This window comes from Myotis daubentonii, chromosome 12 (genome assembly GCF_963259705.1).
Source record: "Myotis daubentonii chromosome 12, mMyoDau2.1, whole genome shotgun sequence".
Taxonomy (NCBI): domain Eukaryota; kingdom Metazoa; phylum Chordata; class Mammalia; order Chiroptera; family Vespertilionidae; genus Myotis; species Myotis daubentonii.
Window position 1 is genome coordinate 64,176,931 of NC_081851.1, and position 557,707 is coordinate 64,734,637.

General features: G+C 43.8%; 3 protein-coding genes, 1 non-coding gene and 3 pseudogenes across 22 annotated transcripts; 1 reads left to right on the plus strand and 6 right to left on the minus strand.

Moving 5' to 3' along the window:
• Positions 1-4,943: 4,943 nt before the first annotated feature.
• Positions 4,944-111,421, minus strand: RASGRP3 (RAS guanyl releasing protein 3). 6 transcript variants are annotated; one of them, XM_059660150.1, is made up of 18 exons: positions 111,111-111,421; positions 46,156-46,282; positions 42,696-42,891; positions 41,607-41,701; positions 39,750-39,820; positions 39,097-39,228; positions 37,731-37,878; positions 36,117-36,290; positions 35,628-35,744; positions 33,346-33,621; positions 27,587-27,664; positions 24,066-24,182; positions 21,821-21,936; positions 19,416-19,563; positions 14,637-14,673; positions 11,593-11,718; positions 10,896-11,260; positions 4,944-6,727 (listed from the first exon to the last, which is right to left on the minus strand). In XM_059660150.1, exons 3-18 carry the CDS (start codon positions 42,763-42,765, stop codon positions 6,719-6,721), a joined length of 2,079 nt encoding a protein of 692 aa, XP_059516133.1. In that variant the 5' UTR covers positions 42,766-42,891; positions 46,156-46,282; positions 111,111-111,421; the 3' UTR covers positions 4,944-6,718. The 6 variants fall into 6 exon arrangements, with proteins under 6 accessions (XP_059516133.1, XP_059516138.1, XP_059516135.1 ...); XM_059660155.1 differs by having other exon boundaries at positions 24,066-24,179; positions 111,111-111,420; XM_059660152.1 differs by lacking the exon at positions 111,111-111,421 and adding an exon at positions 96,695-96,783.
• Positions 76,493-76,596, minus strand: LOC132213990 (U6 spliceosomal RNA). The gene has a single exon (XR_009448102.1). It is a non-coding gene; the product is annotated as a U6 spliceosomal RNA (small nuclear RNA).
• Positions 111,422-126,337: 14,916 nt separating the features above from the next.
• LOC132213715 (large ribosomal subunit protein eL20-like) lies at positions 126,338-127,392 on the minus strand (annotated as a pseudogene).
• A 3,274-nt stretch (positions 127,393-130,666) lies between these two features.
• Positions 130,667-473,333, minus strand: LTBP1 (latent transforming growth factor beta binding protein 1). Of its 14 annotated transcripts, none has more exons than XM_059660158.1 (34): positions 472,524-473,327; positions 471,458-471,528; positions 428,761-429,058; positions 359,138-359,307; positions 333,999-334,166; positions 296,910-297,134; positions 295,416-295,690; positions 274,006-274,108; positions 270,149-270,220; positions 254,134-254,256; positions 249,329-249,496; positions 246,240-246,467; positions 244,063-244,085; positions 240,295-240,394; positions 239,487-239,582; positions 229,609-229,734; positions 228,356-228,481; positions 227,270-227,392; positions 222,462-222,581; positions 212,342-212,464; positions 209,208-209,330; positions 207,428-207,550; positions 203,239-203,361; positions 196,955-197,080; positions 178,589-178,714; positions 175,029-175,172; positions 159,842-160,018; positions 158,992-159,078; positions 156,503-156,631; positions 155,712-155,852; positions 154,210-154,380; positions 137,204-137,326; positions 133,111-133,260; positions 130,667-131,713 (listed from the first exon to the last, which is right to left on the minus strand). In XM_059660158.1, the coding sequence occupies exons 1-34, from the start codon at positions 473,015-473,017 to the stop codon at positions 131,532-131,534; spliced, it is 5,157 nt and encodes a 1,718-aa protein (XP_059516141.1). In that variant the 5' UTR covers positions 473,018-473,327; the 3' UTR covers positions 130,667-131,531. The 14 variants fall into 14 exon arrangements, with proteins under 14 accessions (XP_059516141.1, XP_059516142.1, XP_059516139.1 ...); XM_059660159.1 differs by having other exon boundaries at positions 239,487-239,585; positions 359,189-359,307; positions 472,524-473,326; XM_059660156.1 differs by having other exon boundaries at positions 239,487-239,585; positions 472,524-473,326.
• LOC132213484 (replication factor C subunit 3-like) lies at positions 237,030-239,089 on the minus strand (annotated as a pseudogene).
• A 36,863-nt stretch (positions 473,334-510,196) lies between the features above and the next one.
• LOC132213836 (non-histone chromosomal protein HMG-14-like) lies at positions 510,197-510,481 on the minus strand. Its single transcript, XM_059660748.1, has one exon. The coding sequence runs from the start codon at positions 510,479-510,481 to the stop codon at positions 510,197-510,199; it is 285 nt and encodes a 94-aa protein (XP_059516731.1).
• A 2,555-nt stretch (positions 510,482-513,036) lies between these two features.
• LOC132213716 (serine/threonine-protein phosphatase 4 regulatory subunit 3B-like) lies at positions 513,037-515,973 on the plus strand (annotated as a pseudogene).
• The last annotated feature ends 41,734 nt before the right edge of the window (positions 515,974-557,707 follow it).

Below are 557,707 nucleotides of genomic sequence, written 5' to 3' on the forward strand. Positions count from 1 at the left end.
AGATCAAATGTTAAATGACTTCTTTCAGATTCAGGGGTCTTTATGCAATAAGATGGCTAAAACTTATCAGATCCTGTCATGAGATACTCCAATCACAGTGGCTGCTCATTTCATTTCACAGCAAATAATAAACTTTCTTACATTTATGATAAAATAGTTTGAATACAGTAAAACCTCAATATGATGGGCTAATTCAGAGGAGGGGGGTGTCCGTTAAAGCTGAAAGTCTGTCATATAATGAAGTAGCTTTTCCCAATGCGTATGTTAAGAAATTGACAAATTAGTTGACCTCTTTTTACTCCACGTTTGTGTAATGAAAATTAAGCATGTATGAAAAGCGCAATTTCACAGAAGTTTCCTACGTACATTACTATAATTTTAAATTTATACGGAAACGTCTAGTAAATGCGTGCACTCACCAGTCCCCGCAGTCACCGCGAGGGAACAGAGGCCCAGGACAGGCGTGGCTTGGCGCACGCACGTGGGAACACCACCCGCACCTGTGAAAGCTGCCGCAGAAGGTCACGCCACGGGCAACAGAACCAGTTACCGCTGGGGATGCGGTGTGATCACGTGCTAGTCATTAGCTGAACATTGTTTACAAGCGGTGACTCGGCTTTCAATAGGTAGGCTATAGGTGTAGATATGGAATATTTATTTACGTTGGCAAAATTATTACAGTGTTTTTTTCAACATATGTCCTGTTCCCTAAAGTTTGTTAAAAACACACACACACAGTGAATTAATAACAAAAAAAATAACCTGTTAATTATAAGCAAATCTTTGTTAAAAGCATTTTAAAATGAACAGGGTGTTAATTTGCACATATGAATACAGACCAGTGCTGGGGTCCAGCCCCAGTGGTCCAGGGGTTCCCTAAAGGTGTGGATGGAGTGGGCGAAGAATGTTTTACACAGACACAGCCTTCAGAACTCTCTAGCTCTCTTTAGTTTCCATGGATCTTCCTGTGCCTGGCTGAGGCCACAGAGAAAGATCCAGAGGCAAACTGAGCCTTTATTTTACAGTCAGACGTAAACAAGGTAGTGGATACCAAAGTTACACTGTTCTTGTGAGTTTCACTTGTTTTTGTTCTTGTTGCACTTCCCTCAGCCCATTAGCTTCCCAGGTAAGATCTAGGGAGCATCATAAGGTCAAGCCTAATTATGCTAAGAGGACTGTGGCCTCTAAGGTGGGACTTGTTTGTGACTTTGCCAGCAGGTCAGTCCGAGGCTTAACCCTATATGGGCTCCCCACAGACCAGAAATTTTGTCTGTTAAATCGAGGTCTGCAAAATCGAGGGTTTACTGTATAAATTTAAAAGTGGGTAGTGCCCTAACCGGTTTGGCTCAGTGGATAGAGCATTGGCCTGTGGACTCAAGGGTCCCAGGTTCGATTTTGGTCAAGGGCATGTACCTTGGTTACGGGCACATCCCCAGTAGGGAGTGTGCAGGAGGCAGCTGATCAATGTTTCTCTCTCATTGATGTTTCTAACTCTCTGTCCCTCTCCCTTCCTCTCTGTAAAAAATCAATTATATATATATATATATATATATATATATATATATATATATATATATATATATATATATATTTAAAGTGTGTAGTGAACAGAAAGGCTTACAGATCACTACCTGGTAAATGTCTCATGTGTGTCTGAGGGACACACATTATGTATCCACTGTCCTAGACCAGAGAGATCTCTGCATATTGTACACCAGCCAACCCCCTCTTACCTCTGCTACCTTATGAGTGTACAGAACATCACCTTTGAAATCATCTTAGCTATAGGGAAAAATAAGAGCAATGCAGAAATTCCTGGAAAGAGGATTGTATTAGGAGTTTTAAAAAATGGGTTCTTGTCTCCGTTCTGCCAACAAATAGTTCTGTGATTTTTTTTCCGTTTCATAGGTAATTATTACATATATATATATTGATTTCAGGGAGGAAGGAAGAGGGAAAGAGAGATAGAAACATCAATGATGAGAGAGAATCATTGATTGGCTGCCTCTTGCACACCCCCTACTGGGGATCGGGCCCACAGCACCAGGCATGTGCCCTTGACTGTACTCGAACACGGAACCCTTCAATCTGCAGGCCGACGCTCTATCCACTGAGCCAAAGCGGCTAGGCCATAGGTAATTATTTCAGTGTGACTGCATTTCTCTGCAGTCATTCCCTTCCTTGGGAATTTGCTACAAAAAAGCATTTGTCACCCCTGTTCACCTTTCCTCAATTTGTTCCTCTGTGACACAGACTCTAAGAGGGTCCATACCATTTAGCCCAACTTTTTTTTAAACTACAAACCTTCAGAAAAGTTTAAAAAATAGTACAATGCATATACATGGGCCTAGATTCAACAATTGTTACCATCTTGCCACATTTGCTGTATCTCTTTATGCAAAAACTTTTTTTCGACCTAACAATTTGAAAGTAAATTTCAGATATTGATTTTTTATCCCTAACTACATCAACAGGCATCTTCTAAATATAAAGACATTCTCCTGAAAACCCTAAAATCACTATCAACTCAAGTGAATGAGCATTCACTCAATACATCGTTTAATATAAGGTCCATATTCCCCGGTTGCTCCCTGAAAACATCTGCTTTATTTGTTTTTGGATCCAGGGTCCAATCAAGGTTTACAACATTGTATTTGGTGGGTTGTGTTTCATTTGCTTCATGTGTTTTATCTGATCCAAAACTGTTCTCCCCCTCCTTTTTCTGTTTTTTATGACAATTTATTTTTGAAGGACTTAGGCCAGCTGCTGTGGTCATGCTTCTCTTATGCTATTGTATATAAACGGCAAGTCACTGAATGTGAATGCCAACGTGCTCGCCATTAACATTTTAAAAAGAAAATTAAAATTTTGGTTTGAGGTCCAAGTACTCTCTAGACTTCAGCAGGCAAGTTTTGGATGCAGCTGGAGAAAGGTATTTCCTGAGGAGCGTTAACTTCCAAGTAGCTTCCTATCATCACCACTTCGAATGAATGGTTGGAAAGTAAATGATGTACTTTGTATTTTATTAAATATATTTTTATTGATTTCAGAGAGGAAGGGAGAGGGAGAGAGAAACATCAATGATGAGAGAATCATTGATTGGCTGCCTGTACGCCCACACTGGGGATCAAGCCCACAACCCCAGCATGTGCCCTGACCAGGAATCAAACTGTGACCTCCTGGTTCATAGGTCTATGGTCAACCACTGAACCATGCCCACCGGGCATACTTTTTATTTTAAAAGTTAGTTTTTGTTTCTTGTCTCCCTGTAGTTCTCTTGAGAGCTAGCCTCTTAACCAGGTTTATATTTTGCCCTATTTTTCTCTAAACTCATTTACATTTTACCCGTTTGGTTTCTTTATCTTGCCTACTTATTTTCAAACAGACCAAGAATAACTGATCTTAGAAAACGGACAAAAACTAACTCTACACACTCACAGTGCCAGGAATAAGAAAAACTTTGAATCTTTTTTATTTATACTTCTTTGCTTGGATAAGCCTTATTTGACATAAAAGTTAGTTGTTTTTTTAATATATATTTTATTGATTTCAGAGAGGGAGAGGAAGAGAGAGGTAGAAGCATCAATGATGAGAGAGTCATTGATTGGCTGCCTCCTGCCCCCCACCGTGCCTGTCAAGTGCCCTGACCATGGAATCAGATCGTGACTTCCTGGTTTATAGGGTCAAGCCCAACCATTAAGCCATGTCGGTCCGGTGACACAAAATTTAGTTAAATGATGTATTTAGAGCCTCCAAAGTACACAGCCCTGTACCACATAGAGTCTGAGATCTTGAAGACAATTTTAGAGAACCCTGCTTAATTGAAAAAATAGTATTTGCTAATTTAAAAGGTCTTTACAGTGTATTTTTACAAATATTATTTGACTTGATCTTTATAACAACTCTATAAGGTAGTTGAGGAAGGTGGTGAAAACTCTCTTTTTCAAATAATGAAAGTGAGGCTCAAATAGGATCTCATGGCTCTAAGGGAGAAAGATGGGATTTAAAGCTGGTTGTGGATTGCATACCAAAGGTATATTGTAATCTCATTTGACTGAAATTACCTCCTCAGTCGTTTAGAGCAGCAGCCGCCAACTTTTCAGACCTCACAGACCACTAGTGGTCCATGGACCACCGGTTGGCGACCGCTGGTTTAGAGTCTTGTATATTTTGGCAAAATCAATGTGTTTATCTTAGGAATATTACACTCCTACCATTAATAACAGTTCTCTGCTGTAGGAGTCCTGCATTATTAAATACCAAACCCCTCTGACTTTTGGAGAGACTCTATTCCCATAGAAATCTGGGGACATTATTGCTCTGAAAAGCAGCCACTCAACCTAATTGGTTCAAATACCATTAGGGCCATCCTCTGGTTTAGGCAGATATAAAAATGCCTCAACCCAATTAGTATGTCCTTCAATGAAGACTCAGTTGCATCATCTAGCATATCCTCTCCTGATACCTAATAATATTCGCTGTTAAGAGTTCTGTTTTTTCTTCCCACCTAAAAGGTGACCATGATCACCAAAACCACTAAAGGAAGGTCTGAAGGGATATCCTTCTGCTCCACCATGGGTTTGCCTATTTTGTTTATTTTGCTGATTATGAGACATTGATAGATTGGAAACATCACAATTGCCATTGGTTGTGAGTAAATGATATAATCATAATTATTAAGTTGCTCATTATGGACTCAAATTTCTACAAATAGTATAGTGTATGTACATATTTATATACATACACACCTGGTTTATACATAAGTACACACATATGTTTGTTTTATTTTATTTTGTTTGTGTTTGTTTTTTACTCAAAAGTAGCCCATACTGAGTGGCAAGAATATAATTGTTCTGAAAAGAAAAAGAAGAGTCTAACATTTAGTAACAAGTTTCTTCCTGAATTTTCTTAAATTAAAAAAAACAACAATAACACAAGAAAGGTTGCTTGTACTTAAACTGCAATTTTCTGTTTTTAATTTTGTTAGCATGTATTTCATTGCATTTATGAATAAGAATAGATAGCATATATACATAAAACCAGCACTTGGGGGTAGCTGTTTACCTCCTGAGGTGTTTCCATATGGTGAATTCTCTCATTACTTGGCTTAGTCACGGCTCCTTCAACTAATAACTTCGTTTAATTTTCAATATCTCTGCAAATCCATCTCCGAATTGCACAATTATGCCAGTTCTAGCAAATTTGAAACTGTATTTTAAGCAACCACCTTGCCTTAATGCCCATAGGCTCTCAGCTCCTGAGGGTAGAGACCAAGCATTGCTTGTCTCTGTGCATCTAGCATAGGAAATGCCGAGAGCAGGTGCTCAACAAACGTTTGCTGAGCAAAACTGTCCTCAATGACCTAATGGGAAAAGAGAAGAAAGGCAATTTTTTACTGAAGTAACTGCCCCAAATAGAAATGAATTCAACCTTACATGGACTATATATACACTTAAACTCCCACATGTAGACCAGTGAACCTCTGTGGGTACAGTTTCTAACTGATCACTTGGTAGCAGGTCATTGCCCTCATCCCCAGGCTCAATCCCATCTCTACTTTTGAACATCTTAAACCAAGTGCTTTCTCCTCTCATCATGTAACAAACAGGCCCACGGAGAGTTATCTTGGGTCAAAGATATATAAAATGTTGACAATAAAATTTTAAACGAAATGTTGTTCATCAAAGCTGGATGGTGATTTGCTTCCTATGACGCTCTTTAATTATGGATGGTAATTTCTTAGGTCTCTTTTACAACCCAAAATTCTCTCTTTTAACAAATGAAATACTTAGAACTACTTTGAGTTTTTAAAAATTGATGGTTGTTTTATATTTCACTAAGTGGTTTGTGTTTCTTCTAAATGTTATCCCCAAAGATGTGAACTGATTTTTTTTGTGGTTCACATTTCTTAATAGCAGTTTTAATAGAAGTCTTAATAAAGATGACTAACCCTAGTCAGGTAGGACAAGAAGAATTAATTTTTAAATTACAATATTCGTAATTTATGGCAATTGTAAATATTAGGAGAGTTGTTTTTTTTTGTTAGGAGAGTTTTCATGGCTGTGTCGGAGCTTCCTAGTGATGAAGAATTGGTAAGACTTATGTGATATATAAATGTGTGACTTATTACACATCCTAATAGCAACCATGTGATAAAAAAAACAAAAAACAAAATGTAAACAGCTTCTCCTTGCATCAGATGGTCATTTAGAAGAATCACTGCCTTCCAGGATCTGAATAGCATCCTGTCCCTCAAGAAAATGTTAAGTCCTGGTCCCATCCAAAAAGCACACAAAAAACCCTCAAGATCAACTCCTCATTAAAACCCCCTCCCTCCCCCAGAAGTATATAAAAATACTGAAATAATATTCTCACAAAAAAGCAAAGTCTGAGTTAGAGAGTAAGTATCAAGTACATGCACAAAAGCTTTCATTTCACCCGTATATGAATGGCTCTAGAGAAAGATACATGGGAAAACCACCAACTACATAACACAGTCTTTGCGGCACCTAACCAGGGGCAGGGGGAGGAAATAAATAGTTCATAGGGCAAATCCTCTGTCCCACAGTCCAGTCAGGGAGATCCCACGGGGTCACTAGGCAGTAAACGTCCACATATCTTTTCAGGTAAGTTCCTGAGAGCTGGACTGTTCTTCCGCGTTTCTCATCTTGCTCCTTCCAAATGCCACGTGATTGCCTCCGGTGTCTTCAGCCCGAAGTCAGCCATCCTGCAATACAAATCAGAACCTGCTGCATGGCTGTGTCTCATTGAACAAAATAAGAGTGTTCCTAGAATGCTGTTTATTTGAAGGACCATCTCAAGTGATCAGAATCTGTACTCTCAAGATTTAGAGAGAATTTGCCGAAACCGGTTTGGCTCAGTGGATAGAGCGTCGGCCTGCGGACTGAAAGGTCCCAGGTTCGATTCCGGTCAAGGGCATGTACCTGGGTTGCGGGCACATCCCCAGTAGGAGATGTGCAGGAGGCAGCTGATCGATGTTTCTCTCTCATTGACGTTTCTAACTCTCCATCTCTCTCCCTTCCTCTCTGTAAAAAATCAATAAAATATATTTTAAAAAAAAGATTTAGAGAGAATTAAAAGATCATGTATCCACCCAGCACATGAAATCTTAAAGGCGTCCATACAGAGGCTCCCACCCAATAAGGATGCTTGCCAAGAAGGACACTTCTGCCTAAAGGGTACTCGGTCCCTGAAATATCCCTTGTGGAGGTTTCCCTGTTATTTTATTTATTTATTTATTTATAGTCCTCACCCAAGGATATTTTTTTCCATTGATTTTTTTTTTGATTTTTTTTTTTTTTTTTGAGAGAGAGCATGGAAGGGAAGGAGGAAGGCGAGAGAGAAACATTGATATGAGAGAGACACATTAATTGGTTGTCGCATATACACGTCCCGACTGGGGCCTGGAATCGAGCCTGAAACCAAGGTATGTGGCCTTGACCAGAATCAAACCTGTGACCCTTCAGTCTGAGGGCTGACACTCTAATCTAACCACTGAGAAAAATTGGCCAGGGAAAGGTTTCCCTTTTGGAAATTCATAATATACAGTACATTAGTATAAGGATACTGAGAAAATTTATAAAGGAAAAAGATCTATATCTATACCGATATTTACAGGTTTATAAACATATTTAACTTTGTTTAGTCCACCATTTCCTAGCCCTTCTATGTTTAATTATTTTAAGTTAGCAGAAGATAATAAAAACAAAGAAGCATTATAAAGCAAATATGCATATTGTTACTGCCAAGTGAGTAATCTTGACCTGTTCTTGGCATCCAAGGGCTCAATGCTTATTGGTGGAATGGTATCCACCACCACAGAAAATGTTCACACCCTTATATTTCAAAATGAATGTAAATCCTGGAACTCCGCGGAAGGAAAAACACAGATCATAAACCCAGCTACTTTCTTTGTCTGTTCAACATTTTTACTTATCGGACTCATAAATATCATCTGAACCGAAATAATAAATGTGTAGACCATTCCTTCTAAAGCCATTCATTGGTCTTGCTCGACAGAAAAACTCTTAAATTTGAAAGCTCCTACATATTTAACTCTTGGTGTAATTTTGTTACATTTTTTCCTGCTTGCCTTTTCCCTAAACAAGGGTAAATGTCTTCTTATTTGTTGCTGGTTTGGGTGAGGGTAAGACTGTACACCAATACATTTTACATAAGAACATACTGTCTTCTTCAATTAGCACACATAAAATTAAGTACTAGTGGTCAGTGAACCATCTCTATGATTTAGGAGATAAAAAAATTGAAAGGGTAAGGGAACACATGAACATAAAGGTCCAATATCTAAAGAATGAAATAAAGATCTTTATTTCTATTTCCTTATAGAGACTGAAGATCAGGAAATCTTTCCCATGGAAGTGGCTGTTCTACACCTAACCCAGAGCCAGGTTTAAGTAACTGGAATGGTGCTAGCCAATAGAAGTGACTGCATGGCTAGTTAAACACACACAGGTACTCGTCTGAATTCAAAGATGGTCCATGAGAGCTCTGGCTGGGCATCCTATTACTCTACCATAGAAGCTCTTTTTCTGAGAGTTCAGTAACAGCCACATTGCTCATGGCAATGGCCTCTGCAGGCTGAATTGGTACTTGGAGTGACTAGTACAATTTCAGGCACCATCTGAAATCTAACACTGATTCCTCGCTGCTTTTTGGATTGCAGACCTTCTTAAGAAACTCTGCCCCGAAGTGAGCATAGGTGCATATATATAATTTTACATAAATATAATGCACTTTCCTGAATTCCCCAAAGCCTTTTTTAGACCCCAAGATCATGCCCTACGATATCTCCCTCTATCATGAAATCATGATTTTTTTCCTATTCACCTTTATATTCCAAGCTAACTATGTTAGACCATTAAAAGAAATACTGGATAGGACTGAAATATTTGCCAAGGTGATTAGTAGGGGGACATTAACAATAAAGTTGGGCTCTGGCTGGTGTGGCTCAGTTGCTTTAGCATCGTCCCATACACTGAGAGGTTGCTGGTTCCATACCAGGTCACAGCAAATGCCCAGGTTTTGGGCTCTCTCCCCAGCAGGGGACGTGTAGGAGGCAGCCAATCAATGTCTCTCTCTCTCTCTCTCTCTCTCTCTCTCTCTCTCTCTCTCTCTCCCTTTCCCTTCCTCTCTCTCAAATCAATAAAAATGTATTAAAAATAAAAATAAATGAAGTTGGTATTGCAAATATACAAAGACAGGGAGTAAATTAGTTGGTTACCTAGGGCAGGGTTAGGTGGGGAGATGGGAAATGACCTCTAATGGGCACAGGGTGTTTTTTTGTGTTTTTTTTTTAATGATGTAAATGTTCTAAAATTAGAATGTAGTGATGGTTGTGCAACATTGTGAATATACGTAAAACCATTGAATTATACACTTTAAATAGGTAGATTTGATAGTATGTAAATTATATGTCAGTGAAGCTGTTTTTTAAAGTTGATGTTATAAGAGCCCCGGCCAGTGTTGCTCAGTTGTTTGGGCATCATTCCATGCACTGAAAGGTTGCTGGTTCGATTCCTGGTCAGGGCACATGCCTGGGTTTCGAGCTTGATCCCTGGTGGGGAGTGTGCAGAAGGCAGCTGATCAATCTCACATCAATGTTTCTCTCTTGCTCTCTCTCTCTCAAAACCAATAAAAAATATTAAAACAAAGTTGGTGTTATAAGAAAGGAACAAAATGGCTCAGCAGGAACTTACAATAAACTTCATATGACTGAAGCTATGTGTGGCCTCCTTATTGTCTTCAGTGACGAAGGAACTAGAAGAATTTTAATTAAAGGTCATTGGAGTTTTTCTTATCCTGGGAAACTACGGAGACTATGTGTCTAGGTCTCCTGAAGGGTGTAGAATGTGGAGGGCCACCCATAAGAATAAAGAGCACTGGCTTGACCCAATAGGATCTCTGCCTAACCCAATATTCGGTTTATGAGACGATTCAATAGGGAGACGATGGCTGCCCTCCATGGCACTGCTTTGAAGGTTAGGAATATGACACCAATTTCCCCAAATCCCTTTTCTTAATACACTATGAATTGTTGACTAATACATTTATCTAAGTCCATGTTGAATCAATTTATAGTTTCAGCTTGTTCTAACAAGTTCCAGATGCTTCCCAATTTGCTTTGGATGACCTGAGTGTAATTTTTGTGTGGAGGCAGAGTCTGGCTTAGAGAACCGTGAGGTCCCCATGTCTCATTCTCACCACTCCCTTCTTCATGAGGCTGTCAATGCCTCCTTTTATTTATTTCATTTATTTTTAAAAATATTTTTATTGATTTCAGAGAGGAAGGCAGAGGGAGAGAGAGATCAATGATGAGAGAGGATCATTGATCAGCTGCCTCCTGCACGTCCCCCACTGGGGATCAAGCCTGGGGAATCAAACCTGGGACCCTTCAGTCCGCAGGCCGACGCTCTATCCACTGAGCCAAACCAGCCAGGTCAAAGCCTCCTTTTAAAATAGGGGTAAGAGTTTCCAACTCTCCTTTATCACTTCCACTACCTCCTGATTCTAACTTGGGAAACTAAGCTGATTAGTGTAGCACACCGGTATAATGAATGCACGCAACATTCATGGGTCCCTGGGACATCATCGCAGTACACAGGCATGGCCACCTTCACTAAGGCTTAGGACACATCCAGTTCAATTTTATACGTGACGAAACAGGACCAAAGAGAAAAAACTATGTTGCCCAAGGTCACATAACCAGCCAGTGGGAAAACCAAAATGTGACATGTCTTGATTCCCGACCATTCCGCTTTCAAAACTACCAAACCGCCTCCTGAACTCACTGGAACACTCATCTCAGCCCTGCCAGCTTCTCCTCTGATTTCTTTGTGGTTTGACCCAGCACTGACCTCACCATCCTGTCTGGCTTCGCCCATGTCTGCTTCATCCTGGTCAGGCTCAAACTCGGTGCCCCGGTCAACGACATCCACGCCAGCCTGTACCCTGGGCTTCTCATTTTCCCACTTGGCAAAGCCTTTGTCCTTTGCTGCTTTGTCATGGAACTTGGATTTCATTTTGGGGAAGGTGTGGGACCCTGAATCTCCCCAGCCAGCCTCTGACCACACAGGCTCAGTCTGGGTGGCCTGGCTGGTGGTGGCCCGCTGCAGCCTCACGGAGATCTTGCGAGAAGAGCCTGTAACCAGAGTGATGGCTCTGCTGTCCAGGTCCTGGTGTCCAGCAGCGACGTCAGGGAACTCGAACACCTCATCCTGCACTGCAAGGGGAAAACTATTGTGATTATTGGGCATCTGATTGCTTCGTAGCAAACCATCCAAGTTGGTACAAACAACAGGAGTCTGACAGGTCAGGTCCCAGAGCAAGAGGCCAGAGGCAGAATGAAATTGGCTTCGGGTGAAGTGCATGCTAGACCTGAAAGCAGAGAGAAGTGAGGGAACTCAAGGCCGTAGCCACTGCTGCTCACCCTGAAGAATGCCTTGGTGTTTATAATGACTCTGACCAGGTTTAGATCCAGAACCCAACTGAGGTCCAGGTGTGGGAAGGGGAGCAGAGAGAAACGGGGGTAGTAAAGAAAGTAGAGGACATTACCTGGGGGCAATGAGGGGCTTCCAGGCAGCGACCCATGACCACTGCCCAAGGAGGGGGCCCGGGCGAATCTCCTGCAGGCCAGAACCAGGAGGTCTTTGCACTGCTTGTGACAATTGGCTCCGCAGTCTGAAAAATCCCAAAGCATCGCAGACGGTTAGTGAGAACCAAGTGCCTCTGGTGCTGACTGGGCTTCCAGGGTTGCACTTGAGCTGTTCACCCTCCCTCCACCATCCTGGATTCTGTGTTGACTCTCAGAGCCCGATTCAGGCTCACAGGGTATGTCTAGGGGCTGGAAAAAGGCCAGTGGGACTCTTGCCAGTCTGGAATTCCTGTAGTTCTCTTATATTTGTTCAGCTTCTTTTTCTACACAGTTCATTGAGGTGCTGGGAGCCAACAAGCAGGGGCTAGGTTGGGTGAGGAGTTGCCTTTGCCCCAAACTAAATGCAAGTACTGTGAGCCTGGGGTTCTTTCCCAGGCCATAGATTCCCCACAGAGAGGCAGAATGGGGGCCAGAAGTAGAGTCTGTGAAATTTCTCATTAGAATGCTTTACTTTTTAAAAAAGCAGAATATTAATTGCTACTTGGTGTAGAAATTTTTCATCTGATTCCAGTCCTACATTTCCCTTAGATTCACTGAGCAGATAGGATAATTTTTAAGAGTATATTTCTCTCTTACCATCAGAGGACCTAATGATTTCCAATACCTATTTTCCCCAAATGGTCTTATTTCAAATGGTCTTGTAATGAATGACATCACAGAAAGATCAAGTTGTAAACACATGTTCAGTCTATTTTAGTTTTTTCACTCTCTGTGCCTTTAAGAGAAAATGCCATACGTACAAAGATGACCCAAGAGTTTAACTGATATTCATCTTCATAAAATTGTGTGTGTGTGTGTGTGTGTGTGTGTGTGTGTATCTGTCTGTCTTTTAGGGTACAAGGGACAGAACCAGGATAAAACTAATGGGCGTAAGATACTGGAGTATCTTTGCTGCTTGAAAGTAAAAATCCAAGTTAGACTAAGACACTGATACAAAGAACTAAAGGGAAGAATTTTGAGCACTAAAATGTGGCTCCCACTGAGATTCAGGGAAGTGTTCTGTTCACGCAAAATGAGGGCCAAACACCGAAAGATGACTAGAGAAAAAAGCATCACAAGGGACCAAGAGTAATCTGAAGGCATCCTGTGATCAAGATGTCTCTTTCTGTTGTTTCGTGGGAGGCAGTTAGACAGACGTGAGCAGAGCCAGGACAATGGGCCAGGTACAGAAGCCACCAGGGTGGAAGGCCCTGGGTGCCTAGCAAAGGGCAATTCCAGGATGGGACCTCGTGCCCAGCGTGACCTTTCCTCCCCTAGCACATTGGATCCCCTGGCCTTTCCTCCCTAGAGGTCACATCCTGGCCTCAGTTGTATTTCAGCTCCATCCAGAAAAGCAGCAAAACCAGACCAGTGACCCCAAGGCTGACCTCAGGACCAGCTGCATTGAAAAATGGCCCCTTTGCCCTGGTGCCAACCTATCAATCAAAGGAGAACCCGACCCTGAAAGGACACACCTGGGAAGCTGCTGAATATTCTGAGATCTTCCCCTGGGACCTCCCCTAAAATCTCCACCCTTAAACCCTTAAGATGGAGGACCCAGCCCCCTCTCCCTTCTGGCGGCCCTGCGGAGCCTGGCCCTTCCTCCTCTCCCCCCTCCCCCTCCCCCCAGGCAAGTCACCTTTACCTTCCTCACTTCTAAGCTCCCAGGGCCCTTCTTTTGTCTCTATAACTTGTTTCCTAAGCCCATTTCTTCTATGAATTACTTCTCCTACTTCTGTGATTTTCCACATAAATGTTCTCTTACAGTTGGAGCCTTGGCTCTGAGTTCCCTCCTGGCCAGAACTCAAGTACCGAGGTTGCTGAACCCAGGTCTGGTCCGACCCCACCAGTCTAGCACCTGATGCCGTTCCCACCATCACCAACAGTTTTATTATATTTTTCAAGAGCATGATCAGGTTCTTAAAAGAACCAGTACCAAGAGTCTGCATAAAATATTCAGCCATTTCTTAAATCAAATATCAATCATGTATAATAATCATGTTACAAACAGCAAACACAGTCCTAAATGCCTAGTAATTTGCATGTGTTTACAATCATCACATATGTATTTATTCAGTTCATATATTTTAACTAAATGGGGGAGCTATGTGAATTAACTCATTGAAAGGGACAAAAGTACATTTTAAGGTTTCTCTTCTCATCAATATCTGTGACTTTCTAGGGAAAGGAATAGCTGTGTGAGAGTGGAAAGCAATGCAGATGTATTGATTATGTGTGTGTTTTTCCCCTTGAGGGATAAAGTTCTTATACAATGCAGTTCAGCAAGGCCTGTCCCACTTCAGAATTCCCACCTTATTTGATGTGTGCTGATAATTATGAGCATGCTATTTTATTTTTTAAAAATTCTTTATTAGTTAAGGTATTACAAATGTGTCCTCATGCCCCCCCCCCCCATTAAACCCCTATCCTCCCCCCCCCACACTCATGCTCTCATCCCCCTGTTGTCCATGTCCATTGGTTTAGCTTATATGCATGCATACAAGTCCTTTGGTTGATCTCTTCCCCTTGCCCCCACCCTCCCCTACTTTCCCTCTGGGGATTGATAGTCTGATCGCTGTTTCTCTGTCTTTGGATCTGTCCCTGTTCATCAGTCTATGTTGTTCTCTATATTCCACAAATGAGTGAGATCATGAGGTATTTATCTTTCTCTGACTGGCTTATTCACTTAGCACGATTATGAGCATGATATTTTAGAAGCGGGGACTAGATGTATGCAGGCTGATAGAAGTGTGTGCTTCCTCTTTAACAAGCTATGAAAACCCAGTCTGGGCTCCCCCAAACTCCGGGGAGTCCTTTCCCAAACACGTTAACTCCTCAGTTGCCAGTGGCCCCAAAGACCCAAGTTCTCCTTCATGCCAAGAGCTTTTGTGGTTTCATCAGACACATTTGATTCTTGTCCCAGATGCCACCTGTAAAAAATGTTAACACAGTAACACGTATTTACCTTTGCATTTGTATCCTTGCTTGATAATGCCCCAGAGCTGTAACAAAAGACAAAGGGATGTCAGGGAATCTGAAGAAAAATCTGGAAAGAAAACAAGGCCCCGAAGAAGGAAGTCCTGGGAAGCGTGATGACTAGTGGAGCACAAACAGGATGTAGCTGCCCCTGACACCCTTCCTGTCAGATAGAAGAACCCTCCCCCAGCCCGCTCCAGCTGGGTGATAACAGGAATTCTGTTTCCCTTTTCTGTCTGGGAGCCAAATGGGAGCTGGGATGGGAAACTGACGGTGGTGCACTTATTGGACTTTAGCACCTGCGCTCTCAGCAAAATTCACGGGGGAGACTTTTTCTGTCCTTGGCTTTCGTCTTATTCATGCTGCTCTAGGTGCCCGTTGCAGGGAATTAAGCGACCTAAGCAGTGCACATCCCACTAAAGCATTTATATTTTGCCAGGTTATTTTCTGAGTAACATTAGTACTTCAGCAGAAGAGGAAAGGATCTACTATTTATTCGTGTATTCATTCTCCGCATTTGCTCAGTGTTTGGCCTGAGCCAGAGCTGAGGGTGAGGGTGAGGGATGAAGGATGCAGAAAAGGCTCAGATTCTGCCAACCAAGTAGGAAGTGAGATGCAGGAAGCGACGGAGCATTTGCCCAGGCAGTTCCGGGGCATCTTCCTGGTGGTGTCATACTGGAAACCGTGACGAAGGGGCTTTCCCATGTTCTTTCTGTGCCGGTCACAGCACTTGCATGTGGGTACCAGGGACACCAGGAACATAGATGAATGAAAGGGGCTGAGCTTAAGCTGAGGAAGCTCACCCCGAACCTTTTACTGGTTAGGTTAGGTGACTGATATCTACTTAATAAAATAATTTTGAAAGAAGCCAGGCTGGTGGCCTACTGGGGCTGATGGAGATGTCACTCACAATGCACTACAGGGGAACAATGCCCTGAGTGTGGGCATTATGGCCCTCTGACGGGAATAAGTAGCCGCCAATGTGAAGTGATGCAAGGGCATTCTAAAGGCTGCTCCCTTACCCTCCTTCTGACAAGAAAATCCCTCCAGTGGAGAGTGATTCCTTTGAGCCTTAAAAGTTATTTGGTTCTTCAGATTACATTATTAAGTTGCAAATGACTCCTGGGACAGGGCAACTTGTTACCTTGGGGACAAGAAGGATTATTAAGACAACTGATGGGGCCCAGCTGGTGTGGCTCAGTGGTTGAGCATGACCTATGAACCAGGAGGTCACAGCTCAATGTTTGATTCCCAGTCAGGGCACATGCCAGAGTTGCGGGCTCAATCTCCAGTGGGGGGGAGGGGTGTACAAGAGGCAGCCCATCAGTGATTCTCTCATCATTGATGTTTCTACTGCCTCTCTCTCCCTCTCCCTTCCTCTCTGAAATCATTTTTTATATATATATGACAATTGCCTGGCGGCAAGGCCTCAGGTACCTAGGGTGACTGGGCAAGGGCGGGAGGAGACAATACAGCAAAAGCAAGTGGGTGGTCAGAGCAGAGACATCATGTCAGAGCCATAAGGACCATCAAGGTAATCTCTTTTGTTCCTTTTTTATAATAGGTAAGTGTGATGATCCAGGAAATTAAATAAGTTGCAAGGTCCCAGGTCTGGGAAACTTTGTAGTGATAAGAAATTGTTACCTCATTGAGTCCTTGGTAATAGCACTAACAATAATAATAAGGATAGCTAAGGTATATTGGAGTCTTGCTATGGGAGAAGCACAGTTTTAAGCTCTTTATGTGTATTAACTCATTTGATGCTCACAGTCTCCCTGTGGGATAGGAAATAATAATTTCCTCATTTTTACAGATGAGACTGAGCTACAGAGCGGTGAATTCAGCTGGCCAGGCCTCATAGCTAGTAAGCAGGGAAAGAACAATGTGTCGCTTGGAAGAAAGACAGGAAGCCGCTGCTCCTGGGTGCCCTGTGTGGGGACCAAAAGCCACTGATTTAGGACAAGAAAGGGTAAGCGTTAGGAAGCATCCTACCATCCGGGTATGACACGTTGTTAGCATAGCTGCAGGAACTGCTGAAGGAGATACAGGCAAGCCCGAGTCCTCTCAGGAGGGGAAGTCAGGGTATTGCTTGTTGCCTCCTTGCTTAGCAACTAGGAGACAACACTGGGCAGGAAGAGGCTCTGGGTAGTGAGCCAGCCAAGGACAAGGAGAGGGTGGCCTGATGTAGATGAGTGAGTAGGAGCACTTCCCACAGTCCTTTGATTGGAGACCTCAGGCTGCTGTAACATTTGGGGGATTGGTTGTGATGTAAGGAGCACTGGACCGGGAGTCAGGAGACCTGGAGATGAGTCACAGACCTGCTGCTAAGGTTCCATGTGACCTTAGGGAAGTCACTTAACTCTCCAGACCCTGAAATAAGGGAATTAGCAAATGTCTTTCAGTTCTGGAATTCTAATTTTAAAATAAGTGTATTTTAAGTACTGTCTGTTTATCTTTCTTACCCTTAAAATGGAATTTATTTCGAAAGCCAGTGGTCCAGTCACTGATAAATGGTTCCTTACATTCCCCTACAAAGCCTTTCAATGATATATCTAGAGAGTTTTATTTATTTTAAATATGATTATATTGATTTTAGAGAGAGAGGAAGGGAGAGGGAGAAGCATTGATATGAAAGAGAAACATCAACTGGCTGCCTCCTGTACATTCCCTACTGGGAATCGAGCCCAAAACTCTGGCATGTACCCTGACTGGGAAACAAACCAGAGACCTTTTGGAACACAGGCCAACGCTCAACCAACTAAGTCACACCAGCCAGGGTGAGAGTTATGGTTACAAATCCCTTTGAACCCAATGGGCTTTTAAAAATGTTTGTGAGTAAAGATCAAATCAAATTGTATCAATGATTAAATATCTTTTGAAAAATAAAATAGGGACATTACAATTTTAATGATTTAATTTCCATTAAACACCAAAAGTATCAAGGAACACTAAAATATATAAAATATATATTTACTCTGAGCTATGTGACACACAACATGACAGGTAAGTATTAACCCCCTTTGCAGATAGAAAAACAAAGAGATGGTCAATAACTTGGTCAAGAACAAAGGGTTAATATAAGGGACAGAGGTGAGATTCAAAGCCAGGATTCCTGACTCCAAGTCCAGAGCTTTCTACCTCACCCCAGCCGCATCAAGAACCTAGCGCCAGCAAATCTGCTCTGATGAGTTGGGGAGAGGAGTGTGGATGCACCCCAGAAACACTGCCTTGTTGTTTCCACAGAACTGGTGACAGTCCTTTTCATGGAGAGACATCCGGAAGGACTGGAGAGCAGAGATAAGCTCCTGAGATTTGATAAGGGCCTTCCAACTCTCACAACACACCAAAAGACAGACATCTCAACCTGACTTCCGGCTGGTCTGTGCCATGGCCTAACAGGTTCGCTGAGCCCCACTCTGCAATTGAGAGCTACACATGGCCTCATCCCACTTCAGTACTTTTCAGGTATACATATGTGCACACATTCCCACCAGAAAAGAGAAACACAAAAAAGGAGACAGATTTCTTTTATGATAAAGTGGTCTGGGAATGCAATTCCAGTGGTGAAGCTCATAGAAGCTCTCTTTCCCTGGGGGTGGGGGGTGGGGCAGAGAGCTTGTTAGGCTGGCCTTGCCCTTGACAACATCAACTGCTGTGACCAGTTGGGGCCATCTGTGAGGTAACCACTGCCTCTTATTTATCCATTGTCAGAGTGGTATGTGCTTAAACACAGAATCCTGCCTTTGGGGCCTCTCAAAGCTAGTTCTTCAAGAATGGGATGGGGAAAATGTAATTTAGTAGTAGCATATACTATCAGCTGTGAATTCAATACAGGTCAACAGTGGGACTTGACGGCTGAATGAAGCTAACATAACCGAGCCAGGAGCAATCATCATATTCACTTGGCTGCTGGGCCACTCTTACGTAGAGGGACCCCATTTTCCATCTTATTATAACTTGGGCATCAACTAGAAGATGTCCAGGGCACAAAAGTCTTTGTTTAATACCAGGATCAAAGCTGACCTTAGTTTCCCAAAGACTTATCAAACGTGGGAAAATGAAGTGTGTAAACTTCATTTGTTGCAGTGGAGTGGGTAGAGCACAGGATTTAGGTGCTGGACATTTAGACATTTGAGTCCCGGCTCCGGTCACTACTGGCTGTGCAATCCTGGGAAACTCGGGTTACCCTCTCTGGACCTCCAACATTCACAGGCAAATAGGGAGAGTCAAATGCCCATGTCACAGCTAGTAATGAGGATTAATTACACTAATGTCTACGGAAGTATTTCAAGTGCTGGGTAAATGTTATATCCATCCTCTCTCCAAAAAGGTCTTTTTCCTTTTTGAGTTATAAATTACTGAGCCATGCCGTGATGGATTTCTAGTGACTGACACCATATGAAACAAGAACTGGGAGGAACTGGCTAAGATGAATACCCTCCTTAATTGCACCACTTATGAGTGTTAGTGATGAATGCCAGGGCTCATTGGGTGGGACGTTTCCCTGGCAGGGATTAAGCAGGAGAAATTGCTCACTCGAGTTGACAGGCTCACCAGTCTTCCCTATCTTGGCTAGCCCTGCATTCCTAGAAAGAACATAACTGAACCTGCAGATCTTGCTTTTGTTTTTTTATGTAAGTTTTATTTTTAGGGAGCCACCATGTTTAACTTCTGATCCAAGGCAGTCAACGGGTTCTGTTTAGTGAGCCTTCTCAGAATGCAGCACAAATAACTGCAGACAAGAGGAACCAATGGGAGACAGACTTACAAATCCTGCACAGTGTTCGCAGAAGGTTGGCTTGAGATAGGTCATCTCCTGAAAATTATGGATAAATCCTGGTCCCATTTTACAGTGTAGTTGGGACTTAGCTCTCAGGAAGTAAGCCATCATTTCATCTTTACTTATTAGGCCATCCCTGTGAAAAGAATCAAAGAAGGGAGGGATCTTTGAATACCATATTGCAAAGTGGTTGTCATACTTTAGTCATTTACTCCTCCAAATCTATGTGGCTGAAAGCAGGTGAGGAAGGTTCACTTCTCTGTTACGTCTGAAAGGAGGAGAGGGCCTCTCATAGGTTTGAAGTGCCAAAGGCTTTCTTAGTAAGCAGATGTGTGTGTGTGTGTGTGTGTGTGTGTGTGTGTGTCCTATGTACCATAGCACAGAAAGTCTCCTTTATTACTAAATAGGAGCTTCCAGGAGGACATCTCCTTTCTACCCCTTGCCTTGCAACAGAGTTTGCAAGAATCAGACTGCAAGAGGAAGGCAGAGAACTGATCATTGGACCCACCATTCTCATGTTTACTCAGTGTGATGCCATGCAAGCCACTGCCATTGGTAACCTTCTCTTGGAGACATCCTCTCTCAGAGGAAGTCCTTCTCCCATCCCCCCTCTCCAGCCTCCCCAGGTTCTGCTCCCTCTCTCCACCCACTCCTCCTCTGTTTACCGATATGCTCAGGACTTCCTTCCTAAAAATGTCTTTCCTCAGTCCTGATGCCATCTCCTATACTTGTCTTTTCTCTCTTTCTTCTCAAATTCCAAAATTTTTCAAAAAGAGTATTCATCAGACATTTTTTCCATTCCTTTCATTACTCTTTACACCATATGATCAGGTTTCTAACCTCACCATTCTATTGAAACTGTCACAATGACAGCCTCAAGTAGCCTTTTCTCATTCATTGAGCTTGTTCACCTGTGGGCGGCATGTGACAGTGTCTCCTCCAGGGATGCCTGTGTTTCCTTCCCTTTTCATGATCCTCCTTCCATGGCTCTTCTGCAGGAACCACTTCTTCATTTTAGCTTCTACATGAGGGGAAGGGAGCCCCCGAAATCACATTTCTCGGGCCCCGTCTCAGATCTTATGCCTGGGACTCCAACTTACTCCACTGGGCTGAAGACATCACACTCTACATCTCCAGCCCTGACTGTTCCCCTGGATCTTGGTGCTACATCTTCAGCAACCTGCTAGAATCTCTTCCTGGATGGTCCACTTTCCTCTCAAAATAAACATCTTTGTCTCACCAAAGAAATCATATAAGCTATGAATACTTCAAATCTTCATTTTTTGGGGAAAAAATGTTATATATCTGCTGGGAAGTCTCAGTTTCATCTAAATATCAGCAGAGAACAAGAAATAAAGACTGGGAAATGATTTTAAGTTTATGTCCTATGTATGTGCTACTCATAGAAACAAACAAAGGGAAGAAGTGGGCAGCTTGTGGGTAACTTAACTTTCATAAAGGAAGTTTTTGTTTTTAATAATTTAATTCATTTAAAAGTATTATTTGTTCTAGATATACAATACAGATGAATTAAGTCTTTAAGACATTTATGATAAAGTACCAAGGCTTTCCTTGGTATGTTGAACTACATACAGTTTTAATTTTTAAAAATTTCTTACACCAACAAAAATATTAGAGGAATTTAATATGATATAATGTGGACATATCACCAATATAAAACCAAGCATTTCATTATGGATGGTTTTTAAACTATGAATTAATCTCAGATAATTAAAAATTAATCAAATTATTAATGCCAGGCTTTCTAGGAAATTATTTTTTAATCATTTTTTTTCAATGAGCTGGGTTTTAGCCTCTACACTCATTTAATTTTTCAAGAATTATTTGAAGATAAAGAAAATTTTTGTTGTTGTTTATCAAGACAACCTTTGAGCTTGCAAAGGAAAAACAAAAAAGGATAGGTGTAGTCTGGCTATCTGCAGCCATAACCTGCTCTCATGAAAACCACAAACAATCAAAAAGTAAAAAATAAAAATCTTACTTTCTTGGTGAGTTTATAGATTGCCTACAGGTTCGCTGATGCTGAGGACTGTACCAGGCCAGCCCTAACACTATTTCTCCTCTACTTTTTCTGATGGAGGTTTCGGGGTCGATGAACTAGCTAAACAGTAGAAATAATGTGGGAAATGGAGAGCTGGGCTAACTTGCAAGTGGGCGCTTGTACTCAGCACTGACGATGTGAACTGTCCTGCGATTCCATCCAACCAGTCATGTTCATGGCCACCAAGAGAAAATTCAGGGAAATGTTAGATTCAGCAACGCACTAGGATGGAAGCTGTCAAGATGTAGACGAACCACTTCCTTGTTCTCTTTTGATAAAAATTTTCTGCTTCAGGAAAGTTGCATTAAAATATAACAAAATCAACACTTACTGATCTTTGTCCAGCACACAGAAGGAATCCAAGAAGGGAAAATTGGCAGCTATACTTTCAAAGTCCTCTTGGGAGATGTACCCATCATGGTCATGGTCATAGTTTCTAAACACAGACTACAAAGAAAAGACAAATATTTATTGAATGACCACTTATAAGTCAGGCTCTGAACTTCTTATTGGGAAAGCAATGATAACTAGCATACTATTCTTTCCATCAAGAAGCTTAGAATCTCATGGGAGATTAAAAAAAATCAAGAGCCTTTATGATGTAACTAGATCAGTGCAATGCTAATGATAAAAACAGTGCTATGGGGTGGGAGAGGTGGCCTTAAAAAGGTTTCCCAGAGAAAACAGGTGTAAACTGATACCTCAGGGTTGAATTCACAAATGCCAATACCACGACAATAGAAAATAAAGCTATAAAATGTGAAACTTTTCAAAATTTAAAGTATGCTTTGAATGCAGCTCCAATCAAAGTCCCAGTGGGAATCATTTTAAGTGAACAAACTAATTCTGAAGTTCAAACAGAAGTGAAGGCATTGAGAACAGCCTAAAATTGTTTAAGATGAGAAGTAATGAGGCTGCGGCTATCTTGGTTCTGGGGTCCCCGCAAAGATGTTCAGTGAAGCCACTGAAACCTCCCTGCTACAGAGCAGGAGTTGCTACAGCTCAGGCTGAGACAGGGTCTGGAACAGAGGCTGGCAGTGATGAATCAGTACCAGAGCTGGAGGAACAAGATCCCACACAGGCCACCACACAACAAGCCCAGATGGCAGCAGCAGCTAAAATCCATGAGAACCAGCCAGCAAAGCAAAACAGAGGCAACGTGAAAAGAAGGCATGGAAGGCTATGTCCAAAGGGGATCTTCAACAGGTTACAGGGGATCCTAGGGTCACTGTCTGGAAATCTAAGAATATCCTCTTTGTCATCACATAACCATCTATATATATAAAAGCCCACCGACTGGACTGGCAGAATGACGAGAATGAACGGAATGACCAGTGGCTATGACGCATACTATGGCAGCCAACCAGCCTGATCCAGGCCCCAATCAGTTCCCCTTCCCCTGGGGGCTGGCCCCACCCCCAATCGGCCTCCAATACCTTGATCAGGGGCGGGGCTGGCTGGCCAACCACCCACAACCTCTCCCCCCAGCTGACTCGGCCCAAAGGGCCCCCATCGTGCACGGCTGACCCCACCTGTGCACGAATTCCTGCACTGGGCCTCTAGTATGTCTATAAGAGCCCAGCTTCAGATACCTACACAGTTTGGGGGAAACTGAGATCCAGGATTTATCTCAGCAAGCACAGCTAGAAGCTGCTGAGAAATTCAGAGTTCCAGGTGAAGCTGTCTCAAACATTCAATAAAACAGACTCTAACTGTACAAGAGGAGAGCGAAAAGAAAGAGGTTGATGAAACAGGTGTGGAACTTGAGGACACAGAATTGGTCATGTCACAAGCAAATGTTTCCATTTTCCCTACACTGGCACCGCTATTTATTTATTTATTAAGATTTTTATTGATTTCAGAAAGGAAGGGAGAGGGAGATAGAAACATCAATGATGAGAGAGAATTATTGATTGGATGCCTCCTTCACACCCCCTATTGGGGATTGAGCCTGCAACCCAGGCATGTGCCCTTGACCAGAATCAAATCTGGGACTCTTCAGTCCACAGGCTGACACTCTATCCACTGAGCCAAACCGGTTAGGGCTGCTACTCCTCTTTCTGTATGGAAAGCTCTGACGGAGCCTTGCCCTTCATTAAGTGATGTTTCTTACCTAAATGGCATTGTGCTGCTGTGTCCCAGACCCCCAGATGCCTACAGCAAGAACAGCTATCCAACTTACAGGATCTTTTCCTACTCTCAGGTAGCCAGTGTACGGGACATGTTATTGTGACCCATGTGGGTTTTGAATGAGTAGATTGTTCCAAACAGCTTCTCAAGTTGCAGGGACGATGACAGAAGTGTCAAGTGCTGGAGAAAGAAAGGAACTGAAAGTAGCTGTGGGTATCTGGGCACAGGAGACTAGACTAACAAGAAGGAGAAAGGGGGCCTTTCTTGGAGACTGCCCTAAGAGGCTGATGTCAGGTTGAGCTAAGTGTCTGCTAAATTGTTCCTACCTGCTGGGGCGGGGGTACTGTTTTCATGGACTCCAGCTGATTCCTGGGCAATCAAAGAATATTCTGAAAAGAGAAAGGGGCCTTCTAGTGCTCACTCTTAACACTCCTTCATCGACTTACCTCAACTAATTTCCTTATGTGCTTGTTGATGACTGTGGGGTCTGGCTTTGGCACCACTCCTGATGCCCACTCCAGGGGCACCACGGGCTTGGTAGGCGTTGTAGGGGAGGTAGGCTGCTGACAGAAAACACACACATTGTTCAACTTTATCTGGGGCCTTGAACAATTAGGACGAGGGACACTGAGAAAGACATATACATTTTGTATATTAATAATCCCAGTAAAAACTTACATGTATGCAACACTTAAATATTTTGAAAACAAACATCTTTGATCAATGGAATCTAATCTGTAACGAAATACATGTTGGAATAGTGCATTCTGTTTAGCAGGAACCTAGATTCTATTATTTTAAATGGGAAAAGATAATTGCTCTCCCAGCCCATCCAAAAATCCTATCCAAGTTCTCCAAATATTACAAAAACATCCTTAAACTTCCATATAACAATCCATACAGATTTCTATATAATACAAAATATACGAAACACCAGAAACCTAATTCTTTAATACTTGGTGCTAGTGACAAATTAGTAGGTGTGTGCAGTAAATGGCTGCCAGTGGTTGGCCAAGTTTATGTCCTTATACTGGCATCTCTCTTAATACACTTAGACTGTTTGTCTAATTATTAGGTCCGTATAGCCCTCTTTTGTGAGCTTTCTACACAGGTTTTTCCATATTCTTGCAAGACATTTTCACTTAATAATGTGGTGAAGATGTTGACGATAACGCATAACATGTTTACACAACACAAGTGAAAAACACAATCCTATCGGGAGACCAGCTGTTCCGTTTACATCCTCTCCCTGGGACCCCACATAATGTAAATATTTTGGCTGCTGCACACATGCAAACTTGTACTAACAGGTGTGTTGTTGTTTTTTTGAGACTAAATTGGGGATAAACATTTTTGCAAGAGGAATTGAGGAGTAAATGTACTGATTTAAGCCCCTAAGAATGTTGTGAGGTGGGTGTTGGTGGCATCCTGTGGGCTACCCACGGGACCAAAAATGACCTGCCCCCTGGATACGGTCACTCCCACTGACAGTCACTCACACACATCTGCACACGTTATGGCTCTTCCTAGCAAGCTTTTCATTTCGTTGATCTGATCAAGGATGAGCCCACAGTTCCCAAACTGTATAGCAAGGTACCCTGCCCACAGTACTGCAGAGAACTCAGAGGGGTACCAAAAGATATTTCAAACTTCCAAGGGAAATACAGTGATACCCATTATCTGTCAGACCCCACACAAACTACCAGCTTGAAGTAGTTAGTGCGCCGGCCACCCACTGGACAGTGCCACACTGCTTTCAGTGATATCCGGTCCTGAAGCAAAACGTCAACGTGGAACAAGAAATAAGGGTGGCAGTTTCCAATCGGATTCCAACACTTAAGAACTTGTACAGAGCCAAAGAGGCACATACATCCATTAGTAAGTAATTGAGGTTATTTATGAATAAAATAAAAAAAAATGTTTTTATTTCAATATATGTGTATTATTTTTCAATTGGGCACTATGCTGTTAGAACATAAATATTTATTAAGTTGTTTGGACTAATTCTCTAAGTGGAACTGTTAAGTATTTTGTTGATCTCGAGGTCGTGTGAAAAATCAGAGACACAAAGTAAAACACAAAGATCCAGTGAGGCACGAAGGGTCCCACTAAGAACAACAGGAAAAGGTTCTTAGTGGAGCTGGCTGTTCAGTAGGCGAGGTTGGCCAGCACCGGCGGTGAGCACATCAAAGCCAGAGGCTCTCAGGAACACAGTCCTGTCTGCACCTCGCTCTCCCGTGATCAGCACATGTCAAACACTCAGCACACAGTAGGGTGGCATTCCATTAAGAGGAGAGACAGAAAGGGACTGGGAAATGTGGTTTATAGACTCACAGGCTTTTAGCACGGGGAAGGGGCTTTGAAAGTTTCTTCTTTTACAAGAAGACCTTTCAATGTTTGAGGGACATGACTCCCCAAATCGGCAACAACTTGAAATCCTGAAAGGAAACTAAAGTAGATCTAAAGAGCACAAAGCAGGCAAGCGTGCTGGAATGGTTGACCCGCCCCTGTTCCCACAAGGGCTGGTGGGAACATGACGGGCAGCGTCCGCAGTAGAAAAAGCACAGACGGGCAGACAGAGGGGCATGAAGCCAAATCCCAGTTCTCCTTTTTACTAGAGACCTACGCTCACCAGACTCAGTTTTCTTAACAGGGTTAATGAGATAACATGTATATGATGCCTGCCAGGCATCCAGCAACCAACAGATAGCAGTGAAGGTACCTGGTTATAGGTAAAGGAAGGAGTCGGAGGTGGAAATGCCGTGTACACAGGTCAGTACAGCCGACTACACCACGGCCAGCTTCACCCCATGAAAGCTATGGAATGAGGAAGGGGCAGACCAACTCCTCCTCCCTCCACATTAACTTTGCCTTTCTCTCTAGCTGTCTCTTAGTCATGATAACTTTGGAGAGTCTGGGTCCTCACTCCTCCCTTTGTCTCTGCTGTGTCTTCCCACATGACTCCATTCTGCAGGGTCCCTAGGAGATGGGCCTCGGGGGACAGCAGGGTGAAGAGCGGATGGAACCATCGCCCTCACTATTTTAAGAACAGATGCTACCAGGCCAGCTGACTCGGACTCATGTGCGTGCCCTCCCAGAGCCGGAGAGCAGCGCTCACAGTCATTCTGCCTCTTCCGGCCTCACGGTGCGGAATCGCTGCAGGTATTATAGATGGACAGACTTAGGGCTGGAGTTGCTGGCAATGTGCCACAGAGTTCAACTGGTGAGAAGAGGAGCATGGGACCTTTATTAACAAACTGACCTCAGGATATGGGTATAAGCAGCAAACAGAGACACTTTTTCCTTTAACATGCAAACCATCCTCATTGTGAATTTCAAATTCACCTAGGTCTTTTTTTTTTTTTTTTAATCAGTGTAAAACACACCTAAGATATAGTCCACTTGTTAAAACTGATGGGAAGTGCTCATTCAGTAATGCATTTTCCTCAATCTCATTATGTACTGTTTCTTAACTAAGAGTCATCCATCAATTAAGTAAGACACCATCCAATGTAATATTAAAATTCTGAGCTGAGTCAATCATTATTAGACTTAGCAAAATTCATGGATGATGATCAGGGTATTGAAAATGTATTAAATGTAATTTTATGTTGAATGGGATTTCTTTTAAAGCCTGGAAGGATCTTAATGATCTTTAACGTTAAGATGAGTTACGATTCACTTTTTTTGGTCCTAGATGTAGGTGAGTTCTTAGAGGAGACACAACCCATAGAAGATCAATAGTAACACAGAGTAATTGCAAATGATGTTCTTCTTTATTAGCCTATGTAAGGAAATAGTTCTCAAACTGTCAGGGCTAAGCTGTGTGACTGCTTAAAAGGGAATAACAGAGATTTTTAAATTCTTCAATCTTTAGATCACAGAGCACCATCACAACAGCCAGTTACTGTAAATGACAAACCGCGGTGCTGGGCACTGATTCTCAGAGAGAGAAAGCAATACCTACCGATTTAGAATTTCTAGGTTCCAGCACCAGTGACAGTTTATAAATATCATCTTCTGTGTGATAGAGGTCCAGTGAAAGCTACAAGAAATTAGAATGGATAAATAAATATGTTGGCTCATATTTATTTATTTACTTGAATCGCCGATATACTTTTCAAACGGAATGGTTAAGCCAATGTCTAATAATCTGAGTGAAAGCAGAACAGCAGGAAGATGGCATGCAGAGGTGGAAAATGAAATTAAAAAGAGGAAAAATAAACTTTGTAGGGTCATCAGCATCAATATTGCTTTATCTAGACTTTGTCACCTAAAGGTTTTTCCTAAACATTATAAAATTGACTTTCCTATAAAATTGCCCCGGCATTATTCCAGATCATGGACACCCTGCTCACAGAGAATGTACACCATACCCACCTTCCCCGGAACCACAGTCACTCTCATCCCCAGGGGCTCTGCCACTTTACAGGAGGGCGCCATCCCCACAGCACAAACTAATGCCACAAGGAACCAGCCACTATGCAGAAGAGTGAAGTGGGATGTCTGAAAGGGATTCTATTTCAAGAGGATATAAAATTAGGTATTGATTACACATGATAATGGATGACACACAAGCTTCATTCCCGTCTATAATTTTATCTGGTACCATAATTCAATTTAATATTGCGTAGTGTGTGCCAACAACCATTAATAACCAAATAAACTCCATGATTCTACTTGGTGAGCCTGAAAGGAATATTTTGACAGCAATACTGGCATAATAGCATCTTATTTGGAAAACAGGTCTTTGCCAGGGCAATTTGGGTGTCTTTCTTGTTCGGTAGACAACAAGGAAAATTTGTGTTAATGAGTAGAATCTGACACTGGATCTCTGGGGTAAGGAAGCCATGGGGAATGGTGTGGTCTCTGACGAATGGGAGGCAGCCACTACTGAGCTAGGACAAGCTGTTGTCAGCCTGGCAATTGCCATGTCTTCTGATTTGTCAAAAGGAGCCAGAAATCTGGAGTTTTATATGGGATACCAGGGGGAATGCTTTGTAAAGATATGATTGTCTAACCCAGCCGTGGGCAAACTATGGCCCCTGGGCCGGATCCGGCCCTTTTGAAATGAATAAAACTATTGAAAAAAAAAGACCGTACCCTTCTATGTAATGATGTTTACTTTGAATTTATATTAGTTCACACAAACACTCCATCCATGCTTTTGTTCCGGCCCTCCGGTCCAGTTTAAGAACCCATTGTGGCCCTCGAGTCAAAAAGTTTGCCCACCCCTGGGCTAACCACTGTGCTGTACACCTGAAACTAATACAAAATAATAGCAAATGTAAACAGTAATTGAAAAAAAAATAAACTAAGTTAATCATTAAAGAAAAAAAAAAAAGAGTTGCCCTAGCTGGTTTGGCTCAATGGATAGAGCGTCAGCCTGTGGACTGAAGCATCCTGGGTTCGATTCTGGTCAAAGGCACATACCAGAGTTGCTGGCTCAATCCCCAATAGGGGGTGTGCAGAAGGCAGCCAATCAATGATTCTCTCTCATCATTAATGTTTCTCTCTCTCCCTCTCCCTTCCTCTATGAATTCAATATAAAATATATTTTTTAAAAAGAGTTAATGGGGACTTTGATGGGCATGTTCCTGTCCTCCTGACTCTGCCTCTAAAGACTGGTGCTGGAGAGGAGTTGACAGCAGTTCCAGACATCCAACCAGAAATTCAAATAAGCCACACACCGAGTAGGGGAGATGCTCTCTCGAAAGACACAGAACATGTTTGGTTATTGTCATATGTCCAATGGACAGATATCTGCACTTCTGATGGAAGTGTTCTGTTCTTCTCCCAGTGTTTGCTCCCCATTTATTAGGGGTGGTGTGAACCTAGGCAAGTCACTAATCTTCTTGAATCTCAGTCCCCTGGTCTAGAAAATGGAATCATAGATCATAGCTCCCTCCCAGGGCTGTGGCGAAGGTTAAATGAGCTAATATGTGACCGACAGGGCTTGCTGAGAGAGCCTCACAGGTGGGAACGGCAGGGTTTGGTTTCCAGTCGGTGCAGCAGCCAAACGCCACTGTGCTCATCGGTGGACGGACGCTGCCCTCTGGGATACCCCTGCCGACTCCCTGCTTTCCCAGCCATGGTCCTGTTTGTCTTTTTGGATCTCCTAGGGCTGTACATGGCCCTGAAAAGACCTGTTCAACTCCCTATCCCATGTTTATAATACAGGCAGCTTGTCAATGGGATTTCAAGAATATGTGCTTGTGTCGAACATCTTTTAAGTTTGGTTGTTTCTGAAAAACGTTCTGAGTCACCATTTCAGGTGGCTGCATTTCCACCCAAGCCAATCGGCAAAGGTGGCTGTGGATTCAGTCTGGACGTGAGGACCTGCATGGCTGGGACTGGAGAACTGTAACATCAGACACACTGGATCATCACACTATCTCCACTCACCATTTTTGCAATTCTTCTTCTTTTTTTCTTATGAGACTGTAAAACTATAGGGGCTTTCCAGTGATTTGCATAGACTCTGGTAAACGTATCTGACAGATCTAAAAATATTATGAAAAGCATCCGACTATTTTATGTGCCACGAAACAAGAAGCGTCAGCTTTTAAAGCTCCTTGCATGCGAATGGGATGACAATAAAAAATGTCTTCTCCGGCTCTTCCCTGAGGAGAACAGTCGAAACCCCAACAGTCCGGTGATGTGGTCCTCCTTCCTTCATGTGTCCAGGGCCATTCGGGGCTAAGGTGACAGTGATAAGAGGTCCCTGCCCTCACAGACTTTGTTCTGTAATCAACTTTTTATATGTCCATGAAGAAAGAGAGAGATTTCTTAATTTTTACAGATGCAAAATAAAATAAATGCCAACACATTACAGAGTAAATGCCTACCAGGGGTGGGGGTGGGGTGGAGGAGGGAGGGTGGGAGAGGGGAGAGAGAGAGAGAGAGAGAGAGAGAGAGAGAGAGAGAGAGAGAGAGAGAGAGAGTTGGGATTTAGAAGCTTGCCATTTGCAAGCCTTTTGTCCTTCATAAATCTGAGTTTCTTCATTTGTAAAAGAGGAAGGGCAGGGGTGATGTTACATCACAGGGGGCTTGTGAGAATGTACTAAGAACACGTGTGTGAAGTGCCGTGAAAACTGCAATCACTTATTGGAGAAAGTCCACGCATCGCCACGCAGCCTATTGCCCAGGGCAGGCAGTTAGTGACTGTGGACTTCACTTTCTATCTTCCAGGGCTCTCAGTCACACTGGCTTCCTCACTGGGAGCCATGTTTAGAAGCAGTCACTTCAGGCAGAAATGGAACCTAGACTCTTGGGGCAAAATGAATCGCCCTCTACAGGGTGCACTTTCAGGCACCTCCCATGCACTTGGGCAGCTGCAGTCAGTCCTATGGTTCTAAATCTAGTCCCACCAGGTAGCTGCTCCATGAAATGCTCACTGGGCTCTAGTGGACACACGTGGGAGTCTCCTCGATCCTCATTCTGAGGTTAATCCGCCTGTGGCAGAAAGAATGAATGTGTATCCCAGTTCATGGAACTTGGTTGTGAAGAGAGAGAAAGGATCTTGGCTTTAAATAGAACCTGGCTTGATGATGTGTGTTCACGTGAGGGACGGTGCCATCTACCCTACCGAGTCTCTGGGCTGGAATCACTCAATCACGTTGACACTCGGTTCCTTATTCTCAAGGCTCCACCATTCCCCACATCTAGAATTCTAGAAGTTTAGAGCTGGGAGAGACCTCACAAATGAACACAAAATCCTTCTGGGGAAAATCCAAAGTCAAGGCTTGTTAGCAAGGAGGCAGGGCTCAAAGGTAGATCTTCCTTCTAGGATCTTGCCGCGACACTCTACTATATCACACTGCCATTACTAAGTGTTATACGGTATATGTTGGCATCCAAATTTTCCTTCCATAATAGAAAGAGAAAGAGGGCGGTGGGGCGGGGGGGGGGGGCATCTTTTTGTTTTTTCTTTTCTTCCTAGCAAAAGGAGTTATTTCTTAGCTTTTAATTCTGCAGGTCAGATTTTTGATTTGCATCCACAAAGTTTCTTTCACAAACCCTTCTATATTTCTCTAAAGGTCTGTTGTGATGTAGTGATGTTGCTTGCTGCATTATAACTCAAAAGTAATTTCCCGGCTCCATCATTATCTTTTGCCTGGATGAGAAACTGTCTTAAGTGCAGGCCTCTGCTCTGTGACATCCTCCACCTCATGAAGACAACTCAGACAGGGACATGTGGAACGTAGGCCGGTCTGCAGACATCACCTGTGTCTGTGGGTTTGTAGTCTGTTGGAAGGTGCCAGTCTGGGCACTTATTCATGGAAACAGATTTGCAAGGCAAATGATTAATACTAGTAAACGCAGGTGCCTAGATTGTGGTGAGGTTTCCCCCTTCCTCCAATAGAGAATGTCTGTGTGTTTACTATTTGTCACACAAACTCAACCCCAAGAGATGTGTGTTGGCTACTTCTGCTTTATACTAAGGGTGCGGCTGGCATCACTTTGTACACTTTGGGTTTCTCCTCTTTGGTAAATGAATTGTGTGCTCTAGGAACAGTTGCGGAGACGGTCTGGGTACCACACTCTATTCCAGTGGCACAGTCCTAGGGGGTTTAGGCTCTCAGAGCTTCAGACCGGGTATTGTTTTTGTTTTCCATGGCCAATTAAAGGAAAAGAGTCAATTCAACATCGCAGCCAAGTTTCAGATGCTACAGTGTTAAAAACCTATACAGGGAAGTTGCTTAATAAGGGTGAGAGAATTTGGTTCTGCTTTGTCCCCCTGACCAAGAGGCAGCCAATGGGATAAGTTCTCTTCTATACACCTGTTGTGTCTAAAGGTGCTAGGATCCAGACACCAGCTAAAGATATGTGTCACAAATGCCCTAAAATATGAATGGTAGGTGAACTTCCGTCTGACCTCCATTATTACTAAGTACAGCATTTCATTCACCTATTGAGCTCCTAAATATGCCAGGTTTTGTGCAAGGTGCTGGGGACATGTGATGTATAAGTCGGGTAAACAGGGGGGCGGGGGGAAAGTCTAATGCCAAGGGATACCACCTATAGGTAAGAAGGCATAGAGTGCAAGGGCAACGCATGGGACAGGTGCATTAGTGCTTTGGAGGGGAACAGAGAATGCACCAGAAAGATAAGACACTTTTGGATTGGGGCTAATCACAGGGTTGGGTAGGGAAGGGGTTTTTCAAGAAAGTGCAAGGCCAGGAAGCAGAGGCAGCAGTTCATGGTGGAAAGTACAAGTCCACTATCCCTCATGCAGAACCGCATGATAACAAACAAGGCTGGCCTGAGAGTCAGAACATGAGTCCTGAAGGGCCTCCGGTGTCAGGCTGGTAACTGCATCTTGGGTTTGGGGGAGACTGGTGGTGAGGGCAGATCACAAAGGAGGTCCTTGCATTGCTCCAGGCCTCGCCAACAGCCGTGAGAATAAGAAAAGCAGTGAGTGAAGGGCATAGAGAGGGAGGTGATTTATTACAGGATTGTGATGAAGGAGAGGGAGGGGCTGGAGGGCCCCTCTAAGAATGCTAGAAACTAGAGCTGCAGGCGCAGAAACTGGGTCTTAAGTCATGTGGTTATGGGTATGGGATCCCCTCCCCTCATCTTTTGAGACTTCTCCCTATCTACTGACCAGGAGTTCAACCCTAACTTCTGCATCCCCAGTGAACTGCAGGCACAGATCTTTCCGCATCCCCTGGGCCGTAATGGGCAGAAGAGTGATTAGGACACACCCCAGTCCCTTGGACTCACCGTGAGCAGGTTGATCAAATCCATGTTGGGCTCTAAGTGGTGGGAGGCATTCTGCAGAGAGACCAGTTCACTCAGGGTGACGGAGAGCTGGTGCATTTTCACAATGTTCACTTTGTTCTCCTCCGTCCAGTCTGGGAAAATGACATGGACTGCTATCAAGTCTTTCAAGTGCACGCCAAGGATGGGGATTTTGAAGCCCTCACAGTCGGCAAAGGCCTTGCGGTAATTGCAGTAATTGCCGTTGGAGGAGACCAGCTCTGTCATTTCATTCCAGTTCTGGGAACAGATGGAAAAGAAGATTTTCAGACAGCCTTCCCATCTGCCCATCCCCAGGCCCTCAGTGTGTGGCTAGGAAATTCCTCGGCTCCTGAGGGGAGTATCCATTGCACCAATGTTGATGCAAGGAAATATTAAACAGGAACAAGAAAGAAAAATGTACTAGGAGTTGGACAGCCTGTTCCAGTCTGCTACAACATGCAAACAGCCCACACCTCCGCCTACCTATTAGGGAAGCTGGGATGTTAAATATCATGTCTATATACGTATTTTACAATTGATGAAAATATTATGGTCCACAAATATATGCATTATTGTATTATCTTTAAGCATTTAGTATATTAAAATTTCCTAGTTATTCCAAAAAAAGTTGCATTTGGGATATATTACTTGAAGATTAATTTAGGACAGTATGGGGTAGGAAATGTCACACTGAGGCGTGAGACAGCTGTGGTTTTGAACTCTGCCACTCACTCTGCCACTCACAGGGTGACCTTGACCAAGTCACTTCACCTTTTAGGGCCTCAGTTCCCTTTTCTATAAGAAAGAGGAGTTCAAATAAATAACTTTTAAGACACACTAGTAGTACCTCGCCTCTTTGAGCCTCTGTTGGATTCATATTCTTCACCAGGGGAAACTCTGCAATCATGTCAACATTAAAAACTTTTAATAAAAAAAATGTGTTTTGCTCTTTATTTGAAATTCAGTACAAAGCTGAAGGAAAATGAAACACATAATGAGCCCTATCATACTTGGAGTGAGTGCAGTGCTTGAGGTCAGACACCAGTGCTCTGTGGTCTATGTCCTCCTGTTTCTATGGACAAGCTATTGTTGGTTGCCTAACAGCAACCAGACCTTCCTAATAGACCCTGATTTTGATCAGTCTACTCTTTCCCAAAGCAGCCCATGTGACTCAGAGGGAGCTGTTTCCAGCCCCCCGGTCCAAGGATTGGTTCTGATCTACCGTTATCATCACCCCACCCCTCTGGTTTGTGATTGGTTCAGAAACACAGAGTTAAGCCAATCAGTACATTGTATTCCTCTGGCAACTGTTATTGGTCCAGAAGTAGACATATGACTTAAGATGGTCCAATCTGTCTAAAAAGAAGATCTTTAATTCCACAGGGGCAGAGCGAGCGAAAGAAATGTTCTCTGTCTCCACCTTTCATGAACAAGACTTTAATTTTCTGCATTGATGAAACAATAAAACAAAACAAAGTAAAAAATGATATTCAGAGGAAGGCAGTACAGCAGCCAGAGCTCTGATCAGACCATGCCTGAAGTCAGCCCTGCCTCTGGTCTCCCAGGTATGTGAGAAGATGATCTATTTCCTTATTGTTTAAGCATTTAAAGAGTTTTAAAAACTTACAGCTGCAAGTGTCCTTACTGATACAACAAAGTATACTCTTACAAAAAAATAACTTTATAAGAAGGAAATGTTTCTTTTTGTTCAATAAGGAAAAATATTATTATAGGTGCCTGGAAATAAATATGACAGATTATTTGGGAAATAATCATTTTTTAAAAATATACTTTTCCTCCTGAAAAATCAGCAATAAATCTGAGGAGTTTCTAGACAAGGCCTATGTCTCTCGCTTCCATTGCGTCTTCTGCTGAGTTGAACACAGTGCCATGAGTAGAGTGGGTGTTCAATGACTTCCTTTGAGGAGGGGAGGATAGGCATGATTTCTGTCTTATTTGCCTTGTAGTCTCTGATTGTATCACAGTGCCTATAACATGGGAAGCACCAAATACATACTTGTTGAATATTTACAACTACAGTATGTAATGGTATTCAAGGTACTCTTATTCGGACACTTGCTGCTACCTCCAACCAGTTTTCCAGGTGGCATGTCTAGTCCCTTCCTATTTTACCCCCCATGTGTAACCCACCATTGTCTAGGAAGAAAACACTCCCCTCACAGTGACATTTGTTAAGAGTATCCTACCCCTAAATAGTTTAAGAATGAATTTTTTACTTGGGATTAGCATCCAAGCCACTGTACCTTGGTAACTTCTGAAGAAAGATGAGAATGGGTCTCTTTGAGGCGTGAAATGGAACTATGACTAAGGCCTCCCACCACTGCCATCAGGGTGTTAAAGTTTTTGAGCTGAAGGAGCTTCTGCAATAAAAAATGTCAACATCAATACTTTCTAACAATTTTTGAATTGTTCTGAGCTTTCTGAATTACAGGTGAAATGCATACACAATTTAGTAACAAGGACCTAGGACAAATAATTTAAAGTAAAGTGCAAATAAATTCCATTAGGAAAATATATCCATCATTGCACAGAAAAATAGTGCTTTCAGGTATTGGCAATTAAAAGCAATCTTCTTGCATGAGAGAAGTATGATTTGTTCATTAAACATCTACGAGTAGTCTAATTGCCCTTTATATCATGAACCCCAAGTTTCCCCAATGACTTTTCTCAATAGAGTGCATGGACATCTAGAATGCTTTAAGAACTCCAGTCTCATGACCAGATGTACGTACCTTGGCAACATTGATAAACTTTGTGATGACTTCTGCCCTTTGCTGGGGGGTTGGTTTGCTCAGAACCATCAACTGGACCCATTTTGAGATTCCATTAAATAAAGCAATAGATCTCTCCAAGGTCGGGTTATTCTCCAGGCAGCCATGGATGACATAGCTTTGATAATCAGTAAACTAGTAAAAGAGACTCTGAATTATAATGAAGTCTTTGCACAATCAGAACTTAGAATGTTGCATGAAAGAGGTGAGATATTGTTTTATTATAGACAACAATTTCTTCCATTTCACATTTTAATGGCATCTTATAAGTTTAAACACACATGTAGCTTTAACATGTTATTTGGTTGTATTTTACTCCCCAACACAGACATACACTCATTACTAGTACACATGACAGTGTTGGTGGGGTGAGGAAGGGGTAAGACTTCAAGTCACATTCCAGTAAAACCTAAAATTGCTGGGTCATAATATTCACCTGAGGCATTTGCTAAAATAGAAGTTTCTGGGAATTCCCCAGACCTAAAGGGTCATTATCTTCAGAGGAAGAACCTCAGAATCTCCATTTTTCACCCACAACTGGTGATTCCAATGGTCAGGCAAGTTTGAGATACAATGGCATACATTAAAAAGGAAGAAATGCATATAAACATAATGATTTCAAATTTTATCAATGTTTTATTTTTCCAGGAAGAAAAATAGTAATTGAAGTAAGACAGCTCTTTAGTAAACAGACACATTTTCAGAAAATCAGCTTGGATGTCATCACCTACATATGAGCCTTCTGTCATATAAACAGTGTAGGGGGTTTCCTCTTATAGCCTGCCTGCCGGGAGTCAGTAAGACGGCCTCTCCAAGTAGGATTGCTTAGTGAAATGAATCGGTCTTTCAGAAATCCATATTTCTAACCTCATGTTCTTCTTTGCAAGGAATAATGTAATTAATTCCCTGGCATCTCGGGAAAGAAGGAGGAGAAGTGACCGCCCCAGAGCTTGGTGAGAGAGACAAAGGCTGCTTGTAACCAACCGTAGTGGAAATATTATCATAACAAGTGGGCAGTGAGTAGGTAGCTAGTAAGAGACCACAGTCAGAAGGGAGGAAAGGAAAGCTATCAAGACAGAGTAGGAAAGAAATGTTTAATTCAGGATCTCCATCCCTGGGAAACAAACACTTGGATGCTGAGATTCTCCTCAAAGCCTACAATTCCTATTTTCAACCTACACCCATAAGTAGGCATTTATACAAATCCCAACCTAAATAAATATTTCTCCCCCCAAACAAAGGGCCTAGCAAAACATGTTCACTTGGGAGAAGCCAACAGACCTAAATAAACCTTGAGTGGTTCTATCGGCACTGGGTATTCAGAAAGTCATGCTTTCATCCTATGAAAGGGGACATTGAAAATACAGCAGCAGAAATATAGCTCCTGAGCCATAAAATAAAGACAGGATAATATTTATTTTTGGTGGAAAGGGATTGTTCCTGTGAATTAAGGGCACTTTTCCAATAGAACACAGTGACAGAGGCTGCCAACACGTCAGAGTATGAAAACGCGGCTCTTAGGAAAGTTGGCATGGAGGTTGTTATCCTTGGAAGAATAAATGTCAAATTTCTTACCGCGATCCTTCGAAAAGATTTATGCTCCAGAAAAGTGAGGTGCTCAGCCAATTCAATGGGCTCCAGATGGTCAAACAGCAGACAGGCTTTTCCCTTCTTGGATACTTTTTTCCTCTGTGTGACTCTTCTCATCCAATCGTAGGAAGGTCTACAAAAGAGGAGTGAGTCTGGTCAGTGTGCCGAAAGCCCGTTTCCCTCAATGGAAGTTATTAACCTATTGACTCTGTAACTCTTGGCCTGCCTCCAGGGGCATGTGCAAAATACACACGTTGTCCTGGGTATTTGAAGAGAAAACCACTGACCCATCGCCAGTAGAACATAAACTTCGAGTTGTTTTCCCAGACAGGGTGGATTTGCACTGATCCATCCAGAATCTCTCACTTGGTCTTTCTGGTGGCCAGTAAGGTTTGGATCATAAGGGAGAGGTCAGGACTAGGTCTATACATTTGGGAGTTAATCAATATATAGATAGTGATTTAAGGCACATGGGAATCACTAGAAACTGGTTCTCACACTTCAGCAAGATAGGGATCATCGGAAAAGTTTGTTATAAAGACAGAGGCCTGTCTCCATTGCCAGAGATTCTGATTTACTGGGAATGAACCTGAATCGTCTGGATTTTTAACAACATCCCGAATGATTCCTGGATCACTCTCGAAGAAGTATTGTAGGAAAATAGGCTAGAGTAAGAATGCCTGGGACAGAAGAACACATATTTGCAAGATGGAAACCCATACTAAGGGTCATAAAATAGTTTTCTCTGTGCAAGTGAACTGGTTGATATAAAACACTATCCTAATTAGCACCCCGTTCTTAATAACTGAGCTAACTAGTTCATGGCACAACTCTGGTCAACATTTGTACAGCCTCAGGAGCACCAAGGTACAGGGCTTCTCAAACTTGAATGAGCATATGAATCACTTGGGGGTCTTATTCAAGTACAGTTTCCAATTCAGCAGGTTTAGGGTGAGGCCTGAGAATCAGCATTTCTACTGAGCTTCCACGTGATGCCAATGCTGGCTATCCATAGACCACACTATGAGTTGCAAGGGCACAGGGGGCATTCCCTACGTTTTAGAAAATACTGAGCATTTATATGTGCCAAATGCTTTTACCTACTATTTTATCTACTGACTGGATGCTCATGATAACCCTATGAGAAAGGTACTACCCCCATTTTACAAATAAAGAAATGGAAGCTGGGAGAGATGAACTAGGTGCAATGGTGCTCACTGCAGCAAGACTTTCTCAAAGAAGCACACCCTGATTCTGAAATGGTATGGATTGAGGTCTAGTGGGGTCGTCACTAGTCCCTCCCTTGAACAGAGGACTCATCATGTTTGAAAGAAGCTTGAACCACTCTTACATGCTGGATATGTCGATGAGGCTGACGTGTTTTTCATATCCTAGTTGACTAGCCACTTCCCGGAATTCTTCAGTCATGCGGATCAAACCAAGGTCCAAATTAAACTCTGCAGGAAATTTCAGAATCCAGTACCTGAAAGGCATCACATATTTTTGACAACCAGAAGATTTCAAGCTGGGCCTCTGTGTAAACAATAGTATCATTTTACAGATTACATTCAACAGAGAATCCAGGACCACACCCCAATTAGCAATCTCCTATCCCCCACCCATCACATTGAGTCTAACCCTTTCCCTTCAATCAAAGACCCAAATCCACTCCCATGCTGAGCCCCTCTTTCTGACTCTCTCCAGAAGGAAACCCTTCTAGGCTCATGGCAAGTAGGTGGGAATGTGCATGGTGAGGGAGTAGAATAAAAGCATTCACTCTCAGGGCTGCTTTCATCCCCTAATCACATTTACCACTGCGTGAGCTCTAGTTCCAAAGAAAGATACATTCTACCCCCAAGAACAGAGGGGGGCCAATTTCAGCAAAACCAATAAAGGGGAATCTGAATCAGTTTCATTGTCAAACCAGGTCTGCCTCTTGGGGGAAAGGAAAGTGTCCGCCAGAAGCAGTAACGACAAGACAATTAAATTTGTAAGTATATTTACCTCATGAAGTAGCAGATCTTTAATCGAAATTCATCACAGCTTTCTCCACTGGCATGTCGATACGTGCACTCGTTAAAGAAAAGCTCCTTGCAATTGGTTTCCTTTGCAGACACCTGCAGCTTTGATCAATGTAGATGAATTCCTGATAAGAGGGCCACACTGGGGACCTCTGGCTTATGTGGGTGCTCAAATGGGGAGAGAAGTGTGTTCTGATGATGTCAGCACTGAATAGTTTATTGCTCTGGGATGTCCTTTTGTGGCCGGGAAGAGAAATCACTTACAAAATTTTACCTTCCTGAGCACTTACCAAGTGATGACTGCCAACTATAATTACACCTATGCTACCAACTAGATATCATTTAAAATTGGTAGTACATAGAAGCACCATTTTGGCAAAAAAAAAAAAAAAAGTTTTGTAATTAGGATTAATGTCTTATATATGTATTTTAATGTCTTTAGTACTTGAAAATATCATTGGCAGGCATATTAATACACAGGGTGTGTTGCAATTTATTCTGGTCTATTTATTCACTGTCTTTAACAAATATTTACTGAGCTCCTGCTATAGGCCAGGCACTGTGGGTACGCAGCAGCCAGTGATCTAAAGGGAGGAAAATCTAAAGAAATGACAGCTCACAGGCAGTTTCAATTGTTATACAATCTGTATTTTCAGACATTAGGCTGTACTGTGTCTAAATATCCATTTTAATGTGTGTTTCATATTATCAGCGGGCATACTAATGATGAGAATGCTGTTGGGGGCACATTCTTTGGACAGTGTTAGGCCCCTGATGAGAGATGGGACCAGACTGAGACAATTTCATCCATCCTTCCCTGTGGGCTACCCTCAGCAGTGGGACCCGTGGAAACTTGGGGCACCTGGAACCAGGATCCCGTTCACTTCCAGGGACCTCTGCTCAGGGTGAATGTCCCCTTATCCTCTCTATCATCCCCTTCATCCTGGAGGCTGTGGGAGGATGGAGGGAAGAAGTGGAAAGTGGAGGAAGCTGGACGTATGCAGGTGGAAGCCCCACTTGGCCCAGATGACACTCCAGGGGCCCACCCCCTCTCGGGCTCCCCTGCCTTGTAGGGCTTCCCTCTTATCTGCAGGGCCCCTGGGCTTGAAGCAGGCAGAGACTATAGGAACCAATATTAGCAATTATATGATAACATTAGATATTGGGGAATGAAATGTCCTTATAAATGTGAGACTATTTTGCCATTTTCAGTCACTTGACTTTCAACCATCTTTTAAGACTGCATTATGTACAACTGATGAACTGCTAAAAACCGTTCTAGAATGGTATTGTTTTTCCCCTCTTAAGTCACAAGGAAAGCTGAAATTAACATCAGTCAACAAATTACAATAAACCTGCTAGAATGTTCTTTGTATCTTGACAGTAAGGAAAGATGTAAAATCTTAGGTGGTGTTTGTGCCTGAGCCACATCATATTACTTTGGCTGGCATTTCTAAATGTCTAAATCAAATTCTCTTGGTCCATCATTTTGCACTGCTAAAAGGAATGAACTAGATCCTGAATCAGTGTTAAATATTCTTTCATTGTACTCACAGCAGAAATGTTGAAGCAGGTTAGAGACATTCAGCCCAGAGCTCCTGTTTCATTTTATATCTCGTGCTTATGTTCAAGTAGAGCCAAAACATCCAGATGGATAGGCAACTATTTGCTCCACCACCCAGTGTTTTGTCTAGACGTCTAAATATATTCACAAAACAGCTGGATAACTGACTGAAGATTATTTATCATCTTAATTTACTGGCTTTGGTTATACACTCTATCTACATAAGTACATAACTTGATTTATGATTATACAGTAGTTGAAAAGATATATGCAGAGAAGTTTTTCTGCCAGTTCAGTGGAAGATAAATACCATCGGTGCATCAGTAGAACTATCCTTGGCAAATAACTATTATCCAGCTCTCCATTGTCATCTGTTAAAAAATAGAATGAGATGCGGGGTGAGGAGGTAACAGTACTACTCTTCTCTTTTCTTAATATCAGTAGAGAAACATTAGTGTCGAAAATTTCTCATAGACTCAATTATCATTTTCCTCCTACTTCTGCTGCTATTTTCTTGCAAGTTAAGTGGGTAGGTTTCACCCTTACTCTGGTTTAGGGCTGCCAGAATTTAGCAAATGAAAATCCAGGACCTTTAGTTAAATCTGAAATAAGGTAAATAATTTCCTAATATAAGTATATCCCATGCATTATTTAGGACATACTTATACTAAAACTGTGGTTTATCTGAAATTCAAATTTCACTGATCATCCTGTATTTTATCTGGCAACCCTATTCTGGTTTAGCTTTTTCCTATAAAATCAATTCAACAAACAACTCCAGTGTGACTCTATTGTGGTAAAGAGTAATCCAAAGTGCTGAGGTAGATCCATAAACATAAGCATACAGCTGTACAGTCTATCTATAACCCAGTAGGAGATGTGCGACACAGATGCAATAGAGAATGCAGCAGATTGTGCTACCCTCACTTGTCTAAGCCAAAGACCAGGAAGTGACCACAGCAGCATATGCCATGTGCCATATGAAAGTTACAAAGGACTGTGGGAGGGAGCAATCCTGACAGGGGAGATTAGGAATGGTATTATGAACATTGGAGATGATATCTGCAATGAACCCTGAAGCAGAATTTCAGTGAACGGGGTATGATAAAGGCATGCAGGTAGAAAGATGCAGAGAATGTTCCAGAATCATTATACAGACAGTATGGCTAGTGTATTAGCTGTGGGCAGTAAAGGGAAGGAAATGCAGAGAGCAGTGATACTGGGGAGACAGACTGGGGTCAATCAAAAGGCCTTACTAGTAAGCACCAAGATATGAAGATTGAATTCTGCTCTTCAGCAACACTTGGCTCTGACTAGGAGGAAGTGATAGTATCAAGAGATACGAAGGGGAGACAAGACTCATACCAAACATCTCAATGCAAGTGCTCAGCAGTTCGTCTAATGTTGCTGCTTTCCCAAGTCCACTGGACCCCATGGTTATTTAGCCGTTGTCAAAAAACTAGAGACATTTTCAGCATCACACAGATCATCTCCATAATCACGCAAGTTGGTGATGTTTGTGCCTCGTGGTGGTCTCTGTCCTTAGTGATACTTCAAGGCTCTAAAGAAACAAAAATGAAGTTATCAGACCAGAGGTCAGGCCCCATACAAGCATCACTTTCCTACCCAAAAAGCTAATTGCTTTCATCAACTGTATCTTTCTACAGGAAAAGTATCAACCGCAATGATGGCAAAATGTTTGCTAAGCTATCCCTTATCATGTATGATGTTCTGAGACCACAGAGACGTTCTCTATAAAATACCATCCCATTTTGCAGCTGAAATTTTTGGGGAAACATTTTATTCATGTTCTCAAGTGACAAAACATCCAAGGATATTATAAACACTACTTAGTTTAATATTTTGAGTATATAGAGGAAGATAAATTTTAAATTACAAATATATTTCTGAGCATTATACTCAGTGATCGTATAAAAGTTGAGAAATCTTATTTGCTTAAGTTCTCCAATAGTAACACTATTATATATTCCTTTTCTTAAAATTAAAAAATTTCAATTATAGTTGACATACAATATAATATTAGTTTCAGGTGTACAACGTAGTGATTAGACATGTATATACCTTGTGAAGTGATCACTCAGGTAAGTCTGGTACCCATCTGACAACACACATAGTTATTAAAATAATATTGACTATATTCCCTTCGCTGTATTGACTGTACATCCCTGTGATTGTTTTTACAACTGGCAACTTTTACCCCTTAATCCCTTCCCCTTTTTCACCCATTCCCCTAATCTCCCTCACACATGGCTACCATCAAAAATGTCCTCTGTATCTATGAGTTTGGTTCTGTTTTGTTTGCTCATTTTATTTATTTTTTAGATTCTACATATAAGTGAAATCATAGGGTATTTGTCTTTCTCTGTTAACTTATTTCACTTAGCATAATCATCCCTAGGTCCGTCACGCTGCCACAAAAGGTCAAGTTTCATTAGGGCTGAGCAATGTTCCATCAACACTACTATTAGTAGTAGTGAAAATACAATCTATTAAACACCCACATTACATACATACCAGGCATTATACCAAATTTTTTACATATACTTACAACTTGAACTTCATAATATTACTGTCAGGTAGTTAATTATTATTCTCAGTTTACAGATGAGGTCATGGGATTCACAGAGTTTCAGCTACTTGTCCAAAACCACACAATTATTATGAAGGCCTAGAATCAGGACTCTATTATAAAATCAAGCTTTTGGGTTCCTTTTTTTTATCTTTTTACTATTCACCCCAGTATGGTTATCATAAACCCTCCTAATTTTGCCCCTAATATGATGTGAAAATATCACCCTTCCGCACCATCTCAGAAAGAGGCTATAAACTGATTCTCTGTGGCAGAGATGAGGAGAAAAATGTGGCCCTGACAGCTGTCTCACTTCACAGCACTGTCACGGGGAACATGGGATTGGAAACGACCTCTCAGAGCTGCTTCTGCTGAAAGGATCCCTGTTGGGGCATTCCATCGGTTGCTTTTTACAGAGCGACTTCTTGATGCCAGGTCTGCATAGGGCTTGGAAAAGTCCAGGTGGCATCATGATGTAACATAATTACCCACGTTGGACAGTTTTGTAAGTAAATGTGGCCCTTGGGGCGTCATCTTATGAACTGCTTGAAGTCAAGACCTAATTTACTCCTGAAATTTATTTACGCAACTGATAATCATTGAGTATCCGACATGTTCAAGGCCTGGGCAAGGCATTGAGGCTGAGAAGAGGACAAATCACTGTCCCTTCCCTGCTTTCAGTGGGCTCATGGTCAATTTCAGGAAGCAAACACGTGAGAAATAGGGGGGGGGATCACTGTCCATATGAACGGTTGTACTAAGTCAATGGGACCACCAAAAGGGGACATTGGAGAGAGTCTGTTCACCAGGCATGTAACTCTGGAGGAAACTTGTTTACTGTGTATTGTTTTTGTGTAAGAACCATATTCTTGTGCGCTGAAGGTACCACTCTTAGAGCATAAAAAGTAGGGTTATTTCACATGTGCAATGAAATATAACAGACACGCTGAATCAATATTCTCCCACTTCGGCTGCTCAAATGATTTGAGAAAGGGAAATATTAAAGTTGCCTGAGACCCACCCTCTTACATTTATTAACCAAGTTACCTTACAGGAGGCCTTTCCTGACCACCCAGTTAAAACAACACCTCTTTCTCCATGCCCAGCTCCCACCTGGCATGCTCGACCTTACTTCCTGGATTTATTTTTCTTCTTAACATGTATCTGCAAATGGCATATGATATATTTTACTTGTTTATTTGGGTTTTTAAAAAATTTTCTTGAACACTATAAACATATTCCAGGAACTTGGGGATTTTTGTGGTTTTTTTCCCCCTCCTAGTGTATTCCCCAACTCCTACGTTTTTGCCTCTGACATGGAAGCTAATCAAAAAAGCATGCGCTAAATTAAGGAATGAGTGAATGAATAGATAAAGAAATTAATAAAAGAAAAATTATAAAAAGTTTGATTTTGAATATGTATATATTTGCTTGAATGTGTAACTATAAATTTTAAGAGGTCATTTTTTAGTTTGTTTTACTAACTTAAATCAGGTTTTAGCAAACATCAGTAGGACTCACTAGGATCTGCCTAAATTTATAATATGCACTTGGTACCTCTTCCAGGACATTTGGGGGCAGCACTTCTCTGATTTCCCTAATCTCTGTCAACCCCATTAAAAGTAAAGATTGGATAACTGACAAGTTTGGTTACCTTTGTGTATATACAGGCGTTTTTTAAATCTTATGAACTCTTGTTGCTGAATATTAGATTTATTACTTAGAACCAAACAGCTTCGTTTCTCAGGTTAAATCCAAAATTATTCCACCAAGCTGTATGGAGAAGTTGTTGACCTTCCACAAGGGGTTAGAAATAACCTGGTCCCAAAATCCTGTCACCATGTTCGGAGTTATATTTGTGATCTGCAAAGAAGCCAGCCCAGGAGAGCCAGGTGGGCTGGGCTATCCCGTTACAATCTGTTTCTATACTCAGTAGATGTGTCTGTGTCCCTGTTTAGATTCTGTTGCCTGCACTTGTACCTGAGATCTCATGTCACATATGTGGATACTATTATCTACTACTGCTTTTTCAAAAGTAAAGCTCCTTTATTGTAAAAGCAATATACATGCATCATTTAAAATAGACAATAAGAAAAGGGAAAAAAGTTATCCATTATCTCACCATCCAAAGATAACTCTTGTTTAATATCATGACATGTTTCCGTTGGTTTTTCCAGGGATAATTGTTTTGTAGAGTTTCTTGCTTCATTTACAATAGTTTAAAGAAATACCTACCTATTGGCTTCACACAGATTTCCAGGTCTGAATGAATTTTAATGGCAGTTATCATCATTGGAAATTGCATTGGGAACGTAGTGTGTAGTGATGGCTTATTCAATAAATAGTAAGTACTTTGGAGAACCTGATAAAAGAATAGAAAAAAAATTCCTCAGACAGAGTTAAATAATAGAAACCCAAAAGAATTCACCTTGTGTTAAAGCATTTCCAAAAACCTTGAAATATAGGTGATTTTTGAGATTTCTTTTGTCTAAACTTCATACATAAATTTAATTAAAAAAGAGAAAACTTTCAAAATAGTTACTTTGTGACTTGATATTTCAAAAGTCAAGCATTTTTTTTTTAAAAAAAATCCAGTCTATTAAAAACCTTAAAATGTTGCAAAACCGAAATTTATACACATAGTATAAAATATTACTTTAGTCCAAGTGACTTCTATCAGTGGATTACTCATTGAGAATTCCCAAACACAGACTTTGGGATGTTAGTAAACCTCTAAAACACTTTGTTGTGCTGATCCTCAGACTCTGGCTCTAAATCACTCCTGGCTGTCTCAACGTGAATGTCAATGTTATTTTAGTCCAGGTTGTTTAGTCTCCCAGTGGTTTAGGGGTTGCTTTAATGTTGATAGTGCTCTCCGGCTGCAATGGAAATGTTTGCTCCCCAGCATAGACATGTTCTCACAGGTCTGGAAAGGACACAATAAGCCAGAATTTCCCCAAGGACTGCATCATCTATCCTATATAATAAAGAGGTAATATGCAAATTGACCATCACTCAAACACAAGATGGCCACCCCCATGTGGGCACAAGATGGCCACCACAAGATGGCCAGCAGGGGAGGGCAGTTGGGGGCGACCAGACCTGCAGGAGAGGACAGTTGGGAGGGACACAGGCCTGCAGGGGAGGGTAGTTGGGGGGGACCAGGCCTGCAGGGGAGGGCAGTTGGGGGGGACCCAGGCCAGCAGGAGAGGGCAGTTAGAGGCAATCGGGCTGGCAGGGAAGCAGTTAGGCATCAATCAGGCTGGCAGGGGAGTGGTTAGGGGGTGATCAGGCTGGCAGGCAGAAGCAGTTAGGGCAATCAGGCAGGCAGGCAGGTGAGCGGTTGGGAGCCAGCAGTCCTGGATTGTGAGAGGGATGTCCGACTGCCCATTTAGGCCTGATCTGAGAGGCCCCAGATTGTAGAGGGTGCAGGCTGGCTGGGCTGAGGGACACACATCCCCCACCCTGTGCATGAATTTCATGCACCGGGCCTCTAGTATATATATAAAAGCCTAAGTGACCATTAGGACCGAACAATCAGAAGGACCGGTCAACTGGTTGCTATGATGCGCACTGACCACCAGAGGGCAGGAACTCAATGCAGGAGCTGCCTCCTGGTGGTCAGTGTGCTCTCACAGCAGGAGCACTGCTCAGCCAGAAGCCAGGCTCATGGCTGTCGAGTGCAGCTGCGGCGGCTGGAGCTTCTCCCACCTCCACGGCAGCACTACTGAGTGGCAGTGGTGGCAGCGGTGGTGGTGGTGGTGGCAGCGGCATCAGTGGCAGGTGCAGCAGGGCCGGGATGAGTGGCAGCAGAGCTGCACTTGGCCTGGCTGAGGGTCCCCTTGGCCGCCTGCCGCTTCAGCACTGCTACATCCCTGAGGGGTCCTGGATTGCGAGAAGGCGCGCAGGCCAGGCTGAGGGACCCCACCCATGCACATATCTGTGCACCAGGCCTCTAGTTTCTAATAAAGAAGTTCTCACTTCAAAAGGGCAACAGAGCTCTGTTGGGTGTGATTTCCAAAAGCCATGATGTGTTTGTGCAGTAAAAAGACTTTCATTAACATGACTGGTGAAGACACTTTCTTCAAAAAATCCCTTGTGATGTTGCCTAGGACAACAAGGCGTGTGCTCCCGATTTTAGAATAGTGAAGAGGAGCCCATTCCCTGCAGCTATCTATTAACAGATATAAATTAGCACCCAGGTTCCTTTTAAATTTATTTTTTGTTAACCCTCACCCGAAGATATTTTCCCATTGATTTTTTAGAGAGCATGGCGGGGATTAGGTAGGGAGAGGATAGAGAGAGAAACATGGATGTGAGAGAGATGCATTGATTGGTTGCCTCCTGCATGTGCCCCATCTGGGGCTGGTGAAGGAACTTGCAACAGAGGTACATGCCTTTGACGGGAAATCGAACCCGAGACCATTTTGTGTGTGGGCCAACTGAGCACGCTGGCCAGGGTGAATTAGCACCTCCGGCTCTTTACTCAGAATGTTTAGAGGTCTAAAAAACTGGATTTCGACATAAAGTTAACTAAATAGTGAAAGTTTTAATTACCTCTGAGTATAATGCTATTAACGCTGCTCAGTGTATTAGATTGCTTAGGGAGTTAGTGGGGTAGCATAAAATGTGCCTGCCATGTGGCCTGCAAAACACTGTGTGCTCATCTGCACTACCTCTTCCTTTCTAGTATTTGGAGGCTTTTAAGTTGAGGATTTAGTTACAGTAGAGGATTTATGTGTCAAAGTGACAGGAAGAGAGATGGTAGGTTAGAGAAGGGAAAGGGAAATAGAATAAATATCGTGACACTAGAGCATCCAGTAGTGGGGCAGGTGGGCTCATCAGCAATGGAATTCCATTCCTGAAAGTTCTCCTGCCAAAGTAAGGTAATGATTGTCAGAGATGCTGTAGACTAAATTCCCAGACAGCGTCTAGGAAGCATGCCAAAATGACAGCAAAGGTTCCTCCTGGCTCTGTGCTTGCAGAATTTATCAGGTGACATATTATATCTAATAAGCATTCAACAAATGGTTTTGAAGTGATGTTGGCCGTATTAGAACTTCCAAAGATTATCTTGTCTAAAGCATTATTTCTATTCCAAGAAAACAAACAACTCCCCCAAACCCCTGAAAACTCTTTTCCTCCCAATGGCAGATATACATAAATATTTTTATACATAAATGGCCATATATATATATATGTTAACATTCCTATAACCTTCATATGGAGACAAGGTGTTTCTCTAAATGCCTAAATCCTTTGTGAAAGTGGGTAGTAAATATTACAAACCTTTAAGCCTTAAGGATTAATGACTAAGGTGTCATAGCATTTGTTATTCTGGCAACATTCAAGCTTAATCTCCCTTTCTAACCACAGACATGAGATTTAAAAAGTTTTGTGATTATATTTTCTGAGACTCCATAGGAGAATCAAGATTATTGAGTTCAGTAAGAGAAATAACAAAACTCTGAAAGATAAATCATTTGACAAATACTTACTGTGAATCTATTAGACACCAATTACTAAGTAAGGCACTATAGTGGCTGGCAGAAGAAGTTGGGGGTGAACAGGGAGAAAGCTAAATTGGTGAGCAAGACAGACACAATGCATGCCTTTATACTTTAGCAAAGAATTAAACAAGTAATTATAATAACGTATCTTATGAAGGGTTGGGCCACTAATTTAGTCTAGGAATCATAGTTCCCGCAAGGCAAGAATGGGTGGGGAGATGCCAATTAAGAAAAGTTGAAAGACATTTTGATTGGCTGAAGTATTGGCTGAAGTGGTGAGATATGAGACTAAATAGTCAATACAAGTAGCTCATGAACAGAATTGTAAGCTATATTAAGGAGTCTGGACTTTATCATTGTTTTAAAGGTGAGGAGAGTGCATGATCATATTCGGATTTTTTAAAGATTCCCTCTAGCTGCAGTATAAAGAAGAGATTAGTAAAGACCTACACTAATGATGGGAAACCAACTAGTAGTCAATTATAGCCTTTCAGGCAAGAGATGATGGTTATCTAAACCAGACTATGACAATGGAGACAGAGATGCATGGCTGGTTATTGAATATATTTTGAAGATAGACCCAACAAGATTTGTTGATTTGTTTGCTATGGTGGAATGATCAGAAAGGAGGAAATCAAGGATGCTTTCCAGATTTCTAGCTAGACATTTGGTTGGGTTATGAAGTCATTTCATAACCCAACCAAAATTGCTAAATTGAGGGAAGGGAGAAGGAGTGGGAAGTTCATGGGAGGCGAATGATGAGTTCACTCTTGAACACATTGAATTAGAGATGTCTAAGACATACAAGGGGAAATGTTGAGTTAGCATCTGCATACCTGTTACAGACTTTTGAGTTGGCACACCTGCGTATGTATAAGTGCAAAGAATCAGTGGAAAGGGAAATTTAAGGGACAGAAGAAAGATAATTTAATCTTTTAACAAGGCCCCTGACAGGACAAGGGTGATGAACCCATGCACAGGTGGTGGGATTTATCTGAGATAAAGCAGAGGGTCACCTCTTTTAATGTAACAACCAACAGGAAAGAGAAAAATGGGTAAAGATATAAGATTTGTCCTCCTGACAGCAGGAAGTCAAGGAAGTTTCCGCCTAAGCGGAAACTTTTTAAATTTACTCTAAAAAGGAGGAGATAAGGTCATGTGGTAGAAGGTCTGATGGAGACAGGTCTGAAGTTTACCAAGAGGAGAAAAAATACAAAAGATATTATGAAGAGCGGGAAAAAGAAGCCAGAAGTACTGGGATTATTCCCATCCAGAGTAGAAGGCTAATGACTCTTCCTCTGGAGTCTGTTTGAAGGGAAGTTTAGTGTTCCTTGTTCGTTGGGTGTCATCTTTTACGTGTGTCAAGTTTCTGAAATTATTTAAGGTAACTTTTCTTGGATAATTAATTCTTCTGTATGGGGCAGGCAATCCAGAGTTTTTGCTGTTGTAGTCTAGTTTCCATAAGCATGAACACATGGCTTCCATAAGGAAGAAGCTCAGAGCTGAATCACGGCTGGCATTCGTTAGGTGGTTTCCTCAGAAGGCCTGGGTCCCTGCTCCCACTTCACCTAGCTTTGCTTGGAATGGTGAAGAGAAAGACAGACACTACTGGAAGTGAAAAAATAAAGAAATCATTTACCTCCCACCCGTTGACTTGATCCAGAGCATTTCATTCTGGCAACTACAACCTCAGCCACCATTCCTTGATCTCCACCTTCCCAGCCAGGTTTTGTGTCTCTGCCCTACAACTCACCCTCTCTAAAGTCCTCATCTGTTGTCTTGAAAAAGGTCATAAATCACAAAATACATACTGTTTTTTCTTCTATGTACTCTCCACGTTTGGTATTCTTTGCTTGTTTCTGCATGGATCTTGTTTCAATTTTAATTTCCCCTCTCATTTCTTTCAATGTCATCTCTAGTCCTCTCGAGTTCTCTATTTTATGTCCTTTTTTAAAAATTTCTTCAAACTCACCCAAATATATTTTTCCATTGATTTTTAAAGAGAGTGGAAGAGAGAGGGAAAGACAGAGAAAAACATCAATGTGAGAGAAACCCATCAATTCGTTGCCTCCTGTATGCCCGACCAGGGCCCAGGCCGGGGTGGAGCCTGCAACCAAGGTACGTGCCCTTGGCTGAAATTGAACCCGGGACGCTTTGATCTGTAGGGTGATGCTCTATCCACTGAGCAAAACCGGCTAGGGCTATCTTATGTTCTTTAATAAGTTACTTTTCTCAGCATGTTCTGTCACAGTCTCATTATCATCACTGTCAAAATTGTTTCTATCACAAACCAAATGGAATAGTATGAACTTGGGAAGTGAGCCAATGGTTACAGTAAAATTAAAATGCTGTAAACAGCTTGAAATGATGACTCAGAGAATAAGCTATTATTCCTGGATAGTGGAGCAATAGCCCCCAAATTTAGTTAACAATTACAATATGTGGTAGCCCTGGATAATACTGTATTTCTTAACTCTAAAAGTAATTTTTTTTTCATTTTTGTCTTGGAAAGGTTTGCGAAATGAGGTTTTCCTGGGTTTTTAAATTTGTTTTCCCCCTGCAAAGAGCTTTTACTAAATCAATGAAGCATTAATAATCTATGTTATTCTAGATTTTAGAAAATGAAGAAATAATAGTCTCTACAAATACTACTTGCTGGTGGCATGTAATATGATAGACAGCATGTTAGAAAAATTACCTTTATTATGTTTAAATCTTATAACACCCAGAAAACTAGGTATTATTCTGTTCATTTCAGGGATGAGCAAATTGAGGCCTACAGAAGTTAAATTACTTGTTCATATCGTGTTACTCATTTGCAAAGTCAGGTCCACCTGATTTTAAAATTTAAGCTTTTTCCACCATCCACACACATTTTATCATTAGTAAGGCTTGCTTATTAGATCAATTTCTAGGCATCATCCAGAAGAAATTTTTACTAATGCCTGTGCTTGGCTTTTAAGCATTCAATCACAGGCCCTATTGTCCGCAAATGAATAACCAGCATTATTACAGCAATCTTGGCAATTCAGGGATTCACTGGTACCAAATACTGAACAGAAAATAACCAGCTCACAAGACCTCCTTGCATTTTTTTGTTAACAATTAAGTATCAAAGTTAGGCTTCATTTTCTTTATTTTTTCTTGGTTACTGGGATTTAACATTGGCAACCAAACTAACACATTTACAGCGATTCTGACAGTCTTGAAGAGCTCTAGTAATAACTACCATGGAATTCCAAAGTCCTACCAAGGAAGTATTTTCCTAGCATCTGGCTGGAGCTCAACAGGGAAGAGAACCGAAGTATACACATATTAGACATTTGCAATCAGGTGGTTTCCAGATGGACAAATTCAACCCCATGAAAGAGTATGACAGACTATGGCAACGTCAGTGTTCAAACTGTAAATAACACCCCAAAATAAAGCCCCACACTACTTCAGCTCAGAAGCAGATGATGATGATGATGATGATGATGATGATGATGATGATGATGATGATGGAGGAGGAGATCTTTATGAGTGCTCCTGTGCCAGTCACTGTGCTGAGCACTTTACCCAAAGAACCCTGGGAGTCCAGGCTCTGCCCCAGAAATCCAGCAATAAATAAAATGCAGTTAAACCATGGTACTTTAACTGTTACCAAAAAAATGCAAGGAGGCCTTATGAGGTGAATTCGGAATTGGTTATTGACATCCGTTCAGTACTTGGTACCAGCACAAACATGCTCATGCTTTATGTGCCCACCATGAACAAGAGATCATTTTCAGCAACTGTCATAAGTAAATAAAACTCTTAGGCATCCTCCCACTGGGGCCAGATGACAATCTCAGAGGATAGAATCTACACAAAGAGGCTCCAAGGGAATGAGGACTATACAGCGAAAGCCTCTAAGAAGCAAGAGAATGTCAACAGAAGGCACAGCCTGGAGTACAAAATCTCTTTCTAATCTACCATTGCTGCATGCTGGGGGTGGAAGCTGCCTATCTCCAAAAATACCAGGAAAGGATTTAAAATCCTGAGTTCTAAGTAGCTATGTAGGAATGCTGCAAGAAGCACTGAAAATGAAAGATCGCTTTCAAAAGTATCTCCAAGCTCTCAGAGAAAAGTAGTATTTGGTGAAAGGCCAGCAATTACTGAATATCAGTTAAATGTTAAGCACCGTGTATGGGCTGAGATGTAAAGGGCCCACATCGCCATACGGGCGACAGATTTCAACTGGTTATTAAAAAACAGCGAGTCTGTTAAGTCCAGTGTCAGAGGCACATGCCCGGGTGTCATGAGAGCACAGAAATGGGACAGAATTCAACCAAAGAGATTTAGGGAGGCTTCCGGAAAGAGAAGACACCTGGGAGTATTAAGTTTTATGGATCACAAACAAACGGAAATGCCAGCTAAACTCAGTGCTGTTAGCCAGAGCAGTGGCCGGAATTATTAGAGCATGACTCCAGAATTGAGCATGAAATAGATATCACCAAACTGCTACCAAAAAACTTATTCTCACAAGAAGAAAAGAATAAGAACACACAGAAGGTAATATTTAGAAGAAGTGCTGATGAAATGAGCACTTCACTATTGATAGTGATAAGCTTTAAAAGCTGAATTTCTTTCTTTTAAAAAAAATATATTTTTACTGATTTCAGAGAGGAAGGGAAAGGGAGAGAGAGAAAGAAACATCAATGAGACAGAATCATCAATTGGCGGCCTCCTGCATGCCCCCTTCTGGGGATCAAGTCCACAACCCAGGCATGTGCCCTAACCCGGGAATTGAACCGTGATCTCCTGAGTTAATAGTTCGACACTCAACCACTGAGCAATACTGACCGGGCAAAAGCTAAATATCTTAAAGTATTTTAAGCTAATTTTTGTACACAAAGCTACTTGAACATATAATATTAATTTCCCTTTTATGGCACCATCTAAGTGAAAACATTTTAAATGTCTTCAGGGCTCTTACGATGTGGTACAGTTTCAGTTATAAATTACTTCTGAAGCGGGAATTTGAAGTTAGACTTTTTATTGGAACCTATCAAAAGTAAAGTACAGGGCCCAGGCAGGTTTGGCTCAGTGGATAGAGTGTGGGCCTGCGGACTGAAGGGTCCCGGGTTCTATTCCAGTCAAGGGCAAGTACCTCGGTTGCAGGTTGTAGGCTCTTCACTGCCGGGCCAGGCCCAGGTCAGGTCACGTGCAGGAGGCATCCAATCGATGTGTTCCTCTCACATAGATATTTCTCTCTGTCTTTCCCTCTCTCTCCCACTCTCTAAAAAATCAGTGGAAAAATATCCTCCGGTGAGGATTTAAAAAAGTAAAGTATAGGAACAAAAAAAAATGTTTTAAAGATTATTTCTGTACTCTCCCGTATATTTACACAACTTCAAGCCCATGATTAGAAGGCTCCACTTAGTGACTTGGTTATTCTCTTTTATTTCAGATGTTTCCCCTACAGCAAATGCTTCTTTCTTTCTCAAAAAGGAAAAAAAATCTCAAAAGGTGGTGTCATTTCTCTTCCTTCCATCTAAGACATTAATTTCACCTTAATTCTAAACAGAATACATCGTACTTACCAACAAAAGAGAAAACATAAGGGAGTAGAAAATCTAGTAGTATCTTAGGTCCCATTTAACTTCTCTAGGGTTCACTTTCATCATTTCTAACATGAGAGAAATAATGTTACTCTGCCTTCCTCATTAGAACAAAAGAAAATCATTTGTAAAAGGATTTATGAGCATAAAGCACAAGGGATAAAAGGAAGTCCTTCAGTTATGAAATGTTGCAAACTATATTTGTAGAGTGGTTATTCAGAATTTAGAATACAGGGCGGGGCAAACGTAGGTCTACAGTTGTTTGTATGGAAAATAACACAATAATTAATAAATAATAATACAAGAACAAACTGTGTTTCACGTACTCGCAACTGCAAGCCAACTTTTGCCACCCCTGATTATATTTCCCAATTAGAACAACATAAATGGATTGACAGCAGATTTGCATAGAGAGGGCAAGGAGCACTGTGGGGCTCTCAGAAATGCTGAAAAGAACTTTGGGAATCCTCAGGAAGTTTAGATGTTGACAGTACTTATTCCCTCTATGACAAATTAGCCTTCAGAAATCCTGAAACTCCTAGAAACACGAATCCAATGGGCATTTTTTACTCATTAGTGGATCGAGAGAGACAACGGAGAAGAAAGGAAGATGGAGAAGAAGGTAGCTTTTCCTAAAGAGTGGAGGAGGAAAAGGACTGAGAATATGGCTTGTGTTGGTAGTTATAAAAGAAGGGAGGAATTCACTAATTGGAACTAGATTGTTAGCAATTTAAGTGAACATGAGGTGTCTTTTCTGGCCAAACCCAAAAACACCAGCTCTCTGCTGGCCATCTCTCCTATCTCCCCATCCTTCACAGCCAATGAAGTTTGCTGGCTCATTCCATTCCTCTTCAGATCACTAGAATCAAGGTCTGTCCAATTCTTCCTTCACTCCCCACCCCACCGCACCCCGCACTTCACCAAAACCACTCTGGCGGAAGTCACGCCAACGCTCAGCAGCCATGTGTCGCTCTTGACCACACTCTTGCTAAAATGTTATCCTTGGATGGTTTTCCTGGCAACATCTCTTTCCTGGCTTTCCTCCAATGCCCCTGGTTGCAGTTTCTTGGTCTCATGTTGCAGACTGTTTGCTGGGGGTTTGCAGGTTCCCGTGCCTGGCTTTTCCCTCTCACCTCAAACTCTCTACAGTACTCTCATCCACAACCACCAACCACTTCAACTACCACCTCTATGTGGGGGACTCCAAACCAAACTGAGGCCCGCCGCAGGGGGTACTGTTGAGGACAGAGTGGGGTCTGGAGATAGGCAGACTTGGGATTACGTCCTGGCTCTGCTACTACTAGTGTGTGACTTTGGGCAACTTTTGCTTAACTTCTGGGTAAGTTTTCATATCGCACCATCATGATGCTAATGGCAATGCAAAATGATACAACCACTTTGAAAAATGGCTTGGCAGTTCCTCAAAAACTTAAATGCAGTGTTACCATATGATCCTGCAAATTCACTCCTAGGTAGGTATCCAAGAAAACTGAAAACTTATGTTCACACAAAAGCACGTACACAAATGTTCACAGCAGAATTATTCACAATAGCCCCAAAGCGGAGACAACCCAAATGTCCATGAAGTGATGAATGCATAAACAAGATAAGGTATCTCTACATATAAAAGCCTAAGTGACCAGCTGACTGGCCGACTGACCAACCGGCCGACTGTCCAGTAGCTATGACGCACACTGACCACCAGGGGGCAGACACTCAATGCAGGAGCGGAAACCACAGGCATGGACACATGGAACAGACTGATGAATCTCAGAGGGAAGTGGGAAGAGGCCGAGAAGAGATTAACCAAAGATCTTATATGCATACCAGAAGCATGGCCTGCGGGGATCAGGCCAAAACCTGGCTCTCCAACATCCCCGAGGAGTCCCAGATTGTGAGAGGGCAAATCCGTGCACCGGGCGGAAACTATATAATGAAATATTGTTCAACCATAAAAAAGAATCAAATATTGACACAGACTACAACATGGATAAACTTTGAAGCCATTATGCTCAGTGAAAGAAGCCAGACACAAAAGGCTATCCTATATAATAAAGAGCTAATATGCTAATTAGACTGAACAGCAGAACGATAGTCCAGACAACCTTCTGGATGAAGCCAGGGCTGTGAAGGCCGAGGCAGCTGGGGCTGCGAGGGCCAAGCTCCTTGCACGAATTTCGTGCATTCGGCCTCTAGTATCATATATTGCATGATTCCATTTATATAAAATGTTCACAATAAAATCTATAGATACAGAAAGTAAATTAGTGGTTTCCAGGGGCTGAGAGAATTAGGGTATAGGAGTGGCTGCAGAGTTCAGGGTTTCTTTTGCGGGTGATAAAAATGTTCTGGAATTTGAAGGTGGTTGTATAACCTTGTGAATATACTAAAAATCCTGAACTGTACACTTTAAAAAGGTATGGTATATGAATTATATCTGCTTAAAACATGTTATCTGTTTAAAAATATGTCCATTTCACTTCTCTGAACTGCTATACTTCCTGTACTTGCTTGCTTGATTCCTCAACCTGCCCCCCCCCAATATTCTATGCCAGAAACTTGGGACTCACCCTAGATTTCCTAGCACCTTCTTTAACCATCTCTCCTTATACAAGTCTGATCATCTACCTCCCAAATGTTTCTCCTACGCCTCTACTCCACTTCCTCTCCACTGCCACTCCTGGGTTCAGAACAGCTGTCATTACCTTTCCCCGGGTCCTCTGCAATGCTTACGTATAAGGCTTCAGGTTAACGCTCCCCTCCTGTTAATCTCTACTGTCTATCAGTGCCAAACCAATCTTTCCAAATTATCAGATCGATCACATGATTCCCATTTTCAACTCTATTGTCTCTTATCTAACTCTAAGGTCCTCAGATGGCAAAGTCTTTCAGGAATGGCCTTCACTGTCTGTGCCATTCATACCCTAACGCTTCTTTATTCACCTTCGCTTCACTCCACCACATGTTACTGTTGTAAAATGAACTTTCTCACAGTGCCCATGTGATACAGAGTGAATGTTTGTGTCCCCCCAAAACTCCTATATTAAAATCCTAATCCCTACTGCTATGGTATTTGAAGAAGGAGCCTTTGGGAGATAATTAAGCAATGAAGATGGTTTGTGGTTGAAGACTCCCAGTCTATGGTATTTTTGATAGCAGCCTGAACCAAGGCATCATGCTTTGCACATACTGCTTCTTTGCAAAGTTTACCCCCTCCCCCAATATGTCTGCTTGGCAATCCCATACTTATATCCTCAGATACCCATTTGAATTCTCCTCCTCCCTCCCACCTCATCCAGGAAGGACATACTGACACTGGACATACTGACCCCCTTTAGTAATTGTATGGTTTGTATTACAAAGTGGTTCTGCCTCCCCAGTGGTTTCTTGAGAACCAGACCATGTCTTTTGTCTTTCTAGCCCCAAATATAGAAGTGTGTCTGATACCTTTATATGGGTACCTTTCCCTGCCACCTCATTCTTCCAACATGGCCTTCAAACTTCAAATTTGTTCCTTCTCCAATTTTCTTCTCTGATCTTATTCTTGAATTTTTTCATTTGATTAGTGAATAAATTTTTCTCTGTTTATATGACCATGCCCATAATGGAATTTCAAGACACGCTCCAAAATTTTTAGTATTACAGATTTATGGTAAAGAAAATAAAAATACAGTGAATACTTTCCCCAGTCATTTTATCTTCTATTGCAGCAGGTTCTCAACCTGTGGGACATGACCCCTTTGGCGGTCGAATGACCCTTTCACAGGGGTCGCCTAAGACCATCCTGCATATCAGATATTTACATTATGATTCATAACAGTAGCAACATTACAGTTAAGAAGTAGCAACGAAAATAATTTCATGGTTGGGTCACAACATGAGGAACTGTATTTAAAGGGCCAGGAGGTTGAGAACCACTGTGACTATTGAGTAAACACTTTTTTTCTTCTGTGCCAGACACTGCTTACAACCATGGCAGACACAGATTATGATCTCGGAAGCCGTAGGATCGACAGAGGGGACACGCATGAGCAGAATTAGGGTAAAGGGCATTATGAAAGAGTCATGAGAGAAGTAAAATCGACTTCTGGACCCAGCAGGTCCAGGGGTCCCCAAAGGTGTGGACGGAGTCGGCGAAGACTAAATGACACGGATGCTGAGTTCAGTTGATCATCATAGCCGGGTTCTCTTGTCAGGGTCTGGTCAGGATCTCTAGAGAGGTTCTGCTCTGGATCTCCAGCCAGGTTCAGTCTAGGCTCTCCAGTCAGGTTCAGTGTCCAGGTTCCAGTCAGGTTCTCCTGCCAATCTCTGTAGTCAGGTTCAGTCCAGGATCCCTTGCCATGTTCTCTCGCTAGGTTCTGTCTCTAGGTTCTGAGGCCAGTTTCTGTCCAGGATCTTTTGCCATGCTCTCTCCAGCGAAGCTCCCCCGTCTCTAGGCGCTGTCTTCTGAATTCTGTCTCATGAGTTCTGTGTTCTAAGTTCTGGGTGTTTCTGTCTTGCTACAACTGTATTTATACCAGTTGATTCAATCCTATCAATCTCTATTACAAAGGTTAGGGCGTTTCTTATCTCCATTCCAGGGAGAAAAGATTATGTAGTTTAAGCATGATTGTTCGTAGTTAAAGGGATTAATTACCCGCCTGGCACTTAGTTGAGGGGTTTTATTCCCTCCCTAACTTCAGGGGAAAATCCCTACCTGGGGATTCAACCTTTCTCGGAGAGGTGACTTTGGTTAAAACACAGCGCCAAGAAGGTGAGCAAACATATTAAGAACCGTATGCCATATATGCCAGGTCCCTTGAAACAGCAAGGATGGACCGGCTCCCGGCAGGGGGAGGGAGAGAGAGAAAGGAAAAAGAGGGGGAAGGCAGCACAGACTGAAAATTTGAGCTAGAAAATGAGAACTAGCTTAAATCCCATTTCTACTAACTATGTGTTAGTTCTATGATTTCTTAAATAAAAATTCTGTACTCAGCTTCATACTCTGTAGTATTTATTATTTTAGGAGGATAAAACGAGAGTTCTCTACACATACAACTCAATCTATTCAATTATATTTTTATTGATCAGTGTCCATCTATTTTTTTTTATCACAAGTACTTAAGGGGATACAAAGACACATACTAGTACATGCCCCCAAAGAGGAGGCAGGAGATTCCAGTAGATACATATAGAAATGTAAGTGGTATCTCATGTGTACCAATGAGTCATGAGTGGTATCTAAGTCTTGACAATGGCATGCATTCTTCTGCAGAATGGAAATAAATGCATGTCAGGTGACTAATATCCCTGAAAACAATTCTTGACAGTGGCTAGTACAGAAAAACATTTCCAAGAAAAGTTTTGCTGCTGGATCTACCAGTCACAATAAGGATGTTGAAAGGTTGACATAGTAAGTGAAACCAAGCTGGGCACTAAAATTAGAACAAGAGCCTCCTCGGCTGCTGTGGTAATTTGTGGGGATTTCACAAATCTGCATGCTCACACAGTTTTAAGCCCTTGCCAATCTTCCTCTCACCACGATAGCTCATCTTCAGTGACTCCTTTCCAACATACTTCTAATTTCTGGTCCAGGAAACAGAGCATGCATGTGTTTACTTAATTACCTTAGCACTCTTGGACTATGATTCACACAAAGACTGAATGTATTCGCCACACATTTAGGTAAAAAGATACTTCCTTCACTGCTAAATGCAACACTAATTATTTATTGTATTTTTAAAACAAAAATACAAATGGAAATGTTTAAACCTCTCACTAAGTGCTGCAAAGTAAAATAGTAGTCATTAGTACTTGGTTTGAGAGAGAAAGACAAAAAGACACCATAAAAACAGCAGTGACTGGGAAAAAGTACTGACCTATCTGAAGCAGTGTCTAGATTCTAGACTAAAAATCAAGGAATGCTCAAGACCCAAAATGGGTTGCTTTCATGCATCTAAAACAATGTGAAGGGATTCCAGGTTTTGTCGGAGTGTTTTTGTTTTCCAGGTATTATAGTTTATTTTCCAAAATTTAATTTTGCTTTTATTTTTAGAGAGGGAGAAGAAGGGAGAGGGAGAGAGAGAGAGAGGAAGACAAACATCCATCGGTTGTTCCACTTATCTATGCATTCATTGGTTGACACTTGTACATGCCCTGACCTGGGGATCGAACCCGCGATCTTGACGTATGGGGACGATGCTCTAACTGAGCTACCTGGTCAGGCCTCTAATTTTGCTGTTAAATATGGGAGTTTTTACTTTGATAATGTGTTGTTTACAAAGTGCCAAACATCTATTTTATAAAAACTAGAGAACCTTATGTCATCTAGATGTATCTAAAGCTCCTTCTTTGCTATAATATGGAGCAATCTGAATCATTCCAGTGAGTTTTTTTTTACATTTTAAATTCTTTGTAGTTTAAAGTATTACATGAATCTCCTTTTCCCCTCCACTAACCTCTCCCCCATCACCCCCACCCCCAAGCACAAGCCCTCACCCTCCTATTGTCTGTGTCCATTGAATTTGCTCATATACATGCATACAAGTCCTTTGGTTGATCTCTTACCCCCTCACCCCCAACTTCCCTCATAGGTTTCACAGTCTGTTCAATGCTTCTATGTCTCTGGTTCTATTATTGTTCAATTAGGCGATATTGTTCATTATATTCCACAAATGAGTGAGATCATGTGATATTTATCTTTCTCTAACTGGCTTATTTTGCTTAGCATAATGCTCTCCAGTTCCATCCATGACGTTGCAAATGGTAAGAGTTCCTTCCTTTTTAGAGCAGCATAGTATTCCATCGTGTAGATGTACCACCGTTTTCTAATCCACTCATCTGCTGATGGGCACTTAGGCTGTTTCCAGATCTTAGCTATGGTAAATTGTGCTGCTATGAACATAGGGATGCATATATCCTTTCTGATTGGTGTTTTTGATTTCTTGGGATACATTCCTAGAAGTGGGATTACTGGGTCAAATGGGAGTTCCATTTTTAATTTTTTGAGGAAGTGTCATACTGTTTTCCATAGTGGCTGCACCAGTCTGCATTCCCACCAGCAATGCACGGGTGTTCCTTTTTCTCCACATCCTCTCCAGCACTTGTCATTTGTGGATTTGTTGATGATAGCCAGTCTGACAGGTGTGAGATGGTACCTCATTATTGTTTTGATTTGCATCTCTCTGATGATTAGCAACTTTGCACATGTTTTCAAGGTCTCTTGGCCTTTTGTATGTCCTCTTTCGAAAAGTGTCTATTTAGGTCCTTTGCCCATTTTTTGATGGGATTGTTTATCTTCCTTTTGTTAAGTTGTATGAGTTCCCTGTAAATTTTGGAGATTAAACCCTTATCAGAGATAACATTGGCAAGTATGTTCTCCCATGTAGTGGGCTTTCTTGTTGTTTTGTTGATTGTTTCGTTTGCTGTGCAGAAGCTTTTTATTTTGATGTAGTCCCATTTGTTTATTTTCTCCTTAGTCTCTATTGCCCTAGGAGCTCTATTGGAAAAGATATTGCTATGACATATGTCTGCTATTTTGCTGCCTATGGAGTCTTCTAAGATTTTTATGGTTTCTTGTCTTACGTTTAAGTCCTATCTACCTTGAATTTATTTTTGTGTATGGTGTAATTTGGTGGTCTAATTTCTTTTTTTTTTTGCAAGTATCCATCCAATTTTCCCAACACCCTTTATTGAAGAGGTTGTCTTGACTACATTGTATGCTCTTGCCTCCTTTGTCAAATATTAATTGAGCATAATGGGTTGGGTCGATCTCTGGGTTCTCTGTTCTGTTCCATTGGTCTGTATGTCTGTTCTTGTTCCAGTGAGTTTTTTATTGAGGTTCATGTTCACAGCAGGATGACTGTACAGACAGCATATGCCTGACATCGGCAATAGCTTACATAGATATGGATGTGTGTCCTAATACAAAATCATGCTTTTCACAATAACCCAAGAACTCTGGCTCTGATGCTACAGCAATTAAGTATAAAAGGACAGTCAGTGTTGATTTAATCATTATAAGTATTGTTCTCAAGTGCCCTTTGCTTTTTACATTTTTCTCTCTATCTGAGAAAGCCTATTTAAAGACATACAAATAATAAACCACAAGTCTTCGTTTTTTTTCTCCAAACTGAAGATGGAGCAAGTTGACAAGTTCTTTCTTACTCAACATCCACAGGTTATAAAATGGTGACCTTTTGGACAAGGAACAAGCCTATGGGTGTAATTTTTGTTAGGCTTACACAGGAATGGCTCTCACAGATTTTCAAAAATTTTAAAGTAGTTGCAAAAACACTTTGAATAAAGTATTAAACCTAGTCTTTCACATTAAAAATTCAGTTTTCTAGATTCTTGCAGGAAAATCAGATCTGCTTGTTCTACGGCTGCATCCCAGTGAGGCAGCTGAAGCGTAGGAGCAACTACTTCCCTGTTCCCCAAAGTCCCCACTACCCGCTACTGTCCCCCAAACTGAGACCAAGTGTCATTGCCATTTATCATCCCACTATGTGCCTTTTCTTTTTTAGTAGATTTAAGAGGAAAGTGAAATATTACTTGTCCCAGATAGAGAACTCTTTTTGTCCCTAATCCACTTCACTCGTTATGGTGTCTTGTTGGCCCTGCAGACATCTGAGCCTGTAAGCCCTGACCTCAGACTTATCAGGCTGCTTGCTGACATCACAGATGCTAAGCAAAAGCTAAGGAGGACTCTTCAATGTGCCAATCTTCAGAATGTTACTGTTGGCGGACTGGATAAGGCAGAATCCCAAGACAGCTACTATGCCTTCTGGCATATATTCATTGAAACAGTAGGCTCGAATTGCAACACAAACTTCAACTCTTGCCCAAACAAGAAAGTAAGTTTGGGGATTTCTGTAGCATTTGTCAATCATTGGTTAGGCTAACACATTACTACTTATTTCCATTTATAATATAATTCAAATGTCTAGGTTACCTCCAAGTTTTCCAATTTCCCCTGATTTTTGTGTGTGTGTTTTTCTTTTTCTTTGTTAATCCTCACCCGAGGATATTTTTCCATTGATTTTTAGGGAGAGTGGAAGAGGGAGGGAAAGACAGAGAAAAACATCGATGTGAGAGAAACACATCAATTGGTTGCCTCCTCTATGCGCCCTGACCGGGGCCCAGGCTGGGGAGGAACCTGCAATCAAGGTATATGCCCTTCACTGGAATTGAACCCAGGACTCTTTGGTCCACAGGCCAATGCTCTATCCACTGAGCCAAACCAGCTAGGGCTGTGTTTTTCTTTTTCTTTTTTTAAAATATATTTTATTGATTTTTTACAGAGAGGACGGGAGAGGGATAGAGACTTAGAAACATTGATGAGAGAGAAACATCCATCAGCTGCCTCCTGCACACTCCCCACTGGGGATGTGCCCTCAACCAAGGTACATGCCCTTGACCGGAATTGAACCTGGGACCCTTGAGTCCACAGACCGATGCTCTATCCACTGAGCCAAATTGGTTAGGGCTGTTGTTCTTTTACAGAAAAATTCTTGTAAAATAGGTGTTCACTAATGATTCCCAAAGAGCACAGGACATGGTGCCAATACCCTCACAAGACTTTAATTTGTACATTCTGGAAAGATTAAGACAGAGTGTACACTGGGCAATCTATTAAAAAAATATGTACCTACTCATGCTTGGAGGCAAATACATTTTCAGTTTCTACACTACCGTATCTAGTTTCACTCTCTCCCACTTCCTCTCTCTGCTGCTTTGGATTTGTTGACTACAATTTAGTAACAACTTACTCTTCCACGTCACACTCGAGTAAATCACAGGTAGTCATCACTGTGGACTTTCCAGGATAGTTTCCAGCTCTTAGATAATGGACCACTTGGATAACTAGTGACTCTACAAGTTGAGCTGGTATTCTTCCTTTGTTGTTGTTTATTATGCCAAAAGGAGAAACCAGAAACCAGGGGAGGGTTTCTTACTGGGCAGGACATTTGCAAGGATTGGTCTCTAAACACCTGGCTTCATCAGCTCACTCATTCAAGTCTTCTGATAGTGTATTGTTTTTTGTCTCTTCAGAGAAACTCTGTAGTTCTACCAGATAAAGAGATTGTGGTACAGGGGAGAAGCCCCCTTTCCAAGGGGACATTTCACTTACCAGCTTACCTCATTTTATAAAGAGCACCATGGCCAAAAACATAACATAATTTGCCCAAGTTTAAACAGTGAGCTAATGGAAGAAAGGGAAGTGTCCCATCACCGTGGGCTTCCAGACTCACACTGAGGTCCCCGGGCCATAAAGAGTCCGTGTGTCAGAAGGCTGGTTTCAAACTAATGCATCTGCTTTAAAAAGTGTGAGTTTTCGGGACGGAACCAAGATGGTGGCATAGGTAAAAGCCTGTACTTGCTGCCTCCCACAACCACATCAAAATTACAACTAAAATACAGAACTACTATCATCCAGAACCGCGGGAAAGCTGGCTGAGTGGAAGCACTACAACTAGAGAGGTAATGAAGAAAGCACACTGAGACTGGTAGGAGGTGCGGAGGTGCGGAGGCACAGAACGGGCTGGTCTGGCACCCACATGTACCACTTTTTTAATGGGGAGGGAGACTGCCTCTGCGGAGGCCTCCTGGAGGAGCGAGGGGTCCCAGCCCCTCACCAGACCCCCAGTCCAGGGTTCCAGAGCTGGGGAAAGAAGTCCTTATGGGCAGTAAGAACTACGGGCTGTGAAAACCAGTGCGGATTGGGGCTGACTGACACACAGGCTGCTGGAGACCCAGCTGCTCCTCTTAAAAGGCTGGCACCGCAGACTGAATTTACAAGCTCCCATTTGTTCTGAGCTCCAGTTCCAGGTGAGGCTCAGGGGGACCGAGACACGTACAGAAACTGGACTGTCTGGCATTGGGGCTGGAACTCGGGAGCAGCTTTCTCCGGATGAAGGTGCTGGCAGAGATCATTGTTCCTGTGCTGGGACCTCCCTGGTGCAGGGCTGACTGGCAGCCATTTCTGTTTGCTCTGCCCTGGTGAATCCCTAAGACCCTGCCTCATCCAATTTACAACCCCACCTAAGCTGTGTGCAGTGGCTTTTGCATATGAATGGGCTGTCCTTTCTCAGGCAAAAACTCTGTTAAACAAGCTGCAGCAGCGTCAGGGAGCTGCAAACCTAGCAATAAAAGGCCATAAAAGAAAAAAACCCGGTACCAGCACCAGCCTGCCTTGCTTCACAGTTGGGCCTTACATGGACACTTCCAAACCCCATACAAAGAGGAGGAATCTACAGATCTCTTTGTAGCTCCTGCTGGGTGGTCCCAGGCAGTGGCTGACTTTGCACCTCCCTGGAGACCTAAGAACCAGTGTACCCAGTGGTCAAGGTGAGACATATCAGATTACAACTCTTCACATCCATAAGTGACACACTCAAGGGGCAGACTCAGTGAGCACCAAAGCTCCATTGAAGTAAGTCCTGCTCCATAAGGGTGTCTCCTGCACAGCAGCTCTCCCATTGTAGTCGCAGCTGGTCCCTACAGCTAATTGGCCTGCAGGTCAATTCCACACAGTGTCACCAACAGCAATCAAGGCTCAACTACAACAAGACTGTGCACACATCCCACAAAAGGGTGTACCACAAGTGTCCACCTCAGGTGATTGGGGAGGCTGAGCCACTGTGTCCTATAGGATACCTATGACACAGGCCACTCTATCAACTCAGGGAGACTTAGCAGCTACCCAATACATAGAAATAAACACAGGGAAGCAGCCCAAATGTGGAAACAAAGAAACATGTCACAAATGAAAGAAATGGAAGAAAGCAAACTACTGGATATAGAGTTCAAAACCACAGTTATAAGGTTACTCATGAGTCTTCTAGAAACCTCCAAGGAACTTAATGAGACCTTCAAGGATCTTAGTGAGAATGCAAAAAAAAAAAAAAATGGAAAAGAACCAGTCAGAAATTAAGCATACACTGACTGAAATAAAGAATAATATACAGGGATTCAACAGTAGACTAGAAGATCCTAAGAATCAAGTCAATGATTGAAACATAGGAACCAAAAAACACCCAACCAGAAGAGCAAAAAGAAAAATGAATCCAAAAATATGAAGATAGTGTAAGGAGCCTCTGGGACAACTTCAAGCGTATCAAATCTGAATTATGGGGATGCCAGAAGAAGAGAGAGAGCAAGATATTAAAAACCTATTTGAAGAAATAATGACAGAAAACTTCCCCTGCCTGGTGAAAGAAATAGACTTACAAGTCCAGGAAGCACAGAGATCCCCAAACAAGAGGAATCCAAAGAGGACCACACCAAGACACACCATAATTAAAATGCCAAGGGCAAAAGACAAAGAGAGAATCTTAAAAGCAGCAAGAGGAAAACAGTTACTTACCTACAAGGGAGTGCCCTACGAGTGTCAGCTGATTTCTCAACAGAAAGTATGCAGGCCAGAAGGGAGTGGCAAGAAATATTCAAAGTGATGAATAGCAAGAACCTACAACCAAGATTACTCTACCCAGCAAAGCTATCATTTAAAATTGAAGGTCAGATAAAGAGCTTCACAGAAAAGAAAAAGCTAAAGGAGTTCATCACCACCAAACCAGTATTATATGAAATGCTGAAGGGTATTCTTTAAGAGGAAAAAGAAGAAAAAGGTAAAGATAAAAAATTATGAACAACAAAGTGACAACAAATACATATCTATCAACAAGTGAATCTAAAAATCAAATGAATAAAAAATCAGATGAACAGAATAAACTGGTGAATGGAATAGAATCAGGGGCATGGAAATGGAACAGACTGATGATTCTCAGAGGGAAGGGGTGTGGGGGTGTGCGGGAAGAGGTTAGACAAAGATCTTATATGCATGTATGCATTACCTATGGACACAGACAATAGGGTGGCAAGGGCCTGGGGTGGGGTGGGAACCGGGTGGAGGGGAGCTATGGGGGGAAAAAGAGGGACATCTACACTAATAAAAGAGAAAGATGCAAATTGACTGTACCTTCACAACACCCACCAACCAATCAGGAGTGAGTATACAAATTAACCCAACAAAGATGGTGGATTAATTTGCATACACAGGCACTGAGCGGCTTGGGGCAGAGCATTCTGCACTGCCCCAGCCGCTCCAGGCCTCTGAGCAGCGTGGGAAGGTAGAAAGGCGGCTCTGGGTAGGAGCGAAGGTGGTGCCAGCAGCCAGGGGAAGGAAGGCCCATTCTTGCAAGAATCTTCATGCCTCAGGCCTCTCGTCTGTAATAATCTCAACAATAAAGATTCTTTTTAAAAAGTGTGAGTTTTCGGACAGGAAGCGGCTCTTCTGCCATTTAGATCTCCTGCGAGATTGCTGTCAGTCGTGGAATTTCTGCTCTCCAGTCTGATTTCAAGAAAATTTGCCTCTTTGACTTTGCAAAAATGATTCCAACCTAATCATCTCCCTTTGTTAAAATAGCTTTTGTTTTCGACGGTCTAAAACAGGGGTCCTCAAACTACAGCCCACGGGCCACATGCGGCCTGCCGAAAACATTTATCCGGCCCGCCGGGTGTTTTTGCTGCCACTGTGTGCATAGGAATTTGTTCATAGTTTTTTTTTTTTTAAACTATAGTCTGACCCTCCAACGGTCTGAGGGACAGTGAACTGGCCCCCTGTTTAAAAAGTTTGAGGACCCCTGGTCTAAAATGACATTGGAGGTTTTAGTAAGCAGCTAAAATTCCTGCTTGCTGGGCATCGGAAGCAGTGCTGGGTACCTTGAGATGGGCAAAGACGTATTGGTGAAGGTGAACTCAAGCAGGTGGAGCCTTGGAACTCACAATGGCTCTGAGCCCAAACAGTGGGCTCTGTGCCTCTGACGATTGGGCCCTGAACCCTGTCTGTTCATCTTCTCCTGTCACATGGAACCTTACATATTTTGTTAGTTACCTCCGGTCACTCAAACTTTGGCTGTTCTTTTTAAGTCTTCCAGAAAAGACCTCACATGCTCCCTTTCCCCAATCTAAACCCACTCCTTCAGCACCAATGGGCTCTGAGCCTCTGCCCTGGTCTCCCAGGTTTGGGACTGAACAGGTTAGGAATTAGAGCTCCCATTGTCTTGGTCTTCAATTCTACCTACATCAGAGAGCAACAGCTTTTTAAAAGAGGGATAAGGAGCGGGTTAGTAGGATTTTAAAAAGCAAATACTTCCCACATTCCCAGTGGTTTGCTTAGGGCTTCAGCGCTCCAATCAGGGAGAGATTTCTCTACTTTACAAAATGGGATTATTATCTTCAGGAGGATACCTCTTATTGAACGTTTGAGAGAAACTCAAGGAGCCCCCTGAGTGCAGAAGGTCTGAAAAGCACTACTCAAGTGCATAAAGACTGGTTGCCCCAGAAAATTTCAAAAGAAGACAAAGGGAAATCAGTATTTCCTGAGATTCTACCATCATTTTTTATACCTTAAAAAATATGGACTTGCCCAATGCAAAAGGAGAGGAAAAAAACCCCACCATCCCCTATTTCCCACCGTCAGCTTTTCTGAGTCAAAATTTGAGATACTAAAAACTTTACCCCCTCCCAAGAGCCCATGAGCACCCCCAACCTGAACATTCAATTTAAAAACATGAGTTTTCCTTTTGAGAGGTAAATATGACCTTGTCAAGACCTAAAGGTGCTACCCTTTACTCCTCCCCTTGAAGTTGCTTCCTTTGCCATTTCGTTCACCTATCACCCTTCAGTACCTTGGCCAGACACTGTCAGCCGGGACCACTTTCCTGTGTGGTGCACCAGCTTCCTATGGCACTTCCCATGAGGCAGGGCAGCAGAGAGGTGGGCTCCGGGGCTGCATAAACAATTATATAATTCTATCCACTTCACAAAAACACTGTCATATGGTGTTCTTCAAATAGGGCTTATGACATTGAAGATGACTGACATTTTGCTGGCTCACAAACCACAAGAGTTCAGACACCGGTGCAGTGCACTCCCCAGACGAAGGAACTTGATTGTACATGTAAGCTCTGCACCATCTTGAATGGGGCTTTGTATGTCTTAAATGTTTTTCTTCAGAGAAGATTAGAGAGCAATTGTCTAACTTCATCCTATTAAATAATTCTATAAAAGACAGTTAATAGTATTATTTCTATGTTACCAATGAACAACTTGGAATACAAAGAAATTTAGTATATTTTTCAATTGGTTAATCAACCAATAAGCATATATTAAATATGATCTTTTTTTCTTTGTGTTTTTCCATGGGGTGTTTAAATGTTAACTTTTAATCTAATTAAAGTCACGATTCTAACAAAAGGACCCAATTCTGATCTTGGCTGGGGGGGAAAAGTGTCTTTTTTAGGCTCAGTATCAAAATAGTCCTTTATTGACTCAACAAATATTGACTGAGCACACACTTCTACTGTCCAAACATTATGCCAGGGCCCGGGTATCCAGTGGTGAATGAAACAGACCTGGTCCCTGTCCAGGGGAGTATCCAGCTTAGTGAAGAAAACCAGCATTAAATACGTAGACAGACAAATCAACGTATAATTACAAATTATTACAAGAGCTATGAATGAAAACCCACACAGGATTCTAGGACAGAGAATGACAAGAGAGATTATTTTAGGTTAGTGATAGGAAAGGTCTCTTTGAAGAGGTGATATTTAAGCCAAGAGTTGAAACTTGATTAGTGAAAGATATAAGGGAATTACAAGCTTGAAAACTGGCTGGATCATAATGCTATTTACTGAGTTAGAGAATATTGGCAGGATGGTGGGTTGGTTATACAAAAGAAATCTAGAATTGTGCTTAAGATGTGTGAAGGTTGAGATTCCTGTGAAACTCCTGTGTACAGGTCTCAAGATGTGGTTATTTATTCAAATAGGGAGCTCCAAGAAAAGATCTGAGATATAATTTAAAATCAGGAGTTATCTCCATGTGAATAGCATTGAAAGTCATAGGAATGGTTCAGATAGCTTTGGGGAAAAAAGTATAAAGATAAAGGAGAAGGGGACCCACCTTAAGCCTTGGAAACTCCAACATCTAGAGGTCAGAGAGAGATGAAGCAGCAAAGCATTTTGAGTAGTAGTCAGAGATGCAGAAGGAAAACTTAAGGCCAACAGCACATACTCATGGGAGATGAAACCATGAACTGCATTGAATGTTACAAAGAGGTCAAATAAGAGAAAGATGGAAAGCTACCTGCTTTTAAACTTTTTGCTGCAAGGAGATCACAGGTAATCTTGACAAGAGCAGTTCAATGGAACGGTGGGCAGAAGCCAGGCTGGGGTGAGTTGAAGAGTACATAGAACAAAATGGAGGCAAAGAAACAAAGACATCGTGAGTAGAATATAAGTTTAATGAGTTTGTGTGGGATTGAAGTAAAGAGCAGTTGGTAGAGGATGTGGGGATCAAGGGATACTTTTATAAGACAAGAGTTGCTGGAACATACCTGGACACTAATGGGGATTATCTCATAGAGAGGAAGAAGTTAAAGACTCAGGAGGAGGAGGACATAATAAAAATGAAAGGATGGTACCAGATGTAACAAAAATAAGGAAAGAAGATGAGAATGGTTGCAAAGGCAGAGAGAGTCTATGTAATTACAGTAGGGGGAGGGGGAAGATGAAAGAGAATAACATAAATAAGAGATACATAATCACCAGGTTGGCAGAGTTTATCTAATCCATCTGCTTCTGATGCCTGCAGTTCTCCTTCTTCAGTTTTTGAAGAGAGAAATGAGCTCTCCAAGTCCCAGAGGGAGACGTCCCAGGATGAACCATTCCCTGACTAAGGATCTAATGATCCTTTTCCCAGCTCAGATAAACAATGTCGCCCTAATTCCTTTGAGTACTTTTCTGCTGGTTAAATATCTTCCTTCCTGCCTGCCAACATTTGATGCTCTTGGGCACCCAAGAGTGCTGTCAACTTGTGTTGTGAACCACTCAGATTAGCTTTTTGTGAACCTTATTCTGAAGGACTAGTCATTTTACATCTTATTTTTGCCCTGATGTCGATGTAGCAATATAGTGTATTAGGGTCACCACTACTTACTGTTCAACAGTGGTTTCAAGAAGAAATTTGTAATTGATTCATATGGGTCAGGGTTTTTCAACCTCAGTAATATTGATATTTCAGATGGATAATTCTTTGTTGTGGGGGGTCCATCCATGCTATGCATTGTAGGATGTTTAGCAGCATCCTTGACCTCTATCCACTAGATGCCAGTAGCACTCCACCCCCACCCCCAGTAGTACAGCCAAATATGTCTCCAGACATTGTCCTCTGGAGGGTAAAAGTGCCTTCAGTGGAGAACCACTGATACAGACTGACCTCATAACATCATACTGGAACTGAAAATGTCAGTCAAACACCTATTTTTTTTTATTTTTTTTTAGCATCAGAATGTCTACTTTTTGTGTAGGCAAATGCCTGAAAGATTGACTGAATTTTTCAGTTTTCAAATGAATACAAGGTATCTTCACCAACAACAAACATTTGAACAAATACATCTTCCCAGAAGTCTTCTCGGCTTGATTTTCAATGCTTGAGCCAATTGGCAGGCCTAACCATGGCAGAATATGACTTAATTTAAACATTTCAAAGCTTTCAAAGTCTAAACTTATTCCACACTCTGATATATTTTGACCTTGTTTTATTCCTTCGTCAATCACTTCCAGTTTCATTTTATTTTTGCTGTTTATCATAAACTGCTTGAATGGTTTTTGGAGGAAACCAGAGGATAAATATTTATGAATGCAGACCTCCAATTTTTTGCAATATGTGAATAAAGAGTTCTCTTTTGTGAAAACATTTTACCTCCTTTCCTATTGCCCAATTATTGGCTTCTCTTAATCTTGGGAGGATTCTGTATGGAATGCATTGCCTCTATTACACTTTTTACTCTTAAATCATCCACTACATTGCATTCTCACTCTGCAGAGTAGGTGTAGGCAAGGAGTGATGCTCAGTGCAAAACTATTGGAAGTGCTTTGTTCTCATACCCACTCTATCACTTACTGTCAGAAAGCTTACACTTTGGGGTGCCAATTTCTTCAGACTGAAAATTTTTTTAAAATCTTTATTGTTGAAGGTATTACTTAGGTCTCCTTTTCCCCCCATTAACCCACTCCAGTCTTCACACTGAAATTTAAATAACATTTACTGAGAGGCACATGGCTTTGATAGGTAAATACTGTCAAAGACTGTTTTGTCACAGGTGTGGCTGCTCCATGGCAAAAACTTTTGAGAATCAAGGGACTCTCAAACAGCTTCTCATTGTTATAAATAACCCAATAAGGATCAGCCATGAATTATGTTAATCCTTCTTGAATTGCCAAATCCCCTTCTTGGGGATTTGGTGAACAAATAATATTCATTAGCCTTTATGATTTTATAACTATTGATTATATGTAATCTGAAGAGGTCTCAGTTATCAGTCTGTTCAAGTGGCTACTGTTTCCTGTAGCATTTTAGATGCTATTTTCTCCAGCGTGTCCTCCTCGTTGCCTCCAGAGTTTTCTTCCCAGAATTCAAGTATATTCATGTCACCCTTTTACTTGACAAGCTTCAATCACAGTTAGGAATTATTGTTAATTATGTTAAATGTATTAATGATATTGTGGATTTCTTTCAGTATTTTTTAAAATTGATTTTTAGAGAGGGAGGAAGGGAGAGGGGGAGAGAGAGAGGGAGAGAAACATCGATGTGAGAACATAATACCAATAGGCTGCCTCCTGCACATCCCCTGACTGGAATCCAGCCAACAACCTTCTGGTACATGGGACACTAAGCCACATTGGCTAGGGCTGATATTGTAGATTTTAAAAAAGAAAACTTACGGTTTAGAAAACATGGTAAAATATTTATAGATGGAATGATGAAATGATGGGTTTGCTTCAAAACTGTTATGGTAAGGAAAGAACATGGGTGGGGACATAAAGGAAACAAGATTGGCCATTGAAAATTGTTAAAGTTGGGTATAGAATACATGGGGGTTCATTATATTGTCAACTTCTGTATATATTGGAAATAGTCTATAATAAAAGGTGTGTTTCCTTAAACTTTAAATGGTTCTAAAAGATCTAAATGCTTTAGAAGGGAAAACACTACCCTTAATCCTGGAACCACCTAGTCTTTTGAGACTTTTCCCTGGTTTCTCCTCTAACATATCCCTATGATTCACATCTACCAAGTTACATGTTATTCCTGGAATCGATTCTTTCAAAATATAGTGTTTTTTATTTCTTGAACAATGACTACCAATCCTTTTATACCTAGTTCAAATGCCACCAACCCTAACAAACTTTTCCTGACTCACCCTGCATAGATGACTTCCATAGAACTTTGTACAAACCTCTTTAATAGAATAAACGTATGTGTTGTACAATAACTGTAATAATTCTTAAAATATTGATCTGCTTAACTAGGTGGCAATATCCTGTAGGACAAAGTCTGTGCCATTATTCATGTTTGTGTAATGTGCAGAAAAAATATTTGTTTAAAAATACTTGACAAATGAATCAAATAAAAAATACTTTGGATTTTTTTTACCTTGTCACCTAAATATAAATTCTGGGTTGCACATAAAGGGATCCCCAAAACTGGGTTGCATTTACTGGGGTTTTAATAATTTTTGGTATAGTAGAATTTCCAAATCTGAGGATTAAAACTCAAAACAATTTCTTAAACATATTAGCCTCTCTTCCACAAACTTTTTGTGAGGTAGTATTCCAAATGGTTGCAGAATTTTAATGCATGACACATTTCTCACTCATCCTTGTAGCTGAAAAAGATAAAACCTCAATTCTTACATCACTGGCTTAAGTCAAACAAAGTTCCAGCAGCTTCCAAAGGGAGGATAAAAGCAATAGTTCTTCTAAAACACAGAGAATTAAAATAGCAGGAGATATGTTCCGCCGGCCCTGCTTCAAGGTCTGCTCGGCCCTTTTATTTATTGATAATTAAGGCCCCAAGAAACAACTTATGAAGTAAGGATGAGTGCTCCACTCGATGTCACTATTAAGTCACTTCTCATAAAAACTAAATATAACTTAAAGCAAACTGTCACTGCTGGCTGATCAGCCAGGTCCTATAGTCATGCTCTTTCTTATGTGTCATCATAGGAGATAGAATGATGAATTTCGAGTGTTGCCAGAGGCTTCGTTTTGCAAGAACACCCTGCCCAAGGTGCAGAGCATCACCATTGACAGAACACCTTGACAATGGGAACGGGTGAGCATTTTCTGGGTGGGGCTGACAGGAGACTGTAGGATGCAGTCATGACTCCACAGAGCCCTAGGATGCTTCTCTGTCCTACAGCATCCTCCTGATGGAAATTGCTATGTACATCGCTATGTATCTAGTAACTAGATAATGTCCATGGCTTGACAGGGACAGCAGAATCTGGACTCCACGCAATGGCTGCCCTTTGCAGAGTGAGCATCAGTTGTTAGCATAAACGGAGTGAGAGACAGTGTGGTTACAATAGAAAAGGCATGCACTCTGTTTCCAGGCAAACTAGGACCAGAACCCTGGCTTCCCTACTCATTGGCTTGTGACTCAACCTGCTCAGAAATTTAGGTATCACTTCTGCAGCAGTGTCAACAATGTCCACCTTTGGGAGCTGTGAAAATAAACATCAGTTTCTCTCCTCTCCCAGGAGCAGGCTCAGTTGAAATGCCTACCAAAGAAGGAACATAGAGATAGACTCGTCTTAGAATCAGAGTGACTGGGAACAAAAAGGGATGAGAAATCTTGAGCACCACCCTTTAGACTGAGCACTGCCCTTGCCATAAAAAACGAATGATCTCTAAAGCATCCTGTCAACTCATGTGATTTTGAATGGCAGGCATTCCACACACAGATGAAACACTTTCTACTTTTAAAAAGCAGAACTGAAGGAGAGCTGGATCCAAAGTCAGTCAAATTGAACTTATGATATGAGTTTTCCAGAACCAAATATGGAAATTAAACTCGGTTCTTCTATTTTAAAACTGTTTTAAATCTGTAGGTGGTTTCTGAGCTCCAGAAATCTTCATTAACCTGAGATTTGAGAACACTTATCCTTGACAGTCACAGGGCGCGCTGTTGGAGTGGCTGGAAAAGGACATGTGTTCTTTCCAGCTCCCTGACTCCAGGCGTAAGGAGTTTGGAAAACAGGTCGGTCGGTTTTACAGTGTGTATATTCCTCAAAAACAAAAAAAATCCCTACTGCTATCTCCTCAAAGTGAACTTATGTAAAAGACCCAAAACAAAACAAAAATACCCAACACCTCAGTTCAGCCATTTTGAATTATTGAACGAAAGGAAAATTATTATTTTATCAAAACTTAATAGAGGCGAGACTCAATGGCCATTCTTTATTTCTTTCCTTTCTTTCTTTTCAATATGACGTCTGATTCCATGGCAGCTTCATGGGCTCTTTGCCTTCCTTTTGGCCAGTTCATCAGTTGCTAAGTTTTAAGTTTTCTACCTCAGTTCAGATACCTTGGGGGGCGGGTTGGGGGGGGGGGAAGCAATTAAAATCACTTACACATTCTAATGCAGTTTCTAGTTTGCTATTTTTTCTTCATGAATTTGCGTGTCATCCTTGCATAGGGACCATGATAATCTCTGTATCGGTCCAATTTTAGTATATGTGCTGCCGAAGCAAGCACTTTTGTTGGCAATTTCTGAATTAAGCGGCAGCTAAGTAGTTACTAACATAAGTTTCTGGAATTTCACTATGTGGACTAAACTGTTTCCATGTTATTTCCCCCCTTACTAGTTCTCTCTCAAAGACAGTACCTAAAGTATATTCAAAGATGAGATGCTGAATACACTTACAATACTAAAGCAAATCAATGGCATAATGATCCATGCGAGGGTTGGAACATTTTGTGGGCTGGGGATAGGTCCACCTAAACAATACGAAGTTAAGTATAAGGATAGGGCAACAGTTGACAAATACGAAAGCCTTTCAAAAACAATCTGATCACTGAAAAACTTAAAAGATGTTGGGACATCTGGTACATCAGTCATTCATATACTTAGCTCAATTCTCCACTTATAACAGAGGCATCAAAGCCTATATGACTTCAAATTCTACAGACAATTATCTGGGAACCTTTAAGCCACCATTTCATTTTCTTTTCTCTTTTGAAAAATTTCTTTTCCCTTTTGTTCTCTTGAAAGGTGCAGATTATCACAACAGTCACTAAAGGAAAAGGCTCTATGAGTCGGTTCATGAATTAAATGTCTTTCAGGATTTTTTACATTCAAAGAAGACTACGTTTCACATTCATACTCCAAAGAAAAGCTACATTAGAAAGACAAACTGTAATAGCCGCTATTATCATAAAGCTGTTCACTTGCTTCCACTTCCCTCTCCCCACCCCGCCCCGCCCTGCCTCCAAGCCCTGGCCATGACACTGTGCACTGTAAAATCACCTGCATTACCCACTGTCATTTTTACGACCTTATCAACATACTGATAATGCTTTACACAATGAACCGGACTGCCACCACAGAACGTTGACTAGTAGTGAAGAGGCTCAAGTATGCTAGGAAGCTAAGACCTCTCAGTTGTGCGCAGATCACTTTGCAGAGGGAAATGGTCACAGTGGACACGGTTCCCATGGGCATAAGGGTACTGTGACCAGGCAGAACTTCCAAGAATGTTGATGGTTTTGTTGGGTAAGAGGAGTGCTAGACGTCAGATTTCTTTCTTCTTCTTCTTCTTCTTTTCTTTTCTTTTTTTTTTTTTTTTTGGTATTTAAGAAAACAATCAGATTTCTTCTAAAGCTGAATATTACATAATGCCATAGTTGGTATGACTCCAACTTAACCACATTGGGTCTGCAGGGGGAGAAAATGACCACTAAGTTCTTTAAAAAAATTGCCCTAAGCAAATACTATTGCGTCTGTAACTAAACTGACCCTGTTTCTGAAGCCAAGTATCCATAGGCTTGGAAATACCATCAATGACATGTGTGAAATGGCATATCATGAAATCAGCCATTCACATAGGTTTTGTCCAGCGTAAGGTAATACAAATTATAGCACTTTTGATCACAAGGGACAATTTCATAGGTATCATCCAGAGTCGGGAGATGGGGGACTTAGCAGAGCTGTGCCAGCTACTGGTTCCATGACCATGAACAAGTCACTCACTTTCTTTCATTCTCAGGTTTCTCACTGTAAACAACAGTGATGTTGGCCTTCCTTTTTCATAGGATTGTAGCAAATTGCAAAATAGTGCCTCACACCAGAAAATTCCCATATAAATGTAGGAGTTTGTCTGCCCAATACCATGGATGGGCTCAAGTAAGATCAAAGTACAGTGAACCTACACACCCAGATTCCAGAGATACCACTGTGATTGTCTAAAACAGCAAATAAAACCAGACTTCCACATCCATCTCTCTATATAAAAGCCTAATATGCAAAGTGTCCCCTTGGGAGTTCCACCAACCAGGAGTTCGATGGCTCACTATGACGTGCACTGACCACCAGGGGGCAGCACGGAACAGAGGGAGGCGGCAGCCGGCAGCCAGCAGCCGGCAGCCAGCAACCACCAGGGACCCTACCCATGCATGCATTTTGTGCGCTGGGCCTCTAGTAGAACAATAGAAATGTGAACTGCAAACACCTAAACACCTCCAAGAACTGGATAGGAGCAACTCCTATAAGAGGAAAGAGGGACCCCAGGGAGTTAACGCTTTGGGAGCAGGTTCTTTGGAACACACAACCTGGCCAAAACGAAGAAACAAAGCAAGCCCTACATCATGAAGCTTCTTTCCTTCTCCAAAAAGCTCCTCAGAAAATAATCACAACTTTGATTCAAACAAGCTCTGAAGTATGACTTGTGGACTCTTCTATGGTTTTGAGTCCATCTTATGTGTCTCCATATAACACCCATGGGACTGTGCCAACTGCTACAGAAGTAAGCAATACCCAGCAAGGATTGGAGGTAATTTCCAGTGGTTTTGGTTTAGCAGACTATATTGCTGATCAGACTCTTGGGTTCTTAGTTTTAGAAACACCAGGCAGGTGAGAAGCAGGTTAAAAATCCCCCTTTCTTGCTATTAATACCCTGATCTTCAAAATGTGTCATCTTGTCATAACAGCCTTGAGAAAACCTTAGCAACTTTCTCAAAGACATCCATGAATGGTCTGCTTACTTAATTTTCCTCCTGATTAACCAAAGGGCCCTCTGCTACTTATTTTTACTCAGGGCTCTTTTTTTAGCGCCAGCCCTAATCTGGACATTTCACCACATGGAGGACTATGGAGAGCCCGATGCCATTTTTTTGAAGGGTTCAAGAAGTAGGTTTCTTTAAGAATTCTGGCTGATGACCCAGAAAAGTCTCAGGTTCGTGACTCACAAGTGAGAGGGCCTCTTTAGAGATGCAACCGGCAGAGGGGTGAAGCTTGCAATTGGCAAAGGCAGGTGCAGGCAGCATCCCAGGTCGTAGAGAGATGCACGCCTGCCCTCCCTCCCCTGCCACAGCCAGTCCCCTGGCCTGCAACCTCCCTCACAGCTCGGAACAAAGCCCAGGAGCAAACAGGGGGCAGGGTAGCATTACTTCTGGTCATAAACAACAACAACCTATGTGGACAACCAACCTTCCAGGTTGAGTCACCAGAAACAGGTCCGATCATCGTTTTATCACCACGAAGCAGGCTATTTGGGGTGGGGCCTGGGTGGAGTGGCAGCCCTCCAAAGGAAGGAGTGACAGGAAAAAACGGAGGAAAGGGCCAGAAGGGGCCGTGAGAGCTGTGTGCTCAGGGCAGCAATACCGCTCTGTTGCTGTTCTTACCAATGGGAGGCTCTTTGCTGAACCGCTGTCAAAGAGAAAACACCGCCAGTCATTGACTACAGAGCTCCGGCCTGGACTGTCAGGAGGGGAAACCTCACCCTTCCTGCCACGGAGAGTTCAAAAGGGCCCTCGCACACATGTGTGCCTAATTGTATCGCACTGAACTGTCGCATTTGCATTTCGTCGTGGGCTTTTACATTTAAATATGTGCGGTTAGCATATTCATCCCACTTGTAGTTTTTAATGTGGACAGGTTCAAATACAGCCTCGTGGCTAAGGGGGTCTCTGAGCTCCAGTTTCTCCAACTCTAAAACTGGAATGATGCTAGAGAGCACACAGACCTATTGGGAGGGTTATGTGACAATGAACACGATTGCTCGGCATGTCATCTGGTATGGGAGTGCACAATAAATGGAAGTTTAATATTAGTGTTCATGTTATGATGGAGAAGCAGCAGAAGTTGTGAGCGCTCTTCCCTGGCTCTACTGCTAACTGGCACAGTGACCCAGATACATTTGCTACAATTTCCTTATCTTCATAAGAAGGCGGGGGAGGGTGGGTGGGTGGGAGGTAATCAACCAAAGACTTTGAATGTATATATGCATAACCCATGGACACAGACAATTAGGTAGTGAAAGCCTGGAGGGGGGGCGGAGAGAAGGGCAGGGATGGACTGGAGGGGGTTAATGGGGGGAAAAGGGGGACATATGTAATATTTTCAATAATAAAGATAAAAAAAAATAAATCAGTAAATAGATAATAAATAAATAAATAAATAAATAAATAAATAAAAGATAGCATTAAATTTTACCTTCTAAGATTCCTATCCAGACCTTAATATCTTGGACTCGATATACTATCTCCATGTAAAGTAATTATTTTTATTATTTTGTTACTAGAGGACTGGTGCACGAATTCGTGCACATGTGGGGTCCCTCGGGGTGACCTGTGGGGATTGGGACCCAGCTTGCACCCCCAGGCTCACAGCCCCAGCTTGTGCCCCCAGCCTTGCAGCCCTGCCTGGCACCCCACCGTGGCCTGGCGCTGGCCCCTCACCTGCTCCACCATTCTGCCTATGAGATGATCGATCAATCAGGGCCGGGCCCTCTTCCCAGTTTCCTCAGTGCCTGGGAGCCGAGCGGCGGCCCCAACCCCCCGCTGCCACCATCTGCGGGGCGATCTGCGGGGCAATCTGGCCCCCACTCACACCCACCTTGGCCTGGCACCACCTGCTCACCTTCTCCATCATCCCCCATGGTCCTGCTCTCGTCAGGGCCCATTGGGGCCGGCAGCGCCTCCACTGCCGCCCGCTGCCGGCACCCATGTAGCCGACACCCTCATGTTCTGAGCCACCCCCTGGTGGTCAGCACACATCATAGCGAGTGGTTGAACTCCCGAGGGGACAATTTGCATATTAGGCTTTTATTATATAGGGTTATTTTGAAAGTCAAGGGATCACTGATTTTTTTTAAAAAAAATCTGCAGGCTTTCAAACATTCAGCACTTGAATAACTCAAAGGATACCCTGCCATGTAGACCCCCTCCCCCATTTCATCTGCCAGTGGCTCTAATACTCCAGAGACACAATTTTACTGGACAGTTCTTCTCCGCTGTCAGCCTCTGGCAAAGTAAAACGATCCCAGGACCCAACGAGCAGCCACGCCTGCAGCCAGACAGGGAAGCCACGGGCCACATGGGCACAGGCTGACCCAGCGACCTCACACACATGGCACAAAGAGGAACAAAGAGGTTGGAAACATTTGTTCTCATCAAACACACCAGGCTGTGTGGAAGAATCCACACGTTAAGGAAAAGAGAGAGACTAGCCAGAGGAGCCCCTTTTTCAGACGGGGTACCTGAAACTGCTTCCTTCCCAGGTCTTCGGCCGGTGCGGGACACAAGACCAACTGCGTAGGGGTAAACAGTGCAGAAGCAGTGCGCTGTGGGTCATTTTCAATCCACTTTCTACATACAACATGGGGAGGGGGACAGAAATGGCAAGAAAATCATCCAAGCTGAGGATCCATGACAGGCCATCCGTCACCTGGGGAATCACATCGGGGTGCCCCTGGGCTTGCCACAAGTCAAATAACTGTTTGGTAACAACTCACTTGAAAACAACCACCCTCTGGCCCCCATCCTCAACATCCAGTCAATCCAGAAAAAGGAACTTGCTGGTTATCTCCCCACAACACTCTGATTCAGAGGCTGGTCACTTCCAGGAGTTTACATCATGGATTCCAGGTTCTGCCCTCTCCCTTTTCCCTTTTCCTTTCTTCTTAAGCATTCTTTTTAAAAATTGATTTCAGAGAGAGGAAGGGAGAAGGCGAGAGAGATAGAAGCATCAATGATGAGAATCATCGATCGGCTGCCTCCTGTACACCCCCTACTGGGGATCGAGCCCGCAACCCAGGCACGTGCCCTGCCTGGGAATTGAACCGTGACCTCCTGGTTCATGGATCGACACTCAACCACTGAGCCACACTGGCTGGGCTTAAGCATCCTTTTGGTGTCCACCAGGAAACGACAAAAGTCCCCAAACAGCAGCTCTGTTCCAGGAAGGGCCTGCGTGGTGGCTCTCCCCAAAGTGAGCTCCAGTGTTGCCCCGGGAACCAGAGAAAGAGCAGGTCCCCCCAGAGTTGAACATCAGCTTCAGGCAATAGGGTTATAATCTGGGGCATAAACAAGGAAGCAAGATTCTGAGCATCATAAAAACACAAATGCTCCTTTGTCTAAAATAAGGAAGATCAGAGGCAGCTAAAAATGTTAGCGTTAAAGTCGGGAAGGTGAATTGGCTTGTGGAAGAAAGCAATAGGCTGTGTCTTTCATTGAGGTAGAAAGCGCGCCTGAAATCTAAACCCGGCTTCTAATCGAAACCTACATGCCATGTTGTTAGTTTTCTGTGTTGCAGATTGCTATACATAGTTAATGAGACAGTCTTCAAAACTGACATCCAATTGATCGTCTTCAAGTCAGAGATACAATAAACAAATAAGCCCTTTCTCAAAACACTCTCTCAAGTTCCAAAGGTAACACTGATTAAAATCAAATCTCAACACACTTCAAAAGCTTCTCTCGTTCGTGACCTGACTCTTGGCTTTGAACCTAAACACCACAGACCATAGAAATCCTGGACACCAGAACATACACGTTCTGGAGCAAGGTGCCCCATTCATTCTTAAAATTAGAAAACAACGCAGCTGAAAATAACCGGTTCTTAAACAATGTTTAAAAGAAATGAAAATTCCTATTCATCACAGGTACAAATAAAATACCTCCTTTAATGCCAGAGGGACACAAAAATCAAAATGAAGAACTGTCAGTGGCTTCTCACACACACACACACACACACACACACACACACACACACACGCACACACACACATCCTCCAGATACTTACTGGGGCAGTGGCCGGTGTGCACCCTGCCTGTCCAGCTGCCAAGTGCCGGAGCGCGCGAGCAGCTGTTTCCTTCAGGCTGGGGCTGTGTCTTAATCAGTCACATGAGCCTCCTGATAAACACGGCCGCGGTGCCAGGGTCAGAAACTGAAGATCATTATTCTCCTTATTCGCAAACCTTCCTGAAGCCGCGCTGGCTCGGCCCTTTCGTTAGCAGGCAGAGCAGCCCACCCCACAGTGGGTTTTCTTTGAGCCACAACCCCGCACAGCTGATAAGTCGCGCTGGAGGGCAGGTCACGGCCAGTGGAAAGTTGATGTGTTTGTGTGTGTGTGAAGGGAAGGAGGTAGCGGGGAGGGGAGGGGAGGGGAGGGGAGGGGAGGGGAGGGGAGGGGAGGGGAAGTTGGCAGTCTCTATACTATCTCATCTCACTCAAGCTTTCACTGGAGCTCTGGACTTGCAAGAAGAAGGCAGCACAGCCTGGCACCGAAGGTGGGAGGTGCTCTCCCCTCCAGGGGCCCCCGGGAGAACCTCAGTCTGTCGCTCCATCTCAGCTTCCTTCTCTCAGCATCCCAAGCTCCCGTCTAGTGGAAGAGGCACAAGACGGAGTGGACTGTTCTGAGGAAGGCAGATGAGCAGGGTGAGATGGCTGAGGTTTAATTTCAACACAGCCAGGGCTGCTGCGCCTAGTGATGCGGGGGGAAGGGGGGTGGGGGGGGCAGTGTGTGAGGGGTGGATGCCAGTGCCTCTACAGAGCTAATGGAAGTGGCTTCAGGTCCCTTCAAGCAAACTTCCACATGTGATCTGTTGGGTTGTGTCGACATTTGGGGGTAGAGCAGAGCAGATGTGATGATCCCCCAGGAATGAGAGTGAAAAGAGAAATGATCATGAAATTTACCAAGCATGGGACAGGTGTGCTAGGAAGCTGGGCCCACCACCCATCCTGGGGGCTTTGTTGAATTCCCACCCCGCCCCTCTTCAGGGAAAGCCCGTGGACTCTGACTTGGGATGGTACCTGACCTTGGACTTCTAGGTACAGTAAGAGTGACACTTCCCAAAGTCAGCGCCCGAGCAGGGTAGAGTGCAGATATGACGGTCAGCGCACTTGGCAACGTGAACGTCTGAAAAGTCTGCAAGAGGTTAAAACGCCCCAGGGGATTTCTGAGCCATAATGAGCCTGTTAAACTGTCACCCCTGATTTTTAATAAATGAGATCTTAATAAAGGCGCCTGTGCGGGCATTTTCTCATAGAATTATTCACAGCGTGAATCAAACCAGAAGTTTCCCTCCATACAAAGGATAGAGTGTTTGTCCAAAATAACAGAAAAAGACCCAAAGACCTCCGGTCTAGCCATTCTTTCAGGGGACTAATTGGTTGTCAACATGTGGGAGCCCAATGTGCAAATGGAAAGTTTTTTTTGCAAGTTTCATAACAGATCCTTTTTTAAGGATTCAAAGTTCGTAGTAGAAATAAACAATGAATATCAAAATACAATGTGCTAAAATAAATATCACCGTCGCAAACATTTCTCCTTGAGTGCTGATGTGAGCAATCATTATTCAGAAACAGAAAACGAGGCCTACTGAAGATCTGAAATACTACTTTGATTTATACACACTTTGTATTTACGCAACAGAAACCTTTCCGACCTGATGGCACCCATCCATCACTTTATTTTCAGCGGTCTGTGCTAATTATTCTCACAATCCACGTCACACACCACATGGCCAGACACTTCTTGATACCCTCGGATAGCCCAGACAAAAAAATTGCCCGGGGAAATGTAAGCCTAGAGATTCTCTGGTTCTATTAGCAAGGAGGGAGGGCTGGACCCTGATCTTATCTACCAGGCAAACCGTCAACGTAGACCGAGACCCTGCACCCTTCCATGGGTTCGACAATGACACCTTCTTCCAGCCTTGCACGGTATCGGAGACCCCACTTCCCTGCCCAGTCTGCCTACAGGTACCAATCATTTGCTTTGACTCAAAAAGAGGGGTTCTCCCCCTTCAGAGGCCACCCCTCCGGGACTGTCTCTCCCTGTGGCTTTTCTCCCCCGTGGCTTGTCTCCCCGTGACTCCCACCTGCTCAGGACCCTTCCTCCACCAACGCCTTCTCCCCGTCCGCTCACCCTCCTCATGGTCTAAACATGCTCGTGTTGTTTTATGTCCTAAAAGCTATTTCTTCTCTCCTTTGCTCCTATAGTTACTGCCCTAACCCACTCATTCCCTTCACACCTGAGCTTCCGGAGAAACACTTCTTGTCTCCATTGTCTCTCATCCCAGGTAAGATTCAACCTGCTTACGATCTAGCATCTTCTTCACACTTCACTGGAAATGCTTTCTCAAGGTCAACAAAGACCAAGGTTAACGGACTCCTTTTTGGCTTTTATCTTCCTCGTCCTCTCGGCTGCATTTGACCCATCTGACCAAGCACTCTTTAAAATGTTCTCTGTGGCTTCTCAAAATTTACTCCTACCTCCTTCGCTTCCTACAAGGACTTTTTCTCTTCCTGACCTTTAAATGTGAAAATCCCCTCTCTTCTTTCTGTTCTCTGACATCTCTCATATGTCTTATGCCGTCTCATATGTTGAATGACTAGGGTGGTTTCCTAATGGGTCGCCTTACCTCCAAAAACCTAAACACACTTTTGTACTAAAAGTTGCCGGAACCGGTTTGGCTCAGTGGATAGAGCGTCGGCCTGCGGACTGAAAGGTCCCAGGTTCGATTCCGGTCAAGGGAATGTACCTGGGTTGCAGGCACATCCCCAGTAGGAGATGTGCAGGCGGCAGCTGATCGATGTTTCTCTCTCATCTATGTTTCTAACTCTCTATCTCTCTCCCTTCCTCTCTGTAAAAAATCAATAAAATATATATAAAAAATAAATAAATAAATAAATAAAAGTCTCTGGGGGCCATGGTGGTACCTTGGGCAGCTTTGTATTTCCAGAACCTATGACAGGCTCATGGAATGCCTCTTTTATACATTCCATGGCTGTTGCATTTCTTGCTCTGTATTATAATTAGGTCTTCATGTATCTATGTTCCATCTAGACTTTGACAATCTTAGAGAAAGTGTATGACTTAATTCATTTCTAATACAGTGCCTGCCATTTGGGAACAGATAGCTGGAACAATGCTGAATGAAAAAAGGAATAATGGAAGAGAAGGATCTTCTGTCTATTCCTTTAAGAAAAGATAAAAGTTTGCAAACACTGATTTCATATTAAGCCAATAAAAAAATCTCCCCACAAAAGAAATTATGGCCTCATTCTATGACCGCACTGTAACAAAACTATAAAATAATGACAAAAGTATAAGTTGAAAAAGAGCTAAGCTCTTGGAAAAATTTTATAAGTCTTCTTTTAAAAAATTCATTGATTGGAGAAGAAATAAAAAGGTAATTACAGGATGCCGCCCTAACCGGTTTGGCTCAGTGGATAGAGCGTCGGCCTGTGGACTCAAGGGTCCCAGGTTCGATTCCGGTCAAGGGCATGTACCTTGGTTGCGGGCACATCCCTAGTAGGGAGTGTGCAGGAGGTAGCTGATCAATGTTTCTCTCTCATCGATGTTTCTAACTCTCTATCCCTCTCCCTTCCTCTCTGTAAAAAATCAATAAAATATATTTTTTTAAAAAAAGGTAATTACAGGATGCTTATAAGTTTTTTTTCTTTTATTAAAATATATTTTATTGATTTCTTTCAGCGAGGAAGGGAGAGGGATAGAGAGTTAGAAACATCGATGAGAGAGAAACATCGATCAGCTGCCTCCTGCACACCCTCTACTGGGGATGTGCCTGCAACCAAGGTACATGCCCTTGACTGGAATCGAACCTGGGACCCTTTGAGTCCGCAGGCCAGTGGTCTATCCACTGAGCCAAATCGGTTAGGGCAGGATGCTTATAAGTTTTTAATAATGAGAACACCGCATATCAAATATTGTGGGCAGAGCGAAAGGAGTTAATTAGAGGTAAACTGCCCCCAAGAAGATGTTGAAAAACAACAGATCAATAATCATGGAAAAATGTAAAAGTTATTGAGAAATTGTTTCCAAGGAATGTTCTTAGTCCAAATTACTTGCACAACCAAGTTCTCTCTGATTTTCAAGCCACAGATAATTTCCAAACTATATAAAATGTTCAAGTGGACAAAAGTAAGAAAAGCTAACATAATACCTGTGACTTAAAACAAACAGATAAATCATAATAAAGGAAACCACAGACTAACCTCATGTATACACATGGTTTACCTTAGAGATGTAAAGAGAAATCAGTATTAAGGAATACATTAGCATAATGACATAAATAAGTCAATTGAAAAAAGATTTTGAATTAGCACAATGGGTAATCTTGAAATATCTTTTGTTAAAATTCAATATTATTGTTTTAATTAATAAAATGAAGTTAGAATTTTTCTTAGCATGCTGAAGTAATCTGTATCAAACCAAACACAACATCAGAAACAAGAAAAGGATGCTCACTGTCACTACCATTTAGCACTGTTCTGGGCATTTGAACCATTACAACCGGACAAGAAAAAGAAACTAAAGAAGAATTATGAGAAAGTAGGAGACAAAATCATCCAACTTGTACACGTTACAATCATTTACTTAATAGAATCAAATTTTTTATTGTTAATCCTCACCAAAGGGTATTTTTTCCATTAAATTTTTAGAGAAAGTGGGAAGGAGGAAGGGAGGGGGTGAAGGGAAGGAAGAAGGAGAGAGAGAGAGAGAGAGAGAGAGAGAGAGAGAGAGAGAGAGAGAGAGAGAGAGAGAGAAACATCGATGTGAGAGAGACACATCGATTGGTTGCCTCCCATTCCCAACTTACCCCCAACAGGGGACAGGAATTGAACCCACAACCCAGGAATGTGCCCTTGACTCTTTGGTTGTGGGGCCCCGTGCTCTAACAGCTGAGCAATACTTGCCAGGGCAATAGAATCAACTTTTTAAAAATGTTTGAAATAATTAGCAATGTCAGTGAGGTAAAGACACAAAATAAACTCATGAAATTCATATAATTTTCCATGTAACAGCCAAAAACTGTTTAAAAATATAATGGAAAAAAATCTCATTCAAAATAGCAACAATAACAAAATTTCTAGAAATAATAAAACATGAATATTTTAAAAATGTATAAAACTCTATGAGAAAATAGGATAGATTTCAATAAATTGAGAGTTATACAAGTTTCCAGGACTAAAAGACTCAACATTGTAAAGGTGTCAATTCTTTCCTATTTAATTTATAAATATAATTAAATTTTGTTGGAAATCCCCAGAGATGTTTTTAAACAGGACAAAAAAGAAACCCTGAAGTTTATTTGAAAGACTTTAAAAACTGAATTTAAATATTGAATTTGAAAAATTTTCTAAATAAAATTTTAGAAAACAACAAGGAAGAGGGTACTAGGTATTAAATAGGCTAAAATTATCAAAAACTAAAAGTTTGATACTGGTTCCAAAAGAGGCAGAGCCATGGAACAGAGCAGAAAGCCCAGAGCACAAGATCTATATTAAAATGTTTATTCCTTAAATAAAGTGTTTAAACCCAGTGGGGAAAATGGATTATTCAATAACTGGTCCAATAGTTAATTACTATGAAAAATAATGATGCAATTATACCTCAGACCATACACAAAGTACATGCCTAGTGGGCTAAGGAGTTAAAGGGGAAAATACAATCACAGGCAGACTTGAAGAAAAACAGGTGATTGCTTTTATAATCTAAAAATTTTTAATCATAATTAAATACTTGTATCATGAAAATTATGTTAATGATGATCACCAAAGCAGAAACCATGAAGAAAAACATTTTAAATATTTAAATTAATAAAATGTAAAATTCATGTATATAAAAAATAACCCAACCATAACCAAAATTGCCACAAATGATAAAATGAGATTTAAAAAGGAAACCTATATGGTAAAGGGTTAATACTTTTACCACACAAATAGCATTTATAATTAACAACTGAGCAATAGTTTTACCATACAAACAGCATTTATAATTCCCAATGTTGGCCGGAGGTCTGGAAAATGGCACCTTCATACTCTCCTAGCAGGACTGTAAATTGGTACAACATATAAGAAAGATAATATTGTAATACTAGAGGCCCGGTGTGTGAAATCACCCTCTTGCAATCAGGGATCCCTCAGGGGATGTCCAACTGCCGGTTTAGGGATCCCTGTGGGATTAGGCCTAACCCGGAAGTCAGACATCCCTCTCGCAATCTGGGATTGCTGGCTCCTAACCACTAGCCTGCCTGCCTGATCACCCCTAACCACTCTGCCTGCCTGATTGCCCCTAACTGCTCGCCTGCCTGATCACTCCTAACCCCTCTGCCTGCCTGCCTGATCGCCCCTAGCCACTCACCTGCCTGCCTGATTGCTAACCACTCTGCCTGCCCGAGTGCCCCTAACTGCTCGCCTGCCTGATCACTCCTAACCCCTCTGCCTGCCTGCCTGATCGCCCCTAGCCACTCACCTGCCTGCCTGATTGCTAACCACTCTGCCTGCCCGAGTGCCCCTAACTGCTCGCCTGACTGCCTCTAACCTCTCTGCCTGCCTGCCTGATCGCCCCTAACTGCTCGCCTGCCTGCCTGCCTAATCACCCCTAACCGCCTCTGCCTCAGCCCCCACTATCTTGGCTTTGTTCGGAATGACATCCGGAAGGTCGTTCGGCTGTCCAGTCTAATTAGCATATTATGCTTTTATAATTACAGATGTTGCAAAAGCTTTTTAAAATATATGTACCCTTTAGTTCTGAAGTTTCTGTTCTAGAAATACACCCCAAGAAAATACTATGGATTTTCACGTGTATAAGGATGTTTCTCACAGCATTGTTTATGCTAGGTAAAACTTAGAAACAATCCGTGTGAAAGTAGGCTTTTCTATTTGTGTGTTAACAGACAATTCAAACAGACAGAGCCTATGATGACCCTCAAAACTCACTACCAACATAAAAGGAGCATTAAATTGCTTGTTCCAATATTAATTTCTATGTGGGGTCAGGAGTGGGGAGGAAAGTACAAGTAAGGTTTTCCTTATTCTGGAAAGCTTGGCTTTAAGCCCATGAAAAACTGGGCATACAGACAAAAAGCATTTTGTGAGTCTCAAATCTAAGCCACCATGTTTGAGTTGAATAATTAGAACACATTCATAAGAAGTAGCACTTTGCAAACATTATAAAATAATGTTTGAACTATATTAACATGGAAAAATATTCAGCATAGATTAAATGAAAAACACAAGTTATAAAACAGTTAATCAGTGTGATCTCATTTGTCTAAGAAAATATGTTGACATTTGTAAAAGTCTAAAACATTATTTATCAAATTTTAATAGTGGTTATCTTTGGGAATTGGGGATCACATACAGATTTTCCCTTGTTTATGCAGATCAGCTTTTTTCCCATTTCTATGATAAATGTTTACCAGTTGTTACTTTTTAACTGAGATCTTTTATATGTAAGAAAAGAGGCACTAGACCTACAACCATACTTTAGTACTTTAATCATCTACACAAAGAGGAATAAGACATTGGTAAGAAATGTAGTAAAGAAAAAAGGACTCAGAGCAGAAAAGCCTGGCCATCCATTAACAAAGCCAGACACTTGCTCTAAACCAGTGGTTCTCAACCTGTGGGTCGCGACCCCTTTAGGGGTCGAATGACCCTTTCACAGGGGTCGCCTAAGACCATCGGAAAACACATATATAATTACATATTGTTTTTGTGATTAATCACTATGCTTTAATTATGTTCAATTTATAACAATGAAAATACATCCTGCATATCAGATATTTACATTATGATTCATAACAGTAGCAAAATTACAGTTATGAAGTAGCAACGAAAATAATTTTATGGCCCTGACTGGTTTGGCTCAGTGGATAGAGCGTCGGCCTGTGGACTGAAGGGTCCTGGGTTCGATTCCGGCCAAGGGCATGTATCTTGGTTGTGGGCACATCCCCAGTCGGGGGTATGCAAGAGGCAGCTGGTCAATGTTTCTCTCTCATTGATGTTTCTAACTCTCTATCCCTCTCCCTTCCTCTCTGTAAAAAATCAATAAAATATATTTTTTAAAAAAGAAAATAATTTTATGGTTGGGGGTCACCACAACATGAGGAACTGTATTAAAGGGTCACAGCATTAGGAAGGTTGAGAACCACTGCTCTAGACGGTCTTAGTTTTCTAATTTCCTGGTCCTGGAACCATATTTGATAGCAAGTCACCGGAAGTGGTGGAACCACCAGGTTCAAAGGATGCAGGAAGAGGGGGGAAGCATGGTCTTGCTTGAGCACTTGGATTCAGTTTCTCAGAGATGTCCTGATGGACCTTTGTGCCTATTTGAGGTATCCTTTCAGTAGAAATTCCCAAAGAATATCTATCCATCCATGCACACATGGTCACATGTCGGCTGAGGCCTCCTGAAGCTGCCCATCCATGCATCCACCTGGTTCCAAACTCCAACCATGCTGCTCCAACTTGGCAACACGCCACCTGCTGGTCAATTCCAGGTACTAACTGCCATATCACATTGTCACCCACACCTTCCTTTCCTAGGGGGACCTTTCACACAACATTACTCTCTTAAATAAATACCAGTCACAACCAGTTATCATAAGAGCTGTGCTAGCAACAAGCCTGTAACAAACAGGAAGAAAAAACTGTGAAATAACCAGAGAACAGAGTTTTTAATCCCTAAAGACCTTGAACAAAGCAAATCATTGTCAATATATGAAAAAGTAGTGTCTGTGTTTTATGTACTTTGCATTTGGGGATTTGCCAAAGTAGGTGACAAAAATCTCTGCTCTCAAAGTTTATAATCTCTCCAGGAGAAAAGCCATACATAAGGAATAATAATTACCTAGAATAACAATTAGTACCTAACAATATTATAATATACTATATTAATATGTTATTAATATTATATAACAAGCTAACATCTGTGCACAACGCTCATTTACTTCTCACAGCAATGCTCTAAAGACATACTATTACCCCCAGGTGACCTTCATGAGATGAACTAGCCTGCTCACAACCAGGAAGCAGCAGAGAAAGAGGAATATGAATATAAACCTAGGTCCGCCTGACCCCAAATCTTGCACATTCACGCCCCAGATGATTTAGTAGCCACAGAAATTTTCATAGACTGGCTCACTCTTTTTAAATTGAACCTGCTTACCCTCAAGCACAACAGCCAAGTCAATGGCTTGCACTCTGGGGTCTAACCATTGGTAGGACAATAGTCGTTTCCTGTCACTACCCATTGCAAATGGGTGGTATTTCAGCCAGTGACACCTGGTAAAGTGGTTGTGGCCCAGTCTGGTAGGCGGAGTGGCATTTATAACATTGTTCCTGTGGATAATGCCTTCTATGGGTTAAACACATGTTGAGTTCCAGATAACTGATGATACAAACAAGTGAACCTTTGCAACATAAGCCATTTGTAACCTGGAGATGGGCTGTAGAAACATAAAAAGGAGGATGAATAAGGAAGACAGCCTCTACCAAAGGCAGCCTCCACAGGTGCCTCCTCACCCCAGTACCCTGCTCCTTTCTTCAGGGTCCCTGGAGAAACTCCCAAGTTTCTGGACAAATCTGTCCAGATTAAAGATAGACTTCTGCTTTAAGTCTCCTTTTCCTGCTTTCTAGCTCTTCTCTTTTCTTTCTTCCTTTTTGTAAAATTTCATTTACTTTTTAAAAACACATTCCAGCTCTAGCCGGTTTGGCTCGGTGGATAGAGCGTCAGCCTGTGGACTGAAGGGTCCTGGGTTCGATTCTAGTCAAGAGCATTCTCGCTCGGTTGCAGGCTCTATCCCCAGTAGGGGCCATGCAGGAGGCAGCCAATCAGTGATGCTCCTCTCTCATCCATGTTTCTATCTCTCTATATACCTCTTCCTTCCTCTCTCTGTAAAAATAAATACAAGCGTGCCGAAACTGGTTTGGCTCAGTGGATAGAGCGTCGGCTTGCGGACTGAAAGGTCCCAGGTTCGATTCCCGTCAAGGGCATGTACCTGGGTTGCGGGCACACCCCCAGTAGGAGATGTGCAGGAGGCAGCTGATCGATGTTTCTCTCTCATCGATGTTTCTAATTCTCTATCTCTCTCCCTTCCTCTCTGTAAAAAATCAATAAAATATATTTTAAAAAAATAAATAAATAAATAAATACAAACGTTTAAAAAATAAAATAAAATAAAAACACACTACATATTAGTATAGTTGCATTTACTTAATCTAATTCATTTCTATTCACCTTGATGGCAGCATTTTTCCTGTTACAATCAGCTTCTTAGGTCAGGCTAGATTTTTAGCGAAAGCTTCATTCGGTAAAACATGAGAAGGAACTTTTTGTATTCATGGTACAAAGCACCTTTAACATAATTACTTACATAATAACTTTTTCCCCTAATAGTTTTATTTCAAAACCTTGATTTGACAGCAGTTTTTATGACTCTGTGAGGATCTCACCCCTACGAACCACAGGCTAGTGGTAAAGTTAATCTGAATCTAAATCTTCTAAAATGCCACCGCTGTAAAAAATGCCACTGCTGTTCCAGAAGTCTTAGTTCTTGAAAAGACTTGCTTGGAAAAAAAAAAGTCCCCACGGCTGCCCCGGTGCCTTTTTCTGAGAATCACTGAGGGTTCAGAAGATAACAGAAGAGCAGTTTTCAGGTTAAGAGTTCCTTTCTACTCAAGTTTCAGCAGCATCACCCTTTCAAAGCTGAAAATACAAAGCTGATTCAGGGATAAATGAGGCAAAGAAAATATTTAAATTTATTTTTTTCTCGAAAAGTGTGATCGCTAAATGCATGAGGCGGGACGAGTTGGGTCTTCATAAGAATCACAGGAAAAGTGCAGTTAGAAACTCTAAATCCTCTTTTTCTCATAGGCCTCGCCCTTCTCCCACCCCCCACTGCTGCTGCACGTTCCTTCAGCTCTGGCCCCCTAAGCTGTCCTGGGTTCACACACAGCCCCCTGGCCTTGGCTGGAAGGTGATGCTCCGTGTATACTTTTTGAATGAATGAATGAATGAATGAATGAATGAATGCATTTTTACATTGTAATTAGAAAATATTCATATTATTTTGAGACCAAATCCATCTGCTCAAAATTGTGCATAATTCTCTATGAGAACCTAACCATCCTGCTCTTCACTTTTCCATATTATCCCAACCCTGCAAGCTGATTACAAATCCTGTTTTCCACTCCATACTGCCAACTGCTTCCTCAAGTTTTAATCCACCCATTACCGTCTCTAGGTCAGGAATCTGCGAGGCCTGGGTTTCTGAGCTCACTGCATTTCCTTTCCTGAGGCATCACTGCCGTTATCACATACGTCATCAAACATCGCCATGATTTACTTACCCTGTATTTGCTCAACCTTTTGGCCAATCTTGGGATTACTTATACCCTTCGTGTATACAAAGTCTTTAGATAAGGTTTCCTTTTTATGACTTCCTGGGAACACAGAAGCAACTACAAGCAGAGTGGGACTTTGCCTGAGGAAGGAGGGTCTCATATTCTTGCAGCAGGACTTATCCTATTTCAGATCAGAGGGAGGGAGGTAAACAAACAACGACAACAACAACAAAAAAAAGCACTTTTGGAAGCACATTTTAAAAAATGGTAGGGAAATTTCCAATTTTTTTCATGTTTTAATTAAACAAGGAGTGTTTATTCTCAGGGCGCATCTGTGTGATGGCCATTCTTATGAGTAAAAGGCTGTAGATCCATTTAAGCTAAAACTCTCCAATGGAAGGCCCCCTGCAGGGGCAGGGTCAGAACTGAGAGATGGCTGCTGTTCCCTTCATATAAACACAGGAAGTCAGAAGCTCAACAACACTTCTTGGCAGGCGGAGGCAAAAACATGCAGGAAGAAATCAATACGGGGAGCACGGGCTCAAACAGCTGAAAAATGCCAACCCAAATGGTGATACATTATTTTTAAACATATATTTTCCCGGTCAGAATAACTTCATTATTTTGTTGAAGAATGGTTTTGTTTCCTATTCCAAAATAAGAAAAGCAGGGCACCCGGGTGTTTTCTTTTTACTTTATAAGATATTTAAATTTAAAAGCAATAATGCACATTATAGCAGGTCAAACAATACAGAGAGATACATAGAGAAAAAAATGTAAGCCCTCTTTCCCATGCATTCCCATCTTGCTGAGATAATACACACCTATGAGAAATGTATCTCATTATATTTTCCCATTTAAAAAAGAAATCCCATTTTAACAAGTAATCTATAATTAGATTTCCCCCCTTAACAATGTATCATGGTGACACATACTGGTTCCAAGGTCAGTAATACAGATTTAATTTATTCTTTGTAATAGTTGTAGTCATTACATTCAAGACGCTCCCAGTGTTTTGCCTCTATAAATAGCGTTGCACTAAACATCCTCACACATGTATCTTTAGTTTCTACTGCTTTCATTTCCATAGTATAGCTCTCCCAAGGTGGGATTATTAGAACTGCAAAGTGATTCGTTTTTACTACACATTCTCAGTTATTTTCCCAAAACTAAACTGAGGGCAATCTAAGGGGCCATGGCCTTAAAAAGACTGATAAATGTCCCCTGATAAAAGAGGATCAAGATTATGAGAGGCACTAAAAATTCATTTCAGAATCGTATCCCACTAGGTATGTTAACTAAGTTGTGTTAAATCTTGCTTGCTTTTTATATGAAATAATATTTTTCAAAATCAAGGCATCTTAAGCCAAACTGATGAAAATTTGTCAAAGTTAAAAGTGGAACTATTTCGCCCCAGCTAATCCTTATGATCTGCACACACCAAAAATTCCATACACTCTAAAGGCCATTCCAGTTGTAGATTCCATTCTTAATTCATTTTTTAAAAAATGCATGAGCCCATATGAACCGTTATGTTAAAAGAACAAAATGGTAATGTTGCACTAAAAATATTTTATTGCACTTTCAAGGCACGCAGTGGTGTTAGTGCAACAAGGGTCAGTCCCAGCCTCGCTTGTTTTATCTGTTTCTGGACTGTAGACTTCGTAACCAAAGAGCCCTCTCTCATCCACATGCCATCTCACTGAAGCAAGAATGGGGACCACAGCCCAAACCCAGGGATGAAGAGCACCCCGTGTCTACAGCCACACTCCTCCTGGCTTGGGGTGTTTATCTAAAATCACCTCTTCTAAATTATGTTTTCACCCTGTCGTTTGGTTTGAAACTTGAGAGTGAGAGGCTGGACTACATGTGTCTATACTTGTAACAACATATATATTCCACATTAGCTAATATGGCTGAACCAGCCAACACACTCCAAGACACAAATGACGGAGCACAGGGTTCCCTGCCTGAAGAAAAGAAAAATTAAGTTATGCCCACCACACATGCAAGGAACTTTGTTCACATGATCAAAGCCTTCTTTGTTTTATAAAGCCACCCATTGCAGGATTGCGAGAAATGTGTGCACCCCCGAATGCATTAAAAGTGGCAGTCAACCAACCAAAATTCAACTCAGATGATTCAAGAACACATTTGTTAAGTCAAATAAACAGTCCAATTTTGGACCCAACTTACTGGCCCAGGTGGTCTGTGTCTTTTCCTTCGGAACAAAAGAGTGGGCAAGCAATCCCTAGCTGCCTGGGATAGTGGCTGTGGGTTTCACAACCTCCCTGGGCTCTTAAAAGCAACTGCTAAAAATAGCAGAGCTCTCATGTTAACGTCCTCAGCCGAAGGGCCAGGGGAAAACATAAGTTGCCTGAAATACGTCCCCTGCATTCGAATTCCCTAGGACTACTCTTAGCTGAAAATCCCATCATCCTTCCGACAGTTCCAACATTGATCACCTTTTTCTTTTCTAACCATTTCCCAGACTAGAAGTGTGGTGAGTGGGATGGATGTTGGCACATGGGAGAACCGGGAAATCAGGATTCTCATTCCATAATCAGTCACTCACGAGTTAAGTCACTTAACCCTGTAAGTATAAAACCCCTGATCGCAAAAGGGAATGGTAATACCAACTCAAAGGGTGGTTGCATTTCAGGGTTTTATCCTATAAAAACATTCAGCAAGCGCAAAAAGATGTGTGCAGGACAAGTTCAATGTGTCACTCGTAGCAACAACAAAAAGGGAAACACCCTAAAAGTAAGGGGAGATTGATAAAAATAACTGCAACGCATTAATTCAATGCTACATGCATCGTACAGTCTGAAAAAGATGAAATGGGAAGATGACTTTGATGTAATAAGAAAGCAAGCTGCAAAAACACTGCATAAATAATTATTGTTTTAAGCAAAACAAACAATCAAAAAACAACAAAAACCCTACTATGCATTTATCTCCATTTTTATTACAATCATGCATTTTCAAATGCATAGAAAATATCTGCCAAATGTTCAGGGCAGTAATCAACAAGCTATAGACATATACCCACTCTGAAGAAAGAGGTGGTAAGGGTTACAAGCCTTTCCTTTTTTACCTACCCATTACGGTATTGAGTACATTCACCTACAACACACCTGTATTATGTTTATAGTTAAAAATTAAGGACAATAAAGAAAGCAATGAGAAATAATTAGCACACTGCCCAGCGGGCTTCGAAGAAGGATTATCATCCTTACTTCTGTCCAGAAGCTAGAGAACTTATTTTTTTTTAAATATATATTTTATTGATTTTTTACAGAGAGGAAGGGAGAGGGATAGAGAGGTAGAAACATCAATCAGCTGCCTCCTGCACACTCCCTACTGGGGATGTGCCCGCAACCAAGGTACATGCCCTTGACGGGAATCGAACCTGGGACCCTTGAGTCTGCAGGCTGACGCTCTATCCACTGAGCCAAACTGGTTAGGGCAGCTAGAGAACTTCTTAAGTAAAACAAGTTTGCAGAAAACTAGCCAATCTTTGTAACATGCGCCTGTGTGAACTGGATCAGTCTTTTTTTAAGTGATTATTATCTTGATTGTGGTGATGGCTTGATAGGTGCATACGTATGTCAAGACATCAAATTGTGTGTATATATATATTTTAAATATATTTTATTGATGTTAGAGAGAAAGGGAGAGGGAGAGAGAGATAGAAACATCAATGATGAGAGAGAATCATTGATGGGCTACCTCCTTCATGCCCTTACTGGTGATCAAGTCTGAAAACCGGGCGTGCGTCCTGACCAGGAATTGAACCGTGACTTCTTGGTTCATAGGTCAACGCTCAACCAACCACTGAGGCACGCTGGCTGGGCCAAATTGTATACTTTTAATATGTGCCATTTATTATGTGTCAATTGTATCTCGAGAAAATTGTTTTAAAAAAAGTGTAGCTACATATTTCAACAGTAATAGCATGAAAGATGGGAGAATGAGATCAAAATTAAAGGTTTCTAAGGTCTGTATAGTATTCAGATGTGAATACAAAGATATTAATAATAGATGTTAAATCAAATACATATTCGAAGTGTAGCTGCTAAAAGAAAAAAATAGATTACATAGCTTCCAAAACACTAGAGGGGAGAAAGTGGAATAAAGAAAACTTGAAAAACTGAAAAGAAGGCAGGAGAGAAAAGAAAAAGAATAACAATAGGAAATAAAATTGACATTATTAATACCTCAATAACAATAATCCGTGCCGAGTGACCTCACCATTAACATGCAAGGACTATCATTAAATTGTGAGAGTAAAAGGGGCCAAATACTAAGCCTGACAAGCTCAGGGGAGACCTGCCTGGTGGCCTCACAGACGCAGAGACCAACAGTAACCACGCTGGGTGATCTGCCATAAACGTCCCTAAGGACAAGAGACAATCCTGTCATGGTGGGAGTCGTCCTAGGCCCTTGACAAGGTCAATCTTTACCTTAAGTGAGCCTGTCTCTTGTCCTTTTGCATCTAAGATAACATACCTTTGAAATGTCAGAGTGATCTTTTTATCTAGAGCCCTCAGGGTAAACCTCCTGGCACCAGCATTCGGCCACAGAGCCCCTCCCTGTGATCTTGGTGCCCCATTCCTCTCCCCTTCTCACCCGCGTAAAAGAAGTTTGTGTCTCTCCATTTTGCCTTGTATCCAATCTCAGAGATTTCCCTGCCCTGCTTTTGCCCACCCCCTTAATCTGCCACCAATGGATTTCAGGTGACCCTCCTTACATCTCTTCCTTTCGTTCTAAGGTATAAAATAGGCTGCGAAACTGCCATTCTCCGGAGCATTTTCTCACTCCATTGAGATTTTGCTTCCTGACAGTTGTCATCAGTTTGGCTCAAATGTCCACAGGTTTGGACATTTCTTACTTTGACAAAATAACAAGTACATGGATCCATGTTCAGTCAGTTCAGCTCCACGGGTGTAGGGTGTGTGTGTGTGGGTGGGTGGGTGTGTGTACATGCACGCACGCGCTCATGCACAGATAAAAAGATCAGACACCTCTCCCCAAATCATCCTCTTTTAACTGCTTTTCTGAAGCCTTGAAATTAACTGAAAGTTCTTTGTACCAAAAATAACAAAGGAAACAGACTTGGTGGGAAGAGGGTGGGGAAGGAAGTGGAAGGGAGACAAAGGGAACTGGCGAACAGAAAGAACTCTTCCCCATCATAACCTCAGCGACGTGGTAAGCGGAACGCAGGTGGAGTTGTCCAACAGATGCCCGGCTGGCCAACAGAAGGCATGAAGCCCTTCCTCCCGACAGGGAGGCCCTCAGGGCAGGTGGGCTCAGGTTGTCCGACCGCCAGCTCCTGCCCCCAGGAGAGGTCTGAGGGTAGAGGCCTGCCTGCAGGTGGGGCTGGGCCTCTGAGAAATGGGAGCTAACCCCGCCCAGGCCACTCTGGGCAACTCACCCGTTCTTCAGCGCGATCTGCAGATCCGCACGGGTGGTTCTCATCCAGCTTATCTGGAAAACAGATGGGAACTTCTCCCCAGAAGTTCATGCTTTAGTCATTTTCCAAAAGGCCACGTGGCTCATCTGGCCGTATGCGTCCGGCAGCGCTCTCCCGGCCTCTGCTGACTGTGCACGGACGGGGGTCCGTGTGCAGGGAATTGTACGCAAGACCCTGGAAGCCGGAGCAGTCGCGCTGTGCACTGCCTGTAAACAGCATCTCCACGGCCCCTCCCAGCCCGTTATCTCGGAGCCAGCGATCCCGGCCTGATCACTGGGCTGCTAAAGTAGAAACTGCATCAGATGAACCATCAAAAGACAGGATTTCGCAGGCCAGCCCTGCCTCCATCTAGGCAAACAATAGTGAGCCCACCACATTGCCACTGTGAGTCCCCCTTAATAATCAACAATCAAGTGGGAATGGCAATATTTGTCTCATGGGTTTTTTCTGAAAAGCACATAAAATAATTAATATAGGGGAAAAGTACTTTAGAAACCCAGAATGTATTGTAGAAATGCAAAGTATGCTCGCTTCTTATATTTATCTGTGGATGGACGATTGGGAACGTGGATGCACTCCAAAGGGTCGTTGCTGTTTTTTATCCTCACCCAAAAATACACTTTTTTCCAATGATTTTTAGAGACAATGGAAGAGAAGGAGGGAAGGAGGGAGGGAGAGAGAGAAGCATCGATGTGAGAGAGACACATAGATTGGTTGCTTTCCACTCGCACCATAATCAGGGCCAGGAATTGAACCTGTGACCCTTTGCTACTGAGCTATACCAGTCAGGGCCAAAGAGATTTTTAAATTTTATTTATTTTTTTAAAAAGTATGTTTTATTGATTTTTTTACAGAGAGGAAGGGAGAGGGATAGAGAGTTAGAAATATCGATGAGAAACATTGATCAGCTGCCTCCTGCATACCCCCTACTGGGGATATGCCTGTGACCAAGGTACATGCCCCTGACAAGAATCGAACCCGGGACCCCTCAGTCCACAGGCGGACGCTCTATCCACTGAGCCAAACCAGCTAGGGCCGAAGAGATTTTTTTAAAAAGCACAAAATATGGCTCAAGGAATTAAGTTGGTGAGAGAAGAAACTCCTGTAAAATTAACTATAGAGGCAATAATAGCTGAATGGATGAAAGAAATCTCACCAAACATCATGTGATTAAATATATTAGAGCGGGCAGCTGGTATAATAGATAAGTAGATGGGGTTGTAATTTTTCATGGCAAAGAAGAAACATGGATGTTTGAAAGAAAATGCCCTAAAAGCTAAAGACAGCGAAAGAGGATACTGAAGAAGGAAGGGTGAACTGATTGGAGGGATGGGAGTGGTTTCAGGTACAGGTCCCAGCCAGAAGACATTACAGGAAGGTGATTCGGAAGAGAAAAATCAGAGGAATACATTATCCTCCTGGCCTAGACTCTTGTTCCTGGAGCTACAATCATATCTCAATTCACCTCTATGTCTCTGAATCCCCTTGCTGATTAGTGAAACTAACCACTGCCCTACTCAACCCGAATTTCTTAACCTTGCCCGAAGGCCAGTTAGTGCCTGACCTTGCCACCCCCTCCTCATTTACTAGTGATTAGAAAAAGCAATGGCAGCAAATGTAGGATCCAGTAGTGAAGGGCACTCACGAAGCTGTAAATATTGGCTTGGAAAGCACACTCTATGCAAAGGCCAGCTGCACACACCTTCCTCCCCCTCCCCCCACTCCCTCCAACCTCCCCAGACTGCAGGGGGAAATCTGAGCAGGGGTTTCCAACCCTTTTCATCCTTACGCACACAGAAACTAATTGCTAAATTCTGCGGCACACCAAAAAAATGTATTTTTTGCCAATCTGACAAAAATAAAAATAGGCATGATTTTGATTCATTCACACCAGACAGCTATTGCTGTGCTGTCTGTTATCATTTTTCTATTTGACAATCTAAAGGAAAAGAGGCTGCGGGTACTGCATGTTTTACACATCCTCGCGGCACCCGGGTTGAAAATCGCTGATGTAGAGCATGACCCAGAGCTGGGTGCCCCAGAGCCCTGCCCTTCTTTTTCCCTCAGGAGAGCCAAGCAGCTGTGCCCAACTTCCTGTCTCAGGAGCACACAGTCTCCTGCATTAGAACCTTCCTCTCCGCCTTCCCCTCTTTGCCCTCTGCCAAGTGTCCGAATGCTACTCAGGGAAATCTCACCCTACCTGGAACCAGAAAAGCTCCTCATTATGGCTACACACTGCGTAAGTATTGGAGGTGCATCATCCTGAAGGAGAAGGCAAATCCAAAGTTCAGAAGTAAAATGATGCAGAAATGAAAAGTTCTTCTCCCCCTAAGAATCACATAGATAAGGCAGTCTCCTCAGAAAAGAATTCCATCTGCTCCCTCATTCTCCTCTAGTCACTGTGCTTTCCTACCAACATGGACAAAATAAATCTAATTTATCTTGTATGCTTGTCCTGGCACCTGGTACAGCCCCTGGTGCCTCCCAGATCCTCCATCGGAGCTCGTTGCTTTGGACACAAGGAGATTGTGGGATGATTCAATATATACTTTTTCTGTTTTGGTTAATTGTCAAAATATTATTAATGTAACAATTATCAACATAATATTAATGCATGGTATATTAATAAGAAGCAATATGTTCATAATATTTCACTGTAAATGCATTGTAATAATTTAATACAGGTTTATGATGAATTATGATTTCATAAAGAATCATTTAACATAATACATTGTGAAGACGTTGTAATAATTTTATTGTAAGTATATGGTATTTTAGGTACACGTACCAGTCACTATTTATGACTTAGTTTCTATGGAAAAAAATGAAAAGTGAATGCAGAGGGCTAAGAACATTCTTAAAAACAAGTTTTTGGAGCATGACCGATCTGTAAATCATGCAATGCATGGTCATTATTTATATTTTCAATGTCTTTAACTTTCATTTTGATTTTATAATTTTCTGATTGCTTTCCATCTAACTTCATAACCAAACCCTGCTGGAGTAAGACATGAACCCAAAATATGATCTTTCAGTTGGCTCTGACTCATTGCCGGCACCTCAGGGGTCCTTGGTCCAGGTCTCTGCCTTGGGCGGGGCCATAAGAACCCTCCACGTCCTTTAGTTGTATCCACTCCCACCAGTTCTATTTTTGTCGCTCCATATTTAGCACACAGAGCTATCTTTATCCTCCAGCTGACTGCCATGAGAGTCCCCAGGGCAGAATAGTTACACAAGATTACTGAGGCATACTTCCTACCCTTCAAACAAGACAATGCAGAATGCAGAAAAGACATCAGCAAGCAGTCACATGGTTCGAAGTGTGTGTGTGTGTGTGTGTGTGAGAGAGAGAATTGCTGAAGATTTCTTTCTTTGTACTAGTTTTTATGTATTGGTAAGAGCACAATGTTGTCTGTATTGCTTCCTGGAAGTTAATTTTAGTCTGTGTAATGTAATCTATTTCTGTGCCTACATTCACTTGAAAATGGCATAAAATAAACTTTCTTACAGCCATAGAGTCCCGATCTCAAAATTGGGAGCCTTTTAAAACTTCTATTATTCTTATTCTCAATGGAGGAATCCATAGTTGTGCACCTAAATAAGCAGCTGGGTTGTTCTAAGTGGAAACTCAAAAACTGCCAATCCTTTGCTTGCTTTTCAATTATTCAGCTTAGGTTGATGTCCACGAGAGTGGCCGCTGAATGTATCCTAGTGGAGAGGACTGTGAGTCCTGAACGGACAGGAAAATCTCACAGCCTGATCCTCCAATGCCGGTTATGTAACAGGCAGCACTATAGCTCCTCTGTTTAGATTTGAACCATCCAACACAATATCCACGGAGCATCTGGAGCTATTGAGCGCATGAAATGAGGCTTGTGCCAACTGAGATATGTCGTAATCGTGAAACACATGCTGGATTTCAGGAGACTTGCTGCAGGAGAAATAATGCAAAATATCTCAATGCGCTCTTATACTGATTACATGTTAAAATGACAATGCTTCAGATATACTTGGCTAAATAAATTCTATTCTTAAAATTAATTTTACCTCTTCTTTTTATTTTTTTAATGTGACCACTGGAAAATATAAAATGACATATGGTGACTCACATATGTGGCTCTCATTCTATCTCTATTGGCCAGCCCTGGTCTGGAGGCTTCCACAATAAATAGCATGACCAGTGAGTGGTCCTTAGGATCGGAAGTCAGAGCTGCTGCAGAATTGTACTCCAAATCAGGCTCATGAGAGGAGAGTGTGACTTCGAATAAAGGTCGAAGTAGCCCCTGTCTGGCTAGTTCTCCCATCCAGAGGAGTGTAGTAGTCCCCGACAGGACAGTTCAATGTCTTGGACACAAGTCAGAGGGAAATGTTACTTAGTGCATGTTATACGGGCCTCTCTTAGCTCTTTCCTAGTTGATAACACAGCCCTCATCTCCATCTCAGCCCTCGTTAACTGTGCTCATGTCGCCGCATGGACACGAGTGAATCACGGATCCACTTCTTTTGAGTTTTTGTTGTTTGTTCCCTCCTCCGCTGCTGCTAAACGAAGACTAGGAATCATTTTGGAGGAAATAGAAACAGGAATTTTTCTAAAGTTTAATGAAAAAATCAAACTCTGAAGACTCTATGTATGGCCAAAAGGTGGCTTGTGATTATTAGAGGAGCATTATTACTGGGCACGAGCACAGGGAGTTCATATTAACCCTGAATATTAACGTATATCAAAAATTCAGTACCAAATCCCCAATGTGGGCTTACCAGGTTACTGAATTAAAAACATATTGGGGGGCAGGGGGGCATTGCTGCCAGCAAAGAATTGTGTAACTGCTGGTGGAAACAACCGTGATTGCAGGCGCAGGCTGAGAACAAAACAATGCCATCTCTGTAACGCCCCGGACTGCTGCAGGAGACGGGCCCCATGGCTTTTTCCAGCCTGATATTTGCTGACCATCTTTTCTACCCATAATTGTTTTCTGCCATTCATTTCCTCCAATTGTCAATTATTCCTAAAACAATTATGAAAAAGAAAAAAGAGTGTGTGCCTTTGTTTCCTGTCGCCGATGAATACAGTGAAGTCATAGGCCAGGCGAGCATCATCATTTTTTCCATGACCATGAATTATGCTGTCACAAACAGGATACAGCTCTCTACCAGGGCAGGGAGGCCGTGCAGGGGGCTGACTGAGCCGAAACCTGATTGTCAGCCATGACAGCAAGAGGTTAGAGCACTGGGACTTAGCTCTCCGCGTTTAAAAAGCAAACTGGTTTTTGTTCCTGACAACGAAAGTACGACAAGCTTATCCTGGAGACAAAGTAAAAAATAAAAATCATCATTACCCCACTGACCAGAGATTCCTATTGTTAACATTTCATTGTATGAATTTTTGCTCTTAACTCTTTTTCATCTGTACATATATAATTTTTAAGACAATGAGATCACACCATGTATATAATGTTTTGCCTTTTCTTTTTCACTTAACATTTATCATCAACAGTTTCCAATGCCATTAACTATTTTAATATAATTTAATGGCCACATAAAATTCCATACCACGAAATATTATTTAACAATTTCCCTATTTTGTATATTTGTCCAAAATTTGTTACAAATAGAGAAACAGTCTTTTGCATGCATTTTTGTTTCAACCGATATTTCCTTAGGACACATTCTTAAATGATATCCATTTATGACAAAAACATACATGATGTATTTTTCAGTATTTAGAATAAAAGGTCTAGGACATTTTCCTAACAATAAAGACACATGTGTGAATTAAAAGTTTAAAAACTGAACTTGATAGATGTACCTTCCTAACAAGATAAACAAGTGAAATACTTTTCCTAGAAAATGTTCCATGTGCACTTGAAAAGAATGTATACTGTATTCTGCTGCTTTGGGGTGAAATGCTCTAAAAGTATCAGTTAAATCCATCTGGTCTAGTATGTCATTTAAGGCTACTGTTTCCTTGTTGATTTTCTGTCTGGAAGATCTATCCATTGACGTCAATGAGGTGTTAGAATCCCCTACTGTGACCATAGCACTGTCAATCGCCCCCTTTATGTCCAGCAAGATTTGCTTTATATATGTAGGTGCTCCTAGGTTGGGTGCATAGATGCCTACAAGGGTGATAGCCTCTTGCTGGATTGCTCCCTTTATCATTATTTCAGTGTCCTTCTTTGTCTCTTACTATAGCCTTTGTTTTAAAGTATATTTTGTCAGAAATAAGTATTGCTTTTCTAGCTTAAAATTTTCATTTGTATGAAATATCTTTTTCCATCCCTTACAGTCTGTGTGTGTCTTTTATACTGCGGCAGGTCTCTTGTAGACAGCATATACCAGTATATGGGTCTTATTTTCTCACCCATTCAGCTACCCTGTATGTCTTTTGATTGGAGCATTTACATTTAAAGCGGTTATTGATAGGTATATATTTATTGCCATTTTGTTCTTTTTATCACCCAAGCAAGGTGCTCCAGGAATGTCCCTTCCATGGGTTATGTGAGCCTTCCTGTTATAGTTGAGTCTGGATTGCTGTTGGCCGCTCTGTGAATGGGGTCAACCTTTAGGCTGCCTGCCTACGGGGAATGGCCCCGGCCATCCTGTACCAGCTCCTGTGTGGATGCTGACCACACAAAGCAAATTTTGCCTGAGCGGCTTCTGGAGCTCCGTGGGTCCTGCACTGATGTGGGCTGGAGTCTGCCACGGGGTATGTAGATTCTGCGGCCTCTTGGGAGGGACTCCAGTGCAGGTCAAGGCCAGATGCTGCCTGTGGGTCTCAAGAAGTTGTCCGGGTGAGGCCAGCCTTTTCACACATCCCCCTTCCTACTAGTCTCCAGGTGGCTTTTTCTGTAAATCCTTGCTTACAAGACTTCTCTTCAGTTGGTTATTCAGGTGGATCGTTCTATATTTTAGCTGTAATTCAAGTTTGTTCCTGGGAGGAGGTGAGTGTACCTTCCACCTACTCCATGGCCATCTTGGATCTCAACAAGTAAAATACTTTTAATGACTACAACGTTCAAGATAAACCTCAAACTGACTTGTGCAAAATGTCCTTGGGTCAGCCACCTGTTAAGGGTGTATGCAATTCCACGAAGTCTTTTACCAGAATCTCCCAGGACAACTAGGCTCCAAACCATTTGAGAGCCCACAGATGATTCTGCAGTGATACTGTGATTTCTTGCTTTCCTAAGGGACTTGTGTCTATGGCTGGCCGTTCAGTCCCTGGGCTGGGCTGAGCATCGTTACCTCATACTGCCACTAGAGGGCAGCCAGGGACAGAGAGAGAGGAGTTTAACACTTCTTGGTCATGTTTTCTCTCCAGCATGATCTTCATTTCACCAGAGAATGAGGAGAAATTGAAAATGAGGCACTGAAGGGAAAAACAATCGAGGTAATAAATAAATAAGAGAATCTCTGTATTTAAAGTATTCCCTTTTCCTCCGAGGGATTCGCCAAAAGGTGCAGAATTCTGAGGGCTGCCACAGTTAGGCACTGAAGACCAGTCATCCTGTTAAGAACTGGGTTACAGCATGAGCAATTGGCGCGCTTAGATCTTTGCAGGAGAAAGTGAATCCAGAGCGGATCCTCCACGTTCCCTGTGGGAGTTAGCAGGAACAGGAGCTGTGACCTCATACACACCTGGGCTCCATTTTCTGTCTGTCTCTCCCTCGCTAGGTAATCATGGACGGACAAGTTACAGAACCTTTCTGAGCCTCTGTTTTCTCATCTATAAAATGTGGCTAGCAAGGAAACCTGCTCAGTGATAGTGAGCATCACATAATAGAATGGCTACCAAAGGCTTGGCACACAGTAAATGTTCAGTCAACGTCAGCCACTGTCATTATTTCTGGTCCTCAACTCCCTCCTAAGCTGCTTCCCGTTTCCATCTGTGCACTTATTATTTCTACCTAATTATCCCATCGTCGCCTCACACTTAACATGTGTGGAACCTCATCTTTCTTACTAACTCCCTGGCCTGCTGCTGTCTCTTTGATTGGCTATTCCTTCTAATGGACATAAAACATACCATCCTCTCTAGCACTTCCTCTCCTTCGAGAACCATATTCAATTAGTTTACAAAACAAGGCGATTTGCTCTCTAATGTGTCTCCATCTGGTTTCTTTCTCTCTGTTGTCACCAGTGCCCAGGCCTTGGAGGCCTGCTCTCTTTGCCCCCAGGTTCTGCCTCAAATGGGCAGATCTTATTGATGTCATTTCCCTTTTCACAGTGGCTCCCCAGTGTCTTTGAATTAGATTCTAAACTGCTTGGTCTGGCATTACAGTCCCATCACAGTCTGACCCCAACGCCTCCAGATGCTTCTCTCTTCCTCCACACGCTCATTGCCTCTGCCCCTGTTGAGCTGGGTTGACGCACCGTTCCCTGGAATGGTTGCCAGGCTCAGGAAATAAAAACAGACACCCAATTGAATGTGAACCAGATAAACAACAAATAATATTTTGTGTAAGTATGTCCCATGCAATGGACTTCATACACACCTGTGCAATAGGGACAGACTTTTACTAAAAAAAAAAAAAGTACTTGTTGTTTATCTGAAAAAAAAAATCACATCTAAATGGGAATTCTGTATTTCACCTGGCAACCCAAGTACAGTCCTCTCTCTGCCCATGCACACAGCTCCATTCTTGTCTTGGATGCGCTTATGTCTTGCTGTACCCATCACATCTCCTTCTGCCCTTCCAGGCCCAGCTCAACCTCAGACCTCCATGAAGCCTGCCTGGATGGAGCCTTTCTTATCTGGTACTCCTTCTCTACCTCATTCATTGGGTTCCATTTGTGTCCTCTGTAATTCTCTTTCTCCAAGTAAACGTTAAGTTCATCACAGGCAGAGATTATATTATAAGTAGGAGGATTTAATAAACATGGTTTGGTTGTATGGTGCTGCTTCTGACCTGTACTATAGAATGGGAAGGGCTGAGAGCACAGCAGAAAAACCTGCAGAGGCCACTAATCTGGATTTAAGGTGCTTCCAGGCACGAAAATCAATATGCGACTCCCTCTCCCCACACAGCATCGGGCCAGGCAGGTATGGCTGCCTGACCTAGGCATGTTTCTCCTTACACCCCACTCCAACACACCAGACAAATTGTGGATTCATTTGCTAACATCTCAATTTCTCACCACTTCACACTATCCCCTCACACTTATATATTTAAATGTGAGGGCCAGGGTGGCTATACTGTGTAATCAGTAACCTGTAAACACATAGTGATGATAGCAGTAATGCTGGGATCCAGGAAATACATTTCTATTTAATTGATAGAGAAGCTAAAAAACATTGGCAGTTTTCCCCCAAATGACCAAACTCTAATAACGTAAAATATTCTTAGGAGTTTCAAACTACATCAAGAAATCTGTGAAACTATTAAGTAATTCCCAAGAAGTCTATTTAAATAATGGGCATTTCATGAATATACTTATAAGTAGCTATGGACATCCAGAAACCAATAACCGACAATAACATTTCTAAAAGTGAAAAAAAATATAATCTTAGAATAAAACGTATAACATAATTGTATCTACTTACATCTTCAATAGTGTTTAAAACGTTTTTATTCTCATAATGTAAACACACAAATGTGTCCAGCGAGAAAGTTGCTTTGAAACGGTGAGTGGAAGGACTTTAGTGTTAGCAGGGTCACTGTAGGCAAGGACTCTATCTCTAGACCCACACGGAGCGACAATTAATTCGGTTACCTTGGATTTCACTTTGCGGAAATAATAAAATGAATTCAGAATTGACTTTGCAGCACCAGAGTATCCTGGAAATAAATGCTAAGACTTTGTTCTATTTGACTCTTCAGATTCATCGTATTTGTCTAGATTAATTTTATTTCCCTCTATTTTTCACAACCTAAGTTCAACTAAAAAATATTGCCCTTTCTATTCAAGAATATTATACTTTGCCACAGTTTCCATGGGATGAATTATAATTTTCTAATCAGAAAAAAAAAAATAACCCTTACGGTCTCCCAGGAGAGGGAACAGCCAATGAAATCCACAGACCAAGCCGTGGCCTCCTGCGCCAGTTGCCATCTGGCTGGCTCAGCTTTCCCGGCTTCCAGCTTTGCTATCTTCTTGCGACAGATTCTAAACATACCAACCTCACACTGGGAAAAGCCAAACACCAGCAACCTACTTCCTTCTGCTCTTCCTTTCCAATCCACCACCAGAACCTTATCCCGTCGTTCGACACTGAGGTAAGATTAATCCAGTCCTGCAGGGCACACACGCGGGTGCTCTCAGCAGTGGATGCGAATACGGTGCATCCTTTAAACAAACGCGCTTGTTTGATGTCAAGGAATGTTGAAAGAATTTGGAATGTCCCTTAGGAGCTTTTCAAGTTTTTGCGGGCGATGTCAACTGTTCTTGGATTTCATCCATTCCCTTGTGACCTTCCCACTTCCAAACCCAGTGGCGTTTTTCAGGTTCCTCAGAAAACATATGCCGAATGAATGTTTTGAAATAATAGCTTAAATGGCAGTAATTATCTATCATGATAATTCTATCACAAATTCTATCACTGGACCTGTTCAGTGCTGTGTTTTGTGCTTCTAGAAGATTCACCTTTGTCTGAAAATGATGTCCAGGAGACAGAAGCTTTGTACTTAAAAACAAACTTTGTCTTCGCTTAATTTTACACAAAATTTAAATTTTGGTTAAAATGACTTTTCTAACATTGACCATTTATGCCTGACGGCCCAGTAAATATATTCTACACCAGTACTGATCAAAGAAATGATGCATGGATTATTAATCAGTACTTCAAAAAAGATAGAAAAGCAGGCAAATATCCAGAAATTATTTTTCAAAAAGACCTTTAATGAAATTACTTATACTACTCAATATCACCCTAGTAATAATGAAATGAAGGAAACCTGAGTGCAGATAAAGTTATCTTAAGGAAACAACCACTTTAAAAAAACATGTATTATTATTAACAATGGCAGATTTCATAACTGAGGCTGATATCTACATTGTTTCAGAGATACAAGCAAAGCTCGGTGAAAAGTTGCATCAGGATCTGCCCTCAGGTCATATACACAGCCCGGAGCTACTATCCCAGTTCATGATATGCATGTAGACACAGCCACAGGCAGCCTTAAAAACGACACTTACCTTACCTCCCCGACGCGGGATCATTTCAAGTTCATCTCTATTGAATCGCCTCTTGCTCTCCACTTCACCAACCTTAGCAATTCTCTCCCACGTGTCTGAACTCCTAGAGATTCCTGTTCTCTCTTCTAAAATGCTGTCATTATCTCCGTTGCACAAATCCAGTTCAAAAACAGGGAGAGGGGGAAAAAAAATCCAATTTGCAAGCTGTTTACGCCTAACAACTAACAAGGACAGAAGCTGCTAAGCTTTGAGCTCAATGAATTAAAGGTTGTTTGGCTCAATGGCAGGCACACTTCCTCCTATTCTTTCTGAACTTCGTTTTCCTGCCTCCAGAGGAGCTTGTTTCTTTCCTGGGCTATAAATAGACTGGTCGCAAGAGTAGGGAGGAAAGAAGAAGGCAGGAAACGCATCTGATTTCAAAAAGCAGTGTTAGGTGCCTATGTGTGTGTGTGTGTTTCAAGTGAATACCCATAAACAAGCTAAGGGAAATTCAGCTTTGGCATGTGCGCCATTCTCAACATTTTCTTTAATTTCTTCGAGGCTTGGTATCCCTATACATTGTCATTTACCATAAGCGAAGCTTGGCTTTGGAGATATATCATTGTTCCATGTAAATTACCATGAACAAGCCTATATCTAAGCGTTCTTTCCCCAGAGCAATGTCATATAAGTTGAATTTCCTCGGGGAAAATTAGGGAGAGGGTGGACAACTGGCGATGCCCTATTTGTTTCTTTTCCTCCAAGAGGAGGTGAAGGACTTTGAGGCGAAGTCCAACAAGAGGAAGAAGTCATCAGGTGAACAAGAAAACCAGACCTTTTGCTTAAAAGAAATTATGAGCTTGAATTTATAAACCGGTCATTCATCTGCACTAAACTAAAAGATTGTCCACAGTCTTGCCACTCAACGTTGTTTAACTTCTCATAATCACAACACACATAGAAATAAAAACTAGATGTCATTTCTCACATTTCAGGCTGGCAGGTTAGCAGTTTGGATATTGTCTGATACCGTTGAAGTGGAGAGAAATAAGTATTTATATAGTAGGGGATGGAAGTGTAAACTGGCATTAGCTATTTGGAGGTCAATTCTTCTCTCAAAACATTAAGTGCACATACTCTAACAAGAGGCTTTAACATGGCTGATTCTGCAAAGGGGCAGGGGTGTAGATCTGGGATGGAGGCATAGTTTAGGTTGTGATACGCAGGCTTTGTGCTCTTTTAATTTTTCTACCGTGTGTGCTTTAAAACGTTAATTTTCAAGATAGAATTTTTAAAAAATGTTATTACTTCATATGGTTCTATTAGAGACCTATTTATTACATGGCTACGGGTCATCCTACACTTAGTGCTTATCAACAAGCTGCTCTGTACACTGGGGTAATATTTTGAGAAGCAATAGCGAGAGAATTTGTTGGATGGAGGGCTACTCTAAGTGATGTTCGCCCACCAGCAGCATTTTGATCAGAACCTCTGGTGAGGGCCCAGCAGTGTGGATTTAAACTCCAGGTGATTCTGTTGCTCACTAAGTTATAAGAAGCACTGTTCTATGGAATTGTTTTGTTTAGTCTGTATTTATATCCCACCTTCTAAAAAGGATTTGAGACCATTGATTTTTTTTTTTAAATGTAAAAATAAGGAAAAGTTTTGAGTGCTTTTTAGGCTGGTGACTCCTACTGAGGCAGCCAAGAGAGTTTTTACACATACGGTGAAGAAGACACACTCATTTCACAATGACTTTGGAGAAGTAACCCGCGGCAAGGCAAAGAGCAGTGGACAGAACAAACGGAAGAGATTTAAGGGCGAGACAGGAGCGCTCACTTTGGGGTAGTCATGATATAAGTGGATAAATTCGAAGCCAACTTTACCAATATATGAATATTTGAAAATTACAAGTTGCCTGAAATAAGGCTAACCCAAGGAAAACATGAAGAAATTAAATTAAACGTCTCTAGAGGAAAACACAATGTCCCACCCCCTATTCTTTCTCAGTAATTTGTTTTCTGACCAGCCATTTCTTGTCCATCTGTAGCCGTCGTGCAAAGCCCTGTGTATTAGAAACAATGAGCTCAGCCAGAGCTGGGGAGGGACAAGCAAGACTCTCTACATCCCAGGCACAGATGGGGAGGAAAACATTTCTGAGAGAGAGAGACAGAGAGACACAGGGAGAGGAGTGAGTGACCTCCTTGCACCAGCAGAAAGGAAGCGGGAAGTCCGTGACTATCGGGATATAACAGGTGCAGAGACTGGGTGGCTAAAAGGTACATGAGTTGAGACGGGCTGGCAATGGGGTAACATGTCTCTGAGAGAAAACCACGCTCTCGTGTGAGAAGAATGAACACGTCTAAGAAACTCCAAGAGCACTGACCAGGCTTTCATTGTTCTCTGGAAACATTCCTTCTCTTTTGTGGGGACATATTTCACTCCTCAAAAAGGACAACTTCACAAGCTCCCTCTATAGCCCATGGGTAGAAACGAAGCACTAAAACATCTATGAAAACAGAAAGGCTCTGCACTCTTAATCTAAAACTAATGACAGACTCTCTCAAAAGGCACTAAGGGAAAAGGTCAAAGGCTATGTGAGGAAAGGTGCTATGTGGATTTCTTTAACTACTTTGCTTCTGTAGCTGGAGGAAAATAGATTTTTAAAATTGCAGCTGCCTACAAAGAATTGAAATGTACATATACAATATAGAGGAGATCCAAGCAAAAGTTCTCAAAAAACACCAAAAAAAGCCTATATGTTAATGCTTAAATGAGCTGAATGCACCGTAGGTATCTGAACCTGTATGCCTTGTAGGTATCTATCTATATAAAACCCTAATATGCAAATAGACCAAACTGTGGAACAACCGAACAACTGGTCCCTATGATGTGCACTGACCACCAGGGGGCATGTGAGGAACATGGCCGGCGTCGTCTGTGGCAGGAAGGTGGAGCAGGTGAGTGGGGGCAGACCAAGGCGGGTTGTGGGTCGCTGTCATCAGGGCAAGCCTCTGGTGGTTACTGAAAATTCTTCGCTCCCACACGCACGGTCCCATCCAGCGCTCACACCTGCTGCAGGCGCCAGAGCTGCTGCTTGCACCCACTGCCAGCTCCCGGCGCAAGCCCTGATCACTTGGTGCCATCAGAGGGTTTGAGCAGCGGCTGCCAGCCCCGGTTGCCTCCCAGGGCTTCTCCACCTCCCTCTGCTCCTGAGGGGCGATTGGGGCCGGCAGCCACTGCTCGCACCTGCTGCAGGCGATGGCCCCGTTAGCACCTGCTGCTGGTGCCAGAGCCGCAGCTCGCACCCGCTGCCAGTGCCTGGTATCAGTCCCAATCGCTCGGTGCCATGAATGGGTGCAAGCAGTGGCTGCTGGCCCCAATTGCCCCTGAGGGCTTTTCCACCTCTCCCTGCTCCTGAGGGGTGTTTGGGGCAGCAGCCGCTGCTCGCACCCACTGACAGCACTGGCCCCACTTCCACCCTCTACTGGTGCCGGCCCCAATCGTTCCTGCTCTGCACCATCAGAGGGTGCGAGCGAGGCCAGCGCCATCAGCGCATGGGAGCGGTGGTGGCAGGAGCGGGCTGGCCGACAGGGAACCAGGGGAGGAGAAGGGGGAAGCAGAGCATGGTGGGAGGGGCAGGGTGGGGGTGCGGAGGATGGGCCGAGACCCGCTCCTGTGCCCACGGTAACCTCTCGGCCCACAGTTCCTTTCAAGGTGCACGAATTCGTGCACTGGGCCCCTAGTTTTTAATGCTATTTTATCTTTGTTCACAAAGTGTGGAAGGTCTAGGTGATAATCTAGACCTTGGTAAAGTTCAGTTGGAAAATCTAGCCAGACTGCCTTCGTTGTATTTGACTTTGGTCTCTATTGGCATTCTGTCACTTTGCCACGCACCTAAAATAAAACAGCACGAGTTTCCATGCAATGGGGAGAAAAAGAATCTTGCGACTCTCCCATAATAAATGCCCAGAGCTTTTTCAATTTTGTGAAGTCTTAAATCTTGCATCATAGTAATTAAAGGACATTTTAATTGGTGTTGTGGTAAAAGTTTTGTCTATTAATTTTGAAGCATGAGCACCCTCATTTTGCTGTTTCTGCCAGTTGTGTGTTCCTTTTGGAAAGCCTTTGGACTCCACCGTAAGGTGGGCTGTGAAGCTAATCACTGTTGGAGGCAGGAGGGAGTAAATCCATCACTGGGAGGAAAATCTCCAGAAAAGAAAACAGATCATTGCAGGGACGGTGCATGGCACACGTCTGAAGGCAGACGGAGGCTACCAGGGGCTCCAAGAGTACTGGTGTCAACATCACCTTATTTTTACACAACATTTAGACAGAAGGAGGGAAGGCAGCATGGGAAAGAGCGTGGCAGTGAAACTGATTTACCATCACAGAGTAAAATGTATTGCTTTGGCGGCCACTCTGGTCTAATAAAGGCCAAGTGGTGGTAGGTTGGTTGCTGATTTAATAGTCCATACGGTTTCCTTGCTTAAAGCAACAAAGAGATTAGTCTGAATTCACATAACCCCCTGAACCATATAATTATGCAATTCATGAAAACAGTTTAAACTGAGTTTACATCGATATTGTCAAGGTGAACACAATCACAAGCTTTAGAACTCTAACATAAATTACTGGGTGCAATTCACCTCAATTAAGTGCAACAAGGTAAAATGATTGAGTCTTCTGGTCATATTCCCTATGACCAGGAGACTCTTTCCTTCCCTTGCTGGCAAGCTGCCGTGTTGTGGGCCACCACTGGAGAGGGCTACGTAGGTGGCAATGAGCCGAGGGTAGCCGCCTTCTAACAGCCACCAAGAAACTAAGGCCCTCAATTCCACAGCAACGCAAGGAGCTGGATGCTGCCAACAACCACGTGAGCTGGCAAGCAGCTCCTTCCCCAGTCGAGCTTCAGATGAAACAAAAGCCCCAGCCGATACCTTGCATCTTCCCAACCCAGATGCTAGAAGCTTTCGAGATGATCCCAGCTTCAACCAACACCTGACAACAGTCTCCTCAAAGACCCTAACCCAGAATGCCCAGGCAAGCAGCTTCCTACTTCCTCATCCACTGAAACCATGAGAAACAACACATGCTTGTTGCTATTTTAAGCTGCTAATTTTCAAGGTGACTCATTAAGCAACATTCAGTAGCCAGCTCAGAGCCTGAGAATAATTGAAACTGTTTAAGAAAGTCCAAGAGATTCTTGTAGTCATCTTCAAATTTCTCTGAAGAAAGGAGTAGTGGCGACTACAAGATTCTGCAGCAACAGAAGCTAGTGTCATTTCTGCTCCTAAGATGGCGAGTCCATCCTCACCATGCTTAAATGAGCCAGGCGGACTCCTGCATGGAGAGCACTACAGACATTCTTCTGTAGTGAATTCTTCTGACACCACAATAAAGTGAGTCATACACTTCTGGGTGGTAGAGGGTCCTGTCTTCAATTTGTAAAAAATGCCACTTCTGTGAAGCACCATAAAGCGAAGCACAATAAAACGAGGCCTGCCTGTCTGTTACTGTTACGGGGAGTGATGGTATCCGGAAGGGTAAGTGATAATGACAATTTGCTCCCATTTGCCAGGGCAAGCGCAGAGCCTCTGAGAACTAAAGTCTGGAAGTGGCCTGCATCACTTCCGCTCACAGCCGATGGTCAGGTTAATTATGTGGCGTTCACTGTTACTGGGAGCCTAGAAAGTGTAGGAAAGCACTTGGATATCCAGTGAGCAGCAAATGTCAACACTCCAGAGACAATCCCAGATCTTTCTGACTATAAAATGGGTGTTCTGTCCATTAGACCCTAATTTCTTTTGGGTCTAGCTAGCCTTTATGTCTAGCCAGCTACTTTTAATTTCATTGTTTTAAAACACCAGTTGTTAAAGATTTCCCTTACAGAAGATGTAGAAAACAACCCACTGGTGACAGTAGGTTAGTGATTAAGAGCCCTGGCCTGCTAAGAACACAGACTCCCCGAGTTCGTATCCTGGCTCTTTGTACTTTCTGTGTGCTCTTGGGTGAGTTGCTCAACTTCTCTGTGTCTCAGTATTGTCCATATGTTAAAGGGAATAACAATGATATTAATAATAGGATCTACATAACAGAGTTGACAAGATTAAGTGAGTTCATTGCAATAAAGCATGAGGACAATGCTTACTACGGTAAATGCTCACTAAATCTTATAATAATTATTACCCAACCACGTAGCTTTTCACTGAGAACACTGTTTCTCAGCTGCAAAGTGTAACTTCAGCCAGAAATTTTGGAAGCATGTGCACTGGGTCACAAGGCAACCACTTGACAGGGGATGACATCGTAAACCTCAAACCAACTTGGAAAAACAACTCAAAGGTCATGCTCAGTTGAAAGTGGTCGAGCAGCATGGTCTTTACTGGCAAAAGCCTGCACGTGTGCACGTATTTGTGCTCAAAATCCAAAATGTAAATCCAAAATTTGATAAGCCGCACGTGAAATTCAACTTTGAGAGTCCTTATTCATGTAACTTGTACATAATATACTTAGACACGGTCTTGTGTATTCATGAATCAAGAAGTAAAACTTAGAAATATCTCAAGAAGCAGCTAAGGGGGCTGGCCAATATCGCAACATGTGGGAAACAGTGACCAATTTCATGACCCGCCGCATTCATGACTTTAGGTGATAACAACAAGGAGGGAAATACAATATGCTCCACAATGGAAAGAGCCTAATCGATTTTTAACCCAGTATTTATTTACTGATTTATGTTACCCTTACTATATCACTGCAGGGCAAAAGTTTGTAAGGAAACGCACCCAAGTGTCAGCGGTGGTAACATTAGAGGTGGATGGTCGCTGGTGTCATCCCTCTTACCCACCCTGCAGTGGGTGACGCGGTCCACCACCCACCCCACCTTCAGTGGCCGCCACCCACCCACCCTGCAGTGGGTGATCAGTGGCCGCCACCCACTGCCCTCTCTCTGCGGAGTGATCCCATCGGTAAATGAGAGAATTGCCAACCACTTTTGAGAGCTGGTGCCTCTGTCCTGGGCTGCAACCAGCACCCCCCCTCCCTCCCCCGCCGTCACCCCCTGCCGCCGGCTCTAGAGGAACCCACACTGGACATTACCTGTGGGACCATTTGTCCTTTTCCGAGGCGGCTAGGGGCTGGGGGCGGCTCATTCCCTCTTGGCGTCCCCGCTGCGCCTCGCATCCCCGCAGCCTGCCCGCCCACACGGCACCTTCCTGTTTGCCCGATGGAGCTGGGACCGTCAGGGATTCCAGCCCGTGGGCTCCCGCAGCCACATTTCATTTCAGAAGGAACCGCCTCTTTGTCAGGTCCCGTGCTGTCCGGCTGCCGCACCACAGGGGCCCCTCCCCCTCCGGGACGGAAGGACGATGATTGGCAGTGAAGCAGCCCCTGGGAGGTAAGAAACTGGGCACACCTGAGCGCGTGGTGGGCCAGATGGGCCTTCTCCATCGCCATCGCCATCTCCATCTCCAGCAGCTGCGCAGCTCGGGCCTCCTGGGCCCAGGACTTGAGGGAGGCTGGCGACTGGTGGGAAGGGCGCCCGCCTGTCTGGGTTGGGACCTGTGGCTGCCCCGGGCTCCCTAAACTGTGACAACCTGGGACCTGGGCAGGCTTCTCCAGGCACCGCCTTCCCAGCCAAGGACAGGCTGGACCTGGTCCGCAGTCACCTCCCTGATGGCATGTGTGTGCGGAGGATACTCATGCACAAGCACGCACACACACGCGTGCACATGCTCACATACATGCAAGCCCACCCCTGAGCAGACCTGCCCCGAGGTGGTCCTCCCCAGCTGCCTGGCAGTGTCCCCGCCACCGCACACACTGGTGGACATCAGGAACCCCCCCCCCTCCCCCCGATGTCCTGGAACTCCCCCAGGACTGAAAGGGCCTCACAGTCACGCTGCCTTTTCTACTCGGGACATCGTTTTTCGCCATGGAAAGTAGGCAGGAAGCACTGGCTTCCCTCAGCGCAGCCACCAAGCCCAGAAACCTGGTGTCATCCCAGAACCTTCCCTTCTTCCTTCTCCTGCTGGCTTCACAATCTGGGGCATAATAAGATGAAGGGGTGTGTGTGTGTGTGTGTGTGTGTGTGTGTGTGTGTGTGTGTAGGAAGGAGATCAGTAAAAGGTAACTCTGCAAAATACTTTTTAAATTTTTTATTCAAACGGGCAGGAGGGGGGTGGGTAAGAGATCAACCAAAGGACTTGTATGCATGCATATAAGCATAGCCAATGGACATAAGACCCTGGGGGGTAGGGGAGGCCAGGGGATTGTCAAGGGCGGGGGGGGGGGAGACATATGTAATACTCTTTGTAATACTTTAAGCAATAAAAAAAGGGGGGGGGGGAATAAAAAAGCCAAAAGAGAAAAAAAAATAAATAAATTTTTTATTCAAGTGTCTCTCCTAGAAGGGGGTCCGCAGGAACTGAGAAACCCGGGTGCGGGTGATTAGGAACATGGGGGAGGAACTCTAAACACCGGTTCTGACCTGAGGGAGGAATTCGAGAACAAAGATCCCAAGAGCTGTTGACTCATGTTGCTTGATTCCGAAACACACAAGTCCCCTGGCAGGAAACCCTGCGGGGACTACAGACTAAACCGTCCTGCCATTGTCAGTCCCACGAGGGGCTGAGCAATAACTGGGGCAAAGGGAAGTTGTTTTATTGTGTTGTCTTGTTTTTGTCTTAAAGAGAAAAGTGTCTTCACATTTATACTAACATCTTAAATAAAGATGTAGAGGGATGCAAACTTGAATGAGGCAGCAACCACACTGGATGATAGAATCGGACTCTCAGAAGACCTGGACAGGCTAAAGTGAAGGGACAAATGATGGGAGGTAACATTAATCGGAGCAAAGGCAAAATTGTGCACTGAGGCCCCAAACACCCCTTGCACAAGTTCAGACTGGGGAGACGTGGCTTAGTAGGAGCCCCTACTTTTTAACCTTGTTATCCATTTGGTATCCGTTGGAGCTTGCTCATTGCTCAGGGCTTTTAAGGTATCCCACGGAGGAAAAAGTGCAGAGGGGATGACAATGCTGCCTCTGTCATTCGATTGCTTCTAGCAAGACTTCAGACATTTCTATTAATGTGTACCCAGGAAGCAGATTTAGATAATATCTCATTTTAATTAGGTTAGCACTCATACTGAAAAATGGCTTTAAACGATGTCTGCACAAAAGTAGCAAGTGAAAGAAAGATAATAGCAAACTAAACCTAAGGAAAATGGCAGAGCAAACTTTTCTACTCTGACCACACTCTTCATCAGCCACATTAGGAGCTGATGGTATCATTAGACCCGCAAGCAAGAGTCCCTCCAAACCGAAAGTCATCAAGACCATTTGAAACATGGATTTATATCTGCTGCCATTAGTGATAAAATTCACATTGTTGGCTAGCATATTGTGTCTTGAGGTGTTAATTAGGAATAAACCAAGTCCCATAGTTAGCAAGGCATTTAAAAACTAAGCATCAGATCAGGAAGACAAACTCCAGCAGTTTCTCAGAGATATTTAGAGGTCTGTGGAATAAACCCAGTTCTTAACAACTCTCACAACACCTACTGATAATTACTTAGGACCTTCTTTTGAGGTTTCTCACTTTACCATTAAGGACAAAAGCCACAGGTCTCTGGTTCTTCCTGCAATAGTAAAAAAAAAAAAAAAAAAAAAAAAAAAAAAAAAAAAAAGGTTGGAATAATTGTAACACAAAGACTAACAAACTAAGAGGCATTCCTTTTTCAGCAAAGTTTTTTTGGGAAGTCACATAGAAAACATTGCTGAAGATGTGAAGAAACACATATTAGGAAAGATTACTCAGTATTGGTCACGAATTTGGGTGAAAGTGCAAATTTTGTAATAAGTCTCAGCTTACAATACTTGTTAGATTGTATTTTAATAGTTACATTTCTGAAGAACTGCTTTTTTATATTTTTTATTGATTTTTTACAGAGAGGAAGGGGAAGAGATAGAGAGTTAGAAACATCGATGAGAGAGAAACATCGATCAGCTGCCTCCTGCACATCTCCTACTGGGGATGTGCCCGCAACCAAGGTACATGCCCTTGGCCGGAATCGAACCTGAGATCTTTCAGTCCGCAGGCCGATGCTCTATCCACTGAGCCAAACCGGTTAGGGCCAAACTGCCTTTTTTTTTTTTTGTGAGTCATTAAAAAATCCTAAAATACTAAAGAGTATCCCAAAGATAAATGTTTTCATAAATAGGAAACAATATGTTTATGGGAAAACTGTTGAAGTATAACCACTGAATTCAAAAGAAAAAAAAGGTATTTTTGCAGAGAAATACAAGGAAGGATTGCAGAAAACCTTGACCGGATATTCATCTCTGTGGTGTTGATCCAATATTTCATAAATGCAGCAGAGAAACTGATGCTGGAAGTGCACACTGTACTACTTGATGCCACTGATGTGGTTAGTCTTTTTGTAAAAAAAAAACAAAATCTTTAAGTAGCAGAACTTTATAAGACTGTAATGAGATGGAGGGTCTGTTGAGATTGTATCATAACCCATTTTCTTCTTCTACCCAATATTGCTTCCTTCCCTTCCCTTCTATAGACATTGTTCTAAAGATCTCTCCCCAATTTAATACCTGTGTGCTGATCTCCATCTCAGAATTGGCTTCCTGGGAAACCCAACTTGCAACAATGGCTGGAGTGGTCCAAGAAAAAAGATGCTCATATGGGGTTCCGAAGCTGCCACCCACCCACCAGCTAGCAGTGAGGATGCTGATCATCAGAACAAGGAGATCTGCCACTACATGGGAGAAGAATGGGGTGACCTCTTGGTGATCCCCTGGGTTACCTCTTGACATTCCCTTGCTCATCTTAATGATACATGAACAAACACAACAGTCATGCTTAAGAAGGGCATGGAGACCAAGAGCTCAGAGACCTCAGGAATCAAGATCTGGGTCATGCCAATAGGTTAGCCATTTACCCAGTAGATTGTGAATATCAATTGTAGCCTAAGTGCTTACAGCTGGTGGTGTAATTTATTCTACTAACCTTGTTTTCCCTTTCCCCCAGGAAAAGAGGTACCACAGGATCTTGGAGGAACTCTTCCCAGAATTTACATGGAGAAGTGGATCTGAGTAATAGAAATGGTGGACCACAGTGGAAGCTGTGATGTGCCACTCTGACCCCTTTAAGACTGAAGGACTTATTCCTTCAGTTATTGAGGGAGCTATTGGAGGACATTCCTCAGAAATTACCGTTGGCTGGAAAGTTCTACCTTGCACAAAGTCATGCCTCCTTCACCAGGGCAGCTCAGATCTAATAGCTGTTCAGTGTATAATATAAAGAACCAGGGCTCTCATTTTATCTCAAGATAGCATTAAAAGGCCATGACAGCTTCAAGGTCCACAAAGGGTTGGCTTAGTCTTTGTTGAGACAACACCACAGCCCCATTTCTTCCTCTGTCCAATACTGCTGCTTCCTTATCTTCCCTTCCACAGTGTTGATCCTGATACAGCTCCCTGTAAAAATTCCTGCACACCAATCTCCATCCCAGAGACTCTTTCCTGAAAACCCATACTTTTACATGAACATTATTGGGACACCTGATAAAATTTGAACATGAGCTCTTGATTAGATACTAGGATTATATCAGTGTTACATTTCCTGATTTTTCACCACATATTGCGTTAATATAAGAGAGAATACTTGTTTTTAGGAAACACGCACTGAAGTAAATAGGAGTAAAGGCACACTTAATCTGATATAATTTAGAAAAAAAAATGTACAGGGACAGGTGGAGGATCAGAGAGAGAAAGAAGAAAATAGGGCAAAATGTAAACAATTGGTAAATATGGGTAAAAGGTATGGGAGAATTATTTATATTTTTCTTGAAACTTTTCTATAAGTTTGAATCAAAATAAAAAATTACAAAAATAAAACTACCAGACTTCATCCCATTTTCAGTGATTCTGATTCAACTACTAGGGTACCAGCATCAGTGTTTTTCTTTTCAACTCCCCAGACTTGACAACCTGGTAATACCTATTATGGGAAAGGTCAACATTAAACGAGTAGTTTCAATATAGTGTGATGAGTGTTATGAGAGAGGAAATACCACGTACTAAGCGAAAGCACACAAAGAGGGCCCACCCTAGTTACCTGGGTCAAAGAAGGTACCCTTGGGAAAGTGACAGTTCAGTTGACATCTGAAGGAGCATTTAGACCAAGGAGTATTGATGGGAGGAACTAGGGGAGTATTCCAAGCAAAAAGACATTGTGGGGAAGTCCCAAAGGAAGCAAGAGTGAGTTAAAGTCATGGAATTAAAAGAAGTTTACTGTCACTGGGTGACTGGTGACTTGGGTGCAGATAGCAAAGGGAAACACGGCATGAGATCAATCTGAGGAGGTAAGCAGGGGACATACTGAAATTTATCTGGAAGACAATGGAAGGCCATTGAATGCTTCTATACAGGGGAGTGACTTGATCAGGTTTATACTTTTGAAACATCACTCTGACTACTCAGTGGAGAGTGGATTGGAGGGAGGCAAGAGTAGGAGCAGGAAGACCATTTAGAAAAGGTTGCAGTAATAGGAAGATGACTTGGACCAGAGAAGTAGAAATGAGAAAGATGAGATGTGGAGGGAATATTTAGGATATAGAATCAATAATATTTGCTATTGATTGGCTGTGGGAGATGTTGGGGAGGAAGGAAGGGTCACCTTCAGATTCTGGGTTGGACGACTACTAGTAGATGAGGCAGGGAACACCTGAGCACCATGGAAGCAGAAAACTTATCTGAACTGGATACGCTTATATTCTCAAAGCTTAGCCCTAATCTGTAGGTGTTCAATACATATTTGTTGAATAAATGAGTAACCTTGAAGTTAAGATAATGAGTTCACTTTTGAATATGGAGAATTTTGAGTGCCTTTGAGTCTTCTTTTGAAAGTCCACACTGGAAAAGTATAACCTTTCATTCAATTAGGAAAGTAACCAATGAAAATATTAATACCTGTGTCCTAATTTTGAGACCATTATTCTCCCTAGTATTTAGAAGTCTAAAGTCCCCCTGAGACCTTGTGTAATCAATATATCTTCACTTTGGACCTAATTTGATTTTAAAATGACATAGTGACTGAGTATTGACCTTAACTAATGGGGAAACTGCCTGGCTTTTGTGGTCATCCAAATCTCTTTATCTTAGCAATTATATGACTATAATACATATAATTGTCTTTCCTTTTTTTAAATCATTTTTTGAACTTGAGTTTAACATGTCATATGCATGTCACATTAAAGTGTTCTGGTAAAAGTTAACTCTAAAAGCATGGCATTTTAAAGTGGACAAGAACTAGCTAATGAGCAGGGGGGAAAAAAAGGGCAATTCAAGGATTTTTACTGCCATCCAGTGGTGGTGCTCTTAGACAAACATGGTACAAAGCCCATAGTTAATCTCTGTTTTCCACAGCAAAGTCCCAAATGCCATTCATTCAAGCTTAAGGGTTAACCTGCAATGCTAACTTGCCATGAAAACTGTATTGTTTTCCCAATTTTAAGACAATAACTTTAATGGGCCCTTTTGTGGTCCTGAAGAAGGTCATAGGTTTCCATAACAACCAGTTTACTTTAAGAATGTACTCAATGGGGGTAGAATCTGGCTCAGTAAAGCCCTGGTCTTGATGACCCAAAAAAACTCCTGCCCTGGTCTCCCTAGCCCACCTCATATACACACCTATATGGAGAATGATCTTCACTGATTCACCTTGTGGTACCTACTAGACATTTCCAAGCTATGTTTTATTTGTGCTCTTATAAATGTGAGTTCCAAATTAACTATTTAGAACCCATGGACATAAAAAAAGGGAATTGGCCAAACCCCAATTCATTGATTTTAATTAAGCAAGAGCCTTTGTCAACCCACTGGAGAAGAGAGAGAGAGAGAGAGAGAGAGAGAGAGAGAGAGAGAGAGAGAGAGAGAGAGAGAGATGATTGAGATTGTTATCACAAGATTTAGAAAAAAAGAAAAAATTGGCCAAACATAGTATGTAAGTTTTATATAAAGTACTTTTTGGACTTGAACACCGTCCAGTTTACATGAAGCTCATAAAAGTGTTAATATTTCCTCCTTTAAAAACATGCATATAATGTTCTCTGTGCTCTAATAATGTGGCCTGTTAACCAAGGTTTGACCTTTCTGTGCTGTAAATTCAAGCCCACCCACCAGCTTGTCCAAAGTTATAATCTCGGGCAGTGATGTCATCCCTTGACACTAAAAATAAACACTACCCAGATCTCTGTGTCTGCAGTTTGTAGTCCACTGCGGAGGTGCTGATGGATGGGGTTCAGGAGACCACTGGGTTTTGCTCGTGCCCACTGGCTTGAGCTCCTGGCTTCCAGGGACTGGCCCCGACCAAAACAAACACTTCCCCAGAATGCTGTGCAAGCTCCACTTATATAATTCATAAGGGTGTGAAGACCAAAATATGCAGTTGGCATTCAATAAAAGATATATAGTATTTACTGGCAGATAAGACATGCCAGTTTTACAAGGAAATCTGGGAATCTGGGGGAGGAGGGAAATGTGAAGGAAAAAATTGAAATAGTTTTCATCTTGCTTGTTTTAAAGAGATTTTTAAAGTAGTTCTGTCGAGGCAGTATACTATACACAGGAGTCCAGATGAAAAAACATTGGTTATGGCTATGAGACAATATTCTACTAACTTTTAATGATATAAAATAATATAGTTAAAAGGGAGTATAATAGTATTAGTGACTTTTGGTACTAAGTTACAGAACAAAATTTAACTGGTAAATGAAATCCCATACACATGGAAGACTATATACTAGTAAATAGCTTTAAATATGATCTCCCATCAAATCCTGGAAACCAAAAGTAAATCATAACGTGAAATAAATTTTAATACAAATAAATTTTTATAAAAACTAATACAAATAACTAGCAAAACAGAATACATAAGAACAATTTTCTATACAGTAGCCAAAGGAGTCAGTAAAAACTTGGCACAAAATATACAGCAAGAAAATATGAAAGAATACCTACTTCACACTCCTACATAGAGTAAAAGTAAATATTTCACTGAATATTAGTGTACAGTAAAAAAACTGTATACTAATAAATGCATTCTTACATAAAGAACTTGACCTTAAGATTATAGCAATGTCTCCATGGGCTCAGAGATGTACAACACTCACCGCACTTGGCACTTGGATGTTTGGTGTTGCTGTGCGCTGCCACTAGGGGATCTCATTACCACTGTTGCCTTCTTGTTTTCTATTCCTCCTTCCCTTAGCCCCTCTCCACATTGTCAGGCCTTCCACCTTTAATATGGGTACAGTGGGGCTGGGGTGGGGAAGATGTATGCTGCCAGAGCAAATAATACAGCTCTGTGCTTCCTAGATGCTTGGGCACTGAATTTGTCTGTCCTATGCCTCTGAACTGAATGTTTCCTAGACCAACCCCTCGGAAATGCAATATACTCATGGTTTTAATTCTGCACCAAGGTATGCCCTTGGAGTTAGAGGCTGTTTAAGAGAAGCCAAGTTACAATAACCAGTAATTGGCCAACTTAGTTGCCGGCTTAAAGGGGAACATAATAAAAGGTTTTAATATCTTAATCAATGGACATTTTATATAATCTTAGATGACCCATTGGGTATTTCTCTCAAACAGAGGCCAGTTTGGGCATGTTTCAGACATAGAGGTTTATTCTTTTTTTCTTTTGATTTTCCAAAGGAATTTATTTGGGCAGACCAGGGGACAGGGAGGCCCTGCAGCTAAAAGAAGGTGCTGGGCCTCTTGGTGGTGAAGTGTGGCTGGTGCTAGCGGCTAGATGCGGTGGGGCAGGGGGAACTTGATCTTGGAGTCGTGAAACTGCTTGACCGCCAGTGGGTGGCACTTGCTGGCCACGATCTCCTCCACCTTCAGGATCTGGATTGAGTGGGCGTGGGCAGGGTGCCAGGCCCCCATGTCTCCATAGCACTGGGTGGTCAGGTCCTGGTACTCCCGGTACATGTTGCAGGTGCCACTGTGGGAGTCGTAGCGCAGCCAGATGTCAAAGTTCTTCAGCCCAAGGGGTCATTGCTCCAACACCTGGCCACAGTGGATGATTTCCCCTGAAGATTTCTTCATCTCCTTTAGTTTGAGACACAAAGTACCAGAAGCGGGACTTGGCAACAACATGGTTAGGTGCCAAGATGTGCATATGGTGGAGGGGCAGCTGAGACCCTTGGAGGTAGGCAGACAGCGCCCAAGGCCACTCCTAAAAGCTAGAGGTTTATTCTTGTAAACAACTAAACCAAAACACATTTCTCTTTGGCTGCAACGTAAGTAGATAAATTCAACATTTATATTCAGACTAAGCCTCCTTAGCAAATTAGGAATAGGAAGAAGCATTCTTCACCAGGGAAAAGGCACACATGAAAACTTAAGTGTGCATCATACCAAATAGGGCAACGATAAAAGGATTTTTCTTAAAGATCAAGATGCCTGCTATCACTGCGCTACAATTCATTATTACACTGGAGGTCTTAATAGTTCAGTAGACAAGAAATGTAAAGCTATGAAGACTGAAAGGAAGAAACAAAACTGTCATTATCACGAGATATAATAAAACCTCAGGGTAATCTAAGGATAAATTGTTCAATTAAGAAGACAGTTTAGCATGGCTCTGATCAATATATAAAAGTCACATTGGAAACAAACTATTCAAGGTAAACTTTTCATTGCAATGGACTCATGACAACAGAAATTGTGGACATTTTAAACATCTATCTGTTTGGCAAGGAGCAATGACTTAGTTGGATCATTGGTAATCCAAACAAATTTTGGCACTAAGATATCCAAGCTCTAGAACTATGATGATTCCATAATGGAGCAGGTCTCAGACCTCCCAGGCAAATGACCTTATGTTGAGATTACAAGGTAAATGCTGTAGAGATACGTGTGCAGTACCCATTTGTTCACTTGTTCTCGAGACATTCCCTATGGATTTAATATTTCCAGGAGACAAGACAGAGTAAGTTCCTACTTCCACCCTCTGTGCTTCTGTGCTTTCCTCTTTAGGCATCCTACTTTGGCTGTTGGGTGTATTTTGCCTTGGTGGCAAGGCTGATGTAATGGATATCCAACCCTACAAAATAGCAATGTTTGTTCAATGGGAAAACAATCTGTGTGCAGGTCTATGGGACTGCTCTCAGCAACAACACTATGAGGGATTGAGGGTAACAGGATCTGTGCCATGAAAAACTTTCTCTCTCTCTCTCTGCCCCCCTCCCCTTCCTCTTGCTAAAATCAATTTTAAAAAATCAGGCTGGGAAAGAGAAGACAATTTGAGAAAAGGGAAATCAAATAATTAGACAATTTTTGACGTAGTAGGGACCTTAGAGTTCACTTCACTGGTGACAAAACAGTGACTAGAGAGATAGAGACGTCTTTGAGGTCTTACAGGAAAGCGCGCCATGGAAGGGTCAGAAGCTGGGACCCAGGTGGTTGATCGGAGATGCCAAGTCCAGTGCTCTTTATGCAGCACCAGATGCACATTCTGTGACAAAAAGGAAGGGACAGGTGAAGTGGCTGTGTTGTTTTCTCTTCTTTTTTTTTCTAGTAAAATTTAAGACCCATACAATTCTAATTATTTCATCTGCTCCCTGGGGCTTCTACCCTACCCCCAACTCCCACCCCACTCCCCAGCCAGGACCGACAAGTTCCTCCTTATTTCCACAACACCCGGTTCTAGCTTCCCTTGGACTACTTACCTCATTGCAGTATGATCAGTTGGGCTCACAACCTGTCTTCTGAGTTAGATGTGGGTCAAACGCCAGAAGTTCTTCATCTCCAAGGTCCCAGCATCAAGCACAATGCCTGGTACAAGTAAGTTCACACTGGAACTCACATATAGAACCTCTCCATCATCGCAGGAAGTTCCATTGAACCCGCAGGGGTCTAGAGCAGTAATGAAGAGAAGGCTGAGAAGGCTCTGAGGATGAGGGAAGCAGTGATTTCTTCCAGGAGGTGGGTTCTGCCCCACCAGTGACAGCCATCCTACTCTCAAAGACAGGGGGAAGCTGGTTAGAGGCATCTCACATTCCCATGGTGACTACCAATGTTTTATCCTAAATTAGGGAGCTCTTTTCCCTGAGCAGTGTCTCCTGTGTTTTTAGACTGTGATTTACTTTTCCTTATTCCTTTTTTGCTCATAGTTGTGATTGGCTATCACTTTGCTATTGAGCTGTGACAGTCATCATTTTCTTCTTACCGAAGATTTGAGCAGTAAATCATAGGTGCTTTAGTCTATACTTAAGTCATTCTCATTTGAATGTTGAAGAGAGTATTTTTTAATTGATTTCAGAGAGGAAGGGAGAGAGATAGAAACATCATTGATGAGAGAGAATCACTGATTGGCTGCCTCCTACATGTCCCCTACTGGGGAGGATAAGCCCGCAACCTGGGCATATGCCCTTGGCCAGAATTGAACCTGGGACCCTTTAGTGTGCAGGCCAACGCTCTATCCACTGAACCAAACCGGCTAGGGCATAGAATCATAGTCATTTTATCGCTGCAATTTATTAGAATAATTCATAAATTCAGTTTTGGTTTGTCCTCACAAGCAGGGACATATAGAATTGGCATGCTTGGTAACTGTTTTTCTTGAACTGTTGACCCAAATAAAATGTTCATAAACCTCATTTCTTAAGTATAACAGATGAGTAATTTCTGCCAATATTGGGTCATTAAGATTTACCAGAATTCAAGTACATTTTAGAGTAAGTCAGTCCTCTGTGTGTGAGAAATACTACAGCTAAATTATAGTATTCTTTTGAACCTATAAACATTTATTAGAGAAATATGAATGATGGAATTGTGTAAACCTTTGATATGTTTAATTAGAATTTGGTTTTTTGGCTTTGTACCTAGTGCTCCTCTCAGCTAACATGGCAGATATCAACCTTGTAACTTCAAATTGCATAGGTTTACAGCAGCTCGCCAGTGATTTTGGAGAGATGTTTGATGATTATGACAAAAGAATAGAATGTTATTGGTTATTGGTACTTTAAAGTACAGAGACCTGTTCTGTGGAGGGATGGAGAAAGAGACCCGACTCTCACTCAAACAGCTGGGAAATACATGGGTTAGCATAATGGGTTATGCATAATTAGTATATAATGAATGACTGGCATGCGCTGTACTAGTTATCTGTCTCTTTATGCCACAGAACCCCAAACCCATGGAGGACAACTGGGCTTTAAAAGTAACTCAAAGAATCCTATGTGTCTTCTTATGATCTTTCCTCTGTGTGTGTCCTACTCTGTTCCTATAGGGCCCACCCCAATGACCACATTTAACCATATTCATCTCTTTAAAGACCCTCTCTCCAAATACAGTCACATACAAATACTGTATGGTTAGGACATCAACACATGCATTTTGAGGGGACACAATCCAGCCCTTTAAGTATCTAACACATTTAATAATTAGCCTGCCAACAACTCTACATTACTTGGGACCATTGCTAAAAATAAAGGTGGGGGGGAGGGATACAACTTGTACACATATACTCATTGACAATTACTCTCAGGTAGAATTTTTTTTCTAAAAAAAATGGTGATTTATTTTGCTTTAACATACATGGTAAATATGCTGGGATCATCAAGTTTTCAAAAAATTTCGCTGGGCATACTTCACACATTACAATTCTATGTGAGTTCATTGGTTCTTCCATTTCAATGTACAAGAGGGATCCACCTGACACCTACTAGCAGCTTGGCTAAGAATGGACATTAGAATCAGACAATACATCGTAAATAGAAAGTACTCTTCTCCAAACGTGTATAAAAGCGTGGAAACAAAATCACTGCCTGCTCCACAGGACAGACAAGCTGAATTTTAAAATGCTCCCAACTAGGAATCATGTGACCCTGTGTCACAATACTTACAAAACAGTTTCACAATATCTCACCAACAACTTGTGCACTTGAGATTTAAAAAAAAAAAAAATCTGAAGGAAAAGAAAAATAGTAGCCAAGGAACTGCACAACCAAAAAAATGAAAATTATATAAAATATTTCCACCGCTATGTAAATGCCAAATTTAATCAAGCAATAGTAAAAACAAAAAACAAAAAACCAAAAAACACCAAAAAACACACAAGACAACATAATAATACAACCTTCTGTTTAAAATAACAGCACTGCTCCGCCTCTTTTTTTCCACTGAATTTTACATATGAACAGACTATATATACGGGTTTTTCAGAGAAATGTCCATTTGGTCTGTTGCACCGGTCAGGCTCACACCAAATCCTTTCATTGTCTTCTGAGGATACATGACACCAAGTTGCTCCTGTTTCCGACACTCTGGGTAAGGTGCAATGTCTCAAGTATAATACATTTCTCTCTTTTCCTTTACACAGTGCAGAGTATACGGGCTTAGGTTATGTAGGTTTTCCTTTACTCCAGGTCACTGTCCTTGTCTAGATTCAAGGCGGCATTCAACGGGGTGCAGTAGTTGGGCTTGTCCGAAGGCACGTAGCCGGGCAGACACCAGCACTTGTAGGAGCCTTCCGTGTTGATGCACTTGGCGTTCTTGCAGAGAGACATCCGGCTGTTCAACTCGTCGCACTCGTTCACGTCTGCAATAAGCCAAAGCACACAGGTGAACCCGCTCGGAGCTGCTCTGCGGGGACACGGAACCCACAGCCTACCGAGGCACCGAGGCGACTGGCCTGCACACGGCCTGGCTCTTCTCCTTCCCTTCCCCCACCCTGAAACGTTCCCATTCATGACAGTTTCCATCCCCTGAACGGTAAGGCAGGCTTTCTAGATCTTACAAAGGTCGATTCTCGGGGGAATTCTAGAATTTCTTTCCCTGTTATTTCACACAACACGCATAATTTGTTAGCCTGACATTTTTACAGTCCAACCTCAAGGAAGCTGGAAATACTACCCCGCTTGTGAATTCTTTTCCGCAGGTAGAGAACAGACGGATGTGTCAAGAGGACACAGTTAAGAGCAAACCAGTGAGCCGACAGCCTTCTGAGCGGCCCCTCCTCAGGCTGACGTTACTTCTTGGGTTTCTTCCCACCGGAAAGAAAGGCTCTTACGCACTTGCAACTCCTGTACTAGCCCAGGTTCCCTACTTTCCAGACCCACCACAGATGGAGACTCACCAACAGGGAAGGGGACACTACAGGAGGGAGAAGAAGTGCAAAAAACAGAAGAAAACTTAAAGCCCGGGGCCGTTTAGAATAGAGGCCAAAGGGCCCTGGAACACAGTCTGGGCATCCATTCGAGGTCACACGGAGCAGGATAAGTGTGAGTTTACTGCTCTTTTAAAAAGAAGAGGGGAGGCAACGACAGCATGTTAGGAGGCACTTTTTCCAAATGATTACCACGGAAGTTGTACTTTTTCAGACATCTACATTCCCTTATGCTTGGGCCAAGCATTCAGGGGAAACAGTACTGGCTGCACAGTCAAAAGCTACATTTAAGAGTCAAAGTCAAGGAATGGCTCTATGTGAGGAATTCTATAGGAATTCTTACATGAGATATCAACTCTATTTTTTGAAATATGTTTTCATTGATTTCAGAGAGGAAGGGAGAGGGAGACAGAAACATCAATGAGAGAGAAACATCAATCGGCTGCCTCCTGCATGTCCCACACTGGGGATCTAGCTCGCATCCCTAGGCATGGGTCCTGACCGGGAATCGAACCCTGACCTCCTGGTTCATAGGTCGACGATGCGCAACCACTGAGCATGCTGTCCGGGCTCACCTCTATCTTTTAAAAATTGTGGTAGAATATACAGAACATAAATATGGCCTTTTTAACCATTTTTAAGTGGCCAGTCCAGTGGCATTAAATATATTCGTGTTGTTGTGCAACCATCACCACCTTCCATCTTTAAAACTTTCCTCATTTTCCTAACCTGAAACTCTGCAAATCTGTCTTAAATGTACTTGAGGGTATGCGATCTGACCACAGGGGATCTCAGGAAAAGAACTGTTTCCCACAAGACACCGTTCTTACCGACACAGGTCATCTTCGCCATGTCCAAGTGATACCCATCAAAGCAATCGCAGGTGTACCCTTCCTGCACCCTCACACAGCGGCCGTTCTCACAGCCATTGAGGATGCCGCACTCCTCAGCCTGAAGCTCCTCAAAGCTGTTTAAAAAACCTGGAAACGACAGGGCAGACGCCGAGTTAGATATGTTCACCCTCTTAAACCGTTTCTAAAAACTATGTGGTTATGCTTACGGTTCACCAGATAGACATATTTCAGACGCTTTAAAGCTAGCATTAAAATGTAAGTGAACACTGCATATAACTGCAACAGAAGAGGAAGCATAAAGTATTAAAAACTTTAGATATTTTGTATAGATCTTGTATAGCCCCATGTCTTGAATTCTGATGCTCCAACAAGTATGATTTTTGGTTTTGCCCTTAATTATTAAAAGTTTTTACCTAAAATTCCAAATTCCCTGAGTTCTCACTAGCAAATGTCAGGACATCTCTCAGCGTGGAACCAATAGTGAAGTTATCGGTGTTCAGGAGACATTTGCTTAGAACACCCAGGAGAGTTGGAGGGGTGCTTCTTGTGCTTAGAGTTCCCGGGAGAGGGAGGGCCAGGCCCCCCCAGCCCTGCCGGCTCTGTTTGTTTGCTCTGGCTTTGGAATGAGCCCGACAAAAGGGCTCTTGGGGATCAAAGGACAAAGGCAGTAAAAGGGACTCAAAACATCCTGATAAATGAGAAAAGAACATCGCGCCTGTGTCTAGTAAACCCAAAGTCTTTTTGTACTGAAACAAAGACGCTCTTGTTGAGGTCAGACAGCTTTAAACGGACTCAGGGCTGCAGTGTAATAATACAGAAACAACCTACCCAGGCAGCAACAGGGCTTAGCTTTCTTTCTAGTGAAGGAAGTTGTAAATATAAAAGACTCAAGCACACTGTGGATGCGGCCCCTCATCCCTTCCTCACCTTCTGGACCTCACCAAGTATTAGCTTTAAGAAAAATCAAAATGAGGAGCTGGGGGGCTGGGTTTTGTGACTAAGGGGAAGGGATTAAGCAGCAAAATGGGTAGTTACAGAGATGCAGATGACAGCATAGGGAATATAGGCAATAACATGGTGATAATTAGGTAGGGGGCCAGAGGGGAACTTGAAGCAGCAGGGGGGGACGCTCTATAAAGTGCATGATTTTAGAACCACTTTGCTGTACATCTGAAACTAATACGGAATAATATTGAATGTAAACTATAGTTGAAAAAAAATGTAAGAAAAAAATCAAAATGTGGCCCAAACTGTTAGGCCTTTGAAGTATGTAATTCTCCAGTGGAACTGCAGGGGGCAGCAACATATCATCGCTTACACAGGACTCTAAGTCGAACTTGGTGACGTAAAAAATGTAGTAATATATCCACCACAGGCTCTTTTTACAAAATTTTAGAGGCAAAAAAATATTACAGGCATCAGGAATATGTCAGCAGATGCCCCCTAGCCAGTGTGAGAAATACTGACTTAAGAAAATAAAGTCAACTTCCAGGTATTGCAGCAAAATCATTTTGACTTTAAAACTAGTCAAATCATTTTTTATTCTATACATTAAAACATGAAATTAAATTTGAAGCTCCTATACAGATATATCAAGTAGACTTCCCAAAATACTTCCATGGGACTCTAAGGCGGGGTCAGCACGGTGCCGTCCCTGCTGCCTATTTTATAAATAAAGTTTTACTGGAACACAGCCACTCCCACTCACTGATGTACATCTTGCTGCTTTCATGAGAACACAGCAGAGCTGAGTAGCTGCAATGGAGAGGTTGTGGCTGCAAAGCCTAAACATTTCACTATCTGGTCCTTATAAGAAAAAGTTGATTTCTGCTCTAGGAGATCACAGCTTTATAACTATTGCGCTAACTAAAGGCACCACCAGCCATCAGTAACATTTGCAAATAACTAGAAAACAGGAGATGGCGAATCGTAAAGGTGACAAGAATCCTTAGCCTCCCCTCTACGTTACCATCTACTCAATACCATCATTTCTCCAGCAGGGCCAGCGAGCCCTTGCTCCTGGTCTGAGACGGGGGAGCTATTTCTTGCAATTTGTTCAAAATTTAAAGGCCATTTTGTAGTCAAAGCTGGAGGTCCCGGAACTACATCTCAGCTACCTATGTTGCTAAATAGGAATTGGATGTGATACCAACTTGTTCCTCTTTTAAGGTTTGTACTGCATGAAAAAAGAGTTTTAAGGCAATGTGAGCATGAAAAAAGAAGGTACATAAGCCAGAACATTTCAACACTGAACTTCCTGAAATCTGAACTATGTTGCGATCGAGGCTACACACATAAGCTATGGGGCTGTGTCAGAGTTGTACATAGACTTGATCTGGTATTTTGGATTTATGGGGCAGGTAAGCTGGCTTTCTTTCAACCTTAATATTTCTTCTCCTTTTCTTTTCCTTTCTGTCTCTTTTTAAGGTAAATGTTTATCGACCTATAATGTAAACAGAGAGAAGTGTAGAAATCATAAGGGCACAGTCTTACACCTGCTAGTGCATTTACGCACATTTCATGAGGCCGTGTATGGCTGTGTGTTGTTGATTAAAAAAAAAAATCTCAGGTGTTAGAAGTCAGGACAGTGGTTGCTCTTGCAGGGAGTGGGCTAGGAAAGGGCACCAGGGCCTCTGGATACTGGTATGTTCTAGACCTGGATGGGGGTTACACAGATGTGTCAATGCTGTGTTCATGTAAATTCTTTATTGATTGATTGATTTTAATGAGAGGGAGGGAGGGAGAGAAGGAGGGAGGGAGGGGTAGAGAGAGAAAGAGAGAGAAAGACATCAATTTGTTGTTCCACTTATTTATGCATTCATTGGTTGATTCTTGTATGTGCCCTGACCAGGGATGGGACCCACACCCTTGGCGTATGGGGATGATGTTCTAATAAACTCAGTACCTGGCCAGGGCTGTTCATGTAAATTTTAAAGCACTCTAATTCTACTGGATGAACAATATTCTACATCCTTCAAAAAACAAAAAGAAGGGAGGAAAGAAAGGAGAAAGGAAGGGAGAGAGAGGGGAAAGAGAAGAGAGAAGGAAAAGGGAAGGAAGAAAAAAACTCTTCAACTCAGAATTGAAGTAGATCCAAGTGCAATCACAAAGCATGCATTGCCCCTCAGGGACTAGGTCATGGCTAGTTTGATGTGCAGGTGTCAGGGCCCAAAGAAAGGAAAAGCTTCCTTGTATTTTGTGAGTCAGCAGCCTCTCCAAGCCCCCCCCCCCCGCCCCCCACCCCCGACCACCCGGAATCCCCCTCCCGTCCTGAAAACCTGGTGCAGAGCGCTTCCCTGCAAGGAGGGCCCCTGGATGGGAAGGGGCCCAGGCAGCTGGGACCAGCCATTCCCTACTCCCGTTCTTGAAGTGACGCAACCTATTATCTACTAATATTTCATTTTGGCCCGTCCTGTTTCTCAGACTTCGGATAATTAGTCTACACGTGAAAGCTCTGGTTTCCCCACGGAAACATTAGGTTGTTGTGGCTTCCTCATCCAGGCCGCTGGGCTGCACATGGTAAACCAGTTACTTTCTCAATGAGAGTAGGGTTCTCACACCCCACCTCCCACAAGAAAACCCCACTCACAAATGCAGGAAGAGCCGGCACACATCATATCTTAACGCATCCCCTAACGAGTGGATCCTAAAAATTAATTTCTGACCAGGAGAGCAATGTTTTTGACCTCCCACTCGAAAATACTTCTAAGAGCAACTCGGTACAGTTCACCTTTGTCATTTCCTTGTGTGACAAAAGCTACAAATCTAACTGGGCGTTCAAGGAAACCCTCACAATAGACCACCACTTAATGGTACAGAATGATTATTATGGAAAGGTAATGAGGTCATTTGCTTTATAGATAGTGAACATGGCAGCATCCCCAACAGCTCTCACATTTGGGTGCAGAAGGGTTAGCCCAGGGGCCGTGACACCCCAGTCTCTGATTCGGAGGTCTAGCGCAGCCCGAGGATCTGCATTTCTAGCGAGCTCCCAGGACTACATTTTGAAAACCCTTGGCTAATCTTGAACCACAATTTAGTGTCAAAGTAACCGAAAATGTCTGCTTACGGTCCTGAATGAAGTAGGGATTGGCTTCCGGAGCATACTGTTCACTGAAGTCCACCAAGGCGTCCCGGCCGTACGGCTGCCGGCGTCCTGTGACGGGGATGTTACACAGCTGGGCATAGTCATCTAAGAAAGAAACAACAAGGGACGCCTTCAATGTCTGCTCGCACCTGATGCACCCACTGCCAGCTGAGAGCCCTGGGAATCTGCCAGGGCACCGGCCACCCCAGGCCCATCTCCCACACACTCTGCTGGGCCAGGAAGTGTCTCGATGTTCTTCATGAGAGCCCTGTCCATCCACATACACTGAGTGTCACCCACATACAATGAGTGTCATCCACATAAATGAGTGTCATCCACATACAATGAGTGTCCGTCCAAATACACTGAGTGTCATCCACATACAATGAATGTCCGTCCACATACAATGAGTGTCACCCACATACAATGAGTGTCATCCACATAAATGAGCGTCATCCACATACACTGAGTGTCCATCCACATACACTGAGTGTCACCCACATACAATGAGTGTCATCCACATAAATGAGCGTCATCCACATACACTGAGTGTCCATCCACATACACTGAGTGTCATCCACATACAATGAATGTCCGTCCACATACAATGAGTGTCATCCACATACACTGAGTGTCACCCACATACAATGAGTGTCATCCACATACAATGAATGTCCGTCCACATACAATGAGTGTCATCCACATAAATGAGTGTCCGTCCACATAGAGTGTCCATCCACATACACTGAGTGTCCATTCACATACAATGAGTATCCATCTACATACAATGAGTGTCCATCCATATATAATGAATGTCCATCCACGTACATTGAGTGTCCATCCACATACAATGAACTCTAAATAAAAAATAATTGCTGAGCAGTTCGTAGAACATATCCCGAGACTAAGGAACTGAGAAAAAGGGCCATCTGAGAGCAATGCAGGCCTGTCGGGAGAATGGCTTGATCTGAGCCCATCAGGTAAACACTTGATAGGTATAAAGTGGTCATTCTTACAGACAGGCATTTTTTTCACTCACGAGAGAGAGAAAATTTATCTCTGGTGATCCAGAAATTAGACTAGCAAGGAAGGATGCTATGAAGTACAATTTAAATTTAATAGCTATTATTATAATTCTACACTCAAGACATGATCCTTATGGATAGTATTAAATTAATGATGTCATCATCATCATCATCATCATCATCATCATCATCACCTTAGTATAGTAAAGGTAGCAGCAGTAATAATAGCTAACAGACGGATAATGCTTGCTCTGTGCCAGGTACGATTCTTAATACATATTAATTCACTAAACACTAATTCATTAATTCACTCACAACACCCTGTGAAGAGGTACCATCATCATCCCCATTTCACAGATGAGGAAACAGAAGCACAGAGTGGTTAAGTGACAGCTAATATGTGGCGGCGCCAGAGTGGAGCTCAGTAATGATGCTCCAGCTGCACACTTACTCTGCCTCTCCCACAACGACCTCAGCTCCACTGTAACTCTTGCCTCTACTCCTTCTGCACCCTGGATAGACTCCTCTGTGGTTACTGTTCCCACGGCCACAGTTCCAAGCTGGGTCAGCCCTATGGTCGTCTGACTTCTAAACTCTCCTTTACTTTTCCTCACAGGACCCACCCAGCGCACAAGATCTTGGATCCCCACTGGCTGGGGTGACTGAGCTTTAAGTGCATTTCATGTTCCTGCCTGCATTTAGGAGCAGAGTCGTGCAGGAGGTGTAGCGATGAAGGCTTCAGAGAGGATGGCTTCATGTTCTGAATGCATGTTTTACAGAAACCTGCTACCTGAGGATTCATCTAGCAGATGATGAAAATTCTGAGGCTCCCTAGACTCCGACAGCACTGCCGGCCGGGGCTGTGAGATGTAGGCCAGCAGGCTCCAGGGCTAGATGGGCACTCTCCGGGCAGTCCCACAATGCAACAGCCACTTGCCCCGACCACAGATGGGGAGAGTTGTCCTCTATTTTTTGCCTCTGTAACAAAAGTAAACAAATACACTAAGGCAATAGTGCAAATGCTCAAGGCTGTCTTTCATCCCTCAACTTAAAGGAGTCAAAGGTATGTGTGTGTGTGTGTGTGTGTATGTGTGTGTGGTGTGCAAGCATAAGTACACACACACACACATCTTCTATAATTGCACCAAGGAAGTGTAAAGCCAGAAAAGACCCCACACCGCTGGGGAGGGGAGGATTATGGTTGCCCCTTCCTAAAATTCTCCTCCTGCAGAGCATTCCAGGAACAACATACAGACTCCAGACAGCCCAATATTTTTGCATGAAAGCATTTCATGAGAAATATTAAGTTCATTAAGGAAAGAGCTGATCCTGGAAGAAGATCCTTGACTCAACAAAACCCAACTTCAAACAAAGAGAACACACATGGCCATCAGTTCTGCTTCGAGTTTGAGAAAGAAGAATGAAGGATCTCCCCGAGAGCAAGATTGCTGAGATGTTTACAAGTCTCAAGAGCTGAGGTCATTGTCTCTCAAGACTTTCTCTATACATTTGTTGGACATCTGAAAGGGAGACTTGTTCCATATTTTACATCCAAGCAACAGTTGTGATCAAGAATAGATGTTACAAGTAAATTAATCCATGTTCTTATTTTGTAAAACTAAATCCAGACACAGTTGAGCAAGCTCTTCTGACATGTGGCTCTCAGGGGAGCTCCACTGAGACTCGAGGTCCTGGGGCTGTGGGCTGACAGAGCCAGGGCCGTCCCAGAGCTGTCTGAGCTTCCTGCCATGGCCTTGGCCAAGACCATGCCTCCTCCACTAAGACATGAGCTGGTGGCCACCCTCCAGGCTGTCACCGTCCAGCAAAAGGAAGGGACCGAATGTGAGAGGAGTGACGAGGAGGAACAGACTTGTGTTCTGGTGAAGTGCTGATGGGCAGCTTCCTGGAAATGCTGGCACTTGACCTGAAACTAAATAGAATTTGCTTTACAGGAGAAGATATTTTGGATTGATTTTAAAATGAGATAACCCAAAAGCATCAAGAAAGGGAACTAACTGTAAGCTGGGTTTGGGGACCCACAAGTGACTCCTAGGAAGACTTCTAACTCAACAGGGGCTGGTGAAGGGGGGCAGAGGAGAGATGGGGATGGGACCTCTGGGACTTGAGGCATCTTCTTTGCCCCCCCCCCCTTCCCAGCCATGCATTTATCTTTCAAGATTCTAGAACTGACTGTCCTTTGCTGCTTTACTTTGTCTAACATATTAACATTCCAAACTTCAAGACAGTTTTGGTCAGTTATCAAAACATGATTTCTGCATTAAATGTTCTCTCTGTTGTATCTGGAGGCGTGCTTGTTTGAGGGGACTGAGCTTTCAGTGCATTTCCAGGACATGCATGCTGAGTAATTTTTTTTCTGGGAGCATGGATGAGTCCATAACAACCCACCCATGTCACCTCTCCAGGCACGCACTTCTGTTCTCATCTGGGCCAGGGTCAAGGGTGAAGTGAGGACAGGCTAATGGAAAGAATGTGGGCTTTAGAGGCACAAGCTTGAGCTCAAGTCCTGATTATACCATTTATCATTCAGCTCAGCAATTTTGGGCAAGCCTCAGTTTCCCCATCTGTCACATGTAGATAATAATTCCTGTTTGTCTATCTCTGTGTTATTGACATATAAACATGAAGGTAACATTATGGAATGGTTTATAAATTTTGGAGCACCAAGAAATTGGAGGGTGCCATTTTTTTTCTCATAGGTAAAATCACCAAGTCCCTACTTAAACAACAGGAAGTAAATGAGGATTTTCAAAGACAGCATCCGAATGATTGATGCAGACTTCAGTGTTAGTAAAACTTAATGGTAGTTGTCATTGGGCAAAGGATTGCATGGTAAATAAAGAGCAATGAAAGCACAGTTTCTGGATGTCTTTAGATATTGTTGTAAGGCTATTTGGAATTTCCTAATAGATGGAGGAAAATTTTAATTCAGTAAACAGAGAATAAAGCCTTCATCTCAGACATAAGGCTTAGTTGTCGACAGCCTAGCAAATATAATCACGTGGTCGAACAGTGATAAAGTATGAACAATGGCACGCATGAACACTAGATACACAGAACTCAGAGGACAGGGGGGAAACTGGTGTTCAACAATTCTTAGTGATGCCTGAATTGATCAGAAATGTGTGGAGTTGGGAATAGGTTTCTCAACGATCTTCCAGGGAAACAACGATCACAGGACTCTCTAATGAGTCTCAGGCATGGCACCAGCTTCAGGATCTGGGCGCATGCATATTTCTAGCATGTCTGAGCCTCTGAGCAAACCCCCAGCCACGACCAGAGCCCGTCCCAGCTTGGAGATGTTTGGTCTGGTTATCTCTAGGGCTGGTCAGGGCTGCAGGACAGCTTGGGGACACAGTGAGTTGTGGTTGGTTGAGGAGACCGAGCCCGGGATAGCGGACACCTGAACTATTTGCACAAACTCCCATGACAGCTCATGAGAACCTCATGGCTGTCACTTCATCCAGCTTAACGTATGTACACAAACACACATATCCCATCCCTAGAGTCTTTTTTTTTTCTCCAAAAATTCTTCTCTTTACTTACGCCATCAACAATGAAGCAACTAGTCACCCAGGGCCTGGTGCAAACGAATAGCTTTGCTTAGCAGGCAGGGCTTGTACTCTGTGGGAGGCAAACACTACTTATGATACACCACACAGTGTGTGCATCCGGGATCTAGCCAAATGAGAGTGTAAAACGAACAGGAAATGGAAATATTCACACCTCCAAGCCCCTGCCCCACTGCTGTCCCCATCCCACCCCCCAAGCACGAATGCTAAGCTTTTGATCAAAGCTATGAAAGACACACATGGCATGGTGTTGGACACGTCACTAAGTGGTCTAAACAAGACCCAGGCCATTGATCACACTCATTTCCCCGGCCTGGCAGTTTCTTAGAACAGATGTTCCTTTGATTTTAATTTTAAATTGAAAGAAAAAAGTTTAAAAATTACCCCCTGGAACCAGTGGGTCTGGGGCCCCTGCGGTTGGCGGCAACGGGAAGCACATTACTAGATTCTGGCAGGGAAGCTGCACTGCTGATGACAGACACATCTGCCGGGCTGGGCCGGACGGTCACATGTCACCATGCCACTCTGGCATGTGGGGAAACTGGGAGGTGAAGTCTGCGCTCTGCCTGAGGCTGATTGAATTCAGCTGCTTGTAGAAATAATGCAGAGGCTGCATTTCGCTCCCCACACAGCAGGGCTGAACCTCTAACGCTGGAATTGCATCATTTTCCAACACAGGAGACGCAAGGACCGATTCTCATGCTTTAGAGAAACGGGTCTTATTTGGATCAAATTTCTAGACCAAGCGTTTTTCTTACAGGTCCCCATATGTATTATTAATTGATGATGGTGTTTGGGAAATATATACACACACACACAACCAGGAAATGGAGGAAGGAGACAGGGAGAACAAAATGAGTATTTACCCCAATGCATGCTGCGCCAGCAGTATAACAGGCATATTTTTTTTTTGGACTGAAATGAGCAAAATCTATAAAATTAGAAAAATGTTGACCATTTACAGAACATTCCATCCAGGACATCTGTTTGGGTGTCTGTCCACTTAGGCTCCTTCTCAGAAGATACATTCTTACCCACAGTCACCGGTGAACAGACAAGAATCCAGTTGCCCTGATGCTAAACTTACTGAGTTGTGAGAGAAAATTGGGCACATTAAAAAGAGAAAGGACCCAGAGTAAAAGTCCTGGGATCTAGTCTTGTTTCTCCATGTTCTAGTTCCTTGGATTGGACACAGTTTTTGGTCTGTTGAACTGGATTATCGTCTTTTGACTTAGTGATGGACTGACTCACTCACTTGTGGAAACCGAGGCTGAGAATATTATGGGCAGCGTGCGATTTGGGAGAGAGAAGGGCTATTGTGACATGGGCAATAGCTTATCAGTAATAACTAAGTCAGCCAAGAAGAGCTGGGAAGGTTCCATCCGCCGTGGGGGTGACCATACAGCAAGCATGTCAAACTCACGGTGTGGCCTGCCAGCCACACGTTTGACATGCTTGGTCCACAGGAAGGAGGCCAACCAAATGTAGAGGAGGAGGGAAGGTCACTCAAAGAGTCACAAGTATATACCGTAGTCCTCCCTCATCTGGGGGCTGACTTTCCGTGGTTTCAGTTGCCTGTGGTCAACCATGGTCTGAAAATTTTAAAAGGAAAATTCTAGAAACAGTTCATAACTTTTAAAATGCACATGGTTCTGAGTAGTGTGATGAAATCTCATGCCATCCCGCCCCATCCTGCCTGGGATGTGAATCATCTCTTTGTCCAGTGTATCCATACTACATGTGTTACCCGCCCTTTAGTTCCTTAATAGTAGCAGTCTTGCCCTAACCAGTGGTTGGCAAACTGCGGCTCGGCAAACCACGGCTCGCGAGCCACATGCGGCTCTTTGGGCCCCTGAGTATGGCTCTTCCACAAAATACCAACTTCTGCACATGGGCCATGAAGTTTCAATTGCACTGTAGGTGCGTGCCTGCACGTGGTATTTTGTGGAAGAGCCACACTCAAGGGGCCAAAGAGCCGCATGTGGCATGTGAGCCGCGGTTTGCCGACCACGGCCCTAACCGGTTTGGCTCAGCGGATACAGCCTCAGCCTGTGGACTGAAAGGTCCCAGGTTTGATTCTGGTCAAGGGCATGTACCTTGGTTGCAGGCACATCCCTAGTAGAAGGTGTGCAGGAGGCAGCTGATCGATGTTTCTCTCTCATCGATGATTCTAACTCTCTATCCCTCTCCCTTCCTCTCTGTAAAAAATCAATAAAATATATTAAAAAAAATAGTAGCAGTCTTGGTTATCAGATTGACTGTCGGGGCATTGCAGTGCTTGTATTCAAGTCACCCTTATTTTACCTAATAATGGCCCCAAAGCACAAGAGCAGTGATACTGGCAATTTGGATGTGTTTAGAAGGAGCAATGAAGTGCTCCCTTTAAGTGAAAAGGTGAGTACCGCACAATAAAATATTTTAAGAGAGAGACCACAATAACTTTTATTACACTGTATATTGTTAATAATTGTTCTATTTTATTTGTTATTGTTGTTAATTTCTTACTGTGCCTAACTGACAAATTAAACCTTATTATAGGTATGTATGCAGAGGAAAAAACATAGAATATATAGGGTTCGGTACTATCTGTGGTTTTAGGCATCCGCTGGGGGTCTAGGAATGTATCTCCCATGAATAAGGGGGGACTACTGAACAACAAATAAGAAAGCATTAGGGGAACAAAAGTACCAGGCAGACGCTGGCTAAAGAACAGTCGAAAAAAGGAAGGTTAGCTAACCTGTACTGTGAAGCTTCCTTGTGAGAGGCGCTATGCACTTGTGCACACACCTTTTCATTTAAATCTCAGAACAACCCTGTGAAATAACTAATTTATCTCCTTTGTTTCCAATAAGAAAATTAGGTTTCTAGTGTAAAGTCCTAGTTTAGGTGAGGGATTTTAAAAATATATATTTTTACTGATTTCAGAGAGGAAGGGAGAGGAAGTAAGAGATAGAAACATCAATGATGAGAGAGAATCATTGATCAGCTGCCTCCTGCACACCCCCCACTGGGGATTGAGTCTGAAACCTGAGCAGGTGCCCAGACCGGGAATCAAACCTGTGACCTTCTGGTTCATAGGTTGATGCTCAACCATTGAGCCATGCTGACCGGGCGAGTGAGGGATTTGAACCTAAATTGGTCTTATGTGCAAAACCATGTTCTTTCTACTCCCCAGCTGCCCTTCTGAAACCCTAAGAAAATTATGATATACACTCCCCAGACCTTAAGCATCAGGTAAGTAGTTTTTCAGCAATAAGCATCTGTGACTACAATTCCAGGGAGAGGAGTAACCATGAATGCTGATGAGCTCAGCCCCACCAGGGGCAGCTCTATCATTAGGATTTATGTTTATTGACTATGCTCGATGTATTAGGTGAAAGAGATCAAATTGCTTAATGTTCAATCAAGTTGTACTTGTTGAGAAAAGGGAAGTAATGAAGTCTTGGCAAGGTTTACGTTCTGTGGGGCTCCTGTACATGCGGAGGTTCTAAGGAAACACATGGGTCTCACACCAACCAAGTCCCCTCACCCAGCCTTCTTCACCCAACGCTGCCCCCTCCAAGTTCAGTCACTCCCAGAGTTTCCCACCAGGTTGCTGTTTATTTAGCCAGACTCTAACCCAGTGGTTCTCAACCTTCTGGCCCTTTAAATACAGTTCCTCATGTTGTGACCCAACCGTAAAATTATTTTCGTTGCTACTTCATAACTGTCATGTTGCTACTGTTATGAATCGTCATGTAAATATCTGATATGCAGGATGGTCTCAGGCGACCCCTGTGAAAGGGTCGTTCGACCGCCAAAGGGGTCGCGATCCACAGGTTGAGAACCGCTGCCTAACCAAAGAGACAGATTGTTGGGTCAGAATGCCAAAACGTGAAGGCTCACTTTCCTTTCTAAAATCTGGGTTCAAAATTTGCACACTTGTCCTAGTATTAAGTTATGCCACACATGAAAACCTTATAATAATGATTGATAACTTATAAATTTTCTCATTAAAATTACATGAAAAGGTTTCTCCATTTCTAAATATCCCGGGCTTTGGAAATACTCATTAAGTCGTACATTCAGGCAACCTCAGAGGAAACCAGGAGTGAGGTAACCTCTAATAATTGATGAGACAAGACGGAACAATATTAAACAGCGTAGTAAATGACAAAAAATAAATAAGCATGTACTATATTTAAGAAATACATTTTGTCTCCTCCCTATCTATCTATCTATCTATCTATCTATCTATCTATCTATATATATTTGCATTAACCAGGTAAGCATTTTTTAAAAACAGGAGCTAAGTATGTGCTTAAGAATATAGGGGAGCTTGTACAACATAGGGGGTGTATTATATGCCACTGAACTGTTCACTTAAAAGTGCTTCATTTTATGTTATGAATTTAACCTAAAAAAAAAAAAAAAAGTCAAGAGAAACAAAACATGCATGGGAAAACCTTTATATATAGAAGCTAGAGTAGTTTATCTCTAAGGTCCTTTCTAGTTTACATATTCTATGATTCTAAACAGAAACATTTTGCTAATTGGCTGCAAAATCTTGGGAAGACAATTTGTCATGGAAACTTAAGGCTGTGATATGAGGTAACCACCACTAGATGATGCCATTGCCTTCAGGGGGTGCTTATCTGAATGCTTTCAGGTTGACTGACAATCATGGACTTTAATACACTGTAAGCATGGACAGTCTACCTTGTATGGACAGTCTATCTATCTTCATTTTTCTGCTGAGGAAACTGAGGGCCAGAGAAATTTAATGATATTCCAAAGGTCCAGTTAGGATAAATTCTCAAAATATAAAACTTCCTTTTACTAACAACAACAAATTATTATTTTTTCCAAACCTCAGAGGGAAGGTAGGGGAGGGTGGGGGTAAGTGAGAGAGATCAACCACAGGACTTGTATGCATGCATATAAGCATAACCAATGGACACAGACACCAGGGGGTGAGGACATGAGCGGGGGCGGGGGGCGATGGGGGGATAAGGACACATATATAATACCTTCATCAATTAAAAAAAAATGAGGGTAAAGATGTGTTGTAAGTATATTATTCTTTTTAAGTTTGGAAGAGAGAAAGCTATATTAATATTTGTTCAAAACTTTTCATTAATATTGAGAGGTATAGCTCTCAAGGTCCTGTAATAAAGATATACTGCTGAATCCATTACCATTATTTGAGGATTAATTCTAGATAATGAATATAATATTAAAGTAAACATAGTTGACATTCAGAAAGCCAAGAGACACATGAAAGCATGCTCAAAGTCACTAGTCATCCGAGAGATGCAAATCAAAACAACAATGAGGTACCATCTCACACCTGTCAGAATGGCTATCATCAACAAATCCACAAATGACAAGTGCTGGAGAGGATGTGGAGAAAAGGGAACACTTGTGCACTGCTGGTGGGAATGCAGACTGGTGCAGCCACTGTGGAAGACAGTATGGAGTTTCCTCAAAAATTTAAAAATGGATCTGCCATTTGACCCAGTAATACCACTTCTAGGAATATATCCCAAGAAAACAGAAACACCAATCAGAAAGGATATATGCACCCCTATGTTCATAGCAGCACAATTTACTATAGCTAAGATTTGGAAACAGCCTAAATGCCCATCAACAGATGAGTGGATTAGAAAACTGTGGTACATCTACACAATGGAATACTATGCTGCTATAAAAAAGAAGGAATTCTTACCATGTGCAGCAGCATGGATAGAACTGGAGAGCATTATGCTAAATGAAATAAGCCAGCAGTGAAAGAACAATACCACATGATTTCACTCATTTATGGATAATAAAGAACATCATAACCTAGTGAACAAAAAGATAGATACAGAGGCAGAGAAGCATCGAACACACCGTCAAATTACAGTGGGAAGGCTGGGGAGTGTTGGGGGGGGGTAAGAGATCAATCGAAGGACTTATATGCATGCATATAAGCATAACGAAAGGACACAAGACACTGGAAAGGTGGGGAAAGGGCATGTGCTGGGGGGTAGGGGAGGCCGGGGGAAGGTCAATGGGGACAAAAAGGAGACATATGTACTACTATTTGTAATACTTTAAACAAGAAAATAAAATAAAAAATTTAAAAATAAAATAAAATGGGAATAAAAAAATAAAGTTAACATAGATGATATGATTATTCATAAATATGCCTTCCATTTGATAGTAAGAAACAAGACAACACTGTGACGTAAAACTCAACGACTTTAAGATCCCTAGCTCTGTTTTACGATTTTTCTCATAGATTGCTCTTTCCCGTAATCTAAACTGACTTTCTTGTTACCTTCCCCTCTGGATCTACTCAGAATCAGGTACAGTCCCCTACCAGCACCTCCTTCTGGCAGTGACTTCTCTGCTATCTTCGTAGGTGCTTATGGATTAACGTGTGAATGGTATCTCCTAGGGTTGAGCAGCACAAGACCAACACAACTGTTCACAGCAGCCCTGCTTGCGCTGGGAAGGAAGCATGAAGGAGGCACTGGTGTGTCTAGCTTCCCAGTGAGCTCATCTTTTGTAATTTGCTTCTTTCTTAAGATACTAGTTACTGATGCTGAACAAAACAATGACACCCCCCACCCCCCCCCACCCCCCCCCCCCCCCCCGTCCCCAAGCTTCTGCTTCTTGCAGATTGTGTCAACACAAAGGTAGTTTTGTGAAAATCAGCGATTTTCAACCGGTGTGTGGCAAGAATTTTTAAAACTTGCAGTATCTGACTATTTAGTCAGAGGCACTGACCTCTTTTCCCTTAGATTGTCAATTAAGAAAATTACAGCAGCCAACACACCAATAGCCATCGGGTGTGAATGAATCAAAATTATACCTGTTTTTTTTTTGTCAGATTGCCAAAAAATATATTTTTTGGTGTGCTGCAAAATTGTAGTAATTAGGTTTTGTGTGCCATGAGATGAAAAAGATTGAAAATCGCTGTTCTAGATGCTTCTCTCCCAATTACAAGAGGCACAATCTGTCTGCTGCATGAAGGGGAAGTAGATAAACTTTCCCTCACCCCTCCGCAGGCTTGCCTGGTCTGGCCCTTGGACTACGTTTAAAAGGCAAGGGCAGCCAACAGCTTTGTTCTAGTCATTGTTGTCTTATAAGATTAATTAAGAGGTCAAAATAAATACAACCGTCTTTGAATTCAAAACCACAGACAGACTAGGGCTGTGAAACAATTATGTACAGTGATTTTCTCATAGTCCCACTAATCACAGAACATTCAACTATTCCTATCATTGAAGAGATAAAAAAAAAATCGTAACAACAAAATTTGAAATATGTGAAAGCAAATTCCCACTAACGAGCAATTCACCTACTGAAAGATCACACTGAAAAGGCATTTCTAGGAAACTAAGTGCCCTATTCATAAACTCTGATTTCAAGGGAGAAAGCGTAAACGGCTAAAAACTTTATTGTGGAGAATAATTAGGTCACTTGTTAATTAAAAATAATAGTGTTGCTTTTGGGATCAGATTATTCATTTTACTCAATTTCTCTATATTTGGCTCTCAATTAGAAAATTCTAATAGGACATCAATGTGATTATAATCATAATAACATTTATTCTCTCTTCAGAATATTGTATCCAACAGAGCGTGGCCACCAAATACTTTCTAAGCACGTCAATGCGGTATAGCTTTTAGGGAAATAAGCACTGAATGAAACTGACACCCCAAAGTCCAAGCTGTACACAGCCTACAATTTCAGAAGTGCTTGCTCACGGCACAAATGGAAATCCTTTCATCAGATGCCCCACATTTAACTGTTCTCTAATCATTGCTGAGACCACTGAGACAGTAGCTTCAACAAGTTCCCAAAGCAGAGAGCTCATGCTCAGGTTTGTAGTCAGCGAGGTCCGCTGGTCCTCCCAGCCGGGGGGGTGGGGGGGTGGGGGGGTGAGGGGAGGGCAGGGGGAGTGCGGGGGAGGTTCCCAATGCTCATTGGCTCAAGCCTACTCCAGAGGTTGGGGTGAGGAACTGTAACTTTTCCAGCAGCTTAGCAGGAAATGGAGTATGTTCCCCCCCATCAGGGTTTGTTTTCTTCCTTTTTGATGTTATTTGCTCGAAGGCAAACCACGTTTGAATCATTGACCATCACAGGATCCTACCCTACATGTGACTTCCCTGCCCATTGCTCTCTCCTCTAACACACCTGCCGAAGACAAGGTGGTTGGAAAAACCCGCCTGGGTGCTCCATTTCTAGTATTTTTCCTCCGATGCCCTGTCCTCCTCTTTCTACCTGGCTCTCTGTCATTCATTCCTGCTCACTCATCAGCTTTCACAAGTCGGCATCTCCGTCCCACTTGTGGTCAAGAGCTCCTGCCCTGCCGCGCAGCCCTGTCCAATGCCGAGTCCCTCCCCTCGTCCCTGCCCTTCTCTCTCTGGCCATTTTACAAATGAAGGAACAAAATGTAATGCTGACCTAAAACGACAAAGCTCTATGTGCAAAATTCATTAGGAATTTTAGTTTTCAATAACCCTTTTATAGTAAGAAAAGCATTTCACCCCTTTTGCAGGGGGGAGTAAGGGGAAGTTTTCTAAATAAATAAACATCTTTTCAATAAGAAAATACAGAAATTGCTTAGTTGCCATCCTGTGTGGTATCCAATTCGATCGAGTTCCACGGATACCAAGAACCCAGTCCCTAAGGAACTGGACCACTTACCACTGAGACAGGCTCTGTGTACAGAGCACACATTGTGTGTGCAGGCAGGGCACCCGCTCAACGCAGGCGGCCTTTTATATCTGTCCAGTTTGCTCTTTTTAATTCTCCACTATAGTTTATAGCTACACTTTCTTCAATCATATTATTCAGGATCTAGGATCCAAATGACAAATGCTTTCATGCTCAGGGAGTATTAACTGCCATATCCTCACAAAAGAGTTCCCAGCTCTGGCTGCGGAAAACCAAAGTGACTTGTCCAGTGCAATCGACAGAAGCAGAGCCAAGGCGGACGAGAGCCCTGGCCTGCCTCTTAGACCCGAGGCGGCCACCACGCACTGTGCCTCGCGTGCACGCTGTTCCAACGTTATTATTAACATTTTTTGGAAACGTATTTCTTGGAAAAGCCTTTAAACCGTGACTGCTGAAAGGCCTGTTGCAGCCCCTGCCCAGTTACAATATTTTTTCAAGTTTAGTCCATGAGTCAAATCCCTGTCTTCCTTCACACCTCCGAGGGGATTATGAAACCGCTGGTGCTGAGATCTTTGGGAACATGGAAGCGCCATGCGGCCATGCATGTACGTGGAAGGAAGCACGAGCTCAACTGCTCAGACTCCAAGTTCTGTCACTTTTATGGGAACTCATGAAAAAATTGGGGGGAGATTAGCTGTTAGGAAGTGTCCAAAATTTTTTTTGTCATAGCTAACAATACATAAATAAAGGCATCGCTTCCATATTTAAATGTGACAATAGGAATTGTATGGCATGTTATTTCACAGAATTAAATTGTAAATTTCATGTAAGTACAAACAGTACATTTGTTTCAAAATATGTTGCCTAGTACATATCAGTAAATAATGAAATGAAGGAAGAAATATGTAAATAATTTAAAACTGAAAACAGGTAAATGATCATTTAGATTGCATTTCAGTCATGGTTCTTACTCTTAACTGCACCTTGCATATAATGGTTTAATAAACATGTTATTCTTTGCCTTGTTTAAAAACTAGAATTAGACATAATTCTGTATTACAGTCTGTAGATTTGTCTAATTTAAAAAAATGGCTATATTTCCACTATATGGATACATCAAAAATTATCAACCAATTCCCTATATAATTTCAAATTTTTCTTATGCTGTAATGGTTATATTTTTATTCCTAGCAGCCAAGTCCAAGACCAATCTGTATTCCCAGAACTAGAGGGTTTTTTCAGTCAAATGTATCTATACTAGTAGGTCTTCAAACTGCTCTCTCGGCAAAAGAAAGGACCCACGCCTCTGTATCCTGATCAACACTGGTGTTTTACAAGTCTTCAAACATGTGCAATTTCTTCTGTGGCACTTCAGTTTCCTTGGAGATTTTTTTTTTTTTAAACCATTCTCACCTTTCTATGCCTGACTTCCATCAAGAATACTTAAGGTTAAAACACCTGTGATGCAGTACATTAAACTACCATAGGTGGCACTCTGCCAGCTTCCTAAGTGTCCCATAGAGAAAATTTAACTTCAAAGTTTTTCGATCAAGACTTTCTCAGGTGATTATGTTCCATTTACTTACACTAAATCTAATTATTTTAATAATTTACTTAAAATAAGTGTAATTATTTTAACAAGAACCACAGACACTGGGATCTCTGGGTACTTTAGATTCCAGTGTTTAAATGTGTCAAATTTTCTTTCATTTATAGGCCAGCCAATAGGGCTTTATTTCCATGAGATAATGGCACCCTACATATCTTGCAGAAAATTTTCATTTTATAATTTCAAGAGTATCGATAAAAACTTTAAAAACTCATTTTAGATAATTATTGACTTGACCTGGCTGGGTGGCTTGGTTGGAGCATTGCCCCATACACCAAAAGGTTGCAGGTTCAATTCCCAGTCAGAGCACATACCCAAGTGGCCAGTTCCATCCCTGGTTGGGGTGTGTATGAGGGGCAACTGATCAATGTTTCTCTTACATCGATGTTTCTCTCAATCTCTCTCTCCCTTCCTCTCTCTTTAAAAATCAATAAAAATATTTCTTTGGATGAGGATTAAAAAAAAGTAATTATTGACTTGCTTTAATCTATTAATCCATCAAATATATATTATCTATTAAGCCCACTAGTGTGCTAAACTCTGACGCAGAGTTGATGAGGCACCACCTCTAATTTTGCCTAGCTCTAGAGATGTAGTTTTTCTCTTCTCTAAGCATACAATGCACGAGAAAAAAATTAAATCTCAGCTTTAATTTTTCACTCAGCTACTTCTATATTCCAAGGGATACCATGTGTTTTGAGACTTCGGGTAAAAGGCTGGAGTAGCACCGAAGTGGAGAAGAGGCGTGGACGTTGGGCCAGGCCGCCTGGACGGGAATCTGCCACTGGCTGGTATGGACCATGTACCTCAGTTCCTCTTCTGGAGAAGGGAGGCATTGATGCCCCTGCCTCAGAGGACGGCTTGGAAAATTAAACATCTTAAAACCTGGAAAGCATCCTGAACAGCACCTGGCACTGTGCCTCATACATGCCAGCTGTCAACATTTTTTACTATGGAGGAGACCCAGAAAAACCAACCGACAGAAAAACCTGTAAACTCCAACAAAGACTTCAAAGCTCTGACATTCCTATGATTTTCTTCTAGCACATCACTGAAAATTCCCAGAAAGACCAAGCAATAACCAGGCCCTCACGTGTTTGATATGGATACAAGGGTTTGTTCTTCCTGACTTATTTTTCCCCCAAACAGCTTTTTCTCCCAGAGGCCGGGGGTGTGAGATCATGATAAAGGGCTCAAATGGGAGGGCCCTCCCACAGCAGTCCAGCCCCTCCCCCCAGACGTCACAGATGCCCTGCCATCAGTTCATGACCACTTCAACAAACTGTCCACTGCCTCACCTGCAATGCCACCCACCCTCAGTGGTCTGGAACCTCCTCCTAATGCCAGGTCTGGCCTCCAAGACGTTCGCTGAGGACTGAAATAAAATCCTAAGCAGCCCAGAAATGTACCAACTGATACATGCAATTCTCACGTCAAGCCACCCTGACACAATTCATCCCCCTGCACTCACTTCCCCTGCAGGTGGTCTCAATCTGCAAGAGGCCACCTACTTTCAGAGGACACTATTTCGGGAGCCACTCCACCGCCTCCAACTCCCAGCATTCTCAGATGTAGCTGCTGCCTTAGCAAGAATTAGAGCCCATGACCTATTGGACCAGAAGTGTGCAAGCCTGCTCCAGAGCCAAAGCGTCACTGTACGCTGCACCTGATGCTCAAAGCCGATGACAAGGGCTGCAATTCACCCCTCCACCCCTCCACCCCTCCACCCCTTCACCCTCCCAGCACCGTCTCCATCAGTAACGGATCGTTCCCCAAAGCAGTGCTGGGCTCCTAAGGAAAGTGGAAGGTCCGGTGCCTGCCAGGCTGGGATTCAGCCAGGGCTCACAGCAACACACAGACAAGGTGCCCCTTTCTCAACGATCAGGATATGCGGGAGCAGCATAGTTAAACGGCTCAGTGACAGAAATGATGAGCAAAGCAGTTTTAAAACACACGTTCTTTGCTCCCTCTTTCCGAAAAAGTAGTAATGGCACTCTCATTGCTTTTAATAAAATCAAGTCGGATGAAGTTCGATGTCTCGAACCTTGCGAGCCTGGGCTGAGCACAGCAGCAGCCGCCTCCCCCGGCAGAAAGGACACCGAGCTAAGGGCTCACCTGAGTCCTTCATGGGGCAGAGGGCGCACTGCATACCCCAGGCCTCGCCGTACAGGCAGCAGCACTCCGTGTACGTCGTCTGCTTGCCAACGAGGGGCCGGCTGCACACGTAGTCGTCGCTCAGATGCTCCCAGCACAGGTCTTGGTAGACATCGGTTTCTTCAGTTTGTTCTGAAAGGGAAGGCGTGGATCCGTGACAATCGCACCACGGCTCCAGGTTCATACACATGGAGGTGGAAGCCGGCGAGGCTCAAAGTTCCCATGCCCGTTGCTAAGAGTGACTTCCAAATAAAACTCGGAAGCCAGCCTGTTCTCTCCATGGATCAGACCTCTGTCGTCTCCACCTGCGTGTCATCCCATCAGCTGAATGCAACCTGCCCCTCCTGTTCCAATGATGTCCTTCCCAGTATAGCGTCCATCGTTACATGAAACCCCCCACTATCTTGCCTGTACTTCCTATCCCTGATGGTCTTCTCTTTCCTTCCATTTTTGCTTTGTCATATTTACTTCTCTGTCCAATTTATTATGTACTTCTCTCTACATAATATTTTTTAGATTCAAGCTTTCTCACCCATTTCATCTGCCAAAGCCTTGGACTAGTGACACTTCATCCCAGAATCCTCCACCCTAACCTTTAGACCAGTGGTTCTCAACCTTCCTAATGCCACGACCCTTTAATACAGTTCCTCATGTTGTGGTGACCCCCAACCATAAAATTATTTTCGTTGCTACTTCATAACTGTAATTTTGCTACTGTTTTGAATCGTAATATAAATATCTGATATGCAGGATATATTTTCATTGTTACAAATTGAACATAATTAAAGCATAGTGATGAATCACAAAAACAATATGTAATTATATATGTGTTTTCCGATGGTCTTAGGCGACCCCTGTGAAAGGATCTTTCGACCCCCAAAGGGGTCGCGACCCACAGGTTGAGAACCGCTGCTTTAGACCTTTCAATTGATTTTATCCAGAGCAATCTCCTGTCCTGATGAGGGACTGACCCATCACACCTGATGTGGTGATGGACTGATCAATCACACAGTTATCAGTGGCACATGAGCTCATCAGGGAGGAACAGGGATTCCTATCCATGGACACACGGGCTCTCCGCCTCCTTGTTGAACTCCACCCTCTGTTCTGCCCAGCTTCCCCTATGTCCTCCAGGGCAACCTGGGAAACGAACTTATCTCCCCCTGAACTTACATCTTCCTCAGCCCCCTTTGAAGGTTAAGTGTGATCAACCCTCAGGCATGAACAGCTCTGCATGTGCTCAGCCACTCCAATACTGTTGTCTGTTGTATGAGTATGTTCAGGGTATTAAGTCTCCTACGTACAGATGATATGCATTTTACGATTCCTCTCAGCATTTCATTTGAATTATTTCAAAAATACCCACAGAATCCATTTTTCTCTTTTCTAATAGCTTACATTTTAGTCAGAAAACCTTATGACATTTGTTCGGACACAGACTTGCATCCCTCATCCAAACGTACCGTGTGATTCAGATGGTCGTACACATCTCTTTTCTGAAGCATCCAGGACCATTGGATGTGTACAGAAGCAGTTATAAGAGCCTTCTGTGTTAATGCACTGGCCATCGATGCAACTGTTGGGGTCTTGACACTCATCCATATCTGAAAGGAAAAAAAATTGTTAAAGAAAAACCAGTGATCAGTTGTGTTTCATACACTTACCCAAACTGAGTCCAGATTCCAGGGGCTGCCACAATTTCATTCACTACGCATCACTATCCAAAGTAGTGTGACTATAAAACTGTGAAATTGTGTTGACTGGGGAAATAATGCTGCCCTGCTGATGATGACATTACACAAGGAAAGGAAACATTTAGGAGCAGAAAATGCTTAGACATTTAAGGTAAAATGCCTCTTTAGGATAGTGCACAGTTATTTCCTTTGGCTCTGTTTTCCGTTCTAGTGTACATGGTTTTCTGCTTAAGCATCGAAGTCAAGGTCTGCATTTTAAAATGGGATGAGTGATGAAGCAGGAGGGTCCCCAGACCAAAAGAACACTCCACTCAAACCAGTGACCTGAATTATAACTCCACACTGAATATTAACTCTTCGTTTGAAATCTAGTCCAACAGCAGCATATAGAAGCTTTTTCTTTTCTTAAACCTTGCTCACGAAAAAGATCCATTAAACATTTACACATCTTCGCAACACATGATTTGGGTGCAAAGAAATTGGTTTTGTACGCCCCAGCATGACTTATTTTTTTTCCATCTGTGTATGTTCACAGCACCCTCTATTCTCTTAAAACTCACCAAAGCACTGCAGTTTGACAGGGTCGTAGTATGTCCCTTGCTTACAGTAGCATTCATACCCAGGCTGAGTGTTCAAGCAGAAGCCATTTTTGCAGATTTCTTGTCCAAAAAGCAGGCATTCGTCCGCATCTATTGGGGGTTAGGCGGGGGGGGGGGGGGGGGGGCAGGGGTGAGAAATGGAGCAACAAACAGAGGAGTTGCCTCGGGTCTTTCAGTCAAGAAGAAGCATCTAATCCTGAGCTTCACGCTAGATATTTTTACATTTATATGCCACAGATTCTTAAAGACACAGCAACACAAAATTCTTGAAGTTGGGGCTAATTCACAGAGGTGGAAACATCATCAGGGTTGTCTGTGATATTTAAAGAACAAGGTCCGAAATATCAATAGGGAAGGTCTATCTGTGAAGATGGTGTCTGGGCTGCTCCCGTGTATCTGATGGAACAGTCTATGAAATTCTACAGTGGCACCAGCAATATTCTCTAAAGGGCATGCCTTTGAAGAAATGTGCCTTCCTATAAATACATATTTCGGCCCCTTAATTAGCTGAGACGATGAAAACTCCTGAAAAGAGTTTGATGGAATTTTAAAAGTCTTCTTTCTTGGGGATGATAAGCTAATAAAGGCACAAGCTGCTAAGGGTGTTGGCAGACCCATTCCCCCACAGAATTTAGAATGCTCGGGATACTCAGTGGTAAATTAGAGATAATAGAAACATCTATTTGATAGGACTGGAAGGATTAAGTGGTAGAGAATCCATGTGGAGAATTCAGTATACTAGTACTCGCAAAAAGTGTTACTTATTACTTCTATTATTATTATTATTATTATTATTATTATTATTACCATCAGTTCTTACACTTTAGAGCTAATATCCTCTAGTCCTCATTTTAAAAACTGGAGATTCCAGCCCTGGCTAGTGTTGCTCAGTGGTAGAGCACTGGTCCATACATCAAGGGGTCTCAGGTTCGATTCCCAGTCAAGGGCATGCACCTGGGTTGCAGGTTCTATCCCTGGCCTGGCCCGGTCAGGGCAAGTGTTGGAGGCAACCAGTGGATGTGCCTCTCTCACATCCATGTTTCTCTCTCTTTCTTTTTCTCTCCATCTCCATCCCTCCCTTTCTTCCACGCTCTCTAAAAAAGAACAACAATAAAAAACTGGAGATGAATTGGTCCAAGTTAAACAGCTGGAAAATGGCAAAACCAAGTCCAAAATATAAGGCTGTTTAGATCTGAACCTAATATTCTTCCAATCATTTCCAGTGCTGCTAAAGATAGGGAGAGGAGGAATTTATTTTTCTATAAAAGAGGGGATGACTTTGTGGTGAACTCAGGGCTTCATCTCACAATATAAAGTGAGATTTAACTACATCCGGGCAAAAAAACATATAATATTTGTGACCTTGAAAAACCATTAAACACATATCACCAACCGAGTCTTGTTATTTAATTGGACTAAATCATAGATGTATTTAAAAAACACATATGGAATTTCTTACCCAGCTACTGAATTATACCAAATTATTAAAACACGGTTTTTCCAAAAAGATGAATAAAAAAATGTTTTCCATCCATGTAGTTTTCAATATTAAATTTTACAGAAAAAAAGTCACTTTGTCTATAAAAGGACTTAATATCTCTATCATGGAAATGTCAAAAGTGAGTGGTTAATGAGGAAGTACTCATACATGTGGTTTAAATTTCACCCAAATAAAAAGGCTGCACATTTAATTTAGAATTATAGATTAACAGCACTGAATATATAAAACACATCTACTTTTGCTTTCTTCTTTTCCATTCCTTATTACGAATCTGTGGCCATAAGTAAAAGTTCCTAACAATAGTAGGATGAGTTCTAAAAAAGCAAGAATGCTAGCTTTACTGATGATCATTAAAGACCAATGTGATGACAAATTTATAGTCTTAACATGAGGTTTCTAATATGCTTCTGGAATAAAAGAATAAATTTATTAAGTACAGAATTCTGCATTAGACACACCTTGACATATATTATCTCATTTAGTCCTCATGATACTTTTTTTAAAAATATATTTTTTATTGATTTCAGAGAGGAAGCGAGAGGTAGAGAGATAGAAACATCAATGATGAGAGAGAATCATTGATCGGCTGCCTCCTGCACGCCCCCGCCCGGAGACCGAGCCTGACCCAGGCATGTGCTCTGACCAGGAATCAAACCATGACCTCCTGGTTCAGAGGTTGACACTCAACCACTGAGACACACCAGTTGGGCAACAACTTTTGAGATATCATTCCTGTCCCAGAGCTGGGAACTCAGAAGGTTAAGTGCCTGAAGTTCTAACTCCCAGGCCACGCACAGCCCTGCCCAGACTCCACAGGGGTTCCTTCCAGTGGCCGGATAATCAGTTTCCCTGGCTCAAAAGAACTCTACTTCTGTCTGACCCAGCCATGCTTTTATTTGAGTGTCTGATATGCACACACATTGTAAATTCAGTTCTGCTCGATTCTGACCTTTATAGTCCTTGTCACCAGCTTCATAAGAGGATTCTCCAGTGGGGACAAAACCTTTCCCTCTAGGACACATTTCAGTGAATTCGGCTGATTTCAGGAGAGACAAAGAAAAAAGTTGAAAGAGAAAAACATCAACATCTTCCATAAATTTGTATTTTATCTTATTATGATTTTTTTATTGTTGACAATATTACAGCTATCCCCCACTTTCCGACCTTTTAGCCCCCTCCCCCAACCCCCATCCTACCCCAGGACTCAGTAACTTTAAAACAAATTTTGGCATCTACTTCAGACAAGTAAATTCAGGACAATCTCAAAAATTATGCATTAGGTGCAAATAAAACCAATGACTTCAGAGGCTTACCTATAATTATTTTTATAAAACCTTCCTAGCTCGCCCATATTTTACCTACTCATGTTGTTACTTGGGGTTATGACTTACTTCTCCATTACTGTGGTCTCTAGTATTTTAAAGTTTTAACAGGAATCCATCAAGCGAAATCTTAGCTTAAACATGCAATCGCTAGGTATGGGTCATGCTATGTCGTCGTTATATATAAAAAAGATTGGTTTCCATTTTAAAAAATGGGGTAACATGGAATTCTTTTCCTGCCAAATACAATACTGAACCTCCCTGTAACCGTAAATTCGATGATGGAAAGAACTTTAGGAATGCAATACTGAGGTGATTTTTCCAGCTCTGAATGGAACGCGCTCTAAGGTAGCCTCACTTGAATTCCAGTCGGGCAGCTCCCAGTGAATGCCAGCGTCTCATTCAAGCCAGAATGAGAACACCCCGCCACCACATGACCAAACGCAAGGGCGACACCTCCTCTTAGCCAATGCTTACCAGTCCCCAAGACCGGGCAGGGGAAGATCTCACAGTTGTCTCCCCACCCGGCCCCAGAGGTGCAGCAGCACTCTTGCTTGGTGACGTTGGGGGCCAGCACATTGTCGCAGAGACTGGCGTCGTTGAGATTGTAGTAGCATTCTTTCTTCTCTTCCCTGCTTTGCTCTACTTCCACGTCTAAACAGAGAGCGCAAAGGAAAAGGAGGGTTGACTGGACACATCGGATCTATCGCTCTCACAACAGAGTCGAAGCCACGGTGACAACAAAGACCGGATGGGATAATAATAATAGTGTTTCATGGACAGAAAGCCGCTTCCCACTTTTAGGTCAGATTCTCCCACAGCAAGATACACATGCACTTGAATCCCAAATTTTGGTGGATTTCTAACCCCCACCCCTCCACCCCACCAAGAGTGCAAATCTGTCAAAACCATTTCCTTTTACATTAACCAATGACTCTATTCTTGCACATTTGGCTGTGAGTGAAGTTTCCATACTTGCTTTCTTGCCAAACACAGGCCCATTCCTTACTGAACTATGACACCTACTTAAATCAGTGAAAGTTTTCCCCAACACTTGACGGGAGATGTAGGGCCACACATAATATTTAACCATAGTTATTTGAATCAACCATGCCCCTGATCTTTTCTGAATAGAACAAAGCAGAAGATGGTAACTAGAAAAAAAACAAAACACTGCAGAAACCTAGAATCTATAAAATAACCTTTCATGACTGAAAATCTACTCAAATTGCTGCAAATACAAGGCTTTGAACGAAATAGTGAATGTAAGATAAGCCTCAAGGTAAATTTCAAGGCTTGGTCTACCAGCCGTGGGTAAACTACGGCCCGCGGGCCGGATCCGGCCCGTTCGGCTGTCCTATCCGGCCCGCGGAGCGGAAAGAGCGGAGGGTTCTCTTGCTCTCCCCTCCGCTCCTTCACCAGCAGCAGTGTTAACATGGCAACGTCGGGGAAACACGGACGCAGCTCCTTCTTCTGAGTCCAGTTTAAGAACCCATTGTGGCCGAAACCGGTTTGGCTCAGTGGATAGAGCGTCAGCCTGTGGACTGAAAGGTCCCAGGTTTGATTCCGGTCAAGGGCATGTACCTTGGTTGCGGGCACATCCCCAGTGGGAGATTTGCAGGAGGCAGCTGATCGTTGTTTCTCTCTCATCGATGTTTCTAACTCTCTATCTCTCTCCCTTCCTCTCTGTAAAAAATCAATAAAATATATTAAAAAAAAAAAAAAAGAACCCATTGTGGCCCTCCAGTCAAAAAGTTTGCCCACCCCTGGCTCTAGTCCCTCCCTGCTCCAGTGTGTCCTAGAGGAAAATGCATTCTAACAGACTCAGCTTAACCCTCTGTGATAAAGACAAAGTGATGTGATAGGACACACACGATGAGAACATAACCTGCCTGTTTTTAGATAATACCAGACATGATTTCATCCCATCGGATTTGAAGTCTATGAACAAGTTTGTGCTCTTAAGAAATGATCAATATTTTGTGACTGGACTTGGCAAGTAATCTAATCTCTTCCCTACCAAATGCCATGAAGTTCAAATTACTGTCTATGGTCCAATTAAAATTTGTTCCACTTTTATTTTATAATATATCAGATAAGAAATTCACTAACACCATCACAACTACTTAGGTAATTCTAATGATTTTTTTTTTTTCATGAGAATGCTGCTGTTTCCAGATTCTTGGACCCAAACTGTAGGGACAAAGGGAAAACATTTGCCAGGGAGGATAAGAGTTCTTTTTTTAATAAATATATATTTTTATTTATATCAGAGAGGAAGGGAGAGGGAGAGAGAGAGAGAAACATCAATGATGAGAGAGAATCACTAATTGGCTGCCTCCTGCGCGCCCCCTACTGGGGGTTGAGCCTGCAACCTGGGCATGTGCCCTGACCAGGAATTGAACCGTGACCTCCTGGTTCATAGGCAGATGCTCAACCACTGAGCCACACCAGCTGGGCAAGGAGGATAAGATTTTAATGTCAACATTTACCCTTTTTTTTGAAGTTATTAGATAATTATATTAGGGAAATGTAAGGAATTATTTTCACAATAGCATCATGTATATTTCTTTTGGCAGCATCAGGCTGACCCTGGAACTTGATTAATATACCAAATAGCAAAGGTGTTTTTAAAACATAAGTTAATAAAATTCTCAGAAAAGATGCTGCCCTTTTCTTTCCTCTTCTGGCATTAAAAACAAGCAAGGCAGCAAACAAGCCACGACCATACCCATTGCTCTCCCACACAGAGCATCCACGGGGATGGAAAAGATCCCTCGCACGCTTCAGTCTGGCTCATTCTCCGATTGTTCTGTCTTTGACAGATTTCAGCTTGGACTCTAAGTTAGTGTTAATAGCTGATGACAAATTCAAACGTAGACTAAGTGTCCAGGAAAAAAGCTGAAATGCTGATTCCTCAGAAGCAGCCTGTGAAGTGGTTTTGAATCATTTCCTCCTGTGTGAAGTTGGATCAAACCTGCCACATCCCTCATCTCATCTAGCTTTCCACGTGCGCAGAGGACAGCAATGAGCCTGGCCCACGCCAATGCACGGGCCACCGCCAATTGACTCTCCTCAGGAGGGGCCCGAGCTCTCACACACGGAGTCGCTGGGGAAAACTAAGGGTAGGTATTTTAAATGATTATTAAATCAATCCTGAACTCTGTGGAACATTTCATAAGCTTTCCCCCAACACCTGTGAATAAACTGACACCCTATTACTATTAACAACTCAGCTCAATTATTTTATACAGTTGGCCTAAAAATGCTGCTATTAATGAATGTATTTAGAAGTAGCAATCAAGTCAGCAACACAAGTAGTTTTGCCAGTCAAGTTTACAGTTTGTGCTAAAAGAGGGCTCAAGGACTGTTTTTTCCCACTTGTGTACAAAGTTGTAGGTATGTCATGGTGTTTATTACAAAACTAGAGGCCCGGTGCACGAATTCGTGCGTGGGTGGGGTCTCTTGGCATGGCCGGTGATCGGGGTCGTCTCGCCCAGTCCAGGGGGAGGGACCGCGGGAGGTTGGCTGGCCACAGAGGTTGGCTGTGGGAGCTCACTGACCACCAGGGGGCAGCTCATGTGTTGGGTGTCTGCCCCCTAGTGGTCAGTGCGCATCACAGCAACCGGTGGACTGGTCGTTCGGTCAACCAGTAGTAAAAGTCGCTTAGGCTTTTATATATATAGATGAAATACTATGCAGTTGACAGTGGAGACTGCTAGATTCAGAGATGATCAGAAACCACAGGCTTCTGAGTCAAAGCATGTCAAAAACTATATCTATAGTAAACACTGCTTTCTACAATGTTCGTTAGACCCACAGCATAGGAATGAAGAAATCAAATGATCTTTGCTCTTCTTCCTTTCTTGTTGGACAGAAATTCACAGGTTAGTGCATGGGGAAACAATCAATAATATCACTGTATTATTCTGGTTTTATACTGGTTGTTTCAAGTTTTGCTCTGATTTTTCTTTCCAACCAGTCTGGAAGCTCGATGTTTACACAGCTGAACTCGAGGGCTGGTCAGGCCCTCATCTGTGTTTGGAAAGCGGAGCAAATTCTTTTTCAAAAACTGGTCCACAAGGGTCGTTCTGTGAAAAACTACAATTCCCCTATCTTCCTAACCTTTACATAATGACCTTCCTAGAGCGTTTTTCCACTGCGGGGGAACACTGATCAGTAAATAAAGAGAGTTTAGAAATGTTTCTATTGGAAAATGATTTTAAAAGATCAATGGTTATAGGAAGTGCCAAGCATTAAAAAGATTTTTTTTTCTTAAATACATGATGAATAAAATCAGCCATATTACATATCTCATGCCACGGACTTCTACAAAATATATTACGTCTCCAGTCTTTTCAAACCTGATTTCTCAATTTGTATCTAGAAGTTGGCTTCACATCTGTGTATGAACAATCATTTGTGTATGTTGATCCTGGGGGTATGACTGGCGATAAGAAGCTGAGTTTTTGGAACTTTTCCATGCGTGCTTTTTGGGGAAGAAACTTTTACAGAGTAACTCCATGAGACAGATGGTGCAGGGTAGAGCACCCTCACCTTCCAAAAGAAAAACTGAGCGTGGGTCCAACGTCCCAATGCTTCGTGTTTCTTTAGACTTCTTCTGAGAAGCCCAGCTTCTTAGCTTCTCAACTGGCATGAGTTTGGTTTGGTTTGTCTTTTTTCGCTCTGAGACAAAGCGGGAGGGGGCAGCAGACAATTCGTGCAGGTGTGGAGTTCAGCTGCAATGCCACAGGGCATGGGCGGGTACCCTCGCTCCGAGTAGGAAGGAATGGGTTGCAGCTGTAGGTGCTGCTTATGGAGCTTCTGGAAGCTTCTGGAAGCTCCTCTGGGTTCATCAGACAGAAGAGGGAGTGGTCATTCACTTATAGGATTGTTTCCTTCTTCAGTCTTTCCCCCAGGATATCTAATCTTAGCTTTGCTGCTGGGGTGAGGAAATGGGGAGCTTTTTTTTGGTGAAAGTGGATTCGAGCATCTAAACGGGCCCATCTTTGCTTTCACGTTCCATTTGCAATGTGTTCTGAAGGCCTCCTGAGCTGGTCCTCCCAGAGTCACTGGGGCAGGCATGATCATGACAATGACCAAAGAGCAACCTCACAAATATGTGAGAGTACACAGTGTCCCCGGATGAGAGCACCTGCCTGCTATAGTCCTGAAAAAGACATCAGTTCACGCAACTCTGCGATGGGGTAATGGTGTTCCGTAAGCTCCTTTCAACAGACTTAGGAAGCTTTCTTCTCTTCTTTATTTTTTAAATCACCACAGGCACTGATGTTTTCTATCAACTCGTGTTTTTATGAGAAAAGGAATTCTAGAGTAATATTCCAAGGAGGAGTAAAAGAGAACTTGGCAATGCATGCCTTCCTTTATTCTCCCCCTAGTTTTCTTATTCAAGGACTTGGAAAATGAAATGTGTGTGTGTGTGTGTGTGTGTGCATGTGTGTGTGTGAGAGAGAGAGAGAGAGAGAGAGAGAGAGAGAGAGAGAGAGAGAGAGAGAGAAGTGGAATTCAGGAGAAGCCATGGGTGAGTTCCAGAAAACAAGCACAGCCAATAGGAACGGACTGGATAAGAAGGGATGCAAAGAAAAAGGAAGTCTGTAGAAAGGTGGTAATTTCAGCTGGTAAAAGATATGAAAAAAGTCAAAATAAAGGTTACAGAGCAAAGCACAAGAGAAAAAATACTTTGAGAAAAGATTTCTCCACACAGTTCCCATTTTTAAAGAGGTCAGTTGGGTAGGGAGTCAGCCCACGACAGCGCTGGGAGAATAAGACCTGGGAACCTAAGCCACACTGTGGAAGGATGGGCTGAGTAAGGCAATCATGGAAGGCTCCCCGGAGGAGTTGATGGTCGAGCCAAGTTCTTGAAAAATACATTTTTAAAAAATTGGCCAGCAAATAAAGTGTGATAGGGGTGAGGAGGAGTCAAAATACAACTGCACCCTGTGCAGGTGGACCAGGGTGAGGGGTGTCCGGTTTGCAGAAGGAGTAACACTGTGAGTGTGAGAACCTGGGGGATGGGGCAGGAATGCATTAACAGGTGAACAGGTGATGGCTGTGTTTCTGACTTAGGTGCTGGGGTAGAAGACAGTGCCAGTTTCTCCTGAGGCCTCAGGACCTCACATTCCAAAGGCCTCACCATAAATACTTGCTAGATGCAGTGGAGGATATTTCGTTGTTGTTTTTTTCTGGTGAAGGGGTCAGAAGAGAAAGGGAGAAGTAAGCCTAATATAGGAATGCACTGGGGAGAAGAGAAAGTCTGTGATTTATGGAGATGCTACTAAAAACTGGAAATGTGAGGGTAAGACAAGTGGGCAGGTGTGGGTGAAAGAGACTCCTGAGAGCCGAATAAAGCATTGTGGAGAAAGAAAATGGGGGAGACACATTGTCGTGGGTGGGAACAGGAAGCACCTGTGGAGATGGAGAAATGAGCAGACGTCACAGCAACACAAGTCCTGTGTTATGGACAGGTGCGCATCGCAAGGGCCGGTACAGAGGATCGTGAGCATTAACCCACGCTGGGAGAGACATGTGCAATGTTTGGAAACATCTAGAAATGTACAAACCAGCCCAGCTAGTGTTGCTCAGTGGTTGAGTGTCGACCTATAAACCAGGAGATCACAGTTGGATTCCCGGTCAGGGCACATGCCAGGGTTATAAGGCTCAATCCCCAGTGGGGGCCATGTAGGAGGCAGCCGATCAATGATTCTCTTTCATCATTGATGTTTCTCTCTCTCTCCCTCTCCCTTCCACTCTGAAATCAATAAAAATATATTTTAAAAAATAATAAAAATATATATTTAAAAAAAATAATAATACAAAAAAAAATGTATGTTTTTTACTGATTTCAGAGAGGAAGGGAGAGGGAGTGAGAGATAGAAATATTAATGATGAGAGAGAATCATTGTCCGACTGCCTACTGCCCACCCCACACTGGGGATTGAGCCTGCAACCCGGGCATATGCCCTTGACCAGAATTGAATTCCGGACCCTTCGGTCTGAAGGCCGACACTCTGTCCACTGAGCCAAACCGGCTAGGGCTTTTAAAAAAATTTACAAACCATTCCTCTTCAGGCCTTTTTTTATGGTAAATTCTAGGATACAAAATGCATTTCTAATGCAAAGGTGTGCGTGTCTCTTGCAGTATTAAGATAAAATGGTTTATTTATATAGTTTGAGTCTGTGATTTTGATCTATTGATAGATCAGTTCATTCAAATATCAACGTGTCTTTATTAAAAGCTCAGGTATCATTTTAGAAACTATATGTAAGAAGCAGAAAAATTTCATAAAAATAAAAGCATGGTTTGGTAATTAGCAAATTCTTCTCACTATACTCTTTGAATGTGAGAAGAAACCTGACCCAACTTAAAAAAAAAAAAAACAACAACCTACAAAACAACAAATGATCACATTTTCTTCAGTCTTCCCTACATTTATGGTATAGATCCACTACAAATACCCATTAAGACCTCTGGAGTTTTATGGCATTTTACAGTGTTTGCATTCCAAACAATGTGGTCTCGCTGTCTTTAATTTTTTTTCCTACCAAAGGTTTTTTTTTCCAATCAGAAATTATTTTGAAAAAACTCTCTTAATGTTAATTGATTTCACAGGTTAACCAAACGCATTAGAAAAATAATCCTACTCTGCCAAATATAACAGTTGCATGATATTATGTGGTTTCCTGCCTTAAAAAATATGTACACACACAGAACCTGTAGTGGGCCTCGATAGGAACAGAGAAACCAGAATGCTGTTTGGGTCCGGCTGTCAGAACCAGGAGGATTGACTGGCCCGCGTCCCCTGGGAGCAGGGAAATGCTCCTTTCTCTTTTGTGCCACGTGCAATGTAACCAAAGCACCTGGAGGAACTGTCCGCCCTACAAACAAGTGTGAATAGAAATTCCTCACTGAAATGTGGCCCCTTTATAACTTTGATAAAAGGAATAGTTACTTTTACTTTATGCAACTAGCAGGGGACGAGATGTTGGGGCACACAAGGGACACATTCTCCAATGTGGAGAGGCAATTTTATTCAGCAGCTGCAGAGTGTCGCCATAGGTCATGGGTTGCAGGGGATGCAAAGAGAAATAAGACAGAGGAAAAGTGGCCATGCTGCCTGCTAATAGATTTGGCCCTCGCGCTGTAAGCAGCAGGAAGCAGTTGAAAGTGTAAAGAAGGATTGAAAACCAGATGTATGTTTCGAAAATGTCAACAGTGGCAGTGGTGTGGGGATGGGAGGGGCAAGATGAGAAGTCAGCTGGCACCTGCTGTGGTCAGGGAAGAGAGGCTGAAGGACTGGGGGGACCGTGGTAACGGAGGAGCAGGGAGAGATCGGAAGGATACTATTGAGGTAGAAGTGGCAGGATGTTAGGATGGCTTGGATGGAAGGGGAGAAAAATCAAATCTGACTTCAGGATTTCCAGTATTTTTGTTGTTGCTTGTTTTTATGTTAATCCATTGATATTTTAAGAGAGAGTGGAAGAGTGAAAGGGAGGGGGGAGAGACAGAGAGAAACTTTGATGTGAAAGAGACACACTGATTGGTTGCTTCCCATACATGCCCCAACCGGGGCCAGGGATTGAGCCTACAACAGAGGTACATGCCTTTGACCAGAATTGAACCTGTGACCCTTCAGTCCGAGGACCTACACTCCAACCACTGAACCAAGCAGGCTGGGGCAGGATTTCCAGTTTTGATGGTTAGCAATTAATGAATGAACATAGAGAGAGTTACTGGAGAAGGAACAGTAATTAATTTTGTTTTGGATAATTTCAGGCAGAGACGCTTACAAGACACCCCAGAGAAAGGTCCGATGACTGGCAGCTGGAAATAGAGGTGGAGGCAGAAGGTGTTTGCTTGGCAGTCCACATCGGAGAAGAAAATCTCCCAGGAGAAGAACTAGAGTAAAAGAGAGGGCTGAACATGCAACTCCCTGGGGCACTATTGTTTAAGGAATGGGCAACAGAAAAGGAGTCTGAGAATAAGACAGAAAAAGAACAGTCCGAGGGGTGGGAGGATAAGGGAGGAGTAATGTCCTAAAATCAGTCAAGGGGGAAAGCAGGTGAAGGAAATGGGAATCCACTGTCATCATTTCTGAAGATGGAGCCTGCGATGAGATGGGTGGCTCACTGATGACCGCAAGAAAGGAGTATCAGGCAGGTGGAGCATGTGAGGGCTGATCTCAGCGTGTGGGGGATCGAGTGGAGGGGAGTTCTGCTGAGGTAGGTGGAGCATGGATGTCGCTTCAAAGCCTGGAGGTCGGCCTGGGTACAGGTTATCCCTGGATGGCGGCTCTGAGGGGATTTCCTTTTTTGATATATTTTTTGCATTTGCCAGTTTTCTAACAAGCATGTGCATTGTTTTAATAATCAGAACAAAGCAAAGAAATGAAGTGAAAAGGAAGCCAGTTTTTAGGAGAATCTGGTGGCATGGTGTCCTCTATCTTGAGAAACAGATGGAAGTGGAAAGAGGTTGGAGTTGGGGTCCTCTGCCGATTCTGCCCACACTGGCTAGGTGACCCCGAGAATGGCCTCCTGACCTGTAAACAAAGGAGCTGGGCTGGAGACCATGAAGGTGGGTCTAGATGTAGAAATCTGGGGTCTGGCTTGTGATGTGAGAGTAAGTTCTCAAATAGAGTAAGAAAACGGATATTTAAGGAAACCCTGTAGTGCATTTTGTGAAGAACAATCATTTCATAAGGCAAATATTCGTTCCAGTTTCTATTTTATAATTTCTGATCTTGTTTATTTGCATTTCTGTTTTTAAAATATGTTTTTATTGATTTCTAGAGAGAGGAAGGGAAAGGGGGAGAGAGAAACATCCATGGGTTGCCTCCTGTACATCTCCTACTAGGGATTGAGCCCACAATCCTGCATGTGCCCCAACCAGGAATCGAACCTGCGACCTCTCCTTGCATGGGATGATGCTCAACTAACTGAGCCACACCGACCAGGGCTATTTGCATTTCTTAACAGTGAGGAAGAATAATTACTTTATAATGCGAAGAATCACTCCAATTTATATGTTTTATAATTTCTGATCCTGTTTATTTGCTTTTCTTAAACACCTACATCGATTATAATACCTATCTCTTTTGCATTCTTTTTATTATACCTTCTGTTTTAAAAATAAAATCCAGTCCCTACCACAGCATCTGTGCACTAATCAAGGCAGAGAATAGCATTTTGTGGGTGAGGCCTGAAGGCTGCAGTTGCCCAGACTAAATGTTTACTGCTTCTTTGAGAGTGCCCGAGGACATAAAGTTTTTATGGAGCAATTATCGCAGGCACTAAGGAAATAAAAGCATCAGGCTATATTTCATATCCATACCCTCTTCCATGTGATGAGTGGTCTGGTATGGACATTTCTTAGTTGTTTCTGTTTCGGGTGCTTTTAGGCAATGCATGGCCATGGAAATTAGTGGCCAAAGGCCCAGGCAGTGAAAAACATTAGACCAGACCTAACAAAAAGGGTAGGTAAAAGCCAAGAAGTCGTTTAGGAATAAAAATCGTAGGACATTAAAGTTCAAAAGCACCTTGAAGGTCCGCCTGGGACAAAGTCCTGCTGGAAGTGGGTGCCTGTCTGCCAGTGGGTGTCCCACCTGTCCTAGGGCAACGATTTTCAACCTCTTCCATCTCATGGCACATCCAAGCCAATTGCTAAAATTCTGAGGCACATGGAAAAATAAATTCTATGTTTTGCTGATCTTACAAAAAACAAAGGTTGTCATTTTTTTTAGTTGACAATCTAAGGGAAAAGAGGCCAGTGCCCCTGACTAAGTCAGGTACTGTGTGTTTTAACAATTCTTGTGGCACACCAGTCAAAAAATTACTGCTCTAGGGCAACACCCAGGATTTCATGAGACAGGTATTTTGACAGCTATCTATTTACTGGAAAGTTCTTCTGCATCCTGACCTGAAATCTGCCTTCCTGACACCCACCCGTTAGGTCCAGTTCTGCCCACAGTGTGAAACCACTTGAGATTATTATGCGACTGCTCATCCTTGGAATGTTAAATGGCAACTTTATCTTCCCTTTCTTAAACACTTTTCACGAAGGATGAGGTCTGTTAGCCTATCATGGATATAATAAAGTTCATTTGAATCCTTATTTAAAAACTTAGACCTGGCATAAGATGGTTCATTTTATGTAACAGCAGACTCTCTGGCTGCAGTGGAATACAACTCTTAACTGGCCTCCATTTAACCCACTTGTTGGATTAGCCAATGTTCTCTGGTGCCCTGAGAAACATCCTGGCTAATGCTCACAGCGGGTAGAATGCTCACGGCCAGTCGGCAGCTCTTGTGGGGGGTCTACATAACTTCTGTTATTACATGTTGACCAGTATGTTGACCAAGTCTCAGCTACATTTATTCTCAAACATTGTGTGCCAGTGTGTTGATTACTGTAGTTCCATAATCAAGTAGTATATAAACCAATAAAATACAAGTGTGAGTAGAAGAGTTGTTTCTAGAACGCGTTAAAGTTTTAGAAAGACTACAGTTTGTTCAGTTAAAAGAATGCTACCAAATGGGTATGGATAAGACAACTGCAAAAAAAATTGAGAAAAACCGCAACAATCCAGAGGAATGTTCCACTCATTTACTTCCGCAAAGGCCTTTGCATTCGCACTCCCTTTAATGTTGGCAGTGGAGATAATGCATCATAGATATGGCTCATGCAAGACAAGCCAGGCAGAACTCTTAACAGTGAACTTCTACTCAAAGCCAGACCTTGGCCCTTCCTCAAAGATTGGTGAATGAATTTACATTTACATGCTTTAAGTTGAATTTTAAATATTTAAAATATGTCTTCTCCTTTTTATGATTTTCAGCTTTAATCAACTTTTTCAAACAACGGATCAATTATTGCCTCTGAAGTCAGGGAGAAGGTTCCCACTAGAGTTTCTAGCTGACCTGTCTCTCAGGACACTTAAAAAGTCCATATAATCAAGTTTTCCAAGATCTATACAAATTGAGGTCTGGTAGAAATCAGAGATACCAGGAACTATAGGAATTAGTAAGACTCACCAATTACTGTTTAGTTAGATTATATTGATATAAACCAATGAAACAACTGGGTATGTAGAGGATTTAGCAGAAGCCAGAGAACTATGGGGAAAATATACAAGAAACCCATAAATAAAAGCGTTAGATATAATATTAAGGTAAAAGTATGTATTCATTGGCAGACAAGCTTTATGAAGCTGCGTATTCAAAATAATGTTCCTTGAAAAAGCAGGGGAAGAACTGTCCAGAAAGGGAATTTATCAACGAGAGAGAAAGGAGACTCAGGGAGGGGGAAAGGCAAAGGGACTTGCTTATAGAAACACAAAAAACAGTAGGTGAGGAACAAGGCTTACAAAAATAATCATGTAAAGTTTTAAGAAGTAGTTGTCAGTGAACTAGTCCGGTTCACCAACAATGGTTCTGATGGACAATGACCCCATTGTTACAACTCTAAAAAAACAGGAGCAAGCTTTAGGATCCCAGACAGATAATCTAATTGAAGCTATGTGAACTGAATGAACCATTTCTTGACATTACTAAAACATTCTAGCAAGAAAAAATATTTGCAGTTAAAAGGTGGACCATTTCAGAAGAGCTCATCAAAGGATGAGAAACAGACATCCCTTAAGGGTTTGCATTATAGCTCACTACTTGATGACTTGACTTTATATAGTACTTTGCCATTGATGAAGGGCTACTACATATATACTTTTTTAAAAAAAATTACCGAAACCCTCTGAGGTAAATATAACCTTCCGATTTCACTGGTGAGAAAATCAGAACTCACAGATGTTGAATGACAAGCCCAAGCTCACACAGCTGGAAAGTTGTTAGCAGACCAGAGCCCCGGCCATTCCAATTTACAGTCTTACAAAGAGTTTGGAAAATAAACGGAAAAAGTAAACGTTCCATTAATTCCAACAATCATTTTATGTATTCTACCCCCTTCCGTCCCTCCACAGACTGTGATCACTGGAATATCTTATTTTTTTCCTTCGCATTGTATCACATGCATTTATCATGACTACCTGATCTTCATATAGTTCATTTAATGACCATATGAAAGGCGCACCGCCCGCCTCTCCGGGCGGTGCGGGGGGAGGAGTCTGACCGCCTGGCTCTGAAATCCCTCCGCGCCCGCCGTAGGGCCTGGCCTCCCCGGAGCGGTCGAGTCTCCGGACCGGCTGCGCGGTGGCCGGCGGCGGGCCGAGGGGTGGGGGCCTGGCGGCGACCGACCACAGGGGAGGTCATGGGGGCGGAAGGCCTCACCGCCTCGCTCTTTCCTCCCTTCCCCCGTGGTCGGCTCCCCGCTTGCCCGCGCTGAGGCCGAGGGTCCATGCGGCCCTCGGGGCCCAGTCGGGGGGGACCGGGGCCTGCGTGGGCCGACCGCCGGGCCCCATGTGGGGGGCCATCCTGCCTTGTGGCGAGTTCGAGCAGCAGCAGCAGGAGCCAGACAAGGACTGCGCCCTCCATCTTGCCTTGGGGTCTCCATCTTGGGACAGGACCATGTGCACCCTCCATCTTGCCTTGGGTCCTCCATTTTGGGATGGGGCCACGTGCTTCCTCACGGGAAGAAGCCGCTGCTAGCCACACCCAGGATTTCTCTGAATTAACCAATGGTAATCAAGGGAAGTGCACGCCATCACTATGACCACATCCTGTACCGACTCGCGCCTGGCCAATCAGCCGGGCCCACAGTGCCCTCTCCTGCCCTCACTCCATCCCCCTTTAAAACCCCCTGTCCCATCAGGCCTCGCTCTCTCTGCCACTGGACTTTCCGCTGTGTCGGTGGGTCTGGTGAACGGGGAGCGCAGGCCGGCTTGCATAATAAAGGACTCTTTGCTTTTGCATCGGACTGACTGGCTCCCTGGGGGTCTTGGGAACTTTGAAATCTGGGCACAACACATACAAATATTATGACATGCGAATTATTTCAGTCAAAATAATACAACGGGTGAGGTGTTACTCCATAAAACCAAAGATCAATAAGAAGAAGACAGTTACTTAATCCATCCCGTTATTGGTCAACCAGGTTTTTGATGCTTGCTTTGTGTTTGCTTTTTGCTATTAAGATGATGTGTTTCCTACAAGGGAGTACCCATACGACTGTCAGCTGATTTCTCAAAAGAAACTTTGCAGCCCAGAAGGGAGTGGCAAGAAATATTCAAAGTGATGAATATCAAGAACCTACAACCAAGATTACTTTATCCAGCAAAGCTATCATTCAGAATTGAAGGTCAGATAAAGAGCTTCACAGATAAGGAAAAGCTAAAGGAGTTCATCACCACCAAACCAGTATTATATGAAATGCTGAAAGGTATCCTTTAAGAAGAGGAAGAAGAAGAAAAAGGTAAAGATACAAATTATGAACAACAAATACGCATTTATCAACAAGTGAATCTAAGAATCAAGTGAATAAATAATCTGATGATCAGAATGAACTGTTGATTATAATAGAATCAGGGACATAGAAAGGGAATGGACTGACTATTCTTGGGGGGGAAAGGGGTGTGGGAGATGCGGGAAGAGACTGGACAAAAACCGTGCACCTATGGATGAGGACAGTGGGTGGGGAGTGAGGGCCGAGGGTGGGGTGGGAACTGGGAGGAACAAGAGGAACAAATGTAATAATCTGAACAATAAAGATTTAATTAAAAAAAAAAGATGATGTGTTTCAGTCCCTGAATGGAGAGCAGCCCCTCCCTCCAGAAACACTCTGTTCTCCTTCGAAATGCCCGTGTATTGCTGTCTGCTCATTTAAATCTGCACTCCCCACTTCCTGTAGTTAATCCCTGAGAAATCAAGTGTGTGTGGATGAAAACATGTACTTTTAGATTTTCCTCCTTATTACTTGCAAAGACAATTATTTTACCCAGAACACGTGCACCCTATGATGGAACAGTGAAAGCTTTCTCAGAAACGTGGATAAAAATCAACTGAGATTGAGCAAGAAAGCAAAATGGTCTGTGTGTCACTTTAGCCGGCTCTCAGAGGGCCACTCAGTCTTTTGCTTTTCTTAAAACACAGCCAAGCTATGGCGACGTGGCACAAACTACAAGGGCGATCTGGAAGCTGATGAATTTATCTGGAAAAGCATCATTTCCCCACTGCAATGCGCGCCATTGACGACGGCCCAGATGAAATTTTAAATGAGTGCAAACACAGCCGCTCTCTAGGCCAAATTCTGGGAAAACACCTCAAGAATTCCAAGTGGAAATCTTTGTAGATCCTGAGAGGCTCATATGTTGCTCCTCATTTAGAGAAATGTCAAGATACACGTCTCTGAGGACCAGGAGAGAAGGGTTATGCCACACAATGAGATGATGCTTGTGAGACCCCAAGCGATGGCTCTCTGAGTTTTAAGCAATTCCCAGTAAATGCTCTCATCACTTTGGATCCCGCACCCTAAGTCATGGCACCTCTGGGTTGGGAAGCACAGGAGGGACCACCTAGTCCTCACCCACCTCCTAAATCCACTAATAAGGCAGGCTGGGAAGAGCACAGAAGCTTCCAGGGACAGCGTGTGCCAGAACATTTGGTTACTTCTTACCTCACTGCAGAGTGTTTGGCCCAAACCAATGCACGTACCGATCCCGGAGAGCAGCCCTGCCCCCTCCACAGGGGCCCCGTGACTTACCCGCGGGGGCCCGGGAGCGGCACTGCCCGGTCATGGGGCTGTACTCCTGGGTTTCGTCCGCGCACACACACAGGAAGGAGCCTTCCACGTTTTCACAAAAGGCTTCGCCACACACGCCACTGAGCAGTTCACATTCGTTCACATCTGGAAAAGGGAGCACAGACCAAGTCAGACGGGGGCCTCACTCCTTTGCTTGACCAGCTGTGCCGAGGCTGGTGGCACTGGCTGAGAACCAGGACCCCCAGCGAGCAGTCGGGCCCTGCTGCCCCTCAAGGTAGGGCTGTGCATTTGGTTTGTATGAAAGAGCCATGAAAATGCAAAGCGAAGTTTCCAAATTCCAATTCTGGCTTTAAGGAACATCCCAGAACTGTGCTGCAAGCATCCTACGCACCTTTGGTGCTTTAGTTTTCGCCTCCCTAAGTTATTGACATAACGAGGTCTTATAACCCACACTCCTCCTCTCAGTTCTTAATTCAAGGAAAATCACCATCACTGGCACTCTGAAAACCATACACTCCTTTAAATTCATTTTTAAGAAATGGCTTTAAATCCACGTAAATGTCTGAAAATCATTTCCTAGCAGCCAAGACATCCATCATTTAACAACCAGCAGTCAGGTTGTGTAAAGACCCCGTAAGTATTCACTGGGTCCCACTCACATACAACAAACTGGTTCGATGACTCCTCACTGGTTTCGCCCTGCCTTTGAAAATCCTGTTGGTGTCCCACAGCCAAGGAATCTACTGGTGAGTGTGTTTGATTCAACATTATGCAAGTGCACAGCCCAAAAGAAAGCCTAATGCGATGTTCGACCTGGCCCAATGCTACCTCTCACCTTTACTCCTCCTAAGAAATGTTATGAATGCAGGCCCCATGCAGCAGAGCCCCTGGCTGACACCTGAAATGCTCATGTGCTTTATGCCTTCCCCCTGTGCAACAGCGGCTTTCAGGAGCACACTCTGAGGCCGCGAATACGAAGTTAAACATCTGAGCAATTCGCCAAACCCCTCAGAAAACACATCCTGTTTTCACCTGCTCCGCTCAGTTAATTGAACACAAAGTTTATGTATCTTGACTTATTTGAATAATTACTCAGTTTTCCATTTCATTGCGTATATAAACAGATAAAAACCAAAACGAGCTGGGTTTCGCTAGTTAAAAGATACTGCAACATAAAGTAAAGCAACGAGTTAGTATATTTAATCAACCTAGACAGTCATAATTTAGACCAGAAGAACTGACTTTAGAAATCTGCCAGTTCACATTGATCAGTTTTAGGTCAATGTCCAATGGAACTTTGGACTTTCCAACTGGTGTTATTTACAAGGCTCCCCCATCAGGCTGCATTCATTCAACCCCAAAATATTTTCTAGTTGAGTTCTAGGGGCCTAGGCACTGGGGGAAAAAATCATGAGTCAGGCGGCCCAACTCCTGACTTCATGAAGCTTATAGTCAAGTCAGGGAAGTTAATCAGATAAGCAGATAGGCCGTGATAAGTGCCAAGCACAAACAGTACAGAGCACTATGAAAGCACAAGACAGTGGGCCTTCGGTGCAGGGTGGGTAGGGAAATGGTTGGGAGGGAGCTCTACCTGAAGGATATAGAGGTGATGATAAGAGGGGGTGGAGGTGGGGGGAGGCAGTCAGGGTCCTAGTAGAAGAAACAGCATGGCCAACGGTTGGTATCAAGGCTGATTCATCCCTTACATCCTACAGAACACCAGTATAGTGAGTTGCACATGATAGGTGCTCAGTTAATATTTTGGAAGGCATGCACACACAGGCAAAAGGACACCTGCTGAGTTCCCTAAAATGACGAAAACGATTTCTTTACTAAGGGTGGCGTTTTGTGTGCCACAATGAAACATCGACACGGGCTCAGTGAATTCATCCGGCTGCCTAGAAATGAGGTTTGAGAGCTGTGTGAAGTCAGTGGCTTGAGATCCCAATAAGTGACAGTTAAACAATATTTACCGAGCACCTATGACAGGCCAAACCGGTGGAGAGAGAAAGTTCTCAGTCACATGGCGCTCACTGCCTTGGAGAAGGTGGCTGCCGGCAGCACACATGTGATTAAATTATTCCCCCCAAAAGGGTGTCCGTTCTGCAATAGAATTTGCTCAAGGTATTCTGGAAGCAGGAGGAGGGTCACAGCTCAGTTGGAGAGTGAGAGGTGGCACAGGGGTGGTGTGTGGGAGGAGATGGCATCTCTCCTCCAGCTCCGGCTCCGGCTCCGGCAATGAGTGGGGTGAGTTCAGGCTCTGGGAAGGGGAATTTTCGAGGACCTTCTCAACAGAGTGAGCAAACAACAGCCAAGGAACCGCACAGTCGCACGAGCAAGCGCAAGCAGTTTTACGTGGCTGGAGCATAAAAGGTGAGGAGAGACAAGGTGAGGCTGAGAAGGTAAGTGGGGGTCAGGTCACATGACCTATTTAGTCACAATATTTAGGGAGTATCAGATGACTTTCACCGCTGGCATTTCAGTGCAATGGAGACTAAAACAGCAACTGGCAGTAGCGATGATGACAGTGTTACCTCAAAAGCGGTGATTAGTCAAGTGAGTTTTTCATTAAATTTCCAAATGCCTAGGTTTTGTCTTCCCAGTGAGATCTGGATGGGACCTGAATGAATGCTTTCATTGCAAATTTGCCACAGAATGAACAGAGCTATTTTTCTTAATTAAGAAGAATCAAGAAAATGCCTGGCTATCTGGGAAGTTTTTAATTGAAGAACCTTTCTTCTCTTTCCCATTGAATTGCTCTATGTTATTAATGTGCTTCATAATGAATGTGATTTAAAGAAACCACAGCTGGTCAGAAAATGAAATGCAACATCCCCTCTTCTCATGTGCATATGCTGGGCCATGTCTTACCGTGGTCAGCAAACTGCGGCTCTTTGGCCCCTTGAGTGTGGCTCTTCCTAAGCCTTAGGAGTACCCTAATTAAGTGAATAACAATGTACCTACCTATATAGTTTAAGTTTAAAAAATTTGGCTCTCAAAAGAAATTTCAATCATTGCACTGTTTTGATATTTGGCTCTGTTGACTAATGAGTTTGCCGACCACTGTCCTAGGACATCTGATGACATTCAAGATTCATTTGCCTGTCCATCAGAGGAGTGAAGAAATGCAGTTGCCCAATCCAACGCATGGCTCCTGGGTGTCACTCCTGGAAACCGAAATTCCTGCCAACACCCCTCCTTACAGGCACTGCCTGAGGAGGTGCCCAGTGAAGACAGGCAAGCTCTGCCCCACACCAGACTCTGTTTCCGGTGCAGGAGGGGCCTGAGAGTTCTGCACACTCAGCTAAGAGCTTAAACAGATGTTCTCCCTACTACACGTCTAAATTCAAAGTTACACGTCTATACTTCTTAATGTCCCTAGCCATTTCAGAAGCCATAGGACCTTTTCATACATCCCCACATTGTGTGACAACATCCAATCGCGATGAAATTCTGTCTGGATTACCTTGCTGGTAGTCTCTCCTGTTGTTGATAGCTTTGGTTTCTTTTCCATGCGGAGATAGGAAGCGTGTTGGGGGGAAAAAAGTCTAAAAACTCACCCACACACCCTTGCCCATCCTGCGGGGCCTGAAAGCCCTGATAACAGAGGCAGCGGAAGGAGCCGGCCGTATTGTCACAAAACCCGTGCCTGTCACAGACAGTGTTGTTTACACACTCATCAATATCTGCAAAAAAGACACAAAACACAGACTGACAAACACCAGGTAGGAATGGATACACAGGCGCTTCCACACACCCCGGTTAGTATGACATGATCATGGTTACACAGAATGAACTTTAAAAACATTTTACACAGCAATAAAATGTTTTGATGGAAATGTCTTACTAGACAAAACACTGGGTTCTAGGAGAAAACATTTACTTTTTTCTCAGGAAATGTTTTCAAACGGAAACAACGGCTACAATGGTCACACTCAGTTATTTTCTCAATGTTTTTAATTCTTTATTTTGAAGGAGAACTGTCTCTCTCTACAAGGGACAAATGGGAAGGTACTGCCACCTGTGTTGATTGTGGTAAATTCTAAACCGTTCTATCTGCAGAGTTGGAGGCTGAAAGAAGTTGTTGCCTGCCTGGGCAATGGTTACTCAACTCCATGGATGACCTTGATCAAGTCTAGCTAGTATTCCCAAGAGAGGGAAGAGAAGAAGGTGGGGGAAGGAGAGGAGAGGGCGAAAGCAGAGGGGAAGGAGAGGAGAGAGAGGGATAGTGGGGAAGAAGAGGGAAGAAGAGCAGGCAAGAGGGAGTGGGAAGGGACAGAGAATCTGATGAGTTCAGCGGTGTAGCCACTGAACTCATTGTAGCCACTCAAGGTCTTCAATGTTAATGCTGCTCCACCTGACCAGCCAGTGGCCAAACCTGTAAATCCATTGTGTTCTGTATAAATTCTGTGACATAGATAGTGGTCCCTGGCCTCTCCTTGCCCCCCATTAATAAAAATCTACACTAATAAAAGGGTAATATGCTAATTAGGACGAACGTCTTCTGGATGTCCATCCAGACGTCCATCCGGACAAAGCCACAGTGGCTGCAAGGCCCGGGACTCACGGCAGCTGTGGGCTCAGGCAGCTGCAAGGCCCAGGACTCACGGCAGCCACCGCGACTGGCAATGGCAGCAGCAGCAGCAGGGTGATAGAGGCGGCGCCTTCCCCTGATCATCCTGGTCGCCTCCACAGAGGGAGGCCAGACTGCAGTTTAGGCCCGTTGCCCCTGGGCAATGGGCCTAAGCCATCAGTAGGACATCCCCTGAGGGTTCCTGGACTGTGAGAGGGGGCAGGCCAGGCTAAGGGACACCACTCCCCCTCCAGTGCATGAATTTTCATGCACCAGACCTCTAGTGTTCTCATAAAAGTGATGTCTCAATGACAACGTCACAAAAGGACTGTTAGATATAGTTCTTCTTTATCTTCTTCTTCAGTTTCCCTGCCATTCTTTCATTTCTGACCTCCTGTTTACTGTGCACTCCCTTCTGTCCTGTCTGCCTCTGGACCTCACAGTCCCAAAATACAGGTTTTGGGAGAAATAGTTAAGAAAATGCAATGACTGTATCCAAATCTGGTAGAAGGTAGTGTTTTTATGTTCAAGTAATGAAACAAGAAAACAAACGATAAAGGAAATGATGGGCTAAATTGCACTTGACAGAATTTGGTTTTCGAGAGTTAATGTTAATAAAATTGAGCTTTTCTTGTTTTAATCTTTTTAAGCTGATTCCAAGAAACTTTCTAAGGAAAAATTCAGCGATTTTCGGCAGCTGTCTCACTTCCCTTCCTGATGTTCCAACACTGACACCATCACATTCAGAGACTGTCTCACTTTTTGAATTGCAAAATATGAGTGACTGCATCAGAGTTTTCCTAATTTTCACAACTCAAAGAAGACTTTCAAGGCTGGGGCCTTTCTCCCAGCCCCACCCTTTTCCCTGGAGTCCAACCTACTCAGCATCTTCCACTATACACCCCCTCCCCCCATCCCCTTCCCTCACTGCCTTGGAAAAGCTTGACCATGATGTCACCCACTGTGCTTTTCCATTCTTTCTACCACTGTAAAATGTCTACAAAAAAACACAAAACCCCACAAAACTGTCTACAGTCGTTACCTTTATTTCCTAATATAGCTTACCAGTAAATAAAATAATAGCAATGATACTAATATTAATAACAATAATATGGATGTGTTTCTAGAATCACTGTGATGATTAAACAAAATAACACACATAAAATGTTACTTTTAGAACATTGCCTGGCATGTAGCATAGGAAGCATCCAGTATGTGTCAGCTGTTATTATTACTATTACTATTCCTCCTAATCATTAATGACTTACTTCCTGACTCTGTCTCTCAAAACCCCTCAGAAAAACCATCTACAGATCCATCATTAAATCCCATGATCATTTGCCAATCAGTCACCATCACCCTTGACCTCCACATCTGGTCAACACCCCCTCCTTTACAGAACTCTCTCTTTTCATAACCGGACAAACCATTGTTCTCATTCTACCTGTAACCACTATGGTTAGCCCTCACCTGGCACAGCCTGAATAAAGGTGGCGCCTGCCAGGGCTCAGGCCTCAGTCCTCCCCTCTCCACCCTTTCCGCACCTTCCCAACTGCAAAGACCAAGGTCCTCAGAATGAATCCCAATTCCTCCTCTCCAGCCAGGATCCTTCAAAGTCATCCATTTACCCATTTGATCTTCTGCTGTAACGTCAAACTTATCAAGTCTGAACCTACTAAACTACACTGTCTTCCTCCTAAACTGTACTTCCTGATCTTAGTGAGAAATCTTTCATCTCTTAGCCTTCCTTTTTTTTTTTTTTTTTTTTTTTGCCTCTATCAAACACAAAGAAGACACTCCATAGATTTGTTCTGATAGATTTTTCAATGTCAGCATGAGGCTGGGATTACAGCTATTTACTGATCACTACCATGCGAGGAGTAACCGCATGTGCCATCAAATCACTTGACACAGGCCACTGCTAAGTTTAGACTTTCTGGGATGGACATTTGTCAGGAGATTACACTACTCGTCGAACTATAGGACCTAAGGGCTGGAAAACTCAGAAATGCTTCCATTACCACTTTTATACTGATTTCCCAGCCTTCCTCCACGGCCAACCTCCATCCGTTAGAGACATTTATCTAATAACTGCTGGACATGTTCATCATAAATGAACTTATTTCTACTCCCGCCTCACATCTCCTTTTCGCCTGTATTCCCTTCAGCAGAGAATCCAACCAGTCACCCAAACCAGAAACCTTAGTCACCCGTCTCTTGCTCCTCCACCCCCATCCCTCCAGTCATACCCTTTTATCTAACTTTCCTGAGGCTCATACTCCTAATTGGTTTTTGTTTTTTTTTAATCTCCAGTCTTGCCTCCCTCCCTCTAAACGGTTCTCTACCGAACTGCAACCCTGTTGGTGACATCTTCTTGCTCAGAATGTCCAGTATCTCCTCTTGGCTGGAGGATACAAGCACGCTCCTTCGCAGAGCACAGAGCGCCCTGCATCATCTGGCTCCTGGCTGCCAGTCTGGCCCCGTTCTCAGCCAGCCTCCTTCCCAATAAATGCTCCATCCCCACCAGCATACTAGAGTTCTTTGTAGACCCTACGGTCTTTAATTTCTCCCTGACTTGGTGCATACTCCTTCCTCCACTAGAAACTCTCCCCGCTACCTGCTTTGCTCAAAGCTCCTCTGGCTTCTCAGGAGTCGATCCAGGGGCCACTTCTTCTGTGTCACCTTCCATAGCTCCTCCCATTGCAGACTTCAGGGCCCCTGCTCTCTGCTCCCAGAGCACGTTGTGCCATTGCTGTGCTTATCAGGGCTACTTTTCGGGGTGGGGGACCTCACCAGCACCTTATTTCTCTTCGAAAATGAGGTGGTGGATGGCAAAGAAGAAGCAGTGCTAGAAACCTGGTGGCTTTTCAGACAGATTTTTGAAATAAAATCTCTTGCTTTCCTTTTTATTAATTCCATGCCGTTACAGCAGACGGTGCTTTCTTGTTACTGATCGCCAGCTCAGGAACTGAGTGACCGACCTTAAGGTGAAGAAGTCCCGAGACAGTTATGAATTACTGGGCGTCTTGCAGTCTCAGACTTACTGTAACAGTGATTAACAAAGTTTAGATGAGCAATATTTTGGATTTGAGTGAATAGGAAAAAATAACTTGGAATGCCTGCTAGAGACTCACTCTTCAACAACTAATATTTTATAAAAATGATAGACTGTAACTCTCAGCAGTTTCATGTTTTCAACAAAGAGGTGAGGTAATCGCTTTAATAAGAAGACAACATTTGTTTCACTTCTCTGACTAATGATCTGTATTAAAAAAACACACGCTTTCATTAGATTTTTCTTTGATGTGAGCTCTCTCAGATATTTTTCCATTGTTAGTTCTGTCTATAGAGAGACTTAGAAGAACTGCTACAATTAATATTAATTCTATAAAAATAAAGCTAAATGTTAAGATTTATGATTATATAAAAATAAAAGCCCTATCAAGATGCAGGTTTCAGAAATGGACCAGTGAAAGCCATCTGTTTTGGCTGAAGTTGAATTTTGAATATGAAACTCAATTTTGAAAGATCCAACTCTCACAGGCTGTCTTTTCACTTAATGCAGAGTGAGTCCATGACATTACCAATTTTGCTGCGGCATCTGCAAGAACCCCACATGGTATTATCACCAGTCACACTGCCCACATGAGTGATGAAGACGTGATTATCCAGCTATCTCTCGGTTGGCAACCCAAATGAATTAGGCATACTGCTGTAAGAATTTCTGATTCCTCATGCAAGATTTTGCTACTAATACCTGACTGAACAAAGCAGATATAAATATGACTGCTTCAATGGAAATGAATTCAATAAAGAATTACACAGACCAAGGATAGTGGATCATTGATGTGAATTCTCCCATAACAACGTTACATAAATGCCAGAAAGATAAATAAAGCAGAGTCCTTCCTGGGTTATCTGGAACTAGCAGGAGCTCAGTTTAAAGTAGCCGTGTTGTCAGTGACCTACAGGCCCACACTTTGAGGCACTGACCTATTTGGTAGATCCATTTTTCTCATCCATATGCTTTTTATTTAGTATCTTTTCTCAGTGGATGAAAAGTTTTCCAAAACCTATTATATTATTTTTAAACATATATATATTTTTATTAATTTTAAAGAGAAGAAAGGAGAGGCATAGAGAGATAAAAACACCTCCTGCACATCCCCTGTTGGGGATAGAGCCCGCAACTTGGGCATGTGCTGTCACCAAGAACTGACACATAAGCTCCAGGTTCTTGGGTTGATGCTCAACCACTGAGCCACACTGGCCAGACCAAAACCTGCTGTTATCAGGGATTCTCCACAGAAAGCAGAACTCTAACCGTTTTCCCTCACTTCTCAAATAAAGACTTAGGGCTAGACACTTGGTATCACCCTCTTGCTTACGTAAGGTGAACTATGAAAAAGGGCAAAAGTATGCAAAGGAGGCATGATTTTCTAAAAGGGACATCAAAAAATTACAACTGTGTTCGAAGACCTCAACAATGAAATCCACAACAAAACCTCAATAATTCCATCAGATTCTCTGAATTATGTAGAGAAGTATGTGTATGGGGAGGAAGGAGTATTTGTGTGCCTTTTGTTTCTTTCATTTAAATGATTTGGTTTTCCTTCTCTCAGTTGCATTCCTCAGTTTGTTTGTTTGTTTGTTTGTTTGCTTTAAGAAAAAGGAGCTTCTCTTTTGTACTTAGCATGTCCATCTTTCTTGATTTTCTTTTTCTTATTCTGAGCAAGACATATATCTACCTGTTGGAGGAAGCAGCTCACCGCTGAGTCTCCTGTCTGCTTCCAGGGAACTCTAGAGAGGGGGTGATGGAACAGAGCCCCCTTGTTAGTAAGTGGATCATTCACAGAAAAATCGCCACAGTTCCTGCATGGCTCGGAAGAAAAAGCCTTCCTATCATCAAAACATTTTCAGATGAATGATACGGTTCATCTCAACGTGAGGGGACTTGGAAGATTACTGGGTTTGCAACCCTTCATTTTAAGAACCAGAACACTGAGGCCGAGAGAGGGGAAGTGACTTGCCTCAAGGTTATGCAACCAGTTCGTGGCAGAGCTGGCAACACAACAGAGCCCAGTGCAGGAACAATCTCCGGAATCTGACTTTGAAGCTCCGTCCATCACGTCTTGCCTCCCACGGTGGCGATGGTTACACAAGTTCAGTCCGAGAGGGTGAACGGAACTAACCAAACAGTGAGCCCAGCAAGTGCACTGGAGTTTGTTCATGACAAAGATGGGAGTCAGAGAGCACACTCCTTGATTGACTTGCAGTTTAAATCAAGTACCCCCATCTGGTCTTGAAACAAGGCCTCGTCATCAAGTATCATCATACTTGAAACTGAAATATCCGCGGTATTGCTGTGCTGAAGATGAGATTTTCCTAGGAGACCCATGGAAGAAAGGCCCATCGGGCAATAAGGGTGTAGAAGCTGCAGGGGGGCCCCGGACCAAGTTAGCACTGATCTTCTCTGGATCTCTTCACGATAAGGAAATGATCCATCACTTTAGCCCAGGGCCCTCTTGACCAACTGGAATTGGTTACACATTTAGTGCCAGAACCTTAGGAAAATAGAGCCAAAGAAAAGGGGCTTACATTGGAAGGGAGTAGGGTTCTTGCTTCAGGAAAAATGCCGCCCTCACGCTCCTTACTGAAAGGAACGGAAGCCGACGGGAGACAGTAAGTCCCAGCCAAGAAGCGGGACTGAACAATGTTAGACCAGCTGAATCGCTGCCCAGAGGAATGTTTAAATGGCATGGCTGCTGGCCCAAGAGAGATTAAGGCCTCTCTCCCAGCAGAGGAGGAGAAGCCAGGATTAAATGGAAGATGAGTGCGAGGCCTAAAGAAGAAAATAAAATTTAGCCAATAGGAAATTAAAAACTGGATTTGGAGAGGGTCCAGACAATACAATAGGATATGGAAAGAGCCTTTAAAAAACAGTGCGCTGAGGTCTGGCAACTTCGGGCAGGCTGAAGAATATGGGCCTTGTGTGTTATGGAAAACAACTCCATTCTGGGAAATGGGGGCGGGCCAGGAGGCAGAAAAAGTCGCTGTCCCTGTGCAGAGTTTGACTGCCATGCTGCTGCCTGACAGAGGAGGTGGGAAACCCTGGGGACCTCAATGGTCACAAGTATGTTTGAAAGCTAGCAACCTAAGATAAGCGACAGAAATGACAGAGGTAAGAAAGTTACTTCAGGTCCAACTTCCTAGTACATAAATTCTAGGAATCAAGGCTGCCCAGTGAGTAATCCCTTTTTTTTTTCTTTTTTTCTTTTCTTTTTTTTTTAATTCAGCCTTGAAATTCACTACTTTTCAAAGTTTACTTAAATTACCCTGGAACAACCACCAGGAGCAGCCTCCCGTTTGGTTTCTAGAAACAGCTAGAGGTTCTAGAGACACGAAACCAAAACATTGCTTTGATTTAATTAACAACATGTGGACAATGTATATTCGCCATTCATAAAATCCTAATGAAAACCACCCTAAAATCACAAGCAACATCCTAGTCATCGTATCCAAAACCATGAGACAGCCTTGATGACCTCTTGCACCCAATCATCACGCTCTTCGAATTTTATCTCTTGGTTCCATCTCCAATCTCTCCCCTCCCCACCATCCTAATTCAGGGCCTCACCATCTCTCACCAGAATTCCTACAATGGCCTTTCACCTGGGTCTAGTGCTTCCAGCCACTCAGTGCCACTCCAATGCCATTCTCCATAGTGAAAGAATGATTTGCTATTTGAAACACTCAACCAACTAATTCCCCCTTAGACTTCTGCAGGTTTTCTCCATGGATAATAGTATAAAACCCTTGCCACATGCCCTGTGGAGCTCATCCACACGTAGTATCTCAAGGTACTTGCTTTTCTAGGGGGACCCTCTGTCCCTGGGATCGAAGGGGCTATATGCTCCTGGGTTTCCTCTTAATCCTTAATCTCTTTGACTTGACTGCTAGATTTTGAAGTTTCACGGTGTCTAGTCCTAGGCCCTCTTTTCTTCTCATTATATGATGTCTCTTAGCGGCCTCACTCATTCTAATAACTCCCACTGCTGTCTACAGCTGACCACTCCCAGCTGTATCTCCAAACCTAAACTTCTCGTCCAAGCACTAAATCTAACTTGACGCAATTGCCTACCTGACGTACCCACATGAGTATTTCATAGACAACTGTACTGAAATATCTTCAAATCATACTCTTGATCTTTGAAAAAGTTTACTTTGCTTGAAAGGATAAAGCTTGTATAAGAGAAATGCTGCTAATTATTATTAATAGCATTCACATATTTTAAGTTAGTAAACCATAGCAATTCTCAACATTTGTAACTGCAATTGAAACCAAGCAACCAACAAAATCAAAATTTCCCAAGACAAAAAAAACCCACAAAACTTAAATTCTTTTTAATCTAGCCAAGGATTTTTTTTTTTTTTTTTTTTTTGCATACAAAGCTGTATTTGTTCAGTTTCAAAAACTCTGGACCCACAGCCCAAAAGTACAATCTTCTGGACATTAAAAGATTCTGTTGGATAAAAAATAAACACACTTTGGGCTGAATCCCTCCCTCAACACCAACGGTAAATTTCCAGTTATAGTTGTTTTCTGTCTGAAGACTGGCTTTTCTACTGTATACAGATAAGTACTTCACAGATTCTCACTCTTTATTATGTGAAAGTAGATCTTGGGCCAATGTGTTTCAGGTCCCACACTTAACTTTTGGTACATTTTATTTCCCTTTCATACACTGTTCTCTTTTTCTTCTTCCCATTGGTAAGAAGTCTATATATTAGACTAAAATATTATGGGACGCTGAGTAGCAATCCTGATCATGATTCCCTCTCGATCCATTGTAAGCCGTTCCAACACTCTGAGTGCAGAATAAAATCAAGCTATTTTCTGTTTTGTTTGTAAAGAAAAATAGCAATACTGGTGAAAATAAGAGACCATATGTAACTCAATACATTTTTCCTTAAAATTTAATTACATTTCTGTGTGACCCACTGCAAGCCAAGGGAATTATACTGAATACTCTGTTCCCAAACATGCTATTTTTGGTTTTGTAAAAGGTGGTGGGGAGATATTAAGAAATAAAATTTTTAATAATTTTCTTGAAATCATAACAGCACTGCCATGTATACAAAATGGATTGAAATCTAATGTTCTAGGCTGTGTATAGGGTTTAGGAATTGTGACTATTTAAACAGATAATGGAGAAGGGAAGATGTTGAATGTTTGGAGGGGAGGTCATATTTGTTGTTAAGCGTTGATGATGAGACACAAGGTCTGGATTGATGCAGCTCCCCAGGTCCTCGCTGGCTCTCTCCCTGGAGTCACCTGAACCCCCAACAGTGGGTTCCCGGTACCTTCCTCATCCACATGCCTTTCCTACGTTTAAAAGTAAACACGGCTGGTCAATGCTCCTTGATGTGAGGATAAAATTCTAAAATTGGGTTTTTAAGTTTTGTAATTTTTTTGAAACCCCCAAAATGTCCTAAGAATTTTTCAAGTATTTAAATCAAGTCTTCAGTTCTCATTTCCAATAAATAGGCCTTTGAAGACAAGGAAGGGGGCAAGGGTACAGACGAAGACCCTCTCTCATCCGAAACAAGGCCAAGGATGAAAGTCCTTAGGAACAAAATCATTTCAGATTAACTGCTTTCAAAAAATTCCAAGATGAGTATTTTGGCTTTTACATTTTCAACCGTCTTAACAAGCAAGCTCAGGCAGTGAAAGATCTAGAAAACGGGGCAAGTGCTGGGTCAGTTTTGCTCAGTGAGGGGGCTCAGAAAGCTCAGGTCCTGGCGCTGGGAAGGGCATCTGTGTCCTCCGACGGGTTAGCCCTGGGCTGGAGGGCTCTTCCCACTGGGAGAACAAGGACAGGGGGCGGAGCCTGGAGGCCCTGTGTGAGGAGGACACTGCCTGTGGCAGATGTTCGTTCAATTACAATGAAACCTTGATATTTTCGGGTAAAATCGGAATCTGAATATCTGTGACACCTAAAGGAAAAATTCCAAATTAAGTTGAAAAGTAGCATGTTTTTTAAAAATATATTTTATTGATTTTTTACAGGGAGGAAGGGAGAGGGATAGAGAGTTAGAAACATACATCAACCAGCTGCCTCCTGCACACTCCCTACTGGGGATGTGCCCGCAACCAAGGTACATGCCCTTGACCGGAATCGAACCTGGGACCTTTCAGTCCGCAGGCCGGCGCTCTATCCACTGAGCCAAACCGGTTAGGGCAAAAGTAGCATATTTTTAACGAGAAGCAAGATACTTTTTCTTTTCACAAAAGCCAAACCCGTGAACACAGGAAGCCATCTATGCTTCTTTTGAGAAAAAGAGAATCCAAGTGGATTTCTGAATTTAAAAAGCCATTTTCTTCCTATTTCTTCCCAGTAGGGATCGACAGAATACTACATGAAAACGGAAAACGTGTATGAAAGGATTTGAATTTGCTACAGAAAAGAAACATTGCTAAAAATCTAAAGAAATGAGAAGAAAACTTTAAAAAAGAATTCCTACTCTTGAAAGTTAAAAAAAAATCTTAATGGACTATCACAAAAAGAAGACTATTTGAATAAATTCTCCAGTATAAATAAATTCTATGCCATTCAGAAAAAGTTCTTTAGATACTCATGGAAAATATCCTGAACTTCACTGCATATTTCTCCGACCATAATTACTCCTGGCAAAAAACCCCCAGTATGTGTGAAATATACATGTGTGTGTTTACACTGTAGAAGTTTTTTAAATGCACTACTATTTGTCTGAGATTTATTTATAGTTACTTGGACCATCTTTGCATTAATGTAATAGTTTTATATTTTTACACCCGCGATTTGCTTAAAAATAAACACCTTTGTCTAACTTCAGAGCCAGGCAGCACACTTTCTCTTTTCGTATAGTCTTTCTTACACTGGGAGGTGCTGCCAATGAGGACTGGGAGAAAGCCCTAGGCACGGGCCAAACATATCAAACCCCAGATTCATCTTTTTGACACTCAGGCCCCAGAGGCAATATCAAATCAGCCAAAAAATCCCCATTTTTTTTCACTATTCTAATTTTTCTTTTTCCGTATTCAAATAAGAGTCCAAGAAAGATCGGCTTTGAAACCACAGGAAACAGTGTACCCCCAGAAATAACTCCAATGCTTAAATGCAAACAAGCATAAGCCTTAGCCATCAGTTTATTGGCAACAGATACATAAAACATTTTAAAACTTGAAATATTGAGGGGGTGAATGGGGACAGTAAGTCATATGAAACTTTTGGGGAAAACAAAGGGTAAGAATTAAAGCCAATTATGTATAAACAAGTCACTATATTGTATTCTGATTGACTTTAGATACAGTTTGAGTTTAAAAGTAGCTAATACACTGCAGGTGGGAATGCAGACTGGTACAACCTCTATGGAAAACAGCATGGAGTTTCCTCAAAAAATTAAATATGGAACTGCCATTTGACCCAGTGATCCCACTTCTAGGAATCCCACTTGTATCCCAAGAAACCCGAAACACCAATCAGAAAGAATGTATGAACCCCTATGTTTATAGCAGCACAATTTACAATAGCTAAGATCTGGAAACAGCCCAAGTGCCCATCAGTAGATGAGTGGATAAAAAAGCTGTGATACATTTACACAATAGAATACTATGAAGCTATAAAAAAGAAGGCTCTCTTACCCTTTGAGACAGCATGGAGGCACCTGGAGAGTATTATGCCAAGTGAAATAAGCCAGTCAGAGAAAGACAAATATCACATGATCTCACTTATATGTGGAATGAAAAGGAGACTAACAAACAAAATAGATCCAGAGACATGGAAGCATACAACAGACTGACAATTCTCAGAGGGAAGGGGGGGAGAGATTAACTAAAGAATTTATATGCATGTATGCATAACCCATGGACACAGCCAATAGTGTGGTAAAGGCCTGGGGAGGGGGCAGAAATAAGGAGTATTCAGATGATGAGGTAAAACATTTTAAAATATATTTTTATTGATTTCAGAGAGGAACAGAGATGGAGAGATAGAAACATCAGTGATGAGAGAGAATCATTGATCAGCTGCCTCGTGCATGTCCCCTACTGGGGACCGAGCCCACAATGCTGGCATGTGCCCTGACCAGAACTGAACTGTGACCTCTTATTTAATTGGTTGATGCTCAACCACTGAGCAACACTGGCTGAGCAAGAACTCCATTATTATTATTGCTATAGCTTTTAATAAAGTCATGAAATCAGATATATATATGAAGTATCTGCAGTCCACTCACACCGGGAATCCAAGAAAACCGCATAATATTCTATCAGTTAGATGCTTAGCAAGTAACTAATTTGGGAATCAACATATTAAGCATTATATATAAAACCACTACTTACAACCTTCCATGACCTATCAAGTATTCAGGTTGTTGATGACATCAAAAGACTCACCCTAACAGATGCGGAAAGCTGGTTCCCCCGGACCTGAGCTGGGTGGCAGAGGAAAGTGGGAGAGGTGGCTTGCCTAGTCACAGACTTCACTTTCTGGGAGTCTCATGTCTGTTTTTTGGCTGCAAGAAAGTGTTTACTTCTCCTCCTATGAACAGCTGATTTTTTCATAGCTCTGGGGTTCTAGGTCAGCAGTGATAAAAGGCTTAGGAAGAGCTCTTGAATTTCTTTGCTACTATTACGCACTTTTTTTTTATACAAATGTTGCTATACGGAAGATAATCATGCAATGCATGGGAAATATGTATTCCAGGTCCAAAAGCAGCTTATTCCAGCAAAATTTCCTCAGCTCTCTCCCTAATGACTTAAACATCCATTTTCACTCACTTCTGCAGAAGGGCGTGCACAGGAGGAATGAGTATGAAGAACAGTAGCCTTTCTAGTGGGAAGCCACTTCCCTTCCTTACCTGGAATGGTGCACGACCACTGTTCTTGTTACACATGGGAGAGAAAGAATCCGATTGTTAACCTAAATTCCCTTTCTTCAGAAAAGTCAGAAATACTCAGGCCGTATTCTCTTACTAGAGTTTTCAGTTTCCAACCCCCAAACCACTAAAAAACGTAAAAATCCTTGGGCCAAGCAGCCAGATGTAATACAGTATTGTGTCAGGTACTTCGACGTCCTACTTGGCTAAATCGTTTCCAAAACTGTTTTCTCTTTGGTGATAGATCTAGAGTTCCATCTCCGTGCCCCAGAGCTGCCAACGGCCCTGGAGCGCGGTCAGCAAAGGTTTTATACTGTCTCCATGGTTTGTAGAAAATGTACCTGAGAGTCTGAAAACAAAACCACGCTCGCTCCCGATTTGTTTTCGTTTCTTTGATTTTTGCAGAAGGTGCCTTTACTGCCTTTTCTGGCTCCCGATGAACACAAAAGTGGCCTGAGAGTTTGAACCCAACTTCTTTCAGTCTCTCCGTTATCACTGTTCTCAGGAAGCATCGCAGAGCCAGCCATCCTGGCCACCTGCGTTCGGTATGTTTTCCCTTTCAAGTGAATGAGTGAACAAGTGGTGTACAGCAGGCACCTAGAAAGGTTTGGGGATTTGAGGCTCCCTGGCTGTTTAACAACAGGACCTGGACCTTGGTGTACTTGGGGTTCCGATTCGGGCTGGACGTTTTCAGTCCCCTCCCAATCCTGTAGTGCTCTGTTTGGGAATCAATGTTTGAATGGCTTAGAAAGTGGGAGCAGAAGCTTCTGATCCCACGGTCTGTCTGGGGCATAAAAGTGAGAAACAACCAACCACATCAGGGCAGGAAAATATAGGAATAGAAAACAGAATTAAAATGAAAGGTGCTGTCTTTACTTTTCTGATGAAAAATAGATAATTCCAGAAATGCCTGACTTTTAAAAACGGACTATTTTTAAGAGCAGTTTTAGGTTCCCAGTAAAATTTCATAGAACGTTCCCACACTCCCCTAGGTCCCCCAACCCGCACCCTCCCCCACCCTTCCTCGCTATCAACACCGGGGAAGCAGAGTGGTACCTTTGTTACAAATGACGAACCAACAGTGACACATCACTGTCACCCAGAGTCCATAGCTGACATTAGGGTTTGCTCTTGCTGTTCTGCTCTGATTTTTTTATTCCCTGTTCGGAAAACAGAATTCCTGTTGGCAATAGGAAAAAGCCCAGGGCAGAGAACCGCAGGCCTTCTTGTCTGTTAAGGCTGCTGTCACTTGGCCAGCGGACAAGTGGTTTGAAAGAGAAAGGCTTCCTTCGGTCCTCAGACACAAAACGTCAACCTTTCTTTTATAAACCCACCGAGAACAGTGACTGGCACGAAGTATACACTTAAGAAATATTTGCCAAATGAATGAAGGACTGAGGAGGCTCTCTAAAAGGCAGGGCTTTAGGGGTGATGTTGGTCTTTGTTTGTGGGCCTAATTAGCCAAGACTACCAGGTTCTGAAAGCCACTCTTGCTCCCTCTGTGTTCTAAGGCTTCTCTGAGGTCCTTGCGGGACCAGTGTGGCCACGCTGTTGTGTGAACAGGCTGGAAGCATGCTGAGGTCTAGAGGTGTCTGGTGTACCCAACTCCAGCTCTCACTCAGCCTGGACACCACACTGAGAGAGCAGCGGGCAAAGAGGCCGGCGAGGGGAGTGATGCAAAGTCAGCCTCCAGCAGGCATCTCTCCAGGGCGTCAGGGGACAGACGAGGTGGCACTTAGGAATCCGACTGTCCGTTTCCTTAGTCGCCTCCCACTCACACACATTCTGCTGACGATGAAGAAACCAAACCCCGAGTCACCTTATAAATGGGATGACAAATACTTTGCATATGCATTAAAATTCCACAGTAGCCCTAACCGGTTTGGCTCAGTGGATAGAGCGTCGGCCTGCGGACTGAAGGGTCCCAGGTTCGATTCCGGTCAAGGGCATGTACCTTGGTTGCGGGCACATCCCCAGTGGGGAGTGTGCAGGAGGCAGCTGATCGATGTTTCTCACTCATCGATGTTTCTAACTCTCTACCCCTCTCCCTTTCTCTCTGTAAAAAATCAATAAAATATGTTTTTAAAAAAATTCCACAGTAAAAAAGTGAGAAACAGTAAGAGGGCAAAAGAATTATGACATTTTAAACAAAAGGGTTGATTCACAGGGATATAAAAGTGAAAGAAGGCCAAGTTTCCTTCGCTTTCTACACAAGATCACAGCTCTGGCCGGAGGACACAGAGGAGTGGAGCAAGTGAGCCACACTCACTAGTACGAGAAGAAGGGGAAGCACAGAGAGGAGGCAGCAATCAGAGCGTCTGGGTCCCGGTCCCATGGGCGGGACTTGAGAAAAAAAACCTTGGCATTAATTCCCATAGAGTAGAACTATGCTGGATTACTTAATAGAAAAACACAATTTTCTCCAGGTACTATTTATGTATTTATCCCCAATTCCCCGCCTGGAATGTAGGCTCCCTGTGGGCAAGAACTGGGTGGGTTTTGCCCTCAGAACAGTAACAATGAGGGGCAAGGACAGGCACTCTGTGTATATTCTCGGAGTGAATGAATACTTGAATGAAATAGCTGCTCATTCACCATACTTCCCACTCCACTCCGGCTGACCCGCAAATAACACTGCTGTTCTCTGTCATGTAGGAGGAGCAAGGTGCTGCTCCTTCCTCCACAGGCAGGTGCTCCCAGAGGCCACCAACAGCAGGGGAGGGAGGCAGCCAGCGGCGCTGTTTTTATTTCTATGGAACCTGCTACTTGACCCTTGAGATGGTTCATGCTGACAGAGGCAGCTTCTTCGCTGTGTTCCCTAACTGACCAGATGCAGACAACTCTCCAAGCCACGGACAACGAGGGAAGGGCCCTCCTTCCCTAGCGGGGGGGGATCCACTCAGCCCTGCCTAGGCCCGGGTGTGCCACCCCCAGCACCAATGCAGCTTCAGTGGCTTTACCAGAAGTTCAGAGGCTGGGGAGCGGCATGAGTAAGAGTGCCAAACGCGTTCTCAATGTGAATTCAAGCACAATACAGATCGTCACTTAACATCGTCAATATGTTCCACAACTCGCAGCGAAACAACACACAATGAAACCAATTTTACTATCGGCTGATTGATACCATAAACAAGAGTTAAGCCCCTCTGGCATCTCATCAAGGTTATAGCAAAACAACGTTGAACAGAATGACGTCATTCAAGGACCTAAGCTCCCCAGGTAATTCCCGATCACATGGCCTGGCTTCCACCTAGGCCACGGCCAGGGGCAGTCAGCACACACTGCTACTGCCACAAGTTTCAGTCCAACAGAAGGACACGTGGGCCGGTTTAATATATTGGATTAAGCCCAAACGAAACGAAAGCCTTGCTGAGCTTATTCTAGAAAGAGAATAACACTTCTAATAATTAGAAGAGTTCTAGTAACACTGCCCGATAGCAGCACAATATTGTGAATGACCTATTTTATTACTTGTAAAATTGTCCAGGTTCTGGAGTTAAAAGAATGAACCAAGTGTCAGAGAGAGTATACTAAGTGTCAGAGAGAGTAAGTGTACTGTTCTAAGGTACAATAATTTACAAAACACTAGACATTTTCTAAAAACTCATTTTGAAGTTCAAGTCTTTGCCAAGCAAATGCGTAACAAAAATTAGAACTGCAGCCCGGGTGGTGTGTGCTCAGTTGTTGAGGACTGACCTATGAACCAGGAGGTCAGGGCATATGCCTGGGTTGGGGATTGATCCCCAGGGCAGAATATGCAGAAGGCAGCCCATCAATGATGCTCTCTCATTAATGTTTCTATCTCTCTCTTTCTTCCTCTCTGAAACCAATACAAATATATTTGAAAAAATTAGAACTAAAGTGACTATAAAACTCATGAATTGCAAAAATCAGTATTAAAAAAAAAGACAGAGACTTAAAGAAAAATGACTAAGTCCAAGAGAAAAAATAAATGGGAATATATTTACGTTGGTATATTCTTCTGGAATGAAAGTGTTGACAAGTGAGCACTTGAGCGTCTTACATTTTTTTGAACATAGTTTTTTCATGGCACAACTATTGGCAGGTCTAACTTGCACTCTTTTCCAGTGAAGGGAGCCCTGTCCAGCCAGGATTTAGAGCTCACTGAGGAAGCCACCCTGCCTCTTTCTGGAAAGAAGCAGGGAAAGGTGCGTTCCGCAGTCCGGTCTCACCAGTGGTTCAGATGCCGCCGTCTCTCCAGAAGAACGGACGCGTTCCTGCGGCATGTTTCCGAAGTCTCAGAGCTCTCGGTATAAAATTAACCTAAACCTCGAACCACGAAAACATGGCGTCCTCGTAAATCTTTCATGGCCACCTTTTTATGATGTTTTCGCTCCACTTCCCAACTTTTGATCACTTCCAAAGCCCTCAAAATCTGCTTGCTCAAACCGCACCCTGCACTATCTCTTTTTTTCACTTGAGGCCAAATCTGGCATCAATGTTTTGTCTGCTCAGCAGGAGAGCAATTTCAACAATCTCCTGCTTTTCATAAGATCAGTATATTCCTCCCAACATAATAATTAGTTTCAGATGAACCTGGTCGCTGTTCCTAGGACCATTCCACTGTGGTGTGAGCAAGGAGAGCAGAGATTTCCCGCTGCACTACTTTTTCCAGCAAAGAATGTGGGTTCTCTCATAGCCCCAGGACAGAACTTTCCCATTTTACTTCCTTACAACATAGCTGGGTTTTCCTAACCGACATTCTCAAAGAGGTAGATTGAAATGATGATTATGGGAATCTGCTCATTTTTCTTTTGAAAAGGTTCCGATGAATTATTCCTCCATTTATCAAACTATAATGTCATCAAGGACATAAATCTTATGACTCTAACCAGGGCTGTATCCCTACAAACACACAGAGGTTGCAAACAGGAAGCCAACAGTGTTATCTTAACTGAATTAGCGTGCAGGGGATAATAAATACTGACAGGTAAAAAAAATATACTGGCCTAGAGCTAAGGCTATTTAGAGAAATAACTCTGGAAAGTCTCTGCTGGCAGTGGTGCAGAGAAATCAAGCAAGACATTATTTTTATAAACAGAATGATGGAGATGATCTATATGGAGCATAATCAAAACAGGCCCCGTGTCAAGTTACACCCCGGAGTTGCCAGTTTTCCTTTAGGTCTCCCACGTGCACCTAAATCATCGCCTCCCGTGCATTTTGACTCATTAATTCAGTACCAGCAGTGAAGTCATCCGTGAGTATTTTCCCCATCGTAACCTTAGGTTATCCTACTTGTAAATCCCAGCAGCACTGAGCGATGATTTCTGGGAGGAGTCGCCCTGATGCCTGGAGGTCTTCAGTTGGGACTATCTCTTAGTGTCTTGGAGTCTTTGCCTGTTTCATAGAAAGCAGCGTCCTCGCTGCTTTATCACGCAGTTAACAACAGGATTCCTCATGTTTATCTTACCTTCACACGTACGGCCATCCGCAGAGATTGTGAAGCCCTGTTCACAGACACAGTGGAAAGAGCCATCTGTGTTCAGACACTCTCCACGGGGGCCACAGAGTCCAGGCTGCTCACACTCATTAATGTCTGGAATTGAAAAGAAAGTTCCAAACACTTGAAAAAAATCTGTTTTTTTTTTTCCTATAATACCTTACAGTAGAGAAATCCATTACAAAATGGTTGGACACTTATTTTGTGGCACAATCACACCATTTGTACAAATACCAGACCACAAGACAAAGTGGAAATGTCATGAAACTATTTAAGTTGAGTCATATGAAATAGCCAATGTTCCACCATTTCCGACCTACCAAAAAAAAAGCGATTTCGTAGGTTCAACCCAAAGCTAGCTTCATTTTAGACTTGAGGAACAGTCTCATAGAATCAACAGCTCCTCTGTGAAATATTCTTAGTCGGTGAGTAAGCTGTGTGCCCCTCTACCCACTCCCACTGCCGTGCATACAGCTAACTCTGTTGTAGCCTTGTAACATCCATGCATACCAATCCCTAGGACAGTGATGGCGAACCTTTTGAGCTCGGCGTGTCAGCATTTTGAAAAACCCTAACTGAACTCTGGTGCCGTGTCACATACAGAAATTTTTTGATATTTGCAACCATAGTAAAACAAAGAGGTGTATTTTTGATATTTATTTTATATATTTAAATGCCATTTAACAAAGAAAAATCAACCAAGAAAATGAGTTCGCGTGCCATCACTGTCCTAGGATGTGAACTTCATAAGGGCAAGGCTGATTTATTGCATTTGGTTCAGAAACGGCGCTTCACCAATGTCTGCTGACAATATAAATAAAATAGGTTCCAATCTTTATTTCATTGAAAATGGACAAAAGAAAGAAAATACAAGAAAAAGAAGGAGGCTTAGATCAGGAAGTTCCTATTATTTGCACAGCTTTGTGATGATGAAACGGGTGAATGAGAGTCAATTGCTTAGTGCAGTGCCTAACACACAACTAAAGGTCAAAGAGTGGTAGCTGCTATTGTGAGGATGTGTAAGCAAATCATGCCATAGTTAAGCTTGTGTTGACCACCTTACATTCTGCCTGTCCCCAAAGAAAAGTGCTATTGCTCCCTGTAGCCAGAGCCATGACGCACTCCTGAACCGTGATAAAGCATGAAGAGTTAGACGTAAGTATGATGTTCTTTCAAGCCAGTTCTAATTGCACTGGTTAAGTTGACAACATAAGGAATCCCAGAGAGTGGTTCATGTTCATGTTGGTACTAACACAGAAAACTGCCTATTTGCACTGTGTTTTATTTTTTTTAATTTATCTTTATTGTGGAAAGTATTATAGATGTCCCCTTTGTTTTGTTTCCCTCTATTGACTCCCTCTACCCTGCACCCACTCCTCCCAGCCATTTACCACACTATTGTCTGTGTCCATGGATGATGCATATATGCATAAAATAAATTCCCTGGTTAAGGTTCATCTCTCCCCACACCCCCTCACCCCCTCACCTACTCATGTCCCTCACTACATTGATTGCTCCTTAATGAGACTACATATTTTAACAGAGTCCCCAGCTTCTAATACAGCACACTAGTAGTATATGATGAATGTCTATCCACTACAACATTTTGGTCATGTTCATGCTCTACCAACTGAACAGCAACTGGCTAGTTCACTTAATTAAGGGGCGGGGATCACAAAAACTTTCACAGGTCCTTGGCACCATCCAGGCAGTAGTCCTACTAAGGGCATTCTCCTGCCTTCCTAAAGTGCCCTAGACCATCCTTTGTCTCTTACTAACGAGGTCCTCGGTACTTCCTCGTAGGAGTCCATCTTTAATCCAATGAAAAATATTTACCGAATGCTGCCTATGAGAAGGTTAAATAGGATAGAGCGCTTGACATGATGAAGCTCACAGTATAACAGTGGAGGCAAGAACACGCATGAATAACTGCAAAGCATGAAACCTTCCTAGTGACCTCTAGAACATGCTTAGCCACCAGCCCTGCTGTTCCCTTTCTCAAGAAAGTCATCCCTCCCCCTGTATCCAGGATCTGTTAATCCTGAACAATTTGTCCTACCATCTGCCATATAATACAGACTAGTTGGCCTATCCATTGCGAAATAAAAGTAAAAAACCAAGCATAACCCTCCCATTCTCGTTATTGTCACTGATTTTAAGACATTTGAAGGGAGAGGAATGAATCATTTCCTACTTAACTATTTCTCAATTTTTCACACTGAAAAACTCTTCACCTCTGTTATAAAAGTCTCTGATAGCTTCTATGTTTGCTCTCTAACTACTGATAATATCTCAGACTGGCAATCTTTTTTGAACTCTGATCTTCTCTTTGCCTTCGGCTCCATTCTTTCTTTCCAACCTGCTGCCTAGAGTCATCTCTACCTGGGAAAAAAGGTAACAAAAAGTTCCACTGGTCTAGAGATCAAGCCCAAGGTCACGCCCTGGCGGTTGAGACCACCCCCTTATTTCATCCAGTGCCTCAATGTGACTTTTTAAAAGCTGCCTGCTTTGCAACTTCTCAGAGGGAATAATGTGCATAAAGTTCGTGCTTCAAGAGAAGTCAATGATTAACAAATAATTGTATAAAAAGTTTGATGACAGGAACTGAAAATGGATTCCCAGACTTTTTTTTCCAGGAAACCACTAAGAAAGAACAACACGACTATCTGGAACTCGAGAAACATATGCATTCAATTTGGGTTGTACTTATTGAGCCATTTCTAAGCTATGCTGCTAGTAACTCAGCTGAAAGCCAGGCTATATTTGTGTTTCTTTCACGGGTCTGAGATTCCACAGAAATTCGCCATTTGGCGTGTGTAAGTTAAAACGTGAAACTGAAGTGTGTTCTGAATCTCAAATGTATGCTGCCACATTCCATAAAGAGTCGATTAATATGGAATTTCCATGCTGCCTGTATACCATCATTAATTTTGCTGGGGAAGAGAATCTTAAATACACTTCCACTTGAAAGTGACTTATTGACACAGAACTTTCTTCGCATTATTAGGGAAGGTTTAAAGTTTATGCCTAATACACATTGTTATTACATTTTCAGCATTAAAACAAACTGAAATCTCCACCAATCTACAGAATGGTGACCTGACCACGGGATTAGATAGAAACAGGCTACTAACTTCAAGCAGAGTGGAAGACCACAAAGTTGCCTCCAAAAACATAGCAAAAAGAGATAATTCAAAACAAAGTGAGTGTGCACGCCTCTGATCATGAACAGCCTCTGATAGGAGACAGCGGGTGACAGAGCAGATTCGTAGATGATATTGCTTAAAAGATATTAAAACCAGCTTCAGGAATACTTTTCATTCATTTGGATTTCAGTTTTTTTAAGCAGACATGTTAATTCATTCTGGAAAACAGGAATCACCAAGGTGACAGAGAATGAAGTCAACTTAATAATGAACTTCAATTCATTTTATTAAAATCATGATGGCAAGTATCTGATATTAAATGAGGTATACAGCAGTATATTTAAGTCTTGGGATCAGTAAGGCAATTAATTGTAAAGGATCTTGAGGCAAAGGCCCATGTCTTCGGTATCTCAGTGACATACAGCTGGGTGTGTGATACGGATATAGGGTATAATATTATTCCAGTACCACATCTTAATGATTAGACCATCTTCCCTTTCAAGAATACTATAATTTGCCCTGGCCCAGGTGGCTCAGAGGTTAGAGTGTCAGCCTGTGCAATGCAGGGTGGCAGGTTCGAATCCCGTGCCTCAGTTACAAGTTTGATCCCAACCCTGGTTGGGACGTGTATGTGAGGCAGCCAATCAATGTGTCTCTCTCACATCTATGTTTCTTTCTCTCTCTCTTTCTCTTTCTCTCTCCCTCTCCTTTACTCTCTAAGGATCAATGGAAAAAATATCCTTGGTGAGGATTTAAAAAAAAGAATACTGTAATTTGGGATATGTGAGAAGAGATATAGTTTATGACCATCCAGATTAAAGAAGTCATACATGTTCAGTAGCAGTGCATAGAGAATAACTTCAACAATCCTTTATTTAAATGTTACTTGAAGATACAAAACACAGTTCCATAATGGCAGAAGAACAATAAGAAAGACACCACAGTATAACAGTGGAGGCAATAGTATTTCCAAAAATAAATATGCATAAAGATAAATATAAATGTGAGTTTTTAATGGGAAAAATAGGCATGGAAATGCTATTGATACAGTAAGCAGTTATACAAGACATGATCACAGTACAAAAGAGGCCAGTTATAGAAGGCCACCAGGGTGGACAGCCTCAGGTACCTAGAAATGAACATACTGGGAAAACAAAGCATTGTAGAGTGGGACCTTGCCCCCAGGATGACCCTTCCTCCGCTAGCATATCACTGGTCATGAGGTTCACACCATCCCTTGACCTTTCCCTCACCAGCATGTTGCAAGTCATGTGGTAGACCCCCTTAAAGGAGGAGCAAGGGGCCAAAAAATAGCCTCCTATGACTCCCATTCAAGCCCTTGCACAACCACTCCCCTAAGCATTAAGCCCTCAGGACAATGAGGACCAGCCTCAAATAATCTTAGGAACAAAGCCTCAGGTCTGGTGACCACAGACACAGAGTTTTGGTCAAAGTAGAGATAACATCTAGGGCTCAGTTGTGTTTCAGCTCCAGGCCCAGAAAAGCAGCAAGGTCAGGCAGGGTGATGCCATGGCTGCCATCAGGACCAGCTGTGATGACTAATGACCCTCTGCCCTGGCACTGACCAATCAGTGAAGACCACAACCCTGAGAGGACACCCAGCTGATGAATATTTTATTGAGATCCTCCCCTGAGACCTGTAAAAACCCTTAACATGAAGGACCCAGTGGGTGGTCTCTCTGGAGCACACCCTTCCCTCTCCCCTTCCTTCCCCCAGGAACGTTTTTCTCTGCCTTTCTTTCTCCTAAGCTCCCAGGGCTCTTCTTTTACCTCTGTTCTTGTTTCCTGAGTCCATGCCGCCCAACTGGCTCACTTCTTCTAACCCTGTGAATTTCTAAATACATTTTTGCTTGTATTTGAGTTCCTTGGCTCTTAATTCTTTTCTTAGCTGAACTCAAGGACCAAGGTCTAACATCTGGTGTCGTTTGCCATTAACACTAGGACTAACAAGTACAGAAGAACTTGTGGGGCAGCCAGGTACAGCTAACGATGTTGGGGCACAGGATCTAAACTATCTAATTTTTCATCCTAGCATCAATCATGCCCCAATGCATTACACAGGGGAAAACAACTAAATCTCGCACCTTCCTTTCTGCTATAAATACAATAATAATGGGTATGGCGGCAGAACAGATAGTAATGAGAGAAGATATTGGGTTCAAAGCTCTACCACTTATTGGCACACTAATTCACTTCTCTGAGCCTCAGTTATTTATGCACAAAATGAATGTAAGAAAACTTACCTCAAATTTTGTAAGAATTAAATGAGGAACCTACAATACTCAGCATATAGTAGATATTAAATTAAGCTGTTGTAGTAATTAGTGCTGTGTTCTTATTAATCCACTGTACTGTTGTTTAGATTACATATGATAGCACTTTGAAAAATAATATAAAATCCTGTCCTTTGTAATTTTGATCAAATTATATTTTAAAGACATAGTTTTATTGATTTCAGAGGAAAGGAGAAGGAAAGAGAGATAGAAGCATCAATGATGAGAGAGAATCATTGACTGGCTGCCTTCTGCATGCCCCCTACTGAGGATTGAGCTCGCAACTTGGGCATGAGCCCTGACAAGGAATTGAACCAGGGACCTCTTGGTTCGTGGATCTATGCTCAACCACTGAGCCATACCATCTGGGCTTGATCACATTATTAATGAGATTTTTTTTAGGAAGAGAAAAAGCTGGATACTGGATAAAAAAAAGAGCTAAGGAAAAAGATAAATATTAGCTATGTGACAAAGTGAAATATGCCCACGAAGGATATAGAAAAACTAGGAAGATAATTTAGAATCAAGTTCCAAGACTGACCCATGAAAAAAACAACAGATTGCAGGTGATCTCAGTTGCTGACAGCATGCAAAGCGAGGACACAGTTCTAAAACATAGGAGTTTCAGTTAATAACAAGGTGCCATGCAAAAGAGGACTTCCTGCTCGATGCCAACCCAAGAAAGGTATTTTAATAATACAAACTGGCAAAGCCCATTTACATATAAAGCAAGTGGTACAACCCCAATCACCATCAGGAAGCACGGAGAATGGAAGGACTGTGTAAATTATGAGAAAGAGGAGGAGAGAAGTACCTTGGCATCCTTTATTGTCATTTAGCTGGAAGCCATCGGGACAAGTACAATCGTAGGACCCTTTGGTGTTAATGCAGTCTCCTCCCTGGCAAACGCTATTGTCTTCCAAGCATTCGTTGATATCTATAAATCAATTTAAGAGTTTTAAAGATTAAATAAATTATATCTTAAGCAAGCAGGTATTTTCCCTTACATTTACGCACAAAAATCATGTACATGTATATTTTTTACATCAGTCATAACACATGATTTGAAATGAGTAACAAGCTTTTTAACTTCAGGAGTTTTTTAAAAATGAAACGTTTTTAAAGAATTTTAACTTTGAATAATATATAATCTGAAGTTTTAACATCAAATGAAATTAATTGGAAGAAGAAAAGTCAAAATTCTGTAACAAAGAGTAATTTACTTGGCTATTTTCTTGGTGATGACAGAGAATAAAAAACATTCTTTAAATACATACTGTTAAGAATATCTTGAGCATCTATTTATACATGATGCTGCATTATGCCTTATAGGAAAAATTTAAAAGTATTTGGCATGGTCCCTGCCCCTAATGAGAAATGATTGTTCAACAAAATTTGCAGTAATAAACATATGAAACATTAAATTGTCTTAGATGTCCAAAACAATTTAACATAAAGAATGTCAAAAAATATAATTATTTATCAAAAGAATAGTAACAACTTCAGGTGTCACATGAATTTAGAGAAGAGATGTAAAGGTCAAAAGTGGGCTCCCTGTAACAAAAGGAATGTCCGTGGAGTCTGGTCAGCAGGCTGGGCAGGAGGAGGGGGAAGCAGAGGGACTTTTGGCAGAAAGGGACTCAGTAAGATCAAAGCGGAAGTCACTGACTCAGCAGCTGTCACAAGCAGGTTGGAGGCTGCCTGGATTTGTGAATATATATATGTTTATAGCATATGTGCAACTAAACATGGTTTACATGCCCAATAATGGGTTTTTGACTGTAAGCGTATGAGACAATTAAGGACCCCCCTCATTGCATGATCACTGGCAGGACTTTCCAGAGGGCTGTTTAGCACCACACTCACTCCCCGTCTGAACTCATTATCCCTAACACACGCCATGAGTCCCTCTTCTCTTGTCTAGTATAGAGGATTTAAATGATTAGCAGTGAAGAAAGCCAAGGGACCAAACCGTATTTGTTTTCTCAGGATTTGGAATATTATGGCATTTCTTGCAAATAACTATGATCGCTGCTAAAATATATAAGAAGCTCCAGGAGGAAGTGAATATGGAGCCTGTTGGAGTCTAGTTCTCACTGTCTGGTTCAAAACATGGAGGCGCCAAATTGTTTTCTTCCTAGAAGCCAATCAACCAATTAACTGTCTTCTGTACCAGTCATGGGGGAAATAAAAGAGAAATAAGCACCTTACCCTAGTATAACGTCATTTTATCAAAGTAAAAACAAGTTATATTATGAGGTTCACCCAGATTTAAAGTGTTTCTGAATACTGATCCTAAAACATAAAACATGCCTGATGTGACTTTGTCACCAATTAAGTGGGTTAGTTATCACTTTTTCTTTAGTGTGTTTTTCCAACTTCACTGACGTATAATTACATACAGTAGATACATCTAATTTTAAGAGTCCATTTCAATGAGTTTTGACAAATCTAGACACATTCTTGTGACCACTCTCATAACCATTAAGGTGTAGGCATTTTACCTACACATCGTTTACTGTTATCTCCCTCACTAGATGTAAGCTCCATGAGGGCAGGAATTTTTGTCTTTTTGGTTCATTGCTCTATGTTCTGTGCTTACAATAAATATCTGTGGAACAAATGTATAAAATAAATGATTCTGACAAGGAAAGAAATCATTTCTTCCCACGGTTTTTTGATTTGGTTCATAAAGACCAAGCATTCGTTGGGTCAAACTAGAGATAACATCTCGGGCTCAGTTGTGTTTCAGCTCCAGGACCAGAAAAGCAGCAAGGCCAGGCTACACCATGGCCGCCATCAGGGCCAGCTGTGATGACTAATGACCCTCTGCCCTGTTGCTGACCCATCAGTGAAGACCACTACCCTGAGAGGACACCCAGCTGATGAATATTTTGTGATGTAGGGGCCACCGGAAGTCAGAGTAAATCAGGAACCTTTGTCTCGGGCTTTGTAAGGGATTAGCAGGGAGCAACCCCAGTGAGGGCTGGGGAAGGTGCTAAGATAGGCATGGAATCAGACCCTGTGCCTGGAAGGGGAACAAGTGGAGGCAGAGCCTTTCAAGGTTGAGACGCCTGGACCTCCGATAACCAGGACCACTGCGCTAACCCCGTCACGTTAGACGAAGTGGCTGCTGAGTGTAGTCAACAGCACACAGAAATGAAATCAGTGCTTGGGTTTCCAACTCTAAGGCCAGCAGGACTGCAGGACAACCCTGTAGGAAAACAATGTCTTTGCCAGAATTTATTAGAGAAAAACTACACATGTAATATAAAAACCGACAAGAAGGATGGCTCTTCTTCCCACAGCTGTGAGCAGCATGCAAACCGTCACAGCTCAGTTAATTACAGCTAAATACACTGGAGGGCTGGAAGCAGTGCCGGATGGGAATTATCAGGCTGGAGCAATAATAGAGTTTCAGAGGGAGCTCTGACTTAGCTGGATGGACTCCAGTCCTATTTATAACCTAGGACAGTAGGAAAATGAGCCCTGACTTGATGAAAAAAGAATCAATAATATATTCCAAAAGAAGCTTTCTCATGGAACAGAATAGTATCTTATAATCATATATATTAACCATGACGAGGATGTTGGCTAAACAGTTTTTATTTGGCTTTTCATGCACTGGATGTTTTGAGAATAAACATCCTGAACTTCCGAAAAGTGGTTACACCTTACAACAGCCCAAAGAAAGGAACATGCCCTTGGATGAGACCCATTACCCAAAACTTAACCAATGGCTTGGTCAACCTGTTGGCCAGGCCGGGATCAGGGAAGGAGGGTTTCAGGCCCCAGCGTGTGCCATGCCGCTAACTTACTTCACAAGAGGTTCCCATGGCTGCCTCTCCCACTCTGAAGCACCACTATGTTGGATCATTAACATTTACCCATGTGGATAGAGTTCCCCAAACACACTCTTTCACACAAAGTTTATTAGATTGACTTATCACTTGTTTGACCCTTTGCCTATTTTTCAATAGGTATGTTGATTACAACTTTTCACGGGTGTCGTCAGACCTTTGAAGAACATTAGAACATTACCACCTTAGGGTAAAATCCTAGAAGGTGATTCACCAATAGTGGACATGGTGAGGCCCTGGAAACTGCCCAAATCGCCCCCCAGAAGGGCTGCGACTGCTGTGCCAAGCTCTCTGGGCAGAAAAGCAGGAGGCTATGAAGTCCAGTGGATCCTTCCCAACCGACTGGGGCAGGAAGTTAAAAAGTATCTGGGGCCATTGAAATACGGGCCCTAAAAGCTTTCACTAGAGAGCACACCCACTTCTCTCACAGGTGGGGTTCAGACTCCCCCCCGACTTGCACGCTCTACGTGGGGCACCGACCTGCCACATTCACACTTCACAACGGACAGAGTCAAAATGCAGTAAGTCAGCAGGCTAGTCAGGAAAAAACTTGTTACTTGGACGGATATCAAAAGCAGACAGAAGTCACAAGAGCCAGATGGGTGGCAGGCGGATTCAGCAGCCCTGAGGCCTCAGAGAGGTTCTGGGCCACAGCAGGTACGGAGTGGGTAATGACTGCACAGTGCCTGTACATGTGGGGTATCTTTTAGGACTATCCTATGAAAAAAGCTCAAAATCGAATTAATGTTTGCCTCTTAAAAACGTTCCCGTTATCTGCAAAACTAACTTGGATTTACTTATGTGGATCATTTGCATGCCGGTCCTGCATAAATAAGGTGTCACCATTCAAAACTGCACACCCAGGACCACACTCCATCCACAGCTGAGAAAAGTTAAACTGGTCCTTTCCTCCTTTCACGGGCACAAGGCTTCTAACAAATAGCTCCCAGCGGTGCGAAGAAAACCTGGGTCCCACTCCTTCTCTGCATCCCCTGTGTGGCCTTGGGGAAAACACTTTGCAGGGACCTAATGTCCTCAACTGTGAAGCCAAAAGGTTGGGCTCGAGGACCCAGGCTGGGAAAACATACTGATTTCTGTCTGATTCCGGCATCTTCTGGTTCTGACATCAGGAGCAATTCTCACCTTCACAGTGGTCCCCCAGGGCGGACGCTCTGTAGCCCTGGTCACACACGCAGCGGAAGGAGCCCTCCGTGTTCCTGCACTGCCCGTTGGTGCAGAGATGGCGGTGCTGGCATTCGTCAATATCTGTGAGCAGGGGAGGGAAAAGAACCTGCAGAAGGGATGCTTTAAAAATACTTTTATCCCGGCTGGTGTGGCTCAGTGGTTGAGCATCGACCTATGAACCAGCAGATCACCATTCGATTCCCAGTCAGGGCACACGCCTGGGTTGCGGGCCTGATCCCCAGTAGGAGGCAGCCAATTGATTCTCTCTTATCATTGATGTTTCTATCTCTCCCTCTCCCTTCCTCTCTGCAATCAATTAAAAATTATATTACAAAATTCTTTCAATAATTCATGCAAAGGAAGTATATAAATTAGATGTCTTATAATTAACTTAGATTTGATTTTTCATTATGTGAATGAAACATTACTCTAGTAAAAAGCTATTAATCCCCCAATAGGGAGAAATCCAGATAAATTTACAATTTTAATCAGTGTGTTAAAAGCCTGTACATATGAATCCCACTGTTTACCGGTGTGTGGTAAATACGTTGCTAGGGTCTATAAGACTTCACTAAACTTCTTAGTTTTCTTTTATAGGTTCGACTATGACACTCTGTGATAGTCTAGAGAAGGGGTGGGCAAACTTTTTGACTCGAGGGCCACAATGGGTTCTTAAACTGGACCGGAGGGTCGGAACAAAAGCATGGATGGAGTGTTTGTGTGAACTAATATAAATTCAAAGTAAACATCATTACATAAAAGGGTACGGTCTTTTTTTTTTTTTTAGTTTTATTCATTTCAAACAAGCCGGATCTGGCCCGCGGGCCGTAGTTTGCCCACGGCTAGTCTAGAGCAACGGTACTTAACCTGTGGATCGTGACCCCTTTGGTGGTTGAACGACCCTTTCACAGGGGTCGCGTAAGACCATCCTGCATATCAGATATTTACACTACGATTCATAACAGTAGCAACATGACAGTTATGAAGTAGCAACAAAAATAATTTTCTGGTTGGGTCACAACATGAGGAACTGTATTTAAAGGGCCAGAAGGTTGAGAACCACTGGTCTAGAGCGTTGCACACTGCAGCCCACTGCCTATTACTGTAAATGAGGTATTATTGGAAAAGCGTACCACAGATTCATTTACTACCCGAAAGTGATTTTTTGTATTGAGCTCAATTAAATTTCTTTTAAGTCTAAGGTCAAGCCTAGTGAGGTCCAAACTCCTCACGATCACCTGTAGGAATAGGGCATAATTTACAAACTCTATCCCCGAGTAGAAAGGGGACACTATTGCAGTCTTGCTGAAAAGTCTTCTTTAGTGATTTTTTTTAAAAGGAAAAATGTTTTAAAGCTGAATACACATAAAAGTTAAGGTCATTAACAGTCCACAGCACATACCAGACTGATATAACGACCTTCTAATTGCAAGAATCCTAGTGTGCACAACTTTCAAATGAATTCAACCGAATTGATTTTCTGTAGTAAGGAATACAGAGTGCAGTATTTTTTTCTTACGAATATGAATGCCCAACCACTTGATCACTAATTACCTATTTTTCAAATTTACATATTTTCCATCCTGTTTCATTGACTTTCCTGACGTAAGTGTAAGTCGCTTGCTTCCTGGCACTAGAAAGCCATCATCGATGGAGTGCCTCACTTTCCCGAGTGCACCTGTTCCAGGCCAGGGGTCTCAGGCTGAAAGCACAGGAGCTCACGTTGCCACAGGCCTACCTTCACACTGGTCTTTCGCTGCTGACAGCTGGTAGCCCTGCCCACAGGTACACCTGAAGGAGCCCTCGGTGTTTTTGCACTGCCCGTTCATGCAGAGATTCCCTTGCTGACATTCATCAATATCTGGAAACACATACAATGGCAACTGTTTGAAATTAGGTCATAGCTAGACTAGTGACTTAGTTTAGTCTCAACTCAGACTAAACTAAGCCACTGCCCACAAGGTGTTCCATTTAAGTTTTCTATAAATAAAGAAAAGGGGGAATGTAATGTTCTCTACAGTACATTCTGGGGTTAATATTACAAAAATAATAATACTTCCTATGTGAGACCCTCTAAATTTTAGTCTGATCCAGCTCACTAAATGTTCCTCATACCAACCTCAGCAGCGGAACTGTGGAATGGAAAAAGTTAAAAATAAACAATAAAGTTATGAGCAAGTTAAAGCTACTTTTAATATAACATGAAGCCCTTTGCCATCTCTCCCATACTTTGGCTATAGCAGGAATACAAGATGAAATAGTTGAAAGTTGAAAACAGAAGACAGAATCTAAGCACAAAATAGTGACAATTGGTAGCATGTAGAAATTTCAGGAAAGAAGGTTGAATTAAGACACTACCAAGAATTTTAGAAACAAAACTATATTGAAGGCAGTAATGGAGATAAACAAACATTTCTCCTATATTTAGAAGAAGCTGAAAAAGTAAAAAATCAAATAGTTGTGTTAAAAGATACTGAACTTATTTATTTATTGGGAGGAGGAGGAGGAGGAGGAGGAGGAGGAGGAGGAGGAGAGAGAGAGAGAGAGAGAGAGAGAGAGAGAGAGAGAGAGAGAGAGAGAGAGAGAGAAGCATTGATGTGAGAGAGAAGAGTGACACATTGATTGATTGCCAGTGATCAACCTGCAACCCAGGAATGTGTACTTGACCCAGAATCAAACCTGACATCCTTTGGTGCGGGGGCCAACACTCTAACCACAGAACTTAATTTTAAAGAAACAAGGAAAGCCAAGTGAAATGATGGTATTGTATTGATGGCTGCTGGAATATTAAAAGAGAAAGTAGTGAGAATTTTTTAAATGCCTTGATTAAATGACTTGATTTCTTTTACGGAAACTAAGTCCTAGCAATCAATGTCTGACTATTGCTTTCTTCCCAAAATATCCTAGTTACAATGTCTCTAAAAGTTTTTACCCAAGAGAACAGTCCTTCCCCCTAAGTGTTATTGACAATTACCTGTTTTCTGAGCAAAGATGCATTTCTTAAACTCTAGGGAGGCAGTAACCTTTTGATTTTATCCTGATACAAGCAAGGTCTCGAGCTATTAGAAGTTTCCTTAAAAAAAGCTCACATAAACTATTAACCTAATTGTAGTTCAGGAATTTGTGGGGGCGGTTTTCCATTTAATTTTATGTAGAAATTAGTGTACTATAAACTTTTGTTTCACTTATTGTGTTATCGATCCCTTTTATTTATACATAAGTCCTGCCTGCCAATTGTTGACTACCAAAAGGGAAATCAAGTAAGTGAGCTGAATTTCATCTGAAGAATTATTTTATACCTTTCCAACACTCTAAGTCTATTAGTTTTAGGAGTGGCCGACAGCAAAGAACAGCCTACACCGTATTTTCTTTCAGCACATTCTATAAAATACTTGAGGTCTCTCAGTTCAAGAACTTGAGACCAACAACTGCTCCTGTAGCGTGTTGGATCTCATGTAATGTCTGACAACATTTTTAGTGCCTTGGACTCTTTTTGATTTTCTCAAAGAAGATGACAAATTAAATATTCTCATGTGACGATGTCTGCCACAAGAAGAGACCCTCCATTCCAGTACCGGCAGGGTAAGCCAGACGCCTTACACAAGTTCCTCATTTGTACTGGGAAGACTGTCGGAAGTAATTCATTATAAGTAATGACATGCACATTTGGAACAACCTGAGGCAACCCAGTTGAATCAGGTGGCCGCTGGGTCTTTAAAATCACCAAGGGGAACAGAGGCTGTTTAATTCTACAGATCAAAAGGCATTTTTCGTTTCGGAGAAGGGACCAAACTCCTACGATAAAAGAAAGCTTTCTAAAGAACAGGCATGCAGGAAAATGTCATCTCTCTTTTGTGCCAAGAGATGGAAATAAAATATTATTCTCTGTGAAAGATAATTAAGAGACTTTTTGCACATATGTCCTCTGACAAGTCCAGCTGAGAGTTCAAATAGAGACTACCTCTAGTTATGTATAAAATTAGGACATACAGTGCTAAACTGCACAGATGCAAAGAGATGCAAAAAATAAAGCAGAAATAAATGAACACGTTAGGCAATGTCTTCATAACCTGCTAAAGGCTGTCAGTCTATTTAGTGAGGTGAAGACAAAGTCAATATTTCGGACCATCCACAAGGTGAGATTAGCAGCTTTGCTACAAAGTTGAAAAGAGAGAGATTTATGACCTGGGAAGATTTTGACATCTATGAGCTGATGTGATTTGGAAAAGATGATGAAATAACTAAAGAAAAAGGATGTTATGTAGTTTATTATTATAAAATAGGAAAGGTTTTGATTGATGAATAAGGAAAACACTTAATGCCTATATAGGTTTCTAAAGGAGAAGATAGGAACTTTTTAAAAAATCCTCACCCGAGGATAAGTTTTTATTGATTTGAGAGAGAGAGAGAGAGAAAGGGGGAGAGAGAGCAGGAGAGGGAGACGGAGAGAGAGAGGCATTGATGTGGGAGAAAACCATCCATCGGTTGCCTCCTGTACAGGCCCCAACTGGGGATCAAACCCACGTCTTGGGTATGTTTTTTTTAGTAGCAATTTCAATGAGATCTAATTCACATACCATGCAACTCACCTATTTAAAGTATGCAATTCGATGTTTCTGTATATTCACAGAGTTGTGCAACTGTACATATTATTTATAGAAACAAAAAAATTTAAATAAACAGATCTATGGTTTACAGATGCTCTGTAAAAATACACTATCTTCCATTGTATACGTAGCTATGGTCTGCATACCCAAGTAGCTCAGTGAAAATAAACCACAGGTAATGTGGGCCCCTTTCTAAGGCTAGTTACTCTCACATATTCCTAATGGAAGTTCAAACAACACGGAGAGAGGTGATGACAGTCTTTACCTTTGCAGTGCTTGTGGTCTGGGGTCGGGGTGTAGCCCTTGTGACAGGAACACATGTAGGAGCCTTCAAGGTTGGAGCAGGTCCCATTAGTGCAGACCTTCGGGTCCAGGCACTCATCCACATCTTGAGGAATGGTGCCCATTGGGAAGGGAAATTATAAAACAAACAAACAAAAGCAGGTCAGAGAAGAAAGAAATAAAACATGAAGAAAGTTGAATTTAGTTAGAAAAACAATAGTGGATCTCCAAAAGATCTGTAAGATAAACTTTCACATTAACCCATAGAAGGAGAAAAAGCTGTGGTGTGAGCTGCTTATATGACGGTTCTGTGCCTTAATTTACTCCCTACAAAGTAACTGACAAAAGGAACCAAACATGCTGTATGAATGAATTCAATGGAAGACAGGGGAGCAGAAGAGAGAGTGGTTTGGGAGCAACATCCCCTACAAAAGAACATATTCCAAGGAAGCAAAGATGCGTCAAGCTCTGCTTGAAGAACTGAGTTCAGTAAGATGTGAGGATTCACGGGAGCAAAAGCTATGACTGGTGTCCCAGAGAAACCTCAAGAAAAAGTGTAATAGGTGAAAAAAACTAACAAAACCAGCATTATAAAAACAGTCTGGGGACAAATGTAAGGCTATTTGGGCAGTCAGAAGGTATGCTACAGGCCAAAGAGGCAGATAATAGCTAATCTTTATCAAGTACTTCCTGGATGCAGGCACTAAAGGCTTTACCTATATTATCTCATTTAATCCTAACAAAGTCCAGCAAACCACTTTCCAGAGAGGAAGGAACCATGACTTAGAGACATCCAATAGGGTTGCCCAAGCCACACAGTTAGAAAGTGGTGGCTCTGAGATTGAAATCCAGTCAGTGTTACCACCGAAGCACACCCTTCTAACGTGGCTGTAAGTTTCTGTCGTAGACAAAGTTAAGTCTAGTGATAGAAACAGAGAGAGATTTTTATGTTTGTTTTTATTATTTGCAAAAATACTCATCTAAGTGTTCATTGATTTCATTCAATGAAATAAAGCATCCATTACGCTCCTATGAGAACATTATTTTTTTTTATTGCTTAAATACAAAGGGTATTACATATGTGTCCATTTTTCCCCCCCACCCTAGACAGCCCCCTAGCCTCCCCTATCCCCCAGTGTCTTATGTCCATTGGTTATGCTTATATGCATGCATACAAGTCCTTTGGTTGATCAAGAACATTATTAATTAAAAAAGAAAAATTGGAGCTCTGAGCCCCATTTGAATGCCCCTGGGTAAGTCCACTGTATGTTGTAGTGGGAAGACATAATGTAGCATAAATAACCAAAGCCTGAGAGGAAAAAAAAAGCCCAAAGTGCTCACAGACACACACACACACACACACACACAGCATCGCAGTTCAGGCTTAATTGTAAAGCAGTCTGTAACCTAATCAGTGCATCTTAATGATAAGGCAGACAGACAATAAGGAGGAAAAGGCTCCTGATTTCACCCACTTCCTTTGACAATGCTCACTGCAAAGGAAAAACAGCTTTCTACCCTCTTCATGTTCTTAACGTTAACAGACGGAGAGTCACAGACACATCAACAACAGAGATCTCATTTCCAGTCAGCAATCCAGAATTCAGAGTGCATTCATTTGCCCCGCATTTCATTAAAGCTGTATTCTACTTTTCTTACAATAAAATTGAGAAATAAAGTCTTAGCAAAATACGGCAAAGAAAGGGGAGTCTGTGTGCGCAGGTGGGTTCCCCATGCATACGGAGAACAGCCAAGAAATTGGCACTGCGTAGGCGCCTCTACCCGCTCCCACACAACCCCTAACCATGGTGAACCGACTCTTCTCCATCCATCACAGCAAGAGCAGCACTTCCAGGCTGACACACGCTCCGTCCGCCTGTGTGGGGATCCACCTCTGTACACATGGAAGGCAAGTGACTTGAAAGAAGCCAAACACCGAAGCCAAAGTAAACAGTGGGACAGAATGAGCCTGGACACTAAGCATGGCCATTCCTGACAGCAGCGAGAAAATGTCAAGTTTAGCATCTGGTGTGCCTGAAAAAAAATGGTAACAACTTGAAAAATGTATGGCTCGCTCTCTCTAATTATTCATGCACCAGGGAATGTGACTTACAGGGCTGGAGAACGTAATAGCAAAATCAGCTCAAGACCATATTTCTCTAAAGTAAATGAATAGGCATTACCGATTACTATTCATGAGATACTTATAACAGTTCTATTTTGTCAGGCGACTACCATGATTAACTATGAAGCAGAATGCCTTGAAATACCTAGGGTATTCTGAAGTCTTTACCCTTCACTTATTACAGACATAATTGCATGGAGCCAGAATCCTTGCAAGTCAATCATTCACATGGAGACGGAGCAGTTTGGATTCAATGAGTATTTGGACTTAATGGAGCTCATGCCCTTGGGAAAGTAACTATATAGTAAAATATTATAAAAGTACCTTTACATGGGGTCAAAAGGTACAAACTTCCAGCTATAAAATAAGTAATTCAGCCTTAGCTGGTTTTGCTCAGTGGTTAGAGCATTGGCCTATGGACGGAAGGGTCCATGGTTCAATTCTGGTTAAGGGTACATGCCTGGGTTGTGGGCTTGATCCCCAATAGGGGACGTGCAGGAGGCATCTGATCAATGATTCTTTCTCATCATTGATGTTTCTCTCTCTCCTCCCTTTCTCTCTAAAATCCATAACATATATTTTAAAAATAAATAAAGTAAGTCCTGGGAATGTCATGCACAGTATGGTGACTACAGTTAAAACTACTGCATTGCATATTTGAAAACTGTCAATAGAGAAGATCTTAAAAGTAGCTTATCACAAGAAAAAAAAAGAAAAAGAATTTGTAACTATGTATAGTGACGCATGTTAACTAGACTTACTGTGGTGAGCATTTTGCAATGTAAACAAATATTGAATCACGATGTTGTACATATGAAACTAATACAGCATTATATGTCAATTATATCTCAATTAAAAAAGAATCTCTTGGTGGATGTAAAATAAACTCAGTGTTGTATCTTTAGCCCAGACCTGTTTCCTAAACTGCAGATCCCTACATCTAGCAGGTCAGTCTACGAGACATCCCCACCTGATGTCCCACAGACACCTCTGAGTCTTCGCGGCCAAAACTGACCTCCCCCACTGCCTCCTCTGAATGCTGTCTCCCATGTCAGTACATGGTGCCACTACCCTCTCAAGTGCCCAAGTCAGAAACATGGGCATCATCCTTTCTAGATTTCTTACACTTAGTACCCAGGCCTATCAATCCTACCTTCCAAATATCTCTCAAATATCCTCACTTTCTTTTCATTCCTATTCTACCATTCTCTCCCACATGTATTACTGCCATGGTCTTTTATTTCTCTATTTCCAGTCTTGCCATCTTCTGACATTACCCAACCTACAGCCAGAGTAACCTTTCTACAACACAGATCCAATCAATGGTTGTTCCTCCATTTAAAAATCCTCAGTGGTTCCCAGTGTTCTTCAGTTTGGTCAAGGACACAAACTTGTGGGGTCTCGAGTGGTATGGACAGAAGGGCTGGTCCCTGCAATCCTTCCTTCCAACACTTGGGTGGATCAATGCCGTGGGAAACAAGGTGGTCCCTGCCCCCCTCAGCACCCATCACTCACAACCTCCCCGCCGCAGAGGGAAACAGTAACGTCTATATTGGAGATCAAAACTCACCTTACTCTAAGACTACAGTCTTATAAGAGAGCCACATTACCCAAATTCTTACACTGCCTATACATTATGAGTTCAAAAGGGAATTTTATCATGAAAAACATCGTGTCCACAGAAAAAGTGGCTTCAATGAATGAATGAAAACCTCCCGCAGTAAGGAAGTTGTTGGCATTTATGAGATCAGCACTTTGTGGATATGATAGTTCAAAAGTTTATGAATCCTCCTCACTATTCTATTGCCCAATGGATCCTTCTCATCTATAATCCCCTGACAGACTGTAACAAATGGCGTGCTGAAACCAGAAATGCCACGTCCAGAGTAGCTCCTGGCCTACCCCTCTAATCGCTCTCCCTGAGGAAGCACTCAAGACAGTCTGGCATGGTTTGCCCTGACTGAACTCTGGCTGATTCTTATGATCATCGCTTTCATTTAAAAGTGCTTCACCTCATCACCTGAATCCTGTAGTCTACAGTTCTTTGTCAAGATCAATTTGAAGTTCATGGGTCATTAGCTCCTGACTCCACCTTCTTTCCTCTTTAGGGGGAAATGAGGACATTAATCTCTCTCCAGCTCTCTGGCAACTTTCCATCCTCAACCATTTCACAAAGATGACTCCCAGCTGGCCAGCAATCCCACCTACAATTCTCTCGCTGCCTTGGGATGTATTTCATCTGAGTCAGGAACTCTTTTGAAATTTCCCTTCCTAATATCCTGGGAACACACCAGACTACCTGGTGGGCCTGACTTCTAAGTCACAAAGCGTTTTCAGTGGCTGATTTTACACCAGTCAGCCCAAGGCTGTGCTGCACCCACCCTTCCACTTCACTTAGGTCCTTGGGGTGGGTCAGGACTGGTTCCAGCAACCATTGGCCTGCATGACTTCCTGTACTTTCAAGGAGGTGAACTTGTCCACACTGTGAACCCGGCATTTTTCAGCGTCCATTCAGCCTTATTTAATTCCTTAGTGACCCATGTGGACTTCATGAATGAGCATCATTTGATATGGGAGGAGAGAGGGTAGGAGGGTGGAAACATCTCATTCTATCACTACAGCTACATAAAAGTCTAGAATTACTCCTTGCCCCAAACATGCCATTACTTCAATGATCCCTTAACTATTCTTCACACACAGTCTTTTATACTAAAGATGATAAGAGACAATACTGGACAGAAACACATACTTGACAAATGAGAGACAGACGCTGGCTAGGCCAGTGTGACCCACCCACCTCAAGTGCACTTAAGGTACAGTAAGTCCTCAGGGTCTCTGGCCTGCTGTCAGTTCTGGCCAATTTATGCAGTAGCAGAGCTGTCTACAAAAATATATGGTCCTTGAAGACGCAGCACTGCTTTTCAGAACTGGAAGCCAGCCAAGGCTATGCACATCCCCGGTAAGGAGCCAAGGTCAGCCCAAGAAGATCAATTTCACGAATCCTACCAACTCACTGGCTTCTTACTTTACCTTTCCAACAGCACCCGTGTCTTTCAGCAAAACCCAACCGGGCTATCTATGGGGCAGGTCTGACATCTCTGACTCTGGCGTCCCCCAGCCGTTACTATTACATCGTGCAAGGGGCAACTCCAGCCCACACAAACGTCTCCTTCCTATGAATGTTCCTTTCCTTATTATGTAAATTACGTTGCTTTGTTCTTGAGTTTTCTTGAGTGCACATGAGAGAGACAGGAGATACTGTGTAGAACAAAACAAAAAAATTGTTTTGGAGAAAGAGGGTCTGGGATCTGGTCCTAGCCCTGCCACGTCTTACCTCTGACCTTGAGCAAGCCTATTAACCTATTTGGGAATCAGTTTCTCTAGCTGTACCACAGGGATGATTGCCAGGAGGATCAAATGAAACCACAAAGTCAAAGCCCTTTGTAAACTACATAAAGTGAGGGTTTTTTTGTTATTCTCACACAGGCATGTTTCCTTCACAAACGTATTTTTTTTGTTTTGAGTTGTAATTGACACATAACATTATATAAGTTTAAGGGATGCGTTGATACCTTATATGTTGTGAAACAGTAGCATTAGCTAACACCTCTTATCACAATTAAGATCTAGTCTCTCTGAAGTTTATAATCCAGTGCTGCTGTCTCCAATCACCATGCTGTGCACTGGGTCTCCAGAACGTACTTATCAAGAGTTTCAAGTCTGCACCTTTAAACATCTCCCCAACCCCCCACCCCCAGCCCCAGGTAACCACATTCTACTCTGTTTTATTTTGCTTTTTCACAGTTTCAGATCTTCTCTGGCATCTGGCAGACAAATAGTTAGGTGCTCAATAACTTGCTGACGGATTAGAGATTCCTTTAGCATATAATGGTTTAGGGATAAGTCGGATGTTGACATTTTATAATATCCACAAAAGGTAGATGGTCAGCTCAGCTGCCATCTTGTGTGTATTTCAGGACAAGGAAGATAAAAGGGCGGGTACCAGGAGGGAAAGAAGAATTCTAACATTGATGGAGTCCTTCTTTATGTCAAACACCTTACTCAGCACTTTATATCGCTCACTTAATTCTGACAATAAACCCTATGAAGAAAGTATTTCAAATCCTATTTTACAGATATTAAAACTAAGCTTCAGAGCGGTCACATGGTCCCCAATCTGCCTAAATTCAGGGACATGTGAGCTTTATGTCAGAGTTACTGGAAAGTACCTTTAAACAATGAAATGTGAGAGAATTTCCTTTGAGGAATAATCTAGTTGGGTTGGAATCAGGCTAGCTCTCCAGGAGTCAAAAGAAACCTATAAATTGAGTACCTGTCAGGCTGGCTCTCCTCAAGAAAAGTCCTGGTTGGAGCAGCCGGCTGGAAGTAGACAGAACTCAAGGTGTTGAAATAGTCATTAGAGGTGGGGATCGAATGGGCAACAACTCCAGGCTGAATGTGAGGTCCAAGGAATACAGTGTTGAATGATGAAAGTGACTCTCAAGAGAGGACCAAACTCCACAACTTGAAAGAAGATGCTACATTAACAGAGGTCCAAAAAGAGTTGCCAGAAAATATTGAGGGGTAGATATTTTGAGAGTGGACAATAAACTATTGAGAATGAAGGACTATGTGTCCTGGGCTAAACCCTAGGAAAGAGTGTGTTCCCTGTGACAACACCTGCTGACATTTTACCTATTTCTGCCCCAAACAATTTCTGTCCTAATTCACCAACCAAGGAGAAGCATCAATCAATAAGACCCAGTGTACATGGCATGAAGACAAACAGGCCATCAATGGTTTCAGCAAGTCCACTGTTTAGTTAGTGAAAGAATCAGAAAGTGTAACTGGCAGCAAATCCCTGCAGAATACAAGGGTCAAAAAAGCAATTTTTAATTCCCAATTAAACCATTTCAAATAAAAATGAGCCAAGTCAGAATGAAGATGGACAGAGTACACACAAAAAAAGCAAACACCAAGCATAATGCAAGTAAAAATACTATTCTACACAACACTGCACAAGTTTAATCATATAATTTTAAAAAAGTGAGTGAGTGAGAGGAGGGTAGTAGAAGAAGGAGACTCTGAGACATATGGCACAGAACAGCCCCATGATGTAGCAATTATTTCTATAGGTGATCACTAGCAAATGCCAGGTATAGGGTTTTTCTTCAAACAGTGAGATCTGGGAACTTTTTAAAGTCTTTACTGTTCTCATACATTAAGAGTTGGACAATAAAAGTCTCATCAATGTATTCTAAATTATCTGAACTAACAGGATATAAAACACCACTACTCTCAAATAACTGTTAGAGACAAAGCAAATGGTTAACAAGGAACACCTTGTAAATGACTGATCTCTGACCACCACAGAAACTATAACACTACCTCTTCTTTCTTACGCTGCTTTCCTTCCCTTCATGGCATTCATCATATCTGACACACCATATACTTCTCATTGTTGAATTACTTATTTGTAAGCACAGTAGCTCTACAGTAGAAGTGCAATGCGAGGAGGGAATTTACGTTGTTCACTCTCCATCCCCAAAGTCTACAAAAACACCTGGCTCATAGTAGGCACTCAATTGTTAAATAAATTAATGCATATAGATCAAGTCATGTTACCCATGAGCTCAACACAAAGGTAAGATTAGGTAAGGACTACACCTTCTGGAGTCCCACAAGTACAAAGGTGAGAACTGAACTCTACAAGTTACAGAGACAAAGAGGAGTGGCTGGGTGTTCGTGAGCACTGTCAGAGTTTAGCAGAAAAATTCAATCCATCCATTGGCTCAATATGAGCAGAAAGGTTTATTGCAATATCTTTCTGCTTTCTGTCACACTCAACTTTTCAACATTTGTAAGTTCTACTGCCATAAAAAAATTATGATGGAAAATCCATTTTGGTATCATCTGCAAAAGCCCTCATGAGGAATTCAGAATGAGCACAAGTCCAACTGAGCAATGGAAGGAACTGCAATTGTACCACAGAGAAGCTTGATCTATAGAGGACAAAGAGCCCAACATTTGACCCAGAGCAGAAGGAAAAAGTACGCTGCCTACTTTTAATAGGAGATGCATGTCCTTCGGAATGCAAAAATGAAAGCTATTGCTTAGAACAAGTGGCTAAGTGTGTGACTTTGGTTGCGTAGCACAGTGACTTCATGTTTCTGCATATGATTTTACTAATCTGGTTGGCAAAGTGAAATTACTTTTAAATGAGGTGCTGTGTTTCTGTCACTACAACTGGAGCAAAGTGGCCACAATTAGATTTATTGTATACATCTAGGTATGAGAAGCCATTTATTATTATTACTACCCAATCTAGACAAATGCATTTATATTGAAGAGCAATCACTTGCCAATTTGGTCAGTCACATTCCATTAGCAAATTCATGAATCAGGGCTGCGTTTATATCACCACTTAGCTACGTAAGGTACAGTTCAGGATCTGCTCTTGGGTTATAATATCCATCCGTATGTGGAAATGAGAGCACGAATGGAACCTTCATAGACAACTATAAAATGTATGCCAAATCAGAAAATTAAAACCAAATGCACTTTCTGACCAACACAGACGTCATAAACAAAATCTTATCAAATAAGCAATGAATGAAAAAAATCTTTTCTTCTCCCTGAAGATCAACATCTCACAATTCCATTCATAGACGCTCTTGGCATGGGCATGAGGCTCACGATTTGGGGCCACCTGCCCCAGGTACAGCTCATGCTGCCTGGTGCTGAGTCCAACGCTTTGAAATGGAGATTGTTTTTGCCAGGCCTACCTATACCGTACTTTCTGAAGTATCTAACTGTCTCCCCAGAATTGCAAGAATAGGCCAACATTTTTAACAGACCCAGAAGGTCTGGCATGTTCTACTCCTCATCCTGCAGCAAATCTTTCCTTGTTGTCTGTCCTTCAGCCACACTGTCCTTTCAGCTGCTGTAACATGACCGCCTCTTCCTACAAGCCCCCTACATATGCTGTTTCCTTTGTCCAAAACGTTCTCCCTCCCATTGCCTTCCCCAATTAATAATTAACTCAAGAATTTTCCTAGAGGCAACTCATTATAGCACAGGCTCTTGTCGCGTCACACAACCATCCCTTTCTAGCACTTTTATCAGCTGTGCAGTTGCACTGATTTATGAGATATCTGGGTGGTTACCCATTTTCCCCACTGGATAGTAAGTTCCCTGAAAAAGGCACTTGATGTACCCCGGCACTCAGTACAACTCTGAGCATATATAGTAAGTTGTCTAGCATTTGTGAAAGAAAGGATAGAACGAATGAATGAAAGAAAAGTTCAGAGTCTGACATGGAGTGCAAAAGAATTCAACTTTTAAGGAAAAGATTGTATGGTAGACAGAAACACCAAGGAAGGCCACGAAAGGAGACAGTTAGTGACAGTCCGTGTAATTAGAACTGAAGCAAGTATATCAGATCTCTCTCGGTGCCAATGCAGGTACCATTTATTAAATACTTAAACGAATAAATGTATTATATAAGGGACATGAGCAATCAATCAAGATTTCCCTTTCTGTATCTGCTATTTCTGCTGCAAGTTTGTGTTTGTATGTTTCCTAATTCTATGTGGTCTCTAACAGCTTCTTCTTATGCCTTTTCTCACTTTTTAAGTATTTTGCTTTCCACCATTCTCCCTGTGGCGATTATTTTATTTAGTTTTGGTTATTTAACACATCAGGTAACAATGTGTTTCCAGCAGGATTATTTGTTGCATGTAAAAATCCCACATTCCTCATGCCACTCACTTCCTTATTTTCTCCATGGTTGAAACTTACTTAGAACTTTTCTTTGAAGTTGTCTTAGAATAATATTTTGTTACATTAAATATGTATGTGTGTGTATTTATTTATATTTAATTTTGAAAGAGGGCTCATTTGGCATTACACCACTCTGTCAGAAAACAGGCCAGACAGAAGAAATAAAACTATATGATAAGAGCTCTGTGGTACCTACCGAGACACTGCCCATTCCAGCCTCGGAACCCTTCGGTGCAGGGAACACACTGGTAAGATCCAGGAGAATTCACGCACTGCTCATCTGGACAAGTACTTGGACTCAAACACTCATCAATATCTGAAAAATGAAAATGCTAGGTCACAGACATTTCATCAGGATACTACAGCAAACACTTTTGTGATAAAGGGGGGAAATGCCTGCCCTACCTGGTGGGGAAAACAACCGGCTAAGTGACACAGGTCTATAAACACTCAGCGCTCATGCACGGCCAGGTGCACCTTGACCGAAACATTTACACACATTCCCAGGATGTCGTGGGACCCAAGTCCCCAACTGGCAGGGCCTGAACTCCTTAGTCTAGGAGCTTGCAACGTCTCCAGGGCAACTTTCTGGACATCAAACCTTTCAAGCAAGTGTGCAGTTTGCCAGAAAAAAAAAGACAGAGAATAGGGGTGAGCAGGAGAAAGCCATACAGGGTGGGGCAAAAGTAGGCTTACAGTTGTCCATGTGGAAAATGATACCGTAGTGAATACAAGAATAAACTCTGTGTTTCAAATACTCCCCACTGTACACCTACTTTTGCCCCACCCTGTACATCCACCCAGCGACAAGTCGGCGCTACAGACACTTGACGCTCTGGGGAAATCCTCACTTTGGCCTAATGGGCCCCAAAACATCCTGGGTTTAAATAATTTAAAACCTTTCACATGCTAGGAATTCCTTGGAAGTAGAAAAAAAAAAACACTAGAAGAGAATGCACTCATCACATACTTTCAAGATTTCCCAGCAAACATGGTGATAAGATCATTGGTAGTATTTTCTGATAAAAATACACCTTTCTTTTCATGTTCACAGCTAAGTGATGTTACTAATCATTGTTCTCTTCCATATGAGGAGGACAAAACACCTTAAATACGGTTGGGACTATGGCAGAGATAATGACTCCAATAGCTTGAGGCATTTTTAAAATAGTTAAACAAAATGGGGGAAGGACGTAGGATATATTTACAGTAAGTGTTTTTCTGGAGTTGGATTTTTTTGAATTTCAGTGAGTGGATTTAATGTCTAAGTGTCTCGATATAAAATGTATAGAAGACCTCTAATCATACTTCAACTATAGACAGATATCTCAGGACATAATCTGAAAAGTGAAAGAAATATGTGATGGATACACAGAACAGCATGGGCATTTGACATCTTCATTCTGGTAAATTCTTTAAAATGATCTCCCATGACATACCCATGGATGTGTGTAAAAAAAAATGCTTGAAGTAAAAGAGTTGAAGACGATAGTAACAGAATCAACACCAGGCCAGCATTGTAATTATTTTTCCTATCGGTGAAAAATTCTTGCCAATAGACAATGACACACAGTGGTTTTGTGTGTGTGGGTTTTTTTTTTAGGTCAGATGTTCCGGGACTTCTTGTTCTACAAAAAGATGATGCTCGCCAGTTTCACTTTCCAAACAGCATGACATTATTCTCTGGATGGGATGTTTTTTTAAACAGAAACTGCGACTGCTAAGTCAGAGAAGGTCACCGAGGGCGGCTGGTCCGATAAATAAGGTGCAACAACTGAGCAACACCAGATAACATCCCTGAATTTCCTGCTGCCCTCACCTGCTCTCTTGTTCCCTCATTTATGCATCAGGGACTACCTGACTGGTAATATCCTAACGGAATAAAGTAAGGACGCATGAGATAATGTCTGTGAACTACAATAGGCTCCTTGGAGACTGGCGCTGTTTGAAAGCAGCCTTGTCAGGGACAGCTGAGAAAACCTTCCGTGAGCCAGGAGCCCGGGGACCTTTGGGTCGGGTCCATGACAAAATTAGCAAACAGCCATGTTCTTTGGCTCCTTCTTCTCCGCAAGCCTTTTCATGGGGGGAGAATTATATGTTTTTTTACACAGGGAACTCTGGTAATATTTCTGTTAAATAATCTGCACACACTGAACATTACCGAAAAGTCTCCTGTTTCCCATAGACTTCCAACATTTCTTTTCTCCTCCTTCCCACTCTCCATCCTTATGCTACAGTTATTGTTTCAATGTCTGGTCTTCTCATTCTGAGACTGTACGTAGAACATAAAGATCCATATTTGACCTCCTTGGGGAGTGCTGCTTTGCATATAAATGCTTATCAAATACCTACACACACACCCTTTTTTTTAAGTACTCCCACAACTAGAGATGTACAGAGAAGATCTACATACAAAGAAAAGGCATCAGAGAAGGGCAAAGTTTAAGAAACAAATGCTTCCTCAGGACTAATAAGGTGACCGGCACCATATAAGCTACTGCAACACACATTGCTATTCTCAGCAACCCTGAAGGGTCAACTTCTCAGCGGCCATGTTAGAGGAAGAAGTAACTTTCAAAGGGGCCAAGTCACTGGCTCCCAAGCAGACAGTCACGACCTGTGGGGGTCGTGAGCTGATGCCACAGTTCCTCTCTCTCTTGTGTCCACCCGGCCTCTCCAAACGGAGAGAGAGAGTTCCCGGGAAGAGGAGAGGGGGGACACGTCACACCTGCACTCCCCATGTCCCTCGGCCCTCGGGGGACAGTTCCCGGCTCTGTTCTCATTCGAGTTGACCAGAGATCCGGTAACGGACACTGTTCCCACTTCCCTTTCGATTAGAACCGAAGGGGCCAAGGCAAGAGGCCAGCAGGAGGCAGGCGCAGGCTGCCAAAAACTGTCTCATTAGCTCTCCCTCCAGGCCTGGGCCGATAGGACTGTGAAAAAAACAACCTGCAGACGCCAAGGGACAGCTGAGAGCAGCCCACCCCAACCAGTCTACCTCCTTCCCTCCCTCTGGATGCCCAGCCATGTTAGAAAAGAGGCTGATCCTTGGGCAGCCGGGCAGGGAACCCCAGGGCCCCAGCTCCACCCCCACATCTGGGCTCCTTAAACACTAGCTCAGAGACCCCTGCACCTTCACCCTCATGTTTCCATGGCAGGATCTAAGCCAAAGTTCAATGCAATTTTCTTTTTTTTTTTAATGTCTTTGTCTGGTTTTGGGATCAGGGTAATGCTGTTTTCTTTATGAAAATGATTAAAGGGAAAAGTACCATCAGGGTTTCAAAAAGAACCTTTGTGCAATTTGGACCCAAACATGAGAATGTGAAATTGTTCATTACTTTGACCATGCTATAAAAACTTTTCAGCCCTATCTGGTTTGGCTCAGTGGTTAGATGCTGGGGTCCAACCCCAGCGGGTCCAGGGGTCCCCAAAGGTGTGGACGGAGTCGGCGAAGAAGGAATGACACGGAGAAAGCGTTCAGTTGATCAGCAGCCTAGCCAGGATCTCTAGCTAGGATCTCCAGCCAAGTTCTGTTCTGGATCTCCAGAGAGGTTCTGCTCTGGATCTCCAGCCAGGTTCTGTGTCCATGTTCTCTTGCTAGGTTCTCCAGGTTCTCCAGCCAGGTTCTATAGCCATGTTCCCTCACTAGGTTCTCCAGCCAGGTTCAGTCACCAGGTTCTAGTCAGGTTCTCTTGGCAATTTCTGTAGTCAGGTTCAGTCCAGGATCTTTTGCCATGTTCTCTCCAGCGAAGTCCTTCTGTCTCTAGAGAACGTTCTGTGTAGGTTCTGTGCCTAGGTTCTGTCTCTCTTGGTCCTGTCTTCTAAGTCCTGTCTCCTAAGTTCTGTGTTCTAAGTTCTGTGTCTTGCTGTCTAGTTACATCTGTATTTATACCAGTTGATTCAATCCTATCAATCTCTATTACAAAGGTTAGGGCGTTTCTTATCTCCATTCCAGGGAGTAAAGATTATGTAGCTTAAGCATGATTGTTCATAGTTAAAGTGATTAATTACCCGCCTGGCATTTAGTTGAGGGGTTTTATTCCCTCCCTAACTTCAGGGGGAAATCCCTACCTGGGGATTCAACCTTTCTCGGAGAGGTGACGTTGGTTAAAACACAGCGCCAAGAAGGTGAGCAAGCATATTAAGAATAGTATGCCATATATGCCAGGTCCCTTGAAACAACAAGGATGGACCGGCTCCCGGCAGTTAGAGTGTCGGCCTGTGGACTGAAGGGTCCCAGGTTTGATTCCGGTCAAGGGCGCATGCCTGGGTTGTGGGCTCAATCCCCAATAGGGGGCACGCAGGAGGCAGCCGATCAATGATTCTCTCGCATCATTGATGTTTCTATCTCTCTCTCCCTCTCTCTTCCTCTCTGAAATAAATAAAAATATTAAAATGAATAAATCATGTCCCTCTTAAAAAAAATAAAAATGTTTCAAACATTTTTGTAAGGAGCGCCAATTTATGGCTGCGGTCATTAACAAAGGCATTTTTATCTGGTGCTGTTGGAATGTGACCTACAGTGGATTAGACAGAGCATTTGTGGGGAGTCTGCAAGCAAGTCCCAAAATCTACGTGAAAGAAACAAGTTGAGACAAAGGAACGGATCCAGGTGAAAAGGTCAAGAACACAAAAAAATCAAAGGTGGTTACACCTGAACCGTGTCCTCACGCGAAGGACCCAGACACTGTAATTAAGTCTGGGTTTGCATGAACTCTGCAATAATTGTTCTAATGTGACCTCACTTGAAATACCAGCGAAGGAAGATACTGAAGTGCGTAAGAAAGAGCATAAAGATAGAAAATAATCCAGACAGAGCCACAGAAGTGAGACAAAGAGGCTGCGAATCCAGAAGGCGGGCGGCACTGAGACGAGCTGGTGGCATGCACAGACTGGTAGAGGGAAATACCAGGCGGGGGGCCCGTCAGCCACAGGCCCTGCACTGCACAGTCAGGATTACTCAGCCTCAGAAGTGGTGCGGCCGCCGCCTCGCAGCACACTCACCCTCGCAGTGTCCCCCGGGGGTCATGCGGTACCCGCTGTCACAGTACTTGCACCGGAAGGCCCCCACGGTATTGATGCAGTGGCCTTCCCCACACACGTCCGGCCGCAGGCACTCATCAACATCTATGGAAAGCAGAAACAGTGCGAGGGTTATTTCCCAAACTATAATTTCAAACCTCTCCCTGTGTAGTTTAAGAATGAAATAACTGATCCCTGCTATCACCTGAGTGGTTTTGATTTGTGTGGGATCCAAAAGAAACATTTAACCCCTCTGGTCTTTGTGCACTCTTGACACTCTTCGTTTAAAGGGGTCAGAGAAATAATCCTATATAATAAAAGCCTAATATGCTAAGTGTCCGACCGTTCGTTCGACCAGTCGCTATGATGCACACTGACCAACAGGGGCGGACGCTCCAACCGATAGGTGAGCTTGCTGCTGGGATCTGACTGATCGGGACTGGGCATGATGGGCTGGATACGCCCTGGAGCCCTCCTACAGTTCCTCCCCAGCCGGCCAACCTCCCGCTGTCCCTCCCCGGCTGGCTGCCCTGATCGTTGGCTCAAATTAGAACTGGGCAAGACAGGGGCAGACACGCCCTGGAGCCCTTCTATGGTCCCGATCGTGCACTGGTGGGATCCCTTGGCCTGGCCTGCGCCCTCTCGCAATCCGGGACCCCTCGGGAGATTGTTGGAGAGCCGATTTTGGCCTGATCCCCGCAGGCCAGGCGGAGGGACTCCACTGGTGCATGAATCCATGCACCGGGCCTCTAGTATTCTAATAACTATGTATGCTGCTGGCTAGGTATTAGACTTATAGGGGAGATCATTTCAAAAGTTACATAAATGTCTCTTAACGACTAGGCTATACACCTAAAGCTAACAACGAATGTCAACTGTCATCGAAAAAAATTTTAAATGCAAAATAAAAAGGATTGGAGGAAAAGAACTCAAGTTTCATCTCTTTCCGCATCTAGCAGATTGCTATGTCATGGCAGGTGTTGTCTGACTAAGCAGTGAACGGGCGGGATCTTAGGGGAGGCACAAAGGCAGACCTGGGAATTGAGGCACAGGAAGCACTGCCATTACCTATGCAGCTAGTACCCTCCTCACTGGCCATAAATCCTGCTGGGCAAATACACAAGAAACTTCCCTCAGTGTTCTCACAGCGTCCCTGGGAGCAGAGGTGTGGGGCCTGCGTGCACTCGTCAATATCTGTCAAGAGAATGATGGATCAAAGGATCAGTGAACTGGAGCATGAGATTCTCCGTCTCTTTGTTGGTGCAACACCAGCCGACGCCCCGTGTCCCACAAGCCTTCATCGCTGAGGACAAGGAGACATGACTGTTCTCCTTAAACACTTGAAGGGTTGTTCCTGGGAAGAGGGAATACGCACTGTGCATATTGCTTCAAAAGCTAAAACTACAACCGTGACTCTGGTGTTTCAAAGAGACAGGTTTCAGGTCAACATAGAAGGACCTGCTGGGTTACTGGACTCATCTAAGCTCTGGAATTCGCCGAGCTACTCCCAGACCGGGACCGCAGGGACAGGTCCAGTGGCGTGAAAGGGACTCTCCCGCTCTACACACAGGTGGAGCATGCTTGCCCTTTCAACTTCATACTTTATGGCTCTAGTCACACACACAGTGTATGCAAATGAAAGGGAAATAACAATAGTGTGAACAGGCGGGTGTCTCCTTATCCCCTCATACGTATACAAAACCAAATAACAAAAGTCGCAAATCTTGTCTAACAGCATTTAGCATATTAAAGTAGTATTAATTAGCTATATGCCTCTGTTGCTTTCATTCACTTTATAACCCTTAGTTTCTAAAAACGAACTAAAGGGTTAACACATCAAAATAATTAACCCACCACCATCCCAGCTCTTTCTGAGACACATTTCTCCAGCGAGGCATACTCAATAACTTTGTGTCAGCATCTGGTGATTTTCAATTCAGAAATCCCTATTAGAAATCAGATTTTATGCAATTAGAGAATATAATTCTTTATTGCAGTGTATGTTAACATTAATTTGATTTTGCTAAATAGATGCTTGTAGCTCACTGTTTCTAGAACTCTTATTTTATATATTTTACCTGAAAAAATTTTGGAAATCACTTCACCTTTATGTAATTGTGTTACACTTGGCAAAGTAGGCAGAGTTGAACCAAGAGGTTACAGCTCCCCAAGAAAACATCTTTTTGAGCATCCTTAGCTCAGGGATAAGAACTTTATAATATTAAACACAATAACATTTTCCTACAATAATTACAGAAAAAGTGCTCTTACTGTGCAAATATTGGCTAACTGAATAATGTCGCCTATGAAATGTCTCTTACCAGTGCATTTCCTCTGCTGCTCACTGAACTTATAGCCTTCGTAGCAGATGCAGGTGTACCTCACCGGCAGGTTAACGCAGTGTCCTGCTCCACAGATGTCGGGGTTCACGGAACACTCATTGATTTCTTTAAACATAAGTAAAATGTTGGGGGGGGGGAGAAACAGATATAAAGATTTCATGGCTACTGGTAAACCATCACTTTGTGTTTCCTGATGAGCTTATTGTCAGGTATGCGCTTAAAAGACAAAAGGTGCCCACTTCTAAAATCAAGTATAAATTCATTTGACTACTTTATTAATTGTTCCATTAGGCCCACCCAAGGTCATCAATAATTCCTAATGTTGAAACAATTTCTAGATGAACTGGAGTGGGGGGGACACTCAGAAAGAGCCATGTTGCAAGTTGTGAAATAATAAATGCTTCCTAACTTCTAAGATAGCCTGTCAATGAATTTCCATCCATCCAAATTCACTTCTGAATCATCATGTGATTTGCCCTGGTAAGAAATCTATGGTAGCATTGCATTTGTTAAGAGGCCAAATTCAAGTTCCAACTTTGTTCAACCTCATTAACTCTCAAGAAAGATGTACCACTTCTAATCAAAGCAAAACTTCTGAGTGTAACTTTACTCTTAATTTGCCAATTCCAACATGAGCATATTTTATTTAAATCGATACAGTAGACTCTTCTTCCAAATATTCTCTGCTAAATTCCTCCCTCATTCTTCCACTGATTCTTGCTTGAGACTTGCTTCTTCCATAAAGCCTGAGCAATTTACCCTGAGTTTTCACTCCACTCATAGACAGATGCTGTGATAGACACAGGGTCATAGGACTCCATGGTGGGTGAAGATCAGAAAAAGGAGCTTAATTACCAAAAGCACCTACGGACTCAAAGGTGGCCTTCTGAGATGACGTACCTCCCTAAATAGTCTGCTTTCAATGACCTTTGTAAGGAGGTAGAATGGTACAGTGGGAGTTGGAGACAGTCTGGGTACAAAGCTTGCTGTCCTTTCTTAGCTGTCACAGGAGGGCAAGCTACTCAAAAATTCTATGCCTCCCTTTTCTCCATGTGTAACATGGGAATAATCAAGGCGCCAACTTCAGGCCCTCAGGTTCAAAGGAGATAATGTCAATAATGCATGGAGACCAATGCCTGGCACATTGTATAGGATCAATAAGAGATGGCCGTTATCATCATTATCACTATTGCTCCTGTGGAAGTCACATAAGAATATACAACAAAGAAACAGCACATTTAAAACAATAGCTGTTTGTTCACTGTCATCACACAGTCAGCAATGCTTGAAACAGATGCCGTCGTGGAAGAGCCCAAGGGGCCCAGAGTAAGATGGGGGCCTCGAGCATGACCGTCTAACGCCCAGCCCTGTTAGAGGGTCTGTAATTTGAACGAGAAGAAAAATAGGTGACAGGTGTGCTCTGTCACCAATAACCCACTCTGCAGAAAAGGATGTGAAAACCAGTGCCTTAACCGTCTGTACGCCATGAGTGTCTATAGCCGCAAGCGGCACACCTTTTTTAATTAAATTCAAAATACCATGGCAGTTAACTGGCTAACAAAGGTTCACCATGGAAATGACCTACACGAGGCTGAAGTTGCTTTCCAAAACCCCACTACAGTCTTCCTATTTCATCAAGTGCTATTCGCTGGCTGTGACTTTAAGACACCAGACACAAGTCACTTGAAAAGTTGGTAGACTTTAAAAGAAAGCACATGAATACAGAGCTGCGGTGTTTTACACAAAATCACTTGGAGGTACAGGACAACCACACACTTGCAAATTACTGATATCTTCAGGGAGCGTGGTTGTGCTAACTCACTTTCTGAAGAATAGTTTTTACACTCAGTATAATATAAAATCATATAAAACAGAAAACAATTTGAAAGGCTAAAAACACGGATGATTAACATGATTGCTTAAACTTGAGTGATGGGCAGTTATAACAAAAAATGAATTAAGCTACACATGCAGCATAGATTATCATATAGTCAGTAAAGGATAGGAAATGTTTACTTGTTACAAAATATAGTTGGGAGCAAATGTTAATATAGATGTCATCTAAATTACAAAATACACAGAAAAGGAGATTTTAAGGAAATAAATCCAGTGTCATGATTTTGGGGATTGGTGGTTTTTTCTTTATATTTTTCTGTATTTTTCAAAACTTCTACAATGAGCTTATACAATTTTACATTCAGAAAGGTCTTTCATTAAAAAGGTTATCATTTCTATGTTCATTTCTATGTGTGATGAAAATCTGAAGGTGAAAGGTAGTGCTCTCCAGGTTACACTCCTAGACCCTCAGGTAAGAATTCTCTGCTCTGTTGATAGGAATTCTTTAGTAGAATATTGTCAAAAGCACGCCTCTGACCATCTAATCCATGTTGAAGTTAGATGCCGTCTTTGAAAATTATTGCTATTTATACTTCTCAGTTTTCTTTGTAATTATTGATCTTTATACTCTTTGCTCCCATTTTCTTAAGACAGAAAAGACATATTTATCACATTTGCAAAAAGAAAAAAAATAGAAGTTAATAATGAGGGACAAAAATTCAAAACAAATCAAAGACTAAAAATATCTAGATTTCCATGAAATGCTTCATCAGTACTCAGTCTCCATCACATACACACAAACACACACACACACACACACACACACACACAAACACACTAATTTGTTGATTACCAAATATTTGTCACTTTTCAAGCATATCAGAATAGAATTTTTACATGTGTGAATACAAGTCTTTAAAAACGGGTGATGCTTAATTCACACCAGATACATTCCTATACCAGTTTGCCAACATACTAAGTTTCTTCTTAAGTCAGCTCTAAGGTATAAGAAATTTTTAAGAATTATAACTCCTTAATCTCAGGAAATGAAATGAATGATAACAGCCTTTCCTTCCAATCTAGTATTTTGAACAGAAGCCGTGCGGTTGAAGTTATATCCATGAGGCATGTTTGAGGGACTTTAGCTGATCACCCTGTAGATTAGTAAGTATATCAAGCTGCAGCTTGAAAATGCTGGTCCCTGGGGAGGGCACTAACTTAGGTAAGAAAATGTTCCTCTGACACCACTAGAGGGAACTAAGAGACACATCACAGGAGCGAAGGCACATTTACGAAAACACACGTGATTTCTACAGTTTGTCCCACTTTTCACCCAAGTCATTAGTTCATGTAACTTTCACCAGTTTGGCCTCAGAGACCCCCTTCGTCCCTGCGCTAGGCAGAGCTCCACCCTTCTCATAGAAAGAAGAGTCGTAACACCTACCAAACACTTCCGTCTGCTTTTTCATCACTAGTCATCAAAAGTTAATCAGCACCATTTTTTAAGAGGAAAGTAATTACTAGTACTCCTATCTTAAAACTTTACAAAACATGTCTCCTCCCACACTTTCCCTCCTTTTCTATTACATTCTCATTCTCTGGCACATATGCTACACAGCAAGGCCAGTCCTGAGGGTACCGTCGTGAAGGATAAGGAAAGTTTTCTGCTTTTTCCATGTTTTTTAGGGAAAAGACATTGCGCTTCTTATTTTTTGAAGAGGTCACTCACACATAAGTATGTGAGCCTCTTCCCAGAGAATGGATCAGTTTATGTCAAAACATACACTTCTGCCCAGCTGGTGTGGCTCTGTGGTTGAACATCGACCTATAACCAGGAGGTCACGGTCCATTCCTGGTCAGGGCACATGCTGGTTGCAGCTCTAGCCCCAGCAGGATGTAGCCAATCAATGATTCTCTCTCATCGCTGATGTTTCTATCTCTCTCCCTCTCCCTTCCTCTCTAAAAGCAATAACAATATATTGAAGCTTAAACACACACCCACACACACAAACGCACACATACATTCTGTGGATTAGACTGTGTCGACATAACCCTGGAAATACAGCCAAGCCCCACACAGGAAGCACTGGTCTCTGTGAAACTCTCGAAAGTGGGGATGTCTTGTCCCCTTCAGCCTGTTCCACTTCCCAGAGAGACCATCAGAGACCGCTCCCCCGGGCCCTTCTGTGTGTCCTTCGTAATGCCCACCCCATCCCCTGGTGTTCTCAGGACCCCCTGCCCTTTCCTACTACACCTGCCCCTGAAACAGCTCCACCTTCACTGGATCAACGGCCTGATTCTGTTCATGTTTTCGCTAGAGTCCGCTTGTAATTTGGAAAAAGAGCCACAACGAAACGCCAGTGGAAAACCAAGCACTCATCTATCCCAGCAACAAGGCCAATGGTGGGCTTAAGAGTTTGGTATCTCTGTTATATTTTCTAGAATCAAATGAAAAAGACAGCTTTTGGAAAAATATGAAATTGAGTATGCTGATTTTACACTTTTTTCTCCCTCATCATGTGATTACTCAAAGTAAATAAATAAATAGGGCCTGGAAATATCAAACCACTATGATTTTACATGAAAAAAAGAGTTCCTTTTCCATCAGTAGGCACGGTTTACGGAGGCTGTAATGACGCTGGTGATACGCGTCAGGGATAAACGCTCTCTTTAAAGGGGCCAGTTATGAGATCTGGAAAAGGTCTGAGCAAACAGTTTTTAGAATGTCTGGGCTGTGATAATTACAAAGGTTTCCGCAAAGGCAGTCACGATGGCAAAGAACAGTTTCTGGCTGGTCGGCCAAGGCTATGGAGAAAGTTTGGGGTGAGCAGGAGGGAGCATAACATGTTACCTCTCGGAAAGGTTTACAAAATGCCCTGGCCTCCTCACTGCCACACGACGAGCATAAATTGTCCCACAACAATTGAAACAGATGTTTCCACTTTGCAAATATTTGCCAGAGAAATAAAGGTTTCATTTTCCAACCTATCCTTGAGCTGTTAAGACACTACACTAAATCAAGAATTTATATGCTGAAATGTATAATTTATTTGGACACAGCGTGCCAATAATGTTGCAAGCCACCAACTCAGCTGTTCGGAGTGGAAAATGTCACACTTATTTCCTGTAAATATGTGGCTCACTTTATAATTATTGCATGTCAAGGGGTGTCTGACAAAATCTGAAAAGTCTACTTCCAACCTCACCATCATAAAGATATCATCACTAGGCAATGTGGAACTGATTTTACTTAGTTTACACTCATTATTATTCTACCCCTTTCTTCAACTTATGAGAGCAACTAATAGTGACAAATAACACCAACCTCTTCTGTGTTTTAGGGAGAAAAATCATTGCATAATATTTCCTAAGAGAACAGATCACATCACTCCCTCAATTTATATGTTTGGCTCTCATATCAAACCAATGCAAACATCTATATTTTGATTTAAATTAAATTTGATACAAAACAGTCTTCTGGTTCTACTGTAGATTACTGATTATAGTGTCGCTTCAAAGTTGAAAACCATTTAATTTAAAGACTACGTGTAATGCCTCATGGATTGTTTCAGATTCTTTTACTATAGGAAGGGGGAGTACCTACAAATGTCGCATGAAAATGAAATTCGATGTTAACTTATTTCCTGGAAGGAAATATTTGTGCTTCAAACATGTGATAGCAGATGTTAACCCTGTGCTCCTGCCAAACTCAAATTAATCTCTGTTAACATCTTCATATAGCACATTGTTTTCAATCGGCTCTGTAGTTCTGTTGAAGCTAAGTGACTTCAATTTGTTATTCCTCACACAGCTGCACTGAAATGACAACACTGCATTTATCCAGCCAAACTGACCCTCTACAAAGCTAGTTGCAAGAGGTCCCTCCACTGATCTCTGTTGAAAAGACACAAATTGAAGTCTATTTTGACATTGGAAAATAGAAATACATTATATAGAAAAAACTCATGAATTACATTGTCACACTGCAATTTTCTTTTCAACACTGAGGTTAACAATGAGAAGATGCTTGCTGACCAAGACAGTGTATGACAAGTCTGTATGCATTACAGAGCATAGCAGGGAGAGTAACTTTGAGATGGGCTTAATGAAATGGGTAGACACATAAATGACCTCAGAATAAACAGCCACTATTTTCCCCATGGTCATTTAAAAAATCACTATCGTTTCATTGTATCACTCTAGAAATACTTACAAAAGCTAACATCTTTATATCAATTTACTTAGTATTAAGAGCAAAATCAAAGAGCAACTGCCATGAGTAACAGTGGAAAAGGCCAGGGCTCTGACGAGGGTAGGACTTGAGGACTCCAATCGAGATGAATATGAACTGCTAAGTCCATGACATGACTGCACTCATCAACTGTCGACAGGTGCTTCTAGAAAATACTGTCTAGCCTTCTTGCTTGATTCAAATAGCTATGGGAAATGACATCCACATTTTTGAGAAAATGGCTAAAAGTTTTTGGTTATTTTAAACACATAAAAATTGCATATATTTTATATAACTGGATAAATATAACTGCACATATGTACACAACTGTATACTTGTTTTTAACATGAAGTTGTATATATACTTAAGGTGTACAATTTGATGTTTTAATATACGTATACATTGTGAAATAATCACCACAATCCAGCTAATTAACATATCTATCAAGCACATTTCTATCTGAAAAATAAGCATCTAATGTTTCTGAGGAAAGAAATATTTTCAAGGAGGCTACAAACGCCTCTTTTACACACTGACAAGCTCATCCTTCACTGACACTGACATAATGCATCTGGGTGGCTCTACTGCACTCCAAACCTCTCGGATCCTGCCACAAAAATAATCACTGCTAATATCTGGTGCATTTTCCCAACAATTATGTCTTTTTAATGTGACTGGTATAATACTCTTTATCTTTCATTTTTTATATACTTCATCTTATATTTAACAATTTATTGAGTGACCATTTTCTGATAAATCTTAATAAATGTCTTTTAAAAAATACTATATTTGATGGTAGCATAATGTTCCAATGTATAGATATAACATCTATTTCCCTAAAGTTAAATGTTTAAGTTATTTCTATTTTTTCTCTGTTATACATGGTGCTTTAGTAAGTATCCATTTATATAGACCACTAGAGGCCTGGACCCCTCAGGGGATGTCTGACTGCCGGAGGGATTAGGCCTAAGCCAGCAGACAGACATCCCTCTTGTAGTCCGGGACTCTCGCAGTCCAGGACACCTCGCTCATTACCGCCCGCCTGCAGTGGAGGTGAGAGAGGCTCCCGCCACCACTGCTATGCTTGCCAGCCCTGAGCCCAGCTTCTGGCTGAGCAGCACTCCCCCTGTGGGAGCACATTGACCACCAGGGGGCAGCTCCTGAGTTGAGCGTCTGCCCCCTGGTAGTCAGTGCACATCATATCTACCAGTTGTTCTGCCATTCAGTTGATTTGCATATTAGCCTTTTATTATATAGGATTATCAGTGTGGGAGGGGATATGATTTCCTTACACTAGATATCTTACTATTGGATTACTGAGTCAAAAGTTCTGAACATTTTTAAAGTTCTTGTTTGTGCTTTTCAGGAAAGCTGAACCAGTTTACATTCCTTCCAGCAATGTGAGAGTCTCAATTTCACTCTAGAAGAATTAAGTCTTAATGTGACAAGAATAAAGAATTATTTTAATTTGCATTTCTTCGATTACTAGTAAAGTTGACATTTCCTAGCATATGTTTCTTGGTATTGTTTTTCTCTATGATTTCCTCATTTTTTTCTTTTTTTGTTAAGTAAAGTTAGTTTGTTTTACTTGCAGCTCTTCCAGTATAAGTTGAATATAAATGCTGATACTGAGAAACATTAGGAAGAGTTACTGAAAGATGTCAGAGCATCATGCCTTCTAATCCATCCTCCATGAACTTCTTATGTAGTGCCATGAATTTGGCCACAAAACCTTCCAAGTGACAAATGGCTTTACTACCCAGCTGTAGGCAATGTTCATAGTGAGCTGCCATCTGGGCCACTTCTCCCTCCAGCTGTCCATCACAGTTATGCAAAAGTTCGGAGAGAGGCCCTTCATTATTATTTCAGGAGGAATACAAGGAGCTAAAAGCTCACAGAGTCTTCCATTAACTTCAAGGAGCCTTTGTGGAGTCTGCTGGCTGACAACAGCACTAGCAGTCTCCCTCAGCTCCATCTCCCCATCTGTTTCCAGGACTTCGTGATTTGGAGCAAAAGGACATGATTGGACTCTACAGACTGACACATACATAGGGCTTTTCTGAGCCTTCCGCAGGACTTTTCTGCAAGTCTGTGAGCCAGCAGGGCAGGAAGATTCAGACCTTCCTCCTTGCACATGGTAGATAGCACGTGGCAAAGGCTGGGAGCAGGCACGCGAACAGCCAGATACCTACTATGAGCAGGTGGTATGACTTTAGATGTAGAACTGCAACACGAGATCAATCTGCAGGTGGACATATACTCTCCTGTGGTTCGACACAAGGCATGTTTGTCAACCTCTGCCAATCAAACCACTTTAAAGTCTCCTACAGAGTTTGTTTCAAGTTGCTGTGATTGCGCCACTGTTTTCAACATCCGAATTGCTACCCTGTCACTCTTTCCAGCATCTCTGGGATTAACTACAAGGTGGTAGCTGCTTGCCATAGTGCTAATTTCAATTTTCTTTTTAGATGGAGCTGCGATGGTCTGATGTGCAATTCTCAACACCATGAAGTTCACATAGAACACACATAATTCTCGTCTTTCTATTAGCACCCCATGGTCCGCACACAGACAGGTGAGGGAAGTCACCACGTTGCACCAGGTTGTGCAGCTGGGCCATCTGCTCCTTGGGACAGTCCAGCCGTCCCGGTGAGCAGGGCGAGTCTGTCAGCTGGAGCTTGCGGCCACATGCTGCAGGTCCCGCGTGCCCTGCACTGCCTCTGTTTTCTATTGTGTGTTTTTTATTGGTCTCCGACATTAAGGATATTAGCTTTTAAGCTGCTGATTTGTTTCAAATTATGATACATTCTTATAATTTGTCACTAATGATTAAAATAATGTTTATTATAAAGACTTCTAAAAATATGTAAAAATCTATTGAAGGACATTACGAATTATCCATGATCCTTCTAACTGGTGATAGTTGAACATTTTCATGTACTTTTTGCCTCTTTTTCTATTTGTAATCATTTAAAAAATAATATTGGGCCCAGTCAGCATGGCTCAGTGGTTGGGCATCGACCTATGAACCAGGAGGTCGCGGTTCAATTCCTGGTCAGGGCACATGGCCAGGTTGCAGGCTCAATCCCCAGTGGGGGGCGTGCAGGAGGCAGCAGATCAATGATTCTCATCATTGATGTTTCTACCTCTCTCTCCCCCTCCCTTCCTCTCTGAAATCAATCTACACTAATAAAAGGGTAATATGCTAATTAGACCGGATAGACCGGATGTCTTCCGGACGTCCTTCCAGACAAAGCCACGGTGGCGGGGGCAAGGCAGAAGTGGTTGGGGCGATCAGGCAGGTAGGCAGTTAGGAGCCAGCGGTCCCAGATTGTGAGAGGGATGTCCGGCAGTCAGACATCCCCCGAGGGGTCCTGGATTGGAGAGGGTGCGGACCGGGCTGAGGGACCCCAAAACCCATGCACGAATTTCGTGCACCAGGCCTATAGTAAAAAATATATTAAGATAAATAAATAAATAAAATTGAAATCATTATATTGTGTTCTGTATTTCTTAATACCATGCCATAACTATCTCCTCATGACATTAAGCATTCTTTTAAGACGTTACTTCCATAGCTGTGTGATATTCCACTGCATGTGTGCCATCATTTATTTAAACATATGCCTCCTTCTAAAAAATATTCAGATTATTTCCTAATCTTGCTACTATGACTAACCTGCCAGAAGCAATCTCACCTATTTGACACAGTTTTGATGCTCTATTTAAAATTAAGCTCAACCCCATGTCTCCTCCTCAGGCTACGTCACACAGCGGACACTGCACCTACCTGTTACTTGAGTAGGTGCAATCACTTGGCTGGCACTTGAGGTAGAAGCTTCAGGGGCCACTTCCACAGGCACAGGAGGTGATGTTTTTTCAATCACTACTGCACAAGGACGGAGGGGAATGAAAGGACATTAAATGTGTTAGATGCACTGACATGCCATTTCAAAATGCAAGCATAATTTAGTCTAATGACATACCACGGTAGCTCTTAGATCGTAAGAACTGTCATAGGTTCCTAAAGCTGAAGGTATGAACCTATAGGTTTCAACATTTAGCAAGAATATCTGGGGATAATTCAGAAGCCAAGAAAAATGACCTGTCATCAAATGATGACCCTCAACAATATCCTAATAATACATATTACTCCTGACCACAGAAAACAACATAACACTTTTCTTTTGCCTTTATAATACTTATATCATTATAATACTAACATTATATAAGTATATTAACATACTTAAGTGTATAATTCTAATGATTTATTAAACTCTAAAAAACTCTAAAATCAAAGACACAGAATATTCTTATCTTACTCTTGTATTGAGAACGAGAGGCCCAGTGCACAAATTCGTGCACTGGTGGGGTCCCTCAGCCTGGCTGGCGATTAGGGCCGATTGGGGTTGCGGGAGGTTGGCTGGGGGGAGGGGCCGAGGGAGCACACTGACCACCAGGGGGCAGCTCCTGCATTCAGCATCTGCCCCCTGGTGGTCAGTGTGCATCTTAGCGATTGGTCGACCGGTCTTTCGGCCACTTAGGCTTTTATATATATATAGATGCTGTTACAAGCAGCACAGGTGAACAAAGGCTACCTGGGAACTGTGGGTGCAGATGAATAGTGGAAATGCCTGGAGAGAGCTGGGGTTGACCAGGCTCAAGTTTGGTTTTCTCTTGATCCAATGAAGGTATTTCCTGCATGGTTGAATTAGAAAGACAAAAAGAGAACTGAAAGTAAGAATTATTTTTCATTTGCACTTATACCTATTTTTATTTAATTAATTGTACTCTTACAAAGGCAGCAAATGTTATAGTACATTAGACAAAAACCTGTGCAATTGTGTGTGTTTTTTAAATGAGCTACTACCACTGTGCCACTATATGGCAAGCTGCTGAGTGTCTCCTGCAGTGCTAACCCAAGCACACACCCTCACCCATCTTCAAGGGCCCAGAGAAAAGGGTCCCTTCAGACGTGTGAAATCACTGCCTTGGCTCAGGGGCCCACACTTGGTCTAGAACAAAAAAATCCCTGAAGAAGAACTAAACCGTCACCTCATTCACATGTGGCTCTGCCCCAGATTAGATAATGGCTATAGCAGATGTGTCATAACAAAAGACACAATATTAAAATGTGTTATGCTGGTCAGTCATTATGGACGCCCTTAACCTCACATCTAATAACTTGGCACCTCCAGGTCTCCCAGTAAGGAGAGTCCGGCAGAGAAACAGAAAGGCAGAGCCTGGGAGGAGGGCCCCAGGCTTCCTGTGTCCAGTTGCCCACTCCCGTCCCCTGGACCACAAGCAAAGAAAGAGACTCATGATCAGTTCCAGTTCCAGCTCCTTAGGACTCATGCAGACTGAACTTGGGGCTTGTTAAGCATCTCTGACCTTGTCCACACGTGTGGGGCCAAGGCGCTCCTATCATCGCTTCATTAAAAGTATTAATCAGGTTACTCGGTCACTGTTACCCTACATAGTCCCTCCCCCCATTTATTATTTTATAATTACACTAGAGGCCCGGTGCATGAAATTCATGCACTGGAGGGTGGGGGTCCCTCAGCCCGGCCTGTGCCCTCTCGTAGTCCGGGACACCTCAGGGGATGTCTGACCACTGGCTTAGGCCCAATCCATCCCTCTCGCAATCCGGGATCCCTCGCTCCTTACCGCCTGCCTGCTCACTCCTTACCACTGGCTCAGTGCTCCTTAGCGGCAGGCTCCTTACCGCTCAGCTAGCTGCTCCTTAGCACTGCCAGCCATGAGCCCAGCTTCTGGCTCCCCCTCTGGGAGCACACTGACCACCAGGGGGCAGCTCCTGCATTGAGCATCTGCTCCTGGTGGTCAGCGTGTATCATAGTGACTGGTCGTTCCAGTCCTTCTACCATAAGGGTCACTTAGGCTTTTATTATATAGATATTCTTTTTATTTACTGTTCACCTTACTCGCAGCTTTCATTTTACGCTAACTTGGAGGTGTTTTTTAAAAAATAGAGAGACCTAAATCTTCTCTTGAAATTGTCTTTCCTTTTGCTTTTATAACATAACTCCTAATTCTCCAACTATTTTGACACTTTGTTCTTGTCCTCTTTCAATATAGTTGACATTCAATATTATTTTATACTGTTTCAGGTGGACAGCATAGTGGTGAGACATTATTACATTTTCTCCCCCTTGCTTTAACTGCTGTCATCCTCTAGAGAGCTTACTCCCCGGGCCTCCATGTCCCTTTCAGCCTGTCTCCTAGTTTGAATTACCCCTTTCCTACTTTTTATAAAATAGATATCTTGCCTGAGTATCCCATCAAAGATCCAATTGTGTGGGCACGATTCTTTATAGGGTAACTCCATTTAGGTATTCCACAAATCCCTTAAGTCCACCCCTTCCAAAACCATCCAGTATGTCATCTCAACTTCATCTCAGACAATGACACAATCATTAACCCACCAGGTTTAAAGTCACTTTTTAGTCCTCCCTCCTTCATTTCTCATCACAACCCCTGCCCATTTGCACTATTCCTTCTATTATCCATCCTTTTCCATATCCAGGGCCCTCACTACCCCACGTCTGGATTCACTCTCTGATTCTCAGTTTATTCTAATATTTACTTGGCCTCTCCAGCTTCCTCTTTCTCCTTCTCAGTCAATCCTGCTGTGATTTATCTTCTAAAAATACTGAGCACTTATTACTTTTCCCCACTTCTTAAGAACACAGAGGAGCTTTCTATTACCTATTGAAGGTGACCTCAATCAGTTTCAATTGCACCCCAATCCCTGCAGCCCACGGTCAATGCCAGCAAGAAGACCATCAATCCACTCCCGCAGGTAACAGACAGAATCCCCCTATAGGCATAGGCAGCAGCCTCCCTCACCAGTGCCACCTCACCCCTGGACAGGTGGGGTCCAGCTGAGGAGCAGAGTACTTCCCCACTGCTGACAACTGCAGGCTGGTATCCCACGCCTCCCAAAGTTTCTCTTTCTAACCCGTCTCTCATGCTCCCCTCACTGACCTCTTGCTCTCCCAGCCACACCTTTGCGCATGTAACTCCGCACCCCCGGCCACCCTGCTTTCTCTTCATCAATCTTCAATATCATGAGGCCCCCTGCCAGGAGTTAAGACCACAGGGCTCTGGTTGCATTTTTCCCACTGCTGCTTCTCCAAATTCATTGCAGTAAGAGGAGATAAGAAAATGCTCGGGCCCTCTTTCAGATTCCTAATGAAAGGTAGCATGAACTCAACCATAAACAAAGAAGAACAAGCCTGCGATAAGACGAGGCTGGGAGGGAGCTGGCCGGCCCACTCCCACCCTGAATGATTCCTCCCTCATATCAACCAGAACCAAATTCAAAATCAACAGCATTGAAAACTACCGTATGTCACTGAACTTCAGGAGATGCTAAACAACAGCTGCAAATGTTCATGCAAAATATGCATATTTGTTGTGCTTCTTCTGGGGGTTAATATAACACGACATTCTTCCTTATTGGGTGCTATCACTCTAAAATCACTTTTTTTTTTCTGGATTCTTTCAGCACGTATGCTATTCTATCCCATGTTCATAAGATAAAGATTTTTAGAACTATAATAATTTACATATGTATTTGCCCGATCTAAATGTGAATATTTACTGCAATCTTGTCAATTAAATAACTATAAATGTATAAACATTTAATCATTACCTCACTGTCATGTTATTATAGAGAATCAAAACAAGATTCAGACAAGGAACAATATTCCTTAAATAGGACTTAGTTCCAGAAAAATTATATATTTCCTACTAATAAATTTCACAATTTATAGCCCCATTTTATGCCCCAAACGAACAGATTTATAAAAATTTCTCTAAAATGTCTAATCAGTATTCTAGGAATGGTTGTAACTTTCAAGGGTAAGATCTGTTCTTACTCTAACAAATTCAAACATGCATGTTAAATTTTAATTGAATTAAAAAGTGCATCGCTCAATACTTATGCACCATAAGAATATACAATTACATAAACCCGTCAGATGCTTTCTTTTCATAAATGGTCCAGGCCATAAATTGACTCCTTGAATTCTGTTTTAAGCCCTGGTTCCTATTAGTCCTGTCATTTTCTTCCCCTGGAATTTAAGTTCCATGAAGAAAATAAATTTTGTCTGGTTTTTCGCTCTATTGTTTTCCTAGCATTCAGAATACTGCCAGCCATACAGTAGGTGCTCACTAAATATTTCTTGAATGAATGAATGAATGAATGAATGCCATTTCTTCCAACCAAATTATGAATATTCATGTTACCGTATTTAAGCTTTAAAAACACATACATATTACAAAAGGAAATCATTGTGAAGTTAAAGGGGGGAAAAGAGACTTGTAAACAATGAATAAATTACCTTCTCAGGGGGTGCAGTTGCCACTAAAACCAGAAAAGAAAGGAGGACATTAGTAAAATTTAAAACAATCTACTACATAATATTTTAAGTTTTAAAGTGCAATAGAAGTTTAGTATGTCTCCAAAAGGATGAAGAATCAAACTAAGTCAAATGCAGAATTATGGCCACTACTATTTTGGATATTACACACAGCAGACAGGGGAAACTGGTCAGGGCTATGTCATTCCTCAATTATAGGAGGTCAGGTCACAGATGTGATGAAGTTCTTTCCATGTCCCTCATTAACTAAAAATGTTAAAGGAGGCAACACTTTCTAGTACATCATTTTATGCCTAATCTCAATTTTGTAGAACATTCCATATTTTAGAAAACAAACATGTCCTTTAGTTGGTCATACTTATCCTTAACATTATATAATGTTTGAAATGCTTTCTGATGTCAATGTTAAGAAAAGAATGCCACTATTTCAATGAGACAAGAATAGGTGCTGCATTCCTGATGCATATGGATTCTTAATGAAGCTCTGTGAGCATTTCCAGTAAGATATGCTAATGAAATTTCGGGGGAAAATCACAAGCCAATAAGATCCAATGACTGATTAGCACCAATATGGTGAACAAATTACATATTACACAATCATAAACATTACCAGAGGGTGAATGGCTATACCTTTGTATTTTGAAAGGCTTGCTTTTCATTAATCATTCCTTAAGCCTTACGTGAATATTCACCAACATTTTTTCTCATGAGGCAATGTCTCAGTTACATTAGTATACAAGTTTGGTAGATGCATTAACTTCTAAAAGCAATCAGATACCAGACTGCTACCACCGCTGCAATATTCTTGTGATTAAAAAAACTCAACTAACATTCTGTCCTGCCCGATCCACCATTAAGAAATTCTTGAGGCAGAGCCTGGACCAGAGCCAATTTTCTCCTGCTTACGCAGAGGATGAGGAGTTGCAAACACCTGGCCATGACACCCCAAGTGTATAGGAGCAAACTGGTCATCACTGTTAACTCTAGGTGAGGTCCCACTGCTCTGCCTAACCAAGAAAGAAGTGCAGCAAGAGGAGGAGTGGAATGGAAGAGGCTAGAACACACGAAGGTTCAGAGCCCTGCAAAAAAGACACCTCGACCAGGAAGGAGGCCTTGCCAAGCCCCCAAGTCTTCATTAACCTATGGCACCTTCTCCCCTTACAAAATCCATAAATGAGCACCCTGAATTCTGACCTAAGACTCAAGTGAGAAAAGCCAACATCAGCCTTATTAGAGCCAATATATATTCATCCAAACCTAAGATTTGTGTTCCTTCTTTGGGGGTGAGAATTTTTGTAGTAACAGATATTCAAAGTATTAGATATGCTGGTTTATATTAAAAGACAGAGATAGAGATAATCTTTGTGAAGGCAGGGAGATAGTCAGTGTCAGCTGTCTCTAGACTCCCTCTGGAGTGTAAGGCCTAAACCACTTCCCTGGAAAGGCATGCTCCCTGGTACCATCACCTACTCTGTGCGTGACAACTGGAAAGTCGGGTCCCCTCTCTAGGTCTCAGGTTTCCCCAAATGTAAGTCAAAGGACTGCACTAAGTGGTCTCCAAGATCCTTTTAATTGACCCTGTCCTTCCTCCCCTCAACCCGGACTGCCCGTCAGACTTTATTTCATGGAAACTCCTTTGATGCTTTAACTTTAAGCCTATGGATTCCACTTTTTAAAGTAAGTAAATATTTATGAAACGGCCCTCTAGACACAGAAATGAATGTGGGCTATTCTTTGGGGGATCTAGCACTCTCCAGGACTAAACACCAAGAAAAAGGGCCCCCAAACACGCGACTATGTCCTGAGATTACCTTGGAATATTGTTACCTGCTAGGTCCATATGACTCTAGAGCAGTGGTTCTCAATCAGGGGTAATTTCCCCCCCACCCCCACTCCAGGGACATTTGGAAACGTTTGGACACCTTTTTGGCTGCAAGAACGGGAAGGGAGAAGGTGCTACTAGCATCTCGAGGTCAGAGGCCAGGGCTGTTGCTAAACATCCTCCAATGCACAGAGCAGCCCTCAGTGTCAATAGTGCGAAGGCAGGAAACCCCTACTCTGGAAGTGCATAGACAGGGAAACCAAAGCAAAGACACACGAGACAGATGGTTAGGTCCATGATCCATTTCCACTCTTACCTTCGGGCTCCGCCACTCCTGGCCCGTGTTCCCGGGAGAAAGTCAGGGCCTCCACTGGCTCTTCCTTGGCTGGGAGAGGTGGAGGATGAGTACTTTTAGCAACAGGTTGAGTGTTCTTTGGCTTGACAAATACAGGTCCTTTACCTACATGGTGATGGATTGGCCTGCGTCTATGAACGCCAGAAACCGTATAACCCATTCCACCAGGACAGATTTCCTTAAAAGCAGCTAGATTTGGGATGGGAAAATATTCCTTTTAAAAATCTAAAAGTGCAAACTGATACAGAGGAAAATATCATGATGAGTATCTCTTAATAAATCATCACTAATATAGTTACATTTAAAATCTTCAAAAACAGATGCAAAATGCTTGATTTCCTGTTAAACTTGCATATTTACAGAAAAAAACCCCAACCCTTTTACTAAACATTTCTCCAGCTGTTAATTTCTTATCCTACACCATCAGATTATATATATATAATAGCACATAGAGCATATTTTATATATCATTTGTATGTATCAGCAATAAATTAGGTGTTATATAATTAATATTTTACATATCACATATATTACACATATTAAGTATATGTAATATATTAGATTTGTATGTATAAAAGACACTATATAACATATATCTTATTGGAGATGTGTGTAATATCAACAAAAATTGGGCTTTTTTCCTTCTGCTATGGGTTAATTTCATTGATTATTAACAAGAAACTCAGTAACATCTCTCTAAATTAGATGATGGGCAAAAAAAAAAAAATCACTATTCAAGGAAATGAGGGGTTGAAATCGTCATAATTTGTTTCCAGTTGAGGAACCCAAAGGACTCAGCCAGAATGGAGTGTATGAGCTGACATGGAGAGGTCGGTTAAGAAGGATTGAAAAGGGGAAGCGTACTTGAAGAGAGAGTCTCAGGACAGTGGGGAGGAACCCAATGCATTAAGACATGCTAAAGAGATGATGGGTAGGAATCCAGTTTAAAAAGGACATGCCACAGCCCAGCTGACATGGCTCAGTGATTGAGCATTGACCTATGAGCCTGGAGGTCACGGTTCGATTCCCAGTCGGGGCACATACCTGGGTTGCAGGCTCAATCCCTAATGGGCATTGAGGCAGCCGATCAATGATTCTCTCTAATCATTGATGTTTCTGTCTCTCCCTCTCCCTTCCTTTCTGAAATCAATATATATATATTTTAAAACGGATATGCCACATGAACACATACTTATATTCATGGGAAAGGATGATATGTGGGCAAAAGCGTGGCCATGAGCAGATAGCTGAATTACCCAGAGGACAGGGGGTATTCTGTGCCCAGAATCACTATCCTCCCCAGCAAAGTGGTTTCGTAGAGTTAAAAAAAAAAAAAAGTAGACTGGGCACGTGTGAGTTGCTGACCTCCTTTCATAATCCTGAGAAATACGTAATGAGGAAAGACTAGGGAGGCAAGGCAGTGTGGGGCCCAAGGAGGAAAATTCCACCTAATCCCTTTGGTGTTGGGTATTGGAGGCAAGTTACCAAATGCAGACACCAAGGAACTTATGGTCAGCATTTTTCTTTCTACTTGTAAAATTGAAAGTAAAATCAGTCATTTAGTACTTCCACTGACCAAAGATTTCCTATTGAATGAAATGGACCTAAAATTAGTTCCCAATGAACAATAAGCTCTAAGATACACCATAAAGCATGCTAAAACATTATTTTAATAAGGATCACACACTGAATGGTGGAACCTCATTCTTACGTTTAACTATGAAATAGAGTTCTTACTTGAAAGCATAGATAGATGTTTACAGAAGGAAACATGGAATTCTATCAAATAGCTAAAGTACTGATGACCTAAATATTATTTTTATGAAAATCACCACATAACCAAATTGGCTAAGTGTAAAAACATTGTTTTGAAGTTTAGCTATTGTATTTTAGGGAGAAGTCTCCCAGCATGATACTCACCATCTTGATTTACGTTTCATGTAAAGGTTACAAAGCTATCAAAATTGAACTTAAAAGAGAAATGTATCTATGAATTATAAAGATAATTTATTTTTTATTATTACTTTTTAATAATGAGTGGATCAGATCATATATGAGAAAAATAGGACCTTTTGGAGATGTCTAAAATTATCTGGTCTACCAAAATACTATCAACATTACACTATCCTGTGCCTTACCAGTTCTTTCTGACCCTACCCATCACCAAAAATGGATCATAATATTTATATTTACATTTAACCCTGCCTGCTACAGTATAAGTTATGGCTTTAAGATTGCAATGGCCCTGTGAAAATTTATGCATCTTCTCAAATATGCAACTGAGCAAATTTTTATGTCCACCCCACACCAGTGACATGATAATATTATCCTTCTTTGATCATATCATGGTACCCAGTATTTGCAGGGTATGTTTCTTTCTATTTCATTTAACTCTGCTTGACCATGTATGAAAAATTGGTCACTTCTTGGTAAAATTAAGGCACTTATATAGATTTACTCTTTCGGGGCTTTAGGCAATTATGTACCAAATTGAAGGATAAAGACTAATCAACTTCTTAATATTCAGCTCCCACCTAGAAGTTCATGGGGACTTTGGCAGGGTCTACCCTTGAGTTACTGAAATTACCTCCATTTCTAATTGGAGAAATTAAACACAATGTTCACAACAGAGCCTGACAAGCACATGATCAATAAATGAATGAATGAGGCAACCTACACAAGGTCTAATTACTGTGCAAGTGGTGAGCGGCCAATCATTAGGGAAATGCATGGCCCCGCCGGGCCTTCTGATCTCACTACACTTTTAAACAACAGCCTCAGAGTCCCAGAAGTGATGATCAACAGTAATGGCTATCTTTCACATTGAAAAGGAAGCCTAATGTTACACAGAATTGGAAATCTCTTTGCATGTAATTTTTTTACAGTTCACCCTTCTATGCTCATGGTTTCTACAGAAGTGACAAAAACACGCTGAATTATTAAAAACTAAATTTAGAATCAGAGACAAAAAATAACTCTAGCTGCCAAAGTTGTCCTGTGTACTGATGTGGCCGGGAATGAACATGAGTGCACAGCTGAGCATGTCTTACCTGTGCCTGGAAGGGGACATTTCTCACAGTGGGGGCCCCAGGCCTTGCCCACGCTACAACAGCAGAGCTGCTTGGTGAGGTGAACAGACAGAGGGTGCATGCACTGCCTTCCGGAACTGACAAGTCGGTAACAGGGCCCCTTCTCTTCCGAGATCACAGGGGTATCCGCTGAAGCAGAGAGACAAGGCCCGACGTCACCCAAGAAACAACAAAAACCAGATGGACTTTTCACGTAATAGTAAAAATAACCATAGAGTCTGGATCAGAAACCATACTTCCGAATATATCCTCCTAGATTTAGGACAAAACCTTTCTTCATTTAGAGTCAGTTTACCAAATGAGTTTTCTAGTTCAGTCCCTTCTTCCATTTTAGAAAAAGCATTAAATCAGGTCTGTGGGCCAAATGTGAACAGAAACAATTTCACCCAAAATCTACCTGCCCAAATAAACCTCATCACCTATTATCAAAATCACTACAGCGCAGCTGTTTTCTTGTAGGTGGCCATAACGTTCTAGGGAAGAATTTGGTGAGCAACCGGGCACTACGGAAGCTCACAAACTGAACACAGTTGATGCTGCAAGCCAGCTGTTGTTGCTCTCTTTGCTTGGAGGACAGTGAGAGCTTGCAGGGCGCCATCAGATTTCACCCGAGGACGGTGAGCAGGGGAATGGCAGCAGCAAACCCTCTGCCCTGCAGTGCCACCAGGGCTCCCGGTCCAGTCGGACAGCAGATCAGAGAAGGAGCAGATGAGGGGCTCAACCCTGAAGAAAAACATCGCAAAAGCACACCAGCCTACATTCACCCAATACCTAAATCCTATTCCTAAATCTACTCTAAGTTTAGTAGATAAGACTTCTTGAATCTAACAGTTACACCCTCTGCTGGGTAGAAAGGGCACATATGACAGCTTAGTAGATGCTACAAGAAACATCCCAATTAAATCGAGATGCTACGTAGCAGAGTGAAAAGGTCTACCACCCGCCAGCAATATAGCTTAAGGGAAGTCACTATGACTGGTTATGATGGTTAATTTTATGGTCATTTTAACTGGGTTAGGCCATGGTACCCAAATCTTTGGTCAAACACAGGTCTGGATGCTGCTATAAAGATTTTTTTTTTTTTTTGCACATGAGATTAACATTTAAAGTAGCAGACTTTGAGTAAAGCAGATTACTCTCTAGAATGTGGGTGGGCCTCATCCATATGAAAAAAAAATCTGATCTCCCCCAAAAGAAATTGATCTCCCCCCAAAAGAGAGAATTTTGCCAGCAGACGGCTGGGCCATCAAACTCAATGCCCACCATGTGTTGGGCAACACTACAGACTCTTCCAATGTTGCCATGGTAATATTATAGGGTCGCACAATAAATTCTGACTATACATTCTGACTATACTTTCAAAGACATGCTGCTCTAATATCAATTAAAATGTGAAGGATAATTATCATGAACTTGATCTAGGACCCTAAATTTGGAGGCACAAAAACCAGTTTTCAATCTCCAATGTCAGTTACTAGCTGTATGACCTTGAGAAGTTACTTAAACTCTCCTAACTTCAGTCCCCCAATGTGTAAATGAGAACAATACCTATGTCATAAAGGTGCTAGGAAAATTAAAATGAACTGATGTGCATAAACATGCTGGCTTTGAAGGGATGTGTCCTTCATCTCATGACTTCCAGGGTTCCGGCAGAAGTTCCTGAGCACATCTTCTCTGTGACCCTTTATTTTCTGTCAGTTAGCACCCAGCCCGTGGCTCAAGAAGACTATGAAGCAGCAAAGTCCAGGCTCAGAATTCTTTTATCTGATCCTATAGACACACCCTCTGCAGTGCTCATCCTGAAGCTCCTGAATTCTTGAAGAAAATTAGTTGCCGCTCAGGTCAGAAAGTTTTCCCACTCCAACTGCAAAAGGTTATTATACTTTTTCTTGGATTTGCTCTGACATGTCCTAAAATTTCACCTTTCCCCAGACGTAGGTAAGAAGCAGGCCTAGAGAACGCTGCTGCTGCATCCTGAGCTATACCGACAGAGAGGTGAGAGGCAGCAGATGCCAGAACCCTCCCACTTCCCTTCTCTGAGTTTGGCTAGGTCAAGGACAGAGAGCGGGCAAGGAGAGAAAGAGAAATGGTTGCAACCTTTGGCTGGAGTCAAGGAATTCGGAGGGTGCATTCGAGAACAGGGAGAGCTTCCCATTGCTCCTCAGCTGTTGCCAAGTGCATTTCTTTGAGTTCACAGAGTCAGCCACACCTTTTATGGCCTGGGTATGCCTTAAATTCATGCTGTCTGAACAAATGTAGTCAATCTCCCTCAGTTGGCTTACAGGCTCTTATCCATGGCTGTTTCTATACCCCTCAAGAAGGTATCCCATATAATAAAAGGCTAAGATGCAAATTGTCCCCTTGACTGGGAGTTGGACTAGGGGGCGGGGTTGGCCGGTCGGCCTGGCCCTATTGGCCCCGATCCAGGCAGGCCGGCCAGACCCCACCCATGCATGAATTTGTGCACCTGGCCTCTAGTATTCCAAATATTAACCCAGCAGCTACTCTGTGTGTGTGTGTGTGTGTGTGTGTTGTGGGTGTGTGTGTGTGTGTGTGTGTGTGTTGTGTGTGTGTGTGTGACCCCACTCTCTGCTACATCCCCAAAACCATTGAGGGTACCATCTTGCCAATATTTTTTTTCCTTACTCTGTGAGCATCACCTTCTTCCCTGATTCTTCTCATCTGTCTTCAGATTTTCCCCAGCAATTTTATCAAAATCTAGTTCACCAGCAAGTCTGACTGGATTGAACTAAGTCACAAGCCCTGAAGACTCTACATATCTCTGCGATGTTACACGTGGTAAATTCCAAGGCAAGAGAAATAAATCTGCCCACTCAATACTGGTACAGAGCCCAGGTTATAACTTCAAACTCTAAACTGGAACATTTAACTAGCAACAAACGTCTTCCAGTAGTTATCATTTGAGCTGTTGTAGCTGAACCATAAAACTGAATTATTTTTCAAATAAGAATGGATGGTGGTTTAATAAGTTTAGTATTATTTGAGCAATGACAGGGGAAAATAAATGCTAAGAAAATATGTGTTTCAAAAATCTCATTGGCAAATTTCAACAATCTTATTAAAACCTGGATGTCTGCCCTTAACACTAGACATCCGATCTAGTCAAAGTTTAATAAAACACTTTGCGACCAGCTCTCCAAATTTACTAATCTGCAACCTTAAATGTAGTGATTTCAATAAGACAAGTCAAATTATTTAAGGAAATAAAAACATTCACAACAAATTTTATATCCAAACTCTGAAAAATCTTTTACACTTAAATTATAAAGCTATTTAAAATATTGACTCATGTAATTAACATCAATCAGAAATTATCTCTAAATTTTCTGGATATTGTCAACAATGTGATTTTTGGCCTGAAATTTCCAAATTCTTGCGTCCATTTTCAAACATGCCTCATATGCAAATATAATTTTACAATCTAACTTTACCACTGGCTAAAATGCTTTATAACTGTATGTCTGCTTGTGATCAGAATTATGTGAAAGAACATGGAAAAAAAAACTTACGTGCAAAATTTCCTAATCTGCATTCGGCAGTTTTTAAAGGAAAATAGTAGTAATTAGTAACAATGTTCCCAAAGACTCAACAAACTCATCTAATAGTAGTGAATGAGCTTGTCATTTTTATTTTACGACACTTGTCTTTCTTATCTATGGTCTCAGCTTAGGGCACACAGTTAGAGGTAAATGCACAGTTGAAAACCAAGGATGGTATCATCATGAAGAGCAGGTCTTGACCAAATGCCAAGTTTAAAACTGGGGCCCAGAAGTGTGCGGCTTACCATATCAAAGCCACATTAAACACAGAGCCACATTAAACACAGATAAATAAGAACAAAACTTTGCAGGACAGAATTAATACAGAATTGTTCTTAAAATCGTCCTAATAGTTTTCTGCCATATGTTAGTTTAAAAGGCTTAAACTTTAGTTGATACGGCTTTGAAAAATCTGCATTGCTTATCTACGTTGTAATAATGGGCACAAGGACATTTAAAAAAAGATAACCTTTAAAAATCTGCATTTGAGAATTTTGTATCTAAAATGCCTGCATCTCTCATTGTCAGGTGATGCAGAGCTTACATTGAATTCTATTTCATGGTGAGAGAGTTTTCGGAGAAACTATATTTTCTGTCCAATGTTAGCATATGTGGTTTGATGGAGGATTTTTACCCACACCAGATACAAGAGAAAATTTTAGAGACAACATTTACTAGGCAAAACAGTATAACTTCAGAGATGCATTTTGGTGGCTTTTGAGGACAACGGAATAGAATATCCAAAACTATTTCCCAGACTCTCCAACTAAGAAAGTACAGTGAAACCTCATTAAATCAAACACTAGTGACTCAGAATTTGGACTAATTAAAAACAGAAGCTGGGAGAAAGTTGAACTCGGCCTAAATAATGCTTAAAATACTCGTGAAGGAAAAAACTTTTCATCTCTCAGGTATGTTCACTGTAATAAACTCTCTTTTCTTCATCAAATCCATTTCCTCAGCGTGCTTGTTCTTTACCTTGACTTTTGGCTATTATATTTTTCTGAATGCAATAAAAATGCATTTTGGTTCTGTAACATAGGTTTATTGTAATATGTCAGCCCCGTTTCCTCCCTCTGGTCATTTTAATGAGGTCTTTCCTGCATCTGTACAATATTCAGTTGACCACTGAATATTTACCTTATTTTGGATAACCTCCCACCCCAACCCGATCCAAAATGAGAATAAAAAGTGATCATTACTTACGAACACAAGTTGTAAAAGTAGGATCCGGCCCAAATCCCATTTTGCAGGTACATCTATAGCTGCCCATGGTATTCAAACACTCACCATTAGGGCACACACCCTGTAGCTGGCATTCATTAATATCTGCAGGAAAACACAACTCTTTAGAAGGAGCGTTCACCCATTGCTGGACAGATTCTGGCTATAAATTGCATTCACTTTCTTTTTCATCATAATCTCTTGGTTATCTATATATATAAAAGCCTAATATGCAAAGTGTCCCCTCAGGAGTTCGACCAACTGGGAGTTCGATCACTCACTGTGACATGCGCTGACCACCAGGGGCAGTGTGGGACAAAGGAAGGCCCCAGCTGGCAACCAGCATCTGGGGAAGGGAGGCCCCAGCCAGCAGCTGGCAGTCGGGGAAGGGAGGCCCCGGCTGGCAGCCGGCAGCTGCTAGGGACCTTACCAGTGCACAAATTTCATGCACTGGGCCTCTAGTAGTAAATAAGAGATGCTAGCATCTTCTAAATAATATTTTTTATTAATTTCAGAGAGGAAGGGAGAGGGAGAGATAGAAACATCAATGATGAGAGAGAATCATTGATCCACTGCCTCCTGCACCCCCACACTGGGGATCGAGGCTGCAACCTGGGGCATGTGCCCTGACCAGGAATCAAACCATGACCTTCTGGTTCATAGGTTGATGTTCAACCACTGAGCCATGCCAGCCAGGCAAGATGCTAGCACCTTTTAATGCAGCAGGTGTGAATGAACTAAAATGAAATCACAAGCTATCAAACATCTACAATTTTATATGACAAATACTTATTAGGCACCTACTATGTATCCAGTGCTGTTCTAGATACTAGGGATTTACCAGTGCACAAAACTGACAAAAGGTTCCGGCCTTCACAGAGCTTACCTTTTTACTGTGAGTGTGTGTTAGGTACTCTAGAGCTTACAGGGAAGCAAACAGTTCACCCTGGAGACATTGACAATCTAGTCATACATACAGCTATGCAAAAAATTCAAGAAGTGATAATGAGTTCAAGTTATCACAATTAGAGGAAAGGTCATAAACTTGAAGTTAAAGTCTGAAATGGCCTGTATACACAGGAAGAGCTAGGAGAGGAAGTTGGAGGTAGAGGAGACGGCAGTACTGAAAAGCATGTAAGACTTTGGGCACTGAAGTTGGGAAGAAGTTGGGTAGAAGGTGAGTGATCTCTGAGGGTGGATGCAAGAGCATAAACACAGAGACTGGAGAACGGAAGGGACATCAGGAAATTGTGAGTCAAACCACTGGCTACAAAAGAAGTTTTGGGAAAGTATATATCTGGAAAGAGAGCTGGTTAAAGCCAGGCTAGGTTTGGGTTCCATTTTATTGAGAATAGGGAGCTACACTAAAGGTTTCTAAGCAGGAGGGAAGACATCATCAAAGGCAGGCTCTGGGGAAATTCATGTGGTCAGCACATGGCTTGGTGAGAAAAGATTAAAAGTTGGATCACTGAAGGAGCAATGCAAGTATGAGAATGGTGACAAGCCAGGTTGGTGACCACAAGAATAATCAAGAAAAGGAGTAAAGATTAAACACACACACACACACACACACACACACACACACACACACACACACACAAATGGACAGTGCCTGGTGTTTGGCCCCCAAAGAGAAAGGAGTTCAAGGTGCCTGGGAGGCTTCTAATCCCAGAAAAGAGGAAGACATCGTTGGTTTTGTGGAAAGCTCTGAGGAGGAAGGAGGTAGATGAAGAGATCAGCGCTACACGCAAAGGTCACCCTGGGATACCCAAGTATAAATATCTAGCAGCAGGGGAGGAAAATTCAGGAAGCGAAAGGAAACCAGAGCTGGAAACGGAGACTTAACGTCATCTGCCTGGTGGTTGCTCTGGTTGAAATGTTTGAAATTCACTCAGACCAAATTCATCTGTTGAAATACAGTACCAACAGGTGATGGTATCAGCAGGCGGGGCTTTTGGGAGATGCTGAAGTCTAGATGGTGGAACCCTCAAAATGGGAACAGTGCCTTGCAAAGAGGCTCCAGAGGATTCCCAGTCGCTTCCTCCACGTAAGGACCAGGGGAGGCCTGCAACCGGAAAAGGGCCCTCGGCAAAAGGAGACCATGCTGGTGCCTTGATCTTGGACTTCCCAGCCTCTAGGACTCCAAGTACTAAATATCTGTTGTTTATAAGCTACCCAGTCGGTGGTGTTGGTTACAGCAGCCCAAATGGACTAAGACAGTGATCCAAAGGGAAACCAAAGTTAATTGGAACATGAGAGATAAAAAACGTGCTGACTTTAAAAAGAAAGATTATAGAGTCATTTGCAACGGCAATTAATTAACAAGCAAAAGCAGAATGTGGCCATTTCAAAATTAGCAGTCATTTGTATCTTGGTGTACGAAGCTCAATGGTTAACAGACTTGGCTATTAGCATTTCCTTCTTAAATAATACTCATTTCCTTCTATCATTAATTCTAATAAAGCTTTTATTAAGGATCCCAAAATATCAATTTTCTAAATTATAACAACACATTGGCAGCAAAATGTTACTAGCAGAACTGTCACTTAAGAAGGCACATGCAGCCCTCAATAAACCAGTATTTGCTTGTAGTTCCTATTCTAAGTAGCCATAGATATCTATACAGCCACAGTTTATCCAACACGTGCAGTTTTTAATTTCATTTTAGTGACAAAATACATTTTTTCAGTGACATTCAAGTGACAAAATAAAACATTTGTTGTATCAGCTCTACAGCATCCCAACTCGGGTCCGGCTGGAAACTGGTCAGCCAGATTACACCTTATGGCGCAGCATAAGGCCCAGCACCTGACCGTCTTATTCCTTATCACAGTGTGTTGGGCGGAAATACACATTCATGCACAGCATATAATTAACAATACTGCCCTGTAAATCATTCTTCTTAGGAAAATCACCGTGAAGGACCAGAAAGAGTGCCAAGTCCAGTTGGGGCTTACATGGTATGAGCAAAGGCCCTATCGTATGTCCCAAATTAAACCTCAAGTTGGGAGACGAGTCAGCTGTGGTCAAGAAGGCTGGACAAAGCCTCCTCTCTTCCGTTCTGCTCATGTCCCCACTGAGGTGCAATGACCGGCCTTCCTCTTTCTCTGAGTGGCCTCTCCTCCTATTCACTGGCTGCACCACCACACATTCCTGGTTCGCCTCCAGGGACCCAGAATCTCCCCTTGCTTCTTTAACATCCGTCCCAGCCTCCCTGCGGGCTGGAGGTTACAGGGAAGGGGTTTTGCCCCGATATTTAAACACCTGGTGCATGACCACTGCCTATGCCCTCTTTGACTCTCCTTATCATTGCCCATTGCCTCAGCCATGATGCCATGAGAGTGGAGGACAGGAATTAAGACTTATAAACAACCACCAGAACTATGGCTATAGACGGGAATGAATGGGAAAATGCATGCGGAAGGGGAATCGTGTAAAGCCCTCCCTTTTCCTGCTATCACTAATCAGCTAGTGCCACCAGCACCGGCCACACCAACTCCCTAATTTTGGCCTCAGTAACCCAGAAGCATGACCCTTTCTTCATGACACACTTTCACAGCTTCCGGAAAAACTCCCATTTCCTTCAGCTGCCTCAATTTATCTTTATCATATTCTTTAAAGCACCATAAATTAGAAATTAAATTTCCGACTTTAAAAAAAATGTATGTACAGAAAAGTATATCAAACTAGATGAATTTTACATATACATATTGTGAGTGTATATGCATGCATCAATGTGTACGTGTGTGTGTGCATGCACTATGTAACCACCACCTAGAACATGTTTATTGCCTGAGAAGGCTCCTTCATGCCTCTTCCCAGTCAACATCTCTGCCCCCACAGGTCACTACTACTCTGACTTCTATCACCATTGATTAGACCTGCCTGTTTGTGAACTTCACATAAAGGCAATCATATTGTATATGATCTCTGGTGTGACTTTTTCATTTATTATTACATCTGTGAGATTCATCAATGTTGTTACTGCTATATTATATTTTATTGTGTGAAGCTATCAAAATTAATTTATTCATGCCAGTTTTTGGCTATCCTTAACAACGCTCCTGTGACCATTGGCATATGTGTCTTTCGGTAAACCTGGGTACTCATTATTCTCGTATCTGTATCTAGACGTTGGATTTCTGTGTCACTAGAGAATGCCCATGTTTACTTTGATAAATACTGTCAAATACTTGTCCAAAGTGACTATGCCAATTTCCATTTCTGGTACCAATTACTCCACATCCTTGTCAAACATTGTCAGTCTCTTTCATTTTAGTCATTCTTAAAGAAGGGTAGTGTGATTAAGGTTTCAACTTAGGCTTCCTTCTCATGTATTTATTAGCCATTTGGATTGAAAAAAAGTTCTCTTCTCAAATGTAAATATTGATAGGAAAGTTCTGGGTTGATGAGATGGCTTCCCTTTTAGCTCAGGGAGGTTCACCCCGTGATTCTCAAAAGGGAGGGTGTCTGACCACCTCAGGCAGTGGTCGCCATAGACCACTGGTGGTCCATGAGGTCTGGAAGGTTGGCGACCGCTGGCCTAGGGGACATGTTGGGTTGTCACAAGGACTGGGAAAACACAGGGGTAGACACTGAGAAGCAGAACTTTCTAAAAGTGTGGTTATGTCTCCCTTGACAAAGAATTGTTCTGCCAAAATGGCAATGTCCTCACTGAGAAACTCACACGGAGGTGATGGAAATAAGGGTCTGTACATGCAAAAGGCACCATTGTCTGAGGAAGATGATGGGGTGGGGGTGGGTGCTGGTTACATGTGAGGACTTGACGGGTTTCCTTCACTTGACTCAACTGTATGTTTTACAACTGGAAAGTCACTTGCTGTCTCTGAGACTGTGTTTGAGCCATAGGACAGATGGGAGGCTCAGCTGAAAGCAAAACACAGACTGGGTCCCCCAAATCCCTGAGTGTGGGGTTGAGTAGTTAGGAAAATGCATAACCAGAGACTCATTCAATAACCTAATATAACACAGCCTTCCGATTCCAGTACTAGGGAATGAAATAACAATCTAGTGCGTCAACAACCCTCACCACCATCCTTTATATTTGTATGGCACACCCTGCTTCAAGGAACTTCATAGCAATTCTGAATGGTGAGCCACACAATAATTATTTCTGCCTGCTAGAGATAATTTTGTTTAAGATCATATTTTTTTTAAATAATTAAGGGTGAGTGGGGAAATTTAATGGGAGAACTATCCCACTACAATCCAGTTTTGGTCTACCCAGGATGCTGAATTGTTAGCTCAAACAAGTCACTTAATTTGTCAATCTAGGGTTTCTCTCTTGTAACACAAAGGGGCTGAAGCAGATACTCCCCATGATTACTTCTCGCTTAAACACTCCAACTTCAAAATACTCTGCCAGTTGCCAAGGTGGAAAAAATGTGACGTTTATGGATAATATATTATAAATAACATAAGTGCCTTTATGGGAAATAAACACCCTTTTATGTATCCTGTGTGTTTTAATAATTTACTGCCTTTTTAGTGACGCAAGTTCATACAGGAAATGAGACATGTCCAGGAATCAACAGGAATTAGGCCCAAGGTGAGAACAGTACATGAAGATCTTTGTGCTGTGTGAAATATGAAGCTTTCTGATGATGCCACTGTGTGCATATTCAGAGTTTGCTGATGGACAGACATCCCATCAAGCAATTTAGGAATGTAACTTCTCCTTGAAAGCAGAAAGAAATATCTCTGGAGGTAAATTCTTTCCCTAGCCAGACAAACCATTCGGCTCTTGAATAGGGATCACTTACTTTAGCTAAAGGAGGAATTCGTTCTCCAAAGGGAGAATGGATTATGCATTTCTTAAACTTCCACAGAAGCAGCTGCACATCAGGTACACATGCCCCTGAAGTCAGGTAACAATATTCCACAGGGTACACACCTGCATGGACACTTCTAAGGGAATCAAATTTTAGATCTTGGGTCTTTCGATTTTCCTTTTCTGAGTGATTTGCCTAAGAACACATCTGCCCATCTTCCTCTCCTCTCTCTCCTTGACTCCATGTCTTCTTCCTCTTTACAAAGTCAAGTCATCTCTTGCCCATTCGTAATTTCTGTTTTCTATGTGCATTGCCCTACAGTGTAAAATTCTCAAAGGCACCAAACAAATGAACCATTGACAAATATATCCCTCCAGAGGGAGAGCCACAGAAAAAGGAATACATCTGATTTGTTTCATAAAAAGGGCTGGCTTCGTCCAGCTGGCATGGCTCAGTGGTTGAGCATCAACCTATGAACCAGAAGGTCATGGTTTGATTCCTGGTCAGGGCACATGCCTGGGTTGCAGCCTCAATCCCCAGTGTGGGGGATGCAGGAGGCAGCCTATCAATGACTCTCTCTCTCTCATCATTGATGTTTCTATCTCTTTCTCCCTCTCCCTTCTTCTCTGAAATCAATAAAAATACATTAAGAGGGGGAGGAGGGGGGGAGGAGGAGGAGGGGGAGGAGGGGGGGAGGAGGAGGAGGAGGAGGTGGAGGAGGAGGAGGAGGAGGAGGAGGAGGAGGAGGAGGAGGAGGAAGGCCTGCTTTGCCAATTAGGTTGGACAGCAGACATTATTTGTAAACCGAATAAGCCAACTCTGCAGCTCTGAGGTTTTGATAAACATATGTTTAAAGCACAATATCTAATATAAATACATCACACATAAATCTACTGCGTCCATTCAATTTTTGATGGAAAAAATGTAGATGTCAGCTTTAAAAATGTAAGTTTTTCAAAATTACTGTAGGAGATAAGTGAGAGAAAAAATGTTTGAAGGGCAACATTCTACCGCAATTTTACCCAAAGTAGTTTACACAAACTACTTTGTTAGGATTCTGCTAAAAGAAGGGTTCTGTAGCAAAATATGTTTGAGAAACACTGTGTATTCTACAAACACAAGCACATGGACTCCTGTTTTTTGTTGTTGTTTGTTAACTTGGTATGTTCCACACACTTGGCCATGGGACCCATTTTTGCATACCATCTATCAACATCCCTAAAATGTTCTCTCTGGGGCTGGCCCTGCAACTACTGTACAGGTCTCTTCATGGTAATATTTGCTTTGACTGCAACCAGAGCCTCCTTACTGACCAGTAATTATCCCATCATTATAAAATGATAGATTCAATCATAAGAGGAAGTGAGCCATTGTCCGTTCCTTCTAATTCTTCTCTTTTCAGGGTAACATGATAAAAGAATGATCAGAACCCAGAGAACAGCTGTATTTATTTCTTGATACATGTGTACTACACATGGAAGATGCTAATGGCACACACACACATCTCTGTTGGTCTTGGATTTCTGCCTCTAGTCTACAAATACTGCATTAATTTCTCCTTGAAACATTCATAGTAACATGAATTTATCATGGCTTCTCCCATTGATTTTACAGCCCCCGGAGATGAAAGTCAAAGAGCTACTGGAAAATATAAGGTGCTAGTGACTCACTTCACCACTGTCCTTCCTGAAGAAAAGTGAATAAAATGAACAGACATTTCCTTTTTGAATCCCATTCCAGTGATTTGAGCATGGTAAGAGGGCACACCAGAAAGTGATTCTAAAATAAAGAGGAATGGGTCCCAAATTGATTTTTAATTGTTGAAATGTGATACACAGGTCCAGATCAGAATTATTTATATTCTAACTGAGAAGAACATGCCTATTTAAACTAGAAATGGCAGCAGGAGTTTCAAGAAGAGGCCTCGAACAGTAAGATAACCCCTTCAAACAAGGGAAACGTCTATTAATTCCCTCTTAGCCACTGACCATTGTAAAACATGATTCGACCTCACATTAAGTATCCCCCAGTTTCTGGGATTAAATCACTAAATACAGCAGAGCAGTGTCAGAATATCCATCCAGTAGGCTAATAAAAAGAAATTTAAACATTTTTAAGTGTCTTTTTTTTTTTAAATATATATTTTATTGATTTTTTACAGAGAGGAAGGGAGAGAGATAGAGAGTTAGAAACATCGATGAGAGAGAAACATCGATCAGCCGCCTCCTGCACATCTCCCACTGGGGATATGCCCACAACCCAGGCACATGCCCTTGACCGGAATCGAACCTGGGACCTTTCAGTCCGCAGGCCGACGCTCTATCCACTGAGCCAAACCGGTTTCGGCCATTTTTAAGTGTCTTGAAGAAATAAATGATCAAGCCTGGTTGACTTCAGTCTTAGTTTATACCCATTGATGTTCTACTATTATTTCCCAAATATATAGCAAGAACAATGGATTCTAAGTTTCGTCTTTACACCTACATTACTCTCATAACCATATTCCCTATTTTATATTCCATATTCCTGAGAAAGAAACAAACAATTGATTCCCCACTGATAATGGAACTGAAGGGAACTTTAGAGATAGCACTGTGAAGGGATTCCGAACAGGCCTCCCCAGGAATGTGCCATGTTGGCAGGTGAATTATTTTAAGATAAAGCCCTATTTAATATAAAATAACTGGGAAAGCCTACATAGAAATGTCTAGGGCAGGGGTGGGGAACCTTTTTTCTGCCAAGGGCCATTTGGATATTTATAACATCATTCACAGGTCACACAAAATTATCAACTTAAAAATTATGTTGCCATGAAAAAAGCTCCTAGATTTATTGAATTTTGAGTCCTGCCTGCGGTTGCCTTGGCAGGGCCAGACCAAATGATACAGGGGGCCAGACGTTCCCCACCCCAGGTCTAGGGCCTTGGAGAAGGAAAAGATACTATTTAACGGCCCCTTTGCTGTTTTCCAATTTGTAAAGAGAATGAAATCAGGAAGGAGGGGAAGGACATGGTCAGTGGGTGCTGTACTGAGAGTGGGAAGGGAAATGGTACATCCTCTTCTAAAGGAAATTGGCACAGGATGAAGTGAAGCTTGGAAAACAGCATAGTCATAGGGTCCCATAGAGGTACTGAGCATAGTCATAAGGTCACATAAAGGTTCATGGCCACGCCCTGACAGCATTCCATATAATAGGGAAAAATACAAACCAGTCTGAAATCCAACCTTACGGGAATGGGTAAATGCATTAGCCATTAACTGGGATCCCACGCCAGCATTACAATAATTTTGAACATCAAAAAGTATAACATATAAAGTAAAAAATAGTTTGCACAGCTGCCCAGGAAATTTCAAGTGTATACGAGTAGCCCTGCGCACGAATCTGTGCGCCAGTAGCTCCCCGCCCGCTGCCCCACCCTCCTGTAACTCCCCCGCGCCCCCCTCATAGCTTGCTGCCCTGCCCTCTCCTGTAGCTTTCCACCGCCTGCTTGTAGCTCCCTGCCCCACCCTCTTGCTGATCCGTGATCTGATCGGGTGGTTGTTATGTAACGACCATCTGCACATTACATCTTTATTATATAGGATGGAGATTGGCATGAAATCTAGCAAAATGTATCAATTTTTGTAGGAGATGATGGTAATTTTCATGTTTCCCCTTTATATGTTTCTCTCATTTCTCAATTTTAAGCAACAGGTAAGAATTTTATAAATAGAAAAGACAGTGTGATTTTTAAAGGAATATGTTTTTTAAATAGCATCTGTGGCCCTGGCTGGTTTGGCTCAGTGGATAGAGTGTCGGCCTGCCCTGTGAACTGAAAGGTCCCGGGTTCGATTCCAGTCAAGGGCACATGCCCGGGATGTGGGCTCAAAACCCAGTAAGGTGTGTGCAGGAGGCAGCCAATCAATGATTCCCTCTCATCATTGATGTTTCCTCTGAAATTGTATAGTATTTAATTCAGTTCATAAAGGGCTTATGACATGCTACCTTGATTTTCTAACTGTGTGAGAACAGCAATTCATAAGGGTAAGAGTTCAATTACACTATACTGCTCAGAGAGTGTCCCTACTTATGGCATCATTAAAATGTCTGTAACACGAATGAGTAAGTGTATGAATGGCAGGTGGTCAATAAGTTTATGTTGATAGATTGCTTACGTATAACAGGTAAAGAAACTACCTGTGGATAACAGATGGTATGATTTTAAGCTTTTTCCTGAAAAGCTTTTAGATATACTAAAAAAAAAAAAAAGTTTACAATATATACACATTAGCTTAACACCATATTCCAAATTTTTCAAATTTGAGGAAAAACATGACTCTTCAGACTGACGATGTACTGTCAACTGTGTAAAATCCAGATAAAAACATGTGGAGACACATCATGATAAAACTAGAGAAGATGAAAAATTAAGAGCCCATCTCAAAAGAGAGAAAAGACAGATTATCTACAAAGAAAGTATAAAAGGTAGAAGAGTCAGATGACATTGGTATAACAATCAAAATTATTGTTGAAAACCTGTTAATCTATAATTGTATACCTGACAAGTCCCATAAAATGAGCTCAAAATAAAGGAGTTTTCAGACAGATAAAGGAGTTTTCAGACATATAAAATTCACACTTCTCAGCGAGTCTCATTGAAAGAAATATTAAAGAATCCAATGTAAAAAATATACAGTTAGCAAATAAAAATACAGGACACCCAGTTAAATTTGAATTTCAGGTACACAACGAATGCATTTTAGTATAACTATGCCCCCAAATTATCTGAAATTCAAATTTAACTTGCTTTCCTGTATTTTATCTTGCAAGCCTACCTCAAAAGAAAACAAGAACCCAGAAAGAAAACATGGGATATAAAAGAAACCATGCTGAGTGCAAAAATTGATAAAATGTCAGTAAGTTCATATACCTAATCACTGTATGGAAAAAACACACCTTTCTATATTTACATTATACCTTCAGAAATAATTATGAAGTGATGACTCTTATCTAAGCCACAAATCCAAATATGTGAGTTGTCATAAATGGTCTTTGGACATTTCCACGTTAAAAGAAGTGCAACTGTTTTCCCAGCATGCATCACAAAGCCTGATCTACCTACTGTACATGGTACATGTAATCAATCATAGGAGCCTTGCCTTAAAGTTACAAAGCACTTCATCTTACCGTACCTGTCCGTGTTAACCCAGCACATGCCACAGTCCGTGTTAACCCAGCACATGCCACAGGCCACATTCTCTTCTCCAGCCAAGTAGGATTTCTTGAGGGACTCACTGCACTTTCTAGACTTCTCAAGACACTCAAAGACCAGTCTTCATGTGCCCACCCTACTGCAGTCACAACCAATTTTTCTGGGAATCATTAAGAAGTCTGAGATGCAAGCTAAAACCCAGGCAAACCCTTCATAACCCAAATGTCCCATGAATAGTTTACTTATCTGGAATATTAATCAAGACCGGCGAGTCTCATTTCATGACACAGAGATATGCCCTTGAAAACAACGTGCATCATCTTTCCTATAGGCCAAATAAAATTCAATTTCAGATGCACTTTGAAGAGCTATCTGGAAGGAACCTTACAGGGGAAGTTGTGGTAATGAGTGTTATTGTGCCTACTGTATCTGTTTTGGAAATGTGTTATATTGAAGTGTAATAACCACTGTAATAAAGTGACGCCAAAAGAAAGTTATGCGGACAGCTCTCTCATATTTGCTTTAATGGGCTCCCCGGGAGCCAGCTAAAACCCAGCTAGTTGGGACAGTGAATAAAGCAAATTACATGCTGCTGATTCAAACTTATTTAGTTACACTAGATCCAAGGGCAGGAACGATGTCTAATTCATCATTCATTACATATCCTTGGTCTGCAGCTCAGGCGCCCCGTGCCAATTAATGTTGGTGTAGTAGTGAGTATTTTTAAAAGTTCTCAAGATTATCTATGAAAATGGAATATACATACACTGGATTATAAAAGTGTAGATGCCATCTAGTTGTTTATTGTGGCATTGCCCACAGCACCTGGATACATGCAAAAATGTAGAAAATACTACTAAGCTGATTTTATACCTAAACACTCATGCATCACGTAAGTGATTTCAATAAATCGAAACAGAGATATTTGCTTTTAATAAAAGATTTTACTAAACAGATCAAACCCCAAATACTTTCAGAAATAAATTCTACTTTTAAAACTTAGACTTACACCTAATTTAATAACTCATCTCACACCAGTTACGGATAAGGGAGAGTATTCAAAATTTGGGGGGAAACTTAGCTTTTGAGTAAAGTAGTATGAGCATATAAGGTTCCTATTGTCATCATCACCGTGATATATTATTTCATTTAATTCTCGTTCAATATCAGACCTGTAGCAGTCATGGAATGACAAATGACGCTCTCGATCCACCAGGAAATAGAACTGCATTGTTTGTTATGAGAAACAAAGCAAATGATAACAACTCCAAAATGTTGAGGGCAGGTTTGAGAGCTCCATGTGTGTATATGTAATAAATCATTCCTCTGAAAAGATAATTGCAGTCCCGCTAGAGAGAAGAAAAAAAACACACCACAAAACACCCAACTTTGAGGGCAATTATTTGAAAGCTCCTCAGATTAACTCGGGCACAGTTGGTTCTTTGTTACTGAGTGCACATTAGTGCAAGTTGTATCATTGGAGGAAATAATGTCATTCTAGGTATTAATCACTTTAATTTTAAATGTGCTTGGTAAGCCGAGAAGACGTGAGACTGCAGGAACAATGTGGAATGCAGAAGTAATTAGATGCTGAATGGGCTCCTTTTGAAAACTGCAGGGTAACAGAACCAAAAAGCTTCAAGGCTCTAGGAAAACGGAGGGTATGTATGTAACGTGAGAAAGTTCTGTTTCGTTTCACTGACCAATCACATCACAAAGGGAGTGAAATTAAGCCCTTCTCTCAGAAGCAATTTTAACAGATTATGCGGAATGAAATCATAATATTTTAGGAGTCAATGTTCTAGTGTAATTTAGCGGTGGCTTCTTGAGGCACCGTGAAATAGAGCTTTCTGTGATACTTAAGTCTAGAATCCGTGCCAAAAAGTATAACAGCGTTTTTGCAAATATCCTCCTGAAACAAACATAAGCCAGGATGTGGTGTTACTGACCATCAGTGCAAATGACCATTTAATATGCTCAGTGTGAACAAACTTTGCGAAGGGCCACTTCATACCAGCCACACCAGGAGAGGGGGAAAAACCCTCAAGCAAGTACTGTTTAAAAGGTTCTCCATTCTAATTTGTGAAATGAGATAGCAAGTGGTTACCTGCAAATTTCCACTTCCATTTCGACAGTATTTTGATAACTACGAACTCTTAGAACCTTGAACCAGCCAGGAGAAGGAATATCAGATAATCATCCTTTGCTATTAAACAAAACCCTATCAATGTTAACTGCTTTGACTTCTATTAAGTTCAGCACACATGGCTTATCTTCTGTTCCAATTAGTGAGTATTCACATCAGTAATACTTAACAGATATATATGTATACATGGCAAAGGGGGGCCATACTGCACATAGAAACAAGTGGTTTGGAAGTTCAATCCTGGCTGGGCCTCTTTTCATATGTGTAACCTTAGGAAAGTTATTCTCTCTATGCTTCAGTTTCTAATTGGGATTAATAATGTCTAAATCCTATCCCACTCCCCGAAAAACATTCCTATTCTTCGTCATTTAACACTCAGAAAAGTTAGGAGCATCTGTCACTCTTGAGCCTTTCTAATAATTAGCCATGGAGGATTAGGAGGGTGAAGGATAAATAAGGACCCTCCGCAGTCTACAGTCCAATGGAGCAAGAAGACAGGCTTAATCACAGAGGAGACTTCAGGAAACCACATGCCTAGGGGCTAAAACTTGTGTGACAGACCAAGATGTCGCTTCTTTCTTCTCATGCACAGCCTCTACCCCAGGAGACAGAGTAATGACGGCATGAGAGAACTGGGGTGTACCCACAGAATCATCTAATCTACTGCACAGGATAGAAATTCTCTAAAGCATCCTGGCCAATAGTTAAGTATCTGTTGGGTCACGTCTATGTGCAGGAAGGCATTTCCAAAGGCATTTCAGTACAAGGCCTGGGGAATGCTATTCCATAGCAGAGATTACTTGTAGTTCTAAATATGCCTCCTTGTAGCTCCATTCTATTGACTTTGGCTTTTGAAGCAACTCATGAAAGTCTTGTTTGTAAGATAGTTAATCAAACACTTAAAGGCACATTTACAAACATTTAAGGCATGTTTATAAATTAGCCATTATATTTGTCTTTGGTCTGCACTTTTCCACACTAAACACTCTCAGGTTTTGAGTCCCTTCACGAACTTGGTTGACCTTATTAGTCAAAAGATAATGAACACGAATACCCAAACCCCAAATTCAGTCTGACTGACAGAGTGCAAGGTCATTACTTTTAATGCCCTGCTCATTCTGCGTCTACTAATGCATCCTAAAACAGGGTTGGGCTTTTCATAGAGATTTTTTAACCAAATCTGTGAAATTATAACTTGATTTACACTATAGTATATACATTTAGCCATCTATTCATTTATTTAACCTACTCATTCTTCCTTCCAATTAATTCCATCTTTCATCCATTTAATACAATCTTTCAATATCTTAAATTCTGCTGACTCATACATAATGTTGATCAATCCACTATTCCTGTGTCACTGAGGTTCGCAGACATTCTTCAAAAAGTGTCTTGGACATCCTCTCCTTGATCAGTAATTCTAACTTTCCAAAAATTCCTTCATATGACAAGGGCTTATAATATTTTAAGGCAAAATATTTTTAAAAACATGGTATGTGCATTTCAAAAAAAATTATTTAAGTCAGTGAAAGCTCTACAAATCAGAAAAGCTACACAGATGCAGTATGGAATACTTTACTCGAGAAAATTCTCAGTTAATTATGATATTTCTTTGACATGAGCCATTTCTATAATTTATAACATTACTTTAATCTACTGTCTTATAAACACATGGTCAAGGATACAGAGCCCCAGACCACAAGTCGGAGACATATGCTACATTTCTGACATGGATTTTGGTTCAATAAGTCTCCTGGAAGCTGTTTCTGTTTATTTCAATGTACGCACAGTCCAGTAACTAATAGCAACATTTTCATCCTGGACACGTAAGGGGATATTAGGAGCATTAACTGCACACCCCACAAAATAACAAACAGAATGTGTTATCCTAAATGGGCACTAAACTCGGTATTAAGACACCTGAGTTACAGCTCAGCTCTACATATTCAGCCACAGGAAAGCCGCTTAACCAGCCTGAATTTCAACGTCCTTCGTTTGCAAAGTGTTGACACTGGGCTAAATGACCTTTGAGGCTCTCCCTGCTTGTACAATTCTGCTGTGGGTTCAAAATAAAGTGAGCGAAAGCACTCAGGACCTGTCACAGTTAGCTACCTAGTTTTCCCTACTACCTGGCTAATGTGTGTTCACTCTGATATTTAACACCTGGACACTTCAAGGTGGCCAGCAACACTCTGAGAACAAAAAGGGAACCCTGCTGCCCAATCATGTGTCAGCAAAGAAGTAGTACTGCGAGGTACATGCATGTGCTCATGTATACACATGCATGTGCTCATGTGTACACAAGCATGCGCCCATGCATGGATGGAAGGTGACTAGCATGGAGACCACTAAGCAATCCATAATGTAATCCAATCTCCTATGGATTTCATTGCAAATTAATAGAATGAAAGAAAGTTCCATAAAGTTTACATGGTAATGAAACTGTTCTAGCAACTGTACACTACACCCCTATATTTCCACATAGCTAAATGGAGTGAGCAAGAGGTGGGTCAATGTATAACCTCACCTGCTGGGCTAATGAGCAAAACGTGGCCAAACAACTCAGGTTTCTAAAAAGCCAAAACTAGCCCTGACCAGTTTGGCTCAGTGGATAGACCGTCGGCCTGAGGACTGAAGGGTCCCAGGTTCGATTCCAGTCAAGGGCATGTGCCTTGGTTGCGGGCACATCCCCAGTGGGGGGCATGCAGGAGGCAGCTGATCAATGTTTCTCTCTCATCGATGTTTCTGACTCTCTATCCCTCTCCCTTCCTCTCTATAAAAAAATTAATAAAATATATTTTAAAAAATAAAAAAAATAAAAGCCAAAACTACTGTTGAGTCCATCCCAATGAGTTCGGTTAACCTTACCTTGACAAAAGGTGTTGTTAACCCTCTTATAGCCTTGTAGACATTCCATCATTTGGTTATATCCATGATAAGCTGTAAGAGAAGAAATAATTCTTTGTTATGTACTTAGTTTCAATTCTTACAATCCTAAACTATTATATGTGATAACCAGAGCCACTTAAGGCATTAGTGGTCTTACTCATTTCTAAGATACTAATTCAATGTATATAGTACTAATTTATTTCACATTATCCTTGTTTGTCAGTATACTCATATTTTGCATTAGATATAGTCTCAATTATTTGTCAGTAAATGCTGATTATGTTAAATGAGAGAATCATAAGACTTTTATATTTTATTCCAGTTATTCCTTATTTATATTACAAAGGATCGCTTCCTCCTCAATGACTGCTACAGGCGCTTGAATTTTCTTATTGTGGGTTTGGGTGACTACAAGCTAGTCTGCCCGGGACACTCCTGAGTTATGCCTGGTGTTCTAGCAAAGTTCATGAACAGCACTCCACTGCACTCTCAAAAGTGCCCCAGTTTACACAATGAATCATATGCTCGCCTTAATTGCAGGGTCGTGTAAGCTGATTCTTACTAATATGAAATCTGAAAAGAACAGGAGGTGAGGAGAAGAAGCTGGGATCAGTTGTATGGATTTATCACTCGGAAAACTCATCAACGATATGAATGCTGCAGTCACCCATTTACCAAAACCCTACTCGCTGAAATCTGACACTGTAAAGTGAAACCATGGTTGAAATAGCGTCATTTCCGGAACCACGGAGACCTAGGTTCTGCCCTGCAATAGATCTGCGATCTTGGGAAACAAAGCTTCCTGGGCTCCAAATGGCAACTCCGCGCAATGAGAATATCACCTCTATGGACCACGGCAGGGTTGTTGTGGAGTTTAGAGATATTGTATGCAAATGCCTGCAACAGTGCCTGATAAAGCACTCACTCAATGGCACGTCACTGTTCTTTCCTGAAATAAAGTATTCTTTATTAAAAAGATAATGAACAATAGGAAACGGGCCCTAATCAAAATAGGTTAGGCTACTAAAAAGGCCTGAAGAAGGAGTAAAAAAGGAAAGCTGAAGTAAAAAATAAATCTTCTGGAAAACAAAATTATTTTGCATTCTCAGCACTAATGGACAGGGTGAACATGTACTAGTGTTGTTCCTCTCCTCCTTCACTTTCTTTCATTGCCATATTTCCCCCCATCTTCAGATCCTTCAAATGCTAGAAAATGGATAGAGTGAGGAATCTGAGATTAGTGAGGAAAGAGAAGGGAGAGGTCCGCGTGGGGGGAGCGGCCCCGTTTACCTCCTTGACTGAACGTCTAGTCCTCGCCCATAAGCAAAGCCTGTGGAGCAGACTGCCTGCAGAGATTGTGGGCGCTCTGTCTGTGAACTGTTCAAAGGCAAGAGAGAGGCAAAGGCAGGGGGCGGAGCAAAGGATCTCCTGAAGTCTTCCTAAGCTTAGATTTTCTTCTAAAATCTCTTAAGGGACAAGCGACTTGCTCACGCTACGTACATTTTTTAATAGATTACAGACTATTTAAGGAAGTCACCTGCAAATTTAAAGTTTCACAGTAAAAACTGATCCACAGTGAAAGGTATTTTTGTATGTGGCTAAACAAAAACTTCAAACATTAAATAAAAGCCATTTGAAAACTGAGGTTTCGACTATTTTGAGTGAAAAAAAAAAAAAAAGACATGGAACACAAAACCATAGGATATAAAGCCAAGGGAAGTCTGTTCTCATCCAAAAGGGGTATGATTTACAGAGTAGTACCAACGCAGGAAAGGAAAGTTTCTAAATGGCACAGGAAGAATGTGACCCCCAGAGTGTTTCTTGGGAGTGAGTCACTTAGGCACAAACGAAGTGAATGTCGAGATGCTAATGGTTTACTCCATTCATAATCCACACTGCCCATCCCCAAGTGAATCAATCTCTTTAATTTTATAATTAAATGAGTCAACATGTGAATTCATTTCATCAGCCTTTAGTTAAAAGCGTTAGCAACTTTGTACGTACTTTCACATTCTATCTAACTTATTATCAACATTAAAATATAGAGCTATCAAAACCATATGAAGTAGATGAATTTACACCTAGATGGCACAATTCAAAAGGTCAGGAGTGGAAGTTAGGGATAAAAAAGCAAAAAACAAAAAACTATGATTCCCGTTACCCCTGATTGCAACTTTGGGGTGTGGAAAATAGAGAAGAGAGAAGAAACTAAGCAAAAGATAGGTCTTTCAGTGAAGAGGGACCACCACATTCAACCCACTTTCTGGAAATCCACATTGGCCATCATTTTTGAATAAGCCTAGAAAGTCCACTGGGGACATCCTTTCAGTACTCAATGTCCTTATTTATGTGACATTTTCCCTAAATGACAGTTATTAGAAAATTCAGTGGCTGTTTCCACAAATTGGTCCTCTAAAAGAAGACAGCAATGTCAACAGAACAGTGATACTAAGTGAAATTAACTTTAGGAGATTTAGAAAACACACAAGTTTGAGAGATAAGGAAGTCTAAATGAGAGACAATTATTTAAAACAAGTTATTATGATGGGAGAATAGTTTATAAGACAGACATAAGGAGCCACAGTGATTTCAAGGTGGCAGATTCTAGACTTAACAGAGAGGTTTCGAAAGCATTTGAGAATATCAACCAAATCAAATAAAAATTACTCAATTGAAGCAAATGGGAAATTCCTTGAAGTGTAAAATATTTTTTAAAAAAACTTATAAAACTCTTCAGTTATACAAAGCAAAAAAAGATGACTGAGAAAAGTATCACTTCCTTCCTTGGCAAAAACGAGATGAGTAAGTGTAAAAACACTCCACTTAAAACAAGTTACCTTTGCTTTTCTAAAAAAGTATTAAAAATCAGTTTTCCGGAATTAATTAATCTAAAAATAAAAACTATATTTGGGAAAAGGGTAACAGAAAGATGTGATTCTGAACTTATTCCAATCAATAGGTTCCGAAGAACAGATTTTATAGAATAATCAAAGCAGGTGGGTGTCAACAGTCATGTGACGGAGAACTGCGACAGTACAGAAGCATAAGTAAGAAGAAAAGGAGAGAGTACTGGGTTCTAGTTACTATCAATTGCTTTTTTACAATCATTTCTTCATTTGAGCTTTTTTCTTTTTAAGTGAATTTTGGAAAGTTAGAGCATAACAAAAACTACAACAGCAGTTATGGCTGTTAATAAAAACTTCATTTAAAAAATTTAACCTAAGAAATCACAACTGCACTGACTTTTTATAGGATTTGAAACATGTCATTATCATCTTAAAAGCTATCCTGTTTTCTCTTCACCTAAGAAAAGAGACCCTGTTTTATTTAGTCTATCACCTCTCAAAAGACTTTTTTAAAAATATGCAATCTGAGTGAAGGAGGCAACTCATAACTGTACGTATTAAAAAAAAAAACCAGAATGGGGCCAGAAAGTGGCTCAGATGGCTCAGATGGTTGGACATCGACCTGTGAACCAGGCGGTTGTGGTTTGATTCCCTGTCAGAGCAGGGGGCATGCAGGAGGTGGCCGATCAATGACTCTCTCTCATCAATGATGTTCCTATCTATCTCTCCCTCTCCTTTCCTCTTTGAAATCAATAAAAATATATTTTTTAAAAAACACACACACACCAAAAAAAACAAAACAAACAAACAAAAGAACCCCACAGAACGGGTATAAAACTTTTCTCAGACCTGTAAGGTTTCTGGAGGTGCAAATTTTTGCACGATGTTCTACAATTCAGTAAGAGTTCTTTGAAAGTTGAATGTCCCACCATTAAAACAGTGATCGTAAGGAAACAGATGTGCTCAAAGGAAAGAGGACATGTCACTTACATGGCTTCTTGGGGCATTTCTGGCATTTGTGAAAGCCCCAGGAGGTCCCCACGGTTCCACAGCAGTCCTCCTGCTTGGAGAGGCCAGGGAGCGCTTTGCCGCACTGCAATGATGGGGTGTGAAATACGCAGGTTAATTGAGTGCAGGACGCCCCACTCTAGAGCACTGCTGAGCTTCAGCCACATGATAAAACAGTCATGTGGTTATCAACAGAATTAGAGAGGGGGAAAACACCTCTAAAACTTCAAAACAGAACACCAGGACGGAGTTAAGACCACACTGAACTGAACAGGCATATTTCTAGAGCTTTCTGGCATTGTTAGTCTTATCAGAATCTGTCACTGTTCAGAGCGCTTTATAAAACTTACGCTTCCAAGCCCCTTTTTTCTCTTAATAGAACCTGAAAATGTAAAAGATCAATATAAACCTTTAAAATTTTAGTTTCAACTATCAGAGGATCATCAGGAAACAGCACTCCAAGGGCAGGGTAGGTGTGTAAACCTTGAGAATGTGGCACAGATCCCATCTACAAGGGGCTGTTGGTCTCCCTATAACGCCAGGTCCCGGGCAGGGAAAGAACAGAGAGGACAATACACGAAAGGCTCACTGGCTGAGCCCGATCAGCTCTCACAGCTCCAGCAGCGGCGAAGGCGCCAGGCCGCCAAGCGGACTGACCCAGGAGGTCAGCCAGGCTAGGAAGACACTGGCAGGTCTATACGAGACCAGGAGGCAGACGAGCAGGGCTGGAAGCCACTGACCAACGGGAGCTGCCCACTGTAAAGATCCATCTCATGACCTTGGTCAGCCACAGGAAGTCAGGGAGGCTGAGAGGCAGGGGTCTGAAGAGAGACCAACTCGGTGAGGTTGGGAAGGTCTAGGAAAGCAGACCCTGCTCTGTGTGCCGATCCTGGGCAGGGAGGACTACTCCACCCCTACTGTGCAGGCTAAGCCCACATCTCAGGGGTCAGTCCGTGGCCTTCATCTGCCTCAGCCTCCACAAAATCCTCTAGCGGTTTCAAGAGTCATCTTTCCAAAGACAAATCTGATCACATTCCTCCATGGATGACACACCGGCAGTGACTCCCACTGTCTGAAGGCTGCAAACGCCCTGGCCTGACAAAGAAGGTCCTTCCTATTCCTGCCTAAGACAGCTTTTCTGACTTTCTCTCTGCCCCCCTTCACCTCTCTACACCCATGCTTCAGGCATCCTAAAAAGACGACAGGTTTCTAAGCTGTCTTTCCGAAAGCTGTGCCTTCTCTTTCTGATGGCCCTCCCTTTTTCCTTTGCCCGGAGAAACTTTCTTATCTCACGAGCCCCAACTCTGAGTAACCATCACGGGAAGCCTCAGGTCTCCTCAGTTTTAGCAAGTTCCTCCCTCCTCTTTCCTCCGGCACTTTTCTCACAGTCCCACAGTCTCTGCAATGTGTTTTATTTGAATGTGGACGAATCTTATTTACCTTTATATTCCAGTGCACAGTGCATATCGCAAATGCTCAATAAATGCTCGAGGGAGGGAGAGAGGGAGGGAAGGAGGGAGGAAAGAAGGGAGGGAGGGAGGGACCAGTTGCCATCCACCCAGGCGAGCAGTGGCTCTATGAAAAGCAATGGAAATCAGCCAATGCACAGAGGCCGGCGAGCAGGACACTGTGGCAGCAAGTCGGGCAGGTGGTGTGCCTTCCAAAGGCAGCAGGGAGTGGACACGGTCACCTGGCAGCCTCCAGGGACGTCTTCTCTCCCACGGGCCCGGGCATGCTGCACTCCGACTGAGGCGCTAAGTGACCAAATTGAAAAGCAAAACCAGAGGTGGCCCAGCCCAGTTCATGAATTTTCAGTTACATCATAGCTTTGAAGCCATCAGTTGTGTGTTTGTTTGTGGTTTTTAATGATTCTGGCAGGATGTTGTGTACTCTCCAAAGCTGGAACATGGTGAGAGAGAGAGGGGAGAGCGAACACATGGACAAATGGAGAACCTGAGAGAAGAAACCCACAGACTGGCTGATTCAAGCAGCACCCAGACTCCTTCAGTTTAACCTCAGAGGCTGCCATGTGAAATGCCAGGCAAGGAAGAAGGACGAGGCAGCCATGCTCAGGCATACGACTAGGAACACAATGGTCACGTTAAGAAAAGGTGAAGGGATTGAGAAGTACAAACTGGTAGTTACAACACAGTCACAGGGATTTAGCTAGGGCATTAGGGAATATAGTCGATATACTGTAATAACTACGTATGGTGCTGGGTGGGTACTTGACATACCGGGGGGAACACTTCATGAAGGATATGACTGTCTAACCACCAAGCTGTGCACCTGAGACTAATACAACAGAATACTGAATACAAACTGTAATTGAAAAAAAAATATTTTAGAAAAGGACACAGCAGTCTCCACTGTGGCAATCTGCTGTCTTTCCAGTTTTATCCATCAGACTGATGTGAGACACCAGTGCACATCACATGTTGATCATTCTTGTATCAGGCTCTTCGGGTTCTTCTCTTCATCATGCAAAACTCTCAACACTTGCTGATTTTATATGCTCAAACATTTAGTAGCAGTTAAAATCCAATTTTCACATTGGATTCCGAGAATGTTTGACTTGGTACGGCGAAAATAAACCATGTCTCTCTACCGGGCCTCACAAAAGGTACCAGGTTTTCGTTACAGGACTCGGGCCGCTTTATCCCATGGCTTTGTTTTTGCAGGTCCACAGCCAAGAGCAGCACAAGCCTTCCCAATTGATGAAATAAACGGCCGTGTAGGTGGTACCAGACACTGTGTTTCTTCCCCAAACTGGGTCTGCACAGCATGAGAACAGGCTGCAGGGGATGAAGGCAGGCTTACAGCAAGGCACTAAGTTCTAGGTATGTACCCCTTTAGTGTTTGAGCTGTGAAGAGCTTTCAACATGTGGCCAGAAACTCCACCCGAGAGATCTTTGTGGACATACTCAGGGCTCTCGCACGAGACGACCCAATACCATAGGTCCTCCTGGATGTGGGAAATAGTTAGAGGAAATGAAGGCAGAGGAAGGGTCTTCTCTCCTCCATGCCGAAAGGCCACATGGGAGAGACTACATAGAAGAGGATGCTGGAATTCAGAGTCTCCTCTCAGACGGGAGGATTTTGCTTCTCCATGAGACATAATTACATGGACACAGACTGATTCTGCCTAACTACATTTTTATGCCCAGACTGAGGTGAGTTTTACAAGTGAAAAACACAAGTGGAATTTCTCCTATGTGAATCATTCACCACATTTTCAAAGAAAGCCAGTCTCTCATTTCACGGCATACCTTGTGCATAAGCAATCCAGGAGAAGTGTGCTACACTTACAACCCAAAGTTCAGCTATTTCAAGTCAGAAAGAAAATTCTATCCTGTCAAAGGGGCAATGCGTTTTAGCTCCCCCCCAAATTCATACAACTCCATGCTGCAGATTAGGGGACACCGAGTCCACACACCCATGCTAGGATTCTGCAAATGCATGACCCACGTAGAGCAGTGCAAAGGGAACAATGAAGGTTCTTGTGAGAAACCGCCTATTGTCTTCACTAGCAGAGAGGTTCAGACAGAGAACTGGGAAGGCTGGTGACCTCTGAGGTCCTAGCAAAGGTCAGAGCTGTGCACACCACCTTTGTTAATCCAGATAATGGTAGCTGAAGCAACCTCCCCACCTTTACTCATGTAAATCCTTATTGATAAAATAGTCTGTGTGTCACTGGAACCTCCCTGCCTAAGAGCTATGGGTGTATCCCATACCAATAAAAGCTTGGAGAGGCTTGAGCGCAGGAAGAAGTCCTTCCCCTTGTGTTGGATTTACCCGCCTGGCCCCCAATATTCCCAAATTATCTCCTGTCTCTTCTCTTTCATTTGTGTGCGGCTCCTCTTCCAGATCCTGAACCCTGAACAACTCGGGACGTGGAAAGGAAACATTTACCACAGGTTCTGGCAACCATGCCCTGTGGGTATCAATTAAAGGAAGTAGGAAAAATAAACACTACCTGTAGCCATGATGGCAGAGTTCATACATGTTAAAACGTGTTTCATGAAGCTAGTTACATGATGAAGTAGGACTAGTTACAAGTCCTATTAGTAGGACTTGCGGCTGCAAGTCACAGGAAGAGAGGACCCAACTCATTAAACAGGAAACCATTTCAACATTTAACGCCCCTCAACAATGGAAGATACTGACATCTTCACTCGGAGCACAGACTGAGTGAACACCTCTCAGGAATGCCCAGAATATAAAGCAGATGACTTCTATGGTGTATGCCAGGTCTAGGATTCTATGTTCAATATACTGTATACTGATATATATATATATGATTTAGGAAATGTAAATTAGTAGACACTAGAGCCAACCTCAAGTACCTCTGTTGCTCTCACATCTATAACAGGACCATGTCAGATGCACTCCTAACCACCTTTTTGTCTTACTTCCTCACTCATCAACAGCTCCAGAGATGCTCACTCCAGTCTGAGCCTTCTCCTACAGGATCATGCAAACTATATGGAGAAGAAAAAAACACACACAAATAGAGATACTCCTGACCCTGATTAACCAGTGCAGTGACCATGATTCTTAGAAAACTGGGTGCATGAAAATTACTCTTTGACCCTATTGTTATTATCTCCTTTAGCACCATGCCTCAGAAGGTGAAGCTATTCGAGAATCGTTAGAATTAGTTCACGAACATCCATGTTATAACACAAAATTATTACATTATGGTGTGAAAACCTTCAATTTTGAGTGGTTACGAATTAACAGACTGCAAGATTATGTGCTTTTCTAAATATTGACCTGATTGAGAATACTTATCAGTAGACTTCATCCTCAATTTTGGAATAGTGCCATAGTACTTTCCTGGTCAACCTGTGATTACAGATGTTTTTAGAGCTCCCTCTAAATACATAAGCTGGAATGATAGCTCGAAACTTATCTGTCAACCAAGACTTACAATTTTTGTTCATTAAAAACTCACCACTGGAGTTGCTTCAAACATGAACAATAACTTGAAGAGGTTGTGATCAATACTGGAGATTTAATTTTCATACCATAAAATTACTGGTACCTACAAATCCTCACTCTAGGAATGTTTGCTTACACAGGGCCAGGTTCTGGGAAAGGAAGATCCAACCATAGGAAAGATAAAGAAGAACTGAACTGACTCATTAGACCTGGATGTAAATCCCAGTTCTCTCTGATGAGCAGTGAGATGTTCAACAGATAGTCCAGCCTCTCTGTGCTAGTAATGACAATAATCCCAACTTCAAAGTACTGTAGTAATATTGATTCATCTCAAGGAGGGCTGCCTTTACCCCTCTGTGGAGACTAGAAAAAGGTGACCCTTTGGGATGCTTTCTGCACTAGGACATAGCATTTGGAAAGCAGCGTGTAGGCTGGCTCTCCATTCATCCCCTCAGCTCGTGTGCCGTGTGAATATAATCTATAAAGTGTTAAAGTGCTGGTGATTTGCATAATGAAATACTCTTATGAATTATCTTTCTCACATATATATATAAAAAACTCATTTTATTTTATTCTCATTATACAATGAAGGATAAAATATTTTGAGTTTGAATAAAGATTGTTTTCTCAAAAAGAATATGGCACTGAACCATGGAATAAATAAAACTTAAGATGTTAAAGCATACAGATTCTTTAAATGTCTCTAAAGATTACACTGAAGTTATACATGAAAGAAGAGAATGCTGATTCATTGCAACCCTTGCAAGAGTACACAGGACCATGTGTAGGCAGGAGCTGAAACAAGACAGTGACTCAACTGCTATATTGGGGAGAAAGAGATTCCAAAGAGATGGAACAACTCTAGCTACACCCAGGGCCCACCACCAACAGGGAGAGGACCCGGGTGAGCGGGTAGGAGGAGAAGGGCAGACAAAGGCAGGCCCAATACAAAGAACAGAGAATCAGTGGGGAAAGTCAGAGAATGAGCTGGAGCTGAACCATGAAGAGTTTTCCAGACTTGCAACTCGATTTGTAGTTGGGGATCAAAGGAGACAGGGAAAGGAAAACATCTAGTTTCTTTCCCCAAAGCAAAACGGTTTGGATTGCTTCCAATTTAATATTTGGCATCTTCAAAGTAATGGCAGACACAGAAATATTGATAAAGAAGAAAGAAAGGAGAAGATTAAGTGTTTTTATAAAAGTATAATTTTTATATCTGGTGATTCCCCTCAAAAGTAAAAAAAATAATTATTGGGATAGAGTATATCATTAACGGGGGGGTGGAGAAATTATATGTAAGGTAAACATGACCTATAATCATCAGAGGACAAAAAAAAATGAAATTGAGTAATTATCAAAGGCTCACTGATTCTTCTCAAATAGCAGAAAGGACTTAAGTTCAGCATAAATGATCCCTTTTTTTTAACAAGACATGTTCTAACACAAAGCAAACACCGGGCGTCTCCATGTTCAGTGGAGTCAGTGCTTTATGAATGAGAACTTGACCTTTCCACACAATCACGTTCCCTGTGGGCCCCATAAAAGGAAGTGTACAGATAACAGTAGCTGAGAAAATGACAAGACATAGCTTTTGAAGTTGGACCAACATGGGTCCAATTACCACCTACATGGCCATGGGCAAAATTCTCAACCTTTGCCTACTTCCTCCTCAATATAATGGAACTAAAAATGTCCATTTTCACAGAGCTCTCAAGAGGACTGAGATAAAATACACAAGAGACAAATCCTACATAAAACAGCCATAGATGGCCAGCATCCATGAGAATCACTCTCGGTATTAGACTCCTTCCTCCGGGGCCCTCATTTACAAACAAAGGACCGAGGAAGCTAACCGTTACTCCGCATACAATGTCCCAGAGTCAACTTACAAAGGAGAGATATGCAAATAAATAGTGCAGATAGGCATAGAAATAAGAAAAATAAGGTATTCTTAAAATTTTACTTAAAATGCCCAGGTTTTCACAAAAGTGTTCTGGCTGATAAAGAAACGCTCAGAGAATAAATGCTGTGAAGGCTTTGTAATTATATGAATTTCATCTTAATTCTACTCAAGAAGCACAACCTGGTGTCTCTGATTTACAATAATTCAACCAGTAAAATCAATGTTCAAAAACAGCAGACAATTTTACTTCAGGAACATCAAGATCTTTCTGATCATGGACCATGACTTGGTGCCAGAAGACCAAGGCTATGAAGCCAAAATAGTGGAGCCCACTCTCCATCTCCTCACTGTAAACATCCCTGGTCCAATCATAAGACACTGGAGAACACAGAACTCCCTAACTCAGATCTCAGAGAAATATCTGTCCTTTCATGTTCGGCTAGTGATGTAGACTGAATGTGTGTGTGCCCCTCCCCCCAAATTCACATGTCAAAGTCCTGACCGCTAGTGTGATGGTATAAGGAGGTGGGGCCTTTAGGAGGTGATTGGGTTTAGATGAGATCATGAGGGTGGGGGCCGTGATGGAATCAGTGTGCTTATAAGGAGAGGAAGAGACCAGAGCTCTTTCTCCCTTTGCCATGGTGAGGGTGCAGCAAGAAGGTGAGTGTCTGAAAACCAAGAAGAGAAAACTACCAGAAAGTGAATCTGTCAGCACCGTGATCTTAAGACTGACCATCTCCAGAACTAGGAGAAAATACATTTTGGTTGTTGAAGCCACTCAATCTATAGTATATTGTTATGGCAGCCCAAAACAACTTATACAGATAGCCATGGTTTCTTGTGAATCCTCCTTCCCCAGAAGAGATGGACTAAGAGCCAGGATGAAATAGTAAAGAGAACAATGGAGTGAAAACCAAAAAGCCGAAGTTTTAGTCCTCACCAACCACGAACTCAATGCAAGTTGTGAAGCAAATTAACTTACTTCTCTGGACTTTAACATTCTCATCATTAAAATTTTAAGGATAAACAAATTGCTAATACTCATTGATGTGCCTAAAATCTATGATTTTATGAGGGTATCCTGGGAGCTATGGTGGAACGGTGTCCTGTGTCATGGCAAGCCAGTGGAGGTCAGTGTTCCTTAAATGTCACCTGCCTGCCAGGTTGACACACTAGATTCCGTAATGCCACCTGTTATCTAGTCCTAACATGATGCTCTGACCTGGACCAACTTGACAAGTGATGTCCAGAATGGGCCTCCTCCTCTCTACCCCACCTCTTGCCTACCCCTTCCTTACCAGTCTATTCTCACAAAAAAATACCTTCCTGAAAGTCATTATGGCTCTTCAATGGCTCCTTTCTAGATGATATTACAATAACTAATTATAATGAACTAGAGGCCCTGTGGACGAGATTCGTGCACTCAGGGGAGGGGCGGGGGGTCCCTCAGCCCAGCCTGCGCCCTCTTGCCATCTGGGAGCCCTCGGGGAATGTCTGACTGACAGCTGAGGCCCACTCGCCATGCCATCAGGTGAACATCCTTAGCGCTGCCACAGAGGCGGAAGAGGCTCGCTGCGCTTACCAGTTGTGAGCTGGGCTCAGGGCTTCTGGGTGAGCAGCGCTCCCCCTGTGGGAGCCCACTGACCACCAGGGGGCAGCTCCTGCATTGAGCATCTGGCCCTTGGTGGTCAGTGCACGTCATAGTGACTGTTCATTCCGCCATTCGATCAATTTGCCTATTAGCCTTTTATTATATAGGATGATACATTATCAACAGGCAAAATATCAAAAATTATTGGAGACGGTTACAGAGATGCAGATGTTGTCTGCCTTGAGCTGTGACCATTATCAAGTCACATTAGAATCAATCAACCCATACTGCACAGTGTCCCATAAATCACGACATCTGTGCAGTTGCCATGCTCGCTTCCGCCCACACCCAGAAGTACCTTATTCCAATGTTCTGCCATAAAACTCTCAGGGATTCTGGCAGACAGAAGTTACAACCTGAGTACAATGAATCTGGTTGAGGGATGTGAATGCCATTTTTGGAAATCTTGGACTTCTTTAGCAAAAACAAGAATGAGGTTCCTTATGGGGAAAGTTCTCACTGTATGTAATGGGTTGGATTAATCCAAACCTCTGTCACAGACCTTCTTTGTTCCTATCATCAATCTTTTTGCTATGATATAAACACATCTCCCCTCTGGCAAAGTAACTTTTGCCCATCTTCCGAGGAAATGGCATTCTCCTAGCCTCTGGACCAACTATAGCTCCAAATTAAACTGAAAACCCCCCTGAGAGCTCTTCAATGTCCATGTACAAGAACATTAAATATGTTTATATCTGTGTGCCAATAAGAAAGAGGGTCCAAATCTCTGAACCCTATCACTAATGCAGCTACGGCAACATTATTTGATCAACTTGTTCTAAAGGCCGTTGTCATGAAGGAGAATAGTGTACGGTGGAGCACTGGCAGGCTAACAAGCATTGTCTCATAAGAAGAAGAGGAAAACGCTTAAATACTTCCAGATTTTCTAAAAGAACTTGTAAAAAATTTGCTTTGGCTTGAGCAGAACATTCTTCATCAGCAAGGTTGGTTGTTGTTTTTTTAATCCACCCAGCTTTCTTTTGTTAGAGTAATCAAAACAACGTTAGGTATTTTGAGGTATCTGGTACCACCCTAATCCTCTGATATTTCAGGCTATTGATTGTATAAAGTATCAACTGTGACGGGGGCATTAACTGCTGGAAATGTATCCACATCGATTTCTGAGAGTGTATTTGTTTAAAGCCTGCTGAAGCCAAACCATGGGCTTCAAGGAATTCCAGACAACTACTTTAGTTTATGAAACGGTATTTTAAAAGCTACACCAAGACAAAAATGGTTTTAAAGTAACACACAAAGGGAAATAACTCTTAAGCGTGAAACTTCTGATTTGACAGATCAAATTTGGGCTGCCTATTTTATCCATCTCTACAATGATTTGAGCATGTCAATAGTCAAGTCTACCAGGTGGTGATACATGTGTGTCTTGCTATTCTTAAGTTGCAAAAAGAGTAGCTAAGTATTGTCATGACTGTATTTCTGACGTGCTAATTCCTATTAGCCTTTCCTTGCAGCAAAACAATATGAATGACATCATACATGCTAGTGCTAACTGGTAAAAATATTTAAAAAGTTTAAGTTCCATTACCAAGGATGTGTCTAAAAGGATACACTCCTGTTAAGGGAGGAAATGAAGGTGGGCATATAGGCATGGTTACTATTACTATGGCAACCAGATCACTCCCAAATAATGAGCATAAAGGCCTCTTTTCCCCAATGCTTATTCCTACAACTGTATTGAGAGACATTTTCTATATTAAACTTCAATGTCTGTCAGTTTCCTTTTTGTCTATATAGAGATATTGAAAGGAACGAAAACCATGTGGGGCCTCACAGCACTATGTACATTGTAACACGTGCCTTACTGGGTTAAGCTTTCCATTTTTTTGTGTCGTATCCAAGTACACAGAACTCAAAACTAATAATTACTTGTGGTTTGGTTGCAAGTAGCATAGAAAAACTGAATGCCACAAATCATATTAATAGCTTTTTTTTAGTTCTCTGCAAGCAGGGAATCAAGTCTGTCTCGACCACTGCTCTGCCACTTGGCAGGAACATTTACAGCTCACCTAAGAACCACTTGCTTCCCGCTATGTCCCAGCTCCCTAACTATATTAGTCAGCTCGGGCTGCCATACAAAATACCACAGATTGAGGCGGGGGAGCGGCTTAAACACAGACACTCCTTTCATCAGAGTTCTGGAGGGTCAAGTCCAACCTCAAGATGCCATCAGGGGCCGTCTGGATGAGGACTCCCGTGCTGGCTTGCAGGAGGCCACTGTCTTGTTGTGTCCTCAACATGGCAAAGAGAGCAAGCTCGCTGGTATCTCCTAAGAACACTAATCCCGCCGGCCAGTGTGGCTCAGTGGTTGAGCATTGACCTATGAACCAGGAGGTCACAGTTCAATACCCTGTCAGGGCACAGGCCCAGGTTATGGGCTTGATCCCCGGTAGGGGGCATGTAGGAGGCAGCCAATCGATGATTCTCTCTCATCACTGATGCTTCTATCTCTCTTTCTCTGAAATCAATAAAAACATGTATTTTTTAAAAAGAACACTAATCCTATTGTTTTCAGGGCCCCACACTTATTAATGCATTTAATCTTAGTTACCTCCTTACAGACCATCTCCAAATATAGCTGCAATGGGGTTAATGCTTCAAGCTATGTATTTGGAGGTGGAACACAATTCAGCCATAACACTGCCATAAAACTAACAGTGAGAGAGGGCCATGTAACTCAATCTGTGTAATGGGCTACAGGAAAAGTCCTGTGTGTCCCCTGCAGTAAGCACCTCTCTCCCTCTGCTACAGGAATTGAGGAGGCTGTGTATTCTAGACAGCATATCAGGAACATGGTGAAACCACCATTAGCCTGAGTCCCTGAGAGGTGAGTAGCACAGGGGCCCCTGCTCATCTGTCAGACATCTAGTGCATACAAAATAGAAGTTTTTGTTGTGTTTGTTACTACAGCACAACCGAGCCTAATCTGACTGATGCTCATATATTTACTAACTACTCACCTGTGCCCAGCACTGAGCTCTGCTCATAAGAGCCCCGCCCTCATGAAAAAGGCAAGCTTTGGGAGGTGCTGACTTCTGAGAGAAGTCTCTTAAGTCAGGGTGGATTTGAGAGCTCATTCTAGGTGTTGTATCTGATATTTGTATAGCTTGCTCTGTCCACAGATCTGGTGCCATTTGTTAGTATCAGTGGGATCTAGGATCGTGGAAAAGAAAGATGTCAAAATCATCATAGTCAGAGGACTGTCGAGCTAAAAGAGGTCTTGGTAGTCCTCTCAGCCAAACCAGTTATTTGTAAAGTAAAGAAAGTGAGGGCCAGAGAATGGTGAGTTTGCCAAAATGGAAAAAAGAGCTATCGACTTGGAAATAACACAAGTCTGTCCCTACCTCTGTGAGCTTCAAGTTTCACTTAGGTAACTGGGAGACAAGACTACCTACTTTTCCTTGTTTTGAAGTTGTTCTGAAGGCCAACCAAGGCCATGACTGTGAATGTTCTCTATCAGTTATCAATTTTATAAAAATCCACTGTCTTCCTAAGATGCCTGCCCCAAAGCCACAGGATATTAAGACCATTTTCTTAACAACTCCATTAAAGCTTGCACAATCTAAACCAGTCCTCCTCAAGATGGTCATCTTGAAGGCACTTCCGTCTTTGTTCAAAATATTTAGAACTCCTCTGTCTGGACTTCAGAGTTCTCTTCAGGGCTAAGGACATGTTCTTTTCAATACCCTCAGTGGTGGCAAATCCCTGCTCCCTGGAGGCTAAATTGACCATAGGAAGTTTCCAGTTCATCGAGACTACAGTAAATGAGGGAGCTGCAGGAGATTAAAGAAAGACTGACTTTTCTGTGCCGCTCATAAACTGGTTCTGAAACAATTCTTTTGAAACAGAAATTTTGAAATACAGCCGCAGTATTACTAGAGTAAATGCAGAGTCTCAGAGAGAGATCTTGTTGAAAGAGAATCTCCAATCTATATCTATATATATAAAAAGCCGTGGCCACAACGCTGTAACGCCGTAATGACCAAACAACCAGTCACCAGGAGGTGCACTGATGGATCTCACGGGCGCGGTGGGTCTGGGTCTGGGGTCTCGCACAATTTCGGCTCACACAGTGTGGCCCACAGGCTCTGATCACAGCAAGGCTGGTGGCTGGAGGACAGGGTGGCGGGCAGGTGGGTGTGGCGAGGCGCGTGCGGGTGGGCGGGGCAGTGAGCAGGTGAGCGGGGCTTGCATGGGTGAGCGGGGCCATACTATTTCTCGCGCTGGGCTTCTAGTTTTACATATGAATCTCTTACAAACAAAAGGAGGGCAAGAGTAGAAAAATATGGAAGGATGGGAAAGAAAACAAAAACAGGACTATCACGGTGGCACGGAAGGTGCAGGGTGGAGTAGGACAATTACTCTGTTGTCGCTCAACATAGGGCCATGTTGCCTTTTTCACTGTAACTTTATGGATCAGATTGCAAAGGGCTGGTTTTTGGGGGGTTTTTTTCCGGTTTGGGGGTGGTTTATTTATTTATTTATTTATTTTAGTAAAACAGATGATTCCACTTCATCTGAACAAATTTCAATTCCAAAGTATCATGTAGACAATGCCAAGAAACAACATCAGACCCTAGAAATACCAGCTGTGACTCTTTAAACGTTTTTGTAATTTACAGAGCCTAAATCAACCATCAATTTAAGCCATGGTCTCTTAAAACTACTTCCAACATGCTCAACACTATCATCTTCCAATGTAACGACCACAAGATCTTACCACTTTGCCAATATCAGAAGTGATGTAACTTCCGCTCTGTAACACACTGCCCCATAATTATTTTCAATGCCTATTCTGCAAAAGCAAGAGTCTAAGTATTAATTGGTGTGTTATTATAGTGAGCCCTAGAGGTATAAAATACAGAAATTGGATATCCCATGTCATGATAAAGGCATTTTCATTGCCAATAAAATGCAAACCATCTGAGAGGATGGGCGTGGGAAGAACCAAAGGAGCCTGGACTTGCTCATCTATGAAACAAGTCAGGCTCAATGAACACTGGACTCTTTGGTGTCCAAAGATATTGGTCTGGGTAAAGACTGGATATTGGGCAGGAGGAAAGGTAATATCTGGGTCATCACCCATTCTCTGAAGTCCTCTACTTCAGTTCTAAGAATCTGTATTTTGATGATCCTAACAGTTCAGTCCCACATTCTCCATCCAAATAAAGCTAGCCATCCTCCCTGCCACTTGGCATGAGCCCAGGGACACGCAGACATGTTCCTTTTCACAGACAGAAGCTTCCCCTTTGGATCCAATCCTCATCTACACCGTCTTTTCAACTCCATGGAAGAAGTCCCTGCTTGAAGCTGGCAGGGCTTGGAGGAGCAGGATCAGCAATACTGTGGCTCCGGGCACCTCTCACGGAAGTGTGCGTACTTTCAGCAATACCTCTACTGTGGACACAGGTAAGGGTTGGCAAGGACGGCCCCTGCAGAGCCACTGGAGACAACCAGACTCACTCACACTCAATTAAATGCCTCTTGGATTGTGCCAAGGCAGTGTTTGAGTGGGACACCGAAGAAAAGCATAGGAAGGGCCTGGTGTTAATGACGTATTCCACCTGAAGAAGGCCAAACGTCAGTAAATGCAATCAGCGCGCCCCAATGTGTCTCTCTGCTCGTGGAGAAGGCAGACATCTGGTGGCTCCCGCCCTGCCTTCCTTACGCCCTGCCAACAGCACCTCAGCCAGGTGAAGTTCCGCTGGGGGGGCTTGCCCTAAGGGCACGTGAGCTGCAGAAATGGGCAACATACATACCTGTTGACCCAGTTCTCCTTCCGACATCAAGAATAATACATATAACACATACATGACAGGCTAAGAGTCTCTGGTAAGTGTTTGATAGTTACTCTTTCATTAGACTTCTCCTCTATGTTAGTGGGTGTCGTTTTTGGTCTCAATCTGGGAAAGAACCAATGTGAAATGAGTCTGGCATTATCCCTGTCAGAAGAAAACTATTATTTCACCAGTGCTCTAGGCTTCCCCTCAGTTATACTCCTCCAGTCAGAGCAGAGGGAATCCTCTGGAAATTAAATATTAGGTCTCCAAGCAGAACTGATTATTCCAACTCCCTTAGTAGGCTACTAAATTCGCTTTCCATCCTGAGCAGAGATTTTGAACATCTTCAGCCCATCTCTGTATCTATGTCTGTACCTACTCATCCATCTGTATTCTCCCTGCCATAGGGAACTGACAGGCACGGCACCTGTTCCCCCTCCTCCCTCACTGGCTCATGTGTGGGGAAAACCAAGAAATATTTTTCTTCAAAGTCTTGTGACAGAGTATCGAGTTTTTTTTAAAGTACTTTCAGCCATGTAATTAGGATACTTTCCACTTCAATGAACTCACACTTTCCTGTTAATTTCTCTACGATGCTTATTAAAAAAAACATTTTCTTAAACAAAAGCTAAGTGCATCTGTTTGGCCCTTTAGAAGTGTGTGTTTATGTGTGCATGTGTGCGTGAATGTGTGTGTGTGTTCCAGTGCTAAGGTTTAGAGTTTGATGATGCTATTGAATTTATCTGCCAAGAGACCTATCTCCAATTAAATAATCTTTTTCTCCAATAGCCCATTCTGTTTCCATTTTTCCTGTCCAAAAAGAGCTGTTGGAACAACTTCTGAAAGTTCTAAGGGGATCCCAAACAATTCTCGTGCCACTTTAACTCGGTTTTGCCCCAGGTCTTATTATTTATATGACCAATAATTAAAGGGGAAAAAAGGCTTTTCCAACAACTTTACATCAAGAACTGATCCTCTCTTCCTATTCCATAAACATTATTGTCTTCTATAGAATACATCTTAAAGAATTTAATCTTGGTTTGTTTCTTGTGGGTGTTTTTTTGTTTGGGGTATTTTGGTTTTTTTACTGTTAAGGGGGATTCTATGGTTGTAAACTATAAGAGTTGGTTTAGATATTATTTGATCATCTTTATCTGTGTAAGGACACTGTACTAGAAATATCTTTTATTCCGTTTATCTTTACTCCCGGTTTTCCAGCATTTTCGTTCTTCTTAGTTAACTCAGGTGTGACTCTGTGGACTCTTCTGATCTTCTGGCATTTGCAATAAGATCCTGAAGAGTTTTTTCCTCATCCTACAATGCCTGTGTCTAATGAAGGAGCACATTCCCCCCTTTAACAAAGAGCATGGGATTGCACACCCAGGCAATGGCAGACCCCAGCGTGGAAGCTGAACCTTGAACCCTACATCATGATTTTGAACTCTCCACAGACAAGACAAGGTCTTTTCATACCATCTGGCATCATTAAGTAACTATAAATATTTATTTCCAGCAATTGGGCAATAAATAAAACATGTTGGAAACAACCAAAAACTCAGATGCCAAGTAAGTTTCAAATTGAAAGCAAAGGTCACAATGGAAAGCAAAGGGTGCCCTTGCACAACGGGAAAGGTACAGACATTCAACGTCCCTGTGGAAGAAAAGTAGATCACAGGGGTATTTTCTGAAATTCGGCCTCCTCTTATAGAGGAACACTAGCATAGAAGTGTTCACGTTTTAAGCACATGTAAACATGAGATTATCTTGAAAGTAGCTGGTAATTGTAACCACTGGAGATGTAATTCTAACTTGATCTACACAGTGAGCAAACTCTCCAACATGTTTTCAAATATACATGGTGCACCCTGTCTACTGCAGGAAGCCAGGTACCTAACTCTGTCAAAGCTATGACTTGTCAAGTACTTGAAACTTGATTTACATTCAAGAATCCAATTCCTCCTCCAAGCCACCCCATATATTTATTGGATTAATTTCTATTCTTTTTAATACTTTAAAGGAAATTAAATGATGTCTGTACCTAGCCCAATGCACATAAAAATCAATACTTTATATGATGTTAAGACTCAGAAATTATTATGAGGACACTGAGAGATCGAACATCGCTTTCCACAATAGGAAGGGTCCCTTCCACCCATATCTTGACACTGTCAAGGTGGGAAACATTATAGTTGTTTCTGATTCCATTATTCCTGTTCTTTTCTCTTTATATACATGCCAAAGAAATGTCCTCTGTTCTCATGAATCTATCATCACTAGATCTATTCACTAACCACTGAATTTTCTCCATTAATCCTCTTCCACTCCATCTCTAACACAGCTTTGGATTTCCCAATTGATATCCAAGAATACACCGTTCTTAATGTCATTCAAGAATGAGGCTGCTTAAAACAAGATGTAGCTACTCATCTTCATCTCACAATCCTCCCCCAAGGGCCAGTTAATCAATCATAGCAAGCATTTATCTGATTTCTGAAGCAAGGGAATTCAGAATAGTCCTACTCATCACCATCTTTTTCTTCGCAGCAGCCCATAATCAAATCCTGATGCTTGATTCTTTGCGAAAGCCCTTATTGTCATCTCTTTATTTTCAACTTTTCTCCTAGATTAGACCCTATTCATTTCACAATTGGACCAAGGCCAACTTCTCTTCCCTGGCCTCCTCAGGTCTACCCTACATCCACCTACCCACCCCATTCATTCAGAACGTGAAACATTTTAAATTATTTTCTAAAAATTCATTAGCTCTTTAAAGTTACAACTTTTAAAATCAGCTTAAAATTATATTATTCCACAGGAATATCTCTGAGATATTGCAGCTTCAGTTCCAGACCTCCACAATGAAGCAAATATTGCAATAAAGTGAGTCACATGAATTTTTTGGTTTTCCAGTACACATAAAATTATATTTACACTATACTATTGTCTATCAAGTGTGCAACAACATTAAGTCTAAAAATATACATACCTTAATTTAAAATACTGTATTGCTAAAAAAAAAAAAATGCTAACTATCATCTGAGTCTGTTGGAAAAACAGTGCCAATAGACTTGCTCAACGCTGGGTTGCCACAAACTTTCAATTTATAAAAAATTCAGTATCTGGGAAGCACAATATAATGAAGCACAATAAAAGGAAGTATGCCTATATTAGTAAATTTTGATAATTTTAATGTTTCCCCCTTTTTGTCCTCATAAGAAAATTTCAAATATGCTGAGATATTTGATACAACGACCTTATATACCCACTTCTCAGAGTAAACAATTGTTACAATGTTACAATATTTGTGTGTAAATGCATCTGAAGATAAATTATGGACATAACAGCATTTTACCCTAAGTTTTTCATTTATCTTTCAAAAATAAAAACACTGTCCTACAAACCCTAATACCATTATCAACACCTAAAAAATTAATAATTCCAAAATATCATCTAGTATCTACATTAAATTTCCCTAATTGTTCCCCAAATATCTTCTAGAGGTGGGTTGGCTTTTGCTGTTGTGACTCTTAAGTTTCTGTCTAGAAAAGTCATTCTACTTTTTTCCCATTATATGATTTTTCTTAAGAAACCAGGCAATATTATCGTATATTATGAATCCGCCTGATGGGGGTGAGTAGGGGTTATATTTTTAGCTTGTTTCTTTACCCTCAATACTCCCTGTCAGTTGGGGTTAGGTGTAAAGGCTTGGTTAGACTCAGATTAAACATATTTGGCATGGTTAGTTTTAGGGTGATATGCAAAGTTCATACTGGATCACATCAGGGGGCACATGAGGTCAGTTGTCCCACTTTTAATGACTCTGAGTTTGATCACTTGATCAAGGGGGTTTCCCACTATTCTGCCTTGACACCAAGTCATTTCGATGGCCCTGTGCCTTGGGTTTACGAGGCTCCATGCTTTGCAAACATCTGCCAGGAATCCTGAGCCAGTTCACATCTCCAGTCTCTCTGATACTTCTTCCTCACCCATTTCTTGCCAAATTCTCTTTCCTCTGTTTAATTATTCTCCCCCTTTTCTCTGTGACAATTGCCCATTTTCCTCCACCACCCAAGCAATTTGTAAAACTCTATTCTATGAAGCTTCCCAGAACTTACTAGTAAATACATTAATCACAGTTCATGCTGGGTTCTCAACCCCAAGCTTTCTGCCTAATTATTAGAATGTGCCACAGAAACAAGGCCTACTTCTGCCAAATTGGTTTTGTATATGCCCTTTTATTATAGCACATAAACATAGATGCTTACTGATAACTCCATGGCATTGTAAGTCTCAATAGTTGAAATCTGCAGCTAATAAGACTATTGCCATGAGCAAAGCACTAGTGAGCATTTATGCAGCTGTTTTGACCATTCATTTAGAACATCCTTTTTTAATATATATATTTTTTAAATATATTATATTGATTTTTTACAGAGAGGAAGGGAGAGAGATAGAGAGTTAGAAACATCGATCAGCTGCCTTCTGCACATCTCCTACTGAAGATGTGCCCGCAACCGAGGTACATGCCCTTGACCGGAATCGAACCTGGGACCCTTCAGTCCGCAGGCCAACGCTCTATCCACTGAGCCAAACCGGTTTTGGCAATATATATTTTTAATTTGTTTCAGAAAGTAAGGGAGAGAGAGAGAGCGACAGAAATATCAATGATGAAAGAGAATCATTGATCGGCTGCCTCCTGCACACCCCCTTTTAGGGATTGAGCCTGAAACCCGGGCATGTGTCCTGGCCAGGAATCAAGCCTTGGTCTCATGGTTCATAGGGTGATGCTCAACCACTGAGCTACTCGGGCCTGGCTTTACCATTCATATAAAATCTACCTATACCTCCCCCTCTAGCTGGGTATGCAAACCAACCATAGCAAGAAAGCACAAATGTTTTCAAACATCTTTGTAGGATACATCTTATATACTAGTAACTATTCACCAGCAATGTATTTTTTTCAAGATTGTTCATTATTATTTTCTATAATTTGGATCATCCTAATTGCACTAATTAATCTGGCGATCATAGACATCCAGCACCGTGTCTCACCAACAGGAGACAAATATAAACTAAGAATGTTTTCTAAAACCAGGTCTTATTTTGAAGCTTCATATTAGTGACTACACCTGCAAAAAGAATTAAGACTCAAGATCGCTGTCTGGATCATTCAGACCGAATGCCAGAGAGGCATGCAGATAAAGCAGAAGTATTCCATTGAGTTTGAATTATTTAAGTAACTCCCCCAATTAGCCAATTCATTTTAATTATATGGTCCAGCTTAGGCTGAAAAGTAAATAATGCTTTAATCTTTTTTAGTTAGCACATTCCGGCCTAATATTACACAAGAATAACAAGTTTGTGAGTACTTCATTTTCTTGCTTTTTATCATCTGTGTTCCAACTTGGAAACGGGAGAAAGGCACTGGGCACACAATTTTAAAAGGATCTGTTTTTTCCTTCCTCATAACCAAACTAAGGTGAAATGACTAAACAATGCAAATGGCACCAAATTCATCCTCTCTCTCCAAAGCTGGTCCAGGGCACAATTTGTGAAGTGCATGAAGTATATCTTCAGCCCCACTGCCCCTATAAAAAGCTGCTCTTAGCGCAACCATCAAGACTTTACTTCAAAGCTAAACTTAAATCAATCCTGTTCCTTCTTCCAAAAAGTATTTGCTTAAACTTTGGTCTTCAAAAGCTGTGGCAGGTTTAGGAGGCATTTCAAGTACCTGAGGGCTACACCTATTAACCTATTAACCAGCAACTACTACTACACAATGAAGATTGCGTTTGGGGAGATCAAGCCTTCCCTGCCTTGCTGAAGTTACATGACATAAACAATCACTGACTATTATTAAGTTTGAGACTATGGATAGATGAGTATCTTCTAAACTAGCATTTGCATAGTTTTACAACATTTGCAAAACAGTGCTCAGATTGCCTTGTCTAACCTTAACAAAACCCAATATTCTTGTCTCTACCTTACAGATAAAAAAGCTGGTTCCCTGCTACCAAGGTCTGGGCCCCTAGTTATAGCCAAGATCGTATAACTCCATATGGTGCTCTTTCTACTCAGGTCTACAAACCAATTTTGCCTTCTTTCCCTGGGAGAAAGGTGCTAACCCTACCATGGATTTGCCCAGAACCTAAAAGTATTTTCCAGGTTTCTAAAGCAACAACAATTGATTCTTGTTACCCTCAAATATTTCACACACACAATATTCTTTAAATATTCAGGTACGAAGAGAAACATAATAAATTCACCTCACTTACTCTTCTCATGTGAGGCTAAAATCATGATCAAGTGACAGGAGGAGAACCACAGGACAAAGCTATGTCATAACCACATAATCCCAAAGCAGTCAGCACCAAGTGGTTTGGGTAAAAGAGCCAACATTTTTGTTGCCTTCATTGAGCACTTTCAATGATGAGTTTTAAAAGAAAATCGGCCTCCCTTCTACTTTATGATATAGATATAGGCCTAAAGTTATATGTAAATCCAGTGCTATTTAAAATGTACTTCAAACATCTCAGTCATTGCCAATCCAGTTATGAGTTTTTATAAAGAAAATAAAAGATCACAAATTATTATTGTGTGATGGGTTCAAACCCAACTACACCTATTAACCTGCAACTACTACAAAAAGGCATGAGTATTTTCAAAGCCTTTGCAGAATATATCTCAAGCCTGTCACATGTTTTACACACAGATCAACTTAACTGGAAAACAGAAACGACAGTCAGGGACGTCCAGCAGCGTTTCTGGAAGGTCGCTACTTAAACATTATCTTACAGAGCAGAGGTTGGAAAGCTTTTCCTGTAAAGGGCCTTGCCGACCATATTTTAGACTTTGCAGATCATACGATCTGGTTGAAACCGAGCCATTCGACCGTTAAAGGCCTGAAAGCAGGACAGGCAATATGTAAATGAATGGATGTGGCTGCGTTCCAATAAAACTTTATTTACAAAAACAGGCCCATGGGTCAGTTGGCCAAGCCCTTCTATAGAAAGTCATTTTACCACGTCTGGCTTTCCTCTGAAAATGAGACTTTTCTAGAAAGCACTGCGGAAACAGGCTGGGCAGTGTTGCTCACCTGGGACCCGACGGTTTCCTGGAAGCAGCGGCCAAGCTGGGTCTTCGCAGCCACAGGATAGATGTGAGGAATGACTTGCTGGTGGGAGTACGTGGAGTGGACGGTCTGGGTCTTCTGGACGGGAAGCCCTTGGTAAGAGATCTGGGATTGGCCTGGCTGGGCTTCTTTCACCTTCTGGCCAGTTGGGCCATCGATTCTGGAAACCTGATGTATCTGGACTGAGGCCTCCGGGGGATGCTTCACGTGGATATTGACTATGTTGGGAGGAAATTTCACTGAAACAGATTGGGAGTAAAGGCTTGTTCATCATGACGAATTAGCATGCGAGTCAGCGTGAAAGTCAATTTTACTCACATACATACTTATACGCATATGTATTATACATAGGAAAAACTATACAAATGTAATATATACATATATTTGCCACACAGCCATCAAAATAAGTGAGAATAAAAGGATACATTTAATACAAAAATTAAATCTGAATTTATGTTTTAAAAAAATCAACTAATTACAAAGAGAAATTAAAACCTCTCGCAGTAACATATTCACTAAGATAATTTTTTCAGGTGAGTCATAAAAGTATGAAATTCATGCAGCTTATGGGGAGGTACATTTTATCAAATACTAGTAATAAAGACTCAAAAGTTGGATTACTTTTGAACTCATTAAGTTCCGATTGCAAAGGTGTGGAATATACTTTTCTACACTAAAAGAGGAAACACAATTTCATAGAGCACAGTTCTCTTGCCCTTAAATAACATATTGTGGGTATACGTTGGTGCTTATTGGGACACACACACGAAATACTGAAGTGTGCTATTTTATATCTGTAACAAGACTCACTTTCTGCCACTTTCAAACACAATTTCATCTTCTGATGCTAACATTCGGGTTTTAAAGAATAACAGTCAGTAACACTCTCTGACCCCTTTTTTTAAAACTGTGCATGTCTAAGAGATGCCAGGTTTAAAAGAATGAATGAGTCACAGAATTCCTGAGCTCCAAGTGACCTAGTTTACCTTCCTCTACAGAAGAATATACTGAAACCCAGTGAGGTTAAGTGATCATTTAGAACTAAAACCAGGCACTCTTCAACTATTAAATACACTTGTGCTCATCAGCAGGACCAGTGTGATCACTAGCTCATTAATGCTATAAGGACCCCAAATTTCCAACTCGTCTTTCCATGCCCCAGGCCCGGCCAGAACAGGCCAGGCATATTCATCAGCTCTGGGCGCTATGAGTCATCAGAGAAGGATAGACTCCTTTTTGTTTTCTATTTCTTAGATACCAAATCTCTATGGCCTAGAAAGCACTTCAGACACAAACCTGGGCCCACATTCTGTCCCTACTGTCATTTCTCAAGCCACAGGTCACATCCTCCTTTCTGTTTCAATACCAGCCCTGGCCATCTGCAGGTACTTGGCTTCTGTGGGTTTGGCAGGCTAGCAGAGGTCTGACGAATGGGAAAAATCAAAATCTTAAGCTTACCTTTGACTCCTTGCTGACTCGTCATCGTCAGAGGCAAGGTATGTGTAGAGTGGACGACATGCGTTCCCAGTGCCTTGCCTGACTGCTGGGAATGCTGATAAAGTTTAGGAACGCTGGCACCAGGGACTGGAATCTGGCAAAGCTTCCCCGTGAAGTTTGGAGGGCACTGGCATTTGTCCCTTGAGCTGCACTGGCCACCATTCATACATGGAAGATGGCAAATTACTGAAAGGGAAAAGAGAAATTGTGGAGAATCGGTTAGTTTCTCAAATGCTAAATCACAGTCAACCAACAAAACTTCCAGAAACACAGCACCATTACAGCCATCATATTTCTACTGACTTTGAACAGTAAACGAAGAAGTAACTACACTTTGGCAAAAAAGGTCTCTATTATTGACGGTCTTTGTTTTTCCATCCTAAGTCATTTAATTCTCCAGTTCCTTGCGGTGCTCTCCCCCAACAATGGAGAGAATTCATGGGAAAAGAATATATAAAGGAGCCACTGAGGATTACTGTCTCACAGTGCCCTTTGAGTATCTCTCGCACTCTGTAATTACTTTTTCCTATTCAATTCCTAGTTTATTAGCTGTCTCTCTAGATTATAAACTCTTGAGAAAAGGATAAGTTTGGCTTAGTAACCTTTACATTCTCAGCACCTAGAATAGTGCCTGGTACACAGTGGACATTAAACATTTCCTCGAAGAATCAACAAATGAGAATACTAAAAATAATATCTGCGGAGAATATAATCTGAATAAGGGAGTAGAAGAGTTTGAATCTTGCTTTCCCAGAATTTGCCATCTCACTGGGATAACAAGGCCACAGTGAAACCTAAAGACACAGAATGATTAGTAGTTTGGAATGTAATTTATTTAGAATACCGAAAGATAAAAGGGCACACCAGGTAAGGCATTTTCAGAAGTGTTTTAAATTCTGATGAAATTCAGCTTATGGCCAACCTCTTTCTCACTAATGAATTCTTCCTATTGGCCTTTACACATGAGCAGGTTTCCACCAGCTTAAAAAATAAAAACCCCCTCAACTCCATTTCCTTCCACGATTAAACTTTCCAAAAGAATTGTCTGTTCACTTCTCCACACACTCCCTTTCCCCACCCCTCTTCTATGGAAACTGCTCTTCCTGAAGCCACTAATGGTCTCCACATTGCTGAATCAAATGGACAATTTCAGTCTTCCCTCCGTTTCCATGACATCTCACTCATCTATTTTGATCGTTCTTCTTTGCCCTTTCCATCTTAACACTCTTTACAGAATCTACTCTTTATTTGTCCTTTAAACACTGATATGCTTTAAGATTTGGTCTTAAAATCCTCTTTTTCACTATCTCTACACACTCTTCCTCTATGATTTCAACCTGTCATATGTGACAATTCCCAAATTTCTATTTCCTAGCAAGAGATTTCCGCTGTGCTCCAAATTACTACTACACATTTTCACATAGATATTCACAGACATCTCACACTCAACATGTCCAAAACGTAACTCATCATCTTCTCTCCAATGTCTCCATTCACCGAGTTAGTGGTCCTTAACAGCTGTCACCTGGCCCATCCATACTCCCACTCCTGGAAGTCCTCCCTTCTCAACATCCATCAAATATGTGCACTTCTTTCCCATCACAGGTCCCCTGTTCCCTTTAATTCATCTTCACTTATGCGTCTCACCTCATTCCCTACAATCTAGCTACATGGAGCTTTATTCAGTTCCTCAATGTGTAAGGCCCTCTTGCCCCCCGAAAGCTTTATCCATGCTGTGTCCTTGGCCTGGAACACTCGTTCCATTCAGCCCCCTCACCCATCAAACTCCTACTTATCTTTCAGACTCTGCTTAAACCTCACATCTTCTAGAAGCACTTGCTATTGCCTCTCGTCTAGGTTTGGTGCCTATCTAGGCCTCCAAGGACTCTCATTCACTGCCCATCCTGCCACTTAGCTTAGTGCCTGATGACCTTCCTGTATGCCTCAGTCAACTAGAGCTCTGCGAGGTCAGAGACCTCATCTTTTGTTTACCCCTAACATGCAACTCAAAATAGTACTGGATGAAAAATGTATGCCTACCACTCAGTCAAACACCATTGTAGGTGCTACAGAAGATTCAGTCCCTGCCCTCAAGACCGTAAGCACTAACTGGAGAGATTAGATAATACATGCCAACTAAAACCACAGATCACCAAATATGTGACAGTTGGAAAATATAAACTACAAGTCGTTTGGAACTTCAGAGAAGGGGGAGTCATTTCTGGGAAATCAAAGTAGACTTAGTAGGAGGGATCATTTGGGGTAAGTCTTTGAAACTGGGCAAGATTCAGAAAAACAATGGACTGCTTCCTAGGAGGACAGTATGTGAAAAGGATGGGAGGCAGGCATATTTGGGAGATAATGAGAAAATTTTCTGTTGAAACCTCAGATTCCTGAGGGGGAGGGGTCAAGTGATAAATAGAAGGTAGAGGCTTGTGTCAGCCAATGGATCAAGGACCAATAAAACGTTTGGATTTTATTTTGTAATTATTAAGTTATTTTTGAAACTCCAAGGAGAGAACTAAACAAGGCTGAGAGAGTGTTCCAGGAAGATGACTTGTGATGGATTAGTTGCGATGGAGAGTGACTAGGTGGAGAAGCCAGTTAGGAGACCATTAAAATACAAGCTGAAAAACACATGGATGAGGACAATGGCAACAATAGTTGAAAGAAACACAAAGCGTCACAATGACAGAGGGAGAATCGGTGCAACATGAAGACGGGACAGAGTGAACAGCAGGCCAAGGGAGAGTTCAGACAGTGGAGGAGGAAGGGGAGCCAAAAAAATGACCAAGGGCAAGAAACTGTGTCCAGCATCGACGTGGCGGTTCAAGCCAAAACTGCCCTTGCTGAACGGGGTCTGAAGTAAGCTTTCTCCAGGGCCGATGTCCTCTGAGGTGCCGGGTAAGAGAAGCGAGTCAAAGTGGGCTCCAAGGTTGAGTCAAAGACTTCATAACTCTCACGTCAACTCTGAACCGAATTTCTAAATCACAGCTTGGCTACCCGGGATGGATTCAATGTGTCATGGGCAAGGGGAGCCAGGCCAAGATTGAAATGTACTACAAATAATTTATAACCGGAATACAGGCACCACTCACTCTGCATGGTTCCAATATGCATGAATTTCAGTTTCCGCAGTTTAAATAACACCAGTCCCCCAACAGTATGGTTCAAACGTCAGTTGCCATAGTGTATTAGCTGTGAGTAATTGCACAAAGTACAAACTTCACTGCTAGCTCTTTGGTCCACAAACACTGTGTGGATAACAGATGTGTATGGTGATCAGTAACCAATCATGTCATTTCCTTCGAAGTCTGCTGGTGACTGATCCCTGCACATCTGTTCTCAGTTCACACACAGACAGGGAAGCATGTCGTTGTGTTGCCTCCTCATCGCGCAGTGATAAAATCAATAACATTTCACAGAAGTGGATAATTAAAAGGGTCAACGACAAAAAGTGCCGCAAAAAAATGACAGGCGGTTAACACTGGAAGTGAAATTGGAAAGCGGTTGTGGTGAAAAGGATGATGATGTGCCAGAGGAAGTGATATTAAAGGAACCCCTGGACAGCTCTGAAAGCACAATGGGTAAGATGTTGGCAGCTGATCCAGATGTGGAAAGGAGTATGACAACCAACTAAGGCAAAGAAAAAATACACCATATCATGTTATACAGTGAGAAGAAAGCAAACATGTTCTAACTACTCTTGATAAGTTCTACTCAGAGAAACAAAACATTTTTATTCTCAGTGTTTCTAACATTTTCAATTACAGGGCACTAATTAAATATTAGCTTTACTATTTTTTTCCATTTCCATCTACATTTATAACCTACAGTAAAAGAGTTTTAATAAAAAACATTTTCAGGGTCATGGAACTTAATAATTCATTGATTAATAAGATCATTTTGCACATGGCCATTTTGCATTAGCTTGCACGATCATTTTCATGGTCCTGTACTACCATGCAAAGATGACTATATAATCAATACTAAAATAACTTCACATATGCAACCATCTTTTTTATAAACAAAAAACAACTGACTTTTACTAGATATTTCTAGTATCAATAGCAGACTTTGAAATTAAACTCAAACTTAATCAGTTTTGTTTAAATCTATCTTTAAACCCAAGATAGCTTCCACACAAATGTTTCAAGGACTGCCCGAGTCTAAGTGGACACAGCCATAAACCCAGAAGTTAACTCCATTACCCCTGTGTCTCTCTGCTCAGACAGGAAACAGCATCTGCTTGACTTATTCCAATCAATAAAAGGCCACTATTGCTAATCATTTAGGAATGAGAAAGTAAATATCTATTCTACCATTCCCGCATTTTTCAAAAATCTAAATTACAATATAAAGTTCTTTGCCTCGGCTCAATACATGTTGAATCCTTTGTGGCAGGTGATCTTTTTATCGCTAAATAGTCTTTTATATCAAAGAAAACAAATTGAAAATCAACCTACAAACTTAAGGATTGAACTATGAATGGTTTCTTTCTGTTTCAAAAGTTCATGCTTTGACCTTTTGCCTAGTGATCTACAGTCTGTGTTGCCAGTGTTCTAGCAAGCCTTCTCAAGGCATACAGAGAAAGAGGGCTAAGTTCTCTTTAAGGCTGACTTGGGAAGCTTGTGGTATGCTGGCTGCAAGTCTAGCTATGGCACATATATTTTAGAACATGTCACTAGAGGTGTCACACAGAATGCTGGCTGAGAAAGCCCATAACTTTATCAGCTTGATATTTAGCGGGCCATCCCCATAACTCACTACACTGCATGCTAGGTCACCTGAGACCTACTGAAAATAACAAGAGGTCTATGGGCCTCCAGCCTGTTATTCTAGAAAGTATCATTTCATCCCAGCCACTCAATGCATCCCACGGTACTGCTACAAAAGGTCAACGGGAGCAGAAGGATCCATGCTGGCGGTTTTAAATATGTCAAGTGCTTCTGTGCGTCCCACCATTCGCTCCGGTCTATAAAACGACTTGCAGCACTCCGGAAACTGGGCTGACAGAATCATAGTCCCATTCTATATGGCAAACTGGAACCTAAGTGAATAGATATTAGTCACGTGTACCCAAATATGGGCAACATGAATTTTCTAAAGATTTGTACTACAGAAAGCCATACCCGCTCTGTCTTCCCTGTTATCTTAGCTATAAACAGACTTCAGGTCTAAGAACACACCTGAGTTTTTTGTAGCAGCACCCGGCCCCTCCACCACCCTCTAGCTTTCTGTGCCAGCAGACAATTCTGTGGCTGAGGCAGAACAGGGGAAACAAACCTCCACTTGAAGAAACCCTGCACTTGTCATCTCACAGAACACACACACACACGCGCGCGCACACACATGCACACACACACCACACACACACACCACACACAACACACACACACACACAATACACACACACCACACACACACACCACACACACACACACACACACACACCACACACAACACACACACCCAACAACACACACAAACAACACACACAAACAACACACACCCCACACACACACACACCCCCACACACACACACACCCCACACACACCACACACAACACACACACCCAACAACACACACACACAACAACACACACACACCACACACACACACACATACACACACACACACCCCCACACACATCCAACAACACACACACACAACACACCACACACATACACACACACCCCACACACCACACACAACACACACACCCAACAACACACACACAACAACACACACACACCACACACACACACACATACACACACACACACACCCACACACACACACACACCCCACACACATCCAACAACACACACACAAACACACCACACACATACACACACACCCCACACACCACACACAACACACACACACCCAACAACACACACACACAATACACACACACACACACACCACACACACACACACATATACACACACACACGACTTTGATCTGCATAGCTGCTTCAACTTTGCCACTTGTTTCTGATTAAAAGAACAGCTTTCCCTTAAAAGTTTTCCGCATTTTTGTTGATAGCCCTTGAAGTGTGAAAGAAAAAAAACAGTACTATTTTTTAGAAAGTAAAAGTTATTACTTTATTCATTCCCCTAAACATACCTATATTGTCCTCTTTTAAAGGGTACCCTTCAACTCTATTCAGCCAGATAGTGGGTTCCTACTATAACTGTTTAAAGCTTTTGGATAACAAATATGTTAGATAACAATTAAATGCTGCAAATTATAGCTCATGTCAAGAACCTTAAAAATAACAAAACAAAACAAAACTGGGTCCTGGTTAAGTAGCTCAGTTGGTTAGAGCATCATCCCAATACACCAAGGTTGTGGGTTCAATCTCTAGTCAGGGCACATATACTAGTAAGAAGCAACCAATGAATGCATAAATAAGTAGAATAACAAATATCTCTCTCTCTCTCTCTCTCTCTCTCTCTCTCTCTCTCTCAAATTAATCAATAAAAACAAAACACTGTATGCTTGCCTTGTGGTCCAGGATGCATCTCCCCAAAACAAACATACAGACAAAAACCTGGAACTGAAAGTGAAGATGGAGGTCCCATTCTTCAGAGGCACGGAGGAGGCCTAATGCCACACATGAGCCCAGGAAGGAAGTACAGAGATTAGCAGGCATTCATTACAACCTAGGTTTGGGGTAGGGGTGGATAATCGAATGTAGAGATTTACAACTATGCTCTAAAATTGCCTTCAGCCAATTCTTAATTATCTGTCTGCCAACGTATACTGACTCACGGACACTACCAAGAAAACGTGAGATACAATGGTCCAGAACAACCAGTCCAAGGAGGTGACATTTAAGCTAACCCTGAAAGAAGAATCCAGTGACTTAAAAAGTTGGCAAAAAGAATGTTTGCAGAAGAAGTAATAGTGGGAGGTAGGATCTTGAGGTGAGACATGATTTAGGCGGCTGGGGCAGCAGGAGCGTAGAGACAGGGAGAAGGTGAGAAAAGCTGGGTTGGACAGACAGATAAGGGCCAGATTCCCATTTCTTTCCACAATCATATAGGGCAGCCTATAAAATCAGATACAATGAAACGGAAAAAATATATATATAAATAAATACTTAAAACTTAGGCCCAGGACAGATAAGATCTCAGGAGTCCCATAGACACAGAGATCGGACTGGTGGTTGCCAGAGCAGAGGGTGGTTGGGAGACTAGGAAAAGGAGGTGAAGGGATTAAGAGCACAAATTGGTAGTTACAGAAGAGTCACTGGGAGCATAGGAAATATACTAGTAGTAGTTAATAATATTGTAACAGTGTATGGTGCCAGGGGGGTATTGGAAATATCAGGGGGAACACTTTGTAAACTATATGATTGTCTTAATCACGATGCTATACACCTGAAAGTCATACAAAATAATACTGAAAGTAAACTGTAATTGAAAAATAGAGTAAGAAGTAAAAACAATCATAGGCATCAGAATCGGAGAAAAAGAAAGAACAAGCCTAACTCAGATCAGTAGAATCCTCTATCGTACACACGTGAAATGTGCGCCATGAGTGTGCTCGGTGTTCCTGGCCCTCCTTATACATTTTTTAGTAACTAATTAGCCAAATTTAAATCAAATTCCAGAAGATTTCACTTAAAACTCCTATAATCATCCTATTGGTAAAATGACTTTTTTAATGTGTGAGAGAAGTGATTAGTATTCTCACTCTTACATACAAAAGGGAAAATGGGAATCCAAGGAAATCTGGGGGCAAAGGGAGGATCCTTTCATAAGAGTTAAAAACAGCTTCACCACGCTCTCCCTGGCACAATCTTTGTTTTCATGCGCTAGAAACGGGGGAGACCATCTCCATCCCACCCCCACCTGTCACTCACTGAAGTGTACTGGGCTGCAGATCTCAACAAATGCAAAATATCAACCTTAAACACAGACAAAAATTCCAAGAACGGCGCTGGTTTCTAAAGCTGGTGCCCATGAACAAATGCTTCGATACCACATTCTGTTTAGAATCCAGGAGATAGGAGGCCCTACCACACACGCACAGGCATACCAGAGCTGCTAATTCGGGATGAGGCCATTCATCATCTTAGCTTTGTTTATGGCTTTCCTTTCCTTATCAGGAGCCTCACCCTGGCTGTGGGCTACCTAATTTGATCTCATTTTATAATCATCACCTAAGGAACGCCACATATTGGGCACATCACAAAATCCACTCACACCCTTCACCCCCAGACGTTGCTAGCAGTGCTCTCTTAGAAACTCCCACTCGCCAAGGCCCTTCTCCTCAGGAAAGACACAGCCACATCCCCAGGCTGCAGAAGGAACACAGGAATCCCAGCCTCTTTGGGACTGGGGGGTCCTTTAGTAACAGCCTTCATGCTGGCTCCTTAGGTTATTTCATCCCTTTCTCGCTTAATGATTTAACTCGTCCCACCCGGAGATGAACCAGTACGTAGATATGGGTTATAATTCATTTTGCTTCAAACTGCAACCTACGAATCTTAATATCAGGGACTGAATCGAACTGGCTTTCCCATATTTTTAAGACAAGCAGTTATTTTAGTAGAATCCAAAGGGGTTAGACAAAAGGTGGTGGGGGAAAGAATGTGGCCATTTAGGATGGAGTTAGGGTGGAAGAATAGAGGAAAAATGCAGGATAAGAAAGGACTAATACAAAAGCAGGGCAACGTTCCCCGGGAGACGTGAAAGAGGAAACGCACTGGGTAATAAAACGAATGGGATCTGTAAAACTCAGTCAGATGCCAGGAGCGATAAATTCTGGGTAGACAATGTTTGGGAACCAACTATAAACAAAAACCTGCATGGCCCGTCTATAGCTTCCTTTTATTCCCACCCTCCACGGATCATTGCGTTCCCTGGCTCCCACCTAACTGCGCCCCCACAAGCGAGGCCTCTCTCTCAGGCCTGGTCCTGTTATTTCTTGCAAAGGGCAGGGAGCCCTTTCGGAGTCCTCTTCCTGAGTGCTAAGCAGTCACAGATGAGCATAAAGGTCGGTGACGGGGATGCAGTGCAGAGTCCAAATCACCACGATCAGGGAAGTATCCCTCCCAAGGATACGCAATATCCTGTGTAGCTGCTGAAGGGACAGGCGTGTGAGCTCAGCTCAGATCTTTCTAGATGTTTGAACTGGAAAACCCTCAGGCAGGACCACCAGCTCCCCATGCCTCTTTACAGGCTGCTGGTGGCCTTAAAACCTCCATGTAACACAAAAATGCCCGGGGAAAACCAGCAAAGAGGCCTCTCAAGTCTGGTGGGTAAGCTCACCCACACACTTCCAGGTTCAGAATTCTACACGCACATCACAGCCTATGGACTGAGTATAGACAGAGGTTGCGTACACTCACAAAATGGGCTGAATAACCACGTGACAACTGCTGTCATGACTGGATTTCAGTTTCTACCTCAGTTACTGAGAACTTCTTTGTCTTTTAGACTTACAGGCCCTTTGTGGAAGGACTGGAGTTAGAGGTTTTAAATAAAGGCTTTTGACAAATACTAAATAATAAAATTTGTAAGAGTGCATCACAAGTTTCGATTTTACAACCTGTTAGATTTAAAATATTTTAACCCAGATTTCTTCTCTTACACAGCATGCACAGAGGGATGAGAATGTTTAGCGGGAACTAGAGGTGATTTCTGTACATTACCATAAACTTGAATGATGGGTAAGAGGTTCCCAAGTGGTTTCTACCAGATCACTGCCTCTGATATGCAGACTCGTTTGAGCTGAAAAGCTGGACACCCCAATTTCCTGCTTATCTATTTCAGAGATTCTATCAACAGTGGGGGACATCTTAACCCAATCATGACAGAAGGGCTCTTCTGGGTCTCATTTTTGCTGCCTGCCCAGCCCAGTTCTCCACCGTTGCTGCTATGTTCTCTTCAGTTCCAGAATGCCCAACCCTGGTCTGCCCTGAGCAGGCCACGCTTCCTCATACGCTCGTGGTTCTATACAGGCTCTTTCCTCTCTTCTTCCAGCTCACCACCCGAGCCTCTGCTGAAGCTTCCCCTCATCACTAAGGCCGTTCCTGATGATGCCAGAGAAAAGCTGATAGTTCCTTCTCCCCGCCACATACTCAGGGCAATGACTGCATGTGCACACCCAGCCCGGAGAGCACTGACCTGTCATTGTCTGGATGCACATCTGACTTCTCCAAAAGGTCCTGAGCCCCTGGAGGGAAGGAACCTTGTCTTTGGGATGTTGACCTTTTCAGGGGCACATCCCAAGCTTAGCAAAATACTAGTCACACAGTAGACACTTAAGAAATGTTGTTGTTTTTTTAATGAATAAATGAGCAAATGGGAGATTTCTATAAAACATATTTTTTAACATAAAGTCAGCTAAATGCCAAATTCTGTACGTTTATAGTTTGCTTTCCAATTTCTTAATGTTGTCTTACCCCTAAATTGACAATCAGTCTTATATTAGTCATTTGCTTTTATTGTCTTTCCAAGGCATTTTACTGTCTTTTAATCTTCATGAAACAACTCTTTTTGCCCTCATTTCTAGTCATTCGCATAATGTTTAATTAAATGATGTAATTTATGGTCAGAAACAAAAGAATTGACCCTTTGTAGCTATTCAACTCAGACTTAGTAATGTGTGGGGTGAACTACCGGCCAAGAATATTCAGCAGGTCATGGGCATAGGTTGGTGTATTTTAAAAGGGGTGGAGGGCGTTGGTTAATTTGGAAAGTCAGTTAGGTAGAGGTAATTTTAGACAGCTTCTACTGCAGACTGCTTAAAGTCACACTGAACTTTCAAGAGTCAAATGCTAAAGCCATTCAAAGCCACGAGACTCATTACTGATGAGATGAGCCAAGATGTCTCCTTCCATTTAGCTTAAATAACTTGGTATGTCAAGTTCAAGTTATTAAAATCGGCCTATGCATTCCTCGGGGCTCCATATATGCTCCCTGAATCTGGAACATTCCATTAAATCAAGACAATATGTATCACAACTGACTTCCTGAAGATAATTCCTTCTAATCCCCAGTATTGGCCCATGGTTGTGTTTCTAATTAACTCTCTTGAGATGTAGCTCAGACTTAGGCTAAATTGATTTTTGAAATATCCTAGTGTATATCTAATCCCCAGTTACCACTATAAAACATTTGGAGGTCTAGATTTTGTACAGGATTAGAATCAGAGAATCAGAGACATGGAAAAGTAAATTAAAACTACCATCACTAATCAGGACTAGAAAAATTTCCAAATCCTTCTGGCAACTTTCCTAAGTAAACCAACTATCATCAGAGAAACTACGTGGGTAAACGAAGAAGAATTTCAGAAAATTTTCCCTAGTATTCCTCCTGTTTCTCTTTCTCTTTTCCTTTTATGGCCAGTCAGACTCTGAAGTTAAGGAAACGATATAAGGATGTTTTAATTTGGAATTAAAATGCACCATACAGTGATTCTTACTAATATAAAAGGAAATAGTTTCACAAACTACAATCATTTCTCTGTAATTTTTGCAAACGTAAAAAAATCTGCCACACTGAGGTCATAATGAAGTTTTATCATTTATAACCTATCTGACCCAAACAAGAAGGAAAAGCCCATAGGTTCCTCTTAGAGGGATGTGCACCCACTTTGAGAGTTATAGCTGTTCTAGAAGAAGCTATTTCCACAACTTGAAAAAGCCAATGAGGAAAGAAGGAAGCACTTGACAACTTTTCTACTTCCTAAGAGATTCAGTACCATCAAAGCTTGAAACTGAGCAGCTTTCAAATACATTTCACAGCCATTGGAGCAAAGCCTTGTCACAGTTCCCTTCTAACGTTCTATGAATTCTCTTCATAGAACGGATGTATTTAAGCAACTTTACCACGTGAGTTAAGCACTTTGCCACATGATTCATGTTTTCTAGTCCATTACTTTTTATCAGGAAAGAGATCCAGCTAGTAGTAATAGTGATGATGATGATGATGATGATGATGATGATGATGATGATAAATACTTCCTCCTGAATGAAATAAAATCATCTTTATGTAGAGATTTTCATGTACAAGTTTAAAGTCTAGTGAGTCAGAAGATCCCTGTACTGAGAGCCAAGAGATCTGAGTCCTAGACCTAGGTCAGCATCACACAGCTAAATGACCTTCAGTAATTCAGTTCAGCATTCTGGAACTCGGTTCTCTAACTGATAAAACAATAGATCTAACGGACATATACATTTCCTTCTCAGTGCCAAACTTTTATGATCCTATAATGTATTAATTTTTTAAAAAATACGATTATCAGCCATAAACATTAAGGCTGGTTTTTTCTCAGACCCATAACCCTCACATCAACAGAGACCAAGTTCTACTGATTCTCTCTTCAGTATCTTTCAGTTTGTTTCTTCCTCTCCATTCCTCCAGACCTTTGTCCAGGTTCAGACTAGTCTATCTTGCATAGACTATGGCAAAGCCTTCTTGAGAGCCTTACTACCTCCTTCCTTAGCTCTCTCCAATATTTTCTCTCCATACCACGTCCAGAATGTACTTTCTGACATGAGTACTCAATCAACAAGCTCATTCCTCCCCATGATTTTTCTGTAGCTCTCTATCACCTAAAAGAAAAAAAATCCTGTCTTCTCAGTGAAATCCTGATTAAAACCCTATAGGGTTATTGGAATAACTGCCTCCTGGGTTTTGTGGTGAGAATTAAAGGCTCTACTCTTGGCAACAGTGCACTAAGTACCCAGCGCTGCCAGGCTTATCTCCACCATGTCTTGCTCTGAGTATTGTAGACCACAAAACTGATGTAGTTGTGATTCCCAGAACACACCACTCCCTGTGTAAATCCATGTTAAAGCTCACGTCTAGATTCTAGAACAGTGGTTCTCAACCTGTGGGTCTCGACCCCTTTGGGGGACGAACGACCCTTTCACAGGGGTCGCCTAAGACCATCGGAAAACACATATGTAATTACATATTGTTTTTGTGATTAATCACTATGCTTTAATTATTTCAATTTGTAACAATGAAAATACATCCTGTATATCAAGATATTTACATTACGATTCATAACAGTAGCAAAATTACAGTTATGAAGTAGCAATGAAAATAATTTTATGGTTGGGGGTCACCACAACATGAGGAACTGTATTAAAGGGTCACGGCATTAGGAAGGTTGAGAACCACTGTTCTAGAAGAATTCTTCTCCCCACTCTTCCTTCTTCAGTTCTTACCCCCCCCCCCAAAAAAAACCACCACCACCACTTCATATCCTCTCCTCTTGTGAGGCCTCCTTTGACTGCTCCCTGCAGGCCTAGGTGCTCCTCCACCTCTAAATCTAGAAACCTTAAGTAGGTGCCCAATTCATGCCAATGATTTTCATGAACCTCAGCAGAGCCAACCCTCCAGCTCTCTGACAAAAGGCAGAGGACCCAAAGTTAAACTCTCTGTGTTTTCATACAAGGACCAATCGATTAAAAGTATTTTTCCCAGGAGAGCTTTTTGTGATTCTTTTTATTCCAAATGACACTAAAATAAGTGGAATGATAATGCTTAAAGTGAAGTGATGATTTTCAGCTAGTATCCCATGATATATCAGACTGCTTCTGATGTTTTTCCAATATACGGCTAGCAGCAATCCTGGAAAGATTTAACAGTTTTGCAACTTTAGTCATAAGCCTCAAATTGCCTTAAAACTTTAAATCTTATATCCAGAATATTTTTTAAATCATATTTTGCATTTTTTCCATCATTTTTAACATAATGGAATATTTCCAATGGTAAGTGATGATTTAAAGTCTCCTAAAGCTTCTTATTCCTTATATCTAAGAGGAATACTGTCTCTCTCCACCAAAGCCCTTTCTTTGCCTTTGCTTCTAACATACATTTGGCCACTTCTGTTAACCATGGGTCCAATGACAATTGTCCTTGTCTATATCTGAAAGATCTCTTCTGAACTCTCCCTACAAAGTTCAACTAATTGCTCTGCTTATATAAAACTTCTATTATCGTTGCCGGAGAAAGACTATCCATGTAGATAAACTTACAGCTTATTCATAATCTTCCTGAGAGATTTATGATTAGCTCTTCCAGCTGCTAGCAAGCCGATCAACAGCCAAGCAGAGGAAACAGTGAATCTTACTTGTCAGCTACATGTGTCATCAATATGGTCCAGATTAGGAAAGCTTAAACTGGATTTCAGGACAAGAACAAAATTTTTGCTTTCACCATTAGCATAAAACTGTCCAGGATTCTTACAATTAAAATGGAGAATTCTGGTTTTCATTGCCTGATACCTATGAAAAAAAAGAAAACCAGAGAAATGATAGAAATTTCCAAGTAATTATTAGAAATATGATAAGATCCAGTCAGAATTCCTAAAGCAAACAAGAAAATAGTCATTAAATATTCCTTTTGATTTTTAAGATATTGCTTGACCACTATCTTTATATACTCATTTACATATTTTGTATGACTCTATGGACACACATATGAACAAATACAAATCCATTAAATAAACATTTAGAATTGATAAACTTCACCCTTTATTCTGGTACCTTCAGTTCAATACTTTAGGCACGAAAAGTAAATAGGAACAATATCTTTGTCTCCCTCCAAATTTGCTCTTTTGAGCCTGAGGAAACACAAAAATTATTTACCGATGGCTGTCACTCTCCTCTACAAATGATGACCATCAGATAAGTTCCTCAACATGTGTTTCTCAGGCTCCTGTGAAACTATCAAGGAATGCTAGCAAGTATGCTCACTTTTACTAAGTCCCTTCATGGATGATACAGAACAAATTTAAGGAAACTGTCCAGAAGCACAGAAGAGATTTAGAAACTAACCAAGTGATCAAAATTTCTAAGCTTGATCAGAAAAAGCTATGAAGAATGTCTAATATAAGAGGCAAGTTCTTTATACCCAACATAAACCTACAGAAAGGTTTCCAGTCACTTTGATAATAAATCAAAAGACATTAATACTAATACTATACTAGGCCTCAGCTATCTAACACATAAAAGTGATGGGAATGACAACATATCTGTCTTAAAGTGCCTTAATGCCAATATTGACATCACTTACTCATCCATATAAAAATATTTTCATTTGTCCACAGAAGGCAAGGACAATAAAGTTTCAATAAGGAAATGTTTATTTAGCTTCTGTGTAAGGGAAAGGTACTACAATTGTTGGCTACTCTTCTATAGGGTACTGACTTCATTATCTCATTTACTCCTTACAGCAACCCTGGGAATGACATAGTTTTATACCAAAAGAAATAGATAACTGAGATTCTGAGATATTTCGTATTCTTCCCAAAGCACACCATTAGTAAATGGCAGAGTCAATATGCAAAGTCTACCACACTCTCTCCAAAGTGTGCACATTATCCCAATAGGTTCTGAAGAGGTCAGGAGGCCATATCACCGCTGTCTTCCTCTATCTTTCACATAAAAATTAATAATCTATCATGTCTCTTACAGGGCCTAGACTCTTTGCAACACTTCACAGGTCAACCACAAATAGAGTTGGTAGATAAAATTTACTTTCCATCCTTAAGTACTGCAATGATCAATAATTATGAGGCAGAAATAGCAGATGTTACCAACCACAGGGGCCCAACAACTAGCTACCGGTAAAAGCCTATAATATGTACTTAGTTTTCTCAATAGAACTGAAAAAGCCTGTTTCTATAGTAGGTCAACCCACTGTACTGAATGCCCATTCTTTTCCATTTATTATACTAATCATTATTAGAGGAACAAAAGAAAGATGTGGTGCCTCATCTGTAAAAGCTTAGAAGCTAGTTAGAGGAAACCAAACTTACACAGTCATTCAAGCTCTCGGGAAGGCCACCCAAGGACGCTGACACAATCAATCAAAATATTCCCTTGGAAGCAGCATTGCCCTAACCACATGAATGACCCGCTCAAAATAATTCCCAAGCACTTGGATTCCATTGAATTCAAGTTCTGCTATTCATCTGCCGACAATTAAAAGGGGCAAGTCTCTTCAAGACCCTAATAAATTTTCTCTATGTGACCAAAGAAATGGAAATTGTCCACAATAGTTATTTTTACAGCTGGATTGAATATTAACAATTCTCTAGATTGAGTATTTAAGCTTTCCAGGCCTCACCTATCTAATCAATAAATGGGAATAATATACCTATTGTTCTCAGAATGAACAGACAAAGTATGAAAATGCCTAAAACTATGCTGGGTACGCAGAAGGTACGCAATAAACATTAGTTTTCCTTTCCTTCCAGCTCTAAACCGAATCTTTTCCTGTAGTTTCATTAGGGGTATTTTTCTTCTTTAATGAACCATTGAAATATCACACAGGAAGCTAAAGACATGCCCATAGATCCCAGAGGCAGAGTTAGTACCTTCAACAGGGGGCTTCAAATAGAAGCACAAGCACTGGAGTTCCTATCTTTCTATCATTTAGAAATATTATTGAGAGAGTTAAATGATTGGGCACTGAGATTATGAAATAGAAGAGATGAAGAGCAGAAATTCTTTCTCTGGCAATCAAACCAGTGATACTACTTTTAAACGGTGCTAGACAGGACGTGCTAACAGTGACTGCATTTTGATAACTCAAACTCAACAGCTTGGTTAAGTGGCAGCTGAACTGGCTGAGCCCTGGCTTTATAGCAAGCATGCAAGGTTTGGCGAGATTATTATTATTACTTTTAACTGCGGCCTGGTGAGACCCATATTTTTCATTATTTGTGATAGGAAGCCCTTGAGCTGCAGGGCCACAGCCACAGCAGGCTGCCTCACTTGGTGAAGACTAGGGCTCCGTCAAGGCCAAGGGGAGGGGAGCCAAGCTAAGTGCAGCTGTTGCTACTCCTGCCTCAGCTCACCAGGCTGCAGCTTTGCTCCCTCCCTCGCAGAGGCACACTCAGCCTGGGATTAAGCAAGCCCCCCCCCCCCCGAAGCCCCCTGCATTCCCATCTCATTGCATTCTGTCTGGCCATGAGACAAAGAAGCGCAACGCACACGTTCATCTCATCTTAACTGAGCTCTCCAAAGAAATGTGTTTCCTGCCTCATTATATGGTGTGGTAGACTTAGAATGTGTCATCAGTTCTGTAGAAAAGAAAAAAGGTACACTCTGTGTTTCTGCCATTTTGAAGACCAATCGTTTTGTCTCCGCCGCTTCCCAGCACTGAGGTACATACACTGCAATCAGTTTGAAGGATCGAGGTTACAGGGGAGGGGAAGAAAGGAGAGCGGTAGAGAGGGGAGAGAAGGAGACAAGAGGGGAACATTCACTGATTTCCAGTGTTTCAACGTTATTACCAAGGGACTTGAGTTTGTATCTTAAATTCCAGAAAGTCAAAGTATTCTGGGTAATACATGTGAAACACTGGAAAGAAATCTTCCATTTTCTGACGAGAAAGTGACTCCTTTGATAATCAGCCACTGAATCATAGATTCTGTATGACTGGACTTCCTCTCAATGAGCTAAGGACCCCCCTCCAGGAATTAGTCAGGGAAAAGTGAGTCTCCCAGAATTGAGCTCATCTGGGATGCCCTCTCCTCATTTCTCCTCTGGGTTCATTCCAGAGAATGGCACAGAATTGTGCCATCCAGTGTTTGTCATGCCCCTGCTGTGGGTAGCACGTAGCCTTCTGCGGCTGGGACCAGAGGGCCTGTCTGCTGATGCCCCGGATATTCCTTCTGCATAACTACCTGGATTTTTTAAAATATGTATTTTCATTGATTTCAGAGAGGAAGGGAGAAGGAGAGAGGGATAGAAACATCAATGATGAGAGAGAATCACTGATCGGCTGCCTCCTGCATGCCCCCTATTGGGGATTGAGACTGCAACCTGGGCATATGCCCTGACTGGGAATGGAATCATGACCTCCTGGTTTATAGGTTGACGCTCAACCACTGAGCCACACTGGCCGGGCAACTACCTGTATTTTTAATCCTCAGTCCCTAGATATCTGGGTTTGGTATTCTACACAACAATCTCTATCCGAAGTTTACATAGCATAATCTCCTTAATCTTTTTGTTGGGCAAAGGTTTACATAATAATTGGGGAATATTCTGTGCTACATATATGTTCTTTTTCAGTATGGTAACCCTAGCTTCTCCCAGTTACTCAGTGACTCTCACCCTCACATAATTTGGGTGGGAATGGGGTTAGTAAGGAAGGGCTGGAGCAAAACCCCTGAGACTCCTCTCTCACATGGGCAAAATGCATTCAGATCATCCCGCAGTGGCACTGTCCAACAGAAGGCCACTTTAAGAAATCTCCAGACATAAAAAATGTTAAACCTAAAAATCTCATTTGGCAATGAAAGCAGAATCACAAGCCTGGGTCTGAACCAGAGCTTTGCCACTAGCTGTGACCTTAAGGGAGTCACCTTCCCTCACTGGGGCCTCAATTTTCTGGTGTACAAAACAAAAAGGGAAGGCCTAGCTGGTTTGGGTCAGTGGATAGAGTGCCGGCCCACAGACTGAAGGGTCCCAGGTTTGATTCCGGTCAAGGGCACGTACCTCCATTGCAGGCTCAATCCATGCAGGAGGCAACCAATCAATGTGTCTCTCTCACATTGATGTTTCTCTCTCTCTGTCTCTCCCCCTCCCTTCCACTCTCCCTAAAAAAAAAACTATATATATATAATCTCAATGGAAAATATTCTGAGGTGAGTAGTAACAAAACAACAAGAAGGGTAAACCAGATGCTCTGCATGCTACTCTCAGCTCTAAGGGTCTCCCATTCATTTCACAAAACAATTCTCGACAGGTTTCCACAAAACAACTCTTGCACAAGGGTTATTTGGTACAATCATTAGGTTTCGCCTTTTCAGAAACACACGGGTGACAGCCCATAGGTCACCTCTGAGATGCCATATCCCTTCCTTCATTGCTCACTGCCCTCACAGCTCTTCACTCCCACACGTGCCACATTTTAATTCTATTTGCACCAACAACTTCTTAAATAATCCCAGACAATAACATGTCTCTGGAATCCAAACACTTTTGATGTTTGACTTATAAATTTTATAGCATCTATAATTTCAAGGCTAAATTGTACATTAAATTTCAAAGGCCAAGTACCTCAGAGGGGGGGCATTATGTGTGCTTTCCACGCACACCTGAGTCCAAATAAAAGCTGCTCTTTAGTCACCAAGGAGTGACTCTCAACTGGCAAAAATCTGTCATTTGCAAAACTATGCAATGTTTAAATTCTTTATGAAACATCAGATAGTAAATTAAATTTATTCAAAATTCTCTCTAAACTTTATTAAAACTATAAACAGAAAATAATGTCTTTGTATCAGACTTAATCTACAGCTAAAAATATTCAAGTACTAGGCAATGCTATCGATTTATGGTATTTTTTAAGTTTCATGAACACAAGAAATTAAATATGCAATCTCTTATCTTAAAATGTGTTAAAATATGTGCAGGGTTGGAGCTTAATGCATTGCATTTTGATGCCATTGAATGTATGGTAATCAGGCAATTAATCATAGCTAACAATCACACCTGAATGGATACTGCTCTGATCATAAAGATCCCCAATGGCCCTGCAGGAGGGAGCTGTAGTAAATATCCCAAACTCCTAAAGAAAAGGGCCCCCTGATGTCTCTGGGACACAGAGCAGGGCAGATTTCCAGCACAAGCGCTGTTGAACACCATTTTTTTAAAATCCTCATCTGAGAATATTTTTTCCATTGATTTCTAGAGAGAGTAGAAGGGAGGGAGGAAAAGGGGGTGGGTGAGAGAGAGAGAGAGACAGACAGAGAGAGAGAGAGAGACATTGATTGGCTGGGGAACCTGCAACCGAGGTCTGAGGGACATGCCCTTGACCAGGAATTAAACCACAGGCCACGGGCCAGTGGTCTAACCACTGAACTGACCAGGGTCATATTTTGACTGAAAAAAGCTCAGGCATCTGACCTTATCCTTACACAAGAAGAAACAATTCCAGGAACTGTTAATCCAAGTAACTTAAGAAATCTAGGAATTAGCAAGAGATAAATAAGTTCAAACCTGTATCACATGGAAAAACTACCTCTTCAGTTATTATAAACAACATGTTCGTTATATTTAGAATTTGCTCTTGATTTTTTCCCTCCAGTAAGGTGATTTAAATCCTTACAACTCATATTTTCAATCCTAAATCATTTCTTTGTTATAGTTTGTAGAAGGGCTCCAACGCATTCTAGGGCATGCAAGCCCTCATTTCAATTTCCTTTAAAAAAAAATTACCTAAAACCTCAGCTCTGTCAACCTGAGTGGCTCAATGCAACCCTAAACTTTCCTTCCTTCCACTCCACACAAGCTGTGCTTCCCTCAGGCCACCTTCTCTTTCTGGCCAAACCCTTCTGAGCACTTTGGTTTCAAAAACTAAGCAAGAAAAAAATCCAGAGTCATTTGTAAGCTTGTGAAATGTTTCAGGCCTCTAGCTTTCTGATCAAACTTGTCGGGCCAATGACACGTCACCACACAATATATCACTGGATTTCTGTAAAATTGTCCTTTGATTTACAGTGGAAAGTGGAGCCAAAAAAAAGTACAAAAGAGAACACACTGTACATACTTGAAAATCACAATAAGTATTTTCAGAATAAAACACACTAAAAATAGCCTAATCCCATTTACACTCTATCATTCTCCTCAGAGCCGGGCTTTATTTTAGACAGGATAATAGCATTTTGGAGTTGCAAGCGATCTTGAACATCTACTCCCTAAACTCATCCTTTTACAGATGAAAAAAAAAAAAAAGACTTAAAGGGAGTTTTGTCTAAGTGGCAGGACCAGGATTAGAACTCAGGTCTCTCAAAAGATTCACAATCAGTATCAGCTACAGATAACGTTGCAATTAAGCACTTACCTTAGTAAGTAGAAATCCCAGGGTTTTTTTTAAAAAAAACAAAACACCACAACAAACCAATTCAAAACCGGGCAAAGAACTAGAATACATATTTCTCCAAAGAAGATTTACAAATGGACAATAAGTCCATGAAAACGGGTTCAATACCATTAGTAATAAAGGAAATGCAAATCAAAACCATAGTGAGAGACCACCTCAGACCCTTTAGGATGGCTATTTCTCAAATAAAAAAAAGAGAAGAGAAAGGTAACCAGTATTGGTGAGGATGTATAGAAATTAGAACTCTCATACACTGCTGGTGGGAATATAAAATAGCATAGCTGCTGTGGAAAACAGTTTGTCATTTCCTCAAAAAGTTTAACAGAATTATCAGCAATTCCACTTGTAGGTATAGACCCAAAAGAAATGAAAGCAGGGACTGCAACAGATACTTGTACACCAATGTTCATTGCAGCATTATTTACAGTAGTGTCCATCAATAGAAGAATCAATAAACAAAAGGTAGCATATGTATACAATGGATTATGATTCAGCCTTAAAAAGGAAGAAAATTCTGCCAGGCTGGTGTTGCTCAGTGGTTGAGTGTCCATCTATGAACCAGGAGGTCACGGTTCAATTCCAAGTCAAGGCAAATGCCCAGGTTGAGAGCTCAATCCCCAGTAGGGTTCATGCAGGAGGCAGCCGATCAATGATTCTCATCATTGATGCTTCTATCCCTCTCTCTCCCTTCCTCTCTGAAATCAATAAAAATATTTTTAAAGGAAGAAAATTCTGACACATGCTGCAACATGAATGAATCATGAAAACATTATTCTAAGAGAAAAAGGCCAGACACAAAAAAAGACAAATACTCTATAATTCCACTTTTCTGAAGTACACAGAATAGGCAAATTCATAGCGATAGAAGATAGAACAGAGATTGCCAGGGGCTGGAGGGAGAGAAGAATGGAGAATTACTGTTTAATGGGTATGGGCTTTCTGCTTGGGGTGATGAAGAGTCCTGGAAAGGGGCAGTGGTGATGGCTGTACATCACTGTGAATGTACTCAATGCTATGGAGTACACACTGAAAAATGGTTAAAATGGGAAAAGTTATATTTTACCACATCTAATGAAAGGACACAATAGGGAAAAAAAATCAGCCATATTAATTATGGGCTTAGAAGATCTCATGGAGAGGCAATAAAATATATCAACCCTATAATAATGAATTAAGAACATTTCAGCCCAGCCAGTGTGGCCCAGTGGTTGAGCATCAACCCATGAACCAGGCGGTCATGGTTCAATTCCCAGTCAGGGCATATCCCTGGGTTGTGGGCTCCATGCCCGGTAGGGAACATGCAGGAGGCAGCCAATCAATGATTCTCATCATTGATGTTCCTATCTCTCCATCTCTGTCCCTTCCTCTCTCTCTCTCTGAAATTAAGAAAAACACGTAATTTTTAAAAAAAGAACATTTCATTTCATTCAAGTAAAAAAAGGCAAAAGACACAACCATGAAAATTCCAAGTGTCCTGGGCAAGATGACCAAAACATGAGGGGGACCTGCTATGGCAAGGTTCTATGCACGTGAAGGCAATGGGCTTTTACTTGCTCTCTAGGGCTCTTTCTCAGTCCAAAGCAAAGGCTTGAAAACATGACACATATCACTGTCCAGCTAACCTCGAGTGCTGTAGCCACAAAGAGGTTTTCCTTTTTTCAACAAATTAAATAATGTGTCAGACTTTTAATGCCTGGAGAGTGTTTTTTTCTTTCAGACTTGGCAACATAATCCTTCGAAAGACATGTGTACAGACGTTTGGGTTAGAAATAACAAACCTGTCCCCTCCCAAGGTGCGATGTTTATTTGAACGTGGGATGATGCTATGGTTCAAATAAACACGCTCAGCTGTCTCTCCTCTTCCAGTGGCCGGAGCCTTAGACGCTCTGCAAACAAGTGTCCACGGTAGCAATGGGGAGTGTTGAAAAGCGGTTTGTGTCATACAATCACTTCTGAGATGTGCAAAAACTGCCTCCCGCCTGACGCGTTTTCCCATTCATTATTTCTTACTTCACTTTCCAAAATATCCCCGTGATAAAGGCCAATCCTGCTCCCTTGTTGAGTCATCCTGAGACATCCCAAACCACCTCAACCCTGCGCCCTCCGCAACCCCGCGAGGTGATCGCGTACAACTTGTCCGGTGCAGATCAAGCCTCCGGCGTCAAGGCCCAGGTTCTGAGGCAGCACAGGTACAAGGAGGGCGGGAAGGGCTACCGGTGTGAGCCTCGGCACCTTCGCCGAAGGAGTGCCCTTGTGACATAATGCTGGAGGTTACAGAACAACCTTGATATTTAAGAGGGAGGGTTCTCTAGAGACCTGGGCAAAATGTCAGAGAGAGGGTCCAAGATGTTGTCCAACAGGAAAAAAACAATGCTTAGAGCTGGATTCTCAACTTTGGCACTGAGATATTTGGGGCCAAGTAATTCTTCGTGGTGGGGCTGGCCTGTGCACTGTAGGCTACTTCGTTGCATTCCTGGCCTTTACCCATTCCATGCCAGGACCAACCCCCCCAGTTGGACAACCATAAATGTCCCTCCTGGGGGTGGGGGGGGCACACGTCCTCTGGTTGAGAACCATTAGACAAACTCAGCTTTGTGCCTTCCCATCTGCATTAAGGGTGTGAACCAGATATTTCAGAGTAGGAGAGGGAACTGAGCGAGCACCAGCAAAGGATACATACGTGAAATCACAGGGAATCGGAGACAGGGGCAAGACACAGGACCCGGTGTCAGTAGGCCACCATGGAAAGAGGAAGAACCCAGAGGCTCGTTAAAGAAACACAAGGGGGTTGGATAGCACAAGGTGAGTTTCAGCTTTGCTATGCTTTGCTAATGAGTACATGTTCACTCTCCCTTTCCATTAACTCAACTTTTCTGTGCTGAAAGTGCTCTCAAGTATCATGTTTATAAGCCAGAACTTAAGTCCTGTTGGTAGGGAAGTTCAGGATAGAGACTGTGTTATCAGAAAGCTAGGATGATGGTTGCATGACAGGCTTAGACAACCTGGGTTTCGTTCAAGTGCATCTTCCCTTAAAGACTGTCCTCGAATACTTTCCACATGCTTAATAGTAATCACAAGCAGAACTTCAATAGGATAATCCTATTGAGGGTGGATCCACGCAAGTATATCGCCCCTCCCATTTCTCCTGGAAAAACAAATCTATGGCCCGTTACTAGTAGGCCCACAGCGTCACCCTTGCATCAGTTGTGCAGGCTATGGAATGGGACTTAAGATTTGAGCAACGTCCCAAAGCTGAGGACAAAAGTTAGTGGCAATTGCCCACTTCCTGGGATGCTGGCCGGGCTGCAGAACCCAGCTTGCTGCACTGGAGCAGAGGAGGTGAAAATCCTTTGGAGAGCCTGACACATATCCCTTGGAATTCAGGGGACACGAGCAAAGAGACTTTCTTACTGTTCTCTGGAAAACTGGTAAGGTGGGAGGCAGGCTAGAGCAGGTTGAAATGGTAGGATGAGGAAATAAGGCAGCCTGCACCCAGTATTTCATGTGGCAAGGACGGTATCCTGGGGGCACCCTGCCCAAGAGGCTGCCTGGCAGGGTGAGAAAACCTCAGCTTTAAGAGCGATGGGAACTGAGGTAGGGGAACTGCAAAGGATTAATGTCTTTTGATTACATGGTCGAGTCTCTTTTGACATTTATACATCACTTCCTAAAATAGTATCAGCCTCATATAGAAACTCAATAAATCAGTATAATTAATTCATGATAATATATCTTTCTGAAGCCACTATTTATTATAAAATTAATAGTACCTTGCAAAGGGTAACACATGGGCCAAACAGCATTCCAATCCCCAGGAACCTGTTAAAAATCTCGCCCCACCTCCCCAACCTACTGAATGGGAATCTGGACTTCATCAGTATTCACAGCGATTCCAACGAACAGTAAAAGGTGATGAGCATGGCTTAGACCAGGGGATCTCCATCAGAGCTATACACATTTAACAATCGTCTGCATCATTTGTTTTCAACGCCCACTCAGGAATTCTGACTTAGAAGCCTGGGATGTGGGCTGTACATCTGTGCTCTTAAGTAATCCCTGGAATATCTGTTGTGTAACCAGGACGAACAACCACTGATTTAGGGGTTGGAGAAGGCAGGTATTTAAAGTCAGGTTTCAGCAACAGCTCTTACCTACTGTCCCACCTCCCCACAATAAACATTTCTACACACGAATCCACTTCTCCTTCCTTAAGTCACTGTCAACCTCCAGCAAAACATCCAATTTTGTCTTCATGATCGATGGGAAGTCCCTTTCAAAATGATCAAGACAAAAATGTCACACCCAGTGGGGACACACGAAGCAACGCAGGTTGAAAAGACGCCGGAGGCCTCCAACTGGACCCCTGTCCACAGCCGCCTGGGGCATGTTAGTTTGACTCAGCACGGACTTCTCATAAGGGCTTGTTATTTGTGAATGAAGATGAAAGGAACCATTCACCAGCCACCACCAAATTGTTAGGTTTTCTTGTCTAGATTTGGTCTTGGAGGAAGAAAGAACGGGACCTGATTTGAATCAGACCCTGACTCAGCCGCTGTTATTGCTACATACCCAAATATTCGAACTCAGCCATCCCTGGAACAGATCAAATTTCAAATAACCAGCTCAAATAGAGCCCAAACTCTTGAATCCCAACCCGATTTCTAGGATAGACTAATTAGGCAAATTGGCACTATTAGTCCCCGGTGCAGTATGTTTCTAAGAGTTAATTTCCTTACATGAGATCCTTCAGAATTCTAAAGTTTTCAAGTAAGTGCCAGGTAAAAAAGAAGAAATACTTTCTCTGGCAGAAAATGGTCTCTAATATGATGAAGCTTGACAGAAGGGAAATGATAATTACTGTAGGAACAGCATGGTCAGAAGTCTTTTACCAAATAAGGTTATGATTTCTGCAGCGAGTGAGTGCACTTCATTAAGAGGGCATTTCCAGTCTGAAGAGCTTAGCCTCTTTCTCAAAATGATGGGAAAATACAAAAGAAAGTCTGTTTAATACTAACTTATCTATTTACCAAGTACACAACTTTGGCATGAGTGTTATTATTTTCTTCTTTTCCATACAACGTCATGGATTTCTGGGCACATTATGGGACTCTCAGATGTTTCTAATTACCCTCTGTGTACACCCAATAAAACAGCTGGCTTGAGATGTTATTAATACCACAAGAAGATCCAGGGGGCTCATAAATCACCCTTTCTTCAGAAAGGGACAATGAGGTGGCAAGCAGTGACATAGTCTAACCTTGCTAAAGAAAAGACTTAAGTTAAAAAAGTTCCAGGGCATTTCCTAATTTGCCGGGAAAAGGGCAGTGGTCTGCTTTTCTCACTGCAAAAGATTTTCAGGTCAAGTTTCCCTTTTACCTCTTCTAGGGAAAATCTGATGAAAATCAGGCTGAGTTTTCGCACTAGGGAAGCTCAAAAAGTCCGCATAATCCAGAACAAAATTTTTTTGATTCTGATGGGCATCTGAACTTTGGTCTCCGAGTGAAGAAATCTCTCATTACTGCATACTAGTAACGTTGTTTCTTTTTTTCCACCAAATCTTACCCAAAAGGCCAGCACTGCAGCCGTGCCAGTTTTTTCAGTAATTATTGCATGAGTCCAGATTCAAGGTAACAGAGAGGAGAAGGAAGCTATTCCTTGAGCTCATACCCTTCCACTAAACAGAAAAAAAATCAAGTTTTAATAAGAGCATCCATGACAGCACTCTATTAAATTGGCAATGGAAGGGTATCTGTTTCTTCTCATTTTTTGTGTGATATAACTTTGGGGAATGAATCTCCAACTTCCTCACTAACTTTATCCTGCCCCATTTGGTAGTTATTTGATTTTCCTGGACTGCGGAACATGAAGATGACTGTGTGGCTGCCCTCAAAAACATTTTCACATCATCTGTGATGTTAGTTCCAGGAGGTTTTTCCAACAGTACACAGATGCATTATTTCTTCTCCACTTGCAATCTATATATATACATACACACACACACACACACACACACACACACACACACACACACACACATATATATATATATATATAATATCTCGAGATTAAAAGCTGATACAAATGTTTTACTTTTATACTAAGACTAGAGGCCCAGTGCACGAAATTCGTGCACAAGGGCAGGTCCCTCAGCCCAGCCTATACCCTCTCCAATCTGGGACCCCTTGGGGAATGTCAGACTGCCGGTTTAGGCCCAATCCAGGATCGGGCCTAAACCGGCAGTCAGATATCCCTCTTGCAATCCGGGACTGCTGGCTCCTAACCACTCGCCTGCCTGCCTGCCTGATTGCCCCTAACTGCTTCTGCCTGCCAACCTGATTGCTCCTTAACCGCTCCCTTGCTGGCCTGATTGATGCCTAACTGCTCTCCTGTTGGCCTGATCACCCCCAACTGCCCTCCCCTGCTGGCCCAACCACCCCCAACTGCCCTCCCCTGCCAGCCCGATTGCCCGCAACTGCCCGCCCCTGCCAACCTGATCAACCCCAACTGCCCTCCCCTGCCAGCCATCTTGTGGTGGCCATCTTGTAGTGATGTCGCATGTGGCACCACCTAGGCTTTTATTATATAGGACTAGAGGCCCGGTGCATGAAATTAGTGCATGAGTAGGGTCCCTATGTCTGGCTTGTGATTAGGGCCGATTGGGGCCTTCCAGCTGCCAGCCGGGGCCTTCCTTCCAGCTGCCAGCCGGGGCCTTCCTTCCAGCTGCCAGCTGGGGCCTTCCTTCCCCAGCTGCCAGCTGCTGGCTGCTGGCCCAGGCCTTCCTTCATTCTGTGCCACCCCCTGGTGGTCAGCACATGTCATAGCAAGCAATCGAACTCCTGGTCTCCGGGTTGAACTCCCAAAGGGCCACTTTACATATTAGCCTTTTATATATAGAGATGCCAAAGCCCAACACATATGCCAATAAATGCTGTGGGGATATACTTATCCCATAAATGTGATTTCAGTATCTACTTTAAGTCCCGCTTCCTTCAATGTACCCTAGCCTTGGAGCCCAAATTACGCAAAGGATAGCAAAACAAAGAAAAGCATGAAGCAGGAGCCTATGTTACAATCAAACAGCACTGGAGATCCCCCCCATCTGTTCAAAACGATGACTTGTCCTCCAGCCCACAGCTGCTGGTTCCAAAAAGTGTTCCACGGTTTCAGTGCTGCCACCATTGCCAGCAAGGTTGGCAGCCTTCACAAGCTCCTAGGTAAGCAAGTGAACCCCCGTAAGGGGGTGCTCGATCCAAGGCAGAGGGACGGGGTGCTGCTACGTGTGCCTGCCGTGTGATAACGTAGTATCCGACATTAGTTTGTACGCAGTCTAGTCTGCCCAGAGCAAGTCTCACTGAGCAAATAAAGAGCCTTCAGTGCACTCGAAGCAGAGGAGCAGCGAGAGCGCATAATGGAAACAACCTGCTCGGTCTCTCTTGCAGCAATTGTGCCGCCAGGATCAGTTCATGAAGGGAACCCGGTCTCCGTGGTGCACAAGGAGCATGCCCCACCTGAACCCCAGGAGACGTAAGCTCTCTCCCCATATCCCGGGTCACAGGGGATGCAAATTAACAGGATGTTCTCTTCAGAAGAGAAAGACCTTCTTCAGATCAATCCAAGGTGCCTGGGGACACCCTCAGCCTGGTGCTCCTCGGCAGCCGCGGAGCAGCCCCGGAAAGAAGTTCAGGGCAGCGCCGATTCATTTTACCGGGTGGGATCAGCGAGGCTGATCACCAGCCCAGGCTGCCTAGGCATCCACCTGAGCCAGACCCCCACGTGTCACTGACATGGGAATGGCTGGAGGCCTAACAGGGAAGAGAACACCAGCACAGACAGCAACGTTTGAAACGGACCTTGAGGCCGAGATTCAGGCAGATTGCCGGAGTGGGGAGCAGCAATGGCATGCAGCGGGAGCAGATGAAGGTATGAAAATGCGACTGCACTTTGCCGTGCATGGGATGTCCTCCGCAGTCAGTGTTCAAAATGTCAAGTTCAGCTCCGGACAAAGTGCTACACAGGTGGCCTGTATGTTTCTCCTTTCCTGTGACCCCCACACACTTTCAGATGGTAATTTTACACCTATGATTTCAGGTGTCTGAGAATTCTGGGTGGAGCCGTATCAGGAAAATTGTGTGTGCGCCCCCATCACACAGACAATGTGCTCTGCATAGACAGTGTGCTCTGTCAACACAAATGCATTCAGCATCTCCAAAGCCAGGCCCAGTGCTGGCGCGGGAGATGCCAGCAGGAAGTAGACAGGGACCTGTCCCCAAGCAGTTGAGAATGGAGTGGAAGAACCGGTGTGAAAACACAGGGGAGGGAGGTTTTGTAGTGTGAGTGGCGCTCGCTGACTCTTGAAGCAACAGTGGGTCACTGCCCAGGCCGGGTGGGTTCAGTGCGCCCCCAGGCAGGGCAGCAGTGGGAACACTGGGGCCCTGGGGCAGTCAGTGCCCGTTGGTCTCCCTGGAAGCTCAGTTTGGCAGAAGCAGAGAGGAAGGGGCACAGCCATGGTGAAGGCCGGGGAGCCAGGGAGCAGCTAATCCTGAGGGCCCTGCAGGCCATGCTAAGCAGTTTGGAGTTTTCCAAAGATCGTTCCATGTGCCCAAGCTGACAGAGGAGGGAAGAATATACACTTTGTGACATCGTGTTACAGACTCCAAGGAATTTTGAAAGGTCATTTATTCTAAGCTAGCCCAGGACAGCCCGTTTGTGGAGTCCCGTCCACCCCCGCGACACAGGCCAGGGATGGCTTAAGCGGTTCAATCAATCACACACGCCTCCCGCGCTGGGCAAGCAGACTGCTGAACTCTCTTTTACCAAAGGTTAGTTTCTTCCAAACTGTCCTGACTGCAGACTTAGTCTCAGACGGCCGCTGTGAGGCCCTTACTTGCTCATCTTCAGCAATCTTCCTCTTCAACCAAACAGGACCTCATTTTCTCCTGATTTTGGCTCTTAAGGTCCAACTATTCCCCCCCTTGGCCCAACTAACCCCTGGAACCACCTTCCCATGCAGCCCTCCTTCACTGGGCACTCTCCCTTACACACACACACACACACACACACACACACACTTGCCCTCAGAAGCAGGAGCCAGTTTTATTTCCCTTCCTTAAAAAATATCTCTGTACCCAAATCATGTGATCTGTCTTATAGGAAACTAGAGGCTCAGTGGATGAAATTCGTGCACTTGGTGGGGGTCCCTCAGCCCGGCCTGCACCCTCTCACAGTCCAAAAGCCCTCAGGGGATGTCCGACTGCCGGCTTAGGCCCGCTCCCTATGGGAAGTGGGGCAGGCCGCAGCAGCAGCTGGCAGTAGGACATCCTTAGCGCTGCTGCAGAGGTGGGAGAGGCTCCACCACCACATCTGTGCTCGCCAGCCATGACCCCACCAATGCACGATTGGGGCTGGGGAAGGACGTGGGAGGTTGGCCAGCCAGGGAGGGACTATGGGAGGGCTCTAGGGCGTGTCCGGCCCATCTCACTCAGTCCCGATAGGACAGACCCCAGCAGCAAGCTAACCTACTGGTCAGAGCATCTGCCCTCTGGTGGTCAGTGCTCGTCACAGCAAGCAGTTGAGCGGCCTTAGCATATCATTAGCATATTTTGCTTTGATTGGTTGAATGGCCGAATGACCAGACACTTAGCATATTAGGCTTTTATTATATAGGATAATGTTTGAGAAAGAGGTGATCCAGCATTTTTAGTCATTCATTTCTTTACTGACATCCCTACACTTTTTATTATCCATAACCTAAATTCCTTCTGTAATCATTCCAGCACCCTTTTTTTTTTTACCCAATGACTTGCTTGCCTCTATCTTCTGTGTATGAGGTTCTTTATCAACAGATATTACACAAAGGATACCCTGATACAATACAATATCAATACCCAAATAAAACCTAACCCAACAGGAAGTATCAGAAAAGTTTACATATTCTCCTAATACCACCCTTTGGAAGATGCTCCACAGCTTAGATAAAATAACCAGCACAGTCACAGAGCTCGGTTATAAAGTCTGTGATGTTCCCTCTCAGAGCTCACTATTCACACCATTCAGGTCTCTGATCCGGGATCATCTCACCAGGGAGCCCTTCCTGGCTGTCTAGAGGAGCAGTCCTCACCTTCCCACACCCCATTCTCTGTCCCTCTCTCAGCGCTGTACTTCTTCATAGCATTTATAACTCCCTGAAATTCTATCATAGAGAATGCTCCTTACAGTGTATTTCTAGTAGCAATTATTAATTATGGTCAAATACAGGTAACATAAAATTGACTATCATGAGCATTTCCAAGTCTCTATAGTGTTAAGTACATTCAGACTGTTGTGCATTCTATCACCACAACTTTCTCATCTTGCAAAACTGAAACTCTGTGCCCATTAAAATGATTCTCTATCTCCGCCCTTTCACCAAGCCCTGACAACCACCACTTTCTCCCTCTACGAATCTGACTGCTCCAGGTAACTCGTACCAGTAAAATCATACAGTATTTGTTTTATTTGGCTGACTCATTTCACTTAGCATAAAATTCATATATGTTGACCCATACATGTTGATTCATACAAGATTCATATATGTTGTATAGCCGCATGATATTTTTTAATGTTGCATGTTCAAGGACTTTGTCTATTTTGTTCATTGCTATATATCTAATGCCTAAACCAATCCTGGGCAAGAGCAGGTGCTCAATTAAAATATGGTAAATGAATCAGTGCTCCTAATACCAGCCTTTGTTGGGTGCTCCACAGCTTAAATAAAATAAAAAAGGAAATGCCTTACATTATGACATTTACTCAGTATTAAAAAATGAAATCATTTGAAAAGATCATATGTGGGAGTAATTTGACAACTTCTTACGCATTCTCGACTGCCCAAATGAAAGGCAACCTCTTTCTTTTAGTATTGCATTGGATCATCTTTAAACAACATAAAACCTGTAGCCATGCATTACGGGGGAAATATATGCCCCAGTTCATCAAAAAGTGGCATGTTGGTATTGGATTGGTTTCTGTGCTGGATAAACATCAAGGGATCCAAACAATGACAACTGGCAGACGACGAAAGATTCAGTGTCTGAATTCAGTTGCCAGAAAAAAAAATCTCAATGCCGCCCCCTCCTTGAGCAGTGCTGATTTATTTAAAGCCTCGTGGTGAGAGAATGTTCTTCCCTCCTTAGGAGGAGAGCCTACATAATGAGTGCGGCAGCATGGCCCGCCTCCATTCCCCATCAAAGGCTGGAGGATTAAGCTGCTGCTGTTAGGCGTACGGGGAGGTCCCAAACAGAGCAGCACGCCAACCTCAGGGCAGTTCAAAGTGCCTCCAGGTTGTCACCGTCACTAGGGGCTATTCAGAAGCTAAGACTATCAAAACACTAGTTTCCTACCTTAAACACACAACTTCCCTCTTCTTTTCGAAATGATAAATGTCAATGTCCCCTTTCCAGAGGACAGTAATATCCACAAGAGCAAAGTCCTAATTCCCAAGCTTGACATCAATCGAAGCCCTCCATAGCCTTGCCCCAATCTACTTTCCTGGACTTGTCATCTGTCACTCCCTTTCATTTTTTCTACATTTAAGGGAAACGACTGCCAATTCCCAGAAACCATCTGTGCCTTCTCGTCTCCATGCCTAATTCTGATGGGTAAATCCTTCCCACATCAACTTGACCTCTCCCTTCCCTCTACTTCCCGGGAACCTACCAATGTTTCCAGTTGAATGCCCCTGCCCCTCCATCGCCAACCAGCCACATGCATTTACCTAGACCCCACCATGAGCCAATCTGTTTAGCAGCTGGGGTGGCCTGGTGAACTACACAGGAAAATCTGCATGCCACCCCTCTTTTCTCAGAGCATCCCTCCTCAGCTCAGAGGGACAGCTCCTCCTCTGGGCTCCTGCAGGGAGATGTCTACCTTGAATTAAGGTTATTTACATACACTCCTCATCTCCTCCTTCAAATATATGCTCTGAGAGGGCAGCTGTAGGATATGCTTCTCCTGGAAAATCAAAGACAGTGTTTTATATGTAATCACTCAATATTTGGTCCCAGGAGGCACCATGGGAGGGCAGGAGTTATCTGGACTCCTGGATAGGAAAAGTGATTTAAAGTCACCTTGAAGCAACCCACGAAAGCCTTGGTCCGCATATCTACAAAATGTAATACCACCATTTACTTTTTCTCAGGGGGAATAAGCATCAAATAAAGTAACATATGGGAACTTACTTTTTAAATTATCGAATTAATTATTCAATTGGTGCTAATGGAATGCAAGTCCCTGGTAACCTCTCAGAGAAAGCATCCTACAAACCAAATGTGTTATTTTAGCAATCCCAATGGCTTTTCAATGTCTCTACAAATAACTTCTGCCAAGGGGCAGTATTATTTTATTTGAAATACTCTAGCTGTGACAACATGAATTCCTATGCTCTTCTTATTAGAGGAACTTGTGATTCTATAAACAACTTAAAAATACCAGAAGGTCATCTTCACTATATCCCTATGGAATGGAAAGAATCCACTAAAGTAACAACAGTTAACCTGCTGGCCCACCCAACTGGGGACATGTTTCCATTTTTTAAGAAGGCAAAGGCAGGGAGAGCAAGAAGGCAAAGCTCAGAATGCCACACACACACACACACACAACGTTATTATAATTAAAAATCTGCTTATGTTATAGGAAATACCACTTAGTGTAAATATTCTGTTACATCATACTAATATCACGTTCATAAAAATGAGTTTATTCTAAAATCTCAGAGTACTTTTCTTGGATGTCATCCTCATTCGGGCCTCACTATTAAAGTCACATTAAGTGGAAGTTATACTTAAGATTTCCCCAACTGAATACTCAAAAACAGAGAGCATGTGCTTAAGAGTAATGAAAAGCGCGCCTGCCTCTCGCATCTGAACAGCCCAGCTCACCATCAGCAGGGGTCAGGAACACCACCACAGGAAACGCAGGCTAGAAGGAAGAGGCTAACCCTGTGCCTGCTACAGAACCACCCTCTGCAGACCTGTCATCCCCTGCATCGTGCAGCGAAGCGACACGGGCCCAAGAAGACAGAAAGCCAGAACGTGCCCAAGGGCTTGATGAAGCCAGATCTGAACCCATGGCTGTTGGCTTCTCAGTTGTTTATTTTCTATTATATCATTGAGCCTTCCCACACACTCAACCCTCCACAAGGCCCTTCACCTTGTCCCTCCTACACATCATGGTCAGACCTCAGGGAGTTAAGTAAACAGGGAACATAAGGAGATCAAAGATCTACACCTCACTGACTTAATCTATACTAAGGCAAACTCACATAAGCCATTGTGCCTAAGGTTCCTTATCGAAAAAAGCAGTGACAATAATATTTCTTTCATTTCTTTCACACACACACACACACACACACACACACACACACACACACACACACCTGGAAATCACCATGTAAATTCAAAAGCTGTTCTGCTGTTCCAATGATCAAAATGGATTATTTCATTAAGGTGCCTTGACTATGAAGTCCATATGGTTTTCCCTGTATTATTCTGACTTCTTGGAGCAGGGGCCAGCAAACTATGGCACTCAAACCAAATGTGGCCAACTGACTGTTTTTGCAACAGCCACACCCATTCTCGAACATACTGTCTACGGCTGCTTTGACGACCAGAACAGGGTTGAGTGGTTGGGACACAACCTGTATGGCTGAGAGGTCTAAAATATTTACCATCTGCCCTTTACAGAAAGATTTTGCCAGCCCCCATCTGTTATAACCGAAGATGGTAGCTAACAAGTTATTGGAGGCCAAGGAGAATTGCTAACAAGTTACAGTAAATTTTGGATTTTCCTCACACTGTACTATTTTTCCGTATACACGTATCTTATGTGTCAAAAGATTTAATATAATATAAACAAATATATATAGAGAGAGAAAAGCAATACATTTGAAAAACCACTTTTTCTATGTAATTAATAAAGTTCTGTTAAACCAGTAAAGTCCACAAAGATATCATGTATGTCTGAAAAAATGGATTTATAAAATTTACTGTTTGTCTGAAGAACCATAATCTATAAATTTTACAAAATTGCCATTCTTAAAAAAAATAAAACTTGTCCCTCAAATTATCCAGTAGATATAGCTCAGGATGTAAATGAAATAGTTCCCATGATTTCCGATGTGAAACTGTTCCTTACTACCCCCTGCCCACACTCTCTTTACTTTACTTTACTTTTATTAAACTACTCTGCCAATCCTTTTGTGACAGAGTTGAGTGCTGGTTTTGAAATGTTTCTGTAAATAATTTTTCTGCATTTTAAATTTTGAACAGGTTACCTGTATTCTGTTCCTAAACATTTGCTCAAATGCCAGGGGACGAAAGTGTGTGGCGTGTTTTAACAAGCAGACTTCCTCTGTTTCTCAAAGTCTTTAAATATGAATACACTGTGAGCCAAAAAATTACCACCCATCCGATTACTTTGTCATTCCTACTGTAAGGATTTGTGAAAAATGCAAGGGGGTGGGGGAGCAGGCGTTGTTGGCGATGGAGGAGGGACAGCAAGGAGAGGAAGGAAAACAATCAAGAAAAGTAAAAGTGAGAAAAGCCATTCAGCCCACAATAACCTGCTTGGAACTGTCTTTTCCCTTCCCCTTCCGTGTCTATAACCCTCTGAAAAAGCCTGAAAATCATATTCCTTATTCCTCTTTCAAACGCATAAGGTTTTAGAGGTGCACTGAATTTCAGGGGTCACGACACCTAAGCCATTTGTTTTATGGATGAGAAACACTGAGGTTCAGAAATATGAACTGTCATGTCCTGTGGATTAGCTGGTCATTAGTGGCAGGACAAGGACCAGAATCCGGTTTCCTGATCGTCAGTTCCACACACTTCCCATTAGACTCGGCTGTCTGCCCTGCTGAGCGTAATGTGCCATTTGGCACCTGACAGCTAAATTCTTTTAAAAAGATGCCTAAAGCACCCCTACTGTAGCCAGGAAATTCACAATACCTTTTTAAATAGTAGCTATGGCGCATGCTTTTTCCAAGTACAGACGAACATCAACCCGAGTGAGCCCTCGTAAGGATTAGGAGTCGCAATAAAGCAGAATAATTCAAGAGCAAATAAGGACCTCAAGCTGCCTCCCTGTGTTCTGTCTTGATGGAAATCAGTTTGAAATAGACACCCCCCCCCTTCTCTTACCCCCCGCCCTGAGACATACACTCCCAAGACTAAACAGCAATATTCCATAAAAAGACCAGATCTAGCCAGTGTTATTATCTGTCTGACATTTGGGTTATTCTTGTGAGTAACTCGTAAAGTAACGTGGGTGTCTGTGATTATTTGAGTACACATGGCAAACCATAATTGGTCAAAGAAATAATAAAAGACATTTTTCCGTGACAAAAATACTGTATTGAATGACAACCTGGCAGTGTGACAGCATTTGGTGGACCGCAATACTTTCCCCACTTACAAAAAAGTAAAAAAGAAACAAAAATTAAAAAAAAAAGTTAAAAGCCTTTTTTTCTTGCAGTCAGTCATGACTATGGCTCATATTTAAATTATTTATGAAATATTCAAAGGTTTCCAGTGCTGACAGTAATCCACTAGCATATATCCCCCCAAAATCTATGTCCTATATCAATTTATAATTCAGGCTTTTGATAGAGAGCAGAAACACAGCCAAAGATGCACGTCTGTGTCCCTTTCTACAAGCTAAAACACAGGGCTCCAACAATTTTTAAAACTTCTTTAGAACCTATTTGTGGAGTACAAGTTTAAAATTAATCACCACCTTCCAAACGTTACGACAGGAGTCCTATCTAACATAAATCCTATGTATCACTGAGAAGAGAAGATTTGAAGTCACTCAGCCCAAGTTGTGGTCTTCATCTCAAACTATTTCCTTCCGTCCAATTGATACGTCCCCATCACCACACGGCTGCCTCAATGATAAGCAATAAGGGGCAATACCCTAGTTGCCATTTCTCTAAAAGCCAGTCTAAAAATTATTCCAAAAGTAATTTAAAAGGTCTCTTGGGGGGGGAAAAAAAAAAAGAAGCCTATTTAGACTCAGAGAAACCCATTCAAACAGAGAGCAGTGTGTGAATGGGCAGTGGGGCGGGGGGGGGGGGGCATCTAAATGCTACGATCTCATAAAACCACTCGATAAGGACAGTCAGGGACTGTGGAGGAACTCACCCACTCGGAAGTTCGTGGCCGTCAGGGTGTCGGCAGCATGGCCATTCTCACTAATGAGAGTGGTGGTGTTCCCCTTCTCACAGCTGTTCTGACAGCTGCCCTTGGTGCAGGTCACTTTACAGATGCTCGGAGTAAAGACCACCTTGATGCGGCCAGTGTGGTTACTCACTAGGAGCGGAGGCAGGGAGAAAAAGAACAACAAACACATCAGCTTAGTATCCATGAACTTGCCTCAGAAGGATTAAAAAAAAAAAAGAAGAAGGTGAAAAAAAGAAAGGAAAGGGGCGCGAGGGGGAAAGAGAGAGCCCACAACCCGACAGGTTTAAGGAAGGAGGGAAGCCGTCAGTGCTCGCTGCTCTGTATCCAGTGGTGTCTCTGAAACAGGAGTAGGAAGCTTAGCAAACAGAACTCTGGGATGCACTCCAAAACCACATTTGAAGTCGAGTCACTGGAGTGGGATTACTAACCACAATGCTGCACTTTATTCACGGGCAGACAAAGAGCAGTACCGAGGGCACGACAGATGAAAGAGCCAACCCTGACAGGCAGATGTAATGCAAAGAGGTTGGCCGTGCACCTAGTGGTGAATAAACGCTTGTGTCCTCGCCTCGCATACTTTCCCTGTTTCTCCACTTATGAAGTCACCGTTGCAGCCCGACCCCTGGAAATGTTTTAGGCATGCGGCATGTCTGAAAACATCTGTCTCAAATCTCCTGGCACCGCCGGCCGCAGTGATCGAATCCCGTGACGCAGCTGCGGGAGCCCAGCTTTTTCACAACTCCGGGGCGTTCTTTCTCCGTGTAAACGTACGCAACGTATATTTTGTTTGAGTGTGAACAGGGTCCATCTCGGGAAAAGTGAGGCCAGCTCGCAGGGCTGCACGGCTGCCTCGATTCAAATACCACCCTGGAGCTCTCGCTGCTGCACTCACAGGGCCCTCGATCAACCAAACGCTGTAACTCGGCCGCACAAATGCATAAAACGGGCACGAATCTAAATGTCAGGTTCTAGGCTGGAGCCCTGGCTCAGCCTGGTGTGACTTTGGGCCTGTCATTTCACCTTTTTTCTAAGACAGGGAAGCATTGGAATGGATGCTTTCTAGCCAGTTCTAGCTTTCAATGTCCATATCAGGGGTCAGCAAGCTATGGCCCCCGGATCAAATCTGGCCCGGTGCCTGCTTTTATAAATAAAGTTTTACTGGAACACGCCCACACTCATTCATGTATGCACTGTCTACGGCCACTCTTGGCCTGTAACAGCAGAGCTGCCCAGAGAATGTATGGCCTCACCCAGAGCTGCTGTTCACAGCCAAGTCCCACTATGAACTCTCTGGCAAAGTGTGATACCGAAACCCTATTCTAACTTATTTCTATATCTGTGGCAGCCAGACTTTTCTCTTTCTGGGAGCCCAGGCAGAAAGCAAAGATGGTAGCAGCGGCTGAAGACAGTTGGTTCATTTTTTGAGGCTTTAGGGCCAGTAGAAAACAGTGCCCGATCTGCGGCCCCTGGGTCCCTCCTCTGCCCTCCCCTGCCCACCAGAAGCAAGTCTCCCCTCTTAAACCGCTTTTATTTTACCACGATGATACTTTCAGAAAATCATCAAAGAGGCCTCTATAGGTAGGCCCTCAACAAAAGAAACTGTCGTCAACATCTGAGTTTGGAAACAAAGAACCGTAACCGAATAAGCCATTAGAATTTCAAGGCTGGAATGGGACCTCCAAGGTCCTCGGATACAACCTTGATGGAAACGAGTCTACTAACAGGGAGCTCGCTAAGTGGGCCCATGCAGTCACGGGCAGCTCCTAGCAAGCGCTCTTCCTTCTGGAGCTGAAGCGTAGCCTCACCGTCGGCTGCACCCACGAGTCCTAATTCAGCTGCCCAGGGCTCACAGTCTAATGCCTCCTCCACATGATAGGCCTTCAAGTTCGCAAAGATAACTGCCACCAAACAAAGAAGGCTGCAGTTAGAGGGACGTGAGGACACCAGCCCGGGTGGGTCCTCTTCACTTTACAATAGAAAACAACTCCTCTGGAGGAGAGATCCCACCCGTTCTTTTCCGATGTTCTTTTCCGAGGCCATGTCTTCTGCATGCACCGGTGCTTCTAACAAACACAGGAGGTCAGGACCCACATCTGAGGTGGGGAGAGACCCTTGTGTCCGGTCTTCCAACACCTTACAACATGGTGTGCAGAAACCTTCCTCTCAAAGGCCAAATAGTAACTATGTCAGGGTTTCGGGCCTAAAGGACTCTGTTGCAACTATTCAGTGCTGCAGTGGTCACAGGAAAGCAGCCTGTCAGAAACAATATGGAAATGAGTGGGGGCAGCTGCGTTCCAATAAAACTTTATTGAAAGAAACAGTTGGCCGACCCCTGCTTTAAATGCTTAGATGACTTTCAAACTTTTCTACGACTGTATCAGAGATTTTACAAACGACAACAGAATTCAGATTTGACGATCAGTTTTATTTCTTTATAGTAGCACACACAAAAAAGAAATCAGCCTACACTCTAAGCTGTTAAACGATGCTTAACAAATATCTTGAGAACAGTTTGTGTGTGTGAGGCCCAACGATAAAAAGAGACAACATAGTCCCACTTCAAAAGAATATGAACATATTTTTTCTGGCTCTGGGTTCAATAATGAAATGAGAAGTGGTGTGCCAACTATTTTGTCTTCTCTGGCATTAACTCGTGGCACCTGCCCTGCAGATGCTCACATCGGCACCTAAATTATGCTCCCTCCGGCAACCGAAGACATCCAACAAAAGCAAGCGCTTGGTCGTCATTCTCAATTCACCTCCCAGCTCCAGTAGTCCCTAATAGGCACTTGAGATGCTCTGGGCCTATTGTTTTTAAAAACTGATTATATTTCTTTGCCAAAAAAAAAAAAAAAATTGGCTTAGAATCATCTGGATTTTCAAAAAGGCCGAGACAGTTTCATATGACTTAATTCTGAAATTTTACAATGTTCACATCTCCTTGGAAGCAGAAGACACGTTTTATGTCATATTTCCCCTTGTGTTTTACAAGAATTCTGGTATAAAGGAATCTAATTCTAAAGCAGACACTTGTATTCTCAGCGGGTGCTCCTGTGTCTCCAAGCATTTATTTATTCATTAGAAATAACTTCAGTCAACCTCAAAATCAGCGCTGAAACACAACTGTTTGACACTCAATTGTCCTTCACAGCTTTAAGAGGATCTCCATAAACATTAAATGGATTAGGAAATACACTCTCCTATCCACACGCCTTTCAAATCATTTCCACATATCTAAGGGTATCGTGTAAAGAGAGTTTGAATTATTTGTGTGGGTGGTTTGGTTCTTTTTTAGGTGCCTTTAAAATGCTTTATTTGGGGAACTCTCAAAACGAAGTTAACACAGCTCAGAGTGTCAGATGCCTCATATGTGACAAGCTGAGACAATGCGCCTCACCTCTCAAGCGTTCTGTGAGAATTGAGTGACAGCGGCCTTTCCTACGGAGGCCACTTGGTCCCTAAGAGGCCTCTTCCTCAAATGCCTTGACTAAGTGAAAAGTTGAGGACCCCTGGGGCCTTGCATGGAGCATGTTCCAAATAAACATGAAATAAATGAAGTGACCCAAAGGATGACTGGACAACCCCACGGGGGGGAGGGGTCTCACGGATGCGGGGGTCATTCTGGTATACAGCTCTGAAGCCCACAGTCCCATGGGTGGCAGAAGACCACCCCAAGTGGCACCTATGGGCTGACTAAGGATCGGACACCTGAGAAGCAAGAGGCAGGCCAGTCAGGAGTTAACGGGGGGATTGTGGGCACAGCTTTCACGTGCTCGGTCCTTCTGACCAAAAAAAAAAAAAAATGTAATTTTCAAATCCCCATCGGTCCACCGGCCCCAGAAGTGTGAAGCAAGCACTTTCAGACCGTGGGTTTGAGGCCTGGCTAGGCACACAGATTGCCTGGAGCCACGGAGCACCTCCACGGGGCCTCCTAGTCAGTCAGTCCGTCAAGACACTCGAGAGTCAACATCCTGTCTGCAGCTTCTGCCAGGCCCTGTGTGAGTTTAAACCTCCGAGAAGAGGCGCTGGCACCCGGGGGAAGGCAAACCACAGATATTCCGAGTGAATGGCGACGGGGATGGGAGGGAAGCCGATACCCTTTCCATATTAAAAAAAAAAAAGAAAAAGAAAAAAAGCTTTCATTGCTGCTTCCCAATCATTAATGACGGGGAAGAATTCAAAAATGCAAGTCTTGTTCCCGACAAATGGACTTCAGGCTAGAAAAGAGCACAGCTGCCCTCTTTCAGTCATTAGACTAGGATGTGACCAAAAGCCACGGCAGCCAAAGAAATAAACAGAACAAGTTCAAGACTCACATCAGATGTCGGGAACGAATACCATCTCCCCTGCATTCAGCCAGAAAGCTGCGACCCACAGCACATGACACGCATCCAACGCACACGGCGGGGACCCAGCACAGGCGATGTCCTGGGGAGGCAGACGCAGCCTCGCTGTGAGGACAAGCCACCACCCGGCCCATGACCGAAGCCAGTCCCAGGAGACCCTGGAGCTGATGCAGTGACAGAAACAAGACTAATAGCTAATTCTCCCACTTGCAGTCCGCTGCTTGCCCGAAGGCCAAGAATTCTTTGAAGGACAAATCATCAGCGTATTAAATAATGCTTAGAATAACAGGGCTTGATTGTTCGGCTCTCCAGGCTTACGTAACTCCTCCTGGACTGGTAAAATAATGCCCACAGAATACTCTGTGTTCCTCGAGAAAGGTGCTACGTAAAGAGAAATTTATATCAAGTCTGTGACTTCATCAGATTGCCCTAGTCCCGGAAAACCCTCCAAGAGGGAACTCAGAGGGGATGTCTCGTTCTGATGTGGGCGCTTCTTCAGCTAAGCATCTAGAGTTACAATCCAACACCATCTCTTGAGTTTTTCCAAGAAGTAACTAAACAAAGAGGGACACAGATAAACAGTTGCTACATTGGCGATATAAATGAAAACATCTGAGCTTCCTCCGCCCCTCAATTCTCCCTTAATATTCACTAAAGGCAACTGTATGTGAGATATTCATCTCTCCCTTTCCCATACACACGTGATTTCCTTCCATTTTTATACTGTAAGGAGACAGACCTATAGAGAGGCCAATAAGGAGAGCCTGTTAAATCATTTCATATAAGAATAAATTTTTGGACCCATTCTGAGTTTCCGAAAGAATTGCTTATTGTTTATCAAAAGCAAGGGTTAAATGAGTACCATGTTTGAAAATGTAAATACAGCCCAAAAATACCCACTTGGGCAGAAATGCAGACACTACCTAGTCACGCACAGTCACGCATGGCCTTGCTTATTGTTTCAGAGAAAATAGAAATTATAGAAAATAGAAATTACATGCTATAATGCCCTGGTTCCCACTTTTCAAGAATACCCCACCTCCCATTGTCCCCATTCCACTCCATTGCTGATAATGCTCTATTTCTGTTCCCTTTACAGAAAAGCTCCTCAAAAGAGCTGCTCTACTGGCCCTCTCTACTACCTCCCCTCCTATTCTCACTTGAACCTGCTGCAATCAAGTTTTCCCTGTCAACACTTGACCAAAGCCACCCATCTGAAGTGGTCTTCGTATTGCCAAAGCCAATGGCAAATTCTCTGGCTCTTTCTTATTCAAACTTTCAGCCTCTCTGACAGTAGAACACTGCTTCATAGAATACTCTTTCTTCACTTTGCTCCTACCTCGAGGACCACTGCTCCTCGTGATGTTACCCAGGGAGGGTTCCAGAGCTCAGTCTTTATGGATTTGGCAATACCATCTACAGACTTCTGTACAGAAAATGTTTAAGTATCGCCTGGACCACCTCTCCCTTGTGTGTTTGCATGTGCACGTTAGTACCGAAGGTATGTGTGCGTGTGTGTGTCCAAGAACCCAACTAGTCAACTGCTTATGGAACTTTGCTGAGTAGATGTTTAATGTCTCATGTACCCAAATCCACACCTGTTCTTTGGCAAGTCTTCCATCTCAGAAAATGGCAAGTCAATTCTTGACCTTTTGTCACCGAAGACTCAACACAGCAGCAAATCCTATTTAGCTCTATTTCCAGAAGTTGACAATTTCTCAGCACCTCCATGACAACACCGGTGGAATCCACCATCATCCTTTGTCTGGATTATTTCGATGGTCTCCTACCTGGACTTCCTGCTTCTACCTTTCCCCTCCTATAGTTTATTCTCCACTCAGCACTCAGTGCATCCTTTTTAAATGTAGGTCAGTTAGATCATGGCACTCGTCCCTTCAGTGGTTCCCACTCTAAATCAGAATACAAGCCAATGACCTAGGAGGCCCTCCACAACTGTGACCTCCCTGACCTCATTTGCTACACCTCTCTCCACCCTGGCTTCCTTGCTATTCTTCAAATATTGGCACACCTCTGTTTCGGGCCTTTGCCTTTGCTGTCCCGTATGCCTAGAATACTCTTCCCCACGTATACACAGCTTCTCCATCAACTCCTCAAAGATTTCTCCAGAATGTCACCTTATCAAGAGGCCTTTCCTAACTACCTGGCATAAAACTGCAACACTCCCACACTTCTATCCCTCAAACCCTGCTTTACATTTCCTATCCTATATAATAAAAGGCTAATATGCAAATCGACCAAATGGCATAATGACTGGTCGCTATGATTGATGCACACTGACCACCAAGGGGCAGACGCTCAATGCAGGAGCTGCCCCGTTGTGGTCAGTGCTGGGAGCGCCACTCAGCCAGAAGCCAGGCTCATGGCTGGTGAGCACGGCGGCAGTGGCGGGAGCCTCTCCCACCTCCGCAGCAGCACTAAGGACCCCTTGGGGGATGTCTGACTGCCGGCGCGAGGGCGCAGGCCAGGCTGAGGGACCCTTTCCCCCCCCCCCCCCCAGTGCACGAATGTCGTGCACCGGGCCTCTAGTTTAGTATATACTTTAGTAAATACTTTATATATGTGGTGTTTGATTATTGTCACCAGAATACAAACTCCAGAAGTGTCCTGGTCACTACTATGTGTCATAAGTAAGTGCTCAAGAAATAATTGAATGAATGAACAAACTTCACTGACAGGAAGCTAAATAACAGTATTTGTCTATAGGGTAATTGTTAGCAGTGTTAAAAAAAAAAAAAAACACACACACACCAAAGAACACTCCTATACACCTTTAGCCTCCAAATACTCCTGTTACATGCTATATTTGTCAGAGATAAATGTTTCAACCATAGAAGTTTCAGGTCAAAGGAAAGCACAGTTGTTGTTGATCAGGAAACTGCAATTATTACAAAACACATTTTCCCCCAAATCATTAAAATGGTACTCCCAAATGGCCAATGATATAAAAAAGTAAAAATTTTCAATTAAACATGCCAATGAGAGCATAACTGAGTAAACAACAGGAAACAGAAATTTCTCAAACACTTTTCAATAGCAAAATAGACAATTATTTGCCCCCAGAATTGCACAACATATGCAAAAAATCAAACTGACAAATGATGGAAATTTCCTTTAATTCTATAAATAAAATTTATGATGTGTCAACAGTTGAGTTTATAATAAACATATTTGTGATTTACTAAGTATTCACTCCCTTTGTTAGGCAAAAAGCAACTAAGAAATTAAAAACACTATGACCCAGACTCTGGGATCTGATATAAATTGTCACCAGGCCATAAAAGCCAGCAAGGAAGAGAAATACACTTTGATTCTCAGCTTGGGGAGACTGGCTGAAGGACTAGCACGGATCCAGCAATAGAGACCGTAGATTTCATCCCAAATTTCCACTTACTTCAGGAGTTTGGTCTACTCTCCTGTTTCTCATTTAATCTTTGTTTTGCCTTGACTTGGGATTTTAGAACTAAGAGTTTCACCTAGAATCACATTTTCTCGCCTTCAGTCTTGCCCTACATCCAGACACCCATGCTGCCCCAGCAGGACTTTAAAAAGCTCACCTTGTGACTATGGGATTTTATCTTTCCTTTTTTCCTTGGAGTTTTCCCTCTTTAAATACCAATCATTGTAAGTTCTCTTCTCTAAAAATATTTTTTAAAGGTCCTATTTTTATCCTGGGAACAAAATCAAATATCTTTGAAGGTATAATATATTTTACAGTCAAAAGACTAATCATAGTTTACTTACCCAGCAGAATCTGACCCAGTGTTTGGAGAAAGAAAATACAGTTGGTAATAAAAGTGAAGAACTAGAAAAACAAACCAATGGCTTTAGGGCATTTTCGTTTTCTGACCTCTTTTCTAAGATATTTTCCTTTAACATCCTAGACGCTGACGGGGTTCAACTGTCTAGGCTTACTTCAGTTTGTGGACGAGGAACAGCCAGGAACAAGCTGTGGACTGCAGTCCGAGGAAAGAGGTGACAGCCTTGCTGAAGGCACCACAAGTAGAGGCAGCAACAGGGACAGTTCTGGGGGGGCCTGCAACTCTGTGGACCAGGCTGTCCCACAGTGATGTCTCCCACATGACTTTAAAACCTTCCCTGTCTGGAACAACATATCTGGAACTCTCTCCTCTGCTCCTAATTCTGAAACCCGGAGAACCTACTGTTGCCCTCCCATCCTGAATGAACCATGGCGTTTGAAATGTTGTGATAAAGAGTTGAAGAGCACAGCCGGTGTGGCTCAGTTGGTTGAGCGGTGTCCCATGCACCTAGAGAGGTTGCTGGTTCAATTACCAGTCAGGGCACATGCTGGGTTTCAGGCTCAATCCCCAGTAGGGGGCGTGCAGGAGGTAGCCCATCCAGGTTTCCCTTTCACTGATGTTTCTATCTCTCTCTTCTTCTCCCTTCCTCGCTAATGTCAATAAAAACATTTTTTTTAGCCGAAACCGGTTGGGCTCAGTGGATGGAGCGTCAGCCTGCGGACTGAGGGGTCCCAGGTTCGATTCCGGTCAAGGGCATGTACCTGGGTTGCGGGCATATCCCCAGTGGGGGATGTGCAGGAGGCAGCTGATCGATGTTTCTCTCTCATCGATGTTTCTAACTCTCTATCTCTCTCCCTTCCTCTCTGTAAAAAATCAATAAAATATATTTTAAAAAAAACAAAACAAAACATTTTTTTAAAAAGAGTTAAAGAAACACATTCCCGGGACGATAGGACTTAAATCAGTTCATAACTTAAAAAGTAGCCAAGAAGAAAGTCAGGGAGGGAGAGCGAGCTCACTGCACCTGTTTTCTCAGTTCTGAGTTGACAATGGAATCTTCTGCCTTGATCTAGAATGCTAACAATCATGGGAACCACACTTGGAGAGGGTTAAGTGAGTTTGCTAAGGGGTGTTTTTTGTTTGTTTTTTAGCCCTCAACATTCAAGATGTTACTCTTTGTTCGTGCCTCCCAAGGGAGCAGTACTATTTAAAAGATGCACTTTTTCATGTGAAAATTTCTACCTCCCTTAAGAACCTACACCATTTCTTGCAGCAGCACAGCTTTTGATGCTACACCGTGGCCATGCCGGGGAGAGGCTTAAGTACAACCCACAAGGGGAGGACATCACTGTTGTCCCTGAGTGGACAGAACAAGTTACAGAGCAGTAAACACACACCTGTCTTCCCTCTCTAAGACTCACTCAGCCTGGCTTGTTTGCACGGGCTCCTCACAGAGAAAGCGCATTAGATGGGCTTCACATGACTCACATGTTCTGTCCCTTCATTTGGAACTGAATTAGGATTTATTTATCCCCACATTTGTTGTTTTCCCAAAGAGACACGATGGAGGCATTTGTTATCCGTCTATCACTCAGCATTTCCATAAATAACTTCTGTTTATTTGTATGTGGAGAAGCAAGTCTGACTGAAAGGACAGATATCTATTGAGCGATGTGTTCACCAAGGAACAAATTTCATGACTTAGTCACAAGCTTGACGAAGTGGGGGCCTTTTCTCATGGGGGTCCCAGCTTGCAGAATCTCTATTCTGCAAGCTTGGATATTCCCTATTCTGTAATTCTAAATTACTCCACAGATTTCAAAATGCCAGTTTTCTTCCATATAATTAATTGCTTCACCAGATCAAATTGGAGAGTTGTTTTGGAAGTTGCGAAATGTTCACATCTTCAACTTCCTTAGTGCCTCTTAAGAATTAAGATTCCATAGAGCCTATATAATTTCTGACAAACATTTCTCGCAAAATCAACCTCCTTCAAAAAAAAGTTAGGATCCTTCTCCATCTAGAACCAATCGAGCCTCACCTCCTACAGCAGTGATGGTGAACCTAAGACACGCGTGACAGAGGTGACACACGAACTCATTTTTTGGTTGATTTTTCTTTGTTAAATGGCATTTAAATATATAAAATAAATTTCAAAAATATAAGTCTTTGTTTTACCATGGTTGCAAATATCAAAAAATTTCTATATGTGACACGGCACCAGAAAAACCTTAAGTTAGGGCTTTTCAAAATGCTGACACGCCGAGCTCAAAAAGTTCGCCATCACTGGCCTACAGCATCCCCCATGGAAAGCCAAGGCATTCGCCAGGCAGGACGGGCCAACAGTCCTCCCTCACGCACTTACTTCCTTCACATACAGCTTCTACTCCTAGGAAACCTTTCCTCCTTTTCTCTCCACCTTCCATCCTTTTGACCCAACTGAACTCCCCCTTCCCTCCATGATTTTCAGCACACAGGCATGCCCAAACATGACAACCTCCCCCGCCCCACATCTTTACCTGGCTCTGCACATACTTCTATTCATGAACATACGTCTACTTCTCCAACCTCCCCTTGGCTTCCCTCAAACCAAGGAAAACGGTTCACATTTTTATCCTCCTTTTCTATTCATAACATACATGTCACCTGGTGAGTCTCCTTCTCTGACAAGGGGAAAGAACATGTGGCGAGAGGTGAGGGACACAGGAAAGAATGAGGGGGAGGAATGAAGGTAAGTGACCCGAGGTAGTAGGAGCTCAGGCTGGGAAGCCAGGGCAATTCCATTGTCTGAGGGAAAAGCAGAGAAGCGACTCTTCCTCAAACAGCCAATACCTGTCAGGCACAAAACTTAAGCAAAGGTGAATGCCCCATTATCTTCACAAGGGAACCTGGGAGTTTCTCTCTTACACTAAAGGCAGACATAAGGAAGAAAGTGACCTTTTACAGCTTACAAAATTTAAATTCTGCTTGAAGGGGAAAAAAAGTCAAGAGACAGGGCAGAGAGGGAAGTGAAACCTGCTGCAAGGACCAGCATTCTGAGTCACTGCGGCTGCAGGTCAGAAGTAGACACCTCAATGTGCCTCTCAGGGAGTCCAGTTCTTTCTCATAAGCAATCAAAGTCCAGAGCAAACCAAAATACCATTTGAATGCATCTTATTTTAAGAGGCACTAAGGAAGTTGAAGATGTGGACATTTCGCAACTTCCAAAACAACTCTCCAATTTGATCTGGTGAAGCAATCCTATCTAATAAAAGAGAAAAATGGTAATTGGGGTACGACGATACCCTTTTCATTGGCTAATCAGGGCTATATGCAAATTAACTGCCAACTATGATTGGCAGTTAACTGCCAACTATGATTGACAGTTAACTGCCAACTAAGATTGGCAGTTAACTGCCAACAAGATGGCGGTTAATTTGTATATGTAGGCACAATGCAGGGAGGCGAAAGGGAAAGCAGGAAGAAGCCCCCTGCCACTGACAGTGATTGGAAACCCAGGGGGGAGCTAAGAGCTGGGGGGCAGGGCAAAGGCGGCCCTGGGGCCGCCTTTGCCCTGCCCCCCAGCCATGATCAGAGAATCAGGCGCCTTTGCCGCCCTGGCCAGTGATAGCAGGAAGTAGGGGTGGAGCCAGCGATGGGAGCTGGACACGGTCGAAGCTGGCAGTCCCGGGAGCTAGGGGTCCCTTGCCTGGGCCTAAAGCGGAGCCCACGATCGTGGGGCCGCTGCAGCTGCGGGTCCCCGCTGCCCGGGCCGGACACCTAGGCCAGAGGCCTCAGGCCTGGTCAAGGGACCGATCCGGTGATTGGTGATCGGAGGGTGATGAGGGTCAACTCCTCTGGCCGAGGCATCAGGCCTGGGCGGGGGGCGGAGCCGGGGATTGGGGGGATATGATGGTCCCCTTGCCCAGGCCTGAAGCCTGGGTCAGAGGCGTCAGGCTTGGGCGGGGGGTGGAGCAAGCGATCAGAGGGAGATGGGGGTCCCCTGCCCAGGCATGATTCCTGGGCCAGAGGCCTCAGGCCTGGGCGGGGGCCAGAGCCAGTGATCAGGGGGATATGGGGGTCCCCTGTCCAAGCCTGACACCTCTGTCAGAGGCATCAGGCCTGGGCAAGGGGCCGATCAGGCGATCGGAGGGTGATGGGGGTCTACGCCTCTGGCCGAGGCATCAGGCCTGGGCAAGGGGCCGATCCTGCGATTGGAGGGTGATGGGGGTCAACGCCTGAGGGCTCCCAGTATGTGAGAGGGGGCAGGCTGGGCTGAGGGACACTCCCCCCCACACACACACCCAGTGCACGAATTTCGTGCACCGGGCCCCTAGTTAATTATATGGAAGAAAACTGGCATTTTGAAATCTGTGAAGTAATTTAGAATTATAGAATCGGGGATATCCAAGCTTGCAGAATACAGATTCTGTCTTTCTTTTTCTCTCCCAGCACACACGTCTCTCTGGCTCAGTTTTTAAATGACTCCGTCAAATGGCCCTAACGTCTCTCCCCAAAGGATTACTGCCTAATTCAATAGATCTCATCATTAGGAAAGATTTCAGTCTAGAAAAATCCCTTTTTCAAAATCGTCCTATTATACCTAGCCGTGCTCCAATATCATGTGATAAATAAAATTAAAAATGATTAGTTGGCCAATACGAAATGAATCACTGATGTGCAATTACGCATTGTCAATCTTCCAGCTGTCATTTCATTCTTTTTAGGTTACTCATTTTCAACTTCCTCTTTTGCTTTTGACTCTCATCAAAATAGTGCCTCTCCAGTTGAATACTGACAGTTTTAAAGTTCATCCACAATTTTTTTTAATACTTCTTTCTTCAGGAGGTGATGTGTACTTGCCTGCCCTTCAGCATGGGCTGGTCTTAGTGACTCTTGTCTACAGGAATAGATTGAAGCAGAAGTGATGGTTTGTGACTTCAGAGAGCAGATCCTAAAAGGCCCTTCCTAAAAGGCCCTGCAGCTTTGGTCTTGTTCTCGTTCTCTCTCTCTCTCTCTCTCTCTCTCTCTCTCTCCCTCCCTCCCTCCCTCCCTCCTTCCGTCCCTCCCTCCCTCTTGAATCACTCACTTTGGGGAAGGATAGCACCCATGCTGTGAAAGCCTGTGAAGAGGCCCATATGGCAATAAACTGGAAATCTCCTGCCAATGGCCATGTGAGTGAGCCATCTTGAAAGCAGATCGCCCAGCCCCAGTCAAACCTTCAGATGACAGCAGCCCCTGCTGCTACCCTCATGGCAACTGAGCCAGAAAAGAACCGAGCCAGAAGCAATCACCTAAGGTACTTCTGAATTCCTGAACCACAGAAACTGTCAGACATTTGTTGCTTTAAGACACTAAGGTTTGGAGTAATTTGTTACACGGCAATAGATAAACTAACATAAACACATACACACTCCTCTTCTCTGCTTTTCTTTTTGGCCTAAATTCTAGAAAACATAGAAGCAGAACTTAGAGATCTTTCTAAATGCACAGAGCACTGCCTGCATGCTGTATGGACTCATGAAATGTGTACTGAGTGCCTGCTAAGCCACAGAGCTCAAAAGGCACACCACAACCACGTACCTTACACTCATGCCCAATTCACAGACAGGGGCACTACAGAGGCTTTCATCAGAAACTTGACCAAGGTCATTTTGTTAGGAAATGGTAGAGCTGGGATTTCGATACAAGCCATTGTCCTTTCCTCACTACCCCAGTGCCTCTCCTACACTTTCAATGAGCATTACTATGAAAACTACATGACACAAAGTACTTGGGAAGGCTGGGATGAAGGAGAAAAGCATGCTACCGAACTGGAATTGGACATTTCATGTGAGCAAGAACCCCTGAGACCTAAGAATGCTCTATTAAAAACCCAAATTAGTGCACAACCATAAATAAATAGCACATGAGGCCCTACTGAGCCCCAGTCCGGGCAGAACGACTCTCTAAGTGTTCGGAGATCTTAGGAACTGATGGAACTGACCCACCCACCCTCTGTCCATCTGCCAACCCACCCCAAGCTTTCTTAGAAGTGAGGGGGTGTGGACGGGGGAAGAGCTAAAAGGGGAGTGTAGAAACGAACTAAAGCAGCTGGGTCTTCCCTCTAAAAGGCAATCTTTGGTGCTCTGAGCTATCAGGACGCGCAGCTGTCAGAGGGAAGGGCACGAACAGAACATGTGTGAGCTGGGGTCTTAGGCTACAACACACTGTGAGGGCTGCACATTGCCTCTGGGGATGGGATGCTGTAGTAAAGCTGTGCGCAGCATTAAGGGAGATAAAAGCCTCCAGAAAACCCAGGAACAGCCAGCCATATGAGCCAGGCCTCATGAAGGATATATTTCAATTAACTGGGGAGACACTAAGAATCCAGAGTACTTTTAGCAATACATTGTATGGTACCCCATCCCCAGCCCTTTTCAGAAAATGCTGACGAACTTCATTCTTGTACCCAACATTAACATGATACAAAGCTTCTCTCTGGCCGGTTTTACTTGGTTTTCCATTTCTGTTTTAGCTGCTTAATGTTCAACTCTAATTTACAAATTCCTTGAGAGTCTCTGATGAATCTAATTTCATCAATACCATCTCTGGTGGCATTGCTCTTCTACCAGGTCTCCTTAGAGGCAGCTGACCAGCTCAGATAGGTTTTTATTGAGTCACGTATCTACACCCCCGCACCTCTTTTTGAGGTCCACTGTGGCAACAATAGCATTTTTTTTTTACCTGTAGGTATCCTTTCTGATTAAAACAGTATCATCTACTTGACTGAAACTAACAACTGACTTGTCCAGATTGTTTTAAAAAGTAAATTTTCTCCCTGGCTGATAAAGCAATCTAAGAAAAGCTGCAGATGTCAAAGGAGTTAGCACGGCAGCAGACTGGATCCAGGCCTTTTTTGTGGTAGAAGGAAGAATGCAACCACACAAGGCCCTTTAAAGCTCAGAGCTGGCAAAGGACTTGTATGCATACATATAAGCCTAACCAATGGACACAGAAAACAGGAGGGTGAGGGCATGAGTGGGGGGGTGGGGGTGGAGAGGCAATGGGGGGATAAAGACACATATGTAATATCTTAATCAATAAAGAAATTTAAAAAACATAAATTTTAAAGAGCTGGTACACTGTCACTCCGCCCACACTCCAGTGGTCAAAGCAAGTCACATGGCCAAGGTCAAAGTCAATGGGATGGGAAAGTCCACTACACCCACAAGGAGGCCATGGCAAGAGGGAGGAGGGAAGAAACTTACGCATAAGTAAGTTCTGAATGTGTGGGAGCAAGAGCTCTGGTTTCTGCTGGATCTGAGGCAGGCGGTGCCATCACCAGATGCACCTGCAGCCAGTAAGGGGCCTTCATGCAAACAACAGCTGCCAGGGCGTGTGGTTCCAGACATCAATCCCACACAAGAGGCCCAGAGGCCAGCAACCCAGGGAATGGGAGCCTCCACCCTCTCACCTGCCCTACGGATGCTTTCCTTCCTCTCACCAAAGCTTTCTAAATCTGTTTCTAGGAGACAGGGATTTTCAAATAACGATGCGGTTTTTCACAAAAGCAACCGCTGCCTATTAAAATGTTTTCATTTAGTTAAAAAAAAAAAAAAAGCTGGATCCTTGAAAGTACAAACTCATGAAATGCAGTTAGAACTACAAGTATTTTTCTCATGGATACTTGATATGTGGTTAAAAAAAGAAGTTCCCAAAAGTGACTGTTTAAATAATACTCATAGTTATACATGAGCGAACGCATATGCATGTGTGTGTATGTATATACACACACACAGACATCAGCCATACAAACATGTATCTCTCTCAAGGTTTAATGTTTGCCTGTCAGAGAATTACTCAAATATAATGCTATTGCAAGCACCTCTTAGGAGAAAGGCTTTCCTCCCATGTATGAATGTCTGCTCCCTTCATGTGGGGATAAAGGAGAATGAGGGCAGCTGGGTTTCAGTTTAATTACATTTCAGTTTCACGAGGGGCTAATATGAGGTAAATATTGAAAAATACACAGAATTAACATCACAGACAATTACAACAAATAGTCTTTCATTTTTCAATCCTCGCCCAAGCACATTTTCATTGATTTTGGGAGAGGGAGGGAGGGAGGGAGGGAGGGAGGGAGGGAGGGAGAGAGAGAGAGAGAGAGAGAGAGAGAGAGAGAGAGAGAGAGAGAGAGAGAAAAGAAACATCAATTGGTTGCCTCCAGCACACCCCCTGACCAGGGCCAGGGGTCAAACTCAAACACAACCCAGGTATGTGCCCTCCTACCTGGGAATTGAACCCAGGACCTCTCGGTGTACAGGACAATGCTCCTACCAACTGAGTCACACCAGCCAGGACCAAACATTCTTTTTAAAGAAATGTTATATAAAAATATAAGAAAGGTACTGAGGTCTTTACCGCAAAGAGGGGGAGAGACAAACTCACCACAAGGCAGTCATTTTCAATGCTAAGAGGACACTTCAGTAAGGAGACTGACACACGAGAAGACATAGCATTCTACTTTCTCTTCAGAGCGTCTCATGAGCAGTGTTTTGTTCAATCTTGTTTATTTTGAATCAAAACTATCATTTCAACTCCAATAGAGATTAATTCCCTAGAAACTATTTTCGCACTCAGAAGTAAAATCAAGTAAAGCCCTCATTTCCTGACAAAAAAAAAAAAAAAAAAAAAAAATTAGGCTGAGTAAGCACCATCTCTCTTCTTTTTCAAATGCAAGTTTTCTCTTCCCAAAATGTTGCTTTGTAGTACCCCACCCCACCAGACAACCTGTAAATTCATGTGTGTTATTTTTTTCCCTAGAAATAGCACATTTTGATCACAGAATATTCTGGAGCCATACGGTGTTTATTTCTCAATATCTTGAACTCAGCCTCAACCCCCAGAAACATCCTTGGATTGGTTTATTTATTATGAAATCGTGGGCCCTTGGGATTAAAGCCTCTTTCTCTTGCACGAAAGGCTTCCCATTGGGGAATTTAGATTACATCATCCTTCACTCTAGGTTTCCCTCCACGGTTCTTTCCATATTGCTGGATAAGCTTCCTGGAAGTGTTTATAATCAATCCATGTCCACCGTCCCCAGCTATCTTAAACTGTGTGTGAGCAGTCGGGAGGCAGGGAGAGCGTTCATGTTCACATACCTTCCCAGACTGGGATAGTATCAAACAGCTCCTGGTTAAAACATACCACCCACCTTCGCCTCCCAACTGAGGCACAGTGGCCATGAGAAGACCACACATGGAACTTTCTCTGCAATAGGTAATACCCTGTCCTTCAGTGGAATCGGGATTCCTGAAGACATCACTTCAGCAAAATCCTGATGTTAACCTTTCTTGAATGCTTTATTTTTTGAATATATTTTTATTGATTTCAGGGAGGAAGGGAGAGGGAAAGAGAGAGAAAAACATCAATGATGAGAGAGAATCATTGATCAGCTGCCTCCTGCATGCCCCCTCCTGGAGATCAAGCCCAAAACCCGGGCATGTGCCCCAACCGGGAATAGAACTGTGACCTCCTGGTTCATAGGTCAACCACTGAACCACACTGGCCCAGCTTCCCGAATGCTTTCTAAATTGTTAGTTTGTACACAGTATCCTATGACTTTGCTGTCTAGATGTGTATAAACCAACAGCGACTTAGCCAGGCATTACTGAAGCCTGGGTGATTTTCTGCTAGCCATCTTTCCTGCTAACATCCACACTGCCAAGAAGCTGGGAAACCAGCTCAAGGTTCCTGATTCCCACACAACAGTGTGTGGGTGACCCAGCAGCTTTAGGAACGTGTTGCTTTGGCAAAGGCAAAAGCACGGAGCTTTACCATCACTCCTTCTCTAAGGTGGTGTGTTGTCACACTTGACACTCCTCTTAGATACTAAGTCACTTCCTTGTTAGTTGTCATCAGCTTCTTGTAAGATTGTTGCTGGCTGGTACAACTTCCACTGCCACTTAGTACCTGGTTGGCTGGGGCCAATCCCGAAGACACATTCGTTCACACACCAGATGCTAAAGGTAGTGTGCATGCAGGGAGGCCTCTCCTCCACTTTGTCCATCTGCAAAGCTTTGCCTTAACAGGGCTCCCGACCAATCAGAAATGATCAGAGCCCGGCCGGCATGGCTCAGTGGCTGAGCATCGACCTATGAACCATAGGTCATGGTTAGATTCCTGGTCAGGGCACATGCCTGAGTTTCAGGCTCGATCCCCAGTAGGTGGCATGCAGGAGGCAGTCAATCAATGATCGTCTCTCATCATTGATGTTTCTATCTCTCTCTCCGTCTCCCTTCCTCTCTGAAATCACTAAAAATTTGGGGTTTTTTAAATAAATTATCAGAGAGGGCAACTCACAGGACTGGAGTTGCCAGCACACTTTTTCTTTCTTCACATGATCTGTCCTATCACTCAGAGCCCAACTTTCAACATCCCAATGAGGCGAGGCGGTTCTCAGAGACAGACTCTTCTTCACCGCTGTTTCCAAACCCTTTCCTCTCTGAAGAGCTCCCTGTTGCAGTTCATCCTGTGCAAAAGAATCTGGTCCCAGTTATTCTCATCTGTGCTGATGATAGTTTCATCAGTACTGTCCAGGCCAAATACTGCCTGTATCTCCTAACCTTCAGATGTGTTTTGCCAGTCCAGGGCATCCAGGAAGACAGACAGTTGTCCCGGTAACTATTTGCTGTACCAATTTGTAACCATAGAAAATCTTTACACCAGACACATGGACTTCCTTTTTTTTCAAAGGGAAATACACCATTTGTCACACGAACCCCTGAGATGCTTTCATGTCTTATGCTTCTTGATGTTTGTGTGAACACAGCCTGAAGGCTGATACTAGCACATTCAACCACAGCATCATTCAAAATATGAAGGAGGGCAGGGGGGTCTAGTGCCTAAAGGGTCCACATCTGGGACCATGGACTGTAGCCATGCCAGAACTGGATGCCGGGACTTGGGCAACAAGCCTCTTTCTCAGACCTGAGACCAGCTGTTCTATCTGCAAATGGAGGAGCCCCAAGACTAGTCACTGGGTGGAAGTGGAGCTGACTGGCCTACTGCAAGGACTGGGAGAGGTCAGCACAGACCATCGCATCCGGGGCTAAGATGTCACCTGTGGCCCCGGTGCGGGCAGAACAAGGTTTCCTACAGTCAGAAGTGGCCTAATGGGGGCTGTGTACGTGATTCCTGCACCACTATGGCTGCTTAGTGAGGCAGAAAGATTATGTTTAACACTTTACAAAAAAATAAAAAGCAGGCCGGTGCCTACTCCTTTTTGTAATTTCACAATAGCATATGTTTGCAATGCCAGTCCTCAATCTCTTCTTATCTCATCATATCTCAGCACAGCAGGAGGCAAACTGGCATAGTCTTTGAAGAGGCTGACTTATATCTGTTTTAATAACTTTAGGAAGGTAGTGTACAGAAGAGGACACCTGCTTTTTCTGAAATTTAAAATTCCAGCTTTGTTGAATTGAAAGAACTAACATTTTGGACGATGACTTCAAAATATAGATAACCTATTTAAAAGCCAAAGTCCATCTTGACAGGAAAACAACTGGAATTAGCAATGAGAAATCCCATTTAGAAAAGTATAAATTTCTAAATATTTACAAATATTAAAGTGATCAGATAAAAAGAGACGAAGCAGGTGAGGATTTAAATCAGAGAGTCCCCAGTCTGTTTGCTCTAGGACAGTGATGGCGAACCTATGACACACGCGTCAGAGGTGACACGCGAACTCATTTTTTTTTGGTTGATTTTTCTTTGTTAAATGGCATTTAAATATATAAAATAAATATCAAAAATATAAGTCTTTGTTTTACTATGGTTGCAAAGATCAAAAAATGTCTATATGTGACACGGCACCAGAGTTAACTTAGGGTTTTTCAAAATGCTGACACGCCGAGCTCAAAAGGTTCGCCATCACTGCTCTAGGACTTGGCCTCACCTGCAACCCAGCTGCCTGGGGAACCATGTTCGTTACGTGGATATTCCTGCTCATCCTAAGGGTCTCCTTTATAAGTAACTCTGCACTCAACCTCTGTAAGTTCTCCAGTACTTACAATCTTCATGATAAAAATGTCCTTCCACCGCAGTCTATAACAGAAATATAATTTTCTGGTTTTAACATTATCAAGCATTCCGCGGTATTTTTACTACAACAGCAGATAGTCCGATGTGGATACTTACTACTCTCAAAGTCTTTTTCTAGAGGGTTGTGCCAAACTAATCTCTTTACGCGTGAGTTATTTGGCTTTCCTCCCGAGCATGTGGTATTCTAATCATCTCAATGGGCTGTTTTCAGAAGATTTGCCTTTCAAATGTTATCATGTCATTTCAACCTCTCTTCTTCCTCTGTGTTCAAAATGCTAAACCAAGCACAACAGCATTTGGCTTATGTCCTCAGTGCTTTCCTACACGTCACCAAGGAAGATACTGGATAAAGAAGACCCCGCTACCCCAGGCCATCCTTACGACTTCTTTTCCGCATGACGTAGCATGTAATTTGCCTCTGGATCGGGATTCTTTTGTGTCTAGGTTCTCTGAGGATGTATGTTTCCAAGGGTCATTCACATTGTGGCATGGGTCGGCACTTTTTATGGTTGAACAGCCAATGATAGGATATACCACATTTTGTCCGCCCATTATCGGTTGATGGGCATCTGGACTGTTCTTGCTTTTTGATGATTATAAATAACGCTGCTATACTGGTACACTTTTCTGGCTGCCTTCAAACTAAGTGGAGATATGTCTGAGACTTTTCAGAGTGAGGAGGGTGGGCTGCTGTGACAACAAAGAACAGTTGGTTATGGCTCAACTGTCATGCTCCAAGCACCAATTAGGTCCAAAACCTAGATATTTTCAGTAGACTGGGAGGCTGTAAATCTCTAGGTCAGCAGTTGGCAAAGGACAACCCCTGAGCCAAGTCCAGCCAGCTGCCTGGTTTTTTAAAGCCTGCCAGCTAAGAATAATTTTTAGAGTCTTAAATGGTTACATTTTAAATAGTTATATAAGTACCTATATAAAACATCTTCGAGCTGTGTCTTGGCTCAGGAAGCCTGAAATATTTATTACCAGGTCCTTTAAGAAAAGTCTGTGGACCCCTGCTCTAGATGATACTCATGCCAATTAAATTCTGTTAAGACCAACGAATAAATAAAGTGCTAGAGATATCCATCAATCAGAGAACACCCGACCCAGGATGCCACGTTACCCAGGAAGTGCCGCAGAGGCTGGTGAATACACAGACTCGAAGTGGGAAAAGCACGTGTGGGACAGGGATGGTGAGTTATGCCATCCGAACTCTGGGAAATTCCAATGACATTTACTCCTCACAACAGAGAACATCCCACCAGCAACTTGATATCTTGTGTCTCCCAATCCAGTTTGTTTTATCTGCAGAGTGTTAAAGTTAGCACTTCATTTAGCACGTTTTGTTTTACTGAACCCATCATCCTCCATCCTCATCCTCTTCCTGCTTCTTCAGACCAATTCTCCTTCCTTTAGCCTACGGTGTCAATAGCAAATCCCTATTCACTTAGGCTTGGAGTGCTGCTGCCTCCTCCTATTATGAGCTGATTAAGTCACACAATGCTTACAGCCTGAGGAATACATAGTTATTACTGCTTGCAAGGTAGTATTATACCAACCCACTGGTAATTACTGTAGACCAGTGATGGCGAACCTATGACACGCGTGTCAGAGGTGACACGCGAACTCATTTTTTTGGTTGATTTTTCTTTGTTAAATGGCATTTCAATATATAAAATAAATATCAAAAATATAAGTCTTTGTTTTACTATGGTTGCAAAGATCAAAAAATGTCTATATGTGACACGGCACCAGAGTTAAGTTAGGGTTTTTCAAAATGCTGACACGCCGAGCTCAAAAGGTTCGCCATCACTGCTGTAGACCATGTTTTTTATCCCGCTTAAATGGGGAACACATTGTTTCTTTGCCAATCAAAATGTTTCTCTAGTCCCCAGAGCTTCTCACAGTAATGACAGTGGACTGTGAGGGCACCCCAGACCCTCAGTTCCACCCCAAGATTCATCATGCCCACCGGATCATAATACTCCCATTTTCCTAAGGAGTCAGAATTATCGACTCCTATTGTTGGACCTTCATATCCTTCAGTAAAAGGAGCTTGTCTGTTTGCATTTGGTCTGTTCTATGAAGATGAGAAAGAAGACAAAGTTTCTGCACTTCCTCAGACTTCTCTCAATCTCCCCTTCCGTGACCCGGACAGTTTCCTTGGGGTTCATTTTATCTCATGCAAAGGTAGATGTGGAGTTAGATGTGGGGGCACAATACTTTTCCATCTTAGCTGTCACTTGTAACTTCTTTCTAGTATTAATCTTTCTATTGTTGTTCTTACTCAATTTTGCTACTTTATTTTTTATTCAGAGAGAAAGGGAGATAGAAACGTCAATGATGACAGAAAATCACTGATCGTGCCTCCTGCATGCCCCACACTAGAAATGGAGTCCGCAACCCGAGCATGTGCCCTGACCGGGAATCGAACCGTGACCGCCTGGTTCATAGGTCAACACTCAACCACCGAGCCACGCCGACCGGGCTCAATTTTGCTATTTTAGTATCCTAATAGTCCTGCCAAACTACCTCTTTTTAAAACTTTCCCATTAGCCCTCCAGTTCTCAGTAGAGTTCTGGTCTCAGCAAAAAATAGCCCCGTTTCCTTTCCTGGCCTCCGATATGGCTATTTGCAAGTTCCTGGGCCTTTTTATTGAACGGCCGCCAACTTTGAGGGGTGGGGAGGGGTTGAACAGAGAACTCCATCTTTGTGATCACATGTTAGTCTAAATTACTTTACCAGCTCCCAACTATAGAGAAACTACATTGAAACAGGATGGGTGGGAAATTTATGGGCCACACAGATAAGAAACACATCCTTCTAAAATATAATTTCATCTTTCAGAAGACAGTTGAACAAAACTTTGAGAGTTTAAAATATATACATACACACACAGTGGGAATTTTTCTTCCAGTAACAAATCATAAGTAACAAACCAAAACCACAGTCTAGCCGGTGATTCTCAGACCACCTTACCCCATACCTTCATGTAGCTATAAACTCTCTCCTTTATCAGTATGATCATTAGCTTTCAAAAACTCTCCCCATCACATTCTAAATTTGGAGAGCTTCTAAAAAATATGTGATCTATATAAGACCACAAGGAAATAAGATGTGCCTCTTGTTTTTAAAATTAAGATTAGAAAAACTCCATATACACAGAACGGGGATATTAACAAAGCACTTAAGTCAAAGGATCTTTAGAAACAAGATGGACACATCTATTGTTTTGCACATGCCTTGGAAGTTTTCTTGGCTGAGGGGCAAGGAGATGAGCTACACGATTTCTCCATACCTCCCTCTCTAAAATCCCCAGGGCTTCAGCCCAGAGTGGTTCAGTGCATCGAAAGGTTGCCGGTTCTATGCCCGGTAAGGGCACATACCTGGATTGTGCGTTCAATCCCTGGTCAGGGCATGTACGGAGGGCAACCAATCAATGTTTCTCTCTCACACTGATATTCTTTCTCTTACTCTCTCTCTCTCCCCTCCTTCCTCTCTCTAAGTATGTCCTCAAGTAAGGATTAAAAAATAATATTAAAGCCGGCCAGTGTGACTCAGTTGGTTGAGCATCCTCCCATGTACCAGGAGTTCATCCATATGATTCCCAGTCAGGGCACATGCCCAGGTTGCAAGCTTTGATCCCCAGTAGAGGGTGTGCAGAAGGCAGCCAATTGATGTTTCTCTCTCATGGACGTTTCTATCTTTCTCTCCATATCCCTTCCTCTTTCTGAAATTAATAAAAAACATACTTAAAATTATTATTACTTTCTGAAATTAATAAAAACACACTTAAAATAATAATTATTATTATTATTAATTAATTAATTAAAATCCCCAGGGCTTGCTTTCTTCATCATCCCAATAAACCTCATTTAACTACTGCTCTTGGGGGCGTGCAGGTTGGGGTCCCAGCCTCAGATCACAGAGCAGAATTTTCTCACATGAAGCAAAGTAGGATATACAAACCTTATATTAGATACTCTTTTTGTTAAGTGACCAATTCTGAGGGAAGAATCCATCATTTTATGAGTGACCAGTTCGGGGAGGTGGGATGGACTCAGGGAATCAAATCCACACAGATACAGACCTCTAAAGTGCCAAACAGTAGTACAAATTCTATCTCAGCTATTCTCGTGACTCTGGGTGGTGAAAAGCGGTCCTTTCCCACCTCACGACTGGCATTCTCTTTCACAACGGATGGCGCAGGCCATCCGTCAACGGGAGACCGAGCAGGAAGCTGCTGGAATGAGTGCGCACGTCCAGCCCCGGCCTTTGAATGGTCTGCGCCTCACTCCGGAACGTTTTCTGCAGATGCTGCCAGGAGACACTCTGTAATACCTAAACCGCAAATCATCACATTCCCCACCCTCGCAGCCAGGGCTCGTCCTTGAGCTCCCCACATGGTGCGAGATTCACCACGCTGGCCACGGATACAATGGCTCCTTACAAACCCAGAGGAAAACCTGCCACGCCATCTGCTTGATACACTACAGCGTGGACCCCCAAACAGGACAATACCCACTGCAGGAGTGGTCAGAGAACAACGCGGGCATATCACACGTCTCCCGAGGAACGCGTCCTGGCCAGCTTCCTACATGTTTTATCAATGTAAACACGGCAGGCATATAACTGCATCTAAAATTAGAGCACATGTGTCTCAGACATGGGACCATCTTGCAAGAACGGAATTACAGGCCACTTCAGATTCTTTCCCGACCGCCAAGAAAACTGCCTTTCCTCTGAATAAGAAAACAGTGCTGCGTCTGGTTGTTTTAGGAACCAATGTGGGTTTATTTAAGTGATTTTAAAATTTTATCTACTGTGACACATTCAAGCCATCGAAACCAAAGTGTTTTCAGACGAGGCTACTATAACTCAGAGAGATGATTGGCTGGATGATACTCACACTGAAAAGGTGCAGCTACTTGATCCGGCCCGTATCTTAAAGGGAACGAACCTTCAGTGGACTGCTCTCCCGAGATCACCTTCTGGGCTGCAAAGTACTTAGGCTTGAGCACGTATTCCTGGGTCTGGCCGTGATGAATCACCACATTCTGGGAGGACAGGGGTGTCACTCTGGGGAGAAACAAAGTGAGGACAGGAAATAAGTAATAGGTATTTTAAAAGGCGAGTAAGAATAAGAAGTTAGTTAAACTTAGACAGGAATATAAATTCCATTCCAGGCTCAATTTTTCCTTCACATACTGTAGCTGGACATTCACAGCATCCAAGGAATTAACAGCTTGCCCTTGGAAACCTCCAATTTAACAGGGACTCTGCCTGGCCAGTCGAGAAGATTTAGGACAAACGGGCCACCACCGGTGGATTCTAAGGGGGGATTCAGAGCACAGCTACCGGAAGCCTCCATGCAAAACACATGGCATTTGTAAACAATAAAAAGACATGCATGGCCAGGCACATATACAAAAAGGCATGTTTTATGTAAACCGATAAATAAGTAGGCAGTGTTGAAAATGGGAAGAGAATAAAGGCGGAATAGAATTCAGAAAAGGGGTTATGTAAGAAATCCTAAGACGGAGTTCGGAGAAACTAAACAATGGGAATCTGTACCACACACAGTGGGCCCTTCCTGACACTAGAAGGGAAGCGGGGCAATCACGCCGAGCCTCACTTTCCTGATCTGGACCACAGACTCTGCCAGGGCCAAGGGGGAAAATGCTTGTAACAATGGGAACACACAAAACTGCAAAAAACGTAAATGATCTTCTGAAGTATAAGGGATGATGATGACAGGAAAAACAGACACTCATTCTATATAGTTAACATTTAACTATTTTATGCTGTTTCTCATAATGGTTGAAACTGTACTATTCGGGTTCAATGTTTTATAATTACTAGTTTCTAAGAATAATAAGAATGACTAATCATAATCGCATTATTTCTTCAATATGAGTCAAGATCTCCGGGGACGCCGGAACACAATTACTGTGTTTTCACCCTCCTGGCCCAACCCTTTATTTTCTATGACAGTTCTCTTCTGCCGCATGTAACGTATACTTTAAAATAATAAGCTTCACCCAGCTTTAGTCATTCCCTGAGAGACAGAACTGAAATCATTAGCTAAGTAAGACTAATAAATAATGAAGAATATGTAGAAGATATACCAACTGATTCCAGAAAAGGGCTGAATTGCTACTAAAACTGTATGGGCAGAGCATTTTAGCAGCAGACGGGGCCTTTGGAAGGAAACCTGCCTGCTCTCTGGTGTAATCTTAAATTTTATTGACTGTGGCACATTAAAGTCAACTAAACTGAACAAAATTTTTCCAAACTGCGATATTCTAACTGAGGACAATGGTTCACTGAGCTATTCTCACACCGATAACTTACCACGAAACTCTCAAGGTTGTCCCAAATGAGGGGCTCTGAGCCAGAGGAAGAAACGACACCAGGGCAGGTCAGTATGAAAGGTGAGTTGTCCATCCACCAAAAACACCACCACACAGTGTCCCATCAAAAGCAGTAACTGAGTCCAAAATAAACTCTGTCTACTTGAGTTATTCCAGTTGGGGCTGATACATGAGCTATTCAGGGGGACAAGGTACCCATGAGAAATAGAGGAAGAAAAGGAAGCTGGGGCCCTCACTGGTTAGAGCATCATCCCAATATGCCAAGTTGCGGGTTCTATCCCCTGTCAAGGTACGTCCATGGATAAATCAATGAATACATAAATAAATGGAACAACAAATCAATATGTCTCTCTCTATCCCTTCTTTTCTGTTTCTAAAATCAATCAATCAATTTTTTTAAAAAAGAAGAAGCTGGGATTGAGAGTGCTTCTGTATTAACTAGTGATCTAGATCTAGCACTTTTTTTTAGGAATTTCTTTATTCTTCAACAGTTTGCAGAGGGACTATAAATATAAAATAACATCCTTGGCAATCTGTTCAGCTCATAAACAAACTTTGGGAGCATTTTCATAAATAAAAAAATCATAAATTCCACTTAAACCCCTATAGCCATTCAAATTGCTTTCACAAAGTCTCCTTTATGATCTGGTTTGGCATTAAGAAACAGTACTGCCCTGGCCAATGTGGCTCTGTTGGTGGGGCATTGTCCCATGCACCAAAAGGTTGCCGGTTTGATTCCTGGTTAGGGCACATGCTGGGGTAGAAGGTCCCTTACACTATCATCATTTTTAAAATTCCTTTTTATTTTTTCTGCTCTGGATGTTTTCTTCTACTGTGTCTTCCAAATCACTGGTTCGATCCTCTGCTTCATCCAAGCTACTATTTATTCCTTCTAGTGTATTTTTTTATTTCAGATACTGTATTCTTTTTTTCTGGTGTCCTTTTTTATGCTTGCTATCTCTTTGTTGAAGTTCTCACTGAAGTTCCTTGAACATCCTTACAACCATTTTTTTTTTTACTCTTATATCTGGTAAATTAGTTGCCTCCATTTCAGTTACCTATTTTTCTAGAGATTTCTCCTATTTCTTCATTTGGGAGATGTTTCTTTGTCTCCCCATTTGTGTTGCTTCTGAGTGTTTCTGCTCTGACTCCTAGTCTTGGTAGAATGGCCTTATATAGCAGGTGTTGTGTGGGACCCAGTGGCATAGTCTCCTTAATCACCTAAGATGGGTGTTCCAGGAATGTCCTTTATGTGGGTTAATGTGGGCCCTCCTGTTGTAATTGAGTCTTGATCTCTACTGGCCTATTCCTGTGTGGGGTCGACCCTCAGGCTGGCTGACTGTGGGGATTGATCGGCCCATACCTCAGCGTACAAGCTGTTGTGCAGGTGCTAACTACATGAAACGGAATTTGCCTCAGTAGGGTCTGGTGCCTGCCAAGATTTCGCACTGGATATGCCACTTGGGAAGTTTAACTGGATCCTGCTCTGATGTTGTCTGAAGCTGGCCACTGGGTATGTTGGTTCTGAGGCCTCTTGGGATGGACTCTGGTGCCGGCCAATGTCAGATGCTGCCTGTGACTGGCCCTGGGCAACTTGTTTGAAGCTACAAAGTGATCCACAGTTTGTGGATGCCTCTGCTGAGCTCGGAGTGCAGGAAGGACCAAGCTGCACACCAAGGCCAGCTTTAACCAGCACCAGGCCCAGGGGCAGGTCAGCAAAAGTCCCAAGGCACCCCAATTTCAGCCTCCACCTGTCTCCACAGGCCGATTGCCTGTTAGGCTCAACCACTGCAACAGCCTCTGGTGGCACTAGAGTTGCATGAGGTAGGTTCTCAATGAGTCACTATGCAGGGGCAAGCGGTGTTCACCAGAAAGATAACAGGCTCAAACTCATCGTCAGTGCTGGGTCTGAGGCCACTCAGCAAATGTCCCAGGGCATTCCAGGTGGAACTACCACCCGCTGGTCTCAGGAAGCTGTCAGGGTGAAGCCAGCAGCGTTTATCAGGCCCAAACAGACCAAGATTTGGCCGTGTGAAGGGAGGCTCTGCACTGCTCAGGAAATGCGAGGTAAAAATGGCGCCCATACTCTAGCTGGTTTTCTCAGTGGTTAAAGCATCAGCCCATGAACTGAAGGGTTATGGGTTTGATTCCAGTCAAGAGCACGTACCTCGATCCCCAGTAAGCAAGCTCGATCGCCGGTTCCAGTTGGGTACGTGTGAGAGGCAATCAATTGATGTGTCTCTCTCATATCAATGTTTCTCTCTCTGTGTTTCTCCCCCTCCCTCCCATTCAATGGGAGGTTGGGAGGGGAATTGGCCCCCATCTTAGAACCACGTAACTCACTCTGTCCAGATTCTGCAGGAGTGGGGAAAGTGGGGCCGCCAGGAGCCTGGGGAGTAGAGCTAGCAGATCTCCCTTGAGAGGGAGGTGCCTATCAGGTTTATAGGAAAGTGGAGGGAATATCCTCTGCCCCAAAGCCACATAAACTCAGTAACTGACAACCCCTGAGACTGCCCAATACCTCTACACCCTGACCCAGGCAGCTGACTCCTAGGCAGGGTGTGAGCTCCTCAGGGTGGGGCAACAGGGAGTCCAGAGGATGGAGCTATTGTATTTCCCCAAGCTCATGCCCTATGGAAGGGAGTGCTCACAGTGGTTGCCCCCTCAGCTTTCTCCCCTGAGCCACAAACTCCAGTCTCTCTTCTAACAATTCTAGTCCACTCTACCCTCCCTCTGCCAGAGCCCAGGATAAGTGGCTGTGAATGAGATTGTGTGTGTTGACCCTCTTTGAGGGTACCTGTGTCTCTAGCAGACTCCATCTCTCCCTGGTAGATAAAATCCCCACAAATTTTCACAGCCAGATGTTATGTGGGTGCCACTTCCTGGCTCTGGGCTTGCAGTTGAGACCCCACGATTCTCTGGGGGAACCCCCACCGCTGAGATATCTCTCTGGAATCCCTGCCATGAGAGCGGAGCCAGCCCTATTTGCATCTCTGCCCCTCCTACCAGTCTCAGTGTGGCTTCTTCTGTAATTCCTTGGTTGTAAGACTTATTTTTGGTGAGTCTTCAGTTGGCAGTTCAGTTTGATTGCTCTATATTTCAGTTGTAATTCCAGTTTGGACATGAGAGGAGGTGAGTGTAACATCCACCTCCTCCACTGCCATCTCGATCTCTAGATCTGTCACTTTCAATCCTTTAGTCTCAGGAAAACCCTGGATTTTCCCAGACTCAATGCCATGAAGAGCACTCCCCTTCCTTTGTCACTAGACTAATGACTTAAATTACTAAAAGCCTTCACATTGTAAACACTTTTGTTTCAATGATGTAAGTGTTGTTTTGAACTTTAAGTGTGTTTGGTTGGGATGGAGTAGAAAGTGAAACAGCTGGATCCATCTGGTGGGGTTGATAAGAACCACAAGTCTATTCTGTTAACCTCGAGACAATAGGAAGCCCTCTATCTCATCTCAGGGGCAACTGGCACCCCAGCGATGCTGTCACCCTGTCCCTGTGCTGCTGGCACCTGCTAGGAGAAGGACAGGCTCACTCCTGTTCAGAAGAGGACCATCCAGCATCCCAGGAGACCTTGGGGCTGCTACACCACTTCCTGCTCCCACCACAGCCATGTAGGTGAGACTGCAGGGTCTTCCTTTTAGCTGAGGCCCCCCCTTCTCTCCCCTCTGAATCAAGGAAATGAGAGGCAGCAAGAAATGAGCTGAAAGCATATGTCCATACAAGCTCCTTTTCCCTACACATAACAGAAAGGAAATGAACAAACAGAGAAGATCGAGGTGTGCTGGGTCTAGAACTTGAGTATCAACCCTCAGCCATCACTAATTTAAGGACATGAGCAATAAGAAATTACCGGTGTAATGGTACTTAAGTCTTCCTACAGTAAACTACTCTGCAGGTTACAGTACATTATAGATACGGGGCTCCACAGAACTGCCCTTGTCCTGATGACTCCCTAAGGAATCACAGCCAGTGGTTTCAGGGCACTTGGTCAAGAATCACTGGGCAAGGGCACAGCCACAGAGGAAGCAGTCTTGCTAAGGAGCCACAGCGTTGTTCTGGATGCTGAAACCAAGTAAAGCAAAGAGTGACAGGAAGAAGTAGGGTTGAACACTGGTGTCTTAACTAAAAAGTCTGTCCAGGCATACCTCTGAGACGTTGCAGACCGCTGCCATAAAGCGAGTGTCGCAATAAAGTGAGTTGCACAAATGTTTTGGTTTCCCAGTGCATATAAAAGTTATGTTTATCCTATACTGTAGTCTATTAAGTGTGCAATAGCATTATGTCTAAAACAACAATGTACACACCTTTAATTAAAAATACATTCTCGCTAAAAAATGCTAACCATCCTGAGCCTTCAGGAAGTCGTGACCTTTGTGCTGGTGGAGGGTCTTGCCTCCATACTGATAAAAGTGTCTGTGATAAAACAGTATTGTGCCATCAAGAAAGCACAATAAAACAAAGCGTGCCTGGATGTGAAGGCGCTGTTGTCCCCACGCCAGCAAACAGAAATCCAGAAGTCCAACTTCCACTTCCCTGGGGGAAAGGAATGAGTATTCTCTGGAAGAATGGAACCATGTGGTTTGAACCACAAAACTTACTTTCCCAGAGTAAGGCCCTCTCCTTCTGGCATTATAGGTTCCCCTCGCATAAAGACTGACTTCTCACATTTCCCCTAGAAGGAAACTGCTTGCCGGGCAACCAGAAAGAGTGGGAGCTCCAAGAGAATAATCCCAGAGGGGGGAAAGGAGAGGCATGAGAATGGAAAACATAATTGAAATTTTAGAGACACTTGATTATATGGTGATGAATGCAACTGGTGGAGTGGATTTAGGAAAAATCCATTCAGATGTGATGCTAAGAACACCTTCCTGTAAGAAGTACAGAGCCCTGGCCAGATAGCTCTGTTAGTTAGAGAATCTGTCCTGATACACCAAGGTTGCAGGTTCAATCTCTGGTCAGTGTACATACAAGAATCAACAAATGGATGCATAAATAAGTGGACCGACAAGTCAATGTATCTCTCTCTCCCTTCCTCTCTCTCTCTCTCTCTCTCTCTCTCTCTCTCTCTCTCTCTCTCAAATCAATAATTTAAAAAAAAAAAAAAAGAAGCAGCACAGAAATGTCAGCAAAGAACACATACAAAGGTAGAAACCCAAGTACCCCATACTTGGCCTTGCATTGAGAGGTATGTCCACAGACACGATGTCGCAAATGTCAGAAATAACCCATGTTTCCAATGTTGGTGATATAAATGTACAGAGTGAGCTGGGGGAGGATGGAAAATTCTGAAAGAGGAAGAGGAGACATAGAGGGAAGATTGAGAGGCCACTGGCCTCAAAATGAAAGGTCACCAGATAACATCTATGACCTTGATCGATGAAACTAATAGACGAAGTTGGTTTCAACGTGCTGTTGGAGTTTGCCCAGACAGAAACTATGAATCTGAAATAAAGATTTTGAGAGGAAGGGTGGGGAGCAAGAGGTAAAGTAAATAAGGTAAGTCCCATCCCCCGTGGCAAGAAGTTTTAGATGACATCTAAAGGGAATAAATTAAGAACTTGCTGGACGGAGGTAACTACCCAAAGGACTAATAGGATTTGTGGTTACTAGTAAGTGACAGAGGGGCAGGGACCAAGGAGAAGGAGTCAGGCTACACGAAGGTTTCAAGCCTGGCTGGCTGGAAGGGTATTTGGTTCAAGGCCCAGGTGAAAAGCAGAGCGAACAGGCATGCAGCATGATGGCAGCCGGAAGAAAGGGGGGTCTGTGACCAAGATCATTATGTTCCTTTTAGAGACAGAAATTCGGGGTGGATCTCTGGGAAGCAGTTAGGAAAAGCCCCCGAGTTTAGGAAAAGTGATGTTCAAGGTGGGGCTGACTTCTCCAAAGGCAAAAAAAAGTTTCAGGAAAAAAATATGGAACCACAGGGTTTTGGAGGATATTTATTTAATGGTGGAAACATAAAGAGAAAACAAAGGTGGGGAGGTTAGAGGTGGGGAGGACAAAAATGATGTAGGTCCAGAAATGACAAATGGAGGAAAGGTTCTGGGAGTCAAGGAAAAAGAACCACCTGTTCACTGCTGGGGGAAAACCAAAACAGAGAAATGCAAAGTTAGAAAAGGTCACTGGGTTGGGTAGTAGGTCGCTGGTCCCATCAACACGGCTGCTTCAGTCATGACAGGAGAAGTGTGACCACACACACAGGGTGAAGCACCGGGCAGGCGGCGTGCTGGTGGCCCACGGGAAAGGACAGACAGGGAAAGCAGGCCGAGGTCGGGGAGCGGCTGGCCATCTGGGGACTGGGCCTGTGGAAACCTCTGCATCTTTGTAGGCAGAGGGGAAACAACTGCATGAAACGTCTTTCCTTCAAAGAAAGGATTAGTCACACTCTGTTTACACGGCTGCCTTCAGAGTGGCGATTCCTGGCACAGGAATGAACTCAATTTTTCCATATTTCTACTAACTCCATTATTTGACCTGTGGATCGGGTGGGAGGATCTGGCAAAACACAAGCCCTTTTCCACTGAAGAAAAGGGCGCTGGACCTCACAGAAGGCCATACAACAATTCCCACAGGAGGCCCGTCGGACACAGTGGAACCCTCCCCCCCAGGATTAGCGGGCCCGGGTTCTGATTGGGCCTGAGAAAGGAAGCTGCAGGAAAGTCACCTCAGGCTTCTGGGGCCGGTTTCTGCCTATAAAACTCCCCTGACATACGTGCCCGGGTTGTGCTCCACGTGGCTCAGAAGCACCGGTGATGCTGCTCAAGGAGAAGGAAGGCACCAACGTAAGAAATGCGAGCTACGGTGCGATGGAGAAAACCTCATTCCTCCTCAGTTCTCAAGGACAACACGCACACAGGGAAGTTCAAAGAAATCAACCTCTAGGAAGATGAAGCCCTGGCCGGTGTGGCTCAGTTGGTTGGGCATCGGGCCCTGCATGGAGGGGTTGCTGGTTCCCAGTCAAGGCACATGTTCCAACTGCAGGTTCCATCCGTGGGGGGGGGGGGGGGGGGGAATGCAGGAGGCAGCTGCTCGATGTTCTGCTCTCACATTGATGTTTCTCTCTCGCTCTCCCTCTCCCTTCCTCTCTCTCTTAAAAAAAAAAATCTATTAAAAAATATTAAAAAAGGAAAACCTCTAGGAATATGTCACAAAGCAGCATAAGACATGTGCATGTACACAGGTAAGGGGTAACAAGTATTTATTGCCTGTAAACCCCTTCCTACAGAACTACCAGATCAAAGAACAATTAGGAGGTAAAAGACTGTGAAGAGACTAAGGGTCAGCTCTACAGCACGTACAGACTGCCAGTCATCGAGACAGGTTGGCACGGGCCAGAATTAACACAGCCAGAGTCAAATGAAACAAGCAAACACAAAGTCATGAGAACAGGCGGGAAGAAAAGACCACACTGAAAATATAAATGTAGGAGACCAGCAAAAATGCTCAGATTTTGAATGAGATGAAACACACAAAAGGGAATGAGAAAATAAAAATAAAGAAGGTAGGTGGGGCAGGGAGGGGGGAATTCAGGCAACTTTGGTGGTCATCATCAACACACACACTAAACACAACCAAGGAGGTTTGGAACCAACTGTCTCGGACCAGTGGTTCTTAATGGGGGCGGGGAGGAGGGGATGATTTTGCCCCACAGGGAACATTTGATGCTCACGTCTGTTGGGAAGAAGCTAGGGATGCTACTGAATACCCATGATGCACAGGACAGTGCTCCACATAAAGAATTACCTGGCAGTAAATGTCAGCTGTTTCAAGTTTGAGAAGCTCTGCTATAAACATGTCCTACTATCACCAAACAACTATAATAGTACAGAGCCAAGTGCCTGTGGGAGTTGCAATGAAGAAGTCTCTTAAAGTGACGGGGCCAGGCACACATGAATTTAGGGCCAGGCACACACAAAAATTTAGACTCTAGATTAAGGAAAGCGATAAAAACTGTACCACCTTCTCCTGTGTCTTTGGAAGTCCCATTAAGACAGGAAGGTGGCCCTATACTCCAGTTGCCTGACTGGCAACCTGCAAGGGAAACTAGACTATCACTGAAAATGTAATAGGACAGCAAAAAAAAAAAAAATTGTAACCATTTTTACTAGACCTATACTTTATTTATAGGGAATTGTGGGGCCGAGCACATGTTAATATCACAAAGGTGCAGTCAACAAAACCTACAGTTCCTAGAAAAACTCACAGAGTAAAAGAGATTTAAAAGACATATACACCTGTTGCAAAGAATGAAGATTTTTTTAAAATTCTGATTTGAACACATACGATGTTAAAAACTTATGAAACAATTAGGGAAAGTTAAATACCGCACCTGGATTTTAAATGATGTTCAGTGATTATTTACCTTAGGTGGGATGACGGTCTTGAGGCTAGTTGTTAAGAGCCTTTGTCATGTACAGATGCATGATGAAATATTTACAGATTGGCTTCAAACTAATCGGGGGGAGGAAGGGAAGTGGGTTGGAGAGTAAATGAACACAGTGGGTTCTGATTTAATAATTATGAAAGCTGGGACATGGATACTTTGGGGTTTTTATATCTTCTCTAGTTTTTATATATTTAAACTATTCTGTAAGAGTTTACGTAATGCAAATATACGAAGTTCTCTTTCGTACGTTTTAAACATGTATCAAATGAGATCCTGTATTTATTTACCAGTACTTTGAAAAGCAGAAAACATTACATAACAATATTACTTCTTATTCACTAAAAGGAAAAAAGGAGACAAATAGCAAGGCGGTGTGGGGGGGAGAATAAACGAAAAGACAAATTCCAGCCATGCTCTGCCTCTCATTTCTTCTGTTTTCAATTACAAAAGCTACCTGCTCCTGGAGCACATACCCTATCTGCCAAGGACGAGCTAACCATTCAAAAGCTCTGAAAAGGCACCAAAGACTAAAATCATCAGAACCTGGGCATGACGAAGTTATAAGGCACGTAATCACGTAATGAAATACTAACTGAAGTCCTTAGCTTTGTCAAAAATGAGCAGCTACACTTAGTGACTTGGGGCAGCCCCCCGAACGCAAATGAAAAAGGAATTGCAGCCCTCTCCTATTTAGCTAAACTAAGAGGGGCCGGAAAAGGTCTAAATACAATCCAAGAAAATTCCAAATTATAAACAATAATGAAGGCTTCTACCCTACTGGGGAAGTGCCGATTTCAAGGCTTTTGAGTCCAATTCTCAGAACCAGATCCTAGCGCTACCACTTATGGGAAGGGAGGGGAGAATAGGCTCAATTTCCTCACTGCAATGTAAGGGTGATGATATCCACCTCACAAAGTTAACATGAAGACAAGCATGACATGTGATATTTTTTAATGTGTGAAAATATTTAGCACGACACCTGATGCACACACAGGGTGGCAGGCTCCTCCTCCCGCAGCAGCCGGGGACCACACAAACACGGAATCTCACCCTTCTCATAACATAGAGTTCATGTTCAGAGACTGCCCAAATGTGTAGCTAAGAGAAGAGCAAAACTTGTTTTAAACCTTTTTTTAAAACTAGTTTTAAAAAATAAATCTGAAGTTACTTACAAGCAATGAGCTCCAAATGTACCATTGCATTCAGCAACTGCAGGGTCAACTGTTCATGCTCTCACACCCACATAGGGAAGCCCTCCGTGAGGCTGCACACCCCAACACTACAGAGCAAGGGTGGCAGTTCCTCAGAACAGAATCACTGGGTGACCCAGCAAGTCTACGCACAGGTATAGACCGGAAAGACTTGAAAACAGAGACTCAAATACTTGTCCGCCAATGTGCACTGCAGCATGATTCACAACAGCCAGAGGTAGCAGCAATCCAAGTTGTTAACGTCAGCTGATGAATGGATAAACAAACTGTGGCATCTATATGTAGGACAGAATATTATTCAACCATAAACAGGAATGAAGTTCTGAGCCATGTGCCAGCATGGAGGAACCTTGAAAACATGATGCAAAGTGAATAAGCCGGATAACAGAAGGCCACATTTATATGATTCCACTTCTGTAAGGTACCGAGAACAGGCAAATTTAGAGAGAAAGTACAGTAGAGGTTAGCAGAGAAGAGGTGGGGAGGGGAGGGATGAGGGCTCATAGTTCAATGGGGGACAGAGTTTCTGTTTGGGGTGATGAAAAGGTTTTAGAAACAGATAGTGGTGATGGTTGCACAACAGGGTTTAATGTAAATAATGCCAAGGTATTGTACACTTAAAATGACAAAGTTCATTGTATATATTTTACCATAATTTTTAAAACCTACATGAAAAAGACCCCAGATTCCTTGGGGGGAAAAAAATCAAAAAACACCAGCACTGAAGTGCTAGAGGGAGGAAAGGGGCAGTTTTCTTACTCCCACCGCACCCCTGGCCATTCAGCAGTGTTGGATGATACAGTATAAGGTTTGTTCATCTCCGCCAATTCCACAGTAATAACCAGGTATATGGCTCTATCCCCCATATTACCATTTCAATCATTTCTCCCTCTCGCTTGCTAACACTCATGTTGGCCGCCACTCCTTGAACCACATTGTAGATTTCAGCCTCTGCAGCCACAACACCTTATGTTCTCCAATGACCCTGCGAGGAATTACCGTGGGGTTTGCAGGATGTGGGAAATCACCTCGATCCACTCGCCTGGGAAGCCTTTCATACCTAACTCCGCTCATTCTCCAAATTCTTCATTGTTGTAGCAATTGTATTTACACGCCTTTTTTAGTCTACTCTCCATCATGGACCCTTCATGGCAGCAGGACGAGACATTTGTGGTTTGGGTTTTGGAGGCTAACTTTATGCACGCCCTCTCATTACCTGCAAGCCTGGAAGGAGGGAAAAGCTAGTGGGAACATGTCAGGCCACGTGTTCTTCTACAATTTCCCCTCATCCTCGCCAGCATCTTCCTTATGCTAAGTGCTGTGGAGGCATCTAGGGAGAGTCAAGGATGCAGGCGACAGGTCCAGGATCCAAGAGCTCGCTTCTCCAGGAGGGGGCATCCGCGGGGCTCACGATGGCGGAAGGACACACAGCACTGAGTCAGCTTAGCGAAATTCAAATCGGACTTCTGCCTGCACCACTCAACCTCTGCCAGCCATGGACCCAACATCCAAGTCTCAGTGTGTTCATGTATAAAGTGCAGGGCTGGAGGGCTCTATGCAATGACCTCCAAAGTCCCCAGGTTCTGAAGTTCAGTTCTAAGAACAGTATTCCCACAAGTGTTCTCTACTCACATCAAAAAATATTTCATGTAAGAAAGTGTTTTTTAAATATGGTGCCCATGCAGATATCGGTAAAAAGCAGGAAGAGAATCTCTCAGGGTTTCATTTTCCCACATCCAAGCTGAATAAAAATTAATAAGAAGGGGAAATTCTTCAAATCTTTACAAATTCTTACAATTGAATGCAAAAAACTCTGTCTTTCTGAAATGGTCTTCTCCGCCCCCCCCCCCATTACAAGTGCTACTAAACTAGGTCACTTAAGTAATAAATACTGAAAGCATTTAACCAAATTCAAACATCTGTTCCAATCCTCTTTTAGAGCTCAATCCAGCGGAAACCAAATACCTACTGCCCTCCAAGCCCCGAAGGAACCTCACTGCCGGGAATGCGGGCGTTTTTCTAAAGCCCAGGTACCTAATGGGAAAACGACGGCTCATTTTGGTATGTCTGAAGGACAATGAGAAACATTAAAAAAAAAAAACACCTCTAAAAACTACAAAGCACCATAAAATTGTCATTAATGACCCTCTTATCCTTCTTGTAATAATATAGTTTCACAGATCTTGACATTTCTGCAGCACTTGTAAAACCCATGCATTTCTTATGTAGTACAGCTAAATACATTATAAAGCCCACACCATATTGTTCTGAGTTCCCATGGGTGTCAATTCCCAGAAGTCTGCAGAACTTCTTTCACAATTTCTTATTGTACAGAACTTCCATTTTCATTGTTATGCAAATATTTCTCTCTCTCTCTCTCTCTCTCTCTCTCTCTCTCTCTCTCTCTCTCTCTCTGTCTGTCTCTCTCTCGGGTTAATCCTCCCAAGGATATTTTCCCATTGATTTTAGAGAGAATGGAAGGGAGGGAGAGAGACAGAGAGAGAGAAAAACATCAATGTGAGAGAGACACATTGATTGGTTGCCTCCCGCATGTGCCCTGACCAGGGCCGGAACAGAGGTGCATGCCCTTGACCAGAATCAAGGTGCCTGCCCTTGACTGGAATGGAACCCGGGACCCTTTAGTCCGCAGGCCGATGTTCTATCTGCTGAGCCAATCCAGCTAGGGCTCACCTTCATTACTGAAGAATTTCTCTTTGGACCTAAAATTCCAAGTACATACTGTTTCTTTAGCTATATTTTACAAAAGTTTATAAACCAGTTTCTTTACAGTTTAGCAATGTTCCACCATTTTATAACTTCCTTTGTTCCCCAAGAGAAGTCACCCATCATTTATATCATTGTTCTAGTGTGTGTGATATAACTTTTTACCCGGCTGCTTTCAAGGTCTTCTCTTTAGCTTCGATTTTCAGCTGCTTTACTATGAAGTGCTGAGGGGTGGTCTGCCTTGTACTCTTATTGCTTGGCATTTGCTGAGCGTCTTACATGAGTGAGTTTGCTCTTTCCCTGGGAAACTGTCAGCCATTATTTCTTCAAAACCTTTTCCTGCCACATTCTCTTCTTGCCCTCTAAGACACAATTCCAGGTATGTTAAATTATTTTATACTAGAGGCCTGGTGCACAAATTCGTGCACAGGTGGGGTCCGGCTGGCCTGCCCTGATTGGGCCAATTGGGGCCGGGCTGGCCAGGGGGAGGGGCCAGGAGAGGTTGGCCAGCCCCACCTCTGATCAAGCCTGTTGGCTGACTGCAGTGCACTTCATAGCGACCGGTGGTACCAGTGGTTCCAGTGGTTCTGGTCGCTTGGCTTTTATATATATAGATTAATTTCTGGATCAAAGCACCAAGACTTTGCCCACTTTTAATCACTTTTCTCTTGGTTCTCAATAGGGGATAATTTCTATTGATCTAGCGTCTAGTTTACTGATCCTGTTTTACTTCTACTTCCTTTGTTTTCTACTTTTCTATTAAAATTCCCCATCTGTGGTTTCATCATGACTGTTTTCTTGTAAGTCAAGCATATTTATAATAGCTCCTTCTAAAGTCCTTGTGCAGTAATTCTAGCATCTCACTCCTCCTGGAGTTGTTTGTTGTCTATTGACTGCTTCTTCTCTTGACGATGAGTCACAGTTCCTTTCCTTCCCAGGATGTTAGTGTGGGAGGGATATCATGAATACTGTTTTGTAGAGGTTCTGTATCTTTCCCTGAAGGATGTTTCGTTCCACCAGACAGCTACTTGGCCAGATTCAAACTCCAGTTCTGTTTGCCTTATGGTGCGCGGTGGCTGGATCTGCTCAGTTCCTTCAGCTTTCCAGCTGCTGCTTTTCAGGGGAACTTCAGAGTCTCCCCAGGGGTCAGCCAAAAATGAGGGCAGAGTTTATATTCAGATGGAGGGGCTCCCTCTTGTCCAGCCACAAGTGCCATTCATCTCCTAACTCCTCAAGCTAGTAACTGCCCCTTTCTGCTCTCAGTCCAGTGGCATAGACTGGGAATGCCATCAAGCAAAATCAAAGCAGAGTCTATAAACGCTGACTTTACCCAGTGCAATTTACTTCTTCCAAGAATCAACTCCCCTCCAACTTCTGTCTGTTTTCAGTTGTTATCTAGAGCCTTCAAATAACTGATTTTATATTTTGTCCAGAATTTATCATTGTTTTCTGCAGGAAGGTTGGTCTCATAAAAGTTTGCTACTATTGGCATTGTCAGAACAAAAACCTTCCCCATCTATACTTAAAAAACAGGTTTCTTTAATTCAAGATCACTATTATTTTACATTGATATTTACATGTGATTGTTTTTAAAAAGCACAGAATAGGAATACAATTCCTTGTCAATTTTTAAGTAATTAGACTACCTAAAGAACAGCGAGGCCCTTAGTTTTCAGTTTCATACCAACTATTTGTTTACACTAATATAAAAAGCACCTATATTTATAAAAGGCTAATATGCAAAGTTTCTCCTTGGGAGATTGATCGGGAGTTAAGCCAGTAGTTGGGGAAGGGAGGCCCTGGCCGGCAGCCAGAAGGCCCCTATCAGCCCTGATTGCTGGCCAGGCCTAGGGACCCTACCTGTGCATGGATTTCATGCACCAGTCCTCTAGTAGGGTATAAACTTGAAAATGGCCACATATGGGTATTTACATTTAGTGATACAATTCTTTTTAAAGTAGGGAAAAATATGTCCTCTTTAGAGAAACAAGTATGATTTTTTCTCATTTGGAAGATAGCATGACCTCAAATGTGGTTCAGGAAACCATGGTGTTGCCATCATGTGCAGTGCAACTCATGAAGGCAGTCTGTTTGCCAAGGCCAGCAAGACTCATCCCATTTCTGGCCGCCAGGGAATCTGTAAGCTCTAACTCGCTGAACAAATAGCATCATTCTGTGGTACTCACTAAGCACTGCGAGCCAACTGGAATAAATGGCTGTATGTAATTCCCCAGGCTTCGTCTGCAGTTCATGTGATAATGGTCTGGTGTTCTACATCCAGCAAGGAGGACAGTTCTAACTTCGTTGATGAAAATCAATGTTCAGACAGCTAAAGACTTGAATACCATCCAGTCCATTCACCTCATTCTACAGATGGGGAAACTGAGGGCCAGAGGAATTGAGTAATGTATCCAAAGATGACAAAATTAAGTAACTGTCAACAATATCTTACACTATTCCTCCTATATTCAGGGGGGAAAGTTAATTATGAAAGCTATAGCAGAGATAGGAGCATTAAGAGAAGAAGGAAACAGAACTCCTTAAATTTTTACTCTCTCATTGCTTGGCAAAAATGGGCATTTAACCTACTTGTGCCTTTAAAAAATAGAGACAGCAAAATAAACGTTTCCCAAAAGAATTATCTTGCAGAATGATTAATAAAAAGAATTGCAAAGCGTTCGCAAATATGAAGAACTACAAAAGCTCATTGAAAGTTGTATATCATTAACTTGCATTACTAACCTGCTACCCTTTCTTGCCAGAATCCATTTATCCTGCTAAAATCTCTTTTCACTTCTTTCAGTTCCACATTAAACTACCCATGTGGGACCCAGGAGATGCTAAGTTCTCTAAGCCCTAATTTGTTGAAATGTTGAAAAGAAAATAAAAAGGACTGGTGATTTCCTCATTTCTATGAGATTTTCCAAGAAGGCCAAGGCAAGTCCTATGAGATCATCATCATGATTATTACTTTATATTACTGTAATAGCTCTCTTCCACGGCGTTCAATTAGTTGGCTTCTGATAAGTGTAGTTTCACAATCATTATTTCTCTTCAACAGAAAAAAATTGCATGTTTAAAACCAAAAGAATAAAAATAATCTTGGTGTGTGTGTGTAGACGTATAGACACACACGCATATGTGTTGTAACAGTTGTCTGGGTTCTTAAGAATGAAATCAAGAGAACAATTTGGAAACATTTACACTGGCAAACACAGAACCCACAAAGGTAGAACATTTAAAATATATATTTTGAGCTGGCCTATCTTAGCTGCCAAAAAAACCTGCCAAGAAAATGTTTCAAAATGCTTGGATTGTTCTAACCGCCTTCCCCCTACCACCACCACCACCCCCCAACTGTTTCCATCAGGCAGTAAATAAAATCCCATCAATCTCATTGAGTGGGAGGGAGGGCAGAGCAGAAGACCATGGAGGGAAAGAAGGGCAGGCCAAGCCCGCTTGCATTTAACCATCTTAACTGCTGTAAACCAAATATTTGATTTTGCTCACTTATTTCCCTTTGAAAATACATGCAAGTGAAACAAAGACTGGATTCAAATATATGAGGGACTGGTTAGAATGTTATGAATAAAGTGCTAGTTCGTTGAAAGATATGTTCCCCTCTAGAGAATGTCTGCGAGCGTGAGTGTGGGTACCACATGGTCTTGATGCATTGGATGACCTGTGGGGTGGTCTCTTTCTCTTGCCTCCCACTTAGGACAGGAATGAAAGACAGGACATGAAATTAGAAAGGGCTGAACTCCTCCCGTAAGAGGAAGGAACTCTGTCTCTGAGGCAGACCAGTAGGCTGGGTGGGATTTATACAACAAAGAGCAGCATATCCTGGTAGTAAACAGGTCCAACAAGGGATGTGGAGTGAGAACAGTTTCAGAGTTGAGGATCCTGGGAATGAAGACTCTCTGGGGGGTAGCTGCTGTTTGCAGTAATCAAGAACAATGGGAGGAGGGGTTTCCAGTTTTCTGCGGGACCCAGGAGCACCTCAAATATTTCACTCATTAAGTATTTCAATCAAAGCTGAAATGAATTACTAATGTTTCCTCTAAGGCTAGAACTCTGCCTGTGAAACATCTCTCCACTAATCCGTCCAAGGAAAACACACTGATCCCACTGTTTGTACACAATAGAGATGATGAGAACATGGGGTAAAAAGTCAGAGGATTAGTCCCAAAGTCTCACGGTCTGCAGTTGTCAGCACCTCGGTGATGGGGCTGGCACCATTGTCCTTCATCTACTTTCTCTGCTTCAAAGCCCAGGCTGAAAGGTTTGTGAATTTTACAAGTTCTAATACAAGACTATCTTTACGATATTTTTTCTAATTTTAAAAAATGCTATGGTGGCATGCCACACACCCTTAGAATTGGAGGTAAGCCAATAAAGAATAGATCCTTTACAAGGGATAACTGGTAGATGGATCGGCTTCGTGTGAGCAGAGTCTCCTAGTCCCACAGAACTGTGCATCAAATTGAGTGTGTGTGCATGTGTGTGTGTGGTGTTTGTGTTTTTAGCAGATTCTTAAAGAGGTCAGTAATTATTTTTTAAAACTGTAAAGAACTATGGAAATAGATTACCTACCACCTCAAGTCCCTCACATCACAGATGAGACACTTAAGATGCAGCAAGGCTGACCTCTCTGCAGTCACACAGCTAGAGGTACCCATGCCTGGCCAGTGGGGTTCCAGGGAGCAGCAGGGGGGGGAGGGTAGAAGAGGGGAGGACTTCAGGGGAGACAGAACCAGAGCATTCTGTCAGAGAGACTCTGGGAGGGCTCCAGAAGCAGACTCGGAGGCTGGACGAACACTAGGAGCACAGGGCTTCCTTTTTTTTTTTAAATATATTTTATTGATTTTTCACAGAGAGGAAGGGAGATGGATAGAGAGCCAGAAAGATCGATGAGAGAGAATCATCGACCAGCTGCCTCCTGCACACCCCCCACTGGGAACGTGCCCACAACCAAGGTACATACCCTTGACCGGAATCGAACCCGGGACCCTCCAGTCCGCAGGCCGACGCTCTATCCACTGAGCCAAACCGGTAAGGGCAACAGGGCTTCCTTCTGACCGCCGCTCAGGCTCGAATACCTAAGGCTCTCATCATTATTCTTATAAACTGCAACTCTGCATTACATTCAGGTAAAAAGCAATGCTTAGCTTCCACCTAGAAGGTGTGCAGGCATCACTCATTTGCTTGATGCACATTTCTGCACTGTTCTATCAGGTATGCACCCGGTGCCCTTGAGGAGACCACACCTTCCCCATCACAGGAGTCACGCATGCGCACTACCATGTGCCAGAGATGCAAAGACACAAAATGAGAAAAAGATGAAAAAGGGGTGGAGAGGGCACAGATGCGGACATCAGACAGTCCGCGTAGGAATCCCGCTCCTCCACTCACTGGCTGGTGACTTCAGGCAGTCACTGACCTGCTAAACAAACGAGGCATGCGGCCCGCCGGCCGCGAGTTTGACATGCTTGTGCTGAAGCTCAGTTCCTCATCAGCACCCAAACGGCCTCTGTGACTCCTAATATTAACACAGCCTCTGTCCCAAGGAGCTCACAGACCAGAGAGAACTGGGAAGAATTAACTAGTTCTAGTCCCATGGGTGCTATGCACCAGGTGCCCTTGAAAGGAGACCATACCTTCCCCATCACTGCCGACAGGAGTCACTCTCACACACACACACACACACACACACACACACACACACACACACAGTACAGTGCAAAACTCAATTCATACGTTCCAGGACAAGGACGCTCCATAAAGTGCTTTTACCCAGACACAGCACGGAGGCACCATGTGGCAGGCAGAGGTCTGGCAGGACTGAAGAAGCCACGCCGGCCTCAAGCAGCATCTCCTAAGGGCACGTGTGTGGCATCAAACCTACACTTCCCATTCTGCCCAGAGCCAGCAAGGGGGGGGGGGGGGCAGGGAACGGACTTCACGAGGTCCATCTTTTTAAACCTCACTTCTAGTAAGCGCCTCTCTGTCATTGCAGAGCTACTGGCCATGTTGGTGAGTTATACTTCCCCGATGTTTTATTATTGTTGGCATTTAGAGTGAAGGTCCGATATCTGTGTGTGTATTAGCCCAGTCAAAGGACCAACACCGCCGCCGCCACACCTCCAGTGAAGACAGCAAAGATCAGCAGCAGGGTAACTTGACCTCCGCGGGCCCCACTCTACTCACACAACCAAGGACAAGTCACTTAGCCGTGCCTCTCCGTCTCTGTAGCTCTAACGTGGGAATCTTAAAGCAGCTGCCTCCTGGCAGGGTGGTGAGGATAAAATGGAACCTTCAGAAAGAGCATTTAGCACCATACCTGATACGAAGTAGGCACTCGGTGCCGACAAACTCGAGACAGCACCCAGGAGCTGAGCACTGAGTCGCAGGCATGAAAACTCACTCAGCACACAGCAGAACCCCCCTTTGGGGAAGCATCAGACCACCAAAGGCAACATCTGTTACCCCGCCCCACCAGTAGCTGATGCATCACGAAATACCCGGGAAAAAGGTGCCGGGAGCCGGTCCATCCTTGCTGTTTCAAGGGACCTGGCATATATGGCATACGGTTCTTAATATGTTTGCTCACCTTCTTGGCGCTGTGTTTTAACCAAGGTCACCTCTCTGAGAAAGGTTGTTTCCCCAGGTAGGGATTTTCCCCTGAAGTTAGGGAGGGAATAAAACCCCTCAACTAAGTGCCAGGCGGGTAATTAATCACTTTAACTACGAACAATCATGCTTAAGCTACATAATCTTTACTCCCTGGAATGGAGATAAGAAACGCCCTAACCTTTGTAATAGAGATTGATAGGATTGAATCAACTGGTATAAATACAGTTGTAACAAGACAGAAACACTCAGAACTCAGAACACAGAACTAAGGACACAGGGCTTGGAAGACAGAACCAAGAGAGACAGAGCCTAGGCACAGAACCTACACAGAACGTTCTCTAGGGACAGAAGAACTTCGCTGGCGAGAGCATGACGGAGGATCCTGGACCGGGACTGGCCTCGGAGCCTGGAGGCAGAGCCTGGCGAGAGAGCATGGCAGGGGATCCTGGACTGAACCTGACTGCGGAGATTGGCAGGAGAGCCTGACTAGAACCTGGTGACTGAACCTGACTGGAGAACCTGAGCAGAACCTCTCTGGAGATCGAGACCAGAACTTGGCTGGAGATCCTGGCTAGGCTGCTGATCAACTGAACGTTGTCTCCGTGTCATTCCTTCTTCACCGACTCCATCCACACCTTTGGGGACCCCTGGACCTGCTGGGGTTGGACCCCGGCAAAAAGGGTCCACTTTCAAGCCAATAATAATAAATACAAAGAATGTCTTCAAAGTCTTTCCCACACCATACAGTTTATTCAAACACAATGCATTGGGCAATGGCTAAATGAGAAAGCAAAGGAAACTATGAAATGACCCAAATTTTCCAACTCTCTTCTCCCACCTCAAAAATCCACAATATTCTTTCACAGGAAATATAACTCTTACTTTAATGTAAAATATATTATCAAATTTAGAATGCAGGTTGTTAAGGGCATAGGAAGCGGACAGTGTCATCAAGTGTCGTGTCCATCCAAACTGACAAGTTGATCAAATGTATTCTGATCGAACTACCAACAAGTTAATAATTCCATTCTCAGTGGTGGTTGCAACCATATTAAATAATAGTGTTTGCTGAGCTCCGCCATGATTCATTAAGTATATGCTTATTCTAGTGTTTGAAAAGCCAAAAATTGTTACGATATATAAATATGTTGATGAAATGAATCCCCGATGTTGACAGAAACGGAGAAAACTAACTTAGACTGGGAGGCAAAAATTGAAAAATTTAATTTGCTACACATGAAAAGACTTTATCCATAAGTAGTATCTTGTCCAACTTAAGATTCATATAGTGACACACACTCTGTATTGTGCTATTTTGATGCTGTACTTTCATGTCTGACTCAGAGAGGGTTTCTTCACCTCAGCACCCTTGATGCTTTGGGCTAGATCATTCTTTGCTGTGGGGCTTGTCTTGTGCTTCGCAGGATGTTTAGCGCCATCCCTGGCCATTGGCCACAGATGCCAGGAGTCCCCTGGTGCAGTACTTTTTATGTTGCTAAAAGTCCCTTGGGAACAAAGTTGCCCTGGTTGAGAACTCCGGCTTACGGCATGACTGCTTCCTTCTCTGTGTTATCTGAAAAATACCAATGAGAACAGGAAGCAATTGCTCTGTGCTGCTGCTAAGTGAGATTGTGTTGGGTGTTCCACATATATAATCTCCAGTCTCACAACCGTATCTTGTCCCCATTAAAGAAACATCCAGCCAGAGCAGTCCTTCCAGCTCTGATGCCCAAGCTTTGCCCATCTGGTCATACATGTACAGTGCATTTTTAAATGATGTATTATTTTCAATGACAGACTCATGGGACCAAGACCATGATCAAGAAGCATACAAGTCCCCGCTTCTTTAGAGTTTCACTTAATTTGTCACTAATAAAGACCTACCTTCATTCCTTGCCACTTTTATATACCCATTCATTGACTCACTCAACAGATGCATATTAAGTCCCTACCCTACACTGTTCTGGGTCAAGGAATTCAGCAGTGAACAAAATCGACAGGGTCCTTGCCTTCATAGAGCTCACATTGTTTTTGTTTGTTTTTTAATTTTTCAATTATAGTTGACGTTCAGTATTATATTAGTTTTAGGTGTTAGTGGTTAGGCATTTATATACCTTACAAAGCGATTCCCCCAACAAGTCTAGTACCCACCTGGCACCACACACAGTTACTACAATATTCCTGACCACATTCCTTATGCTGTACTTTACAGCCCCATGACTATTTTGTATCTACCAATTTGTAGTTCTTAATTCCTTCATCTTTTCCACCCATTCCCTAAACCACCTACCAGCTGGCAACCATCAATTTGTTCTCTGTACCTGAGTTTTTTGGGGTTTTTTTTTTACTGTTTATTTTAATTTTTTGTTTGTTTGTTTTATATCCCACATATAAGTCTTAGTGCGCTGTTTCCAAACACAATGCAACACACGAAGGCATCAGCACGGGCCAATGAAGAACCTGCCTTAGTATTTTCTGCTTCAAAACCCACCTCCAGAAATGCACTTCCTATATTTAACAAGAGACTTCTATTGTATTATTCTGTACAATGAAGGCAACCACTCCAAATGCCCTATTTGTAAAAACTTTTATACTCTACTAGAGGCCTGGTGCACAAATTCGTGCACCAGTGGGTCCCTTGGCCTGGCCTGTGGGATCAGGCCGAAACCGGCTCTCTGACGTCCCCCAAGGGGTCCCGGATTGCGAGAGGACGTAGGCCAGGCCAAGGGACCCCAGTGGTGCACGACTGGGGCCGGGGAGGGATGCAGGAGGTTGGCCAGCTGCGGAGAGGCCATGGGAGGGCTCCAGAGCATGTCCAGCCCATCTTTCTCAGTCCTGATCAGCTGGACCCCAGCAGCAAGCTAACCTACTGGTCGAAGCGTCTTCCCCCTGGTGGTCAGTGCACGTCATAGCAAGCGGTTGTGCAGCCTTAGCATATTATTAGCATATTACATTTTGATTAGTTGACTGGACGATTGGACACTTAACATATTAGGCTTTTATTATATAGGATGTGCCTCGTACTATACAGGAGTTTTACCAGAGTGAATGCCTAAAGACTGAAGTTTACTGTTTTAGCACAAACATTTTTAATTCATTTTAACTGTATTTAATAGCATTTTCTATGCACCAGACAAATCTGCACTCCTGCACTGTACATTCTACCCACAAGTCAGATTCAATTTGTGGCATTCTCTTTTTCTTAAGATAGTAATCAGAACATTTTGGGAATGCTTATAACATAAATTCATTTCAGTTTCTGCCAATCAGGAAAATGTACTTAAATAATTAAGGCAAAGCAAATTCTGTTTGGATAAACTCCATTGGCATTTTATAAACAAAATGACTTCTTATTAGTAGCCAACTTTCTGAAAGGCAGTTTGAGATACAGCCATCATTTGCATTCTGCTTTCTCCCAGGCTTGAAGTTGGGGGCAGGGCAGGGGGTGAGGGTGGTAAACGATCCACAGGAAAGAGAATTAGAGATTTCTAACCTGATGATTTACTATACATCACCTCAGTACCCTTATCTTAAAATGGAAGATGTGCCTGGCCTGTGTGGCTCAGTGGTTGAGCATCTACCTATGAACCAGGAGGTCATGGTTCCATTCCTGGTCAGGGCACATGCCCGGCTTGCAGACTTGATCCCCAGTGGGGGGTGTGCAGGAGGCAGCCAATCAATGATTCTCTCTCTCATCATTGATGTTTCTATCTCCCTCTCCCTTCCTCTGTGAAAGGAATCTATAATAATAAAAGCATAATATGCTAATTAGACCGGACAGCCGGACGACCTTCCAGATAAAGCCAGGGCTGTGAGGGCTGAGCCCCTTGCACAAATTTCATGCATCAGCCCTCTAGTAAAAAATATTTTTTTAAAAAACAGAAGATGTAGCTAGCCTATTCTTTAAGACTATCTGGAGGAGCAAATGAAACCATCATTTTAGGAGGACTTGGAACATGTTAAAAGTGGAACGCCAGGGTTAGGTAAATAGATACAGCATAAGTGAGATTGTCCAGTACCCTATGTGTCCAGACTCCAACAGGACAACCCAATTGGAGACACCAAAGTATGCCTATGGCAACGTGCCCAGATCAGTGAGTTCCTCTGTGTGCCTATAGAAGCTAAGACACACACAAATAGCCACAAGATGGGGACATTCTCCCACAAAAAAAATTAAAAATGGGGGGGAAAACAAATATGTTACTTCATTTCCTTTGCCAAAAGTTAACAAAAGATGGAACAGGGCCCAATGAGACAAGGAAGTAAAAATGATTCTGGTTGTTGCATCAACAAACTGTCCTCAATGCTCCCAATGAATTAAAAGACACCAATAGCCACGGTAGAGATAATCTCACTGCAGATAAAAATGAATCAAATGGTTACATCGTGAAGCTTACAGAAAGCTTGCGATGTTGTGCTGCCCAGAAGTTTCACAGCCGAACCCTCTGTTCCCTGGGTAGAAGGAAGAAATAAGTGAGAACAGCACACAGCGATATCAAGGACATCCTGGAGAACATTTCGGGCCTCAAGCACGTCACTGTAACCACCAGGTCAGAACCCTGGGGTTTTGACATCATCTGCGAGGCTGCACTCCCTCCTAGGGCTCCGGGTGAGAATCCTTCCTTGCTTCCTCCTGCTGCAGGGGCGTCAGGCAGCACTCCAATGACTGCCCAGGGCCTTCTCTTCCTCTCCCTGTGTCCTGCCCTCTTCTTTTTTTTTTTTTTTCCCAGAGGCCATGAAGCGAGCGCTATTGGAGCACAGCCACACACATTCCTGGGTGTTCACACCACAACAGCAGAGTGGCGTAGCCGTCCCAGAGCCACAGGGCCCGCAAAGCCGAAAATATTTACTGTCTGGCCCTTTACAGAAAACGTCTGCCAGCCCGTTTTAAGGCATCAACTTTATTCAGAGATTCAGTGCAAAAACTAAGTTAGTTAAAGTATCTTTATATTAACCCAAGCACGGTTTGGTAGAAATCTGAATGGTGCACTAGTACTGAAGAGTGAGATCTACTTTTAAGATAAAACTGATTTCAAAGAAGCCCTGGACTTCGGACGTGCCTCCTGAGGGTCCCCCTCCAGTCTCCTCTGGGCACACTTGCACTTCGTTGTTGCTGTGGTCTTGTTGTTTTTTAAATATATTTTTTATTGACTTCAGAGAGGAAGGGAAAGGGAGGGAGAGATAGAAACATCAATGACAGAGAATCACTGATGGGCTGCCTCCTGCATGCCCCGCACTGGGGACTGAGCCCACAACCCGGGCTTGTGCCCTGACCGGGAATTGAACTGTGACTTCCTGGTTCATAGGTTGACACTCAACCACTGAGCCATGCTGGCTGGGCCACACTTGCACTTTGGAGGAAAAATTGGAGCTGCCTTGCCCTCCCTCTCTTTTTCCACCGCATCCTGCTGGGTGAGGAAGGGGAGCCAGACGACGGCGCTCAAGCTGCTGGGAGAGAGAACAGGCAGCGTCCAGAGAGAATATCCAAAGGGGACGGGAGGAGAGTCGGGAGGACACAGGCAGAGGAGTTGCAGGGCGTGGGTGAAAGGACCAGGAGGCACAACCGCCCGTGCCCTGGGAAGGGGCCGGGGAGACAGTCCTGATCAATCCGCTCTTTTGTCTTATAAGGACATTTGAGACTAGATTTGGAGTCCACATGGCTAATCTAGGATGATCTCATCCTTAAATTCCTTAAATGAATGACATCTGTACAGACTTTCCAAATAAGGTCACATTCACAGGTGCCAGGGATGAGGATGGAGGGCCACCATTCAACCCCCTGAACACTGGAAACCAGGGACCTCTGAGGTTTGACCAACAGATGGAGGGACACGGGCAGCTGTGGGAGGGGCTGAGCTGGACTGACCTCTGGGGGAAGGCACCTGAGGGCATCACTGGCAAAGGAGAGCCCTGTGTGTTGGGTGGCACAATTGGGACATGAAAAAAGAAAACTCACGTGTCTTTTAAAAACATGTGTTGCCTGTGTGGGCAGAGAAGTGCCATAGGAATAAACAGAAACTCTCATCCACAGAGAATTCTAGAGAGTGGGATGTGGTAAGGAAAGAGGCTTCCAGGAATGGGGGCCCTTACTCTTTATGTTATGCTCTTCTAAACAATTTTGGGTTTTATCTGCTTGCCGGCAGGCTATCCAACCGAGTTCCCTAGAGCCAGAGTATTACTACTACTAGAGGCCCGGTGCACAAATTTGTGCACAGGTGGGGTCCCTCTGCCTGGCTGGCGATCAGGGCCAATTGGGGCCAGCCGGCTGGGGTGAGGGACCATGGAAGGTTGGCCGGCTGCAGGAGGTTGGCTATGAGAGTGCAATGACCACCAGAGGGCAGCTCCTGCATTAAGCATTTGCCCCCTGGTGGTCAATGCCCATCATAGCTACCGGCCGGTCGTCACAGTCACTTAGGCTTTTGTATATATATATAGATTACCCAGATTCACAAGCAGCCCGTGCACGGCCGCAACAGCAACGATGAGGGTCCAGACAGAACCTCCAACACCTGCCGGCAGCCCTTCCCAGCTCTGGGGCTTCCTCAACTTCAAAGCCAGTTTCCCCCGTTTTCCCCTTAAGGCAACTGAACTCAGCTGCCAGTTTAGATGCATAAATACCTATCTGGGCACACAGGGGGAGAAAATCTGATACACATATGTGTCATAAGTATAGGATCATCAAGTTTCACCAAGAAAATGTCCTTGTGTGTTTATCCTCTGAAAGCCTTCTTTGTCTGTTCTCTGAAGAGTCAGAGAGAGCCTGGGAGATGTGCAGCCCGCCTTTGAGTGGAATGAGACAGCATTTCCAGACCCCAGCTTCTTCCACCTGTGATGCACATTTAATTAACACCCAGGAATGTCTACTCAAGTTAATAACGGTTTTCCGTCAGGAGAGCCTTCCTCTGGAAGGGGATCCAATATCCTTTCAGGTTAAGAACCCATTAGGCATGCCAGCTTCCTCCAATTTACAGTGCATCAGGAGGTCATTGAAAAAAAGACCATTTCCTTCAGAAACGACCTTCTGGTACTTCCTTTTTCAGTGACTGATTGTTTCTTCACTCTAAAGTTTCCCGTTGAAATGCTTCTGCAACATGACCAGCCCTGCCTTAAGGTCACAGAACGATAAGTGAGTTAATACAACTCTTTGGAGTGTTCCTAGAACTACACCCACAGGACATCAGCTGAGTTTCACGTTAGGGCAACTCGCTGGGACACAGGGAATCACCAACCACCCAGCAACATCAGCAGAGACCAGGCGAGCCTCCTGAATCGGAAGCAGTCTCCCCGAACCCAGACCCTTCCCTCTCCCGTAGCTTCCCACTGCTCTCACGTGAATCGTCCCAAAGCACAACCTGATCCTGTGTCACTCCAGGCTTCCCACCACCTCCTCACGTTGCCATCGAAGACTGTCCTCAGCTAAGACCCACTGGGCTGGGGAAGGAGGAAGTGTGAAGGGGGCATCATATTTTGAAACATGAACCAAATTTTTTTTCTCCTGGTTTATCTCCCTTCCTTCCTCCCAATTCAAGCTAGGTCCTTCTGTTCCTTGTCTTATCCAACTAGCATGCAAGTGTTGCTGGCTTTTATGTTGCAAAGCCTGAGCCCACCGATGGGCTTTGATATTCTAGACACTGAGACTTCCTGCCCTAGTGCACTTGAGCATGGTTTTCCTTCCACATCGAATGCTCTTCTCACATTTTTATCCACTTACTCTGACCCAACCCTTCCATTTCTAGCTCAGTATTGCTGTATATGCATGTGTGTATACAGCGGATGAAGTATGTGTGTGTGTATGCCCATGTGCAAGTTTTATCCTGGGACAAAATCTTTATGCACAGAGCATATCTTTTTCGGTGGAGATATTAGTACTCAGAGAGTGCCTCAATATCTATTCACCATAGCAGTGGACAGTTTTAACTTCACAAGCATCATTTACTCATGTACTTCTAATATATTTATTGCTGCAATGGAAAGTCTATATCTATTTTTCCAATAAAAATGCCTCAGATAATTTCAAAAAAAATAACTATTCACTGAAAAAAAATAAGAAAAAGAAATGAATAACATTAATAAAAGGAACTGATTGCTTTCAAGGGTTAAGTCCTATGTCAGTTATTTGATATAAAAACACTCTTTCATAGAAAGTAGATATATATAACAATATGTGATCGTGTAAATACATACTTTTAAAGGATTTTATCTGAAAACAATAGAAGTGAGTCTTTATCTTGAACACAGAAGTTATAAAAACAAGAGCTTAGGTTTAAGTAAATGATGGACAAAGATAAAGACATGGAGAATTGAAACAGACCTTCTGGGATTTTTCAAGGACTTAAAAAAATGGGGACATTGGTTCTACTTCAAAACATGGACTGCCTTCTCAACATAGTAAAATAGATGTATTACTGTTATTATTGCTAGTCGTGATTAAGGGCTTTTTTGGGCTATATTTGCAACATGGAGAGAAAGGGCAGCGTATCAGAAAAAGAATAGTAGTATACGGTTTAAGAAGAACCATCTGGAGGGGAAAGGCAGCCGACTGGGGAATTAACTGCATTGCAAGAAATTAAAAGAAGAACAGACACGTTTCCTACGGAGCAAGAAAAGAAGTGGGAAGAGGTTGCAGATGACAGGGTCCCTGTGACAGGCTCAGGCTATGACATTGGTCCAGCATAGCCTGGCTGCCTTTTAGAGAAAGCTGCGACTAGAACTGGGATGGAAATGCTGGCCAGCATGCAGAGTGCCACTGGTTATTTCAAAAAATGGATCCTCCATCTATCAGTCAGATGTTCATACGATGACATATTTCTAGTCCTATCACAAATTTCACTGTAAAGGTTCAGATTCTAGCACCTGGTGAACAATGGAAATGCTTCCGGAGAGCCACCACTCATCTCACACACATCCTTTCTATTAACTTTGCAGTCCCTGATAATAAGAATTCTGCATTAATTCTTCAATTCAAGATATATGGTCAGGGTGATTAAGTAAATTGCCATACGCCTGCCTGTTGGCTCTGTGGTTTGGGTGCAACACAACTGGAAACATGCAGAAAGCTGCCTTCTCCCCATCTGTGCTCTTCCACGGACTAAGATCCTCATCATCTCAGCACACACCAGACTGGCCTGCGATTCTGGCTTATTCTTCTGATTTCTCCACTCGGATTTTTCATCCTTGAAAACAAAGACCCTCACTTACTCATCTATATTTGTCCTGTGCCTGATGCAAAGTAGGCGCTCAATTAATGTTGTTGATAGTGTTAATAACACTAGTTAGAATATACAAATAGAAGACAAAATTAACAAGTGAAATAATTTTAACGAAAATTTTTAATACATTTTTTTTTAAGAAGTATAAGAGTAGTCAGTCACTAAACTGGACTCTATGTAATATAGTCATTCAATAAGGTGAATATTTTTGCCCTCCTATGGTGTTGAGATAGTATAATTATGTTTTTATTTCACTTGTTTTAAGTCAAGCTCACCTTTGGTTAAATCGTGACTATAAAATCAGATTAGATTATAAATAACACTATTGTGTTGTTTTGCTTTGAATTTAAAATAATCATCCACGTAAAGAGTATTTATTGCTCCCCAATTTTGTAATTATTCCCACAATTATGCGTCTCCCAGCAAGGATACATGTAATCAAAATGAGCTTGGCTTTCACACTGCATTCTGTCACATGACTAGCATGCCTTACCCTCACTCTAACAGCCTGGTTAATTGTAGGCCAGGTCTAATTGCTTAGTCACACAGGTGTGTGGCTAAGTCGAGGGCTGCTTCACTCCAATTCTGCCAACTCCGCCCTACACAACACTGTGAGGTTGCAATTCAGCCTCTCCATTGCCTTGAGAGAAAACACTGTGTTCCCACATTTCCTATCACTTAATAATGTTATTAATGTGATTAAGACCAAGTCTGTGGTGTTACAATAGTGGTTATCACATTTCATTAGGAAGGAGCAGCCTCAGTTCATCCCAAGTATTCAATTACCTATAAATGTCTCCAAATTACATACATCTAGATGTGACCTCCTCCCGGGCTCCATGTATTTACAACTGCTTACTGGGCATCTCCACTGGAATGAGCATCCTGCAGGCACTCAACCTCAAAACGGGCAATGAATTCATCAGCTTCCCCTCCTGCCAGGTTCCCTTTGTCCATAAACTGGTACCCAACCGCCTCACTGCCCACATCCACAGAAAAGTAATGAAGTTCAAAAAAGAACAGGAGTTACCTGTATTACCTACATACAATTTCAATAGGACTTTTAAAAATATATATTTTCTTTGAGAGTTTCTATTTTTAAATAAGAATAATACTTTCCCAAAGGCCAATAAGCAAATGGAAGAGGCTTTGAATCACCCTTAGTACACTGTGGCCTGATGAGCCTGGCCATCCCCCTTTGCCATGTCATCTTCTTGATCTAGTCACGGCTGACTGTGTCCTCCTTTGAAATTCACAGCTTGCCTTCCCCATGTAAGGGAGCAGTTAGCACCTCCTTGGTCCTGTCAGTGTATCTCCACTGGAAGAGGACTAGAGACACAAATCTCTTCCAACAATTCAGAATCAAAATATACACAACCCCAGCATATCCCTGATATTCCTTTTTTTAATTGGTGACACACTGGCATACAGAACCACTATTCATATTCACTTCAACAATTTAAAGAGGTTTAATTTATTACCAAGAAATCAGAAAGCCATGGTCACCTACCTACGCTTGCCCATAACTCAAAAGCTGGACAACATATAGAATGACCTGAAAAAAAAGGCCCAATGTCTAGAAAAATAACCCCGTTCATATTAACTAGAAAACAAAACACGATTCTTAGAAAGATTTGCTTGTTAAAACATTTCATTTTAAAGCACCTGGAAATGACTTTTATCAGAATACCATCATAATCAAAGAAGTATGGATTATATCACTTGCTTAGAGTATTAAATTTAATAACCCCCATTGAAAAACACACAACACCCAGTAAAATAGGTAAATGGTAACAGGCAGCTGGGTAACTTCAAAGTCAGATATTGGTTCAAACACACATGAGGCCATTTTAATGGTACACTTTTACGGTCCATCATTCTTGCGTCTTGCCGAGAAGGTGGGAAGGAATGTTTCATAAACATACATCCCACATAACTCTCCTAGCTTAATAATATCAATTTCCTTGATAGGACCAACAAATGAGTGGTTTTGGAAGATATCTCAGGACCGTTCTTTTAAAGCAGACTACTAGTAACTTAACTACATTTCAAATTTCGAAGTTTACAAATCACGATGCCAAGTTAATTAGTGAGAAACCAAAATGTACACCTCACACGTGTTTACTTTTTGGTAAGATTTAGTCCCCAAATATTTTTTTCATCATTCACATTTATCAAATCTCAATTAGCCACAGGTCACTGCAAACCTGCAATGTGGGGACAGTCCACAACATCTGAGTCAAAGCGAATGTTTCCTTGACACCCTGGACTGCTCTCTGTGAGGTCAGCCCCCAGAGGAGATGGAATTGCAGGTGTTCGGGAGATTTCAGGGTTGCTCAGATGTCCGCTCTCTCCAGCCCCACCTATTACTTGAAATCCTACAACCACAACATCATTCCTTTTTATTTGAGTCGGAAGTGCTGGCTCTGACTGTATCTTCACCTAGTGCAGGGCTTAGGGAAGTAACTGAAGCTGCTGGAGGAAGAAGTGCCATGAAAAGAAATGGGAGACTCATGAGAAGAAAAGTGATGGCCAAACAAAGCAAAACAAAACAAAATCCTTTCTGCACTTGAGCAAAGCAGACCTGGTTTGCAGCCCAGTCTATTCTCTAGCAATTCCTATATGTTAATGAAGTGCCAGCTCATTTAAATATTGAGTGAAGGACAACATATATTATGTTAAATCTACTTTTTAAACTTATGCAAAGCCAAATATAATCGATGTCTCAATTACCCGTTTCAGATCAGCTGTGTCTTAACTTTAGGCCATTATTAGCTCCCAATGGGAATAAAAGGTGCCCTGCATTACTGCTTGTCCACCAAAAATGAGTGGAAAAAGTGGCAACAACAGCATAGCTGTATATCACTTTACAATTTACCAAGCGCTTTCCCATATCCTGCCTGAGATTCTGAACTCAGCAAAAAATGGAAAACTGATGTTTCGGGGCAAATTTGGAAACTGAATCAGATTTAATTCTTTCCAAACTTCCAAAAAACAGTTAATAAAAAGGCAACATAAAAAAACAAATGTAAAGTAAGTTTCTTCAAAAAGCCTGGCAGTTCTCATAATAGCCTGACTTCGTTTGGCACAACAGGAAACCTACTAAAAAAAAAAAAAAAAAAAAGAGGGATTTCTTGTTTAAAGTCAGTGCAGAACGGGCACAAGAAATTAAGTCAGCTCCTGGTGGCCAGGTCTGGGATCATCCTCAAAGCGCATGCAGAGCTTCACAGTTAAGGAAGAAGCTGTTGACAAGTATCTGACACACAATGAAAAGAAACCCACCATGACAGCAGCCAATGATTATATGAAAAATAATGGGGAAAGACTGGTGATTAGAGCTGCTTTCTGCCTGCTAAGCAATTTCTACAATTTCCTCCTCCCAGCTCTCCCCACCTGCTCATCTCCTATTCATCCCGCAACCCACTGCAATCAGGATATACCTTATCTCTCCACAACCACTGCCATGGCCAAGACTAACAATGAGCACATCACTGACAATCCCAGCTCTATGCTGAGTAGTCACGTTGCGCAACATGCGGAGGCTGATGCCACTAACTCTTCCCTCTGGGGTTCTCATCGGTGCTGATCACCAAAGGGCTTTGACCTTCCGTTCTCTGAACACATAATAGGATTGCGATCCTTTGCAGGAAGGGGGGCCACAGGGCATTATCAGGGCAATGAAATGTGAAAGGAAATAACATGAGCTGAAGTGCTGAGAGCTAACACATGGTCCTCCACAACTCTTGCCCTCTGCCGTGGCAATGAGCAATGTTTCAGATGGTGAAAACTGCACAAACGGTCAGCTCAGGTCCCACAGTAAAAATGACACAAAGAATTCATAAATGACCTTGATGGACATGACTTAGGAGTGATTCTGTGGCACAAAGCCCAAAGCAACCTGCAATGAATATCTGCATGAGCAAGAAACAAATCTAGGTTATTTTAAACCCCTCAGATTATGAGTTTACCACAGCATAACCTAGCCTACACCTGAATTCTTCTCTCCTCCCATTAGCTTGTGGGACCACACCTTCTGATTCTTCACAAAACCCATTCAGCAGCCCACCTCTTAGATGCTGAGCTAGGCAACCTCTCAGATGGCCCCCAAACATCCCCACCTCCTGGTGGTTCCAGGCCTTGTGTAATCCCTTCCGCTTGAGTATGAGGAAACAGCCCTGCCTTCAAGGAACTACTTGCACAGATCTACAAATTAGAAGTGAAGGAGCCCGTCAGAACATGCCCCTTCCGTGAGCTGTACGAATAAACAGAAGAATGGAATAAAGGCTCCGCTTCTTGTAAATCAAATGTGGTCCTCAGGCAAGTTCGCAATGTAGGCTGGGAAGTTCCCAATGTGGGCTGGGAAGTTCCCAATGTGGGCTAGCAAGTTAAGGCATTCTCTTGGCACAAAACCAGTGAACACTAAAGAGCCATCCATGTGGGTGAGCAACTAGGCAGGCATCCCTTAGAGGACTTTTTTATGCAAGTCCCAGGCACACGGAGTGAGGGCCCATGGCCACCAGCCATGGCTAGCCACCCACCACCTAGCACCAGCTACCAGATTGCACCTCCCCAGATGGGCATGCCGCCCCAGTTTATCTTACCCCTCACCCGGGTCCATAGTCACCTTGCCATGGCCTTAAGCAAACTAACCTCAACAGGACAACAACAAACAACTCCAGACAGAGAAACAACAAACTATTCCAACACACTTTTCAAAGAAAAAAACAAAACAGGTATTTCTGAGTTTGTTTTCTGTGGGCTGCTGGGGAAAAAATTCAATCTACCCAATCCTAACACCTCTCCAAAAGGTTTCTTGCCAGGACCATGACGAATGCTGTTCAGAATGCAGGTTTCCGGCAGAGAGAATGTGACACATCGCTGAGTCACAGGCAGGCCCAGCCCCGGCTGAAAATCTCTGTCAGAACTGAGTGATGCTTTCACTGTCAGAAGTTTAAAATAAGAGCGATGGTGAGGTCACATCTATGAGTCATCTTCCCACATGCTATGCTCACTTCTCAACACGATCAGTAGACCAAGTTCTCAGAGTTTCCTCGGGGTTGTGAGCTGTTTCCGTCCAGCGTTCGGGAGAGCAGTGTCTGACATCCTAAATCAGAAGCTATTGATCCCCCACAAATAACCCAGAGAAATTAAGATTCTACAAAATATTAACAACAGTAGTCATTTGTAGACAAGAAAGGGGGAAAGAGAGGCAAACATTGAAACTGCACTGTATGATTCTTCTCTATAACTGTTTCATGAGCTGAACACTGGTCTCTGAGCAGTTGTCTGCACTATGGGCACCTACATCTATGAGGTTTGAGAATAACCCTGACTTAGCACTTCCAGACTGCGTTCATGTACCTATGTGCACACGCGTGCGTGCATGCATACACACACACACACACATTCTTTTTCCATGGGTTTCAAGGGCAGCAGGGTTACTATCACCTGTGTTCTCTTCCCTCTTCTTCCCAGGGAAGACTTAAGAAACAGCAGGACTGCCCTAGCCAGCTTGGCTCAGTGGATAGAGCATCAGCCTGTGGACTGAAGGGTCCCAGGTTCGATTCCGGCCAAGGGCACATGCCTGGGTTGCGGGCTCGATCCCCAGTAGGGGGTGTGCAGGAGGCAGCCGATCAATGATTCTCTCTCATCATTGATGTTTCTATCCCTCTCTCCTTCTCCCTTCCTCTCTGAAATCAATAAAGAAACATATTTAAAAAAAAAAAAAAAGAAAAGAAACAGCAGGACTTCTGGGGCAGGCAGCTCTGACCTGCCTCTGCCTTCCTGGGAGATCTCCTATCCTCCAAACCTAGAGACTGTCCAGAGGGAATGGCAAGAATGGGTGCTTATCTGTAGCAGATGAGACCTCAGGGATTAAAGGTGCTTCCATGAACAGGAGGAGGGAGAGGGGCAGGCAAAGGTGGGGCTGGAGGGAGGGATCAGTGCACAGAACCAGCAGTCTCCTCCCACTCCTCGGTCCAAGCGCTCAGAAACCAGGCCTTGAGTGGGGCCATCCTCGCAGGGCCGTAGGGGCACCTGACAATTACAGGGAGAGGGATCAACGGTCTTGTTTTGTGCTCTGCCCTCTTCTAGACAGCTTAACACAATTTAAGGACAAAAGTAAACTTAGGTGAGCATAACTTCTAGCGCAAATTAACCTCAGCCTTAAACAATTTCCTCACCACTAACGGTTTTTGAAGTAGACCTTTAGCAGGACACAAAAGCTCACATTCCCTGAATATGAACATTTACAATACATGAGCACTGATATAAATCAGAGGTTAGCAAACACTTTCAATTAAGGGCCACATACTAAGTATTTTAGGCCAAGCAGTCATATCAAGGGTGTTTATATAGGTACTTAAATAACAAATGAAAACTTCCCACAAGTATAACAAAATTCAAAAGATAATAATGATACAATTATTTGTAACACAAGCCTTCCAATGTAAAGAATGGCATTCTATTGAGGCGGGGGGGCGGGGGGGGGGGTGGCGGGCAGGGTGACAATTTTCTTAACTGGGCTTCAAAAGTTAGTGTTCCTTATCATTAAAATCAATTGCAAGTATTAATCTGCTGATGCGGATCTGTAATGCAATTTCGCATTAGTTCTTCTATGAAATGTCTCGTCACACAAATAGGTAATACCAAATACTGACTGCCATGCGCATGATTTTAATGAAGCATACTCATCACGTGGATAGCATTTAAGGAATTCTGTTTGATAATTCTCTTGACAGTTTTCTTTTAGAATGTCACCATGTCACATTTCACTTCCAATTGAAATTAGGTAGAGGCTCCTCATTTTTAGTTATAAATTTTGCATTGAGGTCTGAGAAGCTCTACCAGTACTTAGCTTCTGCTAAGAAAATATATCTGTTAAAAATTGGTTTAAAAACAGAGATCTCATTTCTCATTTTAACTTTTGATAGCATTGGAGGTATACAAAGCAGTTTGACATCACTAGTGACTCCAACAATATTAGTTGTCATTTAAAATTACCACGTCAGTATTAAATTTCACATATAAGCACTGTTTTGCCTTGTGGTTTGTTTAACTTATTATCAAGTCTATAGCAAAAGCTACTGTCCAGCACCATTCAGTGTTCAGTAACAGTAGTCAAAGGCAAGTTCATCTTGACCCTGACTTAAAAAAAAAAAGTTTTACAAAAAAACAAAACAAAACCATTTTTTACCACAGCTGGGCCATCAAACTGCTGTGCAGTGAGGCAAATCAGGATATTTACCTTGTGTCCGACCAAAGTTCACAGAACTAACTAAAATACGTTCAAGAGAACAAATCAAGTTCACCACTGGCATCACTTGTTCAATTGCACAAGACAAATTCAAATATCTGCAAAGTTCCTGGTGATAAAAACAATAGTCACAGGACTGAAACACCTTACATTTTCACAAGCTTTATAAATTCACCCAACGAAGCTTTTTTCTGCTCCACATGTATTTTATCATCAGCCATCACGGCAAATTCCACTTCAGATTGTACCAACCCCATGTTTTCTTAACTTCTTTTAAAATATTCTCCCTGGTAGCTGTTCTATCCAAACTATGCATAGAGGTTAACTTTTCTGTCACTTTCCCACTCTACACTGACCCTCAAAAAGACAACTGAGCAGTACTATCAATATTTGTCAACTCATCAAGAGTCCAGGAAAACCACTCAAAACCATGTGCCTTGTTAATTAACTAGTGACAACATTGAGTCCTCAACTCCTCCAGTAACTCTTCTCTCCTAAAGGCCAATAGTTCAAACAATTCTGTTTTCTCTGAACACATTTCAACAGCTGCTGCAATCAACCATGACCTTATTAACTCACCAACAAGAAATGGCTTTTCTGGCTTAGCTAATAAACAAGCCACTTGGAAACTTACATTGGTTACACCTCCTTTTCATTTTTTTATTTTTGGGGAAGAACTCTGTTACAACGAGATAGTATTTGGTTTTAAATTTTCTCATTCTCAACTTGCTTTCCTGGGAGTTGAGCATGTCAAACAAGTGCTTCCTCCTCGGATGGAGATGGACAGTCTATCCTTTGAGCACAGTCACAGAGTCACAGAATAAACACAATGCGTTGCCATCTCGTCAATAACAAAATAGCCCACACTCCACTGTGCCTCTAGAGCACAATATTCAGAGTTGGCTTTTCTCTTCTTTCTTTGTTTTGACATCAAGGATATGCACTGGTAAAATAAATAAATAAAATGTCACTGACGGGGATAACATAGCACTCACTATACCTGCGTCACTGTGATTTACGGAGCGTCAAGCAGCTGTGAGAAGTGACAAGGGAGCCCTGTACAGCCTCTGTCACCACTTGGCTGTCGCAGTGAGAAAGCAGCTAGAGACTATACGCAAATGACCAACAGCACGGCTGCCTTCCAATAAACCTGACTTTGGCAGAGTTTATAAAATATGAACTTGATCAATTTTCACATTATACATCACAAAATGGTCTTCTTTTGATTTGTTTCCGTCGCTTTAAAATGGAAAAAACGTTCACTCCTGGGCTATTCAAAACCAGGTAGTTGGCCACTGTTTGCCAACCCCTGGTCTACATGAGATTTGGATCCATCCGCATGGCTATGTCATTATCAGACTCTCACCCTTTGCGTCTGAGGAAGGTGGACAGAAAGCTGAATGCCCCTGGGGCCTGTGAAGGAGGAGAGGCCATGGCAACAGAGAATGAAGAGAGGGATTAGAAATGCCCCTATAAGCCTTGCCCATTTCCTAGTTTTGCCTCAGTCCAGCCCATCTATCTTTGGAGAAGTTTCAGATGACAAATGCCCTGACACCTGATTACAGGTCTGGTTATTATGGTAACCACCACCATCTATGGACTGACTACTAATGTTCCAGGCAATGACCTTGATGCTTTATATTTCATCTTCTCTACAGCATTGTGACATAGGTGGTATTTTTCCCTGATAAGAAACCTGAAGTTCAGACAGGTTACATGATTCCCCATCTGTCCTAATAATAGTAGACAGCAGAGCAGGAATTTGAACTCAGGTCTGTCTGATCCTTAACCACTACTCTAGAAGGTCCAGGGTAAGGCACCTGACCTGCTCACGCTCCCAACAACCATTAATCTTTCTCCAACTGCTAATATAAATTGTTACAAAAATTAATTCCTCAATAAAATTTATTGAAAATACTTGCACTGTTTTACATTTCTGAAAATATTTTTAATGTTTAGCATCATAGAAGGCAGCTGGATGTTCCTATCTAGTTCCGCATCTAATCGATTATAATATCACACATTATGTAGCGTCTGGAAAACTCCATTGTACACTCCCTGAGAGAATAAGAGTATGAAATCGAATAAGCCTTAGTATGATTATGGAAACAGTTTTGACCTGGTGGACCCCAGGATTTCCAGATTCAAGGCAATGCAAATCATAATCCCAAAAGCTTTTTAAAAAAAGGAGAGAAAACGTAACAAGCGGATTCTATGACTTATCTAGACAAAGGGCCCACAAATAACAAAAAGCAGTTACGAAAAATGAACAAAAGTGGAAGACTTACACAACGTGAAGACTTACTTTGGGGGTTTTTTGTTGTTCTTCATCCTTACTCGAGGATATTTTTCTATTGATTTTTAGGGAGAGTGGAAGAAAGAGAGAGAGAGAGAAACGTATCGCTTGGTTGCCTTCTGCACAAGTCCCGACCAGGGCCCAGGCCAGGGAGGAGCCTGCAACCAAGTTACATGCCCTTGACCAGAATTCAACCCAGTACCCTTTGGTCCCCAGGCCAACGCTCTATCCACTGAGTCTAACGGGCTAGGGCTAAAGAATTACTTTGGAAACTACAGTATTCAAGACAGTGTGGTTCTAGCATAAGAATCAAAAAATAGATCAATAGGATAGGCTAGAAACTACCAAATAGACTCACACAAATATAACTGACTGCTCTTTGACGAAAAGTGCCAAAGCACTCCAAGGGGGGCGGGGGGAAGGGGGACTTTTCAAAACATGACGCTGGAACAACTGGATAGCAGGATGGAAAAAGAAAAAATGAACCCGAATCCTTACCTCGTGCTACACACAACTAACTTCAAGTTAATCACAAACTTAAATGCAAAAGTTAAAGCTGTAAAGCATCTAGAAAACATCACAGGAAAATATCTTTACAATTTGGGGATAGGGAAAGATTTTTTTTAAACAGACACAGAAATCAACCATATAAAAAGGGAGAAATTAGACTTCATCAAAATTGAGAACTCCTGCTCATTAAAAGACATGGTTAAGAAAATTCACAGACTAGCCACAGACTGGAAGAAAAAAGGCAGTGTGTGTACATGTGACAAAAGATTGATGTTCAGGATGTATAAAGAATTTTAACTCAATAAGGGGGAAAAAATTAATAAATGGGCAAAAGATTGAATAGACATTTCACAAAGGAAAATATACAGATGGCCAATATGTACATTAAAGCCATTCACCGTCATTAGTCATCAAGGAAATGAAAATTAAAAACACAGTGGGGTACCACTACACACTCAGAGGAAGATTAGTATTAAGAAGACTAACCATACTATATACTGGGGCAGATACGGAGCAACCAGAACTCTCATCCACTCTTAGGACAATAAAACCACTTTGGGAAAGGTCTGACAGTTTCTTATAAAACTGACCATATGCCCACCTTTGGATGCAGAAATACCACTCCTAGGTATTTCTCAACAGAAATGAAGGCATACATCCACATCAAGACTTATACAAGATGCTCATAGCAGCTTTATTCATAATAGCCCAACGAGAAACAACCCAGGTATAAACACTAGATTAATGGAAAAACTGTGATATGTTCATAGAATGGAATACCACTCAACAATGAAAAGGAATAAACTACTTGTTCAGTATGAATGCATCTCAAAAAAATATGGCGAATAAAAGAAGAATTATACAAAAAAGTACACACTGTATGATTCCATTTATATAAAATCCTAGAATAGGGAAAACTCATCCATGATGAAAAGATGAGAATGTTAGTTGTCTACGGGATAGAGGGTAGGACTGAGTGAGAAAAGGCATGAAAGATCTCTTATGTAACCTATGTTTGCATTTCTCAAAATTCAAAGGGTGCAGGTAAGAAGAGTGCATTTCACTGCATGTAAATTTTACACACACAAAGACTAAAAACAGATATTGGGCTCTAGGCAATGATATTCATGTTGAAGTGTTTACAGGTAAAATGCACTGGTCATATTTGCATCCTGGTCTGCAAAGCATCAATAAACCAGAATGGACTGGTGGAAGAACACTGTATTTACAAGGTAAAACAAAAATTAAAAAATAAAACTAAGATATAGTTAGGAAAATGACACATTTCATAAATAAAGACTAAATTATATTCAATAATCACCTTGATCACCTTTTCCCTAATTATGCCCCAAAGTGAAAGGCACATGCCCACCAACACTAGTTCCTCTGCCTCAGAACCAGGCAAAAACCCTTGTTATTGTCCTATGATGTGATATGACATAATCAAGCACATGGCTACAATTAGGTTTCAGTTTTCATTTCCTCAACTGTCTACAAAGATCTATTTCAGAAAAGATTTTATGAAAATTTTTAATTTTAAAAACTCTGCCACATAAGGAAATTCCAACAGCTATAAAACATTAGATTTTTTAAAAGTACACATTGTACTTTTTAAAATATGAAAGCCAGAAGCCTTTCTGACCTCCTATTTTCTCTGACTATAAGAATAATCTCTCTCTGATTTCTTTGCTATTAAAGACCACAAATATTTTAATTTTGGCCATCAGAAATGCATTTATATCCACACCCAAAAAAATCTGAAGTTCCCTCCTTATACCCTCCTATATGCACCACACACACACATACATAAACACACACATACCCCCTCAAGATGACTTAGCACAGCCCAAATTAACATATAAGACAAGTATCCCATGATCGCACAAGACAAGTATTGCATGATCATTACTAGAGGCCTGGTGCACAAATTCATGCACAGGTGGAGTCGGCCGGCCCGCCCAGATGGGGGCCCATTGGACCAGGCTGGCCGGGAGGAGGGGCCACGAGTGGTTGGCCTGCCAGCCCTGCCCCCTGGTCGAACTCCCAGTTGAACTCCTGGTTGAGGGGGCAATTTGCATATTAGCCTTTTATTATATAGGATATGTGGAATCTAATGAACCAAATAAACTGACAAACAAAATACATGGAAGCATGGAACAGACTGACGAATCTCAGATGAAAAGGAGGAGAGGGCTGGGAAGAGATTAACCAAAGAACTTATATGCATATATGCATAACCCATGGACACAGTTAATAGGGTGGTAAAGGCCTGGGGGGAGGGGCCAAAGGTGGGGGGGAGGAACATCTGTTATACTTTCAACAATAAAGATAAACTAAATTATATATTTATATATATAAATCTTAATGGCAAAATGTCTGTGCCATTATACTTTGGGCTTAAATTTATTCCCAATAATAATCAAAAGCAACACATTACTCAACTCCAAAGAAACCTACCTTGAATGCAAATATTCCTTCAGATATTAGAATTAGACATCTTGTGTGTTCTAGGAATCTAGTGAGTTTTAAAAGGGGGAAATTAAAAGGAAAAGAAATCCATGTTACCATGCTCACTTAGCCATTTCTCTCCTCTCCACCCACTGCTAACGCAATTTCGGAATCACAGACTCTCATCCCATCCCTGCCAGCACATGTACCCTCACTGAAAGAACCCCTGGTTTAGCGCTAGGGCAGAAGAAGAATGTGGAAGCGAAAGGGAGTCTGCAGTTTAAAAATAGGCCTGTGTGCACAGTCCAGCGTCCGCTCGCCAGACAGGAGCGATGGCGAGTTTCGGACATGGCCCGAACCAGCAACATCCAGAAGAACTTTGATCTCTTGTTCCAACCTTCTCCGGCCTATTTTCCTTCTTCCTTTGAGAACTGAGTGAAGTGGCCGGTCAGCCTGCCAGAAGTCTAGGAGTAGCCTGTCTCTGTGTTTGCCTTAGACCTACCTGCCGTCTAGAAGGCATTTCTCCAATTCTTAGGGATACGTCTGACTTACTCTCAGACATTCACACCATTTCCCTCTGTCTTGGTGAAACAGTTTTTATGCTCAAAGCTTCTGGCCCTGGAGTTTGTATCAGAAGCCCAGGATCATTAGAGGCTGAATGGGAAACATTCTGTATCTTGCACAATCACGTTATGATTTTCTAGGGTCACATGTTTGCTACATGAACATGTGCAGAGCCCTCACTGAATAGACCCTGTACATTTCCACCTCTCCAGGCCCAGACTTCCTAACCACGAGCCTCTAAAATCTGAAGGCTAACAGGGGTGTGTCTGGCTCAGCTGCTTTCATCCTACAGAGAGGCTCTCTGTTTGAGATCTAGGTTTTCCAGTTCAGCCATTACCCTGGGCACCATGATCCTAGCGAGTCTGAACCAAAAAAGGAGTCCCTTTAAGGTGTTTGAAATTAGATCCCAAGGCTCACTTGAAGTTTCCATGTTCATTCTTTTGATTTATGGGTCTCATTATGAGGGAAAGCTGAAATAGCTCTCTCCTTTCTCTCTTCAAAGCACTTGGGTACTCAAGTATATTAAAGCTAATTTAAATCACCATCGTAAGCACCAGTGTGCTCAACAAACCAGAAAAGACCCTGCAATCCAAAATATATGATCACCTTTTATACTTAACTAGAGGCCTGATGCATGAAAATTGTGCACTGGGGGAGGGTCCCTCAGCCCAGCCTGCACCCTCTTACAGCCCAGGGCCCCATGGGGGAAGTCTGCCTGCCGGCTTAGGCCCAATCCCCTCTGCAGCCAAGGTGGGAAAGGCTCCTGCCACTGCTGCTAAGGGACCCTCTCCCCAGTGCATGATTTTCATGCACCGGGCCTCTAGTTAAGTATAAAAGGTGACCATATATTTTGGATTGCATGACCATATATTTTGGATCGGCCGGACCCCAGCAGCAAGCTAACCTACTGGCTGGAGTGTCTGCTCCCTGGTGGTCAGTGCACGTCACAGTGACTGGTCAACTGCCCCCTGGTGGTCAGTGCACATCATAACGAGCGGTTAAGCGGCCTTAGCATATCATTAGCATATTATGCTTTGATTGGTTGAATGGTCAGCTGGACAACTGGACACTTAGCATATTAGGCTTTTATTATATAGGATAGGACACAAAGTAGCAAATTCATCAACATAACGGTATAACTTTTTTTCTCATTTATTTTATTTTTAATTATCTTTATTGCTGAAAGTATTACAATGGCCATAGGTGGGATCATTTGAACAAAATAATGAGCATATAACCCAAAGAATAAAATAAATGAGGCTAATGAAATGCAAACAAGTGATTGAGTAAGTAAGTGAGGAAAGGAACACTTCCTTACAGAAGAATTCCCAATAATGGCTGAGGATGTGCTGCCCTCCCTCTCCAGAGGTAGAGCTTGGTTCCCCTCCCCTTGAGTGGGGATAGTATTTGGTGACTTGCTTCAAAGAATGGAGTATGGAATAGGTAGACAGTCATATTACAGTGAAGTCTGGCTGACACCACCTCGACCAAGTAGTCAAGATAAATGTCATCGGTGATAAGTCACGTTCCTATCACACACCCTCTCACATGGTATGATGAGAAAGGCCCCTCACCTTTGCAGTATCCTCCCAAACCACAATCCCCGATCAATCATCAGGAAGCGTCAGTACACCCCGCCTGAGACATCCTCCTACAAATATTTTCAAAAGCATCAAGGAGAGATTGAAAAGCTGTCAAATTACAGGAGATTCAGGAAACATCAGTTGGGCATAAAGTGATATCCTGGGGGGGAAACATTAATGGAAAACCTGGTGAAATCAGAATAAAATCTATGGTTTACACCCCTCTCCTTCTCTCCACCGCCTGATGGGTTTTCCAAGGTGTCGTTTCACTGTGTCGCAGTCTCCAGTTCAGTCGCGTCTACTTCCCTAACAGGAATACTCGTGAAAAGCATGCTGAGACCAATTTCTGCTTCGACTTCCTCCCCTGAGCAATTGCTTACAGGTTTCCTCCCAAATAAAACGCCATTTCCTCCCCTTTCAGCCCATCAACCCCTACCCATCCAGCCACAGGGAAAACGGGCCATCCAGCCGGCACTGCTCTCTCCTTTCCAGGCCTCAGGCTCTTGTCTTCTCATAAGGTCATATTTTACTGTTTTGTCTTCTCCAATGCATAGCACGTTAGATCACATATGAAGACTACCCTATACATTGGGTTGATTTTTTTTTCAGACACATAATCAAGAACACACATTATCTGAGTACTTCTCTTAATAAGTTAAAAATAAAAATAAAAATAAAAAGCTTTTCTTCGGCCAGTTGTTAACTGTGTCAGGAACGGAATCAAAGCTGCCTACCCAAGAGCTGAGGCTCTGGGCCCAATCCCACTGCTTTAACGTAGACCTCACTTCATCTGACGCAGAGCTTCCTGCCGTAATGTATTCAGGCTGAGACGCGGAATGTTTGCTGGGCCATCGCGATGGTCAATTTGCCGATCACACCCTCCAGAGCAGAGGTTCCCAGGCCTTTGGGGATTACAGGCCCCCTTGAGGCTGACAAGAGCTGTGTAACCACATTCCCCGTAAAAACACTCGTGTCCACAAAAGTGTGTGGACGAGGCCAGGGGGCAGGTCCGAAGCCCGAAGGCCTCAAACCCCAGGACAAGAAGCCTGGTTGGTTTTCCCTGTCACAGGGCCTGCAAGTCAGGAGGCAGGAAGGGAGTACTGTAGCCTTACAAAGACTCCCTTCCAGAAGTTTTCACATAAGAAGCCAAATGTTTTTTAATAAACACGAATTTATTAATATGCCAACGGAGATGTTGAAAATATAGACATATTGCCAATATCTGGGTGTGGGTTAAGGCACCCTTGCTCTTCCTAGAAGTATTAGAGCCCTAACCGGTTTGGCTCAGTGGCTAGAGCATCAGCCCACGGAATGCAGGGTCCCGGGTTCCATTCTGGTCAAGGGCATGTACCATGGTTGTGGGCTTGATCCCCAGTAGGAGACGTACAGGAGGCAGCTGATCGATGTTTCTCTCTCATTGATGTTTCTAATTCTCTATCCTTCTCCCTTCCTCTTTATAAAATCAATAAAAAATATATTTAAAAATTAAGAAGTATTCGATATCTGCTTGGATTACTCCAGGGTTACGAGATAATTTGACCTCACTGCCCAGTGGCGGGAACCACCCGCTGGTCTTGCCTCATGCAACCCTGAGCTGAAAAGGAAAGGCATTCAACAGCTTTCGTGTTGCTGTGCAATTGCTTTTCCCATCAGAGTAAACCATCCCTTTGCCCTTTCCAACCCTTCCAGCTTCCACTGGAAACCAAGCAAATCCCGCTTTTCTTTTTCCGAGTTCCTCCCGTCCTCTCTAGCTCTTCTCTGTCCTCCCGTCTCAAAACCACACCGAGGAGAAGCCCACCCCACCACTTCTGCCCCGGTCAGAATCAAAGCCCATCTTCGTTTCCCTTGGCAACCACTCCTAGAGCATCTTCTTCAAAGCACTTTATAAACTGTGTATGTCAAATGCACTGAAAACCTTAACAAAACCCCTGAAAAGGAAGTTCTGTTAAAAATCAGTCACATCAACAAGAAAGCAAAAGGCTCAATTAAACCCAGGGGCAAAAGACCCAGACAGACACTTCAAAGAAAATATAGGGATGGCAAGCAACACATGAGGAAATGCTCAATATTTCTGATATTTGGGGAAATGCACATTAAAACCGCAATGAGCTACTTGCTATGATAACACCTATTAGAAAAGCACAAAGCAAAACCGACACTACCAAGTGCTGGCGAGGATGCGGAGCTCCCAGAACTCTCACGTGCTGCTGGTGAAAATACAGAACTGAAGGGGTTAAGAGGTACAAATTGCCGGTTATAAAGACAGTCTTGGGAATATAAAATGCAGCATAGGAAACAGAGTCAGTAATACTGTAACTACTACATATGGTGCCCCGTGGGTGCTAGAATTCCCAAGGTGATCACTTCATACATTGTATAAATGTCTAAGTCCTAGGTTGTACACCTGAAACTAAACGATATTGCATGTCAACTGTAATTGAAAAATAATTTTGTTTAAAAAGGAAGGGAATTCTGATCTTTGCTACAACATGGATAAACCTTGAGGAGTGATACTCTGAGAAATGAGACAAACAGTATATGATTCCACTTCTATGAGGTACCTAGAGCAGTCAAACTCCTAGAGACCAAGGGGAATGGTGGCTGCCAGGAGCTGGGAGGAAGGGAAGAAATGGAAGGTTATTTAAAGGATATATAATTTCTATGCAATCAGATGGTAATGCAATGCCATACACAGACCATGTATCACAGAAATGTATACTTGAAATCCATAGGACCCTATTAACCACTGTCACCCCCAGTAAATTTAATAAATTGGAAAAAAAATTGATGGTGATGATGATTGCACAATAATGTAAATGTACTAATACCACTGAATGTTGTTCTTTTAAAAAATAATTAAGATGTTAAATTTTTTGTTATATATCTTTTGCCACAATAAAAAAGTTTTTTTTAAAGAATACAAACTGGCATAACCATGTGAAAACAGTTTGGAAGCTTCTTCCACAGCTAAGCGTACACTTCGCAAATGACCCTGAGCAGGCAGAGGCACCAATGGCTGCCCCTCATACAAATGCCTGTCATAATATTTATTACATGGCACTATGATTGCGTGTGTGTGCATCTTCCAATAAACAGTGAGTGTTTAAGGGTCACTGTCTTATGTATCTGTTTATTACCCTACTTATCCCTTAAAACAAACCTTGGCATGTAGTACGTGTTCAAGTGTTTGCAGAACACATAAAAGAATATGAAACCGTGTGCTCCATTCCAGACTAGGCACTGGGAATGTAGGAAATGGAAATATGTGGTCTCTCTGTCTTCAGAGAACCATCTGGCTGGAGACACAGGCTTGACCCAGAGGAGATGGTGAACATGGGGATGAATAACTCTAGCTGTGTGAAGTGGTGTGGTGGTAAACAGCTCCTCATCATTCTTCGGAGTCAGACAGGCTTGTGTGCAAGGTCGGACTCTTGCTTCCTAGCTGTCCCTTTGGCAGGTTACTTGCCATCTCTGAAACTAATGTTCCCGACCTATAAAGAGAGGGTATTCATGATGGAGTTGGGGGAAGGCAGCCTGACAGTCAGCAGGTAGGTACCAGGATGATGTTACCATCGTAAAACTGTTGAAATTCTTACCCAGCAGTGGGGCACTGGAAAAAATCAGAGGCAACCGTTTGTAAAGGAGACTCTCATTAACTACTGATGATCACATCCCATAGTCAGCACTCGTGATGGCCAACCCAAAGCTTAGTCTTCAAGTAACAATTGCGTATTTCCTTCTTCGCTAAGAGACGAAACCTCGAGGAGCACCCTGCACACTGTCCCAGGCTCCACCTGGCCCTTGCCAACCACTCCCAGGTCCCAAACCTGTCCCCTTAGATCTCTCATATCATCTCAAATACTACAGGATTCTATAGTCTCCTTCCCCTTCTTGTTTTCAGTTCCAATGTGAATCGTACACAAAACCACTCTCTCATACTGAAAAATTCCACTTTTTTAAAAAATTTATTGATTGATTTTAGAGGAAGGGAGAGAAAGAGAAACATCAATTTGTTGTTCCACTCACTGATGCATTCATTGGTTGCTTCTTGCATGTGCCCTGACCGAAGATTGAACTCTCAACCTTGGCGTATCGGGAGGATGCTCTAACCAACTGAGCTACTTGGCCAGGGTGAAAACCTCCTCTACATTTAGCAACCAGGATCACCCCAGGTTTGAACCTGAAATACTAAACTGACAGCTATCAAATTCCAACTCAGATTCTTGAAAAGGAAACAACAGGGGGCCAGAAAAAATAGGCAACTTCACTCACTCCCTCAATTTAAATGTAATTGCCTACGATTATATGGTTATCGCCCCCCACAAACATAACATGTAATTTCTCAATGATTTAGACAAGTGTGTGATTAGAACTGGTCAGCCCAAAATACACTTTATTTCCATTTTGGTTAGGAAAGATGTGTACTCGGTGTCCTGATATATTTGGCAGCCCTCAGGCTGCCAAGTTACAGGTGGTCATGGCAAGGGATGAGTCTAAAACAGCATTAAAAAGTGTAAATTTAGAGCCCAAAAGAGGCACACTCAAAATACACACAATATTATTACTATTCATAGCTGTAATAGCTATACTAATTCAGGAGTACTCTTGGATTTAAAAGTATGTTTCAGTGGGGCCCCAGCTCTCCCCTGCGATGGCAGTTCTGTTTTTTCCTATCAGATACCACTAGAATAGGAGCAAAAACGTGTCTGCCCTTCTCCTGCCCCCAAATCACTATTCCTCTCCTCCTCCCTGTGTAAGAATGAACAGAACTTCAATTTTCTCTCAAATCCTCAAAGAGAAGAGTGGGATTAAAACACACAAAGGCTAGTTTAACCTCTGCAAACACCAATCAGTACTATAAAAGCACACGTTTGAGGGCTAAAGAATGCCCAGATGAAACTGGAGGAAAATGAAGCCACAGGAGACAAGGTTGAACTACTAGGCTGGGGACACATAGACAAAGGACAGGAAATGAGCCACAGCCAAGAGCACAGGTGTCCCGGTCTGGGTGCCAAGGAGCGGACATGAGGACAGGCTGCAGAGTGTCCTACGGACCCCTCCGGCCCTGGCCACCTGGCTGGAGGAGACCCCAACAAGGGGGTGTCCGTAAGACCCCTCAGGCTGTGAACGATGGAGGAAAGCATGCCGGGACCTCCCCGAGGACCCAGGGGGCAGTTATTCGACTGTGATGTGAGCTCCCGCAGAACAAGCAACTTGGTGGTTTATACTCCAAATATTAGGTTTCCAGTATCTCAGGACAAAAACCCTTTCATATACACTAACTAGGATGGCGACTTCTGGCGAAGTAGGGGGTGAGATGTCCAGAGAACATCTGCTAGTATCAAACAACTGACAATACCAGACAGAATATCAAACTACGGTTGAGCTGGCAGGAGGGTGGGAGGCACTCTCAGAGCCAGAGACACCCAGAGAGCATGAGTCGCAGGGAAAGAAGTTGGCACCAGAAGAGGAACTTGCCCTGGAGGGGCATCTGCCATTCCTGGGCGCCTCGGTCACAGGTTTTAATACACTGCCCGGGGCACAGGGATGAAGCCTGGTAACTGTACCAGATAAGAGATCCCACATACGACCAAACAGCAAGACGCTTAGTAGGCGAACCAAAGGCAGGCAGCCCACAGGTGAGGGAGCATGAGGATGTACGCCTGTCTCAGCTTAGGATCTGGTGAGCGTGAGAAGTTACAGTAACGACAACAAAATTCATCTCAGGTGAGAATTCCTATTGTTAGTCCTCCTCTGTGCAGATTTGGCCGCCAAATAAAAAATATCTTCGCGACCAAAACAATAACAACTCCAAAACTGAGATACAAGTGGGCCTGGATGGGTAGTACCTCCAAGACTTGTTAAGAGCAAACATAATACCCTCTGTAAGAACATCCCTAACATTGGGCCTTAAGGAATTCCAGAGATAAAATGCCAGTGAACATTTACTGACAATCAGAAGCCACCAAATACGCAAGGAAATATACCAGAATGAGACAAAAATCTAACAGCAGTATCAGCCCAATAACAACTGCAAGTTAGACTGGGATTGTAAGCTACAGAATATATGTAATATATATAAAGATGGTTGAGTGATAAAAGACTATTAATATAGACTAGATCTGAAAAAGAACTTTTAGATATAAAATAAATAACATGTGAGATGGGTAACCTAAAGGACGGCGGAAGGTATAGCAGAGCTCAGTGGAGAAATGAACCTAAAGAAACATATCTGTATGCAGCACAGAGACAAGAAAAACTACAGGAGAGAGTTGAAAGATACAGAGAATAGGATGGAAAGGTTTACTAGCTGCCTGATTACACTTGTAAAATAAGAGAACTGGGGAGAGGTAATAGTCAAAGAGAAAAAAATGACTACGAATTTTCCAAAAGTGAAAAACATGAATTCTCACATCATAATCCCAATAAATCCCACGCAAGATCAATAAAATCCAAACAGAAAGAAAAAGATGACCCATAAAGGAATACGAATCAAACTGATCACCTGTTGATTTGTTCATCAGCTGATTAAATAATTAACAAGGAAAGCCAGAAGACCATGGAAAAATGGCTTCAAAATGCTTAGAAAAAAATAACCACCAAGCTACAACCGCACATCCAGGAAACCCAAGGAAATAAAAAGACCCTCACCACAGGAATTTCCAAAAGAAGCACTTTAAGAAAAGTTGTCCCAGAGAAAATGTCTAAAATGCAAGTAGGAATGGTGAACAAAGAAAATAATAAATGTGTGAAAGAATTAAATAAGCATTAACAATATAAAGCAGTGACATAAAATATAATTTGCAGGATTAGAATCTTTTCATTGAACTGTTGCAAAATAACAGCATTAACCTCTGGAGGGAATGATCAAAGTTGAAATGTCCTAAGGCCTTATGGCACTAGTAGAAAGGTAAAAATACTGAATATCTTTTGCCTTTGTGAATTTAAATATACATTTTTGAGGTAAACATCTGGAACAATCACTAAGAGAACAGAGATAGAGTACATATAATCCAAAGTAGTTTGTGAGGAGGGAAGGAAGGATAAGGAGAGGAAAAAACAAAATTAAAGAAAAATTTCAAGTACAAATAAAAAGCACAAGTGACAGTAAAAATTAGATCACCCTCATGGAAAATACCCAAATAGTTTTATAAGCAAGTTCCACAAAACATCCAATCTTATACAAAATTTTCTCAGAAAAGTATGGAGAAGGAATACTCCCCAGCTCATTTTATTAGGCTAACATCACCTTAATACCAAAACCATATCAAAACAGTATGAGAAAGCAAAATTATACGCCAGCTCACTCATGAATACAGATGTAAACTGAAAGCGCTGAAAGATTTAAGAAAGACACAATAGCCAAGCGAAGCTTATTATACGAATACAAAGTTGTTCCAACATTAGCAAACCTTTCAATATAATTCCCCACATTATAGATAAAAGGCAACCATATGACCAAACCAACAGATCAAATGATCACATTCAACATCTGTTGATACTCTCGGCAATCTAGCAATGCAAGGCCTCCCCTTACCTTGATAAAGGGCATCTACAAACATCCTACAGCAGATGTGGGCCTCAGTGGTGAAAGGGGAACCGAACCCTTTTTAAAAATAAGAAGCCCACTCTCACTCCTTCTGTTTCACAATGGCCTGGAGGCCCCGGGCAATGCAATGCGGCACACAAATTACCACTGTAAAGATTAGGAGGGAAAATCTCTCACCATTATGATAAAATTCTCTAGAGAAATCCCAAAAGAATTAGACAATGTACCAGAATGAATGAATGTAGCAAAGTTTCAGTGTACAAAAAAAACAAGCAACCTCATTTCTATATGAAAGCATATTTGGAAATGAAATGTTATAACAATTTCATTGCAATAGTAACCAGGAATATCGTATCAACAGATCTGTCCAAGGATGTGCAAGATGTACATAAAGAAAATTCTAAAACTGCATTGAAAGACATTAAAGATCTAAATAAACAGAGGGACATATTTATACATAAGAAGAGTCAATATCAAAGATATGCCCTGGCTGGTGTGACTTGGTTGAGCATCATCTCATATACCAAAAGGTCATGGTGGGTTCCCATCCAGGGCACATACCCAGGTTTCAGGTGCAATTCCTGGTCAGGAGGCAACGGGTCGATGTTTGTCTCTCAGATTGATGTTTCTCTCTCTCCCCCGCCCCATCTCTCTCTCTAAAAGCAATAAAAACATATTCTCTCAGGTGAGGATTTTTTTAATGCATATTCATCTCAAAATTAAATACTGATTCAATGCAATAATCAAAATTCCAGCCAGGTTTTTTTTAAAAAAAAGTGACAAGCTGATTCTATAATTACATGGAAATGCAGCTGACTCAAGGATAGACCAACGTAACAGGACAGAGAATTCAGAAACAGACGTATACATATTAAGAAACCTGAATACGACCAATCTAGTACCACAGGAGGGAGAATTACTCAGCACACAGTACTAAGACAATAAGTTATCCGTACGGAAAAGAAAATCACACTATACTCAAAATCAGTTCCAGGTGCATCACACAAATGTGAAAGGAAACGCTTAAACATACAGAAAAAGATCTCAGAGCAATGGGTGAGGGGAGGATTTCTTAAACAAGTTAACACCGTTCATAAAGGAAAACAGCAGTCACTCTATACTAGAGGAGCAGCTTTCAACGTGGGCACGGGCTCACTGTAACGGAGGCATTCCACAGAACGGTGTGTGTTCCTCAAACACAAGTCTCAGGATACAAAATTTACCCTTAACACAAGGGAAACACTTTTTCTATTCCATTCTATAAAAGCTCTTAATATGTAACAGAAGACAAAAAATGCCCAACACAATACTGTTGGAAGAGCAAAACCCTGGAAACAACCCCAACGCCCATCACCGGGAGGTTGTACGTGTGAACTGTGGTACATTCATACAACGGGATGCTGTCCAGAGGAAACATAAATGGACCCCACCTAGAAAGCACCAGGGTAATCAATGCTTCTCAAAGCTGCTCCTGAGACCAACACGTCAGCATCACCTGCAAGTGTTTCATGATGCGAGCTCTTCTCCCCAAACCCACCGAGTTAGAAACTGGGGTGGGGAGTGGGGGGCTGCACCTAGAGCTTCAAACATGACAGGGTGAATCTCACAGATTCCAGTTTGAGAGCCACTGTTATGGACCAATGTCAACACCTGAGCAAGAAAAGCTAGTCTCAGACAAATACAAAAATGTGGATCAGACTTACTTAAAAGTCAAAAACCGGCTAGCCAAAAGAACAGCTCAAAAGTACCAAAAAAACAGTAAAGCACTAAAGAAAAATAGGGAGTGGTTAATACAAATTACTGTGTGGGAGAGACGGGGGACGGTGTGGGCAAGGGCCACAGGCAGCACGGCTAAGGCCACGAGAGTGTTTTATTTCTTCAGTGCATACGGGAATTTTGGCTTCCGTTATTGTCCTTTAAGCTGTGTGGGTTGTAAATTCTATGTCTTTTTGTAAATGATATATTTTCCTAACAATAAAAAATAAAAATGTAGAGCTGGAATTTAAGAAGGTAAGAACATATAAAACACTGTCAACATAAAATAGTGCAGCCCACATGAACTCGTTTCTAACAAAAGCCCTAGGAAAAATAACTGAGTAAGCGGCAGGTATGGAATATTTGTCGACGGTGTGTACAGTGAATCACACACTTCATTCTTCTCTGTCACCCCAAGTTTTCCCCAGTGCATAAAATAACGGCCCTGGAAGAAACGTTTTATATAGAAAGTATGAGCAAACAGTGTATGAAATAGCCTGGTGCCCACCTCCCCCTCACTCCCATCTTTAAGCTTCGTCTCTTTTCCGGACTTACAGTCCCAACCCTGACAAAGCACGCATTATTGCCGAAGGGAAGATAATAGCTTTCAATTGGGGGGTCTCGAATGTATTTTTTCTTCTCTAATTTTCCAAAAATACTTTCGCGGAACTCTACTCCGTTTTAATTGCGGCACAGCTCGGAGATGCTGTGGGCTCGGCTCCAGACCACAGTCGTAAAGTGAGTATCGCAAGAACGCAAATCGTGATCGTTCTGCTGGTGGAGGGTCTTGCTTTCAATTAGTAAAAAACACAATACGTGTGGAGCACAATAAGCTAAGCCCGGTAGAATAAGCTGTGCCTATACTTCTCACACCACAGTATCAAGGTATCTAGCCAGTGAGAAGTGATTATTTTAAGTGGAAACCAAAAAAAAAAAAAAAAATTACATGTATATATTGAGTAATTATATGTATATGTAGTTAGTAATAAGTAAGACTGAACAACAAAACCTCTTCTAACACCATCCAAGCACTGCCTTAGAAAGTCATTTGTTTCTAATTTATTTTCTCCGTTAGCAATGTGTTGCTAAAAATCACAAGAGAATAAAGCATTGCTCATATGAACCGAGTCCTCTCCATCTGCAACCAGGGGATCCGAAAGGTTGGCTTCAGCATCCACAGAGAGGCAATTATGCACAATGAGCAGAGGAGGTGGCTCGAGGTTGCCCTGCCAAGAAATGACATATTCCAGTGGATCCAAACCACCCTCCTCAAAGTCTGGCATTCCGCAGCATAAAAATAAAACCGAAGCTCACTGCAAAGGCAAAGCTTGCCACCTGCTGCCCGATGGCATAATCGTAAAAGTTCAAATTGGGTCCACGTTTTGTACTTAAATCCTCTTATGAACTGATTGGGATGGATGTTTGCATTTTCTGTATTTTTTTTTTTTCATTTGTTCTCACCCGTTGTGGTGGTGGTGGTGTTTTTTTCAGAGAGAACGTCAGCCCCAGTGTTTTTTAACTGATTCTGTTTCAAACCCTTTACATAATCAGCTATAACAAATGTGCCTAAAACAAAAACAACAAAAAACCCTGCAAACTATTATACATGTTGTGTCTATAATAAATGGACTGATGTGCACTTGTGTTTATTACAGTATCCAGACCAGGGAAGAATTCCTTTGAAAATGGGCCAGCATTGTCGTAGGTTCCCAAGGCCTGTCATCCTTCTAGATGATACTGAATGCTAAACCCGTTTCCTGACCCATGCACACTTAAATGCAAACAGAGTTGAACGTCAGTATATACACACTTACTTTACAAAACGTTAAGTAGCATCCCAGCTAACCAAGAAGAAAAAAAACTCACTTCCAGGGTTTCAACATTGCTTTGTCAGCTCTAAATATGTGGACTTTTAAATATCTTCTTAATTATGTTAAATTAGCAAGCATTTTCGTCTGGTAAATATTTCTAGTATTCTTTTCCATTTGAACTCATTCTAAGAAAAATCTGAGAAATAAAAGCATTTTCACCTTATTTTTCCCCTTAAAGAAAACAACACACCTCAAGTTTGGCCTGATTCTTGTGACTCTATAGATTTGTGTATCCATGCTATCATCCCCTCGAAAAGAAATACAAGACGCTCCTAGGGAGAAAGTGAAACTATGAATTTAGGAGGGAAAATACTGAGGGGCAAAGAGATAGAGAAGGAAGAGGGGAGAGGGAGAGAGAAAAAAGAGGGGAGAGGGGAATCAGTCCCTGTTCCTGGACAGATCGCTGTGCTTTCCCTCTTTGGTTTTCATGCGAGACTCAGTGTATGTTTACTTCACAAAGTAAATCATCAAAACCTCCCTAGCAAACTTTGGTTCCCTAGCTAAATTAAACAACAAATATAAGCAAAGTCAGAAACAAAATCGCATTTTTTATTATTTAACATCACCCAATAAATAATGCCATTTTTCTTACAGACTTTAATTATGGGTAATTATTTTTTATTAAGTTATGATAAATAATAATAACTAATGAGAATCAATCCAAATAGAAACTACATAATGCAATCCAACTAGAAAGATAGTTAGAGCCCATGAACATATAGGTGGTGATACTCCAGTCAAGACTCATTTCTAGGTCATCATAAAGACATCCTGAAAAATGTGGGATATCTATCACCTAAAGGAAGGGGAATAAGAGTGAGCTGAGCACTCTGAGTCACGCATGAAAACCAAAGAGGGAAAGCACAGAGATCGGTATTCAAGGGGGAGCAATCATATGAAATGATTATGGCAAAAGCTATACAGCCAACAAAGGTAATGACAGAAAGCCGGAGTCTGATGAACATTTGAAGAAGCCAAGATCTTGATTTTTCTGCAGGTCATGATGAACTGCCACAAAAGCTGAGAGTGTTCATCTGACCAACACAGAAGAATCTTGTTCTGATTATAGGTTGGTGAATTTGAAAACAGGGGTAGAGTGGAGTAAGGAAAGGAAAGCATTCAAAGGCAATTTCCACTGTCCCCCACTCCCAAAGCGAAGATTATGTATTATTTGATTTGGAGAGAGAGAGAGAGAGAGAGAGAGAGAGAGAGAGAGAGAATGAGAATGAGAATGAATCATTAGACTACATGTAACTCCTCAGCTGGGATCTAAAGGAACCATCTTGACTGGTAGATAGTCTGCATCCCTCTGTTTTAAAGGAAATTAGCTTTCGTCTTAAGACTTTAGGCATCCCTTTCTCTAACCTGCCCATCAATCACCCAACCTAGCTTCCCACAGGTAAGTCTTATACTTCTTTGGTGGCTGTGAGAGGCATCTCTCCATTTCTCACAGCCCCACTCAAAGATCCTCTCTCTGATTGTCAAGGCCTTCCATAATCTGGTCCTACCCACCCAATCTCATCTCCTACTGCTCTATTCTTCCTAAATAGATCAATCTCCCGCCAGTCCTGTGGAAATAGGAGACTCATTCCAACATATCTTCCACCCTATTATCCTGCACTTAAAGGCCAGCCTCTCCTTCACTTCCCCAAATCTTCCCAGACTCAGGTAAATGTTCCTTTGCTCCAGTACTCACTTCCTAATTCTCCACTAGAATTTATAACAGGTAGTAGTCAATTAAGTACTTATCCTGTATCATTAACTATTTTTTAGGCATGTTAGCTTGATCCTTTTAATTGGAGTGCCAATAACATGACCTGGCATGTGGTTGACACTCAATAAGTATTTGCTGACAGACTGAATAAATCAACTACAGTAAACCGAAAATGTGTGTTGTGGAGGTGAGGAGAGTTGTGATTCTATCTTCATGGTGGTTATAGGTGGTTCAGTGGTACATAAAGATTTTTGTCTGTGTCAATTAACAGCCTCGCATAGGACAGAAGAATTCTGAAATATATTACTCAATGAATAATAGATTACATTCTTGTCCTCATCGACAAGTGGAATTTCCCCAAAATAAAATCAATTTAAGAAGTTTTTTTCCAAATTTTGGAGTTAAAAAATTAAATAAGTACTAATAACATTCTTTGCATAGAGGTACCCCCTCCTTTGAGAGTTCTTGAAGTGTTTGACAAATGGGAAGTTTCATATGAAAAGAGTTCTTACAAATAAAAATTTTTTTGTAAGACCATGTAATAGAAAATGGGATAAAGAATGTTGGTAGATTATTCACATAAGAAGTATGTGAATAAACATGTAAAAAATGTTCGACCTCACACAAAAAAATCTAAGAAAACCAAATTAAAATAAATCTGTAAGCAATGTGATAAAATCATACATCACAGGAATATTTAAAACCACTAAGACTTTACAAACTATAACTTAATTTGATTTACCAAAGTCTTATTTGAAAGTGACCACACTTACTGTCCAATATAGTATCTAATATCCACATGTGACTAACATTTACTTTGACTTAAAAATCACTACATTAAACTAATACAAAGCAACATGGCAACCAAGAAATTAATCAAGGAGACTGGAAAGCATTTCAACCTTATGTAAAGTATTTCTAATACGCACACTAAATTTTCAAACGATTTAGGTTCATGGGTCACCTTTCAAGACATTAAGGCAAGTAAGTTGTGAAATGCTTGCCTCGCACAGGGCAATGGAATTTTTAGAAACTTTTCTTTACTCCTTCAAAAGAGCTTAGGGAAGTCCAGAGCTACAGGAATGGAAGAGGAACAGAAGGAGAGAATTCCACATGGGGATCGAGGGGGGAAGGAAGACGGTTATTTGTTCCCAGGGAGTGAGAGACGGGAAAGGGAGACCGCTTCCTTTCAAAGTTCTTTTCCCAGAGTAAAGTGCACCCTAATCTTCTCAAAATGCCCGTGTCATCTTCCTGTTTGAGTTAAGAACATCCTTCCGAGCAATATAATTAGGAAGGATTAGCTGCTGCATAAAGAGGCTTTGAACAAATTAAGAAAGAATGAAGTCTCACTTTAGATTCTGTCCATCAGTCTCCAAATACCAGCGCTGGCAAAGCACCAACACCAGGCAGAGACTAAAAGGGCGGCACTCTGAAAGCAATCGGAGTGCTGCGTATGTCAAGACAGCCCTACAATGAGGAAGTTTCAAAAATGAATTCCGTACGTGTGACACACAGTCCAGCTAATCTTCAAATATTTGGCAACAGCTTCTACACTGGTGACTTCCTATAATGAAGTAATCGCCACATTTTCTTCATGAGAGAGAGTATGCTTTGACTAAGTGAACCTTGATTGTTTTGAAAATAAACAATTGTTTGTCTGACAACACGGATTCACTTAAAATTTATGAAACGAAAATGTCTCACTTCTCTATCCTTATTTATAAAAAAAAATACTTCAAAATATTGTGCAAAATTTTTTCACAATTTTGATTAAAAAAAAAAAAAAAAAAAAAAGCCAGACTGTGGCATATGAAAGATAGCAAAGAGAACATGGAATAAGAGGTCAGGTTCAGCCCTAGCCAGTGTTGCTCAGTAGATAGAGCGTCGGCCCAAGGACTGAAGGGTCCTGGGTTCAGTTCCAGCACGTACCTTGGTTGCAGGCTCAATCCCCGGGCCTGGTGGGGCATGTGTGGGAGGAGATGTGTCTCTCTCACATCCATGTTTCTCCCTTTCTGTCTCTCCCCCTCCCTTAAACTCTCTAAAAATCAATGGAAAAATATCCTTGGGTGAAGATTAAAACAACAACAACAAAAAAGAGGTCAGGTTCAGGTCACAGCTCTGCTTCTACCTTCCTGTGTGACCCTGGGAAGACATTCACCCCTGTAAGTTATAAAACTTTATGGGCCGCGCTGGTTGAAAATTTTGGAAGATGTAAAAACAAAATAAAACAAAACAAACACCCGAATATACTTGTTCTATTTTCCATGATGCTCAAATAACTTCCCAACAGGACAAGAATCCACATTAATTCTCTTCAAAGATACTGCTATTGGTAAGATCCTCCTTTGCTTTCGAAACAGCGCGCTCCGTGAATCACACCCATCACGCTGGCCTCGCATGAACACTGAGTGACAAATGAAGTCTGCCCGCTGTCCCCGGTTCCTTCCTATGAGAGTTGATCCAATTCTGCATCAAAGTTCAAATTATTAATATTTAATTAAATACTTATGAGGCTTACAAAGTTCAAGCGCAGAAACTGGATTTCCAGTGTCAGTGTGTCGAATTTTCCCACGAGACGGGCGGCCAGGGCCCTGCCGTGACGTCACCTCTGTGTGTGACTGTGCCTCATACCCATCACAGGCTTCCTAGGAAGCGCAAGGAGCAGGAAGACCTGGCACTGCGAGGTCCGAGCGCTAAGTGGAGTCTGACCAATGAGACCTCCTGGTGACACTGACAGGTACACGCAGGCGGGGCCCACCATCGCACCGAGGGAGCGTGGGAGGAGGGGCCGCCCAGCCCGAGCTACTACCCTGCCCTGGGGAGTGGGGTGGCTGAGTAAACGTGTGCCTGCTCCCATCAGTGACCCTTTGAACTGGTCTCTTCTCATTACTTTGGGGAAACTGAGGCAGCCTAGAAGATGTGCTACCTGCCTTGCATTCCTGCACAGTCAGACTTTTCCATTGAGAGCAGTCCCGCGCGATCGACCTCATTGACTCATTCACCAAGTACGCGCAGGGCCAGGTGGAGTAAAGCACAGGAACTGCAATGAATGCTGTGAAGTGGGGGGGGGGGGGGGGGCCTAAAAAAGTCTCCCCAGGGAGTAACGGGCAGCAGAGAATGCCTCCCAGAGGATGAGCAGGTGGCGATTAGGGGAGAGGAGAGTGTGCCTGGGGCACAGAGGAGGGCGGTGAGGGCGGAAGGGTGAGAGGCAGAGAAAATGTGCCAGGAGGGATGGCAGGGTCAGCAGCTGCCTGTGTACGGGGACAACCAGCGGGAAGGCACAAATGAGACCAGGCAGCCTGATCCCCCGGGAGTGGCAAGCCGGTCTTTATCCTCAGAGCACTGAGAAGCCAGGGCAGGGCAACAGGAGACTTACCTTTTGAAAAGATCCCTCTAGTTGTGGACACAGGTTTGGGCTTAATTCTCTCATACTTTATAAAGCCCTGAGCGCTTGGGACAGAGGGGACAGTCAAAGCCACCCGCGCCCCCTTTCCCCCCCAACAGGAAAGCGCACCTAACTCCAATGGGAATGGGAACATTGTCCAATCCACTAGTTTTGTCCCTGCCCACCCCCACCCCGCTGGCCTTTCTGGTCCCTCCCACTCTCCTGCACAACACTTAAACCTCTTGTCTGAAAATAGCAGTCCTGGCTAACGGCAGACATTTTCTCCTGGATCAGCAAATCTAGGGGTTCTCTTTTCCATGCGTGTAAGTAGACATTCTTTCCACTTAGAAGCTCTTGCCTCCAGGACCATGAGACCAGCCCTTTCTGCTGGGTCCTCCCTAACACATCTGAGGCACAAATGAAGAGGTAGAAATAAACTCGACGTCAAGAACCTCAGCAAAAGCATACCTACCATGTAGGCTATTTAACGTTGCTTTTTATTTCCTACTTGGGCATGTTTTATGTAACCTGAGGTGTTCTTGTCCCCTCCCTCACACAGAACTCACATCTTATTGGCTCTTTATTCTGATCCCAAAGAGCTGCTATAAAAATGTGGTCTTAAAATGTAGTCTACACTCTGCTCAAATGAAAACAAACTCTTCGGCCAAGGCAAACAAGGAAAGAGGATTTAGTGCGACCCCAGAGGTACCCTGGAAGGATTCAGGCGCAGTATCTATGGAATGCCGAACGCAGCCAAATGTGATTTTCACTGTAATCGGCACAACACCCCAAGTCGGGCTCTGAAAATCGTTCTTGCATTTGACATCAGCCTTGCAGGCCTGGCCCACAGCTCACGGGTCCCACGGGTCAGCCAAACTGTGTTCTGTTCCAACCGCTTCTCGGTGGATTCACGGGTGTTTCAAGCCCGGTTCTACTGTCGGTTTGCAGGCGGTCCTCTGACAACAAATTAATTCAATTGTCGTGCACAGATTTATTTCCACGTCCAAGAATAATCCTATGCGAAACACTTGATCAGGCTTAAGGGCCACAGTGTAATTGTCGTAGAGAGGGACATTCCTAGCCCCCTCCCACTCCTGTCCACGTCTGCCTGTCCCTTCCCAACTCCTCCTACTCAGAGTCCACAGGCCACTTTGTGTAGTGGGTGGGGCCACTGTATGTCAAAAGCCACTTATTAATGAGTGGTGTGGACGTTTCAATCCCTAGTCCCATGAGCCGGGCCCTCCTGGTGTCTGGTCATCTCGAGGCCTTGATTTCTTGACTTCCCCTTTCCACCCACAAGTGCCTGAGTGTGCTGGTCCCAAGATTTCAGAGAACAGTGGGGGCCACAGTTAGGCCTTAAGTCTATGTGATGTATTTAAATCTAACTCTCTTTTATGAGAGTCACAGGGCTGGCTCTGCAACTCATTGAAGGGTCTAGTGATAATTATTTACTATCCCTGCGACTGCAGCTCACTCCTGAGTAGCAGGGAAGATTGGCAAGACTGGGACCCTGGTAACATACTGCAGTATTTGTCCCTCCCGGCAAAGATGTCCATGGACTACTACCCAGAACCCGTGAGCGGGAAATGACAATTCAAGTTGCAGATGGAATTGAGGCTGACCATCAGCTGACCTTGAGACAGTGGTTCTCAACCTTCCTAATGCCGTGACCCTTTAATACAGTTCCTCATGTTGTGGGGACCCCCAATTTCATTGTTACAAACTGAACGTTAATTAAAGCATAGTGATTAATCACAAAAACAATATGTAATTATAGATGTGTTTTCCGATGGCCTCAGGTGACCCCTGTGAAAGGGCCGTTGGACCCCCAAAGGGGTCGCGACCCACAGGTTGAGAACCGCTGCCTTGAGATGAGGACGTTATCCTGGAGTGTTCCAGGGGACCCCACACCATCACAGGTGTCCTTAAAGTGGAAGAGGGAGGCAGAGAGAAGGACTCAGCCCAACGCTGGTGGCTTGAAGGTGGAAAAGGGGCCACAAGACACAGAATTAAGGAAGCTGGGAAAGGAAAGAAACATTCTCCCCTGGAGCCTCGGGAAGAAGGCGGCCCTGCCAACATCTTGATCTTGGCCCAGTGACACCCATTCCAGACGTCTGACCTCACAATTAGGAGACAATTAGTTTGTGTTAAGTCCCTACATTTGTGACAATTTGTTACAGTAGTGATAGGAAATGAATACAAATGCCATCAAAGAAAGAAGCAAAGCAGACTTATTGCTTACAGACTGCCTCAGCATGAATCCTGGCTCCTCACTCGAGAGCTACTCGAACTTCGGCAAATTGCTTAATCCTTCGGCACCTGAAATCGCCTCGGCGTGCAAAACGGGGATAATAATAGTATCCATCTCACATTCTTGTGAGAGGATTAAACGAGATAATATTTAGAAAGGACTTAATAGCTCCTGGCACAGAATAAACACTCAGTAAATATTAGTTGTTATTGTATATACTAGAGGCCCGTGCACCGGTGGGGTCCCTCGGCCTGGCCTGCGGGGTTTGGGCCAAAACCCGGCAGTCCGACATCCCCCAGGGGTCCCGGACTGCGAGAGGGCACTCTGCAAAGTTGCTGTCGCTCGGCAGCTCCTGCGTTGAGTGTCTGCCCCCTGGTGGTCAGTGTGTGTCATAGCTACGGGCCAGCCAGTCACTTAGGCTTTTATATATATAGATTGTTATCATAAGAATAATTATTATTATTATTATTATTACATAGCAACAAAACACCATCCTGATTTCTAGCAATTAAATTGGGTAGCAAACAATCCTAGAACTTGCCCTTTTCAATTGCAGACTTGGAGTTTCCATACAATTCTTTGACCAGAATTTAAACCCAGTCAGTTGCTGGTTGGATCTCAAAACTAATTTTGGCCAAGCTTTCCTCATGGGACCGTACAGGCTGAAGACAACTTGACTTCCCCTGCCCTTCGCCTACCTCTCCCACCCCCACCCCACAGTTCACTCCTCCTGCCGGTTCTCACTCAGGAGGAAACAGTTCCTTGCTTCCAGTTCCTTAAACACTGCATCACCCCACCATTCCCCCCAAGTGCCTGGTTTCCTCAAACAACAAACCAGTGCTGACCCACAGATACCAGCATGATCGAACTTTACACGATGGATGATGAAGTCCTTCTCAAACCTTGACATCGCTCTACCCAGTTGGACTTGGTTTTCTGATGAGTTCACAAAGGTCTTCTAGAATTCCCACATATGCCTGCCTACACAGCATCATTCATAAAAGCCAAAAACTAGGAAAATTCCCGACTTCCATCAAGAGAAGAATAAGTAATAAGCTGCAGTATATTCATATAATGGGCCAATCCTTGGCAATGTAAATGAAAACATAAAATGACATAGATGAATCTCATTGTCTGATTCATTTATATATAGTTCAGAAACAGACAGAACTAACCTCTGGTTAGAAACCAAGACAGTGGCTCCTATCGGGAGCAGGGGAGGGAAGACCTAGACACAGAAGCAGGGCTCTGCTCTTCGATGTGGGTGGTACCCATACGAGTGCGATCTCACTGTTGGAAATCACTGGGCTGTGTACACTCCTGACCTGTGTGCTCCTCTCCATGCAATTTCAATTTAACTTCAATTTTTAAAAAGGTTATAATAAATGCATGTAAAAGGTTGAAATGAGTCATCGGTTCAATTTTCAGTTCTCCTCCTATGCCTAAAATGTCCTGAAATGAACACTCTACCCTTCTGCTTCTGTTCCGCATCATAAAGTAGAGATCAAAACCTCCATCTTGCCCTGGCCAGTGTGGCTCAATTGGTTGGGCATCAAGCCATGCACCAAAGGTTGCTGGTCCGATTCCCTCCCACATCTATGTTTCTTTCTTTCTCTCTCTCTTAAAGTAAATACTAAATAATAAAAATAAATAAAATTCTTTTTAAAAAAGCCTCCATCTCATAGACTGGTTGGGCAGATCAAATACAACAAGGAATACAAAGTACTTTGCAAAATGTCCAGGATTTTACAAAGGCAAACAGTATATTCCAAGACAAAAAGGTAACTTCTGCAATATAAGCATACATGGGACAATCCTTGGACAGGGATTTAGACATTTACATTGTTTTCTCCAGGTAAACATTCACTGTAACCCCGGTGTGTACCTACGCAGCTAGAGATGAAAAGCTGTGTAGCTATGATCATGGTAAGTACGGAAGCACAGAAGCGAAGCCTGGGGGAGTGTGGACAGAGTGGGGGTTGGGGGTAGGGATCCACACCGAGCAAAGTGCCCCTGCAGTCGCAGACCATTTGGGGAAACTGTCTATTTGAGTACTGGCCATTTCCTTGGCTTCTTTCAAAAGTTCAGATGCCCCAATCTCAACTACTAGTGCTACAAAAAGCTTGAACCTTCTCCCTACAGTTTTCACTGTTGGTGTTTCACTGCTGGAGGGTTTTGGGGTTTTTTCTTTAGGGCTATGAGAGAGTCCAAATAGAGGGAACAACTTTACATCTTGCCGTTGTTGTTGCTGGTAATGAGGAGAGCCGAATACGTCCAGGAACATTCCACAAAGTCTCCCATCCTTGTTGGGGTCACAGCATCTAGTTTTCTTTAAGACCTAACCACAGTGAGAGGAGGCCGAGAACTTCTCCATGGCACAGACGTCACCCAAGGCTGCCTCCGATCCACTGACCCCCGGGAAATGAGGAGAATTCACTTCTCAACACCTTTGAAGGTGCAACCCATCAACTCCATGTGGACTTTAAAGGACCTTCTCCGTATCACTTGATAAATGCTCGATGCGTTTGAATTACTCCCGTCTTATAAAAGGATGTTTTCTAATTTGCTTCTTTTCTCTTCCCCACATCCCTGGAAAGAAGATGCCGGACAGAGGGACAGTCAATGACACTGGATAAATGTAGTCCCCTCAAGTGATTTGAGACAAGGAAAAAAAAAAAAAAAAAATTTTTCCCGAGAAGCTAGCCACAACTCTTTGGAACATCAGGGTACCATAGATGATGAAAGTAGCCAGCCCCAGGGAAGAAAAAAGACTGGACCCATGTGAGCTCTCCAGATAGATTTGACATCATATCCTGAGTAAAACCAGGCTTCCTTCTCCAGCCGAAAGAGAGGGGACTGGGTACCTTGTCTCCTGCAAAAGTGCTTCCGCCTGACACAGCGCAGATAACAGCTCCCCACTTGGCAAAGCCCAGCAGGCAATTTCACACCAGTCAAAACAGCTCCATGGAGCAGCAGGAGGGCCAAAAACAAACTCTTATGGGAAACCTCAATGTATTCACGTGAATAATGATACTGGCAGGTGAGGAATAAGCTCTGGAAAGCTAAAGAGTTTTGAATGCTGTTCCCTCGTGGAGTCTCCCAGCCCCGACTTACAAGAATTAACACCTTTTTAAACAGGCAACTCAAGACAAGACCTGTGACTGAACAGTGGCAATTCTCCAAATACACTGACAGTGACAAGGGAATAACATCTACAGGATGCAATTATGAGAGTAGCCTGAAGGGTTAACATGACTTTCTAAAGGATCCAACGTTGTAAAGTTAGGTGCACGTTCAGAGCATCAGAAAAGGAGCTGCCAGAGTGTGAATGCAGCAAGATGACCCGTCATTTATTCCTTTCGTCAGCTCATGAAGTAGCCATTACTTTTTTTTTTTTTCCATTTTGTTTCATTGTGTCTTTTTGGAATTGCTTGGTTGACATCGTAGTCTTTAAAGTGGTTTTCAAGCAATCTTTAAAACTTTTTAGTACCACTAGTCTTCATCTACAACAAGTTCCAATCCATTCGTGTCCTCGATGTGGTCATTTTCAAATATATCCACAAATTCTTTGCTATTTCTCCCTCCAAGAAATACAGCTAAATTCCTCTCCCTTGGAGGGTGGTCTGACTTGGCGACTCACTTCTGATGAGTAGAATAAGGGAGAAGTGAAGGTACGCCGTTTCCAAGACTGAAGACTGAAAAGGCACGGTAGCTGTGTCTTGGCTCGCTCCAACATGGGGTCACTTGCACTGGGAGGCCACTGTCCAGTGTCATGTCGTGAGGACACTCAAGCACCTTAAAATAAGATAACTCGAGAATTTCTCAAAAGTGGCAAAATGGCCCTATCATCTGAGCTTCCTTGGCAGTTTGATTAAATATGAGTTCAGGTGATCGTGTCATTCCCTAAATTCATCAGTGGGCCAACTGCCCCCTCCCTGTGCCTTCCTCTCAAGTGATAGCCACCTATTTCAAAATCTCCTTAAGAACAGAACTGGATCTTGTGGATCTTAATACTCCCTGCAGTGCCCAAGTAACAGGGCAACCTATGAAAGGTTTTAAAGAAATTATCAGGACTGGTTAGTATCTCAGGCCATCTCTTCTCCTTACCCAAAAGCACCCAATAGACATGACATCTCTGAAGCACATTATCTAGAGGCATACCTGGGAAACAGGGCAGGCCTGGTCCCCCAAATGGTGTGATGCAATGCTGTGACTCACACAAACTTGCTGGTTTCCTGGTGCATGTAAAAGTTATGCTTGCAATATACTGTAACCTATTAAGTATGCAATAAATAGTGTTGTGTCTAAAAAATGTACATGCCTTACTTTAAAAATTCTTTATTGCTAAAAAATACTAACCACCATTGAGCCTGTTGGGGAAATGGCACCAACAGACTCACTCACCACAGGGTCGCCACAAACTTTCCATTGGTAAAAAAAACAAAACAAAAAAACCGCAATATCTGAGGGGCGCAATAAACCAAGGTGCAATAAAGGGGGCGCAATAAAACAAGGTATGCCCACAATGACTTCTATTTTCCCAAGGCCAACTTAGAGCTGAAACCTTAGCCTCCTCTTTGGCTCACAACATTCCTGTCCAAATTATGCCGCTGCTACCCAAAAAAAGAAAAAAGAAAAAGTTTGCTCCTTTATTTGACGTCTGACATATGGTTCTCACTAACAACCCATACATACACATCACAGAGGGTCACAGTCTAACAGTGGATGGTGCTATTCAAGATGAATGATGTCCCTTGTAAATGACTTCACAGTTTATGTAAGTAACGATGCTGGAAAAAAATAATTGCCGTGCACAGCAATCTGACTCTGAGTGCCAAGGCACAGTTCAACGCAGAACGGTTTTGGAGATCCGGAACAACGCCGGGAGAGAGATGCCTCGGTGTGACATAACCGAAGCTTTACATCACTTCAAGGACACAGTTACATTCGTGTTCTGGCACCAAAAAGCACCACAATCCTCTACAGAAGAGGTCAGCAAACCACAGCTCATGGGCCAAAAAGCTGGCCCACGGCCCACAAGCTAAGAATGGTTTTTGCATTTTCAAAGGGTTGAGGGGAGGAAAAAAATCAAAAGAAGAATGATATTGGGTGACACGTGAAATTTATATGACATTCAAATTTCCATAGCCATAAATAAAGTTTTATTGGAGCGGTCACGCGTTCATTTCGGCATCGTCTGTGGCTGATGTTGCGTGATGACGACAGAACTGAGGAGCTGCGACAGAAACCGTATGTCCCCCAACGCCCAAAAGGTCTGAGCCTTCACAGAAAAAGTTGGCCACCCTCCACTTCAGGGCGTGGATGCTGGGCCCTGCTGCCTCCACTCACAGCCTCGTGCTTATTCTCCCTAGTCTGCCTGCATTTTAATCCAAACACTTATTATTATTAATTATTATTATTATGGCCTTGAACAAGTTACCTAACCACACTGCACCTCATTGTCCTCATCTGTAAGTGGGGTTAACAACAGTGCCTACCACATGGGGTCATTGCAAGTTATAAGTTAATAATATACACAAAGCATTTGAAACAGTACCTGGCTAAGTCACTAAGTATTAGTTAGGAAAGCTGTTACTAAGTACTAATTATAACTACTATTCCTTCTTGCTGAGAGTTGCAGGATATAAATATTTTCCAAATAAAATGCTCACCATGTGGTTAGATTTCAAACTAGCCCCTCCCCCAATCTACTTATCACGGCAGAAGTGGAAGTCAGAGACAATAAGAAATGAGAGAAAAATGAAGAAAACCAGAAAGAAGAGGACTGAGGAGGGAATAAAAAGAGAAAGAACAAGTTAGAAGGACCCCACCCCGCGGGGACAGTAGGTGGCCTCTTCAAACGGGAAGTATAAATTAGGGTAATTTCATCCATAGGAGCAGGCTGAACAACGCCTGCGGGCGGACTGGATCCTAATGACCACGTGGGCCCTGTTCCTAGCGGGGAGAAGACACTGGAAATTCCAAGCTTACAAATGAACTCCTGGGCCAAGCCCGCGCTTAAGCTGAGGACTTCCTGTATTTTACATTCCCGGGCAAATGACAAGTGATAGTTGCGGTCAATCCTGCGTCTTGTTATCCACGCGGAGCAGCTAATTAAAAGGCACCGATCTGCGCCAGGTTCCGGGGCGGCCGAGACTCAGAGGGGCACCGGGAGACCGGCCTTGATCCAGGGTCTCATCCTGTTCGGAACAGCACTTCCCAACGCTCAGAAAAGGCCTCGTCCCCATAAATAGCACACAAGCTCATTCCCCAAAGACGCTCCTGCACGGCAGCTGGTGGGTGCATTTCACCTGCTCCTGAGGCCGGGACATTCCCTTCCCGAGGCCTCGCTTCCATCGGAATACCTTCTCTGTGCAGAGTGGGGTCCCCACCTTCTCCATGCAGCTTTAAAAATCACACCATGTCGCTTTTCAAATTATTATTTCAAAACTCGAGAGCACTCCCTCCCCCCGAAGAAAAGGATTTTTAAACTCACAGCTCCATCATAATCAAACAATTCTCTCCTATTCCCTTCCACCCCGGCTCCCTGTAATCTCGGCTCCTGCTCTGGTCTGTGCTTAGAGTAAAGCTTCCCTGCAGAGGCTAAACGCACGCATGGAGTATTTCTCAGAGACGTGGAGTGTGAGGATAACATGTGCAACCTTAAGGAAAGGGAAGGCAGACATTACTATGCAAGCACTTGCTGCACACTGTGCAGAGAAAGGAGAGTGGTTTAAAGTGTGATGCATCTAAGAGAGTAATTAAGATGCCCCCAGGCCAGAGGCAAGTTCAAAACACTCACTGAGAATGTATCTGCTGGGCGAGTCCCACGGACGGCTTGGGCTTGAGGGTCAAGGTCATCTGGGCCACGGGGCTGACCCTTGGGAGGGTGTCTGCCTTCTTCGACGAAGTGTGCTTCGCTGCTTGCTCAGGAGGGACCCAGGAGGCCGCAGCCCCGGGACCCTGCCCTGCAAACACTGGCGACGAGGTGTCCTGGGCGGCTGTCATCTCACAGGCTTTGCCCTTGGTCCCTGGTTTGCACACACAGAGTTGAGGCCGGAGACACATCCCTCCATTCTGGCACGGTGGCACACAGCTGGCTGCAGAAGGATAACAGGAAACACATTGGAAGGAAAGCATTACAGACTTTACGAATTCTTCCAAAGGCTTAGCGGCGGCATCCATCAATAGCCACCAATAAAATGAAACCCTACTTAAAGATGTCAAGATGATGAAGGTGGTGATGGCAGCTAATGTTTATTAACATCTTTCTATGTGCCGGGCACTGTTCTACTACATATCAACAAATTTTCCCAGCCAGCGTAGCTCAGTGGTTGAGTGTTGACCTATGAACCAAGAGGTCATGGTTCGATTCCCCGTCAGGGCACCTCCCTGGGTTTCGGGCTCCATCCCCAGTGTGGGGCATGCAGGAGGCAGCCGATCAATGATTCTCTCTCATCATTGATGTTTCTCTCTCTCTCTCCCTCTCCCTTCCTCTCTAAAATCAATAAAAATGTATTTTTTAAAAATTTTAATCCCCCAGCAACCGTTTTAGTAGATATTTTATTCTGCCCATTGTACTGATGAAGGAGTTTTATAGCTGCCAAAGGTCATACAATGATTAGTAGAGGGAGGATCTGGGGTTTTTACCCAAGCGAAGTAGCTGCAGAGCCATCATTCTCATCACTTTACTCTAGCTGCCTCTCAGAACTGCATCAGAAACTCGGAAAACTTATGAAAACGCTCTGCCCTTCTTTCTAAACGGTGCCCTGTGGCGTCAGTTTAAACTTTAGGCATCCAGATAAGACTTGGCAAAGGAACAAAAGCTCAAGCCCAACCACAGCCCCCTCAAAAAGTGCTCCAGACTTCATCTTGCACAAGCCCCAGAGCTCAGAGACAATCTTTCAGAAATGGGGTCCAGCCCACTTTTTTTTTTATGTGAGAGAAATTCCAGATTTAAGAGGTTGAGAGTCGCCCAATATACATTTTTATGCATTTGCCAGCGCACTGTCCATCATCCCTAATTTCATAATGAAAGACAACCCAACAGAAACAGCCTCCTCATCTCCTACTTTCGAGGATGTGTGTGTGTACTTTGCATCACCAGGCTTGTGGCCAAGCAGAGTTTTAAAGTCAGGAGGGCTCTTTGTCTCCGGCACAGTAAGTGGATTTTATCGGTCCCGTGGGAGTGCACATGTTACTGACATTAGTTTTATTAGGTTAATGTCATTGGCCTACAAACATCATTTCTTCAGCCCCTTCTTTATTTGTCCAAATACAGGTGTGTACGCCAACCTTTGGCCATCAGTGCACCTTGGACTGAAACTCTTTTTTTTTTTTTTAATATATTTTATTGATTTTTTACAGAGAGGAAGGGAGAGAGATAGAGAGTTAGAAACATCGATGAGAGAGAAACATCGATCAGCTGCCTCCTGCACATCTCCTACTGGGGATGTGCCCGCAACCTAGGTACATGCCCTTGACTGGAATCAAACCCAGGACCTTTCAGTCCACAGGCCGACGCTCTATCCACTGAGCCAAACCGGTTTTGGCTTGACTGAAACTCTTGGTCCTGAGGGAGATAAGACTAAATCTCCCCTAACATTAAATGCAAGATTCAGTCCACAGACAACTGTGAAGTGGGTGAGGGGTATGAGCCAGAGGAGGCTCAGTATGGAAAACGGAAAAGGCCTGAAACCTACTGATTTTCTTTAAAAGAGAGACGACACTCTTCCCATCTTTCTACAATATGAGTCCTATTAGTTGCAGCAAATAATGACAAGAAATGAGTGTCAAGTATCAGAACACTAAGCTGACAAATTTTCCAAAAGTTGAGAAGGCTTCTTAAAAAAGAAAAAGATAAGAAAGAGGGGGAGGGAGAGAGAGGGGGAGAGAGGGAGAGTGCAGAGAGGGAGAGAGGGAGAACGAGAGGGAGGGAGGGAGAGAGAGAGAAAGGAAGACGGATGCAGCCAGCTCCCTAGGTGACCTTGGGGCAAGTTACTTAACCTTGGCCTCTGCACCTTACATGTTTGGGGGCAGAGGGAGGGCAGTAGCTGCTTATGCTAAAATGGTCCCCACGGGTCTTCCCATATGAGGCTTCTAGAATTCAAAGTCAAACACGACGCACTTCTGGAGTTCAGGATTCTAATGTATCAGCGCTTTCCTGGCGGGTAATCATCGGGTCCCTTCTGGGCCCTGGGTATTTATGGAATGTCCCTGAATGGAAACAGGCTCCACCCGGGGAGAACAGCAGCGGCCGTGAGCGAGCGAGGACTGGACTGGCTTCCACAGCCAGCTCTGCCAGAGAGCCCCTCGGGCACTTCCATGTGCGCATTCTCCTCATGCTTTCCATTAGGGCCAGCGTTTCAGTTTAACATCTGAGAGTGATTTCCGCTTCTCCTCCCTCCCAAGGTGTAGCCTGCTAATCCCCCAGGGAGGCTGCCCAGACAGCGCAGCCTGCAGAAGCTGGTACCTGTGGAGGCCAAGGCCTAGAGTCCCCCCGCCCCACCTCCCTGCCCCCCCCCCTCGAGTGCCACTGAGAAGGCACAGTAAGACCTCTCCTTGGGAGGACATGGAGGGATTACAAGTGAAAAGGGGCAGAGACTGTTCTTAACGCATCAAATGCTGTATGTGGTAGGGGGACAGGGAAAGAATAATAAGAGAAAGAATTTGAACCACAAAAATTTTCTACTGGAAGAAAAAGAACATGGTATGTAATCGTGTGACTCTGCACAAGACCTCCCTCTTGCAGTGAATTGTGAAAGGACAGTGAGGAGGAGGATTCGACAATTTCCTCTTCCTCCCACCCCAGGAGGTTCTGGCAGCAGCCCCTTGGAGCAGGCAGGCAGAAGGGGCTGGCTCCAGCTGGGGGGTTTCTGGGGGGCAGATTCCCTAACTGCCAAGACAAGCCCCTCACCTGACATGAGAAGCCAAACTCATGTGCTGCAACCAGACTTCACCAAGCCCTCTCTCCTACCCTGCTTGGGCCTCAGGCGGCAGTGGTTCTCACAGGGCACTTCTCAGCGTGTGGCGCCGGGACCAGCGTCGCCTGGGAACACTTCCGAGATGCCCTTTGTCGGCTGCTCCGTCCAGAACTGGAGCCCAGCAGTCTGACCGCCCTCCCGGTGGGTCCGACGCACACTTGAGTTTGCAAACCACTGACCGACAGCATTTAGAAGCACAGGCTTCCACCAGCCGATTTTTTTGAGGATTCCTATTTTTATCATGGCAAGTTTAGTGTTTTCACACTACCCGTGCTTTCATTGCATTGAATTCTTGCTGTGATAAAAGTGTTTGTTTTATGTGGCCCTTTTATGTTGAATGCAAAAAATAAAAATAAATGTTTCATGGTACCAAATTCTCAAGATAAATATGGGTCCCTCCCAAGAGTTTAGACATATGGTCACCAGCGACTTCATGGCCGGCATAAACGTGTGCAGGCATTTATGAGAAAACTGCTATTCTGAGGTGTTGGGCTATGTGGAATATTACACATACATATTACAGAAGTACTTTGACCATGTTGTTTCCACCATTTGATTCTGCATTTTCCTGGCCAGCTGTGGGTCGGCACCATGAGTCACCATTACATGAAGATCTTATCAGAGGGCTGGGAAGTGGGTCTCAGGCTCGGCTGCACCTTAGAATCAGCTGGGGAGCTTTGAAAACTCTCAGAAACCCAGGCCTAAGATGGGAGAGGGGTGAGGAGAGCGGTGAGAAGGGGGAAGGGATGGAGATGTACAAGCTGCCAGTTACGAAAACAGTCGCAGGGATGTAAAGCACAGCACAGGGAATACAGTCCATGATACTGTAATAACTACGTACGGTGTCAGATGGGTACTAGGTTTATCGAGGTGGTCACTTTGTAAATTATATAAATGCCTGATCATCAGGTTATGCACCTGCAACTAATTATTACATGTCAACTGTCGTTGAAAATTTTTTTACATTAAAAATAAAAAAACAAGGCCCAGGCCTAACGCCAGCAAACTGAATCAGAAACTCTGGGGGATGGAGCTCAGGCATCAGTATCTTTACTTTGTGTTACATCTCCAAGTGACTGCAACCGGCAGCCAATCGGTCAGGGAACAAAACCCTCATCCAGACTGCGGACAGACCAGTCTTCCTCAAATGTAGCTCTAGAATTTTCCCTCCTTCATTCAACAACTTTCAGCACATTGTAGCTGCCCCTGAAATACATCGAGACCCTCTACATCCAGCCCCACCCCACCCCCACCATCATTGGCTTCTCGCCCATCCCTGCAGAAGCACACAGGTGACCCATCCTGAAGCAGGGCCCTTGGAGTTCTGCTCTTCTGAAAGCCCCCCCTTTCTATGAGGTCTTGCCCAAATGCCCCCCACCCACCGTGAACCTGTGTCCCATTTCATCATTCACTTCACATTTCATATGTGCTTTTGCCGGGGTCCAACCCCAGCAGGTCCAGGGGTCCCCAAAGGTATGGACAGAGTCAGCGAAGAAGGAATGACACGGAGACAGTGTTCAGTTGATCAGCAGCCTAGCCAGGATCTACAGCCAGGATCTCCGGCCAAGTTCTGGTCTGGATCTCCAGAGAGGTTCTGCTTCAGATCTCCAGCGAGGTTCTGTAGCCATGTTCCCTCGCTAGGTTCTTCAGCCAGGTTCTGTCCAGGTTCTCCAGCCAGGTTCAGTCACCAGGTTCTAGTCAGGTTCTCTTGCCAATTTCTGTAGTCAGGTTCAGTCCAGGATCTTTTGCCATGTTCTCTCCAGCGAAGTTCTTCTGCCTGTAGGTTCTGTGTAGGTTCTGTCTGTAGGTTCTCTCTTCTAAGTTCTGTGTTTTTCTGTCTTGTTACATCTGTATTTTTAACAGTTGATTCAATCCTATCAATCTCTATTACAAAGGTTAGGGCGTTTCTTATCTCCATTCCAGGGAGTAAAGATTATGTAGCTTAAGCATGATTGTTCCTAGTTAAAGTGATTAATTAGCCGCCTGGCACTTAGTTGAGGGGTTTTATTCCCTCCCTAACTTCAGGGGAAAATCCCTACCTGGGGAAACAACCTTTCTCAGAGACCTTGGTTAAAACACATAGTGCCAAGAAGGTGAGCAAACATATTAAGAACAGTATGCCATATATGCCAGGTCCCTTGAAACAGCAAGCATGGACCGGCTCCCGGCATGCTTTCACTTATTATTAAGCATCTTTTAATAAGGTTCTCCTATTGCCCAACTGGATTCTAAACTGGGCAGTCAGACCATTGGCTTCTACATAACTTAGATACCCAAGGACGGGAGCCTGAACTTCACCTTGGTTGAATAACTGATGTGAATGTAGAGCCCCTCCTTTGCTAAGGATGCTGGGATGTCAGGACATCTGTAAAGGGAAGGTAACCAACCAATGGGCTCTTAATGCATTCCATAATAACACCCGCACCTCCAGACTTAGTTTGCATGTTGTTGGACCAAAGAGTCTCCAAACCCTCCAAGATGTTTTAAAATCACAATTATGTTAAAATATTCTCTGCACATGTATAAGGAAGGTCTGTAGTGGCATTTCACAGTATGCTTGTTAAAGAAAGTTCCAGAAGCTCAGGCCCCGTGGGTTCTAGAAGAACTCTGAAGGGGGGTCATTCTGAAACAACTGGTCAAGGACTGACAGAAGAGAATATAGCAATGGGCTGGGGGATCGGTGACAAGCTACTGAACTTCCAGCACAAACACACATAAAGGGAATTCGCCCAAGAAGCTCAAGTGCAGTAGAAACAAGAAGAGCTTCTGAGAGAGACTCCGTTTGTGAAAGGACGTGTGGAGGGGGTCCCAACTCATAAAGCAGATAATCCAATGAAAAGACGCAAGATAAGCACGCTGAGTTCACCCTCTACCTACCCCCTCCGTTCCAAACACAACAGCGATTCTGAAAGGTGTTTGTTTTTAGGTTAAAAAGCTAGGTTTCCACGGTTGGCCAGGCTGGAATAACTGTTACCAAACAAGCCATTTTTCCATAAACAACTAAAAGCATGGACGAAAGATACAAAACAGCTGTTGTCGAGCCCAAGACAACTAGCAAGTGAGGACAGTGAACCCTGAGAGAAGGAAACCAAAGAGGTGAGCCCACGAGCACCCCGACCACCTGCAGCAGGCACTTTGCAGGCCGAGGCACCAGGAGGCACCGAACAGAAAACGGTGGAGTCCTGAGCCGAGACCTCAGGAGGCTGAGCGGGAGCCTGCAGGGCGGGTGCTGGAGAGCTGAGACCTCAGGAGGCTGAGTGGTGGGAGCCTGCAGGGCGGATGCTGGAGAGCTGAGACCTCAGGAGGCTCAGTGGTGGGAGCCTGCAGGGCGGATGCTGGAGAGCTGAGACCTCAGGAGGCTGAGTGGTGGGAGCCTGCAGGGCGGGTGCTGGAGAGCTGAGACCTCAGGAGGCTGAGTGGTGGGAGCCTGCAGGGCGGGTGCTGGAGAGCTGAGACCTCAGGAGGCTGAGTGGGAGCCTGCAGGGCGGGTGCTGGAGAGCTGAGACCTCAGGAGGCTGAGTGGTGGGAGCCTGCAGGGCGGGTGCTGTAGTGCTGAGACCTCAGGAGGCTGAGTGGTGGGAGCCTGCAGGACGGGTGCTGGAGAGCTGAGACCTCAGAAGGCTGAGCGGGAGCCTGCAGGGCGGGTGCTGGAGAGCTGAGACCTCAGGAGGCTGAGTGGTGGGAGCCTGCAGGGCGGGTGCTGGAGAGCTGAGACCTCAGGAGGCTGAGTGGGAGCCTGCAGGGCGGGTGCTGGAGAGCTGAGACCTCAGAAGGCTGAGCGGGAGCCTGCAGGGCGGGTGCTGGAGAGCTGAGACCTCAGGAGGCTGAGTGGGAGCCTGCAGGGCGGGTGCTGGAGAGCAGAGACCTGCACACCCATAGCCTTGGGATCACCCTGGCGCCTCCGCCCGACACTAAACGCACAGGGCGAGGGCAATACATCTGCCTAAAGTGTTAGCAATGACTTAGGGAAACAGGAACTCATGTCCTGCTCATGGGAATATATTTTATATCACCTCCGCAAAAGGCACTCTGGCAATACCTAGTAAGTTTCTAATGTGAAAACCCAGCAATTTCACTTATAGGCTTGTGGAGATATATGCAGGAATCTTCACTACACACCAATTATGTGGGAAAATACTGGCATTGATAGATAAATTCATAAACTATGCTATATTCATTCATACAATGGAATGCCATACAGCAGTTAAAACCATGAGCTGGACCTATCAAAATAGATGGGCCCACCCTAGCCAGTTTGGCTCAGTGGATAGAGTGTCAGCCTGCGGACTGAAGGGTCCCAGGTTCAATTCCGGTCAAGGGCACATGCCTTGGTTGTGGTCTCGATCCCCAGTAGGGGGCGTGCAGGAGGCAGCCATCAATGATTCTCTCTCTTCATTGCTGTTTCTATCTCTCCCTTTCCCTTCCTCTCTGAAATGAATTAAAATGTGTGTGTGTGTGTGTGTGTGTGTGTGTATACACATGAAATAGATGGACTCTGAAAAAATAACAATAACATTGCCTAAAATAAATCAATGTATATGATGTTATTTTATACTGTTACTTCTGTGATCATATTATAACTGTCTGTGTCAATAAACGACATAAAACAATACTATTTGTTTTTATGGATACACAGGAAATCAGTAAAAGCATAACATATGACTGGGTTCACACTAAGTTCATGTCAGTGATCACCTCAGGGAAGGAAGGGGAACAACAGTAAAGAAGGAAATAGGTCACTTTATGGGAATACTTTCCCTTTAAAAAAAAAAAAGATGGGTAGCAAATATGACAACAAGTAGACCTATATTAACTATGGGTAGTAGACACATAAGGGTTTACTGTTATATCCTTTGTACTTTTCTGTATATTTTTCAGTTTTTAAAAACCAAAATAATTTTTTAAAAATCCAACAAAGGCAACTGAGAATTGAAGGTAAGTTAAACTTGTTCCTTAAGCACAGGGTGAAGGGGTGACGATAAGGATGAGGTCAGTCAAGGTGGCAGAAATTGCCACCATGACAACCATGAACTCAATTTGCAAATACCGGGCTCGAAGAAAGCGGAGACCCCCACATCAAGACCCGGGTGAGCAGGATGGGCAACAAAATCGGGCTCCATCCATCCCACCACGCTGGTCTCTGAAATTACTCCTTCGTCATTTGAAACAGTCAAATTCTCAGCTTCCCCCATCCCACAGTAAACACCCTCGGATTTGTCCACACGTGAATCCGCCTCCAGTTTGACAAGCTGTTCCGAGTGTTATCTAAATGCTCCGTGACTGTATTTTTAGGAAGGAGCCCGTGCCCTGAAGCCCAGGCTCTGTTGCTTTTACTTCTAAAAAAGTCGCTCCTGGTTATATTTGAAACCGTCCCAGCACACACAGGGCAAACAGTGTGACTCTGCCCCTGGCCCTTCTCTCTGAACAAGTTGCAGCATGCCCCCGCATGTGTCCCGGGAGAAGGAGGAGTCTGTGTCTCCTGTGATCACAGGCAGCAGGTGGGAAATTGCTTTGCTCTGCGTTCCTCACAGTAATTCCCAGCTGCCCTCTGACGTCACTCAATAACACTCAGTGATATCAGATCACAAGAACCCAGCATGAGGTCACAGTTAGGTCTGCTCTACCTCCGTCTGCTCCGTGTACCAAACCCAAATGACTGCTGTACTTTCCGTGTCAATGTCTCTGGGCCAGCTTCCTCCAAAATCTCGAAAGAGCAAAGAATATTAGCATCACGTCCCCATGCCTTTTCTCTCCAGCCTCGTGGGATAATGAAGAAGTCCATGTCAGCCCGTTTTTTTAGGGAGGCAAACCAATCACCAATGCACTTACTAACCCTTAGGGGATCTGACTGTTATGAAAAGTCGTGTGAAACGCTTCAGGGGGGTGTGTGTGCTTGGATCGCTCTCCCCCTCCAAGGCAGGCTGTCATACAGCACAGGCTTTCTCCCCACCATTGCTGTCCTACCCATTCCTTCCCTAATCTACTCTCAAGTGACAACTTAACCCAGCAGACAGTCAGGTGGTCGGACACCGCACACAGCCTACAGAACTCGAGACACAAGGTTGTGTGATGTCCTGGGCCCCATCTGCCTCGTTCCCCGGGAGCTGCGTTCTGGAAGGCGGAGGTTCTCAGAGCCTGAGCTCAGCAGGAGGGGCTTGTTACCCTGTGACTGGATTTAAAATAGGAGGCTCCCGGGGGCCAAACACACTCCGCCCAATGCCATCAATAACTGTGAAATCACTCACGAAACAGAACATAATTAAAAGTCGTAAGTCATGTGAATGGAAAACCCACCCGCAGTTTTTCAGGGTTCAGTTTCTGGTCTTATTACTGCCATTTTATGAAGTTGTTTTGTTTTGTTTTTTAAGTCAGTGGGGGGGGGGGAGAGGAAAAGAAAACAAAGCTAAAGATCTACAGTTTAGACTATATGAACATGTAATTAAAAATAGCAAGAGCGCACAGGCCGGTGTGCCCAGTGGTTAGAGCATCTGCCCACTCACCTGAAGGGTCACGGATTCGATTCCTAGTCAAGAGCACACACCTGAGTTTTGGGTTCACTCCCTGCCCTCACTCCCTGCCCCCAGTCAGGGCACATGCGGGAGGCAACCAGTCCATGTGTCTCTTTCACATGGATGTTTCTCTCTCTCTCTCCTCCTCCCTCCCTCCCTCCCTCCCTTCCACTTTCTTTGAAAAGCAATGAAAAAAAATCCTCAGGTGAGGATTTAAAAAAATAATAAATAATAAATAGCAAAAGTAAGAAGAGAGAAAAAAATAGAAAAAAATTTCAGAAAATGCTGTTATTTAGAAGTACTAATAAAAGTTGTCTTTAACAAATTAAAAAAATTGAAACAAAAAGATCAGAAATAGACAATTAAGACAAAAGAAAATGTAATTGGTAAATAAACTTGTGGGGTCATGTGCAAATGAATTAAGTCATCCAAAGAAATGCAAACTCAAACATGAAGAAACAATATTATGCCTACTTAATTTTTTAAAAGACATAAAATTATTAATACATACTGCTGCAAAGATGGTAACATAATGGTACACACCTTTTAGAAAGCAGTTTTACAAAATGTTTCAAATATTTTAGCAGCCTCATTTCTAGAAATGTATCCTAAGAGTCAAAAAAGGAAATATCTATGTACATATATGTCCAGCAGTGTTATTTATACCAATATGCATGCAAAAGAACCACACAGGTTAGGTAAAGTTTGGTATTATAGCCATTCGAAATTAGAATTATAAAGTTGATACTAGTAAAGTGAATAAAAACACAAGGTTACTTTGCTATTCATTCAGTAAGTCATTTATTAAACACATCTAATAGTATAATTCCATCTTGTACACTAAGGTTAGTACATATGTATAACTATAAATTTTTGACAAATCCTGAGTTTTACAGACTGTGAACTATTATGCACATATAAAGTATTATTATAATTAACAGCTTTGTTGTTCATTGAGGGACCATGTATTTCTAAATAATAACTCTAAAACCTTGCTATAATCCCATATTCTCTTCCTTCGTTATTAAAACATTGAGCCCCTCCGACATGCTAGCCCTGTATCAAAAACTGTGGATGAAAAGATGAAGGAGACAAACTTCCCACTGTCAAAGAGATCCGAATCCAGTAGGGAAGACAGATAAATGTAGAAAAAAATCACCATACAGCTCTGTGTTGGAATATAAAGGTATAGAGCAAATGAGAAATGAGGGGCCCTGATTGGGCAACTGACAGATATTTGTGAATTATTATATTCAAGGGACCAAAAAGTATACAAGGAATTCTTAGAATTGTGTATTTCTTTGTGGAGCTATAGAAGCCACCTGCCCAGGCTCACCTAGTGATGGAACTGCCCCCAGCTCTGTACCTGTAGGCCAGTTGTCAAGTTTAACCCCTGCCTCAGGTCTTCACTGAACAAAATGCTGAACGACAGTTTTGCACTAGACATAGTCACATGCCTACAAACAGTGCTGTAGACGAAAAAGCACCATCTCTGCCCCATGAGTCTCACAGCCAGAGGGCTGATTATAATTACTCTAAGCGTTTCAGACAGAGAATGGTGTGCTGTGCGGGCCCATCCCTGTGGAACTCTGGGTATTAGGAAAGACCTCCCTCCCTGAGATCATGAACTTAAGATCAGATCTGAATGCTGAGAGAAATAAGTAACACATAAGCCTGGCCCCGGCGTGGACAGCCAGACGTTAATGGTGAAACCCACCAAAAAGCCATTAAGAAGCAAAATGCAATGGGCTCTACTAATTCACAAATGACATTTCCTAAAAGATCAGGCTCAGGGGAGTGGGGAAGGCATTACAGTATATTCATGAACATGTGTCCAGGATGCTGGTCCAGTATGACTGAACGTCACCTGCAGAGACACTGCCCTGGAAGTCAGGAACGAACTCCTGATGCCCATCCTCACCATGGCAACACCTGTTCTGGGTGTGCTAGTCGATGCCGTACTATATGGAAGAGAGAGAGGCGTGCAGTGTCCATGGGTGCAGGCTCTGTAAAGCTGCTGGCCTTGCTTCAGGAGTAAGCCAAGCATGTCAAAATGGCCCTCCGGCCCCAAGTTTGACATGCTTGGAGTGAGCTCTAGAAACACTCAGGCCTATTGGTGTTATATCGTTCCTAATCTAGATTTTATATTCAAACTAGAGGCCTCAGTGCACTAAATCGTGCGCGGGTAGGGTCCCTAGGCCTAGCCTGCCATCAGGGCCATCTTCTGCCGGCTCGACAGTCCCCAGTCCCAGCCCGCTATCCAGTTCGCGTGGTTCCCCACTCGCCATGCTGCGATCGGAGCCTGCAGGTCGAGCGGTCGTTCCGCCCGTTACACTTTTGGTCGCTGGCCTTTTATTATGTAGGATACGAGCACTGCAGTGTGACACTTAATATAGCGTACAAGTAAACACAGAAATATCCCACCCAGGAGCAACAAGGAGCAGATGACAATGGTGGAATGTGGTACAGCTATTGGAGACAATGTTTGTAAGACATTCTGAATGACACAGGATAGTGCTCATGATGTAATGCCATGCTTGAAAACAGTCCCCACTCTCTCTGGAACTCATTCCAATCAGCCTTGGACTATAGTTGGCCTGAGAACAGATGATGTGGGAGTTACCAGTGACCTCCAGGCTGCCCACCCAGAGGGCCTCTCCCTCCTTGAACAAGAGTGGCGTGGATCCATAGGTCAGCTCCTCCCTCCTCCCCACTTCCTCCGTTTGGCTGAGAGGTCACACCCGACCTCACCATGGACCCTTTCTCAGTCTCCCTCTGGCTCTCCCTTCTCTTCCTGATCTCTAGATGTTGACATTTCCCAGGGCTGGCCTGGTCCTTGGGCCCGTGTCCTGGTGATCTCATTCAGTCCGTGCTTTGATGTCCACCGAGGCTGTGCCCACATTTAGGTCTCAGTCCTGGACGTCCTTTCTGAACTCCAGAGTCCCATGTCCAACTGCCTCCCCGTAGAGATCTAACAGGCTCTCAAAGTCAGCTCCTGTGGATTCCCCTCCCCGACCCCAAACGCCACAGCCTGCTCCTCCTAGCATCCACCACCTTGCAGCGCCCTGCCGTTCCCCCAGTTGCTCACCCAGTGTGTGAGGCTGCTAGGGCTGCTGTGACAAAGCCACACACCTGGAGGCTTCAATAGCAGAAAGTCGTGTCTCCCAGTCCTGGAGGCTACAGGGGTCTAACATCGAGGTGTCGGAGGGGCTGGTTCCTTCCGAGGCCGTGGGAGAGAACCTGGCCATTCCTCTCTCCCAGCTTCCCACAGCTGCAGGCATTCCCTGGCTTCTGAAGCTGCTACCCCCGTGTCATCACATGTGCTCCTCTATGTGGGTCTGTGACCAGACATCCTGTTCTTATACAGACACCAGTCATGTTGGATTAGCACCCCTCCCCTCCAGGATGACTTCTTCTTAACCAAGTCCATTGGCAATTACTCTAATTCTAAAGAAGGTTCTATTCTGAGGCACTAGGGACTAAGACGTCAACATGCGAACTGGATTGTGGCAGTCGTATTTCGACCCATAACACCAAGTTATCACCATATTTGACTCTTCTTTTTCTCTTATACCACACGTCCACTTCATCGCTGAATCCTCTTGGCTCTACCTTGAAAAATATCCTGAATCTAACCATGTCTTACCACCTCCCCTCAAACCTTACTGCCCGCTACTTTGTCCCCTGGAGTCAGTCCACTCTCACCAGCAGCCAGAGGGAGCCTTTAGAACCAAAGTCAGGTCACATCACCCCTCTGCTCTAAACCTTAAAGGTGTCCCTCTCACCCAGTGGAATGCAAAGCCCTTATTTGCACAGCCTGCAGGTCTCTGCCACCCCTCCCCCGTCACATCCCAGCCCCTCTCAACACCATCCCCCATCACACTGCCTCCCTGGCTAGTCCCTGGGCTCAGCATACCTGCCTGGCCCTTGCCTGGCTATTTGCTCACATATTCCCAGGGGAACACTGCCTTCCGCATCGCTCAGCCTCCCCGTGACATTAGCTCCAGCAGTCTCTGAGCCTCCATTCCCTTACTCTACCTTACTTTTCTTCAAAGCACTTATTCCTACCTAACATTATATATTTATCTACTCATTGTCTGTTTCTCCCCCTAAGACATCATTTCCACAGGAGAGAGACAATGTGGGTCACTGCTTTTACCCTGGAGTCTAGAATAATGTCTAGCTCACAGAAGATAATCAATAAATGAGTGCTGAATGAACACATGACTGACGGCTAGAAGAAAAATACACTTAAATGCTAACGTGAAGTATTCACCTGTGAGTGGTGAAATTACACGTTATTAAATTTTTTTGGTTTATGCTATATTATACTTTCCATGTTTTTCTAAAATGGCCTGTTATTACTTGGATAGCACAGCAAAAATCAACACTTTTCTTTTTGGAAAAGGTAGGTTAATTCACTTAAAGTCTAGTTTAAACATGCTTAAATTTTTAAGGGCTGTAATTCCTACAATGTAAACAAAATGTGAGGCAGAGTACCAAGCACTAGACTTTATGATAACTGTACTATACTGGAACTTACATTATCTTTACTTTGAAACTTACTCTTAACGCACTGTGATTGGGTAATACGTCTAGCACTTTCATTAACATGGTTAATGTGTTTGAAAAGCTGACTTCTCTTATTTGCATCAACCGAAAATGTTAAACAAGAGAAGCTCTTTCAAAAATCACAGCAATAAAAATGAACTTTATCAGGCCAAAACAACTGCCAAATTGAGAACTGAGTCTCTGAAACTTGGATTAAAACAAAGGGAAAGAAAGAACTACAACTTTACTTTTTAAACTTTATTTTGATTAGGGAGTGTCACCTAGTGGTAAAGAAAGCACTTAAGCCAGGCAGCCCAAACCAAGCCCCAGCTCAGACACTGACGAGCTGTTTGCCCTTGAATATATTTCTTTTTCTTTTTTTATATATATATTTTTATTGATTAAGATATTACATATGTGTCCTTGTCCCCACGTTACCCTCTACCCCCCCCCGCCGCTCATGCCCTCACGCCCCCCCCCCCCCCGTTGTCCGTGTCCATTGGTTAGGCCTATATGCCTGCATGTAAGTCCTTTGGTTGATCTTTCCCCCTTACCCCCACACTCCCCTACCCTCCCTCCAAAGCCCAACAGTCCAATCAATGCCTCTCCATCTCTGGATCAGTCCTTGTTCATCAGTTTATGTTGTTCATTATATTCCACAAATGAGTGAGATCCTGTGGTATTTACCCGCATCTCCAGTTCCATCCATGCTGTGGCAAATGGTAAGAGTTCCTTTTTCTTCTTCCTCTTCTTAAAGAATACCTTTCAGCATTTCATATAATGCTGGTTTGGTGGTGATGAACTCCTTCAGTTTTTTCTTATCTGTGAAGCTCTTTATCTGACCTTCTATTCTGAATGATAGCTTTGCTGGATAAAGTAATCTTGGTTGCAGGTTCTTGCTATTCATCACTTTGAATATTTCTTGCCACTCTCTTCTGGCCTGCATGGTTTCTGTTGAGAAATCAGCTGACAGTCATATGGGTACTCCCTTGTAGGTAACTGAGTTTCTTTCTCTTGCTGCTTTTAAGATTCTCTCTTTGTCTTTTGCTCTTGGCATTTTAATTATGATGTGTCTTGGTGTGGTCCTCTTTGGATTCCTTTTGTTTGGGGTTCTCTGCGCTTCCTGGACTTGTAAGTCTATTTCTTTCACCAGGTAGGGGAAGTTTTCTGTCATTATTTCTTCAAATAGGTTTTCAATATCTTGCCCTCTCTCTTCTTCTGGTACCCCTATAATTCTGATGTTGGTACGCTTGAAGTTGTCCCAGAGGCTCCTTACACTATCTTCATATTTTTGGAATCTCTTTTCTTTTTTCTTTTTCAGTTGGGTATTTTTTGTTTCTTTGTATTTCAAACCTTTGACTTGATTCTTGCGATCCTCTAGTCTGCTGTTGGATCTCTGTAAATTATTCTTTATTTCAGTCAGTGTATGCTTAATTTCTAGTTGGTCCTTTTTCATGTCTTCCATGGTCTCATTATACTTATTGAGGGACTCATTAAATTTATCAGCGGTTTCCATAAAATTCTTGAAAAACCTTATAAACGTGGCCTTGAACTCTATATCCAGTCGTTTGCTTTCCTCCATTTCTGCCATTTGTGACCTGTTTCTTTGTCTCCACATTTTGGCTGCTTCCCTGTGTTGATAGAGTGGCTTTGTGTGCTAGGTGTTCTGTAGGGCCCAGTGGCTCAGCCTCCCCAGTTACCTGAGGTGGACACTCTTGGTGCACCCCCTTGTGGGCTTTGTGCACAGTCTTGTTGTAGCTATGCCTTGGTTGTTGTAGGATCACTGGGAGGAATTGACCTCCAGGCCATTTGGCAGTGAGAATCAGCTGTGTCTGCAGTGGGAGAACTTCTGTGCTGGAGACACCCTTCTGGGGCAAGACTTGCTTCAGTGGGGCTTTGGTGCTCACTGAGACTGCACCCTGAGTGTGTCCCTTATGGATCTGAGGAGTTGTGATCTGGATGGTCCCCCTCTGACCACTGGGTACAGTGGCTCTTGGATCTAAGGAGGTGCTAATTTAGCCTCTGCCTGAGGTTACACAGCAGGAACTACGAAGAGAACTGCAGATTCCCCTTCCTTTTTTTGGAGTTTGGAAGTGCCCTGATGATGCTCAGCTGTGTAGCAATGCAAGCCGCTGTGGGGCCTTGGGCCTTCTCTTGGAAGCTCTGGGTCTATCTGGCCCGGCTGCAGTTAGGTAATTACAGGTTGCAAATGGCCGGGGCATTCATATGCAAAAGCCTCTGCCACAGCCTGGGCGGGGCAGGGTCTCAAGGAATCAAAGGGTGGAGCAAGCAGCTATGGCGGAGCCTCAGCCCCGCCCTAAGGAGTCGTGAGTCCCAGTGTCCCGGCAATGGCTGCAAGCACCTCTGAGGGAAAGCCGCCCTCAAGCTCACCCGCTGCCAGACAGTCCAGTTTCTCCCCGTATGAGTCCTGGGTCCCCAGAGACTTCCCGGAACCGGATTTCAGAGCCGTCGGGAGCTTGTGTCTCCCTCCGGATTCAAAAAGACAGCCGCGTCCTCAGGTGCCAGACCCTTTCCGCGCACGTGAGCCCCCGTACCTCTGCACTCCACCTCCGCAGCTCCTCTGGCTCTCAGTGTGCTTTTCTTTCCTTCTAGTTGTAGAATTTACACTCAGCCAGCTCTCCTGTAGTTCTGGATGATGTCTGCCTTGTGTTTTTGATGCATTTATCAATTGTTGTGGGAAGCAGCAATTTCCCGGTGTTTATCTATGCCGCCATCTTAGTTTCTCCTCTGGATATATTTCTATGACCTTTTTTTGCATCTCAGTTTTCCCATCTGTAAAATGGGACCCATTTTTTAAAAACACAGAGGGCTTCTGTGTGGATTAAATGAATATATGCTAAGCACTTAGGACAGTGCCCGGTTCAGAATAGCCCTACACAGGTGTCAGCTATTATTATTATTCCGTGCCCCAGATTCACCCCACATTCATCCCACACATGCCTTAAAATAGCACTTCAGGAAGCTTTTGAGAAGCAGGGCCCAACTATATCTGGGGCAGAATTTTATTTCTACCAATGGAATTTCACATTTGCCTAAAATTGAATCAAACATAATAAGCTGCCTTTTTTCATTCTTTCTTTCCCACAGTGAGTCACCCAGAGCAAAGCTGGGGTGGATGGCAACAAAGTGACAGGGAGCCTCATTAAATTAACACAAAATATTGTGTGAAACTGTTCTCACGCTCAAGACTCATATTTCCAAACGAATTTTCTTAACTGAAAAAAGAATAATAGCTACATGAGTGAGACAGAGCCTTTCAAAATTACCCTTCGGTTTATTTTGACAGCATTCCTTAGGTAAACTAAGGGTATTGTGTGACCAGGGAAGGGAATACCCTGGAAGACAAATGCTCGAAGCCGTGCCAAACCCTTTCCTTGCAAAAATAAAAATGCTTGCAAACGTCACTGAAGCCTGAGCCTCACTCACTGCGGGGCACAAATCTCTGACTGGCTGCGGACACGGTCCCAGCTACAGGGACCATAATACTTAGGCTTTCGCCCCCAAAAGGAGCAACAGCTGAAGCCTCGCTGTGAAATGCAAGGTCATTCTTCTAAATCAGTGGTTCTCAACCTTCCTCATGCCGCAAGCCTTTAATACAGTTCCTCATGTTGTGGTGACCCCCAATTTCATTGTTACAAATTGAACATAATTACAGCATAGTGATGAATCATAAAAACAATATGTAACTATATATGTGTTTTCTGATGGTCTTAGGCGACCCCCAAAGGGGTCGCAGCCCACCGGTTGAGAACCGCTGTTCTAAATGGAAGGAAGCTGCCCCGCAGATGACGCTACCGGCAAACAATGATCCTCTGGCCATCAGCTCTCTGGCGTGGCACGGATATGACCGTTTTCAGAACTGAAGCTGAAACAGAACCGTGGATTTCCAGGGTTCCTCAGAAAGCACTGAAAGGAACAAGCAACGCTCTGTTTTCAAAACACTGAGAGACGAAATTAGAACTGGTGAAATGGCTTTTCTCATTTCCGACAGCCTTCTGAATGGAGAAAGTATTCTAGTAATTCTGTGACTGTGGAATGCTCTTTCTGTCCATAGACTAGGTCTAGCTTCCCGTACGCATTTACATTTTTTACTTTATTGATCTCTGAGGTCCCTTCTGTAATGTCTGATCATCGCAAAAGTAAAAACTGTATCATCAGTAAACAAGGAACGTTAATTATTAAGATCAGAAATTAACAAGAATTATTTTACTGCTAAAAAGTGACAGCTTTAAAAATAAGTTATTTCTGTCTACAACACTATGCCAAACTTGCTAAACAATGGATGATGGTAACTGTTATTATTGCCAAATCCTTAATGTGTTTATGTTTTCCAAGAAAACAAATGGTCATAAAAGTGTTTACAGACTTAATCCAAATAATTCTTTTTATTGTTCAAATATGCCATGAATAACTGACTTATTTTAATAGTAATTGTATTTGTCTCTGTTTTCTGACAAAGCAGACCTGCTCAATTTTCTGCTAATCAATTCTTGAAAAACATTAATTAGGAGAAATAAGAAGTAAGAAAATTTTACACGGTTCTGAGAGTATTTTAATAAAGCCGTAAAAAAAAAAAAAAAAAAACATACCATAATCACGAATCTCTCATAGCTGCCTGTTTAACAGATTGTGCAGTAATTTACTCTCAAGCCACAATCCCCTGAAAGCCATATATTCCTGGTACCCATTTTTGTATTTTTCTTAGATTTCTTCCCACTATTTGTCATCATCAGCCCAAACCATGATTCGGGGCAGGCTTCTGTGGATTGCGAATGAGGAACAACAACAACAAAAAAGGGGGGGGGGGATTGTGGTTCTTGTTATCTCTAAAGGTGTCCTCAAATAACCCCTCCCTCCCTATCGGTACATGCTCTCCTGCCATCAGAAGGTGGAGCTATGTTCTATGTTCTGCTCCCTCCACCCTGAATCTAAGCTGGGTCTGTGGCTAAGCCACGGAAATATCAGACGGACCATTCTGAGACCACTGAGCCCAGGCATCGAAAAGACCAGGAGCAACAATTCTTCCCTCTTGGAACCCAGCCACCAAGTTTTGGGGAACCCCAAGCAGCCACCAAGTTATGGGGAAGAGGCCCACGTGGGAGACAGCAGAAGCCCCCCTCCAACAGCCCTCACTGAGCTCCCAACCTGCAAAAACCAACATTGTCTTGCCAGGCATGTGAGTATAAAGCCGCCCAAGCTGATGCCACATGGCAGAGAGGCAAGCCATCCCTGCTGAGCCCCGCCAAACTGCAAAATAAATGATAGTGTTTGTTTTAAGCTGCTGAACACTGGGGTCATTAGTCTTGCAGGAAGAGATAGCTGAGACCGTCTTCCAGAAGAGGAGTCACCCTATCTCCTCCCATGCTCCTGCTGATTCTACCATGCTTAATCACCTCGCACAGATACTTAAACCCGTGCTTGGGTGAGCAAGTCTTCAAAATAAAAATTCGCGCAGACGTGATTCACAATCCCATAGATCCTCGAAGCAGGGGGCACACCCAGCACAGGCCTCCATATCCATGCATTTTCTAGCACTGAATGGGATCAAAGACAAGACTAGCTTTCCAAAGATTTCCTGGCCAAGTCACGAAGCACAGAAAAATGCTCACCTCTGAGAATACTAGCCACAAGTGATTATTTTACAAATTTTATGTTATATATATATATTTTTTTACCACAATTTTTTTAAGTAATGCAATACACCAAGGAAAACAATGAATTGCACACTTTAAATGGGTGACAGATACAGTATATTACTTATCTATAATAATAAAAGCATAATATGCTAATTAGACCAGACAGCCAAACGACCTTCCGGACGACCTTCCAGACAAAGCTGCCATGGCTGTGAGGGCCGAGACCAGCCACCTTGGCTGCAAGGGTCGAGCCCCCTTGCATGAATTCCGTGCATTGGGCTTCTAGTATGTCAATAAAGCAGTTTAAAACAAAATCACTGTGCACATGTGAGGCAATTCCATCAGACAGCTTATCATAAAGCTCAAGAAAATCCATGACAACAGATGCACATAAGGTGGCCCAGCTGTGGCCAAAGCTGAAGTCACAGACTCTCAGAAAAAGCAGGACCTCTTCCAAGGATTAAAATTCCCCACAATCTCTCTGCCCAAGTCCAGCACCTTCAATAAAGATCTCCACCCGCAAACAGCCCAGGCCACCTCTGAACAGCTCTGGCTTAAAAGGGCTTTTCCTTATTGTGAGTGAACATCTGCCTTAGCTTCCATTCACTGACTCCCCCTTCCACAGTTTTGGAGGAAAGTGCTACCATCCTGCCTGTGACAAAGTGCTACCATCCTGCCTGTGACTTCTTTTCCCCTGATTCAACTTACCCATCCCTGCAGCTCCTCCTGGTGTGGGCACTGTTTCTAGTTCCTCATCACCAGCTTGCCCGGCCCTGAGTATATTACAGTTTGTCCCAGTTTGAGCGTGGGAGTGAGAATGCCTAGGATTAAATCCGAGTTCCATCACTTACCTGCCACATGAGCTTTGCCTAGTTATTTAGCCCTTTTGTAAGCGTCACTGTAACATCTGGACAATGGGGATGGTAGAAAGTCATCTCATCTTTTGGGGAGGAAGGGAGTTAAGTTAGTACCTAAGATGAAAGTCACCTACAGTCAAAATTACTCTGACAAAACCTACCTAGGGTGGCCAACATACTGTCTCTTAAAATGTCTTTCTGCATCTGCACAGGCCACCATTTCTTAGTTTAAACACCATCTCTCTCCCTTGACCAAGCACATGGAGTCCTAACTCATTACGTGCATGAAGGACACCATTCCACTCCAACACACCCCACCTCGAGGGTAAGCAACTAGCACAGGGCTTGGAGGACAGGAAACCCACCCACATCATTCACTTTTATTATTCTACCTATCGCAATTCTAGGAGAGAAGCACAAGATCCAAGCTGACGTTTCAAAGGTGTCAGCCCTGTGTGGAATGGAGCGGACCTCAGAGTGGGACAGACCTCCGAGTGGGATGGTCTTTTATTCCCTGTTGTCTTCTCCTTCCTTCAGGGCAGGAAAAAGAGGCTGGGAAATCCACCCTTGAGCACCGAGGAGCAGAGACCCTGGCCCCACCCTCCCACCCCTCCAGGGCACTCACTCCCAAACCCTGCCTGTCAGCGCTGTATTCAACTCACCTGGAAACACTCACCCTCGCTCGCTCTCAGGAGACTCCAGGCCCATCCTCACCCGCAGGAAAGGGGAAGTGGTTTTGCCTGAGCCCACCCCACTGAACATTAAACACACCCATTTTCTTTTCAGCAGCCCACAGACACCGGCCCCACCACCTGTGCAATGTAATCACGGTATTAGCTAAGCGTCTGCATTTGTTCAAGAGTAGTTAGAGGTGTCACCCAGGTGCACTGTCCAAAACTGACATTAAATATTTTCCACCGCAGATGAGCCACTGCAGAAGAAGCTCAAGGGCAATGTTTGTGTTAATGGAACAATCGTTATAGTCATTTGCCTGGTCCAACCGCTCAACACCTAAGGGGGGTTTCCCACCCGTGACTGGTGATAACCTCCAACCCAGACGGCAGGGACCACAAGCCTGTCTGGTCCGCTTGGCCACTGGGAGGACACGGCTCACACCCAGCTCTGGGCAAGACCGTGGGACTCTAAGGAGGGCGGTCCTTCAAAAGACTGTTTAATACAGAGCACTTCCATTCTTTATTACTTGTTGCAGGGAAGAGAAAATATTTACCTTTCTGATAACCCGTGCTTCTCGACGGTTGGCCATACCCGCACTTGGCCAAGCCCTGGGCAATGAGAAGCTCTTGCCAATCCTTGTCACTGCCACACCCTTTTGGGCAGGGTCTCTATGACCAGTAGCAAGGGGAACACTGTGCAGCCACTTTCCTGCAGAAACCTTGTTGCTGTAAATGGTCGTCAGCTTGGTGGGGGAGTCGAGCAAAACCTAATGAGTGTAAATGGAACTGGGCCGTAACACACATTTACGCTGAGTTCTTCATGCCACTTACTGTTTACTCTTTAAGCAGGACATTTCCTCTCCTCGTATGCCTTTAACAACCAAGGAAAAGCTAGCCAATGAGAAAACTCATCCGGCAGGAGACCTGGGCCCCAGGTGTATCCACGTTCGTGAATCATAAGACAGCGTGGTCCCTGGACAACAGCAGCAGCAGCAGCTGGGGTCTCCCTAGAAACGCAAGTTCTCGTGCCCCAGTTCAGACACGCAGAGCCCAGCAGCCTGTGCCTTAACAAGCACGGAAAATTGTGGGAGCCACGGTCATATTCTAGAGTCACTAGGGTCTATGCCAAGGGCATTTCTGGGGTGACAGGCTTTCCATTCGCTGCAAAGTAGTTTGGCACCTGGGGGGAAAGGCAGAGCCAGGCAATCCCATAATATACCGTCGTCAGGGTCACTCAGGATGGTGTAAGCATCGCGGGCCAGGTACGTGAGGCAGCTCGGGGATTGAAGGTCAAAGTGACAGGAAGGATGGGTGGTCCTAAGACAGAGAAGCTGACCTGAACTGTGGCTCGGGAGGTGGGAACAGTGCCACCTTCAAAGAGGTTGTGCATCAATGGACAGCCGTGACTCATGTTCAAAATGTTACAGTGAGATCCTCTCCTCAAAAGCAGTTTTACAGTGAAGCGTACTTACTACATGAAACAGGTAGAGCAGGGTGTGTCTGACCCCCGACCGCCCCACACATACCTTGCTTCTTCCCTTACCTCTCTCCCTTGAAAGCCCCAGATGTATGTGGGTGGAGTCCTGAGGGTTTCTGAGAGCACAATGTGAAACGCACAAAACTGAGCAGGTGGACACTTAACATCTACTTAGACTTCAGGGACAAGCTCGCGCCTCCTGTTCCAGCACTCTCCTCTGGGGGACACTTGGTAGAAAGTTCTAACAATTATGAGGGCACTAGCAATAAGCAGTAGGGTTGCCTGGCCAGCGTGGCTCAGTGGTTGAGCATCGACTATGAACCAGGAGGTCACGGTTCAATTCCCAGTCAGGGCATATGCCCGGGTTGCAGGCTCAATCTCCAGTGCAGGGCGTGCAGGAGGCAGCCAAGTGATGATTCTCTCTCATTACTGATGTTTCTATCTCTCTCTCCCTCTCCCTTTCTCTCTGAAATCAATTATATATAATAATCAGTAGGGTTGGTCCACAGCTCTTTCCCACATTCCAGCCCTCAAACACTGTAGTTGGATGGCCCCTGAATAACCCCTTAGACACACACACTCTTAGCTGATCACCCCTTTCGTCTGGGCCATCCACTGAGGAATATAGACCAGAGGTCCTGGCCTGGGATGAACAGGTTACTTCAAGCAGCAGAAACACCTGACATCAAGCTAGCAGGCTCCGCCTCCAGTGAGCTGGGTGGCCCTGGACCAGTCACAGTGCTCTGGGCCTCAATTTCCTCATCCATCACACAGGGCTGGTGGTCCCTTCCAGCTCCGCCCTCCTGGGTCCTCTGGGGTCACAAAGGACTGAGTCATGTTTACACCTCACGGTCTTCAATAGAACAAAGCAGGCTCCATTCTCCCCACTGCCCACTCGGGGGATGTGCGATTTACATTTCCATGGTCTCTCGGTGACTAGCCAGTAAACTAAGCCTTAACAATAGGCTTTCTCCAAAAGTCTTCTAAATATAGACATTCTCTGGGAGCCAGAGGATTTCCTGAGGGTTTTTCTGAAGAAACTAACAGGCCTAAATAATAGATGAACTTGTATATGTGAATGCCAGTTGTGTGTGTGTGTGTGTGTGTGTACAAACAATGTAATGATTGTGTTGGTTTTCCTCCCTGAAAACGCTAAGACACTGGGCATCATTTGTCAGGCTGTCTCCGCCAATTTTCCTTTCACTGACTCTTGAATTCATTCCTTTCTTTGCTTTTAAATGACCGCCCCCCCCTTTGGGTTCTGGCTCCTCTTGCCCATCTCCAAGGTTGGACTGCAGGCTCTCTGCTATGGGGCCTCACGCACCTGCTCCCACCTGCATCCCCAGCGCACTCCTTTGGAGCACAGACCTTCCCCTGGCTGAGTTCCCACCACCCGGCCAGTCCCCAAGCCCAGCCTCTCTCTCTACCTGGAGGACCTCCACCTCAAGGTGCCCCTCACCAAACTCACCCCTCCTGCCTACCTTCCTTCCTCCACAGAAGCCTGAGGGCCATCTCTCTTCCTCCCACTCAAAACGTCAGATCTGATCCTACCTTCTCAACCGATGTCCCTGTCCCCTTCCCCATCCCCACTGCCACCCCTGGCATTTCACCTTCTGTCTGCCCTGAGCAGGTCTTCCTCTGCAAAGTGCCCTGTAGCCCTGCAGGGTCTGCTCGTGCGCTCCCCGCCCCCCTAAGCCTAGCCAACACAGGAATCCTGCCACTTCCCACGCCTCCGCTGGGCTCACACACAGTCCTGCAATCCTTACAATGCGCACAGATCATTTCTAGACTGAGATGCGGAGGCTCTGTGACAACACCTGGATTCCAATCCAGGTCTCAGCTCTTGCAGTGGCATGGTGATGATGCTGGACAAGTAACTGAGGCAGGGAACCAAGCCTCTCCCAGCTCTTGGCTCCGCCTGCCTCCGTCCCCTCCTCTACAAGCATTCTAGAGGCTGAGCAAGTCAGACCCCAGCCTTGTGGATACAACTCATGCTTCCTACCCTGAGGCTTTGGTCCATACATCTGTCTGCCCCAAATGCCCTTCTCCAGCCCTGTGGTCAGCAAACCGCAGCTTGAGAACCACATGCGGCTCTTTGGCCCCTTGAGTGTGGCTCTTCCACAAAATACCACGTGCGGGCACACACGTACAGTGAGATTGAAACTTCGTGGCCCATGCACAGGAAGTCGGTATTTTGTGGAAGAGCCGGTACTTTGTGGAAGAGCCACACTCAAGGGACCAAAGAGCTGCATGTGGCTCGTGAGCCACAGTTTGCTGACCACTGTCCCAGACTCACCCTGCAAAACATTCCACCTGCCTCAACTCCCTCGGGTCCTGAACTCAGTTGCCTAATGCAGCTGAGTTTGGTATCAGTCTCTCTCTTTGGAGCCCCGGCAGCACGCGGCTTCCCTCCTGTATCAATCTGTGCGCTTTTCCGATCCATTTCCCACCGCAGCACATTCTTGCGTGGCAGGAACCAACAGATCTTTGTGTCCCTACGCCTTCCACCCAGCACTGAGGAGAGTGCCTTGCACAGGACTGAGATTCAACAAATACTTCCTGAACTGGGCGAATGTTGTAAGAGGCTATCAAGAAGGAGCTCGCCGAGAAAATACAAGAATCAGAAATTATACGTAATATCCCACCTCTACCAATACTTTAAGGAATGCCTATGTGCACAAGGACTCTTCATCATCTTCAAGTAGAAACTAACAACACTAGCGAATGAATGGGCATTAGAAGGGAGCATGTTTACACTCAACAACAATGATTTTATTTTTCACAATTACAGTTGTTCATAGAAGAACAGGGTTGGTCATGAAGGAATGAGCTTCCTATCTCTACAAGGATTCAAGTACAGTCTAAGTGGCCAGTAGCAGAAGTGCCTGGAGGATTCCTGGGCTGGAATGAGGATGGGGTGGCTAGATTAAATGACTGACTTCCCGGATCCTTTGCAAATAGGGTTCTAAGCCATCAGCTTCCCGTTGTCAGGACACCCACTGAGGATGACAGGCATGTTCTGTCATGTTACAATGCCTACAACCAGTTCCCTGAAACCTTACCCCATGTCACTCAGACAGGCATTAATGTATCATGTAACCGTGAACTTGGGCAACAATAAAACGTCAAAGAAGCTGCCTGGTTGAGCACTGACCTATGAACCAGGAGGTCAGGGTTCCATTCCCGGTTAGGGCACATGATCCCCAGTAGGGGGCGTGCAGGAGGCAGCCGATCAATGATGCCCTCTCATCTCTCTCTCTCCCTCTCCCTTCCTCTTTCTGAAATCAATAAAAATGTATTTTTTTAAAGTATGTTGGCTTAAATACTCTGTAGTTGCAGGTACTTATGTGGGCAAATACTAAAAAAGAAAAGCTAAGCTACGCTGAGATCATATTTTGTTTGGTAACTTTTAGCAAGAAGTTCTATGATATGAGATAAAAAGCAAAATGAGTAACATTCAGGCAAAAGAAAATCAGCAATGTCTTCTTTTCAAATCACGATTTTGTCATCACACTTTCAAACACCAGCTCCTCCTCTGAGACAGAGGTGGCCGCTATGAGAATCTGAGAAAGTACACCGTGTGTCTGTGAGAGGTGAGCAAATGCAGCGCTCTCCGAGAGGGAGGGTGGCATTCCACAGCCTCGATGCAGTGCACGTGGTGACACATTCCCCATGGAAAACTCTTAGGTGCACCTTTTTGTATGTGTCACCCAAAAGCTTATCAGTCTGTCTCCCACCCAGAGGAAAAGGCTGCACAGACAGGTAGAATCATAAGACCACACTGAGTCATAAAAATTACTAATGAAACCTAGAACTTTCTCCACAAGCAGCTCTGCCTGGCGGTGCTATGAATCAGTCAAGGTAACCTTCGGCTCACTCCCCGACACGGACTCCTTTAACAGTCTGTAGAACACCCATCCAAAAGGGAACTGAAGCCTGTATGGAAAGAACCCCAATTCATGAAAATCGGTCTTCATGTGAACAATATAAGCAAACAGTAAAGAATAACAGGGCTCCAACCCAACAAACAGGGTTAAGCTTTGGGAAACTCACTCCGTGTGTTTCTAAGTGAAATTTTTTAACTGGGACTCCATGAGAACTTTATAGAAAAGTTACTGAAACCGAAATCACACTAAAAAGTGACCCTATACTTGGTCTCCATATAAATAGTCATCATTGGGTTGAAACCTGAGAGTGAAATGTGAGTTCTAGAAGACCTCCCGTCCCGAAGAATGCCCAGCACTCAGGATAGTACACAGCAGGCCCGAGAGACCGTGAGCCAATTGGCTGGACTATCTGCCAACTGCACGTGCACAGGCTAGGGTGGGCGCAATGAGCATCTGGTCAATAAAGCAGCTCCCAAATGGTAAGACGCAGGACTTACACTTGGTGGCCCTGATTCATCCTTGGAAATTCACAGTAGCTCACACGTAACCTACTGCTAGATTCATGTTTCTTAACAAAGGCTCCCACAGTTTCATTTTGCACTGAGCCTTGCCAATTATGCAGCCACTGTGGTGCTGATATGACCATTCGAACCCCTAGGTCCAGCGAGGCCTGAAGCCAGCATAAACTTGAGGCCTCCCAGATATCTGGCAATAAACAGCCTCTTTTTCTTCAGCCAGTCTGTGTCTCTGACTTTCAACCAAGGGATTCTGCCTAACACAGCCTCGGGGTCCACCCCTCTCCCACCACACCATACAGACACCCGCTCCACCCGGCCCTGGCTGCCTCTGCGTTATCCTCAGTCAATCCATCTCCTCTCCAACATCATCTTAAGAGCCATAGCTGATCCTCTGCCGGCTGCTGAGTCTGAATTTCCCTCATAAATATAGACGATTCAACGTCAATCTTCTATGTTTCCAAGACTCAATTAATTGACCCAACTAATTGACCCAACAAGGTCAGAAAGACAACAAAGATTCATTGATTCAAAAAACACTATTGAGTATGTACCATGTATTAGGCACAGGAGAAATAAAAGGAACCTTTTTGCACTTGGCCGCCGTGGCTCAGTGGTTGAGCGTTGACCTATGAACCAGGAGGTCACAGTTCGATTCCCAGTCAGGTCACATACCAGGGTTAAGAGCTTGATACGCAGTGTGGGGTGTGCAGGAGGCAGAGGATCAATGATTCTCTCTCATCATTGATGTTTCTGTCTCTCTCTCTCCCTTTCTCTCTGAAAAAATGAACCTTTTGCACTTGCAACTGATAGCAGAAACCACCTCAGAAAGCCTCAGATTAGCTATGCCCTTCCTTCAGAAACAGGGGGGCTCCACAGAGCAGCATCTTAATCGTCTCCTTGGCCCACAGCACAGCGCCTTCCTTACAGCCAGCACCTCATCAAAAGTCAAGGAATTGAAATGACAGTCACATAGATAACTCAGCTATAAAAACGGTGGCATTTTTGTAAGTGTTTGCCCACACTGACTGACTGAGAACCAGGTTTTTTAAAGCATTTCCTCAAATTTGAGCACCACTGTCTAAGACTGTAGCCTTGTCTACGTGGTAAACATTTGGAGGCTTCCTCAAAGTACTAGTAAAATGCAGCCCTGGCCGGGTGGCTCAGTTTGTTAAAGTGTCGTCTCATGCACCAAAAGATTGTGGGTTCAATTCTCAGTTGGGGAGTATACTAGATGTCCCGGTTAATAATGCGGATTTTTTTTATCAATCTATGGAGTTACACATATGTTGATATATATGTGATTTGATATGTATGCTATTTTGTTGTATTGACAACAAGCTTCAAAACTTCATATGTCAAATTTGCTGAAGGTGTTACCATCATACATATTTTTACACTTAAAATGTTAAATTTTGTGCCAAAAAAAAAGAGCATTTGTGGGAAGTTTTCATTACTCTATTTTGAAGAAAAGTGCTGCTGAATACTTCGGGAAGCTTATGGTGAGCATGCTCCATCTCAAGATACTTGTGAACGCTGGTTCAAACGCTTTAAAAGTGATGATTTCGATGTGAAAGACAAAGAACAACCAGGTCAACCGAGAAAGTTTGAAGACCAACAATTATTGGATGAAGATGCGTGTCAAACTCAAAAAAAACTTGCAGAAAGATTAAACATTGCTCAGCAAACAATTGCCGATCATTTACAAGCAATGGGAAAGATTTTAAAGGAAGGAATATGGGTGCCACATCAACTGAACGAAAGACAAATGAAAAACCGAAAAGTCATCAGTAAAATGTTGCTTCAACAGCACGAAAGAAAGTCTTTTTTGCATCCAATTGCGACTGGTGATGAAAAGTGGACTTATTTTGAGAATCCCAAAAGCACAAAATCATGGGTTGATCCAGGTCAACCATCAACATCGACTGCAAGGCCAAATCGCTTTGGAAAGAAGACAATGCTCTGCGTTTGGTGGGATCAGGAAGATGTGGTGTATTATGAGCTTCTAAAACCAGGTGAAACCATTAATACTGATCGCTACTGACAACAAATAATCAATTTGAACCACGCTTTGATCGTGAAACGACCAGAATATGCCAGAAGACATGGCAAAGTAATTTTGCTTCATGATGACGCACCATCACACACTTCAAAACCAGTTAAAGACACATTAAAAGATCTAGCCTGGGAAGTATTAACCCGCCGTATTCACCAGACCTTGCTCCTTCAGATCACGTCCCGATCGATGGCACACGCACTTTCTGAGCAGCACCTCAAAACATATGAAGAAGTGGAAAATTGGGTCTCTGGATGGTTTGCCTCAAAACAAGAAAAGTTCTATTGGGACAGTATCCACAAATTACCTGAAAGATGGGGGAAATGTATAGCCTTTCTCATCCTTCCTTGCCTTCGGCATCTTTTATTCTGGTAACCCAATTTAACCCCGGGGCCTTGGGCTTCAAGGTGGATGGGTCAGCTGGCTGCTTGGGAAAACGAGGGTGGTGAGGCACCGCCGGGGTTCCAATCCGGTAGGTCTGGGGTGGGGCCCCACAGCCTGCATTTGTTATACATCCCACAGGGGGGTGAGGGAGGGGGGGTTGTGATGCACAGGACGTCCGAGCACCACACACTGATACCTGAAGCTTTAATGAGTCTGAAGAAGTGTGATCTGAGCATCTTCCATGTTAAAGAACAGAAGAGGGCTAGGAAGGCCCAAAGATATAAGACTCACGTTCACCGGGTGGCAGAGTGGCCTCTCTGGTCCCCTCGGTGAGAGTGCCAAATGAGACGTGCGGTAACAGGCACGCTGCACCTGCTCAGAATACCAGGTTCCCTCGGAGACTGCAGATCCGGCCCCTTCCACCAGGAAGGGGGAGGAAGCCTAGCTGATAGTGCCCAAGGCTTGGAGCCCAGAGGAGCCCATTTCCCTGCACCTTGCCTCCCTCTACACATGAATGGCGGGGTGTGAAAAGAGGAGATGGATTGGGCCAGGGCAGCACTTCTCAAACTCTAGCTGCCCGAGGGCTTGTAACAACACAGAGTGCTGGGCCCAGGCCAGTTTCTGACTCGGGAGGTCTAAGGCAGGGCCCAGGAATTTACATTTCTAACAAGCCCCTGGCCCAAGGACCACACCTGGAGAACCACGAGGTTTGTGAAATGCCATTAAAGCAGTCTGCATTATAGGACAAAACGGGGCAATTTTAACAGTCAAAACTGAGCATTAAAAGCTGTTCCATGGGAAGGTTTGCTAATATTCATTCTCTCTTAACAAAAGGAACTGGTTAACGACATACTCTCGGTCCACTGATTCAAATGAATTTCAGCTGGTCTCTCCCTCAGAAACAACAGTGACTTGTAATGCTTATGAATCAAGAAAACCTACTGAGGGTCTATTGTATGCACAGAACTGCTGTGTAGGCCAACTTTCTGGTGGATAAAACGGAAAACAAAAGCAGGGTCCCTGCCTTTAATTTACTAACAATCTGTATCATTTCACCTCCGATTACTAAGATATTCTGGTCTAACTTAACCGTTTCACTATCACCATAAGAAAGAAACAGATCTCTCTAGAAAACAAAGGTTTCTCGTCTTTGCCTGCACTCTACTCTTAGGAGAAAAATACAAATCGCAGTGGAGGCATGGGGGGGCCAAAGGGGGATTTAGGTACTTTTGTTTACTTTCAAACCCACTTCCAGAAGGTGCCCAAGAAACCAGAACCCATCGGTGAACAGGAAAATCAATAAAGCCCTGAGACACAAGATCTGTAATCCTCACAATCCCACGAAACATGCGAAGGGGTCTACGGTTCAAGACCAGAGACATAGCCAACATGTTACAGAGAAAACTGTCACAAACTGAAAAACGTTCACGAAACGGCCAGAAAAACTTTACCAGTAACATCACCCTATGCCTATATGGCACTTTGGAGGAAGCTTTCTCATGAACCACATTCTATTTAATATTTACTACAAAATGGGAGGCGTAGCCAACAGGTACCCCGTTACACAAACAGGAACAGAATCGCCCGGAGATGGTGAGTGACTACCAAGGCGCCCAGCAGTGGCTGCCTTGCATCTACCTCTTCCCTCAGGCTCACCCACAATCTATAAATTAGACTGCAGGGTTGGGGGAGGGGGGGCAGGGGGGGGTGCGGGGTGTTACAGCATTCAAATGTATTCCACAACTTCTGCACTCTCACTTTAACACATGCTAATGGCTCTCTGGGAATTTTCTATGGAGACCAGAGTGGGACTGTCCTCTTCGGTTCTTAAAGGGTTAAATACTGCATTGTGCATTTAGTGCCATGTGAGGATCCCCAACAATTTGCCTTTTAACACAGCTGTGACCAGAGACTTTTCTTTTCTTAACCCTCAAGCTTTCGCCCTGAGTCTGGTCTGTGACCCTGGTGAGAGTGTCCCCTCTCTGCCAGAGCTCCACAGAAGCTTGGGGGTTTGGGGGGGTGTGGGAGGAGGGTCCAATCAGCATGGAGCTGGGCTGGTGGTCAGGCACAACCCAGGTGGTCAGATTATGACAATAATTTGTTGTGGTCCTGAGCACTTTACTGTTCTATACGGAGTTTTTCTCATCCATAAAAAATAGCAATAAAAGTGATTGAATAAATTCTCTATTTAAAACATTTTTTTTCCAGGCCTCCAAAGAAGTGCTGAAAATACCAATTCCTTCATCATAAATGCATTTCCAAGTCCCCTTTATTGTCTTATTTATGGCCTTATTATCACCTACCAGACTGACTAGGGGCCTTGCCCTGTCTCCCTTCTCACTAATACTCCAGTCCTACCTGCAAACAGTAATACCCACTCCTGGCCCCTGCACTGGGCCCATTCCCACCCCGGGCCTTTGTGCTAGCTTTTCTCCTGGCCTAAAAGACTCTTCCTCCAGAGTCTCCCTTCCTGACAGAGACCGTCCCTGACCACGCTCCCCTCCTCCAGCCCCACGCGCCGTAAGTGTTTGTAAGTGTGTGTGGTGCTGATATGACCACAAGGATTCAAGTACAGTCTAAGTGGCCAGTCTAGCCTATCACCTGCTTTATTTTCCTCTGTGCTTAACACCTCTGTGTGCCTATACCTGGTACACAGGGGCTCAGTGAAAGTGCAACAAATAAACCCATCCATCCATCCATTCATTCCATAAAGTCTATGTGCACTTGCCAGATACTGAGGATAAAGATGGCTGAGTGTACGCCCCCCTCGCACAGAGCTCACATGCAAGCTGGGACGCCAAACACACACACACACACACACACACACACACACACACACACGACTGTGACACGATATGAACAGTGTTAGGAGGGAAGAGGATGTGTATGCCCGATAACCACAAGAATTACTTGAATGAGGCTGAGTAATGAATTTTGCTCTCCCATCCATTTTATTTAGGTTTTGAAATGTCTCAGGAAGAATTCATTCGTTGAGCTGCTTGAAGATTCCCAGTTAATGGCAAAGGCAGAAAAGTGCCCCACTCTTGAGTCAATGTAGCCAATAATTCATCAAGGTGAGGTGGTCTGCCTTAGCTGGTTTAAACAGCTTTCACCATGAAACTTACTTTGAAGATTTTCATTATTAACTATCCACTTGATGTGGTGTTAAAATAAAATACATATGGGTGAAAGGCTGGAGACTCTACTTTAGTAACGATGGTAAAATTAAGTTCTTGCAAGATTGCAAGTGAGATTGGAATTGTTTGGTAACCCTACAAGAAATACAGACATTTTTAAGTGTATAAAGACAAAAGAGAGTTATTATTGTATTTTCCTTATTTTATTGCCCTGTCTTCCTCCAGTGGCTTTTTACTAGTAACTGCCTCTCTCCTCCCTCCCTTCATTTATTCCCAAAACACCTCTGAAGGTTCCCCTCCAGCCACTGTGTCCTCACTCTGAATAACTGATTTCACCGGTTCAGAAAAGGTGACCACATCAACTTCGGATAGCAACACCTCCCTTCAACCGGTCTTCCCATCCATCAACCAAATTCATCTTTCCTCAGGCCCAGCAGAACCGAAGGCACGTATTCAAAAACCAGCCCATCCATCTCCTAATTTACAAAACACAACATTTCCCAAACTGTTTACTTACATCCCTGCCAACAATATTACTCAAATGTGGTGGAGTGGAAAAGCCACAGGGAATGGTGTAGTTGGCCAAGAGCAGTATTTGGGGATCTAAAATTACAGGGGGGAAAATCATACCACATTCATTTTACTTAGTCCCAAATCTCTATCAGCTGACGTTGAGCAGAGAGATTCTAAAATTGGCAGGAAGAAAGGAAAAGTTGTCTTAAAGTGCGGGCCATGCCAGGGCAGCCTTCAGAGAAAGAGAGCAGGAGGAAAGAGAATAAGGTGCTGTGCCCTTGAAAAGCCGTCAGAATCGCAGTGTCTGCTGGGCAGGGATAACCCCCCAGAGAAAAGAGGGGAAAGAAAACCACGTGGAGCTGATTGCCAAAAGGTGAGGTCAACGGGGGAAGGAGAATTCTTCATGTAGGATTTAGAGAATGATGTTTACAACACAAGAGAATCAGACGTGCTAGTTCAATTCGATTTTAGTCAATTCAGTTATCATTGGACCATGGCAAGGAGCAGAGCCGGGATACTTAAAAGACACAAAGAAAACGCTGCTCCCCAGGAGACCCACCCTGCTGGGGAGGCAGGTGCCTCTCCCACCTGGTCCAGCCCTAGGCAGAGCCAAGTCAGAGTGAAATCAGTGCTGGGGGGACAAGGAGAGAGCACCATGATTTTCCCCAGGGGATCTGAGAAACTCAAAGAGGGGTGTGGAGCCCTAATCAGTTTGGCTCAGTGGAGAGAGCGTCAGCCTGCGGACTGAAGGATCCCAGGTTCCATTCCGGTCAAGGGCATGTACCTTGGCTGCGGGCACATCCCCAGTAGGGGGCGTGCAGGAGGCAGCTCATCAATGTTTTCTCTCTCATAGATGTTTCTAACTCTCTATCCCTCTCCCTTCTTCTCTGTAAAAAAATCAATAAAATTTATATATATGGAGAGAGAGAGAGAGGTGTGTGTGTGTGTACAGTAGAAGACTGGGGCACCCAGGAGGAGGCAAGCCTAAGCAGAATGGGAGCCCCTGAGAGCTCAAATATTGTTGGGCACCTCTCCTATGTTACTTCATGCGGGACCCCAACAAGCCTCTGAATCACAGTACAGACCATGTTATTCCCGTGCTGTGATGGGGTCACCTGGCCTTGCCCCAGGTCTCACAGCCCAATGGGCTGTGCCTACCAGAAATGTTCAATCCTGCATAATAAGGAAGGCAAATGAATAGGTGCACATGGGCATAAACAGATAAATACAGCTGTGGTGTATTTTTCCATAAGTACCAAAACAACCAATTTGTGCCACACCAACCAATTATGTACTATTTTCTCTCCACTAACAAGACAGGAAGCTTCATTAGCAAAACACGCATTTAGAGCAAGATAAGACCGTAGTCTCTCCCTTATCTATAAATCATTGTGCTTAATTACCACTTCTGGGAGCTTTTAAAAACACGACCCTGTTGGATCTATTATTTTCTGTTTTTGTGGACTTAAAATATCTCGTAATTAAAAATAGAATATTTAGTGGAAAAAACCACTCAGTGTGTTCCAAAAGCATTTCAACCTTTTTAAAAACCATTTTATTTAAGCTCATACATATCACTAACAATTTTGAAATTTTCCAACTCTTGTAAAAACATATTTATCATACACTCCACTAACTAAAGAAAAACTGGATGAAATAACCTGATATGCTACACTCTTCGTATATACCAGTGGTCGGCAAACTGCGGCTCGTGAGCCACATGCGGCTCTTTGGCCCCTTGAGTGTGGCTCTTCCACAAAACACCGACTTCTGCGCATGGGCCACGAAGTTTCAATCCCACTGTACGTGCACGCCCGCCCGTGGTATTTTGTGGAAGAGCCACACTCAAGGGGCCAAAGAGCCGCATGTGGCTCGTGTGCCGCAGTTTGCCAACCACTGGTACATATATTCAAAAGTGAGCTGAACTAATATTTAGAGGACCCCCACCTTGAGACGTTTCTGAGTTGTTAAGTGTTGGGCTTGGCCCTTAAATTCCCAAACAAGGGTCCTAAATATTGCCCAGCAGAGGGTTCCTTCTGAATCAGCTTCTCAAAACGGGGGCCACCCTCATCAGCGTCACCTGGGTGCTTGTGGAAAGCCCCAGGGACTGTGATTCCAAACAAACTCCCGCAATGACCAGCTGCACATTCACGGTGAAGAACCACCCATCTAGAACCTCTTAAAACAGACCAAGTCACATGGCCAGAGTCATAACCAAAACCAAAGTAGCCAGTTCCCCCCAGAGCAGCCAGAGGTTCTACATGGGGGAAGAAGCCGAGCAAGCCCACAGTCACAGCCTGTGCGGGAAGGGCCTCGCGAGCCTGCGCCCACCATCCCTGGGCTGCGGCTGGGGAATTCCCAGTGCCCCAGGGTGACCCACCTCCCAGTAAGCCCACCTCTCAAGTCCATGTGCACAGTATCTATGGGCTTGTGTTATGAGGTGAAGCCTGCCCTCAAAAAAGAAAGATATGTCGGAGTCCTGACCCCCGGTACCTTAGTATGTGGCCTTAGTTGAACCTTATTTGGACACAGGATCTTTATTATTTGGACACAGGACTCAGGGCTCACTGAGTAGAGAGCCATATTCAGTAGACAGGCAGCGAGGGGCACCCACCCATCGTCTCTGAAACCCTGCTCTGCATTTTTCATCTTTACACAGTCATATCCCACCGCAATGGTGCTCTCATGGATGGGTTGTCTCTGTTCTTTAGGCAACCGCGTCACATCAGGTTTTGAGCAGGAGTTACAGGAGGTAGTAACTGTAAACTCAGGAAAATGCTGGTGCACTATTGTTAAAATGACCACTTAAATTGACCAGTTAAAATGACCAGTTAAATTGACCAGTTAAAATGAGGTCATTAGAAGGAACCCTAATTCAATATGACTGGTGTCTTTATAAAAGGGAAAATTTGGACACAGAGATAGACACACAGAGCGGGAAGATGATGTAAAGAGACACAGGGAGAAGACAGTCTCCTACAAGAAGAGAGGCCTGGAGCAGATCCCTCCCTCACAGCCTCAGAAGGAACCCACCCTGCTGACACCTTGATTTTGGACTTCGAGCCTCCACAACCCTGAGACAGTGAATGTCTACTGTTCTAAGCCACCAGGCCGTGGCACTTTGCTATGGCAGGCTTAGCAAACTCACACAGCTTGGCAAATCACAAAGGAAACTGAGGCAGTGAAAGCCAATCCAAGCCAGGGCTGTCCGGACGGAGAGCTAAGAAGACCAAGACCTCAAGAGAGAATATGGCAGCACTAGACGTGCAGGCAGGCGAGGGCGCTGGAAAGAACCAGGAACCAAGAGCCACAAGGTCTGGGGTGGGGTGTGAACTCTGCCTCCTCTTTGTAAAGGGGGTGGTAAGTCATGCCTGCCTCCCCGACCCCCACGGCATGTGAAGATGAAGAAAATGCTCTCAGTGCTCGGGCAAGCAAGGCACAAGCCACCCTCACCCCATCAGGGCACCCTGTCTATGCTCTCGCCCTGGCCGGTGGGCGCTGAAAGAGTGGAGACACAGCCCTAGCACTCCGTGTCACCCTGTCCATTGCTAGGAAGGCCTTGGAAGCAAAATCTGCATTTTTAGGAAAATTCCATTCGAGCTCCCAGACATGTTTGAGTATGTTTGGAATATCCAAGACAACAAAGGACAGGGTCAAAAACAGCAAACTCCTGTGGTTGCCAAAGTCAGGCTTCCTAAGGGCCCAGGGCTCCTGAGTAGAGAAACGTGGACTAGCAGGCCAAGCAGGGCGGGCGGGCGGGCGGTGTGTCCAGGCGGCCCCTGGGCCGGTGGAGGGCTTCCCTACGAAGGTTTAAGTACTATCACAACACAGAATTTATGGCTCCTGAATGTTTGTTTTAACTAGCGTTGAGAACACATATTTGACCCAGTGTGAACTTGACCCCTCGGTCCCTCTCCCTGCACCGGGCTGTCTGTGCAGCAGAACCAGATTCTCCCAGCCGGGCCTCCCACCCCGGCTCCCAGCAATGGGGCCGGGGCAGCCCTCCCAGCAGCTGCCATGGCAAACCTCACTGCAGATCTACTGGCACAGCGGCTGTGGATGGCCATAGCAGGCACATGAAAAATGTGTAATCGCTCTGGGCCTGGCTCCCGAGCTCAGCTAGCACAACCCTGAGCCAAAAGGGCCAGGCGACAGCCTGGACGTCCCCTCGGTCATCTGGAACCCGGCCACATCGCACCCTCCCGGCCGATGCCATCAGCTGCAGCATCACTGAGCACCGAGGGTACACAGACCTCTGGCCCCCTGCATACAAAGAAGGAACCCGTCTAGGTTTGGGTTTCCTTTTCCCAAAGCAGCGTGGGCCGAATGCCAATGGAAAAGCAATGGAATATCGATTTTTCTATTTCTTGCTAAGGAGAGAACAAGTCACTTGCTGTGCATGAGTTAAGTGAGTAAAAACAGACCCTGTCCTCCCCACAGCTGGCTGCGTTTCTCCTCTATTCATAGAATGTGGCACATGGTAAAAGCGAAACAGATCTCTGTTAAGTAAATGAAAGAACCATCCATGCCTTTGCCGAGGGCCCGCCATGTGCCGGGCCCTCCGCCACCTTCCCCCTTCCGCCCCCTCATCCTGCCAGCCCGGCCTCACCCTCGTCTCCCCTTTATTCTTCGTGGTGTCCATCCCCACATCCAGTCTTCTCTTTAAAGCCAAGCCCACTGGCAATGTCTCTCTCTGGCCCACATTTACCCTGAAAGGGGGACAAACAAATTGAAAGAAACCCTTATAGGCGGTGGGTTCAGTTTGGACAGAGAGGGGAAAAAATGAAAAAAATGGGGAGAGGCAAAACCATCAATGCCCCACTCAAAAGACAGAGTTTCTACGCTACAAAGCCCTCCTCGAAATGTTAACTCTCTGGAGAGAGGAAAAATGTGGCACTATCTCTTTTACCTAAAACTGATACCATTATCAGCAGTCACTTCCTATTAATAACTATAACGCCATATCTGGTGCTGTGATTTCAACTTCCGGAGCTGCACACACAAAGGGTGTCTGGGAACGCCAGCATTAGCATGCCATCGGGCGTCCCCACGGAGAGACTGGGCAGCTATAACCCCGGGACCCCCTCTGTGGGTGCGCGTAGCCACTCTCTGTCCCTGCGCCTGGTGTGTCACGTCTCTCTGATCAGAGATTTAAGGGTCCCTAAGTCTTCAGTCTTCAGAAGCATTTGCCTGTGGTCCATTTAAATTCAATTTCAATCAACTGACAACAATCCAGGCTGCCTTGAAGGGGCACCTCATTTTCTTCACTGGATTAAGCAAAGGAAACAACATAAACACACCCGATCTCTTAGGCCAGTGGTCGGCAAACTGCGGCTCGCGAGCCACATGCGGCTCTTTGGCTCCTTGAGTGTGGCTCTTCCACAAAATACCGACTTCTGCGCATGGGCCACGAAGTTTCAATCGCACTGTACATGCGCGCCCACACGTGGTATTTTGCGGAAGAGCCACACTCAAGGGGCCAAAGAGCCGCATGTGGCTCGCGAGCCGCAGTTTGCCGATCACTGTCTTAGGCAAAATACTTTTTGCATCCATTGGATATGACCTGAAATTCTTTAACTGAAGCCTTTCAATTATCCTCAAAATACAGTGACAATGAGGAGGCATCCTGGGTGATTCAACTGAAGGAGCATGCACATTTTATGATTGCTTTATTAACGAGGGACTTCATGTGGGCATGCCACTGGGATTTTTGTGTGTTTTTTGTGTTTTGTTTTGTTTTTGTATTTTTAAGTGTAATAAATTATACCCAAGTGTAACTGTTCAATCTCAGCATAATAAATGAGAGAGGAGACCACACGTCAATTTCTTTTGCAATCTCAGTGCCACTAGTATTTACTGAAGTGGTTATAGTCTCAAAAACTGGTGTCAGGGTTTTTTCCATTCAATTTATGAATACCTCAGGGGAGCATTTTCCCCTCAGCAAGCGTGTGCACAGGAGAGCTAGAGACACACCAATAATCTAATAGTTAGTCTCTTTCAGAGTTCTTCTAAGATAAAGCATTCTGGGGCACAGAACAACCCAAAGTGCTGTATTTCTTTTTTCTTGGTAATCAAAGCCAGAAAAGCACGGGAATGACTGGCTTTTTCTTTTGTTCTTTTTTTTTTTTCATCTTTATTGAGGTATAATTGACAAATAGAAATTGTATATATTTAAGGTGTTTGCCATTGTTTTGATATGTTGTGACATCATCACCACAATTAAGCTAATTAACATACCCATCACCTCACATATTTAGCACGTCTTCTTTGTGGTGAGGACTCTTTAAGACCTACCCTCTGAGCAAATTCCAGGTCTACTCCACAGAATCGCTAACTATTGTCACACTGCTGGGCATTAGATCTCCAGAACTTACTCATCGTCCCCATTTACTCATTCCCGCCCCCCCACCCCCCAACCCTAAATTACTTTAAAAAGAGCCCTAGCTGGCTTGGCTCAGTGGATAGAGCGTCAGCCTACGGACTGAAGGGTCCCAGGTTCAATTCTGGCCAAGGGCACGTGCCTGGGTTGCGGGCTCAATCCCCAGTAAGGGGTGTGCAGGAGGCAGCCGATCAATGATTCTCTCTCATCACTGATGTTTCTATCTCTCTCCTTCTCCCTTCCTCTCTGAAATCAATAAAGAAATATATTTTTTTAAAAAAAGAAAACCATGACAAGGACGAATGCTGGGGAAACACACACAGGAAAAGAAGAAAGAGAACCAAGTCATAGATCCACGAGACCGGATTTCCTTGGCTTCATCCAATAATAAACTCTGAGAATCTTTCTGGTTTCATCAAGGTCTTCACATCCGTCCCCTTTCACCTTCATACCTGCAATAATCCTACAAGGTCGGCACGTGTGTGGCAGTCATTTCAGGCTGGGAAATTGGGTTAGAGAGGTCAAATGATCTCTAATGAGTTCCCCATGGCCACACAGCTAGTGACGGTTTGAGGTTCTGAACTCAGTCTTCTTCTAAACCAGTGGTTCTCAACCTTCTGGCCCTTTAAATACAGTTCCTCATGTTGTGACCCAACCATAAAATTATTTTCGTTGCTATTTCATAACTCTAATGTTGCTACTGTTATGAATCGTAATGTAAATATCTGATATGCAGGATGGTCTTAGTCGACCCCTGTGAAAGGGTCGTTTGACCGCCAAAGGGGTCGCGACTCACAGGTTGAGAACCGCTGAAGTAGATACATCACTGTGGACTGAGCGCTGACCTACCCCAAGATCATTTTTAAAACAATTATTGCTGAGAGGACTTGTGGTAGGTTTCTAGCATTTGGACCTGAGTTCATTTGTCAGGTTGGGCAGGAAGGATACTCTTTCGAAGGAAAGGGATGTTGCACTGCTTAGATCCCAGCGCTACCCGAGGGCTACATTCCAGGATCTGGAAGGACAACTTGGGCCGACAGCCAGAAGCATTTGTTGTGGGTGTTGTGATACTACATTAATGGAGCGACGTCCTCCGGAACCCTGCAGGAACTGTTAAACCCTAGCTTCTCAGAGACACACCCAGCTGTGCCTAGGCACACACATGCCCTTTCCTCTCACCTGGAGAAGCAGAAAGCCATGTGGCAATTCCTCAAGAGCTGGAGGTTCTGCTTCTAGAGCATCTCTGGATCCTCTAAAATGTCTTTGGGTCCCCCAATCCTCCGATAACCCGAGAATGGGGGACTACTTCTCTTCAGAGAGGGCACTTAATTGCAACACTTGCCAAGTAAACTTCTCAAAGTCTCGATGCATTCTCTCCGACAGGCAGCGAGGGGCACCCACCCATCTCTAAAACCCTGCTCTGCATTTTTCATCTTTACACAGTCATATCCCACCGCAATGGTGCTCTCACGGATGGGTTGTCTCCATTTAGGCAACCACGTCACATCAGGTTTTGAGCAGGAGCTACTGGAGGTAGTAAAGGGTATGTAATTTGACCTGAGCAACTGTAAATTCAGGAAAATGCTGGTGCACTATTGTTAGGTGCAATCTAAGAAGTGACAAGCTATGACTTAATCTCAAATGCTTACAACCCTGAGCATTTCTGATCTAGTGGTTTGAGTTCAGTGAGTTCACACCTGCCACTGCTCCTTGATCACAGCCAAATCCTAACCCACCTGAACACTCCCTTTTACAAAATTAAAGCCAAAGTCCTCCTTACTTTCAAGGACTGAAGGCATTTTTCAACAAACAAGTTCACCAGGATGACTGTAGTAGGAAGCTTAAAATTTCATCCACCGGTATTTTAAAATCCAAACCACACACAAGACAAACTGCTAAATCTGACTTGTTATGCTGAATACTGATAAGCAGCTGAAATTTTGGACGATTCCAGTCCACATAGTTATGGCTCAAGCGCTCTGTAGAGAACACCTAGGAATGCTTAACTTTTTCTGAGTGGAAGTAAAACTCCTCTGTTTCCAATGAACACGAGACAGAAGCGACTTGTCAAGAGGAGCCTCAAATATGCTTCACCTTAATCCTTAACTTAATGATGCACAGGGGAAATATTTCCAAATCTAAACGCATCATTAATCTATTCATCTAAAACACTGCTAAGCATGAGTATTAACTGCAGGAAACCCCGCCCGTCAAACAGCCAGGCCTCAAGGATGCTGGCTGCTGTTTTCCGAAAGCTTTAAAAACGATTGATGCTTTGCCCAGCTGGCGTGGCTCAGTGGTTGAGCGTTGACCTATGAACCAGGAGGTCACGGTTTGATTCCTGGTCAGGGCACGTGCCCAGGTTGTAGGCTCTATCCCCAGTGTGGTGGGTGCAGGAGGCAGCTGATCAAGATTCTCTCTCATCATTGATGTTTCTAGCTCTCTTTCCCTTTCCCTTCCTCTCTGAAATAAATAAAAATTTGTTTTTAAATAAAAAAAAAACTAGTTGTTTTATCCTAAAATAGGGCCCTCTACTTCCTATTCCCCTCCTGCCATCATCTTATGTCTCAATTAATTAATTGCATAGCTCCTGTCACATGGCACATCCTCCAACAGGAATTTTTTGCCTAACTCCTGATTCACAGGTGTGACCGAGTGATTAATACCTGAGTTGAGAGCAGAGGAGTCTTGGCTGTGTGGCTCCGGACAACAGTCTGCTGCTGGCATTGATACCCACATTACCATGGCCCAGCCCACCCCGGATGGTAATGAAGGCTGCAGATAATGGGGTGGATTGTACTCAAGACACCAGCGTATCCAGGACAGCATCAGCCCCTTTCACGTGACCCCGTCGGATGGCCCAGTGTGAACCGCCCCACACTGCCTACCGTGCAGGGCCGCTGTGCGCATGGAGACTTACGTTTGGTGCACCTCTGGGAGCCAGGGGCCTTACTCCAGCCTTGGCAGCACTGGCCTCCACAGACGTTGACCCTGAAACAAAGCAAGACTCCTGAGTCCAGCAGTGGCAGCACTCTCTCCCAGAGAGCCCAACCTTCTAGGGGGTTCCGCAAGCCCAGCATCCTGCTTCCATACTCCTCTGGCTCCCAGAGGGTCCTCGCGGGTGTCCAGGATGCCCGACCCAGAGATGCCCAGTTAGAAGGGTAAGGACCTAGAATCAGGAAAGGGTGGGAGAACCAGGAAGCCAGCATGCCCTAGGGCTATACAGGAGGAGACAACGAGGTCCAAATAAGTGGTTTCCTTAACCCTCAAAGTAGAGCCAAATGTATTGTGTGTATTATCTGCACCCACGTTTTCAATTGCATTTTAGTTTTAGAGAAAAGTCTTCCAACAAGGAGGGGTGAGGTCACAATGCTTGGAACCACCCTTAAAAAAACACCAAATAATCAAAACCAGTCCCCCCCCACACACACACACACACCCCAACCTGTGAGGAACGGCGGAGGAGAGCTGGGAGAATGTTTAAGAGCCCCAATAACAGAAATTTTGCAGCAGAAACTTCTGTCGGTGCTAAGACACAGGTGCAGAAAGATCCAAGCCCAGAATTTCTAGGATGCTGATCATTTCTAGACCACAGAAAACTTTTTTTTTTCATTAGCGAAGAGAAAAATATTGAAACTGTGTTGCAAGAAGTTTAATGGATGCTGAGGGATCCAGTTGTAGTGACTTCATGTTTACGCCCAACTTCTAGGAGTAGCTGGGTTCGCGCGAGCACACGAGGTTACGCCCCAGGCAGAAATGCCTTTTGTGTTTATCCGCAGCTCAGTAACAATGCACTCGGGGTTTATGGGGGTACAGTTCCCTGGCTCCCCGCTCTCCGCTCTTCCCGCCGCGTTCCCGCTCCCGGGCAGGCGGAGGCGAGCGGGGAGCAGAAAGCGGACCCACCGTGCGGGGCGCCCAGCGGCCCTGACCCCGGTCCCGCGTGGGCGGCGCGGAGGGGGGAGGCCGGTAGGGGGGTGCGGGCTTACCCCTGCAGCTGCTGCTTCTGGTGAGCCTTAAGCCTCGAGCCCCCGCCGCTCTGCGTCTCCTGCGGCACCTTGGGTCGCGCGGCTTGCCTGCCTTGCCTGGCGAACGGGACCGCCGCCGGGTGCCCGCCGGGCTGGGGGTGGAGCTGCCCGCCCGAGCCCCCGGGACGCGCCGGCTCCGGCGGTGGCGGCGGTGGCGGCCGGAGCCCCTGCAGGGCCGCGCCGCCCGGCTGGCTCGTGCGCCGAGTGCGCTCCGCGGGGACCCCCGGGGAGGCGCGGCTGGGGGCTCCGGCGCCCGCGGAGCTGCGGCTGTACCTGGCGTTGAGCGCGACGTTGAAGGTCCGCGGGAGCGGGGGCCCGCCCCGGGGCAAGGCGCCCGCAGCCAGGCCGGGGCCCGGGCGCACCACGTACGTGATCCTCCGGACCCGGCCGTGTGCGGACGTCGCGAGCAGCCCTGCCCAGAGCAGGAGCCCCCACCTGAGCCAGGCCCCCGCCATCGCGGCCCCAGCCGGCACCCCGACCCCCGCCCCCAGCCGCGCGGCTCGCCCGGTGCGGCCGCCTGCACACGCGCAGCTCCCCCGAGAGCTGCGGGGAGCCCGGCCGGCGGGAGGAGGCACCCTCGGTGACGGGAGAGGAAGTTCTGCGGGCGCCTGGGCAGCCCCAGACCCCGGCGGAGAGCGGCGGAGAGGAGGGGTGGGCGTGGGGGTGGGGAGCGGGAAGCCCGGGCGGGGAGGGGCGAGGGCGGCGGGCTGCGCAAGGTGAGGGTCCCGGGCGAGCGGAGGTGCAGGGGGCGCCGCGCCGGGGAGTCGGGGAGGGCGGGCGTGAGCGCGGGACGCTCGGGCGGCAGCCCCGCTGCAAAGTGTTTAAAAAGTTCCTCCGGCCGAGGAGCCCGTGTCAGCCCTGAACAGCCAATCTCCGGCAGACGTGACGTCAGGCAGCAAGTCCTAATTGGGGAACGCGTGCGAGGAGCCCAGAACGCCGCACCCTCCACATCCACACGGATCGTTCCTGCGCGCTGGCCAGGCCGGGGTCCCCGCTCCCGTGTCCCGGGGAAGGACAAAGGACTCCTCAAAGTCCCTGGACGGTCCTGCCTTCGGGCCGCCCCACAGGGATGCATTGATATGGTTTGGAAGGCATTCCCAGGAGTTTTCTTTCGGGTGTTTGCTTGGATACTTGCTGCGGGGATTGGATTGAAATGCCAGATAGGGCTCCAGAAAGGACTGCTCGGGGTGCGCCTATCTGCAGACCCGAGAGCGTTTCGATGGCTGTGGGGTAGGGAGCCCACGCGCGGGCTCTGGGTCTGCCGCTTCTGGTACCCTGCTCCTCGCTTGGCCGGTGCAAGAGCGCAGCCGGAGCAGCAGGGGGCGCCCGCGGAGACAGGGAAGCCCGCGACACAAATCCACCCCAAGGCAGCCCTGCACTCGGTGAAAAGGCCTTGAGGATAGAAGTACTAAGTTTGGGATTCATGACAACCCCAAGCCATTATGAGTATTTTTTAAAGTCGGATCAGTTCCCTGGAGCTCTATCGGAAAGGAAAGAATCGCTCACTAGCGTTGCCCCAAAATCACATTAGGGGAGATGCAGAATGTTCCAGAATGCAGAGTCAATGGGGGTCATAGTGCTCTCTAGGGAAAAGCATGACATAATGACATATTTACTTCTGGCATTTGAATTGAAAACGATGTCTGCAGCAGAACTACTCCGTTTATTGCATGAATGCAATAGAAAGCCCATGGTTATAGCAGTCTTTTTTTTTAAAAAAAAAGCCACATAACTAAGAATAATAGTTGCCAAGGCGTTGGTTGTTCTTGTTCATATTTATTTGTGGCTTAACGTTGTGTTGTCTGCTTGCATTGGCTAGTAGACAACTGGTAGCAGGTGACAGTGGCTCACAAAGAATTAATGGAAATAATTTTTAAATTGAAGAAACTTAATCCACGAATCTATTTTTTCTGTGCATTGAAGGAAGACTTCCAGTATTTGATTTGGCGGGAGAGGGCCTCCTTCCAGCTGCCTGAACACCCCCTCAGAGCCACTGTCCTGGAATAATAGCCTGTGCTGGAGGGAGCTGGAGGGAGAGACCTGAGTGCAGTGCTAACACAGCAGTGAATTAGCTGTAAGACCACGGGCAGCTCACTTCTCTGAACTTCAACTTCCTCCTCCATAACACAAAGAAGCTGGATTAAAAGTTCCTTCCAGCCCTAACAGGATTGGTGAGGTCACTCCAGGTCAACCTCTGAGCAAAAGGCAACCAGCTGAGAAGATTGGGAAGAGATCAACCAATGAACCCATGTGCGTATGTGCATAATCCATGGACACAGATGGTAGGATGGTGAGGGCTTGGGGGGGTAGGGGGGTTGGGGAGGGTAATGGGGGGAAAAGGTTCACATGTAATACTTTCAACAATAAAGATTCATTTTTAAAAGGGGAGGAGGGTCAAAAAGCTGTACTGTAGGAAGGACACGCACCCAAGCTAATGACTCTCCAAGCACCTACTGTGCTGGCGAGCACAGAGGCTGACCCTCTGCCGATGACAACATATAACAAGGCACAGCCCCTTTGTCCTATCTCGCAAGATGTAAAGAAATGAGAGCTTTAAAAAAAGATAAACAACAACTAAATAAAGCAAAACTTTGCATTAACAGTGTTGAATTCACAAGGCAGGACCTGATTTGTACAAAACCAATGTCCAGTGCAACCTTTGTCATCTCGTGGAAGACTCACAACATCGAGGGAAACCATTTCCAACCCGCAACTCAAGTCAATCTACAGAGATTTAACCTCACAGGTAAAATTCTATAGCAGCCATTGAAATGGATGCGATAAGGGAGTGCCTAGATGCACTAAGTCCATTCTGAAGAGTCAGAACAGGAGAGCAGAGGTGTCAGACAGGTGAAAGCTCAGAAAATGGTTAAGGACAGCATCACCAAGGGACCAGACTTTAGTGCGATGGTGGGCAGGCTGTTCTTGTGGGGCACTCACAGGGTCTAGATGGACCACAGACATCAACGCCTCTCTCAGTCCATGAGAGGTAGCTGCCTGCAGAGACAGAATGTGGGCCGGGAGCCGTCAGTCTGGGCCAGTGGTGGTGAACCTAGGACACGCGAAGTCATTTTTTTGGTTGATTTTTCTTTGTTAAATGGCATTTAAATAGATAAAATAAATATAAAAAATATAAGTCTTTGTTTTACCATGGTTGCAAATATCAAAAAATTTCTATATGTGACACGGCACCAGAGTTAAGTTAGGGTTTTTCAAAATGCTGACACGCCGAGCTCAAAAGGTTCGCCTTCACTGGTCTGGGCCCTAGCGCTCTGCTTCACTTCCCGTGGGAACTTGGGCATGTCGAGTCGTCTCACTTCGCTGGGTCTCAGTTCCCAGAGAGCCTGGGGGTCAACCCGAGGTCCTTGCCTTGGGGAGACCAATGACCTGGATTCACCATGCTCTGTGGCTCTGCGGAAGCATGTTTTCTGCTGTTCAAGCTTCCTTCCTCTGGACCCACAGCAACGCAGAGGTGGGCATTTCGCCCCAATCTTCAACCTGCTTACGACCTGCCTCATGATTTGGCTCTATCACAGTCAAATCATCTGTGAAACAAAACCACAGGAAGACTCTTCAGTGTGAATGTTCATCTCATCCCCGCAGGACCCATAACCATTTCGTATACATGTGGGTATACACAACCATGCATGTGGCAATATCCACGTAAGTAAGCAGTCCCACTCTAGTGCAGAAACTCTAGCAAAGTCATAGTTTTGCACATAAATCTCATTATTTATATACCTAGCAAGATAATCCTTGGAAAAATGTGTCATGCACCCTCTGTGCTATCTTAGGAGATGGTTACTCATCTAAAACACTGAACTCACTATTATTCTAAGAGTGAAAGCCCAGTTTCTGTCCGGCATGAGGACCAGCCTTTGCCAAGTCCAGACCCAGTTTAATGCCCTGGGTTCTGGACGCACGCACACACCCTCTCCCTCCCCAGGTTTCAGGTCTATTTATATTGGCAATACACAACTTCCTGGTTCACAAAACAGGTCTTTAAAGATCTCATAGAACTTCTTGGATTTCAGATGGTATTCACAAAACAATACGCAGATGAGCTAAGTGTAAATGAATCAGAAAAGAGGATTACATTTCCCATAAAAAACTCATGAGCTTGAGGATTAGGGGAAGAAAGGACGGCTGGCAAATGCCAAATGTTTTAAAGCACTTTGAAACCATTAGTCAAACTGAAAATGCAGCCAGGTTCCCTCATCCTTGGACTTTATGAGGTTTGTAATTGGAAATCTTTTCCTACATTTCAGATCAGCTACAAATCAAATTTAGTGTCTGCCTGTGATGAGAACTGCTTCCACTCATGTTTTCCTCCAGCCTAGGATTTCATGGGATACCTTTCAGTTCCCTTCAAAGTTGCATCAAGAAATTCTTAGAAAGAGAAAGAGAGGAGAGAAAGGGAAAGAGAGAAACAGGAAGTCAATAAAGTTGTAGATAAAAGGAGGAGAAAAAAAGAGAATGAGAGCGAGAGAGAGAGATTGAGGAATGGAAAAGAAAGGAAGTGGCTCCTGGTGACCATGGCCTTTGCCCTGTACTGGCTGCTGTAGGTCATCCTGTGTGGAGGCCATGGCCATGGGGCCTGAGGAGCATCCCTGGAGAACATTAGCTGGGAAACAGACCAGAGAACTGGAGGATGCAGAGGAGCCAGGGTTTCAAACTTAGCTAAGAAACCTTGTTCCATCTGTAGGAACTGTGACAAAAATTCCATTGATAATAGTAAATTCAATTGCAAGTGTATTCCTTTTACTATTTGGGTGAAGATCAATGAGGGAACTAAAGACTCAGAAGAGATACCAGCAGAAGTTATTACTTCCGTCCTTATTGGAATATACATATCTTAGCTGGTTGTCCTTGGACTTGACCAAAATGGAAACCTGACCATAAAACCAGAGTCCCTATTTATCTGATTTTTGTTTTCAATGTTACATGTACTGTTTCTTTGCAAAAAGATCAGCTCATTTGAGGCAGTAACTCTACAGGATTGGAATCCACTTGATCGCTGTTAGCAAAAGGTCATGCCATGGTGACAACCGTGAAAAGGGGACAGGACCATCACTTGGTGTTTTTAGAGCTTTTTCTCTCTCACTTGTCAACTTTTTTTCAAAGTTTTGAAATTTGTTGTGACTTAGCTATGCTGTGAGAGTGATCATCCTCCTAGATAAAAGTTGAAGGATTTTTAAAAACTAACCACTGCATATAAAATGATAAATAGGTAAAATGGATAATTTTATCTTGAACTCTTTGGTCAAATGTCTGTATGTTGTCTTGGCTATGAAAAATTCAAATTGATAGTAAATTGAGGGGCAATACTCCGATTTCAGGAAGAATTCTAATTTTGTAAGTCGGATAGTCACATGATGATTCTCTTTTTTGTTTTAAGTTCTTTTCATGCACTTCTTATTTTATTAGTTAACCTGAATGATGAGACCAGATCAGTATCTACTTATTCTCATTGATAAAAATATCTGTGTAGAAAAGTCCATGCCCTTTCCACAATGATGCCTTATTTTTAAAAATCAGCATAAATATCAGCCTGCAAGAGCAATCCTGAACAATCACAATCAAACTGTACTATGCAAGAAGACTTATCTATGTAAGAAGACTTCGTTGCGAACCATTTACCTCTGCCCACATTATCACGTTTCATTTTCTTGGAATAGCACATGGAGGGATATGATTCTTAATGCTTCATTCTGTCAACAGCACATTCATGCTAGATAAGTTGTCTTCTGTTTTGTTTTTATGCCGTAGAGTCCATTGCTCATCCCATAATACAGTTTTACGCAGGAGGAATTAAACTATGTAAATGGTTTTTCTGGAAATCATCAAGTTAGATTTTAAAGGGGGTGAGATGGCATCTTTGTCTGTAGGAGAACATACATTTGTAAGTAAAGTTAAATTTCCAAATCAAGAAAAAGGTAAGGAGAGACAGAGTGTGAAGACAAAAAGAGAGGAGGCAGGCAGTGGAAGGAGGGACAAGAAGAGGTGGACAGAGGTAAGGACGGAAGAGGGATGCACAGGAGGAGGGGACTGGAGAGGGCTCGATGAGGGAGAAAGGTAGAACACAGAGGTCGGAAGAGGGAGAAAGGAAAGAACGAAAAATGAAATGTAGGGAGAGAGCGCAGGATTACACCCAGAACCTGCGGGCTAACGTTCCGAGGCTGCTCACTAAGATCCTGGCAGGCTTTTCTGAACATGGGCTGGTTCTGACCTGAATATCAGCTTGCCCCGGTTTGGTCTAGAGTGAAACCTGTGCCTTAGAAGTTGCCAGCACAGTTGGCTGGCTGGCTGCCCCACCTCATGCAAAGGAAGTTTCTCCCCCACAGCAGGTGGCCAAAGAGGCAGCCTGAGCCCAGACTCCCGCCAGTCCGCACCTCGGTGACTCCCATGGTCCTCTCCCTTGTTCTTTCAGCCATTTCATCCAAAAATGGGGTGAAGGAGATTAGAAGTGTGTGACCTCCTCCACATTGAACCCAGCTCCCATGAAAATTCGCATGAAGTTTACAAATGAAGAATTAAAGCTGAGACTCCTGGGATGAAGGCGTCCGTGTGTCTGCCAAGCTGTGTGAGCAAGACAGAGATGGGCTGATGGGTAGAGAAAGATGAGGTGCCCCCTGGAATTAAGCAACAAGTGGACCTGAGGTTCCCCCGGGGTTTCCCTTCCTTTAAAGCTTCAGGTTTGGCATTTAAGCATTTTTTAAAAAATATTTTTTAATGTATTTCAGAGCGGAAGAGAGAGGGAGAGAGAAATAGAAACATCAATCATGAGAGAGAATCATCGATCCGCTGCCTCCTGCATGCCCCACAATGGGGATCGAGCCCGCAACCCAGGCATATGCCCCGACCGAATCAAACTGTGCCCTCCTGGTTCATAGGTCTACACTCAACCACTGAGCCACGCCAGCCGGGCCATTTAAGCATTTTTAGTTGTCAACCATAGGGCCCTCAGCTAGCCTATGAAGAACATTAAAGCAAAATCAAAACAGAATTCCATTGTGCATGAAGAAGTTAAAATAACACCTGGTTGAATTGCAGCCCAAAGTTGCCCCTGGGCCAGTGAGTGCCATGCAACATAGACCCTGGCCAGGGGAGCCTACAGTCTCCTGGGGTAAACAGACTCGGGACAAATAATCACATGAATGGCGAGTATTGAGAAAGGACCGTGGGAAATGAAACCCTTAAGAGGAAAAAGGGTCCGGGGTATGGGCTGCCTTCCTACAAATTTAGAAAAGTTAATCCACAAAAGCAAACTCTGAAAATAAAGCTCTGTGTACACTACATTTTCCTTTCTGATTATTCTGGTCAACCTCTCACTTGCCTGCGTATAATCAAGGATGAGAATTGCACAATGGCGGCTGATTAAGATGGTGACATGCCTCTGTCTACAGCCAACCAAAATTTGTTCATTAATTTAGCCTTCACGGAGACGTTTGCATACCCATTGATTCAGAACTTTTGAATATGAAACTATGTAATAATTTAATAGCTAGCAATACAATCTGACTTACACTTGTCATTCACAACCTCTAAACTTCATTGGGCCATAGGCTAGTCCACTATAAGAGGGCATACAGGAATCACGTTCTTGTTCTCGTGGAGTCTACATCTTAGAAAACCCTAGAATGTATACCGAACTGAGAGGCACTTCAACAGAGCAATCCATGAAGACCTGCCTTTTGATCTCAAAAAGGGTCCCAATTACTTGCATTTCGCTGTTGTATCTCAGTCACACACACTTCTTTGACCTTCCATTCAGTCAATGGACGTTTTCCTGGTTTCCCAGCTTAAATGTATGTTCACAGATGCCCAGACTCCTGCAAGGTTGGTTGAGTGCCAGGGGGGCAAGCAAAGATATGGCTACTTATAAATTGTGATCCAATTTTCACAGGAACCTCCTGCTTTGCTTCAGTTTCAGTGCTTCCCAGGTTGCTGTGTAGCTGGAATTGCTTCTTTTTTTAACTTTCAGGACTTTAGTGATTGTCATTTCTATTGTCTACATTAATTTTCTCCCAGTGGCAATAGAACATGATGTTGCCTGGGTTTAACATTAATCATAATTCCCACCCCACCCCCAATATCCTCTGTTGCCCTGAAATTGAAGATATCATAGGGTGAATACAGCAGCCTAGAAAATGCCAAAAGTTCTTATATCCTCCCTTCATATCAATTACTAGCCAGCCTGTCCGGCTTTCTAAGTTCCAAGGCCCTTCATAGATTATCTCCTTCTCGCTTTTTCAACCTCACCCTGGGCTACTCCCCCAAATGCACTTTCCGTTGCAACAACATTTATGTACTGTTTTCCTTCTTTCTCTTTCAAAGAAGAAGAAAAAAAAGACTGGTCAGCCGCTAGCCCGCAGAAACAGGACACTCACAGTCCACCTCTAGCCTCCCCTCACATCAGTCTCCTGAAATACCCTCAACTCTTCAGCTAAGTCCTTCTCCTCCTGCAAAATAGAACTTGAGATCCTTTACTTCCATGAAACTCTCTGGACCACCCTTAGCCTGTTCACCCTCTGCTCCCAGCATTTACCCTCCATCCCAGGCCCGAAGCACATCATCCGTGCTTTGGAATAGACACAGAACACTTCCTGCAGGTGGATCCTTTTTCCTTCTCGGTCCTAATAAGATAAACCTGAATTAAGGCAAGTCATGGTTGATCATGCTGAGGTTTGGTTGCTTGCCTTTAGCTGTCTGTGGGCAGGGTTCTACTAAGCAATGGGGTTTGCCCAAGTTTTCCCCCAACCGAAGTGAACTTGAATAAAACAGTGGCCCTCTTTAAGGGAAAAAAAAAAAAAAGTTTCCAACCTCTGAGTTAATGGTTTGGAAAGTTCTGTAGAAAGAATTTTGTCATATTTGTGTCTGAAAATGGTTACATTGCCAGAGTTATATCATTAAAACAGTCAATGCTTTTATAACATCTCTTTGTTGTGGCCCTCTCAGTTTACCCTAAGATTGGAGACCGGACATGCTCTGAGAATGCCACTAGTAAAAACCCCCATAACATGGATGAACTGAGCAATATACAGAAGTAACTCACACCACCAAGGAAACCCCAGCTATGCAGGGGGAGGCCTGGCTTTCTAAACAGTGAGGGGAGACCAGTAAAACCAGCCCAGTGTCTGATTCCTCCAGGTTTCCTAGTTTTAAAGCCCAAACTACTGCTGAGAGGGATCAGGTTACATGTGCCAGCTGCCAACAACTTTACACTTAACCCTTTCCCACCCACGACCTGGATGTGAACGCTGCCATTTCTCTTCCTAGAAGGCATCTTCAGCCTTACATTTTCCCGTTTCCTTACCTGCATACCAGTCATTGGCCAAAGCCCGGGTAACGGGAACACAGCCTCTACCTCATCCCTGGAGGCCTGTGTTGAGGACAGAGACCTCGCGTGTCGTATCCCCCGTGCCTCTCACAATGTGCAAGTCCCAGGAAGTGCTTGTAAAATATTTGCTGAGAATGACTGTCCCTTTGGATGCCTTGTTGCAGTGTGTGGTCCACAGTATGAAGCCTTCTATCTTTTCTTTCTATCATGAGCACAGACCTTGCCCAGGATAAGGTGCCAAGGATCCTGAGATGGACTCACTCATTCAATCAACCATGGACTCCTTCCTTCATTCGCGGGACGTTTTTGTGGGCCAGTGGTTTCTTAACAAAAATGGGCCAAGGATTTTAGGAGTTTTTGCTTAGGGATCTAATATTCCTGACTAGATCCAGGATTCTCTCAGAAAGGAGGGGCATTATCTCTGGGAGGCATGTGAGGAAGAGATGGGTCGGCAGAATCCCTTCCTGCAATCTCCTGGCAGCTAATCCCCTGGGAAATCACGGGCAGAACATCTCCATGAGCACACACACCAGCAACTGCAGGAGGTAAATCCATAATCCCGGCTCTCTACCTCCCAGGACGGAGTAGAACGGAGGGGTAGAACGGAGGGCGAAGAGCACAAACTTTGATGTCAAACAGCCTGGGCTCACTTCTCAGTACTGATAAGCATGGCCGTGACCTTGGGGCATCGGTCGTGTTCTGGATGAATCTAGGAGGCGGCTGTCTGGGCAGGAAGGAGCTAACCCCTGACTCTCCCTGAACAATCACTTTTAGGAGGGGATGTCTTCATGTGCCTCAGTGCTGGCCCGGGAACCACTCCGCTGGAGGCATTTGGAAATAGGTCGTCTCAGCCTCAAGGTCTAAGGCTGCGAGGCTGCCATTCTATTTTATCACTTGATGGTTCAGCACAGGGAGTGACTTCTTCGTGAGCATGAAGCTTCCTGGCAGCCAGCTCAGCCTCCGCATGTTGACTGCCCTAACTCTCACCAGCGGGAGAAAGCTGTTGCTGGGGATTTAGAGGCAAAGACACCCAAAACTCATGAGTCTCCTGCGTTCCTCACTCAGGGGGAGAAAGGTCGCAGGTGACTGTGTCAGGGGCTCTTGCTGAGGAGGACAGGATCAGGCTGCGAGGGAAGTACGAGATGGAAGAGGGGACCTCAGTTTTACAAGACGGGATGGTGGGAGGAAGAGAACCATTCGTATCCCTTCACTAAGCACCTACAAAGACCCATAAATGGTGTGAAAGGGCTCCGCACCTGCCCACAAAGTAGGGGACTTTCTATAGATGTTTGCCTTTGTAACCAAAAAACGGCATCCTGTGATAGACTAAACCATGTTCTTCTCTAAGTTTCTATTTTCTTATCTGTAAAATGGGAACAATGCCTAACACAGGGCTCAGCTAGCCTTTTCTCAAAGGGGCTGTAAATAGTAAATAGTTTCCACTTTGCGGGCCATATGGTCTCTGTTACAACTACTCCATGTTGCCACTGTGGCATGAAAGTCGCCAGAGACAATACATAAAGGGATGGGCATGGGCAGATGTGGTCTGTAGACCACAGCTGGCCGCCCCCTGTTCTACATAGGTGTTGTGAGAATTAAATGAACTAATCCGAGTAAGATATTTTTGTTTGTTTTGTTTTTTCTCTCGATTACAGTTTACATTCAATATTATTTTGTATTAGTATCAGGCGTATAGTATAGTGTTTAGATAATCATATACTTTATAAAGTTCCCCCTGATATTTCCAGTAGCCACGTGGCACCATACATAGTTGTTATAATATCATTGACTACATTCCCTATGCTATACTTTATATCCCCATGACTATTTTGTAACTATCAATCCTTAATTCCTTCACCCTTTTCACCCAGGCTCCCAACCTGTCCTCCCCGCTGGCAACCATCAATCTGCTCTCCGTGTCTATCCATCCATTTCTGTTTTGTTTGTGTACATTGTCCGAGTAGCATGTCTTAGTGCAGCATACCACAGGTCAGTGCTCAATAAATGTTAGCTGTTATCATTGCTCTGGTTTTAGACTCTCCCATTGGACGTGCTACCTTGACTCACTTCAGTGAGTGACGTAGTCCTCAAAGCTCCTGGGAGATATTCCACCTCTCACCCTCTTGGGCATATGGAGGGTGCCATGGGTCGGGTTCTTGGCAAGGAGCCCTGAGATGGAGTTTAGTGTACAGGATGCTTATTTTGGAGTGTCCTGGGAGCAACCCCGTGGAAAGGAAGAAAGGAAAGCAAGATTGAGCAAAAGGAGAAGTTGAGACGCCCAACAACAGCTCGAGCCAAATCTACAGAGATCCCTGGGGCCAATATAGAGTTGTCCCACGTTGGGTCAAAATGACCGGGCCTCAGTATCCCCACCTGGAGCAGTCTCTGGGTGTGGGCTGCCCTGGAGAAGGTATGTCCTTGGGTGAGGCAGCTCTGCAGCTCAGGTGCTCCTGGAGGGACCCACAGGTGAGCCTCTCTGCTGGCAGCACACCCCACAACTGGGTCAACAAAAGGGGAAAAGGTATGACTGATTCTGACCATGAATTGTGCACAGAAGTGACACCTGTCACTTGCAGCCCGCGCATCTAATTGCTGCTTGCAAGACTCTGCAGAGACGTGTTCTTCTATAGTGACTGGTAATGTCGAGGGGGTGGCTGCTCCATCAGCAGAGTCTTAAAATAGTATCCAGAGGGACGACAGGGAGCAGAGTCCCCTGCCAACCGGTGATGGAAACATAATGTGAGCAAGACTTAAGCCTGCATTCTTTAAAGCCACTGAGATTTGGGGGTTGCTTGTTGCTGCAGTATTGTTAGCTTTCTATATGATTTCTAGCAGCAGTGGAGGAGGCAACACTAGATGGATTTGAATGTTTTAAACTGAAGGCACCTTTATAATCTTAAAAAAAAAGTCAGGGAACCGTTTTGAAACCATCATGGTCATTACCAGCCTCATCATCATAGCCAACACTAGCATTTCATGAATTCACTAATTGAATGCTCACACAACCTTTACACAGAGATATTATCTTCACTTTAGAGATGATGCTTATAGAGGTTCATTAACTTGCCCAAGGCCAGGGGTGTGCAGGCTACAGCCCACAGGCCAAATCCAGCTCATGACCTGTTTTTGTAAATAAAGTTTTATTAGAACATAACCATGCCCATTCATTATGTAGTATGTAATTTTGGCTGCTTTCATGAGGCTGTGGCAGAGCTGAATAGTTGCATAGGGCCTGCAAAGCTGAAAATACTTACCATCTGGCCCATTACAGGAAAAATTTGCCCACTCCCTCTCCTCCCCCCAACCCCCCTTTACACACGGCCTAATTCCAAACCCAGGTTGTCTCCCTCCAGAGACAACACTCATAATTCAGATATAAGTAAACTCTAGGTAGGCTTGGAGCCTGAAGGGTGTTGTAAAACTTTTCCATATCCATTATCCTAACTGTACATTTTTTTAATTTAAAATTTGCATGGCATTTATTTCTAACAATATGGTAGACTTCATATCCTGAAAAAGCCTCCCCTAAAAACACCTATAAAATGCTGGATACAAGGAAGAGCTGACTTGGCAAGAAATTTAGGTAAATCTTCAGAGGCCAAAAGTGGAGCAGAGGCCAGAATCCAGCATGAGCGTGGTAAATGCTCACTTCAGCAGGCATTGGCGCCCTCAGGCATTTGCCAGGGAGGCAGGCAACATGGTAGTAACATGTCAGCACAGAGACTTTGGAATGAGTCCCCAAAGACCCCCATTTCCAGTGAAAGAGTGGACTGGAAAGTATTTGCCCTGTACAGGAAGACCGCAAAGAAAATTTTGCGTCTTAGCTTTGATTTCAGTTGGGGGGAAAAGTCCCTACCCCATGACCAGAAGTAATTAACCACAAACCAGGCCTCAAGACCTATGGTTCAAATTCACTTTCTTGCCTATGTTGATACTATTTTAAGATAAAGAAATTTAAAATGGTCCTAAATTAGTGGCTCCCCAGGCACTTGGCATAAATAAACAAAAACAGAAGGAATAATCTCTCGAGTTAAGTCTCCTAACACTCTCACAGACAATGCCGCCAACAAAATGAGCTCACAATAAAAAATCACTATACCACTCACAGAACAAGACCGCATGAGATGAGAGTGAGCAGAAATGTCAAGCAGCAGAATCAGACACACAAGGTCTTTAGATGGTAGAATTATCACAAAGAGCAAACTTTTTCTCCGAAAGGCCAGGTATTATATATTTTTAGGCTTTACAAGCCATTCAATCTCTACCCAAAAGACTCAAATTTGACATTCTAGTGAGAAAGCAGACACAGGCAGTATGTAAATTGATGGGCTTGGCTGTGTTCCAATAAACCTTTATTTACAAAAACAGGGAGTGCGCCAGATTTAGCCAGCAGGCCATAGTTTATAAAATAAGTGTGTTTTCAATATTTAAAGAATTCAAAACATGAGTGAGGAATAAAATATTATCATAAATATCCAAGCAGATCCTTATCTTCTGGCAGAAAAACATACAGTTGAAATTTTAATGCGTTAACTAGCAGATAGAACTGACTAAGTAGTACTTTGAAAGTTGGACACAACAAACAAAATAACTTAGAATATAGTACAAAGAAAGAAAGAGGAGGAAATTATAAAAGGGAGCTTAACAAATATGGAAATTTTGAGTGAGAAGTTCTAACATGTATCTATTCTGATTTCCAAAGGAGTGAGTAGAAAGAATGGAAGAGAGACAATATTCAAGAAGTTTCACAGATCCTTATATTGAGGACGTACAAAAAATTTCCAAAAAGTAGTTACACCCTGACACACCTGGTAAAATTACAGAACATTAAAGACTAGTTAAATAGCTTAAAAACAGTCTGAAAGACAGCTTACCTGCTTGATGTGCTGCTTCTTATGAGCAATAACAGACACCAAGACTGCCAAATACGCCTTCAAAGCGCTGAAAGAAAATAATTGTCAATCTAGAATCACATACCCAACAAAATTTCTAATTCAAGAATGAGGATGAAATAAAGATGTTTCTAGATGAGCAAAAACAAAATAATTTATTATCAACAGGCCCTCAATAAAGGAACTTCTTAAAGGTATATACTTTTGGGATGTAAGAAGGATGGTAACCAAGTAAACAAATTAATGGTAATCATGTAGATAAATTTAAGTAAATATCAACACTATTAACAATATCTAATTTGTAAACTTAAAAATATTGGGAGGAAGGTACATGGCTTTCTAAAGTAGAGATAATATTCCGTTTCTTAACATAGTAGGTGCATAAGTGTTCATGAGTGTGAGTGTGTATGCTGCACACTCTTTCCTATCTGATACATTTCACAAAATATTTTAATAGAAATAAAAAACTGGACAATAACAGCTTGTAAGCTGGAAATAATTTAAGTGCTCTAAATTTTAGGAGGACAATAAATATAATAACTTTAACCATTAAAAAAGTAAAATAGAATCTATACATTCCAAACTACTAGAGGAGACAAAAAATAAAAGAAGAAAAAGCACCATAGAACAAATAGAAAGCATGAAACAGATAGCAAAAATAAATCCAAATATATCAATGATCACAAAAATGATAATGAATTAAATCTGCCAGTTATGATAGTTTTTAATCCAGCTATAATCTTCTTATAAGAAACTCACTTAAAACACAAGTATACCAGATGTTTGAGAGTAAAATAATAAGAAAGCTATATAAGGCAAATACATTTTTTCAGTAAAGAAATAAAGAACAAACAAACAAACAAAAAAACCCTTCTTATTTGCTTTCTGGTGTAACCTCTGAATCCTCATAGAAAGTGATGTATTATAATAAAACAAAGAGAAGAGAGAAATGAGAAAACATCTGGGCTCAAAATTCTGCAAAAAAAAAAAGCCTAAAGGTATGAAAAGATTGTTCCACATGTGCTAATACCTGCGGAATTCCAGCAACCATTAGTGAAAACCTGGGGTTTAATAGTAAACCAAAAATAAATGCAATTTATCATTACTCCAGTTTGGGTCAAATTTCTTAACTTAATAATCAGGTAATGTGGCAAAATAACCTGCATTTTCAGACCAAGGAGAGTGTGGTCACTTTTAACTGTGATAACAACACTCTAACACTTATGAGGCATTACTTATTTAAATATAAGGAGTCTCAGGAAAATACATTAATAAATTTGAAGTGTGAATGGATTTGACTATTTTGAAGTTTCAGGGGTGAAAAATTATGTATAAAAGTGGGTAATTGCCGTATTAAAACAGAGAAAGACTAGAAAGAACCTAAATGAATAACATAGAAATGGTTGAAGTATGACGCATGTGTATTATAAGATGTTCTCAAAGGTATCTTACAGATATAGGGACATACTTATGGTATAGTTAGTAAGCTAAATAATACACAAAACTGTAATAACAAAATCATCATAAATCCACTAAGTGTAGTTAATTGTGTCTAGAAATAGGATTGGGGAAAAACAACAACAGAATAGTAAGAGTAATAGGGACATGAGTAATTTATATTCTATTTTCCAAGTTTTTGCAATGACCATTTTCATGATCTGGGCCTCCATTGGGAGGCACCATTGATCTCCCACCATCCCCTTGGTGCCCAGGACCTGCCCATGGTAGGTGGCCAATAAATATCTGTTGACCAAATGAGTGAACGAGGGAGATCAATGGAGGCACTTCCTCGGTCTCTTCTGTGGGCTCCTCTTCATCTGCTCACCCTTGAATACGGACATTCTCCGAGAGTCCACACTCAATTGCTTTTTCTTTTCATTCTGTGCCTTCCCCCTCAAGCATGTGGCCTGGAGTTTGACATGCTTGCATTGCTCTTCCTTTTGCTTTAGCCAACATTCATATGCAAATAAGCCCAACTTTTCAACTCTGCCTCATCTTTTCCCCTCATCTGCATTTTACACTGCTTTCAGTGGGACCACAGACATTCCATATTCTCATCTATACTCATTTTTTTCCCAATCATTCTCCCCCTAAGAGCTCCAACTTGGTTAACATCACCACCATCCCTTCAACATGGCAGATTTACGGATTTAGGTACTCCCCTCCCCTCCCTGATGAGCACTGCCTTCTCTCCTGATTCCATTCCCACTGCCCCATTCCACTTCTCACCAAGGTCATCGCCAAACGTTGAGGAGTTTCCTTAACTTGAACCTGCACTTTCCATGACTTTAGAATAAAGTCTGGTTCCTAAAGGCTCCTTCCAATCTGGTTCAATCTCTTTGCTGCTTCATCTCCCATCACCTGTTTCTACAGCCACCACCTCTGCCATGCATTCTCTCTCTCTCTCTCTCTCTCTCTCTCTCTCTCTCTCTCTCTCTCCCTCCCTCCCTCCCTCCCTCCCTCCCTCCCTCCCTATCTCCATCCCTCTCTCTGCCTCATTACGTTTCTAGCTGGTCAGCTACCTCTGTGACTGCTCACATTTCTCTGGTGCCTGGATGCCAGTCTCCCACTTCTCTGCCTCTCAAATTGCCCTTCCTCGTCTAAAGCCCATATCAAGTGTCACCTCCTCGGAGAAGCCTTTTCCCATACCTTCATTCAGGATTAAGGTTCACTCCCCTCTGGGGTCAAATTGCACCTCAACCATGCCCTCATTAGCACAAAGCTCAGGGTTGTCAGCTGCAAGTGGGTGGACAGAGGGAGTGAGTGCGGTGCCCTTGAGAACCTGAGCACCGGGGATGTAAGGTTTCCCCCTAGAATAAACCCATAAAAACAATAAGAAATGGGAAAGAACAAAAGTCCTGCTAGGTTCACAGGATCCACCCCTTACTAGCAACAGCTGTAGCCTTTAGCCAGTGATGCTAATGAAGCTCTGAGAAAAGGCTCTCTGGGAAGGGGGTGGGGGATTCATAGAGCACATTCTGGCATTTTCTCAACCTTTTCCAGGGAGGGCAGTGCTGGGGCGGGAGGGAGGGGGGCGGGGCATTAGATTCCAGGCACTGCTGTCTGGAGGGGGCCAGGGCCAGGTTCCTCTTCTGGGCTCGCCTTGACCTGAACTCACTATCCCAGATGCTCCCTGTGGTGCAGTCAGGCCCATGGGGAAACCTGGTGAGCATTAGTCAAACTTGGGTGAACACCCCAGTATGCAGAAAGGGCAGCCCCTGGAAATCACTGCAGCCCCTGACAGGGCTGTCCCACACTATGTCATTAGCCTGCGCGATGGGCTTCGATTTGGGGATCTCTCAGTCCATCACAAGAGCTGTTGTCACGTCCAAGTGAACATACAAAGTCCAGTTTCTGGGCCTGCAAGGTTGAGGACTGGTCCACCAATCTTGGTGACGCCCTAAGGCAGTCAGCCAGCGTCCCCCTCACCACCAGCGCCACCCACAGCCGGGAATTAGAGTTAACCATAAATGGCCATGTGTTGACAAATTTTTTCTGTGGATGGTTATACAGTGGAGGGTTATACGGTCAATATTTTGGGTTTTGTGGGCCATAAGGTCTCTGTCGCAACTACTCAACTTTGTTCTTACAGTGGGTGCTACAGCAGCCACGGACAATATGGAAATGCACAGGTGTGCCTGGGTTCAAATAAAACACTATTTACACACACACACACACAAAAAAAAGGTGGTTAGTCAGATTCAGCCCATAGGCTTTAGTTTGCCAAGTCCCGAAGCAGCCTGTGAGTCCTGTGGGTTTCTGTATTGCAATGTAATTGACATATAGCATTACGTCAGTTTCAGGTGTATAACCTAATGATTCCACATTTGTATATATTGTGAAATGGTCATCACAGTCAGTCTATTTAGCATCTATCACAACACATAACTGCAAATTTTTTTCTTGTGATGAGAACTTTTAAGATCTACTCTCTCAGCAACTTTCAACTATGCAACACAGAGTTATTAACCATAACCACCACGCAGCGCATTCGATGCCATGACTTTTTATAACTGGAACTTTGCACCCTCTGACCCCTTCGCCCATTCACCCACCCAGGCTGTGAGTTCACACCATCAGCTGTGGGTTCCCGGGACTTGCCTCAGGAGGCGCCTCTGTATCCTGGTTACCTGCTGCCTCCGACTGTGTCTGGCCTTCACAGAGCCTCCAGTGATACTCTGACAGGGGCTCACCAGATTTCAGAAAGTCTTTTTTTTTTTAAATATATTTTTATTGATTTCAAAGAGGAAGGGAGAGGGAGAGAGAGAGCTAGAAACATCAATGATGAGAGAGACTCATTGATTGGCTGCCTCCTGCACACACACCCCCGCCCCACCACCACCACTGAGGATTGAGCCCGCAACTTGGGCTGACCAGGAATCGAACCGTGACCTCCTAGTTCATAAGTCAATGCTCAACCACTGAGCGACACTGGCCAGACATCAGAAAGTCTTACCCATAATACAAACCTCTCACTCTTCTGAGAGCTTTAACATTTGCAAAGTGCATTCACATGGCCTTCCTTAATTCCCACCAAAACCCTGTGAGGTACAGGAATCTCAAGTGTCCCCAAGCCTCACCCACTTGTGAGGTCCCATTAAAGTGAAGTCCATCTGTAGGACTAGAAGCCCTCAACAGCCACCTAATTTCCACACACACACACCCCGCATCACGTCAAATCTCCCCTGACTTCTGGGCGTCCTCAAGCTGTCTCCATTAGCTCAGCTTCTGCTTCTCCTTCCTCCCAGTCGCACACCCTGGCCCACAAGGCCTGGGACATCAGCGCCTGGAGGCTGGTGTTTGCATCCCGTAGGCCTTGGAGTGGAATCGGAAACAGTGGTTCTGTTCCATCTTCGGGGAGGACTTTGTCACCTGGGCTCCATGGTTTGGCTCCACTCCCAACCCCACTCCATTAGGCCGGGAATGCAGGTCAGGAACAGGGATACTTATGCCCAGGATGCAGGCTGAGGGCACGAAACACAGATGCCAGACTGACTCCTGTGGTCCTCAATCAGCCCTCAGCCTTCTGCATTCAAGGACACCCAGAAACTCCCTCCTCCCCAGCCAAAGAAGGGGAACCTCTTACACGTGATCACATTCATCCAGATGCTCCGGGCCAGGGTCACTTGCCTGCACATCTCGTTTCTGCTGCGCCTCAGCCAGCCCTGCTATCCAGGCATTATATTATCTTCCCACTTATGGTCAAGACAATGAAGGTTTAAACCTCATGTAAATTAGTGAATAGGAGCAATGCGGCTTCAACGCAAGTCTTTGGCTTCGAAACCACCCTTCCTTTCACTTCATCACAACTAAGCAAGTGATGCTCTGCCCCATCTTCTTGTTCCACGAGATCGGTCCATTTTCTACCTGCAGCATATCAGTTCAACTCAATCTCTCCTCTCTTCCCAGGTCCGGTTACTTGGCAGTGCTGAGAAGTGGAAGAGAGGTTCATTGGCCTTAAGAAACGTCAGTGTTGTAGGAGGCTCAAGCAACAGAACATTTTCTTTGCAAAAGAGATTTTGGCAGAACCTGGTTGTTTCTACAGACACTGTAAGCAACCACCGTGAGGATGGTGACTGTGGCGCCTAACAAGTGAAAGCTGCCCCTTAGAAAGTGGGGAATCTCCAACACAAGTAATTCTTTTCATCTTTCCACTCTCTTCTCAATGCAGCCCTGATCTCACCCAGAGCTGGAACGTAACGACGAAGTAGGAAAAAGAAACGTAAACCATAGGAGATAGGGTGTGGGTCATGCGAAGCCTTACAGTCAAGCCATTGTCTCGAATGTTTTGGATAACTCCAGTTTTTCGTTTAGGAAAGAAAATCTGAAACAGAACAATTACATCACAAATGGAACGTTTATGTAGTTCCTGGGACAGAAAAAAATGTTCAGCGAAGGGGGAGGCTGCATGACTTCAATGAGATCCGGGTGGAATAGCCCTTTCAGCAAATGTCTACGCACCAGCCCATAAAAATGATGGAAAAGGCACAAGACGAGAATGAAAGCAACAAAGTGCCAGGTGCTCATCCCGACTGAACCCACATCCTCTCTGAGTCTGCCCTTTCCAACAGCTCCTACTGCCCACTCTCCCTCCCTTCCAAGGGCTTGAACATCTCTCCTGCCTTTTGGGGTCTCCTGACCGTGATCCTCCCCCTCATTAGGCAACCAGGGCTGGGGAGAGCAGCAGGGAGCACAGCATGAGCGATAGTGATAGTGATGATGACAGTGACAACGTCCGCAGGCCTTGCTAAGCACCAAGGGCTGGCTTGGATGCTTTGCCTGGATTATCTCACTCAATCGTGACAACCCTGTACAATAGGTTCTATAATTGTTCCCATTTCATAATTGGGGGGAATGAAAGGTTAAGTATCTTGCCCAACGTCACACAGCTAGTAAGTGGCAGAACTAGCTCTCAAACTTAATTGAACCAATCACCCTAACCAGTAGCCTACTCATCTCCGGAAAATAGCTATTAATTACGGTGTATTCACCTATCTTCCCTCAAAATAAATGCACACAATTGTAATCCGCTTTATAGATGAGAAAACACGGACACATCCGTTGAGCATAGACTACCTGCCAGGAGGTACACATGTGCACGCTTGCATCTAGTTTCAACTGCAGACCCCGAACTACTTACAAAAGGGCCTTTTAATCAGCCTCAAATTGCAGCCCATAAACACATGCCGCTCCCAGGTCTGCATCATCATCAGGGTCATTCTATGAAGTCGGGTGGGAAAAGCATGATGCAGACAACTCATGGGGGAATGCAAAGGAGATGGGGGGAGGGGAGGAAGGGGACGGGAGGGGCAACAACAGGCCTTTCTAACTAGGGGATGAAGCAGCCTGCCTCCCCAAGGTGGGGGGGGGGGGGGGGAGTCCCCGGGGAAGTCAGTGCAGGAATGCGACGTGTGCAGGGGGGACCCAATCTTGGCAGGAAGAGGGGGAGGCCGTGTTGGAGCAAATCCCAGAAGGGGTTCCATGAGAGGTTCGGTTCACCATGGGAGCCAGAGGACCGTCTAGTTTATCGGCTGGAAAGGAGGCAGGGGAGGCCAAACCCTGCAGCCTCCTCCCTTTCCCAAAGCCAACATCCCTCCTCCAAACCCTCCTTCCTCCAACCCCCTCCTCAACTAGGCATAGCCCCTCCCTCTACTCCAGGGACAAAGAGAAAGCGGCTTTTTGTACCCCAAAGAGGGCCGCAGTGCAATCTGCAGGGGGCCGCTTCTGCCAGCTGTGCCCCTGCATCTGTCCTTCTCACGTGGTTCCCGATCAAAATCACACTCTCCGTGAACTTAGGCAGCGCGGCATGTCTTCTCCCCCTGCCCGCTGTGGCAGGGTGCGCTCCACATGTGTTCCTGCACTGACCACCCATCACTTCAGGGTGATCAGAGGAACAAGCAAAGAAGTCCTAGAGCAACACCTTTCCAGGCACAAGAGTATTCGTGAACATTTTTTAGAAAGGGTGGAGTACTAGGAAGTCAGAAGGAAAGTCTTAGCAAGGGATAAAGGAGAACGCGGATCAAGGGTGAGAAGAAGGGGACAGTCTGTAGGAATGGCTGGGCCACTGTAGCTGGTACCTCATACCTAATTCTCAGTTGAAAGTGAGAGAAACTTGTCAGGAAAAATCCGTATGCATTCAAATGTCTCTGACTTTGATTCACAGAGGATGGGAGGCAAAACACGAGAATGCGGGATGTTAACATAAGCGTGGCCATTCTCGCAGGGAGAGAGGACACGCCTGCCCGAAACGCAGCGGTAGAAGGAAGCGGCCTTACGTAGGACGTAGAGATGCACAAAGATGGCCCGGTCCTGTTCAGAAAGCCACTCACTGAGGCTGGAAGCAGGACAGAATTACAGGAGACGTGCAAAGCAGAGTCCTGCCAGGGTGAGGGGTCACCACGGGATGGGCTTTCTGAAGGCAGAGCATGTAACCACAAGCAAGCGATCACAGGGCCGGGGACTGGAACTCGCTTTGTGTCTGCTGGAGGTCACCCTGGGCTAAAATAGAATCACTTATAAAAATGTTTAACATTCCTAGCTAACAATTTCAGCTCTCAGAGAGGAGAAACTGCCCTTCTAGATATAACTTTAACCAACAAGAAAGAACTGGTTTCTGTACAGAAATTACAGGGACTCAGGGAGAAAGTGACCATGTCTCTTGGGAGTCCATAATAGCAAGGCAGGGGAGCGTTGCGCAAATCCTGAGGCAATGCAATCATGACGAACTCTGGTGCGAAGGAAGCGGATAAGTAAACTCAGAAGCCAGTGTGGCCACACACAAAACTTTCTCATGAGTTTGTGCTTTTAAAAGGATATCGTTCACAAGAAATAATGAGGGACACATACCAAGAACAATACGAAAAATGAAGGTTTTCAGCAAGGCTAAAGCCTCAGCTAATGGGAAATCCAAGAAACATGAGAGATTAAAAAGGGATTCCATGAAGGGTTCAGTTCAGAGAGAGAAAGAGAATGAGGTGGGAGAGAAGAAGGGAGGGAGAAAGGAAGGGAGAGAGGGAGGGAGGGAGAGAAGCAGGAAAGATAAAAGAAGGGAAGAAGGAGGAAGAGAAGGAAGAAGAGAAGAACAGGAAGTAATAGATCCAAGAAGATGATATCATGTTAACAGGCAACTAAAAGTCCAAATTACCAAAAATTCAAATTCTATCTTATGGAGTAAGAAGAATAGATTTTTGAATTCTAAATGTGCAAAGAAGCAAAGAAGACCATGAAAGGAGGAAAATGGAGCCCACAATAAGTTAGGGAATTAAAAAAAATCTTGGCAGAAGAAATGATTTCAATCCTCTAGGCCCAGACAGATTATAGTCCAGAGTGTGAAAAAAAAATTGCAGATATAATCTCAGAGCCACTGGCAGTGAGTTTGAGAAATCATGGAAAATGGGAAAGATGCCAGAAACCTTGGGGAATGTTCTATTTTGCAATATGTTGAGTTTGGGGGGAAGCCCAACAGATCCTGAAAATAAAGACCTATGAGCTAGATATGATTCCCATCAAGGAGAATGAGTCCAATTAGACTCTGTGGTGACCAGGAAACATCTGCTTTTTTTCATGAGGGATGTTGTCAGAGTAGAGTCTTCCAACAGAAAATGAGCAGTGTGGAGAGGAAGTCGGAAGCCATGCCATCCAAGGGAGGTGGAGAGGTCTATGCAGCACAGTAATGAAATGACTAAGAAGGGTACCAGAGATTTGATACGCCGTCATGTATAAGGAGCTGTGGAATCAATTTGTGTTGCCTTAGGACACAAAAGTAGGGCCGATGATGACATTTCAGTAGGTGGATTTTTCTGTAACATTTAAAAAGTATTTTCTGGTCATTCATTCAACAAGTGTTTATTGAGCACCTATTGTGTGCCAGAAACTGTGCTAAGCGCTGAGGATACATGAAAAAATGACAAATATTAAAATATTTTCAAAATATTATATTACCCTCTTCAAATATATATATCTACACTAATAAAAGACAAAGATGCTAATTGACCATACCTTCACTGTGCCCATCAGCCAATCAGAAGAGTATGCAAATTAACCCAACAAAGATGGCCGTTAAATTTGCATACTGCAGGCAGGGCGGCACAGCGCAAGCCACCACCCGCCCGCTGCCATCTGGGCCTGCCATTTACGACCCGGGGCAGCGGGGCAGGGCAGCGCTATCCGCCGCCCGCACCACCGCCATCCAGGCCTGCCATCTGCGGCCCGGGGAGCGGGCCTAAGCCAGCAGGTGGATATCTCCCGAGGGGTCCCAGACTGTGAGAGGGCACATGTCGGGCTGAGGGACCACCCCCCCCCCGCGCGCCAGTGCACAAATTTTGTGCACCAGGCCTACCTTCATTGGACTTAGAGTCCAATATATATATATATAGTTAGTTCCTACCTTCATTGGACTTAGAGTCTTATGGAGGAAAACAATAAAGTAAACTAAGAAACATATATATATATATATATATATATATATATATATATGTATATATATATATATATATATATAGTTCCTACCTTCATTGGACTTAGAGTCTTATGGAGGAAAACAATAAAGTAAACTAAGAAACATAATCACAGGTTATAGCGAATGACAAGAAGGAGAGAATAGAGGATAGGGAGTAACAGAGAGTATCTACTTTAAAGATGGTTTTGGGAAAACTTCTCTACGGAGGTGACATTTGTGCTGAAACCCATATGACAACAAGGGTAGGATTCTGTGACCAGTTTGGGGCAGAGGGAACACGGGGTACAAAGGCCCTGAGACTGGAATGAGCTTCACTTGTTTCCAGAACTGAAAGGAGCGGGGATGGTGAACTTGGTGAGCAAGAGGAGAATGTGGGACTGTGAGAGAAGACTGAAGAGGGAGACAGGAGTCAGGGGAGTGAGGGGATGAGGTGTGGCCATCACGAGGAATTCAAAATGTCTCCTAAGCGATATGGGAAGCCATTGAAAGTTTTAGCAAGAAAGTCATGTGGTCTGGCTGAGGTGTGTGTTCTTTTTTGTGTTTTTGTTGTTGTTGTTGTTGTTTTTAAATACATTTTATTGATTTTTCACAGAGAGGAAGGGAGAAGGATAGAGAGTTAGAAACATGGATGAGAGAGAAACATCCATCAGCTGCCTCCTGCACACCCCCTACTGGGGATCAAGCCCACAACCAAGGTACCTGCCCTTAACCAGAACCGAACCCAGGACCCTTCAGTCCGCAGGCCAACGCTCTATCCACTGAGCCAAACAGGTCAGGGCGCGGTACTCCAGCTGCTCCATGTTAGCTGGATCCGAATGGGGCCACGGGGAAAGCGGAGAGCGCTCAGGAGCCTGCTGTCGCATTCAGATGAGGCCACGGCGGGAATTGAGGGTGTGGAGGCACGTCGTCGGAGAGCTCAGTTGCAGTTTTTTTGAGGTAACAGAGACAGAATTTACTGATGAATTTTTATGGAGTTGGAGGGACTGGAAGCAAAATGACTAGAATGATCTGAACATGGACTCAGGGGGTGGGCATTTAAGGGCCACCTGAGAGAACACTGCAAAATGGGGCCTGGAACAGGGCTGACGGAACGGACTGGAAAGACGAAGGTTGCATGTGACTTGGTGATGCTGACAACAGAACTCCTAAGAACAGGTGTCCAGTACCAATGTCAGGCTGCAGGGCTACCAAAAGCGCCAGAAAACAAGTTCTTGGTTTGGTACAATTCTTTTTCCCCCCTTTCTATTGATTTTGGGGGGGGTGGGGAGAGAAAGAGAGAAACATCTATAAGAGAATGAAACATCAATTGGCTGCCTCCTGCACACCCCCTACCTGGGACTGAGCCTGCAACCTGGGCATGTGCCCTGACTGGGAATCGAACCAGCGACCCTGCAGTGCACGGGACAACACCCAACCAACTGGGCTACAATTCTTAAACTGTAACTGGTTATAAACATACTCACATGCACCAATAAATCATTTCTATGGAAACTTACAGTGTTCCCCGTGAAAATAAGGCTACAAGAGGAATTGTAAGTATACTTTGCTATATGTATGTTGTATTCACATGTATATGTTATATATACATATAGCTTATATAATCATACACCTTTGCTTATAACTTAAAATATAGAAAGTACCCATGCTTTCAATGCACATGATACACATTAAGACCCAACAGACACAAATACCACAGATTTTACTAAAGAGAACACAGCATTCTCGTCCTGTTACATCATCGGGAGAAGCCATCTCTTGAGAAGAGAGGTTTTTCAAATGCAATAAAACCTTAAGACTTTTCCATGACAGAATGGATCCCCCAAATCAATCCTCTCGTCCCTGTTTCACTCCCAATAATCTCACCTCCCACCCATGGAAAAATTCCTGACTTTAAGTATCATAAATATTGGGTGAGCAGCAGAGCACATGAGCATTTAATTGTGGCGAGGATTCTTCTCGAGTGCATATCAATCTTCCAGAGGTAGCCAGGCCCCGGCCACAGATCACTGCTGAGACTAGATCTGCTGTGCTGCTAGCCCTTTATGCTGCATCTGTCTGGCAACAATTAAACATCAGGGTTTAAACTCCAAATCACAAACAGCTTGACCTCGGCCCCACCACAAGCTGTGAATAGTTAGGCCACCAAAAATATCGCTGAGTTAAGTGTATGTGGGAACCTCACCCTGGGTCCTTTTCTCAATATTCCATTCATTTGACATTTAATTTTCTTTGTTGAAAAAAACTAAGAGAGAGAGAGAGAGGAGGAAAACTGAAGCCTCGATGTTGGCCAGCAGGTGGGATTTTGCATGTTTCTTATTTGGGGGCCCAGACTGTGGTTTCAACTGCAGTGGGGTGTTTTGTCTAACTGTCTGGGCTGTAGCGTGTGTTGTCCCACAAACAATTTGTCACACCGTGAGAGCTGCATGTTCGGGGACGGAGATCGCTCATACCATATGGCACAGTGCGCTGCCCTTGTCAATTACGGCCCTCGGTGGCAGGTGATTCCTCAGGCAGGACGTCGTGAACGTGTCAGGGTTTTGTGTCTGTGGAGTGCCGGGTGATAACCTCTAGCAGGCAGAGTCAGCCGGGAAGACACGCCTGTTAACGACCACAAAGTGCCAATGGCCGAAGGACTTTCCCACAGTAGCCGCGTTTGGATGGGTGACTGCGGAAGAGGATGCTTAAAGAAGAAAGAGTTTACCGCCAGATGCAGGTTCTGGCATAGATCATCCTAACGATGCTGCGATAGGTCCTAAAATGTCGACTTTTGATCCCCACCCCCCACCCCCATTCAACGTTTGTTCTATCCCGCCGTACTGATGAAACGCATCTACAGAAAAGCCCACAGTGAAAAACATCATGGAGTCGGCCAGCTGAGCAAAACGTTGCGAAACAATCCCTTAGGGATGGCCTCGCGAGAAGGACGCCACTCCATCGGCAGTGGGCGTGTGGGAGCTCCGCTCTCTACGTCATCCCGCAGCGTTCTGCTCACCGTTATCCCGAGAGGAAGAGCATGACAAGCTCTGGAGCAAATGCAAGAGAGAAGCCCGGGACACACAGGGGCCTGCCGAGGTGGAGAATCCACTGAGGGCATGGAGGACACGGGTGGGGGGGGGGGGAGGCATGGCTGAAAGGTGGAGGGGCAAGTTGAGAAACTTTTAAAAAGAATCAGAAAGCAATTCGGAGGGCGGTAAAAGGGAAAGATGGAAGAAAGCAGCCTGTGCCCCTCTGGGAGCTCTGCCCTGCGTCATCAAACCCCCTCGTTCGCCCTTGTCTGGCATCATGCCCACAAACGCTAGAAACAGTGGGTTCTTATTTTCCATTTTGAAAAGACGAACAACAATTTTAGGGCAGTTTTAGGACAGAGGATAGAAAACGTTCTTCGCACCAAATGAACGAGGATATCGGGGAAATGGACCAAGGCTGGGGGGGAGGAGAACCAGCGCTGGCCGTGACCGCGGACCAGGGCCGACTTTGGGTCAAGGCCGCCTGGGCGCGAGCTTTCTCCTCCCTGGAGCGGTTAAGAGCAGGTTGGCGGTAGGGCTGCCTCGGTGGGACAGAGCTGTTTGAACACGGATGACGCCTTCCTGCAGATTCCGGAGCTGCGGCCCAGGCAGCTTTCCCAAGGCAGCGCCCACACTTTGATCTTCTGGGGGCTCTGACATCTGTTCTTATTGTCTGCACATTCATCCGCTCGCATCAACGCATCAAAGCTCAGGCGAGACCACGGAACAGCAGTCTGAGGCCCCAGAACCTGTCCAAAGCTAATAGAGCCGAGATTTACACTTTTGAGATAATAGCATCCCGCTAATGCAAGCCAAGAGGCAATCCGCCCGCCGGGATTATGAAATATCCTACGTGCTGCAGAGCAGGGAACACTGTTTTAGGAATGAATCTTAAGCGTCCCAGGCCTGCTGGCCCTCGCATGCGGTGTTACAGCCCAACTTATGATGACTCTTTGCTTCTACGTGGGATGTTAGGCATCCTCTCCTCACAGGCGCTCCCCAGCTAAGAAAGAGGTGCCCAGGAACAATCCTCCCTCACACACTAGCTCTAGTCCCGAGCCTCTGAGGCGCTGGTGCCCACGCAAAGAGTCCCCCCCCCCCGCCCCCCCCCCCCCCCCCCCCCCGCACAGCCTGGCTGTCCTCTGCAGTGGCATCTCTGAGCCCTCAGAATGAGAGAGCTGGTCCATGGGTCAGGGAGGCCAGCACGGCCCACATGCCAGATCGATGGCCTGGGCCCAGAAGCCACGTGCTCGACTTGCGGTTCCAAGGCAGTGGTTCTCAACCTTCTGGCCCTTTAAATACAGTGCCTCATGTTGTGACCCAACCATAAAATTATTTTTGTTGCTACTTCATCACTGTAATGTTGCTACTGTGATGAATCGTCATGGAAATATCTGATATGCAGGATGGTCTTAGGCGACCCCTGTAAAAGGGTCCTTCGACCGCCAAAGGGGTCGCGACCCACAGGTTGAGAACCGCTGTTCCAAGGTCTTTCAGGAACACAGCTCCTTTATCGGGGTGTGTGTCCAGCCTGCCCGCCCACCCGAGTCACTCCTTCCCGTCACCATCTTGTCCACATAGGCTTTCCATGTGTGAGCTCTGCACGAAGCCAGGGGATGGGCTGCTGGTGGAACGGCAAGTACCATCGCAAGTTATGGAGAGGAGGGATGGCTTGGGGATGGGAGGGAGGCCTACTCCCCTCTCAGACCCTCTCGGGGAGAAGTCATCTTCTCCATGGACGCACTCCCCTCCCAGACTCCTGCACAGCTGAGGGCTCGCTATGGGGAAGACTCGTGGGGGGAAAGCATCCGTGATGCACATCCAGATGAAAGGGAGGCGGAAGGGTTTCTTTTGCTTAACTGTCTAGTCTGGATGTGCCGCATTGTTTATTCATCATCAGTTCATGGACATTTGGGCTGTTTCTACTCTGGATCTACTATTAATAATGATGCGATGACCATTCATGTACGAGTTTGTGTATAAACACACGTCTTCGGTTGAGTGGAAACTTTGGGTCATATGGTAAGTTTATTTTTTACTTTTTAAGGAACCGCCAAACTGTTTTCCACAGTGGCTGCACCACTTTATATTCTCAGCAACGCGTGAGGATTCGTCTCCACACCCAATGCTAACTTTTTTGTTATAGCATTTTAATGGGTGTGAAGTGTTCTCTTGAGTGATTTGATTTGCATTTGCATTTCTTTGATGGCTAATGATATAGAGTGTCTTATCATGTGCTAATTGTCCACTTGCATATTGGAACAGTATTTATTCACGTCCTTTGCTCGTTTTAAAAATTGGGTTATTTTTCTCTTTATTGTTGAATTGAAAGAATCCTGTATATATTCTAAATCAGGGGTCCTCAAACTACAGCCCACAGGCCACATGCAAATACAAATATTGTATTTGTTCCCGTTTTGTTTTTTTACTTCAAAATAAGATATGTGCAGTGTGCATAGGAATTTGTTCATAGTTTTTTTTTAAACTATAGTCCGGCCCTCCAACGGTCTGAGGGACAGTGAACTGGCCCCCTGTTTAAAAGTTTGAGGACCCCTGTCCTAAATATTAGATCCTAATCAGATATGGGGCTTGCAAATATTTTCTCTCAGTCCGTGGGCTGTTTTTTCACTTTCTTGATAGTGTCTTTTGACATACAAAAGTTCTTAATTTTGATGAAGTCCAATTTATCTGTTTTTTCCGCTGGACATGCTGTGCTTTTAGTATCATATCTAAGAAACTATTGTCAAATCCAAGGTCACAAAGATTTACATCTATGTTTTCTTCTAAAAGTTTTATAATTGTAAGCCTTGTATTTATATCTTTGATCCATTTTTTAATCTTCACCCAAGGAATTTTTTTCCATTTATTTTTTCGAGAAAATGGAAGGGAGGGAGCGAGAGAGACAGAGAGAAACATTGACGCGAGAAAGACACATCAACTGGTTGCCTCCTGCACATGCCCTGCCAGGGCCAGGGATTGGGCCTGTAACTGAGGTACTGCCCTTGGCCAGAATCAAAGCTGAGACCTTTTAGTCAGTAGACAATGCTCTAACCGCAGAAAAACCAGGCAGGGCTTTGATCCATTTTTAATTCATTGTCATGGGTGGTGTGAGATAGGGTTCCAGATTCACTTGTGAATAAGCAGTTGTCCCAGGACCATTTGATGAGAAAACTATTCTTTTCCCATTGAATGTCTTGATACTCTGGTTAAAAATCAATTGACCAGCCCTAACTGGTTTGGCTCAGTGGGTAGAGCGTCGGCCTGTGGACTCAAGGGTCCCAGGTTCTATTCCAGTCAAGGGCATGTACCTTGGCTGCGGGCACATCCCCAGTAGGGGGCGTGCAGGAGGCAGCTGATTGATGTTTCTCTCTCATTGATGTTTCTAACTCTCTATCCCTCTCCCTTCCTCTCTGTAAAAAATCAATAAAATATATTTTAAAAAATCAATTGACCATAGATAAATGGGTTTATTTCTGGGCTCTCAATTCTATTCCATTGGTCCATATGCCCATCTTATGCCAGTACTACACTGTCTTAATTACCGTAGCTTAGTAGTAGGTTTTGAAAATGGGCAGTACACGTCTCTACCATTGTTCTTTTTCCAAGAGTGGTTTGGCTATTCTGGGTTAAAAACTTTTAATACATCTTCCATCCATATTGTGAAACTGGGTTCTCTCTGAGATGCCCCCAAAAAAGAAGTAAAGAGGGAAAACAGTGTCGCTTCTCTGACGTGGCTATACGACTTGATCTTAAAATACAAAAGAGCCTTTCTCTTTCTTTCTCTACATTACAGTCCACGATCCCCAAGGGTCTGCACAACATTTCTCCATTTGTAAAACCCAGAATCCACGTCCATGTAAACGTGGTAAAAGGCACCTATATTCCCTTTTCGCCAATGTCATGCTTCCTGGGCAAATTCTGTGATGGTTCTCAAAGGCTGGGATCCCCCAGAGTCTTGTATTTCTCATAAAGAACCAGTCAGGCCCTTGCCCAATTATTTCCATGCAGGGTCAACGTCTCTAAGAAGTTTAACTCTTGTTGGAGAATGAAAACAAATCGCACACAGCAGTCACAGAGCAAAAACAAGAAGAAAATCAGGCACCTTCTACTTTCAGAGTCAGAGGCAATGGCCATTGAGGGATGGGGATGGCTTACAAACTTAAAAAAATAAAATTCTTAAACGATCTAGCTTTCAAAGATAAAATGGTTATATGGTCATAGACCCTGGAGACAATTGTATGTTTGGCGTAAGTGCCTCACAGAACATGAAAGCAGGGAAACATGTGTTTCTCTCTGTGAACGGGTCTTGCAGCCTATTCTTCTGCCCTTGGTTTCTGATAAATATAATGAGAGTTTTCGAGAATATTACAGAAAGGCATTCGGCAGCAGGAATGCTCCGGTACGGGGCACAGGAAGCATGGGGCTGTTCTCCGAACTCTGTATGCTTCACAGCTACATTGGGGGCAAGAGAGGGTTCAAAGGGCCTTCCTGCTTTCATTGGCTTTCTCAGAAGGTGCTGGAAGGCGTTCATACAGCAGCCACACAAGAGCAAAGCACAAGGCCAGCCTGGTCAGTGCGGCTCAGTGGTTGAGCATCGACTGCTGAACCAGGAGGTCACAGTTCAATTCCCAGTCGGGGCACATGCCTGATCCCCAGTGGGGGGCCTGCAGGAGGCAGCCAATCAATGATTCTCTCTCATCATTGATGTTTCTATCACTCTCTCCCTCTGTGAAATCAATAAAATAAAAAAAAATTTTTTAAGCGCAAGCCCAGGCGAACTTGCTGCTCTCCACCCTCCCCTCTCGCTGCAGACTCCTCCATAAAAGGAAGAGGTCGAGCCTGGAGGCAAGCGCTGTATTTAAAGAGACACCGAGCTGACTTTGGGCAGCTGTGTAACCTTTGTCCCTTTTATCCTTCACGACAGAAGCAGCTCGGGAGAAATTCTCAGAGATGAAAATAACTTCAGCTGAAGACCTAACATCGGGAGAGACCGGACTGTTCCGTTTAAGACAGAAAACTGCAGCCCTTGGATGCACGCGATTGCTGCTGGGAGGGCGGGGGTGGGCCGGGGGGAGAGTGGATAGGAGCGCGGCTTTAACTTAGAAATATACTCTTCAACCGCCCAGCCGAGCGCAAACAGACCGAGACCAGCATGAGATGGGAGCTGGATATCATCACCTCCGCTTGAAAGTGAAAAGCAGAGGCACCAGCAATGTTCTGGTTGCCACCCCAGTTGTGAGGTTAGGATTGATTTAGAGGAGAAAACGGGCGTATTTTTAGACTCTGTTCCACAGGATATCCGATAGTATGGCCAACACTGAGGTCAGATGCGCTGACAAATGACGCTGGCGGCGCGAGGCAGCAGGCGGTGGGGTGCTAAGCCTGTTTGGGGCGTGTCTAAGCAATAAATACTCCGGAATGGCCCAGAGAGGTCAGTAGAGGTACTGGCCACGTCCTATTGCGTCGTCCCGTGTGGACCCTGGGTGTGCTGCTCTGTGTCCATTAAACTGTTCCGCCTGAACGTGTTTTTCTAAAGATCCTCTTTGTTCCTCCCGGCTTTGACCACACCACAGCGCTTCCTCCAAGTGTGGGGGTGAATCTCCCTGAGATGGAGCCCCCCACCCTTCCACCCTCTTCCCTACTGAGCTTCAGCCTGACTTCCACCCAGGAAATTTTTCCTTGGGGGTCTGCCCGTCTTCATCCTTTTGAAAATCACACTCCTGGAGACAAGGTCAGAGTCAGGTGACCCCTCCTCCCGCCTGAAAACCAGCCTTCAGCTGTGTGTGGCCCAAGATCGATTACCCTCCTCCTCGCCACAGGGCACGTGAAGTGAGCAAACGCCGCAGGAAGAGCATCCCGACAACGACCACAGCTCTGCTCTAATGGGGCACAAGAAGGTTCTAGAACTTCTCTCCCAACCCCTGGCTTGTAGTGATGGGGCGGACACAGGTCAGCTCAAACACGTGAAGGTCTAAGCTGTGTGGCCAAGACGGTGGCCACTCCACATGCGGCCAGTGTGACTGAGGCACTAAGTGCACATTCTATGTAGCTTCAGTTCGTTTAGATTTTAAAATGGAAGCCGTGTAAAATGCCTTTTTGTTACACAGAAATTGGTTTTGGTGGGATGACGCTTGGTTTCAACTCATATATCATGGAAGATATTCACAGTGCAGGGCTCATATCAGCACATATGTTGGTTCTAGAATTTATCAATACTTTACAAATATTGTTTACATGTTGAAAAGATACTATTTTGATATGTTGGATAAAACAAAATATATTGCTAAATTTAAATTTACCTCTTTCTTTTTACTGTCTTAATGTGGGCTACTAGAAAGTTTTACATTATTGGCCTGGCCAATGTTGCTCAGTGGTTGGAGTGTCAGCCTGTACACCAAATGGTCATGGGTTTGATTCCCCATCAAGGGCACATAGTTGGGTTTGGGGGTTCACTCCCGGTCTTGGAGAGTTTGGGATGCAAGCAGTTGATGTGTCTCTCTCACATCAATGTTTCTTTCTCCCCCTCCCTCCCCTCCCACTCTCTGAAAAGCAATGGAAAAATATCCTCAGGTGAGGATTTCCAACCATACAAAAGAAAATTTTACATTACATACATGGCTTGCATTATGCAGGGTGGGGCACAAGTAGGTTTACAGTTGTGAGTATGTGAAACTGAGTTTATTCTGGTATTATTATTATTTATTAAGTATTCCATTATTTTTCATACAAACAACTGTAAATCTACTCTTATCCCACCCTGTATCCTTTTAAAAAAATCTGTTTTTATTGATTTTAGAGAAAGAGGAAGGAAAAGAAAGATAGAAACATTGATGCATCAACATCAATAGACTACCTCTTGCACGTCCCCTACTAGGGATCAAGCCCGCAACCTGGGCATGTGCCCTGATCAGGAATCAAACCTGTGACCCCTTGGTCTACACTCAACCACTGAGCCACACCAGCCGCTCCACCTTGTATTTTTTTAAAATATATTTTATTGATTTTTTTACAGAGAGGAAGGGAGAAGGATAGAGAGTTAGAAACATCTATGAGAGAGAAACATCGATCAGCTGCTTCCTGCACACCGCCCACTGGGGATGTGTCCACAACCCAGGTACATACCCTTGACTGGAATCAAACCTGGGACCTTTCAGTCCACAGGCCGATGCTCTATCCACTGAGCCAAACCGGTTAGGGCCGCCTTGTATTCTAGAACAGTGCTAGCCTATAGAACAACTGAAGGTCTTCAAAGGCAAGGAGAACAGAGCTGCAGCAGATCTGGGCAGGACAAGAGGAGGTTGGGAGAGGGGCTCACATGCTGTATGCCTCTGGTTTTTATCCAAGGGCTTAATTTTTCCCAAACAACTGGGAAGAATGAAAATGTTTAAAGCTTGAATTTTTTATTCTGTAATAATATTTAAAATGTTCACCTATTGCCAACTGGCCTTCTGCCCCTAAAGTAAGTTCTTCAACTCGGGAATAGAGCGACCTTTGTGTACAATGATCTAGGGCAGGACTGGCTCACCTGCAGCCCCAGACTCCTGGGACCACTTGGAGCTACTGCCAAGAACCCCCAAATCCATGCAGGCCGAGCCCTGTCATTCGATTGAGTAAGTAACCTCCGGCACTACCACGTTTCAAAAGGATGGGTGTTGCTTGATTAATGAAACGTAAGTTCATCTTCATGTGTTGCTGAATTCAGAGTAGTTACGGCAGTGGTTCTCCACCTTCTGGCCCTTTAAATACAGTTCCCCATGTGGTGACCCGACCATAAAATTATTTTCGTTGCTACTTCATAACTGTAATGTTGCTACTGTTCTGAATCATAATGTAAATACCTGATATGCAGGATGGTCTTAGGCGACCCCTGTGAAAGGGTCGTTCGACCGCCAAAGGGGTCGCGACCCACAGGTTGAGAACCGCTGAGTTACGGGCTCAGGATACATTTTTTCAATCAAAAGAATCAAAAACTCAGTTACTCATGCCTGGGCTCTGTGGAGTGGTGGGTCTTTGCTAGTTCATTCCGTGCCTTTGTGCAAATCAGAGCAACGTATGCCCGGGGCATGGCCTGCACCAGCAGCCTGCTGCAGCCGGCTGCAGTTTACTATTCAAAAAGCTCCTCACACTGGAAAAGGCTTAACTATCCTGAGAAACACCCAGCAACCAGCAAATAAGAAACAGATGCTCCACCTCCCAGGAGCCCTGCTCTTGGCATTGTCCAGGGTCAGAGTTCATGCTTTTGACCTGGAGGCTGGTGAGGTGCGCTCCTAGGTCTGGGCCAGGTCTGGGGGCTTGGGCGGGCCCACCATGGGCTCTCACACCATCTATCCCTGGGGGAGCACAAACAGGAGCCGATGGCCTCGTTTCCCAAAGGTTCTGGAAGGAGCAAAGTGAAGTTGGAAGGAAACTGGAATCGGGATTCTTTTACCTTTAATTAAGGAATTCGCAGCGGATGGAAAAATAGGCTATGTTTCCTAAACGTGTTGGAATTTATTTAAATTTAGAACCGGGTTTTTCAACCTCGGCACTATGGACATTTTGTTGATCCTTTTTTTGTGGGGCTGTCCAGTCAGCACCAGATGTTTAGCAGAAACCCTGGCCTCTAACCCACCAGACGCCAGTAGCACCCCCTCCCAATTGCGACAATCAAAACCGTCTCCAAACCCTGCCAAATGTCCCCTGGAGGGTAAAACTGCCCCAGATGAGAACCACCGACTTAGAATGTCCCAACATGGTTTGTGGCATTAGCTGATTTCCATCCTTTACATATCCAGCTGCAAGTACAGGGACTGGGGTCTGGCGCATGTGGATTCCAATCCGGCCCACGCATTACCAGCTGGGGACCGGGGTCAAGTTACTTAACATCTCTGTACCTCGATTTCCTCCCCTGCAAAATGGGGCAATAACTGTGCTGTCCTCGGAGAGATGTGAGGATTGAGAAGCTAAAGCTCCTAACAGGGGATCAGGAAACGGCAGCTAGCACACTCCCCGCGCACTGGCCTCATACCGGATCCCTGGGTTTCCTCTCACTCCTGAGCCTCTGTCGTGTGACAGCCAAGACCTGGGCTCTGAGCTCAGAGCCCAGAGTTCACACTCCAGATACAACGTGGAACAAGCTGCTTAACTCTGAAGCCCTAGTGTGTGTGTGTGTGTGTGTGTGTGTGTGTGTGTGTGTGTGTGTGAGAGAGAGAGAGAGAGAGAGAGAGAGAGAGAGAGAGAGAGAGAGAGAGGACTCAGGAATGAAATGAGCACGCAGGCCCAAGCCTCTCCACTGTGATCAGGTGCTGCGAGCCTGTGTGTGAATGTGGGGAAAAGCAAAGTTTTCTAAAACTGCAACGAAACCGTGGTCTTTCTTAACCTTCCTCCCCTACTGCTGCCCCACCAATGGGGAATGTGCTGGAACCCCGAAGCCCGAGGAATTCCATCTGTTCCTCCCACCTACCTCCTGGGAATCCTCTTGCTTCTGGAAGCTCTCCTGGTCCCCTGGGGCTGTTTGTTCCCAGGGAGTCACCCCAGGTCTCACTGGGAGAATGAAGCCAGACTTCCTTCCCTGAGGCGGAGCAATGCCCTCCCTCCCAGCGGTACGGGCCTAATTCGGCCACAGATTCCTGCTGAGTCTTACTATCCTCAGCTGTGAAATGGGCGGTCAGGCCAGCCTCCCTGTCTCCCCGAGCCTGGCCGGACTCGGACGCAGGTGCTCCTCATTCACGCCACGCGGGCCCTTCTCTCTCCCTGCCACTCCACCCCACTTTAAAACAGGCCTGTTTATCTTTCTAAACCTTGCACTCCCCCGAGTCAATGACCATATCCTGTTCATACTCTCCCCTCCCCGCCATTAATTCACAATTGAATACCCTCTATTCTACATAATCACATGTTCAATCGCTCACAGCACATTAGCAAAGTTACTAGGAAAGCTGGACGGCCAACCCAAGGTGCTACAGAAGCACAACGTTCTGACAGGGAGAGAGCCAACGGCCAGCAGTGCTTCTCTTCAAGAAACAATTCTACCAAACACATGCGCATAGAAGCAACTTTAAAGGTTCAAGACATAGCAAACGCACGGCTGACTCCCAACTGCCATTTAGCATGCTCTGCATTACGGGATATAAAACCACCCCCGTCTATGGAATGTTAGGCTGACAGCTAAGACAGTCAACGCCTCCATATTCAAGATCCCACTATTTCTGGTTGTGCCAAAAAATAAACAACCGGCAAATTATTCATCTCTTTTAAAAAAAAAAGCATTCACACTTTAAAAAAGTGGGATGAGGTGGAACTCCCTCCTTCTTAATAAGGTGTCTAGAGCTACTAAAAGCCTTGCATGTGCAGAGCAGTTGCTAAAACGATTCCCCTGGATTGTGCAAGCAGGGAGGCAGGGACCACTGCTGAGCCCTGGCCTGTGCCAGTCACCAGACTTGGCCTCTTTCTCTCCTGCTTCATCGGAGGCTGGGCTCCCCGCGCCCCTCCCCCGCCTTCGTTTCTCCGTTTCCCGCAGGCAGATCTTCTGTGGGCTCCTGGTCCGCCACTGGCGCCTGCTTTCCCTTTGCTCCCCTTTTCCTTTCCCTTTGCACCTTTTTGGCTGCAGATTTACCCTCTCCTGCCGCCTTTTTTGGCTTCGAGTCCACTTTTGCAGGAGCAGGTGTGGCTGACAACCCGGCCCACCTCCTCTTGGGCGCCTCCTGGGCCGCCCCCTCGGCAGAGCTGACCTTCCTCCTGGGCATCGCGGAGGCGGCCCGGCCCAGGATCCGGAGAACAGGGGCTGACAAGCTGCTGGGGCCCGCGATGGGGGCAGTGGGAGGACCTGCCCTATTCATACTTGTATCCCATAACATAGTTCCTGCCACAAGGCAAGTCCGCAATCAGCGTTTGTTGAATGAATGAATGAATGAATGAATGGGGAGGAGGGATTGGAGCACGTGGCCACTTTAAATCCTACCAGTGGGACAGGGTGGGGGTTTCTTTCCTTCTCACCCTCCTCTGGCCCCACCCCACCTCGCCCTTTGCTGGGAAAATACACTTTATAAGATGAAGCAAAGACTGTGAGGTGAAGCAAGAGCAAGTCCAACACCTGAGACATGACCCGCGTGACTTCCAGCAACACTTTTCCAGGCTGCACTCGACATGCGCCTGGGTAAATAGATACATGGAGACTGTTCCAGAAGGGAGCCACGGGAAGAAAGAAGACCCTTTGGGGAAGTCCAGCGGCTGGTTTCAAAACAGCCCGAGGCCCTGGGAAGATGGGGTAGAAAAGTGAGTCTCCTCTTCTCCACAGCTTGGTGCTCACCCGGCCTCAACAGCCCATCCACAGTCCCTGGGACTAACCCAGGGCTTCCGTGAAATGAGAAGTGGGGAGGCTCACCGCCTCCCACCGAAAGTCCGGTCACAGCCCAGACACAGGCTTCTCACCAGCCCCAGGGATCAAAAGTTGACTCAGTGCTTGAACATCTTGCTCAAGAACATTTGTCCCCCGAATTCCTCTCTGAGCTTTCCTTTGCTTGGTTTCAACTTTTAATTTTGCTCTAGTCTCCAAGGCCCTAAACCAGGCTTCCTGTGGAGTGTGCTCAGGACCATTTATGGATGAAAGTCCTACACATCCCTTGCTGTCTGTCAGTTAAGCTATTAACAGGGAATCAACGTCAACTGTGGGAATCAAGCTGAGCACAGATACGGTCCTTTGCAGCACTCCTTCAGTTATTTCAGGAAACACCCCTTTGTTCTAAAGTAGTGTATCAGCTGGGGCCCAGCCTTCCACAGGCATGCCCTGTGAGTCTAATCTACTCTCTTCCTCATTCTCGTTTGCATTGCCTATTCCACGGTACTTACCTCTAGAATAGTGGCCAGAAAACTGGTAAGGGTTGCACGTAGGCACCAACACCCCAGACTTTCAATTCAGATGGAAAGAAACTCCATTTTTGCTGTATTAGTTTCCGATGGATGCTGTAACAAATTACCACACACTTGGCTGGATGGTCAGATCTAAAATTAGTTCACCAGGCCAAAATCACTCTGGAGGCTCTGGGGGAGAATCCTTTTCCTTACCTTTTCCAGCTTTAATTCTTTAAAGCCAGTGAACAGTGAAGAGCTATGGACACAAAGAAGGACAAATGAACTAAATTCCTAAGAACAATGGGCACAGAAAAAAGAAAAAGAAAAACCACTGGAGAATTTGAATTCAAGTCAATATAACTGATCTAAACAGAAGCACACAGGAGAAAAAATGATTAAAAAGAAAATATTAGGAACTCAGGAGTCAATATCAAATAATCTAACATATGTGGAATGAAAGAAAGAAAACAAACTGGGCAAAGAAAGAATGAAAAACTGCGCAAAATAATTATTGGAAGACTTAATAGTCAGAAACTTCCTAACTTAACAAAAGACATTAAACCACAGATACAATAAACTCAGCAAATCCCAAGCTTTGTATGAATACAAAGATCGCTCCCAGGCACATCATGGTCACTGAAAAATCAAAGACAGAAGGAAAGCTCATAAAAGAAACCAGAGGGGGAAAGAAACACTTTATATTTGGGGGCAGAGGAAGGAGAGACATAGATGGCAGTTGACTTCTAATCAGAAATAAGAAAACCTAGAAGATAATAGAATAACATCATTAAAATGATGGAAGAAAAATAATCAATGTCAACTTAGAAGCTTATAGCCAGTGGAAATATACTTCAAAATGAGGGAGAGAAAGAAAGAAAAAGATATTCTCAAACAAACAAAATCTGAGAGAATGTGATACCAACAAATCCAAAGCTCAAGAAGTAAGCCATTCTGTTTACATCACTACAATCTCGACAGGTTTTTTAAGCTAAAGAGACAGTATCCCATGTGGGAAATGGAATCTACAGGACGGAATGAAAAGCACTGGAAAAAGCAAGTATGTGGGTAAATATAAAAGATTATTTTTAATTTTAAAAAGATGTCTGAATGTTCAAATGAAAATAATAGCAAGTATTATAACACATGTAGAAGTAAAACTCATGACAAAAATACCACTGAAGAATGGAGGGATAAAATGCAATTGTAGTGTTTAAGGTTCTTGCTTTGTCCAGGAAGTGCTGTAATATTTATTCAATGTTGACAATGATATATTAAGGTTGCATATTGAAATAAAACAAAGAGGCACAGCTAAGAATCAAAAGAGGAGATAAAAGGAATATGAAATAATAATCTATGAGAGGACAGGAAAGAAGGAACCAAGAACACATGGGACAAATATGAAACAAAGCAAGATGATTCATAAACCCACCCTATCAGAAATTATATCAAGATGGCGCATGTGTACTGGTGGCGGTGGTGGTGGGAGCAAAGGTCTGTGCCCGGAAAGCAGACTGGCGAGAGGGCGACCAAAGCACCGGCCGTCTCTGCCACTTCCGTGGAGGAGCTCAGGGGCATGTCGCTGCTGGTTGGGCCGCGTCCCAGGGATCACTACTCTCGGAATCAAACATAAACCCAAACACTGCATATCAGAAACAACAAGAGACATGAACCGTTCGGTAAGAAGCTGAACATTGGGATCTGGCTCTATGTTTTCAGGAAAAAGCTGGTGGTGATGGGATCTGGGGGGAAACTGGTTACATTCAAGGCTCTGCTCTATCGGTGGAAGTCACACAGAGCCTCACTGACGAATCAGAAGAACGATTTAAAGACATGCCGGTAACCAGTCCCCTGACTGATCTGCCCACATGTAAATGCAATAAACTTGAAGAGATTGCTGACTCAGTCGCCTCAGCTCTCTCCTCTATCCGCAGGGAAAAGCTGGCTCTGGCCTTGGGAAATGAAGGTTATATGAGAAAACTACTGCAGCTCTTCCAAGCTTGTGAGACCCTAGAAAACACCGAAGGCTTACACCATGTGCATGAAATTGTTAGAGGAATCTTGTTCCTAAATAAGGCAACTCTGTTTGAGGTAATGTTTTCTGATCCATGTACCATCCATGTCATTGGATGGCTTGAATATGACCCTGCTTTGGCTCAGCCAAAAAGGCATAGAGAATTCCTGACCAAAACTGCAAAATTTAAGAAAGTTATGCCAATAACAGACTCTGAATGAAGGTAGAAAGTACATCAGACTTACAGGATACAGCACATTCAGGACATCATTTTGCCTATGCAGTCCGTTTTTTTGTTTGTTTGTTTTTAAAATATATTTTTATTGATTTCAGAGAGGAAGGGAGAGGGAGATAGAAACATCAATGATGAGAGAGAATCACTGATTGGCTGCCGCCTGCACACCCCCGCCTGGGGATGGAGCCTGCAACCCAGGCATGTGCCCTTGGCTGGAATCAAACCTAGGACCCTTCCAACTACAAGCCGACACTCTAGCCCAGCCGTGGGCAAACTACGGCCCGCGGGCCTGATCCGGCCCGTTTGAAATGAATAAAATTAAAAAAAAAAAGACCGTACCCTTTTATGTAATGATGTTTACTTTGAATTTATATTAGTTCACACAAACACTCCATCCATGCTTTTGTTCCGGCCCTCCGGTCCAGTTTAAGAACCCATTGTGGCTCTCGAGTCAAAAAGTTTGCCCACCCCTGCTCTAGCTACTGAGTCAAACCTGCCAGGGCTATGCCATCCATTTTGAAGAGAATTTTCTTTCTGCTCTGACATCTTTTATTTAATTCAACAAATTTTAGATAGCATGTTGCAGGAAGATGAGGAACTTCTGTCTGGTTTTGGCACAGTTAACACATGATGGTAAACTGTGTGAGTTGACATTACAACCTCAAAACAGGATGCATTTTCCAAAACTTTGGCAAAGTTCAGGATTCTTCCTGCTCTTGAAATTGTAATGGGCATGGATGATTTGCAGGTCAGGTCAACTGCTACAGATAAATTTTCTTACCTAATAGAGTTTAGTCCATTCATAGCCTGAGAATTGGTCATTCAAAAAGCCCACAGAGTGACCATGATATCCTTCTCATTAATGTAGTAACTGAACAAATGATCTGTGATCCTGATCTAGGAGGTGCTGTTCAGTTCATGGGACTTCTTTGTACTTGAATTGACCCAGAGAACATGCTGGCTACAACTAATAAAACTGAAAAAAGGTAAATTTCTACATTTCTTCTCCAACCATTGTATGCATGTCCTCACAGCCCCACGTTTGACCAAAACTTCAGAAGACCAAAGGGAAAAGAATAATGTAGTTGGATCTAACAAAAACAGTACCATTTGTCCTGAAAATTATCAAACAGCATAGCTGCTTGCCTTAATTTCAGAGCTACTTGTAGCATTTTGTGTGGAACATCATGCATATCACATAAAAGTTACATTATGAACAAGGATTTGCTAAGAAGAGTCTTGGTCTTGATGAATTCCAAGCACGCTCTCCTGGCCTGTGTGCTCTTCGTTTTATGAGGCAGATAATTGGCCTTCAAGATGAATTTTACAGTCGTTACATCAACAAGAGAAATCTTTTTGAGCCAGTTGTAAATGCTCTTCATGCTCTTCTGGATAAAGGAACTTAGTACAATCTGTTAAATTCAGCTGTAATTGAGTTCTTTGCAATTGTAAGAATGGAAGATATTAAGTCTTCTACTGCACGTATAGTTGAAAACTCTTATAAATCACTTGAATTGATAGAATATGTTCAGACATTCCAAGGATTAAAGACTAACTATGAGCAAGAAAAAGACAGACAAAATCAGAACCTGATCACTATGCCATCTGTCCTGCGCAGTAACAGATTTTGCAGATGCAAAAGCCTCGGAAGAGGATGAAGAAATGGGGTTTAATGAAGGTGAAGAGGACGAAGGAAAAGCAGTTGTGTGTGGCACCAGTGGAAAAATCCAAGCCAGAAGATGTTATAAAAAAAATGTGTGAAGACTAAGAAAGCCAAAGACAGTGAAGACAAGGAAAACCGTCCCAGAATGACAGCTTCCGGTGGCTTCCCATTTCCGCACCCCCCCCCCCCGCCCCCCGGCCAGTGCTGATGGAGAAGCAGCGCAAAGAGCAGACCTGTAGTGGCCCCAACACCACCGGCAAGTGCCATTGGAGCCTCTCCCAAAAATACACACTTGGCTACATCAGTAACAGCCCCCAAGGGAAGTTTGGTTGGTTCAGTGGATTATCCAGAGGAAGAGGAGGAAGAAGAGGAAGAAGAAACACCCTCCAGAGAAGACCTCATCTTAGCTCATAAAATATTGACGGGGGACCCTCAGCATGTGGTCTCACTAAAATGCTGCAACTGTTCAATGAGCTGAAACTGAATCAGAAAGCCTTCTCGCATGAACGTCTCATTGGACAGGGAGTAGCAGGAACGCTGGGTATAGCAGCTAGGAGACGTTAGTTCTGGGAAGCTGATGGCTTTCTAGTAATTAAGCAGTTTGCCCTACAGCTATTACCAAAAAAAAAAAAATTAGTAACCAAACCTCCAAGATAGCTTTTCAGCAAGGAAACTCTCAGGCTTTGGGACACTGTTAGGTTGAAAATATAATACGAATGCAGAGTTGCTTCGGGGTGGCTGTGGGGAAAGTTGGGGGGGGTGTATTGTTCTAGAAACAATTATAAAACTTCAGAAAACCCAATAACATTACTTATATAATGGTGCTGGCCGCGTTGTTCTCTTAATCAGCTGCCTCTTTTTAAAAGAAGCGTATGGAAAACATTGGTTTTTTTAACTATCATAAGAGAAGAATGAAGTTAAGCTATTGGGACCAGTTCTTTGAAGATTTAACAGAAATTCAGCCTTTCTATGTAGTTGGAGGGAAGTGCACCCCATATTACAGCACATGTTGAGTTTTCTGCACCAGGATTTTTCATATGTATTTTGATGGAAACAAACAAGCTGTATTCAAAATAGTTTTGTTCATGTGACTTTAAAATCAGCGCTTTTAGAGATCCAGGTGCCAGGAGCCATACAGCAGCACCCAGATGATTTTCTCTAGAAACAGAGTGTTTTCAACTGCCTACGGGCCCAGGCCTTTGTGGAAGGTACTTTGAAGTTACTTTCTGCTTTGTTAGGGAATTGTCTCTCTCCCCAGAGCGGCAGGCAGTTTGAAAGTGCCATCTATGCAGACTACTATACAGAGACCAGCGATGAATAAAGTGGAATTTCATATCCAGAGGCCATTTTGGTCCAAGAAGTTACTTCACTGTCAGACTCAGAATGCAGCCCATGAAGCTTTTCCATAAACAAACAGGGTGTGATGGGGAAGCTGCTGTTCTTACCAAGCAAAAGCGCATTCCATGTCTGCAAATGAATTTAAAATAATAATTTGAGGCAAACAGTGAAGAGGTTTTATTTTTAGAACAAGCAAGTTAGCTGTAAATATTTTTAAATGTTCGTTTGCTCATCTGTGATCTGAGATAATGCTGAGCAAAACATCCCTCACACGACAAGTGAATGCATGGGGGGGAAAAGCTAAAAATCACGATTCCAGCTACAGTCTTCAGATCACCCTTGTAGTGTGTTATGGGTCCATTTTCCTTGGAATAGCTTCCACTGAAGCCTTTTCCTTGTTTTGGAGATTCTGTAGTCAATTTTCATTTTGACTGTTTGGAAAGGATGGGCTGTTCGTGTTAGTCAGTGGTCCAGGCACTGCTGGTCCAGTAGCGAGAAAGACAAAATTCCCGCTTTTGTGATGCCTCTATGACAGAAATATAAGGCGATGTTACTGAATTAACATGAAAAACGCGTGTCTCTACCGAGAGCATGTTTGAGGAGAGACTGTGTCCTCACGGCATTGCGCCAAGTGGAAACCCATGGCGCTCAGTGTTGTTTTCACTTGATTTGCTGGTTGCTTCCTCTCAGAAGTCAGAAACAATGACTGAGGTGGCTGTGTCCCCCTCAAGACCTGGAGTTGATTTCTTGCCTTACATGTTCCTCTTAGTTTTATAGCATCTCTCAGCCTTTGCAGCCTCAGGGGTCCTGGGGCAGCTGGATCCAGCACCTCCTCATTGTACAGAGTCTGCTCCTGGGACTCGCTAATGAAGGTACACTTTCCCAGCCAAGGCTGGGGCTGAAGACCACAAGACACTGTTGTGAATGGATGTGGCTCTCAGAGCTGCGGCAGGATAAAGCCAACCCAGAGAAGAGGACAAATCCAGGAGTCCACAGAGCAGAGGAGCCAGTGCCCTGGGGAGCCTTGGGCGGGCAAGATCACAAATCCCCTCATGGTTAAGCCAGCCCGAGTTGGGTCTGTGGTTCCTTGCAGCTATAAGCACCCTCACTAATGCAGCATCCCCAACGCCCCTTTGTTTTCAAGAACGTGTGTGGCTCTAAAGCACCCCATTTCCCAGAGCTACTGGCCAAGGAATTCTCCCACAAACCAATGAAATTCCCAGCCTTTGTGGTCAAATGCTCTCCGTCTGCCCTTTTCTTTTTCTTACCTTTATCCCCTGGGACAACTCTCAGACACTCGGTACATTGAAATCGCTCTAGCATTATTACCAACAGCTCCGTGAAGACACTTGAAGAGAAATAACGCTTTGAACTAAAAGCGCGTCTCCTGGTGTCATTGGATAACACAAAAATAGGACTTAGCCGTAGACCCCCACTGCGTTACTCAGCGTCTGGCTGCTTTGGTGAGTGCCGACGTGCCTTTGGGCCTCCTGAGGCGTCTTTCCTTTCCTTGATTGCATTCAAAAGGACTAAAACAAACAAGGCATGCTCATTACTAAGGGGCATTCACTACTTTGTCCAAAGAATCAGGACGATCTATTTTCTGAATTCACTCACCATAGTTTCCCAAGCAGCCACCACGGGCACAATCCTTAGCACTTGTTGAAAATGTTCTTTCACGTAAACTGCAGTGTCCCTGGAGCAAAGCGATGAGATTGTCCTGAGGCCTGGAGGCAACAATTAAGCCTTTTTTCAAAAGATGTGCAGATAAGACTGCTTGGGAGTTTTGAAACAACTTTATTCTAGGGAGCCCAGCCACTTCTAAAAAACACGGGTTGACATTTCCTTTGCCTACCCCAGGAAGAGGGCATCCCCTGCTTTGTTAATTCCTATAAGTTGTCCTTATTTATTTTTGTCATAGTGGACACAGAAAAAGTGCAGAGAATAATAATAAAACCAACCCCCATTTAGTAGTTATAATGATTGAACAAATGCTAACATACTGCCATCTTTCTGTTAAATATAATCATAATGATGGCTATCTCTATTTGATGCATGAAATAAGTTGTTAAGCTAAACTCATAGTCCCATTTCCATTTTTCCAATTAAACCTATCAATTATGAGCTTTTTGCAACCATGATTTCAAAACAGAAGAGACAGGTTCAGAAATAGACCATAAATACTCCAAACAGGACTTCAACAGGGCTTCCCTGCTACCTCCACAGGGGCTGTGGCGGAAAAGGGAGCCTGCATGGGACATTAGCATGGGTTATTTAGAAGAGGTAAATGCTCTGTAAGCATCAAAGGCACTAGACCTGAAGATTACGTGTTTTCGGAGACTGCAGGTCTCAAGTTCCTCAGGTCTGTGTTTTGTGAATTTCCTTTAATGCATGCGTATTCTGAGACTATTTTACAAGCGTCTTCGTTTTAAATCACACCCATACACAATTTGAATTGCAGAAGTTTGAAAACTAAACTCCATTTGTCCCCTACTCAATGAACACAGAGTCCTATCTCACCTTTACGGGGCGTGGCTACCTTTCCCTGCTTCCATACATGACATCATCAGGGTCTCCTCTGCTCCCAGGCCAGCCATACGGTCCGGCTGAAAATGTCTTTTTAGAGCACTTACGGATCTTTGTAGCCTTTCCCTGGTTTACAACCCCCTAGGATAAAAGCAGAGTTCAGAAAAGGGTTAAGCACACTCTGTTGACAGATGCAAACATCCCTAACAAGAGCTGTCTCAGTAATTGTCTTCATTCCCCGGCAGAAACAAGCAATTGCTTATTGATCTCGCTTTAAAGCAAAACCACGCATTTTCTCTTTCTGCTGAAGTGTTGCATCTCAGAGAAGCTTAGAAAAATAGAACTCGAGCTCTGGAAATAGCCAGCGGCGCTGGTTACACCACTTTGTGAATGTGCTGAACGCCACTGATTTGTACATTTGAAAATGATTAAAAAGGCCAATTTCATGTTATGTATGTTTTACTACCAACTTTTTTCCAAAGGAGGTTTCAGAAAACAAAGAATGGTTGCACCATGGAATTGTGGGAAAACGAGCCTTTTATTCTGCCTTTTGGGCCAACAGCAAGCGGAGCTGACACAGCGGCACTCGCTAGTCCGGCGTGCGGTTCCAGGTCTCTGACGCTCTGTGGATGGAGGGCCACTCGGGCTTTCTGCCTCCTGCACCAGGAGAGCAGGATATCTGGTGATAAAAGCCGTAAGCGAGTCCAAATTTCCAATATGGTTTTACTCTGCTTCTGGACAGACCACATCCGTTGTTTTCTCCATTTTGGACACCTCCCGTCACGGTCACCCGCTCATCCAAGTCCGTATGGCATGATTTTATATTTTAAAAAATCCGCTTTCCCCGTGTTGGGCCATACTGTTTCCTTTGAAAAGCTTTCTCTACCAGCACATCGTGGAGATCAGGGTGCTGGGGAAAAGCCCTCACAAAGCTGTAATCGAGTTCTGTGAAACTTGAAGCATCTGTTTCCCCTGATCCACTAGTCAAGGACTCCGGAAAGGTAAGAAGGCGATCCGGTTCGTTTCATTACGATGACCTGTTCCTGGGACGTGGGTGCCCCAGGAATACCTGACGACCACAGCCCCGCAGAAAAACAAGCCGTTCGCATTTCTCCCTGGGGACCTGCGTTTACAACCAGCCGGTATATGATGAAAGTTTATGCTGCTTTTCCACATAAGTTATTTTTCCAACTGCAAATTGCTCCCAGCTGTTCTGACCCACATGTGTTGGCAGCCTGTGCGGTGAGGGCCACTTTACAGGTGATGAAGCCTCAGACAATAAGGTTTATGCAACTAGTAGTAAAGCTGGTCAAAACCCACTATCGCTTTGCACTTCTAACCTGGCCCCTCCCAACCCAAACAAAAGAAGTGGCCTCTCCGGAACTTCCCTTGGGGCACAGTTAAAGGGTTTCCGTGCTGTAGGCCCACACTCACCAGGCCCAGAGTAAGATTAATTACCCAGGGTTTCCTCTTCCCTCGAGAATTCGAGAATTCGGCTTGCAGTTCAGTGAACATCGCTCCAGGCAGTGAGGAAGGAGCAGATTGTCCCTGGGATCCGGCTGCCAGGAGAGCTGACTGTGACGCACGCCTGCGCCGCTGAGCTGCCGTTCAGCTCTTGGTTTTATGTTGTCCCGGTACCGACTTCACTCGTTCCTTCACATCGAAATGATAGGTCGTTTTTATTATGTAGAACGTGTTCTAAAATTCGTACAATATTCTATTTCATCAGGAAGTCATAGGGTAACCAAAGCAATGATTGAAAAGGATGGCTATACCTCCAGGTTTTTCCAGAATAGTCTTGGGTTGTTTAACACATGTCAGATGCTCGATATAAGAGAGAGAGAGAGAGAGAGAGAGAGAGAGAGAGAGAGAGAGAGAGAGGAAAACAGTCCTGGCCCGGTGGCTCAGTCAGCTGGAGCATCGTCCCTTACACCAAAAGGTTTCAGGTTCCGTTCCCAGTCAGGGCACATACCTAAGTTGTGGGTTTGATCCCCAGTTGGGGAGCATTCGTGAGGCAACCGATTGACGTTTCTCTCTCACATCAATGTTTCTCTCTCTGTGAAATCAATACAAAACATCCTCAGTGAGGCTTATAAAACCAACAGGTAGAAAAGTTACTGTAGAATATTAAAAATAAAACAGAACACTAGTCATCATAGTGGCGTTAAACACCCTGGGATTGGATTAGCAGGCCTCCACCTGACATTCCCAGCCTCCTCCAGTCTTGAACAGAAGGGATGAGACATGTGCATAGACTGAGTTCACAATTTTCCCTCCTGGTAAAATCCAAAGGATGCCCAGCAGTGCCCTCTTCCTTTCCCCAGCGGTTCCCTGATAAGGCACAGCTAACACCCCATTTGATGGGCAGCAGGATAAAACATCGAGTGCCCAGCCGCCAGCTCCTCAGGACTCAGTGGTTGTGCGAGACTCGCTGCCCACCACTCTCCCTCGTCCCTGCTGAGGCGGGAGGTTGTGGCCACACAGCAGCAGGATCAGTGGGAAATGTGAGAAAGTGCAAGGTGGGTGCAGGTGAAATGTGTGCAGGAAAAGGAGGCTGAGCAGCGGGGTCAGAGAGGGTACAGGTGGCAGTGTGAGTATTCTTGCTCACAGTGGTTTTGTCATTTTCTATTCAGTGTATCTACAACAATTATTTATTGTGTTGTTGGGCAACATTTTTTCTCTTGCAATAAACCTTTTAGCAGCAATCATTTTGAAAGATAAAAGCACATTTTTAGGGGAAAATTAAAATATGAATGCTGTAGTTGAATGTGTAAGGTGAATAGAATGTTGGTTGACACCTAGCATCCATGAAAACCAGAATGCTAAGAAGCTCAGAATTACTTCAAAAGTTAGTTGTGACTTTAAGTAAACCACACTCCAAAGTGATGAATGAACACAAGCAGCTGCATTAGGTATGTTTCCTAGTGCTTCTCAACCTGTGGGTCGCGACCACTTTGGTGGTTGAACGACCCTTTCCCAGGGGTCGCCTAAGACCATCCTGCATATCAGATATTTATATGACTATTCATAACAGTAGCAACATTACAGTTATGAAGTAGCAACGAAAATAATTTTATGGTTGGGTCACAACATGAGGAACTGTATTTAAAGGGCCAGAAGGTTGAGAACCACTGCTCTAAACCAACGTGCTCATCTTCAAGTTTCCCTGGCCATGCCTCAAAATGCTGTGAGTGCCCATCGGCAGAAGTGGGCCTGTGGAAACAGGGACACGACCCCAGCTCTATAGCAGGGTCCTCAGATGCTTCCACTGAGAAATGTGGTAATTCTAATAATGGTTGATTTTTTAAAAACCAAATTTGTGGAATACATTGAAAGCTTTGGAAAGTTCCTTCTGCCAAAGGTGAAACATCTGGCATTATTCTGATTGCTATCATAGATCCAGTTTAAAAGTTCATCGCTGAGGAAGAACTTTGGTTTTGAGGTGATAAATATTCATGACCAGCATCCTGGTAGAAACAATATTGTTATCAAATGAAGGCCCGGTGGAGTGGAAATGTACTTGGAGTGGGGAGGAAGCATATCTAATTAGTACTTTTGTCCAAACAAGTTCTGCTGGTCTCCCAACAGAAATGGAAACTGAATTGTCACACACACACACACACACACACACACACACACACACACACAAACACACACACACGTGGATCACAAAATTCCCCTTCCTGTCTACCAGTTGACTTAGAATGTCTGAGACTTTGTGATAACCTACTTTGTTAATATCAACCTAAGTGTCCTATAATGCTCTGAATTTTAGCTGCATTTTGTTCAAAATCATTTGGAAGTCTTCAATGCATTGAGTAAATGAATTTGTAAAAATTCAGCTTTTGAGCTTGAAGCGTTTAGAAAAATGACAGTTATTGAAAACCAAGCAGACAAACAGGCAGGACCAGCTACCTAATTTGTGGGGCCCGGTGAGAAATGAAAACTACAATCCCCTGTTTAAAAAATGAAGAATTTCAAGATGGCAACAGCAGGGCCCTAAACCACGTGGGGAGGTTCTGAGCGATGGCACCAGCCCGTGGAGCTGACTCTGCGAACAGGAGCCACTGAAATGTATCCTGCAAAGGGGCAGGGTGGGAAGGGGCACAATGAGTGCTTTAATGAGTACAGGATTTAATTCTGAAATTCTATAATTGTGCCCTGGATGACCTCAACCTGTGAGAAGAATATTTTGATGGAGCTCCTATTTTTATTTAGATAAATTTAGATTCTGTCCCAGAATAGGATGTAACTGAGAAGACCTACCCTGTTGAATCATCTAAATTTGGGGAACCATTCAAAAGAATAATAAATAGAGACAACTTGACAAGTTATCATAAAAATATTTGTCAAAAAAAAAAGTAGTCTGAATGAAGGCCAGAATTTCCTGGGAACTACTTAGACTGAATTATTTACACATTTCAATGTTTTTAAAAATTAGAATTGAGAATAGTCTTAATTTAACAGAATTGCGCTTAGCTTACCAAATACTTTAATACCTGTAGGGAGAATTTTCTCAGTTAAATATAGTGTGGTCTATAGAGAAGTCAATGAAAATACCAGCAATTTCAAATTTATGAAGCTTGGAATGCAGACAATTTTGTGGAAAAACATAAAAATAATTAAACTATTGAGAAATACATTCTACATAAAATACTAGGACTGATAGGCTAAGAAACTTGATTCTGTTACATAAATACAGGGTGGGGCAAAAGTAGGTGTACAGTTTATAAGTATGCAAAACACAGTTTATTCTTATATTATTAATTACTAGTTATTGTATTATTTTCCACATGAACAACTATAAACCTACTTTTGCCCCACCCTCTATGTATCAAAAATTACATTCTGCTTAAATTTTTTAACATTCAGATCAACACAAAATTACCAATTTGTTTTAATGTACACAGATATATGTTCTTCTATATCTTCAAAAGAATATTTTTTTATTTGAAAATAGTTCCTGAATAGAACCATTTTATAGGTCCACCAATATAAGAAACCAATTTGTTGGTCAAGAAATAAATCCTTCAGAAAAGTTATCATCCTAATTGTTTGTAAGCCTCCCGTTCCCTGTCCAAGTCCCTTGATTTGGATGACATTACGTGGTTACCCTGGTAATGACAATCACAGTCACCATTTACTAGGCACCTGGGTGAGCTCAATGCTTTTCAGCCCTTAGCTCATCTGACCTATAAAACAAGCCCTGTGAGAGGTAATGTTGGACCAACCACCTTAACGGCTGCGGAAACTGTGCCTTAAGGTGGTTTGGACACTGCTCTGCGGTCACGTCGCTGGGGAAGCATCGGTGTCCAGGCCTCCTGACTCCCAGGCCAGAGAGCTTTCAGCCGCCCGTGAGATGAGTTCACCAGAGATTCTGAGTTAAAAGGACAATTGCCCAGTGAAGTTTCCAGGAACGAACCCAGATCTCTGATGTAACCATCAAACTCCTGCTGCCTCTAAGAGGGCTAATTTGTGGTGCTCATCGCTGCTGATTAGCTCATATCTTCACTTTCTGGCACCGTTAATAAGGGTCCATTCAGTCGCCAACCTTCATGCATCACCAGCTCTATCTGTGCAAGGCCCTCTGGGGACGCAAAGGGAAATCAGACCTGGCTCGCCCGCCCGCAGACCTTTCCCTGGAGCGAGCAGACAAGGGGTGACGTGTGCCATTTAAGTCCCCTGAGGGACTTGGATAACGAGCCAAAGAAATTTGCTCCAAGGAGACTAAACAAATCAGGAAAACATATTCCAGTTTTCACCCCAACTCCTGTTGTTGCACCGAATGTCTGTGCTTTCCCTTCACGGAAAGGAGCTTTCCCTTACACAGCGCCAGGCTCTCGTGATGCCTATAGAGCAGTGGTTCTCAACCTTCCTAATGCCGCGGCCCTCTAATACAGTTCCTCATGTTGTGGTGACCCCCAATTTCATTGTTACAAATTGAACATAATGAAAGCACAGTGATTAACCACAAAAACAATATGTAATTATATATGTGTTTTCCGATGGTCTTAGCCGACCCCTGTGAAAGGGTCGTTCGACCCCCAGGTTGAGAACCGCTGCTATAGACCAACTGCACTAATCCAGGTGCAATAGGAACCAGCAGATTTAATCCTCACCCACCAAGTCCTCGGGGCCCTCCGCTGCTACTCAGGTGGGTGCTTCCAAAATGCCATGTTTATTGCGTCCCACAGCCGCTGGGCGGGGACAGAAGGCGCAGAACCGGACTTTCCAGCTGGAAACTCAGTGTCTCTGCCTGGGAGTCCCCGTGGGCCTTAGCTCAGCGTCAGACTCCCCGAGGCCTCCGGCTCCTACTGGACAAACGCCGTGACTGTACGATATCACCGATGCCACCTCGTCCTTGGCGGGCCAAGAAGGGACTTCTTGAAAAGTCGTTAAACGTCTGCCTTTAAACCTCACTTCGAGGCAAGCCTTACGTAGGGCAGGGTCGGACAAGGGCAGGTCGGACAGGACGCGGGTCTGTGCAGGGCTGGCCAGGAGGATTTTAGGAAATTCCCTTCTGCACTTGAAGGAAGAGGGGCATCCATTGCTTTTTTCTCTCTCCCAAATGAGCTCTTCCAAAAGCTGTCAGCAGAAAGGAAACAGCCTTTTCCTGGAGTTACCGAGCCACGCACACATGCCTGGGTTTAATGTGGTGAACATGTGGGGAGGAGGGCAAACCTGCGATTGTCTCCCCTTCTGGTGTCCTCCGTCCTCAGAGCCGTAATAACGACAGTGGCTACAGTACAGGCCGTGATGCGCTGCCTACACCCCCATGCGAGGCACTCGTCCCCCGGCTGCAGGGAGGGTTGCTACTGAAGGCTCCCAGCTGAGTCGGTCCTCAGGCCTTGCCCTTGGCTAAAGAGAGCCACCCTACCCAAGGTCACACCCTGACCCCAACAGCAGCGCCCATAGAATGACTGGTACGGGGATACGAAGGCCTGACAACTCTAAATTAGGGCCATCCCAGCTCCCCGTAGGATTGTCTGAGGCCGTGTGCTGTAACTGCATTGTACTCAGCTCCTCCCTCTGTCCAATCTTGAGTCTCTTAGTTCCCAGGTGTTGATCCTGTGAGCACTCCCATCTCAGAGCCTGCTTCCTGGGGGAGCAGGTAAGACGCTGGCCATGGACGGAGCGCCTGTGACAGGGCAGGCACTCTGTGCCCTGCGTGTAACCCAGGCAGCATCTCTACCAGGCGGGTATTATTGATTTCATTTTATAGGTGACAAAATCGAGACTCAGGTTGTGTTCCTTGCCAAGATCACACAGCGAGTGAGCCACAAGTCAGCTTTAGAGCCAGGCCTTTAACCTTAAATTCCACACAACTTACTCCATGCATGGCCCTATGCTAGGCTCTGGTGATTCCAATCATAGATATTTTTATGAAGTATAACTTTCATTAAAATAAGAAAATATTTTTTAAATGAATGGAGTACAATTATAAAGGAGTAGCACAAGGGAATTGCCTTGTGGGAAGAATAAATAAGATCTGTAGTTTAGTTCATAGCACTGCACTAATGTCAGCTTCCTGGCTTTGACAACGTACTGTGTTATATAAAATGTTATCATTGGGGGGAGCTGGGTGACGGGTATAGAGGAATTTATTGCACTATTTTTGCACCTTCTTTTGAGTCTAAAATTATTTCAAAATAATGTGCATAAAAATTTCTAAAGCAAAGAAAGAATGAGACATAAGGTTTTCTGACGTCTTAAAAAATATTCCTCAAAAGGGAAGTTAAAAGCTACTTTGCAATAATTGCCATCAATAAGAACTTAATATAATTGCCTTTCTATGATTCATTGAGGGCTAAGAGAGACGTTTTCCCCTTTAAACTAACAGTGTGAGATGATGGTGGGCCCTAAGTTTCCTTCCTGACTGCGGCTTCAAATAAAACAACACACTAAGCAATAAACCCTCCCCGCACAGAGGTGGAGAGACATGCACCCACCACACTCCTCTTTTCCCAACGGCGTCCCACCATGGAATTCTAGGCAGGAACAAGGAAGTGGTCGCCTGCACACATCCTCCTCCCCAGGTGAAACGGTCTGTCCCATCCGCAGTGGCACATAGAGGTGGGGGATGACGTGCAGGACAGTCACTGGAGGGAAGGAGGCTGATGGGTGAGAGGGAATTGGTACTGGGAGAGGAGGAGGCACTTGTCAAGAGAAGGGCCTAACAGTCAGGGAAAGACAAGAACCGTATGATTTCACTTATCTGTGGAATCTAAAGAACAAAGTAAACAAACAAACAAAACAGACTCATAGACACAGAGAACAGACTGATGGCTGCCAAAAGGGGGAGGCTGGGGGACTGGGTGAACAGACTGATGGTTGCCAGAAGGGGGAGGCTGGGGGACTGGGTGAACAGACTGATGGTTGCCAGAAGGGGGAGGCTGGGGGACTGGGTGAACAGACAGATGGCTGCCAGAAGGGGGAGGCTGGGGGACTGGGTGAACAGATGGATGGCTGCCAGAAGGGGGAGGCTGGGGGACTGGGTGAACAGACGGATGGCTGCCAGAAGTGGGAGGCTGGGGGACTGGGTGAACAGACGGATGGCTGCCAGAAGGGGGAGGCTGGGGGACTGGGTGAAAAAAGTGAAGCGATTGAAAAGTACAGATTGGAAGTTACAAAATAGCCGTGGGAATGTAGCACCATAGGAAATACAGGATGTCCCCAAAAAATGTATACACACACTTGGAATAATTATAAAGGCAGTGTTTATTAAAATACATCTCACTTTCAAAATCGAGCTATCAGCTGTTAAAATGGATATACATTTTGGGACACCCTGTATGGTCAGTAATAGTGTAATAACTATGTAAGGTGGGTACTGGAAATTATCAGGGGGAACACTTTGTAAAGCATGTATATGCTGTTCACCTGAAACTAATACAAACTAATACTGAATGTCAACTGTAATTGAATATTTTGCAAAAAAAGACGAGAGAGTGACACAGGATACTGGCCTAATCCATTCATCACTCTCTCCTCCCATCTCACCAGGAACATCTGTAAGAAGTGGGAAGCTATCACACTCATGGTGGCACTTACATGTTTTCTGAAATTCTAATTTTTTACTTGAAAGTTCAAATTTTATCTTTGGCAACAAGTACGGATAGTTCTTTTCCTTGCTCTGACAGGTTCCTTTTATTCGTTTTCAAGTAAATATCTGCCAGATACTCAAGTCTGAATGACCATAGTCTGACACTTGTTCCTACAAGTAAAAATGGTCTTCACTGAAGAAGAAGGAGAGCAGCTAACTCCGCTGGCGGCTCGGCACGGGCCTTTCCGGAGACGGCCACCCCGCTTCGGCGCCCTTAAGAAGAGCGTCATGCCCACCTCCCATTTGGTCACAGAAATTTAAAAATACACGCACTCAAGGGTCAAGATTAACCCAGTTTGCTGCCCACGCAAAGGCATTAAGTGAAATGGGCTTTTTAAAAAAATAGTATTTTGTGACGAATAACCCAATTCGGTGTCACCACCTCAATTCTTGTGAAAGCAGCTAGTTTCGCTTTGTATCGGCGCAAACATCAGCGCAGCGGGAAAGGAACACACCCCTGCCCCCTGCACCAGGGATTGGCAGCCGCCCTCTGAGAGCTGCTGAGGTACCACGATGGGAGCAGGGGTGGGGGTGACGTTTGATAAGAAACGTAATAGGGACACTGGTCCTTTGGGGCTGAGACATGAAAGAGGGAGGGGCGTTTGTGGGAGGATAAACGGAAGAGGATAGATTAGGAAGAGGGAACTGCACGTGCAGGGCTCAGGGGCGTGGCAGAGGAGGGCCACGCAGCGAACCTGAGCGACACTGTGTTTGCACTGCAGGCAGCTTGGTGGCCGCCACAGCCCTTACACCGCACAGTTCACAGTCCAGGATAAGAGCCCACCACGGCGCTTAGTAGGAGCTGGTAGGTTCTAGGCATTCAGTTAGTCTTTGAAACAACCCTGTGGGATCAGCGCTTTTACAGATGGAAAAACGAAGGCGGGGAATGCAGAGGTTAAGTAACTGGTACCCGACCCCACAGCTGGTAAGTGCCACGGCCAGCATCAGGCACAGAGGGCCTGACTCCAGGGCGGGCCAGCACAGACCATTTCTCATGAGGAAGAGGATACTGTCTGCTTCCGATTTGGGAAATCCCAATTGGCCGGCTGAGGTCACATGCCCATCTCTGGGACCAATCCTGGCAGGGGACACATGCCCACCTCCCTCGGCGATGTCTCCAGTCCTGATGCACCACACGATGGATACCAGTCAGCAATGGAGTAGATGAGCTGCAACAACACTCAATAGCATGGATGCTGCGTCTTCCTAACATGGTATTGGACAAAGGCAGACCCCAAAGGGCACACCCTGGGTGCTTCATGTATATGTACCATTTCACTGTAACCGTCAATTAAGCCATACACCAAGCATGTCAAACTCACAGCCAGCGGGCCGCATGCCTCATTTAGGCATGAAGCCCGCTGGCCGTGAGTTTGACATGTTTGCCATACACTGTGCACTTTCCTGCAAGTATTTTTTTCACTGTTATGAACTAAATTTCTTATTACGTCTCTAGTGTACCTAAAATTAAAACTGAAAAAAAAGAGACATGACGGAGCTTTATTGAGCCAGGGCGGCGAATGCAGAAAGGATCTGTGCCCGCGTCCTAAAGGACGGCGAAAACCCAGGGGTGAGGGGCATCGTGTTTCAAATGCCTCTAACGAACATTTGTTCCAGTTTCGCTCATCAGCAGCCTAAGCGAAAGGAAGGGTCCAGAACACGGGAGCGCCCTGTGCACGTGCCAGCTTTTCCCATGGGGCCAACCGGGAGGGCTGCAGGGCTGCGCCACCCACCGCCACCTCAGGGACCCTGGGCGCCGGGCAGGCAGGCAGAGGTGCGGGCACCACGCCTCCCTGGAGTGGACACACGCCTGTCAGCAAGGCTGCGGTTTACAGGTTATAGAGTTTCTCAACCTTCGAACCCACGCTCCCTTCTTTAACAGATCTAAATATCTCACACTTTCCTTTCAAGTTATTTGAAATTTCAAAATTAATTAAATATTATGACAAAGAGCAAAGCAAAGGCCCAGGACAAAGTGCCGCTTTGTTTCCAAGCTGCCTGCCCAGCCCCCCGCCCCCTGCCAGCCCCAGAGTGCGCGCCCCGCGCTCCCCTCTCCTCCCCGCGCCCCCCTGAGAAGCCTCAGTTGGTTTATAAGTTACAAGCCTTTTCATTTCCTCCAAGGTTTTTGATGAGAGATTTGGGGATGCGGCCACCAGGTGGACGCTGTGCCTGGCATTCATGAGCTGGTGGTCTGGCTTCCCAGAGGGATGAGGGACTAAGAAGCAGACGGACCTACTTCGTTTCTCATAAAACCCACAACTCCTTACTTGTTAACTAAGCATCGTTTCATGGTAATGGCTCCTCTTTCCCGTGCGCCACACACAGTGTGACGTGCTCCCCACGCCCTGTCCTCGGCCTTACCACAGCCCGGCACTGCTGCCATGTTCCTGCTGTATGGCCGGGGAGTCCCAGGCGCGGAGTGACCAGCGGCCTGCCCAAGATCTGACCATGAGAATCACAAGGACTTAGAATGTCAGTCCCAGTCAGGCTGGCCTCCACGGGCCTGGCCCGATCAGCAGACCACGAACTGTTTGGCAAGAGCAGGGATTCGAAACCCTTGCTGTTCATCTCCAGAACCTCCATGTGGGCACCTCCCAACTCCTGGTCAATGGGTGAAACTGACACCAAGAACCCCCCAGCCAGAAAGAACGCTCCAAGAGCAGCGGTTCTCAACCTGTGGGTCGCGACCACTTTGGGGGTCCAACGACCCTTTCACAGGGGTCGCCTAAGACCATCGGAAAACACATATATAATTACATATTGTTTTTGTGATTAATCACTATGCTTTAATTATGTTCGATTTGTAACAATGAAATTGGGGGGCGCCACAACATGAGGAACTGTATTAGAGGGTCGCGGCATTAGGAAGGATGAGAACCACTGCTCTAAGAGAGAGGAAGAGACCAGACAGGTGACCCCTGACCCCGGCTCTGTGCCAGGACCTGGATTGTCTGGGGGTGACCTGTGATGGGAACCCATATGGTGGGGCCTTGAGCAGGGCGCTGATGCAGACATAAAGGAGCTAGCTGTGTGAGTGAGAGCCAATGGCTGCAGCCCCCCGGGGGCCGGCCTGGAGGAGGACCATCTACTGTTCCTTCTCTCCACCCCAGCTGCTGCCGTCCAGCAGGGCCTCCCAGCCACACTGTGTAAGCCACGGGCGTGGGCACAAGTCCCACGTGCGACAGCGAGGCCGCCCCACCAGCGGCGCCTTCAGGTGCAGCAAACCTGGGCGATACTCTGGCCAGGCAGCACTGGGCATAGGCTGTGCGCAGGGACCACAAGCCCCTGCCCGGGGCAGTGCCGCTCCTCCTGCGGTTCACAGGGCGCGGCTGGAGCTCTGATTCAGAGGCGACACTGGGAGGGTCCCCGGAAAGGAAGGAAAGTTGAATGAAGGGCCCCAAGTTGGTGGATGGTGCTTCAGAATCCTACGCATTTGATCATGAAAAGAAATGTGACCTTTTCGTGGCCTGAGATAATGAAGGGAGATATTTATAAGTGGAGCTCTCTAAATCAGTGGTTCTCCACCTTCTGTCCCTTTAAATACAGTTCCTCATGTTGTGACCCAACCATAAAATTATTCTCGTTGCTACTTCATCACTGTAATGTTGCTACTGTTATGAATCGTAATGTAAATATCTGATATGCAGGATGGTCTTAGGCGATCCCGGTGAAAGGGTCGTTCGACCGCCAAAGGGGTCGCGACCCACAGGTTGAGAACCGCTGATCTAGACCACCGGCTCCCTGAAGAGACAGTCAATAAATGGGTGTTGAATAATGAGTGAAGGAGCACAAAGGGTGTTCCCTGGGCACAGTGACGCGCTGGTCCCCATAGAGTGCTTCACTCCCATAGATTCACCCACCCTCACTGCCAGCTAAACGATGGACGGTCAAGCTCCCTTCCCGTAGAGAGAAGCACTGGGTTTTGAGATGGGACAAGCATGCTGCCTGTGACTAACGGGCCGATGACAGCGGGAATGCAGAAGCGAAGCGCCTGCCTCCAGGAGACCCGGGGAGGTGGCTGCCCCCTGCACGGCTGGCCGACGGGATCCTTGTGCGGCTGTGCAGTCACGCGTGCCGGCCCACCTCAGAGGTGAATGTGCTGCCCGATGTCCTCAGACTGATTACAGCTCAGCCCACATCTAAGCGGCCACTGCAAACCAAGACAATCCACACGCCATGGAGTGTGGAGGAGGCACACCCCCCGGATTTGGCGCTAGGAGAGGGGGAGGATGGCGAAGACGTGAGGCACGCAGCCACAGAGTTCTCTCACATGGACCAAGTTTGCCTTTGCAACTTCAAGTTAATAATATTTTACCAGGACGCGGTCAAAGAAACTTTCATTTTGGGCTTCTTTGGCACAGAGTCACCTACGCAACAGGAAAGGACGCTTCTAGACCTGCCAAAGCAGGGAGCGGTGGGGCCCAGGTCAGTTCTCTCAGAAGGGGACTGAGCCTGGTGCCTAACCTGGGGAAAGACTAAGTGAGATGGGTCATTATCCCTGCCTTGTAAGTAGTCTGGGCCATGGGGCTGCCTCATCAGCTGAAGACCCCTGTGGAAAAGTCAGAAACTGCCCTGGCTGGTTTGGCTCAATGGACAGAGCGTCTGCCTGGGGACTGAGGGGTCCTGGGTTTGATTACAGTCAAGGACACATGCCCAGGCTATAGGCTCGATCCCCGTAGGGGGCATACCGGAGGCAGCTGATCAATGATTCTCTCTCATCATTGATGTTTCTCTCTCTCTCTCTCTCTCTCTCTCTCTCTCTCTCTCTCTCTCTCTCTCTCTCTCTCTCTCTCTCTCCCCCCTCTCTGAAATCAATAAAAATCTATTTAAAAAAATAAAACTCAGAAACCCACCATCAGCCCACAAAGGTTAGCAGATGAGAATATCAGACTTTCAAAATCACCATGGTCTTAATAAAATAATGAAGTGGGAAGTATTGGTTTTTATCTTGTTGGGTTTTGTGTGTTTTTTAAAGAAGATCCTTAAGATGCTTACTTCTCTTTTTAAACAATGTGGCAAAGTTTGAATCTTCTCTTAGCAGCCGATCTCCTGGGAAGAGCCAATAAACAAAACGCCTTCAATATTTTGTCATTGGGAATGCAGCTAGAAAAACAAAACTCAGGCAGTTTTAGTGTTTGGTCACTGAGCAGACTCTGGTTTTGATTATAAACACCAGCAGTTTCAATGATCTGTTTCTAGATGCCAAACGTATCCAGACCGGGGGCCGGAGCCCTGGCGGAGTCTGCTCTAAGAAGCATGGCGAGCGAACCACGGTGCACACACTACCCGTAACCGGCTACCAGCAAACGGCGGTTCTGGTTAATTAGTGAGGAATTGTTTCCATTAAAATCTTAGTGGCATTCAAATCAGCTCAATTAACAGCCAGAGGAACAGCCACAACTAAATTACATTCCGCTGTTTCCAATTAAGTTGGAAGCCTTGGGTGCGGTACCCACCAACATTACAAATTAGGGATGTTTGCCAAAAATGAACTCCTTCAGTGTTTCTCAGACCATCAACAACCACTGCTAATAGAATTAGTTCACTGAATGTGTGCAGATGAATAGAGTTAAGCAAGCCACTTAACGGCATTCATTTCTTCAATGAAATATTTCATGCCCAAAGCTGGGCGAGGTGTAGGTAAGACGAAGGGCTCCGATGGGAGACTGCCACGTAAGAAGACAGCAATGCCTCTTGTTTATGGTTTCCATCGCCAACACACTGAAGGAAGCATTGGCCTTCTGAAATCAAAGAGAAAAAACGGTCAGACTGGCCAGTGGCTTTGAACCCGTGGGCTCCTCTGCCATTGCTGGTAGCTTTGGATCACTGAGGTCAAAACAACTATGATGTCAATATTTATAAAGCAGTTTCCAAACCTCATGTACTCCATTCTCTGAGAGCAGCATGATCTTTGGGGGAAAGGATATAATCTTTGTTCTGTAGTAAGCGTAGCTTGAGTGTCCATTCGAGGCTGTCAACAGACCACACTACAGAACAAATTTGTGCTTTTAGAGGTTCTGGGAAGGCTTGGACTCCCCTAAATACATTCCCTTCCTGCTGGTGCATGAACAAAAGTGTGAGATTATAGCATCAAAGCTTTGGACTGGGGTTCTTACTAAAGATCCCTTTGAGAAGAGACACCTGGCTGTTATTGCCTATAAGGGCTTAAGCAGGCCCCAGTTACTATGGAAACTTAAAAAGCAAGTGAGGTAAGTCTCTGACACTGATCTTGCCATCCAGCCTGTCCCACCCACCCTTCAATAAATTCCTTTCTTCTCACCTTGAGTGCCAAGGGTTTGAAATATCTCTTTTTATTACATCAGTAAAGATCATGTCTCTCAAGTCCTTGGTTTGTACTAAGATGTAAATGGCTGATATAAATTGTGTTACTTCTTCAAGTATTTGTATTTACTTGTATTATGAAGTAAGATTTTGTATTTATGAAGATTCAAAGTTTGACAGTGAAAAAGCTCTAGCCAAAGGAGTTTCAGGAGCAGCCAGCTCTATGCGGATAATCGTCTGTTCTTTTGGTCCATAAGCAGACTTCGCAGAAGGTGAACTTTGGTACCTGGTCTCCAAAGAAGAGAGGGAAGAAGGAAAACAGAAGATCCCTACATATACATACATGGTGGAGAAAGTAGGTTTACAGTGTGAGTACATGAAACACAGAGTTTAATTCTTGTATTATTACCTACTAATTGTTCCATTATTTTCCATATGAACAACTGTAAACCACCTTTCCCCCCATCTTGTATCTGACTAATATAGAAGGTCACGTTCTGAACCCAACATTAGGATGGCCTAACACAGTGGTCGGCAAACTCATTAGTCAACAGAGCCAGATATCAACAGTACAACGATTGAAATTTCTTTTGAGAGCCAAATTTTTTAAACTTAAACTATACAGGTAGGTACATTGTTATTAACTTAATTAGGGTACTCTTAAGGCTTAGGAAGAGCCACACTCAAGGGGCCAACGAGCCGCATGTGGCTCACGAGCTGCAGTTTGCCGACCACTGGCCTAACAGCTTCCACTATTGTGCTTTTGGAAGTCCTGAGCTGCCATATAAGAAACCTGGCTAGCTTGCTGGAGCGGCCACAAGGAGAAGAAGGCCTGCACTGTGTGGAGAGAGAGAGGCCAGATAAGACGGTTTCCTGGCCGAGGCCCGGAAGACTGGCTCCAGCAAACATCTAATGGAAACCACATGAGACATTCTGAGTGAAACAAGCAGAACCGCCCGCGGAGTTCAGAACACACCGAATCACGGGAGATAATGAAACAGCTGTCATTGTGCCCCAAAAGACAACAACAAAGTCACAAGTTACTGTTTTAATTATGATAGCCACATTCACCAAGCTTTTTACTCTCCATTGCTTACATCTCAGAGTCTCCACTCAGGATCATCTCCCTTTTGGGTCAAGTGCAGTCACATGCCACATAATAACACTTCAGGCAAGGATGGGCAGCACATACAGTGGCGGGCCCATAGATCATAAGGAGCTGGAAATTTTCTATCACCTGTGATAGTGCACTGGTCTTCAACCGGTGTGCCTCAAGAATTTTGAAAACACGCAATACCTGACTATTTAGTCAGAGGCACTGACCGCTTTTCCCTTAGATTGTCAAACAGAAAAATGACAACAGCCAACACAACAATAGCCATCTGATGTGAATGAATCAAAATTATACCCATTTCTTTTGTCAGGTGGGCAAAAAACACAATATATTTTGTGGTATGCTGCAGAATTTTAGTAATTAAGTCATGTGTGCCATGAGATGGAAAAGGTTGAGAATCACTGCCCTGCAGCCTAGATGTGTAAGCTAGACCATCTGGGTGTGTGAAGTCCTCTGTGATGTTCGCAAATGAGAAAGTCACCTAATGACACAGTTCTCAGAACTTACCCCTCGTTAGGCATTGCATGACTGGATGTCCCTTAGAATTTCTTTTAGTGCATATCTACTGGTGGCAAACTACTGTTGTTGTTTATGTGAAAATGTCTTTATTTCGCCATTACTCTTGAAGGATATTTTCACTGGGTACGGAATTGACAGTTGTTTTCTGTCAGCATAGCATAGATATCATTTCACTGTTTCCTGGCTCCCACGCTTCCTATTAAGAAGTCATGTCCGTCATTAATAAGCAAACTGTCTTTTCTCGGGCTACTTTTAAGACATTCTTTTAAAAAATTTTTTTTCTATACTTCTGTCAATGTGTTTGGTGTGAATTTATTACTATTTTCATTTCTTCATTTGCTATTCAGCTTATTTTATTATTTACATTATTACTTATTATTAATATTTATTTAATGTAGGATTTATTGGGCTTCTTGATCGCCTACTCTGTTTTTAGCATCTGTTCCTCTTTCTCACGTTACCCTGAATGGTAATGAGAGGAGTGCAGCATTGGCACAAAAGCCAAGTCGGAGTAGACATATAGGCCCAGCATAGGAAGCCAGGGATAAACTCACAATTACATGGGCAGTTGAAATAGAACTGCAGGGATGGAGCACAACCGTGGGGAAAGGATGAATTTTTCAATAATAAATGCTACTGGGGAAGCTGGGTCTCCTATTTGGAAAAAAAAAAAAGTTGGAGACTCCTATTACATACAAAAACCAATTTCTAGATCAGTGATGGCGAACCTATGACACGCATGACATGCAAACTCATTTTTTTGGTTGATTTTTCTTTGTTAAATGGCATTTGAATACATAAAATAAATATCAAAAATATAAGTCTTTGTTTTACTATGGTTGCAAATATCAAAAAATTTCTCTATGTGACACGGCACCAGAGTTAAGTTAGGGTTTTTCAAAATGCTGACACGCCGAGCTCAAAAGGTTCGCCATCACTGCCCTAGATAGTTCTAAAAAAAAAAAAAACTTTTAGAAGATAATAAAGGAGATTACCCTCCCATTGTGTCAAATTAGGAAACACAAAATGTCATTCATTGGGCTGCATTTACAGTGACGCTAATTTTTTTTCACTTGGAAAATGTTCTGGGACAGCGAAGGCCCTGCCCCGAGACCAGCGCACCCACAGTTAGAGGTGGCGCTGGAAGACATAGTCTCCCCGGAAACGGATGTAGCTACTAACTGGCGATACTACTACGCCTCCCATCCCCAGGTAACCTGTTAAGAAAGGGTTCGTGAAGGGTCAAGATTTACAGACAAGATGATGAGGGCAAAACACCTTCATAGGAGCCTTTCCAGCTATGCCAAGCAAACACAAATAAAACAGAAGGAGTTGTTACCCTTTGCCAACTAGCTCAGACAGAATGGAAGGAGGAACAGTCATTCCTTAAGGTTGAAAGGAAGTTGGCAAGAGATGTATATGGCCTGAGGCGTCTTTGCTCAAGAGAACTGAATGTCCTTCCAATTAGCATGCTTATGTGCAGAATGGCCCCTCCCCCCTCCTCCCCGCCCCACCCTGGCATGTCTGTTCCTCTCTCTCCTTGCTCCTCCCGCTCATGCACACCTAGAATGAGGCATCTTGCTTGGTGCCATGTGGACATCAATGGTTGTGTCTGCTCAGCCCTTCTTCCGGGCACCGGCTCCTCCCTCCACTACAACCAGCGCGGGAGGGGCTGCTGCCTTCGGTGGTGCACTTGACCGGGCCCTTCTCTAGAATGCTTTGGCTTGGAAACAAGGAAAGAGTTTCCTGCTATGTGAGAAATAAACACAGGAATCTGAAACTCACATGCAGAAAAAGGGAGAGAGAAATAGAGTGCCGGTGGCCCGCCCCATCAATCACACCCTTGCCCCCGGATGGGTCTGTGAGCCCTACGTTTGCCCCTTCCCCCTCTAGCCAGAGTTAAAGTCCTGTCCTCGGAGTTCTAATCCATCACAGGCTCATACAACAGGTGGGCCTCTGAGAGGACCCCTGGGACAGCCCTCGTCTCCAGAGAAGAGGATCCTTAAAGCAAGGTGGCCTGTACGCAAGACTCCCCAAGAAAACAAACCCACTTCTTCTTTCAGACCCTTCCTTCAATAATTGATTAACTCTAAGATGAGTATTTCCCTGTTTTCCTCTTAGCCACCATGTTTTTCAAGCATCCTCACTAGAACGGAGCCCTGATTCTCCAATACCGAGGCTATCAGGTCGGCACAGGAAGCACCTCCGGAGCCTGACAGGCCCTGTTCGCACGGGTCGCGGGGTGACTCTGATTCTACGGCTGCTCTGCAGCGCTGGCTCTCAGGGTCTTCCCTCAGGAGATACTTTTTTAAAAAATATATTTTTATTGATTTCAGAAAGGAAGAGAGAGGGAGAGAGAGATAGAAACATCAATGATGAGAGAGAATCATTGATTGGCTGCCTTCTGCACGCCACCCCCCCCCCCCCCAACCGGGGATGTGCCCGTGACTGGAATCGAACCAGGAACCCTTGGTCCACAGGCTGATGCTCTATCCCCTGAGCCTTACTTGCTGCCTAGAATGCCCCAGATGGAACCTCATGGGAGACTGGCAATAAGATCATTTAATTAGCTGATAATAGAAACCAGATCGGCACTGTTTGTATAACCAGCCTTCTTTCACTTAAACACAAAGATCTCATTGTCCTGTGGCTTTCTTCCAAGCACATTTAAACATCTGCATAAGACCCAGTTCCATTCCTTTCTTTTTATACTGTTTTCCCCCCTTCTTTGGGGGAATCTCTTTGGATAGTTTTCTTTCTCAAAATCTAGAGCTCAAACTATGTGGGGGAGGCCTTGAGCAGTGGCAAGAGGAATGGGGAGTCATTTCTCAACTCCTGTATGCCAGGCCATTAATACATCCCAGGATCAAGTCTGCGTTTAAAATAACATGGTGACCTTTCCCTCTACTCTCCTAGGATTTGCTGAGTCAAAACATGTGCCCATGCTCCCCGACCGCGTCTCAGGAGATGAGCACCACCCTGTTCATAAATGGACCTCGCAGCCCCCAGTCCATTCCCCATGCGCTTCCCATGTGCCCGGGCTCTGTCCACGGGTCGGGCTAGGACGAAAGATGCTGCCACTCGCCCGGAGGCCCACTTAGGCCCACGGCTCCTCCGGGCCTCTGATGTTTGAGGAGACCTTCGGGGAGCCTCTGACAGGTTCCTCATTCTTTGGGGACTAGTCAGGGTTGGAATAGGCCTGTTTGGGCAGCTGTGATCCCAGGGACATTAGTTCATCATTTCCATTGAGTTAGGAATTTTTGATGTGTCTTTGAGGATCCTTTCTATGCCAAGACCAGGCCCTCCCTGGCTTCAGGGAAGGCAGGCTTGGGGTGGGTGGGGAGGGGGCAGGAGGGAGATACAGGTGTCCACAACCCTTCCCTCTCCTACCCCTGCTGGTTTCCTCCCTCGGAAGCTAAAGATGGGTCAGCAGAAGGATGGCCAGCCTTTGCTGTGGGCAATAGGCCGGTAATTATAGGACCTTCCCTTGGTGAATGAAGTCAGCAGAGAATGGGGCGGTTTTAGTCTGGTCCACCTAGCAGGTTAAAAATGCCATTTGTGTATTTGACAACTATGAACCTACAACAAACCCCTTGGGGGACACCAGGGAAAGGAACAATGCGACCAGTGATATCCCCAACCTCTCAAAAGCTCCCAGCCCAGAAGGCGCGGGAAAAGCAATCTATTTTAGGGGCGCTGTTGATGTTTCTCGTAAGAGTAACACATTTGATCCCCCACTTAGATTATTTCCCGAAAGAGCTCGTGGGCAGGCATGGACATGAAACCGCGGGTAGCTCAGAAGACAGCATGGGTGCCGGGCCCTGGGGGCGGGGAACCCTGCTCCCTCCTCACTCTGACCTGCTACTGCTGCACCAGGCCTGTGAGCCTCCGTCATGTATGATGTGATCTTTCTATATTTGGAAACACTTTGGGGGGAAATTTTCCACGCTTAGTCAGTAACTCCGAGTCTTAGATACATACATTCTTCCATGCCCTTGCTTTATGTGTTGGGAGGTTTCTTGTCGAGAATGTTGAGGATGCAGAGGAAGGAGGTTCTGGTCCCTGGTGGGGGAGATGCTAAAGGCAGACCTAAGGGGGTTCCTTCCGCTCTGCCCTCCTGCAGGTGCTTGCTGTGACTTTGGGGAGGCGGGCGGGGGGGGGGGGGAGGAGGTGGGGGAGGGTCCATCCTTCTCTCCCTCATGCTGGGAATGAGCAGGTCAGGTAAGCAAGTCAAGAAGGATTTTAAAATGTCTTATTTCTCATGACAAAAGCGAGCCAGGTTAATGTCAGGAAAATACAGATAAGAAAAAGCAAAGGCCCCAGCACTCCCTCAGCTCAGAGAAACCACTACGAATACCGATTAAGGTCTACATCTTCCCCCACCTTCACCTGTGCCTGTGTAATAATGAAAGCAGTAACTTACTTAGGGCTCAGGTGCGGGGCTGTGGGACTCACACCCATCACTCCCCGTACTCTGCACAAGTCTACTGGTCACTCCACGGTGTCCCGGCTCGGGCGTGGATGGAGGGCGGGCCCCGAGCCAGACCACTGAGGGCCCAGCCCTGCCCTGCCATCCGCGGGCTGTGTGGCTGCACTGGGAGACGTGGGTAAATAGCAGTGCCGGCACCCTACGGGCAGGCCAGGGTGGCTGAGTGGGGTGTGAATGGTCACTGCTGGCCTCCTGGGAGCGCCCGGGCATGGGACATCGCTGAGCTCTTTAGAGATATGGCCACGTGTTCAGAAAAGCCAGAGAGAGACTTGGCGGAGGTCCCACAAGTATTAAGTGACAAAACCAGGTGTGAAACTTAAATCTTTCCTGAATCCAGATTTTTATATTGTGTGTGTGTGTGTGTGTGTGTGAGAGAGAGAGAGAGAGAGATTCTCCCCACCGGACTCTACTGGGAACATCTCTGTTACTGCACAGGGAGGACTCCCGTTGGAGGGGAGCCCTTGCTCACGCTCTCGGGCACAGGAACCCCTGGGCTCTGCAAGTCTAACAAGCTCAAGTGAGGCTGGTGGCTGCTGGTCTGGGAACACAGCACACACACCGTGGGGAGGTTTGCGGGAATGTGGGCCAGTGGACCTGCCCTGTGCTGCGCCTTCCTCCCCCTCTAGTCCACGTGAGTCACCTCCAATCTCCCCTATTGCCCTGAGTCCGACATCTGAGTCCATCGACAGCACGGAGCTCCCGAGGAGGCCTCCCGGCTGGGGCATGGGGCACAGGGCACCCCCAGGGATCGCTGAGGCCCGTGTTCCCAGCCATCAGCCTCAACCCTGGGGGGGAGGGGGGAGGGCAGCAGGGGGGAGGGGATTTGCACAAACAGGGCTGCCCCGATCCGCATCGTCTGGAACACTTGCGTTTATGGTTCCAGAGAAAACAACTGTTCACTCTGGAGCCCAGCAGGGACGCAGTAGGCCCCGGCTGCTGTCCCTCCCGGCCTCCGCAGTCCCGCCGTCCCCCCTGCCCACAGCGACACACACCCCGTGCTCCCGGGTGTGCCGTGTGGTGCCATCTGGAAGCCCACCTCTTGGATGGGACATCCTTCCGAGCGGACAGAGGGAGCCGCCCCGGGCCGGCTGTGGGAATACCGGGCAGCGGTCCGAGCGTGAGAGACCAACCTTGGATCTGAATGTGGCCACTGGGAGGGGGACAACCTGAGCTGCCCGGGCCCTCGGCCTGAGGGACAGTCTGTCCTAACGAGGCCTTTCACTGCAACGTGTCCAGGGGGACCCGCCGACAGGCAGGTCCTGACAACACCGGTGTGTGGGACCACAGCCTGGGACCCGGCCCCCTGTCCCCATGGTGCCGCCCAGCGTGCTGTGTCTCCACATCTTAGAAGAGGCCCCTCTCTCCCGGGATTTCCCGTGGTGACATAAATCTCCAGCCTCACACCGGCAAACCTACGCATTGTTACCTCATAGAACAAGTGAACGCTCGGGAAACTCCCACAGCCTCGGCCAAGACCTAACGGGGTGGTTTAAAAGGTTCCAGACTCCCTCTTCCCGCACCCGCCAAGGGCAGGTTCCCTCCGGGCGAGCATCATCCCTCACAGCGCCAGCCCGTGAGAAGCGCGTGTACAGAATAAGCGGGGCCGCAGTTACTTATGAAGCTCCTGCCCTCAGACATCTGAATGGCGTCAGGCCTGGCCCTGCAGCCTCGTGATCAGACACTGCCTCAGAGCCAGACCTCTGCCACTGGGCCAGAAGGAAGTGGGATGGTGAGCCCTGGCCCGGCAGGAGGCTCATCCCATGCACCAAAAGGTTGTGGGTTCAATCCCCAGTCAGGGCACATGCCTAGGTTGTGGGTTCAATTCCCAGTCTGGGCACATGCCTAGGCTGTGGGTTTGATCCCCAGTCAAGGCGTATGGGGGGGCAACTGATGGATGTTTCTCTCTCGCACTGATGATTCTCTTTTTCTTCCTTCCTCTCTCTAAAACAACCTCAGGTGAGGATTGGAAAATAATAATAATCCTATACTAATCAAAGACAAACATTAAAATTGACCGTACCTTTGCTACACCTTAAGCCACACCCACCAGCCAGTCAGAGCAACTATATGCAAATTAACCCAACCAAGATGGCAGCCACGGAGCTGGAGCGAGCAGGAGGCTTGCTTGCTCCAGTGATGGAGGAAGCCAAGGTTCCCCGCCTGCCGAGGCCTGGCTCTGAGCTCCACTGAAAGCAACAAAGTTTCAATTATAGAAGGTAAACAAACCCCAGATACCTGCTTTCAGCCAGCCTTGGCCGTGGCCAGGGAGCTGTAGCAAGCAGGAGTGGGTTGCCCCTGGCGATGGAGGAAACCAAGCTTTCTTCAGGCCTCTGCTAAAGGCAACAAAGTTTCAATTATAGAAGGTAAATAAATCCCAGAATTAAAAAAAAGAAAAAGAAAAAAAGGAGAGGCTGGGAGCTTACATCGCCAGGGTGCTTGGCCAGCCTGAAAACGGCCCTCAGCCCCTCACCCAGACTGGCCAGGCACTCCAGTGGGGACCTCCCCACCCTAAAGGGGGTGTGGCTAGCCTGCAAACAGCCATCAGCCCCTCACCCAGGCTGGCCAAACCTCCATGGGGTGAGGGTCCCCACTGGGGTGGACATCCTCCGAGGGGTCCCACACTGCAAGAGGGCATAGGCCGGGCTGAGGGACCCCCCGAGTGCACAAATTTTTGTGTACTGGGCCCCTAGTAATAATAATAATGAATAATAAAATGGGGGTAATGATACCTGCTCTACCAATTCTCATGGGGTTATTGTGAGAGTGACATAACATATATAAAAGTGATGTGAAGGCTGTTACTTCATGCCTAAAATCCTGGCTTACTATGAAGATAAAATTAAATGAGAATATATAAACACACACACACACACAGTTGTTTTCTAGTAAATGCTTAACAATTGGCTTTCTAGAGAGGAAAATGCCTGGGTTCTTTAGCCTTTGCCAGTTTCTGTGGTGTAAACATTCCCACCGTGGCTGATTTCAAAGTACCAGTGTCACTGAATGTCAAGTTGAGAACTGTGTGTCATTAGCCCTTATGGCGGGCTGAGCTGCCCCAGCACACCCCTGGTTATGTACTTGGTCCTCTTGTACATGAAGCACTGCGCACAGTGCCTGAGAAACTGGAGTGCTGGCCTCCTCCCCCTCCCCCTCCCCTCCCCCTCCTCTTCCTCCTCCTCCTCCTCCTGACTCACTCAGTACCCAGAGGCTCCCAGGTGGAACTACTGCATCCCTAGCGCTGGGCAGTGCGTGATCTCAAACTCCTGGGAGTCTGACTGGGAACCCCAGCACCGGGCTGCAAACTCCCTGCTTTTGTTTGTATCCCCAGATCCAGGCCTGACGCTGGATCCTTCTCCAAATGGAGTGATATCAGCTCACGGCCTGCGGCTAAAAGGATCCAGAGAGATGTCAGACTGCAGAGATGCGTGAGGAGGGAGGGCCCTTGCCTATCTCACTTGCACGGCTGGGTTTCTCTCCCCTCCTCCACATGGCATCCCTGCCGACCACGTTTCTTCTTTCAGTTCTGCCACCTGCCCCCGCCCCACCACCATCCTGGTCCTGCTGATTCCCCTCTTGGTCTGTGGGGCCTGGGCCCACTCACTCCCCTTCTCTGAGTTATTGGGGCCCAGGGCGCTTTCCCTGTACTGAGAGCCCCCAGGCCAGATGCACCGAACTCAGACAGGGCATGACGGGTGTGAGCACATGCGTGCTGCCTCTCCGTCGCCTCTGCGTCTGCCTTGTGGCTCTGTCCCTAGGACCGTGTATGTCCACGGCTGGCCCTTGGTAAAGGTTTTTTAATTTTTTTTTTTTTTAAAGTTACTGGGTCAGGACTCCAGGAAGGAGGAAAGGCATTCCAGGTGAGTTAATGGCTCCGGGAAAGACCTGAAGTCATTGGCGCTTCCTTGGCTTGAGTACAATAGCAAAGGAAAATGGATTTTTAAGCCAAAAACACTCACATCTCCTCCATCACTGAATAGGGGTCCCACCCATTTTTATGGGCTCTTTCCGAGTCCTGCGTGCCAACATCAACTCCCAGCTCCCTTGTGTTCCTCAAGGAAACGTGGAGAAAACGAGACGGTGGAATGGAACAAAACTGTCCAAGTCACCTGTTCCAGGCACACACCCAATACGCACGTTTTCTCAAGCCGAAGGGAATAATGGGCCACTAGGTACAACGCGTGGGAGAGAGCCTAGTTCTAACCAGGGGCGTCGTAGAAAAATCCGGCTTTAAAAGCTACAACAAATGGCCCTGGTGGCTAAACTCCTGAGCAGAGGTGAAACGTGCTTCTCATACCCTCGGAACAGGTGTGACTTCGTTGATTTAAAGAACAAGAGGGAGAGGAGTAGGATTCATTAGGCACCTAGTACTGTAGAGCCTTATGCAGGCACTGTGCTCAGCACATAAGCGCTCATTCGTACCCAGCTCCATGAACTGTGTTTTTACCCACTTCAGCGACAGGTAACCACGCACAGAGCCTCAGGGGCATGTGCCAGGACACGCCCCAGGTGAGCGACAGCCAGAACCGCCATTGGTCTCTGGCTGCGGCCTCGACGAGCACAGAGTGGTAGCTGCTGCTGTGGCTTCCCTGTGGGCCCTCCAGGTGACCCCAGGAAGAGTCACCGAGACCACAGAAGGAGACAGGCCCCCTCATGACCCCCAGGGAAGCAGAGCCGGAGGAGACAGGAGGGAGGGGCAGTGTTTAAGGCCGGAGGAGGGGACCAGGGACCAGATGGAAAATCTTATGTTCAGTGTCTTTAGTCCATGGGCTTAACATTCAGAGGAATGATGTTTGCTCTTTAAAGAAAAAAAAAAAAAAAAAAAAGGAGTAGAGGCAAGAAAGGAGTGTTTTAATTAAAATTGTAGGTATGGTCCCAGCGGTTCTCAACCTGTGGGTCACGAACAATGAAAATACATCCTGCATATCAGATATTTACATTACGGTTCATAACAGTAGCAACATTACAGTTATGAAGTAGCAACGAAAATAATTTTATGGTTGGGGGTCACCACAACATGAGGAACTGTATGAAAGGGTCGCGGCATTGGGAAGGTTGAGAACCACGGGTACGCTGGCAATTGACCAAGCAGGCCCTGGATTCTTTGCCCCCATAATCAGCCCTGTGAGCCTCACCTGCCCCTGCCCCCACACCTGGCTGAGGGCCTGGGAGGAAGGGCGTGCGCCTCATTCACCTCAGGGCCCTTGGGACCTGGGGCCCGAGCTGCTGGCAGAGAGGGAGTGCTAAAAACACAAATCTTGTTGAAACGAACTTTCTTTTTCCACCTTTATTCCCAGAGTCATCTTGTGGCATCTTTCAACAAGCTCTCATGCTAGGCCTTCCTTCTCCCGCCGGCGCCTCGCCCTCCTGCAGAAACCGGAGCAGACAGGGGGTGAGCACCCCAGAACTGCATGGAGAGAGCCTGCTTACCTTCCCCTAGAGCAGGAACAGCTTCTCTTCCAGTTCCACACCCCCAGCACCTAGCAGAGCGCCTGACCGCTTATTAACACTTATTAACACCCATTCATTAGGATCAACTCCGGCAAAGGCTGGTAAAAAGTGAGTCTCTGATATCTGTAATGTTTCAATACTGTCTCTGCAACTCTGAGCAGGAAGCCCCTCGAGGACAAGGGTTGAGTCAAAACTAGTCTCGAACACGGCTCTAAACACAGGACGGTGGCTTAGTTCCCACAGTAGGACGTGCCGTGTTTAGGCGTTGAGTACCATTAATTGAGATCGTTCTGGAATCACCTGTGACTAATTGAGAGGCATGAATATAGATGATTTAAGATAATAAACTCACAGACTTACCAAGAAAAAACCAGGAAATGGCATCCACTGGGAGGTGAGCTCTAAGCGGCAGACCCTGTAGCCATGTGTCCAGGCTGCTTCCAACCACAGCGGAGCGCAGAGCTGGCAGCTGGGGTGCCCGTTCCTCTACTGCAGGGCTTCTCAGAGACTCTAATCGCCTGATGTGCCTGGGGGCTCCTCGTGAAGGGAGAGGGCGCATGTCTTCCCAAGAGTCCTTCCTCAGTGGAACTCCTATTGGCAGGCTCGGGGAGACGCTGCGCCCATGCCGACCTGCCCTTCGTTACAGTCAGTTCCACAGTCACGTGACCACCTCCTCATACGCCCAGGTGACGTTCCAGGTGCAGGAAGGACAGAGAATGATGGACAGCCTCTGCGCGTGGAGCGCCTGGTCTCACGTGGGAGATCAGAGGCCGAATCAGAAGGCAGAAAGCAAGCCAGGATGACGTGGGCACCTGACAAGTACGCTAGGGGAGGCCAGTGGGGTGGGGTATAAAGCGGGGAGACCGCACCGGGCTGAGGGGCAGACGTGGGATCAGGGAGAAACCTCATGGAGGAGCTAGGGCTAGGCTCTCACCGGCAGGGCATGAGGAGGTGGGGCGGGGGGCGGGGGCAGGGGGTACAGTACTGTGAAGGGCAGCAGGAGAGAAGAGGCAGATGTGGGAGGGACGGGCCACAAGGGGGCCTGGCAGGAAGGCGTGGAATGGGGAGATGGTGTGGGAATGTGGTTTGGGTCACATTATAAATGTCACAAAGTTTGTATGTCATGGAGAACTCCAGAAGGTCTTTAGGCAAAGGAGTGACATAACTAACCACAACCACTTAAAGAAAATTATATATATAATTGATTTCAGAAAGGAAGAGAAACATCAATGATAAGAAACATTGATCGCCTGCCTCCTGCACACCCCCTAGTGGGGATCAAGCCCACAACCTGGGCATGTGCCCTGACTGGGAATAGAACTGTGAATCAAACCGTGACCCCCTGGTTCATAGGTTGATGCTCAACTACTGAACCACACCGGCCAGGCCGACAGCCACATTTTAGACCACAGGGGCTTCTTACTGCTAACCCTCATACATACACTCTCTTAGCTCAAAATCAACTATGGAAATGACAGATTGTGACAGCGTATGGTAGACAATGAAAGCATTTGAGTTTAATCTGTATGTCAGTCTACCACCTCAGGAATAACAGTGGAAATGTTTTCCAAAGAAGACGTATTTGTAATTATTAGTGAATACTATGGATTTATGTTAAAAAAAAAATGACAGGTGAGATCTACTCAGTTACCTATTGCTGTATAACACATTGCTAAGGCAAACCTCGCCACTTGAAGCACAAATGTTATGTCACAGTCTTTGTGAGACAGAAGTCCAGGGACAGCTGAGCCAGGTCCTCACCAAACTGGAATCAAGGAGCTGGCGAGGGGCAGGGTCTCATCCGAAGGTGTGACTGAGGAAGGACTTGCTTCCAAGCAAAAGTGTTTGTCAGAATTCAGTTTCCTGAGGGTTGTTAGACCAAGGGACCTTCCTCAGGTTCATCTTTCTTTCCTTCCCTTCCTCCCTCCCCCCCTCCCTCCCTCTCTCCCTCCCTCCCTCCCTTCCTTCCTGGCTTTGCTGACAGTTGGCCACCATTCGGACAGCCATGTGACCACCTGATTCAGCAGAATCAGCAAAGGAGAGAGTCTGCTAGTAAGACAGTGGCTCTGTCTTAGGTGACCCAACCATGGATGTGACATCCCATCAATGTGGCCAATATTTTACTGGTTAGAAACAAATTGTTTAAGGGAAGGAGATGGCAGAATGCCAAGAATAAATGTCAGGAGGCAAAGATCACTGGGGCCGTCTCAGAGTCACCTATAGGTCACTAAATCAGAACACCAACTAATGCAAAACTCATCACATTTTAACGATTATGTGGCAAATGAACCTACAGAACTTGAGATCAGTGCAGGAAGCAGCTTATTTTGGTGGAATGTCACAGTCAAGGATAAATAACCCTGTGTTGTCACTGGCCCCTTCACAAGTCGGGATTCTGTTGTGTGAGGACAGCCGAGGAGGAGCCACAGTGAAACCCTTACCATGTGGGCCCCGGCTGGGCCAGCCGTGCCTCCGTCCTCAGGGCTGAGCGCAGCCAGTCTGTGCTCATTCAAGTCCTCGGCCGCGTGCGGGCTCTGGGAAAGGAAAGGCACTCCTTTGTTCTGTGCGGATGAAACAGGATATGCTTCGTTCTGTCTGGTTCAGACCCCTTCCTAGGAATGCCGCTTTCACATAAAGAATGTGCCAGCTACATTCCTGAAGACGAGAGACCAAGTGCTGTCAGGGATGATTTGTGCTTCTTGTGATTCTCAAAGGAAGAAAGGGAAGAGCAGGCGGGTTTATCTGGACGAGTGCAACAGCTAAAGGAGGACAGTGCGATCGGCCAGGTCGGGAGACGACTAATAAAATCCAGTGTCTTTGATCTGCAGGGCACCAGCTTATTTAGGGTTTCCCTGAGACATTCCCTTGAAATATGTTTTTGGATTTCTTCCAGAAAAGCTTAAAACCCTGGGTTATCATTTTCTTTTTTGTAGTGGTCTGGATTTTGATTTATCATTCCCTATGAAGTTATGGGTGAAATTTCACCTTTATTTGTTCAGAAACCATCCAGGCGCACACAAATGCTCCCCCTCAAAGGTATGGGGATCCTGCCAAGATTCGACTATGGGGATTCCTATTACAGCCTCGAGGGAAATCAGGGCCCAGCCAGAGCTGTGAGATGGAGGGGCTGGAGGCCTTGCTAGTCAGCGTGGCCATCAGACATCAGCAGGGACTTTTCCCATCAAACTATTGAGCCCAGAGGAAATGCCACAGGATATGAAACATGTCAACACCACACTTTCCGAGAAGAAATGTGAGACGCTGGCTTCGGTCACCAAGATGGCCACACTCTATCAATGACTCCATGCTGGCCAGGTTCCCTTAGGTCAGAGCGGCCACGTGGAGAGGCACGGGATCGTAACTGTGCTAGACAAAAGCCAACGAGGCTTAGAGGCTCATGTCAAATTACCCGCATTTTTGTGCTGGAGCTGTATGTAGCACATTATGCTCTGCTTAAAGAGGTGTTTGCTAAAGAGGAAGGCGGAGGGAGAGTTAAAGTGACACGGGGTTAAGTTTGAATTTGCGATGCAGAGCTTCGCGTGGAAAAGCAGTACGCTTGCTCAAAAATCAGCTTTATGATTTGCAAGGAATATTCCTTGAGGAGTTGGGTCTCCTCCAGGAGGAGATGCCCAGAGGTAGAAACGCTGAAACCCCGGGATGGGGAAAGCTGGCTCGGCTCACGGGGAAAGCGGCTACACCGCTCCTGATAGTTGAACGTTTTTTACTGTGAAATGTAACACACATTCAGAAAAACGTGCAGAACAGAATGTAGAGCTTGATGACTTGGCAAAAGCACAATGTTTACCACGACCGAGTTAATAAAGGATACAGCCCTCTGCCCAGAGGCCCGCCCCGCCCCCCCCCACCCCTACCCCCTGGCATCACCTCTGTGCACTCCGAGAGAACCACTGTCCTCTTGTCTGTGCTAAGCACTTCCTTGCTTTACCTACAGCGTCAACACCCAAGCCCGCATCACAAAGTAATGTGGTTTGATTTCATTTGCTTTCTGAACTTTGTGTTATATGTATGGATACATACAGAGTATTTTTTTTTTTAAATCCTCACCCGAGGATATTTTTCCATTGATTTTTAGAGAGTGGAAGAGAGAGGGAAAGACAGAGAGAAACACATTGATTGGTTGCCCTTTGCACAAGCCCCGACCAGGGTCCAGGCCGGGGAGGAGCCTGCAACCAAGGTCCGTGCCCTTGACTGGAATCGAACCTGGGACCCATCAGCCTGCAGGCCGACGCTCTAGCCACTGAACCAAACTGGCGAGGACAGGGTACGTTTTTTCCAATGTCTGGCTTCCTCCGCTCAGCAAACTCTTTAAGATTCACTGCTGTTGTGGCCGTGGCGGCTGCAGCGGTCATTGTGGCTGCGCATCCTCCTTGCACGGCTGTCCCACCCTCTCTACCCATTTCCTGCGGGGAGACATGTGGATTGATGCTGCTCTAGACACTCCCGTAGGAGGGTTTGGGTGCAGCGAGCCTGCACCCGTGCCTGTGTGTTCGCCTGGCGGTAACACTGCCGGGTCCTAGAGTACGTTTTCCAATGTTTACGTCCATTTATATTCCTATCGGCAAGGTTTAGAGCGCCGTTCCTCCACAGCCTCCCCGGCACTTGCACGCAGTCCTTTCCGTCCCAGCCATTCTGTGGAGTGCGTGCCCATCTCATTGTGATGCCCAAAGGCCCAGGCCTGCATCGCGGGGCTGTGGGGGCCTCTTCCCTGTGACCTGCCAGAGGGGAGGCTGGTGACTGAGACTTGGCTGTGGTGGGCACGCGAGGCCCCTGCAGAGCGGGGTGGACTGCAGGCGGCCGATCTCCCTGCACTGCCCTCTCCCAGTCTGGAATTCTCAGGGCTGAGGGTCCTGAATTAAAATACGGCCTCCCAAGTCAGTAGAAAGGAATATTTGTTCAGATCAAAGCATAAAGCAAATCTTGTTGAACAGTGTCTCAGCTTGATTTATAGCTTCATTATTTAGATATATGGTATGTGGGTCTCCATTGGTCCTCTGGCTCTGAGCCCCACCAGGTTAAAGACAGGCCTACATCCATGCTTTATTAGAAAGCTTAATTGGGTTGTTGTTTTTTTTAAAGCCTCTCTCTCTGGCATATACACCCTAGTCTAGAAGGGTATGCAGGAAAATGTTAACATGGTTATCTTCTACAGCAGCGGGGTCTGGGGTGATTTTTTTCTTCTTGCTTATTTGTATTTTCTACCCATTTGACAATAGCTTGTGTAACCTAATAAAGGGGGAAGGTGAACATTGAGCAGGGCCTACCTACCCAGACAATAACCTGTGTCCTGCTGGCTTTGGTTGGGGGAATCTACTTAGTGTGTGGAGTCCCCCTAGTTCTGCTGCTGATACCGATATTTTTTTTTTTGGGGGGGGGGGGGAGAACTAGCATAAGCAGGCATAAGCAGGGTTTTTTGGCAAACAGATGTAAAAATACCAAGATGGCTTTTATCAACCCTGGCACCAGACATCCTATAGGCCCAACTGACTCAGTAAGTCGAGCAGTGAAGGGACACAGGAGCCGAGAGAAACATCTGCAGCACTGTTCTCAAACCCCAGGGTTCCGACCCCACGGGGATTAGGGAGCCAGAGCCACGTTGCTGGACGCCCCCATCAGGGACCCCACCAGTCCCGGGGCCCGAAGACCCTCCACATGCCCCTTCCTCCTGATCACAACAGGAGCTAACGGTGCACAGCTGCTCACAGAGCACGTCATACACGTCATCTGCTGTGACCCCCACAGAATCCATCTGGCCAGAAGGGCGGCCATTTGCATTTACAGCTGAGGAAGGCGAGGCCCACAGAGGCTCAGGGCGCAGGTGCAGTCATGGCTGGGAAGTGGGACTTAAATCCAGGTCTTCGAACCCCGAGTTCACTCCAATCCATCCATTCCCATTTCATCATTTTCCCACCTCATCTTCCTTTTCATCCTTTCTTCCCTTTTCCTAGCACTAACCTGAGACATTCTGATGACAGGAAGTTGGTTTTCTTTCTCTTTCACTTCATAAAAATCCGTCACAGTCTTTCCTTCATGCCTTCCCCGACCGCACTCAGCCCAGAAACAGGGAGAGGTGCTAAGAGAATGAAAGCCCCGAGAATCACCGCTGGCAACGGCCCAGCAGCACTGAGGGCCATCACGCCCCTGCTCGGGGAACAGAAAAGACTGTGTTAACGCTGATGACCCGGCGGTTTCTAGGACGCTCTTACCTATGCTCCATTCGACCTTTTATTTTCTGCTGCAGGCACCTTCCTGGCGGATCTTGTTATAACATCTCTGTCACATGGATCGCTGACAGGCTATGGCGGGGTCAAGGACATCCTCGAGCCCCTCAGTATTGGAGTCTTCAAGAAACACGTGTCTTCTGTGAACGGCACTGTGTCCTAAGTTCTAGCTGCCTATAGATACTGACATGCATCTGAGCCCTTGGTCTGCAAAAAGTGAGCAATGCCCGGGTTAGCTCCTGAACCGTAACATGATTTACCCACACAAGCACACACCACTCTCTGGCAATAACACCACAAAGGTTCAAAAATGGCTGATGCTCACCGTTCAGAAGACCGCTTTAACATAGCTCTCCGCCTCGAAGCCCTTGGCAGGAGTCCCCTTCGTAGATCACCATGTTGGCGCAGGGCCAAGAGATGATGTGGTCGACTCACGGGTCACCGCAGTTCATAAGAAGTCAGAATAATAAAGAGGAAGGCAGGTCTGACATCACTGGCTAGGGACACATTTCAGTGCTGTGCTAAGTGAATTGATTACAGCTAGCTCTGAACAATGTGGGAGGAGGAGTAAGACCTTGTTGAACAAAGCCAAGCACAAGAAAGAAAAGGGCCTGGTAAAAAGCCCGGCCTCTCTGGCAGGAGTTCGTAAATCGTCTCAAAATGGACATTCACTTGTTATTGATCCTAAAGTCAAAGGAAAAAAACAAAACCTGCGCAGTCTTTATTATTAACCAAGTGAAAGGGAAGCTGCTTTATGACAAACTAACGAGCACACACACCCACGGTGCACACGCACGCACACAAACGCACACAAACACACACGTAATGGGTTTCTAAACTGGCTTCGCCGCAAGCTGCGATGTCTAGAGTAAAAAGTACCTCTTTGTCCGTGAAGCCACTGCAATTTATAAAAATAAGGACAGAAAACATTTCAAGATAAGCTCAGCTTTACAGTTCACTTGGTGAAAACCTAATGCAGCTGCAATTATTCGTAGGCTGTGGTCTGTGAAAGACTCCATGAGAGTTGAAAGCAAGTCAGCACTACCCTAGCCCCTAAGGGATTACTCTTTTATTAGGATATAGTCTTGGGATTAGTGGAAATGGCTGTCTCATGAATGCAGCTACTATATTTGAGCACATGCCTGAATAAGCTGCTTGTTGATTGAAACCTATCTATTTATAAGCACTTGTGCCCGTTGTGAAAAATCCATCTGTGTCACCACAGCGTGGCGCCCACCACTGAATAGGGGCTCTTTGCCATTTCACTCTGGGGCCGTTGAGTGAACAGCAAAAAGGAAGTGTGCTGCGTCCACTTAACAGGTTTTATTCCTCACTCTTGGCCAGTAAAGTCGAGTCCCCTTATCTAAACAGGGGTTTAGATGGATGTGGATGTTATAAAAACAGAAATGGAAAAAAGAACACTTTTATTCAGACTCGCCCAGATGGTAAATGTAATAGATTTACCAGGATTTGGGAAAATGGTTACAAATAGCCCAACCTAGCCATACCTCTGCTTACGTCACAGTTTTCGAGTGGGGTCTGGAAAGTAGGTGGGTTTACTAGACGTACTGGATAGCATTTCTTCTCTCCATTTCTGCTTATGAAGAGCACACTGACAGCATGTCCAACAGAAACAAGAACAGCACAAAGAGAAGAGCCTGGATATGCAATCAAACAAGTCAGTGCTGCCAGTGCTGGGGCCTCATTACCATCTGAGCCTCCGTGTGAGGCAAGGCCAAGCTCCCCACGCCTCAATGAGAACCCTGGATTCTTTCTGGGATTCTATAATTCTGAACCCCACCACCCCGGCACACCCCAGCCCGCCAACACCTTCCTCCCCCTCAAAACACACCCATGGTTCTGCTTCTCAGACTCAGGACCCCTCTCTTGAGTTTGGGTGTAGAGCAGCGGTTCTCAACCTGTGGGTCGCGACCCCTTTGGCGGTTGAACGACGCTTTCACAGGGTCACCTAAGACCATCCTGCATATCAGATATTTACGTTACGATTCATAACAGTAGCAACATTACAGTTATGAAGTAGCAGCGAAAATAATTTTATGGTTGGGTCACAACATGAGGAACTGTATTTAAAGGGCCAGAAGGTTGAGAACCACTGGTGTAGAGGGAGGGGTTTCTTATTCCATTAGGATTTTAGCTCCTTTGTAGCTAGGGACTCCATTTACTATGCTACTTCTTCAAAAAAGGCTAACCAAGAATTTATTGATTTTAAAAAGACTTAAATAATCTTAACTGAGACCTCCCAGAATTTCTCTCCTTGAAGAACCTTATAAACAATGACGGGAAAATTTCCCAGGTATCCCCCTGTGAGAAGACTGACAGCTGTCAGAAGCTTTTCTAGCCCCAACAGAGCAAGGAGAAAGAATGCAGGCGTTTGCAGTCTTTGAATTCTATTTCTCTTTCTGAAGTTTGTGATCTTTAGTTTTCTGGTGATATCACAGATCTACTAGTACACTGTGAGAACCCAGTGATGTGTTCCTATTAGCATTATTATTATTTTAAATCTTTATTGTTGAAAGTATTACATCTGTCCCTCCCCCCCCCCCCCCATCCACCCCCTCTAGCCCACCCCAGGCCCTCACTACCCCACTGTGTCCATGGGTTATGCATATATGCATACAGGTCTTTGGTTGATTACCTCTCACCCACCCACCCTCCCCCCACCTTCCCTCCAAAGTTCCGCACTCTGTTCCATGCTTCCATGTCTCTGGATCCACTCCGTTCATCAGTTTATTTTGTTCATTAGATTCCATATATGAGTGAGATCATGTGATACTTGTCTTTCTCTGACTTATTTCACTTCGCATGATACTGTCCAAGTCCCTCCATGCTGTCTCAAAGGGTAAGAGACTTCTTTTTTACTGCTGCATAGTATTCTATGGTATAAATGTACCACAGCTTTTTTATCCGCTCATCTACTGATGAGCTGTTTCCAGATCTTAACTATTGTAAATTGTGCTGCTATGAACATAGTGGTGCATACATTCTTTCTGATTGGTATTTCAGGTTTCTTAGGATATATTCCTAAAGAGGGATCACTGGGTCAAATGGAAGTTCCATATTTAATTTTTTGAGGAAACTACATACTGTTTTCCATAATGGCTGTACTAGTCTACATTCCCACCAGCAGTGTACTAGGATTCCCTTTTCTCCATATCCTTCCAGACTCGTCATTTGTTGAATTGTTGATGGTAGCCATTCTGACAAGTGTGAAGGGATACCTCATTGTTGTTTTAATTTGCATCTCTCTGATGGTCAGTGACTTTGATTTTTTCATATGCCTCTTGGCCATCTGCTATTAGCATTATTATTCATGCTAGGAATACCATAAAGACTAGAGAATCAGCCCTAACTGGTTTGGTTCAGTGCATAGAGCATCAGCCTGTGGACTTAAGAGTCCCAGGTTCTATTCGAGTCAAGGGCATATGCCTGGGTTGCTGGCTCAATCCCCAGTGGGGGGTGTTCAGGAGGCAGCCAATCAATGATTCTCTCTCATCATTGATGTTTCTATCTCTCTTTCCCTCTCCCTTTCACTCTGGAAAAAAAAAAAAGGCTAGAGAATCACATCTATGTCTTAGTTGACAAAGCAAAAAGGTAATTTTGAAAACAAAAGTATTACTACTAGAAAACGAAAGTTGAAACGTATAAAAAATAAGGCATTTGGAAATGGCATATATTTAAATCATAATATAGCAACATGAAGCAGCACAGACCCTACAGTAAGTGAAACATAGCTGTGTACACAGACATGGAGTTACTGACTGGACACTGGGTGAAGTGCTGTAAGAGATACTCAGAGCCTGATGGAAGGTACTATTATCACCACACTCACTCTACAGATGAAGAAATCAAGCACCTGAGTGCTAAGTTTTATGAGGTGGTAGAGACAAGGTTTTGATAAAAACCAAAGCTTCTCCTACTTTACCATAGTACCTCCCCACACGTTTTCCTCCATTTTGTTAACCATTCACATAAGATTATTAAAGGTAACTAATAGGTTTATGTGTTAAAAAGAAGACATCTAATCAGTCTCTCCTTTGTGAGATCATTTTGAGATAAAAGAGGGTACATGGCCGTCGGCATCCTGGTGACTTTGGTCCAGCCTAGAATCTGGAAGAGGACATTTTGTGACTTGGTTTGTGATAACTCATACTCACAGATGACTTTCTAACTTGAACCCAAAGGTACATAAACTGAGAGCTAAAAATTAAAACCTGGGAGCTCCTCTTCAATCACCTGTTTCCTGAACTTTTTTAACTTTTTAGTATTTATCTGTTTTCTATTGGGGTTCCCAACTAGGTAGTGATAAAGAGTTCACCTTAAAACTTTGCTCCATCCATCCATCCACTTACCCACCTATTCCCCAATGGCTTCCATAAAAGATTGAGTCAACATGTAATGATAACTCATGCTACTACCCATTTTCTTGGCCTTTCTTCTCATAATTATTATGTCTCCTGTAAGAGACACTGCATTGGGACAAACGTTGACCTTTTTTTAGGCTAGTATGAGAACAGAAAAGAGAAGCAGGTGGTGATGAAAGTTTTTAAAGACTGTTTTTTTAATGTTCAGGATACTTATATTTATGGATTATGGATTTTTTTAAATGCCCAAAGGCAGCTGAAACTCACAAAGATGCAAAGAATAGAAATTATTCACATTTTATAAAAAAGAACATAGAAAAAAGCAAGGGTCAAATGACTTATGATGGTACCCAGAATTCAAAAACCCGAGCCAGGACTTAGAATTCCTCACTATGACTTTTCTTGTAAGATTATTAAGCTCAGCTGCTGCCTTCAATACTTGTTTCCATAGACATTACTAAGAAAGCATTTTACTTTGGCATTTTTGTAATATGGCACCGTTTATAGCCGTCTTCACTCATAATACCCTTACTAAACAACCATCTTCAGGGCTGGCGGTATACCCAAGGAGGGTCAGCCTGGTTACTAGTGGCTAATGATTGAGACAAAAGTTGACTTATGTCATTTTTTTCTTGCGTTTTCTGGATTTAGAAGTTAAACCATGCCCACATTTCTAATTCAGCCAACCATAAATTTTTCTGACACACATACAAAATCTCAAGAAGTGTAAAGGTTTCCATCACCAAATCTACTCTTCTATCACTTTTGGATA

Excerpts from the sequence above, each read along its gene's own strand:
- RASGRP3 (XM_059660150.1), bottom strand. The coding sequence starts at position 42,765 with ATGGGGTCCAGTGGACTTGGGAAAGCAGCAACATTAGACGAACTGCTG. Across the intron at positions 37,879-39,096 it reads CTCATCGACATATCCAGCAT|ACCTTCCTACGATTGGATGA; the intron begins GTAAGAGTGGTT and ends CCTCTTTTGTAG. Across the intron at positions 24,183-27,586 it reads AACCTAGAAATTCTAAATCG|CAGCCTACCTCCCCTACAAC; the intron begins GTAGGTATTGCT and ends GTTTTCTGTCAG.
- LOC132213836 (XM_059660748.1), bottom strand. The coding sequence starts at position 510,481 with ATGCCCAGGAGGAAGGTCAGCTCTGCCGAGGGGGCGGCCCAGGAGGCG.
- LTBP1 (XM_059660156.1), bottom strand. The coding sequence starts at position 473,017 with ATGGCGGGGGCCTGGCTCAGGTGGGGGCTCCTGCTCTGGGCAGGGCTG. Across the intron at positions 249,497-254,133 it reads TACTTTTACAACTTGTGTTC|CGGATACCCCTGTGATCTCG; the intron begins GTAAGTAATGAT and ends TCTCTGCTTCAG. Across the intron at positions 155,853-156,502 it reads TGTCAAACTGCAGTGCTTTG|ATATGGATGAGTGTCAAGAC; the intron begins GTGAGTTTTAAG and ends TTTTCCTTTCAG.